Source organism: Bos javanicus, chromosome 16, assembly GCF_032452875.1.
Source record: "Bos javanicus breed banteng chromosome 16, ARS-OSU_banteng_1.0, whole genome shotgun sequence".
In the NCBI taxonomy this organism is placed as follows: Eukaryota; Metazoa; Chordata; class Mammalia; order Artiodactyla; family Bovidae; genus Bos; species Bos javanicus.
Window position 1 is genome coordinate 47,868,073 of NC_083883.1, and position 570,664 is coordinate 48,438,736.

Consider the following 570,664-nt stretch of genomic DNA (forward strand, 5'->3'; position numbering starts at 1 on the left):
GCAGAAGTACGTGGTCTCCGCGTCCTGCGGACAGAGCTCGGGCTCAGTCCGCCGGTGAACTGGAAGCCTGTCTTTGCGCATCTGCGAGTCTCCGGCAGGGGCAGGGCCGCCGGCAGCCCTTTCGTGTAAACCCGACGCGCAGCGCTCTGTATCCCCAGTTTACAGATGAGAATATCGAGGCTCAGAGAATAGGTAAGGGGGAGGTACCCAGTCTGGGCTTGAGGAGGGGGTTCCCCAGGGTTGTGGGGAGGGCAGATACTGTATTTGCAAAATATTTAACCTACAACAGAAACGTATGTGTGCCCGTGGGCAAGACCTGTCAAGCCCCTCTTGGCACCCTCAATAGGAGCCACATGGCTGTGTTCACCCCAGCTATTTGGAGTTGAGACTTGACTGGGAGGGGGAAAGGGGTGAAGGTCTGCAGGTGCCCTTCCCTGTGGCTGAGAGTCCAAGGCATCGATCCCAGGAATGGCTATGAAAACACAGACCCCCAACTTCTTTGGCATTTAAGGCCATTTCCTCCCCAAGCTCTTCCTACATCCCGCCTCTCACCTACTGCTCCTTATCTTCATACTTCCGGGTAGCACATATTCTAGAACTTGCCAGCACACCCTGACCTTTTGCTCCTGTAGGAACATCCTCCTGGGAATCCTCAGACCAGCTTCCACAGTCTGGAGAGAGTCCCCTGTGCACTTCTCAGTCCAGCCTGAAGCCTGGCCTCTACTCCCAGGTCCTTCAGGATGACCTCTCCCCCAAAACACAGTGGGCTCACATCCCCTGTCCTCTCTGGCTGCAGATAGCGGCTCGCGGCTACCCAGGTAGCAGTGGACCCTGGAGGGACTCCAGGTCTGTGCATGGATTGCTCTTCTTGTTCCATTTCACAACTCTGCCCTGAGTTGGGGGCCAGTAAACTCCCCGCAAATCCAATGGCTTTAACCCCCACACCTAACAGACTGCTGGTTCAAGTGAGTTGTTTTGGAGTTCGGTCTCCATACCAGTAAAGTGGGGCCTCTGTTTTGGATAGGAGGTGCCTTAGAGAGGGGCTGGAGAGCCCGCTGTTGGGTGATCCTCTGAGGACATGGTGCAGCCTGGCACCCTCCGCTCCCCACTGCACCCCGGGTGCCCCTGCCTGCTTGCCGCACTCCAGGTCGCAGTTGGCGCAGCGCACCACCTCGGTGCCATCCCCTGAGCTGTCCACCAGGAACTGCAACAGCCGATCCACTGGAGGGAGCCCGCTGGGGCCCTTCACCACCGTCTGGTGCCTGTGGAGAAGCTTCAGCCAAGCTCCAGATGCCCCTTCCCCGAGGCTCCCTACCCACTTCCTACTGCGTACATTCCAGGCGGAACTAAAAATAGGGTGGGAGGTGGGGTGCCTGCAGGCCTGACATCTATAAATATTTCAGCCAGTGCGCACTCTGACCGGTCCCTTCCCAGCCCTGGAGGGATCCTGGGAGGGGGTTGGCGACTCAGGGTGTCAAAGGCAGAAGCCTCGCCTCAAGCCCCTCTCGCTGCATTAGGCAAATTCAGGGCCACCCCAGGTATCCTGAGCTTCCCTGGTAGCCCAGCGGTTAAAGAATCCACTTGCAATGCAGGGGACAAAGGAGGCTTGGGTTCAATCCCTGGGTCAGGAAAATCTCCTAGAAATAGCAACCCACTCTAGTATTCTTGCCTGGAGAATCCTGTGGACAGAGGAGGAGCCTGGCGGGCTACAGTCCATGGGGTCACAAAGGCTCAGACATGACTGAGCAACTGAGCACACGTGCACAGGCAGGCTGAGCCAACACAACTTGCTACTTTGGCCTGAGACTTAAGGACCCCTAAGTGAGTCATTGGGAGTGTCCAGACGTTGAGCTGAGATCCCCTACTCCAGCAGCATCCAATTCCACAGCACAGGCACTCTAGCCTGCCCTTGCCCCCTGATTTATCTTGAGACGCCTTGGGTCATAATCCCAGGTCTCAGTTACCCTGATTTGTAAAATGGGCAGGAGCCTTCACGATCTCTGGCAGAGAGGCACCAGCTGGGTACAGTCTCTCCCAGCCTTCTCCCCAGAGAGTCTTGCCCTCCCAGCACGAAGATCCCTTCCCAGAGGGAGCCAGCCTCCCCTCCTCTGGGGCTTCCAGGCACTCACTGGCACAGAGGGCAGGCGAGGCGGCCATCAGCAGCGCGGCCACGCAGGCAGCCGGCACAGAACTCGTGAAAGCAGTCCAGCAGGCAGGGGCGCTCATACTGCGCGTGGCACAGCGGGCACACGAGGGGGTGGCCGCTTGTCCCGTCCAGGGCGCCCGGGCCCTCCAGAGACGTGAAGATAGCTCCCGACATCTTCAGGGACAGCGCAGGAGGGCGGTGGGGCGCCCTTGGTTGGGGAGGGCTCTCACCGTGCCCGCACCGGCATTCGCAGCCCCCCTTCCCCTGCGCCGGTCCCCCTTACCTGTCCGGCCCGGACCCTTCGCGGCGTCCAGAGATCGCGGAGGGCGGAGCAGCTAGGGCTCGGGGCTGGGGGCTAGCGCGCCGGGGCGGGGAGGATGGGCAGGAGGCGCGCATAGAGGCCAGATCCTGTGCGTCCTCCCACTTCTCCAAGGCGGCTCCTGGAAGGTCAGTCAGTGCATCCTACCCAACGCCCAGCCTCCCTCTTTACCCCCCACCCAACCTCCCCTTACTCCCACCTCAGGAATTCTCCTGCCGGTGTCCTCTGGGTGACCCGAAGGCGGCACCCCTTCCACCCCCCCCCCCCCCCCCCCCCCGCGGTGCTCCGGTCCACCTTTCCCAGGCCGGCGGCTGCTGCCTCGCCGCGAGGGTCTGCACCGAATGAACTTCGAGCTCCTCCGCCGCTCTGACCCAGGGCCCTGGTCACAGCCACGGCCATGGCCACTGTACTCCACGCCCGGAGGAGGAGTGTGGCGGGAACGCGCGGCTGGAAACGACTCCGTGGGGCTAGGGTTCGAAACTTGGACTGGATCCCGCCCGGGATGACAGAGCCCCGAGCCCAGAGTCGCCGGAGCGCCGCACAGAGCGGGGCCCGAGGGCCCTGGCTGCGGGCTCCTCAGGGATGTATGGCCCCTCGGCCAGGCTGGCTCTGTCGGGTCGGACTTGGCCGGGACAGGAGTTAGTCTGCGCGGTCCTATTTCCTCAACGGGCAGTTGAGGGAGCCCGAGAGCAGCATCCGCCCCTCCCACTCTTGGCTTGGGATGCACGTGAGAGGGCTTGGCATGCCAGGGCTGCGTTTGGCAGGTTGGGGGCCCCCGGCCAAGTTTCCGACCTCTCAGAGCCTCGGAGGTGGGTTAGAACAAGGGGACCTCTCGGTGATCAGGGCAGGCTTCAATGAAGTGAAATGCACGTCTCAAGCCTCCAAATAATTAAGACCCCAGCCCCATCAGCAGCGGAGTGCCCCACGAAGAGGTAGGTTTGGGAGGGAAAGAGTGAGAGAGGATGCGCTGAGCCTTTCCACTTGGGCCCCTCTGCCTTTCTTGGCCTGCTGTATACTTGTTTCACCCAGGGTGATTTTCTCCAAATTGCCTTTCTCTGCACATGCCGTCCTGAGCTCCTGGAGAGCAGCCCCCATCTCTGCTCCCGCCACCGCCCCCGCCCCCGTCCCAGAAATTAGAGTCAAGCCACAGCCTGACCCATGGAAGGTGCTCAATTAAATCATACTAATCAGTTAGAATGGATGTGAGAGTTGGACTGTGAAGAAAGCTGAGCGCCGAAGAATTGATGCTTTTGAACTGTGGTGTTGGAGAAGACTCTTGAGAGTCCCTTGGACTGCAAGGAGATCCATCCTGTCCATTCTGAAGGAGATCAGCCCTGGGATTTCTTTGGAAGGAATGATGCTAAAGCTGAAACTCCAGTACTTTGGCCACCTCATGTGAAGAGTTGACTCATTGGAAAAGACTCTGATGCTGAGAGGGATTGGGGGCAGAAGGAAAAGGGGATGACAGAGGATGAGATGGCTGGATGGCATCACCGACTCGATGGATGTGAGTTTGAGTGAACTCCGGGAGTTGGTGATGGACAGGGAGGCCTGGCGTGCTGCGATTCATGGGGTCGCAAAGAGTCAGAAACGACTGAGTGACCGAACTGAACTGAACTGAATCAGTTAGAAAAAACTAGGAGATAATATTCTAGCTGGGTTTTGAAAGATGACTAGAAGTTTGGAAGGGAGAAGAAAGGAAGTGAATTCTAGGCAGGAAATACCTATTCTTTTCAGGGTTGATAGCTTATCGTGGTAGGTGTCGAGTTTGTGGTCTCTGAAGGAGGTTTCACTCCAGAACCAAAGATGCAGTCTCAGTCACTCAGAGCTTTGTGCAGCAGAGATTTTATTGAAATAAAAGGACAGAGACAGCTTCTGACGTAGACATCAGAAGGGGGTAGGAAGAGGACCCACTTTGCTAGATTGAGCAGGGCATTATACACTTTTCAGCTGGCTGCTGAAAACAGATAAAAAGAATACCTCAAGACTGAAAGTTTTACCAGACCCTTTCCCAAGTCATACATCCTGAGATAACTTTGACACGAGATTAGCCAGGGAGAATGGGTTCCTGGCAACATGCCTCTGGGAGAGATACAGTGTTGCTGAGAAAACAGGTTCCTTGGCAAGATTTGTTACAATTATAATCATTAACATAGAGCCTAAGTAAAGCACACCATGAGTAAGATGTATTACTGCTCTGTAATGATTAGCTCCAGATCTAAAGAAAAGCCAGCTCTCAGGCAAGATACATTGTTACACAAGGCTTAAGGAAAGCATGAGCAAAACACATTGTTGCTTGTACAGCCTATGTGACTAAGGCAAAAGAACTGGAACATGAATGTTCACCTCCTCCTTAAAGGAGCCTTGGACTCCCTATCAACTTGCCTAAGTAACGCTAGAACAGTCCTCTCCAGCCCTTGAGCTCCAAGTCCTAGTAACAGTGGCCAGTGTTTACAGGTCAAGGTACTATTCAAAGCTCTTTTACTTGTATTATCTCAACTAATCCTGACCATCTTTCAAAAAAGTGAAAGTGTCAGTCGCTTAGTTGTGTCCTGACTCTGCAACCCCATGGCTATAGCCAGTCAGACTCCTCTCTGTCCATGGAATTCTCCAGGAAAGAATACTGGAGTGGGTAGCCATTCCCTTCTCCAGGGGATCTTCTTGACCCAGGGATTGAACCTGGGTCTCCTGCATTGCAGGCAGATTCTTTACCATCTGAGTCACCAATCCTGACCACCTTACAGCCTTACTATTTGAGTAGTATCAATATTTACTGAGCATCCACCATGGGCCCTATACATAGAAATGGACAAACCAGGTTCACCAAGTACACAAATCAACAAATACAATGACAGACTATGTTAAATACTCTGAAGGAAGAATCGGGATGATGTGATGGAGGGCAGCTGGGAGGAGGTGGAGCTGAAGACACACTAGATAACCATGGCTGGGCAGAGCTCCTAGAGGATGAGAAGAAATGAGACACAAGAAAAGCCAGGAAGAGTTCAAAGCTGAGCCAACAGCAAGTACAAGGTCCCAGAAGTTGGAATAAATGTGAAGGAAGGAATGGAAGACCAATGTGGGTGGAGAGGAAGGGATGCAGGATTGGGGTGAGGCTGAGGATGGAGAGTGGGGGCAAGGGCATGGAGAGTTGAGGGTTGCATCTTTGGGGTGAAGGTGGTCATCTTGACCTTCTAGACTAGAGAGGAGTCCACGCTGGATGCTGTACATAGACTTGGGGAGTCATATTTAAGGTTATGTGTCTGGACTTCCCTGGTGGAACAGTGATTAAGACTGGGCACTTCCACTGCAGGGGGTGCAGGTTTGATCCCTGGTCAGGGAACTAAGATCCTGCATGCCCTGTGGCAAGGCCAAAAAAAAAAAAAAGGTATGTGTTTGGAGCGTGGCAAAGGTCAAGTGTAGATAGACGAGAGGGGCTTTGTTTCCGGTAGACCGTCAAGTCCAGGGAGGAGGAGAGGGAGAAGCAAGGAGCCAGAGGAGTGGCCAGAGGTGGAAGGAGAACCAGGAGAGACTGAGGTCCTGGGGACCAGGGAAGAAGGGTCACCAAGGATGAGTGATCTCTGGTATCAGATGCTAATAGAAGCAGGAAGACCAGGACCTAACCCCAGTTCTTAACAGGAGGACATCACCAGTGACCTTGATGAGAGCTGTCCTGGTGGCTGGTGGGGGTGTGTGTGTGTCTGAAAAGGCCACCCTCCCCCGCCCCGAGTGGGTTCAAAAGGAAATGGGAGGAGAGAAATTGACAGTGCACAGAGGAAACTTCCAAGGAAATTGGCCGTAACAAAAATACCAAAATTTTTGGGTTATCAGAAATTTCTCACAGTTGTGAGGCTGGAAGCCTGAGAGCAGGTGTAGACAGATGGGGCTCCTGGTGCAGCCACTTTTCCTGCTTGTTGTCGGCTCTCTTCTCCCTGTGGCTCGCAGGGCAAGACAGATCTCAGGTGTCTTCTTTGCCGGTCCCATCATGAAGCCCCACCCTCGTGATCGCTTATAAATCTAATTACTTCCCAGAGGACTTGCCTCCAAATACCATCGCTTTGGGGACTAGGGTCTCACTTATGAATGTGGAAGGACACAAACATTCAGTACATAGCAGACAGGAGCCGAAAGGGGTGGTATGTGGCAGGAAATGTTGCGGGTTGAAAGAGTGCTTTTTCTGTTTTGAGATGGGAGGTTTTGTTTTTTTTATTATTATATTTTTATAAGATTAGCAGTCAACTTTTAAAAAATATTTATTTTTGGCTGTGTTGGGTCTTGGGCTTCCCTGATAGCTCAGTTGGTAAAGAATCCTCCTGCAATGCGGGAGACCTGGGTTCGATCCCTGGGTTGGGAAGATCCCCTGGAGAAGGGAAAGGCTACCCTCTCCAGTATTGTGGCCTGGAGAATTCCATGGACTGTATAGTCCAGGGGGTTGCAAAGAGTTGGATACAGCTCTTGGGGTCTTAGTTGCAGCAGGAGGAACTTTTGTTCCTTCAACTGAGAGAAGCACCAGCTTGTCTTGGGTTGTGGTACACAGACGCAGTGGTTGCAGCATGTGGCTTTGTGAGCTCTTGGCTTCCCAACCAGGGATCAAACCTGCGCCCCCTGCATTGGAAGGTGGATTCTTTACCACTGGACCACCAGGGAAGTCCTAAGATGGGAGATTTTAAAGAATGGTTAAGTGCTGATGGGAAAAAATCCAAAGAAAGTATACATTGATGATTTCATGGGGTGGGGGTAAGGGCTATTGGAGTGGTGTCCTCAAGTAGATGGAAGTATACCACGTGAGTGCCCTAGTGCCGGGGTTGATCTCAGATTGGGGTCTTATGACCCTTCTTCCATAGTAACAGGAGGGAAGGCAGAGTAGGGTAAAGATGTTGCTGGATGGGTAGGTGTGTAGGTGGGTGTATCTGAAAATTCTTTTTGGATTGCTTCTGTGTTTTCAAAAGGAGAGCAACGGAGGTCATCAGTTGAGAAGGATGTTTTGGGGTGAGGAGCTGGCATTCTGGCCAGAGGTGTGAAAAAAAATTACTTAGAGGACTGGCAGGCAGCCCTAAGGCTTGCTAAGAGAGGGGTCAGGTCACTCAGGAAAAAGCACGCTAAGCATTGTTAATCAGGTACAAAGGTTTGTAAACTAGGTAACTTGAGGGGTGAAATAAGAACTCTAGCAACTGCAGGAAGTAGCTGCCACTCCTAGGATGATCCTATTAGAAGGTAGACACTTGAAGAAGGGGGCTCAGGAAGCTGATATCTGAGAAGGGGGCACTGCTCAGCTGGTGTTGGGGAGAAGATAATGAGGCTGGTTCTACAAATGTTGGAATAACTGCAACTGGATTCAACTGAGGTTTCTGGAATGTTCCAACTGCTGCTACCCAGATGAAGAAGCAGGAGGAGGTGACACCAACAGCACAGGAACAAGCAGGAAGTCAACCAAGACAAGTCTCTTCTTTTTCCTCCAGCCTGCAGTTTCCCTCCTAGGCCTCCATTGAAAGAACCTGACCAGAGCCAGCTGGCAAACCAGAAATGTGGTTTGCAGTCAGCAATAGCAGCGTGGGGGCTTTCTTGGCGTCTCAGTGGTAAAGAAACCACCTGCCAATGCAGGGTTTGACCCCTAATCAGGAAAGATTCCATATGTTGAGGAGCAACTAAGCCTGTGTGCCACGACTCCTGAGCTTGTGCTCTAGAATCCAAGAGCCAAAACTACTGAGTCCGTGTGTTGCAACTACTGAAGCCCATGTGCCCTAGAGCCTCTGCTCCACTGCAAGAGAAGCCACCACAATGAGAAGCCTGCACACCCCAATTAAAGAGTAGCTCCCACTCCCCGAAACTAGAGAAAAAAGCCTGCAAAGCAAGGAAGACCCAGCACAGCCAAATACGAATAAATACATATTATTAAAAAAAAGAATAGCAAGGTGGGTTTGGAGCTTGGTCAACTGGCAGAGTGGGCCTGAAGGTACACCTAATCAGCATGGACAGTATCCTAACACCACTGTAAGCTAGGCTTGGGCTTTAGATAGGTGACTACATGGCAGGTGGATACAGGGACAGGAGGGTGTGTGCAAGTGAGTGATTATAATGCAGGACCCTGGACTGGAACTTGTAATGTTGCAGGAAGGGGGACTCCTTCCAGGGCCAGAGAGTGGGCTTGTCTATCGCTGAGAAATGAATTGTCTGAGGAGACACATGTGCTGACAATGCAAGAGACTTTATTGGGAAGGGGTGCCTGGGCAGAGAGCAGCAGAGTAAGGGAACCCAGGAGGACTGCTCCACCACATGGCTTGCAGTTTTGGGTTTTATGGTGATGGGACTAGTTTCTGGGTTGTTACTGATTGAAACACTCAGATCTCAATCACTCTGATTGAGGGTCCTTCCTGGTGGCACATGCATCACTCAGCCAAGATGGATTCCAGCAAGGAGAATTCTGGGAGGTTGGTAGGACACGTGGTGTCTCTTTTTGACTTACCCGAAATTCTTCTGGTTGGTGGTGGCTTGTTAGTTTTGTTTTTACCAGGACGTCCTCTCATAAAATAAATCATGCAAATAATTACTATGGTGCCTGGCTAAAGTGGGCGGTTCCAGTCAGTGTTTCCCCTAACAGCAAGGACATGAAGGACTGAAAGTAGTCCCTCACGTGGAACGGTAGGTCTGGGGATGAAGACCCCTTGCCACTCAACTTTGGTCCGTGGACTAGCAGCAGCAACAGCAGTATCTCCTGGGAGCTCTCATGAAACGCAGGATCTCAGGCCAATGAGACCCACTGCATTGGAATCTGGAATGAGATTCCCAGGTGATTCCTGTCTGTATGCCAGTATGGGGAGCGCTGCTGCTGCTGCTGCTGCTGCTGCTAAGTCGCTTCAGTCATGTCCGACTCTGGGTGACCCCATAGACGGCAGCCCACCAGGCTCCCCCGTCCCTGGGATTCTCCAGGCAAGAACACTGGAATGGGCTGCCACTTCCTTCTCCAATGCATGAAAGTGAAAAGTGAAAGTGAAGTCGCTCAATCGTGTCCGACTCTGAGCGACCCCATGGACTGCAGCCTACCAGGCTCCTCCATCCATGGGATTTTCCAGGCAAGAGTACTGGAGTGGGGTGCCATTGCCTTCTCCGCGAGGAGCGCTGGCAGATGAATTTTTGAAGCTGGGAAACTAGAAGGGATGAGGGACTTCCCAGATGGCGCTAGTGATAAAGAACCTGCCTGCCAATGCAAGAGACCTAAGAGACTCAGGTTCAATCCCTGGGTCGGCCCACTCCAATATTCTTGCCTGGAGAATCCCACGGACAGAGGAGCCTGTCGGGCTACAGTCCATAGGGTCTCAAAGAGTCGGACACGACTGAAGCGGCTTAGTACGCACCAGAAGAGATGAGCTGGAAAGCTAGGATGATCCGAGGATGGGCAGATTGAGTCTGAGGTGGTGGAGAGCGTACCTGACTGCAGCCAAAAGGGCTAGCACCAGGAAGCAGCCCCTTGCGCACCCGCTTCCTGATTGGGACTTTGGGTAGGAAGAAGCCAAGTGCTCTCGGACATTAGGACCCCAAATTAGGCCTCACCTCCCCAAGTTAGTGGGTTCGATTCCCATCCCACTACCTGGTTATTGACGGTTTATTGAATCTCCTTATTCATTTTTTTAAAGACTGTCAAAAGTAGAGCGAACCCCTTTATTTCTCTTCGGGCTCGTCTAGTCAGGCTCCCCCCTCCGATCCTTCGCAGTAGGACAGGCTACTCGGCTTCCTCCCTCCCACTACAATCCTGGGTGGGAGGGGCGTGAGACGATGGGTTTTTGCATTCAGGTAAAAACAATCGCTCCCCGAGAGTACAGAACGGGGCAAGACAGTGGCGACCGAGGAGCGTGGCAGAGAGATTAGTACGGCCTGAGCCCTGCGTGCTCTGCGCGCTGCGGCCTCTTTGCGTCTGCGTAGTTCGCTCACCTCCCTTTCTGCCTCCGCTACCGCCATGGCGCCTGTGGTTAGTATGGCTCCGCGTGAGGCCTCGGCTCTGGGGGAGGCACGTGGGCCTCACCGGCCCGGCCCCTACCTGGCTCTTGGCGGACGGCGCTCAGCATCGTCCTACCCGGGCCTGGCTAGCAGGCCTGCAGGAGTGAGCCAGTGTGGCCGCCGATCCCCGCACGTTGTGGGCGGAGGAGGCCGCGGCCCGAGGCTCGAGGGGGAGATCTGGGGCTTTCGGAAGCTGCCGCTCGGGCTTGGGCTCTTGCCTGTGGTCAGCAGGGAGCTGGGGGACTGAGATTGCAGCCAGGGCTGGTCAGCGAACCTTGGAGCCGGCGTAAGGCAGCCGAGGCCTGGGCCCGGTTACCTGGGCGGAGGGAGGGGAAGGAGGGGACCTGCCACTCTCGGGGACCGTGCGCAACCGGAAAGCCTATTCCGGGACTCGGGATCAGTGTCAGGGTCCACGAACGGAGGGCTCGCTGGCCAGTTCTCACGAGGAGGCCTGGGCTAGAGGACCCTTTCGCGTCTCCGGAGAAAGTTAGATCTTCAGGGCGCAGCTCTGCAGACCCTTTCTGGTGTCCGGCGGGGGCCCATTTGGATTCTGTATCGGCCAGGCTGAGCCTGGGCCGTGTGGCGCCCTCATGTCACTGGCTGCAGATGGTCTCCTCCCAGGTTACTTGGAGAAAGTTTCCCTACCCTTCTTTGTTGGGACACCTTTATTAACAGTTTGGGCTCATCTCCAGCTTTCTGCCTGGGTGGGCCTTTAATGCTTTTAGGCGTTTGTATGTTTTTGATTTAAAACCATGGTGTGGGGGGTATGGAGCCCATATCCTGCCGGCAGGTCTTCTTGCTGATTGTGTGTTTCCGGGGCTTAAAGCAGCCCCTGTGATTGTTGCTAGGAAGACATGTTAGGAAGGAAAAGAATGAGTGACTTTTGTCGAAGCCTAAGTGTTTGAAAAATTCATCCAGTTAATACAAGTTTTAGGTGAAGTTCTTTGAGACAGGAAAGGATGTGAAATGTGTTCTTGCAACTACAGGTAAGTATGTTGTCCAAGTGCTTTTTTTTTTTTTAAATTGGAGTTGGAATTTGTAGAGGGAGAATATTTATACAAGGATCTTTGTGAGAATGAAGGAGCTGGAACCTTGTAGCTAAACTGGTGGTTTGAAAGTGCTCATTCAGAGATTAAATCAGTCAAAAGACCAGAAATTCTCAACAGTCTTGTTGTAATTAGCTAGACCCTTGTTCAAGGCATTTGGGGTTGGATGGGCTGCTAGGATGTGTGGTTCTGGTCACTGTCCTGAGAAAGTAGATGAGACAGGATGAAGGGAAAAAACAGATCAACTGGATTGCCCCTGAGTCGGAAAAGTTAGGATATGTAGTCAATTCAGATTAAAACTGTTTTAGGTATGCAAGGCATTTTCATGCCTGTGCCTTAATCCTGGAAGAAGACAAGTGAGTGTTTCTTTATTTTGGAAATTTTAGAATGAATAAAAGGAAACGTTTCTTTTATTGTAGTTCTTAAGCTAACAGACCTTCCATTATTCCCCTAGAAACCAGGGATGCTGGAAAGTGTAAATGGGAAAAGAGTGCTGTAATGAGTTTCCTCTTCTAGAGGGCATGACCCCAGAGCAGCATCTTGAGTGTTATCTATCCTCCATTCGTGGCACCTAGCAGGGGAACAGAATCCCATGGTTTTTGCATTTGTGTGTACTTTTACAGTTCTGGTCTTTCCACTTTGTTAATTTTTTTTTTGTTTTTGACTGGTTATGGCTTTATCTCTCTTATCATTTGTATCCTTTTCTTAGAAAAAGCTTGTGGCGAAGGGGGGCAAAAAAAAGAAGCAAGTCCTAAAATTCACTCTGGACTGTACCCACCCTGTAGAAGATGGAATCATGGATGCTGCCAATTTTGTAAGTTACCCCGCTGATGCCACCCTGGACAGTAGCGAACCCTTTCGGATATTGCTGAGAAGACATACTGGAGCCTGTTTGTTTGTAGGCTCAGGCTGCTCTGCAGTTCTTGCTGTTGGGTTCGACTCTGGATCTCTGTCTGGTTCTGGTTCTAAGCCTTGCTTTCTCAGGGGTGTGACAGTGGTGAAGAGTAAAGGAGATGCAGTGGAGCAAGTCACTGCCAGAGGGCCACATTTTCTTCTTCGGTTTCCAAAAAGATTTTACTTAAAATTTATCAGGTGAACTTCCTTGGATCCAGCATCTCCTCTGCACTTAGGTGTGTTTAGGTGTAAGCTTGGCCCTGACACTGACGTTTTGGGCCCAGGGGCTTCCTGTGCCCTGGGCCTGATGCTTGGTTCGGGGGCCTTGGACAGAGGACAGCATCTCCTTGAGCTTTCTGTTGTATTAAGCATCAGAGCTTCAGTATTCATGTGAAAATATCCTGCTTGCTGATTTGTAATTGTAGCTTGGATTTTTTCAGACCTTGCTCTGTACTGATTTTTTTGCCCTCATGTTGGCCCCATCCCCTAATACTCCTCTATTTCACCTAAATCTAGAAAAATGAACCCAGCTGCCACATTTTGGAATCTGCAACTTGGTTTTGGCATTTTACACTTTTCTTCTCCATAGCCAAGCAGAGCTTGGGGGAGTTTAGACATACTGTTGTGCAGAGCCCTAAGTTGACATTTTCTCTAAAGTCTCCAGAGTCAACTATTGCCAAGATTAATATCATTACAACAAGAATAATTTTCAAATTAAAAAATTAGCAGCTTGGCCTGTGGCCACGACTTACAAAGTATGGTGTCTGGGTAGCCTGTAGTTGACTGCCCTCTTGTAGATGCCTGCCGTGGCCCTGGCCTGGCCTGCAGGAGGTCCCTCCGTGGCTCCGTGTTCCTTCTGTCTTCTTGCTTTTCTCTGGGGCCTCTTGTCCCTCCTAACTTGTAGCTTCTTCCACATTGTGTCTGATGGCCCTGTTCTGCCATTATTCCCTCCACTGTCTCTCAATATGTGTATATGACTGTCTTCCTTTTAGGTTCCTCCTTTGGATAGAAAACAGGAGTTGTTTATTAGTCTAAGACACGAAAGTCAAGATTTCTGACCTCATCACACCTCCTGTTGACAGTTAACATGTTGTATATTGGTGGGTTTTTTTTTTTTTTGGCTGTGTTGTGCAGTATTTGGGATCTTAGTTCCCTGACCAGGGATTGAATCCATGTTCCCTACAGTGGAAGCTCAGAGTCCTAGTACCAGCAGGAAAGTCCCCAGATTGGAGTTTTTAAATAGAGGACTGTAGGGATGGGAGCTGAAGGGCCTTCCTGTCATTGCAATATCAAGAAAACCATAAAAGTCCTCCTTTTTGGTCCAAGAGGTGAATGACCAGCCCAGCTTCCTCTGGGATTTTCCCAGAGTCCCATCTCTGAGCTTCTGGGCCAGTGTCCCTCCTGCTGTTCAGTGCTGGTGCACGTGGCCCCTCAGCAGATAGATGTGTAATTGCTCTGGTTGCTGTATGTTTTTGTTCTGCTTGGTTGAAGATTTATTTTCTCCGATCACACTGAGGACACTGCTTTACATGTCTTAGGTTCAGAGGCTGCTTGCCATTTTGGTTGCCTATATCTACAGTTGTAAGTTTGGGCCTAGGTTTCCTGTCTACTCTTTACCTGTGACCCAAGAGTCAGAGACTGGACATATAACCAGCTATATGCTTAGAGATAGGAGTATAAAAAAATATTTTGGGACTTTTGGGATGGTCCAGTGGTTAGGGCTCTATGCTTCCAATGCAGGGGTTGTGGGTTCAATCCCTGGTCAGAGAACTAAGATCCCACATGCCATGTGGCATGGCCAAAAAATTAAAAATAAGTGGTGTGTGAAAGTGGTTCAGTCATGTCCAACTTTTTGCGACCCCATGAACTATACAGTCCATGGAGTTCTCTAGGCCAGAATACTGGAGTGGGTAGCCTTTCCCTTCTCCAGAGGATCTTCCCAACCCCAGAATTGAACCCAGGTCTCCCACATTGCAGGTGGATTCTTTATCAGAAGAAGACAAATAAAATTTAAAAGTGTTTTGCTGGTGATGTGGGTGAACTAGTCTCCTCACTATCTGGTCCATTTGATGATTTCTACAGGAGCAGTTTCTTCAGGAGAGGATCAAGGTGAATGGAAAAGCTGGCAACCTGGGCGGCGGTGTTGTAACAATTGAAAGAAGCAAGAGCAAGATTACTGTAACTTCCGAGGTGCCCTTTTCCAAAAGGTATGGGAAGGGGAGGCATTACTTGTCCGTGTCCTCAGCTAAGGTTCCCACCCACCCTGGCCAGGAAGGTTGCTCCCTGCAAAGTCATTTGCTTTGTGGTTGCCTCTGTTAACTTCTGGAGCAGTGTCCAGCTTGAGGGGCGGTGAATGAACGAATGTTACTATGGTAGTTAAAAGTATTCAGCTCTTGGTAGCTTTCTGCAGTTTTGTTTTCCACAGCCTAAAGCAGTGGTCCCCAGCCTTTTTGGCACCAAGGACCAGTTTTCTGGAAGACAGTTTTTCCATGGCTGGGGGAATGGTTCTGGCAGTAATACAAGCCATGGGGAACTTCGCTGTCTGGCCCGCTGCTCACATCGTGCTCTGTGGCCCATTTCCTATCAGGCTTTGGACCAGACAAGTCTCACGGCCTGGGGTTTGGGGACCTTTGGGCTAAAGGATTTCCAGCAGTAAAGATGCTCAGACTTGCTTAGATTGTATTCTTAAAAGTGAGCCTGCCTTTGCCTCTAGATCACTTTGAAGAGCTTTCATTTTTATTCTGTTTTTTTTTTTTCCCTTTTGTTTAGTTGCTAAGTCGTATCCCACTCTTTTCAACCCTGTGGACTGCAGCAACACTAGGCTTTTTTTCCTGTAAATGCTACCAGAATTAGATGAGGGATCAGAAGTCTCAGTTTAGACTGAAGCCACCTCATTTAATTCCTGTAGGCCCATTTATTTATTTTTTTGGTCCATACCACGTGGTTGGCAGGATCTTAGTTCCCAGACCAGGGGTTGAACCCTTACCCTTGGCAGTGAGAGTGCTATGTCCTAACCAGTGAACCACCAGGGAATTCCCCTTTGCTTATGTTTTTAACTAAATTAGTCAGTAAATGGCTGGGTCCCTTCACTATTCATCTGAAACTATCACAACATTGTTACTTGACTATCCTGATACAAAATGTTTTTGGTGTTAAAAAAAAATTTAAATTAAAAAAAGAGAGATGACTTTAAAGCTAAGTGAATTACTCCTTTTTTTTCTGGCTGTGTGACTTGTGGAATCTTAGTCCCCTGATCAGGAATTGAACCGAGGCCCCCAGCAGTGGAAGCATGGAGTTCTAACCACTGGCCTGCCAGAGAAGTCCCTGAATTACTCCCCTTCTGCCTGGCTGAGTTATTTCACGTGTGCAGAAGGCAGTTAGATGGCATGAGAGACGGGATAACCGAAGGGCCTCCAAGGTGTACTTAACACCTCCCCCACCAGCCTCTGCTGAGCTCGCAGGGAAGAGCCTGTGGTCTGTTTCCAAATCTCCTGACCTAGTGTGAGAATGTCTCCTAACACATGTCACTTCAGTTTTCACAGACTTTCTCTTGTTTGCCAAGTAGGGAAGGAAAAGAACCTGATCTGTTAGAACTGTGTTTTCTTGAAACATTCAAGGAGCTCCTAATCTAGAACGTTCTTTTGGACACACCAAGTGGGATCCAGTTCTTGACCCAGGATCTAGTTCTTGACCAGGGATCAAATGCGTGCCCCCTGCAGTGGAAGCTTGGAGTCTTAACCACTGGACCACCAGGGACCAGTGGAACATTCCTTGCTTATCTCTGAACTTGTGTGTTTTAACCTAGCTTCCCCCCATATTCTATTATGAAAACACTAAGCCACCTAAACTTTTGAATTAACCCACTTTACCTGGATATAATATAGTAGAAATAGTAAATGGAAATAAAAGAGAATACTTTGTAGGTGAAACGACCAAATTGTTTTATTTTTATGTAGGGAAAAGTGGGTAGAATTGAACTGAGATCTTCACATCTTTGTGAAGATTGCTTGGTTGACGTGAGTAACACAGTGGAACAGTGTTTGTTTCCGGGAGGGGTCGGGTTTCTCGGTTTGTTAACACTTGGTCCCATCTAAAATGCCAGAGTTTGCCAGTGCATCTCATTTAGCCCTTGTACCAGTCTGAAGAGACGGTGAGTATCTTGAGACCTGTTTTATAGAGGGTGACACTGAGGTCTAGAAAGACTAACTTGCCCAGTGATGGGTTTGCTGAACCTTCTATTCCCTCTTTACGGTTCTGGGAAGATGCCAGAATAGATAAACCCCAGGGCCTCATAAGCAGATGGATGAGAGAGCAGGACTGTGGGCTTTGTGTTGAGCATAAGAGCCATTGTTGCCTTTAGGTTGAACGGTTTCCTGACAATGGTGTTTGGGGTTGAGGCTTAGCTCACGCAGGCTCAGGTGGCCACTGGGCAAGTGGACTAAGGCCAGGTGCTTAAGTGGACAGCTCGAGTCAGGGCAGTTAAGCAGTGGGTGGATGGGGAGGGGGGTTGGGAGATGGGCATCTCAAAATGGGAGTGAGAATGTGACAAGGCCCTGAGCTGCGGTCCCAGGAAGCAGCAACCTCAAAAGGAGGTTTTAGTCAATGAGGTGAAGTACTTGGAGCTTGTTAGGAACCCAGCAGTTTCTCAATAAAAGATATTAAGATTGTGTGCTTAGCTTCCAAGTGATCACCTTGATCTCTTTCCCCAGTGGTCACTACAAACCATTTTATAGGTGATGGCTCTTGTTTCATGGACAGTGGTCACATCTTAATCTGTTCTCATTTTTATGGCCAGGTTAGTTAGAAGAAATGTGGATGATGTTTATTCTCATTAGAACAGTGACTGGGTATATTTCCCAACTGCCATTTTTTGAACCATGGGAAAATACCTTGAATTGTAGTGACTTTGAATGCACAAGTTTCATAAAAGTTAGAGTATTTCAGAATATCAGAAGGTCTTGTGTCTAGTGGAGTTCTCAAGTGTTCTTTCTCTGCAGGTATTTGAAATATCTTACCAAAAAATATTTGAAGAAGAATAATCTACGAGATTGGTTACGCGTAGTCGCTAACAGCAAAGAAAGTTACGAATTGCGTTACTTCCAGATTAATCAAGATGAAGAAGAGGAGGAAGATGAGGATTAAAACTCAATCTGGAATATTTGTATAAGTTCTTAAATAAAATTTATCAACTGAAATGGTGGTTTTCCTTGTATCTCTGCAGTGTGGACTGAACAAAATTGGAAATCTTAGTAAAAAGGCTTCACCTGGGCTGCCTCTCACTTGTTTTTAAACTTTTTTTCTGCTTAAAGATTTCAATTCTTGTGGTAGAAATAGCAAAACAGAACTAAGGCTCCTTCGAGGGAACTGACTCTTGTGTGACACTGAGTAGGTGGAGGAGGGCATGGGGATTGGGGGTGAGTCAGTTACTATTTTACAGAAAAAGGGTGAGTCAGTTCCATTTGGTACCTCTCAAAGACTGAGGAATACAAACGTGGCAACTCCCGATTCACTGCAGGCAGAACCAGGGACTTGATTTTGAGGTTCTCTTGTTTTGGAAAAGTGGCAGTGTCGAAGAAATGCAGGATTCTGGGGCAGTTTTGTGATTCTGTCTTCATTTTGTGATCATAAATTACTCTTGATACACATGGTTACTATGTATGCTAACCCTTTTTCTTCCCATGGAAATAAAATGTGGTCCTTCAGTGTTGTCTTGTATTCTGTCCCCCTCAGGAAAGGGTCTGAGGAGTGGCTCTTTTAAAAGTCCCAGGTGTTGGATTAAGGAAAGGTCTACACTATAGGAATTTGTAAAATAATTGTTTCTGCAAGTCTTTGCAGCGAACTGTCATTCTGACCCCAGCAGGGGGAGCTGGAGATGAGGTGTAGTGGAGATTCCAGAAGTGGGTGAGGATCTGTGGGATAGATACATGGGTTGGGATTGGAATTCTTCGATGCCCAGAGCTCTGGAGTCTTGGGTTTGGGTGTGAAGGGGAGGGCCTGGGAGACTACTCAGGCTGAAGAGAAGTGTCCAGATGCCCAGGGAAAGTCACTTCATGCCGTTTAGGCCACAGCTGGACTTAAAGTCATTCTACAGACTAAATTGAAGGCAGTGTTCCCACCATACCATTCCCACAATGGGTTCTGTTGCCCTGTGTGTAGAGGCTAGAGATCCAAGGTCATTAACAAGATTGTAAAGATGTGACTTGCTGATAGGATCAAGAGGGAGAAGAGGACCTGATACCTTAAAGTGCCCTCCTTAAGTCTAAACCGTTCTGCAGGAAAAGTGCATTGTCTTAAGGTGACATAACAAATTCATGGTTTTCCAGAGCTTGCCTATGGTTCATTTCCACACCTGCAATTCTTAACGTTCTTGCTAGTTGCATAGCTAGAAATGTTAACATTTGGTGCTTTTTGAGTTGACTTTAACATTGAGGGTTTGTGATTTCATTTGTGGTAAAGTACCATTTTCTTTCTATGCAAATTTCTTGGAGCAGAATTATTTGCATGATTCTGTTCTAGAGAAGGCAGGGTTTCTTTCAAATTTAACTGAAGCTCTTTGGTACTGTCCCTTACTATGATTATTAACTTTGTTAGCAAGGTTGTGACTTGGGTTTGCAAATTGTACTTGTTTGTTGCATTGATGTTCCATTATAGAAACCTTAGTTTGATTGTAAAAAATTATCCCTGGGCTGAAATTAGTATATAAGTTTTTTCTTTTAAACTATTCCCAGGATTTAAAATTTGTAATAAAATGGAAACTTCTTGGGTTTTCTGTGCCTTTTTTAACTCTTGTATTTTGACTTCTGATCACATACTAAAGTGGCTAACACATGGCTACTATTATTGTGCAAGGATATTTTTTTAAGGACTGCATGTTAATCTGTTTAGCAACAGAAAAATTGGTTGTCCTGCTGTACCAGCAATGACCTTGAACTTCATTAAGTTTGATAAGAACATGTATATTTTATTCCCTCTTTCTTCACCTTAGTTACGTTGCTGTGCCTCAGGTTCTGGAGAGTACTATAACCAAACTCTCCATGTAGAATTTCTTCAGACCCAGAGCCAGAGAAATAACTTGGCAAACACATGACTTTTTCTGATGGGTGTGATGTGAACTTGAATTACTTGGCACCCATTATACCAGCTGGGCCTGGGCTGCATTTTAGACCAATTTTCTTTTGATCTGTCTTGCCTCGTGACTCACCTGCCTGATCAAGGCACAGGAAAAGATTAGGTCATGGAGAGTTTGAAGCTGAGATTTAAGTTCGTGCAGGTAGTGAAGTAGGAAGTTGGTACAGTCTTGTTCTCAGCTGACTCCAACTCCACTTCACCCTTGGCTTGATCAATACCAGCTGTTAACAAAAGTTTTAACTTTGTTTTCCTTTCAAAGGCCCCTGTGGACCCCCAGCCCCAACACACACCCTGTGACTCCTTCAGTGGTGAAGTTGTGCTTTTCTGAGTCATGTCATCCTTGCAGCATTTCAGGAGGAGCCTTGTGTTAAAATAGATGAGTTCCAGCTAATCAGTGGAGAAAGCAATGGCACCCCACTCCAGTACTCTTGCCTGGAAAATCCCATGGACAGAGGAGCCTGGTAGGCTGCAGTCCATGGGACTGCTAAGAGTCAGACACGACTGAGCGACTTCACTTTCATTTTTCACTTTCATGCATTGGAGGAGGAAATGGCAACCCACTCCAGTGTTCTTGCCTGGAGAATCCCAGGGACAGGGGAGCCTGGTGGGCTGCCGTCTATGGGGTCGCACAGAGTCGGACACTACTGAAGCGACTTAGCAACAGCAGCAGCAGCAGCAGCTAATCAGTGGTGCCTAGCACTGTGGTGTTCAGAAACGTGTCACAGACATGGAGAAAGTGGGACAGTTTGATCATATCAAATACTTAATTTTAAGACAATTGGTCAAAATTAATGGGGCATTTAGACCTCAGCATTCTTAGGGCTCATTTGGTATCTTGGAAGGTGAGCAGCACTCCCGTAAGTTGATAATGGTCCTCCAGCCACTGATAGGCTCAGGGGAGCCTGGAAACTGGCTTTGGCAGTCTGCTTTTGTCTCCCTTTTGCTGCCTGGCCCGTCTTCTGACTTGCCCCCAAACTTCTCAAGGCTGTATGTAGGGTCGTTCTGACCCTTTCCTGTGAGGGGGCACACCCCTAGGAGGTGGGTCCCTGACAAGACAACCACAGATTTGGCAGTACCATGGCCTTTGCTTGGTAACCTTGGACAGAGCCAATATATTCTTTTTTTTCTTTTGGTTGTGCTGGATCTTCTTTGCCGTGCGGGTTTTTCTCAAGTAACAGAAAGGGCTGCTCTAGTTACGGTGGAGGATGATGACTGATGAACATCTTGACTCTGATTTGCCAAATTAAGCAGCTGGAACTCTTCTTGGTTGAAAGATATCTGACTTTCTCAACCTCATCTTGGGAACTGGAGCCACAGTTAATGGTTCCTGTGTGGTGAAGGGCTTTCTGGTGATGGGAAATACTGTAGGTCCCAGCTTCTCTACAGTGGGACAGGGGACCTATGGAGGTGCCCTGACCTAATTCCTCCATCTGGGAAGGGCTGGGAGCAGGGCTGGTGCCGAAAGAGTGGGCAGTTTTTAGTGTTTTCTCTTGGATGGTTAATTTTCAGGAAGACAGGAGGTCTGGGAAGAGGAAGGCAGCCTTGCTGGGGAAAATGCAGGCCTGCTGAGGCATCTGTGATTGAGGCTCCCTCAGCTAGGTGCCCAGGAGGTGAAATACAGCTTCAGGAGACCAGGAGGGGCCCTTGCTTTCTTAGCCCGCCTCCCCCCTGCCTGTCCCTTGACCCTGGCAGGGTGTCTGCCCAGGGTGGATTCAACATCTCTCCTAATGTGGTTTAAAAGCAATTCAGGAGATGGTATTCCCAGCTCCCTGCACTTTGTCAGGAGGCTGGACAGACCTGTCCTTGCCCAGGAATGAATGAGGAGGAGCTTTGGTTTGAGGCTTACTGTAAATTCATTAGATGGGAAGGGAGAGGAGAAATGTGGGACACATCTTTCCAGCCTTCCCTGTGCCATCTATCATCTTCAGGCCACCTCCTCAGGAGGTCTTGCACTGGGAGCCCTCGCCAAGCACCCACAATTCTCCTGGCTCCTCAAAGGCCCCAGGAAGGGAGAGCCTGCCTGGTGATGCCAGTGTGGCATGGGTACTGGTGTCTGTCCACCTGGAGGAAGCAGGTGTTCAGCCAAGACCAGAGAGGTGGATGCCAGAGAGGAGACCGTCTCATAGCTGCTTTGGGCTTCCCGAGTCAGGTGGTTCCTGTGGGTCCCTGGCGCCACTGGGTCTCCAGTGGGTTCCTCCAGAGATGTCTGGCCCCAGGCAGTGGGGTGAGGGTTCCGGGTTCTTCCAGGATTAGAAAGCCGGCCAGCCTGTCCTTCGCTGAAACTTTTGCGTTCTTAGAGTAGCTTTAAGACTCGCTGCAGCCAAGACTGGCAGCGCTTATTTAAAATTCCAGTCTTGCTCCCCAGGGCTTTGGCCTCCATCTTCACCTTTAACAACCGAGGACTGGCGGCGCGGTTCCTTCCCACTCCGCGACAGGTGTCGCTTCTGAGCGGGAGTTTTGGGCACAGGGAACGCGGTTCCATCTCACCCCCGGGGGGCTGGATTTATTTAAAGCGGACCGGCCAGGAGGGGCGTTTTGGGAGGGGATACGTGGGTGGTGGGAGCCGGGTGCGATGGAGTGAGGGAGGAGCCAGCCTGCAGATTTTTCTGGAGGAATCAGACCCGCTGTCTCCAGAGCGGCCCTTCCCCAAGTGCGGAACGCTTTTTTCTTCGAATGTTCTTTGGAAAGGGGGTTATAGAAGCGTGTTTGGCTCGGTGCTAGGCGACCAGGGGCTGGGCGCGTGTGAGCAGTGAGGAAGCTCGCTGCCCGCTGCTCCGGGGACCCTGCCCCTGCGCCCTTGGGGACCCATCCCGGGCGGGGGCGGCGGTGGCAGCGGGCCCCGCCGAGGGTACGCCCGGGCCGGCCCTTCCCTCCACTGGGCCCGGCCGCCCGAGTCCCAGCTGCCCGCTTGGCCGTCGGGTCCCCCGGCGCGCGGGCGCCTCGACGGCTCCCCCTGCCGGAGTGCCGGGTCCTCCACCCCGCACCCGGAGGCACCGGACTAGTCCCCCCAACTTGTTCTCTGCTGTTAACTAGTCGCGCTGCCGGAACGATGGGATGGGGTTGCCACAGCAACCAGACTGGACGTCACAATCCGGGCATGTGTGCCGCCCCCCCGCCGTGCCGCCGTGCCGCCGGCTCTGCCGCCGCCACCTCGGCCGGCTGCGGGACTCGGGCTTCGGGGCGCGGTGGGCGGAGCAGCCCGGGCTTTGCGGGGATCTGGGCGAAGGCGGCCGAGAAGAAGGGGGTCGAGACGGGGGGGTGGAGGTTTGGGGGGGTGGGGGGGCAGGCGGCCGCCATCTTCTCGCCGAGGCCGCCTCGGCCGCCGCGCGCGCCCGTCCGGCAGCGCACGGGTTAAGGCTGGCACCGCGCCCGGCGGGAGGGGGGGCGCCCACCTCCCCTCCCCCCCGTGCCGGGCATGCGGGGCCCGCTGGGCACCGAGGAGGAGCTGCCGCGGCTGTTCGCGGACGATATGGAGAACGAGGACGAGATGTCAGGTGAGCAAGGCGCCGGCTGCGCTCGGGGCCGGGGCGGCGGGGGGCGCGGGGACCGGCTGGGCCCGGGGGCTGGACCTCGCAGGCGGCGCTGGCGGCGCGCAGGAGGGGGCGCCGGGCTGCGGGCTGCGCTCCCGCCCTGCTGGCGCCGCGCGGCCAAGGGCGCGGGGCTGGGCGAGCGCCGGGGTGCGGCGCGCGGGCCGCCAAGGGCGGGTACTATCGGGGCCACCCTGGCCACGGCGCGGGCGGAGGACCCCTGGGGGCCTGCGCCGGGCGCGCGAAACGGGGAAGGGGCGCGGAGCCGCGGGGGTCAGCCCGCGTGCCCTTGAAGGGGGCGGGAATCGCTCTGCTGCTGGAGCCGCGCACCCCGCGCTTTCGCCCCGCACCGCGCACCCTTGCCCTCGCGGGCACCGGCGGGTGCTGGCGGGACCAGATACCGGGACCTGGCCTATCTCGGTTCCTGGGTGGGCTGGGTGGGGCCCGGAGAGGGCGGAGGACGGGACGGACTAGGGGACCGGGCGAGCGCCCGGGCAGGGGCGACTTCCCTCCGGGCCCACGAAGGCTCCAGGCTGAGGCGCGCGGGCTCGGACTCCGCTCCCGGTTCCCGGCCGCCGGGTGCCGCGACCGCCTCTCCCGAGCACTTTGCCCGGGCCGCCGGCGTCGTCCTGGCGCGCCCTAGCGCCGGCCGGCGTCTCCAGCCCGCGTTCGCCCGCCTAGTGGCGTTCCCAGCCCACCCTGCTTTGGCTCCGGGCCTGACTCCCAGGGCCACCGCCCCAGCCTTTGCTATCCCTCTCCAGAATTCAGCAGAAAACAGGGTTTGTGCGTCAGGGGCAACCTTGCAGGATCATTCCTTACTTAACTGCTCACCGTGTGTTTGGGACGTTCCCCTCACGGCACAGCTGGGCAGGGCCTCACACTGTGGACCGGCCGTCTTCGTTCCCTTCCAGAGGACTCTCACATCTCAGCGTCCCCACACCAAGTCACGGCCCCTTCTGGCCTCCCAGGGGACTTGTGGGAACTGCGGGAGCCCTTCCTCGCCCTTGAGTGTGCTGTTTGGCCCCTGGAGCCCTTTCTCCAGGGGCGAGAGTATTCCGCACATTGGCACCTCAACTCCTGCGTGCAGGAGGTGAGAAGGGGAGGATCCAGGTGGCAGTTGTCTCTTTCTAGAGGGGATTCCCACCAGGTGGCCACGCCCACTGGGGGGGGGCGCTCCTCACCCTTCCCCACTTGTTTGCTTCCTTTGACATGGTGACTGGGGCCTCACCCTGATCAGATAGTTTGGCCAAGTTTGCAAAGGGCCTGCTGGGGTGAGGGGATTGGGGGTGAGGTGGCCCCACATGGGCGGAGTTGCTTGGACAAGGTTGACTCTTACATCCTGGGGGCCAGGGAATTAGGCCCATTTCCTGGAAGGGAACATAGAGGCCCAGCACAGGCACTGAAACCCAGGGCTGTTTTCTACCCAGGAAGCTAGCTTAGGGAAAGCTGGTTACTGGCTTCCTCGGGGCATGGCACTCGGGGCGTGGCCCTTTGTGGCACTGATTGATGGGGGCAGTGGACAGCTGAGAGTACCTGAATAGCTTTATTTCCAGGATTCACCACCCCCCTGATGGGGTCCTCTGTCCCCCTGTCCCATACACTTTGAATCTCTCTGGTTGTGTCAGGGCTCCAAGAGTGGGAAGAGGAGGAGGCCAGGGAAGTGCCCTCAGGCTGATGGGCACCCAGCTCACTCCTTTAGGGCCAGAGGGCTTGGACCTTGGCCAGAGTCACCTGCCTGCCACCTTGTCTCCCTCCTGCTTGCATCCATTGCTCCAGGCAGGTGTGGGGGGTGGGGTTGGCCCCAGGGTCTCTAGGAAGCCCCTCAAAGCCCTGCCAAACAGAGACTACCCTACCTTCCACAAGACCAGGTGCTTAACACCAGGGAGACACCTTCAGAGGGTGTCCTGAGCCTTTCTGAGCTCCTAGCCCTTCTCTGTGTCCCTGGTCCCAGCCACTGTCCCCTCTACCTGGGGACTGCAAAGCCTCCTAACCAGTCCTCACTGACCATACTCCACTCAGCAGCCAGGGTCACCTCTGTAAACACAAAGCAGACCCCAGCCCACTGGCATGAACCGATTGCAAAACCCCTGTTCTACTCCACCCCCATTGCCACTTCCCACCTTCTTGCTCATGTATTAGCCTTCTAGATTCTTCTGGAACTCCCCAGGCTCCATCCTGCCCTGAACATTGACTGTGACCTCTGCCAGACCCAATATTCCCTGGCTCACGACTGCATCCTTCCTGCTACTCAGGTCTCCAGCTCCTGGCTGAGTGTAGGCCCACTTCTCTCAATTCCCAGGCCCATTTTAATGCGTCATTTTCTTGACAGTATTTCCCTGGAATATTACCATCAGCTGACTTGTATCAGTAGGCTTCCCCCCTTGAGGTTGACCCTGTGACCACCCACTGTGCCTGGCACTGTGGGTGCTGGAGAGAGGGGCACAGTCTTGGGGTCTGAGGGCTGGGGGGGTCCCTGGGTCACCCTGACCTCTGGATATGATGACAGCCTCAGCCTAGGCCTCGTGTCTCTCCTAAAGTGCTGGCCGCCCGGGCCCCTGTCCTTCACTTCGGCCTCTCTGCAACTCTCAACCTGAGCTGGTGACCATGGCCCACAGGGATGGGCCCTGCATGTGGCAGTTTGCTGGTGTGGGAGCCGGTGTACTGGGAGCTGTCACTCCAAGTTTTCAATCTGCTGTGGTGGGCTCAGTACTTGTCACATCTACTTTCCTCACTCCGCCTGTCTCCACCCTCTTCAGCAGTGTTCTTGCCACCCAGATTTGCCCAGGCCAGCTCTCTGGCCTTGAGGCCAGTGGGTGAGGAGGAGGGGGCTTGGAGGAGGAGGGCAGGGTCCCTGCTTCTTGGGCGCAGGGACCCTGGCTGCCAGAGTCTCTTGGGGATTCAGAGGGCTAGTCCACAAGAGGGCTCGAGAGAGTCAGTGGCTCCGCCTCTGCTGCTTGTTCATGGCCTGACCTTGGGCAGGACACCTGGTCCCTCTGCCTCAGTGTCCCCACTTGTGGAATGGTACTGTGACACCAGCTACCTCATAGAGGGGTTATTATGAGGACTGGTGAGATGGTGCACGTGGAACATGTAGGTCACAGTGCCCAGCACATGATAGGTGCCTATCATAAAGTGTGGCTTATAATTAGCACCATCCAAGGGGGGCAGTTTGCCTGCCTTCCCCAAGGAAATGCTTCTGAGACATGCACCCTCATCTGGTAAGCTGGGGGCAGGGAGCCTGGGCTTGAGGGGCTGGAGGGAGGTAGGGAGGAAGGGAGAAGAGGGCTTGGCACTCCAGGCCTTTTCCTCAGAAGTCCCTGCCTGGTAGGCCCAGCCCTTCCATCCCACATAGTCGGGGGGCGGGGGTGGGTTTCCTAGAGCTGGTGAGCCCAGCTTCTCTCCTGGCCGGGTAGTAGGACCACTCTGGCACTTGACTGGCCTGTGCACCCACAGGACTGGACCCCATCTAGGCTTCTGTGGGCACAGGGACCAAGAGGGAGAGAGCACCATGTTTCCCAAAGGTCTATATTTTCTTAACCTGTTCCCCCACCACTGGGGAAATGGTCAGAGCCTGATCATATTTAATACATTTTGCTGAGAGGAGGAGGGCACAGTGATCAGCACGCTTTGCCCAGTGGGTTGGCCTGTGAGAGACTCCCCTCATTCCCAATTGATCTATTATTTCATCCGTTCATTCAATCATCCACCCCTTTGTTCACCCAACCACCCATGTATGTACCCTGTGAACATCTGTCCATCCAGCCACAAAACTGACCAACTAGCCATATACACCCACCGCCCACTGGCTAGCCATCATACCCACTCATCATCCATCCATCCATCCATCCAACCCAGTCTCCATCCATCCATTTATCCATCCATCCATCCATCCTGGCGTGCTGCAGTCCATGGGGTCACAAAGAGTTGGACATGACTGAGTGACTGAACTGAATTGAATCCATCCATCCATCCATCCATCCATCCATCCATCTATCCACCCATCCGTTTATTTATCTGTCTAGTCCATCCACCCATCCATTGGTCCATTCATCTATTCATCTATCTGTCCATCCACCCATCATCTGTCCGTCCATCCACTCACCCACCCAACACAGATTTCTTGCATGCCTTCTCTGAGCCAAGTACTGAACATACTATATAGTGTCTGACCTTCTGGGGGTTTAGCAGGTAGAACTTTGGAGACTTTCTGCCTTTGGCTCTGTCCTTATTTCTCTCTCCCTGTTTGTCTTCTCACTTTGTCCTCCTGTTTGTCCCTTTGTCTGTTTTCCAAGTCTGTCTTCCCTGAGTCTTTGCTCCTCTCTCTCTGGCTGTCCCTCTCTGTCTCTCTTGTGTCCCTGGCCCTCCAGGGCTCTCCCCCATCCCCTCCCTCCTGCCTCTCTTTCCTCCTCCTCCCCTGCAGTGCTCTGGGCCCACACCCTCCTCCCTCCTCACTCTTTCCGGGCCCCAGTCCCTTAGGGTAAAAGCCTGCCCTGTTCCCTCCTCCTGCTGCCTGCCTGTGGTGCTCAGGACTGACTCTTTGATGAGACGCCAATGAGGTGATGTCTGGGTTTTGTTAAATGTCATAAATAAATTATTAATCCTCTCCTGGGCAGAAGTACTTCCCCTCCTCCTGCCCCTGCCATTATCTGTGGACGCCCATGGTGTGGGGGCATTCCAAGGACTGATGGGAACCTTAGTCTTGGTGGCCCCTCCTTGGTCGGCCCTAGAGTGGCCCTGAGAAGCCCTGGCCCAGCGATGCCTGAACCCCCAAGTCCTTCAGTTCCACCATCCTAACCTCCCTGAGGCCCTGGGCCCCACCTGCCATTGCCAAGCACTTCAGTTGCATCTCACAGTTTCTAGTTCCTCATCCTGTGAGAAGGGCAGTGCTTGGCCCATTTGTTTTTTAATTTTTATTTATTTATTTTCGTCCACGTCACTCAGCTTGGAGGATCTTAGTTGCCCAACCAGGGATCACACCCGTGCCTTTGGCAGTGGAAGTGTGGAATCCTAACCACTAGACCACCAGGGAATTTCCAGGACTCGGCCCATTTTAAGGATGAAGATGTGAGCTCCGGGGAGAAGGGACTGGGGGCCGCCCCCCCAGTCAGGGGCGGCGGTTTGAAGCCTGTGCTCCCCTGTCCCTCCTCCTGGTCACTGGGTGGTCTTGTTTCCTGCCTGGGGGAACGGAAGGAGCCCCTCTCCCCAGGCTCTGGAGGGGAGGGGGGACATTGAGCTGGGTCCCCATCACTGGCATTTGCTCACTCTTCTGGACCTCTGTGATGGAGCTCTTGATCTGGCTCCGCCTCCCCAGATCCATCAGCTGCCTGGAATCAGATGACCTAACTCTTCCTTTCGCAATCATGTTTTTCTTCTGCTCTGATCACCTTGGTTTGCTAAGTTGCCTGGGGGGCTGCCCTCTTTCCCAGGCCCCTCTGGGCTCTGCGGCTGTCCTTCCCCAGAGGACAGGGGCAGGGGATGGGCAGAGCATGGGGACTTGGGGTGGACTAGCCCAGACCACCCCTCCGAGGGAGCCCAGATGACCTTCCAGACCAGGGACCATCCTGAGTCACCTCAGCATCCCCAGAGCACATCCACGCTTGGCACAGGGGCAATGCTGTTTAAATGCTTGTTAAGTAAGTGCAGGGAAGGGCTGAGTTCTGGGGGCTCCTACACCTGGAGGGAGGGGCAGGCATGGGGACCACCAACCAGAGTTCTATCCTGGCTCTGCCGCCTGCCGGCTGTGAGACTGAGAAGTGGGCAAGTGATGAGATCCTTGGAGCCTGTTTCCTCATCTGCAAATGAGGGTAATATTACTGTCTCCCTGGGTTGCTGTGTGGAGTAGATGAAGTCCTATAAACAAACATATGCTATCTGCTTCGAGCCTGGTGCAGGCGGTAGGTAGATCCACTGTTTATTATTGTAAGGTGTTTCTCTGGGAAGGGCCTATCCCCCTTGCCTGGGCTGCAGCCTGTCGAGCAGCCTGGGGCTCCCTCAGGGCTAAGCCCTTGTGTGCAGGGAGTTGGTGAGGGGCTGGGGATAAGCTCGGGGAAAAGCCACAGGAGGTACCTGTGTTCATGGTCCCCTGCCTGTCCCCCGTCTTGTCTCTGAAGCAGCCTCCCCTGTGCCCTCCCCAGGCCTGGGAGACAGACCAGGGCAAATGGGTCCTAATTATAGTCCGTCTGGGATCGATGGAGCCTGGGGCCCTGGAAGGGAAGGTTGGTGCGGGAGGACACTGCCAGGCAGCCTGGAAGGGCTGTGTGGGGCAGCCAGGCGGAGCTGGGAGCCGGGCGGAGCTGGGAGCCAGCAGGATGAGGAGTCCTGAGGCTGCTTCTCCTCGGTGCCCTCACCCCAGGGCGTGCGTGCTCCCACGTTACCACTGGCTGGATGCCCTGGAGAGGGGGTGCAGGGCTGGGCTCTGGGAGGGGCACCAGGAAGGGTTGCTCGGATATGACTCCTGAGGTCTGGTTCTGGAAGAAGCTCAGAAGATGGAGGAGGGGGCAGGGCTGGGCGGGAATTATGGGGGTTTGTGGAAGCACTGTCACAGCAGGTCAGCCCTGGGGGTCCTCAGGGCTACCAGAAGCCGTGCGGGAGAAGACGATGCGGGTGGGCAGGGTGGGGTCCTCTTCATCGTGTGCCAGTCTGGAACTTTCCGGAGGAGGGATTTAACCAGGCAGATGGCCCTGGGCTGTGAGGTCTCCTGGGAATGGAGGGAGGGATCTGTCCAGGGGCAGAGGGCCCGAGGCCTTATCCTCTGAGGCCAGGGCTGCGCTTAAGGCTTGAGGTGCCCCTACCCTGTTCCCAGGCAGGATGGGGCACTGCCCATGGGCGATCCCAGCTTTCTTCTTGAACCTCTCGCAGCCACCTGCACATCCCCTTGTCTGTGCCTGCTGGCTGGTCAGTCTGTGACTGTGTGCTGGGCTGGCCTCCCCAGTCTGGGGGACTGCCCTGCTGAGGGGATGGAGGATGTGGGGAGCAGGCCGGAGGCAGGAGGGAGAGGCCCCCTCCCGACTGCATCAGCTGAGCCTGTTACATAACTGTGCTGGGCATTGCCAGGGTGCGGGGGCGGCTCTGCCCAGGCGGTCTCTTTGCCGCTCCGGGGGAGGTGGAGGTGGGTGGGGGAGTGGGCAAGCATGGATGGGCATCAGATCCCCAGCCTGGCTCCCAGCCAGCCATGTCGTTGTTCCCCGGAGCCCTCCACTCCCGAATGGCTCTGGGGGTGCCCATGCACCTTTCCAACTGGCACGAGAATCCTTGCCCCTCCCACATCAGGGTCCAGGGGACAAGATGGGGTTGGATCCTGCCTCCTCTGCCCAGCTCCCCTCAAAGCCTGCCCACGTGAATCCCAGCTTTGGGCCCACCCTCACTGCTTGGCCCTTGTGCCAGCCACAGCAGCTGTGCCCTCCACAGGGTCCTTGGCACTGCCCCCCCTCTGCTGGTCAGGACCCCTAAGCTGGCCTCCTGGGGATGGCCAGCACTCAGCCCAGTCTCAGGTCACTCCTTCCTCCGTGGCAGCTCCCTCACCTTCCTGGAGTTGGCTCTCTCCATGTCTGTGTTCACCTGGCAGGATGGGGAGGGGCTGGGACTCGGGTGTGCCCTGCCGCCTGCTCCAGTGGACCGACCTCTGCTGTGCAAGATGCGGGGTGGGGGCGCTCAGGCTATAGGCCCCTGGCTACCTTGGAGGAGAACCTGGTGCAGAGGGGTGCCCAGTCAGTGGTGCAGCCCCTGCCTTCCCCTGGGAGGGAGTGGAACGACTGGGAGATGGCCCTCCAGGGCACAGGGGTGGGAGGGGTATTCACTGGGCCGCCAGAGTCACCAGCACCCTCTAGCTGTATCCAGAGTGTGACCGGGGGTACCTTCCCCCTTCCCACTGGTGACTGTTGGGGACAGGGGTCTCAGGCCTCTGCCTGTGTGCTAAGTCGCTTCAGTTGTGCCCGACTCTTTGTGATTCTCTGGACTGTAGCCGTCAGGCTCCTCTGTCCATGGGATTCTCCAGGCAAGAATACTGGAGCGGGTTGCCATGCCCTCCTCCAGGGGATCTTCCTGAACCCAGAGATCAAACCCACATCTTTTATGTCTCCTGCATTGTCTTCTTTACCACCAGTGCCACCTGGGAAGCCCCCAGGCCCTGGAGTAGACCCCTGTGGAGGATGGGGGGGATGTTGGGGGTGTCCAGGGTACAGATATGTGTCCAAACATCTGTGGGTCTGACACATTCAGCAGCCAGGATGTTTTGCTCTAAAAGGTGTCCTGGCAGGGCCCTGTTATTTAAATTTGATTCATCGAGGACACTGTCCATTTCCCAGAGGAAAGTCCCCTGGGTGGCACTGGCATGTCTTACCTTCCTCAGGGTCTCCCAGTGTCAGTCTCACAGTGGGGTCCCTCTCAGAGGCCAGCCTGAGGCTAAGTGAGACTCCCTGTCCTGTCCCCCACCCCCTGGTGCTTCTCTCTGTGCCCCCGCCCCATGCACATGGGCCATGAGGGTGGGGGTGGGGGACAAGCTGCTGGTGTGGGGACTGGCTTTCTTGAAGCCCCTTTGGTGGACCCTTTGGAGGTTCTACTGGCTCATTCTGGAATCTTCCTTCATCCCAGAAGAGCAGATGTAGCTCTCTCTAGGTGTTTTTTTTTTTTTTTTAAATAGCATTTTATATACTTAAAAAATTCTTTATTTGGTTGCACTGTATCATAATTGCAGTACGTGGGATCTTGGATCTTTGCTGCAGCATGGAGTAATCTCTGGGCTTCCCAGGTGGCGCTAGTGATAAAGAACTTGCCTGCCAATGCGGGGGACATGAGAGATGAGGGTTTGATCCCTGGATCAGGAAGATCCCCTGGAAAAGGGCATGGCAACCCACTCCAGTATTCTTTCCTAGAGAACCCATGGACAGAGGAGCCTGTCTACAGGCTCCAGTGAATACCCCTCCCACCCCTGTGCCCTACAGTCCATGGGGTCACAAAGATTCGGACATGACCGAAGTGACTTAGCACGTGGGATCTTTAGTTGAGGAATGTGAACTCCTAGTTGTGGCATGTGGGATCCATTTCTCTGACTAGGGGTTGAACCTGGGCCTCCTGCACTGGGAGCTCAAAGTCTTATCCACTGTACCAGCAGGGATGGCTCTGGGTGCTTGTTCTTCCTGTGTCATCTGCTGCCGTTTGCCCCCAAGAGGACCCTCCCATTCCCTACCCCCATGGAACTCAGGGATCATACCCTTTATCCCCCTGACATCCTGGGTAAGGAGTTAGACCCCGGCCACAGGCTCCCTTTGGGGGGTGGTGAGAAGCACAGAGATGCCCACATGACGTACTTGTCTGCTCACCTGGCCTTTCGGCTGGAGGAAAGTGCGAGGAATTCAGGAAAGGCAGGCGGTTTCTAGAAAACGCACCTCTCTCTGGACTGTCACACTGTCCGGAGCACCCAGTGGAGTGTGTTTGGCACCCTGCTGTGCGTGTCCGGGTCCACGAGACGGGGATGGGCCTGCGTGGGTGCAGTTGGGGACTAGGCCAGGTGGGGGGGCAGCGTGGCCTTCAAGTCCCTATTAAGGGGGGTCCTGGCATCCACCCTGCTGGTCTCTCCTCCAAACTCCCAGGCACTTGCCCCATGGCCCACCTGGCATCACCTAGGGTGGTGTCATCTGCACTCATGAGCTGTCTCCTGGCCCGACTGTGGGCCTCTGGAGGGCAGGGGTAGGCCCTGACCCTCCCTGGGCCAGCTGGAGATGGCTTTCTGACTCTGTGGAGCTGCTTTCTCCCCAAGGAGCCGGGTCAACAAAACCCAGCTTGTTAGTCAACAAAGTTAGTCGTTTTTGTTTCAGTTTCTGGAGCACTGTTGTAGCAAGGAAGATGGTTATTGTCCGATTTTACAGATGACAGGAGGAAAGGCCCAGAGAAGTGGAGTGGTGTGACACAGCCCGAGGGGCTGGGGATGACTCTGAGGGGTTGGGGCAGGGGAACTGGATGGAGGGAGAAGGGGTGGGCTTTAAATGGGGGCGGGGGGGGGGTGTGGGTGGCCCTGGCCTGGGACAGTTGGATGGCAGCGGCCCTGCCTCTCACTCCGTTCCTGGGTTGGGGAGTGAATCTCCCAAAAAGAAGCAGCAGAATCACTCCCTCCCCCTTCTTATTCCTCCAGAAGAAGAAGATGGTGGCCTTGAAGGCTTCGATGACTTTTTCCCGGAGGAGCCCGTGAGCCTCCCCAAGAAGAAAAAGTCCAAGAAGCTCAAGGAGAACAGGTCCAAAGGGAAGAGGAAGAAGAAAGAGGTGAGCAGGGCCGGGGCTGTTGGGGGGCTTGGCTGCTCCTCCTGGGCCTGCAAAGAAAGACCCAGAACCTTCCAGAGAGGGAGGGTGTGTCCTGAGAACCGAGCTTGTGTGAGAACACCAAAACTGGCATCTGCTGTGAGCAGTGCCCACCGATACCTGCCCGAGATGGATCTCATGTCGTTCCCTGACCAGGGATTGAACCCCGGCCCTCGGCAGTGAAAGCGCAGAGTCCTAACCACTGGCCCGCCAGGGAGCCCAAGTGTGCTGTCTTCTTAATCAGGGTGTTCTGGGGTGTTTATTCTTTCCCCCTTGGAGGCTGTCCCGGGCCATGACAACACAGGGTCCCCGGCGCTTGCACCTCTTCACTGAAGGGCCCTTATTGCCACTTGCATCTGTGTCCACTGCCTCCGTGTCCACTTCCTCGGTGCCCTGGGCAGCACCTTTTGCCACTGCTGGCAGGCATCTGTCCCTCGGGTTTGCTGCATCCAGCTTGTTGTGACTTGGGGTCCTGATGAACGTGATCGAAGTGGGAGAAGAATAAGGAGACCTGAGTATGGGATGGGTCTCCTCCAAGTAATCTGAGTGCACGTTTCCAGAACACTCCACACAGAATCACTTTATCCTTGACATCAACCTTGGGAATCAGGGTCAGATGATCATCACCTCCTGTCAGAGGGGCAACCTGGGGTCGACTTGTAGCTTAAAGCCCCTCGCACTCAGAAGGGATGATCCTAGGGCAACGTGGGGACTCCTGTCTCCCACCACGTGGGAGCTGCCACCGCTCCTTGGAGTCACCCCATCCTCTAGGTAGCCTTACGGGGAGGGGGTGGTGTGCACCCTGCTTTACAGAGGAGGCTCAAGAGATGAACTTGCCCAGGGTCATGGCGACATGGCTGAGATCTGGCCCCAGGGATGTCCAGCAGCCTATCCCCCCAGCCTGGTCCTCCCCTGGCTACTGTGGGGTTTTTGATGGGGAAGTGCTGTCGGTTCTCTGGCTTTCTCGCCTCCCCTGTCCGGAGGAGACCCTCCTGGTCCAGCCTCGCAGGGGAGGCTGTTGGGGAGGTGTTAATGGGCTTGGTGACCTTGGGGGCAGAGTAGCAATGTGCTTGTGTGTGTGGAGCCTGCTGGAACTCTCTGATGTGCCTCAAAGGCCACTGTGGGCCTCTGGCTTGTCCCTTGCAAGGCTTTGTGCAAGGGACAAAGTGTTATGACTTCGCTCTGGAGGGTCCTTGAAGATGCTGCAGGGAGTGGGGAGGAGGAGACCCCTGAAGACAAAGGGCCTGTGATGGCGGGCAGGCCATGCTGGGTGGGATTCTTCCTCAGATCTCCCCAGGCCACTGCCTGCACCTGTCTGAGCCTCACTTCTGTGTCTGCGGTAAGGGGGGTGGTCATCACTTTACCCCCAGCCCCTTGTTGGGGGGCAAATCAGATGTGGGCTGAGGGGGAGCCTTCATGTGACCAGTGCCACAGGGAAGGCCAGTAGCTTTGGGGACATCCAGAGTGTTACCCTACAAGTGTCTGGAGGGCGGGGCCTGCCTTGGACTGTGCCCCTGGGTTCTCGTGGTGGTCAGCCGGGGCTGGCCTGTCAGGAGCTTGGGGACTGGGGCAGGGAGGAGTCAGCCCCGCCTCCTCCAGCTGGAACCTTACAGGTGCGTCCTGTCTGTGCTGTCCCCGGAGCTTGGGGTCAGCATTCCTCCCCGGGACTGCCCACTGTGCTGCTGTCCTCGCTTCTGGGAAGCCCCCATAGGACAGCTGCCCTGCCCAGGCTCCTAGCCTAGGCTGTCCCTGAGCCTCTCCCTGCCCTCTGTGGCCTTGCCAGGCTGTTTGTCTCCTCGGGCGCATATAAACTGCCCTTTCTGCCCCCGGAGGGGCCTGAGTCTCCGCTGGGCCCAGCGCCACCCCTGTCCTACACTCTGCTCTTCATCACTGTTGCACCTCAGCTTTGTCCTCACCTCCTGCTCCTGGCATCCTGGGCTCCCGGATCGACAGGTCTGTCCCCTCCCAGGACACCCCACCCCTAATCCCAGGGCTGCTTGTGGGAAGGTTTGTGAGCTGAAGTGTCCTGTCCCCATTATCCAGGAGGGGAAGTGGAGGCAGGAGAGAGGACCCCTGCCTGGAGGCTCTTCATCAAGGAGATGCAATGGACTGGGCCCCCTGCACTGGGGGGACCTGCTGCAGCTCCTCTCCCCACCCTGGCCTGCAGGTCTGTCCTTGTTGGGAGTAGAGAATAGATGGTGTGGGGCTGGTGGGGCCCTGGGATGCAGGGGTCGACTTCCTGGTCGAAGCTGTGAAATCTGGACTTGCTGCGGCCACTGGGCTCACCCCCCAGACCCGGGGCTCCCTGGACGCGGGTGGAAGGGGATTCTGGGTCCTGGGGCTGAGCACAGGCACCTCCTTCCCCAGGTCCTCAGCAATTTCTCTCTTTCCGCTTCTTTCCTGGGACCGCTTCTTTCCTCTCTTTCTTTCTTTCCTCCTTCCCCAGGGAGGGAGGCTGGGCCAGCGTGGGCTGTTCCATCTGGCCCTTGGTCTCAGGCCTCAGGCTGGGTCTCTGCCTGGTTCCCAAATAGTGATGAAGGTCTATGAGGGGAGCCCCAGGGGTCTGTGGCCTCCCTTCCTGGCTCCAGGTGGGGATGAGCTTTCTCTGGCCTTCCTGGATACGGGGTACAGCAGGCCCCTCCCCGAGGCCCTGGTCAGGAAGGAGGCAGGATGTGGGCAGAGTCTTGGCCTCGATGAAGCGGGGGCTGGGTGAGGGGCTTGCGGCCAGGGGAGAGGGGCTGGTGGCTTCTTAGGACAGGGGGGCTGGTGCCTGCCATCCTCGTGCTGGGATCACCCTGATCACCCAGGCCTCTCGTCTCCTTTCTCCGGCCCTACCTGGACACAGGGTTTTGTTTTTGTTTCTGAGCCCAGCTCTCACTCCTATGGCCGGAACTTGGCCTTTGTGAGGGACCCATCTCTTGCTACCTCTTCCCTGGCCTCCCTTGCCCTCCTCTTCCCTCCTCTGCATTTCTTCCCCGCCCACCTCATCCTCGTCCTGCCCTCTCCCCCATCCTCTCCTCTCTCCCTCTGTCACTTCCTCACCCTCTCTCCTTCTCTGCACTGAGATGCAATTCCAGATCTCAGAGGGGATGGAGGCCAGGGGAGACTGGAGGGCTGCAGGGGCCTGGGCAGTGCCAGACAGGCCCCCAATGTAGCCCTCAGACCACGGCTGCCCCCCTGACCCCCACCACCGCACCACTGAGAGCCTGGCTTGGCAGCTGTCAGATTTCGGAGGTCTAAACACGCTGCCGCTGGAGAGAGGGATCTCGGCCACCATGTGCCCACTGCCTGCTCCTCTGCTCGCTCCTCCACCCGCCCGCAGATCTGAGTTCTCATGATGTGGGTGGGGGGGATGTCACCCCTTTGCTCCTTTTCATCTCCATCCAGGTGGCCCCAACCCAAGACCATGGGTAGAGGGAGCAGAGGGCCCCCTCGGGTGGTGGAACCCATGCAGCAGCAGGCTTTTGGGGGGGTTGGGTGGGGGGACAGGCAGCGAGTCATGAATCCTGATTTACATAAAATAACCGGGCTTCGGCCGGAACCTGAGCATATGTAGATGAAGCTCCTTGTCAGACCCAGCGCAGGAGGGAGAGATGATTTCAACCTGTACTGCAGCGGTTACCATAGCAACCAATTATTCAGTGCTAAATTATAACTGTTTATAACACTTGTGAATGGGAAGGCTCATATTTCATTCTTTCTTTTTCCCTCTCAATCTTGAAGGACCCCAATTTGAGAATGACCAACTCTCTGAGTCCCTCCTTTTGAGTTGAAATGCCTCCTTTTTAAGAGATGTGGTGTGTGCCAAGTTCAGGCATAGAAGGAAGGGAGAGGGAGATGGAATGCCTGGATGGAACGACATCTGCAGAGCTGTGGTGGGGGGAGAGTGGACACTGGCCGCCAGCTAGGGATCCCCAGGGCCTGCGCTGGTGGCTTACTGTGCCTTGGTGGGCCCGAGGCTCAGGGCAGAGACCCCTCCTGCCTACCCCCAAGTCCTCACACGCCCAGCTCAGGAGTAGCATCTAAGGCAGCTTTGCACATGGATTCTGTTGGGACTCCAAGTTCACTTGGGTTCTTTGACCATCAGGGGCGTCCCCTGTAGTCATGCCCGGGGCAGCTGCAGCCCAGAGGACAGCACCAAGGTCACAGCCTGATGAGTCCTGATGTTCAGAGCCCAGGTGTGGCTTGGGGCTGAGGTTGCTTTAGGGATTTTTTTAGGGCATTTTGTCCTGTCCCTGTACCTCCCTTGTGAATGTGGCTTGGCCTGCACCACCCCTGAAAGTTTCAAGATGCTGTATGGCTGGTCTACTCCTAGTTTTTGGTCCTTCCTGCCCTTCTGGCCACTGGCTGCTCTGCATCCCTCTGGGTTCTGCTGATGGGTGCCCCCTCTTCCAATTGTTTTCAGAACCATGTGCTGCCCTTCCTTTTGCCCTTTTGTCTGCCAGGGAAGATTTTGGAAAAAGAAAACACAGGAGAAAAGAGGCTCTGGTCTCGATGGATGCAGAGAAGTGCTGTGGGTACAGAATTATTGTACCAGTGGGAAACTCATCCCCAAAGACCTGTCCTGCATCTCACCAGCCACCAACCCCCCTGCCCCCGGCTGTGTGAGCAAGAGGGTTTGGATGAGATTGGGGTACAGATAGGGGTGGACCAGGCAAGGTGAGCCTCATTTTGGTCAGAGGAGAAGGAAGGGCACAGAGGAAATTAGGGAATGGGTGGGGAGTTGGAGAATTGGGGAACCACCTCTTCTTTCCGGCTGGCTTTCCTCGATGCAGGTAGACGGGGTGAGGAGGGGTCTTCCCATTCTGTGAAATGGGAGGCCGCCATCGTTGTCACCCTAGTGGGTGATTGGGGCCACTGATGTGCCTGGTGTAGCTCCAGCTCATCCCTCTAGGAGGAACTTAGCCCTCCTGCTCCCCCACTTAGACCCAGAGTGGCTGCTGGACCAACCCTCATGGCAGTGCCCAGCTTGGGGTCCTCTGACAGGCCTGCTTCTCCTGCACTGTGCACACACAGACAGAGTGTCTGCCGGAGGGGCCTTCCCTGCCTCTTCCTCTCTCTGGTTCCCTCTGGGCCCTGCCTTCAGAACTGTGCCGGTCACCGCTCACTGCTCCTTCACCTGGGGTATGGTAGCCTGGGATCCTGCTCCCAGCAGATGCTCAGGGAAAAACCCCACAGGTGCAGCCACAACAGCCCCTTCTTGTTGCCTGTGTGTGTGTGCGTGCACGCACGCGTACTCAGTTGTGTCTGACTCTCTGTGACCCTGTGGACTGTAGCGCACCAGGCTCCTCTGTCCATGGGGATTCTCCAAGCAAGAATACTGGAGTGGGTTGCCATTTCCTCTTTCAGTTGAAGAGTTGAAGGAAGGGTTGCCTCTTCCTGACCCAGGGATTGAATGCATGTCTCCTGTGTCTCCTGCGTTGGCAGGTGAGTTCTTTACTGCTGAGCCACCAGGGAGGCCCCAGCTACACTGTAACTGTCGTCCAGCTGCAGGCGCTGTCAATGCACCTGACTTTAATCCAGTCTGGATTTGCTTAAATGAGGGAGATGAAGCTGGTTGGGTCCTCCAGCTTGTGGTCCTGGTCGCATTTTATACTTCCAAGCAGAATTGGGGGCATCGTGGGTACTTGAGTCTCCCCTATTTCAAAATGTTTAAAGCCCTCTTTCACAGGACCTCCTTTGTTCCTTTTACTGCCATTTATGGCATCCCCATTTCACAGATGAGGAGACTGAGGTCAGGGTGTTGCAGTGATTTGCCCAGTTCCCTGGTTAGCAAGGTTTTCATAGCTCAGAGACAGCCTCTGTCCTGCAGCCTCCCAAGGGAGCCCCAGAACCTGTCGTGGGTCCTCCTGTCTCATCCCTGGTCTGGTCTGTGGGCAGGTGAGAGCCAGCCCCAAGCCCCTCCCTTGGCGGGCCCCACAGCCTCTGTCCGCGGTGCTGAAGCTGCTGGTGGCTGCCTCCTCCCATCCTTACCTTTGCTGGGTTGTAAGCACTGTCTCTCAGGTCTTCCAAAGGGTGCTCTTTCCAAGCTGGCCGAACTCTACAGCCTCAGAGGAAATGGACATCGCTGTCTGACCTCTGCCTCCCCAGAGGACAGAGGCAGAGCTGGGAGCTGTGGCTATGAGCCCTGGGAACAGGATTGCGTGTGAGGCTGTCCTGTCCTGGGAAGGCTCTGGCAGTCGCCAGGACCGGTGCACTGCCCCTGGGGCCCAGGGTGCCCAACTGAGTCAGTATTCTGGGAAACACTTGGGTTCCGGAAAGGCCCAGGCCCTGCTGCCTGCCAGCCACCAGCCAGCACACTGACTCAGCAGCTTAATGAGCATAAAAGGTTTGGAAGCAGGGAGCCGGCCTAGGCAGAGAGTGAGCTGAGCAAGCAGAAGAGTCAGGAAGTGCAGGGATCCCATCGGTGGGTCCTTTCCCAGATGTACCTCAGGGAGAACCTCCCTCCTGGAAAGAGACTCTCAGACTGTAAACGTGGCTGGACAGGGCAGCAGCTGGCCTGGACAGACAGACCCACTGTCCTTACTGCCCTCCGTCTGCTCGGCTCCTCTTCCATCTGCTCCTTCCCTCCCCCACCTTCCCTCCTCTCCCTCCTCCCCTCCTTCCTCCTCCCTCTCCATTTCCTCTTTTGCTTCCCTCCCTCATTCCTCTTCTCACATCCTTCATCTCCCTAGTTCTCTCTTCATCTCTTCCGTGCCTCTCTTTGCTCACCTTGAAGAGAGAGTAAACCACCAGCATGACGATGCCAAACATCATCTTCCTTGGAGCATCTGTGCCCGGCCTCTCCTGCAGACCCTGGCTGGGAGGGGCCTCCTCAGCCCACTTGCATCTTCAAAACCCCAAATACACAGCTTTCTCAGAGGGACAGTGACTTTCTAATAGGGGATGCTCTGTCTGTAAACACCCTTATCTCCATATAAATGGGCCATTTTCTGCCTGTACAGACAGGAAACTAAATCAAGGAAGCCAAGCTTAAGAGCTGCCTAAATTACCTTGTCTCATATTGAGATGAAGCAGCCAGGATGGGGGCCATGGGGAAGGTGGGCTTGTGCCTTAGCAGCTTCTGGAGAGCCCACATGCAGATAAGACTGGGATGACTTCCCTGGTGGCTCAGTGGGTAAAGAGTCCACCTGAAGTGCAGGAGACACAGAAGATGTATGTAGGTTTGATCCCTGGGTTGGGAAGATCCCCTGGAGAAGGGCATGGCAAACCAGTCCACTATTCTTGCCTGGAGAATCCCATGGACAGAGGAGCCTGGTGGGCTATGATCCATAGGGTCGCAAAGAGTTGGATACAACTAAAGTGACTGAGCACTGAGCACGTGCGCTGTATGTTAACCACAGGTTTCACTTGACACAAACAACTCCATAGGATGCAAAGATAAGCAGAGTCGTGTGGAGGTGGGGTCCGGGGCAGAAGCCAGGGGCCCTTCTCCAGCCTAGCCTGCATTTTGTTTTTTGGCTCTGGGCATCACATCCTTTGTGTGTTCAAGTGTCATCCCTGACACTTGTGTTACAATCTGAATCCACAGAAATCTGAGGCAGAGCCTGGACCTCACTCTGGGGCCGTCCAAACAGCTGCCCTGTGCTTGTGCATTGTGAGGGTAAAGCCTGGCTTCACACGATGCCTTAACTCACCTGTATGGCACGGTTTGTCATGTCGGGGATGAGACCCTTGCCCCATGCTGGTTCCAGGTGATTGGAGCTTTGGTGATCTGGTGGCTGAGACTGATCCAGAAAGCATGGGCTGACGGACTCTTCAGGAGGCCACTTTTAGGGCAGTGCTGCTGCCTAGCCCTGGGGCCCTTGTTGTCCTCACCATCCCCCTTTCTCTTCCAGGGGAGCAATGACGAGCTGTCGGAAAATGAAGAGGATCTGGAAGAGAAGTCGGAGAGTGAAGGCAGTGACTACTCCCCGAATAAAAAGAAGAAGAAAAAACTCAAGGACAAGAAGGAGAAAAAAGCTAAGCGGAAAAAGAAAGATGATGAGGAGGATGACAATGAAGATGGGTGTCTCAAGGTAACACTGAGGCCTGGCTGGGGGTGGGAGGTACTCAAGAGGGGGCTGAGCCCCTGCTGCCAGCTCTCTGCCTTCTGACCCCAGAGCCCCTGCGTGAAGAGCCTCCTTTCCCACCAGTGGGTGTAGAGGCAGATGTGTCTGGGGGTGTGAGTGTATCCATGTGCACACGTGGAAAAGTTGGACACGAGTTTGTGAGAAATACTGTATCCACAAGTCTTCCAGACACATCAGAAATAACAATGGGATGACCGTTAGGAGTTGGGGGAGGAAGTCAGGCAGCCTTTTGCTGATGTCCATTGTCTTGCCTGGCCTAGCGCAGAGCTGTTTCCGAGGGGAGTGATGGTCTGAACTCAAGTTTGGTGTCAGGAGCCTCTCGCTCGGACGCTTGGAACAATTTGGGAAAATAGAACAAACGGAGCTTTTGCCAAGCAGCAGCAGCTGTGGGACTTCCCTGGTGGTCCAGTGGTTAAGACTCTGCACTTGCAATGCAGCGGGTGTGGGTTCAATCCCTAGTTGGGGAACTAAGATCCCATATATTGCATGTGTGCGTGCTCAGTCATGTCTGGCTCTTTGCGACCCTATGGACCATAGGACACCGGGCTCTTCTGTCTATACGATTCTCCACGAAAGAATACTGGACTGGGTTGCCATGCCCTTCTCCAGGGGACCTTCCTGACTCAGGGACTGAACATGGTACAACCAAAAATTTAAAAAGAGAGAGAAAGAAAGAAAAAAAGCAGCAGCAGCTGGACAGCTCTGCTTACTGTAGAAGGGGGATTTACTTAGCACGTATTCTGAAATTCTGCCTGCGTGGGTGTCTAGGAGAGTGTCCCGGGGAGCGTGAGCCAGGGCAGCTGTAGCGATGGGCCTACAGCTCTCCTCAGGGGCAGAAGCCTCTTCCTCATGAACATGAATGTGGGGAGCGCTGTGACTGAGCCAAGGCTCTGGAAATCTCAAGGCCACTCCGTGGAGTGGGGAAGGGCTGAGGGTAAGGCGGGCAGGGGTAGATGACAGCACCATACCTGGGAGTCTCCTGCTTCCGTCCATCTTTCTCCAAGGTTCCGTTTGGGCTGGCTGCAGATCTGAAGATTAGCGCTCTGTAAATATTAGTACAGTGGCTGATGGGTGAGGCAGAGGTGGTGACTATCAGCCACTGAAGTTGGGAAGTGCCTGAGGTGCCCTGACACCCAGGGGCGAGCTCATTAGCTGGCTGGCGTGTTGTGAATCATCTGTGACTGATAACAGCTGAGAGACTGACAGCTTTGGAAGATGAACTTATGGGAGTGATTCAGGGTGATCCTGGAGCGATGCCATTGCTTGCTCACTTGTTGCTCTGCTTCCTGGTGGGAGCAGAGGCCTGATATGCCTCCAGGAATGACTGTGTGTCAGGGGCAGGTTGGCCCAGGGAGGAGGTCCCTCATGGGAGGACCTCTGAACCATTACAGAGATCGGGAGGCCAGGAAGCGGGTCCCTCGGGGCTGAGGGAGATTGTGTGTCCTGGATGGCCTTCTTTTGCTGGAGCAGACAGCTCAACCCTGAGGGGCTTAGGGAGTCAAAGGGGTTTGTTAGATCAGCAGCCCCAAGAGCTGCGAGGTAAGTGGACTCCAGTTCGGGGGACCCAATGGTGTGATCCAGGGCCCTGTTTCTTTGCATTTGTGGGCTCAGCTCTGGGTTCAGGCCCAGGCATCTTCAGGGCTGAGAATGAGTGTAACAGCAGCTCAGGGTTTCCTGGACTCCCACTGCCCCGTCCAGCAGGAGGGGAAGCTGGCCTGTCTCCTAGTTTTCCTTATAGGAGACCTAGGGCTGCTCCTGCCTGGACTGGTTAAGTCACATGCCCACCTGGACCAAAGATGCAGCCTGGGAGTGGTGTGTGCTGATTGGTGGAATGGATCAGTGGGCGGGGCTGGGCTGCCTGGAACAAGTGGGGAATCCGAGTGAGGGCACTGTTCCAAGGACCTCTGCTAACTCCTTCCTTCCCATGAGGTAGGTGCTTTATCCCCATTTTACAGATGGGGAAGCTGAGGCACAGAGAGGTGAAGTTAGCTTGTTCACCTCTCACTGACACTATGTGGCAGAACCAAGATTGGTACTTGAGTCTGTCTGGCAGGTTGTAATCTCATAGTCAGCACTACCTGCTGTCACCCTTCCTAGCCAGCCTGGGTCTGCTTGGTGGCCTGATGCCCGGGCTGGCCATCCCTGTGCCCTTGGGAACTCACACACCTCCCTGTGCCTCTGCTCCCAATGTGAAGTAGTTGCTGAGGGCTCTTCTCTGGGCTCTGCCCCCAGCTGGACCACTGTCCCATGCTCCGCTCTGGCCAGGGCACACCTTCCTGGCCCCAGAACCCAGCAGCAGCCTGTCCTTTCACAGGGTCCAAGTGTGACTGTATCACCCCAAGGTGACAGCCTAGGGCAGAGAGAGTGAGTCCTGTACTTATTCCTGCCCTGGGCACGCACATGGCTTCCCCTCAAACCCCCACATTAAACCCAGATACGTGGTCCTGCACCCCCTCGTAAGCTGGCATCTGAGCCATTCCTACTGCTCAAGGGACTGGCAGCCTGGAGTGCTCTAGGATATTTTCAGTTTGGTGTGTGAACTGCTCTTGTTAAGTTGCAAGTTGCAGACATGATCACCCCGGCTTTTCCCAGGCCTCCTGGGTGGGGCCCCAGGGATGGGGGTGCAGGTTAGAAGGACTCCCACCTTTGATTCCATCTCCGGCCCCTGTGTCTGTAGGAGCCCAAGTCCTCGGGACAGCTCATGGCCGAGTGGGGCCTGGACGACGTGGACTACCTGTTCTCCGAGGCCGACTACCACACGCTGACCAACTATAAGGCCTTCAGCCAGTTCCTCAGGTGGGCCTCAGAGGAGCCTTGGCTGGGCACCCACGGAGACAGCCTCCCTGGGGGAACCAAGTGGGGAGCCAGAGGGACAGGGCCCTGGGCTCCTGGGGTTGGGGGAGTGTTGGGCTGACATTGACCCTGGGCAGAGCTGGCAGGAGGGACAGGACCTTCCACTTCCACAGATGGTCCTGCCCTCCCTTGCTGGTCCTGCCCCCAGGAACGATGGCCCCAATCAATCCTGAGGTCTTAAACCCCGTGGCCACTCTCAGCTCTAGAAGAAATGGAACTGGACCCCCAGGGTCCTGCTGGAGGCCCCTGCCTCTGGGCCTTCGGTCTTACCAGGCCTTGAGTCTGTCTGGCAGGTTCTAATCTCATAGTCAGCACTACCTGCCGTTCCCCCTCCTAGCCAGCCCAGGTCCGCTTGGTGGCCTGATGCCCGGGCTGGCCATCTCTGTGCCCTTGGGAACTCTAATTGGAAACCCAATGAGAAGGTGACTAGCCCTGAAAATAGGAAATCAGGGGTGTTGCGGGTGGACGGCTGTCTCTGGCTTGGTCCTCTTCCTTGGCCCTCCATTCAGCCCACTTTCCCAGTTTGCTACATATTCCAAATGTGGGAGAAGATGGGTGGGCCCTGCGGGAGTCACATGGGGGTCTCGTCCCCTCCATGGGGCTGCCCTCACCCTCTGCCTCCCCCCACCCCCGTGCAGACCGCTCATCGCCAAGAAGAACCCGAAGATCCCCATGTCAAAGATGATGACTGTCCTGGGTGCCAAATGGCGGGAGTTCAGTGCCAACAACCCCTTCAAGGGCAGCTCGGCGGCAGCAGCTGCAGCGGCCGTGGCCGCGGCCGTGGAGACGGTCACCATCGCGCCTCCCCTGGCTATCAGCCCCCAGCAGGCACCCCAGCCTGTGCCCATCCGCAAGGCCAAGACCAAAGAGGGCAAGGGTATGGCTGCGGGTGGGTGGCACCCAGTCCTGCTGTCCGAGGCCCCCCAGACCCTATAGCTTGGGGCGGCTGGGACAGCTGGGCCGGTCTTTACCCAGGACCCAGTGCCTTGGTTGACCTTGGATCCACGCGCCCTTTCTCACCTATGTTACCACATCTGTCCTGCCTCCCTTCTGGGGCTGGTGGACAAGTGGAGGGGACAGTGGGCTCAGAGTTTTGGGAGTTTTCCCAGGTATGGAGGAAGGGACTGCGGTGGCCCAGGCTGCTGGGAGTTGGGGGGTTCTTGTGTTTGAGGCTGCACCATTCCCAGGAGAAGAGGTCCTAAAATGACCTGTTGATCCCTCTTCTGAGTGTCCGGCCCGGGTGGCCATGGGCGTGGTCAGGGCCCGCCTCCCAGGGAGACCCAGAAGGAGGTCCAGATACAAAATCGGACTCCACGGTGGTGTCTGGCTGGGGACAGCAGAGGCTCTCTGCGACTTGAAGTTCTCAGGGAGGGGCTTCTCTGCCCTAAGTGAAGGGCTTCTGGCCCCCTTGGGGATAGGGCCATTGATCTCCCCCAGACTCTGAATGGTGGGCTCACCTGCAGCTCACCTTCTTGGTGCCATGACCAGGGTTTTGATGGAGGGCGGAGGAGACTGTGGGGACCTCTTGTTTCTGCCCCAAGCAGCTCTGGTCTCTGGGACGACGCATTCCTTTGCCAGGTCCCGCAGGGACCCTGGTGGGCAAGTGATGCAGTCTTCAGCACCTGCTCCTGCTCAATTCCCTCGCCAGCTGCCCAGCCAGCCTTCTTTCTCATTTCCTCTTGGGCTCCAGCTGCTGAGTTATCGATTCCCTGAGCTGCCTATTCAGAGCCTGAAAAATTGAAATAGATTTTCCATGGCGCCACTGATTTTCCAGCCCCATCTCTCTGTGTGGATGTGGATAGAGGAGGGCCCTGGACGAGGCCACCTGCCTCTAGGCCCCCACCTTCCCTGCTCAGCCTGGTGGGAAAGACTGCTGGGGGCAGGTCATTACTCCCCAGGTGGATAACTGTCCTGTGGCCAGCTCCATAAAAACACAGCCTCACCTCTACTGGCCATAGAGGTGGGGAAGGTCTTGAGTGGTGCCAGTGTGGGGGTATAGTGGGCAACCTGGAGGCTGGCTGCTGGGGGAAGGTCTGTGCTCTAGCCCACCCCTCCGGGGCCCAGGTATGGACTGCAGGTAGGTGGGTGTGCCCTTGGTTGCCCTGGTGGCCCTGGGAGTCTGTGGCTTTACTGGGGACAGCTCCTTTCTGGGGAGAGGGATGAGACAGGGCTGTTTCCAAGATGGCAGTGCAGTGGCTAGGACCGGGACCAGACCAGGGTTATGCTCTGGCCTCCCCTGCTACTTGCTGTGCAGCTTTAAGCAAAGATGTCACCTTTCTGAGCCTCAGTTTTCTTGTTGGAAAAGAGGTGACAGCAGAAACGATCCTTTCCTCACCAGGTTGCTGTGAGGCTGAGTGAAAGCATGGTGGTAAGTGAGCGAGCCGTGTTGCTTTTCAGGGCCTGGCGTGAGGAAGAAGATCAAAGGCTCCAAGGATGTGAAGAAAAAGGGTAAAGGGAGAAAGGTGACTGGGCTCAAGTTCCGCTTCGGAGGGGTCGGCAGCAAGAGGAAGAAGGGGTCCTCGGTGAGTGCGAGTGTGAGTGTGAGCGTGTGTGGAGTGCACACCGTGCAAAGACTGGATGACTGAAAAGCAGGCTGTCAGTTCATTCTCCTGTACCAGGCAGGGGGCAGGTCCCATTCCCCTTCCCCACTCTCTCTTCCTATGCTACATGCCTGTCTGCTGGGCCTGTGCCCCCACCTGACTGGTGAGGGGGTCAGCCTGGATCCTTGCAAGGGTCCCTGGAGTGTGGCTTCTGGGTGGTCCATGCCTCCAGCTCTTTCTCCTGCCCACCCTGCTGAGCTGGAGGCTCAGTCCCAGCTCCCTTGGCCCCAGCTGCCTCTCTATCTGGGCAGTAGGCGGGAGAATCCTGGTGGGGCCTGGATGCCCAGGTCTGCTAGGAGAGTGGGCCCAGGAAGGAGGCCTGCATGTGGGGGCAGGCAGGGCTCCAGCCCTTCAAGGGCAGCTCTGGCACTCGGTTCAGAATGACCCTAAGTCCGTGTCTGAGCCTTTGAGCCCTCTTTCTCTGGGGATGGGGGGCATTCATCCCTCCCTCCTGCTCCCATAGGTTACCTGCTTCCCTCAAACTCTCAGCCCTTCAGATGGGCAGGGATGGAAGCCATCTCTTTGTCCTTTGGAAGAAGCAAGTGACAGGTCTCAAGTGTAGCTGCTGTGGAGGGGAGCATGGAGCAGCAGGTGTCCCCATTCAGCTTAGCTTTCGAGCCGAGACTAAGGTGCTTGGCCCTCTGCTCCACTTTGGTGCATCCTGCTCTGGAGCTGCTCACAGTCTGGAAGGGTTTAGGGCCATGTACTGGGAGAGAGCCAATGACATGCAAATGGAATAAGCCGGACCTGGCACACAGGCTGTGTAACAGGTCTCATTAGGGAGAGATCTGGGAAGGCTCCTTGGGGGAGGTGTCCCTAGGGCTTCCCCTTGAGGGATGTGTAGGAGTTTGGCAGGGTGGAGGGCAGGGCCTGGGAGAATTATGAGGGCTGGAGAGCAGGGCTTGGGGAGGGTGGCAGGCCATCAGCCTGGACCAGTGGGCTAGGGGATGTTCTAGCTGGGTGGCAAGATGAGATGAACTGCAGACAGCACCCTGTATCTGGAGCTTCCATGGTACCCTGCCACAACCTACCCTCTGCCCAGGCCTGAGAAGCCTCGAAACGAGCCCCTTGGGCCAGCTCTGGGCTCATAGGGCCCTCCCCTGCCCCTGCAGAGCGAGGAGGATGAGCGAGAGGAGTCGGACTTCGACAGCGCCAGCATCCATAGCTCCTCCATGCGTTCCGAGTGCTCTGCTGCCCTGGGGAAGAAGAGCAAGAGGAGGCGCAAGAAGAAGAGAAGTAAGACTTCCTGTTTGTAGGGTTCCTGTGGGCATCACATGGATGTGGGGTGCAGAGCCCCCTTTGGGGAGCAGGGAAGGGCATCCTCAGGCCTCAGCCAGGCCAGGCAGGTCCCCTGTGTTTCCTCAACCACCCTCACCTATGCGTTTAGGAGAGTGGGTCCTGTCTCAGTGGGTCCACATCTATTAGGGACCCATAATGTGAGTCGCCCCAGGGCATTTGCATGGCAGAGGGGCACAGGAGAAGGAACTGTCTCTTAACCACATCCACCATCCACCCACTCAGTCATCCACCCTCTACTCATCTATCCCCCCAGGCCCAGCTTTCCCATCCCGCCTCCCTCTTTCCATATCTCGGTCCTTCCTCTCTCCCCTTTATCCATCCGGCCGTTCATCTTTCTGTCCATCCACATACCTTTCTGCTTCCATTCCTCCTTCCTTCCTCCCATCCTTCTTTCCTTTTGCTTGTCTTCAATCCATGTCTTCACTCCTTTACATTTTTTCTTTTCTTTCTGGCTGCACATAGTCATAGTGAAAGTCACTTATTTGTGTCCAACTCTGCGACCCCATGGACTATACAGTCCATGGAATTCTCCAGGCCAGAATACTGGAGTGGGTAGCCTTTTCCTTCTCTGCGGGATCTTCCCAACCCAGGGATTGAACCCAGGTCTCCTGCACTGCGGGTGGATTCTTTACCAGCTGAGCCACCAGGGAAGCCCAAGAATACTGGAGCGGTACCTTATCGCTTCTCCAGCTGGTCTTCCTGACCCAGGAATCCAACCGGGGTCTCCTGCATTGCAGGCTATCAGGGAAGTCCTGGACAATGGCTTGTTCTTAGTTTCCTGATTAGGGACTGAACGAGAGCCCTAGTCAGTGAAAGTGCAGAGTCCTAACCACTGGATCCCCAGGAATTTTCCCTCTTTGCTCTTCAGTCATTCTGTTCACCCTGTCTGTCCATCGCCATCCATTCATCCATCTATTGAGTGCCGGGACAGCCTGCGGTGGAGATGGGTTGTGCATGGGGAGTGGGGACACGGCCCTCCGTGACTGCCTCTGCCCCCTCCCCAGTCGATGATGGCGATGGCTATGAGACGGACCACCAGGACTACTGTGAGGTGTGCCAGCAGGGTGGGGAGATCATTCTGTGTGACACCTGCCCGAGGGCCTACCACCTCGTCTGTCTGGATCCCGAGCTGGAGAAAGCTCCTGAGGGCAAGTGGAGCTGTCCCCACTGTGTAAGCCCTTGGCAGACGCCGGGGGTGGGGGTTTTGTCAGTCCTGGTCTTCCAGACCCCTGCATGGTCTTCTCCGGGCAGAACATGGGGCGGTTGCGAGTGTGAGGGAGGGTTGCACCATGGTGGAGGGGGCGTCCTGGCCCAGGGTGCCTCCACCTGGACTCCCCCCTCTTCCAGGAGAAGGAAGGGATCCAGTGGGAGCCGAAGGACGACGACGACGACGAGGACGAGGGCGGCTGCGAGGAGGAGGAGGACGACCACATGGAGTTCTGCCGCGTGTGCAAGGACGGCGGCGAGCTGCTCTGCTGCGACGCCTGCCCCTCTTCCTACCACCTGCACTGCCTCAACCCGCCGCTGCCCGAGATCCCAAACGGTGAATGGCTCTGCCCGCGCTGTACTGTGAGTGTTACGCCGGCCCGCGCCGAACGCCCCGCCCCCGACAAGTCTAGGTCCCTCCTGCGGCAAGGCCCCGCTCACAAAGGTCCCACCCATCAAGGCCCCGCCTCCATCAATCCAGGCCACGCTTACCATGGCCTTCGCCCAGGCCGCTCCAGCCCCCTTCAGCCCCCACCCATCTAGGCCCCGCCCCAGCAGGCCCTGGCCACCAAGGCTCCTCCGCTGGCCACCCACCAGCTCTGAGCTCCCAGCCTACCAAGGCCTCGACCCGCCCCCGCCCGCCCAGGTCCCGCCCACAAGGCGTCTCCCCATTCTGGCCCCGCCCCATTGTCCATCTGCTCAGTCCCAAGCCCTCTCCAGTCGCATCGAGTCCCGCCCGTCGCCTCACCTAGGCCTGCGCCGCTTCTCAATTCCCATTAAACTCGCTGGAAACAGCTATGAAAAGAGAGGTGGTCATAAACCTGCCACTGCCCATAAACAGCCACTGTTTACTGGGCATCTCTCTAATGCTTACTGAGTTTTCAAGTACCAGGCCTTTGTTATTTTCATTTTTAGATGAGAAAACTGAGGCTCAGGGAGATAAAGTGATTTGCCCAAGGTCACACAAGGTCTCTTGGGCTGGAGCCTCGGTTTCAGCAGGGAGAGGAGAGCACCCCTCCAGTCACTATAGGTGTTTGAAGGTGTCCATGCTCTGAGATGTCCCCAGCCCACCCCCAGTGCTGGATACTCCACCCTGTGGGCTGGGCCAGCCCTTGGTCACCCCATGTGCATCTGGGCTTCCGTTGTGCGTGTGTGTGTAGGTGTGTGCATGTGTGTGTGTGCAGACACACATTGCCTCATCTGCCCGCACGGCATGGGCAGGCTCCTGAGGACAGGGTGGTGTCTTGGAGTCACTGTGGTGCTGTCTGACTTGGGAGCAGAGCAGCCTGTTGGAGGGAGCCTCGGGGTGGGGACCTGAAGCTAAGCCCTGAACCTGGGGACCTTCCTCTGTCCACAGTGTCCCCCACTGAAGGGCAAAGTCCAGCGGATCCTGCACTGGCGGTGGACAGAGCCCCCAGCCCCCTTCATGGTGGGGCTGCCGGGGCCTGACGTGGACCCTGGTGTACCCCCGCCCAAGCCCCTGGAGGGCATCCCAGAGAGAGAGTTCTTCGTCAAGTGGGCTGGGCTCTCCTACTGGCACTGCTCCTGGGTGAAGGAGCTCCAGGTGAGGTACCTGGGCAGGTGCGGCTGTGCTTAGGACATGAGGTGCTCTGGCCAGCTCCCTGAGTGAGAGACATTGTTGGGCGCTGGGGAGGGGGAGGAAGAAGGTGAGGATTGTCCTGCCTGGAACTCAGGCTGGGGGCTGGGGGGATGGGGGAGGAGCTGGGTTGGGGGGACACCGGGGGTCATGGCCATCTGTCTTCCTTAACCTCTGTCCCCTCCACAAGCAGCTGGAGCTCTACCACACAGTGATGTATCGCAACTACCAAAGAAAGAACGACATGGATGAGCCACCGCCCTTTGACTATGGCTCTGGCGACGAGGACGGCAAGAGCGAGAAGAGGAAGAACAAGGACCCTCTCTATGCCAAGATGGAGGAGCGCTTCTACCGCTACGGCATCAAGCCCGAGTGGATGATGATCCACCGCATCCTGAACCACAGGTGTGTGCCTGGCGCATGAGCTGCACTGGACACGCGGCCCCTTCAGTCTGTTAAATGGGCACAGGACCACATACGGGTGTGGTGGGGGCAGGAGGGGAGGCTGAGGACACCCACTGCTGGTGATTTGACCATCCAGCTGGAGGGGTTTTCACACACATGGGTACATGTATGCACCCGTGTTTACACTTGCATATGCACATGTTACACTCATGTAGAACAGTTCCTAAGTCATATGTATAAAAGGGCAACTTGACGAATGGCCTGTGAAACTTGCAGACGGGACACTTGGGGGGCTGGGACCCTTGTGCTCCTAGGCCTCTGCTTGATACCTGTGGGAGGGTCCGGGGGACCACAACGGGCCTGAACTGTGGGTGTGGGTACACGTTTGCTCCTCTTTATAACACAGCTATCACCACTGAGTGCCATCTACCCAAGAGGTAGGCCTTTTACCTCTACCTTTGTGTTTGTGGACACCATCAAGGTTAAGTCACTTGCCCAAAGTCACACAGCCAACAGGCAGGGGTGCTTGGATTGGAACCCAGTTCTTCCCTGATGGCAGGACTTGTTTTCTTGGCCACTATTCCAAGTTCCAGTGCCCTTGATAGTCCTTCACCGAGCAATCAAAAATTCCCTATGTACCAGTGGTCAGAGGCTGCAGAGACCAGACAAAAAGACCAAGGCAGAAGGCCTCCAAGAGTTTGGCTTTGGTTTTGTGGGTGGTGGGAGCTCTTGCTGATTCTTGAGCTCAGGTGGCTGACAGGCGGGCACAGGGTAGGATCCATGGAGGCTCTGTCTCAGAGTGACTTGGGGTCCAACAGACCACGTGTGTCCTGAAGGCAGGAGCTGGGTAGAGCAGAGCTTCAGAACCTGAGTCTTCCACTCAGATCCCAACGCTGGCTCCCATTTTCTGGGCTCTGAGCCTCTGTGTTAATTTTTTATTTATTGATTTGAGTGTGCTGGGACTTTAGCTGTGGCATGTGCAATCTTACTTGCACATGTGTGTGACCTAGTTCCCCAGATCAGATCAGATCAGTTGCTCAGTCGTGTCCAATTCTTTGCGACCCCATGAATCGCAGCAAGCCAGGCCTCCCTGTCCATCACCAACTCCCGGAGTTCACTCAGACTCATGTCCATCGAGTCGGTGATGCCATCCAGCCATCTCATCCTCTGTTATCCCTTCTCCTCCTGCCCCCAATCCCTCCCAGCATCAGAGTCTTTTCCGATGAGTCAACTCTTCGCATGAGGTGGCCAAAGTACTGGAGTTTCAGCTTTAGCATCATTCCTTTCAAAGAAATCCCAGGGCTGATCTCCTTCAGAATGGACTGGTTGGATCTCCTTGCAGTCCACAGGACTCTCAAGAGTCTTCTCCAACACCACAGTTCAAAAGCATCAATTCTTTGGCGCTCAGCCTTCTTCACAGTCCAACTCTCACATCCATACATGACCACAGGAAAAACCATAGCCTTGACTAGATGAACCTTTGTTGGCAAAGTAATGTCTCTGCTTTTGAATATGCTATCTAGGTTGGTCATAACTTTCCTTCCAAGGAGTAAGCGTCTTTTAATTTCATGGCTGCAGTCACCATCTGCAGTGATTTTGGAGCCCAGAAAAATAAAGTCTGACACTGTTTCCACTGTTTGCCCATCTATTTCCCATGAAGTGATGGGACCGGATGCCATGATCTTCGTTTTCTGAATGTTGAGCTTTAAGCCAACTTTTTCACTCTCCACTTTCACTTTCATCAAGAGGCTTTTTAGTTCCTCTCCACTTTCTGCCATAAGGGTGGTGTCATCTGCATATCTGAGGTTATTGATATTTCTCCTGGCAGTCTTGATTCCAGCTTGTGTTTCTTCCAGTCCAGCGTTTCTCATGATGTACTCTGCATATAAGTTAAATAAATAGGGTGACAATATACAGCCCTGATGTACTCCTTTTCCTGTTTGGAACCAGTCTGTTGTTCCATGTCCGGTTCTAACTGTTGCTTCCTGACCTGCATACAAATTTCTCAAGAGGCAGATCAAGTGGTCTGGTATTTCCATCTCTTTCAGAATTTTCCACAGTTTATTGTGATCCACACAGTCAAAGGCTTTGGCATAGTCAAGAAAGCAGAAATAGATGTTTTTCTGGAACTCTCTTGCTTTTTCCATGATCCAGCGGATGTTGGCAATTTGATCTCTGGTTCCTCTGCCTTTTCTAAAACCAGCTTGAACATCAGGAAGTTCACGGTTCACATATTGCTGAAGCCTGGCTTGGAGAATTTTGAGCATTACTTTACTAGCATGTGAGATGAGTGCAATTGTGCGGTAGTTTGAGCATTCTTTGGCATTGCCTTTCTTTGGGATTGGAATGAAAACTGACCTTTTCCAGTCCTGTGGCCACTGCTGAGTTTTCCACATTTGCTGGCATATTGAGTGCAGCACTTTCACAGCATCATCTTTCAGGATTTGAAGGAGCTCAACTGGAATTCCATCACCTCCACTAGCTTTGTTCGTAATGATGCTTTCTAAGGCCCACTTGACTTCACATTCCAGGATGTCTGGCTCTAGGTGAGTGATCACACCATCATGATTATCTGGGTCGTGAAGATCTTTTTTGTACAGTTCTGTGTATTCTTGCCATCTCTTCTTAACATCTTCTGCTTCTATTAGGTCCATACCATTTCTGTCCTTTATCGAGCCCATCTTTGCATGAAATGTTCCTGTGATATCTCTGATTTTCTTGAAGAGATCTCTAGTCTTTCCCATTCTGTTGTTTTCCTCTATTTCTTTGCATTGATCGCTGAAGAAGGCTTTCTTATCTCTTCTTGCTATTCTTTGGAACTCTGCATTCAGATGTTTATATCTTTCCTTTTCTCCTTTGCTTTTTACTTCTCTTCTTTTCACAGTTATTTGTAAGGCCTCCCCAGACAGCCATTTTGCTTTTTTGCATTTCTTTTCCATGGGGATGGTCTTGATCCCTGTCTCCTATACAATGTCACGAACCTCATTCCATAGTTTATTAGGCACTCTATTAGATGTAGGCCCTTAAATCTATTTCTCACTTCCACTGTATAATCATAAGGGATTTGATTTAGGTCATACCTGAATGGTCTAGTGGTTTTCCCTACTTTCTTCAATTTAAGTCTGAATTTGGCAATAAGGAATTCATGGTCTGAGCCACAGTCAGCTCCTGGTCTTGTTTTTGCTGACTGTATAGAGCTTCTCCATCTTTGGCTGCAAAGAATATAATCAGTCTGATTTCGGTGTTGACCATCTGGTGATGTCCATGTGTAGAGTCTTCTCTTGTGTTGTTGGAAGAGGGTGTTTGTTATGACCAGTGCATTTTCTTGGCAAAACTCTATTAGTCTTTGCCCTGCTTCATTCCATATTCCAAGGCTAAATTTGCCTGTTACTCCAGGTGTTTCTTGACTTCCTACTTTTGCATTCCAGTCCCCTATAATGAAAAGGACATCTTTTTTGGGTGTTAGTTCTAAAAGGTCTTGTAGGTCTTCATAGAGCTGTTCAACTTCAGCTTCTTCAGCGTTACTGGTTGGGGCATAGACTTGGATTACTGTGATATTGAATGGTTTGCCTTGGAAATGAACAGAGATCATTCTGTCGTTTAGGGATCAAACCTGGCCCCGCTGGTTGGAAAACTAGAAGTCTTGGGAGTGTGGAGTCTTAGCACCTGGACAACCAGGGAAGTCCCGTGTGCCTCTGTGTTTCTAATGGGAAATGGGACCCTACCCTGTGCCCGCCTGTCAGCCACCGCTGGTTCTCAGGCACCTGAGCTCAACAATCAGCAACCAACCCCACAGGCTGCTGTGGGGGCTCAAGGAGGATGCCAGTGCCTGATAACAGGGCCATCAGGAAGCAGCGGTGGGGAGTGTGGGAGAATTTGAAAAAACCACCCTCTTGATTATGAAATGCTTCCTCCTCCCATCCCCTGCCCTCACTGACAGTGACTTGAGGCCTCTCCACCGCTGAACTGATCCACAATTTTTTACCTTTATTAAATTGCATGTTCAAAACGTAAATGCCGATTTTTCTCCCTGCCTCCAAAGTGGGGCAGGTGAATTTCCTCCAAATATATTACCTGAACGGGGTCTGAATAACAACCGCTCATTTATTAAAGAAAAAAAAAGCCATTGGTTTCCATGGTGACTGGGGATTGGTACCTCTCTGTGTGTGGTCCCCAGGCCTAGCCACTGCCATCTGGGGGAGCCCTGGCGCCCTCACCCTGCAGTGCCGCCGGCTTGGTTGCTCAGTGCACTTGTGTTGGGTGGGAGGTCCTTAGGAGCTGTATTCAAGCTGCAGTGTGTAACAGGCTTCTCTGGCGCACCCTCTCTGTGCTGCTGGCTGGGCTGCCAGGTCCCCGGGGGTCTTTGGGAGAGGACAACCCACTGGAGGAATCATATCCTTCTCTACTTAGTGGGGATGGGCCCTGGACTGGGATGGGCACCCCTCCAGTCTTTGGGAGTTCTTTTTTCCTTTTCAAACTTTTTATTTTGTACTGGGGGTAGAGCCAGTTAACACTGTTGTGACAGTTTCAGGTGAACATCTTAGAGACTCGATCTTACATAGACATGTATCCATTCTCCCCCAAACTCCCCTTTCATCTAGGCTGGCACATAACATTGAGCAGAGTTCCCTGTGCTGTACAGTAGGTCCTTGTTGGCTATCTATTTTAAATATAGCGATTTGTACATGTCCATCCTGAACTCCCTATAACTTGGAAGTTTTTAAAAAACTTACTATTTTGGGCATGCTGGGTCTTTGTTGCCGTGCTTGGGCTTTCTCTAGTTGCGGCGGGCGGGGCTGCCGTCTGGTTTGGGTGTGCTGGCTTCTCGTGGTGCTGGATTCTTTTGTTTCGGGGCATAAGCTCTAGGGTGCATGGGCTCAGCAGTTGCAGCACACAGGCTTAGTTGCCCAATGGCATATGGAATCTTCTTGGATCAGGGAAGGAACCCACGTCCCCTGCACTGGTAGGTGGATTCTCAACCATTAGACCACCAGGGAAGTTTCTCCTTGGGACTTCTTAAGCAAAAAAACAAAGGTCTATGGTCAGGGGAGAACCATCTGACTCAGCAGTCGAGAATTCTAGAGGAGTCCTCATGACGGAATGGGACTCACAGCCACAGAGGATGGGGAGGACACTGGATTTGCACCTCTGCTAGCCTGGGGGACCCAGATATCCCTCTGCTTTGCCACTCACCCCGTGCCCTCCTACCTCCTTCCCACTAGCTGTGTGGCCCTTGGGAGTCCCTGCCTGGTGCTGTCCTCCTGGCTGGGGCTCCCAGGAGACCCGTGAGGGTGAGAGGCTTTGCATCCTGCGAGGTGCCCTCCGTGGTGCCCAGATGACCCGCCCTCTTCCATCTGTTTACCGTGTTGCAGCTTCGATAAAAAGGGGGACGTACATTACCTAATCAAGTGGAAAGACCTGCCCTACGACCAGTGCACCTGGGAGATTGACGAAATTGACATCCCCTACTACGACAGCCTGAAGCAGGCCTACTGGGGCCACAGGTGCGCTACGCTGGGGCCCCTGGGTGGAGCCTCCCGCCTTCCCAATGGCCTGAGCTCTGCTCTCTCATCCCGTCCTTTTCCTCAGGGAGCTGATGCTGGGAGAGGATGCCAGGCTGCCCAAGAGGCTGGTCAAGAAGGGCAAGAAGCTGAAGGATGACAAACAGGAGAAGCCCCCGGACACACCCATTGTGGATGTGAGTGGGAAGGGGTCACAGGGTGGGGTTGCCACCCAGGCTGGGCCTTGGAGGAGGGCAAGGTCTCTGGAGAACTCTGCCATGGGTCTGTGCACCTGGAGCCGTGCCCATGTGGGAGGGGGTGCTGCGGCTCAGCCCACTCCTGCCAGGTACCTGGTGGGACAGGGATGAGGGGACCCAGCTTTCCCCGCAGGGGAGGCTCACACCCTGGGGTCCTGGTCCCCAGCATCCTGTAGAGTGGCAGCTCCCAGGGGACAGAGAGATTTGAAGGATGGGTCGGGTCTTGGTGCACAAACTGGGGAGCAGATAGTCTCTTCTCAGAGCAGTCTATGAACTTGTGTTCTTTTAGATGAGTGAATTCCAAATATTCCTTTATTTACTTATTTATTTGGCTGTACTGCGTGGCATGTGGGATCTTAAATTTTCCAACTAGCAATCGAACCCGCGCTTCCTGCAGTGGAATCGTGGAGTCTTAACCACTGGATCACCAGAGAAGTCTCTGTAATTCCAAGTCTTTAAATCAAAAAGTGCCCCTCACTTCAGGAGTACAGCAGCTGATTTGCTAATTACACACCATTCTTATCAGTTCAAGGGGAGGAGACCCAGGACTTACCTGGGAACTTTGAGCCTACTGGGGAGTGGAAGGTTGGCTTTTATTCCTTTAGCAAACCTCTCTGGGATGTTTGCTAGTACCTGGCCCTGGGAGGCAAAGCCCTACCCACCTGTTCCATGAAGTGCTCATCTTCCAGGGGCTCATGGAAGGTCCAAACTGAAATGGGGATTTGGCTTGGGTCTGAGATGCAGGGTAAGGTGAGTGGGTCTGATACATCAGGGGGACTTCATGGGGATGACAGCCTTGAGCTGTAGACTAAGAGACGCAAAGAGGGTGATGTTCGGGATCAGGCACCCTGGGCAAGCATCAAATGGATGTTGACTCAGTGCCTGCTGTGTCCGAATAGGACCAGTATGGTGAGCACAAGCTGGGCTCAAAATCAGAGAATGCAACAATTGGGAAACTGCCCTGATAAATGTATGGGGCCACCCTGGAAGAGCATGTGGGAACACCTAAGCCAAGCCTGGAGTCAGGGAAGACTTCCTGGAGGCAGAGGCATTCCATCTGAGGCCTGAAGGATGAATAAGTTAGCAGGGACAAGAGGAGTGGGAAGAGTATTCCAGGCATAAAGAATCATCCAGGCAAGGTTGGTGGACCTTGGTGGCCCAGGATCCAGGGTACGTCTGAACCTCTGCTTTTTCTGCAGCCCACGGTCAAGTTTGACAAACAACCATGGTACATTGACTCCACGGGCGGCACGCTGCACCCTTACCAGCTGGAGGGCCTTAACTGGCTGCGCTTCTCCTGGGCCCAGGGCACCGACACCATCCTGGCCGACGAGATGGGTCTGGGCAAGACTGTGCAGACCATCGTCTTCCTCTACTCCCTGTACAAGGAGGTTCGAGGGTTGGGCGGGGCGGCCGGGGAAGGGGTGGCTGGTGTGGGCTGTGGCTGGGTAGCCTCAGCGCCTCCGTCTCCCTCCCCAGGGGCACTCCAAAGGGCCCTACCTGGTCAGTGCGCCCCTATCCACCATCATCAACTGGGAACGTGAGTTCGAGATGTGGGCCCCTGACTTCTACGTGGTCACCTACACGGGGGACAAGGAGAGCCGCTCCGTGATCCGGGAGAACGAGTTTTCCTTTGAGGACAATGCCATTCGGAGTGGGAAGAAGGTGTTCCGGATGAAGGTGAGCACCCCTCCCCCTGGGAAGGACTCTGCACAGGAGCCCAGTCTGCCCTGGGGCGGGGGTGCACAGGGGTTCTGCAGTTTATCTGGGGTCTCTTCTTTTGGGCTCTAGTGGAGGCAGCGGCTGGCGAAGAGTTGCTTTTAAGGCAGGATTACCTGCTGTATTTGTGTCCTGGGGCTGCAGTAGCACAGAGTGGAGCGGGGCAGAGAATAACACTCACCCTCTCACTGTTCTGGAGGCCAGGAGTCTGAGACCCAGCAGGCAGGGTCCTGCTCCCTCAGAAGCTCTGTGGGTGGACCCTTCCGCATCTCCTCCAGCATCTGGTGGCTCTTCCTTGGCTGTCCTTGCTTTGCAGCTCCATCTCTTTGGTTTCTGCCTCTGTTGTCATGTGGCTGTCTCCCTGTGTGTGTCTGTGTCTCCTCTGCTTTTTTAAATTTAATTTTAGTTTATTATTTATTTTTGGTGGCGCTGGATCTTTGTTGCTGCACCGGTTTTTCTCTAGTTGTGGCAAGCAGGGGCTACTCTCTAGTTGCGGTGTGTGGGCTTCTCGTTGCGGTGGCTTCTCGTTGCAGAGCTCTAGGGTGCTCGGACTCAGTCGTTGTGGTGCACAGGGTCAGTTGCTCTGTGGGATCTTCCCAGATCAGGGATCAAACCCGTGTCTCCTGCATTGGTAGGAGGATTCTTTACCACTGAGCCACCAGGGAAGTTCTCTCTCTCTCTTTTTTAAAATTTGTTTTTGGTCATGCTGCATTGCATGTAGGATCTTAGTTCCCCAACCAGGGATGGAACCTATGCCCCCTGCCGTGGAAGCTCAGGATCTTAACCACTGGACCACCAGCAAAGTCCCAAGATTCCGCATTTCTGACGAAGTCCCAGATGGTGTGCACATTTCTGGTCCTCAGGCTGCACTCTGAGAAGCGAGGACACGGAGCGCTCAGTGCTTCTTGCAGCTGGCACATGGGGGCCCTTGGGCAGCCATGGCACTCACTCTAGCTGCAGTGCTGGGATCATCCCCAACCTCCCCAAGGGTTCTCACCTTGGCTTTCTCCATCCTCTAGGAACAACTGTGACCCTGGGAGATGCCCAGTAACTTTTATTTGGCTGCGCTGTGAAGCTTGCAGGATCTTAGTTCCCTGACCCGGGCCACAGCAGTGAAAGCACTGAGTCCTAACCACTGGAAAGTGAAAGGGAAAGTATTAGTTGCTCAGTCGTGTCCAATTTTTTGTGACCACGTGGACTATAGCCTGCCAGGCTCCTCTCTCCACGGGATCCTCCAGGCAAGAATGGAGTGGGTAGCCATTCCCTTTTCCAAGGAATCTTTCTGACCCAGGGGTCAAACCTGGGTCTCCTGCATCGCGGGCAGATTCTTTACTGTCTGAGCCACTAGGGAAGCCCTTAACCACTGGACTGCCAGGGAATTCTCAATACCCATTTGTTTAATGAGGGTGATAAGCTCAAATGGTTCCAGAAACAACTTCTCTCTGAGCTCACATCGGGCTCGTGCGATGGGCTGGGCGCTTTGCTGATTTAGTTGTTTAACTTATTGTCTTTTAAAAAAATTGTGGTAAAATACACATAACTTAAAATTTATCATCTTCACCATTTTTACAAGTACAGTTCAGGGACACCAAATACATTCACACTTCTCTGCAGCCATCACTCCATCATCTCCTGAGCACTACTTCATCTTGTAAAACTGAAACCCTGTCCCTGTTAGATACTGACTACCTCCAGCTCCTGGCAGCCTCGTCCTTTTGGTCTCTGGCTTTGATTATTCTCAGTACCTCATGTAAGTGGAATCATACCGTATTTGTCCTTTGTGTCTGGCTCATTTCACTCAGCACGTTGTGGCATGTGTCAGGTTTTCAAGATTGGATAACATTCCGCTGCATGTGTATGAATGGACCACTCAGCCCATGGACACTTGGGTGTTTCCACCTTTTGGTGCTTGTGAATAATGCTATGAACATGGGTGTGCAAACATATTCATTCAAGTCCCTGCTTTCACTTCTTCTGGGTCTATACCCAGAAGTGGAATTGCAGGATGGTACAGTAATTCTATGTGTAATTTTGTTTGTTTCTATTTTTTAAAATTTTATTGGAGTATGGTTGATTTACAATGTTATGTTAGTTTCAGGCATACAGTTATGTGAATCAACTATACATATACCTATATCCCCTCTTTTTTTAGATTAGTTTTTCATATAGGTCATTACAAAGCATTGAGTAGAGTTTCCTGTGCTATACAGTATGTTCTTATGATCTATCTAATACATAGTGTGTATATATGTCAATTCCAATCTTTCAATTTAGCCCTCCGCCATTTCCCCCCTGGAAACAGGTTTGTTTTTTACATCTGTGACTCTGTTTCTCTTTTGTAAAAAAAAGTTTATGCAGTTTTCAAAAATTCCACATATAAGCAGTCGTTATCTTTGCCTTACTTCTCTCAATATGACAATCTCTAGGTCCATCCATGTTGCTGAAAATGGCATTATTTTGTTCTTTTTTTATGGCTGAGTAATAATATTCCATTGTATATATGGATGACATCATTTTTATCCATGCCTCTGCTGATGGAAACGTAGGTTTATTCCATGTCTTGGCTATTGTAAATAGTGCTACAGTGAACACTGGGGTACATGTATCTGTTCGAATTATGATTTTCTCCTAATCCATGGCCAGGAGTGGGATTGCTGAGTTATATGGTAGCTCTGATTTAGTTTTTAAAGGAACCTCCATACTGTTCTCCGTGGGCTTCCCAAGGTGGCGCTAGTGGTAAAGGACCCGCCTGACAATGCAGGAAAAGGAAGATAGAATGTCTAACTTTTTGAGGCACATACTTAGCTCTTTTAATTCTTGTGGCATTCTTCCCAAATACAGTATTGCTCCCTTTTTACAGGTGAGGAGACTGAGGCTTGGGGAGGTTAATTAACTCGACCAAAGTCTAGCTCAAAATAGCAGTTGTTGCTGTTTAGTTGCTAAGTCATGTCCAACTCTTTTTCGAACCCATAGACTGTAGCCCACCAGGCTCCTCTGTGCATGGGATTTCCCAGGCAAGAATACTGGAGTGGGTTGCCATTTCCTTCTCCAGGGGATCTTCCCAACCTAGGGATCAAACTCCTGTCTCTTGCTTGGCAGGGATGAGTGCAAACTGCCTACAGGCTCCCCTCTGCTCCTCTGATCTCTGGGGACAGTGCTCTGGGCCTCAGTTGACCCCCTTGACTTGGTGGCCCGTGACTTCCTCTCAGTCTCTAGGCTCCCTGAGCTCTCTGGGGGTCCTGTCCACACTCCTTTTGGCTCTTTTGTCTCTGGAGACCTTGATCCACTGCCCTCCCAGCTCTCCTCCCAAACACTCCCCTTTCCCTCCAGAAAGAAGTGCAGATCAAATTCCACGTCCTTCTCACCTCCTATGAGCTCATCACCATCGACCAGGCCATCCTGGGCTCCATCGAGTGGGCCTGCCTCGTGGTGGATGAGGCCCACCGGCTCAAGAACAACCAGTCCAAGGTAGGAGGTGCTGAGCACTGGCCCCTGGAGCCGTCTGGGTGGGCTGGCCACCCTGTGCCCCCTGACGGGCCCCCTGTTCCCCTCTAAGTTCTTTAGGGTCTTGAACAGCTACAAGATCGATTATAAGCTGCTGCTGACAGGGACCCCCCTTCAGAACAACCTGGAAGAACTGTTCCACCTCCTCAACTTCCTGACTCCAGAGAGGTTCAAGTGAGTCAGGGGGGCTGGCCGGGGAGGTGGAGTGAGGGCAGCCAGGGAAGGGGCGTCAGTGCCTGTCTGGCTCTGGGGCTGCTCACTGGGCCTCAGTTTGCCCATCAGTAAAATGGGAGTGTTAGCAGTGCACTGGCACACGCTGAGCGCTTGGGGAACACCCACTGCTGCTCAGCCTGCGATTTTTCTTCGGCTCTAACCCAGAAGACCTCGAGGGTCCTCCTTGGTGCCTGTCCCTCCACCATACCCCAGATTATCCCTGTCCCTCCACAAAGACCTGAGTGATCACATCAGCGACAGTGCTGGGAGGCTGAAGGCTGGGGGTGATGGTGGAAATGGGGGTGAAGATGGAGCCCCAGCCTCCTTGCTTACCTACCGCCATGTTCCTGCTTGGAAAGGGGATTCAGGGTGAAAAATGCTGATTTTGGAATCAGGAGATATAGCTTCAAGGGAAGGCTGGACTGTATAACCATGGGCACCCATCAGCCTCAGTTTCCTTCTCTGTAATGTGGGTAAGAGTCCTAGAGACTGCACGTCCAGGATGGCTTTGAGGACAGAAAGATAGCTTACGTGGCTGAGACAGCTGCAATGTGTGGAGGTGACCTAGGCTTAGATGGAGACTAGAAGGACACTGAGAGCAAGGCCTGTGCTTCCTGGCCCACCAGCCAGCTGGCCTGCCTTCTGACCCTCTGGCAGGTGGCAGGGGGCTGGTTGGCCTTCTCCCTACCCCAGTCCTGGCTCCCTCTACAGAGGGCTTTGGCCTCCTCCAGGCTGTCATTGCATTTTTTTCTTGCAGCAACCTGGAGGGCTTCCTGGAGGAGTTTGCTGACATCTCCAAGGAAGACCAGATCAAGAAGCTGCACGACCTGTTGGGGCCGCACATGCTGAGGCGGCTCAAGGCTGATGTGTTCAAAAACATGCCGGCGAAGACTGAGCTGATTGTCCGCGTGGAGTTGAGCCAAATGCAGAAGTGAGCGGCCTGCCCTGGGTCCCCTGGGCCTGTCTTCTCCCAGAAGGGCCTGAGTGGGCCTTCCTGGCCCATTGCCTGGGATGGGTGAAACAGCCTTTGGCCTCGCCCTTGCCTCCACTCAACTTTTGCATAAGCTTCCTTCTTGGGGTCTCCTCTCAGATTTCACTGATCAGGGTTGGGGCTGCCAACTTTGTCCTGTCCCCCAGTAACTTGCTGGGTGATGCCAGGCCTGTGGCTTCACCTCTTGGGGCTCCCCTTGGTCTCTCTGCAACTGTGCTTGGCTGCCAGGCCCCAGCCTCCCTGCAGACCAGAGTGTCGTCTCAGAGGCTGGCATGGCCAGGTGCGTGCAGACTGCCTTTCCTCCTTGCTCTGTGACAGGAAGTACTACAAGTTCATCCTCACGCGGAACTTCGAGGCACTGAACTCCAAGGGGGGTGGGAACCAGGTGTCACTGCTTAACATCATGATGGACCTGAAGAAGTGCTGCAACCACCCCTACCTCTTCCCTGTGGCTGCTGTGGTAGGTCCCCATGGCCACTGTGGTAGGTCCCCATGGCCACTGTGGTAGGTCCCCCGTGGCCACTATGGGAGGTCCCCCGTGGCCACTGTGGGAGGTCCCCCCATGGCCGCTGTGGGAGGTCCCCCCGTGGCTGCTATGGGAGGTCCCCTGTGGCTGCCGCTGTGGGAGGTCCCCCGTGGCCACTGTGATAGGTCCCCCGTGGCCGCAGTGGAAGGTCCCCCATGGCCACTGTGGGAGGTCCCCCGTGGCCCCTGTGGGAGGTCCCCGTGGCTGCTGTGGGAGGTCCCCTGTTGGCTGCCGCTGTGGTAGGTCCCTTGTGGCTGTTGTGGTAGGTCCCTGTGGCCACCTTGGGAGGTCCCCTATGGCTGCTGTGGTGGGTCCCCTGTGGCTGCCACTCTGGCCACCATGATAGGGGCCCTTGACCACCACTGTGAGTGCCTGAGGCTGCCATGTTTGGGGCCTGAGATCATGGTACATGCATGTGGCTGCTGTTGGGGGTTTTCTGTGGCCCTTGTGGCAAGTGATCATGGCTGCCATGGTGCCCCTGGCTGCTGGGATAGGTGCTCAAGCCTTCAGCCTCCAATCCTCCCCGAGTATGAAGACTGGGAGGTGATACAGGTCCCCATTATGCCAGAAGTTTCTGTAAACCTACCTCCGTCCAGTGCTCGGGCAGGCCCTCTCCTTTCCTGGGCCCCTATGTGTGACCATAAAGTGATAGGCAACACTGTATGTAAGAGTTCCTTACAGCCTCAGGGACCCCAGGCCAGGTATCCGAGGGATGACTTGGCTGCACTCAGTCACTGAGGGAGTCAGGGAGGCAGGCCTGGGTGGTGATTGTGATGTGCAGTCCTAGATGAGAGACCAGAGCCCCGTTTAGACACCTGGCCCCAGCCTTGTGGTCTCAGGACCATCAGTGGTCCTCTTGGAGCCCTGGGTTTATCCTCTATAAAATGAGGACAATGATAGCATCTCTCAAAAGAGTGAGAACCAGATGAGAAAGCCCATGTTCGGTGCCCACATGAAGAGCCTGGGACACTGGTACTTATCACCCTCACAGCTGTTCTGGTTCTAGTTTAAACCCTACACAGTTTATACCTCCCCACACCCCCACCCCACCCCCAAACAGGAAGAGCAATGCTGAGTTAAGCGTGGCGGCTATGCTGTGGGTGATGCAGACTCGGGCAACCCCAGGCTGCTCTCACCACTCTGGCCCAGCAGAGCCTTTGAGCTGAGGGTCTTCCCAGCTGGGAGGCTGGGTTGGACTTCCCTGGATGTGCCCTGCAGGACTGCAGAGGCCAGGCTAGAACCTTGTTGAGAAGGTCAGCTTGCCTCCAGACTGTCATCCATCCATCCACCTATGTCTGGGGTCTTGGTGGAGTGCCAGCAGCGGGAGACAGAGGCCAGGGCTGGCGAGTCTGAGCCCTGCCTGGGGACACAGTGCAGGGAGCATCTGTGTGGCCTGCTCGTATGTTCCTGCAGAGGCTGGCCTGACCTGGGCTTGGGCTTGGTGCTCAGTTCATTGCTGGACCCTCATCCCCCCCGGCCCCTGCCACCTCCCAGACTTCTTTGGTGGAGAGCCAGAGAGAAAAGGGGAGCCCCCACAAGACCCCACCTTGTGCTGTGTCTGCAGGAGGCCCCCGTCCTGCCCAATGGCTCTTATGATGGCAGCTCTCTGGTCAAGTCTTCAGGGAAGCTCATGCTGCTACAGAAGATGCTCAAGAAACTGCGGGATGAAGGGCACCGTGTGCTCATCTTCTCCCAGGTAAGCCGCCTGCAGGAGTCTGACTGGCTTCTCCACCTCTCGCAGCCCATGCTAGTTGAGGGTGCAAGCTGCCTGCAGACCTCAGGGCCTGATGCTATCTCCATGTGGGTTGTGTGTCAAAAGTCACTCCTCCAGGCCTTGGCATGATGCAACCAAGGAGAGCTGGCTGGGTTCCAAGTTCAAGACACTTAGGGCACATTGGCCGTGGGGACCAGTGTCCTCCCCACTACTTGACCCTCCGGCCTGCTCCTGCTGGAGCTTCTGTCCAGGCTGGGACAACAGCCCTCACCCTTCACCCCTGCAGCCCCACTTCCCATGAACCAACCCAAGGTGGGGCCCCTTGGGTTGGTTCACAAGGAGCCCTGTGTTGGGTTAGTTCGGGGAAGTCCTCTCTGAAGCTTGATCCTGAAGTTGCACTTACAGCATTGCTTTGGAGGTGGTCAGAGGGCAGGGCTGTCTAGCCTCAGAGATTTGATCATCAGTGCACTTGTTCCTTTGTCCTTTTGCACTTGTCCTATGTCAGGCTCTGTGCTAGCCACAGGGGTCCAGCTCTTGTTCTTAAGACACAGTCTAGAGTGTGAGATGGAGGTAGACACATGTCTGTGACAGGAGTCAGTGATGCTCCTCAAGCCTGGTGTGAAAAATGCTGCCTGATGGTTGGACTGAGCCAGGTCCATTGCTCAAACCAGAGACTAAGATGTGGCTCCTCTGTGTACTCTGGGTAAAAGTCTGCTGGTGACAGCTGCTCCTGCCTGTAGCCCTTGATCCCACTAGGGGCCTGCAGCAGGCCGAGGGATCTGGGGAAAGCAGATCAAGCCTGTGACTGTAGGCTGGCCTGGACAATGGATCCAGAATCCCCTGTGTTCTGTTTAGTCACTCAGTCGTGTCTGATTCTTTGTGACCCCATGGACTGTAGCCTGCCAGGCTCCTCTGTACATGGGATTCTCCAGGCAAGAATACTGGAGTGGGTTTCCATGCCCTCCTCCAGAGGATCTTCCCAACCCAGGTATCGAACCCAAGTCTCCTGCATTGCAGGTAGATTCTTTACTGTCTGAGCCACCAGGAAAGCCCATGAATACTGGAGTGGGAAGCCTGTCCCTTCTCTAGGGTATCTTCCTGACCTAAGACTTGAACCAGGGTCTCCTGCATTGCAGGTGGATTCTTTATCAGCTGAGCTACCAGGGAAGGCCCCAGAATCCTCTAGTCCCCTGCTAACATAAGACATGATTCTGAACTGAGGTCTTGAGGGACCAAGTAGGGAGAACTGCACAATTTCTAGAAGTTTGCACAAAGAGAAAGTGACAGAGACAGGGCCCTGACATCCAGAACGAGCCTGCAGGGGGAATTCCCTGGCGGTCTAGTGGTTATAACTCCTCACCTTCACTGCCAAGGTCCTGGGTTCAATCCCTGGTTGGGGTACTAAGATACCACAAACAGTGTGGCATGAGCAAAACTCCCACCAAAACAAAAGAAACTCCAATAAAATAAATAAGCACAAGCAGCAAGAAATGAAACAAGAATAACCTAACTAGCAAAAGTGTTAGTTGCTCAGTTTTGTCCAACTTTTTGCAACCCCATGGACTATAGCCTACTAGGCTCCTCTATCCATGGAATTCTCCAGGCAAGAATACTGGAGTGGGAAGCCATTCCCTTCTCCAGGGGATCTTTCTTACCCAGGGATGGAACCTGCTTCTCCTGCATTGGCAGGCAGGTTCTTTACCACTGAGCCACCAGGAAAGCCCCTAACCAGGGAAAGGATCTGCTTAAAATGAAAACAAAACATTTTAACAGATTAGATAAACTCTCAACACTGTTGAAGAGAACACTGATGAATGAGAACCTGGCATTGAGGAATTTTCCCAGAATGCAGCACATAAAGACAAAGATAAAAATGAGACATTGCATGGAAAACACCTTGAGAGGCTCTAGTAACTAACTATTCAATATGTATCCATAATAGGAATTGCAGAAAAAGAACTAGAGAAAATGGTAAAGAAGTTAGATTTAATTAGAGTCTGTAGACCTAGAGAAAGACATGTGGTCTCAGGTCTGAAGCACACTCTGGAGTACCAAGAAATATAAATGAAAACATAAATATGAAAGGAAGCCCTAGGCACATTGTAGGGAAAATGCTGCACTTTTCAGATCTTGTACCTACACAGGAATGACAATTAGACTGTCCTTAGATTTTATCAGCAATAGAAGTGGCAAAAAAAAAAAAAAAAAGGCAATATCTTCATTATACTATGGGAAAATTGCAACTGATAATTTTATGTCTAGCTAAACTATCTCTCAGGATTGATTATGGAGGATTATGGGAGCTCAGAAGGACCTGCCTTTCTCTTCTCATAGGGAGGAGTGAAATCAGGGAAGATATCACAGAGGAGGTGCTGTTTGAGTCCCCTAGACAGTAAGGGGGTGGGAAGAAAGTCCAGGTAATCTGGGAGGTTGTGGGATACAGAGGAAGCATTGGGATATGAAGGCCCAATGGACTGGCACCAATCTGGCAAGCCTAGAATGCCAAGAGGAGGATTTGGGACTTTACTCTGAGGGGTGACAGCAGGGTGGCACATGCTCTGAGCTGTGTCTTAGGCAGAAGGCTGTGGGGCTGGTGTGGGGGATGTGGTGGCTCTGGGGGTTGAGGTTGGAAACTGCATTTTTCTTCAGAGAATGGTCCCAAGTCAGGCCTGCCTGGGTCCCACCTGTCTCCCCACTCAGTAGGTTGCTCTGTCTCTCCCCATCTGTCATGAGGTCCCTGCCCATGACAGGGATCCCTATGGGGGTCCCTCCTCTGTGGCAGCCCCTCAGGAATACCATGTCCCCTGCAGATGACCAAGATGCTGGACCTCCTGGAGGACTTCCTGGAGTATGAGGGCTACAAGTATGAGCGGATTGACGGTGGCATCACGGGGGGCCTTCGGCAAGAAGCAATTGACAGATTCAATGGTACCCAACCTTACCCAGGGCTTCTTGATGGGGACCCCTGTCTGTCTCTCCTCCCAGGCCAGGATCTTAGCCAGACCATCCAATTTATGGTCAGGTTAGCTACTCCTCAAACAGCTGAAGAAAGCAGTCTTGTCCTTAGGTCCTAGTAGCTGGTAAAAAGAATTCATCCCATGGAACTTTCCAGGGGCCTGCTTGGGTGTTTAGAACTCAGAAATTAGGAGGAGGGCAAAAGGGGAGGAAAATTCCTCTGTTACTAAATGAAGCTGGTGCAGAGGGACTGGCCAGCACCCCTGGGATTCTGATACTGACACTAGCTAAGACTGCAGTTACGAGCAGGGCTGGACAGGGCCTGTCCCCGCAACAGAGGCTGCTGCAAGGAGGGACAGACCTGAGCAGCACTGCCCTAGGGGAAGGACAGAGGAAAGGGCAGGGCCACCCCAGCTCAAACTGTCTCCCTGGTGATGCTGGGAGGCTGGGAGCTGGCTCCGGAGTGGAGGGAACGTCTGACATGGTCCAGCACCTCTTTAGTGGGAGGTTTTCAGAAAGAGATGGAGTGGTCTTGTGCTGCTTCCTGCCTTCCACCCTCAGAGCAGGTCTTGGGCCCTGTGGCCCCCAAACCCAAAGCAGCAACTCCTATTGCCCACTCATGTCAGAGGTAAGGTGAGTATGGTTTCAGGATGTAGACGTGGTCCCAGGGCACATGGCAGTGGGAAGCATCAGGTGGATCCGGGACCTGTGTGCAGCTCAAGCAGGTGCCATGGTCAGTCCCAGGTCACTTAATGAAGGGCCCGGATGGGCCTGAGACCCAGCTGTCTTGGGGCAGTGGGGACTGACCAGAGGGCTGGCCCACGCCCTGGAGCTGTGACCCTGAGTGTTCAGTGGTCACTCTGACAGCATCGCATGTGGTAGCTGGGAGGGCATGAAGGATGAGCTCTGCTGACCTCCCAGGGGCCTCACCTTCAGGGGCTCTGCTGGTCTTTGCTGGCTGTTTGTAGTTTCTCCTTTGCCCCTCTGGGCTTTGAAAATCAGTTCATTCTCATTTTATCTTCCTCCTGTTGGGTCAGGGCTCGGAGCATAGCTGTGGGCTATTTGGGGCTCAGGTGGGCTGCCCTGTCTCTGCTCCATGCCCAGGGGCCCCAGGCCTCTTCTGGCTGCCCCAAGCATAGCTGAGGCCGTTGTGGCCTGAGATGGGGTCACAGTTCCTGCCCTCTCCCCGTGATCTCCCCTGTGCCCTCCTGTCTGCCACGCCCTTGTCTCCCATCCCACCTCTCTGGGTATGCCCCTCACTCACCCTACTGGGCACCCGCCTCTCTTCCTCAGCCCCTGGGGCCCAGCAGTTCTGCTTCCTCCTTTCGACCCGGGCAGGTGGCCTGGGGATCAACCTGGCCACGGCAGACACGGTCATCATCTACGACTCGGACTGGAACCCGCACAATGACATCCAGGTGTGTGGCCCCAACACCAGACCCCTCTCAGAGGGTCCCTTGCTGCCCCCGGCTCTGTGGGCGTTCCCTCTCCCCCACTCCCAGACTGTCTCAGGGCTTTACCTCCGCCTGGACCCACCTCGTAGAGTCCCAGCCCCAAGGGCCACCTGGAAGGTGAGCCCCCCACCATTGTACAAAAGAGGAAACAGCCCAGGGAGGGGAGGGGACATGTCCAAGAACATGCAGCACTCTGTGTGAACATGACCCCTGTTCTGTCCCATCACTCTTAGGATGAAGGCCATGGAGGGAGTCAGGATGAGGGGTACCGGGACCCAGAGGGGGCCAGTTTGGGAACAACAGGAAAATAGAGGGGACAAGGCCTTTGGAGGTGGGGGGAGGAAGAGGCACTGGTGGAGGAGGGGGCACTGGAGCTGGTGAGGAAGGGTGGGAGGGTTAAGGGGTGTAGGAGCAGAGACACACTCTGCTGTCTCCTGCCCACCCTTCTTGGGACAGGACCAGGCACATACACACATTATACTCTTAGGGCACACATACAAACTCATGTCTCACGCACACGCATGTGCACCTGTGTGCAGTTGCATACACAGACCTTATTACACTGGGCCATTCATGTGGATGCCTGATGCACAGAGCCTCAAACCTGTCCTCATGTCACACCTGTCCTTGCAGGGTAGCTATGCCTCTCCAACAGGTGGGCTCACAGCCCCGCTAGTGGTCACTCCCAGGGAGATGCAGCCCCCACCTTGGCATGAGTGCCATCAGCACCCTGTGTGGCTTCACTACATCAAGTGCACTGGCCACACTGCCCCTCACACCTACCCCTGCACACCTGTGATCACACTGAGTTACCCCTGCACAGGCACCCACGCCTGTACTAGACCACACACAGTAAGGTTGGGAGTGCAGGTGCCCTGGTGCACATACATCTCCATGGGCCGTCACACAGCCCATTCCATGCAGAGGGTGCTCGTGAGCTCATTCGCATGCCTCCCCCTGCCCCCACCCCCTGGTGCCTGGCCCTGGGCCCCCAGTCCTCTGTTGAACCACGGGTGCTAAGCTACAGGTTGTCCCCAGGCCTTCAGCCGTGCCCACCGCATTGGGCAGAACAAGAAGGTGATGATCTACCGCTTTGTGACGCGGGCCTCAGTGGAGGAGCGCATCACGCAGGTGGCCAAGCGCAAGATGATGCTCACCCACCTGGTGGTGCGACCTGGCCTGGGCTCCAAGTCTGGCTCCATGACCAAGCAGGAGCTGGATGACATCCTCAAATTTGGCACAGAGGAGCTCTTCAAGGATGACGTGGAGGGTGGGTGTCCTGGGTGCTGGGCATGGTGGGGGGTAGCCCTGCTTGAGACACTCCCCTCCCAGGGCACCCCCAGTTCCCAGTCCCTCCTCCTCCTGCTCCCCACTCCTGGCCAGGATGGGCAGGGCCAGGGTGGCATCTCTGGTGCTACCCCCCAGCCCTGCAGCTCCCCATCCCCGTGTCCTACAGGCATGATGTCTCAGGGCCAGAGACCAGCCACGCCCATCCCTGATGTCCAGTCCTCCAAAGGGGGAGCCTTGGCCGCCAGCGCCAAGAAAAAGCATGGCAGCACTCCGCCAGGTAGGGCCCTCCCAGCCCAGCCCCTGTACCCTGGACGGCTGTTCCCGGAAGGAAGTGGGCCCCCAAACCCATTTTGTCAGGTTCCCTTGCGTGCTCCCCTTGGGTGCCTGCGGACCTGAGATGGAGGGGCCGAGGGGCTGTGACAATACAGGTTCCTCTCTATGGTCACTTACTCTTCAGCTGCAGCCCCTGGCGGGGGCTGGGAAGCACCATTGTCTGGAACCTGCTCTGGTGGGGGGGGGGGTCTCCTGAATCTGCATCCTGGCTGCCCTCAGGTGACAACAAGGACGTGGAGGATAGCAGTGTGATCCACTATGACGATGCGGCCATCTCCAAGCTGCTGGACCGGAACCAGGATGCCACGGACGACACGGAGCTCCAGAACATGAATGAGTATCTGAGCTCCTTCAAGGTGGCGCAGTACGTGGTGCGCGAGGAGGATGGCGTGGTAAGCCCCGCCCCTCCGCGGCCCCGCCCTCACCCCCTTACGAGTTCTCCATTTAAGAAACTCTGGCTCCTGGGTCTCTCCTGAGTGGCTCCTCTCCTTACCTCTCAACTTCCACCGCCCTACGCGCAGACCGTGGGTGCTAATTATTCTAAGTGCAACTTTTCCTTTTGAAACTGGGAGCCTCCTAAGGGCAGGGGTGGCGCTTATTCAATTCTGTATCTCAGTGCCTGGCACAAGGCCAGGGCATACTTGTAGCATGAATGAATGGTTGCGTGAATTACTGAGACAGGAGCCTGAAGAGGAAGGCCAGCTGGGGCTGGGGTGATCGGGGAGGGCTACCTGGAGTAGGCAGGCTTTCCAGTTCTCCTTGAGCCCCTAGAGGGTAAGCCGAGGTAGAGGCAGTGAGGCCTCCGCGGGGGCGGAGATGCCCGCCGGCCCCGCCCTCACCGCGTCCCCGGCCCCGCGCCCTCAGGAGGAGGTGGAACGGGAGATCATCAAGCAGGAGGAGAACGTGGACCCCGACTACTGGGAGAAGCTGCTGCGGCACCACTACGAGCAGCAGCAGGAGGACCTGGCGCGCAACCTGGGCAAGGGCAAGCGCATCCGCAAGCAGGTCAACTACAACGACGCCTCCCAGGAGGACCAGGGTGCGTGTCTGGTGGGCAGGATCCTGCTGGCGGGGAGGACATCCCTGTGGCAGGAATTCCCGGGGCGGGAGAGAGTGGGAGCCGTGTGGAGTGCCTGAGCCGGGAGACGGTTGGAAGGCTTCTTGGAGAAGTGGGGCAGGTAGCTGGTGTGGGGTGTTGGGTTTTGCGGGGAACGAGATGGGTAGTGACTCAGTGACTTCACTGCTAGTGGTTTTAGTCAAGCCTCAGTTTCTCTATCTGTTAAATAGGGCCATTGATGGTTTAAGGCCTGAGAATGTAGTGTGAGGTTGTAAGGTTGTTAAGGGAGCTGATAGGAAGTGCACGGTGGCTGTTTTCATCATCACTGTTATTGGGCTGGGTGTGAGGGGCCCCAGCGGGCTTCTGCTTAAACAGCCCACTCTGTGCCCCTCTTCCTGACCCCCCGACAGAGTGGCAGGACGAGCTCTCAGACAACCAATCTGAATATTCCATTGGCTCTGAGGATGAGGACGAGGACTTTGAGGAAAGGCCGGAAGGGCAGAGTGAGTCAGGGCTGGTGACTCTGGGCTGGGGCCAGGCTGTGTGTCGGGGAGCTGATGATCAGGTTGGGGGTCCCGGGGGCATTGGAACCAGCATCCGTCCTTTGGAATAGGCCCCAAAGGGTCATGCTGTCTGGGGCATGTTGGGGGGTGGGGTGGGTCAGGACATCTCAGGCCCCGCTGAGGGCTTGTGGCGGGGCTGCTCCCCCAGGTGGACGGCGACAATCCAGGAGGCAGCTGAAGAGCGACAGGGACAAGCCTCTGCCCCCTCTTCTTGCCCGAGTCGGCGGCAACATTGAGGTGGGGCCCGCCTGCACCCCCACTTTCCCACTTCTCTTTCCTGGAATTTATCTCATCTTTCAGAGCAAAGAGCTTACCCCTGCTGCCACCCTGGGGTGTGGAGGAGGGACGGGAGGGTTAGGGTTACACTGGGTCACATGCCAAGTGAAGGTGGGGGGCAGGGACAGACCCTTGGTCTGGGCTGTGCCCCTTTGGGTCCTGCCCCAGGTGGAGGCCCCCCCGTCTCCCCCTGCTTCCCCCCTGCTCCCAAGTCTCCTCCCCTCCCTGTGTCTTTCCCCTCAACTCTGAATTCCCTGCTCCCCCACCCTGCTGCCCGCCTTGCCCAGGTGCTAGGCTTCAATGCCCGCCAGCGGAAGGCCTTTTTGAACGCCATCATGCGCTGGGGCATGCCCCCCCAGGATGCCTTCAACTCCCACTGGCTGGTGCGGGACCTTCGTGGGAAGAGCGAGAAGGAGTTTAGGTAAAGGGGCTGAGGTGGTGGCCCAGGGTGTGGCCGCCCACCCGGAATGGGCAGGCTCCTCTGGACGGGCCAGCACAGTGGGCGGTGTTACTGCCAGGCTGGGGGCGGCCAGAGAACTCACTGCTGTCTGATGTCTGGTAGCTGAAGTCCAGGCCTGGGTAGGGTTCCTGTGTAGAGAACGTGACCGATCACCTCTGCCAGGGCAGCTGGTGTTAACAGAAGCACAGAGGATCTGGGTTCTCCAGGGGAAGGGCTGTCCCAGGAAGGTCCCCTGCCCAGGGCCCCCTCTGTTCTTCCCTCGGGCTTGACCCAGCAGGCCTGGTTGGGAGGCAGGTGATGGGTGACGATTCCAGCCAGGAGGTCCCCCGGGGTCCTGCCGGCCCCCCACTCCCTGAGCCCCAGTCCCCCCCCACCCCAGAGCCTATGTGTCCCTCTTCATGCGGCACCTGTGTGAGCCGGGGGCTGACGGCGCAGAGACCTTTGCGGACGGCGTGCCCCGTGAGGGCCTCTCCAGGCAGCACGTGCTCACGCGCATCGGGGTCATGTCACTAGTTAGGAAGAAGGTGGGTGAGTAGCCTTTACTGGGCTTTTCCTGGTGGTCGCCCGTGGCCTGGGTGTGCCCCAGGGGGGGGTCAGCGGGCAGAGAGCAAGCGCTTGGCTGTCCAGGGTCTGAGTCAGCTTAGAAGGATGGACCCATCTAAGGGTGGGGAAATGGGCGGTGGTTGGGAGGGGACTGGAGGCCAGGATGACACGTGGGGATGGGTGGGGGAAGGGCTTGGCATGGGGGTCTGCGGTCAGCCTTGGGTGGAGTCGGCAGCCACCCCAAGCCAGGGACACCCCCCGTCCTGCCTGCCACCCCAAGGCCCTCACATATGAGCTGTGACCACCTCCCTTCTGCCTCGCTCCCACCTGCCCAGGTTCAGGAGTTTGAGCACGTCAACGGGAAGTACAGCACCCCGGATCTGATCCCCGAGGGGCCCGAGGGCAAGAAGCCGGGCGAAGTCATCTCCTCAGATCCCAACACACCAGTGCCCGCCAGCCCTGCCCACCTCCTGCCTGGCCCTCTGGGCCTGCCAGGTCTGGACTCCAATGAGGAGGGGCGGGCACCCAGGTCATGGCAGGTGGCAAGGCACCAGGAGACCCCACGTCCTCCTTACATCCCACCTCCACAAAGCTTCTAGCTGAACAAGTATCACTACCCTAAGAGATTTTCTTTTTAATGACAGCTTTGAAATGTAGTTCACACACCACAATATTCAGTCTTTGCGTGCGTGCTAAGTCACTTCAGTTGTGTCTGATTGTTTGCGGCCCTATGAACTGTAACCTGCCAGGCTCCTCTGTCCATGGGATTCTTTAGGCAAGAATACTGGAGGTTGCCATTTCCTTCTCCAGGGGATCTTCCCAACCCAGGGATTGAACCTGCGTCTCTTATGTCTCCTGCATGGGCAGGCGGGTTCTTTATCACTAGCGCCACCTGGGAAGCCAAAAGCCTTTAAAAGTGTATTACCAGTTGTTTCTAGCATATCCATAGGATTGTGCAGCCATTGCCTCTGATTCCAGGGTGTTTTCATTAACCCCCAAAGAAACACATGCTCGTTAGTAGTGACACTCGATTCCTTCTCCTCATGTCTGTCCCTGGCAACCACTGATCTTTCTGTCTCTGTGGGTTTGCCTATTGCGGACATTTCATGTAAATGAAGTGCACCGTGTGGCCTTTTGTGCCTAGCTTTCACTAGCATGTGATGTATTCCAGATTCATCCAGGTTTTAGGGTGTCAGCACTTCATTCCTTTTTGTAGCTGAATGATACTTGATTCCGTTGTTTGGATCCACCACGTTTTGTATATCCATTCATCAGGTGATGGATTTTGGGTTGTTTCTACCTTTGGCTATTGTGAATAATGTGGTGAGTAACATTGCTTTGAACTTTTGTGTTCAATTGGAAATAGGTGTTTTCATTTCTCTTGGGTGTATAGGTAGGAATAGAATTGCTGGGTCACCTGGTATAACATTCTGAGGAACTGCCAAACTTTTTCACAGTGACTACACCATTTTATGTTCTACCAGCCGCATATGAGGTTCCAGTTTCTCCACCTCCTGGCCAGCACTTATCTAACTTTTTGCTTATAGCCATCTTAGTGAATGTGAAGGGGGAGTCTCATTGTGGTGTTTTACTTACTTATTTTTGGCTGTGCTGGGTCGTCGTTGCTGCCTGGGCTCTTCTCTAGCTGCAAGGTGCAGGCTTCTCACTCTAGTGGCTTCTCTTGTTGTGGAGCACGGCTTCTCGGGCTTCAGTGGTTGCGTCACGTGGACTCAGTAGTTGTGGTTCTCGGGCTCTAGAGCACAGGCTCAGTAGTTGTGGCACACAGGCTTAGCTGCTCTGAGGTATGTGGCATCTTCCCAGACCAGGGATCGACCCGTGTCTCCTGCATTGGCAGACAGATTCTTTACCACTGAGCCACCAGGGAAGCCTGATGGTTTTGATTTCCATCTCTGGTGGCTGAAGACGTAGAGAATCTTTTCATGTGCTTCTGAGCTTTTTGTGCATCTTCTTTGGAGAAACATCATTTCACATCCTTTGCCCTTCCTTAATGGGTTATTTGTCTCTGAGTGTCTTTTTGGTGATCTGTGTGTTTATCTGGGTAAAACATCTTCTTCCCTGTTGTACCCCTCAGGCCTGGGGCATCCTGCCTGTCCCAGGTGACAGGTGAGGCCCCGAGAGGCTCAGCGCCTCTGAGGACATCCTGCTCCTGGGCACAGGTGCCCTCTGGAGGTGGACATGCCTAGTTTTCTTCCTGGCCATCTCCTGGAGGAGATGGAGAAGGCCCAGCCCTCCCCTGAGCAGCTTAGCCCATGAGCTCTGTTTTCTCATCTGTGATGTGAAGTTGGGTAGTGACCACCTCCCAGGGCTCCTCAGAGCATGTGGGCCACTGGCCCTTGGCAGTGACTCAGCATGGAAGAGGCAGGTGGCCAGCCAGCCAGCCTGAAAGCCAGGACCACAGCTGGGCCATGCTGGCTCCCAGTGGGGCCTCCACCCACCTCACCTACTGTTTCCAGATGAGAGGCCCCCACAGCCTGTAATTCTGTCCTATTGGCCCCTGGCTTTGACCTCACTGGGCCCAGGGTCCTCTAAGACTCTCCACATTGCTGGCCTGGCCCGGGCTCTTTGGCTTCCCTGGTTCACCTGTCCTTCTGCAGGTGCCTGGCCCAGGATCCTCTCTGACTCCCCATTTCCTGCCCTTCTCCCTTCTCCCACCCCAGCCCACCTGTCTCACCCTTCTCCCTTGTTCTTTCAGACAAAATGGAAGCCCCACTAGGCTACATGGATGAGAAGGAGGTGGGGGTGCAGAAGCCAAAGAAGCCCCCAGAAATCCAGGTAGAGAAGATGCCAGTGTCTGGGCCCCTGTGGGTGTGGGGTGGGGGCTGGGTCCAGGGACCTTCTCAGGTTTTGCCCTTGGCAGCTGTAAGCCAGGCCTCCCTCCTGGCTCCAAGTTTGAGCCCCCAGGACTGGAGCATAGTTGAGAGCAAGCACTGGGAACCAGAGAGTGGATTCTAAGCCCAGGGCCCCTTCCCTGGCTCCTATTGAGGTCCAGGCCCTGTAGCTCCCGAGTCTCTCCTCCCTAGGCCCTGCCAACTGCCCTGGACAGAGTGGAGGGAGAGGACAAGCAGGAGAGCTCAGATGGCAAGGAGAGGGCCCGAGAGGAGCGACTGGAGGAGATGGAGAAGGCCCAGCCCTCCCCGGAGCAGCTGCTGAAAGGTGCGGGCTTCCACCCTGATGGAGTGTCAGGCCTGTCTCTCCCTGGCTGGGTGGGGGACCATGCATTGCTGTGTCCTAGTGCCGTAGGGCCCAGGATGAGGCGAGAGCCAGAGGCTCAGCTCTCTGAGCTCAGTTCTTTGCATGTGGGCTTTTCCTACTGTACACGTTGGAGGTTATTGGGCTACATCTTATTAGTGACTAAAAAAAAAAAAAAGCACTATTTATTTGGCTACACCAGGTCTTAGTTGCAGCTTGTGGGATCTTTAGTTGAGGCATGCGAGCTCTAAGTTTTGGTATGTAGGATCTGTTCCCTGACCAGCGATTGAACCTAGGGCCCCTGCATTGGGAGTGTGGAATCTTAGCCACTGGATCTCCAGGGAAATCCCTGTTAGTGAGTTCTGAATCAATCACATTGTGGTCTGAACACATGAGTCTGTATGATATTGAAACCTTTTCTTGCTTCATGTGGTCAGATTTTGTAAATGCTCATGTGTGCTTGAAAAGAATATCTGTTCTTTTATTGCTGGATGTAAGGTTCTAAATATGTGCACTAGATCAGGGGTCCCCAAACTCCAGGATCTAATGCCTTATGATCTGAGATGGAGCCTATATGATAATAATAGAAATAAAGTGAACAGTAAATGTTATGCTCTTGAATCATCCCCCGGGTCCATGGAAAAACTTGCTTCCATGAAACTGGTCCCTGGTGCCAAAAAGACTGGGGACCGCTGCCTTAGATCGTTGCATTGTTCAGATTTTTTATATCCTTACTCATTTTTGGTTTGATCAGTCAAGTCTGAGAGGCTTATGTTAAAATCTCTGTGATTGTGGGTCAGTCTCTGTTCTCCCAAGGCCAGATTTGGCTTTAGTTTGGAATTGGGTTGTTAGGTGCATATTGGTTCAGGTTTTTTCTGATTTTCTGGTGAAGTGTTTATTTATTATGTAATAACCTTCTTATTCCTCCTGATTCTTTTTACTTTAAGGTTTATTTAGGCTTAAATGGATTGAGCTTACTTTTGGGCTTTTCTGGTGGCTTAGATAGTAAAGAGTCTGTCTGCCATGCGGGAGACCCAGGTTTGATACCTGGGTCGGGAAAGATGCCCTGGAGAAGGGAATGGCTACCCACTCCAGTATTCTTGCCTGGAGAATCCCATGGACAGAGGAGCCTGGCGGGCTACTGTCTACAGGGTTGCAAAGAGTCGGACATGATTGAGCAACTAACGCTTTCGTTTTCTTTCACTGAGCATAGTGCTTTCAAGGTTCATCTGTGTTGTAGCATGTATTGGAACTTCATTACTTTTTGTTGAGTATATTCTACCCTGTGGATACACATTTGTTTTTCCATTCATCAGTTGATGGGTTTTGGGGTTATTTCTGCTTTTTGGCTATTATGAATAATGCTGCTGTGAACATCCATGTATAGGTATTTGTGTGGATAGGCTTCAGTTCTCCTGGGTATATACCTAGGAGTGAAATTGTTGGATCGCTTGGTAACTCTCATATTTGGGGGACCTACCAGATTGCTTGCTGCAGTGGCTACACCACTTTACATTCCCACCCACAGTGCATAGGGTTCATTTCTCCATATCTTTGTCAACTGCTGCTGCTGCTGCTAAGTCGCTTCAGTCGTGTCCGACTCTGTGCGACCCCATAGACGGCAGCCCACCAGCCTTGTCCGTCCCTGGGATTCTCCAGGCAAGAACACTGGAGTGGGTTGCCATTTCCTTCTCCAATGCATGAAAGTGAAAAGTGAAAGTGAAGTCGCTCAGTCGTGTCTGACTCTTAGAGACCCCATGGACTGTAGCCCACCAGGCTCCTCCGTCCATGCGGTTTTCCAGGCAAGAGTACTGGAGTGGGGTGCCATTGCCTTCTCCGATCTTTGTCGACACTTGTTATTATCTCTCTTTTGGATTTTAGCCATCCTGGTGGGTGAAACGTCATAGCTCAAGTGGTTTTGATTTGCATTTCCCTTGTGTGTAAAGATGTTGAGTATCTTTTCAAATGTCATTGGCCATTTTTATATCTTTGTTAGAGAAATGTCTTTTCAGATCCTTTGTCCATTTTTCAATTGGGTTATTTATCTTTTTGTTATTGAGTTATAAGGGTTCTTTATAATACATGTTCCATATCAGATACATGATTTGCAGGTATTTTCTTACTTTCTTAAGTTTTATTTGTATAATTGAGTTTTAGGTTTATCTTTTGTTAAATAATATATGGTGGGACTTATTTTAAATCTAATCACAGAATCTCTATGTTTTAGTCAGCAATTTACTCTCTTTACATTTATTGTAATAGCTAGGTATCCGGATGAATTTCTGTTCTTATTTTGTGCTTTATATCACCCTGGCCTTTTCTTTTTTTTTTCTCCTAGCATCTTTTGGATTGATCAGAATTTCTTTCTATTTCCCCCTTTCATCTCAACTCTTTTGGAAAGTTTGCAGTCAATTCTATTTTGTATTCTTAAATTTTTAACATGTTGCCTCCTGAATATTATAAGGACTATAGGCAACTTTATCTCCCACGTGCTGTTACTTATTTCTAAACTATAATCCTTATTTAGATTTTCCGACCCTCTTAACAATTTTGTGTTTTCTAGTATGTTCACTGTTGCTTTGTTCAATGTCCTTCTTCCCAAAATATACCCTTCAATGGTGCTTTCAACACATTTCTGTGGATGGCAAATTTCTCTCATTGTATGTTATTTTTCCTTTATATCTTATCGTATTTTTCTTGAATAATAATTAGCAAAATTCAAGGTGGGTTAGGAGTTTTCCCTCAGCATTTTGAAGACGTGATTTCTTTTGTACTCTGACTTCCACTGTGCTGAGAAGGCCGCTCTCAGGGTAATTGCTGCTCCTTTGTAAGAAACTTGCCTTTCCTATCTTTCCTAACATGGTAAGACCATTTTTAAGACTTTCTCTTAGTCTTTGGTCTTGTATGGTTTTACTACAATGAAATTTTTATTTATCCTGCTTGTGACTGACTGTGATTCTTAAAGTTGAGTATTGTGTCTTCTATTGATTATGGGCAAATTCTCAAGTCATTCCCTCCTTGAATGTTATCTTTCCTCCCATTAAGTTTATTTTCTTCTGGAATTCCTTTTACTCATTTATTCATTCATTATCCGACAAATATGTTTTGAACACCCACTGTGTGTTGGGAGCTGTCCCAGGCATTGGGGACACAGACAGTGAACCAAAGCCAAAGCCTTCGCATAGAATTTGTATTGTACTGGGGGACCTAGCTGATCAGCAATAGACACAAGTAGATCTTGTTTAACAAAAGGCTCCAAATTCAACAAAGAAATGAAAGCAGGTACAAGATTTGTTTCTCTGCAAGGCTTTTTGAATCACTCTCAGATCTAGCTTCAGTTTTTACTTTCTTCATACAGCTGTTTTTAACCTATTTGTACTATTTTCTATGGTTGCACAGTGAATTATTACACATTTAGCAGCATGAAATGACACCCATGTGTTAGCTCATGGTTGCATGGGTCAGAAGTCTGTGGTGGTATGACTGGATTCTCTGCCAAGGGACTTGCAAGATTGAAGTCAAGGCATTGACTGCACTGAATTCTCATCTGGAGGCCTGGGGGAAAATCTACTTCCGTGGTCATTCTTGTTGGCTAACTTCAGCTCCTTGGGGTTGGAGGACCGAATCCCTCTTCCCTTGCTGGCTCTCAGCGGGGGGGCCTGTTCTTGGCATCTAGAAACTGCCTACGTTTCTTGCCGTGGGGCTCATTCCATCTTCAAGCCAACAGTGGTACACCAATCCCCACCATGCTTCAGATCTCTGATGTCCTTTTCTGTGACCATTCAGAGAAAACCCTGCTTTTAAGGGGCTGGTGTGATGAGGTCATGCCCACCTGGATCAGATCGGATCAGATCAGATCAGTCGCTCAGTTGTGTCCAATTCTTTGCGACCCCATGAATCGCAGCAAGCCAGGCCTCCCGGTCCATCACCAACTCCCAGAGTTCACTCTGACTCACGTCTGTCGAGTCAGTGATGCCATCCAGCCATCTCATCCTCTGTCATCCCCTTCTCCTCCTGCTCTCAGTCCCTCCCAGCATCAGAGTCTTTTCCAATGAGTCAACTCTTCGCATGAGGTGGCCAAAGTACTGGAGTTTCAGCTTTAGCATCATTCCTTCCAAAGAAATCCCAGGGCTGATCTCCTTGAGAATGGACTGGTTGGATCTCCTTGCAGTCCACAGGACTCTCAAGAGTCTTCTCCAACACCACAGTTCAAAAGCATCAATTCTTTGGCACTCAGCCTTCTTCACAGTCCAACTCTCACATCCATACATGACCACAGGAAAAACCATAGCCTTGACTAGACGGACCTTTGTTGGCAAAGTAATGTCTCTGCTTTTGAATATGCTATCTAGGTTGGTCATAACTGTCCTTCCAAGGAGTAAGCGCCTTTTAATTTCATGGCTGCAGTCACCATCTGCAGTGATTTTGGAGCCCAGAAAAATAAAGTCTAACACTGTTTCCACTGTTTCCCCATCTATTTCCCATGAAGTGATGGGACTGGATGCCATGATCTTCGTTTTCTGAATGTTGAGCTTTAAGCCAACTTTTTCACTCTCCACTTTCACTTTCATCAAGAGGCTTTTTAGTTCCTCTTCACTTTCTGCCATAAGGGTGGTGTCATCTGCATATCTGAGGTTATTGATATTTCTCCCAGAAATCTTGATTCCAGCTTGTGTTATAATCTCTGTCTTTTAAGGTCACCTGTGCCTTGTCACATGACTTGCTCAGGAGAGTAGAATCCATCAGATTCACAGTTCCAAGGATTATATACAAGGCTTGTACTCCAGGGGCAGGAAGTGTGGGAGGACACCTTAAAAATATGCAGTAAAACGTCTAACATATTAGCAATTGTGTATGTCATTTCTAGAGTTTTTAATCTAGCTTTTTCTGCTTCCTTTTTTTTGGACTTGTCTTTTCCTATGTATTCTCTTCCTTCTGTGTCTGGCTGATGGATATTGTTTTCTTTTTTAACAATTCTTATTTATTTAATTTATTTCTTTTTTGGTTGCACTGGGTCTTCACTGCTGCACACGGGCTTTCTCTAGTTGTAGCAAGCGGGGGGTTCTCTTCATTGTGGTGGGTGGGTTTCCCATTGCAGTGGCTTCCCTTGCTGCAGAGTACAGGCTCTAGGGCTCGAAGGCTCTAGTGGTTGTGGCTTGTGGGCTCTAGAATGGGCTCAGTAGTTGTGGCCCGTGGGCTTTAGTTGTTCTACAGCGTGTGGATTCTTCCCAGACCAGGGATCGAACCTGTGTCTCCTGCATTGCCAGGTGGATTCTTATCCACTGTACCACAGGGAAGTCTGGGTATTGTTTTCTGAGTTTCATTGGGGTGCATCTTCATCAGGAATTGTTTTATCCTTGAGAACCCATGTCACTTGGGTAGCAGGAATGTCCCCCTTTCTGTTTCCAGAACTCCGGGGCCTCGTGGTCTGACTGGTGGCCTGGCTAGTCTAGGGCCAGTGTTATGGCACAATGCAGATTCTGCAGCCTGCACACCTGTGTGTTGGGTTTGGCTCCTCACTGGAGATTTTCTGACCCTGGACTCCACATGGGAGCCAGGCCTCCACAACTTGGCCATGAGCTGGTGGATGACACTTTTCTTCCTTTGCAGAGGCCTAGTGGTTGAAGAGTGTTAGTTTTTGTATTTAATTCCAGTTCTCTGCATCTTTGGGGCCTCGCCCTTCCTGTTCAGTGTAGAGACACAGCTGGAGTCCCCCAGGCCTCTTTCTGGTGTCCACTCACCCCCAACGCAGGACCCCAGTGCATGCTTCTTGAGCTTTTAGTTTCCCTTCGTTTATAGAAAGTGAAAGTGTTAGTTGCTCAGTTGTGTCTGACTCTCTGCAACCTTATAGACTGTAGCCTGCCAGGCTCCTCTGTCCATGGAATTCTCTAGGCAAGAATACTGGAGTGGGTTGCCTTTTCCACCTCCAGGGGATCTTTCCAACCCAGGGATTGAACCTGGGTCTCCTGCATCGCAGGTGGATTCTTTACCTTCTGAGCCACCCAGGAAGTTCTGTCTTCATTTATGGCACATGATAATTTCCTTTAGTTTTGTGAGCACACCTATGTTTTGTTTTTTTTTTAATGTGATAGGTTTTGCCTGACATTTCTGGGTGTCTGTAAGAGGTGTTTTGTGTTGATGAAGCCCTGACATGTTGCCAGAACTTTGAGTCCTCTGGTTGTCACTACAGTAGAGAGGGTCTGGGGACTGTGCCTTGAGAGAAGTTTGGGAGAGACCGCTGCTGAGATGGGTGGGTGGAATGAGGCCCTGTTACCACCTGCCTCCCCAGTGGATCCTCCCAGATGCTACCTGTTGGACTCCTGAGTAAGATGCTAGAGTGGATTCCGTGAGTGGCTATAATACTATTGGGAAGCCACCAGCCCAGAGTCCCCGCTGCCCTCTGGACCCCTCCCCCTATCTGAACACCTTTTATCTTGCAGAAGAAGTGCTTCCTGAGAAGGAGAAGGTTCTGGACAAGCTGGAACTGAGCTTGATTCACAGCAGAGGCGACAGCAGTGACTTCAGGCCAGGTCTGGGGCTCTGGACTTTGCTCTGTCCCATGTCCTCCTTGGTCTCTTGAAGGAGCCATGAGGAGCCTTTTGAGCCTCCCCTTGGCCCCAGGCCCTGATTAGAGCTGCTGCATGGGAGCCTGGACTTGCCAGCCCTTGGAGGACAGACCTTCTACCTCCTATCTCCTGACCCCTCCTGTGGCCCTGGCCACCACTAGGAGGAAGGAGAGCTGGTCACAGAGTTTGGCCTGGAGCTTTGGGGTTCAGCTGGCAGCCTGTGTCCTTCTAAGTGTTGGAATGTTCTGGAACAGTTGCCCCCAGATCAGAGCCCCGAGGCAGCATTGCCACCCTTCAACATAAGCTACATTTTCACAGTCCCCCCCCGCCCCGCCCCATTTTCCCAGGTGGTCCTGACTTGGTGGTAGAGGGGCATCCAGGCCCAGAGCAGCCCTCCCTGCTCAGGACAGAGAGAGGGTCCTGCTGATTAAAACCCTTGGGGGCAGTGAGTCCCTTGTGGGTGGGGAGGTATGTTTCCCGCTTGCCTCGGGGTCCCCAGTGCTTGGTGGAGCAAGCCCTCCCCCCGGGCACTGTCTTTGGAGTAGACGAGTGAGCATGGGTCTGTCCTCCCCCAGATGACACCAAAGCTGAGGAGAAGGAGCCTGTTGAGACCCAGCAAAATGGTGACAAAGAGGAAGATGAAGAGGGGAAGAAAGAGGACAAGATCGGGAAATTCAAGTTTATGTTCAACATTGCAGACGGGGGATTCACAGGTATCGAGGGTGAGGCCATGGCGAGAGAGCTGCAGGCTTCCTGACCGTGGGTCCCAGGAATCTGGGCGGATGGTTGTTTGATACTAATGTGTGAATGGTTGACAAAATCCACGGTATAACCTTTCCCAGTGGCACTGGAACACTAAAGTGCTCGGGGTGGGGGTGGTGAGGGAGAGGCTTACCCGGGCCCACCCCTATGTGGGACGGGGGCACCTCATCCTGCTTCCCTCGGCTGGCTTCCCAGAGCTGCACACACTGTGGCAGAACGAGGAGCGTGCGGCTGTGTCCTCGGGGAAAATCTACGACATCTGGCACCGGCGCCACGACTACTGGCTGCTGGCGGGCATCGTCACGTATCCTTGGCCACGCCAGCGGGGCAGGGCTCCGGTCTGTCCCTCTGTGGGCCTCAGGGAAGGGTGTGGGGCTGGTGGGGGGCGGAGTCTGGGCTGGTGCTCCTGACCAGGTACCAAGGACCCTTTCCTGGTGGTGGTGATGACGACACTGACTGTGATCATAAAGGTAGCTTGTCCCTTTATACTCAGTACTCACTCCATCTTCACAGCAGCCTTCCCAAAGGGTTGCCACTATGATCCCCATTATATGGAGGAGGCAGTGGGTGCTCAGAGAGGCCAAGTGACTTGCTCAGGGACACACAGCCCTTCCATTTGACTCTACAATGAATGCTCCTAATTCCAGACCTCACCTCATCTCAGTGATGACACCTGAAGGGTGCTTCACCATTTAGGAGGGCTTTTATTCATTTGTTCATTCTTCAATTCCATCTTTACTGATGATCTACCATGTGCCAAGCATGGAGTATGCAGCCATGAATGAAACAGCCCCAAATCTCTGTCTAGCCGGAGCTCATATCCAACTAGGGGTAGATGGTGAAAAATATAAATTAGCAAAATGTGGGGCTCAGTGAACATGAAAAGGTGGGGGTGAGGCAAACGGAGCTTTGGGGATGTGGGTTGTGTTTAACGTGGGAAGGTCAGAGAAGGTGATATTTGAGTGCAGACCTTCCAGAGACAAGGAGAGGGACACACTACCTGGGGAGAGCCCCCCAGCAAAGCCGGCCTTGATGACAGTCTCGAGTGAGACTAGTCATTATAATGAGAGGTGGAAAGTTGTAGGTCAGGAGTCAGCAGATCTTTCCTGGGAGGGACCCGGGAGTGGACATTTCGAGCTTCACAGAGGACGCCTCCACTCTGTCAAGGTAGCAAAAGTAACCACAGTACGTAAACCAACAAGCATGGCCATGTTCCAATAAAACTTTATTTACAAAACCAGGCTGTGGGCTGGATTTGGCCTGCAGGCCACAGTTTACTGAGGTTACATTGCTTGGAGCTGGAACTTTCCTGGTGGTTCAGTGGCTTAAGATTCTGTGCTCCCAGTTCAGGGGATGGGGGTTCATTCCCTGGTCAGGGAACCAGATCCCACATGCTGCAACCAAGACCAAGTGCAGCTAAATAAATAACACACACAGAGTTAAAAAACAACAACAAAAAAAAGATGCTTGGAGCCAGCTTGCCTGGGTTCAGATCCCGACTCGGCCCCTCTCTAACTGTGGGCCCTTGGCAAGAAAACTTCGTGGTGTTTCTTTGTTCCCTCTGGCTGCAGGGGAGGCCCCTTCCTTGCCTGTCCCTAGCTCCTTGGTGCTCCTTGGCTCACAGCTGCATCATTCATCTCTGCCTCTGTTGTCACAGGGCCTTCTTCCCTGGGTATCTCTTTGTCTGTGTCCAAATTTCCTCCTATTATGAGGACCTCAGTCACTGGATTGGTGCCCACTCCACCCCAGGATGACCCTTTCTTAATTTAATTAATTGATTTTTTTAAAATTAATTGATTAATCTGCAAATGCCCTATTTCCAGCTAGGGTCACAGCACAGGTGCTGGGGGTTAGAACTCGGCTGCCTCCACCATCTGGATTTGGGGGATGAAGAAGTTTATCCGGTGAAGCCTCAGGCCCTGCCTGGGCCCCTGGGGGCCCCTGTCGGTGTCCGCTGATTGTCAGGTCACTGTCACCCACACAGTCCTCTTGCAGCCAAGGTTAATGCCTGTCTGGAAAGCGCAGAGCCAAGACGCCAGACCCTAGGCTGGTTCCCCCTCACCCCCTCCCTCCACCCCATGGCCAGGTTTGCCCTTAACGGCCCCCCACCTAGGCATGGCTATGCCCGCTGGCAGGACATCCAGAACGACCCGAGATACATGATCCTCAACGAGCCCTTCAAGTCTGAGATCCACAAGGGCAACTACTTGGAGATGAAGAACAAGTTCCTGGCCCGCAGGTTCAAGGTCAGTCCTTGGCAGGGGCCAGAGGTTGAGGGTTAGGGGGCTGCAAGAGGGTGGGTTATGGGACGGCCTGGGGCAAAGAAACGAGCAAGCATTTCTTATACCCCGCCTGTATATCCGGGTGTGGGCCAGACTGTCCATGAAAGGGAATCGTTGAGTCAACCAACAGGTGCTGGCTCCTTGCTCTAAAGCCAGACCCCGCTGGGCAAGCGTCCCTGCTCTGGGTAATGGGTGCAGAGGATCCAGCTTGGGGAGGGCTCTGAGGGGTGGCCAAGAGAGTGGACAACAACTGGGTGGGGAGGGGCTGTCTTCCTTCCTTCCTTTCTTTCAGAGCCCTGGCCGGTGGGAGTGGGTGCTGGGGGGGAGGCAGCCAGGCCAGCACTCAGTCCCTCCCCTCACCCTGACCCCCTCTCACCCCACCCCCACCAGCTGCTGGAGCAGGCGCTGGTCATTGAGGAACAGCTCCGGAGGGCCGCATACCTCAACATGACCCAGGACCCCAACCATCCTGCCATGGCCCTCAACGCCCGCCTGGCCGAGGTGGAGTGCCTTGCCGAGAGCCACCAGCACCTGTCCAAGGAGTCCCTCGCCGGGAACAAGCCTGCCAATGCTGTGCTGCACAAGGGTGAGTGAGCCCGTCCCCTGGAGATGGGCCCGCACCTTGCGGCGCCCAGTGGCTCCTTGGCAGTAGGTGGGGGCGTGGGGCAGGGGGTAAGACATCAGCCCCCAGGGCACCGCCTCCAAGCCAGATGGGATAGACTGTCACCCAGCCTCTGCTCTTACCTGCGGCAAAAGTGAGGCCCTTGCTTTTCTGGCCTTTTTCTGAAGGTCAGTGCCATGTAGGCCCTGGGTGGGGGGGTAGGTGATATAGCAGAATATTAAGTTGTACAGGCTTGCTTATTGGGCCCAGACAGTATGCTTTATTTCTATTTTTTAACTTCTTTTAGTGAAAGAGATAAGGACCCTTTAAAAGTTTTTAGTTTTTATTGACTTATAATTGATTTATACTGTTGTGTTACTTTCTGCTGTACAGCAAAGTGAATCAGTTATACATATAGATCCGACTCATTGGAGAAAACCCTGGTGCTGGGAAAGATTGAGGGCAGGAGGTGACGGGGATGGCAGAGGATGAGATGATTAGATGGCATCACCAACTCAATGAACATGAGTCTGAGTAAACTCTGGGAGATAGTGAAGGACAGGGGATCCTGAGCATGCTGTAGTCCACGAGGTCACAAAGAGTCAGATACAACTGAATGACTGAACAACTCTATTTAGATTCTTTTCCTATATAGGTTGTTACAGACTATTGAGCAGAGTTCCCTGTGCGGTATAGTAGGTCCTTATTGGTTATCTATTTTATTTTATTTTTTGAATATTTATTTGGCCGTGTCAGGTCTCAGTTGCGGCATGTGGGATCTTTGTTATGGACTCTAGTTGTGGTGTGTGGGCTCAGAGTTGTGGTGGGAAAGCTTAGTTGCTCTTTGGCATGTGGGATCTTAGCTACCCGATCAAGGATTGAACCCACATCCCTTGCCTTGCAAGGTGGATTCTTAACCACTGGACCACCAGGGAAATCCTTATTTTTTATATAGTACCGATATATGTCAATCCCAGTCTCCCAATTTATGTCAGTATCTTTAAACAAATTGTTCCTTTACTCTGTAATATTTTTAAGTGGTGAGGTTTCTTATCTCATTTTAAAGTTGGGGACATTGATGCTTAGGGAGGTGAAGTAATTGCCCAAGGTCTCCTGGGATTCAGACCTTTGACCCTCGTCGTCCTAATCCCGAGAAAGTGCCCAGGCTGGTTAGGGGAGGGTGAGCCAAGCTCACCCCGAGGGCCCTGGACTCTGTGGCCCTGGCTGTTTGGGAGAAGTTTCTCGAGGCCGCTCTGCTCCTGGGCTTGGCCAGGGCTGCAGACCTCCCTGGTCGCCAGGAGGCTGGCCGAGGGCCCGGAGGGAAGCCTAGTGTTGGGTCAGAGCTCCGGGCTCTCATCTTTGCAGCCCTCGGGGCCCCGGGAGAAGCTGTTTGGAAAACGGGACTCTGGTCCAGCGGGCAGGTCTCTGATGTGTTTGCTGGGAGGGCTGAGTGGGGGGCGCCCCCTGACGTCCGCTGCGCGGCGTGCAAGTCACACGGTAACACGGCCTTGTTAATAAGCACCGGCCTGGGCGTCCGCGTCCCAGCTCCTCCCCCTCCCTGTCTCCCTCCCCAGTCCTGAACCAGCTGGAGGAGCTGCTGAGCGACATGAAGGCGGACGTGACGCGCCTCCCCTCCATGCTGTCCCGCATTCCCCCGGTGGCCGCCCGCCTCCAGATGTCGGAGCGCAGCATCCTGAGCCGCCTGACCAACCGAGCCGGCGACCCCACCATCCAGCAGGTCAGGCTCGGCGCGCGCCCTGGGCCCCAGCCCCCCACGCACGCACGTCCTGGGCGCCCTGGGGCGGAACTCGGGCCGGTGCGGGACTTGGACCTTTAAACCTGAGTCCTTGCCTCCAGGGCGCTTTCGGCTCCTCCCAGATGTACAACAACAACTTTGGGCCCAACTTCCGGGGCCCTGGACCGGGAGGGATTGTCAACTACAACCAGATGCCCCTGGGGCCCTATGTGACCGGTAGGTGCCCGTCTGCTCCCTGGCGGCATGTGCAGGGGCGCCCGCGGGCCCCGCCCGCGTCCGCCGCCCCAGCGAGCCGAGCTTCCCTCTCTCTGCACAGATATCTAGCCGGCCCCGAGACCTCGCTCTGGTGCAGCGCTCCTTTCCAGCGGAGGTGAGGCCTCTCCAGGGACTCCGCCGTCCCTCTCCCCTCCATGGCTGCACCAGTCAGTCCCCACTCCCTGTGCTTATCCACAGCCCTGAGTCTGGGGTCCTCTGCTGCCTCTTGGGGCTTAGGGGTTCTTGCCCTTCCCTGCTGGGGACCATCTTGGGGCCGGTGTGTCTTCCCAGGCTTCCAGACACTCCCCTGGGAGGCTGGGAGGTGGGACATGGGCAGGTACATGTGGGGATCTCCGTTGCGTACACGGGTGTGTCTGTGTGCACATATGCAGGATGCGTGCATGTCCGTGGTAGTGAGTCGGGGACCATTGCCCCCAGCCTGGAACCCTTTTCTGCCTGCACTTTCCTGCTGGGTGGTGGGCGCCCTGGGACATCACCCCCCCTCCCCTGGCCACCCCAGCTTGTGCCCAGGACCAGGAGGGTGGCTCAGGGTGTGTGTGGGTCAGTGTCACTGGCTGGGAGATGGTTTTATTCGTGAGAAGCCACCAGTCCACTCTGGCCTCTTCCACCTGGCCGGCAGCCCCTGCTAAGCTGTCTGTCCTGGTAGAACCACTGCTTCAGGGTAGAGGCCCTGGGGTGGGGGTGGTTTCCAGATGGGCCCTCCCTGGGGTCCCCGCTTCCTATACTCCAGGTGTGGGAGGTCTGGGCTAGGAGCCCCTCTGGTTGCAGTTGGCTGTGACAGGTGGCAGTGGTGGCTCCAGGGTGTTGGGTGAACCCCCAGTGGGGATGTGAGCACCCAGCTCTGTGACCCATGACCCACCTCTTGCAGCCACGCCTGCCGGGCCCCCTGCCTGATCCCCACAGGAGAGAAAAGCTGCCGCCTTTCTAGAGCCAGGCCACCTGAGGACAGAAGGGGAAACTGAGTCACGCCATCACTGGGGACAAGACCCAGCCAGAAGTGCCACCTGCTCTTAATCCCAGTGTCTCCCACACCACCTTGGCTGGCTCTGCCAGGACGACTTCCTAGAAGAGATTTCGTTTCTTTGTACATCTTTTTGCACTTTCCTATTGAAGACTTGAACAAATTTGTCTTGATAAAAGTTGAGTGACGTGTGGAGGAGTCTGACATGCAGCACTTAGGCCTCTCTCTGTGGACGGGCTCCGGACCTGAGGGAAGCTCCCGGGAGCCCAGCCGCCGCCCTGGACTTGGCCTGGTTGAGGAGGACGTGGCGCCCGCCCTGGATGGGCTCTGTGTGCCCCTCTCCCCCGTCCCGTCTGCACCGTGTGACTGCCTGTACTCTGACCCTGGCCCAGTGGGGCCCCCCAGTGCCAGGTGGGTCAGAACTGGGGAGCCGCCCGGCCTGCAGGTAGAGACCTGGCTGGCGTCCAGGCCAGGCCAGGCCAGGCTGCGTCCTGCAAGGCTGGAGACCACAGGTAATGTGTTCTCTCTGTGGGGGAGAGGGCTCCATCGGCACGTGTCTGACCCTGACCCAGCCTGTCTCACAGGCCCCCTGGACTCTGTCGTCACTCGTGGAGGGTCTTTGGCACCTGCCGTGTGTGGCAGGTCACGGCATGTGCTCCCCAGAGAGAAGAGACGGCAGGTGTCAGCCTGGGGGCTGCTGGGGCCTTAGTCTCAGGCAGCTGTGGGAAGGGGCTTACTCTCCTGCCCCGGATGTGGCTGCTGTCCCAGCAGTGCTGAGAGTGGCCCCGGAGCCCCTGGTCCTGCCCTGTGCCCTGGGAAGCCCTTTATACCCACTCCCCATGTTGTCTTCTGGTGGCTGACATGGAGAAACCAGGCCAGCCGCCTGGAGCCTGGACTTATCCCTCCCCTGTCCCTGGAGAGGCCTTGATCCCAGCACTTGCCCCCTGGGGCAGGTCTGTGACGGCCCTCACTGTGTTCTTCAAAGGTTTGGGGAAAGCTTGGAGGCAGGGGACTGGATCCATTGGCCTGTCCAGTCCTCCCAACTGGAGTGTCCCCAGCCTCCTGCCCTGTTTGCTGCCAGGAGTGGCCTGCTGGAATCCCGATCGCCTTCCACCCAGCTGGTGGCGCCCTCTGATGGCTCCAGTTCAGAGGAACAGAGGGATGGGCCAGGACCTGGGTCTGTCCGTGTCTCATGTTCCCTCTGGCCCAGCCTCAGCCTGGAAGGGATTTCAGAGCCTTGACCAGGGAGCCTTGACCTTCCTGGAGTGGAGCCCTGGTGCAGAATCCTGTCCAAATGAGAGCCAGGGTGGGCCTGGATGGGGGGCACCATAGGGGGGCACCATAGGAGGGCTCCGTTCAGCTCCCTGGCCAGGACTAGGGCCGGGATTTGGGGGTGACTTGGGGACATGGGGCCATTGGCCAACCCTCCCAGAGCCCTCATCTATAAATGGCTCTCCCAGAACCCCTAAAGGACCGGACCACAAGGCCCCATTTATCTCCAGGCCGACTGACCCTGGCATTGTGGGTGGAGGAATGGGAGGCAGCCTGAAAGTGGTACACGGGTGTACGTGTGGCAGGACACGTGTGGCAGCAGGTGACCTCACCCTCCAGGAAGGGTTGGGTCACTCCTGCCCACTGTGGTTTCTCCAGTGCCACGTGGGCCTGTGTGTTCCTTGCAAAGGCTCTGGCTCAGGCCATGGGCTGGGTGACTGCCACGAACCCCCCACCCAGGGCCCCGTGACTGTGTCCTCCCAGGCAGGTGGTCAGTCCTGCGGCTGGGCTTGTGGGGAACACAGTGGACAGGTCCTGAGTGTCAGGGGACACCTGGTGGAGGACAGGGGTCTGCATCCCCACTGCCCAACTCCAAGAGCGGGTGGTCCTTTCCCCACCAGCCCTTGCTTCCCGCCCTCCCTCCGTCTCCTCCCTAGGCCTCTACCCTTTTCCACTACCAGCTGTACCAGGCACCAGGGATCGGCCCAGCCACCTGCACTGCCTGGTCCAGGAAGGGCTCAGCTCTCCAAGACCAGCACTTGGGAGGCCTGGGAGGGCGACTGCAGACAGCTGGGGAGTGGGTTTCTGGTTTTGGAGAGGAAAAAGGATCTAGAGAATGTTTTTTCTTGGTTTATCAGTTATCTCCCTCCCAGAGTTGTAGTGGAGTGTGGGGAGTGGGGCGTCTGTGCTCTCGGACATCTTCAGGCTGGTTTTGTTTTTGCTGTTGGCACAATGAGGGTTGTTGTGCAAGTGGAAGCCCCAAAGTGCCAGCCCCATTTTTGTCCCCAGCCACTTTATTATTTAGACCAGTGCTGAGTAGGCTTTCTGTTGAACCATCTTTGGGCACAGTCTCGGAGGGCATTGGCTCCTGGGCTCCCCGGTGACCACGGGAGTTTGGGTTGGACTGTGTCTGGGGGTCCCCTCGCACACGCCCACCACGGAAACACAACCTGAGACTCCCCCTGTGCACAGAGACCCTTCCTGCAAGCCGCCTTCAGAAGCTCCTTTGTTTTCTGCAAGTGATGACCATGGGCCCATCCTGCTGGTACTCATGACTGGGCAGGCACCTGCCCTCCTACTGGTTGGGGGTCCCTTCCCAGGGTCCTCTGGGGGAATCCCTGGCCCAGGTTGGGGGCTGACCGAGTCGCACCCCATGGACACCTGCAGCCTTTGCTCCCAGTTATTGGGTCCCAGGGATGTTGAGGGCCTGATGGGGTCGTGTAGAGGGTGGGCTTGGGAACCTCCAGAGTGGGGTGGCAGGAAGGAGCTTGGGTGGGAGGCGGGGGCTGAGGTTTTGGCCCGGCCACAGCCCAGTGTCCCGCCTCTGCACCTGCAGCTGTCCTCTGCTGATGACCCATCTCTGTTGAGGAAGCCGCCCCCCCCACCCCGATTTTATATTTCTGGAAGTTTACAGGTTGTGGTGCATCAGCCCAAAGTCATTGGCTTGTGTTTTGGGATTTTTTTCTTAGTTTTCAGATTTTTTTTAAACAAAGTATTTTTTTAGGTGCGATAACCCAGAAAGGGCCCGTTGGGTGTGTGTGTGTCCTGAACCCCTGATACCGAGGTGGGAGTCCGAGCCTCCTATGCTCCTCTGGGCCTGAGCATGAGGGGAGGGTCCCACCTGCACTGCCCCCCTCCCCAGGCGTCAGTGCGTGGGGGGATGAGGGAGCAGAACCCCACCCAGGCCTGCATCTGGCCCTGCTGAGAAGCGCCTGCCCCTTCCCTAGCACAAGCCCAGGCTGACAAAGGGGCCAGGCGCTGGGGTGAGTCGAGGGGGCGGGTCCCAGCCAGGAGCTGGAGCTGGAGGCTGAGCCCCTGTGCGCAGTGACCTATCCGGTCCTCGGGAGGATGTGTGGGAGGCTTGACAAGGACTGTACCTGACACCGTCCCCTTCACTTTGTACTCTGTGTGTATGTCTTGGTTTTCCGTGTTTTAATAAATCCTCTGGGAAAGGATTGAATCAGTGTTCTCCTAGCTTTTCACTGATCTAGGATCGGGGTGGGAAAGGATGTTGGGGGGAGGGGGTGTCTCCTGAAGCTACCTCTCACCTGAGAAGACACGGCCCCATGAGGCTGGGGGGCTTGCTGGAACGGAGGGCACCCGAGAAAGGGTGTTCAGGGGTGGTGCCGGCCCCTCCCCCCTGCATCCTGAAATCAAATTGCTCAGGAACACTGAGCCCCGTAGACGGGCCCGCAGGCCTCCCTGGACCCCGACCTCTCTGTCCCTGAGGGCCCAGCAGCCTGCCACCAACCTGCGATGGCAAGAGAGACTGTATTGGTGAGGGGGGCAGGCAGGGCATTCCAACCCCAATCACCTGGGACAGACTTGGGTTCTCGGTCCCCAGTCTTTGCTTCTCCCCCCAGGGCCCATGTCTCCCAACCTCCCCTTGGGTCCAGGCTCAGGATTTGGTCTGCTGGCCTTTAAAGATACCTCCTCCCACTGCCCTCGACCCAGCCCTGACCCTGAATACCCTGCAAAGGAGAGGAGCGGAGAGGAGCAGACCCTGACGGGCTTGGGTTTTATTTTGTCATTCCATAAATACGGCACTGTGTCTCCGCTGTGTCATTGGAAGCGCGAGGCGTACGGTGTCTCTGCCTGTGGGGGGGTGATGCAGTTAGCTGAGGAGCCACAGTCATTAAAAAAAAAGGGGGAGAGAAACAGCACATTATTTACACTGCCAGAGAGAACAGGAGACAGGGTAAACCCCTCTGTCGTTCTTGGGACCTCAAACTTGCTGTAGATTTGGGATGAAAAATGGTAGGGGCTGCATGTGTCCTTAGCAAGGAAGACTGGTTCCGCTCCCACGCAGACTGGGCCTTCTTCCCTGGTGGGGAACTCCCAAGGTGGACCCCTGGGGGCAAACTGCTTCCAGGGGAGGGTGAGAGGCTGGCTGGCAGGTGGCTGGGGACCGTGGGCGGGGGGGGGGGCTTCTCCTCAACAGGGTAGGGTGAGGATGGCTGGTCTCAAACCCAAGCTGAAGTTCAGGCTTCCCCTCCAGGGCCTGCCTTGGCCAAGCTCTTTGTCTCCAGGCTCTCCCTGCCCTCGAGCCCCACTCCATCCCTTCCTTACTCCAGCCTCCTCCCACTAAGTTGGGTGACCCTTCCTCAGGAAGTGGAGCCCCATCCTTCCATACCCACTTGCTGGGGGGGCGATGCAGAACTAGGTTGCAGACAGCACCCCAGGGCCTGGAACAGCTTGGGACTTGGTGCTGGGCATCTCGGCCTTGGAAGAGCATGGCCCTGAGAGCCCACGTCTCCCACTGGGCTTGTCCTTCCCAGATGTAAAGCTCATGGGGTGGGGCGGCAGGCCCAAACATGGGCCCAATTGCAAGCCCAGGTCCCTCTTCCATTGGTGGGTGGGCAGGGTGGCAGCACTGTGGAGGGGGCCCAGCCAGACTCCAGGGAGGGGCAGGTGACCTGGCTCCTGAGCGTGGCCAGCTGTTGGGACACTTGTGCTCTGCCTGGTGGACTGTAGCGTCTTGTCCTTGGAGCTAGGCCCCCCAACCCATGTGATGGTGGCAACTCTGTTGGGACAGGTTTGTCCCTCCTCATGCTCATTCGGGTGAAACTTGCAGGAGACTTGGTGAAGAAGACCCCCAGGGGTCTAGTCTACAAGAAGGGAGAAGGTTCTAGACTCCAGGGTCAGCACAAAGGTCTGGAGTGGAGGAAGTTGTTCTCCCCCCACCTTGTGGCTTTCCTAAAGTCAGTTTCCTAGGCCTCAGCTCTGCCAGGACTGGACGGTAGGCCTTTGGGAATAATGGCAGGGAGGTCCATGTCTGCCCAGGGGTGAGTGTGAGAATGTAGGGGGCACCCAGGGCAGGGGGCGCCCAGTGTAGGAGTCACCCAGGCCCATACACAGAAGGCCAGTGCATTCAAAGAGCCTGGCTCGGGTCCCCTGCACAGCCAGCAAAAGCTGGGGTGCCGCTCAGGACCATGGGGGCTGGGCCTGCTGGCTGAGGGCCCCTCCCCTCCTCTATCCCTGCAGTCCCAGGCCTGGCTGTAAAGGGGCTGACACTTCTGAAGGTCCTGGCCTCTGTCCCTGTCCCCAACCTGTTGCAGGCTGGGGTGTGGGGTGTGGAAAGGAATGATGAACTCCAGCCATCCCTCCCTCTTCAGAGGCTGTGTGAGGGTGTCCTGGGGGAAGAACCGCTGCCTCGCTGCCCTGGCAACAAGCTCTGAGCACCCCACCTGACCTGCTCTGAGCCCTTGCTGGGGACGCTGCTCCAGGGAGAGGCTACGGGGGTCTTCACCTGGACTGTGGGGGTTGCTGCCCAGGCCCTGGGCATGAAGCACAGAAAACCCCAGGAACCTGCCCTCACTGAAGGGTCCCAGAATGTCCTCTCTGCAGACCCCAAGGCCACCACCCTGGGCAGAGCAGAGGCTGGCCACCCCATGTGTGGTCAGCAGCCACAGTCAGCTAAGCATGCATGACCTTGGGGCCTTCCAGGCAAGGACAGAGGGGCAAAGGACTGGGCACCAGATGGGGAGGGACCCGGGCTAGAGTCTGGACACGGGCTCATTAGTTATATACGAGGAGGAAGTCAGTGGGGCGATGAGCTTGAAGTCAGACCCCTGACTTCCTGTGGGTCCACCCTGGAACAATCGAACCCCCTTGGATCCTTGCCTCTGCCAGCAAGGGTGGGGGTGGGGGTCAAAGGACAGCTCGGAAGGCCCCTTGGAGACCCAGTGAGGCAGGTGGTGTGGAGAAGGGGGTGTAGGAGAATCTGATGTCAGGCCCAATGACAGTACGTGGAGCCCTTGGCAAGAGGGGGGATGAGGGAGACCCCAGTGGGAGGCCCACCCCAACCAGGGCCCAGCTGAGGGGCCACAGGAAGAGCCAGACCTGGCTTCCTCTTCCCCTCCCCAGTACCAGGTGGGCTTCTTGGCAGAGGAGAGGCCAGCTCTGCCTGCTCCTAGGCCCCAACGGGTCTCGGCCTGGCCTGGACTTGAGTCTCTGAGATGGGGCGTGGCTGGGAGAAACGTCGTTTCTTGGTGGAAGATGAGCAGAGGCGGCAGGCTTGGGCGGGACGGCTCGAATGCCTTTGAATTGATGCCAACCCTCCGGCATGAATCTGACGTTAGTCCTGTGAAGCAGCAGGTGCCGTGTGGCAGCGACTTTTGAGATCTTCTCCTGATGACACGTTGGTGTGTTGCTTTGTTTTTGATGCAAACCACACTCTTGGCTTCAAAATAGCTTAAGCGAGCAAACAGAGAGGCTAGGAGGGAGATGAAACTGTCCAGGCAAATGGTTGGGGGCTTCTTAGGATCTGTAGTCCTTTTTGCTGTAGGGCTTATTGCCCAAAATACTATCGATCTCGTGGATGATGGAAGACGACAGTTTTGGAAGGACCTGTGTGCAAAGACGGGAGCTAGTCAGAATCAACCTGCAGACGAGGTGATGTGTAATGGAGCAGGACCTTATGGGGCCTTCCTGGTACAGACCCCACCCCTCCCATGTCCTCCATACCTGCCTCTTGTCTGTAGAAAGACTTTAACCAAAGAATAAATTCAATTGGAGAAGTGAGAAAATGCAAAAACAAAGAAAAGCAGTGAAACAAGACAATAATAATTGTGTAGCCATTAAGCAAAGTCAGGGGGACCTTTTAGTTCATCCTCAAGGGCTGTAGATTGTATTCTGAGCCATGTCCTTTGAGCTCTTCTGTAGATACTGAAACTCCCATCACGTGGAAGAAGTTAACAACATCACTACCAGACTGTAGCCATGACATGAACTGCTCCATCATGCACAATTCTGAGAACCAGCCTCAGAGAAATGGGAACAAACTGACCCTAGGACTGAAGATTGTGCGTGTGTGTGTTAGTCGCTCAGATTGTGTGTGTGTGTGTTAGTCGCTCACTCATGTCCAACTCTTTGTGATCCCATGGACTGTGGGTCAGGGGATCAGGAAGATCCCCTGGAGAAGGAAATGGCTACCCACTCCAGTATTCTTGCCTGGAGAATCCCATGGACAGAACTGAAGATTAATTGTGCTTAAAACAATTAAGATGACCCTGATCAATTCATGTTGATGTATGGCAGAAACTAACAATATTGTAAAGCAATTATCCTCCAATTAAATAAAAGGATGACCCTGATCAGATGATCGCATGATCAATTTCAAGATGACTGTTGGAGCTGACTGTGCTGTTCTGCTTGTAGCCACTCCTCAACCTGTGTACCCCTGAAACTCCCCTTTGAAATCTCTTGCTCCCTGATTGACAAGGGGAAGTCTGTTTGGGGACAGGAGTCCACCTTCTCCCCAGGACTGCTGGCCTCCTCAATAAAGATGTCTTTCCTTTTGCCCAACACTTATCTCTCAGTATTGGATTCTTGAATGATGAGCAGTCAAACCTCACTTCGGTAACAGGGAGACATTCTTCCAGCTGTCCGCTGGCCCTGGCCTGCCCCACCCTCATTGCCTGCAGCTTGTGGAGCAGAGGGGGCCTTGCTGCTTCTGTATTCCAGGTTTGTGCAGCTCTGCCCCTTGAATGGATGGACAGTGGCGGCATAAGATGCAGATTTCAGGACCTTAACATCTGATAATCCACAGCCCCAAACTACTTTTCCCAGCCCCCCTGACAGCAACACCCTCTTCCAGGTGACAAACCCATGGTTTATCCCCAGGATCTGCGCACTGTCCCACACTGTCTCACATCCAGTCTGTCAGCCAGTCCTGTCGGTCCACCTTCCAGAAATCTAGGACCCAACCAGCTGTCCATATGTACCAAGGTCATCCCTCACCCCTAGATTGTCATCAGTTCCCAGTGATCTCCCTGCTCCCCCTCCTGCTCCCCAACTCTTTCCTCCACTCAGCAGCCAGAGAGTGGGAGGCAGCCTTTTAAAATCTAAGTCAGACTGCCCCTCCTCTGCTCCCATCTCATTCGACCGTCGCCGAAGTCCTTAGAGGGCATGTGGTGCCCGGAGGACCTTTCCCTGCCCCTCTGCTCCAGGCCTCTGGCCTTACTGCTGTCCTGGGGTTGTGCCTACCTTGCACCTTTGTGTCAGCCTGGATTGTATTTGCACCGCCCACTCCTCATCCTTCAAGCCTTTGCTCACAAGTCACTTTATCAACAAGGCTACCCTGTAGCCGCTTTTAACTTGGGTCCATGGCTCCCCGCTTCCCTGCCCTTACTGGATACTCCTGACCTTGCTCTAGGTTTCCTTTCCCGGAGTGCTTATCACCCTCCGACACACATTATAATCTTACTCCTTGCATTTTCTGTTTTTTGTTTATCCAGATAAAAAGCCAGCCCTTCAAGAGCAAGGCTTTTATTGGTTCACTGCTGTAGCCCAGGTGCCTCAAACAGTGCCTGGTATGTAGTAGGTGCTCAATAAGTACATGCTGGACAGATGCCTGGCTGAGACCCTGAACTCTGTCCAGAGCCAGCAAGGCTGGCAGGCGCCACTCACCTGTATTGCTCCAATGTTCTCCATCAGCTGGTCTGCGCTGGAAGCACCCAGGAGCACGGAGCTGACCCCCTCGTTCCTCAGGCACCAGGCTGGGGGTGGGCAGCAAGAGCAGAGGTGAGGAAGGCACCCCCACCCAGGGCCCTCCCTGGTTCTACCCTACCCATGATGGGGCCAGAGAGACCCAGCCTCTTGGGCATAGGACTGAGGGTGTCCCAGGAGGGCCCTGGCAAGCCAGGGGCTCAGCAGTGCTGGCACCAGCTGCCCCCAGTGGAGAGATGGCCCAAGTGCTCATGGACACCCTCATTCTCTCCCCATGAATATGGGAGCCCATTACCCATGGCTGGCTGATGGAAGGGGGTGGCCCAGGCACTCAGGGACTCTTGATTTCTTTCTGGGGACCTTGGTCCCCCCTGCGCCCCAGCCCTCTTACCGATGGCCAGCTGGGGGAGGGTACAGCCCAGGCGCTCGGCGATGGCCTGTAATTCCTTCAGCTTGGCCTGCTGGCGCCGGCCCTCCTCACTCAGGATCTTGTCCTTCAGCCACTGGTATCCCTGGTTGTGGGATGTGGGGAGAGCACAGCCCATGGGTGAGGGCAGGTCACCCGGGCCACTGCATGCATGGCACAAATGACGATCTGTGCCAGGGTGGCACTGCCCTGGCCCTGATGCTGTGGTCCAGACCCAGGCAGGTGGAAGGATGGGAACCACTGCATTTGAAGGCTGTGGGAAGCTAAGACTGGGCCCGTGAGCTTGGACAAGGAGGTGGACAAACCGATCTTCCCTTCTTCTGGGAGGCTGGGCGGCCCAAGAGGTGTGCCCACAGCAAGGTCAGGGAGCCCTCTGGGAGGCTTCTGTGGTTTGGGGAGAAATGGGGGAGGCAGGCCATCCTGATCCCTAGGGCGGGGGGCTCCAGTGTTCGCTCTGTCCTGGCCTGGTCAGGCCTTTCTCTGCCTGCTCCTTGTCCCCCCAACACTTCAGTCTGGAGACCCTCTGAGTCTCCACTCTGAGGTGTATGTGTCGGGTGTTCACTTTTCCCTGGGGCACTTCTGAGGGATACTGAAGAAATTACACAGCCCTCCACCCAGAGGTTCAGTGGTGGGCCAGAGAATGTAGGCATGTCTATAGGGGAGGAGGCACCTGAAATGGAACCGTAGCCCTGGCCCGGGTTGTGAGTGTTGAACTTGGGGCGAGGCCCCGGGTGGGTGGGGGGGCTTCAGCTGGCGGATGTCCCACAGATGGGCAGCCTTTCTAGACATGGGGTCAGGCCAGCTGGGGCTCCAAGTTCCCACGCCTGGAACCGCCCCGCAGACAGTGGCCCAGGGAAGGTGTCCAGCACCAAGGTGTCCACCCAAAGGCTCCATCCCTCCAAAATGCCTGTCCCTGCCTATCCCCTCCCCCAGCCCCCGCCGCCAATTCACCTTCAAAGAGGCTCTAGAGTAGGGCGGGATGCCACTGTCGTACTTTCCGGAAACGATGCCGCAGGCCAGAGGGGACCAGGTCATGGCGCCCACTCCTGGGAGAGGAGAGCGGGAGAGGTTAAGCCCAGGGCCCGGAGAAGGAGCAGAGAGACAGGAAAGGAGCGTGGCAGAAGAGCGCAGTGAAGGCAGGGCAGGACGGGGCGAGCAGCAGGGCGTGAGAGGGGCGGGGCCGGGGCGGAAGGGGGAGGGGCTGGAGAGGGAGAGGGGGAATCTGGGGATAAGATTGGAACAGGGCTGGGGAGGGGCGGGGGAACCCACCTATCTTGTGGAAGAGCTCCGGCAGCTGCACCTCTACCTTCTCCCGCTGGAACATGTGGTACTCCGCCTGCTCGCAGATGGGTGGGATCAGGTTGAACTGCCGGGCCACGGAGTAGGCCTCCTGTGGAAGCAAAGAGGGGCACCGATGGTTCCTGCGGGCCAGCGATCTGGGGGCCTTCTTGAGCAGCAGGGAGAAGACACAAAGGCATCTCCAGGAAGTTGGCTGGCCCGCCTGCCCCCTGCCCGCTCCTCTCAGCTTCCCTGGAAGACTGTTAGGCTCCCCCTCCGTGAGCTGAGAACACCGGGTGGGCTGTGGAGCCCCAAGGACAAAGGGATTTGGGGCAAAAGCATGACTCTGTAGTGAGGCTTAGGTTCTGGCACTTACTGGCGGGTGACCTTGGGGAAGGGGCTCACCCCTCTGTGACTCAGCTTCCCCATCTGTCAGGTGTTGCCCGCCCTCAGGACAGTGCCTTCTTGTTACTGATTTTATCATTGTCAGTCTAGGGCCTGGACCCGGAATGACAGCAGGGGCAGGAAACGCTAGGTTAGGACGGGGGAGTGGCTGGCATGAGCTCATTTCTGGGACTCGGAGCCCAAGGCCTCCACTCTGCAGACTGGATGGGCATGAGCTCCTGGGGAGGCCCGTCTGCCAGCCTGAGAGGCCCTTTTCCCCTTTAGCTTAAGACTCAGCTTTCACATCTGTAAAGTGGGGATGAGATCCTGACACCTCAGTGAGTTCTGTGCTGCATCCAGGCAGCTTCAGAAAAATGCCAAATGATACGAAAGTCATAGATGCCAAAGGCTGATTGATACCACAGGATTCTCGAGTTGTATTCAAGTTGAAGATCCTGATTAATTATTATTTTTTTTTTTGATGAACCAGAAATCTGGGACTCACTAGAGGAGAAGCCCCCCTCTGAGGCATGCCAAGATGTGGGAAATTCTGGGAGGTGGGGCATGGGAAGGGCTGGGATGGGGAGGAGGCCTGGAGCTGAGGGTGAGGGAGTCAGCCTGAGAGCGAGTCTAAGACACAGTCCCCAGGCCTCTGCCCTTCCCCCACCAACCAGCTGTCTGCCTCTGGGGAGCTGCTCTGCCAACCATTCTGGGATACCCCAGGAATATTATAAAACGTCTTTCACCCTCAGCTTCTGATGGCTCCTGTGAGGGAAACAAGGAAGGGGATGCCTTCCTGAAAGTGCAGGTGAGGGAGAAACCTCATGGACTATGAGATGGAAGGTCAGGCTCTGCGCTGCACGGCCTGTGGTACCCATCGTTTAGTGTGACCCTGGGTGTGTTACTTAACCTCTCTGCGTCTCAGTGGCCACATCTGAGAAGCAGGGTGCCAGCAGCACTTACTCATAGGCTGTGAGGATGAAATGGGAGTTAGTCCGCATGAAGCCGTCAAATCTAATGGCACCTGGAACACTGCGGGAGCTCAGCCTAGTGGCTGGCACGGCCACCACTGCTGGGCGCTGGCTGAGCTCCAGGATCCCTGCTAAGAGCTTCACCTCTGATCTCTCAGATAATCCTCACATAGCCTCATGACAGTAGGTCGTCCTAGCAGTGTTGTTCTACAGGTGGGGAAACCAAAGCTCAGAGAGCCGAAACCATCGGTCCGGGGCCACACAGTGCTGGGATTCAAGCTCAGAGCCCTGTCTGCAAAGTCGGCAGACATCACTGCCACAAGTCACCATACCGTCCCTCTCCTTAGTACCCAGCAGTCTATGCGTCAGGGACCAACGGCACCGAACCTGCCAGAGCCCCAGGGTCGTTGCCTATGGAGCGGGGCCGGGAGCCCAGCCCCTGGACGCATACACACCAAGAGGTCACATTACCATGATCTCCATGGAGCTCCAGCGCGATGTGCCCCAGTACATGGCCATCCCCTGGTTAATGACGTGAGTCATGGCACGCACCGTCTCTGTCACGAGAGAAGGGGAAACTGCAGGTTGGGGGGATGGCCGAGGGCACAGGGCCCCGCCTGGGGACATTCTGCAAAAAAAAAAAAAAAAAAAGGCCAGGAGCAGGGAGAGGATGCTGCCAGGACAGCTTGTAAGCAGTGAGCTTCCTGGCTCCAGAGGTGTGGGTGGCCGGGGTTTTCTGGGATGACAGAAAAAAAGTGAGCTGTTGTCCAAGAAGCTGATCTTGAAAACAGTGTCCCCAAATAGTTACAGGCCTTATGGAATGTTTGAAAATATGGGTTGGATGGATTGAAATGTTTCTATGGCAGATTAGAGGGATGAAGGAGAGGTGAGATCAAAGAATGTGACTCTAGACTCTAGAATGGGGGGCATTCTCTAGTTTGGGAAAGATTTGGGGACCCTTATTGCTCAGGAAGAACCAGATAAACAGATTAAGGTTATGATCAGATTGACAGGCAGCAACAGGAAATAAACTCAACTTTTGCCTTCTCTAGTATTCTGAAAGCGTTAGTCGCTCAGTCATGTCCAACTCTTTGCGACTCTATTCACTGTAGCCTGCCAAGCTCCTCCATCCACGGGGTTCTCCAGGCAAGAATACTGGAGTATGTTGCCATTCCCTTCTCCAGGGGATATTCCTGGCTCAGGGATCGAAGCTGGGTCTCCTGCATTGCAGGCAGATTCTTTACTGTCTGAGCCACCTACTGGGGCTACTCCAGACTGTCATTGGGATCTGGAGAACTGAATGTAGAGGTAATAACAGTGTCTGTCCCAACAAAGGGCAGGGTACGGGCCCTGGCTGGTCCCAGAGGGTGGGGCAGTAGGGCGGAGTTCCTCTCATGTCCAAGAGATCCAGCAGTAAACATGGAAAGCCCCCTGCAGACCATGCCCCAGATTCTCAAACCAGTCAGTATCCAGCAAGGGACCCTCTCCCCATCTCCACTGTGACAGATTTTTCTTCAGTTCAAAAGAAGTTTTTCTGAGAAATAAAAATCTGCCACAGTCGCCCCTAGGCTGCTTCAGCCCCAGGGGGATACTGTGGTCTTTACAACTGAACTTGGCCTCAAGGAGCAGTGTCCATTTTGGGAAACATTCATTCTTCAGCTGAACTTCTGGGGCTCCTTGAAAATCCCACCTCTCCTGAAGTGGCCACTGATGTCGGGAAGCAGAGGCCCCTCAAGACGGCACGGGTGGAAGGAAGGAAGACAGAAGGATGCAGGTCCTTTCTGAGCTCCACCTTGGAAGGCCCCAGGCCACGGGGACAGTCTCTGGCAGAGTGGTACCTCTCTTTTGGGGTGTCTCTTCCACCCATTCTCGATCCCTGAGTGCCTCTTTGCCAAGGTCCCCCTTTTCAGTAGAAAACTAATGTAGCTGGGACTTCTGGGGTGGTGCTCTTGGTGGCCTTGCCCAGGACCCCTGAAAAATTATACCTCAGCTTCCAGGTCTGTACGCCAAGTCCTGCCCTCTCCTTCCTTCCAAGGTTGGGGACTGGGTTCCTCTCCACCCATCCCAGGGAGGGAGTCTGGCAGGGAAGCCCCCTACCCGTGGGCTATGAGCAGGGCACCACTTTAATGGCCAATACTATTCGACATGAAGAGCAGCACTTGGTTGCAAGGTTGAGGGTCCCAGGAAGGTACCTGCCCACATTTGAGCCCTGTGCCCAGGCTGCTAGCCCGGCCGTCTTCATCGGGTTCTTTAGAAATAGCCTTGGGGGTACCTGTGACCATGCAGTGTGACCACCCAAGTCTTCAGCCAAGGCTCAGGCCCACATGCTGGAGTAGGGGAAGCAGACGACACCCCGTTCGCCAGCCTGGCTTCCTAGAGCACAGCTCTCTCCCTTCCATGCAGAGAGGAGGGTCCAGCGGGAGCCCGGGGGCCAGGGTGGTGTGCGAGCCTGCGGCTGGCCTGGGAGGGAAGGGGTCCTGGGCGAATGCTGCTGGGTACCTTGAGGGTCCAGGTCCTTGGCAGGCTGGGCATGGAGCCTGTGTACAGGAGTATCACCCTTGTGCTTCTGCCTAAGCTGGGTGTCATGACACCAGAAACAGGGACAATTAGGGATGACTGTCTACCTCAATATTTAATGCTGTTGAATAGAAGCGGGAGGACCAAATCCTTCTAGCTGCTGCCAAAACCCAGGGCATCTCCTGCTGTGTCACAAATAATACATGGGAGGGGTTGGGTGGCAGTGCCAGCTGGCAGGCGGGAGCCCTTCCATTGTGGAATGCAGCCCAGCTTCCAGGGAGACCAAGATCTGCCCTTGGTGTGGGGGCACCCAGGGTCCTTTAGTTTAGGGCAGGGCAGAGACCACTGCCTGGCCAGAGGCTACCCCAGGTCTCAGAGTATCCCCAGCTCATGTAGGTATTCTTCAGGAGAAAAATGATCACATTTCAATGGCGAGCTCTGACCGCATAGCATGGGGTGAGAGTGACAGGTGGCCCAGCCTGCCCAGGGAGGAAATAGGGCAGCTGGTGGCTGGTCCTTTTGCTTTGGATTGAGGTGGGGGCTTAGCAAAGTGGACTATGGAGAAGATACAGCCTGCTGGGGGCCAATATTCTGGGGTCCCCGATGTGTTCACTCCTGTGGAAACCCGGTCTCCCCAGCCCTCTCCCAGACCATCCGGGGTCAAGGTGTCAGGCGCTGATCACAGCATCCCCAAATCAAGAGGAAGCCCCCTTGGGTCATGGATCATGGCGATGCAAGGCGGGGCAAGGAGGGGGCATGCATGCATGGGAGGGAGGATGGGAGGAAAGAGGTGACAGCATGGATGGGGATGGGAGGGGGTGGCGGGGGTCTGCTCCGCTTTGCTTTTCTTCACTTGCAAGATGTTCCCATAAGGCACTTATTTCTCCTTTGTGCATTTTATGGAGAAGTTTTATCATGGGGGCGGGAAGAGAGTTGTGTAAATAAAAACACTGTCTCATAAAATGCAACTCGGACACAGAGGTCAGTGGTCAGGCCGAGGGTACTGTGTACCTTCTATGATGAAAGTCCTTGACTTGGAGGAACTAAATGGATCCCCTGGTGATAAAAGAAAGATCGAAAGAGACCAGAGTTCACAGCTGTGGGAATGCTGAGGGGTGCAGTCTGACAAAGGGCATGGGGATGCAGGCTCAAATCACTTTTTGCAGACTACTGGTTTGGATAACACACACACACACACACACACACACACATATATATACACATGCACGGGTACATGGTATATATACAAACAAATGAAGAAAAAGTAACTTGAATGTAACTGAATTTTCCAAGACCCTGAAGCAGCGAAGCACAGATGAGAAGATGCCCAAAGCAGAGAGCTGGAGGAGATAGGAGGGGCTGAGACTACAGGAGTCAAAAAATAAATAAGCATCCAAGAAACCAAAACTGCTTTTCAAAGCATTGCACGTTTCTTTTCCTCCTGTGAGTAATAGTTTATTTCCCAGAGCAAAAGGCCCCTAAAACCTCCCAATAGAATGTGGATGGTGACTGAAAGAATTGAAAAGAATGCAGCAAGGAGTCATGGGATCATGACTTTAGCTAACACAGCATGCGTTCAAGCCCAGGATGGGGCTGGGACCTGGAGCAAGGATGGGACTCAGCCTGGAGGTGCTGGGGCAGCTGGGGGAATGATCAGAGGCTGAGTTCCCCACACTGGGTAGGCCCCACCTCCCACCCCACTAGGCTTGGGTGCCCAGCGGGCCCTGGCATGGTGCCATCAGAGCCTTAGGTTCAAAACCTTCTGCCCTTTTTGGAACCACGATGTCCGGCCAGGTGCTTCCAAGGAGAACATACCTTCCATGGGTGTGTTGGGGTCCGGGCGGTTGGCAAATACCACATCCACATACTCCAACTGCAGCCGCTCCAGGGAAGCTTTCAGACCTGGGTAGGGGAGGAGTAGGGGGAGGGAGAGGGTGCGTTACAATCTTCACAGACATTCCTGGGCCCTCACCCGTGAGCAAGAGGTGACAGGGACAAGGCAGTCCCCAGGACCTGTGGACGGCAGGGTGCACATGTGGGCACAGGCCATTGAGATTGCAAACAGCCATGAGAGAAGAGGTGGCACACCCCCAAAATAGGGGGGTGGGGTCCACAGGCCACATGTCCTGTGACCGAATGGAGGGGACGCCTCCTAGAGTGGCCCGGGAGGGAACTGGGAGGAGCTAGGCCACCCGACATGGAGTGGATCGTCCATGGCATGGAAGGCCAATGGGGCCCACTGAGCACTTGGCAGCATCTCAGAACGGAGCTGCAGAGCCGGAGTGCAGGGCCGGGCGCCAGGGCAGGGCAGGGCAGGCAGCAAGGCCTCCTAATCCTTTTATTTTTAATGGAGTGACTGTATTACTTCGACAAAATGAACATGGGCGAAAAGGCACTGAGACAATAACAACTGGGACACGCGAGGCATTCCAGCCCACTCCCCACCCCCGTGCGGGACTCCCGTGTGCTGAGCCCCAGGCTGAGTCCGACACGCAGGACCTCGCTGGGGTCCTTCTTGATTCCTGTAACACCAGAGGTGGGCATTATTCCCCTGCGTTTAGCAGATGCTGCCCCAGAGGTCTGGGGAAATAATGTCCCTTGCTCAAGGTCGCCCAGTGGGCACAGGGCCCAGCCTGGGTTGAAACCCAGGCCTGTCTGTGTCTTCCCAGGGTCACGTGAGCCCCACCCACTCATACCCCTGCCCCTCTCTCGTGACCCAGAGGGACCACCCCATGTGAGCCTGGGTGGATCAGGGTTTGGGCTGTCCCTAGAGCTCCAGGCTTGTAGCATGGATGGGGCCGGGGCACAGTGGTTTCTTCACTTTTGCATCCACAGGAGGATGCCGAGGGCATCCTAAGGCCCGCCCCCTCCTCACCTTCTATTATGTGCTTCCTGGAAAGGCCCCTCTCCGTCTCGGCTCTGAAAAACAGGTGACAGTGCGTGCAATGTTTCAAGCGTTTTTCGGGGGAAATGTTTATGACGCAATGTTAGGTGAAAAAAGTAGGTCAGTGCGTGCCACTTGCAGTCTGATTCCATTTTGGGGATAAAACCACAAGGCTATGAGGATCTGCTTGTGTGGAGAAGCTGTGGCAGAGCCGGGCTGCCCTCGATCCTGGCTGCCATGGATGCGGTGGGGCTCAGTGGGGGGCGGGGGTGTCTGCTTTTCAATTTGCCCTCTCTCTGACTTGGATTTTTCAAAACTTAAAATGAATCATATTTCTAATTCCTATGAAGCCTATTTTGTCCAGCCCCGGAGAAACTATGGGGCCAGATTCCCAGAAGACAGCAAGGGTGGTCTGTGGCCCAGAGTAAGTGGAGTGAACAGGACAGTTCAGGAATTTTCTGCTTTTTCCAGAATTTTTAGGATGTTACCTTGGTAATCACAAACAAACAAAACCACAAAAGTAAAAATAAAAGGGAAGCAAGGATTGAGCACAAGGCAACTCAGCCAAAGCTGCTTTTCTGGAACTTGGGGTCCCTCAACAGGGATGGCACGAGCCAGGGAAGATGGCCACACACACACCACCCTGTACCCTGCTTCCTGCTCCAGGAGATAGGAAAGCGTGCTGCCCAGGTGCTGAGGCTGGCGTGTCCAGGACGGACCCCAGGCAGCCTCCGTTCCTCCAGGATGACTGCCCCCTGCCCACCCACAGGGGTCTCTGCAGACCTGGCCCCTCGCCAGGGGGTTGACTGTAGCTGTACCTACTTTCCTCCCCAGAAGATCTTGGTGGTGATGACGAGGCTGGATCGTCTGTGGAACAAGAGAAGGAGGGCTGTTCCTGAGTGCGACCCCTTGGGGTCTTCCCTCCCCGACCCTCCCCACTGTCTTCAGCCCTTACCCAGGAGTCCTAAACCCTCACCCAGGAGCACAGGGTGTGAAACAGGGTGCTTCTCTATCACTCAGTGTTTGGGGTGTTCCTAGCCCGGGGGCCTGGATCGAGCCAGGAGAAAACCTATAGACATGATTAACTATGTGGATGCAGCTAACTAACCATGGAACCAGGGCTGGGCAGTGAGGGGCCAGGTGGAGATGGAGTCTGGTGTGACTGGAGCCTGGAGCCTAGAGGAGGGGGCACGTTTGGGAGCAGGGGACAGGGTCCAGGGAACAGAAGGCTGCCGCTCTGTGGGGACTCGGAGGACGTCAAGTGTCAGGACTGGCTGGGGCTTGGAGGGCTCTGGTGAGGATGGAGTGAGATAAGGGACCACCCGATATGGCTGTTTTCTACTGGCTGAGGCAGCATTTCAGAAAAGCTGTGTGGGACAGCCTTGGGGAGCATCCTGGGTGCCACCAGGTTGGGGGAAAGGCTGGGGTGGAGCTGACCCGAGAGATAGGCAGGTGATGCTCCTGGGAGCTCAGACTTGGGTGGCTGAAAGCCTGGGGGAAAGGAATGGATTCAGGTCTCCCGCTGCAAATCCACAAGAGGCAATGCTGACATCTGTTACTTTGTCTTGGAGGGACAGGTGGGTGGGGTGATGATGGCTCCTCCTATCCACATTTGACCTTGACCATTCCCAAGGGATGGGGGAGCAATGCCCCTGTGGTTGTGTTTTCTTCCCATGAGGGTCGGGAGGGGGGGCAGTTTACTGCTCAGGAAACAGCTCCTCAAAGCCAGAGGCTCTGGCTGCTGCCAGTATCACCTTCAGGCAGGTGGGATGACCTGGTAGGCATCTCCTCGTGTGTTTACCTGAGACACCATCGGGACTCACTCATACCTGTAGTTTCTTTTACTTACAGAGTGACCTGGGATTTATTTGGGGATCAGTTAGAGCCATGAAGAAACAACCTGGGTTGGGTCAAGAGGAGGGTGTCAGTTATCCAGGCCCCAGGAGCTGGTGGAGACTCTGAGTGTGTGCACCAGGGGAGGGCGTGGAGGACACCTGAGTGTGTGTACCAGGGGACGGGATAGGGGACACTTGAGTGTGTGTACCAGAGGAGGGCGTGGGGGACACCTGAGTGTGTGCACCAGGGGAGGGGATGGAGGGGTTTGGTGGAGGTAGGGGAGGCCCAGCCTTCTAACTGCTTCTGACTTTGCTGAAAATGAAGACACACAGGCCACAAGTGGCCCCAAAGTGCAGTCAAGTGCTCAGCCTGGCCTGACCCCAGGTGTGCGGGAAACTCTGCGTCAAGCCAGGCGGAGGCTCCTGACCCCCCGGCTCAGGCCCTGGCTCCCTGGGGGTGGCCACCCATACTGTGAGCGCTGGCTCCCCTTGCAGGAAGCACAGGGACTGCCTCTATTCTGGGACATTCTCCCCTTCCCAGAAAGAACAATGCTGGGACCACCAGGTCTTAGAAAGCCAGGCTGGCTGCACAGGGCCATGAGGCCAACAGTCGGCACTCTGCTGGCAAATAGGAAGAAACAGCCGTGGGATCCTGCCCACCCTGCCCGGGGCCCCTAGAGCAGACCTCTTCCCTTCCTGTAGCCTTCTCCAACCTTCACCCTGTGCGTGTGTGCATGCATGTGCCCTGGAGCTGGAGCATGTGAGCAGAGGAATTAATTACCTCCATCCCTTCTTCTTGATGATGTTTCCTAACACCACTTCAGCTCTGCAGAAAAGACCGAGACATGGGGACTTCATTATTGGGTAACGGAAACCTCAAGCCGCACCCCACCTTGCTCATCAGCCACAGGGTCCCCTGGGTGAAAACACCACCCGGCCCAGGGCTGCTAATGTCTGCGTTGGCCCGGGATGCTCATTCCAGAGTGAGGAGAGCACCTGGGAGCAGCGGGGGCTGCTCCCCATGGAGGTGGCCATGGCCACGTGCCACTGTCCCAGCACAGTGGCTCCAGCTCCCACAGAGAAGGGAGGAGCGACGTCCTGCTTGGAAAGACCAGCAGCGGCTGCTTCCCTGGCCCCTCGGAAATTCACCAGGGAAAACGCTTGGCAACATTACATGGCGAAGTTTCCAGACAAGTGTGTGTTTTTTTTTTAAAAAAACATAGCTTATTCACCAAGCACATTCTCTGTTTGCAGAGACAATCAACAAGTACTCAGGGCTGACTTTCCAGCAGAGTGTGTTCGTGTTTGTGTGTGTCCATGAGTGTGTGTGCATGTCCACGAGTGTGTTTGTGTGCGTCCACAAGTGCGGGTGTGTCCACAAGTGTGGGTGTGTGCATCCACGAGTGTGAGTGTGTTGAGTGTGGGCGTGTGTCCATGAGTGTGGGGGTGTGCACCCATGAGTGTGTGCACTGAGTGTGGGTGTGTGTGTCTCTCTTGTTTCTTGCTTTTGTAACAATAGAGAGATGGATGCCATGCTGACCGCTGTCCGGTCTGCTTGGTGTCACTCTGGGCCCTGCACCAAACTCGTGTCAGCCAGGGTCATGCGCTGACCATTCCAGCTGTGTTTGGCACTGCAGCACTGGATTAACTTTGAAGAACTTTCTGCTCGTGGCAAAATGTTTCTGAGCAAAAAACAACAGACGGAGAAGGATCCATACCCAGTGCTCCATTCCAATTATAACAGTGCCTGAGTCATCCACTCAGAAATCATGGGCTCTAATTTGCAAGCTGTTTAGCATCCATTCTGAAGGCTCTTCATTTATGGTCAAGATGCACAGAAAATCACTCAGCCCCGAGCCTCCTTCCTTTCATTCCTGGGTCTCTCCTTGGTGGGACAAAAGATTAGGAAAGAAGGAAGGAGATGGGCAGCAGGCAGAGGTCCTGGGGCTATAGGAGCTGCAGGCAGTGACAACTGAAGCCTGTTGCTTTCAGCTTTGAATTCTGCTGGCCGCGAATTTGGTAAGACTGGCCTCTGTCCAGCGGGGGTGCAGAAATCCTGCAGCTCTCTGGGAAGTGCCCAGAGCATGAGAAACAGGGGGACTCAGTAAGATGGGCGCTTGGCACTCTGGTTAGAAGAGGGACTCAGTGTGCTGGCCTGCGATGCCACCCTGGGTGTCCAGTTAGGCTGAGGGGAGTGAAGACAATGCCTCGAGGAGTGTGGCTGCCATGAAAGGGGGTGTGCGGGACTTGGACACAGGGCCATCTGGAGCTGGGGGAGGCTGTGGGGAGCTGTTGCTCGCACACTCTCGTGGGCAGCAAAGCCAAGGCAGGCGCAGGGCCAGGGAACAAGCTGGGGTGCTTGAGACAGGGGACGCCTCTGGGCTTGGCATCTGCATCTGGCTTTTCCACCTCTGACCCTTCTGCTTAGCTCATCTGTCTGGAAAGCGTTTCACTCTTCTTGAAAGCTGTTGCCAGTGCAGAGGGGTTGGGGGGTGGCAGCAACAGGGGACAGAGGGCCACTAATGGGGACTGGAGGAGACTCAGGAAGGGGGTCCCAGCAGAGGCCCTTGGGGACATGAGACCCTCGGACCCTGGGCTAGGACTTGAGCAAAGGCTGAGCTGGGGTCCTGATTCTTGGTCCTCTGGACTCTATCCTGGGCTGCAGGTAATAACCTGGAGCCCAAGAGGCAGATGCTGGCCCCGAGGCCATGGCACACGGCAGGCCAGGCTGAGTGGCTCAGCTGATGGGAACTTGGCTCGCCCTAGGCAGCAGGGGGCCAGAGGGAGGACGGAGAGCGAGCCAACAAATGATTTCACAAACAAAAGCTGACTTTTGGAAACCCAATGCAGGAGAGTGGATGATTTGATTACAGGCCAGTCTTTAAAACTGAAGCCAGAGGCCTTGGCTGAAGAGCGCTTTTACATAATTGAGTAGGAAAGTTCATTGCCAAGATGGGAAGCGCTTCCTACAGCGCTGGGCTCGGCTCAGCAGACCCCACTCTCCCCGGTTCCTGAGGGGCCCTGTGTTCCCTGCAGCCCTAATTGCACCATTAAGATGTGAGAGTGCCAGGCATGCGGGGCTGGCTGCAGGTCGCGGGCGCAGCAGGAGAGCCGGAACTACAGCTTAATCACACTCTTGCCCAGCGCGGCATCTTGGGCACCAGAGGGGCTGTGGTCAGCTCACTGCTTGAACACACGTGAGTTTGGCAAGTCACCGAGTGCTCTGTGATTCTGACCCCATGAAAACACACCTCCTCCAGCCGTTTAGAGTTTGGAAGAGCACGCAGGGAATGGGAGGTGCAAATTGTCTTGGGAACGAAGAGCACGTCCTGGGAGCAACAGAGGCTCCGGCTCTTCCCCAGGAAGCCATGGTTGGCCCGCACTGCTTTTTCCCGTGAGAAAAGGAACGTACTTGCCCGCTGCGTAGACTTCTGCGGTATCGAAGAGGTTGATGCCATTGTCGTAGGCCAAGGTCATTAGCTGCTCTGCCATCTGAAATGAGAAAATTAGGGTTACTCACAGGCAGCACTGTCTTGCCAACCCAGGCAGAGTGGGGCCTGGAGGCTCAGAGCTCAACCTTGAGGTCTGGGGAGGTCTTCTGAGTGCCCAGGCCCTGTCCCTGTGTTCCCACGTCCTCTCCTGCCGCAGGGCGAATGTGGAAGCAGCTCAGCCATAGACCCACAGAGAAGAAAGAAGCCAGGATGAATAAAGAAACAGCCTCTGGACTGTGAATATCTTTTTCTTTTTTTTCGGCTTTACTAGTAGGCTTCCCACGGAGAAGGCAATGGCACCCCACTCCAGTACTCTTAACTGGAAAATCCCATGGACGGAGGAGCCTGGTAGGCTGCAGTCCATGGGGTTGCTAAGAGTCAGATACGACTGAGCGACTTTACTTTCACTTTTCACTTTCATGCACTGGAGAAGGAAATGGGAACCCACTCCAGTGTTCTTGCCTGGAGAATCCCAGGGACGGGGGAGCCTGGTGGGCTGCCGTCTATGGGGTTGCACAGAGTTGGACATGACTGAAGCGACTTAGCAGCAGCAGCAGCAGTAGGCTTCCCAGGTGGCACTAGCGGTAAAGAAACCATCTGCCTATGCAGGAGATATAAGAGGTGCAGGTTCGATTCCTGGGTAGGGAAGGTCCCCTGGAGGAGGGCATGCCAACCTACTCCAGTATTCTTGCTTGGAGAATCCCATGGACAGAGGAGCTTGGTGGGCTACAGTCCATAGGGTTGCAAAGAGCTGGACGCAACTAAAACAATGTGGTAAGCACACAACAAATGAGATCTCAGTTCCCTGACCAGGAATTGAACCCGTGCTGTCTGCAGTGGAAGTGTGGAGTCTTAACTACTGGACCACCTGGGAAATCCCATGGACTGTGAATTTCTTGTGAGCAGGGACCCTGCCTGTTGGGTCATCACGGGGCTTAGCACCTGTACTGAGTTGAACCCTGTCCTCCAAATTCACATCCACATAGACTCTCAGAATGTCACCTTGTTTGCCAGTGGGGTTTTTGCACATGTGATCAGTTCAGATGAGGTCACACTGCATTACAGTGAGTCCTACATCCGACATGAGTGGTGTCTATATGAATAGATGCAGACACACAGGGAAGAGGCCGTGTGAAGATGGAGGCAGAGGTTAGGGTAAAGGGTCTACAGTTCAAGGAATGCCAAGAATGGCCAACCTCCAGCAGATCTGGGGGACAGGAATGGAATTCCTTCAGAGCCTTGGAGGCACCGCGGCCCTGCAGACACCTTGACTTTGGACTTCTGGCCTCCAGAACTGTTGAAGAAATTTCCGTTGTTTTACACCACCCAGTTTGTGGGACTTTGTTCTGACTGTCCTGGGAAACAAACACAGACCACAACAGGGGCATGATAAAAACCGATCCTTGGCAGGATCAGTTCAGTTTAGTTGCTCAGTCGCATCTGACTCTTTGTGACCCCATGGACTACAGCATGCTAGGCTTACCTGTCATCACCAACTCCAGGAGCTTGCTCGAACTCATGTCCATTGAGTCGGTGATGCTATCCAACCATCTCATCCTCTGTTGTTCCCTTCTCCTCCCACCTTCAATCTTTCCCAGCATCAGGGTCTTTCCTAAAGAGTCAGTTCTTTGCATCATGTGGCCAAAGTATTGGAGCTTCAGCTTCAGCATCAGTCCTTCCAGTGAATATTCAGGGTTGATTTCCTTTAGGATTGACTGGTTTGATCTCTTTGTAGTCCAAGGGACTCTTCAGAATCTTCTCCAACACCACAGTTCAAAAACATCAGTTCTTCAGTGCTTAGCTTTCTTTATGGTCCAACTCTCACATCCATACATGACCATGACTACTGGAAAAACCATAGCCCTGGTAGCTCAGCTGGTAAAGAATCCTCCTGCAATGCAGGAGACCCTGGTTTGATTCCTGGGTCAGGAAGATGCCCTGGAGAAGGGATAGGCTACCCACTCCAGTATTCTTGGATTTCCCTGGTGGCTCAGCTGGTAAAGAATCTGCCTGCAATGCAGGAGACCTGGGTTCGATCCCTGGGTTGGGAAGATCCCCTGGAGAAGGGAACAGCTATCCACTCCAATATTCTGGCCTGGAGAATTCCATGGACTGTACAAAACATGGGGTTGCAAAGAGTTGGACATGACTGAGTGACTTTCATTTGACGAGACCAACCTTTGTCAGCAAAGTAATGTCTCTGATTTTTAATATGCTGTCTAGGCTGGCCATAGCTTTTACTTCAAGGTGCAAGCGTCTTTTAATTTCATGGCTGCAGTCACCATCTGCACTGATTTTGGAACCCAAGAAAATAAAGCCTGTCACTGTTTCCTTTGTTTCCCCATCTATTTGCCATGAAGTGATGGGACCAGATGCAAACTACAGCTAGAATGTTTCTGTGAGGTCAAATCCCTTGAATTTTTCCCAGCAACTGCAGGGGGTGAAGTGATTGTTTGCAGATGGAGAAACTGTCTTCCTCAGATAACTCTCTGGCCTTGGCCTGTGCTTTTCCAGGCAAGGAGCCGAGGAAATCTGCCTGCAATTGACAGCTCCCTCCAAGGTGCAGTGGAGAATGAACTCTCTGGCTTTCTGGACACAGCAGACATCCTTCTCAGCGGGGGTCATGGATCCAAACTCCTCCACTAGCCATTTCTCGAAGCTCAACTCAGAGGACCAATATTGCCTCTCAGGCCAGCCCAGGGTACAGTGAGTAATACTGGGGGGGCCAAAAAGTTCATTTGAGTTTTTCCATAAGATTTTTTTTTAAAAACATTTGTTCCTGGCTGTGCTGCACAGCATATGGGATCTTAGTTCCCTGACCAGGGATGAAACCCATGCGCTTTGCATTGGAAGCATGGAGTCTTAACCACTGGACCACCAGGGAAGTCCCTAGATCCGATAGAAAAACCTGAATGAACTTTTTTGGCCAATCCTATTTAACCCTCAAAAACTGTAGGACAGAAAGCCAGCCAGTTGTGGCTTCTAGGAGCTTTTCATAACACCAAACACAGAATCCCCACTGGCCAGGAAGGTACAGAGAGGGAGGCCAGTGCTCAGTGGGTGTCAGTGGGGTGAAGGGGAGGCTCAATCGCTGCCTATGGGCAGGTGACTGGTGCGACCAAATCCCTTTATTTTTCAAGAGAAGCCAGAAATCCAGGATATTGGGGTTGTGTTCAGTTGCTAAGTCATGGCAGATTCTTTGGCGTCCCAATCTATCACTATCTCCTAGAGTCTGCTCAAACTCATGTGCATTGAGTCGGTGATGCCATCCAACCATCTCATTCTTTGTTGTCCCCTTCTCCTCCTTCCCTCAATCTTTCCCAGAATCAGGGTCTTTTCCAATGAACCAGTTCTTCGCATCAGGTAGCCAAAGTACTGGGGCTTCAGCTTCAGCCGCAGTCCTTCCAGTGAATATTCAGGGTTGATTTCCTTTAGGATTGACTGGTTTGAATTCTATGCTATCCAAGGGACTCTCAAGAGTCTTCTCCAACACCAGCATTTGAAAGCATCAATTCTTAAGCACTCAGCCTTCTTTATGGTCCAACTTTCACATCTGTACATGAGTACTGGAAAAACCATAGCTTTGACAATACGGACCTTCGTTGACAAATTGACATCTCTGCTTTTTAATATTCTGTCTAGGTTGGTCATAGCTTTTCTTCCAAGGAGCAAGCATCTTTGAATTTCATGGCTGCAGTCACGTCCACAGTGATTTTGGAGCCCAAGAAAAGAAAATCTGCCACTGTTTCCATTGTTTCTTCATCTATTTGCCATGAAGTGATGAGACCAGATGCCATGATCTTAGTTTTCTGAATGTTGAGCTTTAAGCCAGCTTTTTCATTCTCCTCTTTCACTTTCATCTAGCGGCTCTTTGGTTCCTCTTCACTTTCTGCCAGGAAGGTGGTGTCATCTACCTATCTGAGGGTGTTGATATTGGGGAGAGGGTGTAAAATCTGTTTCAAATATTGGCAGTGAATCCCAAAGGTTTCAGAGGCTGAGCAGGTCAAAGCTACCCCCATCAGTCAGCTGCTGTCATCAGAGTAGGAAGGCTCTTCGGTGGGGGAGTTTTCTGGATTCCCATCCCCCACCAGAGTAGACTGGCTCCTCTTCTCCCTCCTGGGGCTCAAGTGTAACATTTCCAAAACAACTGCCTTCTCTCCAGGAGCCCTCCCTTCCTCCTCCTCTTCCTGTTTCTCCTCCTTTCTTCCTGTCTGTCCCCTGGGCTGGAATGCTCTGGGTCATCAAGTGGCTTACTCTCTCATGTCTGCCTCCCAGTCCTCCTTTCTCTGTTTTCCTGTTCTTTGTAGTCAGCTCACTAATGGCTCCTAAAGATATTAGGTCCCAGAATCTGTGAATGTCACCTTAGGTAACATTCATGTTACATTTACAGATGTGATTAAATTAAGGGAGAGTCTCCTGAATGAACTATGCGTGCTTAGTCGTTCAGTTGTGTCTGTCGCTCAGTCTCGTCTGACTTTTTGTGACCCCATGGACTGTAGACCACCAGGCTCCTCTGTCCATGGGATTCTCCCGGCAAGAATACTGGAGTGGGTTGCCATTTCCTTCCTTCTCCAGGGGATCTTCCCGACCAAGGGATTGAACTCGAGTCTCTTGCATCTCCTGTATTGGCAGGTGGATTCTTAAACCACTGCGCTACCTGGGAAGCACCGGAATGAGCTACGTGAGTCCTAAATGCCACCACAGTTGTCCTTATAAGAGGGAGGTTGCAGGAGATTTGACACAGACAGGAGAAGAGGATGTGACCACAGAGGCAGAGGCTGGGGTGGTGTGGCCATAAGCCGAGGACTGCAGGCAGCCCCCAGACACTGCAAGAGTCAGGAAGGATTTTCCCCTCAAGCCTCCACTGGAAGTGTGGCCCTGCTGACCTTAATTTCAGCCTAGTGATACCAATTTTGGGTTTTGGCCTCCAAAACCATGAGAGAATAAATGTCTATTGTTCTAAACCACGCGGTTAGTGGTTAATTTCTTACAGCAGCCACAGGAAAAGAATGCATTCTTCATCGTTCATTTAACGTATTCTTATCGGGACTAAGACGTGCTTACGAGGTTTCCCTGGGGGCTCAGTGGTAAGGAATCCAACTGTCAGTGCAGGAGACACGGCTTTGATCCCTGACAAGGGTTCAGTCCCCGATCCAGGAAGACACCGCATGCTGCAGAGCACCTAAGCCTGTGCTATACAGCCTGGGAGCTGCCACTACTGAGACCGCACGCTGCAACTACTGAAGTCTGCACACTCTAGAGCCCATGCTCCACAACAAGATAAACCACTGCAATGAGAAGCCCGCATGCACAGCAAAAAAGAGTCAGCATAGCCAAAAACAAATACATAAATAAATAAAATTAAAAACCAAATTACTCTGATTATTCAGTTTTTTTTTTTTTTTTTAAGGATATGCTTAGGATCTGTGATCTGTCCCACTCTCCAGACAGACAGCAGCCCAAGGGCAGGGACCTGGCCTTGGGCAGGTGCTCAGACAGCATGAGCAGACAGAGGAAGAAAGATCTGAAGACAATCCTAATTACACCTAGGACAGTGCCTTTGGGTGACTGTGAACAGAAAGAGAATGGGGGAATCTGGGAATTATCAGGGCTGATTTTTGGTCTGCTATGATTTTGGTGCAATTTCTTTTCCAGATTTTTCTAAGTAAATGCTTTCCTATGGTATTGGAGAAGACTCTTCAGAGTCCCTTGGATTGCAAGGAGATTAAACCAGTCAATCTTAAAGGAAATCAACCCTGAATATTCATTGGAAGGACTGATGCTGAAGCTGAAGCTCCAATACTTTGGCCACCTGATGCGAAGAGCCAACTCTTGGAAAAGACCGCAATGCTGGGAAAGATTGAGGGGAGGAGGAGAAGTGGGTGACAGAGGAGGAGATGGTTGGATGGCATCACTGACTCAATGGACATGAGTTTTAGCAAACCCTAGGAGATGGTGAAGGACAGGGAAGCCTGGTGTGCGCAGTCCATGGGATTGCAAAGAGTCAGACATGACTTAGCGACTGAACAACAATCATATGGTTTTTCCCTGCAACACTGCAACTGTGGCATACAGACAGCTGTCTCTACTGTCTTCTGTGCTGTTTCATCATGGTCCTGTCTCCATGCCAGTCATCAAACATGGCTTCTAAAGACTTTCTCTCTGTGGGTGCATGCTGTTTTGTGTAATGGAGTTTCTGTTTTGTGACTTTCAGTTATTTCCAATGTCAGAGTCTCAGAGGCTGGAGGCAGAAGGAACTTTGGAAGACACGTGGGCCACCTCCCTATCACCCCCTCTAGGGGACAGCGTCCTGCCCCAGATCTGGGAGGGGCTGCTGGTTCTGAGGCAAGGAGCCCAGGTGGGGTCCCCTTGCATGGCTCTCCAGGTGTGACCTTGGGCACCTGCTCAGTCTGGAGGTTCTGCTTCTTCAGAATGGGATAACAGCACCCACCTCTCTGAGTTGATAGAGGATTGAGAGCCATAATAAATGTAAAGTTCTCAGCCACTATTTGTATTAAATTTTTATTGCCCAGGCTGCTTGGAACATGGGCCCGAGGGGGCATTTTCTACCTGAACAGCTGTGTAAGATCACAGAAAGGGCATTGAACTAGAGTTTGGAAACCTGATTCTGTCCAGGGCAGCTCTGGCACTTTGCCATGTGATGTGAGGTCTACTAACACCAAGTGCTTCCTGCCTCCCTGCCTGACCCATGGAAGTCCCCTTCCCTGGGACAACAACCCACAGATATTTGCAGATGCTGCTGTGACCCCAAAGGATGGCTGACAGCAATCCTTTTCTGTAAAGAGGCTGAGGGTAAATATTTCAGGCTTTTCAGACCAGATGGTCTCTGTGGCAACTATTCCACTCTGCCCTCACAGCCTGAAAGCAGCCACAGACAATATGTAAATGAACTGACGTGGCTGCCTGCCGAAAAAACTTTATTTACAAAAATGGCTGTGGAATCCATAGAGGTAGAGAGTGGATAAGAGGTGACCAGGGACTGGGGGCTTTTGGCTTACTGGGCACAGAGTTTCTGCTTGGGGTGATGAAAAATGCTGGAAATAGAACACGGTGATGGTTGCATGGCAAAGTTGATGTTAATACCTGTTTACTTCAAGATAACTGTATACTTAATAAACGTATACTTCAAAAATGGTTAACATGGCACATTTTACATTATGCTTATTTTAACTACAGGAAAAGTGATTAAAATGGCAAATTTTACGTTTCATATATTTAAGAAGAAAGGAAAAACAAAAAATAAAAAGAAATCAGGCTGGGGACCAGCTTTGGCCCCGGGGCCATCAGATTAGATCAGATCAGATGAGTCGCTCAGTCGTGTCCGACTCTTTGCGACCCCATGAATCGCAGCACGCCAGGCCTCCCTGTCCATCACCAACTCCCTGGGGCCATCACTTACTAATATTTTCCAAGTCCAGCCAGGACACACCCCTCTGCCACAGTAAATCCACTGGTTCCTCATTTCTGGGTCTCCCTGGCATCTGGGCACAGTGTCTTGTACACAGGAAGTAACTCTAAAAACAGAACTCTGTTTCTGAGTTCCACAGCACGCTGAATGCCTTCCTTTGGACGTGAACTTAGTAAGGGACACAGTGTTCCAGGTGGGCTCACGCAGCTGGAGTGCCCAGTGGGCCTGGGGCCGCACATGTGTTTCTCTGCAGCCCAGATGGTCTTTGCTTTGTCTCCTTGCAGCACTAACCCCGCTGGCTCAGACCAGGCAGTCAGCTGAAGAATAAAATCCAGGCATTCTTCATGTGAACCACAGCAAGGTGGGCCCCTTAGTCTTGATGTATTGATTTTTTGGGACACTAACTGTAGGATTTAATACAAAAATTCTGCTTGCTCTTTTGTTCAGTCATTTTCACCTGTCAGGGCCTTTTAGAACCCTGAATCTGTCATCTGTTGTATCCACCGTCCTTCCAGCTTTGTGTCATTTGCAAATGACTTCCAATGTCTTCATATGTGTCACTATGTCCCTGATGGGGACACAGGGGAGGCCGGAGCCAGCTGTGGCTGTCATTGGATCATTAATCAATACTCTTTGGCTGCGATGGATCTGTTGCTGAAGAAGTCACCTAATTGGATGGTTACCATCCGACCACTTCTTTGTATCTTTCCCACAAGGACATCACACACAGTGTAGCTAATAATGCCATTCAGAAATGAAGCCACATCCTTGACAGAATTCTTCCACATCGAAAGGGAGGCAGGGGAATCAGACTCAATTTATTTAGGGTAAAGCACATGGACTCCAGGGCTCCGACCTTCTAAGTACTTGGAACCAATCTGGTGGCTGAAGTGGAACAATTGCCTGGACCTTGAAGACTGCCAACTTTACCCTGAGATAGCTCAGACCTAGAGCCTCAGAGCAGGGGCGAATATCAACAGTTCTGTAACAGCTACGGTCACAGAAGGAACCAGAATGCAAATGAAATGCATCTAGATGGTGACAGAAGCCAAGCTTTCCCTTTGAAAAGTAACTAAGCAATCATAGCTAAAGGTCTCAAATGAACTAATTTATATTTTTAAGGGCTTCCCAGGTGGCACAGTGGCAAAAAACCGCCTGCCAATGCAGGCGACGCAAGAGACACGGGTTCAATCCCTGGGTTGGGAAGATCCCCTGGAGGAGGGCATGGCAACCCACTCCAGTATTCCTGCCTGGAGAATCCCACGGACAGAGGAGACTGGTGGGCTACAGTCTACGGGGTCTCAGAGAGTCGGACATGACTGAGTACCTATTCATTTTTTAAATGCAACCTTCCCAACAGTAAGCAGGGTGGATGTGAAGGCAGACAGCATCTCATGCAGAGGTTCTGAGCTCTCTGAGCAAATACCATCATTCTCACTTCCAAGATACTCATTTCCTACCCAGAAGTGCATACCAGCCTGGGAATCATCATCCTCTTCAGGACAGACACTGGCCATGCTGCATCCCAGGGTGGGGAGAGAAGCCCCAGCAGGTCCATCCCGTGGCATTGTGTCCTATGAAAGCTGGCTCTGGGGCATGCGCAGTTAGCAGCTCAGTCAAACATTCATCTGCTTGGTCTTCAGTTTGTAGCAAATTTGCAAATCTACATTCTAATTTTTTTTAAATTTGGCTCTGCTGGGTCTTAGTTATAGCACGCAAGACCTTTGATCTTCATGGCAGCATGCAAGATCTTTAGTTGTGGCATGTGGGTTCTAGTTTCCCGACCAGGGATCGAACCTAGGCCCTCTGCATTGGGAACGGGGAGTCTTAGCCACTGGACCACCAGGGAAGTCCCTCAATCTGCATTCTAAATGCTCTTGACAGACATTTACTGAAGTTTCAAAGCCACGTGGGCATCCTCTGTAGCAGCAGCAGAGATCGATTAGGGCTTGATGATTCCGAAAGTGAGCTCTCTTGGAATTCTCCTAATTGTGGGGCGGGTGTCACACAGATGAGAAACCTGAGTTTCTGGGACTTTAAAGGATCTGCTGAAGTCTCAAGGCACCCAGCTGCTGGGTGTTAGCACCACTGCCTGGCTCACCCTTTCTGCTGTCCCCCAGGGCACCCTGGAGAGACAGAAGGAGGGAGCCATGGAGGCCGCCCTGAGCGCCGACCACCTGGTACATTTGGAAGACTTCACCACGTGCTCGGGGTGCTGGTGGCCCTCCCTGGGGCCTGGGGGAATGAGCGAGCCCCATCTCACCTCGTCAGTGATCTGGCCTCCGAAGGTCACCCATGTTCCTAGAAGGAGAGACACAGGCTGAAGTCAGAGAATGCCCCCAGGGATGCTAGTTCTCCCCAGGGTGCTTAGACCTCGGGTAGCAGGACATGGCGGTGGGGGGAGAAGGCAGCCATGGGCCACCTTGCTGCTCTGTGAGAGCGTGTGCTGGGCATGTGTGGACATCTGGCCTTTGGGGCAAGTCTCTGTCTCTTGGGGTCAAGGAACCAAGGGGACAGTAAGCGCCCAGAGCAGGCAGCTGGCTGGCGGGCTGTGATGGGTTTGTTGGGGCTCTTGCCACTGCAACTCCTATTCCGGGGACACCCTGTGGGCAGCGGGGCCAGGGCTGTCTCTTTGAAGATGCGCTGGTCTGACAGCCGTGTCCTCACGCTCGCTGGGTGGTGTGTATGTGTATGTATATGTGTGTGTGGGTGGGTGGGTGTACGTGTGCCTTGTGAGGTGGAGAGACAGCATGTTCTCGGAACAGAGGTCGTATCTGGCAAAAGGAAAAAAAGGGCAAAATCCAACTGCTCTTCATGAGGGACCCTGTTATGTAAGGAAAGAAGGTGCTGGCTTCAGGGACAGGGGGCTTCCTTGGTTCTCTGCTGCTGGGCAGGGGGCTGTGTGTGTAGAATGCCCTGGTGTTCACAAAGGCTGGATCTCTGTCCCCCTCCTGTCCTAGGCCCCTCCCCCATGGCCTCCTGGTTGCCATGGCAACCAAGCCTCTCCTTCCCCCACAATCCTGGCTCTGGATGCAGCCTCCTCCCCTCACCCCCAGAGGTGAGCCCTTCAGCCTTCCCACCGCCCTTGTTCCCGTGGTCACCATGGCACCAAGAGGCCCCCACACTCACCGAGCCCCAGGCAGGAGACCCGCAGGCCCGACTTGCCCAGGTTCCTGGAAGACAAACGTGGTGTGAGTTTTCAGCAGCTCAGGGCAGGACCCATTGTTTTCACTGCCCAGTCTCCCGAACCCCCCGTGCATGTCATTTAAGGCTCTGAAGGCCAGGGGTCCTTTGGAGAGAAGCCTGCTGCTCACCCACCCTGGGGTAAAGGGCCAACTGTCCCCCACATGCCAGGGCACAGCCATATTGCTGGGCCAGGCCATGCTCTGACCACCGCAGGGCCCCGAAGCCACCGTGGGGAGAAAACATGGAACGGGCCAGGCCCCGAGTTGTTTCATGGGCTGAAATAAGACTGGTTCAGGCCTTGCGGCCCCGCTCTCGTAAGAAGCTTCTCTTTGCATTTCTTTAGTGTCACGTTTGTGTTTTGTGTATCTTCATTTCCCCTCTTTGTGGAGTACAGGACAAGTTAGTCCCACATTCCTTGGGCCATGTGGCCCCCGGCCCTGTCTCTCTGCAGGAGGAATGGGGGGAGATGAGAGCTCCACTGAGGGGGGCCCATGCCCACAGCAGGCCTGACCCCCAGCCAGAGCCACAGAGGAGGGCGAGAGCTAGACTGACTCCTGGCGGCACACGTCCTGGTCAGGATTAGTGGCCATAGCTGCGCGGACTGCCCGGGGCCCCACCACAGGTCTACTTAGTGCCTGCCAGATGGGGTCTGTCCCAGGTCCATGGGGACCAGCTGCAGGCTGTCATTAATGCCCTCAGGGGGTCACAGAGGGCAGCAGTGCCCTGCTGAGGCCTGGGCTTCCTGTCCGGCCTGGCCCATCCCTCCTGCCAAGGCTGGCTGGGCTGGAGCCTGCCAGACAGCAGTGGGCAGGGTGGCCCTGTCACCGATTCCCCAAAAGCTCAGGGCAGCAGGCAATCCCCTTTTTCTGATATTCTGTTTTACAGAAGAGCACCCTGGGGAGGAAGTTGGATTCCACCCAGACTTTGAGAACACGCTCCCCACCCCAGTGGTGGCCCTCATTCCAGCCCTTTATGGAAGTCGCCAGATGGTGAGGTTGACAAGTGGCAGGGTGCGAGTCCACCTCCCTCCTGAGACATCTCGGTCCTGGGACCAGCCCGAGCTGTGATACCCCACGGGTGGGAAGCGAGAGAGCTGTGAGAGATGCACAGGGTGGACCCCAGCCTCCTTTCCCAGGGCCCTTGGATGTTTCTAACTTCAGTGGGTGCTGTGTCCTGTTTTTCTACCCCACGTGGGTGGTCCCCTGGGAAGCAGGTATGGGGCTAGCCTGACCCTCCCCTCTCTGACCTTCTGCAGCCTCAGTTTCCCCAGTTACAAGATCCCTGGACCCTGCCCACATCACAGCTGGTTGTTGATCGGGGGTGGATAGAATAAACTTGTAAACAGTTTGATAACAGTTTGTCACCAAATATTAGTAGTTCTAAATTGTCCAGCTTTCTCGTTACGTTTCCATTAAAATCAGCCTAGCCACTGGCCCACTGTTCCTACAGGATATGCCGGTAGTTTTCCTAAATGAGGACATAATAGCAGCTGTTTTCTTTTCCAGGGAGGGGAGTGGATCGGCAGTGGCTACAGGCAGAGGCTCAGAAGCTGTAAATCAAGCCCTGCTTCGACCTTCCTGGCTGTATGCTTGCCCCTGCGTGTATCATGTAACCACCTGAAGCCTCAGTGAGCTCATCTACAGAATGGGCTTGCGATGCTGCTTCTCTCAGGGGATTGCTGTGAGGATGAAATGGGATAACATGTGCCTGGGCAAAGGGACGCAGAACACTGACTCTGCAGGAGTCTCATTTTCAAGAGAGCACAGAACTGGGGTAGGGTGGGGTGGGAGGGGGTGGACCGCAGCCTTTTCCTTATTCGAGAAACAATGTATAAATCTAATAGGCTTTAAATGTTACCATGTTAAAAAGGGAACTCAAGTTTCCCCCCACCTTTTTTTTTTACCCTGTAAATCAATGAAATAATCTACTAATGCCCTCAGCATTGCTTGCACATTCCAACCCAGAGCCACTTGGTTTATGAACTTAGAAAGAGGCGCGATTCATAACTCTGTGAGGTGACAGATGTTAACTAAACCGATGGCGGTGATCACATCGCAACAGGTAAATGTATCAAGTCATCACATTGTAACTTAAACTTATACAATGTTATGGGTCAATTATATCTCCAAAAACAAGGAAAAAATACTTGGAATATTCTTGATTTGCTTCTGACTTGAGAGGAGAGATCTGAAATACAGTATGCATGAAATTCAAGAGCTGATGAGTCGAACACATTCTTTAAACGTTTTCTTATATAGTTTAAATCATGCTTGAATTGATGTTGCTTGCTAAGTAGAAAGTGAATTTGTGTTTTGTTATGTATAAAGAAATAGGAATTAAAAAGGAATTAAAGAAAGAAAGAAAAGCACAATGACATCACTTATAGACCCTGCATCAGGCCAGTTCTTTTTAGTAGGTTAGCTAGTTTATCTCACACATACTTGTGTAAGATACTTGTGGTGAGAAACATACTTGTGGTGAGAAATTAGAAAGCTGCTTAGGAGTGGTCTGATAACAAAGCATCAGGGACTAAAAGTTCTAATCAGTGGTCTTAACCATTTTGGGTCATAAACCCCTTTGAGAAGCCCCTCCCCTGGAAATGAGCACAGTCATGAAAACCTTTAGAACCTTGTTTGTGATGCCTGGGTGTTTGAAGACTTGGGCACCTGGTCTGGATAAATCCAGGTGCTGGGAGGGAGACTGAGCATCCCGCCTCTCTAGAACCACCCCCAGGCATGATAGTGGAGGAGCGATTTCCCGGCCAGGCTCTGCAGAAGGTGAAGTTTTAGGCTTGTCCTCCCGCAACTGCCCTTCATCAGTGTGCAACCAAGTGCCGGCACTTACAGCTTGTTCAGGGGCTGGGCGGCTTTAGCAGCAGACAGGTGAGGACCCAGGACAGCAGGCTGAGCCCACCTGTGTCTGTGGCTGAAGAGAGGCGACCGCCCTTGCCCATCAGAAGGGGCTCCGAGTTTCCTCCGAGTGCTTGGTGATGCAGCTGTGGCTCCACCCACTGCCCACAGGAATAATTTAGCAAAACTAGGACACGGCGCCATGCTGCAATTACCCCGCTCAACTTGTTTCCCTGTTAAAATGATGGTATTAGTTCTGCCATCCGCTGCCAGGCCTCCGGAGGAGGAATGAGAAAGGACAGGGTATCTCCGGGCTGGAAGTTTTATAAATATGGCAGCTTGGTGAGGGTGGGGGCAGCCTAACAGCACAGCCTCGTGTGGACCTGGGCTGGAAACACGCTGCCACTCAAAACTTTCTACATGGGGAAATCATTTCCTACAGGTTTTCTTCCCCTAATTAAAACTCGCCACAGTGATAAAATAGTTGGCTAAATCCCTAAACCCCGATAATGTTAGTCTTTATTAATTTGTCTCCTGTCCCTCCTGTGGTCTGGAAAAATGGCTAATGAGGACTCAGGGATTTAAACTTTGCTGGAGGAAAACAGTGATGTTTATCATGGAGCACCCCCCCTCTCCCACCCCAATGGGCCGCACCCTTGAACACTGCATTTCACATTCTAGGCAATTACACATCCTTTAAAAATAGCTGTTCAGGGCCTTTAACTTCAGCCATCTGGGAGGAGGACAAAAATGTGGTCAGGTGATGGAAAGCAACTTGGCCTTGGAGATGGTTTGATGGGCAGGGATGCTGGGGTTTCCTGTCGGCTGTCACCCTGTGGGGTATTGTCTGTTTACAGCTCTGCCCGCCCCCAGACTCCAGGCTCCCTACGACGGATCTGGGCTACCAGACCTTTGCCATCAGATTGCATCTGGCAGCCACAGGTCCTGGGGGTGTTTGTTGGTGTGAGGTGGGGCTGAGAAGCCCAGGCCTTGGGGCCAGACCCTCAGGATCCAATGCAGGACCCTCTTTTTACTCACAGGTCTTGGTGTCTCCCCTCCTCCACACTGAGCACCTCTATTGCTCAGTGCCAAAGGGGCCCTTTAGCAAGACTGTGGCACCCTGGTGGTACAGGCCACATCACCCTCAGTGCCACTGTGAAGGGCCAGCTCCTTAAGGAGGTGGTCAGTAGCGGGTGGTCCTGGATCAGGCCCCCTGTAGCTCCCGCCTGCATGTACCCTGGCTGTGATCCTGGGAGAGTCATCATGGAACAACCCCGTCAGGCAGGGACCCCATACTCAGCAGAGCTGTCCGGTGGTTTGGGTTCTGACTTCCATTTCAGCTCTGAGACTGCACACCTACAGGGAAATGAGCCCACCTTCTCCCTCTTACCGCCAGGGCAAGCTTCCCAGGCCCTGCCACCTGTAAGGACGGGTGGGGTCCCCCAGGATGGAAAGCTGGGGCTGGGGTCTCAGATTCTGAACCCTCTGGCCCAGCGAGCACCTCCCTATGCTGCCTGTCTCACCTTCAGTGCTTCCAGCATGTCACACACACACATACACAGGCATGCATACACACAGATACACATACACACAGGTACACACACACTGGTACACACACACAGAAATTCATACACAGCTGTAGATATACAGAGATCCACACACAGATGCACACACACAGATCGATACACACAGGTGCACACTCAAGTGCACACACAGAGGCACACACAGGTGCACACATACAGATGCACACATAGATGCACACACACCAATGTACACACAGATCCATACACACCGGTGCAAATACACAGATGCACATACACAGATGTACACACAAGTGCACACACACACAGATCCACACACACTGGTGCACATACAGAGATGTACACACAAAGATCCACACACACAGATGCACATAAACAGATGCACACATAGGTGCACACATAGATACACACACACACACACACACGGATGTACACACATAGGTGCACACAGGATTCTTAAGCATTCAGGCTCTTTGATGTCCAATCTTCAATGGATCTTAAGATCTTGGCAGGGAAATCCTGTCAATAGCCACATTTCCTGTGTACATTCTCCTTCATACTTTTAGAAATGGTCTCACTCTTTTGATCTTAGGATTGACTTAAAAGTCTCGGCAGGTAACATGTATCTAAACTAAAAAACAGATTCTGTTTACTCTTAGTTTTTGGTTCCCACTTAACAAAAGATAAACCACCAGAGTTTCTAGAAAAGAAATTGCCCTTACTGAATTGAGAGGATGGGAACAAAAGCTCTGTACCCCAGAGACCCATAAAAGCATGTCAAATGTCCCCAAAGATCCAGGGCAGGAGGGTTACAGGTGGAGATGCAAAAGGCCTTGTTATCTCAGAATTCATCTCGAGGGGCCTGGGACTTATGACACGGGTCCTTCACATGAGGTCCATCTTCTGGGCACTGGTTTAAGGTTTAAGCTAGAGGTTTAAGCCACACAGCTCATTTCTTAGGATCCATTCTTTCAATACTTTCCAAGTTGGTACCAACCAATATCAGCTAGAAACCCACTCTCCTCAAATACAACCAGATTCTTCTGCAGCTTTTTCTGAGGTTGGTGGCCTGTGTGATTTGAGTCTCAGAGAGCAGAGTTGGGAGCCATGGACCTAACTTAGCTTTTCTGGTTCCTGAAGATGATTTGTGGTAAGAACTACCCTCTCCCTGGAACATCATTCTCAAAGTGCTCAAGGCTCTAAGTACAGAGAAACTCATGAGTAAGAACGGCCAGATTGCACATGCACTAATACATGATGTTTGTTTTTGTCTTCCTGACTCACTTCACTCTGTGTGACACTCTCTAGGTCCATCCATGTCTCTACAAATGACCCAGTTTCATTTGTTTTTATGGCTGAATAATATTCCACTGTTATTTGCAAAGCAGAAACAGAGACACAGATGTGGAGAACAAACATATGGGTGCCAAGGGAGAAAGACGGGTAGAGGAAGTGGGAGATTGGGATTGACATATATACACTATTGATACCACGTATAAAATAGATAACTAAGGAGAACGGAATGTATAGCTCAGAGAACTCTATTTAAGGTGCTGCGGTGACCTAAATGGGAAGTAAATCCAAAAAGGAGGGGACATATGTATATATAAACTTGATTCGCCTTGCTGTAAACAGAAGAAACCAATATAGCATTGTAAAGCAACTATCCTTCAACAAAAATTAATTAAAAAATTAAAGGAAGGCCAGACCTCTAGCCGGGTGATGCAGGGGTCCAGGGTTCAGACCCAGCCCTCCTTTTGCATCTGGGTGCATCCCACTGGGCATCTGAGCAAGACCCTGGGTAGGGCAAGACGGGATGCAAAGAATGTCAGGAAGGCCCCCCCCCGCTGCCGACACTGGCCCTTTGCATGCTCTCTACCAACAGAGTGAGGGCGAGTGCACCCAGAGCACGTGGGGGGCTGGGCCCAAGCAGAGGGACACACGGAAGCCAGGCCCGAGCCCTTAGCAGAGAACTCCAGCCGCTGCCTGTGCTCTGCAGAGCCTGAATCCTGCTGTAGAGGAACCTGGGTCTGGGGTTCGGCTCAGGTCAAGGAGTGGGGGAAGGTTAACTCTACCACGTGGTTCACCCTATACCCCGACTCTTAAACTGACGTTTGTCAAGGTGGCTTAGCTGCAAAGACATCAGACCACTCAGTGGGCATTCCTGAGGGCCTGTGTGCCCAGGGGGAGGGCAGGGCACCTGTGGTCATTGTCCTGGGGCTGCCAGGAAGAGGAAGTACCACACAGCATCTGACATGGAGGGGCTCAGCTCTAGTGACAACCTCCATCCCCTGCCCCCAGGAAGGGAAACAAACAGGCAGAAGGAGAGAAGAGGCATCATCATCCCCCACCACCGATGAGACTGGGGCCTGACCCTGACTTCGATTTTATTTCTCCCCCCACATTCTGCCAAGCCCCCCCAACCCCAGACACCATGGGGAGGGCACCCCTGCCCCACACAGGCCCGCGCACTGCATACCTATACTTCATCCCGGGCTGCTTCACGCTGGCGTCGCCTGCGCTCGGGAGGCTCTGCACCGACAGTTGTCCCAGACTCCGGGCCACCATGGCCACTGCACGGAAGCGGCCTCGGGTGCCCAGGCTGGGGCTGCTGGCCGCTGGCCGGCCCAGCCGGTCCTCGGGGCCCCGGCCCTTGAGGCCGTGCTCCGAGCATACGAAGGACACCTGCATGTCGCCGGCACTCAGCTCCTGACCACGTCCCCTCTCCTTCCGGGCTCCAAGGTCATCTGCCCCTGGAAGCCCCGCTCCGCCTGGGACAAGACTTTATCCCAGAAGCTGAGGGAGCTGCCAGGAGTGAAGATTTCCAAAGGCAATGATGTAGAAAAAGCCCATGTGGTCTCAGACAGAAGGGAGTCAAATTTCCAGAAATGTGCTAGAAAAGATCTGATCAGATAGAACTCAGAAATCCAGGGGTGGGGGGTGATGCCATTTTCTCTCCCTTCTCTGCAGGTCCGTCCTCTGCCCCACCCTGGTCTGGCTCTGCCTGAGCCCCCAGCCCAGCTGTGTCTGGCAGGGCTGGGCTGCCAGTAACTCTCGACCAATGAGCGACACCGCCGTCCTCTGACAGCAGGAGGGGGAGGGAGCGTGCCTCCCATCAGGGTGGCAGCCTGGGGGTTCGGGGAGCAGCTGCTTCTTCAGGCTTCCCCGGGTGTCTCAGAGGGAGCCTGGCTCTGTGCACCGTGGCTGTTGAGACTCCCACCAAGTCAACGAGGTGACTGGCGAGAGGTGCGGGAGGTGCGGTAGGCGTCCGGCGATTCATTATTAATGAAGCGGATGTACAAGCCGCCCGACTGCCCTGGCCGATCCCTGGGAGGCCGGCACCGGTTCTCCAGGCTGACAGCCGCTCAGCCGGGACTGGAAGAGGCATGCACTGCAGCCGGGTGGGCGGCTGAGTGTGCAGGCAGTCGGCCTGGCCAGTTCTGTCCCGTGGCGGTTCTCACCCAAGAAAACAAGGCTGCCACCGGGTTTGGGCATAGGAAGTCAAATCACCAGAGATCTGGAAGAGAGAGGGCCACTCTTTCTGGATGGTAATGACCCAGGTGAAGTGAGGAAAGAGCCCTGCAGTCTCAGAGACCTGAGACACTCCAGCACTCTGCACGGTACTTAGCTTGCAGCTGATGCTCAATAAACACTTTTAGAGTGAATGAATGAATGAACTAAGGAATGAATGAATGGATGGAAGGATGGATGAATGAATGGATGAGTGAATGAACTAAGGAATGAATGAATGAAGATCCTCTGCTTTACCCCAGCCTCCTTTCCCACACTAAGGGGATCAGGATGAAGATGGGAACAAGCTCTTCTGGAACAAGGTTAAGGGGTTCCCTGAAACCCAGAGAGACGCCCCCATTGGCAGGAAGGGCTGGCTTTGCTCTCTGACCCCAAGCTTGCCACTCTTACCCTGCAGGGTGGCCCTCGCCATAGCTGACTTTTAGGTCCCTTTCTGCTCTGTGACTGAGAAGGATGGGAGGCAGGTGGTCAGACTTTGCTGCTAATTCGCTCTATGATCCCAAGCGAGTGTCCTGCCGTCTCTGGACTTCCATTGACAGAATGAGGTGGCTGGCCCGAGGACCACTCTGTCTCTCGGGACCTGGCTCTGCAGGAACCTTACACGCCTTCTGGGTATCTATCCTGGACAGGACTCAGAGAAGAAGCCACCCCAAGATGTTCACAGAGGATGGCTGCACTTGCTCTCAGATCTGGCCCTGCCTTTTTGAGAAGTTAATAATAAAACCTTGCTCCATCCAGTCCCAGCCTCCCTGCTCCCGAGCTGGGCAGCCAGGGGCAAGTGACTCCCTCTCCAAGCCTCAGTGATCTTGTGTCCAGCACAGGAACACCAAGGTGTTCAGATCACAAAAGTGCTCACACTGGGGTCCGGTCCTCAGGAAGCACTCCCACTATCCCTCAGCAGAGAGGAAGGGCTTTCTGGCCATGGAGTTAGGAGAGACCCTTGTGAGAGACTCTCCCCTCCCCCACCAGTAAGCGCATCCTGTTTGTCTTCCCTATGGCCTGACTTGGCAGCGGGAACCGCTCCCCAGGGGGGCACCTGGTCCTGGGGTGAGAGGGAGGGCAGAGCTGGTACCTTTGCCAGGGGGGCCCTGGCAGGTCACAGACGCCACCTGTGGAGGGCAGTAGGGGCCCCTCAGGATTCACAGGCCAGAGCTGCCTTCCTCTTCCACCTGCCCGTGAAAGTTCCACCTGCCTGGCGTGGGTCCCTGAGCCCCTTGGGTGACGGGCGATGGGAAGGAGGAAGGGCAGGCTGCAGTGCTGGCCCCTCTGCCAGCTGGGTTCTCCACCAACTGGGCCCTGCACTTGAAGACAATAGACCCTGGCTCTCAGGAAGCCCACACCCCTGCCGAAGAGGCTGCAGGTGGCAAAGACCCTGCCTCTGGCTCCTCCCCACCTCCCCACCTCTCCACCTCCTCGTGGAGCTTATAGTCCCCTGCAGGGATGCTCAACACCTGAGCAGGCTGCTAGAGGAGCGTGTTACAAATGCAGATTCCTGGGCCCCAACCACACCTACGGAATCAGCAGCTCTGGGGTTGGACCTGGGAAAACGCATTTCTTTTTCTGATGTGGACCATTTTTAAAGTCTTTATCGAATTTGTTACAATATTGCTTCCATTTTATGTTTTGGTTTTTGGCCCCAAGGCATGTGGGATCTTAGCTCTCCGACCAGGGATTGAACCTGCACCTCCTGCATTGGAAGGTGAAATCTTAACCACTGGACCGCCGGGGCAGTCCTGGGAAGCTGTGTTTTTATCAAGAGATTTGAGTGGTGCTATGCACTGGCCTGGAGGGTGTGGAGATCCCCTACTTCATTCCACCTCCCTCGGTTCTCTGTGCACTGGCAAATCATTGGATCCCACAAGGGACGGCATCTCACTATGGATTCCTCAGGGTTGCTCTTAACCAGATGGTTAAGTGAGATTTAAGTGAGATTCACAAAGACTTAGTCACCACAGTGTGTAAAAGGTCACCCATCTCACCTCCCAATCCAGCAATTCCACTCCTAGGTATGTGCCCAGAGAAATGAAAACAACGCCCACACCAAAACTTGAACACAAATGTCCACAGCAGTATTACTCATCACAACCCCAAAGGCATAGCAATCCAAATGTCTAACAACAGGTAAAATAACGAACGAATAAACAAAATGCAGTCTATATCCACGCAGTAGAATGTTATTCAGCCATAAAAGGATGAAGTACTGATACCCGTTCCAACATGGATGATCCTGGAAAACACCATGCTAAGAGAAAGAAACGAGTCACGTGCATGCTAAGTCACTTCAGTCGTGTCTGACTCTTTGAGACCCTATGCACAGTAGCCCACCAGGCTCCCCTGTCCATGGCATTCTCCAGACAGGAATACTGGAGTGGGTTGCAATTTCCTCCTCCAGGGGATCTTCCCGACCCAAGGATTGAAACTTTGTCTCTTAGGTCTCCTGCATTGGCAGGCGGGTTCTTTAAGGCCACGTACTGTATGATTCCATTCATATGAAATGTTCAGGGGACTTCCCTGGTGGTGCCGTGGTTGGGGATCTGCTTGCCAATGCAGGGCATACGAGTTCGACCCTGGGTCCAGGAAGATCCCTCCTGCCTCGGAGCAGCTAGGCCTGTGTGCCACAACTACTGAGCCTGCACGCTGCAGCTGCTGAGTCAGTCCTGTGTGCCTAGAGCCTGTACTCCGCTCGGCCATGAGAGAAGCCACCGCAGCGAGACAACCGCGCGCCACAACTACAGGGAGCCTGCACAAAGTACTGAAGACCCAGCGCAGCCCAAATAAAGTTAAAAAAGTTCAGAATAGGCAAATCCATAGAGACAGAAAGCAGATTTGTGACTCTAGGGGGTGAGGGGAGTGGAGAATCAGGGAATGATAGCTATAATGTAGGTATGGGATTTCCTTATTGGGGTGACAAAAATGTTCTAACATTGGTGATTTTTGCACAGTTATATGAATATACTAAAACCATTAAATTGTAAGAGTTGGACATGAATGAATGACAGAACAACAAATGGGTATATGGTGTGTGAATTATATCACAATAGAACTGTTACTGAAAAAAAGTGTCAACGCTTTCAAGACTCTGGGCCTTCACTCTTGCTGTTCCCTATGGGAGTGCCCTTCCTGTTTCTCTGCCTTTGAATTCCCTGTCATCCCCTGGCATCAGCTGAGACAGTACATGCCGTGTGAAGCAGTCTCCCCGCTTCTCAAGCACCAGTAAACCTTCCTTCCTCTGGGTGTCAGACCTCAGCCTCCCCAGTGATACCAGAGGCCTGGGGACCACACAGGAGGCACTCTCCCAGGACTCTTGCACCTGGCCCGGTGCAGAGTCCCCAGTCCCCGCTCATCCCTCTGTAATGCATTGTGGGGATGGTGGGAATGGACATCTGACCTCAGAACCCGCCCAGGGAACCCAGGACAAATGTGGCGGGTCCAGCAGAGAACTGCTGAGCGGAGGAGTTGGGCAGGTGGGTTTGTGCAGCTGGAACTTTCCACATGCCTCAGATAGGGGTCACAAACTCTTAATGTACTTAGAAAATCACAAGAAAAGACAAGAGTGGAAAACCAAAAGCATAAGACCTCAACCTGAACTTGCCACAATTAAATGTCACCCCAAAGGGTCTCTCCTTTTAAATGTGTTTTGGTGGAGAAGTGAGTCCCAGACAAGGGCTTGTCGCAGAAACATCGAGTGTGGATGGTTTTGAGCCACAGCAGATTTGGGGTTCTTTTTCTGCCTCTCTAGTACCTGCTGTTGTTAAAGCAGCTGGTTCCTGCCGTGATGAATCAGAGGGGCAGCCACCCCGAGTAAAAGCCCTGTCGTGTCTACAGAATGCCACCAAAGAGAACTTCTTGAAACAGGAGCTTCTGGCGTGGTGCCTGGGATCCACCCCCAACCTGCCCCAGGGGGCTGGGGAGACCCCTGGATCGTGGCACGGCAGCTCTTCCAGAGTGACTGACTCATCTCACCACCTCTCTCCCTCCCTCCCTTCCTTCCCATCTGCCTGATGGCCACACAGAACATGAGCTGGTTCTCCAGGTGCTTCTCTTGGCACCCATGATATTCCCAGACAGTTTCTCTCTCACCAGGAGCCAAGCCTGGAGCTTTGGCTTCCATCACTACCTTATTTAGTCCTCAGGACAATTCTATGAGGAAGTGACTATAGTCTCTGATTTCCAGATGGGGACACTGAGACCTGGGGAGACCACATGACTTGTCCAGAGCTGGGTTCCCCCCAGGACACTCAGTGACATTCCTGCAGGCTTGGGAGTTGAGTCAGCCCTGATGACCCGGCGTGGGTTGAAACACGTCCCCCAAAGGGACATGTCCATGTCCTAACTCCTAGCACCCATGAATGTGACCATCTTCAGAAAAAGGACCTTTGTAGATGTCATCACATAAAGAGGAGGTGATTGGGGTGAGCCCTAAATTCAACGATTGCTGTATTTATAAGGAGAGGAGGATTTGGAGACTGACAGAGACACACAGAGGGAAAACAGTCATGTGAAGACAGAGGCAGAGATTGGAGTGATGTGTCTATAGACAAAATCAAGGAAGCACAGACATATTACAGAAAGCAAGCTTATGGTTGCCAGAGGGGAAGGGCTATTGTTGTTCAGTCGCTAAGTCCTGTCTGACTCTTTGTGACCCCATGGACTGCAGCACACCAGGCTTCCCTGTCTTTCACTATCTCCCAGAGTTTGCTCAAACTCATGTCCATTGAGTCAGTGACATCATACAACCATTTCATCCTTTGTCGCCCCTTTCTCCTCCTGACTTCAATCTTTCCCAGCATCAGGGCCTTCTCCAATGAGTTAGCTCTTCCCATCAGGTGGCCAAAGTATTGGAGCTTTGCCTTCAGCATCAGTCCTTCCAATGAATATTCAGGGTTGATTTCATTTAGGATTGACTGGTTTGATCTCCTTGCAGTCCAGGGGACTTTCAAGAGTCTTCTCCAGCATCACAATTCGAAAGCATCACATCAATTCTTCAGCGCTCAGCTTTCTTTATGGTCCAACTCTCACATCCAGACATGACTACTGGAAAAACCTTAGCTTTGACTATATGGACATTTGTTGGCAAAGTAATGTCTCTGCTTTTTAATATGCTGTCTAGGTTTGTCACAGCTTTTCTTCCAAGGAGAAAATGTTTTTTAATTTCATGGCTGCAGTCACCATTTGCAGTGATTTTGCGAAAATAAAATCTGCCATTGTTTCCACTCCCAACTGAGAGATTGGGATTGACATATACACACTACTATATACAAAAATAGGTAATTAATAAGGGCCTACTATACAGCATAGGGAAGCTACTCAGTACTCTGTAATGACCTATATGGGGAAAGAATCTAGAAGAGACTGGATATGTGCGTGTGTATAACTGATGCATTTTGCTGTAAACCTGAAACTGACACAACATTGTGAAGCAACTAGTTTCCAATTAAAATTATTTAAAGAGCCAAGGTTGGATCTTTCCCGAGAGCCTTCAGAAGAAGTGTGGCCCTGCTGACCCCTGGCTTTTGGACTTCTCGGCTCCAGATCGTGAGAGAATAAAAAGCTGCTGTTCTGAGCTTGTGTGTGTGTGCTGTGTTAGGGTAACCCCAGAACACTGGTAGAGAACTGGCTCAAGGTAGACCTGCCCCACCCATCACCCCAGACTGGTCCACTCACCAATCCTCACCTGTCTTTTCTCCTGCCCCTCTTCCTTCTTCCTACCCATCCTTTAAGACACACTGGCTTCCCAGATTTTTTTAAGGAAGTCTTCCCTGACTGGCCCAGCTTGAAGTGACCGCCTGTGAATAAATGAGCAAGTCTGTTTGATGAGCTTGACCACAAATCAAATACTGTCTGTGATTCCTGTAAGAGGCTAGTGGTAAGAGGCTACACTCTAGAGTGAAAAAATAGCAGGCAGGCAGGACCCTGCACCCTGCCAGAAGCTCATGGCCAAGGCTCATTGCCCAGGGCTCCCTGCCCTCCGGGCCATATCAGAGAGTCTGAGATGCAGCTTCCAGTCCTGATGCCGAGGAAGCAGCAGGAAAGAGACATTTCCAGAAAGAGAATGTTCTGGAAAGTGGGTTAAGACCAAGACTGGGAAACACCATCCAGCCAGTACTTACAGAGGTTTGGACTGCTCTAGGTGCTGAGAACAGACAAAGGTCATGCTGTCAGCGGGATGCAGACACGCAGAAACAAGAGAGGATAGTGGGATTTGAGGGCGACTCACTGGGCATCTGTTTAGACTAAGTGGTGGGGAAAGTCTCTTTGAGGCCAAAGTTGCGCTGATGGGAGGGAGCCGGCCCTGTGAAAACCTGGAGGATGCACCCCCTGGGGGCCACTGATGATGTGCAAGGACTGCGGGATGCAGTGAGCTCCTCTGAGATATGGATGAAAGGCAGGCGCACCCTGAGCAGGAGGAAGAGGAGTACAGGCCAAAATCAGAGGCAGCATGTGCAGGATCCAGTGGGGAGTTTGGGTTCCTTCCTAGGGCCATGTATGGTAGAAGAGGAGCATCTTTGAACCAGGTCCGGTATCCACCTGGCACCATGTGGGCCCGTGATCACAGCTGCTGCCCTGTCTCAGGCCACACATCTGGACCCTCCATCACTGCAGCCAGGTGGACGTGGGAAGGGGGAGCTGACACAGGGACTGTGGAGATTTTAAAATTCAGTGCCTTTTTTTTTTTTTAAACAGCAAGAGTTGAGGACAGTTTAAAAAAAAATGAGTGAAGTTAACAAGAAATCTTTTCCCAGCTGCAGGCTCAGTTCAACTGATAATGTGTTGGGGCAGCGGCATGGTGTTCACCTTGCTCCACCAGGCAGCACTTATCTGGAGGCGTTATCTTTTTTATATTAATATTTAAGACCAGGTTTAACAGAGTCCCAGACCAGCTAGGAACATTAACCTTGGAAGGGCATTTATCTGGGATCTTTCATAACTGGTGGCCGTGGTTCTGGAGGCTCTCTTCCCAGTTAACTGAAATTCCCGGGTGCAGCTAGATGAAATCCACCAGATGAAGAAAGGGCCCCACAGTGCGACCACCTCTGGACCATCAGATGCTAAAGGCTCAAGCGGTTTTCTTGTCAACCCTTGCTTGGGAAGCAAGGTTCCCAGTGTGGGTCATCCCCACGGTTAGTCCATCAAGCTTCAGATGCGACACAGACCTTTTCCTTGGAGTGTCAGGCATATAGGACATTTTCCTAGTACCCACAACCCCAAGCTGTGTTTGAATCCTAGGGCTGTTGCAAGAGAGTTCATCAAACTGGGGGGCTTTGAGCAACAGAACGTGGTTCTATCACATCAACAGGGGCCAGAAGGCTGAAATCTGGGTGTGGGCAGGGCAGGGCTCTCTATAGGCTCCAGGGGAGGGTCTGTTCTGGCCTTGGCCAGCTTCTGGTGACTACAGTCCTTGGCTTGTGGCCACATCACTCTAATTTCTGCCTCCGCCATTACAAAGCCTCTTCCCTGTGCACCTTCATTGGGCCTCTTATTAGGACACCAGGCATTGGATTTAGGGTCCACCCGACTCCAGTGTAAGCTCATCTAATTACATCTGTACAGACCCTATTTTCAAGTAGCCTCTAGGAATCTGGGTGGATGCAATTTGGAGGGACATAATTCACCCCAGGGTACCCTTCATCACAAATGGTATCTATACGTGAGGGAGCTGGGGTCTCCCAGGAGGAGGACAACCCCCTGGCCTCTTCCCTTGGCCTCCCCCCTACTGCTTTGTCTTCCTCACTCTGGCCCAAGCCTTCTCTTCTCAAATGTTCCCCTGTCCCCTTGAACTGGAAGGTTCTTGCCCACCACTTCCAGTGGTCCTCCTTTCAGGTGGTTGGGGTCTCAGCTGTCCCTGGCCTCCCTGACTCTCTTAGGCATTTACCTGCTTTTTCTCTGTCACCCCCTCACCAGGATGGAACATCCAACAGGGTGAGAAGGGACCCTGTCTGTCCCGATTATGCAATGTCTGCAAGCTTGTTGCCTGGAGTCAAGTAGGTCCTCAATAAATATTTCTGAATTAATTAAAGGATGCTAAGATTCCAATAATCTGGCCACCTGATGTGAAGATCTGACTCATTGGAAAAGACCCTGAAAGAAAGATTGAGGGTAGAAGGAGAAGAGGGTGACAGAGGATGAGATGGTTGGAAGGCATCACTGATTCAATGGACATGAACTTGGGCAGACTCTGGGAGATAGTGAGGGATATGGAGGCCTGGCGTGCTGCAGTCCATGGGGTCACAGAGTCAGACACGACTTAGCAACTGAACAACAAACAGCCGAACAGCGACAATCAATGACTTGGGTTTCCCAGGTGGCCCAGGGGTAAAGAATCCCCCTGCCAATGCAGGAAATGAAGGTTTGATCCCTGGGTCGGGAAGATCCCCTGGAGAAGGGAATGGCAACCCACTCCAGTATTCTTGCCTAGAGAATCCCATGGACAGAGGAGCCTGGTGTGATACAGTCCATAGGGCTGCAGAGTCGGACATAACATAATGACTGAACAGCAACAACAACATCAGTGGATAGCCACCCGCCCCCGCCCCCCGCCACTCAAAAAAAAAAAAAAAGAAGAAGAAAATTCAGACCCGCATCTCCCTCTTGAGAAATCTCCAACAGAATCAGGAGGTCCTTAGGACCAGTCTCGCTGACGCTTTGTCCTTTTACATCTGGATTTTTAGAATGCAAAGCCTTAAGAATTCTGCCACCTAATGGACTCAGGGCAGAAGTGCTTTCTATCTTTAAATGACAACCACGTGCTCATGCAATGACCCCTGAAGACCCAAACACTTTTCCGCAGGAGAAAACGTTTCAGCAACAGGGCTGGTCTCTGTTCCACTCTCCAGAGAACAGCCAGATAACCCCTGGGGCCTGTGATAGGTGGAAATCAAATCAAATATAGGACACCCACTTAAATCTGGACTTGAGATAAACAACAAATAACTTCTGGTATAAGTATGTCCTGATTATGGCATAAACTTGTTATTTGCTTGAAATTCAGATTTAACTGGGTGCTCTGTATTTTTTATTTGCTAAATCTGGCAACTGAACACAGACTGATCAGAAGCGGGGAGGGGGCTTCTTCTGGGTGACTGGCTCTGGCCAGGGTTTGTCCCTGGAAGGCACAGGAATAAAGCTGAATATTTGTCATTTATACACTCAGCTGCCAGCTCTGGGGCTCTCTGGCCACTTTCCGAGGCTTTCAGAGGAGAAAGGGTCAGTGTGCTGTCACAGATGCTGATTCCAACGGCAAGCGAGCTAAACAGAGTGTCCTTCTGAGGTTCCAACGGAATTGAGCCCTACAAGCCCATCATCCGAGAACCAGGGACACCTAAGCCACTGCCTTTGCTAGTCACAGCTTTAATTATAGTCGCAGCAACCAGTTCAGAGGCCACTTGTTGAAAAACACTTCCCATGGAAAGGACAGCCTGAACCAAGCGCATCTTGGTCCCTAGGACCTCGCACGGTCTGATGCTGCCACGGATTTGTGGGTAGAGATGATGAATCGACGACTTTCCCCTCATCAGTGTTGCATGCTCGTGCTCAGTTGCTCAGTCGTGTCCGACTCTTTGAGACCCCATGGACTGTAGCCCGCCAGGCTCCTCTGTCCATGGGATTCTCCAGGCAATAACACTGGAGTGGGGTGTCATTCCCTCCTCCAGGGGATCTTCCTGACCTGGGGATCAAACCCGCATCTATCTCCTGCGACTCTTGCATGCGCTGGAGGATTCTTTACCACTGAGCCACTTGGGGAGCAATTCGTGTTGCTGCCACTGCTGCCGCTAAGTCACTTCAATTGTGTCCGACTCTGTGCAACCCCATAGACGGCAGCCCACCAGGCTCCCCGTCCCTGGGATTCTCCAGGCAAGAACACTGGAGTGGGCTGCCAGTTCCTTCTCCAGCAATCCATGTTAGTCAACCCGTAATAATTAACACATCCCAGTGAGAAAGCAAGAAGATGGATGACATAGTAAGTGTACTCTGCTGCAAAGTTTTTTCAAAAAACCACCGTCTCCCCATGGAAGAGACACCAAACACCGCAGTGCTTATCTCTGGAGGAGAGGACCACAGAGACCCTCGTTTTCCCTCTGTTACACATTCCTACACAGTCTGCATTCTGCTTTTGCTTTTGGCCTGCCACGCAGCACGTGGGGTTTCAGTTCCCCAACCAGGGATCAAACCCATGACCCCTGTAGTGGAAGCTCGGAGACTTAACCACTGAACCGCCAAGGGAAGTCCTATGGTCAGCATTCTTAAAACCCCAAAATTTACCCGGGTTGACAACAAAGTGATTACCCCGTTTCCTGGCCTGCACCCCTCTCGCCGCAGCCCTCGCCTCGGCCAGGGGACCTGCCCTCGCCCAGCGCCCTGCCCCGCCCCTTACCGGTACTTCATGCCAGTGCGCCGGGCGGTGCAGCCTTCCAGGGAGAGGCCGTGCATGCGCAGGAAGCTCTCCATGTTCCTGGCCTGGGCGGCCGCCCGCACCTCCCGCAGCCGCTGCAGCTCCAGCGTGTCGGTCTGGCGGACGGGGTGCAGGGCCCAGTCCGAGTGACACCTGCTGCTCACGCTCCTCAGGCTCTCGCTGTACGTCATGGACAACATGGTCCCACCCGGCCCGGGAGCCGCTGCTGTCCGGATGGGAAACGCCCAGTGGTGATGGGTTAGAGAGCCTCCCCCTGCCCCGGGTTTCCCGGGCTGGACGCTGATCCCGGGGGCAGGGGCGGCGGCAGAGACACACCATCCAGCTAGAGCGGCCACCCAGGGGTCCTGGCGCCTGGGGACAGGGCCCGGCCCCAGGATATAAACACCTCCTGATATGAGGTTCTTGGTCCTCAAAACTGCGCTGGCAGGGAACTCTGGCTGAGCCACCCCCTCCGTCCCCTGCACCCACGAGACAAGCCCGTGCGAAGCTGCGTTCTAGGTGGGCAATGTCAAAAGAGCGCTCCAGATGAGAACAGGGCAGGAGCATGCAGACAGCCCGGCCCCCAGGGCGGAGGACTTCACGAAGCCCCCAGGAGTTGTTCCCTGGGTAAAACCAGCTACAGGGCCGACCCAGAAGCAGCGTAAGCACACCTGTCGCTGAAGCAAACTCTCCTGTGATTTTGCCGGCAGTGTCGCGCCCCCGGGGAAGGCCCTACTTGTTCACAGACTGGTGAAGGCAGTGCTATCCACACGGGCATTCTCTGCTTGTAGAAAGCGCCATTGCACCAGCGCAGTTCTTTGGGCTCCATGCGCAAATGAATTATGTCACAGTTCAGTTTTTGCAACAGAAAACACTGAGCGGATGCATTTAAGGAGGGAGTGAGGCGGGGTCAGGGGGAGGGAAAAGGTTGGGAAATTACAAAGCTTAAATGTTAAAACCCATTGCTAAATCATCACCTGAAGGGATGATTATACTCAGAAACTAAAAACGTAAGTGTCCATCAATAGGGAAACCGGCTATGTACCTGATGGTCCATCCACAGAATGAAAATCTGTGCAGCCTTCAGGAGTGAGGTGTCTCTGCATGAACTGATAGGCAATGACCCCCAGGAGGCAGAGAGTCAAGAGACTAGGCAAGGGGAACACGTGTGTGCACAGAATGCTGCCCTGTGTCAATGCACACACACATATGAACGGGTCAGTTGAAGGGCTGCACCATGGCTGTGCATTAACATCCTACAGGGGCTTTGACTGGGCAACACCGACACAGTCGCAGGGGGCAGGGGCTGTGCTACAGTCCAGGGACTCCCTTCTCCCCCCGACACCTGACCATGGACCTCCACCCTGGCCTGGATGCCTGCACGGTGGCCCCAGTATTGTCACTGTCCCTGAGTCAGGGGAGATTCATTTTTTCAGCTGGGTCAGCCCGGGAGGTGGAGGGACCAGCTCTGTCCCCAACTGTGCCCCAAGGGAGAACAAGCTCCGTTATCCTGGGAAGGGCTGGGGGCTCTCCTGGGGGCTGAGGCAGCTGCAGAGTCTCTGAGGGTGGAGATGGTGCTGGAGCCGCCTGGGCTGGTCCTTCCTCGTGTGAGCTCCCCACCCCCGCCTGACACTTCACATGCCTCTTTCTCCATGGCAGGTGTCATCACCGGACAGACCACAGGTATCTCTATCACTTGTTTGTTGAGCTGATCCTCCTGAGAGTCAGGTCCAAGAAGAAAGGGACTCTTCTGTCCACTTTCACTGCTGCGCGCGCGTGCTCAGCACCTGGAGCAGTAACTGGGCATTTCCCTGGCTGTGCTGACAGGGAGGGGCTGGGCTGGCCCCTGATCAGGCCAAGCTCTCTACAGGCTGCCTTCTCCTGGCCAGGACTTACATTACCATGGTTCAGATCCACGGGGAGGGGGCTGCAAGGCCCAGAACCTCTGGATTCCCACAGAGTTTAGACTAAGGTCTCTGATGGGTGCTTCTGCAGGCAGGCACACCCCAACACAAAAATCCCCACTTTTCCGGAGAATCACATTGCCGGCAACAGAGGGGCCCCAGGCTCGGAGTGTGTGGGGGTGGCCCAGGAAATGGCACCTTGGAAGCCCTTGGGGTGGGCAGCACCAACTCCCTCCTCCCCTCCACGTGCACGCTGCCCACAACCCATCAAGCAGCTGCTTCAGAGGCAGCTGTGTAGCCTGTGGCTCATGGCCTGTGTGGGGCAAAAGCAGACCACTCCTGGCTTCCCTGGGGGTCTGTGTTGCAGGGGCACCTTCCGAAAAACAGGATTAAACTCAGACACACACGTTCCCAGCCCAGCCCAGCCCAGCCAGGCTGAGATCAATAGCCATTAGCATTCAAGACATTACCCACAAAAAGCCATCCTGGTCTGGCTCCAGAAATCTAGCCACAGCCCCAGGGTTGCAGTAACTGTGTGGCTGAGTGGCCCGGTTATGGGCAGGGGCAGCCCTGTGTGTCACCTGCTTTGTGTGACCCAGGCAGGTACCTGGACCACTCTGAGACTCAGTCTCCACATCTGTGAAATGGGATGGGCAGAGGCCTATTGTGCAGGCTGCTGTGGGTGAAACGGAACCATCCTGGACAGCTGGACAGGGGCTGGCCTTGTGGTGGAAGAGTGCTGTGTGTGGGAGGTGGCTGCCAACCATGAGACGTAGAACATGGTTCCAGGCATGATAAGTGGCGTGGGCACAAAAATACACAAGACAGGGTGGAGGGGAGACGGCCCAGCAGGCAGGAGCCTGACCACGGGCCTGAGTGATTCTAGGGGCCATGCAGGACAAAATGTAAACTCTACCCATTGCCCCTGGTCTTGCAGAGTCACACATTCCTAATGAGACAAACGTAGTGGGTGCCATCAGGAATTGGAGGGAGCCTCTCTGTAGGGTTCTCGTGCATGCTAAATCGCTCTCAGTCATGTCTGACTCTTTGCAACCCCATGGACTCTGTCCATGAGCTTCTCCAGGCAAGAGTACTGGAGTGAGTTGCCATGCCCTCCTCCAGGGAATCTTTCTGACCCAGGGATTGAACCCATGTCTCTCAGGTCTCCTGTATTAGCAGTGGGGTTCTTTACCACTAGCGCCACCTGGGAAGCATGTCCGGGAGATAGCAAAGGACAGGGAAACCTGGCGTGCTGCAGTTCATGGGGTTGTAAAGAGTCAGACATGACTTACAGACTGAACAACAACTATCTCTGTGGGGACTGGGATCTCCCCTGCCTGTCATCTCTCCTATCTTGTGTTATAGTGGCCTTGGGAGGGGCCCATGGGTGGAGCAGGGCCACCAGCCACACAGATGGTGCCCAGAGCCTACCACTGGGTGAAAGGGTCCTCACGGCACAGGGCAGGCTCGGGTCAGGGGACTCGTGGGAGGAGATGCGGGCTGTGGGTGGGCATGGTGGCCCCTGGCCTGGGGTGGAGGGCAAGGCCGCAGCGCTCACAAGGGGGTCTGTGCCCTGGGGGCAGAGCACGGCGAGGACGAAGCTGGGACACCTTCCTCACCCTAAGGTCCTTGAGGGAGGCAAGACACAGAGGGACTCTGGCGGTGACAGTGCTGCCCAGCGGGAGAGGACAGGGAAATAAGCTGGCTCCTCCGCAGGTGAGCAGGGCTGGGTGCTTGGATGAGGGGCCCCGGAAAGACTCCCCTTATTGGAGCTCCTTCTTTGGCCGCCTGACTGCTCAGTGACCCCAACCTCTGGCTCCTCCTCTTTGCCACCCTGCCTACTCACCTCAGGAAGAATTAGCTTTCCTTAACAACCATTGCTAATTACAGACTCTACAGGGTCCCCCCTGCACTGGGGCCTGCCTTTTGCAAATCTATTCCTGTGGATGGGGACCTGGGGAATTCACGTGAACGGACCGAGTGACATAGAAAAATGGAAAGAAGACATTAACCTCATTAAGCCGCGAGAATCGCAACTTTGCTGAACAGCCTTCCACCTGGGATTCCTGAACTGAGATCTGTTTACTGGGAGCCACCAAAGCCTGAGATGTGGGATCCAGAAGGAACCCAGAAGGTCTCTTTGAAACGGCAACATGTGTCTGGACACCAGAGAAACCAGCCAGAATTCCCAAAGCGGGCGTGCGTGGAGGCAGAGGCATCATTCCGGGACACGGCTAGAAAATGCAGGGCATCGCATCAGGGGAAAAACAAAACCAGTTTTGCTTGAGAACCATCAGTAAGCCAAGGCCCAGAGAAGCAGCCCCCAGCTCTCTTAGGCCTATGCTTCCAAACAGACCTTTCAGACAGCACCCAGCCTCCTGCTGCTGTTTTTCTTGGGGAAACTCGAAAATGCTGGGTCTTAATGGGGAACCCGACAGGGTATCAGCTGGAGCCCAGGTCCCCCGGATGGGCAGAGCGGCAAGGCCGGGAGGCAAGCAAGCTCAAGCAGCAGAACACCCACCCTCCTTCTTCCTGTGGTTATCTAGCTTTCTTTTTGAGGTTTCCCACTTTGAAAATATATAGAATGTCTCATTTCAGATCAGCCAAAAAGGCATCCCCAAATGCTGTCCATTCCCAGGGTGCTTGTCCCCCAGCAGCATCTCCCCCCCACCAAGGAGGCGGCTGCCACTTGCCTCCTGAGCTGAAGGGACCACTCACCTGCCTCGCTGGCGTCTGCTGGTTAAAAGGGACACAGTCTGATTTACTAGGGCTCACCAGGCGTCTACGGAGCTGGTGCGGCAGCTCTTTCATTAGGGAGTGTCGCTGCAGGACGTCAGAAGCAGTCGGTGAATGAGAGGTCCCATAAGGGTCGGGTTTGGAGGCAGTGAGTCCATTAGTCCTATTAGGGCGTCTGCATCTCAGTGAGAGAGGCTGAATTATTCACGAGCGCATCTCTTCCCCTAAAAGCCCGGGAAGTGCGGTTCCGTAGTGCAGCCTGGCAAGGCAGCCTCCTGCGTCCCGGCTGGGAGGGGGGACCAGCTGGGGTCCTGCAGTTCCCTTGGGCGCATGCCCCCCTGCCTGGAGAGACTGGACCCTGGGAGGAAGCGCAGGCTGGGCTTTCTGGTCTTTGAGGAAGGGATCCAGGCTGGTTGGCTTTCTTCCTACCATGTTCTTAACTTTCTGCAAGCTGGGAAGCCCAGGGGCCTATAGCATAAGACCACCACCCACAGAGAATGGGTGGGGGCCTGGAGAGACATTCCTTCAGCACATACAGATAGACGCCCTGCCTCCCTCTGCTGGGACGCACCCCAGATTGTATGTCCTATGCTGTCAGGACCTATATATGGACAGAAGGTTTCTGTAGTTCGCCGTGAAGACACCACACGGAGACCCTTCCTCACTGTCCTGAGCTGGGGTTTGGAAGACGCTTTGCGGCTGACCCTGGGGGTGATCTATCCTGAGTCCCTGTTCTGGGCTCATGGCCACAGGGGCCCTTCATGTCATCCTGGGACCCCTGCCCCCCAAAGACTCAGTGTGACACTATCTTCCAGCTGAGAAATTGTGCCAGTGGCATGGGATTCTGGACAGAGGCCGAGCTGATTACCTCGTGACACATCTGCTAAGGGGGGTGGCTCCAAGGAGTGGGGGGATCATAGCCCCAGATCTGGAGTGCAAAGAAATGTGAGGCTGGGGGACAGCATGGAAGTGGAGGTGACTGGTAGTGGGGGATGACCTGGAAAGGCCTTCACGATGGACCTGGGATGGTTCCTTCTCTTTTTTCTTTAGATTTTTGTTTGTTTTGGTCGTACCATGCAGCTTACGGGATCTTAGTTCCCTGACCAGGGACTGAACCCATACTCCCTGTAGTGGAAGCGCAGAGTCCTAACCACTGGACTACCAGGGAAGCCCCTGGGATGGTTCTTAAAGGCCGAAGCCCACAGTCAGTTCCATGGCCTCTGTGTCACATGTCATCCCCAGGCTGGAAGTGGCCATTGTGGCCTCGCTACTGGGTGGTGCTCATTAGCCTGACCTGCTTGGAATGAGGCCCGTCTCCTTCCCCTGGGCACCATTTCCCTCTCATCACATTGTCCTTCTCCACATCTGCCCCTTGGACACTAAGCCCTGGGGACTTGGCTCCTCTTAACCTCCACCCCGTCCTCCCATGGCCCCAGTGGTTCAGCCCTCCTTCACCTCTCCTGGATCCCACATCTAGCCTTCCCATTCCCCTCATCTCATTCCCTGCTCCTAGGCTTCCTTCCTGCAGCAGAGCCCTGCCCCCTGCCCTGCTCTAACACCATCGATGTCTTCCCAGTGCCCACCAAAGGTAGGCTCCTCTGCTTGGCATTCTTGGCCCTCCATCCTCAGATCCCCATCGGCCTCCCTAGCCTGGCCTCTGGTCACTCTCTTTCCTGTCCTGTACCTGAAGGCCTAGATGATGTGACTGCCACTTCCTATTCTCCGGGCACCTCTCTGAGCTGTGCTCAGACTGTCCCCTCTACTGGAATGCTCTTCCTGGTGTATGTGTTGAATTCTGTCCAGCCTGAATAAGGTCCAGCTCACAGGCTCTATGATGCCTTCCCCGACTCTCAGCCAGCTGACCACTCCCTCGTTGAACCTCCAACAGCTCTCTGGACTCTCCCAAGACCCGTTTGCCTCCTAGATGCTATTAGAGTGATTTAGGTTTGGGGTAGATTGTGGTCAGCATCAGTCCTTCTAATGAATATTCAGGGATGATTTTCTTTAGGATTGACTGGTTTGATCTCCTTGCAGTGCCACAATATCATAAAAAGGGCAGCAGAGGATGAGAGGGCTTCCCTGGTAGCTCAGCTGGCAAAGAATCCGCCTGCAGTGCAGGAGACCCCGGTTTGATTCCTGGATCAGGAAGATCCCCTGCAGAATGGATAGGCTACCCACTCCAGTATTCTTGGGCTCCCCTGGTGGCTCAGATGGTAAATAATCAACCTGTAATGCGGGAGACCGGGGTTCAATCCCTGAGTCCGGAAGATCCTCTGGAGGAGGGCATGGCAACCCACTCCAGTATTCTTGCCTGGAGAATCCCCATAGACAGAGGACCCTGGTGGGCTACAGCCCATGGGGTCCCAAAGAGTCGGATATGACTGAGTGACTAAGCATACATAGCACAGCACAGAGGATGAGATGGTTAGATAGCATCTCTCAGTCAATGGATATGAGTTTGAGCAAACTCTGGCAGATAGTGGAGGACAAAGAAGCCTGGTATGCTGCAGTCCTGGGGTCTCAAAGAGTTGAACATGACTTAGCGACGGAACAACAACAGGAACAACAGGATTGCATGACTGTGGCCCACTCTTTCCCCCTTCTCTGTGTCGTGTGACTGTGATTCTCCCCTGGGCTGGGGGAGTATACTTTCCCCTTGACATTGGGCTTGGTCATGAGCTTGCTTTGACCCAAGAATGAGCAGAAGTGACTGTGCCTGTTCTAACTGTTGGCCTTCAGACTCATTTTTCCTCTGGCACTTCTGCCAGGAGAAGAGACCTGGGATGGCCCCTGGTTAGGAATAATGGAGAAAGGGTGAAACCGGCCTTCAGCCTGAAGCTCAGAGACCAATCTGGCTGAGCCCAGCCTAGATGAACTGACTTGAGTCAACCCACAGACACATAAGCCCGAGTCTTGGGGTAGTTTGTTACGCAGCCTCCTGTGTATGAGCTGACAGGTACATGGTCTTCCCTCTTTTACCTGTCTGCGAGTTGCTGGAGGACGGGGCCTTGGACACTTTGCCCTTTTGCAGGAGGGGTGCCACCCTTCTGGCTGACTTAAATAACCATCCACCAGCCGTGTCAGAGCTGGGTGATGAGGATATCCCACTGGGAGTGGCACCCAGTATGCTGAATGATCCCACCCCATTAAGGTCATCACCAGAGGCCCCGCAAGAGATGCCTGAGTGTCTGTGTGAAGTAACCACACTGGAGCCTCAAAGGGCAGGATGGCCAGAGCCTATGGCATTGAATGTGGAGCCGAGAGGCTGAGCAGGGAGTGGGGTGGGGGGTGTCTTCAGATCCAGGGATTCAGTTCCCTCACAGAGCCCCTCCTTGGGGCAAGAAGGCCTCACAGGGATCAGATGCTCACCCAGAGGGGTCCCCAGAGGGTGGACAAAAGGGTGGATCCGGGGGGTTCTGGGGTTAGCAAGGGGATGGGGACCCTTTCATTTCCACTCGACTTACTGGGAACTTCCTATGGGCCCTTTCAGCTACTGGCCTGGCCTGCTCTCATCTCACCTTACTCCTTTCCTTCCGGGAGTGAGGCAGGCCTCAGCATCTGAGGATGCTGTTTAAGTGCATGTCTGGTTTCACTGGTTGAATCCTTCTGGACAGATGGCACACATTCATTCTGGCATATTACGTGATACATCCATGCACACACACACATACCCAATATATACACACACACACGCATACCCACATACCCACACACATAACACATATACACACATACAAACACATACATACAACACACATACACATACATGTGTATATGATGATAAACACTTTTATCCAGTAACAGCATTTGCAAACCTAATAAGTTCAGCTCTAACTATTTCGAGCAAGACCTATTTAGCCAAACCTCCAGCAGAATCAGATTTGGACCTCTCTTCAGACCTCTCTGTAAGGGGGGAAGACCTCATGGGAGGCACCGAAGCAGTGGTAAAATGAGCTTGAGAACCCAGACCCACAGTCGTGTTCAGACACAGGACCAAGACTGCATGAAGGAAGAATCACACGGAAGTCTGGCGCCAACCCCTACACCCACTGCCTGAGCGAGGCCCCTGGCGCATTGGCAATAAGATGCCATGGCTCTGTCACTGCTGGGGTGCACCCACTGCCCGAGCAGACCCCTGGCGCATCAGCAATAAGAGGCCACAGCTCTGTCACCGCTGGGGTGCACATGCCAGGGAGCAGGCTCTGGACAGAGACCTCTCAGGCTTGGAGGCCACAATGCACCACAGACAGAGCCCTGCCCGCTGAGTGTCCAGTCCTAAAGCTGGCGGCGCTGCCCTGTGAGTTCCATAAGCCTGACATGTTCCCCATGGAGGAAAATGTCGAAGTAAATTCCCAGAGTTAGAGATTTTCAAGAGCGTGTGTGTTTGTGGTGCATGCCCTACCCTAGAGGTCAGGAAGAGGCTGCCCAGAGGGAGGAAGGGACCCGTCCCGGAGGATTCTGCTGATGGGATGTGCCTCAGGATGGACTGCAAGCCTGTCCGTCTGCTGACAGCCTCTCCCTCTGGGGACACAGGTGTGCTGATTTCCAACAGGGAAATAATCAGAAAGAAGTCAACGCATCCATCCCCACTCTGACCCAGGTCCCGTCGGAGCCACACTCCCCAGGGAACTCCGTAGGCTGCAAATCAGCTCAGATCCAAGGACAAGAGGAGAATGAGGGACTGGGGGCATGTCTTTCACTTTGACCACCCAAGAGCACAAAGCTGGGATCACAGGAAAGGACTCAATCTACTGCCGGAGGAGCGAGTAGAGTAGCGAGTAGCGAGTAGAGAGAGCGATCTCTCTCTTAAGAGAGATCTGGCGAGTGCCCAGCTCAAATCAAAGCAAGTTCCAGATGAACCTACACGACGAGCCCGACTGCACGGTTTCATCATGATGCCGTCGCAACACCGAGAGAGGACCAGAGCCTGAATCTCACGGGGAGGATTTTTCACGTGCGGAGAAATCACCAGCGCCCCCGGCCCGGATGGCGGGGTCCTCCCACCCGCTCCCGTGCTTGCTGCCGGTTTTAGGGAAAACGGAGAAGCTCGTTACCTGTAAAACTGGAGCTGTCTTTTGGGGCTCCCATACCGAGTACTGCGGACAGCAATGGAGGAGAGAGAAGGAGACAGGGAGAGAAGAGAGAGAAGCCACAGTTGTCATCAGCCACGCACAGGGAGGTGCCAGCCCGGGAAGCATCACCGACGCCCCGCAACCCCGGCCCCGCCCCCTTCTGCTTGGGTACCGAGCGCTCGGCCGCAGCGCCACCCAGTGGCACAGGGAGGCAGAGGCCCGTTTATTTGGACACGGGGGTCTCTGCCTGGTCTGGTTCTCACGCCAGGCGGGGAGGTGAAGCCTAGAGGTTAGCCTCTGGGGGAGTCTTTTTTTGGGTTTTCACGAATCATAACAACGATTGAAAACATTCAAACCAGGAAATGCCCACACCCACCTGCTGGCAAGTATGCACGAGACTATGGGGTTCTTTTTAGGATCTCGACGAAGGAGGGATGCCACTGTTCCCCATGGTTTTTGTAGACACTCACTCTAGCTCAGGCCCTGACAGTGACCTGAAGATCCAGCGGTTTGAAGGAATGATGAGCCCCCAGGGTTCCACTCACACCCCAGTCTTCTGTGATAGCAATACCATCAAGGTCTGTGCTCTGACCACAGAGCCAGCTGTTCCACCCCACACCTTCCCCACAGCCTCCCTGTGGTTCAGCCTGGGCTATTTTCCAAATGGAAAGACCCAGAGCTGGATCTGGAAGTGGGCTTTCCAGGAGAAGTTCTCATGGGCCCATTAAGCACCTGGCCGCCCCCACTGTCCACAGGCTCCACACTGGTTATAAGGCTTTGAGCCTCATTCAGGGTGTCGGGGAAGCTGGTGGGACCACAGGAGCCATGACATGTAAAAGAGAAACAGAATCCAGGAAGGGCCTCTGTTACCTCCCATGGAATATTTCAGAAGAGTCAGAGACAAGGCAGGAGTCTAATCCTGGCTCTATCCCACCTGGTCAAACCTCTCATTTTTTTCTTTCCCATTTTGGTCTTAAAGGCTTCCCTGGTGGCTCAGATGGTAAAGAATCTGCTTACAATGCAGGAGACCTGGGTTTGATCCCTGGGTCTGGAGGAGGAATGGCCACCTACTCCAGTATTTTTACCTGGAAAATCCCATGGACAGAGCAGCCTGGTGGGCTATAGTCCATGGGGTACCATGGAGAAACGGCTGGCTTGCATGCAACTTACAGCCCTGTGCACTCACTTAGTCCCTTCCCTCTGGGTCACGGGGAGGTGGCTGGCTTGGGGACCCCTCCTCAGAGGCAGGACTGATCCTGGGAGGGGCTTGGGGGATGGTGCAGGGGCGTCACCTGTAGATCATGCCGGGGGAGCCCGTCTGCCGCAGGGAGAGCCGAGCTGGGGAGCCCGTGGTTGATTCCGGATACATGGAGCCGGCCTCACTTGTCCTGATGCGCTCCCTTCTTCACGGAGGTGAGGTTCTGAAGGGAGAGCAGAGAAAGAGGGGAGCTGGTTAAAAAGACCAGTCAGGTACAGTCAAGATGCTCTGTGATCCTGAAGCCTGGTTCCTTGGGCATCTGTATGTCCTTTGTCAGATAGACAGGGCTTCTCTGTTGGCTCAGCAGTAAAGAATCCACCTGCCAATGCAGGAGACACAAGTTCGATCCCTGGGCTAGGAAGATCCCCTGGAGAAGAGAATGGCTACCCACTTCAGTATTCGTGCCTGGAGGTTTCCATGCACCGAGGAGCCTGGAGGGCTACAGCCTTTGGGGTTGCAAAGAGTCAGACATGATTGAGCACACATGTACGCATCAGACAGACAGACAAACCCACGGGGGCTCAGATGAGCCTGAGATCCGGTTCAGTGCCGGTGAAGATTCCACTCCATCCCTCCACGCTCCCACCCCACCCCTCCCTGACTGCTTTCCTGAAGTTCTAGGAGCACTTCTCCATTGCCCAAACTCTGTAGAGATGGGGGGACCAGAGCCAATCTGTGGACTTGGGGTCTGGGCTGTCTTCCTCAGGCCAGGAAGTAACACTGCGGTCACCCAGGATCATATTGGATAATTCACTTTCCCTGGGGCTTCCCAGGTGGCACTACTGGTAAAGAATTTGCCTGCCAATGCAGGAGATGCAAGAGATTGGAGTTTGATCCCTGGGTAGGGAAGATCCCCTAGAGGAGGAAATGGTTACCCACTCCAATATTCTTGCCTGGGAAATCCCATGGACAGAGGAGTCTGGCAGGTTACAGTCCATGGGGTCACAGAGTCAGACATGACTGAAGCGACTTAGCTTGCATGGCATGCATGCACTTTCCCTGACCCCAGTCCACTGACGGGGGAGGGCCACAGATCATTCTACTCTGCTCAGTCCTTCCAGTGGTTTCCCCTTCTATGCAGAGTGAAAGCCTCGGTCTCAACAGTGGCCTCCGCCTGAGCCATGACCTCTCTGACATCCCACCCCACCTCCTGCCTCTTTGCTCATTGCCACAGATATATGGGCTCCATAGGGTCCTGTGAACCCCACAGACACTTCAACCTCAGGGTGTCCACACCTGCTCTCCTTCTGCCTAAGCTCTCTGACCCCAGACCCACCTAAGGGACCCTGACCTTCACCTCCTGATACAGAGGTCACATTGTCATGGAGTCATCTCTGGATGTGTGTGCATGCATGCTCAGTTGCTCAGTATTGTCCCAACTCTTTGCAACCCCATGGACTGTATGTAGCCCACCAGGCTCCTCTGTCCATGGGATTTTCTAGGCAAGAATACTGGAATGGGTTGCCATTTCCTTCTCCAGGGGATCTTCCCAACCCAGGGATTGAACCTGCATTTGTGGAGTCTCCTGCATTGGCAAGTAGATTCTTTACCACTGAGCCACCTGGGAAGCCCCTTCTCTGGACACTATCTTAATCCTTCCGTGGCACCTGTCACTTTCTAGCGCATCTTATATTTCACTTGCTATCTCATTTATGACCCCAATATGTCAGCTCCATGGATGCAGGGAATTTTGTCTGCTGGGTTCACAGCTGTGCTTGGCACACGTCGGGTAGGGCGAGGGCTAGGGACTGGGGCCTGAGGAGCAGGCGACAGGGCAGTCTTCTCTGGGGTTACAATGCCCACTCTGTCCAGTAGGGGTGCTCACGGCAGCTACAGGTGGCAGTGGTCACTTAGGGAGGCGCCCTACTTCTTACCCCTAGCCCGGACTCTGGAAGGTCAGGTCCCTCAGGGTCAGAAGCGAGCTTCTCGGCTCACAGCCGGGCCCTGGCCATGCTCTGATGCCCACTTATGAGGAAAAGAACCACAAGCCACGATCCGTGCTTGTCTCATTCCTCCTGGGGAGGTCAGCACCTTGGCCGCTCCAGAGGGGGAAAAGGATTGGTGAAGTTTCCCCAAGACCCCTGCTTAGCATAGTTCAGGGGCACAGCCAACGTGCCCAGAGCCCACCTCCTTGCTCTGCAGCTGCCACTATCCAATCAGGAGCCACTGCATCTGCCAGGCAGCCAATCCCCGAGGACTTGACGTCCTAGTGGGGATGCTGTGACTCCCAGGCTGTGCTGGGCTCCAGCACCTCTGAGACAGGCGGGCAGGCCCCCCACTCCCTGGGATTATTCAGGAACCATGTGACCACACACCAGGCTCAAGAGGGACGGGAGGGGCAGCTGAGAGGGTGTGGCTTGGGGTCCAGGCTGTGAGTCTGAAGGCTGGGTTCCTCCCGTCTCCTGCACGTCGACCGGATCTACGTGTGACCTTGAACAAATTACCTGATTTACACCTGGAGACACAGCATGGAGTGCTCACAAAGGCCTGTTCATACTTTCTCATGGGAGCAAAGAGAAGACATGCTCTGAGCCCAAGAGGAGAGATGCTGAGTCAGTCCCAGCTTTTACCCTTTCCAGGCTGAGCTGAGTGACGACAGGGAACCTAGAGGGTCAGGAGACTCCAAGTGTGGACAGTCTTCTCTACAACTTATTATTTTGAAAACTTTCAAACATCAGACAAATTGTAAAAGCTCAGAACAGCAGCAAACACCTATTGCCCTTCATCCTACTTCCCCATGGTCCACATCTGCTCCGTTTGCACGCACTGCCTCCCCTCCCCCTTCCTCCTCCCGCTTCCTTATGTCTTCTCCCCGCTCTTCACACAGTTTTTTCCTGAACCATTTGATAGTTGTGATCTCATGCACGTCAACCCTCAGCACTGCAGCAAGCATCTTCTGAGAATAAGAATTCTGTCTTACATAACCCAATACCAGGATCATGACTAAGGCAATTAACTCAGTACCACCCCATATAGGTGGCTCAGTGGAAAAGAATCTGTCTGTCAATGCAGGAGACATGGGTTCAATCCTTGGGTTGGGAAGATCCCCTGGAGAAGGAAAGGACAACCCACTTCAGTATTCTTGCCTGGAAAAATCCCATGGACAGTGGAGCCTGGTGGGCTTCAATCCATGGGGTTGCAAAGAGTAGGACATGACTTAGCAACAACAACAATTTGATATGTAGCCTATATTAAAATGTTCCTCATTCTTCAAAAAAATCTCATATAAACAACAATCTCATATAAACAACCTAATTTACCACATAATAAAAGAATTAGAAAAAGAACAAACAAAATCTGAAGTCAGCAGAAGGAAGTAATAAAGATCAAAGGAGAAATAAATAAAATGGAGATTAAAAATTTCCCAATGATTCCAAAATATATTCTGTAGCTTAAAAAATTCCAGAATCCACTCAAGGTTCATAGATGGCCTCAGTTATTTCTCTCCTGATCCAGCACCACCCCCACTCCCACCATCATCACTGTTTTCATTTTTGCTTTTCATGGTATTGAGGTTTTTGCAAAGCTCAGGCCATGAGTCCTGCAGTTGGCCCCATGGTTTGCATTTGTGACTGCAGCCCGATGATTAGATCTGGCTAAACTTTTGGCGAGGTGTGTCTTTCTGGCGAATCTAAACAGGACGCACACGTGTGTTTGCCCATGATGGGCAAGCCAGGTTCTGTCACTTGGTTAAGACAGCTTCTACCCGGCGCGGTGCACTCCTTCCTTCATAATTACCCGGTAACCACAAGGAGGCCTCTCTGAGGCTGCGTGAGGATCCACTTCCCCTGCAACCTCTCACTGTAAGTGTTTTCCCCTTCAGTTTTCCCAGAAAGGCCGCTATGCATCCGGTTAAGGCTCCCAGCATAGATGACATGAGGGCTGGAGGCCGAATTTAAATGGGAAGAAAACACAAACACAGACTCCTGCAGGTCTCAGGCTGTCATCAAAGCTGCAACCCCAGGCAGGCCCTAATGGTCAGACTCTTTCAGGGACTTGACTGAGGGCCCCAGAGCGGCGGGATTGGCCCTGAGACTTGGGCTGACAGTCTTCTGGGCAAGTGGACCCATGACATGATTTTAAACATGGACACGCGCACTGACACCCACAGAGGGAAAGCCCCAGAATAAACTGGATGAACTGGGTCACAGCAGACCACAGTGAGGCACCCTCGACTAGGACACATGAACTCTCTCTTCAAGCCTCAGTTTTCTCATCTGCAAAATGGGTGGCTGGCCTATAAGACCCTCAATTTCTCTGGTGCAGCTCAGAATAAATGACTATATTATTCTGGGGGCTGATATCCCTGAGGGTGTCCAATTCAGAGCTGGAAGTGGCTCCTTCTCTCTCCCTCTTTCTCTGATCCTTCACCCCCAGCATTAAAGATGGAATCTGACTTCTCAGACTTGATAAGAGCTACTTGCACGAGAGGGAAGAATTCAGTGCATCCATGTGAGAGAAGAAAAAGAATTCACAGTAAAGCCAAGAAACCATAAAGTTCAGACCAAGCCAGTGAGTCGAGAGATGCTTTCTGATTGAGTCTGATTGGCGGACCACCTGCTCTGGTTTCTCAGATGTTCTGGTTGATAAGCTGGCATCTGATTTGCATAGAAGGAGGGAATGAGGGTCTAGGAGACTGAGTCATCAGTCTCCATGGCTCACTCCTCCCATAAACAGGTCTTTTGGTGAGTGACTCTGCCACTTCCCCCAAACATGCATGCGTGCTTGCACACACACAAACACACACACAGACACACACAGACACACACAGACACACACAGACACACACACATGCTCAGGCCAGTGGAGAATGAGCAGAATGACGAGGTGTCATCTCTAGCCTCAGCCATAGGAGACTTGCATTGGAGTCTCTGCAATTGTCATGGACGAACCTGCCCGAGACAACTCCCACCACCTCTGGCCCAAAGAGGCCAGGCTCCCATGCAAGAGCCACCTGACCTTAACTGGGCATTGCCAGCTGCCCTGTGATGTGGAGCTGGCAGCACCAGGAACGCACTGGCCTGCCACGAGGACTGTTATCCAGATGGTGAATGGACTTTTAACTTTAGCACTGCTGGCAGCATGTTCTGCTGTGCTTTCATATTCAGGGTCATTCTTGTTGCACTAAATTATAACGCCAGTGGGTGACCAGGAGCTACTTCTAGTCACTGGAAAAGGAGGTCAGGCTGTCTCTCTACCGTAGACTCTGGAGCCCAAAACGTGGGTGATGAGAACCTTCATGTAAGTGAGATTTCTTGATGTGAAGTTAGCCCTTTGAGCTTTGGAGAGGGTGCATGCATGCTAAGTCACTTCAGTCATGTCTGACTCTTTGTGATCCCATGGACAGTAGCCTGCCAGGCTCCTCTGTCCATGGGATTCTCCAGGCAAGAATACTGGAATGGGTTGGGATGCCCTCCTCCAGGGGATCTTCCTGACCCGGGGACTGAACCCACGTCTCTTATGTCTCCTGCATTGACAGGTGTGTTCTTTACCACTAGCGCCACCTGGGAAGCCCTTCTGGAGAGGGTAACTGTTTCTAAATCGAAATCTTGCTGGAGGGATTTAGTGGTGGTTTAGTGGGTAAGACTGTGCTCCCAATGCAGGGGGTCTGGGTTCTGTCCCTGGTCAGGGAACTAGATTCCACACGCTGTAACTAAGATTTGGTGCAGTCAAATAAGTAAATAAATAAAAATCAGTATTAAGAAAGAAAGAATCCTGCAGGAGCCTATTCACGTTTCCACCTTCTTTTAGGGCTGGGTGGGTGACCCAGCTCCACTCTGAGTGACCATTCCAGGTGTTGGGGAGGGAGTCGAGGCCCAGTTGGGGTTCAAATCTGCCCCTCGGTTTGAGCTGTAACTGCCCTTTATTGGTATCTGGCCTTGGGCAAATCTCTCAACCTTCCCAAGCGTCAGTTTCTCCATCTGTGAGATGGGATGGTAAGAGGAGTCGGAGAGGAGCTGATGCGTTAGCAGGTGGGGTGAGCAGTCAGGGCCTCGGGGGCTGGGATCTGCCTGTGCCCAGCCTGGCTGAGGGAAAGTGCTGCCCACGCCCGGAAAGTCTGAGATCACAGCTCCTTCCTGAATATTTGCACTCTGAGCCAACGGCAGGTGATGTGGTTCTTCCACAGGTATGTCCATCCTAGCAGCAGCCTGCTCCCGGGCAGCGGTCCTGCCTTCCAGAAAAATCACTTTTCAGGGTCCTCAGACTCACTACAACTCTTTTCCTTTGCTGCCTCTTTCCCTTGCTCTCAGAAGTCTTCTCATCTTTTTCACTTTTCCAGAAAAAGTCTCATTGCTTATGGAAGAGACCATGCGCAGCTGTGACTCAGTGCCATGGTGGGGGGCCAGCTGGGGCTGCACCCTCATTCTGGACCACCCTGGAAGCTCAGAGGGTCCAGAAGGCTGGGCCCTAGTTCACTGAGGTCTTAAGTATGATAACACGGTATCAGTTATCTATTGCCACATGACAAGGATTAGTGGCTTACAACAACAAACGTTTCTCACATAGCTTTGGACTCAGGAGTCCGGGACTGACTTGACTGGGTGGTTATGGCTCAGGGTTTTTCCTGAGGCTGCGGGCAGGATGTCAGCTGGGGCCACAGTCTCATCTGAAGGCTCCTCCTCTTTTTTCTTGCCTCACCATGGGATCTTAATTCCCTGGTCTGGGACTGGACCCTGGCCCTCGGCAGTGAGAGGTCAGAGTCCTAACCACTGGACTGCTGGGGAATTCCCTTGAAGGCTCCTCTTCTTAGATGTCTCCTGGATGAGGCCGTGCACAGGATGAGTCCTGTACTCCCTGGATCTCTCAGGTAAAAGCAGTTGGCTTCCCCCAGGGCAAGGGATGGAGAGAGAGACGCTGCTGTGTCTTACCTGACTGAGACTCAAGAGATGTGTCTATGGGTCATAAAGTGAAAGAAAGTGAAAGTGAAGTTGCTCAGTTGTGTCCGACTCTTTGCAACCCCATGGACTGTAGCCCACCAGGCTCCTCCGTCCATGGGATTCTCCAGGCAAGAATACTGGAGTGGGTTGCCATTTCCTTCTCCAGGGAATCTTCCTGGCCCAGGGATCGAACCCAGGTCTCCCGATTGCAGGCAGACGTTTTAACCTCTGAGCCACCAGGGAAGCCAACCCAAATATGACAGAGGGTGTGAAGACCAGAAGGTGGGGCCCCTTGAGGCCATCTTGGTGGTTCACCATGGAGACACCAGTAATGGACTCTTCCTTGCCCTTACTCAGTCCTCATTTTCCGTGCCTTTCCATATGTTCATAGGGTTCCTGCAGCAAAATACTGGAGTGGTTTGCCATTCCCTCCTCCAGTGGTCCACGTTTTGTTGGAATTCCTCACTATGACCTATCTGTCTTGGGTGGCACAACAAGACTCATAGCTTCATTGAGTTATGCAAGTCCCTTCGCCACAACAAGGCTGTGATCCCAAGGCTCAAGAAGGCTGAGTGCCAAAGAATTGATGCTTTCAAATTGTGGTGCTGGAGAAGACTCTTGAGAGACCCTTGGACAGCAAAGAGATCAAACCAGTCAATCCTAAAGGAAATAAACCCAAATATTCTTTGGAAAAACTGATGCTGAAGCTGAAACTCCAGTACTCTGACCACTTGATATGAAGACCCGACTCACTGGAAAAGACCTTGATGCTGGGAAAGATTGAGGGCAGGAAGAGAAGAGAGTGACAGAGGATGAGATGGTTGGATGGCATCACTGACTCAATGGACATGAATCTGAGCAAACTCTGGGATATGGTGAAGGACAGAGGAGCCTAGTATGCTGCAGTCCATGGGGCTGCAGAATCCAACACGACTGAGTGACTGAACAACAGCAACATTTCCCCTGAGACCACAGGGATGTTGGCTCCAATAGGGTAGGGGGCGTCACTTCCTGTGCTCACTGATTGTCCCAGCAGCATCAGGTACACGGAAGATGCTCTGTGAGTACTGACTGGGGGACCAGGGAGAAGCTCATGGTGCCTGGGTGTGATGGGCATGTGACAGGTGTTGGGTGATCTCCCTGGAAGCTCAGGCCTCAGGGTTAGAACTCAAGTTCCTGCTTCTCAAACTGATGTCATTTTGCATGCTGCTTCTCGAACCCTGGAAATCCTTCTACCAAAGCCCCGAGGTATCGCTCTGACTGTGACACAGCACAAAACCACTGTCTTTTACAGGCCCAGAGCCTGCGGGAGCCACAAGGGCCACAGGGCGCCTCGAGAAGAGACAGGAAGAGGTGTAACTGCTTGAAACCACACAGATCCGGAAGGGCGCTTGTGCAACTCCCCTTCCTCTCTCTCGCAGAAGCTAGGAGCCCCAAGATGGGAGACAACTCCTCCCCTACGAGCAAGATGGGCAGCAAAGGGCGAGAGCTACCGAATGTGTGTGCACTTGAGGTGTCCACTGAGCTCAGGGAGTCATTGTGGGGACAAGCAGAGGGCCCTGCTTGCCAGAAGGGGCTGGAGGTTAACAACACCACTACCAAACAGCACCATCCAGATCTTGCTGAGTCAGATGGAGTTCATGGGAAGAACGGTGCAATCTTTATTAGGGGCTGGGGGTCACAGCCAGGACACCCTGCTGTTTGCCAATGAGAACCTCAGTCTCTCCTCTCAGCTCCAGAGGCCTGAGCCGGGGGGATGGGTGGCACGGTGATCCCTCCAACCCAACACTTCATAGCATGGACCACGTGTGGTCAGACAACAGTGGAGAAATCTGGACCCGTCATGGAGCCCAGGGGTAAGACTGCCTGATAGCATCTGTTCACATGTCTGATCAGTGCCCCATTAAGAATTCCTTATCAAGATCACAGACTAAAAGTTTCCATTTTTTCAGAGCAACCTTTAGATGCCTGTTCCCTGATTACAAATGGATCAGTCAGCATAGAGCCGGGGCTGGACTGTTTCAGGGAGAGTTCCTGCTCATATATAATTAGTGCCATGATAAAAAAGATTACAGTCCCCAAACCCACCTCTCCCAAAGCAACGATGAAAGGCCTTTCGCCTAGTGCAGACCACCCAGGTCCACACCCACTGCTTATGCACCTGCTGGCTGGGTGCTTTCCACCTGAGGTGAAGCCTCACTGTGGCTCCTGGGTATGTCCCAGCTGGATATAGTGATGGCAGGTTGGGGGTCAGCAGACAAAGGCCCTCAGTCTTGGGGACACCCTGGGAGGGGATGGAGGCTTGGCTCACGGGGTGGGGGGCTCATCTCTCGGCCATGGCTCCCCCAGCACCATCCAGATCCTGGTGACCACAGGTGGAAGGGTGTGGTCACTTGATCCTGGGAAGAGGGGCCTTGGTACTCTACAGACCATGTGAGCTGCAGCGGGTCAGGGCAAGATGCAGGAAACAAAAACCCACACATGCTCTGAAATCTCCATAACCTTGCCTGAGTGCCCAGGCCAAGGCATTCCCATGGTCATTCATTCAGCAACTATCAGAGCCTTCCTGTCCCAGCCCAGAAAGCTCAGGGTCTCCTTCCCACCCGCCGCCCTGGCCTCCCACAGTGACCACAGCCTGCATCGATATCCTGCTGGGGCCCAGAGTGGAGAGAAGAGCGAGGTGGGGGAGGGAGGTACTGAGAGGCTGAACTTTTCCGGGCCCGGAGGAGGCCCCTTAGGCTCCAGGGAGCTTGCCTTGTGCCTCCTCCACGTGGTGACCATGGGTGCTCTGCCAGGACAGACCTGAAGGGCGGGGAAGGAATCCAAGGGATCCTCCTGCCACCCACTCTTGCCCTGAACTCTGCCCTCCAGGAGAGGGGAGGGATGGGGCCCCTTTCATCATTTTTAAGGCAGGACCCCTGCTCCTTCTGACTGTGAAACTACTCTCTACTCAGAGATGGGAACCCAGGTCTGGGGTTGTGGTCAAGGGGGTTTCTGGAGACAGCAGACTGGCAGGCTCCTCTCCAGGAGCTGCTGGGGCCACTCGGCAGCTGCCCCCTCACCCCCCAGCCCCACAGAGGAGGCCCCGCTGTGCCCTTGATCTCTGGCAGCTCCTTGACGGGGCGATGAAAGCAGAAGCCAGCCACCCGGGAGGTAGAGCTGTGTCAGACACCTCCCCTGGGTGCCACATGCCGCGCCCCGCCAGCCCGCCCGCCGCCCAGCAGTCACTGGGTCAGAGGAGGCTTGCCAGTCTCTCCGGGGTGGGTAGGTGGGACACCTGCAGCTGCTGTGACAGCTGGCCACGTGGGCTCCGCCTGAGTCTAGCAGGGAGTCCACAGGGGCAGCTCCCACCCCAGCTGTAGCCAGTCCTATGGGGGTGCAGGGCCCAGGGCGCTGCTGGGCCGAGGAACCCTGGAAGTCAAGGGAGCACCCCAACCCTGCAGAGGGAGGTGGGGTGCTGTCCCCTCAAGCACAGAACCCATCCTGGGAAGCAGAGTCCCCAAAATGCCCCGAGTACCTGCTCTCGGGTCAAAGTGGCCGGAGACAAGAACATCTTGGTGTGTACGAGGTGGAAGGTGAACACGGCGGGACCATGGGCCAACCAGGAAGCTGGTGGCGTGAGCGACAATGCGGAGGATGCTTGGCGAGACAGGGTGTGGCTTCTAGTCCCAGGCGTGTCCTGAGGAGGGCCCCAGACAACCCGGGGGGCCCCTCTCTGCCAGGGGTTGGGGACAGATATACAGCCAGGCAGCCACCAAGCTAGCTCTGGGGCTGTTAAAGAGAGTTCCTGCTTATTGGTGCCAGCTTTGTGCCAGGGCTGGGCTACACACCTTCTACCCTCGTCTCTTCATTGATTGTCCCCATAGCCCTGGGTGGGGGGGTTACTGCTTCATGGATGATGACCCTGAGGGTCAGAGGTCAGGCCTATGGCCAGGATTCGAACCCAGGACTGGGCTGATTCCAGAGCTGCGCTCTGAGTCAGGCACTGCTAGGACGCCCTCCCGGGGGGACAGGGAATCTGGGCAGGAATCTGTCTCTCACTCACATCCCAGTCCTGGTCCCAGCACTGTGCCAGGACACAGCAGGTGCCTGCAGGTGATGTGGGGGTGGGGCAGCCTGGGAGGACAGGTGAGGGGGATGCCCCTTCCTGGGGGGGCAGGGAGGGGAGAGCCAGAGGGAGGGTGTGGATGGAATGTTCCATCTGTGCTGCGCTGCATCTGCAGCCCCAGACATGGCCTATCACCCGCCCAAGCACGGATTCTCTCCCCCGCCCCAGGGGTGGGCACGGGGCTCTGAGGCTGCTGAGGGAGTTGGCTGCTACAGTCCCGGCAGGATTAAGACACAGAAGGGGTGATGGAAAACAAAGGGGAAAGAGAAGGGAGAAGTAAACAGCCTGGGGGGGTATTGTGGGGAGAACAGGAGGGAGAGGAGTGGGGAAGGAGAGCAAAGAGAAAAAAAGAGAAGCCCTGGGGAGGGGTCTGGGAGGAGAGCCCCCTGGCTGAGTATCCCCATCACACACAGCCCTTGCCGCTTTAACTCTCAAAGGTGGGGGTGCCTTTACAGTCAGGACTCTAGGCCCTAGAATATTAAATGTTACTCAAGGCCACCATAGCCTGCCAGGCTCCTCTGTCCTTGGGATTCTCCAGGCAAGAATACTGGAGTGGGTAGCTACTCCCTTCTCCAGGGGATCTTCCCGACCCAGGGATCAGACCCAAGTCTCCCGCATTGCAGGTGGATTCTTTACCGTCTGAGTCACCAGGGAAACCACAGTGAGTCAGGCCTCAAACCACAGCTTCTTTTGTGGCCCCTAAGACTAAATAGTTTTTCTTCAAGCATCTGCCAATGCTTCTTCAAGAGATTCCTTTGGAAGTGGGAGGGCAGGCGACCGCTAAACACTGGGCTTAAAGTTCAGGATACTTCATTTAGTCTCCAGGGCTTCTCTGTGGACCCGTTTGAGCCATAGATTTGAGCTGGATCAATAAACATGACAGAGTTGCTGAGTGGCCCACTGGCCACCCACGGGCCTCACTTCCTGAGTCATCTTCCAGCTGGTGAGGCTGGGACACAGTCTATCAGCAGAATCCTGGTTTGGGGGTGGGGTTCAAGGAAATGTTGCTTTTTTTGTGGAAAGGGAATCTTCTGGAATTTTTCTTCCTCATGAGGAGGCTGCCTCCTGAATTCTGCCTCTGTTTTTTTTTTCTTTTTGGCCGTGCCTTGTGGCATGTGGGATCTTAGTTCCCTGAGCAGGGATCTAGCCTGTGCCCCCTGCGTCAGGAGCACATGGAGTCTTATCCATGGACCACAGGGAAATCCTCTGCCTCCGTTTTCAGCACAAGGAGTGATTCAGGGTGCTCGGCATCTCAGGCTGGGGCAGGGGGCAGGAGGTGGCCTGCATGGGGTAACCTGCAGCAAGTCATCTTGTTCTGTGCCCCCAATCTGACCACAGACCAAGGTGGAGTGCCAGGCAGGTCTTGAGAGTGTCTCAAGTATGCTCTTGTTAAGGGCAGACCTCACAGGGGTTCCAGCTGTGTTCACAACTTAAGGAGCAAGCACTGAATAGATCCGCTTCATGGTAAGTCACGTTTCTTTGGGTCAGGATCCTGGGAGGCAGGCACATCCCCCAAGTGTAGTGGGAGAACTGGGTTCACAGGTCCTGTTTGCTCCCAAGGTTGAGAAGGACAGAGTCAGTCCAGGGCTCTGGAGACACACACGTTCCTCTGCAAAGCCCCCATGTTGCTGAGCCACACATACCTCCACCTGTGGGGAACTCTAAGCAGATTAGTTCTCTGGGGACAACAGAAATGATGAAAAAGGTCTTTTTTTTTTTTTTTTAAATGAGGAGTTGAAATCTGCATCCTTGTAACTTCCACCCACGGGGTCCACTTCCGCTCTCCAGCCTCTGAGCTAAGAATAGTTCTCACGTGTTTTAAGTGGTTGGAAGAAAAACAAGAGGAGAATATTTCATGGGACATGAACATTATATAAAATTCAAATCTCAGTGTCCATGAATAAACTTTCATTGGTGCAGAGCCATGCACATTCAGCTGCCATAACAAATGCCACATGTGGTGGTGGGGGGCTGTCAACGGCAGACATTTTTTCCTCCAAGTTCTGGAGCCTGGAAGTCCCAGTTCCAGGTGTGGGCATATTCAGTGTTTGCTGAGGACTCTCCTCCGACCTTGAGGATGGCCGCCTTCTCCCTGTGTCCTCAGAGGCCGAGAACAAGCTTGCTGTGGTCTTTTCTTCTTATAAAGGCACTGAACATGGGACCCCACCCTGACCTCATCTAAACCCAGTGTCAGTTGTTATGTCCAATTCTGTGACCCCATGGACTGTAGCCTGCCAGGCTCCTCTGTCCATGGAATACTGGAATGGGTAGCCATGCCTTTCTCCAGGGGATCTTCCCAACCCAGGGAATGAAGTCAGGTCTCCTGTGTTGCTGGTAGATTCTTTACTGATTGAGCCACCTCCCAAAGATCTCAACTCCAAAGAGTATCCCATTGGGAATTAGGGCTTTAACATCCCCAGGTGGGGCTAGTGATAAAGAATCCACTGCCAATGCAGGAGACACAGGTACAATCACTGGGGTTGGAAAGAACTCCTGGAGGAGGAAATGGCAACCCACTCCAATATTCTTGCCTGGATGAACTGATGGACAGAGGAGCCTGGCAGCTGCAGTCCATGGGGTCGGAAAAAGTCAGATATGACTGAGCGACTGAGCACTTTCCTTCATATGAATTTTGGGGGACACAGACATTCAGGCCAGAACACTAATTCACGTATCAGCTATGACTGCTCTCACGTCATGTGGCAGAGCTGAGAAGCTGGGACAGAGGCTGCACAGACTGCAAGGCTAAAATGCTTACTTTCTGGTCCTCTGTAGAAAAGGTTTGAAGAGCCCTGTTTTAGGAGTTACTGAGGCGACACCTCCCTCCTTGAGCAAAGGGGCTTTGGGCAACCTTCACACACACCCTTTGGAGGCACAGACCCCCTGCCCCCAGCAGGACTCCACCCCCATCACTGTGAGCACACACCTGTTTCCTGGGTCCACGTCTCGGGCAGTACCTCTCTCCACGTGGTGCTTCAGTTGAGTGAGGTCACCGTAGAAAGCGCTCAGCCAGGCCCCCATGGGAGCTCTTGGTCCCTGTTCATCTCGTGCGGTTAGGTGAGCTTGGATGGTTTGGTGGTTTTCAAGCCAACTCTGGGATTCTGTTGAGTTTTTAGCATATGAGATCGCAACCTCCTCTCTGGGGATTGGACGCTAATCCAGTTTAGTAACTGATACCCAGAAGCAGAGTCATCTCAAAGGCGGTGTGATGTGCAGCGTCTCGCCCGGCTCTATTCAAAACCTCTCTTGGGGAGGGGGGGCAAATGCAGGAGGTGTATTTGTCAATGCTGGTGGCTGGAGGGGCCCCAGGTCATGGTTTGGGGGATTCCTCACTGGTGCACACTAGCTCTCCATCCTGTAGTCCCCACCCAGGTCATGTCAGGAGCGAGGGGTCTCTTGGAGGCGTCACAGAAATGCAAACCTTCACGGTTGAAAAGCTCCTTGTGGTTTTTCTTCTCTTCCTGGGAGATACCTTCCTGGTGACGTGTTATGCAAACTTTCCAAGTGCTCCACACAGGCCATGAGAAAACGCCTACTCAGAATGATGATTGGGCACTACAGTCTGTCTAAAGGGTCCTTTCCTTCCCAAGTGGTGGACGTGTTGCAAGGCTCAAGGTTTGAAAGGACTCCATGTGACTCATGGAGTGGGGGGTGGGCCCCAAGGACATCACAGGAAAGAGGACCCCCAAGAGGGCCTGCTCTGCCTTGCCCTGTGGGGGCCCACCTGTTCCTCCCCCTCAGATGTCCGGGGAATAGAGCAGGGAGGTGGGGCCCAGGGCTTTCCTGCGGCTGTTAACCTTCGGGGTCTGAGGTTAATCATGTGACTCAAATGTGTCTACCCCAAAGATGTTCCTTGCATGAGAGAAAGCAAATTACTGCAGAATCTTTTTTGACTCAAATGACATCTCCAAAGCCCTAACCAACATCAGCAATCTGAAACACCACCAAACAAACCCCCATTGTTGGGAGATGTCTTTTGATGGATTGGATACCCCTCTGGATGTTGGAGCATCTGATGAAAGACATCTATGGTGGGGACCAAAGCCTGTGCAGCGAGGGGCCAGAGGGCGATATTTTGGGCTTTGTGAATCTCTGCCCTGTGAAAGCAGCCAGAGACAATTTGTGAATGAGAGGGTGTGGCTGTATGTCAATAAAACTTTATTTATAGGGATTTCCCTGGCAGGCCATTGGTTAAGACTCTGAGCTTCCACTGCAGGGGACATGGATTCCACCCCTGGTTGGGGAAATAAGATTCCGTTTGCCAAGAGGCATGGCCAAGAAAAGAAAAAACAAACAAAAAACTACTAAACCTTTACCTACAAAAACAGGGACTTTTCCTGGTGGTCCAGTAGTTAAGACCTCACCTTCCAATGGAGGGGATGTGGGTTTGATCCCTGGTTTGGGAGCTAAGATCCCACATGCCTCTCGGCCAACCCCCCCCCCCAAAAAAAACATAAAACAGAAGCAATATTGTAACAAATTCAGTAGACCTTAAAAATGGCCCACATCAAAAAAATTAAAACAAAAAACAAAAAACAGGTGGTAGGCTGGATCTGGCCCTCCGGTCATAGTTCGCAGAACTTTTATCTCTAAGGACTGAGGCTGAAGCTGAAGCTCCAATACTGTGGCCACCTGATTCCAAGAGCTGACTCATTAGAAAAGACCCTGATGCTGGGAAAGATTGAGGGCAGGAGAAGGGGACAACAGACGATGAGATAGTTGGATGGCATCACCAACTCAATGGACATAAGTTTGAGTAATCTCCAGGAGTTGGTGATAGATAGGGAGGCCTGGTGTGCTGTAGTCCACGGGGTCACAAAGAATCGGACACAACTGAGCGACTGAACAACTATTAAAAGAGGTGACATCCACCAAAAAAAGATGGAGTGTGGATCCTTACAAGATCCATGGCACTCGCAGCTCTGCTCTGTCCTTTTGTAGGGACATTCTGGTCAGGAAGGGGACCCCCTCACTTATAGATGACTTTCATGCTGCCTGCTGGCCAAGCCTGTGCCCCCACTGCCTAGTGGGGTGCTGGGGAGGAGAGGAGAAGGCACAGAGGCACTGTGCCCCCTGAGTCCTCATTAACCTCTTTTACTTTGCTAGTAATTCTGATTTATCATTGGACTGCAGGCCTGATTAATCTGTTCCTAGTAATACATGTAAAGCCTCCCTCCTAACCGCTCGCCAGGGACAGCTGGCCACTGTTGCAGGCTGCTGCCTCTGATGTTGACTATTTTTGGTTCCTCTTCTTGCCTCATTTATTTTTGATTTGGGTTGCTCACACAGACTGTATGTTCTCTTTCCCGCTCCTGCACTGAGATGAAATAAGTGTAGAATTTTAAAATCCTGCTCATGGTGCCTCAACATGGCACCTGGAAGGTGCCGTCGGAGGTGGGGCTGCCTGCCCTTGAGCTCTGGCCTGCAGCCTTGCGTCACTCTCCTCGACACAATGACCCGTCCACTCCTGGGGAAGGGCTGGGCCTTCAGCACCCTGCATTGACACTGGGCTTCGAATAGCTTGGGGTCCAGGACACCTGAGTGCCCTCTGAGGGGTGTGGATGGAGAAGGTACCAGACGTGCACCTGAGCAGCATCCTTGACTTCATCCTTGGGCGAGGACCAGTCCAAGCTGCTGGGGACCGAGTGCCGAGGTTCAAGGAGCCAGGATAAAGGCTTCCATGTGCACTCATTCACTTAGCGTTCACCCCACACCCTGTGAGGCTCATACTGCTTATTACCCATCACTGGTGATGGCTGGGAAACTGAGGCTCAGGGTGGTTAAGTCAGTCTGGCCATGGCCCCCCAACAGCCCTGGGAGTCCCTCCTCTGAACCACAGCTCTGAGCTGCCCCCCAGAAGAGAGGAACAGTCAAACACCTCCTCCCTACAAGGGTGAGACAGCGTGCTTTCCAGGGTGAGAGTAGAAAGGGTGGGGGGACAAAAGGCAGAGTCAGGCGGGAGGTCTCATTAGGAGACCATCGATGATCCAGGTGGGAGCTGGGGAGGCCCAGGCTGGGGTGGCCGGGTGACTGGTGGAGTTGGGAGGTGGAGACCAAAAAGCCAGCTCTTAGGTGGATGTGGGGCCTTAGAGGAAGGTGGGGGTGCAGGGTGACTCTCAGGTTTCTGCAGAAGAACTGCCAGCTCCTGAGATGGGGGAAGTGGTGGGGTGCAGCAGGTTGGGGGTGTTCTGGAGACTGGTGGTGGCTGCGTCCAGTCTGAGGAGTGCATGGAACACCCATGTGGGGCTGGGGTTCTCCTCCCCTCTCTTCTGTCACTGAGCCTTGGCAGGTGCCACCCCTCTGCCCAGGACACTCTTACTGTGTGTCCCCACTCAGATGTCACCTCTCCAGGGGCCCATCCATCATGTCAGCATGTGCATTTCCTGAGGAGCTTGTACCCTAACCTGTGGAGACACCACCTGGCTGTCCTCCAACCAGGCGGTGAGCCCATAGGGCAGCCACTGGGTCAGTCTCATTCCCTGGGGAATCCTTTGTCCTGGGACATGGTGGTGCTGAACATGTGCAGGCAGGTCACACCCACTCAGCATGATCATGTGCTCCTTCTTCCTGCAACCTCAGCACCTCCTCCAAGGGGTTTCATGGTGGGAGAGTGCAGCCCACACAGGCCCAGGTTGGGACTGCAGGCCATCACTGGACTTGACAGTCTCTATCAGGTGTGGAGTTCCTGACCAGGGTGACCCTTGGTTCAAGACGCATGTACAGAGGCAGGTATGCATGCATAGACATAGAGCACATGTATATGCATGTGAGAACATGTATATACACTTGCACACTATCTCTACCATCTCCACCTTCATCATCTCCACCAATTTCATGACCTTCACCGCCTTCACTTCCATCACTTCCACCACCTCCATCTCCACTCCCTCCGCCACCTTCATGCCCATCACCTCCACCACTTTCATCTTCATCACTTCCACCTCCACCACCTCTAGCACCTCTACAACTTCCACCTCTATCACACCCTCCACCTTCACCCCAGGCTGCCTCCGCTTCCTCCAAGCACTGCTATTTTGGAATCCCCCCTGCTGAACAATGCTCTGAGCTTAAGTTCTCACCTCCATGCCCATGAGCCCACAGATGCATCTCCATCCCACCCCTCTGACCTGAGGCCCAGGTTCAGGACCTTGGCTGCCTGTTGGCTCCATCCACATGGCTTCCTCTGGAACATTCTCTCTCTTGCCCATCTTCACTGCCAGCCTCGGGTTGTCCGCCTGTCACCAGAGTCCCATTCCCTGATGCTCCTGTACCTATGGTAGCCCCAACACCTGTTCCTGCCACTCCCCCTGGGGGAGCAACATCATCTGTTGGCAAAGTCACCAGCCTTGGGGTCCAATGCCATGGCTGCTTCTCCAGCCTGCCCCGGTCACCCCATACTATTACACTACAGCGGTTAACCAACAGTGGGGAGGAATTGACACTTTTAATTTCTAACACCTCTGTTATTCATATCTTCTAAATGACCTTCCTTGATGCCCCAAGAAGCAAAGAGCTGGAGCAGGTCTACTTGACTCCAAAGTCAACATTCTTAAGGCGACTTCCTGCCATTTTTTCCAGACTCTCAGATGATTCCTGGAGAAGAATGCTCTCTACAGCTTTCCGGTCTAAATCTTTGACATTCGAATACCAGCCCAGCCCCTGGGCACCCTCATCCCCAATAAAATCTCCCTCTCTTGCCTAAATCCAACTGGGGGATACAATGTACTACCCACCCCTCTTCCCCTTAGGCTTTCCAACCCCTTTTATTTACCTGAGCAGGGATGAGGAAGGACTTGTTAACTTGCCCTTGGAACATGAATAACCTTGGACCAGGTATTCCACCTGTGACCAGGGGAATGGGGATGGTTGGAGGGGGAGGGGCAGGCAGCAATTCCCCAGTTCCCCGAAAACAATCGCTATGAGATCCCCAAGACAGGGATTTTTCAAAGTCTGTGTGTTCTGGTCATACTTCAGATAGTTCTTGAATCTAAAATTTATCTATTTATTTTTCTAGTGATCTCTAAATTATGACAAGTAATGTTGGCTTTCCCTTGATTGCAGGAACAGCGAGTTTCATTTCAAAATAAGCCTATTTAAGAAGAAAGTTTAACCATCTAAAAGAGAAACGCAAACTCAGAAACAGATCTGGCTGTGTGCACATATGACTCATAGCAGCAGATGAAAGGCCGGTGGCTGGAGTGTGGAAATACTTGCCAAAGACAGAGACAGGCAGACAGACAGAGAGACAGGGGGACCAGAGTACAGGAGAGACAGTGCTTCCTGAACCTGTGGCCTCAGAATCTCATCTCCGGAAGTCCCAGGAGGAGGTGCATAGACTGCACAGGGCAAAGTGAATTCTGGGTCAGCATGCAGTCCTTTCTTTTTTTTTTTTTTAGAACTAATTTAAAATCCCCCTTTGTGAAAGTGTATCAGAGTTCCTCCCATTATAGGAAGTTTATCCAGACAGTCTAGGGAGAGACCAGAACCCCGGCAGGATGGAGCACTCCAGGCCAGCCCTGGAGAAGTGCTATAATGACGGCCTGGGTGCGGGATGTGCCTCTGAAGGTGTGTGTGTGTGTGTGTGTGTGTGTGTGTACACACACACAAGCACACATGTGCATACACACACAGACACACACACGGGCCCACTCTATCAGCCGGCAGCCCAAGGTCTGCTGTCCGTTCACATACCCCGTGAGATGCCAGGGAAGCCCTTTCCTCCCACCGCCTGTATGCTCCACCCTGGCCAGTCCAGGAAGGTGGCACCGAGCTCCACATGTGGAAGGACCTGCAACCTCATGGTCAATGTCCCAGACCAGCACCGAGCAGCCTCCTGCTGCTCTGAAAAGCAGATGTTCCACAGGGCCAGTGAAGACAAAGGACTCAGGTCTCCACCAGGTAGGCGGTGATAGCCACAAGGTCCTGAGAGCCATCTGCGTGACTCGGACATCCAGTCAGAGAACATTTCAAACATAGCCTCAGAGAGTGTGCCCCATACCTCTGGGGGGAGGCAGAAGGGCTGGGCCCGTTCCCACCTCCCCTGGGATGAAGTGTACCCAGGAGTGTGTTTGCTCTCCTCTCTCTCCTGCCTCAGTGGATCCTCCCAGAGTGATGGAGGAGGGGCTGCTCCCTCTGGGAAGCCAGGCCACAATCAATTCAACAGGCATCTCCCCACCAGGTAGCCCAACATGAAGCAGCCCCTTGGAGGAGGCTTGGGGTCGGGGGGCCCCACACAGTGTGAGATCTGAGTGGGGGTGTGCTGGGGGGCAGAGCTGTGTCCCCAACATTCCCCCACCCCTGCTCTCTTTTCATGATGAGAGCATCTCTCCCCCATTCTGGTGCCAGGAGCTTGTCCTTCAGGGGGAGAGGGTCTTAAACATAAAGAACAGTGGGACCAGAGAGCTCTGTCCCCTGTGCTGGCCACCATCAGGGGGACAGGGGCTTCCTGCTGCAGAACAGGGACTCAGCTGACTGCCTGGAGGGCCTTTCCTTGTGAAACCCAAGCCCTGCCCTTCATCCCAAAGAGAAAAAGAACTGCAGGTCTAAATGGCCCACCTCCAGGGTTCCCTCCCCACCGGTGCTGGTGAGAAGATCTGGGTGAGGCTGGACTCCCCCTGCCCTGCCACTCACCAGCTCCCTGGGGGGCGGTTGTGCAATCTCAGAGGACTCCAGGCAGCACCCAAGGGCAGAACTGAGCCCAGGGCACTCTGCGGCCAGCACGGTGCGCATCTCCAGTCGGTTGGCTGAGGCTGCAGTGCTGCGAGTACCTGGCTGGGGCGTCAGAGACAGAAGCTCTGCATCCACCTCTGAGCGAGATAATCAATGAACCCAAGAACTGCGGTTGCGGGGAGGGGGCAGGAGGTCCAAGCACACGCATACCCTTCCCCCAAGTGGTCAGACCAACAGTGAACCTGGTTTTCCCCATTCTTCAAAGGGCATCCTGAATAGAAGGGACAGAGAAATGTCTCCTCACCTATAACAGTGGACTGGGGTCTTTCCAGCTGAGTCAAGGTGGGAGGAAAACACAGAGTTGGGGGTAGGGAGGAAGGACCACCCCCCCCCCCCCCCCCCCCCCGCCTCCTGCCGCCAGTGATCAGGGCTGCGATTCCTGCAGTGATTCAAAGCCTGACTCAGCAGAGACACGGGAGAGAGCAGAGGCGGTCCCAGCTCTCGGCAGGCGGATGGATGAAGCAGCTCCAAGCTGCTTCCCTGGTCGGGGGAGAGGGGTGGGTTTTTTAACTGCTTACCCCCCAGGATGGCAGCAGAAGGGAGAGGCTGGCATGCTGGTGTCCCCCTGACAGGCAGTCTCAAAGCTGGTCTCTCCAGTCTAAGTGGACGCATTGGCGCCCTCTTGTGCCACCAAGCAGTCCCTGGACACACAGTCCCCAGTCCCCTCCCCCAGTCATGCTGGAGTCTCTTTCTCTCTAGGGCTCTGGATGACCTGGGGCCGGGAGGCCTTGGGGAGTGGTGGGTGTTCTCACCTCACCCGCGGTGGTAACACTGAGGGGCTGGTGGTGGGCTGTGGGGATGGGGGCCGCCTACTTCTGGCCAGTGCTGCTCAGGGACCTCTGGCCACCGTGTCCAGCTAGCCCCTCCCCTGTACTTGGCACAGTCAGTGCCTGGCACAGCATGAGGCTGACTATCCGTGGCTGATCCCCAGAACTTTGCATGATCACACACACGGCGGTGCCGGACCCCTGGAATTCAGGTGGATTTTAATGGTGACCCTTAGGAGATGCTGGGGGATGGACCTTGTTGTCTTTTGTAGAGGGAATAGGGAGGCTGAGAAAAAGGCTGCTCGCCAGTGTCTGATGGATCCGACTAAACACTGTAGCATAAACTTGTCCCTCCCTGGGGAAGCACAGACTCACATCCTGAATATGGGGGGCTCTCTGAATGCCTCCCATCTGCCCTTGATGGAACACGCTGTCCTGTCTCACCTGCTTACCCTGTCACCCACAGTTGAGCTCTGTGAGGCCTCCCCAGGCTGCTTGCCCACTGCTCTGAGGCCAGGAGGAGACTCTGCCCTCTAAGCACACTGGCAACTGTGGACAGGGTGACTCCATACTGGATCCCATTCCTCATCATGGGCCCCAGCTCTGGGTGCAACTGCTGGCTTTTCAGTAGGGTGATCCAACTCAACCCAGCTCAACCCCAGGTCCACCTGCCACCCTTCCACTTTTGCCCCGTAGACAGTAACACCTGACATGCAGTCCCTCTCAACGACGAAGAATCAGAAGACCAGAAAGAAAACCACAGAGGGGGCTCTGGGGGCAGTGGTGGGAATCAGTGGCAGAAACCTGCTGTAGTGGCTCAAACCATGTCCCTGCCCATCAAAGAAGTGAAGTGAAGTGAAGTGAAAGTTGCTCAGTCGTGTCTGACTATTTGCGACTCCATAGACTATACAGTCCATGGAATTCTCCAGGCCAGAATACTGGAGTGGGTAGCCTTTCCCTTCTCCAGGGGATCTTCCCAACCCAGGGGTTGAAGCCAGGTCTCCTGCATTGCAGGTGGATTCTTTACCAGCTGAAGCCCAAGAATACTGGAGTGGGTAGACTATCCTTTCTCCAGCGGATCTTCCTGACCTGCCCATCAAAAGACATGTCAAAGTCCTGATCCCTGGTACAGTTGAATATGCCCTTCTGCAGCAAAAAGGTTATTGCACATATAATTGAGGCATGTTATCTTGGATTGGGGCTTCCTAAGTGGCTCAGTGGTAAAGAATCTGCCAGGAGACATGGATTTCAATCTCTGGGTTGGGAAGATCCCTGGAGGAGGAAATGGCAACCAACTCCAGTAGTCTTGCCTGGGAAATCCCATGGACAGAAGAGTCTGGTGGGCTACAGTCCACGGGGTCACAAAGAGTCGAACATGACTGAGCTCCTGAGCATGTGCAGGCACATCCTGGATTGACCTGTGTGTTAGTCACTCAGTTGTATCTCACTCTTTGTGACCCCGTGGACTGTAGTCTGCCAGGCTCCCCTGCCCATGGGATTTCCTAGGCAAGACTACTGGATTAGGTTGCCCTGCCTTCTGCCAGGGGACCTTCCCAACCTAGGGATCGAACCCACGTCTCCTGCATCTCCTGCATTGCAGACAGATTCTTTACCACTAGCACCACTTGGGGCGGACCCTAAATCCAGTGACAGGTTTCCTTACAAGAGGAGAAGACACAGATGCAGAGAGGGAGGCATGGGACGGAGGCAGAGTTTGGGGTGATGCATCTACCAAAGCAAGGAGGGCCAGAGATGGCCAGTGACGCCAGATGTCGAGAAAGGCCTGGAGCAGACTCAGAGCCTCCACAGGGAACCAGTCCCGCAGGCACCTTGATTTTAGACTTCCAGCCTTCAAAGCGGCCAGCGAACAAAGATGGCCATTTTGAACTCCTCCACTTGTGGTCATCTTCTCCAGGAGCCCTGGGAAGCAGACTCACCAGCCACCCTTGGAAACCCCCTAACCTTAGCAGGTTGTAGGTGGAAGCTGCTCTCTCTGGGGGTTGTGACCCTCTGCTGGGGCCCTGTGCCCCCAGCCCTGGTGCAGTTCCACACCTTGAGGGGAGTGGGTGTCTGCAGGCAAATTTCTGCAGCTCTCTTGCGTTAGTGAATAGGCTCCTGGGGCTCTCCCCACTGTCAGGGGACTGTAAGAATAAACAACAAATGATTTCAAAGAGGATTACACTGCTGGGACCACATGATAGAGGCATGAAAGATTAATATCTTGCCCATGCAGCACTACACTAGCAATTCGAAAGCCAGCTTTACTCCATCTCATCCATTAAAGGCTCTGTTGAATTAAAAGGGATGCAAAAGGAAGCCATCAGGCACTGCGCCTTTGCAATCTTGTAATGAACAGGAAAAAAAAAATGCATTTTTAAATGAAAATACTCATTGAGGGTGAAGCTGTGAGGAAGCTACTCCAGTGAGGCGTTGCTGCTTTGGGGGTGTGCAGCACAATTTTCTCAGAAAGTTATCAGGTAATAGAGGCCCAGAGCCTGGGATCCAGAAATCCTACTTATATAAACATAAGCTAACCATTCAAGGTCCGTCTAGTCAAAGCTATGGTTTTTCCATAGTCATGTATGGATGTGAAAGTTGGACCATAAAGAAGGCTGAGCCTCAAAAAATTGATGCCTTTGAATAGTGGTGCTGGAGAAGACTTCTTGACAGTCTCTTGGACAGCAAGGACATCAAACCAGTCAATCCTAAAGAAACTCAACCCTGAATATTCATTGGAAGGACTGATGCTGAAGCTGAAGCTCCAATACTTTGATCACCTGATGAGAGGAGCCAACTCACTGGAAAAGACCCTGATGCTGGGAAAGATCAAAGGCAGGAGGAAAAGCGGGCAACAGAGGATGAGATGGTTGGATGGCATCACTGACCCAATGGACATTAATTTGAGCAAACTCCAGGAGATAGTGAAGGACAGAGAAGCCTGGAGTGCTGCAGTTCATGGGGTTGCAAAGAGTCGGACATGACTGAGCAACTGAACAACAACCATTCAAGAGGAAATAAACTTAGATGCACACCAGTGCTCATGATGGCACTATTGGGAAGGGTGAAAAATTGCTAAACCCCTAAGATCATGTTTAAGTGAATTATGGAAAAATGATGGGATGTGAGTCAGTTTCTTGCAGCGATGACTCCCTGTTGGGAAGGTGCTCAGGCAGTGATGTGAGTCAGGGAAGTGGAGAGCCCCACGATTCTGCCGGCAGGAGGGGAAAGCATCCAGGACATGGGGAGGGGGTCCCACCTCCCAACTGCATCACTGCTGACTCAGTGACCCCCTTCTGGTGGGGTGTTTGTGTGTATGAGGCAGGGGAAGACAGACTCTAGGGGTAGCATGGGGAGTCCCACGTGGGGCTCTGCCAGCACCAAGCTGGGGGCTGGGCTGGGCCTTCTTGTGCTTTCCCCTTACCAGGCATCCTGGCCACTCTGGCCCAGGGGCAAGGCCACGAGTGAGGTGATCTGAGGCCCAGAGTCCTCTGGTGGCTGTGAGACCTGAGATTGAGCATGAAACTCGTCCTCACCCATGAAGCACCAACTTCTGGAGTAGCTGGAGGATTAAGAGTAAATGCTCATGGGTTTCAGCAAGAGCCTGACAGAGCAAATCCCGGACCAAGGGCAGCTGCTGATACAAATAAGGACAGGAGAGTCACCACCCTAGCTCTCTCTTCTGCATCATCATGGTCATCATCACTGCTGTCATCAGCAACATGATCGGCATCATCGACACCACCACCATCTTCACTACCATCACCACCGATCCCATCAAGACCATCCCCACCAGCACCATCATCATGGTCATCATCACTGCTGTCATCAGCAACATGATCATCATCCTCATCAGCACTACCATCATGGTCATCATCATTGCTGCCATCAGCAACATGATCGTCATTCTCGTCACCACCATCTCCATCATCATCCCCACCAGCACCATCATCACCACTACCGTCACCACCAGCATCAGCATCCTTTTCCAGCATCATATGAAGCGCCTGCCTCCTTTCTGGAGCAGGGCAAAGGCTTTCGGTCATCTAGCCTCCCTCCTGGAGACCATCAGCTTCCCTGGAAACCTGCCCATGGGACATGGCCTTCTCTGTCTGCCACCTGGGACCACTCAATCGGGATGCCCCGGGATGGTTTCTGCAGTTCGAAGGAATTATCTCCACATGATTAAGTGGCTCTGCTATAAACACATGAATGTGGCTGCTGGGCACTGAGCATGTGGTCTGTTTGTGGAGGCTGCCGGGTTGCAGGACACGGCTCATCTGTCCAGATGCCAGGCGGCTGGGAGCCTGTGGCCATCAGCCTGTGATGCCAGTCCCTGGACCATAGCTGCCTCAGCACACAGGCTCTGACACCTGGCTTTGTCTCACCCTCAGCTGCAGGGGTGTATCCCTGCCGACTGCCACCTCTGGCTGGGTGCCAGGTCCCAGAGGCCATGGCTGCTTTGCCTTCCCTGGGGCACTGCCTGTTGTTCAAGGTGCGGCAGGATTGTGCCCCAGGATATGATACTTTGCAGACGATCCATCAATGGAGCGGTCTGCCTGAGGGAGATGGAATAAGGGAGCCCACAGTGGGAACAGCCTGTGCCTGCTTCCAGGTAGCCCAGGCCTGGTCCCATGGCTTCAGCTCAAGGACTCAAAGATCACCAGGTGGCCAGTGCATTGCAAGTCAGCTCCTCCAAGCAGGGACTCCAGAGGTTCCTGGGGCAGATGAGTGGACAGATGGGGAGGCAGGAGGGCAGTGCCAGAACCGGCACTAGGACTTCATTCCTGGAATGGAGCCTCACAAGAAACAGAGGGGTGGAGGGTGCTCAGGACTGTGGCATCACCTCTCCGCAGCTCTGAGCCCTGGAGATGTGAACACAGTGAGGGAATGGGTTGTGAGGGTGGGCCTTGGACACTTGCAATGCAGTGGCTCGAAGGACCAAGGTCTCATGGAAGTCGAGGAAATCAGCCTGGGTCAGGCGAGATTTCCTTAGGCTTACAGGGAGGGTGATGGCCCTGGAGGTCCTACCCCACCAGCAATATTCACCCATGTGCGGCATGCTAAGTCACTCAGTTGTGTCTGACTCTGCGACCCCATGGATTGTAGCCCACCAGGCTCATCTGTCCATGGGATTCTCCAGGCAAGAACAGTGGGGTGCGTGGTTATTTTCTCCTTCAGGGGATCTTCCTGACCCAGGGATTGAACCTGAGTCTCTTATGTCTCCTCATTGGCAGGGGGGCTCTTCACCAGTAGTGCCACCTGAGAAGCCCATATTCACCCACATGAACAGAGCAGTGAGTGTCTATCTGGAGGACTAGGCACTGGCTGTCCGGTTAATGAAAGAAGGGAAGGGACTGAGTTGGGGGATGCAGGTGCACCCCAGAAGTGCTCTGATGAATGGAGGTGGTTCCGGGGATGCTCTGGCACTTGGTTTCTGCCGAGGGGTTTCACTTCTCTGATATTCCTGAGTGAGGTGGCAGCCATCAGCCTACCCTGTTCTGCCTTCTGGGAGGGTCCATCATTTCTGATCATTGCCAAGCACCTGCTTCTGCCATGCACCTGCCCCAGGGCTGAGCTGGGGGTACAGAGGTGACTGGACAGACATGACCTATCTTCAGGGGGCACATATTCTAGGAGGGACCAGACACTGGGAGCTCAGAGAGACTTATGGGATGCTGGCTGGGGGCTCAGGGAGTGGACACCAGCTGGCGGTCAGAGAGTTGCTTGGGGGCCCCATGCTGCCAACAAGTCTGATGCCTCCATGAACTCCAGTTTCTCTCTCCCTAAAACGAGTGGCTGGACCACATGGTGTCAAAGAGTAAGGAGCCCAAAGGGACTTTCTTGAGGACTGCTGGCTACTCGAGCTCAGCCCACCCACTCGATAATAAATTAAATAGACCCTATAACAGTTTATATGCCTGCTGGCTCAGGGCTGCTTTAGAGACCAGGGGCTCTGCATGAACCTTGGAGCAAGTGCCCTCTCATCCCCTCAAGGGACTGGGGAAGTGTCCCCTGACCTGTGCCCTCAGCCCCTGACCCAGGGCCCTTTGCTTGCAGAGGCCTGGGTGACTGGGGCTGCACCTGCCGCCCCCTCTCCTGCTGCTCACAAAGGCTGCTGCCCGGGGCCCATACGCCTGTACCGTGGGTCCCCGCCTGGCCCTCGGCATCCATACAACCCAGCAGGTGGCTGGAAGCCTCCAGCAGTTCCCCATTGTTACCATGGTTACCAGGCTACAGGAAGGTGGGGAGAAACCCTCTCCTCCACATCCCTCCCAGCAGTACCCCAGTGGGCTTTGCCAGAACCTTCCAGCCCTGGGTGAGGAAGGGAATGAGGGCCCAGCCTGATACACAGGCTTTCTGTGTGTGTTTTGTCGGGGGGCTGTGGCAATCATATTAGCTGAGCAGCTCAGGGCTCCCAAGGGAACTATGGGCAGGGGACAGGGTGGGGGCCTCCAGGGACTGTCAGCTCCCTCTCCCCCATTCTGGATTCATGACCCAGCTCAGACCCACAGAGGGGCCTCATCTGTTCTTTTGTTCTTTCCAAGGTCACGGGATGCCTGAAAAGCCATTGCAAATCCCAACAAAATAGCACCCCCTTTCTGCAGGGACACAGGTGCTCTGACTCTTAGGTGCAGAGATGCCTCCTTGTTTACACCCTCCTGTGTCCTGGCCAGGGCACATTTTTCCTTTAAAGATGAGTAGTGTCTTAGACTTCCCTGGTGGTGCCGTGGTGAAGACTCCATCATGCAATGCAGGGGACATGGGTTCGATCCCTGGTCAGGGAACTAAGATCCCACATGTTGTGGAGCAACTAAGCCCATGCACCGCAACTACTAAGCCTACGCGCTGCACAGCCCTAGCCACAACTAGAGAGTCCAGGCAATGCGACAAAGGATGCCGTGAGGATTCTGCATATGCCACAACAAAGATCAAAGGTCCCACATGCTGCAACTAAGACCCAACACAGCTAAATAAATAAATAAATATTAGAAAGCACAGACACCACTTTGCTGACAAAGGTCCATATAGTCAAAGTTACAGTTTTTCCAGTAGTTATGTACAGATGTGAGAGCTGGACCACAAAGAAGGCTGAGTGCTGAAGAACTGATGCTTTCTAACTATGGTGCTGGAGAAGACTCTTGAGAGTCCCTTGGACAGCAAGGAGATCAAACCAGTCAATCCCAAAGAAAATCAACCCTGAATATTCATTGGAAGGACTGATGCTGAAGCTGCAACTCCAATACTTTGGCCACCTGATGCAGAGCGGGCTCATTGGGAAAAACCCTGATGCTGGGAAAGATTGAGGGGAGGGGAAGGGGACGACAGAGGATGAGATATTTGGATGGTATCACTGACTCAATGGACATGAGTTTGAGCAACCTCTGGGAGATAGTGAAGGACTGGGAAGCCTGGCGTGCCTGCAGTCCATGGGGTTGCAAAGAGTCAGACACGACTGAGCGACTGAACAACAACAAAAAATAAAGATGAGCAGTGCCTAGGACTTCCCTGGTCCAGTGGTCAAGACTCTGTGCTTCCAATGCAGGGGGTGTGGGCTCAATCCCTGGTCGGGGAACTAAGATCCCACATGCTGCTTGGTGTGACTCCTACCAAAACAGATGAGCAGCCTCCAAGATCTTTCCTCAACTAACCCCGCATCCCTCTCATGAGGACTCCCCCCAGCCCCCACACCACCACTGCAACCACCAGCCATCTCTGCACCTTCGTATGTGGCTCTCCCTGCCCAGAAAGCCACCCTGTCCTTTCTCTGTCTTCAGGGAGAAGCACAGCAGCTCCATCCTCGCCTCCTCGCTTCCTGACCCTGTGGCTGCACCTTGTCCTGTCGTGTTGTGCCCACTGGGCCTGAGTGGCACCTCCATGGGTTGGAGCCCACACCTCCTCCCCCACTGACTGTGATTCCTGAGGGCAGTGGCCCTGTCTGTGCCCTTGTTTCTTGGGTCAGTGAAGGAAGGGGTGGAGCACAGGTGAGGATCAGGAGCAGGGTCGCTCCTACGAGCAACGAGAGTCCCTTGTGTAGTGGTGTCAGGCCCAGGGTGGCGGATGGGTCTCATCTGAACAGGCCTTTTGTTTAGGGCGTGGTCCACGTGTACCCCGCAGGAGCTGCTCCAAGGGCCACAGTGGTCTTTCCTAACCCAACCTTCAGCCTTTGGGCTGAGGAGGAAGCATGACAGCCTCCCGGGAGCCCTTGTTGTGTCCCCGGCCAGGACACAGGAGGGTCAGAGCTCTGTGTCCCTGCGGAAGGGGGTGGCATTTTGTTGGGATTTGCAATGATCCCTTTTCTGGGCATTCCGTGACCTTGGCAATAGCAAGGGGGCAGACATGGCTCCAGGCCTCCTGGACTGGGTGACAAAAAACACCTTCTCCTCAGTGAGAGGCAAAGGCAACACTCCCCAGGGGGTGAGGGAGCTGCTGAGCAGAGGTGTGGAGGGGAGGGCAGGCCTCACGAGAAAGGGGAAGGGATGCCACAGGTTCAGTCCTGAGGGACAGGCCCGCTCTTGAGTGGAGTGCCTGCTTCCGTCACTCAGGACAGGTGAGAGAGTCAGCCTCCTGGCCAAGTGAGACAGTCAGCCTTCTGGCCAAGTGTTGTTCCAGGGGGACTGGGGCATGGCTGACATCAGCAACTCCCCACCCACAACAGGAATCAAGTTAGATTTGGGATTCGAAGCTGACAAAAGTATAGCAGGTGGCCCAGCCAAGTGAGGGCTTCCCAAGTTCCAGAGCACTGAAGAAGCCCCAGGAAGCCCCGCTCATCAGAACTTCCAATGGTCAAGGCGTGTGTCCTTGGGCGCCGCTTTACAAAGTGGAAATGGGAAAGTCTGCAAACTTCGAGTGTTTCTCAAAGTGCTGCCTCGCAACCCCAGGCCAGTGGCCACTGAGCCCCACCAGGACTCGAGGGGGCTGTTTTCATTCTCCCCCTGTGATCCCAATGTGTGTCTCAGGGCTCAGGACCTCCTGGTCCCTCTGGGGCCACCAGAGGGGCCCCCTTCTCTGCAGTCATGTCACATGCATCAGTGAGACTGCAAGGATGAGCCTCAGCCCTGCAGTTCACAGGCATCCCCAGAAATGTCCCTACTAGGGCAGGACACAGAATCACCCACCATAGAACCATCTTTTATGAATGAACAGACTGAGGATGTGGCTGATGGACCCAGTCACCAGAAGAGTGACTTTTCTCCCCACTGACCTGCTTGCCTCTCTCACCGTCCTTCCTTCTATCAAGGTCAGATTTCTCAGGAGCCTGGGCTTCCCAGGTGGCATTAGTGGTAAAGAGCCTGCCTGCCAATGCAGGAGATGTAAGAGACGCGTGTTCCACCCATAGGTTGGGAAGACCCCCTGGAGGAGGGCATGGCAACCCACTCCAATGTTCTTGCCTGGAGAATCCCAAGGAGAGAAGAACCTGGCGGGCTACAGTCCATGGGGTTGCAAAGAGTTGGACATGACCAAAGTGACTTAGCATGCAGTTAGGCAGCAGAGTGCAAAGGTCAGGAGGGTGGGTATTGGCCCCCAACAGCCTGGTTTCAGATCCTGACTCCTCCCTGTTCACGCTCTGTGACCTGAGGACAATCACCTCAGTTTTTAGGGCCTATTTCTGCACCAGTAAAAGGGGGACAATGTCAGCTCTTTAAACTGGAGTCGACATAGAACAGGGCAAAGAGGGTGGCACATGCACCTGTTGTGGGGGTGGGGAGCGCCATCACCTCCACTCCTGGTAGAGGCTGGCCCCAGCAGCATGGGGCCCGCCTGATGCAATGGACACCTGCTCCCGCCCCTGTCTCCATTTCCTCCTGGCCTCCAGGGTAACCCAGGGTCTCCTCCTGTCCTGATCTTCGTCTTTTCTCTCGAATCCTGCACTCAGGACCACTCCCTTGGCTCCTTATTCTGCCCCCTTCACTCTTGTCCCCACCTGCAGGGTGACCTGGTCCATTGCCTGGGCTGTGACAGGTGGGTGCTAGCGATCACGTTTGGTTTGAACCCCATTCGAACCCAGGTCTCCCCTTTCAATGACCACAGCCAAACCGAAGGCCAAGGCACATAACTTGGACCCAACGAAGCAGGGTCAGCAGGGTGCAGGCCGACGACACCTAGGGATGAAAGCCTGGGGTTCCAGGCTCCTCTCACCTTCCACATCCCACTGCCACCCAGCTCCAAAGAGGCCGTGCTCTGCTGCCCTCCTATCTTTTCATTCCTTTCATCAGCTCCAGACATATTTATGGGGTCCTGCTCTGTGCGAGATGCTGGGTCTACAGAAGCACCCAATACAGACAACAGTCTCCCCTTAAGAAGACACGCGGTCTCCCCCACCACCACACCCGGTTCTCACCACATGTCATAGACACATCTGCCTCCTCTATCCTGGCCTGGACATGTCACTGCCAGCTCCAAAGCCCCCATTCATCTGATGGCTGGTCTCTCAGACCCCAGTTCCTGCCCCGCCACCAACAACTCCTACAGGCACCTTCCACCTGTGTTTCCCCTGGATCTCAGCCATTGTCCAAAGCACTCCGCCCCCACTGTCCTCCCTTCAGGCACTTGCCCAGGCAGGGTCCCCTCCCAGACAGTCCTTTCCCAGTTTTGCTGTCACAACCCTGCCTCCTTTCAAGGTGTGGGTCAAGGGTCAACCCCATCTGCCCCCATCTCTCCTCTCTCAGCAGAGGCATCTCTGATGGTTCCTGGTCTGTGGTTACTGCCTCCCCTTCCTGGCTCCTGGCCCCTAGAGGTGGAGGTGAGGTGGGTCTTGCTCACTCTTGGCCCTTCAAATGTCTGCTGCAAAGGCCTTTCCCCATTGGAGGTATTACAGGTTTTAAACAATGTTTAATTCTAATTTACTTTTTAATCTGTGGATTCATCAGAATTTCCTTGTTTGAGTTGCCTCCATCCAGAAGGGGCAGGAAGGGCACTGTTTCGAGGGAGCCCCTACCATCACGGGGAGCTCGGGAATGCAACGTTCCCAGGCAGAATTCTAGCTCCTTCTGCCCTGGGCTGCATGTGACAGCTTGTGGACATCAGGCTGGAGTTGGCTCTGAGAGATTGTAAAGCTGCTGAGGGGTGGAAGATGAAAACATGCTGTGGTGCAGAGGGTGGGTGAGCTGGGGGCGGGGCTCTGCAGCCCCCTGGTCCCCACAGGCCACTGCACAGGTGGGCAGGCGGGCAGACGGGTATCCTCCAGGAGGCCTGGGGTAGGGAGGACAGGGTGGGGCGTGTCCCTCCACTCACAGGGAGGCTGTGATCTGCACAGATAGGTAAAGCCCTCCACCCTCCATGAGAGCCACCAGCTGGGCTCTCCCAGGTTCCTCTCCAGGAGCATACAGCCCCTCTGAGGAGCCCCACGTGGGCTCCTGAAATGACTCCGAGGGTGACCTGAGTCACTCAGATTGAGCCTTCCCGGGAGCCACCTGGGCTCCAGGTAGGGCGAAGGTTTGTGCTCAGCCTGTGACGACGCAGAGGCTGGGAAGCTGAGGAGGTTCTTGCCCTATGCTAGGCACTGTTCTTAGGCCTCTACTTGTGTCATTTCACCAAGCCCGAAAAAGGGTGATGCAAGCACAGGGTCAAGTAGCTGGGAGAGTGACAGCCGAACACTCAGACAGCTAGTTCTTCCCCAGGAGCCACAGGCCAGGACTGCTGTGCTTGCGGACCATATCCCGTATCTATGGGACCCCAGAAGTTGCTCGCTCACTGGAGAAACTAGCCCGACAATGAACAGTTTGCTGGTTTGCTTTGAACCCGGTGTGGGGATCTGAGAAGGAGAAAGATGCACTTGGCTTTCATCCGTTGAGTTGGATGATGGATCTCAGCGACTCAGCAGTTAGGCTCAAGATCCATGATCAAGTTAGGTGTGGGAAAACCCCCTAATATGGCTCAAGATCTTGGTGGGGAAAGGCCCCCAAGTGGGTCTGCAGCACAGGAGACGTTCCCAGCCCATCTCTGCTTTCCCCCTTTTCCCAATGTGGCACCAAGACAGTCAGTTCTGCAAGCGCCTGTGTGCTGGAGTGAGGGGGAAGATGGGCTGCCTGCAAGGAGGAAGTTCAATGGAGGAGGGAACCAGAGATGCGGGGGAACAGGTGTTGTGGCAAGGGACACATACAACCCCAGATGTCCCCGGTCTCCAGAGCTAACCACCTGGTCACTTGCTGGAGCAGGGGGACCTCCTGAGACTCTATTTTCCAGCTGATGAGTTAGAAAGTATGCAGGCACAGTGCACACTCTGAGTGGGGGTGGCCAGGCCTACAGCACACCCCTTGGTGTACAGAGAGAGGAAGGCTGGCTCCGTCTCAGCCCCGCAGGATGTGGCCAAAGGTATGAAGACCCAGTAGCTGCTCACCTCTGCCTGGGGAGGAGACTTCACATTCGTGCCAAGGCCAGGCTGGATGGAAAGGCTTAAGTTCACCCCAGAAGTGATGGGATGACCAGTCTAGTGATGTCCCCAACTGGCCCCTTTTGTGCCCTCTGGGGGAGGCCCTGTCCCTTTTTCTCCTCTGCACTAGCTTTGCCAAGGACCACATCCCCTTAGAGTTGCCCCAAAGAAAGGGGGGACATGCAGAGGCTAGGAGGCTGAGTGTGCTAGGCTTTCTGGTCATGAGAAAGGCAGCCTCCACATACCTCAGGAATGGCGGCTGAACCTGACCCTCCTGCACGTTGGAGGAGACGCGTCTATGGGGGTAAGGCTTTCTGGCACTTGTGGATGGGCTGGAGCCTGGTGGGACAGGCAGGGGGCTGGTGCAGTGGGAAGAGAACCAGGTTCCTCATGATCAGGAGGCTGGGTCTGTCTCGCCACCTCTCTGTGCTTAGTTCCCATCCAGACCAATCATCCTCCCTCACAGGGAGTGGGTTTATGGTTATTTACATGGACCCGCAGCGAAGCAAGGTCAAAGCGCAGCATCCCTTCTTTGCTTTTATCTCACCCAGTGGCCCGGCCCCTTGCCATCTCTTTGATGACATCTTTGGGACGACAGGGCCCTGGCTCTGGGGCACTGCCAGGCAGGGCAGGATGCTGTGGCTGAGGGTTCTCTGCAGTTGGTGGCATCTCTGACTCCCAACAGCCCCACTGACTCAGAAGCACCCATGGTGCTATTTCCCCATATGTGTCAGCATGACCTTACAAGTGCTTTCTGAAGGGCCACTGGTTGGCACATCCATGGGGTGTTGGTTTCCTCCAGTGGGCAGAAAGAAATTCCTGGCTCAGATTGGCAGGAGGCACAGGGTCTGACACCTCTGAGTGACCTTGGAGAAGTCTGTGCCTATGGGCTTCTGCTGATGACTCCCAAGTGGAAGATGCCCAACCCCCTTGCAGCTCTAGCAGGCTCACCTCTATGAGGTGGGACTTCTAGCTGCTGGGATGGGATGGAGGGGGCGTCCCTGGCCCTGAAGACAGTCAGAGACCGTTTTCCCCAAATGCTGCCAGAAGTGCCACTGTTCTGCCTGTAATTCAGGGACTTCAGGAAAGGGCTCTGGGATCTTTGGTGACGTGAAGGTCATGGAGAAGTGGAGGTCAAGGACTAGACACATGCTCCTTCCAGCCGGAGTCCTGGGAAACCACACACATTTCCCAGGGTTCCAGAAGCGGAGGAGGCTTTCCTCTGCCACGTGTGGAGCTGTCCAGTTGCTATGCCCCCAGCACTAACAAACAGGAAAGTCGAGAGGAGGCCCCCTCCCTTGCCGGAAAGTGCCAAACCAAAACTTGTACCAGTCACTTCCTCCTGAATCATCTGGGGTTTAGAAGATCATTGAAGAAGGAAAGCAAGCCAGCCCCAAGGTGTGAAGCTTCTCAATCTGCCCCACCTCAGAGCTTGCTCACCCCTGTGTCCCTCAGTGCCATGGCCCATGACCCTCAGTAGACAAGAAACGTGGTGTCTTTGTCACACCTGTGTGCAGTTGCTTTCATGCTCATTCATCCCCGTCCAGACCCTTTTGGGTTCTGAGCATGAGACCTGGTTTCACACTGCTTAAGACCCTTCCTCCCTGTGCGGTGGCTCAGCCCCCACATGGTCTGGCAGCTGGTGCAGCAGGAAGAGGCACAAGGAACTGGACCTCGGGTTTGCAGGGGAGCCTCCAGCAGGCTGCTTTCGAGGTAGGAACGCACTGCAGCTGGAACACCCTCAATGTCATTGAGGCCGGGAATGGGCTTGGAGAGTGTGCCCCACAGACAGGTCCTGGGTAGCCAATGCACTCTGGGCACCCCGTCATGACAGCTCAGGGGCAGGAGCCCAGGAACCACACGTGAGCCTGGACGCTGCAGGGAGATCCATACACTAAGCAACAATCAAGGAGGCAGACACGACTCTCCACAGTCCGCAAACCCTGCAACGTGGGGCCTGAATGTGGTTGTTTTGAAGAGCAGGGGCTTGCTCTTGGCATTGAAAGGCGGATGGCATTTTTGAGGGGGAGGAGAAGTTGCAGAGAAAGAAGAAATCCTGAAATGACAGACAGTGGGACAGCTGTGGCCTGAACTTGGTGTTCCTGCGCCTCGGATGTGGATGTATTAATTTCCATAAATGCTAATAGCCCATTTCCCCAAGAGCTATTACTTATGTCATCTCCCCCTGGATGCGTTTCAACACAGGGAAGACAAGTGAAAAAGGAAAGGACTGCCCCCACTGGTGGGTTTCCCGTTCCCCAACCCTGACCCCACCAGGTAGCTCAGGACTGTTCCTCTAATTCAGGGTCAAGACCCCCTGCCTTCAGCCCACAACCAGGTCCCTGTCATGCCAGGAGGCAAAGAAAGTTACCACCCCAAAAATGCTGAATCACAAAGTAAGCTGAGCAGGAAAGTGGGGGTGGGGTGGGGAGGGACATCATGGCCAGGGAGGAAGGCAGGGTGCTAAGGGACTTCTCACCTGGAGACCCCCTGAGGCTGTTCTAGACAAAGTGTAGACTCCAAAAGAGCCCCTGGACAAATGCCAGGGGGAGCAGAGCCAGGGTAGGCTGCCTGGATGGCAGGGTGGAAAGGTGGGCAGGTACAGGACAGCCACTGCAGCAGGACGCGGTGCAGTAGCTGGGGCTCTGTGTCCTGCGTCCTGTGGGAGCAGCAGCAGGTAGGGGAGGTGGGGGGGGGGGGAAGAGAAGCTGAAGATGGGGTAGGGGCAGAGGGGCCCGGGTGGGGTGAGGTGTGTAGGTAGCCAGATGAACTGGTGCAGGAGGGGAGAGCCAAGGTCCTGGGGAGCAGGGCAAGATGGAGAGAGGGCGCCCATGGGGAAACGTAGGGATTGGGAGCAGAGTGGGTGGGAAGATGGGGCTAGGGACCTGAAAGGAGAGGCAGGATGAGCCTTTGAGAGAGAGATGGGGAGGACTAGGACCAGGAGCGCTCCGATGGGGGGTGCGCTGAGGCTGGGAGAGGGAATGGAAAGAGGGATGGGGGAGGGGGAGGCGAAGCTGCGGGAAAAGGAGGGGTCAGGGAGGGATGAAGTTGGGGCAGGGGTCGGGATGGGAGCTAAAAGGTCGGGCAGGCTGGCAGACAGGGCAGCCAAAGGAGGGCGGAATGGGGGAAGGGATATGATGGAGAAGGAGGTGAGCCGGCTGGAGAGGAGGTGAGGATGGAGGCGGGTGCGGGGACGCGCTGGGGACAAGGAGATGGAGAGTCAGCGCGGGCCTCGCGGTGCCCGCCGCCGCTCTCCCGGCGCACTGCAGGGGACTGCGCGGATGGCTGGGGTCTCCCCCTGCACTCACCTGGGGGCTCCAGCTCCGGATCCTCTATCCCGCTCCGGATCTTCCTTCCCGCCCTGCCCCTGCGACTTTAGCGCCCCCGAATCCCGCTTGCTCCACCAGGTTCCGCCCGCAGCATCTTCACCTCGTGGGACGCCCGGGGCCACTCCTCTTCTAGATTCTCATTGGTTGTTCTTCACGCCAGTCACACTCTTATTGGCTGAGGGATCGCCGACCATGCAAATTAGGACGGGCCCGCCGCCGCGCCGATTGGCTGGCGCTGCTGGAGCGGAGACCCTGGACTTGGGCTCTGATTGGTCCCTGCGTCCTGCTGACGTGAATGACGGAGAGCGAGTTCTTCCCTTTCCAAGGCTCCTCTAGCTGGTGGCAGTGGATCCGGCGCCCCTTGGCCGGTCCTCGGCCCGCAGGGTCTGCGGCTCTGGTGGGCACCGGCCAGCGCCGGGCCTCTGGATCCGTCGTAGAGGCACTTCCTCAGAAGCCTGGGGCTCGACGCCCGGGGGCGGGGGCGGCTGCTGCAGGCGCGTCTCCTAGGTAACGCTGCCCGCCACGGGCGGAACCACGTTGGATGGCGCCGCGGGGGAGGTTGGACTCAGTCCAGAGGCTCAGGGGCCACCTAGCGGCCCGAGGCCTTGATCCCGAAGTGTATGTGGGGTGCTCCGTCCGACTCTTCTGGGGGCCCTGGGCCTGAGGGGCGCGGCAACTCGGCTAGCGCGGGGCTGTGCCCGCGTCGGTCGCATTTTCCTCCCCCTCTCCTTGACTTTTGGTGTGGTCCGGGCCGCCCGGTCCTGTAGGGTATCCGGGGCTTTTAGGGGCTCCATCTCTGCACTTTGCCCCTAGACTCCGCACCCACTGGCAGCGCTTCAGCTTCCGGCGACCGCGTGGGCTTTGCTGAGACCGCGGCATTGGCCCTCCCCTTTTCCCATTCGGACCCCTGCTGGGGACCCCCTGCTTTGCCTGCTGACCCGACCCATCGCCGCTGCCCAGTGGAGATCTAAGAGACTCCCTGACCCTCGCGGGATTCCCTGCTCCGATGGTCCTGCCTGCCTAAGGCCTACCCTGGAGCTGCTCCCGCCTTCCCCTCCGCTGTCCAGTCCGCCGACCTTCTGACCGCCTCCGAGCTCCCCACTTGGGCCCTTGTGCTCTTGAGAACCCCAGTGCTCTGTCTCCTGCTGCCTTCTTCAGACCCTGCACATTTCTTTCATGTCTGTCTCTATAGAAGACAGATGCCTTCGCAGCCCTGGTCCTGCCTTCACTGTCGCACTGTGTGATTTTGACTGAAGCGCAGGTGGGAAGTCTCACAAGCTTGTGTATTGGAAAAGGTGTACTTTAGATGATTGTGCCGTCGCCGCCAGTTCCAAGCCGGGTCTCCATCACAGCTCCCTGCACCCTCCTCTCCTCTGTGATTTTCATAGGTCACAACCACCTCTTTTGTGTGCTAACTTGTATCCTGTGTTTCTGCCTCCCTTCAGATACATTCCTTGAGGTCATCGTGGTTGTCTGCAGTGTTCTCCAGGGCCTGGCACAGGGTAGGTACTCAAAGAACACTCCTTGAAAGAGGAATTCCAGGCAGGGCTTAATTAGACTTCTGCTTACTCTAGGGGGGCGGGGGGGGGGGGATTTCTTCTCAAGTGGTGCATTTGGTAAAGAATCTGCCTGCCAATGCAGGAGATGCGAGTTTGACCCCAGGGTCTGGTAGATTTCCTGAAGTCGGAAATGGCAACCCACCCAGTATTCTTGCCTGGGAAATCTCATGGGCAGAGGAGCCTGGCAGGCTACAGTCCGTGGGGTCACAAAGAGTTGGACACGACTGAATACATACACACATGCACTTGGTGTCTACTCTCAAAAAAGCTCCTGAGCTTTCAAGGTTCAGGAAGGCCAGATCTCTTTTGCGTTTGGGAGGGAAGCTTCCTTGTGCCCGGGAAGTTCCTTGTGGCTCCTATCCCTCCCTTTCCTTGGTGAATCACTGCTGACGAGACCTCAGCCCAGCTGATCACTTCAGTGCCTGGGTCCCTCCTCTTCTCCTCCCCCCACCAACCCCTTGCCAAAAAGGGAGACTGGGTTAGGCTTGTCTTCTCTGGGCTGCTCAGGCTTGTCCCCTAGTCTTTGTCCTACTGGTTATTTAGATTCTTGAAGACAGGGTATTTGACAGTCCGCTTCACTGTACTGGGACAGAACAGATGCTTGGTGAATATTTGTTGATCAGGTAGGTCTGCAGAAGCAAAGACTTCCAGGGAGCTTCAGAGGCCCCCCTCCTTTTGTAGGTGGGAGGCAGATGCTGGGAGGGCAGAGACTTTGCAGAAGTCAGAGAGGAGAGCAAGGATCAGCCCAGGCTCCTCGACCTCTTTGCTCTCACTTTACCCTTGAGGGCTTCTCCTGGCCTTGGTGGGCAGAGGGGCTGGCATAGGTTATAATGGCTTTGATGTTTGTACGACTAGCTATATGGTTTCAGGCTGGCTGTTTAACCTCAGGATCTCACTTTTCACATCTGTAAGAATGGGACAGTAGTGGTACTTATCTTCGAGTTATTGGAATAGCAAATATGAAAATGTGAGTGCCTGGCTCATGATAAGGACTCAGTAAAAGTTGGTGCCTTTTCTTCCCCCTTCCTCTGGAGAGGCCCTTGTATCGTTTTCTTGGGCTCAAAGCACGGGACCCTCCTAGTTTTCTCTTTATGGTTCATCTGGCCCCAAAGGCCCTTCTGCCTTCCTCCGCAGCTTTCTTCATTCCTCTCCAGCATAATTGAATGATTTACTTAATCATTAGAAAGGTTTACACTGAGGACCTAGTCCTGACCTCATGAAGCTCAGTCCCTGCAGGACGACAGTGACCATGTAGCCTGGAGAAGCTGGGTGACTCTTCTGTGATAGGGTCCCGTGTGAGGGGGTATGTATGGATGGAGCTGCTTTCCTGGGGAGGTGGCACCAGAGGAAGACTCATCCAGGGGTGCTTGTGGTTGTCAAGGGGGATAGAGGGCATGCTGAATGGGAGAAACTGAAGCAAGGGCAGGATGGAGTGTACAGGAGTGTGGGCCGGGTGAGAGCCGTTTGGGGCACTGGGTGGGGGGTGCAGGCGGGAGGGGAAGAGCTCTGTGTGTAATGGAGCCCCTGGGACTGTCCAGGCTCCTACTCCCAGGAGCCTGTGTCTCAGGAGTCACCTCTCCCTCCATCACCCACTCCAGTAGTCACTCCATCTCCACCACCTGCCTTCACCTTCCTGGCTCAGAGCTTTGATCTTGGGAGACCTGCCTTTCATCCCAGCGTGTCTCCTGCAGTGCCATCCTGTCATCGCAACTGGTCCTGGCAAATGTGGTATTGGGTCCCCTTGTCACCCAGGGAAGTGGGGGGATGCACTAGGTTAGGGATCTGGGGCGAGGGAGCCACCTACAAAAGGGGCACTGTCCTGGAGCCAGGAAACACTGCCACTGGGGCCTCCTTCCAGAGGGTGTTTCCCTACATGTGCTTCTGAGGCAGAAAGGGCTTTGCTGTAGAGTTACCTCCCAGTCTGTGAAGGCCCTCACTTTGCAGGAATAAACCTCTCAATTTTATAACTAATGTCAATGATGAAACATTTCCTTGAAAAAGAGAAAAACTGGGGAGACAAGTTTATTGAAACTTCAGTTTCAGGGCTGAATTGATTGAGCTCTGATTGTAAGTGCGGTATCAAGGCCCCAGGGGAGTAGGTTTCCTTCTGCAAGCAGTGGGCCAGGGAGTAGGTCAGTACAGGACAGCTGATACGTGTTCTGACCAAAAGCACAGAAGCCTGCTGGGTGCAGAAGCACAGAGGAGCTGGCCCTGGGAGACAGCCTGTCCAGAGGGTGCCGTGGCTGGGGTCCCAGTGAAGACACACACAGTGTATGTCATCTCTGAGACCAGCCCCGAAGCCCTCGGGCCAGAACTGGGGAGGGTAGTTCCGCAAAACAAGTGGTATTGAGCAGACAAACATAACCCACAGAGGAAAAACCCCACATAAACCGGTGTGTGTGCCTTACTGTTCATACAGTAACAGTCTGGATCTGGAGGCCCAAGGAGATGTATGCAGGGTCGGGGTGGTGTTCCAGTGGGGGCCGGACCCCACACTGAAGCCCACCGGGTGTGGGAGAGCATCTCAGGGGGCCAGTCGCATTCATACCTCCAGGGCCCCCCTGCATTCCCAGCACAGCCTGTGAATGTGGAGGGTGGGCCAGCTGCCTGAAGCCCTGTATTTCAAGTCCCTTTAGAGCAACCTTTCTCCAGCTTTTTAGTGTCATGCTGCTTTATGCTTTAAAAAATGATTGAGGACTCCAAATAACTTCCTAAAATGTGAGTGACGCCTACCAACATTTATTGTTGAGAAATGTCGACAGTGTTATTAATTCATTTAAAAACAGTAGACCTAGTACTCTTGCCTGGAAAATCCCATGGACGGAGGAGCCTGGTAGGCTGCAGTCCATGGGGTCGCTAAGAGTTGGACACGACTGAGCGACTTCACTTTCACTTTTCACTTTCATGCATTGGAGAAGGAAATGGCAACCCACTCCCGTGTTCTTCCCTGGAGAATCCCAGAGATGGCGGAGCCTGGTGGGCTGCCGTCTATGGGGTCGCACAGAGTCAGACATGACTGAAGCGACTTAGCAGCAGCAGCAGCAGCAGACCTGTTACATATTAATATAAAAATATATTTTTTTAATGAAAGCCAGCCACGTTTTCTGAAACAAAAACATTACCAAGAAGAGTGGGGTTGTTTTGTGTGTTTGTTTGTTTTTGAAATATTTATTTATTTGGCTGTGCTGGGTCTTAGTTGCAGCATGTGGGATCTAGTTCCCTGACCAGGGATCAAACCCCCAGCATTAGGCACAGAGTCTTAGCCACTGGACTACCAGAGAAGGCCCTTTTTTGGGTTTTTGCTTTGTTTTTGTTTTGCATGATTGAATCCCAGTGGGCACTGCTTCTCTGTTGAGTCTGTTGTCATTTTGCTTGAAGGATTTGAAGGAGACGCAGATGGGTGGATGGGGAGCCCTTAGAGAACTGTGGATATTCTGCTTCTGTGCTGTACCCAAACCCACAAGCAATCGTTCCTTAAGGGTTTCTCACAAGCAGAGCAGAGTTTGACACCCTGTCTGAAAACTTTCACACTGTTACATTGAATCCTCTGGTTTGCATCGCACTTTGGGTGGATTGTTCCCCATGCAAGATTTTACATCATTGTGCTTATTCTCTCAGACAATAACTGCTTCTGAGTTAGGCAGATCTTCCAAATATTGACACGTCTACTCACACAATTTCAAAAGCTCACTTTTCGTTACCAGCACTACCCCTCTTGTCAGGAAAGTCTTCAGGAGTTATGAAGCTGTCAGGCTCGCAGTGGAGGGCACAGATTTTCCCAATTCTGAATTTTGCCTGAAAGCTCAGTTTTTATGAGTTTACCTTGAAGTGACAGGTTCATTTTGTTCAGACTGTGTTTGAAGCTCCCAGTTCTGAATCACCATTGTTTGTCTCTGAGCTGTTCTTTTAGTAAGAATGGTGTTGCTGAGTGCAGGAAGGAGGCAGTTTAACTCACAGCCCAGCGATCATGCCCGGCTTACCCCGGGGTGACCCTGGCCCTTCATTTGGCAGCAGAAATGCTTTTTGTGCTTTACCTCCTTTCATCACAGAATGTTAAAAGCACGCATCCTCAAGGGTCAAATCAAGACGTAATGAAATCCATAGTTTGCACAGCCTCCCCAGGGACCTTCTTAAGCGAAGCTGCTGGACTCTGTGCCGTGAGGGGTGAAGAGCACAGGGTGGCTGGTGGGCTTTGGTTGCCGTTGTCTTGGGAGGTGATGAGGCCCTAGTAGCTTCACCCACCATTGCCTTGGCACTATCAGCACAAATGCCAACCTAGTGAAAGACTCAGGTGGCATCTGGAGGTTATGAAAATAGCTCTGAGCCTCTGGAGCCCTTGACCACCTCCGAGAACCTTGGGGCTTTGTGGACTGCATTTAGAGACCTATTGTCTTAGAAGACCAAACCCACTGCCCTTTCTCCTTGCTGGCCATTTTAGGAGAATTTGGCCTCTTATTAAGGCCAAGGGCTTAAGATTCTCTTTCAGCTGAAGACAGTCTCGAGATCCTCGTCTGCCGGAAGGCAGATAAAATCTTGAATGAGCCAGGTTGCCAAGACACCCTGAACACTCAGTCTGTCCCCACCTGGCTCCACCAGCAGGACTGTCTGTGGCTCGGCTGTCCTGGGGGCCAGACTCCAGGGTCCCCTTGAGCCAGGGCTCTCCTGGTGACATCTGGACCGCTGGCCTTGCTCCCACGCTGCCTGCCTTTTTGTATGTGTCTCAAGGTGGCCACTCCTATGGTATCCCCCTTGGCAGCTCCGAGCTGATGGCCTCTCTGCTCCGAAGGCCCCAGAGGAGAGTGTTCTTGCAACAGAACCAGCAGAAGCTCTGAGCTCACATCTTATTGGCTCTGAGTGGGTCATGCCCCCCAGGCCCCTCTAAGAACCCCAGTTCCCAAGGCCTGGTGCCCTTGTGCAGGGCTCCACCTCTGCAGCTGGACAGAGCGTGTGGCCGTCCCTAAACCAGTCACTGAGGCTGGGGTAGGCATGCTCTGATTGGCCAGGCAAGGTGGCATGGATGCCAGTCCTCGGCTGCAGTGGGGGTTGGGGAGGTCAGAGTGTGGGTCACAGGGTGGTAGTTCCCTGGCATTAGTGGGAGGTTCTCTAAGCACTGGGCCCTCGTAACGCTCTTATTTATTTGAACACAAATGGTGCAGGTAATCCCAGAGGCCCCAGGGACCCGGGGACCAGCAGAATGCACGACTGGCACAGGATCTTTGACCAAAACCTGCTGGTCCCTCCGCACCCACAGAGAGCACGCCAGCCTCTGAAGGAATCGACGGCGTTTCAGTGTGTCCTGAAGTGGCTTGATGGCCCGCTAATTAAGCAGGTAAAGAAACCGACTCTTTAATGTCAAATGCTTGCTTTCACCGCTGTGAGCTGAGACAGTATCGATTTTCACGTGTTTATCTGAGTCTTTCACTGTGCCCATCACCCTGGGCGGTGGCAGCATTTGGAGGCAAAGTGGCCCATCAGCAAAGAGGGTATGTGATTCAGCGACTCAGTCAGCACTTTTGACCCTGACTCAAGGCTTCTTGCTGCCTACAGTGGAGCAATCCAAAAACCCGGATAATTCGATTTCCTAAATTATTTCCTGGCCAGGTTGTTTGCAAGGGCTGGCCTTGTGTGTGGCTCAGCACGGCCTGGGGGTTAGAACTGCAGGGGTGGAGCTCTGGGCATCCTGGGAGATGTGAGGTGGAGGTACCACCACCTTTGCACGCTCAGGCCCTCGTTTTGGGGCCCTGTGTCCATCTCTGCCCTCAGCTGCCAGGGAACCTGCCAGAAAAGCTGGTGTTTATGTGCCTCCACAGAACACCCATGTGATCGTACTATTCTGGGGAGGCCCAGGGTTCTGGGGGGACGCACAGGAAGGATCCAGGCCTGCCACTGTGAGCATGCGGCTTGTGGGGTTTGGCTTGGTGAGACCGTATCTTCTTCCTCTGCATCTGGCAGAGCAATTCTCCTTGCATTCAGAGTTGTCTGAGCACTAGGTCTGAGAATAACCTACTATTGTTAAATCGCTCACATCCTGCGTCATCACTTCAAACCCTGTGATTGAGCACCTACTGTGTGCTTGCCTCTGTGTAGATACTGCGGTGATTACTGCTCTTACAGCTTTGTTTTATTTTTTGGCCACACTGCATGCCATATAGGATCCCAATTCCCCAGCCAGGGATCGAACCCATGCCCACTACATTGGAAGCGCAGAGGCTTAACCACTGGACTTCCAGAGACGTCCCCAACAACTTTACTTCTTAGCGCTTCACTTGTGTTGGTTCACTTCATCCTCACGACAGCCCTACGAAGCAGGTAGCATCATAACCCCCGCTTTACAGAAGAGGAAGCAACACGAGTGACGTGGAGTCAGATGCCTAGAGTAACACAGCTCCAGCCGGCCAGCTGGGACTCCAAGCTGGGGAGACCAGCTCCAGCAGCTCTGCCTCCAGGGACTCACGGGCTAGTAGACAGCAGTTGTCTCTTGCCTAGGAATTTTACAAAGGAAATTTATTTTCCTATTTTACTTTATTAATGCATTTTAACTTGTTTTTGAAAAGCTAATTCCCATAGTTCAAAATTCAAGGGGGCACACAAGGTAAGTGTATTGTCCTATGGCTGTCTCATCCTGGATATAGCCGGTATTTACCTATTTTCTGTACAACCTTTCAGACATTCTAAGTAACCACAACAAATAAATATACTTGTATATTTTTCTCTTTTTTTGGCATGAATGGTAGCTTATTGCTATATTCTATATCTTAAAAAATATTCTTAACAGTATGAATTATACGTTGGTAAATGTGGATCATTTTTACTTCCTTCCCAAAGGTAAAGTCAATACTTTCATGAAAGTCACATAATTGGGTTTCCATTCAGGGATTTCTGGGAGAGAAAGGATCAAAATGAGACCCTTTGAAAAACAAAATAAACAAAAACAACCTCCCCCCCATATATGTTCTAGACTGTTCATGTCATTTCATGAAGAATTTCTTATTCTTCCTTAAGACAGCATAGCTTTTCCTATATGAATGACCTGTCATCCATTCATTAGGTCCTTCCTTAAAATGACCACTTGTTCTGACTCCAGGTGTTTGCTTTTATAGACATTATGATAATGGATAATGTCATTGAAATAATTTTTAAAAATGTACAGTGTCTGTAGAATAGAGTCATACATTAAAAGCTAACATTTAAAACCCACTTATAAGTTGTTTATAAAAAAATCACAGTTTAAACATGAAGATATTAAATATATGTCTTCAAACCATATGTATGAAAGGAAAAGAATGGAAAAAAAGATACCCATGTAAACTCTAAGCATTAGAAAGCTTTGTGGCTGTACTAATTTCAGACAAAGTAGAGTTCAAGGTGAAGCATGTATCACCAGAGATAAAGGGACATCTCATACTGACAGTGATGGTCAGGAAGATGCGACGGCCCTAAATGTGTGTGCTCCTGTGATGGGAGCCCCCAAAGTCACCCCCAGGTGTGGTGATTGACTAGGAGGACTTGACATGACTCAGCACAGAGTCATCTTCAAAGGAAAGATTTGTTTTGGTGAAAAAATAGAGTAAGATCAGCCAAGGGAAAGGCATATGGGAGGCAGTGGGTATGAACGCCCAGGGTCCTCTGCCATGGGATTCCCACAAGACATACTCCAGCAACGAGCTGGGACAATACCTGTGACGTCCTGCCAACCAAGGAAGCTTGTCAGAGACTCAGTGCCAATAGGTTGTAAAAAAACCTCAGGGCTTTTTGGGAACTGGTCATGTAGATACACTCTGCCTAGCATGTAGTAGGATTCCAGAGTTCCAGAAGGAAAGCAAGTGATCAGCATAAACCACTTTGTACAAGAAGTTTAGTACTGGTAAGCCATTCCAATCCATTAGGGTGGTGGTGAAGTCTGTGTCCCCAGACTGCAAACTCCAGCCAAGGGCCAGACCTGTAAGCCAGCATTTTAAAGACTAACTGGCCTGCTATTATATCTCGTTTGTGCCCAGCACCCAGTAGCACAGCTTTCAAATCTGTGTAGCAAAGTTTGTAGAACCAAAGGGAATTGCATTTAGATTCACCTTTATAATTAGAGGCTTTTAACTCTCTCAATACACAGAAGAACTGTACAAAAAAGATCTTCACGACCCAGATAATCACGATGGTGTGATCACTGACCTAGAGCCAGACATCCTGGAATGTGAAGTCAAGTGGGCCTTAGAAAACACCACTACGAACAAAGCTAGTGGAGGTGATGGAATTCCAGTTGAGCTATTCCAAATCCTGAAAGATGATGTTGTGAAAGTGCTGCACTCAATATGCCAGCAAATTTGGAAAACTCAGCAGTGGCCACAGGACTGGAAAAGGTCAGTTTTCATTCCAATCCCAAAGAAAGGCAATGCCAAAGAATGCTCAAACTACTGCACAATTGCACTCATCTCACACGCTAGTAAAGTAATGCTCAAAATTCTCGAAGCCAGGCTTCAGCAATATGTGAACCGTGAACTTCCTGATGTTCAAGCTGGTTTTAGAAAAGGCAGAGGAACCAGAGATCAAATTGCCAACATCCGCTGGATCATGGAAAAAGCAAGAGAGTTCCAGATGGAAAAGCATCTATTTCTGCCCTATTGACTATGCCAAAGCCTTTGACTGTGTGGATCACAATAAACTGTGGAAAATTCTGAAAGAGATGGGAATACCAGACCACCTGATCTGCCTCTTGAGAAATCTATGCAGGTCAGGAAGCAACAGTTAGAACTGGACATGGAACAACAGACTGGTTCCAAATAGGAAAAGGAGTTCGTCAAGGCTGTATATTGTCACCCTGTTTATTTAACTTATATGCAGAGTACATCATGAGAAACGCTGGACTGGAAGAAACACAAGCTGGAATCAAGATTGCCGGGAGAAATATCAATAACCTCAGATATGCAGATGACACCACCCTTATGGCAGAAAGTGAAGAGGAACTAAAAAGCCTCTTGATGAAAGTGAAAGTGGAGAGTGAAAAAGTTGGCTTAAAGCTCAACATTCAGAAAACGAAGATCATGGCATCTGGTCCCACCACTTCATGGGAAATAGATGGGGAAACAGTGGAAACAGTGTCAGACTTTATTTTTCTGGGCTCCAAAATCACTGCAGATGGTGACTGCAGCCATGAAATTAAAAGATGCTTACTCCTTGGAAGGAAAGTTATGACCAACCTAGATAGCATCAAAAGCAGAGACGTTACTTTGCCAACAAAGGTTCATCTAGTCAAGGCTATGGTTTTTCCTGTGGTCATGTATGGATGTGAGAGTTGGACTGTGAAGAAGGCTGAGCACCGAAGAATTGATGCTTTTGAACTGTGGTGTTGGAGAAGACTCTTGAGAGTCCCTTGGACTGCAAGGAGATCCAACCAGTCCATTCTGAAGGAGATCAGCCCTGGGATTTCTTTGGAAGGAATGATGCTAAAGCTGAAACTCCAGTACTTTGGCCACCTCATATGAAGAGTTGACTCATTGGAAAAGACTCTGGTGCTGGGAGGGATTGGGGGCAAGAGAGAAGGGGACGACAGAGGATGAGATGGCTGGATGGCATCACTGACTCGATGGACGTGAATCTGAGTGAACTCCAGGAGTTGGTGATAGACGGGGAGGCCTGGCGTGCTGCGGTTCATGGGGTCGCAAAGAGTCGGACACGACTGAGCGACTGATCGGATCTGAACTCTCTCAATAAGTGATAGAACCAATAGACTCCCCCCACCCACCCTGCGAAAAAAAAACCAAAACAACCCATCATCAGGGTATGAAAGATCTGAACACCACCAACCACCTTAACTGAATTGTCATCGTGAAAACACTATACCTAACAAATAAAATACACCTTCTCAAGTGCTTGTGGAACATTTACAGAGATAGATAATATGCTTGGTCATGAAAATAAATCCCAATAAATTTAAAAGGATTGAAATTATGAAGAATATGTTCACTGACCAGTATGTTATTAAATTAAAAAATCAATTATAATAAGATAACCAGAAAATCCCCAAATAGTAGAAAATTAAACAACACTCTGCTCACTAGTAACCCATGGGTCAAAGAATTCAGAGAGAGATTAGAAAGTAATTGGAACTAACTGGTATAAGAATATATCAAGATTTGTGGGATGCAGTTAATGCAGTCCTTTGAGGGAAACTTACAACTTTATGTAAGTACATTAGAAAAGAAGAAAAATGCAGGCACACCTCATTTTATTGTGCTTTGTAGGTATTGTATTTCCCCACCCCCCCAAATTGGAGGTTTTTGACATCTCTGCATGGAGACAGTCCGTCAGTGCCGTTTTCCCAGCATTTGCTTATTTTATTTCTCTGTCACATTTGGGTAATCTTGCAATATTTCAGGCTTTTTCATTATTATTGTCTGTGTTATGGTGACCTGACATCCACAGTGATCTTTGATGACTCACTGAAGGGTCAGATGATAGATGGTATTTTGCAATAAATTTTTTTAAAATTAAAGTAGGTACATTGTTTTCTTAGACAAAATGCTATTGTACACTTAATAGATTACAGTATAGTATAAACATAACTTTATATGCACTGGGAAACAAAAAATCCATGTGACTCACTTTATTAAGATATTCACTTTATTGCAGTGGTCTGGGACTGAACCCTCTGTCTCTGAGGTCTGCCTGTGTAAAATCAACAATCTCTGCTTTCTCCTTAAGAATCTAGACAAAAGGAATAAATTAAAACCAAAGAAAAGAGAAGAAGGAAATAGGAAATATATGGGCAGAAATCAATAAAGGACAAATAATAAGAAAATCAGTAAAGCTAGAAGTTGGTTCTTTGAAAATATTAATTATATTGATAAACCCGTGGCAAGACTGATCATGAGAAGAGAGAAGAGACACAGATTATCAATATTAGGAGAGGAAGAAGGGGCATCACCACATATCCTACAGACATTAAAAAGATAATCAAGGGACATTATGAATAACTTATGTGCCAATAAAAATAACTTAGATGAAATGGATACGTTTCTTGAAAAGCACAATTTACCAAAAGTGACACCAGAAGAAATAGAAAATCTAAATAGCCCTATATATGTTTACTTTGTTCATTTTTTTCTTAATTTATTTTTAATTGAAGGATAATTACAATATTGTGTTGGTTTCTGCCATACATCAACATGGATCAGCCATAGTATACATATGTCCCCTCCCTTTTGAGCCTCCCTCCCACCTCCCACCCCATCCCACCCCTCTGGGTTTGAGTTCCTTGAGTCATACAGCAAATTCCCACTTGAATAGCCCCATATTTATTAAAGAAACTCAATTCATAATTAAAACATTTTCAAACTTAAATGACTTCACTGTTGAATTTAATAAAATATTAAAGGAAGAAATAATACCAATTGTAGACCAACACTCAGAAAATAGAGTGGGAGGGAATTGTTCTCAGGTGTTTATTTTGAGGCCATCATAACCTTGATACCCAAGCCAGACAAAGACATGGAAAGAAAAGTACAGATTGCCATCTCTTATGAATGTTAACACAAAATTCCTTAGTATATTAGGACATCAGATCCAGCAGTGTGTACAGAAGGTAGGAAATCATGGTGGGGTTTATCACAGGAATGCAAAGTTGGTTTTACACACAAAAATCAGCCAAGATTAAAAGATCGAGTAGGGAAAAAGTCAAAAGTTCAGTTTAGATGATCTTACAGATTTGTACAGTTTCAGTTATTTTGAGAATTGGTAGCTTTAGATGGTAGCAAACTTCCCTGTAAAAGGTGTTGGCTAAAAATATTATGTACCAATTTTGAACTCAAGTCACTTATTAGTCATTTTGGTATGTTTTTCTTACTTTTTATTTACCTTTTTGGTTTAGTTTTCATTTTACCATGAATGTTGATTACTGGGTTGGCCCAAAAGTTCATTCAAGTTTTCCCATAAGATAATCACAGAAAAACCCAAACAAACTTTTGGGCCAACCTACTTCTTTCCTTTGGAATGGCTATTTCACTTGTATTTACTGTGTGTTTGGAGCTGTGCAGGGGACACAAGGGTGACCCCCCGGCCCCCAACTCTGTCTTCACAGAGCTGTCTGTTCAGCACGAGGAGACAGCTAGAAACCTACCCGAGGAGAGTTGGGCACAAGGTCTCAGAGAGGCGGAGGGGGTGTTTGGGCTGTGGAGGCCAGGAGAAGACCCAGCTCCCAGGTGATCTGGGAGTTCCCTGGTCCTGGCTGCTGGTCACCTCCCTGGGAGCATGGTGAGGGGGCCAGGGGGGCTGATGGTGGTGCCCTGGGTGGTGCCTGCAGCGAGGGGAGGCCCAGGCCCCCAGGAGGTGTGCACACTGAGCCCACCCCCACCCCCACCCGCCTTGCATGATTTGGTCCCCAGTCCTGAGGATATAGCAGGAGGAGAATATTCCAGGCTCTCATCCCTTCCCCACCAGAGCTGAGACCGACCACCAGCATGTAAACAGACAACTTAGAAACATGAGAGATCCTGATGTAAAACCAGGTCAGATGATGAGGGTCTGGATGGCGGGGGTCAGGGAAGGCCTCCCTGGTCAGGGCCTCATGGGAATGAGGGGGCGAGCGCAGTAAAGGGGCTCCAGAGGGGCAGGGAGCAGGGTGAGGAACAGTGCTGGTGGGGAGGGATGAGGGTCTGGGCTCAAGATCCCCCCAGACCTGTTGGCACACTCCCCCCTGCCAGCTGCTCCCATTTGCTGGGACTCACCTGCTGGACCCGGGAGGCTGGGTGGGCAGGTGGCCACCAGCTGGTCCCGCTTGTTTCTCTTCCCCTCATATTCCACACCCTGCCATCACTACGGCCCTCGGCAGTTCCTTCACTGACACCCCGAATGTGCCCTCTGCTCACCCCAGCTCCTCTCCTTCACTGACACCCCGAATGTGCCCTCTGCTCACCCCAGCTCCTCACGTCCTCCCGCCGCGTTCCGATCCCCACGTGGAGCTGGAGTGGTTTTCCTTCTTTATTGAGGTATAACTGACGAAGCCGTAGGACACTTGGAGTGCCCAGCGTGATGATCTGACATCCACATAAACTGCGAAAGGATCCCACCCTGATTTAGTTAACACACGCTTCACCTCACGTTGGACTGATTTCCATGAAATCCCGAATCAGGTGGTGTCACTGCCTCTCAGGCTCTTTCCCTGACCCGTCATCCTGTTTGGAGTAGAAGTGGCCTGCGAGGGTGGCTCCTGCCCCTTCTCCAATTAAACACAATCCCATTGTTTTATTAAATTTTTTTTTTTTTTTTTTTAGTATTTAAAAAAAACTTCAGCCACTGTGTGCTGCATGTGGGATCTTAGTTCCCTGACCAGGGATCGATCCAGTTCCCTCAGCCTTGGAGGCTCAGAGTCTTAACCACTGGACCAGCGGGGAAGTCACTGGGTGTTCTGTTTTGAAGCGCACTTTGGCTTTTGTTTTTATTCAGGTGTGGTGGGGACAGCAGATCAGGGGACGGTTGCCACTGAAAAGATAGTTTCTTCCTTTGGGCTCCCCAAGGGAGGGGACGCACATCCCCGAAGGGTTGTGCAGTTGGGTTGGTGGGGAGGCAGCGGGGTAAGAGGAGAGCCGGGGCAAAAGCCTATATCATGGTTTTTGTGGGAAGGGATGGGCAAGGCTGGGTAAGCAGCTGCACACACTTGGGACTGGCTAGTTTGAGTTAGTTCATTGGCCTCTGGGGTGGAGGGACTGGTTGCCTGGGTCTGGTTCTGGGATTGTTGGGGTGGGAAGATATTGTCTCCCGGAGTGTGAGCCAGACAAGGGCAAGTGGGGTGTGGAATGGAAAGCAGGTCGGTTACTATCACTGGGAAATAGCTGGCCCTGGGCAGGACAGTCTCTTCCCATCAGGGAGGCCCCAGATGCCAGAGCACTAGGAACACTAAGAACCCAGAAAGTGAGAGCAATCAGTTAATGTAAATACACATACATGGACATGAGTTTGAGCAACCTCCGGGGGATAGTAAAGGACAGGGGAGCCTGGCGTGCTGTAGTCCCTGGGGTCACAAAGAGTCGGACATGACTTAGCAACTAAAAAACAACAAAAATAACATACATGGCTTCCCAACAGGAGATGTGGGAAGATTCCTGGGTCGGGAATCTGAACCCACTCCAGTGTTCTTGCCTGGGAAACCCTGTGGATGGAGGAGCCTGGTGGGCTACAGTCCATAGGGCAGTAAAAGAGTCAGATATGATTTAGCGACTAACAACAACAAAAAAGATACATGTAGTCAGGATGATTTTCCTGAGCACCCGGCTCTCTTCACCCAGAGCTTCCTTCTGCCTGGTTTATTCTCCAAGGGTCCCCTCCTGGTTCCCGTCCACCCCACCCTGCCTCCTTAGTTCTCGGTTTAGATGTTATCTTTCAGAGCCCCTTCCCTGGCCGTCTTCTTCAAAGAGCCGACCCACCCATCTTCCTCTGCTCCCATTTTCATTGTCTTCACGTGAGCCCCAGGGACGCAGGTCTTGTGTGTTTTGTTCCCTGCTGTGTTTCCTAGAACAGTGTCTGGCACAGAGTGGACACACAAAATAGATGCTTAAATAACATTTATTAAATGACTGCATGAAAGGAAAGCAGGATTCCTGGTCCCAGGTAGACAGTAAGAGCTGCCCCCTTGCCAGGTGTGCCAGTGGTACCAGCACTGAAGACCCAGGAGAACCCTCTGTAGGTGGCACCACTGGGCACAGGGCAGGCCTAGCAGTCTCTGGTGCCTTGTCTGTATCTGTAGTTCTCAAAGATCGGCTTTTCTTTTATTTATACCCTGACCCCAACCCACCCAAATAATTCTGACAGGCTGAGGATTTAGAGTTTGTGGTCATATTGGGAATAATTTGGCTGTAAATGGTAAACAAATAACTCCCCCAACCAAAAAAAAACAAAAAACAAAAAACACTCAAGTAAAATAGCCTAAGGAGAGATAATTTGTTAACTCACTTAAAGACAAACCTATCATTAGTACAAGCTTCAGGTGTGGCTTGATCCAGGATCTCATGTGGCATCACCTGAACTTGTTCTTCCTTGGTTCCACATGGTGTCATAGGCGTCTGTCTCCACAGCTTTGGCTTCTTGTGTGGCTTGCTGGTTCTGGGTGGGATTCCAGCCTCCAACTGGCCAAGGGAGGGCCATGGAGAGAGGTAGTCCCTTGGAAGGAAGGGCCTGATACCTAAACCAGGGGATGGATGCTGAGTGGCCCAGTTTCCCCCAAATGGTCCATCAGCATCTGTGGGGAGGCTCTCAACCTTGAGGATCCTTCAAGGCCATCCCTCTGTCTCCTAGGGGGTGCTGGAGCTGCTGTCGGAGGTGGGCTGCCACCTGCGCGTGTCTCTCTTCGATGTCACCTATCGGCACTTCTTCGGGAGGACGTGGAGGAGCTCGCCGAGGCCTGCAGAGCCGCTCACCAGTCCAGGAATGCCCCGAGCAGCAGGCCGAGCTCCCATAAAGCTCGTCCTGGCAGCCAGCATCTGCTTCCAGACAGAAACTTGTGTGGCAGCCATGTGCCCTGAGTGGATGGTGGCAGGGGGCGGGTGTTGCGGGGGGCAGCATACGTGTGGGTCTCATCGCCTTCATGGAAACTTCCAGCTTTGGCAACAAAGTTAGAAAATTATTGATCTCATCAGGTTTCCTCAGTTTTCCTCCTTGTTCACTTCCCCCTTCTTTTTCTTTCTTTTTAGTTTAGGATTTTTTTTTTTTTTTTAAAGATGAGCAAATTGGGACTTAGAAGTGAGGTGCCTTGCCCAGGTAGAAGGTGGGAGGGCCTGGAGCCTCCACATCTGTCTGCAGACTGCGTGGTTGCCTTGGCATCAGTTGGTGACATGGTCTTGCCCACGCAGCAACCCTGTGTCTGGCTGCCCTGCAGATAGGGTGTCCCATCCTCGTTCAGCTGCACCAAACCCACAAGCGTGTCTTCCAGTGCCTGCCGTCTGCCCGCCATGGGGCTGGGTGCCAAGGCGATGGTGCTGGGTGGATGGGATGGCTGTGGTTCTCACCCTGGACAACTTACAGTCTGCTGGGGTGACACACCCAGGCAGGCGGCAGCAAGTGTAGGTGTGGTGAGTTCTCGGAGGAGACCAACAGCCGCTGCCCTGGGGAAGAAGGGGAGACATAAGCAGGTGGTGAAGGAGGGCCTCTGGGAGTTGAGCCTATGGGATGGAGGGAACCGGCCCAGGATAAGTGGAGTGGCAGAAGCTGTGTCCCAGGGTGAGGGGTGGGAGGGCGGCCAAGGGTGGGCTTGTTGGGTAGCTAGCTGGGAGGGGCCTTCCGGAGACAACGGGGTTTTATCAAGAGCTGGAGGTGTCCTAGCGTCTTCTTCCCAGCTGCTCCTTCAAGCTGCACCTGAACGCAGTGGGTCCTGCAGGGAACAGTACTGGAGGGTCGGTGTTGTGTTGATTTTGTCCTTCTCTGCGCAGCGTCAGGGAAGCCCAGTAGGTGGCAGTACAGTGAGTGACGGAGGTGGTGGTGGTGGCCACGGCTGTCCTGGGGATGGTCTCGGTATGTAACCAAACCAAGCGAGCCGCCCTCTCTGTGGGGGATAGTCCTGCCCAGTCATGAAGCCACCAGGCTTCTCTGCACTGGGCTGTCACCCACAGTCAGGATGCTGTGTGCAGCGTGGCTTGATGTTACTGGTCCTTACTGAACATGCAGGAGAGGGGGATGCTGCGCCCAAAGGTTCAGGGAAATTAGATATGGCCATGGGGATGTGCGTCCTGGGGACCAGGACCGTGACTGGTGTGTTCCGGCCGTCAGACGGCCCATGCTGAACTCCTCAGTCTGGTGTCCGAATCGAGAGAGAGGCTGTGTGTCGTAAACCGCATATGACCGTGGGTGGCTGTTTAGGGTGCTGTCCCAGCTCCTGCACTGAGTCACCTTTGCGCCTCTGTCTTGGGGCGAGCGGTTGGGGGTTGCCAAGGCCTGGCAGGAGTGCGGTGGCCCCAATGTTGCTGGGAGCCTGGCTGAGGTGCCATCTTCCAGGGCTGGGCTGTTTGGATTCTCTTTCTTGAGTGGACAGTCACGCCCTGGAAAGCCTGGCATGGTGACAGATACTACGGTGACTGTGTCCTCTACTGGGGAGTCACCATGGGATGGTTGGCTCCCAGCTTCTTGGGGAGGTTTCAGACCCACCGTTTACTTCTGGAGGTCGGTATATATGTCTCTGTCTTGAAGAGCAGTTGGCAGGTCAGAGGCCGTGAGTGACAGACGCCTTGACTGCAGTGATTGTTCTCAAGCCTTGTTTTAACCCTGGTGTTGGAGGGGCCCTGCAGGCTCTGTTGGAAATGCTGCTGTGTCGAGGGGATGGTGATCCCCTGAGTCAGCAGAGGAGCACTCTGCTGCCACTGGGGTCCTAAGATGAACCCTCCTCCTGTGACCTTCCCCATGGCTTTCCTTGTAGCCGCGGTCACTGCCAAGACAGGCCACACACAGAGGGCCTGCTGTCTCCCCGACCAGCTCAGTGGCTGAGAGCCCTGCAGAGTAGAAGGTGCGTTGTAAGAAACGGCCTTCAGAGCTGCTGCTCCACCTTCTGGGCTCATCAAGGGCTCAGCATCCATGCCCGAGAGGGTTCTCAGATATCCCCCCATCCTGGGAGCTGTGGGTCGAGGCCCTTTCAGCTCAGTTCATGTCTGGTCCGAGCTGTGGAAGCTGAGTGCTCCTCAGTCATTTGGGCTCTGCTCAACGGGGCGTGGGGATCAGGGCCATGTGTTAGGGAGGACCATAGTCCTTAACGTTTTCAGAAGAATCTGCACCCTTCAGTTACTGATCTCAGGGAGGCTGGTGCTGGGGAACAGAGCAGTTTTGGTTGGGCCCCGGAATTGCTCATCCGAGCTGTGTTCAGGTGCTATGCCCCAGGCGGGCAGCAGAGGCCAGTGCTGCCCCAGGAATGGTCCATCCTGATGGGCTGCTTGGCAGCATCCTCCCCACCGGCACTGTCCTCTCGTCCTTGACGTTCAGAGTTTAGTGAACTACAGAGAATCCCCTTTGCCGTGTGTGTGTGTGTGTGTGTGTGTGTGTGTGTGCATACATGGATGTACATGTGCACATGAAATGTGGATCGTTCCCCGGGTGGCCTGGATACACGGAGCGTCTGGTTATGGGGTTGTGTCATCTGAGCAAAGCTCTGTGTACACACCTATGGGAATAGAGAGAAACACAATTTGCCCTTTTTAGAGTTGATTCTGAAATTTGGTGAAGATCTTTTTCTGATTTTACTAATCGCCTGGGCTTTTCTGGTTCTACCCTTTGGTTGTGGCTCAGGGGCGATGTGATGGAGGTTACCAGCGGCCAGTAGCAGGGGCCCATCTGGAAATCAAGGTGGTTGTCTGGCCTTTGTGTAGACTCATGAATCAACCATGTGGGCTCTGGGTTTTGATTGAGTTGTCCTTGTAATACACAGCCCCGAAAGAAGATGCTATTTCATTACTTTGCAAACAATGTCCTGTAGGAAAGACCATGGACCAAAGGAGTCCTGCCTTGAGCCAAGCTGGGTGTTTCATTCCAGGAATGATGAATTCCTTATGCCCCTCTCGTCCCAGCCTCCCTGCTCTGCCTGGCGGACCACAGGGCACCAGCTCCAGGCCTCTCAGCTCTGAGCTCAGAACTCTGTGTTCTCCTTCAAGGCTGCCCTCAGTGGAGAGGAATCACCCTTCACTTGCGCTGAGACGGTCGATCATTCTTTCAGCCTCTCAAAAGATATCTTTAAAAAATAATCTGAGAGGCCAAAGCACCATGCAGTTCCTGCACTTTCTTTCTAAGATGGACATAATTCTTCCTTAAATTCTTTCCTTAACTAACCACGCTCAGCCTGCAGTGACAGGCTCATTTTTCCTCCTTTATTTATTTTACTCGAGCCACTGGGTAGGAATCCTAGTGGTTCTTCACAGGTAGCCAGAACCCAGATCAGGGGATGATACCTCCACGGACCGTCTCAGCCCCAGGTGCGGCTGGAGTCTCAGGTGGCTCCCTGGCCTCCTGGGACACAGGGAAGTGGTCTGCTCCCTCTTCCCATCGCCAAGGCCGGGAGAAACAGGCTCCTGAATGTTCTTGTTTGTCAGAGTAATGAGAGGGAAGTGCATGCCTATGCTCAGTCACGTCCAACTCTTTGCGATCCCATGAACTGTAACCCACCAGGCTCCTCTGTCCATGGGATTCTCCAGGCAAGAATACTGGAGTGGGTTGCCGTGCCCTCTTCCAGGGGATCTACCCTACTCAGGGATTGAACCCAGGTCTCCCGCATTGCAGGCAGATTCTTTACCAGCTGAGCCACCAGGGAAGCCCCAAAATACTGGAGTGGGTAGCCTGTCCCTTCTTATGTCCCCTGCACTGCAGGTGAATTCTTAACCTCAGAGAGGGAGGTGACTCTCCTTTAAAAGTGGAGGCTGTCCATAAGAAAGAATGAAGCAATGCCATTTGCTGCAATGTGAATGAATGTAGAGATGATCATACTGAGTGAAGTAAGTCAGAAAGAGAAAGACAAATACCATATAATATCACTTACATGTGGAACCTAAAATATGGCACAAGTGATCGTATCTATGAAGCAGAAACAGACTCAGACATAGAGAACAGACTTGTGGTTGCCAGGGGGTGTGGGGGGCTGGGGGACGGAAGGACTGGGAGTTTGGGGTTAGCAGATGCAAACTGGTTTATATTTATAGCATAGGAAACTATTAATATATTCACTCTCATGTAATAAACCATCATGGAAAAGAAAAAGAATATACCATCTGATGCAAAGAGCTGACTCAATGGAAAAGACCCTGATGCTGGGAAAGATTGAGGGCAGGAGAAGAGGGCAGCAGAGGATGAGATGGTTGGATGGCGTCATTGACTCGGTGGACAGGAATTTGAGCATAACTCCAAGAGATGGTGAAGGACAGAGGAGCCTGGTCTGCTGCAGTCCATGGGGTCGCAGAGTCCAACATGACTTAGTAACTGAACAACAGCAACAATATATGTATAACTGAATTACTTTGTTATACAGCAGATATTGACACAACATCTGTAAATCAACTCTACTTCAATAAAATTAAAAAACAAGTAGATGCTGTCAAGGAATGTCAGTATATCCAAGTGAAACTCCAGGAGGCTCTGCCCAGTGACTTGGTTAATCGCCAGGTTCCTGAACATGCCCTCCCCTCTCCTTTACCCACTCTCATGTTCCAGGAGCTACTCCTGATGTAAACCATTTGCAAAGCAGGAATCCAGCATGGCTCTGGGCACCATCTCTGCCGAGAGCGCCTGGTCTTAGCCGTGTCACCTAGGAGGATTTCTTTCCTGTCTAGCTCAACAGAAACAACTCCTGGGGACGCTGAACCAGAAATGGGGGCGGGTATAGAAGTGAGTGGATGAATAGGAGAAATGATATCTCTCCTGATGTTTCCATAGGGATTTAGTTGTTTGGTGATTGAACAGTCTACTATGTGGGCTTCCCAGGTGGGGCTAGTGGTAAAGAGTCTGCCTGCCATTACACGAGACTTAAGAGCTGAAGGTTCTATCCCTGGGTCTGGGAGATCCCCTGGAGGAGGGCATGGCACTCCACTCCAGTATTCTTGCCAGGAGAATCCCATGGACAGAGGATCCTGGTGGGCTACAGTCCATAGGGTTGCAAAGAGTTGGTCATGACTGAGCATCTGAGCACATAGACATACATGTGGGGACAGTAGAAAGCTTCGAATTTGTCAGCTTCTGTGTGTTCATCACAGTCTCCTGGGGCTGTCTTTGCCTCAGGTTGTAACTGGGTGTGCTGTTTCTGAATAAGCCCCGCCATCCTTCTCCAGGTGGGAGCAGGACTAGCTTTGGCTGAGGGGGTGGGATCTGATGTAAGGAGGATACGGGCTGAGTTCTGCTCCATCCTTACTCCTGTGGGGTCTTGGGCCAGTTGTTTAAACTCTTGACTCTGAATTCATCATCTGTGCCTGATGGACAGCAGTGGCCACCTCCTAAGGGTCCGGAGTGTAAGAAGTAGGTTCTTCCCAGACGAGCGCCCAGGGAGCAGTAGGGGCTCACTCAGCAAACACTGGCTGGGGGTCTGCTCTGTGCCAGGCTCTGTTATGTTAGGACCTGAACGTGCCCAGATGGGCACGTGGGCGAGATGGTGTGTGGTCATTTCAGCCATGGTGGGGTTTGTGTTGTCACTGTAGATGGGAGCTTGCCAACCCTGGCTCCACAGATACTTTGAGCCAGATAATTCTCTTGGTGCAGGATTGGGTGGGGGACACTGTCTCCAGGGCTGTGTTTTTTTCCTAAGAATAATGCTGGGCCCTACCCTGGATGAGTGGAAGCTTCTGACTGGAATTAGAGATTTTGCATCTCCTGGAGGAGAGTTTTGCTCGGTGGATTCACTGTCCTTGGAGTGGTCAGTCTTGTGGTCGGTCGTGTGCAGCAAACTGTCCTGAGCCTCCAGTGGAAGGCTGAGCTGATGGAGGCTGCAGATGGATATGTGGTGTGTTTACCTTCCTGAAGCCACCCTACTAAAGGTTTACTAAAGAAAATTGTCTGGTGGGGCTTCCCTGGTGGTCCAGGGATTAGGACACCATGTATCCACAGGTTCGATCCCTGGCTGGGGAACTGAGATCCTGCAGGCTGCATGGTGAGGTCAAAGAAGAGGAAAACAAAATTGTTTGGAAGGTACTAGTTTAATTTCTGTGCCTCTCTCCTGGCCTTGTCCTCAGCCTGGGACAGAAGAGCGTGTGTCACTTGGGGCAGGTCGAGCGGCTGTGCAGCCGCGGACGAAGCCTCTACACAAACGCCCGTCTTCATCTGAGGCCCAATTTCAATTCTGTCACGTGTGTGAAAAATGGACCCTCAGCCCCGAGGCAAAATGTCGGCGTGTTTGAAGATGAAGGCATTAAGACAGGAGCATTTCTGTGATTTATTAACCAGTTTATCTTGTCAGGGGGGCACCTTGTCAAGGGCGGATGAGTGAGCTGTGGCATGGGGGGACCAGGGCCCCACTGTTCTGTGTCCCACGGCTTCTCTCTCTGTAATTGGATGGGCTTGACTTCAACTTTTAATCCCGCAGTGGCAGCTGATGCATCTCCAGGCATCTTGCATGGCCGCCGCCAGGCATCCTGACCCTGGAGGGCTTGGTTTTTTAAAACATTTATTTACTTGGCTATGTCAGGTCTTAGCTGCATCATGCAGTCTTGCGATGTGGTGCATGGGCTCAGTAGTTGCAGTGTGTGGACTTGGTTGCTCTGTGGCATGTGGCACTGGGTTCTCAGTTCTCTGACCAGGGATCGGATACGTGTCCCCTGAATTGGAAGAATTCTTTACCGCTGGACCACCAGGGAAGTTCCTGGAGGGCTTGTTTGCAGAATTGCTTGATCGTGCTTGGGATGTCTGACCAAGCACACAGGGGTGGGGTGGGGGTAGAGGGCCTGGGTTCTAGGTGACTCGGCTTCTCTGGGGATCCCCGGCCGGGTGCCTAAAGGGTTGAAGCCACAGAGTTGGGTGGTTCATCCCCAGGGCTTTTACTTGCATAGAACTTCCGAGCTGGTCGGCCCTAGGCAGGGTGTGCATTTTCTACCTGCCTAAGCTGACTCTTGAGAGTCCCTTGGACTTCAAGGGGATCAAACCAGTCAATCCTAAGGGAAATCAGCTTTGAATATTCATTGGAAGGACTGATGCTAAAGCTGAAGCTCCAATACTCTGTCCACCTGATGCAAAGAGCTGACTCATGGGAAAAAAAATTGATGCTGGGAAAGACTAAGGGCAGAAGAATAAGGGGGTGACAGAGGATGAGATGGTTGGATCACATCACGGACTCAGTGGACATGAGTTTGAGCAAAGTCTGGGAGATAGTGAAGGACAGGGAAGCCTGGCATGCTACAGTCTATGGGGTCACAAAGAGCTGGACATGGTTTAGCGACTGAACAACAACAAATTAACCTTTACCTTTGAACTTCTTGAGGGCTAGATTGTATTTCTAGGTTCCTTAGAAATTCTTTCTTTTTTTTTTTTTTTGATGTGGACCATTTTTTAAAAAGTCTTTATTGGATTTGTTCCAATATTGATTCTGTTTTGTGTTTTGTTTTGTTTGGCTGAGAGACACATGGGATCTTAGCCCTGTGACCAGGGATTGAACCCTCGCCCCTTGCATTGGAAAGCAAAGTCTTAACCACTGGGTCACCAGAGAAGTCCCTAGAATTTCTTTAGTATGTGCGGCGCACTCATTAGAGAGGCAGTAAAGCATTGCTCCTTACCCATGAGTAGTGAGGGGATGAGGCAGTCAGCCCTCGTGTTGCCTTGTAACCTGCTGAGCTTCCAAGGCCGACCCTGCCGGTGAAAGTGGAGTCTCTGGGACAGACCAGAGTGGGGCTCTGTGGTTAGTTTGGTCTCAGAATAATTGTTTGCAGTGGTAAAGGAAAGGGAGAGGCAACAGCCATGAATTGGTAAGTGAAAGTGAAAGTCGCTCAGTCATGTTCGACTCTTTGCGACCCCATGGATGGCTATACAGTCTATGGAATTCTCTAGGCCACAATACTGGAGTGGGTAGCTGTTCCCTTCTCCAGGGGATCTTCCCAACCCAGGGATGAAACCTAGGTCTCCTGCACTGCAGGCAGATTCTTTACCAGCTGAGCCACCAGGGAAGCCCAATTGGTACCTGGGACATGCCCAAAGCAGTTGGTCCTACTGCCTCCGGGCAAAGGATTTCAAGGTGACCTCTAAGCTGGAGGATTATGGCTGCTCTGCATCAGAGCCGACAATGTTTGTTTCACTGCCAAGAAGAAAAGTGGGTAGTGTCCATAAAACTGATATGCACAGGTGTAAATGTGGGAGGTGAGATAATGACAAACCTGACTTTACGGTGGGGCTTTTAAAAACAGTACTCAAGTCTTGGAGACGGAAGCATAATTCTCTCTTGGTCCAACCACCTGTCAGCTGTAAGTGGTCATTATTTCATCATTTTGCAATAAAAGATAATAGAATAACGATTTATATCTCATGGCTGATGTTTTAATGTGTCTTTCTGTTATCCTGGGCTGACAGTCTGTGATTACAGTAAACGTTTTCTTGGTGACACCGTGGTAATGACTCATTAATGGGGGATTATTCCAAGTTTAAATCACATTGCTGCAGCCCGGCCTGGCCCGGCCCTGTGTTGGGGGTGGTCTTTGTGCTCAGTTGGTGACCCTACCACCTAGGCTTCGCTCCAACAAGGACGCGGGATTCCAGGGACCCCTCGAGTACAGAGCCTCAGTTCAGTACTGACCTGGACTCCCAGGACGCTTGTTCCCTGAAGATTCTCAAACCCAGTTAGTGCCTCTGTTTCTATTATCTGTGTCTACAACGTTTGTTAGTTTTAGATGAGAGTGACTGCACTGGATTTCAGGAGATTGGAAACAGTGGCAGAAGGAAGGTGTTTCTGTTCCATGTGGCCATGTGCATCTCAGCGACGGGAGCTGGGTTTGACCCGTCTGTGTCGTCTTTCTCACTCCCCACCCTGTGGAGAAGCTACAAGTGGGAAACCTTTTAGTAGCAATTTGAGTATCCTCTGCTTGGCTTGGACCCCCGCCTCACCAAACCTTGTCTTAAATATTCTCAAGGCTATATTTGTTATAAATAAAGATATTTTGTTGTTGTTCAGTCACTAAGTCACGTCTGACTGTCTATGACCCTGTGGACTGCAGCACACCAGGCTTCCCTGTCCTTCACCATCTCCCGGAGTTTGCTCAAAGTCATGTCCATTGAGTCAGTGATGCTGTCCAACCATCTCATTCTGGACTGGGGATGACAGAACGAAATCCTCAAGAAATCCCAGGATATTGCTTAGTTAAAACTAAGAACTCAAAAAAAAAAAAAAACCAAAACAAAACTAAGAACTCATTCAGATGCAGCCTCATAGTATTTCCACAGGAAACAGGGATTAGAGTCAGTATTGGTGAGTTGTGATTGAAGTTTGGGCGTTGCATGAAAGGGCTCTGTGGATGTGTGGGCAATGTGGGCAGCTCGGTGGACATGTGGGTGTGGTGGGCAGTTCACTGGATGCATGGGTGCCATGGGCTACTTCTATCTTTGGGCTCATGGTCCTGGCAGGTGATAGGGGTGGGGTGCATGGCTGCCCCAACCCCTTTCCTCTCCAGAGGCTCTGATGTCTTTTGGCATCTTTTGTGGGTGAAAAACTCCCACAGGAGAAGCAAGCAGTCTTGCAAGCAGATGCTGGGTGTCCTGGAAGGAGGAGCTGTGACCCCAGTGTCTGTCTCTGAGGGGGTCCCTTCCTGGCCCCTTCTCCTCTCTGGTGCCTGTCAGGGATGCTGCTCCCCACATGGTGTGCTTGCAGCATCGAGGTGAGAATGGTGGAGGTGAGAAGGGAGCCCGCCCACGTCCCTGAGCTCCTTTCTTGCAGGTCGAGAGCGTTCCCTCCGTCTGCTTCTCTTTGGCAGCCCTTGTATTTTCACACGTCCTTGAACCACCCTCATATTGTGGCCGTGGTGGAGGTGGTCGTTGAAGGCAGAAGACGAGACGGGACCCTCCAGACTCTGTCCTGTGGGTTTGGAATTCTTCGGATCTTCAGCCACAAGCCGGAATCTCCAACTTCCACTTCCCAGGACAAACGGTATCCGCCTCGTTTTCTCAGTTGTTGGGGTTCCCAGCATCTTTCTGTGGTGAATTAACTGCTCGTCCACAGTAGGGAGCTCTGAATTTGTCAGTTTGTGTGTGTTTATCACAGTCTCCTGGGGATGTTTTTGCTTCAGGCTGTAACCGTGTTTGCTGCTGCTGTGTAAGCCCAGCCATCCTTCTCCAGGTGGGAGCAGGACTAGCTTTGGCCAGGCGGGTGGGATCTGACGTAAGGAGGATATGGGCTGAGTCCTGCTCCAACCTTACTCCTGTGGGGTCTTGGGCCAGTTGTTTAAACTCTTGACTCTGAATTCATCATCTGTGCCTGATGGACAGCAGTGGCCACCTCCTAAGGGTCCGGAGTATAAGCAGTAGGTTCTTCCCAGACGAGCGCCCAGGGAGCAGTAGGGGCTCACTCAGCAAACACTGGCTGGGGGTCTGCCCTGTGCCAGGCTCTGTTATGTTAGGACCTGAACGTGCCCAGATGGGCGAGACGGTGTGTGGTCATTTTAGCCGTGGTGGAGTTTGCGTTGTCACTGTAGATGGAGGCTTATCCACCCTGGCTCCATGGACACTTTGGGCTAGGTATGCCTTTGTTACGGGGCTGTCCTGAACAATGTATGGTCTCACAGCCCACGAGATGCCAGTAGCCCCCTCCCTGCCCAGCTGTGACAGCTGAAAACACCTCCAAACTTTGCCAGTTGTCCCGAGGGGGCAAAATCCTCCCTGGTTGGGAACCACCACTCTAGACACATAGCCATAGAAGCCCCTCAAATGTTGTTTCAAATCTTGGGATGTTTTCAGGCACAAGTTGCTTCCCGGGCATTGTTTCCAGTGCTCTTGCTCAGGCTGCATTCGGACCATGCAGTGTATACTCTGGACGAACTTGCCCACCAGCACTGTGGGCTCATGGAGCCGATGCTGTGCTCAGGCATCTCTGTTCCCTGCAGAGGGTGGTGGAAGCTCCCAGAGGGGTGGAGTGGAGGTCCCCACAGGCCTTCCTTTTGAGAAGCATAGCTGGGGTCCTGTGACTGAATGCAAGGTGCTGATGTGCGGCTCACGCGTCTTGTTTTGCAGGCTGAGACTGTATCATGGGAGCCCGCGAGCCCTCCTCCACCCGCTCCTTCAGGACCCCATAGAACGTAAGAGACGCGGCCTGGCCAGGCCTCCACAGCACCTGCTCATGATGTCACTTCCCTGAGTATTAGAGCGTCACCAGCTTAGCTCAGGTGTTAATAGATCTGAGGAATGTGTAATGTGGGCTTGGAGTCTGACATAATTTAAAGACCCGGGGACTTCCGTGGTGGCCCAGCGGTTGGGACTCTGTGCTCACACTGCAGCAGCTGAAGGTTCCATCCCTGATCGGGGAACTTGGATTCTGCATGGCAAGCAGTGCAGCCAAAAAGTAAAAAAAAAAAAAAAAAGGAAAATTTAAAGACCTGAGACACATGAGCCTGAAGGGAGCACACAGCTTTGTGAGGATGACCCCGTGGGGTCCACCTGGAGGGAGGGCTGCTGGCCCCCTGGCCTCTGGGTAGCAGCTTTGCCCCCGCGTGAGTAGTTGCTGTCTGTCACGGTCACCAGCTGTCCCCGGAAGCCTCTGACCAGAAAGTGCATGGGTCGCCTCCAGCACAGCAAGGTGTCCAGTGGTGCCAATGACAGGGACGTCCTGCAGGAGCGCCTACTCTGTGTGGGCTCAGCGCCGAGCGGCCGCCTTAGGGCAGAGTGGGCTTCCTGCCTGCCTGCCTCTGTGGCTTCTCCTGCCGAGCAGCCAGGGTGCCCCTGGGAGAGACGTGAGCCACCCTCTGGCTGCTGGCTGAGTGGAGGGTAGACGGAGGGGTGCCCAGTGAGGCAGGGGGATGGGCTGACAGGCCATTTCAGGGGCCTGGTGTGGGGCTCTTTTCTGACCTGGGGGATGTGAACAGGGTTCTAGCAGTGGAGGCGGATCTGTTTGGGGCGAGTCGGGGGGTGACTTTCTGTCTCTGAGATGTTGCCTAGATTCCATGGTGGGAACTTGGTGTCTGTTTTCCAGCCTGTGTGAAACCTTGAGCCTACTTCTACTTCCTGAATTTGCTGAAACTCTCATGATAGAGGAACAGTTAGTCAGAAACTTAGCTTTAATGATAAAGACTGGCTTTTAGTGTTAGTTGCTCAGTCGTGTCTGACTTTGTGACCCCATGGACTGTAGCCCGCCAGGCTCCTCTGTCTGTCCATGGAATTCTCCAGGCAAGAATACTGGAGTGGGTCAGTTCCGTTCAGTTCAGTTGCTCAGTCATGTCTGACTCTTTGCAACCCATGGACTGCAGCACACCAGACTTCCCTGTCCATCACTAACTCCTGGAGCTTGCTCAAACTCATGTCCATTGAGTCGGTGTTGCTATCCAACTATCTCGTCCTCTGTCATCCCCTTCTCCTCCCACCATCAACCTTTCCCAGCATCTGGGTCTTTTCCAATGAGTCAGTTCTTCATGTCAGGTGGCCAAAGTATTGGAGTTTCAGCTTCAGTATCAGTCCTTCCAATGAATATTTAGGACTGATATCCTTTAGAATGGACTGGTTTGATCTCCTTGCGGTCCAAGGGACTCTCAAGAGTCTTCTCCAACAACACAGTTCAAAAGCATCAATTCTTCGGCGCTTAGCTTTCTTTATAGTCCAACTCTCGCATCCATACATGACTACTGGAAAAGCCATAGCTTTGACTAGATGGACCTTTGTTGGTAAAGTAATGTCTTTGCTTTTTTAATAAGCTGTCTAGATTGGTCATAGCTTTTCTTCCAAGGAGCAAGCGTCTTTTAATTTCACAGCTGCAGTCACCATCTGCAGTGATTTTGGAACCCTAGAAAATAAAGTCTGTCACTGTTTCCATCGTTTCCCCATCTATTTGCCATGAAGTGATGGGACCAGATGCCATGATCTTAGTTTTTTAAATGTTGAGTTTTAAGCCAGATTTTTTACTCTCCTCTTTAACTTTCATCAAGAGTCTCTTTAGTTCTTCTTCGCTTTCTGCCATAAGGGTGGTGTCATCTGCATATCTGAGGTTATTGATATTTCTCTCGGCAATCTTGATTCCAGCTTGTGCTTTGTCCAGCCGTGCATTTCTCATTATATACTCTGTATATAAGTTAAATAAGCAGGGTGACAATATACAGCCTTGATGTACTGGAGTTGGTAGTCATTCCCTTCTCCAGGGTTTCTTCTCAACCCAGGGATCAAACCAGTGTTTTCCACATTGCAGGCAGATTCTTTACTGTCTGAGCCACGAGGGAAACCCTTTTAGGTTATTTCCCAATTGAATTTAATCATTGACTTGCCAGAATTTTCTCTCCTGAAGTATCCTTAGATTCAGCAACTGTTAAACAGCAAGCACCCCCCAACCCAGGTCCATTCTAGGACCATGGTTCTGGTGGAGGCTATGGATGTGTGAGGGGCCTGAGGAGGGACAGCTGCAGACTGACAGCTCATCCTCTCAGGGTGCATTTCTAAAAATGTGGGGTATTTTTCTTGAATGGGTGATGCATTCCCATAATCCAGAATTCAAAGTATGAAACAGTGTGAGAAGGTTCAGATGAGGTCTCCTTACTCCTGTGCTCAGCTCCTCGCCTACATCACAGGTGATTTCCTCTCTGGGGTCTTGTGGGTCCTTCCGGGTCCTCTGATAACACACAAGTGAATGTGCATGCCCGTGGTCTTGTTTTTGCCCCTGTCAAGTCGTCTCAGACCTTTATTTTTCCCCTTAACTGTTTATCTTGGAGGGTGTTTCATGTCAGCACTAGGAAGCATGCTCACTCTTTTTACCACTGGGTGGTGTTTAGTTGAATTGCTGTTTGTGATTGAACTGCCCCCCGCCAAGCAGACACTTGGAGCTGTTCTGTAGGAGCAGAGGGTTGAAGGTACAGTGAACATCTGCCCTTTTGTGAATGTGCACGTGGATCTGTAGGGTAAATTCCTGGAAGTGGGATTGCTGGTCTGGGGGCCCTTCCCTGTGCAGTTTTGTATTATTTCCCCTGTTTGTCCTCCATGGAGGTTGTACCAATGTGCTCTCCAGCCAGCCATGTAGCAGAGTGTCTTTTAGGGCATTTAACATCTTACAGTAAGCAGATCACATGTGTGGAATGGTCAGATAGTAAACATACAATTTTCAATAATACAGTTTTATTTTCTAATGAATGCACAATTTAGTTCTTATGAGAGCACTTAGGGCGCCTCAGGAGGTGGTGGGTCCCCTGTCAGTGGAGGAAATCAAACAGTAGCAAGATGCACCATTTGGTGGCCATGTGTTGAGGGCGTGTCTGTGTCCCCCTCAACCCCAGGCCCTGTGGTCCTGCGCCCAGTTTCTGCTGACACCTTCCTTCCACCTCCCTGAGAACTCTGAGCTGTTCCCAGCGGTTCCTTTCTGAGGACGCTCTCCTTCTTCCCACTTCCCCAGCATGTTATCCAAACCTTCCTTGGGGTTCGGATCCCATTCTCCCATGTGTTACGGGTGTCAGTGGGCTTGTATCTTAGTCACTGCAGACTTGTGTCCTCTTTGAGGACAGGACTCTGTCTTAGAGGTTGCTGGCTGCCCAGCACCTAGTCCTGCTGCTTTGTGGGGCTTAGTGAATGTGAGGCTGAGATTGAAGAAGAGATATTCTTGTCAGAGCGCCCTCCAGGGTCCCTCTGATCATGGGAGCAAGCCATACCTGACTACACTGCTCAGGGGAAGAGATGAGTTGAGAGATTCTATTATGTCAGATCAGAAACAAGTGTCTCTTTCATTGCAGTTTTACCAAAGAGAGGTATTAAGGGTTGATTCTTTTTTGCTCTTGGCTGAATGAACAGAGCAATTCCCCTCTCTCCCTAGAAAAATACTTTTCCTGTTTGTCTGGCTCTTTTCCAAGATGCTCGTCTTATTGGCCCGTGTGACTGAAGGTGCGTTGGTTTCAGCTGTCACAGGAGGTGTTTTCTCCCCCAGAGGACAAGCACATGACCCTCATTGAGAACTGCAGCCTGCAGTACACGCTGAGGCCACACCCGCTCCTGGAGCCCGTGTTCCACCTTCTTCCCGAGAACTTGCTGGTGTCCGGTCTGCAGCAGATACCTGGCCTCCTTCCAGCTCACGGGGAATCAGGTGAGGACTCTTCTGTTTCTGGTCACTTGATGAGTCTCTGTTAGGTCAGATCTTGAAGGAACTGGGCTGCATGGGGTGAGCGCTGGTTGGGTCCCTCCGGCTAACAGCCCGGTGGTGGTGGGGGAGAAGAAGCGGGGAGTGGGGAGGAGGAGGGGGGCTGTGTCGTCTCACTGGCATTCCCTTCCTGAACACACCTCGCATCCCTTGGGTCCTCTGTGTCTTCTCTCCTCCTCATAAGACAGATAGCTCATGTCTTTACGACCATGACCAGGAAAACCACTGTTGCTGGGTCCCACCCGTGCTGGACCGCCCTATCAGTGGCTTGGTTATTGTGGCAAAATAGGTATAACGTAAAACTTGCTATTTTAGCCGTTTCTAAGTGTGCAGCTCAGTGGCATTGAGTCCACTCGCATCGTTGTGCGGCCATCCCCCATCCATCTCCAGAGCCTTTTCATCTTCCCCAACTGAGACTGTCCACTGAATTCCAGTTCCCCACCTCTCTGCTCCCTCTGCCCCCGCTTCTAGCCTCTGCCGCCACCATTCTGCTCTCTGTCCCTGTGAACTGACTCACCATTCTGCTCTCTGTCCCCGTGCACTGCCTCCTTTAGCGACCTCACAGAAGTGGAGTCCTGCAGTATTGGTCCTTCCGTGACTGGTTTATTTCACTCGGCATAATGTCCTCAAGGTTCATCTGTGTTGTTGCGTGTGTCACAATTCCCTTGCTTATTAAGGCTGAATGGTTCCCCATCGTATGGAAGGACCACCTTTTGTTTATCCTTTTACCTGTCCACTGACATTGGGCTGGTCCACCTTTCGACTTGCGAGTGAAGCTGCTTGATTACTTTGGAACTGAAATCCATGGGACAGGCTCAGGGCTGTGTCTTGGTGTGATTTAGGAGTTGATTCTCCTGGTGGATAAAGGTCAGCCCTTCAACCATGAATCCCTTTAGGGGCTGATCTGCATTTAGGGTCTACTGATGGGCCACAACTCCTTGGCCTCCTGCTCCTTCCGAGCACTTCTGGGGGCTTTTTTTCTGGCTGTCTGGAAGAATCTAGGAGAAGGGACTATACCAGCCTTTCCCACCTGGTGCTCCTGGAGCCTCTGTTCTCTGGGAGCTGGCTCCCTGCTCCATCCAGGAGAGGTAGGATGTGGCTTTGGGTGTGAGCAGCGGGGAGGAGAGCTGGGAGGTGCCGAGTGTTTGGCTCAGAACAGAAACACCCAGGACCCAAAGAGGAGGCTCAGCTCCAGGAAGGAGTGTGTGTCTCAGCAACGATGTCCATGCACGTGGCCTGGGTGCTGGGGTCTAGGCTGGGCTGCAGACCTTGTCATCTGAGGTCACGAACTCCTGGGATGGGTGCATAGTGGTCCATCCTGAGCTCATTGTTTCTCAAACGTCTCAGAGACAAGATGCTGATACATGAGAAATGACCAGTTAACCATGAACAGGAGCATGTTCTTGTGTGTATGTGTGTGTGTGTGTGTGTGTGTGTGGAGGCGGGCTCCAGGTTTGGATCGGTCCTAGGTCACTGAGCCCTAACCCCCTCGCTGCAGCCCCCCATAAGCAGTCATATTGCCCCCCGTGATGCCCCCGTGTTTACCCCAGAGGGAGGAGTAGTAAGAATTACAGGCTGGAGAGAGCACCTCCTGGTCATGCTGCTACCCCAGCCCTGCCTACCTGCCTACTGGTCAGGGAGGAGCTGTCACCGCCCCTCTGCCCCATCACCCGCTGGGATCACGCAGGTATTAGGTACCCATGTGCACACCTGCAGAAGTCAGTGGATGAGTCTTTCTGACCTGGGATTCTGAGTGTTTAAGCAGAATGTTCTTGGGGCCTGATGTGCATGCATCACCAGTGGGGGTCAGTAGAACTGCAGCTAAAACATGAAGATACAGAAGCGGAGTGTGGACCTGCTTCTGTGTCCCTCCTGGGAGGTGCAGGAGAAGCTCAGGGGTCCAGACAGGCCCCGTGTTTGTTCTCAGCATCTCAGGTCAGGCTGGAAGGGTAAAGGGCTGCGTCATGGAGAAGAGTTCTGGATTCAAGGAGCTCGAGTCCAGCTCCCGACCCTGAGTTTGCGTTTTTGGACGAGCTGAGCCCCCTTGGCCTTCGGTTTGCCTCTGATGTGGAATGGCAGGCACTGGGGCCTTTGAGGGATGCAGGTGGTGTCTGTAAAATGGCAAAAATGGAGAACAATTTATGTTGTTGTTTAGAAACAAATGGCCGGAATGCGCTCTAGCAGGTGGGCGGGAGCTGCCTTCAGTGGGCAGGAGCTGTGCTCACTCCTCTGAGGGAGAGGGGACCAGGGCAGCCTCCCCTCCAGTCCCCAGACCACCTGGGAGCAGAGACCCTCTTGCTCATCCCCCATGCGCAGCCTCCCAGGCACCCAGCCTGCTTTCTGACGGTGGTTATTGTTTCTGTTACAAATTCCGCCCAGGATCTCATGGGCTTTTGTGACTCACTCTTGAAAGAGTTGTTTTGCGGGATAGTGTTTTATGGCCCTGAAGGGCCCAGGCGGGGGCTGGTGCTGGCCTCAGTGGTGGGAATCACTTGTCTAACTTGCCGAGGGCTTGGTTTTATTTTGATATCATGATGGGACTCAGCTGTTTGTTCATTTGTAAAATACCGCAGTGTGGGAGAAGTGAGTTGCTTTCACTGTTTTATTTTTTTAAATTTTTAATTGGAGGATAATTGCTTTACAATGTTGTATTAGTTTCTGCCATACAGCATTGTAAGTCAGCCATAAGTGTATACATATCCCATGCCTCTTGAGCCTCCCTCCGACTCCATCCCATCCCTCTCCGTAGTCACAGAGCACCGGACTGGGCTCCCTGTGTTACACAGCAGCTTCCCATTATCTGTTTATTTTACACATGGTAGCGGATATAGCAATGACACCCCACTCCAGTACTCTTGCCTGGAAAATCCCATGGACGGAGGAGGCTGGTGGGCTGCAGGCCATGGAGTCGCTAAGAGTCGGACACGACTGAGCGACTTCACTTTCACTTTTCACTTTCATGCATTGGAGAAGGAAATGGCAACCCACTCCAGTGTTCTTGCCTGGAGAATCCCAGGGATGGGGGAGCCTGGTGGGCTGTGGTCTGTGGGGTCGCACAGAGTTGGACATGACTGAAGCGACTTAGCAGCAGCAGCAGATATATGTCAGTGCTAGGAGTGGGTTGTTTTCGATTGAAATGTGGATGGAGGTCACTGTAAGGTCACATGTGGTTTTCATAAGTGTGGTAGCTGCAGGAGGTTTGGCTGGCAGGGGTGGTGGGGCGGTGCCCGGAGCACTGTGCTGGGCAGTCAGGGCAGGGGCTCACTGCTGCCCACTGCCCTTCGGGGCCCTCGTGCTGTCAGTCATCTCTGATCTCCTGCTTGGCCCGGCTCACTGCCCTCTGCTCCCCAGGAACCCATCCTGCCCCTCTCCTGTATCTCAAGCATCAGCATGCCAACTCTGTGCTGGTGCGGGGCTGTCCCCGGGCTGACCTGCCAGCTCACTGACCCCAGCCCTGCTTCCTCATCTATTAAACTGAGCTAGGCAGAGCTTTCCCAAGAACTGACCATGTGGTGGCCCCTCTTGGCTGGCGTGTCCTCGGGCTGGCCCTCCACCTGCTGAGGTGTTCCCCAGCCCCAAACTGCTGATGCTGCACTTCTACAAGCAACATGTGGGTCCCAGGCCTGAGCGCCTTGTGCACTGATGGGGTTCTTCCACCAGGCTTCCCAGGCTGAGCTGACTGCCCACCCTCCGGAGGTGGGCTACGTGTCTTCTAAGTTCCTGGATAGTGACTTCGAACCCCTGTGATGAGGGAGTGACCAGGGACAGGGCCATGCTCCCTGAGGCTTCTGTGGATCAGGGGCCAGTGTGCTACAGCTTCGATTCTGGCCCTTTGCTGAGGACAGTTAAAATGACAGAATTAATCTTTGTCCAATAAATTCATAAAACTAAAAGTTTTCCCTTCCAACCTCACTCCCCAGAGATAACTGCTGCTAGTAGGTTGGTGTATGCGTTTTATATACTAATTGATTCACTGACGACTCAACACGTGTTTGTAGAGTAGACCCTGTGGGCGGCAGACCCCATGCTGGGCTGAGGGTGCACCCCTGTGCTCACAGTACAGAGTCAGTGCATCCTTCCTGGATGAGGGCCAGCCTCAAGTCCAACCGCGGTCCTCACAGGCCACAGGAGGTGTTTCAGAGCAAACCTGGGGCTTCTCACGTGGCCCAGTGGTAAAGAACCTGCCTACCAATCAGGAGACGTGGGAGATGGAGGTTTGATCCCTGGGTTGGGAAGATTCCCCTGGAAGAGGAAATGGCAGCCCACTCCAGTATTCTTGCCTGGGAAATCCCATGGACAGCGGAGTCTGGAGGGCTACAGTCATGCTGAGTATGCATGCCATCTAGAGCAAATGTGGACTAGCTCAAGTTCACTTACTGCTGCTAGCAGCTGCTAGCAGCTGCTGCTGCTACTGCTAAGTCACTTCAGTCGTGTCCGACTCTGTGTGACCCCATAAACGGCAGCCTTCCAGGCTCCCCCATCCCTGGGATTCTCCAGGCAAGAACACTGGAGTTGGGTAGTTCACTTACATTCATGCCTAAATTGTTCCTAAATTTCGTTTACATTCTATTGCTGTTGTTGCCATGTTCTGTCTTGGGAGGTGTGTTCTGGTGAGTGAAACACCCTGGGCAGGGGAGCTGTATCCCTGAGAGCCTGAGGTCCTCGGGTGGGGGCGTGTTACCAAGCGCGTCCTTGAAGGATAGGATGTCTCTAGGGAGGGGTTCTCACCGTCCAGTTTTCTCTGCGCTGTGTTCGGAAGAGTCTCAGGAGAAAAGGCATCATTCAGAAGTAGGAGCAGGGCTGCTGTTGGGAGTTGCGTCTCCACCCGAAGACGTGGCGGCGGATGACTGAAGACCCACTCATGTACAGTGCACGGGGTCAACAGTCCCTCTGCCAGGGGTCAGCCCTGCCGAGGCCCCTGTGTCTGTGCTGGCTGCTGCTGCTGGTTGAAGGAGGGAACGACAGTGTCAGGCGGTGAAGCTGTGCCCGTGGGTGGTGCTGGCATGCTGGGGAAGTGCCCCAAGGCCCGAGGTGGTGAGCAGGCTCTGTTCTGGCCCCACATGACCACTCTGAGCCTCTGCCATGGCCGGTCTTCTCTGTAAAATGGGGGCATTGTGAGGACCTGCCCGGAGAGATGTGTATGGGGATCAAGTGAAATGGGTCAGTAAAGCCCTGCCCTGGCCACATGGGGTGTGCCTGGCAAGGGTGAGTGGCTGCTCCTTGGTCTGGAACCTTCTGTCTTGAGTTGAGTTGGGTTGGCTCCTTTGTCACGGCTCCCCTGTGACTGCGCAGGGCATCTGGGAGGTCTGATCTGTCTTGTGTCAGAGGGCCCCTCAGAACTGTACTTTCTTTGGTTGGGGCTTCTGGAAGTTTGCAGAACAAGTCTGGCCAAGCCAGGCTCAGAACTGGGCCCCTTGCACTGGGAAAGGCAATGGGTCAGCTCTGGATTTCCTTCTGTTTCCATCTCACCTGAAGATGGCGGGGAGGGGAGTGCTGGCTGGTGGCTGCTGTCACTGTCCCAGTGCTTGTTGACCAGGGAGTGACCTCTGGCTTGGGGGCCGCGCAGACCCTTTGAGGGAGCAGCCCTCAGGGAAGGGCACTTGTTTCCCATTCATGCTTCCATGGAAACAAGACTTGGTGTTGGGGGGCATGAGCTGGTAACCTGCTGGGGTGCATCTTTGGGGTTGGGTGATTTTGCTGCTCGGCACGGATTGTTAGGGAGAGGGTGCCAGTTGTAGTCTGTATGTCCTCCTTCCGTGGATTCAGTGGGTGCCCCCAGGATGCTCTCTGCACCAGAGGTTGGGGTGTGTCTGGGGGTTCTGGCTCCCTGGACTGAGTGATGGAAGCCCAGGTGGGAGGCAGGATGGTATGGTCTCGCTGGCGTTAAGGCTGAGAGTGCGGGGCGGCTCCGTGTGTGGGGTGGGGGGGAAGGTGGGGGTCTCGCAGGAGCACAGGGAGCTCAGGGATCACTGCCATCTCCCTCTGGGGTGGGGGTCGTGGCCACCTTACCTGGAGCCCCTCCCCCCTTCTGTGACTGCCCACGGAGCCCTGGGCCACTTGACCCTGAACACCTCTTTTGGTCAAGAGTTTAATTGTGATCAAGAGCTGAGGGGTTGTTTGGTAACCAGCATATGAGCTGTCTGGGCTCTAAAGCAGCGAGCACACGCCAGCGACAGGGTCCTGTGGATCAAGGTCACAGAAGAAGACAGCGGTTGTGTGTTAAAAACGCTGAAATCACTGGAGGGGAATGTGTCCTACCCTATGATGTAGACACATGAATTAACTTGCAGAATGTGAATGATATGCAGTCTGCAAAAATAAGGGGGTGACAGGCTTCCTTTATGTGTCCCCCCTTCCCTCTGCTCCCTCTCTGCACCCTCACCTCCTGATGCTCTGGTCCTGCCAGCATTACCCCTTCCCCCACTCAGCTCCCAGAGAGACCCACTGCCTGGCCATTTTCTGCTGTGTTCCCTGAAATCCTGCATAGATGATTCATGTGCTTCCTATGGGTGGAGGCACCTTGAGTTCCTGCCTATTGCTGGGAGAGGGGTCCCTTTCCCATGCCCGCCTCCCCTCTGGGCCCCCCCTCTCTCCTTCTGTCTCCCACCTCAGGATGTGCTTCGGACACTCACTTGACCATTTTATGAAAGGTTGCACTTTGTATATTTCTGCATGTTTTTTAACATCATGGTAAAATACACATGTCATAAAATGTGTTTTTCTAACTATTTTTCAACACGTGGTTCAGAAGCATTAAGCACATTCACATCATTGAGCAACCCCGCGTCTCCAGAACGCTCTCATCTTGCAGAACTAGACTCTGCAGACACACTAACTCCCCACCCCTGCCCCAGCCCCTGGAAGCCCCCATTCTACGTTCTGTCTTGGAATTTGATGACTTTGGGCACCTCATATAAATGGAATTATGCAGTACTTGTCTTTTTGTGACTGGCTTATCTCACTCAGCATAATGTCATCAAGTTTCATCCATGTTGTAACATGCGTCAGTGTCTCCTTCCTCTTCTAAAGTGAAAGTGAAAGTGTGAGTCGCTCAGTCATGTCCAACTCTCTGCAACCCTATGGCCTGTGGCCCGCCAGGCTCCTATGTCCATGGGATTCTCCAGGCAAGAATACTGGAGTGGGCTGTCACTCCCTTCTCCAGGAGATCTTCCCACCCAGGGATTGAACCTGGGTGTCCTGCATTTCAGGTGGATTCTTTGCCTCCTGAGCCACCAGGGAAGGATGATACTGTGTTGTGTGGATGGACCACAGTTTGTTTGTCTTTCTTTCACTTCCTGATGGGCATTGGGTGTTTCCACCTTTTGTCTACTGTGAATAAGGATAGCTGTACTTTTAAATTGGGTCTGATTCATCAACTGACCTGCTTTAAACACTTAAAAATATGATGAAAGGAGTACATAAACTTTCTCAGAAGTATCAAACCTTAGTGTGTATTTGTGATGGGAAAGGTATAGAAAACCATAAAAAGGGGAATAAAGTAATATGTGATTACTGTCTACAGATGTACATGTATAGGCCACCATCAAAAAGTACAAATGATAAATGCTGGAGAAGATATGAGAAAAGGGAGCCCTCTTATACTGTTGGTGAGAACGTAAATTAATGCGGCCACTGTGGAAAACAGTATGGAGGTTCCTCAGAAAACTAAAAATAGAGTTGCCACATGATCTGGAAATCCCACTCCTGGGCGTATGTCTGGAAAACACGAAAACTCTAGTTGGAAAGGATACATCACCCCAGTGTTCATTGCAGCACTATTTACAATAGCCAAGACATGGAAGTAAGCTAAATGTCCATCAAGAGATGAATGGATAAAGAAGACATGGTATAAAAAAATACAATGGGATATTACTCAGCCATAAAAAGGATGAAATAATGCCATTTGCAGCAACATGGATGGACCTAGAGATGATCACACCAAGTGACGTAGATCAGAGAAAGACGAATGTCATGTGACTTTTCTTATATGTGAAATCAAACAAAATGATACAAATGAACTTGTTTACAAAACAGAAATAGACTCACAGACATAGAAAACAGACTTATGGTTAGCAGAGGGGAAAGCTGGGGGAGGATAAATTGGGAATTTGGGATCAAAAAATACACACTACTATATATAAAATAGATAAACAACAAGGACCTACTATGCAGACTAGGAAACTTCAATATCTTGAGATAATGTATAATGGAAAAGAATCCGAAAAAGAATATATATATCTGAATCACCTTGCTGTGATTCAGATATATGTATTGAATCACAGTGAATTACTCTGAAAACACTGAAAATCAATTATACTTCAGTTAAAAAAAACCAAACGAGAACAGAGTACTACTCCAAGAAAAAAGATAAATGTGTATACATGCAAATGTATCAGTTCAGTTCAATCACTCAGTTGTGTCTGACTCCTTGTGAGCCCATGGACTACAGCACACCAGGCTTCCCTGTCAGTGACCAACTCCCAGACCTTGCTCAAACTCATGTTCATCGAGTCAGTGATGCCATCCAACCATCTCATCCTCTGTCATCCCCTTCTGTTGGTGATGCTATACAACCATCTCATCCTCTGCCATTCCCTTCTCCTTCTGTCTTCAATCTTTCCCAGCATCAAGGTCTTTTCCAGTGAGTAAGTTCATCACATCGGGTGGTCAAAGTATTGTAGCTTCAGCTTCAGCATCAGTCCTTCCAGTGAATATTCTGGACTGATTGATTTCCTGGTTTGATCTCCTTGCAGTCCAAAGGACTCTCAAGAGTCTTCTCCAATACCATAGTTCAAATGCATCAATTCTTTGGCGCTCAGCTTTCTTTATGGTCCAACTCTCACATCCATACATGACTACTGAAAAAACCATAGCTTTTGGACCTTTGTCGGCAAAGTGATGTCTCAAAATGCATATATTTTAAGTAATCTTATCATCAAATGGACTAATAATATGCAGTTTTATATGTTGTTATATGTTGTTCTTTTCACCTACAATGTCATGATTATTTTTGATTATTAAATGTTCTTTTTTGTTTGTTTTTATTTCCTTCTTTCTTTTTTTGTTTTTTGATTTCCTTTTAAATAATCTCTGACAATATGATTTTTTTCTCATTTTATATGGATGAGCAAGAGATTATTTAACATTCTCATATTCTTGAACATCTGGTGGTTTCTTACTTTTGTCTGTTATAAATAATGTTCTAATGAGTATTCTTGCAAATAAAGCTTTGCTTCCATCTTTGATTATTTAGAGTCAGACACGACCGAGTGACTGATCTCTTAACTCTTGATTATTTTGCTAAATAGATTGAAAAATGGCATCGCTGGGGCAGAAGGTGGATATGGATTTCTTTTTCAAAGGTTAAGTTTTTTGATTTGTGTTGAGATATAGCCGATTAGCCATGCTGTGGCAGTTTCAGTGAACAGTGAAGGGACTCAGCCACACGCACACACATATCCATGCTCTCCCACACCCCCTCCATTCAATGCCACACGTGGCATTGAGCAGAGTTTCCTGTGCTCTGCAGTAGGTCCTTGTTGGTTATGGATAGGTATGTTTTTAAGGCTCTTGATGCACTTTAAGTTACAGAGACAACTGCCTCTCAGCTGCACTGACTGATAACCTTCCAGTAAGATAGTGTTCTTTCTGGCATAGTTTGATCGGCACTGCGTCTCACATCAATGTTTTTTTTAAGCTTTGGAATTGGGCTTTTAAAAATCTAAGACTGTGTACCTCAATATTTAAATAATCATAAAAGTTTAGGAAGAGTCAGAGAAGACCAAACCAGAGTGATGACACAGATGGGGATGTAGAGGGGCAGACGCCCCCTGGGGGTGTGTTTGTGGGGACTGGCTTTGCCTTCTTCTTACTGGTGGTGGTCTTTGTTCCAGGGCCTGTGGAGAAGCCTCTCCAAACAGGTGTGATGCTCCGCTCTCGAGGCTGGGTTTCCACTCACCTGCTCGGCGTGGGCGCTGGGCTGAATGCCACGGGCCACCCTCCCTTTCTGTCCTCACCCTCATGGAGCTCATGGTCTCTGTGCTTCTTGATAGGGATGGGACTTCCCTCTCATCTTCGCAGCCCAGCCTTTGTTTCTGCTTATCGTGGCTCCATGGTCACACGTGTGTCTGAGTGTTTCGACATGGTTCAGGGTGTCGTTTCTGTCATTGAGTTGCTCGGTCGTTTCTGACTGTAGCCTGCCAGGCTCCTCTGTCCATGGGATTTCCCAGGGAAGAATATTGGAGCGGGTTGCCATTTCCTCCTCCAAGGGGATCTTTCCCACCCAGGGATCGAATCCGTGTCTCTTGCATCTCCTGCATTGCAGGTGGATTCTTTATTGCTGAGCCATTGGGGAAGCCCATAGTTCAGGGTATAAGGAAATGAGAAATGACACAGTTGGCTGTGCTCTCGCTGGACAGGAAGCCGTGGGGAAGGGAACAGATGTCACCCTGCCTCTGGCAGCCTGTGTGCCCTAGATAGCTGAGTTAGGAAATTTGTTCCTGGAGGATGTTTGGGGAGGAATTTGGACCAAATGAAATTTGCAGTCATTTGATCTGTTTAGTATCTGGGCTTGGGCTGACAGGGGCTCTGGCTCTGAGTCCGTCCGAGCGATGCCTACGCCTTCTTCTCAGTGCTCAGCCCTTGGCCTGAAGCCCTGTGGGTGAAAGGGCCCTCCGGCGGTTGTGTTTCCACGGGTCATCCATCTGAGCCTCTCGTGTCCAGGAGATGCCCTCCGGAAGCCCCGCCTGCAGAAGCCTCTGACGTGCTACCTGGATGATCTGTTCTTCACGCTGTATCCCTCGCTGGAGAAGTTCGAGGAGGAGCTTCTGGAACTCGTGATCAGCGATTGCTTCCGGGAGGTACAGTCCAGGGTTGGGGAGTTTAGTCTGAACAGTGAGGAGGGAACAGCAGGCAGACTGGGAGATGCCGGCCTCCTGAGCCCCCGATGTGGGCGGTCACAGTGATGCCCCTGTTTCTGTCTTCTTGTCTCCTTGTGCCTAAAGAGGGCCACTAGCCCATTGTCAGCTTCACTGCTGAGAGAGTGCTGTTAACCGGAGACATTAATTAACATTCATTTTGACGTATCTTAGGGGCTTCCCTTGTGGTGCAGTGGTAAAGAATTAACCTGCCCGTGCAGAAGATGTGAGTTTGATCCCTGGGTCAGGAAGATCCCCTGGAGTAGGAAACGGCAACCCACTCTAATATTCTTGCCTGGGAAATCCCATGGACAGATGAGCCTGGCGGGCTACAGTCTGTAGAGTCACAAAGAGTCGGACACAACTGAGCGACTAACACACACACACACACACACACATTAATGTATCTTATCTGTGTGTCAGTTGCTCAGTCCTGTACAACTCTATGCAGTCCCATGGACTGTAGCCCACCAGGCTCCTCTTTCCATGGGATTCTCCAGGCCAGAATATTGGAGTCGATTGCCGTGCTCTCCTCCAGGGGATCTTCCCAACTCAGGGATTGAACCTGGGTCTCCTGCATTGCAGGTGGACTCTACTGTCTGAGCAACCAGGGAAGACCTAATGTTTCTTAATCAGTCTTCATTTAAAAGTAAATTAAATCACCAAACGAGCTTAGGGAAACTGTAAAATAGTCTACATTTACAAGGGACATTTTCAGAGTATATGAAGATATTTCCAAGGAGATGACTATAAATTGCAACCACTTTGGTTCACTGAAGTGGTTTTCTGGGAGGGGCACTCCCCCAGGCACTGCCCAGGTCTGCCTGCCTGCATGACACCTGGTCCCTACATGGGCCCTTGTACACATGGCCCACTTTCCTGCATATTCCTTATCTGGATCCTTGGCACAACCCCTCTCAGGCTTCAGTCTCAGATCTGCCATCCTGCCCAGCCGCCCTGCCAGAGCTGCGGGCAGCGCCCCCATCCCCCTGCCCAGCGAGCTCTCTGGAGCGTCACTCTGCTTTGTTTCTCTGGGTGCTTGGCTGTGGAGAGGACCTGGTACCCTTTGCCTGTTAACTGGGGGATGCCAGTCCCTGTCTGGAGTATTTGCACCAGGAGGACACTGCACAGCGCTGCACCTGATGTGCCCCAGCAGTTGGCATGTTGTTTAGTCACTAAGTTGTGTCTGACTCTGCGACCCCATGGACTGCAGCACGCTAGGCTCCCCTGTCCTTCAGCATCTCCTGGAGTTTGCTCACATTCATGTCCACTGAGTTGTTATTTGTAAGAATGAATGATTCAGTCACCTGGTGCCCATCCTGAAGTTAGCAAATTATGAAGTTTGCAAATGATTAATTGCATGCACACACAAATATGTGTTCATGTATGAATAAGGTGGAATATTTTAAAATATGGACTCTTTTTTTCCTGCTGTCTACCCACACTACTCTAATATTTTGGCCACCTGATGTGAAGAGCCAACTCATTGGAAAAGACCCTGATGCTGGGAAAGATTGAAGGCAGGAGAAGAAGGGGGAGATAGAGGATGAGATGGTTGGATGGCATCACCAACTCAATGGACATGAATTTAAGAAATGCCAGGAGATGGTGAAGGGCAAGGAAGCCTGGCATGCTGTAGTCCATGGGGTCACAAAGAGTCAGACATGACTTAGCAACTGAACAACAAGAACCCGTTCTTGAAAATGTAGCTCCATGTAACATAGTCCCACAAGAAACAGAAATGCTAAGCAGAGAATTGAAACAACTGCAAACTTTTTCTTGGTGTAGTTCCTGCTGTTTTCCCATTGCTCAGAGTAGATTGTCTGTGACTACTGAGATGTTTAAGGGTATCATTGTTGAATTTTATATGTTCCCATAAAGATCACTTTATTACATATTTCTACTCTCTTTGTATTTTTGTTCCCATTCAGTCGGAAGATACTGTTTCTGCCCCCGTTTTATTCTCATTACTCAAAGACTAATGGGCTGCATTTAGGTCAGTTCAGCATGATTAATGAGCAATGAAGAAAACTCAAAAATTCAGGGATCATTTTGCACCAATCCCATAATTTAATAAACAATAATAGCCTGGAGGAATATCCTTGCCCATTTTTTAGCATGCCTGTACATTTTTTGTTAAGATGAAACACTTTAATATCCAGAGATCACTTTGGGGCAGATTCCATTTTTATTGGGTTATGATTACTGCTGCCCCATCCACCCCAAGTCTCAGGTGTCTGAGTTGGGGGAGGGCAGAGGTGTTGACACTCTCTGTGTTCAGCCTCTAGGCACCTCCATCGTTGCCTGCCCTTGACTCTGGGGGCCCGTACACCCCAGAGCTCCGGATTCTGTTGGAGGAGCCGGGTCCCCTTGTTGCTAGTTTGCTGCACCTTGAGAATCATAGTGCAGCCTTGGAAAGTGAGAGTTAGCTGATTTGGGAATCTAGGGGGTGATTCCTGTACAAGGTGATGCTATTTGAGGAACCCCCAAAGTACCAAGAAAGTGCCCGAAGGCCAACCCACCCTGATTGGATAGTGCTTTACTAAGCTCCTTGGGTGGGCTTCCCTGGTGGCTCAGGATCCACCTGCAACGCAGGTGACCCAGGTTTGATCCCTGGGTTGGGAAGATCCCCTGGAGAAAGGAATGGCAACCCACTCCAGTATTCTTGCCTGGGAAATCCCATGGACAGAGGAGCCTGTTGGGCTGCAGTCCGTGGGATTGAGAAGAGTTGGACACGACTGAGCAGCTAACACTATCATATTTTCACTAAGCTCCATCTGGTCTGGAAGGCCTGACACCTCTGGTTTTGTCTCCCTGGCGGCCTCTCCGCTGGGGGCTTCCCTGGCAGGCTCCCGCCCCTGCTCTGCGCCGGCCTCACTCTGTGCTCTTCCTAGGCGGGCAGCCCGCTGGACGTCGGCACCCTGGAGATCCTGGAGCGGCGCCTGTGCGTGGGCGTGCACAATGGGTTGGGCTTCGTGCAGCGGCCGCAGGTCCTCGTGCTGGTGCCCGAGCTGGAGGTGGCCTTGACACGCTCTGCCAGCTTCAGCCGGAAGGTCGGCTCCTCTTCCAAGGCCAGGTATCTCCCCTGAGGCCCCAGGTCCAGCCCCCTGTGGAATTGAGTGTCGGGGGTGGGCACCCAACCAGGGATCAGAGTGAAAGGCCATCACTCTTCCACGTGAGGGATGCGCTCTCCCACCTGGGTCCTTCCCCGGTGCTGCTTCCTGCTCCGTCACAGCATCACAGCAGACCTCAGCATCCTGCAGTTGGAAAGATCCTGTTTTTGTGCCTTGATGGTTTTGGGGTTAGTGTTACAGATGCTTCCAGCTGTGGAGCCCCCACATGGTTCCCTCCAGAAGTGTCCTGTGACCCTCACGTGACAGGGAACCAGAAGGCAGGAAGTTCTGCCACTAGGTTCAGTCCTGGGCTCCTCAGATCACCATCAGAGACATCTCCCAGGGGTGCCACACGTGAGGCTGGGCAGAAGCCGGCCTTGGAGGGGGCACTTCCCTGGAGACTCTCCGTCCTCCCATCCCCAGTGCTGGCAGTTTGGCCAAGTATTGATTGTGGCATCTACAACACGCTCTGGTTTGGGACATTACCTTGGTGGCCAAACGCCCAGAAGAGCACAGGGACACTGCTCAGGGGGACTCTTGCAGCAGCAACACCGGGGGCCCCAGGGCCCGAGCTAATGAGGGGTGTTGGGTGCCGGGCAGTGGGAGCCACTGCCTGACTCACCCCTTCTCTGTGTTCTCGGCCCAGCTCTGGAAACCAGGCGCTGGTCTTGAGAAGCCGTCTCCGACTCCCTGAGATGGTCTGTCACCCCGCGTTCGCCATTGTCTTCCAGCTGGAGTACGTGTTTAACAGCCCCTCGGGGGCGGACGGCAATGTAAGAACCACTGGGTTCCCACCCAGCGATGGGCTGCATGCACGGAGGATAAGCATAGTCACCATTAATGTTCTTTTGGTTAAAAGCAGTGTAATTATTATTAACGGTATGGATAACAAGCATGGAATGTGACTAGAAATCACTTCTTTCTGGTGATAGCTCTGTATGGAAACAGTATGTTCTGCTGGCAGATGGTGTGAATACTTCAGAAGGCAGCAGGCTTCATGATAGCATTAATTCTAATTATTAAATCAATAATTATTTTGAAAAATGAGGCCATTTTAGGGCATTTTTCAAATGGTACGAAGTGTAGCAAAGCTTGAATCTGCACAAGAGGTGGATATTTTCTTTGAGTGGACTTTGTACGTGCCTGTCTCAGAACCAAGAGCAAGAATTTATAGGATTCAGTTGGAGAAAAGGTTGCAAAGAGACATCATTTACATCATTGATACAGATTTTTTGGAAAATCCAAACCATGCTATTCTTAAGATTCAGGTTTTTGTTTGAAAAAGCAAATATCATTATTTATTTATTTAAAAAAATTTTTAAAACTTTGACATTGGAGTATAGTTGATTAACCATGTTGTGATAACTCCAGTTGGACATTGAAGGGACTCAACCATACACATACATGTATCCGTTCTCCCCCAAACTCCCCTCCATCCAGCCTGCCACGTAACACTGAGCAAAGTTCCCTGTGCTATACAGTAGGTCCTTGTTGGTTTTCCATTTTAAATATAGCAGTGTGTACGTATCCATCCCAAGCTCCCTAACTCTTCCCTCCATTCTTCCCCTCTGGCAACCATAAGTTCATCCTCTGAGTCTGTTTCTGTTTTGTAATTAAGTTCATTTGTATCATTTCTTTTTAGATTCCACATATAAGGGATGTCATATGATATTTGTCTTTTCCTTCTCTAACTTACTTCACTCTAGTATGACAATCTCTAGGTCCATCCGTGTGGCTACTAGTGGTATTATTTCAGTCTTTTTATGGATGAGTAGTATTCCATTGGAAAAGACTCTGATGCTGGGAGGGATTGGGGGCAGGAGGAAAAGGGGATGACAGAGGATGAGATGGCTGGATGGCATCACCGATTCGATGGACGTGAGTCTGAGTGAACTCCGGGAGTTGGTGATGGACAGGGAGGCCTGGCGTGCTGCGATTCATGGGGTCGCAAAGAGTCGGACACGACTGAGCGACTGAACTGAGCTGAACTGAACTGAGTATTCCATTGTATATATGTACCACATCTTCTTTATCCATTCCTCTGCCAATGGACGTTTATGCTGCTTCCTTGTCTTGGCTATTGTAAATAGTCCCTCAAAGAACACTGGTGTGCATATGTCCTTTTGGACTAAGTTTTTCTCTGGGTGTATGCCCAGGAGTGGGAATGCAGGGTCGTATGGTAGTGGTAGTAGTGTTAGTCGCTCAGTTGTGTCCAACTTTTGCGACCCCAAGGACTGCAGCCCACCAGGCTCCTCTGTCCATGGGATTCTCCAGGCAAGAATACTAGAGTGGGTAGCCGTTCCCTTCTCCAGGGTATCTCTCTGACCGAGTTCAGAGATTGAACTCGGCTCTCCTGCATTGCAGGCAGATTCTTTACTATCTGAGCCACCAGGGAAATGTGTGGTAGCTCTACTGAAAAAGAAAAGATCATTTAACAAGCAAATTAAGAATAAAAAAGGCCACAAGATGCCTTCTGTGGTGGTCAGTCTGCTTGCATCACTGTGCAGCTGATGGAAAAACAGGGGACAGAGGGTGATTCTGGGGGGCCTTCAGAAGGAGAATGGGGTGTTGGCACAGCTGCCATGTTAGTTCCTGGTCTCCTCTGATGTCTGTTCCCTGTCGTGTATCAGGTGAGCTGACCCAGAGGCAGGTGTTCTGAGTGCAGCCGAACGAGTGATCTCCGTTGTTCTCACAAAGCTGTTGTTTCCAGCTCTGCTTTTCTTTCTTTGTTTCCAGAAGTTTCAGCCAAAATGCAACTCTGTGCAGATAAGCTTGTCTGCATGGGGTGGGCAGAATGGGCTTAGGGTAGGACTACAGCAGGAGGGAGGGGTTTCAGGCCCTTCCCCACCCTGGGGAGGTGCAGGGTACCCTTGCTGTCTTGGGCATGAGCTGGGGCCCGATGCAGACGGAACCCCTGGAGGAGCAGCAGGACTGGTGCCTCCATGGGGGTCTCCATGTCGCTTGCCACTCATTTACATGTAGATAGTGTCTCCTCGAGAATATTAATTATGATCCACTTGCTATTATAAAGTCCACATGCTGAAACTGATACGACTTACCTGACACTTGATTATTATTATTTTTTTAGCTCTTCATTGAAATGCTCACTGGCTGGCAGGTGGGTCCGCCACGCGTTGTTGCTTCGTGGAGCTCTTAGAATGTGGCTTGTAATAGCTCATCAATTCTTTTTGATGTGGAGGTTTATCTTAACATGGAATATTGGATTCCATTTTACTGTCATCAAGTGTACTTTCTTCAGTGTAATCTGGAGAGGAAATGTTCTGGCGTCTGAAATGATTTTCTGCACAAATTACTTGCTGCGTGAAGCAGCGAGTACGGGGTTAGCATTCCGGTGGTGAGCGCTGACTCAGGCATTCCCGTCACGACCAAACTTAGATGTAGCTGAGAAGACAGCCCTGCTGCTGCTGGCCTGGGCTCTCGTTCCCTCCCCTAGGCGTGTCCCCAGAGGGGACGTGGCCGTGGGGGCTCCTGCAAGGTCAGGGCTCGGCCTTGGAGGGGGCGGGTCGCTGCCGGCTTGCTCCTGCTTCTCCTCAGAGTCCATAATGGAGTGTGTTTTCGGGTGCATTCAGCCTGCAAATCCCTTTTTCCCTTTCCTTTCATTTTAAAAAGCTCTGAGGACATTCCAACTGTCAACAAAAGCAGTGTTGTTGTTCAGTTGCTAAGTCGTGTCCGACTCTGTGACCCCCTGGACTGCAGCAGCACGCCAGGCTGTTCTGTCCTTCACTTATCTCCCGGAGTTTGCTCAGATTCATGTCCATTGAATCGGTGATGCCATCCAACCATCCCACTCTCTGCTGCCCTCTTTTACTCTTGCCTTCAGTCTTTCCCTGGTGGCTCAGATGGTAAAGCGTCTGCCTACAATGTGGGAGACCCGGGTTCGATCCCTGGGTCGGGAAGATCCCCTGGAGAAGGAAATGGCAACCCAGTCCAGTACTCTTGCCTGGAAAATCCTATGGATGGAGGAACCTGGTAGGCTATAGTTCATGGGGTCGCAAAGAGTCAGACACGACTGAGCGACTTCACTATCACTATCAGTCTTTCCCAGCATCAGGGTCTTTTCCAATGAGTCAGCTCTTTGCATCAGGTGGCCAAAGTACTGGAGCTTCAGCATCAGTATGATTTTGTGGGGAACACAGACATTCAGTCCATGACATCACGTAAATGCTAAAACATGTTTTGATGTAGTTAAATGTATCGGTCTCTTCTTCTCTTGCATCTGGATTTTGAGTCGTAGTAAAAAAGCCTTTCCTTACTCCTATAGAAGAATTCATCCATGTCTTCTCCTAGTAGGGGTACAGTTTCCATTTTTATGTTTAGGTCGCCTTTGTGGTGTGAGGAGTAGGTCTAATTTCATCTTTGTACAGTGGCCGTCCAGTTGTAGCATCAAGTAAGTTGATGCTACTTATTATAAGTCCTTTGTGCCCAGTGACTTTAGCCTCTTTCAGTCATACATGAGATCTCTGTTTACACTTGGAGGAGGAAATGGCTGCTCACTCCATTACTCTTGCCTGGAGAATCTCATGGACAGAGGAGCCTGGCAGCTGTAGTCCGTGGGGTCACAAAGAGTCGGGCACAACTGAGGGACTGAGCTCGCACACACTCCCCTGCTCCTAGACCACTGTTCTGCCCGGGGCCGCTCTGTCTGTTCTGTGCTGGGAGCATAGTGTAGTGGTGGGGGCCCTGCGGCTGTGGCCGCTCGGTGGTGCAGCAACCTGCAGCCCCTCCCCTTTATGACTCCTGTAGCTCTGCCTGCATTTGCTTTTCCCGAGGAATCTCAGTATCAACAGGTCTAGCTCCATAAAGAGAGTTTATTGGTGTTTTTGGGGGTGCATTAAATTTATTAATTAACTAGAGAGAATTGACGTGTTGTGGAAGTTGTGATGTTGTAACTGGGAAGAAGGGAAGTCTTTCTGCTTGTCCACTTCTGTTTTTGTGTCTTTTGGGGGTGATTTTAAAATAGGATTGTTTGTGGCCAGTTGTGTCTTACTCTTTGCAACCCTATGGACTGTAGCCTGCCAGGCTCCTCTGTCCATAGGATTTCCCAGGCACGAATACTGGAGTGGGTAGCCATTCCCATCTCTAGGGGACCTTCCCAACCTGGGGATCAAACCTGTGTCTTGTGCATTGGCAGGCAGATTCTTTACCACTAGTGTGGCCTGGGAAGCCCCCATATGGGTTTACAGTGTAGATTTTAAACAGCTTGAATAGCTCTTACTAAGTTTATTCACAGATATTTAATTTTTGTGCTGCTGTTTTAAGTGGAATTTTCTCTCTCACATATTCTAACTTAACACCAAGAGTTTTCTTTTTATGTATAGTCATTAAACAGTTTTTTTTTTTTTTTTAACCAGCACTTTCTATAGCTTTTGTCATATACCTCACTGTTTTTTATTTTTTTAAATATTCGTTTATTTGGCTGTGCCGAGTCCTAGTTGCAAATGTGGGATCTTTAGTTGTGACATGTGGGACCTAGTTCCCTGACCAGGGATGGAACCTGGGCCTCCTTGTGCTGGGAGTGTGGAGTCTTAGCCGCTGGACCACGGGGGAAACCCCCCTCACTGTTTTTTAAGTTACACTTTATTTTGACGTCATTACGGATTCACATGCAGTTGTAAGAAATAAGCAGAGTGACCCTGCGTCCCTTTTCCAGTCGGCCCCGCTGGTACAGCTGTCTTTTGGCGTTAAGTCCAGGTGGCCCACTTCTTCTTTCAGGTCTTGCCTGCTCTGCACGGCCTCTGGCTGGCTGACCTTGGGGCTGCTCCCCTCGACCTTCTCCTCTGTGTCCCCCACGCCTGCTCTACGTGTTTCTGTGTTGTCCACTCCCCTCTCACTGTGCTCAGAATTTCTTGGTGCTCTAGGGGTGGCATGCTCTAGGCTGTGGGCAGCTTCAGTTCTTCCCCCAGTCCAGGCCTTCTCCTGAGACCCCTAGGAGCCCTTCATAGAAAAACTAGGCCTGGCTTTCATTCCCAGGGGTAGCTGCTACACCTCCATCCCAGGCTGTGGAGTTCCCTGCACTGAGGTCACAGCCCCGTGGAGTAGAGGGGCCACGCCCATGGGAAGGGGTGCCAGGTCGCCAAGCCTGAGCCGCATTGTCACTGGCTCTGTAGGACCCAGTGGGAGGTACGGGGAGGGAAGCAGACCCAGGCAAGGGTTCTCTGGAGAAGCAAATGCAAAGGCCCTGGGGTAGCCACATGCTGGTCTCTGGGCTGCAGACTCTGAAGGGCAAGAGGTTGCCCACCTACCTACATCACCACTCCCAGCCCCACTCATGATGGTTTCCTTGTTGCTCCTTTCAAGCTTTGTTGATAGCTTTTTTTCCAAAGAGGACTGGAGTGTTACGAGTCCTTTAGCCAGCATACAGAGTAATTCTAGGTTGTAGAACTTCCTTAAAACCATACCCCATTGTTTTTCATTGCACATGTGTATGTTTAAAAGTAATTACTGTACTCCGTAGAAGGAAATGAAAATATTGCCTGCCAAGTGATTACTGTGCTTTTAAGTATACTCTGCGTATACTGTGTCGTATATGAGCAGATTAAACGACTTTAATTACACGTCCTTGGGTTTCCTTTCCCAGCCTGGATGTGTGGGGAGGAAATTATTCTGCAGCAGCTGCTGAGTTCACTATGTGTCTAGTTGGGAAAAGGTTTTGGCGTATAATCAATCCATTTCTGGAAGGAAAGACTTCGGGCTGATGGTATGTGGTCAGTGAGCCTTCTCTTTGCCTGCTGGTCCTGGGGGCCTTGTGCTCCTTGGCAGGAAGGAGGACAGAAACCCTGGTCCTAAGTGCCCGTTTCTTTTCTAACTCTGCCCCTTGGATGGCTTTCAGGGTCTCAGGCCTCGTGAAGTTCTCAGTGGTCAGGCACCCAGGGTGCTATAAGGAGCACATGAAAACAGCCACCTTAACCTTAGGTGTTGCTCGTGGCCCAGCCCTGAGACTCCAGAGCTGCCAGCTGCCCATGTGGGCCAGCCTGGCTTCCATGCGGATGGAAGCATCTTGGTCTGTGCTGCCGGGGTCAGGCCTGGGCCCACCCTCTGTGGCTGGCTGCAACCCCTCTGGGGTTGGCATTTGTGAGCTGTGCGGAGGGTCACATGGGCATGTGGTGGACACCCCAGAAGGGGCCTGTGCCCACCTGGGCCAGGCTGCCTTCTGCCCGGCTCCTCTATCTGTCCCAAGGTTCCTAAATCTCTCTCTGTCTCTCAGCTCCCTTATCCCCCGCCTCCCATCCTGTGATGGGCCTGCTGCTGGGGATGTTTGGACACCTTCTCACATAGCAGTTTGCTTTTCTTGTTTGTGTTCATCACGGGCCCTGGTATAGCTGCCCCCATTGAGGGGGGCCAATTCTGTCTCTGGAGGTGGCCTCAGGCCAGGGGAACCCCCACCTATGGGTGCCCCATCACCTCTGCAGTGTGTTTCTGGGCTTTGGGCTGTAGTACCCAGAGTTGGCATGGAGGGGGCTCAGGAGGTGACATGGGGCCCCACCAGGAGGAAAAAGTTCTCACTGAAGATCTAGACAAAAGTCAACCTTATGAAACATCCAGATATGTTTACCTGCCTCGAGGGGAGTTCTGAGCTGGTCTGGGGACAGAGGCCAAGGGGAGCCCCTCCCTCAGTCTCCTGGGGTGGCCTGAACAGACTGCCCTGAATGACTTGGCTTAAAACAGCAGACATCTATTCTCTCACAGTCCTGGATCCAGAATTGATTCCATTTGGCTGAAATCGAGACATCGGGAGGGGCTTGCTCCTTCCAAAGGCTCCAGGGAGCATCCCTCCTGCCTCTCCTAGGTTTCATTCCTAGGCTTCGACTGCATCGCTCCAGCCTCTGCTTCTGTCTTCACGTGGCCTTCCATCTGTGCGTCTCCCTCTGTTTTTCTGTCTCAGGTCTCTCTCTGTCCTGCTCTTGTACAAACACCTGTCACTGGGTTTAGGGCCTCCCTGGATCATTAGGTCTCATCATCTCATGGCACTCAGTTACCTCTGCATGGACCTTTTCTCTGAATAAGGTAACAGTCACAGAGTCCAGGGATTGGGGAGCGGACATGCATTTTGGGCCACCATTCAGTCTATTCCGGGGAGCCTGGGTTGCAGCATCTCCAGGGGTCAAGTGTCTGTGTTCTGTGTGCCCCGTGCCTGGTGAATGTCAGCATGCACTTCTGTTCCATGGCGAACCTGACTGGTGATCCAAGTGTATTCCTTTGGCCTTTTGTGTGTTGTCTCCTATTGTAACTGAAAATGTGAATGGGAACAATTCAATGTGTGTGTGTGTTTTTTTTTTTTTTTTACAATTTGGATGAAGTCAAACCCACTTTGACAGAATAAGATACTTTAAAGTAACAGATCTGATCTCACCCACTAGATTCACAGACAGGAGGAGGTTTGTCACATTGACGGATGAAATACTGCTCTTGCTCTGCCCACCTGCTTGGCTGCGCCTGGCCTTGTCCTTGAGCTGAGGGTGGGAGTTGGGAGCCTGGGCTTAGGGAGGGTCTCGTTTGCAGGCATCGCCCTGGCCTGTCGGGAGAGAGTACAGACTAATAAAGGGCCAGTGGATTGCCACCTAGCCGTTGTCCCAATGAAGGAGTGAGCCATAACTCACTGACCCTCCCTTCTTGTTAGAGATGTTGAAACAAAGTGTGGGAAGTGGCTATTTGTTTATCTGACATCTGCTTCACACAGAGAAACACCATATAGACCAAGGACAAGAAAATCAACAGAAAACGTGAAAGTAGGAAGCTGGGGATCGGTTGCTGCTTTTGAGAGATTAAGCCAGAAGGGACTGGCACAGATAGCATGAAACCGGGGGCACATGTTTTAACTTTGACCCTGTAGTAAACTTATGAATTTAGGGGAGATGGCTATTTACAAAAGTAGTATAGGTATCACTGAGTCCTTATAGTTTTTTTTTTTTTCTGGCCAGTTTTGTGAATACATTTAGTATTTTTATTTTTAATATCATTGTGATGGTATTCCTTAATTTGGCTTTTAAACTTTTTCTCCTTTATTTATCTATTTGGCTGCGCCAGGTCTAAGTTGCAGTACATGGGATTATTGATTTTCTTTGCAGCCTGCAGAACTTTAGTTGTGGCAGGTGGGATCTAGTTCCCTGACCAGGGATCGAACCTGGGCCCCCCTGCAGTGGTAGCATGGCGTCTTAGCCACTAGACCACCAGGGAAGCCCCTATCATTTATTTTATAAAAAGCAGTGGATTTTTTTCGCAGCTTTTGGCTGGTAACACTGTGGTTACTCAGGGCCGTTTTGTTCTGTCCCCCGGCTGAGGGACGGGAAGGGCGGGTGCCCTCTGTATATTTGACAGACACCAGAAGCGCATATTTGACACTGGGAGTGCGGCACACAGACTCACGCTTAGGATCCTTACTTGGCTGGTTCTTGGCTTGTGTTTCCAGGATGTGGGTTTTTGCTCATTGAATTGACCCAAACCCCTGCTCAGCTCTGTGACTGTGCAGAACACGGCGGAATCCTAACCCGTGGTCTGAAATGGGTTTAGCTCCAGTAAACGATCAGAAGAGGCTGAAGTGGGTGGTTTGAGGTCCAGTTACAGGGGGCCTCAGGAAAAAGAGGTTAATTCACAAGCAGACACTGATTCTGGATGTTCCCCACGTGGATACAAAGGATGTGATAGGATGGGCTGTCATCTGAAGCAGTCTGGAAAGACCAACTTAGGTGAAACTTGAACTTCCTGTTCTCTCCGCCCCCCTGCTTAGTTCCCCGACCAGGGATCGAACCCACAGCCCCGGCAGTGGAAGGGTGGAGTTCCAACCTCTGAACCGCCAGGGAAGTCCCAGCGCTTCCTGTTCCGTATTGTGTGCACGTAGCCTCTGCTGAGGTCTCGCCCAGCTGACCGTCAATTCCTCTGTGTTGGATTCCACCCAGAGTTCTTGTGTGTTTATATGCGATCTGCCTTGAACCTGAGTGCACTCAAGTCCTGGCTGTGACAGTGACACATGACTCACTCGTGTCCAGTCAATCATCCAGGGTCCGTTGGGAGCCCAGGGTACACTGCTAGAGCCTTCCTGGGCTCCGTGGTCCCAGACACAGCTCAGGTCAAAGGATTCCCATCGCCTTTCCTTGGGGACCCTCCCCTTTCCTGGGGACCACTGCAGACAAGCCTTGGCTTCCACTCCTTCTGAGAGTCTGAGACCCCCTCCTTGCAGGCTGTCTGCTTCCCTGTGACCACGGCCTGAGTTGGAGGGCTGCTGGGTTAGCTCACGTGGTTGGTGGTCAAGAGGGATGGAGGGCTTTGGTAAGGAACCGTCCAGTCCTTTGCTCTCCTAGTGCCCCAGGGTGTGGAGGAAGATGCTGAGTTTGGTACTGATCAGGGTTCTTGGCCTTTCCTGATCAATAGAAATTGATCAGAGGCCAGACAGGAAATCCAGGCAAAGCTTTATTGGGGTTCTGGCTGGTTGCAGGGGGGTGAAAACAAGCAACAACTTCTCTTGCTTGTTCCCCAAGGACTGGGTGAGCTGGTTCCTTTTTGGGGTGAGGGTCAGAGCAGGTCTAGGGGTCAGGCTGGAGGAGTGGCCTAGGTGGTTTGCTCACCCCTTGGTGGTGGTGTGTGCAAGGGGTGTGAGTAGTACCCTGTTTTTGCTCCTGGCATTTTGCAAATGGCAGTTGGGTGTTTGGTCTTTTTGTATCTTGTCTATAATTTGCCCCAACTGCACATGCATGCAGCTGTTTTTTAGTCCCTACAGTTTCTTTGTATTTTGTTGCTGGAGGAGAGGTGTGTCCAGGTGCAAGCACTGCAGCCAAGGGTCTCAGGTCCCAGGTCCAGGCCCCAGCCTTCTCACGACCATGTTCCATTTCACACCTGCCGCCTGCAGGTGGCTTCTGCCCCGCATCCCCAGGGGGGCTGGGAATCGGGTGGAGGCGGGTGTGGCTGCTGCCCTGAGTCTGGGCTGTCAGTCTGACTTCGTTTGATGCCACTGGGCTCTTGGGGTGGAAAGCGCTGTTCCCGGGCTCCTGTCTTACCTGCTGTTGTCATGTGCCTGGTGGCTTCTGGTCAGGAAATGGCCTTCCTGGGGGTACTGATATGTCTCCTGCCAGGGAATGAGCCAGTGTCTCTGGAGCTGCCTTAAGGGGGTAGATCACGAGTCTCATTGCCCAGCTGAGCAGGAATGTCAGGACTTGACCAGGACCCACTCTGAGTTCCACTTTATTCTTGCTTCATTTTGAATAATGGATGAAAGTGGTTTCTTTAAAATACCACTGACTCAAGCCTTGAAACCATATTTGTGAAAATGGCTTTGTCTGAAGGTGGAGGCTACTTCTGGGGAGGGGTGTCCTAGCATTGTCCTCCCTTTCATCTGGCCAGTGATAGAGACAGTGAAAGAAGGCACAGCAGGAAACATTTGGCCTGGGTGATTTCCTAGTTACATATAAGTTACATATAAGCTACATACACAGAACATACAGTGAGGAGCTGAAAGTGCTGGAGAAAATGTGTGCTGAAACCCTAACTGGAGTGTGCACGTATATTCTTCATTATTTGATGAAGTGTCTCGTTACTAACACAAAGTGCCATTCCTGGTGTTTTATTCATGGATCTGGGTGGATGGTAAAGTGCAGAGCGTTTGAAAACCTGCGGAAGATGTGGTACATGTACACAATGGAATATTACTCAGTCAGTAAAAGGAATGAAATTGGGTCATTTGTAGAGACGTGGATGGACCTAGAGTCTGTCATACAGAGTGCAGTAAGTCAGAAAGAAAAACAAATATTGTATATTAATGCATACATGTGGAATTTAGAAAAAGGGTTCAGATGAACCTATTTGCAAAGCAGAAATAGAGACACAGACTAGAGAGTGGCCCTGTGGACACAGGCTGGGGAGGGAGAGTGGGGCAAACCGGGAGAGTGGCACTGACATATAGACGCCACCATGTGTAAAATACACAGCTGGTGGGGGCTTGCTGTAAAGCACAGGGAGCTCAGCTCAGTGCTCTGTGATGACTTAGAGGTGTGGGATGGGGTGAGGGGAGGGAGGCTCTAGGGGGAAGGGATACATGTATACACGTAGCTGATTCACTTTGTTGTACAGCAGAAACTAACAAGACATTGTAAAGAAACTGTATTCCTAAAAAGGAAGAAAAGGAAACCTGCATAAGGATCCTGTGGAAGAGGAGGAATCATAAAGGCAGTGTTGGTCTTCAGGAGGGTCCTGGTTACACTGGGGCGGGAGTGGGGAGGGTCTCAGAATCAGAGGCTGGCTTCCCTGCCCACTCTGAGCCACCGATGTGGTGCCACATCCTCCTCTGTGGTGGGCCTTCTTTTTGTGATGACCCCCTGCCTTGCTGCGCTGCCCTGTGGCGAGATTTTCCCGGGAAAGCACTGTTGATTTCCCCACCCATGGGGGTTTGGTGACAACCTATGACCCATATGCTTTGTTTCCATTCCAGGCAGCTTCACTCACCTCCTTGTCCAGCCTGGCATGTATGCACATGGTTCGCTGGGCTGTCTGGAACCCCTCGCTGGAAGCCAGCTCCGGGCAGGTGATGTTACCTCTCCAGGGTGGCATCCAGTCCAACCCTTCGCACTGTCTGGTCTATAAGGTACCCCCAGCCAGCATAAGCTCCGAAGAGGTAAATGTTAGAGACCCTATAAGTGTGATTGCTTTTTACATGCTTCTAGCAAGTTCATGTATTTTCAACAGCAGAGCTGACAAATACGTTTGTCGATGTTTCATGAGCAGTATTTTTTCAGGTCACAGATTTGCCCTTAAAAAATAAGTATGATTGCTGAGTCATAATCAGAAACACACATTACCATATGTAAAATAGATAGCCAGTGGGAATTTGCTGTAGGACCCAGGGAGCTCAAATCGGGTGCTCTGTGACAACCTAGAGGGGTGGGATGGGATGGGAGGTGGGAGGAGGGGTTCAAGAGAGAGGGGACATACGTATACCTATAGCTGATTCATGTTGATGTGTGGCAGAAACCAACACAGTATTGTAAAGCAGTTATCCTTTGATTAAAAACAAATTAAAAAAATAATGACTAAAAAATAATGGCAGGATAAAGAAAAAAAATTAAAAAAAGAAAAAATATAAGTGTGACTGCTGAATTATAATCAGTTTTGTGGGCTTCCCTGGTGGCTCAGAGGTTAAAGCTTCTGCCTGCAATGCTGGAGACCTGGGTTCGATCCCTGGGTTGGGAAGATCCGCTGGAGAAGGAAATGGCAGTCCACTCCAGTATTCTTGCCCGGAGAATCCCATGGATGGAGAAGCCTGGTGGGCTACAGTCCACGGGCCACTAAGAGTTGGACACGACTGAGCGACTTCACTTTCACTTTGACCTCCCTGAAGGTGGTGGTTTTTCTGGGGTCTTATTATGCCCCTGCTTATGTAGCCATTTCTCAAGGTGGCCTGTGCCTCTTATTTTTACACAGAGAGCCACGAGATCACTTCTGTGCTTTTTAAAATGCTCTCTTTTTTAAAAAATTATTTTTTATTGAAATATAGTTTAAGTACAGTGTTGTATTAATTACTGCCATACAGCAAAGTGACTTGGTTACACACATATATACATTCTTTTGCATATTCTTTTCCACTATGGTTTATCACAGAATATTGAATATAGTCGGAGAAGGCAGTGGCACCCTACTGCAGTACTCTTGCCTGGAAAATCCCATGGCCAGAGGAGCCTGGTAGGCTGCAGTCCATGGGGTTGCTAGAAGTCAGACACGGCTGAGCAACTTCGCTTTCACTTTTCACTTTCATGCATTGGAGAAGGAAATGGCAACCCACTCCAGTGTTCTTGCTGGGAGAATCCCAGGGACGGGGGAGCCTGGTGGGCTGCCGTCTATGGGGTCGCACAGAGTCGGACACGACTGAAGTGACTTAGCAACAGCAGCAGCATTGAGTATAGTTCCCTGTGCTATTCAGTAGGACCTTGTTGTTTGTCCATTTTATATGGATCAGTTCGCATCTGCTAACCCTAAACTCCCAATCCTTCCCTCCCCCATCCCCCACCAATCACAAGTCTTCTCTATGTTTTGTGATTCTCTTTCATAGATAACTTCATTTGTGTCATATTTTAGATGCTACATATAAGCGATATCATATGGTATTTGTCTTACTCTTTCTGTCTTCCTTCACTTAGTATGATACTCTCTAGTCGCATCCATGTTGTAGCAAATGGCATTATTTCATTCTTTTTCAAGGCTGAGTAGTGTTCCTCTGTGTATATGTGCCACAGCATCTTTATCCACACCTCTATGGTTGGACATTTAGGTTGTTTCTATGTCCGGGCTATTGTGACTAGTGCTGCTACGAACATAGGGATACATGTATCTTTTTGAATTATAGTTTTTTCCATATGTTTGCTCAGGAGTGGAAGTGCTGGATCATATAATAATTCTATTTTTAGCTTTCTGAGGCACCTCTGTACTGTTTTCCACAGTGGCTCCGTCAACTTTCATTCCCACCAGCAGTCGAGGAGGGTTCCCTTATAAACAAGCCCTCTTTTAATGTTTGTACACTGGGGGCTGTGTCTTGTGTGCACAAGGCTGGAGTGCGAGCTGGGCAGTTGGCATCCCCCTGGCTGGTCTTTGTGGCTCATCACTTATGTTCACTTGACCTCGACTCTCTCTAGCTGTGTCCAGAGGGGAGGGACCACAGCAGAACTTATATAAATCCATTTTGAAATGAAGCTTTCTCTGATCCCCACTGTAGAAAGCAAACAGAAGTGGGCCCGTGAAGGCATGTTTGTGTGTGGGTCTCACCCCATGTGCTCCCCTGGCCTGTTGGCAGTCCTGCAGGGTGGGGAGCAGGGACCCCAGGACACAGATGCTGTGTGACACCCCTGCTCTGGCTGACTTCTGGGTCCTTCTGACACTAATGGGTCATTGCAGGGTTTCTGCCTGGGTATGTGTTTTATTCTTCTGCTGACATTCCTGAGATACACCTATCCTGTCTCAGCAGATCAAATGGGAGCCTTCTAGGACTCAATTGGCTCATTTTTCTTGGGTAAAGGACCATACCTGTTATTTCAGTATGTCATTCATGTGCTGACTCCAGTGACAAGCATCATATTCAGTGTTATTATTTATGATGTGGATTATGCCTTGGGGACCTGAATCAGCGAGCAGCTGATCATGCAGCTTCTCTTATTATAAGGAATGTCCCTCATTACAGGACTACATTTTGCTGCATTCCCACATGGTCTGGTTTCAGCCCTTATTATAAACTTGCTATTAGAAATCCTGAAGCTACTGCCATATTCTCATTCTCTCTTGCTGTGTATGTACCTTTGTAAATAAATCCTTATTCTGTTTACTTTTAGCCTTCTCATGTCCACTACATTTCCTTTGCTTTTTAAGTGTGTAAACTATATTGGAACATAAGTGTTGTGAAGGTTGGACTATCTCAAGGTCACAAATGTATCAAATACCATCATCTTCCATGAGAAATATCACTTCTAATCAGGGTTTCTCCACTCAGCACTGTCAGCATTTGGGGCCAGACTGTTCTTTGCTGTGGGTCTGTCCCAGGCACTACCCTGGAGGATGTTGAACTGCATTGCTGGCCTCCACCCCTTAGAGGCAGTAGCACACCCCCACCCCAGTTCAGTTCAGTTCAGTTCAGTCACTCACTCAGTCGTGTCTGACTCTTTGCGACCCCATGAATTGCAGCACGCCAGGCCTCCCTGTCCATCACCAACTCCCGGAGTTCACTCGAACTCACATCCATCAAGTCAGTGATGCCATCCAGCCATCTCATCCTCTGTCATCCCCTTTTCCTCCTGCCCCCAATCCCTCCCAGCATCAGAGTCTTTTCCAATGAGTCAGCTCTTTGGATGAGGTGGCCAAAGTACTGGAGTTTCAGCTTTAGCATCATTCCTTCCAAAGAACACCCAGGACTGATCTTCTTTAGAATGGACTGGTTGGATCTCCTTGCAGTCCACAGGACTCTCAAGAGTTTTCTCCAACACTACAGTTCAAAATTCTTTGGCCCTCAGCTTTCTTCACAGTCCAACTCTCACATCCATATATGACCACTGGAAAAACCATAGCCTTGACTAGACGGACCTTTGTTGGCAAAGTAATGTCTCTGCTTTTGAATATGCTATCTAGGTTGGTCATAACTTTCCTTCCAAGGAGTAAGCGTCTTTTAATTTCATGGCTGCAATCACCATCTGCTGTGATTTTGGAGCCCCCCAAAATAAATTCTGACACTGTTTCCACTGTTTCCCCATCTATTTCCCATGAAGTGATGGGACCAGATGCCATGATCTTCGTTTTCTGAATGTTGAGCTTTAAGCCAACTTTTTCACTCTCCTCTTTCACTTTCATCAAGAGGCTTTTGAGTTCCTCTTCACTTTCTGCCACAAGGGTGGTGTCATCTGCATATCTGAGGTTATTGATATTTCTCCCAGCAATCTTGATTCCAGCGTGTGCTTCTTCCAGCCCAGCGTTTCTTATGATGTACTCTGCATAGAAATTAAATAAGCAGGGTGACAATATACAGCCTTGATGTACTCCTTTTCCTATTTGGAACCAGTCTGTTGTTCCATGTCCAGTTCTAACTGTTGCTCCCTGACCTGCATATAGGTTTCTCAAGAGGCAGATCAGGTGGTCTGGTGTTCCCATCTCTTTCAGAATTTTCCACAGTTTATTGTGATCCACACAGTCAAAGGCTTTGGCATAGTCAATAAAGCAGAAATAGATGTTTTGCTGGAACTCTCTTGCTTTTTTGATGATCCAGCCGATGTTGGCAGTTTGATCTCTGGTTCCTCTGCCTTTCCTAAAACCAGCTTGAACATCTGTAAGTTCGCAGTTCATGTATTGCTGAAGCCTTGCTTGGAGAATTTTGAGCATTACTTTACTAGCGTGTGAGATGAGTGCAATTGTGCGGTAGTTTGAGCATTTTTTTGGCATTGCCTTTCTTTGGGATTGGAATGAAAACTGACCTTTTCCAGTCCTGTGGCCACTGCTGAGTTTGAGCATTTTTTGGCATTGCCTTTCTTTGGGATTGGAATGAAAATGGACCTTTTCTAGTCCTGTGGCCATTGCTGAGTTTTCCAAATTTGCTGGCATATTGAGTGCAGTACTTTCACAGCATCATCTTTTAGGATTTGAAATAGATCCACTGGAATTCCATCACCTCCACTAGCTTTGTTCTTAGTGATGCTTTCTAAGCCCCACTTGACTTCACATTCTAGGATGTCTGGCTCTAGGTGAGTGATCACACTAGACCCAGATAATCACACATCGTGAATACACAGTTCTTCTGTGTATTCTTGCCACCTCTTCTTAATATCTTCTGCTTCTGTTAAGTCCATTTCTGTCCTTTATCGAGCCCATCTTTGCATGAAATGTTCGCTTGGTATCTCTAATTTTCTTGAAGAGAACTCTAGTCTTTCCCATTCTGTTGTTTTCCTCTATTTCTTTGCATTGATCGCTGAGGAAGGCTTTCTTATCTCTTTTTGCTATTCTTTGGAACTCTGCATTCAGATGCTTGTATCTTTCCTTTTCTCCTTTGCTTTTCGCTTCTCTTCTTTTCTCAGCTATTTGTAAGGCCTCCCCAGACAGCCATTTTGCTTTTTTGCATTTCTTTTCCATGGAGATGGTCTTGATTCCTGTCTCTTGTACAGTGTCACGAACCTCAGTCCATAGTTCATCAGGCACTCTATCTATCAGATCTAGTCCCTTAAATCTATTTCTCACTTCCACTGTATAATCATAAGGGATTTGATTTAGGTCATACCTGAATGGTCTAGTGTTTTTCCCTACTTTCTTCAATTTAAGTCTGAATTTGACAGTAAAGAGTTCATGATCTGAGCCACAGTCAGCTCCAAGTCTTGTTTTTGCTGACTGTATAGAGCTTCTCCATCTTTGGCTGCAAAGAATATAATCAGTCTGATTTTGGTATTCACCATCTGGTGATGTCCATGTATAGAGAGCCCAGATGTTCATAGACATGGCTTAATGTGTTCTGTGGGCAGAACTGCCCCTAGTTGAGGACCGCTACTGTAAGCAGATATTATTAACTAAAATAATAAACTGCCACTGATCACAAACTCTATTCATTCTCCTGCTTTCTAAAGGCACTGTTTTGCATCTTCTTGTTTCTCATCTCATGTAGCAGTGCATTACCACATCAGAAGTGTGGACTCCTAGGTAAGCCTGGTCTCTGCCTGGGCACCAGTCAATTCTTTATCTTATTCATTCACTCAGTGAATTTTACTGAGCACCTACATCTATTCTAGGAAAACTCTCTAATCCTGTGGAATTTACAGTTGAACAGGACTGACAGATATTAATCAAAAGAAAAAAGATACATATTATAAACATCCCATAATTTTTTTACTAAGTAAATTTTGGGGTTTATGTTATTAAGATTATTTCAGTGTTATTTACTGTGAAGGTAAATAGTGTATTATGTTTATGTTTTCCTTCTTAAACAGCTCCTGTATTCTTCCCTCAAGCAAATAGTTGTCTTTAAAAAAGTTAATATCTCCACAGGTAGCCAGTTTCAACTCTTAGCTGTGACGTATGGTATTTACCTTGTTTTCTAAATAATATATGTTTACTGCTACTTCTTAGTTTATCAATTTTAGTATCAATTGTATACTGACTTATAATAATGATAGATGAGAACATAAGCTCTTTTATACACTCTTGCACTGAAAAAGCAACCACGCTCTGCCCTCTCCCCACTTCCTTGCACTGCTTGACCTTGCATTCAGGTACCATTGCCAGAGGCTTGCAGCCCAGTGGGGTCTTACCAGAGGATTGGAAGGGGAACCCTTGAGAATTGAAAAGAACTAGTGGGATCTGGAGTCCCTTGGACTGCAAAGAGATCAAACCAGTCAATCCTAAAGGAAATCAACTTGAATGTTCATTGGAAGGACTGATGCTGAAGCTGAAGCTCTAATACTTTGGCCACCTGATGTGAAGAGCCAACTTATTGGAGAAGACCCTGATGCTGGGAAAGATTGAGGGCAAAAGGAGAAGGGAGTGGCATAGGATGAGATGGTTAGATAGCATCACCAACTCAATGGACAGGAATTTGAGCAGACTCTGGGAGATAGTGGAAGACGGGGAAGCCTGGTGTGCTGCAGTCCATGGGGTTACAAAGAGTTGAACGTGATTTAGTGACTGAATAACAACAACAACAACAGCAACAAGGGGGGTCTGGAGAGGGAGGATCTTGGAAAGTCCCCTGGAAAGTTGTTTAAGAAATGCTAAGTTAACCCCCAGCTTCATGTGCCTGACTCTGACCTAATAGCGTATGGCAGTCTTTGAGAACTGGACTGTGGACAGAGTTGCCCCTGCATGCGTCATGGCTAGGAGAGGACTGAGGAGCCCTGCCCAGGCTTTGAGAATGTGACTGATGTTGAAACCACCAACCACAGGATGCTGCTTGGAAACTGGGGCTTGAACCCAGCTGGGTTGATTTCTGACCCAACAAAAATATCAACATTCTCCATAAACTTTAAAAGACATTCTTACAATGTGATATTTAAAAGAGAATCTTATAAAGTGATATTCAGAATGTCTATGATACAGTGTATACTTAATTGACAAACAAAGGACCAGGAAAACCTCAACTTGCAGGGGAAATAACATTCAACAGGCAGTGATACTGAGATGACACAAATGTTGGAATTATCAGACAAAGCCTTTAAAACAGGCATTATAAAAATAATCCAATAAATAAGAACAAACACTTTTGAAGCAAAGGGAAAGATAGAAAGTCTCAGCAAAGAGGTAGCTAAAGAAGAAGCAAATGGAAAGTTTAGAACTGAAAAATAAAATTGCCAAGATAAAGTACTCACTAGGTGAACTCAGTAGCAGAATGGATATGACAGAAGGATCAATGTATTTGAAGATGAATCAGTGGAATTTATTCAACTTGAACCACAGAACGTTGATTGGAGGAGAGTGGACGAAGCCTCGGACCTGTGGGGCAGGGCCACAAAGGCTAACACCCATGTCATCAGAGCCCCGGTGGGGGAGAAAGAGTGCAGCGCAGGAAAAAATGAAGAAATGATGGCTGAAAACTCCTCAGAGTCGGCAAAAGACTTAAACTTACAGAACGAAGACGTCCAAAACCCAGAGATAAATGCAGAGAAATCCACACTCGGACACATCACAATCAAGCTGCTGAAAAAGACAAAGTCTTGAAGACAGCCATGATGCATTACTTATAGAGAAACAATAGTTTGAATATTGTGGGTTCCTTGCAGGAACCATGGAGGCAGAAGGAAATGGAACAACATGTTAAAAGCACTAACAGAAAGACCCCAGAACTCAGAATTCTATTCCAGCAACCGTCCTGCAGGAATGAAGGTGAAATAAAGACATCCTCAGATGAACTAAAACAGAGAGTTCATTGGCAGGTAGAGATGCTCTAAGAGAATTGCTAAAGGAATTTCTTTAGATAGAAGAGAAATTATACCAGATGGAAACTTGGTACATCAGGAATGAAGAAAGAGCAACAAAAATGATGAATAGAATACACTATTCTCCTTCTTTTGAGTTCTTTAAAAGGGGTTTGATGGCTGAAACAAAAATCATATCCGTGTCTGTTAGGGTTTTTAAGGTATGTAGGTATAAGAGGTTAAGATAGCTATAAAGGGGAAGATAAAGAGACCTGTAGGGTGATAAGATTTCTGCATTCCACTTGAAGTAATAAAATATAGATTTTTGAGTAGATTGTGAAAAAATTATTTACATTGTAAACCCTAGAGCAGTCACTAAAAATAAGCTATCAAGAGATAGTAAGAAACCCAGTAGATAGATAAAATGGAATAATTCAAAATAAGGAAGGAAAGGGAAACAGGAATGAGAAACAGAAGGAACAAATCATAATAAAATGACAGTCCTGAACCCAGACCCACCAATAATTACATGAAATGTAAATAGTCTGAACGCACCAACTTCAGGACAGAAATTTTCAGTTGACATGAAAATCTCAAGGTCCAACTATGTGCTGTCTGTCAAGAACTCACTTCAAAAGCAAAAGGATGGAAAAATACTGTGTGCAAACATGAATCAAAAGAAAACTTGAGTAGCTATATTAATACCAGGCAAAGTAGACTTCAGAGAAAAGGAAATTTCCAGGAATTAAGGGGGATGTCACCTGTGATAAAAGAGTCAATTCACCACAAAGACATATAAACCCAAAAGTGTGTATCTAACACAGAGGTTCAAAATGCAAAGAGCTAATAGAATGGAAAGAAGAAATAGACAACTTCGCAGTTGCATTTGCAGATTTCAGCACTCCTCTTAGATTAAACTATAAGCACACTGATAGAAAATCACCAGTATATAGAACTGAACAATATTATGAAGCATCTGGATCTAAATGACCTTCATAGAACAGTCCACCCAACAATGGCAGGATATATTCTCTTCATATTCTCTTCAAGTGCACATGGAACATTTACCAAGAAAGACCATAGCCTGGATCAGAAAACAAATTTTAGTAATTTTAAAAGAATTTAAATTACACAAGGTATTTTCTGTGGTCACAATGGAATTAAACTAGAAGCCAAAACAAAGATAGCATAAAAAACTATAAACACTTAGAAATTAATGCATTTTTAAATAATCCATAAGTCAGAGAGGAAGCCTTAAGAAAATATAAAAGATACTTTGAACTGAACAAAAGTGAAAACATGACATATCAAAATTTGTAGGTTGCAGCTCAAGTGTATTTACAGGGAATTTATAGCATTAAGTGCTTATATAAGAACAGAAAAAGGTCTCAAATCAATAATCTGATCATCCACTTTTAGAAACTAGAAAAAGAAGCAGAAAGTAAACCTAAGGCAAGTAAAAGAAAAATCAATAATAAATATAAGTGCAGAAACCAATATAGCTGAAAACAGAAAAACAATAGAGGAAAAACTAGAGAAAGCCAGTGAAGTAAAAAACTGATTCTTTGACAAGCCTCTAACAAGTAAAGAGAGAACACAAATGACTAGTAATAGGCATGGAAGAAAGGATAACCACTCCAGACCACACAGGTATGGGAAGGATGTTAGGGGAAATACTATAAATTTGAAAATTTAGATGAAATGAACCAGTTTGTCTTAAACAACAAACCATCAAAACTTACCCAAGATGAAGTATATAACTTGAGTAGTCCTATAACTTTATAGATAATGGATTTGTCATTAAATTTTTTTAAATAAAGAAATATCCCAGCCTGTTCACATATAATGTATAATATAGAGGGCTTCCCTGGTGGCTCAGACGGTAAAGAATCTACCTGAAACATGGGAGACCTGGGTTCAATCCCTGAGTTGTGAAGATCTGGAAAAGGGAATGGCAACCCGCTCCAGTATTCTTGCTTGGAGAATTCCATGGACAGAGGAGCCTGGCGGGCCATAGTCCATGGGGTCTCAAAGAGTTGGACACTACTGAGTGGCTTTCACTTTCATTCACTATAAATTGTACTAAACATTTAAAAGAAAAACAATACCAATTGTATAGATTCTCTTCTTGAAAATAAGATAGGTGGGAACAATTCCAAATTTATGTAACAAGGCCTTCATTATCCTGATATCAAAATCGGAAAAAGACAATATACGAAAATAAAATCATGGATGCATATTCCTCGTGAACTCAGATGCAAAATGCTCAACAAAATATTGGTAAATTGAATCCAACAGTATGAGTGAGTGAAGTCGCTCAGTCAGTCCGACTCTTTGCTGCATCATGGACTTGGAGCCCACCAGGCTCCTCCATCCATGGGATTTTCCAGGCAAGAATGCTGGACAGGGTTGCCATTTCTCCAGGAGATCTTCCTGACCCAGGGATTGAACCCAGGTCTCCCACATTGTAGGCAGATGCTTTACCATCTGAGCCACCAGGGAAGTCCATCCAACAGTATAGAAGAAGAATACACCGTGACCAATAATACACCCTGGCTTATTCCAGGGATGCAAGGCTATTTTCTATTGGAAAATGTAATTCACTCTAACAGCCTAAAGAAGGAAAACCATGTGAATAATAACAACTGATGCAGGCAAAGCATCCATTTATGACAGAAACCGAGCAAACAGGAATAAAGAGGAACTTCCTCAGCTTGATCAAGAGTAGCTACAAAAATTCTTTAGCTAGCATCATGCTTAATGGTGAAAAATTGAATGCTTTCCCTCTTAGGTCAGGAAGAAGTGAAGAATGCCCACTCATAGTATTCAGCATCTTATTTGACATTGCGTGGGAAGTTCTAGCCGGTAAAATAGAGGAATAAAACAAAATTTAAAAAAAAAACGTAGAGATTGGAAAGGAAGGAACAAAACTCTTCTTATGTGCAAACAGTATGATTTTCTGTGTAGGAAATCTTGGAGGATTTATCAAAAACTCCCAGAATAAACAGTAAGTTTAGGGAGATTGTAGTATACAGCAGGAGGTCAAATGGAAAGTCAGTCACATTTCTTTATACTAACAAAATATATACAGTTGGGAAGCAAAATCTAAAAAGCAGTATTATTTACAAAGCACCCCCCCACCTCAATGAAATCTAACAAAATATGTACAGGATCTGTGTGCCGAAAATGATAAAACATTCCTTTTGCTGCATGTCATTATTCTCATTGATTACTCTTAAGTGAATCACAGAAGACCTAAATATAATGGAGGGTCTTCTTTATGGATTGGAAGACTCACATGATAAAGATTCAAATTCTCCCCAAATTGATCTATAGGTCTAATACAATTTCAATCAAAATCCGTACATGATTTTTTAATAGAGACAAGCTGATTCTAAACTTTAATTAATTTTTGGCTGCGCTGGGTCTTCGTTGCTGCACGAGGGTCTTCTCTAGTTGCGGTGAGCACAGGCTACTTTCTAGTTTCAGGGTGCGGGCTCAGCAGTTGTGGTGCATGGACTTAGTTGCCTGTTGGCATGTGGGATCTTCCTGGACCAGGGATGATTGAACCCCTGTCCTCCACATTGGCAGGTGGAGTCTTAACCACTGGACCACCAGGGAAGTCCCTGATTCTCAACTTTATATAGAAAAGCAAAGGAATTAGAAGGGTCAAAACAATTTTGAAAAGAACAGTTAAGTTGGAGGATTCATGCTAGACAATTTCAACACTTTCATTAAAGCTATGGTAATCAAGATGAAGTGCTGTTGGTAAAAGCATTGGCATATAGACTAATGGAACGGAATACAGAGTTCAGAAGTAAGTCACAGATTAGCAGTTTCCTGTAAAGTGTAGTATACATGCACCATATGACCCAGCAATCCTACTCTTAGAGAAATGAAACATGGAGAAATGAAAACTTATGTCCATGCAGAAATATGTACACCAGTGTTCCCAGCAGCTCTATTTATAACCACTCAAGCTGAAAACAGCCCATATGTTCTAAGTGGGTGAATGGATAAGTACGCTGAGGCACATGGTACAATAGAAGACTGCTTGGTAATGAAAAAGAACGGCTGTGGTTCCACACTGCTGCACAGATGACTCTCATCCGCCTACCAGGGACTGAAAGAAGCCAGTCTCAAGGGTTCTGTAGCATGAGTCCCCATTTGTAGGACCGAAGACAGGGGTGGAGAGCAGTTCAGTGATTGTTGGATGTGGGTATGCGCAGGATGGGTGAGTGTTTTAGGTGGTGGGGCTGCTCTGTACCTGATGCTGGTGGTGGTTACATGTGTTTAAACTCAAAATAGGAAAAGTCAGCATAACATAGGTTAAGTAAAAATGCATTCAGATAGGAGCAATGTTGTTGATTTCCGCTTGGCTGAGGGTAATCCACACTGATTGTTTTAGGACTAGGGGATGTTCCTGGTTGAATTATTCTGACCACACAGTGCTGATGGAGGGAGCATGGCCATCACTTCTCTTGTTGTCCATCATAGGTGAAGCAGGTGGAGTCAGGGACGGTCCAGTTCCAGTACTCGCTGAGCCCTGAAGAACACCCAGACACACCCACAGCGAATGCAAGCGGCCCCAAGGCAGAGCGGCGGTCTTTTAGGAAGCCACCCGTGTCCCCTTCAAGTAAGTGTGTGCTGAGAACTGAGTCTTCAAGCTCATGGCACAGCTCCATGTGTGCCCAGGTAAATGACATTTATCAGATACTTGCTGTAAATTGCTTTAACTGGAATCAGTTGATTGAGTTTTTGCTGACTACAGAGGTATAGAATTGGACAGTGATAAAACCTGGCCCAACACTTTGTGCTTTAGCCATGAGTTAGCTCCCTGACTGAAGGCTTTGAAAGGTCTGTTGGTGACACTTAAAGGGACATCTCTCTTGGGTGTCCTGCAGACACAGGGCTCAAGAATCAAAAGCTGGCTGACAGCCACGGACTGCCAGCTTTATGGTTGTTGTTCAGTTGCTAAGTCATATCAGTCACTAAGACTGTATGCAACTCTGTGGACTATAGCATGCCAGACTCTATGTCCTTCACTGTCTTCCAGAGTTTGCTCAAAATCATGTCCATTGAGTTGGTGAGGCTATCTAACCATCTCATCCTTTGCCACCTCCTTCTCCTCCTGCCTTCAATCTTTCCCAGGATCAGGGTCTTTTCCAGTGAGTCAGCTCTTTACATCAGGTGGCCAAAGGATTGGAGCTTCAGCTTCAGCATCAGTCCTTCCAATGAATATTCAGGGTTGATTTCCTTTAGGATTGACTGGTTTGATCTCCTTACAGTCCAAGGGACTCTCAAGGATCTTCTCCAGCACCACAGTTTGAAAGCATCAATTCTTTGGCGCTCAGCCTTCTTTGTGGTCCAGCTGTCACGTCTGTATATGACTACTGGAAAAACCATAGCTTTGACTAGATGGACCTTTGTCGGCAAAGTGATGTCTGCTTTTTAATATGCTGTCTAGGCTTCTCTGATGGCTCAGATGGTAAAGAATCTGCCTGCAATGTGGGAGACCCAGGTTCAATCTCTGGGTTGGGAAGATCCCCCTCGAGAAGGGAATGGCTACCCACTCCAGTATTCTTGCCTGGAGAATTCCATGGACAGAGGAGCTGGCGGGCAATTGTCCATGGGGGTCGCAAAGAGTTGGACGTGACTGAGCAACTAACACTTTCACTTTCACTAGGTTTGTCATAGCTTTTCTGCCAGCTTTATGTTGCACTGTTAATGTAGCCTTGAGTTTGTTGTTTTTAAAAAGTGATTTTTATTTCCTTGGTGTGCAATCTGGGAGTGGGGAGGCCACGACCTCAGGGTGTGGCTTTGAAAAAGGGATGGAGGGCTGTCGATGCTGGAGGAAGTAATGCTCTTCCATGGATGGCAACGTCCCCGTCCCCGTGTGTGTGACTGCCGCTGTCAGCTTCATATTGGCTGTACCAGCTCCTTCTGCTGAGGCTGGTACCTTGTGTTCAGGGCCTCTTAGTTTATCCCCAAGGACAGGAAGCCAGCATCCTGGTGGGGAATCCCACCTGTGGTGAGAAGAGAGGGAGGTTAGCAGGAGGGTTGAAAGAGCACTGAGCTCTTGGCTTCTAAGGATCTCATTGGCTGAAGGAACATTCTCAATCATGGGTAGTTAGGCTCTTAGAAAGTCAGAAAGGTAGGGGATGAGCAAATGTGGAAGCCCTAGAGGGGCGCTGAGTGTCCATCCATCCTCCATCCAGATGGCTTTCCTCTGATGGATGCTGCTGGGTATCTAGGGAGGGCTGGCCAGTGTCTCTCGGGCAGCAGGTCCTGAATGCTGTGCAAAGGCGCCAGTGAGTCTGTTGTTTGGGAGTGACTTTTTTTATCAGCTGAGATTCTGGTTTTTGGAAACTGGTCTCATTGAGTTTAATCTCACAGCTGGTGGCAGCAGCACACTTGTTTCTCTGTCCTGGGACTCGATGTCTTGGCCTTCATCTTCATGGTCCTCCAGGATTTTCTGAGATGTTTAAAAATATTCAGATACCAAAACTTGGTAGTTTATTGCTTCGGGACAAACTATATTATTAAGTATTTTCCTTTTCCCTCAAAAAGGCAGTGCATTTGTTGTTTTTAATTGTTTTATTCTTTCCAATTTTTTGTGCTTATCAGAATGTTCTCAGGTATAATTACATCTTACGTAAGTGATGGGCTTCCCAGGTGGCTCACTGGTAAAGAATCTCCCTGCAATGCCAGAAACTTGGATTCGATCCTTGGGTTAGGGAGATTCCCTGGAGAAGGGAATGGCAACCCACTCTAGTATTCTTGCCTGGTGAATCCTATGGACAGAGGAGCCTGGCGGGCTATAGTCCATGGAGTTGCAAAGAGTCAGACACGACTGAGTGACTAACACACACATACACACACACACACATAAGTGCTACTGAAATGTACACCACTGCTTGTACTTGAGACGTTTCCAGAATATCTGCCAGAATCCCCTGGAATGGTGGGTGGCAGGCATGTGTTTTCCACCAGAGTTTAGAATGAATTTACAATTTTATTGGATAAAGTTAAATGCATTGAAAGTATAGAATACATAGTTAAAAAATACCAAAAGTCAAACTCATTCCCTTCTTTAACTCTAGTATCTTCCTTTCTTTGACATATTCACAATTACATTTAAAAAATAAATGCTAACCTCTAAGAAATGTTAGTGTGAAATAAAGATAGTATCCTAAATTATAAAATATGTGCGTTTTATGATTTGATATAAACATTATTATTTTGGTTTTTAATTAAACTATTCAAAAGGATAATGCGTGCTGTGCATGCTAAGTCGCTTCAGTTGTGTCCAACTTTTTGTGACGCTATGGACTGTAGTCCGCCAGGCTCCTCTGTCCATGGGATTCTCCAGGCAAGAATACTGGAGTAAGTTTCCATGCCCTCCTCCAGGGGATTTTCTCCACCCGAGGATCGAACCCAAATCTGTTACATCTCCTGTTTTGGCAGGCAGGTTCTTTACCACTGGCGCCGCTTGGGAAGCCCAAAAGGACAGTAGTGAAATGTAATAAATGCAGTTCAAAATAATAAATCTAGTTTACTTTGGTCCTTAGAAATACCTGAAGAGATCATTTTCTTAGAGAAGAAACCTCTACAGCTATCGTTAATGGAAAAATAATAAGTACTTTTTCTGGAAAGGAATTTTCACGTGTTGAACTTTGGTGTAGTTATGACGCTGGAAACCGACAGCTTGCGTGAAGGCCTTCTAATTGAATTAACTGTCAGCCAGGACAGGATGACCCTGTTGGCTTCTCCCGCCTGACTGGCTGTCGGCATGGCCTGGGGGCTCTTTGTTTGCTTTCCCAGCTGCCCTGTCTGTTTTCATGCAGGGCTTGGAGGAGATTTATTTATTATTATTTAAAATATTTATTTTTATTTATTTATTTGGCAACACTGGGTCTTAGTTGCAGCATGCGGGATCTAGTTCCTTGACCAGGGATCAAACCTGGGCCCCTTGCGTTGGGAGCGTGGACTTCAGAGAAGTCCCTTGGAGGAGATTTAAAGCCTAGTGTGCTGCTACCTTTGTTTCCCCAAATGGTCCTTTAGCTAATTTTGAGGGTGTTCATGGAACTTCTTGGATCTCTGTTTTTTTTTTAAATCAAAGTTGGGACAATTTTGATCATTCCTTCTTCGATTATTTTCTCTGTCTTCTTCTCTCTTTTCCCTTGAGGCTCCCAGTCATACCTTTATCAGGTGGCAAAGCTGTGGGAAGTCCCACCCTGCTGAGCTTCTGCTCAGTTTTACTTGTGGTCTTTTCTCTCTGTGCTCCAGTCCTAGATACTTTGTATTGCTGCATCTTCAGCTTCACTCATCTTTTCTTCTGCAGCATCTGATCTGCCATGAATCCCACCCAGTGCATTTTCCTCACAGATATTGTCGTTTTCATCTCCAGAAGTGAAATACAGGTATAACTACCGACAAACTTATGCTTTTTTGTTTCTCTCCTAAGGCAGAGGTAGATGAACTTAGGCCTGTGCAACAATTAAAATTAAAATTCCAGTATTTTATCCTGTTTGAAATGACCCATATAGTAATTCTCATTTTAACTAGGTTTAGTTTCAAGGTTGGAGAAGGCAATGGCAACCCACTCCAGTACTCTTGCCTGGAAAATCCCATGGATAGAGGAGCCTGGTACGCTGCTGTCTATGGGGTCGCATAGAGTCGAACACGACTGAGCGACTTCACTTTCACTTTTCACTTTTCATGCATTGGAGAAGGAAATGGCCACCCACTCCAGTGTTCTTGCCTGGAGAATCCCAGGGAGGGCGAAGCCTGGTGGGCTGCCGTCTGTGGGGTCGCACAGAATCGGACACGACTGAAGCGCCTTAGCAGCAGCAGCAGCAGTTTCAAGGTACCAGAATCTGGAGGTAACATTACAAAGTTTGTCACTACTTTAATATCCTTGTTTGCCAATTCTAAAATCTTGGGCAGTTGTGCATTAGTTTTGATTGATTGATTTTTGTCCTGATTTGGGTTGTATCTTCCAGCTTCTCTATGGTCAATAACTTTTGATTGGATTCCAGATATTGTGAGTTTTCTCCTTTTGGTTGCTAAGTATTTTTATGGTTGACAAATATATATATATATATATTTTTTTTTTTTTTGCCACACCCCATGGCATGTGGGCTCTTCGTTCCCTCTGCAGTGGAAACCTGGAGTCTTAACCACTGGACATGCAGGGAAGTCCAGGTAGCTGGTAAACACTCCTGAACTTTGGAAATAACTTGGTCATTTAGGGCCTTGGCTTTAAGAGTTGTGAGATGGGACCCCATGAGCATTTAGTCTAGGGCTAATTACCCCTCACTAAGTGAGAAGACCTCCTTCAGTACTTTGCCTGATGTCCTTGATATGAAGTTTACCAGTCTGTGAGAATGGCCTCTTTCTGGCCCCATGAGCACAGGGTACTGGTCCCTCTAATTTTGGGGGTGATTCTTTCCCCATCCTTGGGTAGTTTCACAGTCAGTGACCTCCTGAATCCTAGAGGGACCCTCTGTAAGTGGCTGGAGTTCCCTCTCTGCGCCCCTCTCCTGTCTGTGCTCAGCCCTGCAAACTTCCATTTCTTTGGTCTCCTTGAACTTAGCCCGGCCTTCTGATCAGGGGTCCACTGTGCTCTGTGTTCCCCTTTCCTGAGCTGCAATCTGCAAAATCACTCAACGTGTTAATTTTGGGACCGTCGGAGGGCTTACTTCTTTGTTTCCAGTTCCTTAGGACCATTTCTTGCCTGAATTCCAATGTCATTAAAACTGTTGTCTTATGTATTTTGTTAGTTAAATAATTTTTGTTTCAGTCAGGAGAATGAATTTGGTCAGAAGTAAAGTTTTTGCCTGCTGTTGACAATTTCTAGGCTGTTGAAATCCTCCACCCCAGGGGTGATAAGTCCAGTGGTTTTGAAGCTTTTCCTAGCTGCTTTGTGCTGCGTGTGATTCACTGACTATGTCATTGCTTCATGATTTTGAGTTTTGGCTCACACCCTCTTCCCTAGAAAGCATCTCTGCTGTGCACTGCATTTATTTTCTTTTAGGATGTACTCTTTTCTTTTTAAACTAAAAAATTACATATTCAAGAATGTGTGCATATGTATGTGTGTGTGTTTAGTCATTCAGTTGTGTCCAACTCTTTGCGACCCTGTGGACTGTAGCCCACCAGGCTCCTCTGTCCATGGGGATTCTCCAGGCAAGAATACTGGAGAGGGTAGCCTTTCCCTTCTCCAGGGGATCTTCCCAACCCAGGGATCGAACCCAGGTCTCTGCGTTGCAGGCAGATTCTTTACCCCTGAGCCACCAGGAAAGTCCATTCAAGAATGGCCAAGGCAACTATGAAGGAGAGAGGCTTCCCCTTTCTTGACTTGCAGATTTAGCGTAAAATTATAGTAACTAGAACAGTGTGACACTGCTACAGACACAGATCAGTAGATAATGGGACAAGATAAAAAGTGTGATATATGACAAATTATAGATAAAGAGCATATTGCTTTCCTTTAATTATTATAACAAATTACTATAAGCTTGGTTGCTTAAAATAGCATGAGCTTACTATCTCACATTTCTGGAGATCAGAAGTCCAGAGGTCTCACAGGCTGAAATCCAGGTCTTGGGGCTGTGTTCCTGCTGTAGGCTCTGGGAGAGAATCTGTCTCCTTGCCTTTTCCAGCTCCCAGGGGCTAGCTGCACTTTCGCCCCTGCTTCCATCTTAAGAAGCAGCAGAGTTACATTTTACTTAATTTATTTATTTTTGGCCGTGTGGCACGCTAGATCTAGTTGCCTGACCAGGGATCAAACTGGTGCCCCCTGCACTGGGAGCTCAGAGTCTCAGCCACTGGAATGCCAGGGAAGTCCCAGAGTTACATTTTAAATCTCTCTTTGATTCTCCCTCCTGCCTCCCTTTCTCTTATCAGGACTGTCATAGTTGCATTGCCTACTGCACCCCCCACCCCCTCCCCTACCATCCAGGACAGTCTCTGCATCTCAAGGTCAGGTGATAAGCAACCTTAGTTTCATCTGCAACCTTGGTTCCCTTGGCAGTGTTAATACAACATAGTCATGGTTCTGGTAATTAGAATGTGGGTACTTTGGGTTGGAGGATTGCTTTTATGCCGCCCACCGTGGGAGTAAGGGCACACCAGTCAGTTAACAGCACTGGACTGGCTGTCCTTGTGGAAAATAGAAAATCAGATCCCAATTTCTTATTGTATACAAACCATACCTCAGACTGCAAGTAGGTCAGACCCTGATGCTGGGAAAGATTGAAGGCAGGAGCAGAAGGCGGTGGCAGAGGATGAGATGTTTGGATGGCATCACCGGCTTAATGGACATGAATTTGAACAAACTTGGAGATGGTGAAAGACAGGGAAACCTGCAATACTTCAGTCTCTGGGGTTGCAAAGAGTCAGACATGACTTGGTGACTGAACAACAACAATAACAAACCATAAATTCTGGATGGATTACAAGACTGAACTTTAGAAATTTTAATTAGAAGTTTAGAGAGAGGAAAAATGATAAAAAGAGCTGTCCCAAATCAATGAGGAATAGAAAAATGGTCAAAGGATATGAAAAGGGAGTTCACAGAGGAGAAACCAGGATAACCAAAATGTATAAAAAAGTGCTCAATTTCACTAGTAATCAGAGAAATAAAAATTTAAATGAGAACCCATTTCATTTCCCTTGTATTGGAAAGAGCTAGCTGAATGACAGCATGAGGTTGAAAATTTGGGAAAAGAGGACCTCCTACCACACCGGGAGGGACCACTTTGAAGAGCAACTTTGTAGTGTTTAGTTAATACCCTGGGTTGGGAAGACCCCCTGGAGGATAAAACGGCAACCCTCTCCAGTATTTGCTAGGGAAGTCCCATGGACAGAGGAACCTGGTGGGCTACAGTCCATGGGGTTGCAGAGAGTCGGACACGACTGAGCTACTGAGCACACACGCATGCATGTATAGAGTTAATACCTTACAGCAGAGAACTGCCATTTCTGGGTGCCTGTTGCAGAGGGGAGCTAGTCCTTGTGACACGGGGCCAGGATGAGGATGCTCAGAAGGCCTCCGTGTTTCATGGGTGCAGTGCAGGAATGACCTGCCTGCGCCCCGATTGGGGGTTGGGGGGGTGAGCTGGTCTATTTGGACAGTGGGTGCTGCACAGCAGCCACGATGCTGATAGGTCTCTGCATATTGTTATGTCTGAACCTTCACACCGGGGTTCTGGGTTCTGAAACTGGCGGTTTCTGAAAGGAAGTGGACACACAGTGGCATGTAAGTGGCTTTGAAGACAATTCAGACTTGCCAGCTGGATGATCTTAGGCTGGTGGCTTCATGTGTCTGTCCCTCAGTGTCCTCAGTTATAAAATAGATGGATGAAAGGACTATTTAGATGGAAAAGAACACTTGAGTCTTAGGAAGAAATTGGAGAATATTTTTATGACCCTGGGGGTGGGAAGGCTTCATTAAACAAGATAAAGTGTAAACCAAAAAGAGAAGATTGAGAAATGTGATTATGTTAACATATAAAGAAAGTTTTCTAAGAGAGAAGATTCCATAAACAAAGTTAAAAAGCAGTTCCTCAGACTGAAAGATATTTGCAGTATGTAAAACCATTAAAAATTAATTGAAGGAATAAGATTAGAAAGAAGAACGATGATGGAAAGATCAACAAGGAGGAGATAAACAACTGGAAAGAAAAATGGGCAGAGGCTGTCAGGAATTGTAGAGAGGGTCAGATGAGTGAAAATTGGTCAGGGTGCACAGGACTGCCTGGAAACGGGGCACATGGTTCATAGTGGCTGTCAGCCACACTGATCTTGTCATCCTCCTAGCTGGCAGCATCAGTGGGCAGCGGTCACATGTTCATAACCTCTCTCAACCACTGGCCCAAATAAATACAGATCCCAAATCTCAGTGGAAACAAGGCAACCACCAGATCGGGAGCAAACGCAACATTTGCACAGACTTACTGTTGACTCCAGAGTCCTTGATGGATACACACCCATGCCTGTGCTGCCATCCAGGGAAGTGGATTCCTGCCTGGCTGCAGAGCTTGGTGTTGGCCCTGCTCCCAGCATTTTTCATTAACCATTTTGAAAGAAAGTGAGGGAGTGTTTATTCACATAGGTTTGCTCAGCACTGACCCCCGCGCCCCATCCCTTCAGAAAACCCTACTGAGAGTCTGTGATGTCCAGGTACACTTCCAGGCTCCTGTCCTCATAGAGGTCACATTTTAAAAAGAGACAATAAACAAACAAAGACCAGCAAAAAGAATGCTGTCCCACTCTGGTGTGGGGTGTTGATGGTGGGGGAAGCTGTGTGTCTGTGGGGCAGGGAATACGTGGGAATTCCCTGTCCTTTCTGCTCACAGTTGCTGTGAATATGAACCTGGTCTAAAAGGAAGGGGGCTTCCCTGGTGACTCAGATGGTAAAGAATCCTCCTGCAGTGCTGGAGACCTGGGTTCGATCCTTACGTCAGGAAGATACTCTGGAGAAGGGGCTGGCTACCCTCTCCAGTATTCTTGCCAGGAGAATTCCTTGGAAGAGGAGCCGGGCAGGCTACTGTTCCTCTTAGGGAATAAGATAGAGAATGGTGGGTGGGCGGCTTGACAGTTACGTCTGTCCTGATTTGATTAACTTAGGTTCAGGATTTATGTTTCTCTTTGCATATTTGAGCTCCATCTCTGGCAGAGGTCAGCAGACTTTAAGGCCAGACAGGAAATATTTTAGGCTTTGTGGGCCAGATGACCTCTGTCATGGCTACTCATCTCTGCTGGTGAAAGCCGTTGAGGGTGTGTCAATGAATGAACATGCTTGTGTTCTAATAAAACTTTATTTATGAGCACAGATTGTGGGTCAAATTTGACCAGGGGGCCAATTTGGCAAACTCCAGGAAGTAGTGAAGGATAGGGAAGCCTGGGTTGTTGCAGACCATGGGGTCATAAAAAGTCAGACACGACTTAGTGATTGAACAACAGCAACAAGGTGGGTGAAAGGAGCATTTAGTCAGGGTTCTCTAGAGAAACAGAACCAATGGAACATACATACCGCATAGGAAGAGATGGCTGTTGTTGAGCGTGTGAGACTTGGCTATGTCCTGGCACTTGAGTGATGTGGTGAAGACTTGGTGTGTCTGTCTGTCTCCTGCACCCTGTCCATCTGCCCTCCAGCTCTCCCTGTTGGCTTCCTTCCTGGCAGGGTTTCCTTACAGGGTGGCTCTGGGAGCTTCTCTGTCATCCTTGGGCTTAGGAATCCCAGCATGAAGAACTTCTGCTGTCCAGTCAAAGTCCCGAGATGGAGTCTCCCACTCTGCTGCATCCCCTGTCTTTACCCTGAATGACTGGGATGTGGGCAGGGGCCATCTGTCCTGGGTCACACACTCTGTTGGAATGCCTCAGACTTCCAGCCCCGCTAACCCCAGGGTTAAGGGCTGGGAGGGTGATCCCCAAAGGGAAACCATCTCTCGGTCCTGCTCTCAAAGAGAGGGTGAATTCAGGTGGCCACCCGATGGTTCGAGGGCCTAGTTTCATGTCCCATGTCTTTCCCTGAGCTCAGCTGCCTCTACCACAAGGTTGCCTTCCAGCTGTAACCAGGTTTCCCTGCATTTCCCCGTCTTCAATTGAATAGAGTTCCTGTCCGTGGGACCTGGCCTGTCCTCTGGAAGCTCACCACCTCGACCTGCAGAGGGTCTGCTGGGCACAGAGCAGGGCATGGGCTCCAGGGAGCACTGTGGCAGTTCAAGCGGCAGGGGACACCTCCCCACCCCCCAGGAAGGGCTTCCCCACAAGGCAGCTAGCTATGGGCTCAAGATGATCTGAGCCTCTTTCTGGCTGACGGGCCGAGGGTATTATTCCTGTGTGTGGGGCTCACTGAGTCGCAGCATGACTTCCTGGGATTCAGAGGTGCTGGGTGCACACCCTTTAGTTCATTCCCCAGAGATTTATTGCCTTGTTTTCAGCACACAGGAGGGGATGCCTGTGCTGCTGGGAGCTCAGGAATCGAGCTCTGGCGCAGGTACTCTGTGGAAGCGTTGTCTGCTTTTCAGTTCTCATTTGGGGACCGGCAGATCTGCACGGATGGGACATTTGGTTTATTTAATTTGGATTTATCGCCGCATTCACGTCACATTAATGTGATCGCCTTCACCCCAGGTTCCAAACATTTGAAAACACTGCCTCCCAAGACCTAATACAGAAGACACAAATATCTGCTGGTGTTTAACTGATGATGGAAACTTCTCCTGCTTCAATATTTTACCAACTTATATGGTTCCTCTGGAAATCTTAATGATATGCGGCTGTCACTTTAAGTGAGATGCTTTGGCTTCCTGTGATGAATTGTCCTTTTTATTCTTTCTGCAAAATTACCAGGGAGCAAAGGTCCATTCATCACCCTGCACGAGAGGGTGCCACTAGAGGGCCACTAGAGGGCCCTCTGTCTCCAGTTTTTGGAACTCGGCATCTCCCTGACCCACATTTTGCTTTTAAATGTTCCCGTGGTGTCGGAATTTTGGTGCATTCGCTTAATAGATATAAAAGCAGAAGGGGTCATTGACAATATGTAATCATGGTGTTTCCCAGAGTAATAAGGAGTTAGATTCTTGACTTTTGTGCTGGTGACACCCTCGGGAGCATCCTCTCTGTGCCCTGGTACGTGTCATCCAAAAATGAGGCAGCAGTGGGGAGAGCAAAAGATGTCACCCAGGGGATGGAAGTCAGGGCTGGCTCTCTGAGGGTGCGTTCTGCAGGAGACCATCAGTGAGCGGCTCAGAGCCCAGGCTTCTGAGCCTGGGCCTTGAAGGTGGCTCAGTCTAGGGCCCTGGGCACGTCTGGCACTCCTCACCACTCTAGGGCCTGATTAACTAGGTGGGGCACTTCCAGTTCTCGGCCTCCTGAGGTCTGGATTCCTTCAGCACAGAGACCCATGCCTGCTGCATCAACCAGCATCCTGTTATGTCTTCCTAGACTTTACTCACTTTCTCCATTTCTGTGATCAAAGTCTTCAAGAAAATGGCTTTCAAAGGCCAAATAATTAGGAATAAAGGCCTTTCAAATGGGTCTGCCTTGTAAATTCTTAGTGTCCCAGGTACCATGAAACACTCACTAATCCTTTATTTTCAAGGTCTGATGGGGAAAGCTGTTTTTCAGAATTTTTGTTTGAATCGTGGCGATTGTGTCTTTGGCTCTGATGACCCTTCCATCCCCTAACCCTTGGAGCCAGCTGTTCGGCCCCGTCCTGGAATATCCCCAGACCCCCACCCTCCTGGTCCAGGACCTGGCCCTCAGCTGCCACGGGTGCTAAGCAACAACTGCCTCTCCCTTAGATTAAGCACAAGTAGGTCTGTCTGCAGGGCAGCGTTTTCCTCCACAAACCCCCTTCGTCAGGCCCTGCCAGCACCCTCCCCACCACCCCCAGCCAAATACACAGCTGTGTTCATGCAAAAGTGTTGTCTGGAAGGAAGCTTGTAACACGGGGCAAAAGGCTTTAATGCTGTCTCTCACGCAGAGCTGGCTCCTGGCTGGTAGTCATGCATGGGGACTCCCCGACCCTAACCTTTCCAGGGAAGACAGTGGTGAGGCCTCTGCCTGCTCCAGCCTGGAGGATATTGCCAAGCCCAGTACCTGAGCACTCACGTATCTGTGCACTTACTCTCTGTCTCTCTGTGATGCTTGCCCACTCACTCGACTCATGAGAAGGGCTGAACTGGGAAGTAGTCCCCCTCGCCCTGGAGTATGAGTGGGCTTCAGACCTGCATAGTCTACACACTACCCACCCTGGGCCAGTGCAGAGAAGCACGCAGTGCAGCTGTGTGACCCTATGGGACGAGGACAGCCCAGGTTCAGGGCAGGTTGCAAGCCCCTTTGTGGCCTTTTTAGTCAGGTGTAGGGCATTTGAGCTTTGAGAGAGGACCAGACACCTTAGCTTCTGTCCACAGCACTTTTCAGTGAGTGGAGGCTGACTGGGAAGTAATTGGTTGTCAGGAAATTCATCTTCAGGCGGGCACAGTGGCTGCAGCTGCAAGCGTGAGGTTCTCTGTGTCCTGCACGGCGTGACCGACCCTATTGTGACTGGCGCGGGTGGTATGAAATCGCTGACTCAGCCCTTCCTGAGACTGCGGGGCCCTGAGCTGCCCAGTGTGCCTGGCAAAGCAGTTGTCTTGGCAAGTCCCACATCACGACGCACCCATCGACCTCCCGCTTTTTAATTGCTTCCAGGCTCCACACTCGGATGGACCGGCTTTTGTTTCAGGGCTTCCGTTTTCAGGAGCACGTGAGCCATTCTGATGGTTTCTTGTGCAGGGCATGGGCAGCAGAGACCACAGGGGAGGGAGGAAGGGCTAAACTTGGGTCCTCAGGGCCACTTGGGTGTGACTAGAGCAGGGCTGTTTACCTAGGGGAGGGCCGTGATTTCTCAGGATGTCCTGAAGTTCAGGAGGGGGTGGTGTCCACATGCAGCGGCCAGAGTCAGGTCCCCATGAAGGAGACTGTGGCGCGTGAGGCAGGTGTGGTCCTCAGGGGAACCGGGCAGGTGACTCAGACAGGTGTCCCGTTGCACCTGGGCCTTCGGGTGGGTGAGGAGCGCCCTGTCCGTGTGGGCCTGGGTCAGGCGGGCTGGAGGTGGTGGCACTGGCAGGTGAAGGCGGGAGAAACACGATGTGAGCGGGATGATGGCGAGGTGGTGGTGGCCCCAGACACAGGAGCTCAGTGCCGAGAGGCTGGGGGTTTCTGGGACTCGAGCGATGCCTGGGCTTCTGGGCTGGGGTGCGGGGCCTGGGATGGGGGTGGAAGCGGCGCAGGCAAACCCGGCCCGGCCCTGCCCTGGACCGAGCTCTGCGGGTGGAGATGGCGCCGTGGGGGCGGCTGTTCCCTCCACAGGTGGGCATCTTGGGCACTGCGGGAACCAGCCTGGCGTCACCCAGGGTCACCCTCGCTCCGGGGACCCTGAGGAGGACTGGCCTGGATTCTTCCTGGTACTAACATGCCTGCACTCTCACCCCTAGAGTGAGTGAGACTTGGGGGATGGGCTGTGAGTGATGCGAGAGCAGAGCCCCCACCCGTGGCATTTGCCGTGTGTGTGCAGCTGCGTAGAAGTTTCTCATTTAACTAAATAGCCAGTGGGCCCCAGCTGGGGAGGTCCCAGTCTGGACAGACATCAGAACCCGGCCCCCTGAAGGCAGGGGTGTGTGAGAGGGTGAAAGGAAGGGTGAGCCTTCTGAGAGCCTCACATCTCCCTGAGCACAGGCAGAGTGCCCACAGGAGCAGGAGAAGGAGGCTGTGGAAGTGGGGAGTGAGCTCGGGTTCCATCCTGCAGGCAGTGACCCCAGACGCACGCACTTGTCTGCCCACTAAGCGGGGAGACTCTGTGGTGGCCGCGCCCAGCTGTAGCACTGGTTACTGCTTGGGTGGGGTCGGGGGAGATGCGCGCCAGCCTGACTGAGCCGGGCTCTTGGTGTCCCTTCCCTGTTCCCCTGTGCTTCCTCACAGGTCCACCAGCATCGCCGTCCCAGGGGCTCACCGCTCCCCAGGACTCACCCATGGGACCAGGGGTAAGTCCAGGCCTGAGAGGCCTGTTTCAGAATTCCAGAATCACATATTTAAAGGTTCTGGGTCCAGCGAAGTCCTCTTGGTGTCTTTAAGAACACTTGATGTCCTGTTTACGTGTGTGGGTGGGAAGGATCCCGGCAAGCCTGAGAGGATGGGCCCCCAGGGACGGCGACCAGGGTGTCCTCAGCCGCCCCCTGCCTGTCTCTGCAGCTGGTCCCAGAGCTGGCTATCGGGGCAGTGACTTCGGTGGTTGTTATCCATCCTCCGGTTGCCGTTGAAGGCCTGTTTCCACACTCAGAATGTGTTCTCCCTGGCAGTTACGTTTGGTGGCTGATGATCATTCAGGACTGGTTGGCCTTGGTTTTTCTCTTGAGACCCTGGGGTGTGCCCTCCCGGCGTCTCTGCTAGGAGAAGGTGCTGGCTGGCTGCGGCGTCCCTGGGCAGCAGCTGGGCAGGTACCCTGAGCATCTGATGCTGGTGGGGACAGGACCTTGACCTGCAGGCCTGTCAGAGAGCAGATACCTCCTCTGGTCTGGGAGCGTGCAGCCACCCTTCAGGGATCCTGAGCTGGTTGTGGGTCTGCCCATAGCTCTGGGGTGGCTCTGGCCACGTGGTTTGAATTAGGTCAGAGCTGGTTTGTCTTCCCGATGACCTTGTCTGCCAGTACCATTCTGGACATTGACTTTCTAGAAAAGTCAAATTGTTCAGTATCTGAGGCTGGCTCAGGACAGGGCTTTAACGAGCACCATGCAGCTTGGAAACTGGATCAGAGTGGGTGTTGCATTTGCCTGAAGACACTTTCGGGGCAGCCTCCCGGCCCCTGCTGTCCTGTCCCCATATCCCCTGCAGTGTTTGGCATGGTGCCTCTGAGTGCTGGACGGCCACAGAACAGCACCGCCCGCCCCCAGAGGCCAGAGAGGCTCAGGATGGCTGCTGGGGTCAAGGGGAGCTGAGCCGACCCTACATTCCTCTCTGCCCCAAGATGCTGCCTGGGCCCCCAGGGCCCCCCACCCATTTCCTCAACACCTCTTCATGTGCTGGGTCCTTTCTGTACCAGCGCCACCCGCCACGCCACCACCACAGCCACCCCTGGGCTGATGGTCACTGCTGATGGCAGATGTCCCATTTGTAACACATACTACATTATAAACAGGATTTGAGAGATGGGTCTTCAGTAGGGTCAGGGCCCTTCACCACCCCACGTCAGCCTTTCACATTGACCTTCACTCCCTGCGTATGTGTACCATCTGTGGAAGGCTGACCCCATGTTGGGTACATGCCAAGTCCTTTCCCACAGCAGCCCTGTGATTTAGCTGCTGTCAGCATCCCCCTTTTACAGGTGAGGAGACTGAGGCAAAACCAAGTGAGTTAGGTGACTCGCCCACATCATGTGGCAGTCAAGTGGTGGAGTGGGGATTCCAGGGCCCACATCAGTTGCCATCATGGTCATCCCATAACGGGCAGGTTCATGTCATAGGAACACAGGTGGTTAGAATCAGAAGGGTCATGGAGGAGTTCAGCCCGGGGATGGGGATAAAACCCAAAGAAGTTCAGAGACCAGACCTGCAGCCTGAGTGGAGAGAACCCAGCTTCCCCTCCACTTGCTTTTCCTTATTAATACTGCTGCTGCTGCTGCTAAGTCGCTTCAGTCATGTCCGTTTCTGTGCGACCCCATAGACGGCAGCCCACCAGGCCCCGCCGTCCCTGGGATTATCCAGGCAAGAACACTGTAGTGGGTTGCCATTTTCTTCTCCAATGCATGAAAGTGAAAAGTGAAAGTGAAGACGCTCAGTCATATCCAACTCTTAGCGACCCCATGGACTGCAGCCTACCAGGCTCCTCCGTCCATGGGATTTTCCAGGCAAGAGGACTGTAGTGGGGTGCCACTGCAGTGTGGGAGAGATCGCCTAATTGCAGCTCTTGGTGATGAGAGTAGAAGCAATTAGACTCAGTGCCTGGTCCAGAGCAGCTGGTGACCAGGAGATTCCAGACCTTGCTGCCTCCTGGGGCCACAACTAGAGTCCTCCTTCCCCTGGAGGGTCAGTGCTGAGAGGGCAGGAGGGGCTCTGTGAAGTTACTGGGGTGCCTTTTGTCATCTCACCCAAGCTTTCTTCCCTTCAGCTGTCACTTTCTCAGCTGGCGGCTTCCCCACCATCCCCAGCTCCCCGCCGCCGCTCGGCCAAACCCTCATCACAGCCACCTGGGAGCCCTGTGCCCTCCCTGGTCCCAGGGGTAAGTAGCCCGCCCCTTCCCCCTATCCTGTCTCCTTCCTGAGAATGGCTCCAGACTCCCAACTCGGTTGAAGTCTCTGACTTGGCTGGCTGCCCTGGGCCTTGGCGAGGTGGCCGAGGCCTTCATGGGGTCCCTGTGAAGCAGGCATAGGGATGGGGGCTGGACATTGCCTCCTTTCCAGGTTCCAGATATCTTCCACCATCTGTCTTGGTGACCAAGGGTTTGATTTGGGAGGTGTTCCTGCCACAGGGCTTGATTTCTGCGTTTGTCCTACCCGAGAAAACAAAGCGCCCTTAGACCTCTGAACACAAGAGAAAAAGAGAAGTTTCCCTGGAGATGTAACTAGAGGCTGATCCAAGCTGCCAGCTCCCCCTCCAGCATGCTTGCCTCCCTGTCTGAGGCCAGAGGCATCTGTGAAGCTCACCACCCCAGATTCCAGTGGAGCTAATGGGCCGAAATAGGCCTGTTTCCTTCCACTGGCCTTGGGGGACCCACATAGAGTTTCCTGGTTCACTTGCAAACTCAGTCTTGCCCTGGAAGTCTGTCGAAGCAAAGCAGCTCTAGTTGATTACTTACCTGAAAATCCTCATGCTGAAATGCCTTATTCCAAAATATTTCTGGGCTCATGTAGTCAGGAAGATCTTACATCTCTTCTGTTACTGGTGACCAAGTCACTTGGGGTTCCTTCTGAATGAAATGAGAAGCTGGGGAAGCCAGCTCTAGAGAGAGTATCCTGGATCCCAATAAGGTCTTCACTTAGACAGAGGTGGGAGGTGGATGCAGGTGGGTGCCTAGAGCACTGGGTGACGTGAGGACAGGGAGCATCTGTACGTGCGAGGGCTCTGTCCCACAGGCTCCCTTGCATTGCTGGAGACAGTTTCATCTTCCTGTTCCATCGACATGGTTTTAATGTTAATTTGCCCTCTCAGGCATCAGGCATCTTCCAGGCTACTGATCTGTTCATAAAATCAGTGGTTCCTTCCTTGTTGCTTTTCAACTCACATAAAATACAGGATGCCCAGGTGAATTAGAATTTCAGATAAACAATCACTTTTTAGTGTATGTCCTGGATATTGCCCAGGACATGCTTATACTAAAATTATTCACCACTTACCTGAGGTTGCAATGCAACTGAGCCTCCTGTGTTTTCATTTGCCATGTGGCAGGGGCGGTTCATCCATGAGCCCCACGTCCAGCTTCCTTGGTTACGGGTGGGGCTTCTTGGCCTCACCTGGGGCCCCACTGTGTTTGGCAGGAGTTCCCCTTGGAGGGCAGGATCTCTCACCTGGAGGCTGACCTGAGCCAGACAGCCTTAGCCCTGGGAACGTCCGCTGCTGACCACTTGCAGGAACTGCCTTTCACACCCGTGCACGCCCCGATCATTGCAGGAACCCAGACCAGGAGGTGAGGAGCAGGTCTGGGAGGGACCCCAGGCAAGCATTGTGCATCAAGACCCCGTGACTCCCTGAACAGCAGGCTTTCCCAGAGAGGTGACTGTCCGGGTCCCGCCCCTCAGTCGGCCTTCTCCTGGAGGCTGGCTCAGAGGGCCATCCGTTCCAGCTCTGGAGGGAAGCTGTCACGGGCATCCCTGGCGCTGCTGCAGTCCGCTGGCTTTCCCGAGATTCTGGACGCCAACAAGCAACCAGCTGAGGCTGTGAGTCCTACAGACCCCGTGAAGTTCAGCCCTCAGAAGGAAGAATCAGACTGTCTACAAGGCAATGAGATAGTGTTGCAATTTCTTGCCTTTAGCAGGTAAATTCTTGATTATTTCGTCTGTTACTCTGTACCTGGCTTTTGCATTTCTTGTGTTGAGGGAAAGCTTCCATATGGTTCTGACCCGGCAGAAACCTATGATCAGGTCTTAGTGATTATGGAATGCCCTGTGTCTTTGTTTCAGTCCGGCTGGGACGCACCCCCAGCCATTTCCAAATGCTATAAACTCTGCTTTACCTGGTCTCCTATGGTCCTTAGTTACAACATGGACAGCGTGTTGCCCAGTTCTTGGGTGCTGGTGTAGCCCTGAGGGCAGGGCTCTCCATCACGCCTGAAGGGGGAATGCTCAGAGGGTTCCCAGACATTACCGTGTGGCTGCTGTGGGGGTGGAGGAAGTGGTCTCTTACCTATGGTCTCCCCACAAGCGTGTGATGAAAGCCCAGTTCTCCGCCAGGATGCCTGGTTGACTCGGGGTGTTGTTGGATCCAGGGTGCCCCAGGATGAGCAGGCAGCGCCATGGCCACAGACTGTGTACTTCACCTTCCAATTCTACCGCTTCCCACCCGAGACCACGCCACGGCTGCAGCTCGTGGAGCTGGCCAATGCTGGGAAGACCAGCTCTGCCTCCCTGTCGCACATCCTCGCCCAGATCCAGAAGGATGGCTCCTTTGATGCGGGTGAGCCTAGGGGTCTGGCACACACAGAACCCAGTGCTGAGCTCTGTCTGTGAGTTTTATTATTTAAAACATGCTGAAAAATGAAAAACTTCAAACAGGTACAGAATTTGAGCAACTAGCATAATGAATAATCAGTGCTCCTGCCAATCAGCTCTGACGATTGTCAACGACATCCCACCCAGACCCCTCCCCAAACCGGGGCTATCCGAACCATATCCTAGACATATAATTTCATCTCTAGATGTTCTCTTATGTGTATCTAAAAACGTAGAGTCTTTAAAAAAAAAAGCCTTTTAGCTTTAACCATTAAAAAAACTTTATTATTTATTTGAAGCATGTGGGGTCTTTGATCTTCATTGCAGCATGCGTGCTAAGTCTCTTCAGTCATGTCCCGCTCTTTGCAGTCCTAGGGACTGTACCCTGCCAGGCTCCTCTGCATCATGTGGGATCTTTGGTTGAGCAATGCAAACTCTTAGCTGTGGCTTGCAGGACCTAGTTCCCTGATCAGGGACTGAACCTGGGCCCCCTGCATTGGGAGCATAGAGTCTTAGACACTGGACCACCCGAGAAGTCCCTAGAATCTTTTCTTTTTTTTGAGAAACATAACTCAATAATATTATCCCACTCAAAAAAGAATGATGATTTAATATTAGCAAATATTTGGCCAGTGTTAACATTTCCCCAGTAATTTCATAAAAATTTTTAATAGTTTGTTCAAATCAACACCTGAGGTCCATATGTTGGGAAGCTGTGCCTCTCAAGTCTCTTTCTACCTGTAGTTGTCATCACCTTCCCATCCCTGCTTTTTCATTTTTATTTGTTTGTTGAAGTCATAGAGTTGCTGGCCCCCTAGAGCCTCCCAGAGCCTGCACTTTGGTTTCAAGGCTCAGTGGTGGCTTCTGCAGTGCTCCTCTCATCCCCGTTTCTCCTGTGAATTGGAGTGAGATCTAGATGCAAGGGCAGGCGCATGCTCTTCGTATGGGGCAAAGAGTCTTTGTCACTGGTGGTGTGTCCCCATCTCTGCTGACACCTGGTTACTTCTTATACTACTTCTAGAATACTTCTTCATTTATCAGCCAGAATGCTTCCTTAAAAAGAAACTTCTCCTCATCAACTGTTTGGTTACCTAGAGGTGCAATTCATATAGGGAAGCCAAAACAATGCATGTTTTCCCCTTTATTTGCTGATTTTCAAAGTAACCAGACAGTTACCAGTATCCTTCAAAGATGGCTCCAAAGGCTTTTTTTTTTTTTTTCCTCATATCATTATGAACCAATGGATTTACACTGCAGTGTATTGGAATATACCAAATATGTTGTTGTCTTTGGCCAGTCACATGGCTCATAAGGGACAGAGCTGAGGTCTGAACCACCACTGCCTCTTGAGTAGAAAGTAACAGGTGGAGAAAGGTGTGTTAAAATGTTAAATAAAAGTAGCTTAACAATATTAACATCAGACAAAAGAGACAAGGCAAATGCATTGCTAGGAATCAAGAAACCTATTAAATAATAATCGAGAGTAATTCACTAGGAAAAATGACCTTCAATCTGTGAACTTCCAACAGACAACCTCCAAATACGAAGGACTAGTTAATGGACTTTATAGGGAGAAGCTGACAAACCTATAATCATAGATTGTGATACATTTCTCTCAGTGAATTGATAGATAAAGCAGAAAAAATTAATGATGATATTATAAAATACAGTTTAGAAAGATGGTACTATAAAACCTGTACAACCAATTTAGAGAACATATGTTATTTTCAGGTATACTTTAAAACTTATACAAACTGATTATTCATAGATATATATATATATATCTTAGGTCACCAAGCAGGTATTGTCATATACGTAATCTAATTTTACAGCACTCTTTGACTGTCATACCTCAAGGTCAGAAATCATCATTCATTACCTTTCCCCCAGAAGGTTCCAAACTGCTGGATTTTTGCATTTTAAAATATACTTATAATTTTCCTGTAGGTCAATAAAAAAATCAATATAGAGATGGCTGTTTAAAACTGAATGAAAAAATGATACTGTACATCAAAACTATTAAGTAAAATGGCAGTTCCAGGGAAATTTGCAGCTTTAAATGCTGATATTGGAAATGAAGAAAGTATCTTTCTTAAATATTAATTTTTAATGGAGTAGCATTGCTTTACAATGTTGTTAGTTTCTACAGTACAGCAAAGTGAATCAGCCATACGTATACACATATCCCCTCTTTTTGGATTTCCTTCCCATTTAGGTCACCGCAGAGCACTGAGCCTTCTGGGGGAAAGGCCATGAATGATTTCTGACCTTGAGGTAGGACAGTCAAACAATGTGTAAAATTAGATTAGGTATATGGCAATAACTGCTTGGTGACCTAAGATGTATACACATATCAATGAATAATCAGTTTTTATATAAGACCAATATGCCAGCAAATTTGGAAGACTCAGCAGTGGCTGCAGGACTGGAAAAGGTCCATTTTCATTCCAGTCCCAAAGAAAGGCAATGCCAAAGAATGCTCAAACTATCGCACAATTGCACTCATCTCACACGCTAGTAAAGTAATGCTCAAAATTCTCCAAATTAGGCTTCAGCAATATGTGAACCATAAACTTCCAGATGTTCAAGCTGGTTTTAGAAAAGGCAGAGGAACCAGAGATCAAATTGCCAACATCGGCTGGATCATCAAAAAAGCAAGAGAGTTCCAGCAAAACATCTATTTCTGCTTTATTGACTATGCCAAAGCCTTTGACTGTGTGGATCACAATAAACTGTGGAAAATTCTGAAAGAGATGGGAATACCAGACCACCTGACCTGCCTCTTGAGAAACCTATATGCAGGTCAGGAAGCAACAGTTAGAACTGGACATGGAACAACCGACTGGTTCCAAATAGGAAAAGGAGTACATCAAGGCTGTATATTGTCACCATGCTCGTTTAACTTCTATGCAGAGTACATCATGAGAAACGCTGGGCTGGAAGAAACACAAGCTGGAATCAGGATTGCCAGGAGAAATATCAATAACTTCAGATATGCAGATGATACCACCCTTATGGCAGAAAGTGAAGAGGAACTCAAAAGCCTCTTGATGAAAGTGAAAGTGGAGAGTGAAAAAGTTGGTTTCAAGCTCAACACTCAGAAAATGAAGATCATGGCATCTGGTCCCATCACTGCATGGGAAATAGATGGGGAAACAGTGGAAACAGTATCAGATTTTATTTTTTGGGGCTCCAAAATCACTGCAGATGGTGACTGCAGCCATGAAATTAAAAGATGCTTACTGCTTGGAAGGAAAGTTATGACCAACCTAGATAGCATATTGAAAAGCAGAGATATTACTTTGCCAACAAAGGTCCATCTAGTCAAGGCTATGGTTTTTCCAGTAGTCATGTATGGATGTGAGAGTTGGACTGTGAAGAAAGCTGAGCACCGAAGAATTGATGCTTTTGAACTGTGGTGTTGGAGAAGACTCTTGAGAGTCCCTTGGACAGCAAGGAGATCCAACCAGTCCATTCTCAAGGAGATCAGTCCTGGGTGTTCTTTGGAAGGAATGATGTTAAAGCTGAAACTCCAGTACTTTGGCTACCTCATGCGAAGAGTTGACTCATTGGAAAAGATTGATGCTGGGAGGGATTGGGTGCAGGAGGAGAAGGGGACGACAGAGGGTGAGATGGCTAGATGACATCACTGACTTGATGGATGTAAGTTTGAGTGAACTCCGGGAGTTGGTGATGGACAGGGAGGCCTGGCGTGCTGCAATTCATGAGGTCGCAAAGAGTCGGATATGACTGAGTGACTGAACTGAACTAAGACCATCTTTCTAAATAAAGTCCTTATTGCCAAATTCAGACTTAAATTGAAGAAAGTAGGGAAAATCACTAGACCATTCAGGTATGACCTAAATCAAATCCCTTACAATTATACAGTGGAAGTGAGAAATAGATTCAGGGGATTAGATCTGGTAGACAGAGTGCCTGAAGAACTATGGATGAAGGTTCATGACATTGTACAGGAGGCAGTTATCAAGACCACCCCCAACAGAAAGAAATGCAAAAGGGCAAAATGGTTGTCTGAGAAGGCCTTACAAATAGCTGGAAAAGAAGAGAAGAGAAAGGCAAAGGAGAAAAGGAATGATATACCCATTTGAATGCAAATCCAAAGAACAGCAAGGAGAGATAAGAAAGCCTTCCTCAATGATCAGTGCAAAGAAATAGAGGAAAACAATAGAATGGGAAAGACTAGGGATCTCTTCAAGAAAATTAAAGATACCAAGGGAACATTTCATGCAAAGATGGGCACATAAAGGACAGAAACAGGATGCACCTAACAGAAGCAGAAGGTATTAGGAAGAGGTGGCAAGAATACACAGAAGAACTATACAAAAAAGATCTTCGTGACCAGATAACCACGATGGTGTGATCACTTGCCTAGAACCAGACATCCTGGAATGTGAAGTCAAGTGGGCCTTAGGAAGCATCACTATGAACAAAGCTAATGGAGGTGATGGAATTCCAGTTGAGCTATTTCAAATCCTAAAGGATGATGGTGTGAAAGTGCTGCACTCAATATGCCAGCAAATTTGGAAAAATCAGCAGAGGCCACAGGATTGGAAAAGGTCAGTTTTCATCCCAATCCCAAACAAAGGCAGTGCCAAAGAATGTTCAAACTACGGCACAATTGCACACATCTCACACGCTAGCAAAGTAATGCTGAAAATTCTCCAAGTGAGACTTCCATAGTACATGAACTGTGAACTTTCAGATGTTCAAACTGGATTCAGAAAAGGCAGAGGAACCAGAGATCAAATTGCCAACATCTGTTGGATCATCGAAAAAGCAAGAGAATTCCAGAAAAACATCTATTTCTGCTTTGTTGATTATGCCAAAGCTTTTGACTGTGTAGATCACAACAAACTGTGGAAAATTCTTCAAGAGATGGGAATACCAGACCACCTGACCTGCCTCCTGAGAAATCTGTATGCAGGTCAAGAAGCAACAGTTAGAACTGGACATGGAACAACAGACTGGTTCCAAATTGCGAAAGGAGTACGTCAAGGCGGTATATTGTCACCCTGCTTAATTAACTTATATGCAGAGTATATCATGAGAAATGCAGGGTTCGGTGAAGAACAAACTGGAATTAAGATTGCTGGGAGAAATACCAATAACCTCACATACACAGATGAGACCACCCTTATGGCAGAAATTTAAGAGGAACTAAAGAGCCCCTTGATGAAAATGAAAGAGGAGAGTGAAAAAGTTGCCTCAAAACTCAACATTCAAAAAACTAAGATCATGTCATCCGGTCCCATCACTTCATGCAAATAGATAGGGAAACAATGGAAACAGTCGGAGACTTTATTTTCTTGAGCTCCAAAATCACCTTGGAAGAAAAGCCATGACCAACCTAGATGGTATATTAAAAAGCAGAGACATTACTTTGCCAACAAAGATCTATATAGTCAAGTCTATGTTTTTTCCAGTAGTCATGTACGGATGTGACAGTTGGGCCATAAAGAAAGCTGAGTGCCCAAGAATCGATATTTGGAGTTCCTTGGAGTGCAAGGAGATCAAACCAGTCAGTCCTAAAGGAAATCAGTCCTGAATATTCATTGGAAGGACTGATGCCGAAGCTGAAACTCCAGTACTTTGGCCACCTGATGCGAAGAAGTGACACCTTGGAAAAGATCCTGATGCTGGGAAAGATTGAAGGCGGGAGGAGAAGGGGATGACAGAGGATGAAATGGTTGGATGGCATCACTGACTCAATGGCCATGAGTCTGAACAAGCTCCAGGAGTTCGTGATGGACAGGGAAGCCTGGCGTGCTGCAGTCCATGGGGTTGCAAAGAGTCAGACACGACTGAGTGACTGAACTGTTCAGCTCAGGAAGTTTGGTGGAAGAAAAAAAAAAGAAAAGAAAACAGAACAACCCCAATAAAAGTAGAAGGAAAGAAATTTAAAAATGAGTATAAATGGTTGGAAAACAAAGAAGTAATGTGAAGGGTCGGCCAGATTGTTAGTCACTAGGGCTCATGGGTACACAGGTGATGCTCTGTTCCCTTGCCCAAGGTCAGCATCAATGGGGAGTGTCGGAGCAGGTGTGGGGTGGCGCTAGACCGAAAGCTAGGCTTGCTGAGCCCCCATCAGGTGAGTGGCAGGGAGAGGTCAGGCTCGCAGCCACAGTCAGCCTTGATCCTTGGGGCAGAGCTGCCATCCCCGTTTGCCTGTGGACCACAGCATCCTCTCTTCCTGTGGATAAATCTGAAAAGAATAGTCAGGGGAAAGGGTGAGCAGCTCGGGCCCTGTTCTTTCTGCCAAACCCACTAGCCTGTGAGCTAATTTTGCTCTGGGGAGGGGCGTGTGCTGGGCAGAGGGTGGGCACAGGAGGCCCCTCTGTGGAGAGGTGGGGCTGGGGAAGGATGGGCTCCTATAACCTTCTTGCATTTCGTTCTCTCCACCCCTGAACTTAACCATTGAGGGTACGGTCAGTGGGGGTGTGGCCTTTTGGTGGGACTAGTCTTCATGGGGGAGGTTTCCCAGCCTCCCTGGGACCACTTCTCCCAAACCAACCATCTTTCCTTCAGGACCGGTGGTGGATAGTTTATAACTTATGTCCTCAGAAGGCTTTGAATTGGACCAGAATAATGCATAGATTTCAAGGCTCCTCTGCACCTGTTGCTGAGAATTCATTCCCTATTTCCCATTCTAAGTTCTAGCCAGTCCCTTGATCCAGTTTAGCTCATCAGAGATTCTGCTGTGAGGTTAAATGATAGCCTGAAGATAATTCAATAAAAAAGGCCAGTCACTTAGAGGTGCTCCTGATTTGACTATAAACCCCTTTCCATTAGGAATTTCCCAGAGAGAAATTAGTCCAAAAATTAAATTTCCCTGCAAGTGGAAGTCCAAAGAAATTAAACTCCAAAATCAAATTTTTCTTGTCAGGGTGAATTAAAATTCAAAGTCTAAAATTAATCTTAAAGTCCAGAAAGGCTTTACAATTTCTTACACAGCTGAGTCTCGGTGAAAGATGCCTCTGACTGGGCAGATCTGGGCTTCTTCCTTCAGCAGCTTAAACTCAGGGGTCCTCTGTGGATGTCCCTCAAGGCTTCAGAAGTTGTACTGGTTGAGCACCAGCGCTTTCATGTCCCTCACTTAAGACATGTTTTCTTTTGTTGTTGAAATATTGGATTGGTCCAAGAGTTCGTTCAGATTTTTTCCACCAGATGTTATGGAAAAAGTTATGACACTTTTTGGCCAACCTAATATAGCATGCCTACAACAGAGTACACTGTCCCATGGATTTTATAAAATTGATAGATTTTATTTGTCAGAGCAGTTTTAGATTTATAGAGAAAGTGAGCAGATAGTCAGGAGTCCCCATATACTTCCTGTCCCCATCAGTTCAGTTTAGTTCAGTTGCTCAGTTGTGTCTGAGTCTTTGCAACCCCATGGACTGCAGCACACCAGGCTTCCCTGTTCATCGCCAACTCCTGAAGCTTGCCCGACTCTTTGCGACCCCATTAAGTGCAACATGCCAGGCTTCCCTGTCCATCACCAACTCCTGGAGCTTACTCAAACTCATGTCCATCAAGTCGGTGATGCCATACAACCATCTCGTCCTCTATCATCCACTTCTCCTCTCACCTTCAATCTTCCCCAGCATCAGGGGGCTGACTGAACTGAACTGAAGTGTAGTTGAAGCACTGAATAATTGATGCTTTTGAAGTGTGATGCTGGAGAAGACTCTTGAGAGTCCCTTGGACTGCAAGGAGATCAAACCAGTCAGTCCTAAAGGAAATCAACCTTGAATAGTCATTGGAAGGACTTAACACTGAAGTTCCAATACTTTGGTCACCTGATGTGAAGAGCTGACTCATTGGAAAAGACTCTAATACTAGGAAAGATGGAAGGCAAAAGGAGAAGGGGTTGGCAGAGGATGAGATGGTTGAATGGCATTACTGACTCAATGGACATGAATCTGAGCAACCTCCGGGAGATAGTGCATGACAGAAGAGCCTGGCATGCTGCAGTCCATGGGGTTGCAGAGAGCCAGACACAACTTAGCAACTGAACGACAACAAGAAGGGTAGCTGCTGTTCTGAGTTCTATCATTCTAGATCCGTTTTATCTGTTTTTTGAACTTAAAGAGGAGCATATTGTATGTACCCTTGGAATCTAACTTCTTTCGCTCAGCCTCATGTCTGAGATTCATTCATGTTGCTGTATGTAGTGGCAGCTTATCTGTGGTCTTGGCTGTATAGAAACACATCATTGGAATATTCCACAGGGTTTACCCATTCTGCTGTTCACAGTCTGTTGAATCATTTCCAGGTTTTGGCTCTTTTGAATACTACTACTATGAACATTTGTAAAAATTGTGAAGTGACCAGCACAAGTCTAGGTAACATCCATCATCAAACATGTGAATCATAAAATTCTTTTAATCCTTGTGTGAGAACTTTTACGATATACTCTCTCAGCAACTTTCAAATGTGCAATATGGTGTTATTAACTATAGTCACCATGATGTCCATTGCATCCCCATGAGTTACTTATTTTATACCTGGAAGTTTGCACCTTTTAACCCCTTCACCCGTTTTACCTACCCACTCCCCCCTGACCCCACCTCTTGCAACTACCAGTCTCTTCTCTGTATTTAACAAGCCTGATTTTTTTTTTTTTTTAAGATTTCACATATAAGTGAGATCATATGGTATATGTCTCAAACCCACATCTCTTGCATCTCCTGCATTGGCAGGGGGATTTCTTTACTACTAGCACCACCTGGGAACCCCCTGATCCATCCACATTGTTGCAAATGACAAGATAGCCTTCTTTTTAATGGCTAAATAATATTTCACATATTAACATAACATGTTTTCTTTCATTGAAGCACTTATTTATTTATTTGGCTGCACTGGGTCTTAGTTACGACACACGGGGTCTTCGCTGCGGTGCACAGGCTGCTCCCCAGTTGTGACGTGGGCTGCAGAGCACATAGGCTCAGTAGTTGTGTCGCACGGGCTTAGTTGCCCTGCGGCATGTGAGATCTCAGCTCCCTGACCAGGGCTTGAAGCCACATCCCCTGCACTGGAAGGTGGATTCTCAGCCACTGGGCCACCAGGGAAGTCGCCACAGCATGTTTTCTTTATCTGTTCATCCACAGATGGACACTCAGGTTTCTTCCACATCTTGGCTATTGTAAATAATGCTACAGTGAACATGAGGCTGCAGAATATTTTCGAGTTAGTGTTTTTTTTTTTTTTTTCCTTTATTTTCTTTGGTTAAATATCCAAGAGTGGGACTGCTGGTTCATATGGTAATTCTATTTTTAAGTTTTTTGAGGAACCTCCACAGAGCTTTCATAGTAGCTGTGCAAAGTTACATTCCCAGCAACAGTAGATGAGGGTCGCCCTTTCTCCACGCCCTCTCCAGTACTGGCCGGTACTGGAGATCATTCTTTTGGTGTATCCGCGTTGTTCTGTGCCTGGGACTGAAGTCGCTGGGTCTCTGGCAGCACAGGTCTAGCTTTTGTGGGTTCCGCAAGCAGCTTACACACCCACTGGAGTAGATGCCACGCCTGAACCACTTGTGTCCTTCCAATTGTGGAGTGTGTGTGGTTCTGTTTGTCTCTTCACGGTCCTGGTGGGTGCCGGCCTCTCCCGGTGTGCAGCCTCTCGGATGACCGATGACCTTCCACACACCGTCGCCTTAGGCCGATCCTCCTTTGAAGTGCTTTGCCCGCTTTTCATTGTGCTGTGTGTTTTTCAGTTTGTGGGTGTTATGTGTATATCCCGATCCCAGTCCTTCTTGAGATGTTAGAAATAGCTCCTCCCACTCTGTGCCTTGCCTTTGATTGTTAATGGTGTCTTTTGTTTAACAGTAGTTTTCCATTAGGTTCAGTTTATCAGTCTTTTTCTTAATGGATAGATTTCCTAAGTTGTGGGCTTCCCAGGTGGTGCTAGTGGTAAAGAATCTACCTGTCAATGCAGGAAACACAAGAGTTATTGGTTCAATCCCTGGGCCGGAAAGATCCCCTGGAGAAGGAAATGGCAACCCGTGTCAGTATTCTTGCCTGGAAAAGTCCATGGACAGAGAAGCCTGGCATGCTACAGTCCACGGGGTCACAAGAGTCACAAGTCCATGGGGACATGACTGAGCACACAGCACACCTAAGCTGCATTCCAAAATGAGTCTGTCTACACAAAGTTTTGAAGATACACTCTGTGTTGTCTTCTTGAAGCCTTTTTATATATTCACATTTAGAATCCATCTGGAATTGATTTTGTGTATCCCGTGAGGTGGGGGTGGAGGTTTGTGACCTTCATAAAGATTCCAGAGAGTTAATAGGACATAAAAGGTTTTAAAAAGCAGGGACTCCATACTCACCAAGCTTGAAAAGTGAGTCATTCCTCAACCTTGAATAGTTGTCTTAAGCAAAATGATGTTCCCAGGATCCAAAGTTTGGTTTTGCCAAAGACGAAAGCGGAGACTCAGGGGTGAATGAGGGCAGAGGGACAAAGCCTTGGTCTCAGCTCCGCCACACAGCTGCCCTTTCTTGGTGGCTGGACCCGCTTATGGAAAGCAGCATTTGAGACGTTGTCTCTGGGCAAAGATTGGACATTTACAGTCTTGGCAGCCCCAACCGCTGGTTCTCACGGAGGGCACTGCTTCCTCTCAAGGTCTGCGTCCTGGTCTCTAGAGTCCATGACGTGGTTCCCATGCTCCCTAGTGGGCAGCTCTCAGCAGGCTCATGAGGTCCTATAGTAGGAATCACAGCTTGTTGAACCTGGGGCCGGTGGGCCTCACGACCGCCTCTGCCACATTATCCATTGTGCTACATTGTGAGAAGAATTCCTTTTTGTTTCTTCTTTTTCTTCACGAGTGGGGTGTGCCTCTGGAGTTTCTTCTCTTTCTACCGTCCCCTCTCCTTTCAGGAAGGTTCCCCTGAGTCCGTGGTCATTTTGTCTGTCTGTGTTGGCCCTTGTCCTTCTGCACCACATGCATGGGACTGTCTTTCCTTGTTCCCCTTGCTTCCTTGTCCAGGCTGTTGTCTCTCTAACCTGCTTCTCTCGGTGTTTTCATCTAGTGGGATTTTCCTTAGTGTGAGGGCTGGAGTCCGGGTCAGCCAAGAGCATCCTCTGTCCTAAAGAACTCACGTTCATCTTCCTATCCCTGGGTTGTCATGGCTGGGGGCACCTCCCACCAGACCAGTGTCTGGGTCTGTACCCTCTAGCACCGCCTTGCTCTCCTCTTCGTTGCTGAAAGTGTGGACCCTCTGACCCCTTTCCACCATTTCCTGCCTTCTTTTCTGTGCTTCCTTCAAGAGTCCTAATCCTGTGTCCCCAGCTGCAGAAGTCGCATCAGTGCGATTGGGAATACCCGTTTTATCTATGTGTTCATTCCCTCTCCCTCGCCACACCAAATCAGTTGAAAGTAAAGTGCAGGCATGATGACACTACCTTTAAATAAATACAGTGATCTGCGTTACTTAAAAGTAAGGATGCCCTTTTCTGTGCACACAGTTCTATCTTAAGATGATAAGAATTTCATAGTCAAGATTTCCCATTTCCCCTCTTATGTCCATTATAGCTATTTTTTGTTCTGACATCCAGTTCAGTGAAGTGAAGTGAAGTGAAGTGAAAGTCTCTCAGTCATGTCCGACTCTTTGCGACCCCGTGGATATACAGTCCATGGAATTCTCCAGACTGGAATACTGGAGTGTGTAACCTTTCCCTTCTCCAAGGGATCGTCCCAACTCAGGGATTGAACCCAGGTCTGCTGCATTGCAGGCAGATTCTTTACCAGCTGAGCCACCAGGGAAGCCCAACATCCAGTTCAGATCCGTGTATTATTTGCAATCATCTCTTTAGTCTCTTTGCATCGAGGCTTGTCCCCTGCATTCTTTGTCTGATGACGGTGCCTTTTTGAAGAGACCAAGCGATTCATAGAATGTCCCATGTTCTGTGTGTGTCTGATAGTTTCTGCACCTAGTTGTTGACCTCCTTTGTCCCCAGCAGTTCTTGTCCACTGGCTGGGTGAGGGCTGAAGGCTCCTTTTTGGATTTGGCATGAATATGTCATTGTTGAAGTCTCATGCTGCATGTGCATCCCTTCGAAGGCACCAAGCTCAGTCTGTGTCACTGTGGGGGTGTTCATGTGAGCACTTCCTTGGGGCACCCGCCCCAGATGTCTCCAGTGGGAAGAGGGAGGCGCTTCCATTTGCACTTGGAAGATTCTTGGGGGCTGTTCTTTGATTCCTTGTGAATATTTGATCCCTACAGCCTCTTTTCTGACTGTGCTAACATCCTCGGCTGTGATTTGCCTGAATCAGCTATTTAATGAAACTTTCCATAGAGCTTACCTGGTGGCTCAGATGGTAAAGAATCTGCCTGCAATGCAGGAGACCTGGGTTTGATCCTTGGGTCAGGAAGATCCCCTGTAGAAAGGAATGGCTACCCACTTCAATATTCTTGCCTGTAGAATCCTATGGACAGAAGAGCCTGGTGGGCTATAGTCCATGGGGTTGCAAAGTGTTGGACAAGATCAAGCGACTAACAGTTTCACTTTTGAAGTGGTAATTCTTCTAATGCTAGCATTTGGTCTCTATTAGCTGACATTCTTCTATAAAGAGAGACTTTCTTTCGTCAACCAATGGTGAACTACATCTATATCCTCCAAAAAAGACAGAACAAATGTTTAATACTTTCCCTTTAATTTCTAATTTTCAGAGTAATAACTTACTGTAACAGTTACTCCAATAGTAACAGTTGAGGTTTTATATGTCTGGCTCTTTGTTTTGTCTTTGGGGTAGCACTCAGATCTCTCGGATGTTTATTTACTCATTATTGCTAGTTTTTGATGCCCTAATTTCCCCCCATTTGGCCAGTGGTAGCCCTTCTGGTTGGCCTGGGTCTGTTGACACACTCTGGTTGGACTTGGCTGGGGCCTCGCTTTATGGGGCAAAAGTCTCCCGTTCCCTGGGTCTCCTGTTTCTCCTGGGAGCCTGGCACCCACACTGTGAATGCTTGCTAGATAGAGGCCATGACCCAGATGTTTTGATCTGGATCTCAACTGCTTCTAGGCCTTTCCTTGGGCAGAGATGAGGCATATATTAAAACATGACTTCACTTTGACATTTCTAATTCAAATTTAGAGGTTTTTCCTTAAAATATTTTATTTGTATCTCTTTCCTCTTAATGTGACTGCAAACAATATGTGGCTGATGAAGGTTCCGTGGTCCTGGGCTGTGTCCCACAGGATGCAGAGTGAGTGAGTGCAGCCAAAAGCGTGTGCTGTTCCCAGTTCGATGATCAATCAGATTTGCCTGTTTCGGTTTGTTTTCAGTTTTATGTTTGCTTTCTCCCCTTCCTTTCTTTGTTTTTTGGCTGTGGCATGTGATTTGAGGCTCTTAGTTCCCTGACCAGGGATCGAACCCATGCCATGGCCATGAAAGCACCGTGTCCTGACCACTAGATGGCTGAGGAGTTCCCAGCTTTTTTTCCTTTTTCCTTTGATCTGTTGGAATATTTACATGGCTCAAAACACAAAACCATAGTTGAATATACACTCAAAGCTCCCTCCCATCATCATCCCTTGAGATGGTCGCCACCTGGCTCAGCCTCTTAGAGGCAACCTGGTTTCTAGTTTCTGGCTTAAGCAAATATTTATATTTTTCTTTTTCTGTTTTTCTTCTTCAAAAAGTAGCATACCAAATACATGTGTTCAGCATGGAAAGTTAACTGTCCATCCTCCCGAGTTCTACTCCATATGGAAACCACCTGCGTTATTTTTACCGCTACATTGTCCTGTGTTGGGTGCACATCCTGTGGTTTATTCGACCATCATCCCACTAATGGAGGTTTGGGCCTTTCCAGGGTTCTGCTATTTCAGACAACGAGGTGATGAGCAGCTCCGTGTTTCTGGGGTTTTCTGTGTCTGAAGGTGTGTTTTGGGGCAGATTTCTGGCAGTGGGTTTATAGGACTGAACCTCCCCTCTGTTAGCCTCCCCTACAAAATGGGTTGCTACACTTTTAAAAAAAATTGAGTATTTGTTTATTTGTCTGCATCAGGTCTCAGCTGCAGCACCCAGGGCTGTCAGTCTTTGTCTCGGCCGGCGGGGTCTTTAGTTGTGTCACGTGGACTCCTAGCTGTAGCCTGTGGGATCTAGTTCCCCCGCCAGGGACCGAACCCGGGCCCCCTGCATTAGGAGCCCAGAGTCTTAGCCACTGGACCCCCAGGGAAGTCCCAGGTTGCTACACTTTAGGATTTGTATAACCTCATTCTTGTGAGATAAATGAAGTTGAATGTCTTCTGTCATTAGCACTACATTTCCATTCCATTTTTCTATCAGATTTTTCATTTCTTTTGTCCTGTTTCGGGAACTCTGTTAGGAGGACTAGCCTGTTGCCTGTGGTATAAATCGCCAATATGATTTCTACTTTGTTGTTCGTCTTTCTGCTTTGCTTAGGGTGGGTTTTGCCATGTAAAGGTGTTTCTTTCCTGTAGTCTAATGCGTCAGGATTTTGTTGCTTCTAGAGTCCTGAGTCATAGATGCGAGGGCTTTCTCTCCTTTGCAAGAGATTCGTGCGTGCTTTCTTCTGGGATGTGTAGGTTTCATTTCTCACATGTAGATTTCTGATCTCTGTGCAGTTTATCCTGCTGTGTGATGGCAGATTTGGATCAGCTTTATCTCTTCCCAAATGTCTCTCCAATTGACCTGGCACTATTTATTAAAAGGTTTGTCTTTTTCCCCAGTAACTTGAGAGCCACACTTATCATATACCTTTTTTTTTTTTTTCAATGATTCAGTGTCATTTTGGATTTTCTTGCTTGTTCCATTAGCCCAGAGGTTGGCAAACTATTTTAAGGGCCAGAACAAAATATTTTAGACTTTCTGGCTTTACATATGATCTCTGTGTAATCATTTTCTTCTTCTTTTGATTTTTGTTTTCCACAATGCTTTAAAAAAAGCCATTCTTATTCATTTCTTACTTATTTTTGGCTGTGTCGGGTCTTTGTTGCTGCACGCGGGCTTTCTCTAGTTGCAGCGAGCAGGCACTCCTCTTTGTTGCAGTGTGCGGGCTTCTCTTGTTGAGCACAGGCTCTAGGGTGCTCAGGCTGCAGTAGTTGTGGCTCATGAGCTTCATTGCCCTTCAGCATGTGGAGTCTTTGTGGACCAGGGATTGAACCGTGTCCCCTGCATTGGCAGGCGGAGTCTTTACTACCGGACCATCAGTAAAGTCCTGTAAAAGCCATTCTTAGCTCATGGTGGGTTGGCCTGTGAGCCGTAATTTACCAGACTGTTAGAATGTCTATGCATGAAGGTCACACTGTTTATCAGAGGCGTTACGTTGTTCTTCCTTGCGTGGTTCTCCTGGACATTCTTGCTGGTTTGGTTTCCCATGTAAACTTGTTGGACTCCTCACTAGAGTTCTGGAGCATTCACAGATGAACGGTGGGGATAACTGCCCTCACAGGATGGGAGCTGACCTTCCCCAGGAATGGGGATGTCTTTCCATCCACTTATTTTGGCTTCCCTGTCTCCTGAAGACACATAACTGTACCTCAAACAGATTTTTCTATTTTCTTATTTTCTAATCAATTAAATTTTGCATTTATCTTTATATTACCTTCCTTCTACTGTTTTGGAGGTGTTTTCTATTGTTATTTGTTGCTTAATTCATTTACTGTAATTCTTTGGTCCTTGGGATATAAAGTCTTGAAGGTGCAGCAAGGATCCCACCTGGGCTGGGGCATGGTGTTTGTGACAGGGTGCGGGAGCTAAGCCAGGGAGCCTGAAGTGTCACTGCTCCTGGGAGTCGGCGGTCAGCTTCCCTGCAGACTTTTGAGTGGGATGGAGATGATGCAGGGTTCTTTAATGGGTGCTTTGGCACTGCCATGGGATGGACTGCAGGGAGCTTGGGCCTCAGGAAAGGCCACCAAGGAGCCAGCTGTCTGAACTGGACAGGAGTGAAGGGGTCCAAGCCTACAGTGGGGAGGAATTGGGAATGTCCAGCACAAGGGGCCTTGGGCTACCCCCAGACAAGGATGGCTTCCATGTGTGACACTCAGCACACTGTCAGCTCTGGGCTCGGTGTGTCACCTGAGACCGTGAGCCCCATCAAGGCAGGGGCCTGTCCATCCTGTCCCCCCACATGACCCCACACAGGGCCTGGGGCATGTACTGCATGTGAATTCATGGTTGTGTTGAGAGGACCTGCCTGCCGAAGGGATGTGGTGATGATGGAGCCCAGCCGGGGTGTCGAGAGGATACGGCGCCTGGTGGCAACTTGGATTGACGCAAGGAGGATCTGGCTGAGGAAGAAGATGCAGGGTCCAGCTGGGATGGGCTGCATTCAGGCACAAGTGCAAGTCTGGGTGAAGGGTCAGTGGGGCTGGGGGTGTTGGAGGTGAGTGTGGAGGGCCCCCAGGGAAGGGTGTCTGTGGTGTCATTTGGGAGGTCAGCCCACACAGTTCATGTTCTGGAGCTAGCAGTCTGACCAGGGTAGGGGTCGGTGCTTCTTATACTCCTTCTCTGCAGCCCAGGAGGCCCAGCAGGTGGGTGCTACTCGGTGCTGTGAACTTGACCTTCCACGTTGCCTGGTCCTCTTTCCAGTCCCCAGGGCACCTGGATGAGCAGCCTCAGGGTGGGTGTCATGAGACTGACCAGATACGCAGGCTGGTGGGGCTGGGGCAGGGCAGCAGGGTCCTTGACCTCCACTGGCCCTGTGAGTTGCTCTGGGCACTGGAGATGGGACACTGGGGCCTGGCCTGCCGTGTGTGACATCATTCCCAGCTTCTCCCGTGGCCTCTGTCCTGCTGCTCGGTGCACTGTCCTACCCAGCACTGCCCAGGGCAGGGGGTGCTTCTGGCTGGAGCCAGGGCCACATGTCTGGACCTTTCTTTGTGTTCCCTGGGCCCATCAGGACCACCCTCTATTCCCCCTCAGCCCCCGGTGGGTGCTGTCCTGACCTGCTTCACTGCTCCCACTGCCCTGGCCTTGAGGAGAGTGGAGGGAGCGCTATGTGGATACCCTTGGGCCGAGGCGGCTGCAGGGGGTGCGGGTCTGAGCCTGCCCTGGCAACTCAGGCTGCTGAGTGGACATCTGCCTTCCTCCCCAGGTTTGTTGTTGTTCAGTCACCGAGTCATGTCTGACTCTTTGCAACCCCTTGGCGGTACTGCAGCCCGCTGAGCCTCCCCAGTCCTTCACTATCTCCTGGAATTTGCTCAAATTCATGTCCATCGAGTTGGTGATATCTAACCATCTCATCCTCTGCCTCCCCCTTCTTTTCTTGCCCTCAATCTTTCCCGGCATCAAGGTCTTTTCCAATGAGTTGGCTCTTCGCATCAGGTGGCCAAAGTATTGGAGCTTCAGCTTCAGTAACAGTCCTTCCAATGAATATTCAGGTTTGATTTCCTTTTGAATTGGTTTAATCTCATTGCTGTCCAAGGGACTCTCAAGAGTCTTCTCCAACATCATAATTTGAAAGCGTCAATTCTTTGGTGCTCAGCCTTCTTTATGGTCCGACTCTCACATTATACATGATGTATATACATGAGTACTAGAAAACATGAGTACTGGAAAGACCATAGCTTTGATTATATGGACTGCTTTTAAAATACTGTTATATGGTTGATGGAAAGGGAAGAACTGCTGTATTCAGTATGTTTCCCCTGATAGCTTACGAGTGAATGATGTCAGATTTGTGATCTCTGAAGAAGAAGATTTAGCTTTGGGACCAGGGACCAGTCATGATCTCCCAAGAGCTTTTGTGTAGTAGAGTTTTATTAAAGTGAAAAGGGACAGAGAAAGCATCTGACATAGACATCAGAAGGGGGATGGAGAATGCCCCCCTCACTAGTCTTAGGAAGGGAGCTATATACTTTTTAAATTATTACAATAAATTTATTATTGTTGTTATTACAATAAATCAAAAGAATTCCTCAAGGTTGTAAAGATCTTACTAGACCCATTCCCACAATTTACATTTTAAGATGACAGGATTAGAACTAACAATAGAAAGATCTTACCAGATCCACTCTCATAATATACATGTTAAGATAACAGGATTAGTCAGAAGGTTTTCAAGAAGGAGAAACTGTCCTCAAGTAGGATTCATAATTGTTATATAATCCTTGGTGGTGCTGGTTTAGTTGCTAAGTTGTGGCCAACTCTTGGGTCCCCATGGACTGTAGCCCAACCAGGCTTCTCTGTCCATGGGATTCTCCAGGCAAGAATACTGGAATGGGTTGCCATTTCCTTCTTCAGGGATCTTCTCGACCCAGGAATCGAACCCAGGTCTCCTGCATTGCAGGCAGATGATTTACCAACTGACCTATGAGGAAAGCCCTTAATACAGAGTTTAAGCTGAGTTGTTTGTTGTGTACTCATCAGCTCTGGGCTTAGAGAAAAAAGCATTTTATGTGACTAAGACTAAGAAATGTAGAGAAAAAAGACATTTGTCCTTTCCTCCTCCTTGAAAATTCCAGACCCCTGTCTCCTCCTTGAGAGCCACAGACCCCTTTCTCCTCTCTGGGGATCCTGGACTTCTTATCAACCTGCCTAGGAATTGACTCTCTCACCCCCATTTTGCTCTTCCTGCACTTTAACTAATGGTGATTTCAGTGACATTTTTGTCAATCGAGGATTAATGATGATGCCACTTTGAAAAGGTGAAGGCAGGAGCCACAGTCCAGCTCCCATCTCATATTGATAAGCCTGAAACCAGGGGGACCCCAGAAAGGCCTGGGCTCCTGTAGGACTGGGTGTGTTGGGATTGGGTGGTGACTTGGGGTGGGCTCAGCACTGTGTGCTAAGCTCTGTTTCAGTTTAGGCTCTGCACATGCCTGTGTGTGAATATCCCAGCTTTTAAAAAACTTTATTGAAGTATAGTTGGTTTACAATGTTATGTTGTAACATAACATATGTTTCTGCTGTATAGCAGTTATTCAGTTGTACATATATACATATATATATATGTATATATAGTTTTTCATATTCTTTTCCACTGTGGTTTATCACAGGATATTGAATATAGCTCCCTGTGTTATACAGCAGGACCTTGTTAGTTACCCACCCTGTATGTACCAGTTTGCGTCTGCTGACCCCACACTCCCAGTCCTTCCCTCCTCTGCCTCCTCACCCCCTTGGCATTCCCAAGTCTGTTCTCTATGTCTGTGTGTCTGTTTGTGTCTTGTAGATGTTTTAGATTCTGCATATGAATGATATTATATAGTATTTGTTTTTCTGACTCACTTTGCTTGGTGTGATCATCTCTGGGTCCATCCATGTTGCTGCAAATGGCATTGTTTGATTCTTTTTAACGACCAAGTAATATTCCATTGTATATCTATCTCTCTACCTATCTATCACATCTTCTGTCTCTGGTGAATGTCCAAATTTTTTGTTTTTGTTTTTTTTTTAAGATATTTTGATGTGGACCATGTTTTTAAAGTTTTGAGTTTGTTACAGCATTGCTTCTGTTTTATGTTCTGGCTTTTTGGCCCTGAGGCATATGGGGTCTTAGCTCCCCGACCAGGGATCAGATCTGCACCCCCTGTTTTGGAAGGTGACGTCTTAGGCACTGGACTGCCAGGGAAGTCCCTAAATGTCCCAGTTTGAACAGAAGAAGTAGATGGTATTTCTCCCTAAATCCTATGCATCAGGTTTCCTACTCCTTGGCTGGCCCCATCAGGGCATCTGTCCTTGTTCAGCATTGACTGTTTCACCAGGACTTGGTGAAACACATCTATCTTATTTGAGGAGTAGCTTATTGCATATATTGGAAAGAAATATAGTCTTCTGAACACCACTCTTCCTGTCGTTAATTTGGGTATTTTATAATGTTTTGATTAATATATTTATTAAGCTACGGCTCTGCTAGAAGTGGAAATTTTTCATCATGCCCAGAGCAGAAAGTCCTCCAAGTATATAAAGATGATAAATGATTCCAGTTACTGTTGGGCCTGTTCGGGGCCTCTTTGCACAGGGTCTCCGGGCTTTCAGCGGAAGTACCTGGTAGACCCCAGGTTCCTGAGACCCGGGGAGCAGCACTGGTTCGCCCGCTACCTGGCCATGCAGACCCTGCAGATCGACGTCTGGGATGGGGACTCCCTGCTTCTCATTGGATCTGCTGCCGTTCAGCTGAAGGTAGGTTTTTCCCACAGTCTCTCCTGTAAGGTCTGTCCCCTGGCGGTGTTGGTCACTGCCCAGTGCTGGGCATCAGCCTGGCTTCTTGGTTCACAAATTCAAATACTGCCGAGTCCTTGCCTTCTCCAAAGGAAGCGATGTTCACAGAGCCTAAACTTGATCAAGCTAGCCTACATCCGTCCAGTCATCAGATCCTCAGTCGAGCAGGTAATGTTGGCTCTGCTCCCTCGACGGTGAGCATGGCAGTTCCCTGAGAGCAGCAAGGGGTCAGCCTTGTTCCCCAGGGGCTGGGCCCGCCCGTCGAGGTGCGCCCTCAGGATGGAGACTTGATGAGTGAGTGATGGGCTGGGGAAGTATTTCCCGATGCCTATTCTCAGTGCCATGAATCACAAGAATCAGAATCTCATCCTTTTTCTAACTGTGCTTTCTATTTTCCTCATAGGCTAAAACTGAATCTACACATTAATTCAATTTTCTTCCCTGGGGCTTCTCCATGAACCTTCCCTGTCGTGTAACCAGGACCCCAGAGGGTCAGCATGGGCTCACACGGCAGCCTCTAGACCAGGCCCCGGTCACATCCACTTGCCCATGTGCCGTCCTGAGGGCTTGCCCCCCAAGCCTCCACCCTGGGGTGGAGCGGAAGAGGATACAGGGCCATCCCTACAGCTCTGGAATCTCTCTGTCCTTCATCCACTTTTCCTTCATCCCCTGTTTTTTTTAAATTATTTATTTATTTATTCGCTTGGATCGGGTCTTAGTTCCGGCATGTGGGGTCTTCTGCTTTGGCGTGTGGTCTCTCTGGTTTGCTGCTCAGGCTCAGTAGTTGTGTCTCCTGGGTTCAGTGGTTGTGGTGCTTGGGTCAGTAGTTGTGGTGCTCAGACTTAGTTGCCCCACCACATATGGGATCTTAGTTCCCGGAGCAGGGATCAAACCCATGGGTCCTGCCTTGCAAGGTGGATTCTTAACTACTGGACACCAGGGAAGCCCCATAGTTGTTTTCCTTCTGGATTCCAGCCACAGCCCCCTAGGTTGCCCTGCCTGAGCCTTGCATGGCTGGTTGCTGAGACCTGCAGGGCCGCTCCCATCCCCCCTTGCTCCTCAGCGCCCTGTCCCCTTGAGGAGCTCATGGCTCTGGGACTTGCCTGTCCCCTTGCAGTGGCTCTGGCCCTGTGCTCTCCATCCTCAGAGAGCCACCTGCTCCTCCCTCCCTTCTTCCCTCTTTCAGCTGACCCGGCTGCAACTGCCCCCACCCCGGGTCTCAGGACCCACCCCTGAGTGGGTGACGCCCCCAGGGCAGTGGAAGGAGCCGGGGGCAGTGTGTGCAGAGCACTGGGTGGGGTCCACGGCTGGAGAGGACTGAGCTACTACCGTCCTACCCTTTATGATTATTAGCTTTTAGAAAAGTCTCTGCAGTTTCTGAGGTGAGAAGCAATACCCTGTTTTTATTGCCATTGTTGCTCCCTGGGCAGCTGGGCGTCACCTCTTGCCTTGACCAGTGTCCCTCTGGAGGGGTCTTCACCCCATCTGGCCACCAAGACTCCTGAACCATGCCTGTGTTGGCATCATGTGGACAAGCACTGCTGAGCAAGCAGGGTCTATGCAGCTGGAAGCCCCCGGACCTGCTAAGGAGGGATCTGGTCTGAGTGTGTCCACCCCAGAGATGGACAGAGGACGGATGCTGGGGGGACAGGGCCAGAATTCCAGAAGCAGGAACTTAACCTGGCCCCACGCTTTTGTTTTTATGTGAAGTCGAGAGGCCTGGTCACCTTCTCCAGGCCATGCAGGAGGAGGGGCCCAGCCCTCCCTCCCTCCTGGCCCTACTACCCTTGGGCTCAGGCTGAGGACTGAGGGGTTAAAGTTGATTAGCAGAGAAGAGTGGGCTCCAGAACATCCCTATACTTCCTGGGTCTGCCTGGCCTGGCACGGAGCCTGGGTCTGGCCTGGAGACTCTCCTGACCTGGCTCCGTCTGTCCTGTGGTCCCTCCTTAGACCCGCTGCCCATCTTTCAGCCACTCTGGAGCACTCCCGACCCGGCCTGGCATGCCCCCTGCCTTCCCTGTGTGGAGGCCCAGTGGAGACTCCTCAGGGCTCCCACTGGGCTTCCTCAGGGACCCCTTGTCATGCACTTCCCGACTTCCCCCTGCAGAGGGGGCTGTATGCGGGGCTGCCGGGCCTGCTTGTGTTTGCTCAGTGGGTGGACCGGGATGCACTTTGTTAAAGACCTGACATCAGTCTTTAACATCGAGGACTTGGGTTTTCAGAGCAGATGGCCTCTGCCTCAGCCCCGCTCTGACCCATGCCTTCTCCTCTGCAGCACCTTCTCCGCCAGGGGCGGCCGGCTGTGCAGGTCTCGCACGAGCTGGAGGTTGTGGCGACTGAATACGAGCAGGACGCCATGGTGGTGAGTGGAGACATGACCAAGTTTGGCTGCGTCAGACCCATCGACGTCCACACGGTGGTGAAGGGCCAGCTGCACTTGACCTTGGCCAACGTGGGTAAGAGCCCCCAGCAGCTTGACTGTTGTTCCCGGGTAGCCACTCTGCTTCCCATCTGGGGCGTGAGCCCCCTCAGGACAGTGGGCACATGGGCAGCAGCTCTCGATAGGAATTCAGCTCTCATTACTTGACCGCTGAGTCTGCCCTTGATCAGCAAGTCTGTCCTTGATCACTGAGCGTCTGTCATCGATCGCTGAGTGTATGTCCTGACCACTGAGTCTAGCCTTGTGCACTGAGTGCCTGCCATGATCCCAGAGCCTCTGTCCTCGACCACTGAGCCTTCCCTGGCACTGGTTGTTTGGCATTCCTGATATCTGGTTGGGGTTTGGGATTGTTTGCTGTCTCGGTCTTGCCCAGGTTCTGTTTCCTGTACTGTGCATGGGACATCTCTGTGATGATCCTCACATAAGATGCCTGGCTTCAGGAGAGAGCTTGGTCAGCTCATAGCACTGCCTCATCGTGGGGGAGAGACAAGAGAACTGTTCCTAAGCTCCACATGCACAGCTTGGGGAGAGGAGCAGAAGGACAGAGGAGCAGAGGGACAGAGGAGCATAGGGATGCTGTCCTTCAGAGTCGAGCACCTTGACCTCATGTCAGATGGTATCCCAATAGCTGCTCAGCAGAGGCACCGAGGAAAGCCCTCTCTGGCCCTGGCATGGTCCTGCCTGGACATTCTCGGGTCTCCACTAAGCCCCTGATGGGACAGGGGACATTAGGCCCGCCAGGCCTGCCTGTGCCCGCCTCAGGGGAGAGGGCAGCATGAGCCCCATGGGGCTAGTGACCAGCCCACTCCATTCCCTCCAGGGGACCGTGGGAGGACTGAAAGCAGGACACCGCCAAGCCATTGAGGCTTCTGGACTCCAACCTCTCTGTCGCTTTCTTGGGGAATTTTCCATTCCTTACAGCCCAGCCTGATTTCAGAGCCTGCAGCCCCATGGGCCTCACTGACGCGTGCGGAGAGCCGGAGCCGAGCAGCGGGAACCAGCGCGGAGCTCATTAAGCTGGGTCTGAGGCTTCTGCTCGCTTGTTTACAGCTGTCGGATCCAAGGCAGCCTGGAAAACAGACAATATGGAAACAGCAAAACTCAATTAGGTCCTAGAGAAATAAATGAGCCGCGTGTGAGGAGCAGACATTATTCAAAAGCGCCCACAACAGAGGGGAGTTGCTAGAAACCTTCTTCTGCCTCTGAGATTGTGTTGGCTATTTTTATATTTAATTCACCAGCCCACAAATATGCAGTGACTCCAGGTTTTAAAATCTTATCTTTGGAAGAAAGATTAGCTCCATTATGTGTTATCTTAAATTGTCATTTTCATACTTTGCCTGCAAGACAGAGATAAGGCGGTGGGAAGGAGCCTGAGACAGCCAGCCTGGGAGGCTGCGCTGTCGCCGAGCAGGGATGGATAACAAAGCGCCGAAGCTGCACGCAGCCCACTTGTACGAAGCGGCCGCACTGTGCTTTCCTCTGTATAGTCTGCGGTTTTCTGAAAAAAGAAAAATAAAAGTGTCATGGCTTTTATTTCTTTATAAAACTGGTTGTTCTGAGCCAAGCAGCAGGCGCGGGCCGGCAGAGGCGGTAATGGCTGTGTGGGCCTTTTGAGGGGACAGAGGTGGGGCCAGCAGACACCCGGACGGCACCCGGGCCTCTGTGTTCACAGCCGAGTTCAAGTGTGAGGCTGCGGATCGAGGCGTGACGGCCGGGTCCCCAGGAGTCTTTCTGTGGCAGAGGGTCGTCCCTGTGCTCTGCAGCTTCTCGGCTCAGACGAGCTTTTTGACACTCCTTTCGTGCCAGGCGCTTCTGCTGCTTGACCCTGGTGGCTCAGACAGTAAAGAATCTGCCTGTAATGCAGGAGACCTGGGTTCGATCCCTGGGTTGGGAAGATCCCCTGGAGAAGGGAATGGCTGCGCACTCCAGTATGCTTGCTTGGAGAATGCCACGGACAGAGGAGCCTGGCGGGCTACATCCGTGAGGCCATAAAAAGCCGGACACACTGAGCAGACCAACACTTGCTTTTCATCATTTAGAGATCTCAGAATTTTTTATCCTGGGATCCTGCTTGTGCGTGTGACCACTGTATCTAAGGCCTCCTGAGGGACCAAGGGCTGCCCTGACCCCTGGCTCCACGGTCAAGTACTGGTGCTCTTGGGGTTATGGAAGCACCGGGTGCTGTGGACTTTGATGGATGACCTGGGTTTGGGGTCGAACAGTGTGATCAGTCTGCATGGTGGGAGGCAGGGCGGCTGCCTAGCTGATTTGGGAGCCCTGCAGATTTGGGGGTGTCTTGGCTTCATATCCCCTGGAGAAGGAAATGGCTACCCACTCCAGTATTCTTGCCTGGGAAATCCCATAGACAGAGCAGCCTGGCGGGCTGCAGTCCATGGGGTTGCAGAGTCAGACTCAGCTGAGAGACTGGCACACTCTGCTCCGTAGCCATGTGTCGGTCGCCAGCTGTAACTTTCTGTCTCGTGGACGGGCACAAAAGCCTCAGCAATTTCAGGTCACAAATTGTGCCCTTATTAGACGTGGCACCTTCGCCCCATGTGGTCCTGGAGCCGGTGTGCGAATGTAAATCCAGTTTCTCAAGATTACTACCCCTTTCTAAACCAGGGCTTCTCAGGTGGCGCTAGTGCTAAAGAACCCATCTGCTAATTCAGGAGACCTAAGAGACAGGTTCGGTCCCTGGGTCGGGAAGATCCCCTGAAGAGAGGCATGGCCACCCTCTCCAGTATTCCTGCCTGGAGAGTCCCGTGGACAGAGAAGCCTGGAGAGTTGCAGTCCATAGGGTCGCAAAGAGCTGGACACGACTGAAGTAACCTAGTACCAGCACAATAGCATGTTTCTAAACAAACCGACACTCCAAATACAAATACAGTGGGAGGAAGTGATCAGGAAGCCCCGGACGGCCCCCGTCTGCCGGGGAGGTAACCACATGTGCTGCTGGGTCACACGCTGTGGTGATGGTTGGTCCTCCTGAGAGCCGGAGCTCCAAGGACACCGTCACCTGCCCCCGAGAGCTGGTGAGCAGATTTGGGCTTTGCTGCAGTTCCCTGGGGTTCTGTGGGTCTCAGTGGAGCTATTATCAGGCTCACAACACGCCTGCCTCCTCTCAACTGGATCCGGGTGGACCACAGGCTTCCTTGCCCACGACCCAGGGACCCACTCGCTGCAGGACTAAGGTGGTGGAGAAAGCCACGGCAGTGGGCCCGCAAGGACACTGCTGGTTCTCCCTTGTGGTGTTTGCCCTTGACCCAGCGCAGCCGTGGGAGGACTCAGGAAGTAATCGCTACACCGGCCAGTCTGACGTCGTCTTGGATGTCAGGGGATGAAGCCGACCTCAGATGTGAGAGCTCCTCTGAGTGAGGAGGGGTCAATACCAGGTTCCTTTCTCAGGGAGGAGGTTCACGATCCTAGGACGGTAGCTGCTGTCAGGTCAAAAATAGGTCCCACGGAGACGAGAAAAATGCTTAGCGGCTTCAGTTTGCAGGGGAAGATGGAAGAACCCTGGGAAGGGTGTGGTGGCAGCTGCAGGGGATGAGAGTGGACAGTGGGGCGGCTTCCTGGTGGTTCCTGGAGCAGCGACAGAACAGTTCTGACCGCGGACACTATGGGGCTGCTGCTGCCCCCAGGGGCTCTGGATCATGGGCTCCCACACCTGCCCGTGTAGCCGTTTCCCTGGGAGGATGTGGAAGAAGCGGAACCTCCAGTTTGCCAGGACTGCATCTGAATGTGTGGTGGCTGGGTAGGTGACGGAAGCAGCTCCTGTCACAAGAGGGGAGGCAGGAAGGCCTCCGGGAGCCGAGATTCCCAGAAAATGCTCAAGAGGACCAGAATGAAAGCTCTCCAAGGGCAGGACTCACTCACTGCGTCACCAGCCTTTAAACCTTGTCGCGTGAATTGCTCCTTGATTGACCAGAGATGATTTCTGTCTGTCGTTTTTATTTTTGGCCCTGCCACATGGCATGAAGGTTCTTAGCTTCCCAACCAGGAATCGAACGCTGTGCCCTCTGTTATGGAAGCTTGGTGCCTTAACCAACAGGGAGGTCCCTTGGTTTTTCATTTCTGAATCTGGCCTTTCCCATGCCCACAGCAGGCCTTTGTCCTCACTCATCTTTTAGGGGGATGGTCTGCTGTCGCACTGATGTGTTTGGGGTCTCCAACTGCAGTTCCAGGGTCTGCTGCTGTTCCTTGGGATCTGGGGTGGTGGCCCCCCTCTGGAGCAGTGCAGGGACCTTGACCTCCCTTGGAAGGATGGCTACCCTCTTTCCAGCCTTGGCTGAGAACAGCCCAGAAAGAGTTCCCGTCAGGTTGCTAGAGACATAAACCCCACCTTTGTCCCTGAGAGGACAAGCTGACACCTGCAGGCAGGTGGGTGTGCTGATGCTTGGGCCCTGGGCTTGCCGTGAACAGCAGCCTCCCAGCAGCAAGTAGACTTGCAGAGGTGGGGCCAAAGGGGGCTGCTGAGCTGAGCAGGAGCATCACCCCCTCCCCTGGGTCCCATCCAGGGGGCAGGGTCCCCTTCTAACCCCTCCCAGAAAGACTGCCGGACACCCCAGATTGCCGGTGAGAGATGAGTAGCATGTCTTGTGTTTGGTGGTTGTTTCTGGATCTGACAGCTGAGCTCTGTCTGCCTCACCCCGAGGGGTGTCAGGTCCATGCAGAGAGGTGGTGGTCCCGAGGACAAGGCCCATCTACCCAGGTGAAGTATGTCTGCAGCAAACACTTGTCATCCCTGGGACCAGATGACACTGGAAGTAGTGAAGCCTGCCCCGGTTCAGCTGGAGGGAAATAGGGCTGGCCCTTGGGACACGCTGTCCCCTGAAGCCACTTTGTCCCCTCCAGAGCTCTTTCAGCAAACAGCCCCCAGGCCCTGCATGGAGTCTCCTCCCCTCTACCTGCAGAGGCCCTGTGTGGAGGCTCCTCTCTCCCCAGGTGGCCCTGCATGGGGGCTTCTCTCTCACCCAAGGGCCCTCTATTGAGGCTCATTCACCCTTCCCCCAGGGGCTCTGTGGGGGTCTCCTCTCTCCCCGGGGGGGTCCCACATGGAGATTCCTCCCCGCCAGGAGTTTTTGGGTACAGATGTTTGCAGAAGGGTACAAAGGCCTTCCTGCAGCAGTGTGACACTCAAGGGCTGATGACAGAGGCTGTGACCATCCCAGAGCACGAGGCTGGGGTCCTGGGGACCTGCCTTGAGGGTCCTGAGCCCCAACTCCTCTTTGGAGAGCAGATGGCTGCTCTGGGGAAGGAGAGGAGGTGTGGACCTGGAGAGCAGGGTGCTCGAGGGAAAACAGGCCTCTGCTGGCCACCCACCATCTCTGTTGCAAAACAAATTCAGGCCGAGAGTAGAATGTGGGGATGTTGGTGGGTCAGTGGGTATTTGAAGCCAGATCTCCTTATCAGGGGTGTATGTATGTTATCAGACTCTTTAATGATATTAATGTCAGAATTAATTACTTAATTAATGCAGGGTGGTGTGTGTGTGTGGTGTTTTCATACAGGTCACTTGTGTGAACAGAGAGTAAGGAGTCCCAGTTCCCTGCCACCTTCCAGGTCGAGGGTCATCTCAAATGATGGAGTCGGCAACTTCATGGGAGGCAGCCTCCTGACACCCAGGGGCCCCAGATGTGAGTGGAGAGGGCAAGGAACCTGTGGGTGGGAGGGGAGGGTTGTGCTTGGTGTGATGGGCCAGGGGGTGGGATGGAGTGAGGGAAGGGAGGCTGTGTGTGTTTGTGAATGTGTGTGAATGCGTGTGCAGGTACACACGTGTGAGGCTGTGGGGTGCCTGCTGTCCTGGATCTGGGGGTGGACTGGTGCTCAGCGTCTGGCTCAGTGGCCTGCAGGCCATGTTGAGTCACCATGCCCATCCACCCTGCCCTCTCCAGATGGTGGAAGCCACTGTTATTCTTCGGAGTTCATAGTCCTGTGAGTGACGTTTGTTTTTAGGCAGCGGCTGCTTTGTGGGGGAAGAGGAAAGGGAGAAAGGTCAGGATGAACAGAGACTGATTTTTAAAACTAGTTAGAAACTCCTCATGTCGGAAAGAGAAGAATAAACCAGTTAGGAAACTCGGGTGATAAAGACCTGGGCTTGGTGAAAATCTTGCATAACTGGGAAGATTTTCTGTCAAATGACTCACAGACCTAAATGTCAAATACTGTCCTTGGAATGAAAAGTGGAGGGTGCCCTTAGGAAAGTACCCCCCAAATGTTTTGGGTCATCTCATGTGAATCCAAAACCACCATGAGCTTCTTGTGTTGATGGCCCTTGATGTTGTTAGCCTTGAATCTGTGCCCCGGGTGGGAAGTCAGAGCTGAGGGGCTCAGGAGAAGGAGGCCTCCAGAATCCCAGAAGTCTCCTGGAACTTCAGCCCAAACTTTGTGGGTCCTCCTTGTTCTTCCTAGGAGAGGGGCCTGTGTACATTCAGATGTTCTAGGGGGTCTGCACTGCATGAGTCAGGCGACTCATTTTAATGTCAGAGAAGCTGAGGCAGAGAGGTCAGGTGATTTGGCCGGTGGCATGGTTAGGGTTGTGAACCAGGACTAGAGTCTGGATTCCCTGCTTTGGGGAATTACCCCCAGCTGGTCTCTCTGGTCACCCAGAGGATGGATGGAGAGCTGGCTGATGGAGCGGAAAGTCCCCATCCCTGGGAACCAGTGGGAGTTCAGTTCAGTTCAGTTGCTCAGTCAAGTCTGACTCTTGGGACCCCATGGATTCCAGCAGGTCAGGCCTCCCTGTCTATCACCAACTCCCGGAGCTTGCTCAAACTCATGTTCATCGAGTCGGTGATGCCATCCAACCATCTCATCCTCTGTTGTCCCCTTGTCCTGCCTTCAATCTTTCCCAGCATCAGAGTCTTTTCAAATGAGTCAGCTCTTCGCATTAGGCAGCCCAAGTATTGGAGTTTCAGCTTCAACATCAGTCCTTCCAATCAACATTCAGGACTGATTTCAAGGGACTCTCAGGAGTCTTCTCCAACACCATAGTTCAAAAGCATCAATTCTTCAGCACTCAGCCTTCTTTATGGCCCAACTCTCACATTGGTACATGACTACTGGAAAAATCATATCTTTGACTAGATGGACAATTGTTGGCAAAGTAATGTCTCTGCTTTTTAATATGCTGTCTAGGTTGGTCATAGCTTTTTTTCCAAGGAGCAAGCGTCTTTTAATCTCATGGCTGCAGTCACCATATGCAGTGATTTTGGAGCCCAAAAAAATAAAGTCTCTCACTGTTTCCATTGTCTCCCCATCTATTTGCCATGAAGTGATGGGACCAGATGCCATGATCTTAGTTTTCTGAATGTTGAGTTTTAAGGCAACTTTTTCACTCTCCTCTTTCACTTTCATCAAGAGGCTCTTCAGTTCCTCTTCACTTTCTCCCATAAGGGTGGTGTTATTTGCATATCTGAGGTTATTGATATTTCTCTTGGCAATCTTTATTCCAGCTTGTGCTTTATCCAACCCGGCATTTCACATGATGTACTCTACATTGAAGTTAAATAAACAGGGTGACAATATATAGCCTTGATGTACTCCTTTCGTACTTTGGAACCAGTCTGTTGTTCCATGTCTGGTTCTAGCTGTTGCTTCTTGACCTGCATACAGATTTCAGGAGGCAGGTAGGGTGGTCTGGTATTCCCGTCTCTTTAAGAATTTTCCACAGTTTGTTGTGATCCACACAGTCAAAGGCTTTGGCGTAGTCAATAAAGCAGAAGTAGATGTTTTTCTGGAATTCTCTTGCTTTTTCGCTGATCCAACAGATGCTGGCAGTTTGATCTCTGGTTCCTCTGCCTTTTCTAAACCCAGCTTGAACATCTGGAAGTTCACAGTTCATGAACTGTTGAAGCCTTGCTTGGAGAATTTTGAGCATTACTTTGCTAGCGTGTGAGATGAGTGCAATTGTGCCATAGTTTGAACATTCTTTGGCATTGCCTTTCTTTGGGATTGGAATGAAAACTGACCTTTTCCAGTCCTGTGGCTACTGCTGAGTTTTCCAAATTTGCTGGCATATTGAGTTCATCACTTTCACAGCATCATCTTTTAGGATTTGAAATAGCTCAACTGGAATTCTATCACCTCCACTAGCTTTGTTCATAGTGATGCTTTCTAAGGTGCACTTGAGTTTGCATTCCAGAATGTCTGGCTCTAGGTGAGTGATTACACCATCCTGGTTATCTGGGTCATGAAGACCTTTTTTGTATAGTTCTTCTGTGTATTCTTGCCACCTTTCTTAATATTTTCAGTTTCTGTTAGGTGCATCTTGTTTCTGTCCTTTATGTGCCCATCTTTGCATGAAATGTTCCCTTGGTATCTTTAATTTTCTTGAAGAGATCTCTAGTCTTTTCCATTCTACTGTTTTCCTCTAGTTCTTTGCATTGATCACTGAGGAAGCCTTTCTTATCTCTCCTTGCTGTTCTTTGGAACTCTGCATTCAGATGGGTATATCTTTCCTTTTCTCCTTTGCCTTTTTCTCAGCTCTTTGTAAGGCCTCCTCAGACAACCATATTGCCTTTTTGCATGAGCGGTATGAAGCCAAAAACGTGGGTTTGTAAAACCCACGGCAGGGCCTGGCAGGCCAGGGGCTCCTCAGGGCAGTGTGGGGAGTTACAACAGTGAGGATTTGTTGAAGGGATTGAGAGCCTCTGGGGTCATTGGTCTTCCGATCCCTATTTTGATCAAAACCAGAGGGTAGGGATGCTCTACCAGAAGCCGTGTCTCCACCCCCCAGCAAAGTTCTGGAAGCAGGAAGTTGTGCCGAGCTCTACAAGGCGCTTACTGAATTCAGCAGTGTGGTCCTGCATGGTCACACTGGAATTTCATTTCTGGTTTCATTGGAACCCAGAAAGTCATTTGTCGGGGTGATGCAGTCTGAACACATTGGCTGGTCGATCACCCCCAGCCTTGCTTGTCTTCCACCCTGGCCCCTCCTTGTGCGACTGCGGGCCTTGGGCTGCTTGAGCCCGATCCAGATTGGAGCTCCCATCCCCGTGGAGCTGGACCCCAGATACAGGACATGTGCTCCTTTGGGGTGACAGTGTGAGACGTCTGCACCATCTCATGGCACCCGGAACCGGAAATAGCGCTTGTCTCTGTTGAGGGAGGATGTGGAGCACTGCAGCAGGAGGTGGAGACACACGAGGACGGGGAGTGGGTGCCTGGCCAGCAGAGTTCAGGCTCGGGGTTACATACTGTGGTTCTGGGGGTGCCTGGAGGAAGTACCCAGTTCCAGGTCGGGGGCTCCCTCCCACCTGCTCGCCTGTGCCTGGTTTCGTGATTGCCCAGGAGTCTGTGTGTCAGCTTGTGATGTGGCTCGTGCACACGTCACAGGAGCACCACGGACGGGAGGAAGGCAGTGCCGCGCTCCTGCCTGCCGGGGCCTGGCCTGCCTGCGGCAGCTTCTATTTGTCAGCTGCACCACTTTCCTTTGGGTCCAGGGTTCCAATAGAACCCCCGGGGGAGATGGTGCTTGGGGGGCCCCACCAGTCAGAGGAAGCAGGTGCAGAGCAGAGGGCTTGGGATGCAAGCCAGGGTGGTCCAGTCTTCACCCACTCCAGGGGCCTCAGGCTGAGGGACAGGACTCATCAGAGCCCCCGATTCCTGATCTGAACTTAGGGCTTGTGACACCTCCACCCAGGTGAGTTTGAGGACCTGCCAGGACCATGTGCTGGTGTTGAGGGTGCTCGCTGGAGGGGCTGGGGGTGAGCAGGGTCGCGGGCCTGGGTGAGGGTGTCTCGGGCCCTGGGGCATCCTGAGGGCATGAGCTTCTGCAACACTGAGCTTTTCCCTAGACCTAGCGGGGGATTCATACGTTTGCGTCCTGGGATCAAGACCAAACCCCCTCTATGTGAGAGGCTGGAGAAGGGCAGGATGCCGAGCAGGGCAGGATGCACCATTTCCACCCGTGTCAGCACCCCAGGGTTCATGAGAAGCTGGGGGCTTTCTGGGCTCCCTCGCTGGGTGAAGTGCTCTGGTAGGCATGGAGCCCTGGCTGTTTAGAGAGCGTAAACTCTGCCCTTTAACCTCTGAGCCTCTCTTTGAAACTTCCAGCAGTGAAAAATGTGGTCCAAGCTCAGAAGCTGGCTGATGTGGACAGCGAACTGGCCGCCCTGCTCTTCACACCCCCGAGACCAGGGGCCCGGGGGCCCCAGGGCATCAATCAAGAGGAGGATGCCGTCCGCAGGCGCAAGCTGGAGCGCATGAGGGCCGTGCGGCTGCGGGAGTGTGGATTGGAGCCGGGCCGCCGTGGGCTGGGCGCGCTGGTGAGGCTGGGTCCTGGGTCCCCCAGCAGGAGTGGGTGGGTTCACCAGAACATTGCAGGAGCCACCCTGTCCCTTCTGCGTCCTTGTTACAGAACATGAGAGACTCAACTTCTCAGACATCAGGGGAGGTTTTCAAGCCAGAATTACGGCAGTGCTTTGAATAAAAGCCAATTCCTGGCCTCCATTCCAATAAATTGCTGGTGCAGGGTAGGGTCCTTGGAGCCTAAACTTTTAAAACAGCTCTGAGAGGGATTCTGAGGGTTCCCCAAGTTTGGGGAGCAAAGTCATGAGGACTTTATATCACAGGTGTCAGAGCAACCGTGATGATCAGAATTCCCACTTTGGACTAAAAATCTAAGTAAGACCCTGTAGTATTTTGCAGCTAAGAAACAGAAGATGGTTGTACTTTATGAGTTCATGGGATGAGGATCCCACAGAGGTCCTAGGGGCCTCTACATCAAGGCAGGTGGGTGTCTGAACAGATGGCAACCTTCTCCAGCCAGGCCTGTGCCCTTGGCCTGTTGGACACAAACAGAGTTGCCATGCCTGGCCCTTACCCGGTGCCCACAGGTGGGCAAGGAGCCGCCCTAAGTTGGTGGGGGGAGGAAGGGCGTGGAGCACAGCAGGAGGGGATGTGAGAGGTGACATGGCCGGGTGGGGCCCAGACAGCCAGTGGACATGGGAGCCAAGCGCGGCAGCGTCTTGCTGCCATGGAGCAGACTATGGCTGTGAGGATGCCTCAAGGGGAGGCTGTCCCAGGGCTGGGTCAGGCCTCCTTCCGGGCCACAGGCCACTCAGTCTGCTGCCTCCTGTGCCGCCTCTGAGGGCCGATCAGCTGCTACCCAGGGACGCCAGGGGTCCCAGCCTCTGGGTGGCTGGCCACACGCACAGCAGGTCCTCTGCCCAACAACTACCAGTGCTGTTGTTACCAACATCATTATTATGATTAATTTAGCTGGTTTCCTCTTATTTGATATGTTCTGATAGAGAAAATCAACAGCTCAGAACCCTTGTTTTGAATACATCAGTAAATTTGGAAGTAATTGGATTTCCAAATACAAGAAAATTTTCTGCTAAATTGTGATGATTTCCTGGGTTCATAGCCCTGGGGAATTTTGAGGTGAAAGTAACCCGATTTATCAAATATACAGTAGTCTCTCTCCCTTCCAGAGCTTTCTGGAAAGATGCCCATCTTTGAAGCAGAGATGGAAGTTCTGTGAAGTCAGTGGGTCCTCAGGAAGAGTCAGCAGGCACCGTGTCCTGGCTGACCCTGCACACGTGTAGCGCATGGAACCGTGTGGTTCCATAGACCCCAGGAGCTGGGGGTCATGCGAGGACAGTCAGGAGACAGCGAGGGGTGCAGCTTTCTTTCCCTGATGGTCAGACTCAAGGCTGAGGGTCTCCAGCTTCTGGGGGGAAGGTGGTTGGCCTGGGGCCAGGAGTGCAGAGTCAGAACCTCTGGTGGGCCCTGGGGCAGCCACAGCGTCCATGTGAGGGCACTCGGCTCGCCCTGTGCCCAGTGCCCAGGTCAGCAGCTGCCCCAGTGACTGCTGTCGGGCACTGCCCCCTCTCTCTGGCGCCTCGGGATTGCCCCTCACACTAGAAAACTGGTGGCACTAGTCCCATGTTCCGTGTTGCCAGACCACGCCAAGTGCCACGGAAGAGAGGGCTTTACTTTCCAGAAATGCCAGCGCGTGGTTCACGAGTGTCCCTGTGCTGGTGGGTGGTGCGACCCTGGACCAGTCTTGGGGCCGCAGTACCAACTGCTGCCTCTGGGAGCCTGAGGGGTCCAATACGTGTCATCACCTTTGCCTGCGTGGGTTCTGAATTAAGACAGAACTATGGCAGAAAAAGACCAAGACATCACCTCTGTTTTACTGATGGCTTTCGGCATACCTGATGACTCAGATGGTAAAGAATCTGCCTGCAGTGTAGGAGACCCAGGTTCAATCCCTGGGTCAGGAATATCCCCTGGAGAAGGAAATGGCACCCCACTCCAGTATTCTTGCCTGGAGAATTCCATGGACAGAGGAGCCTGGTGGGCTACAGTCCATGGGGTCGCAAAAATTTGGACATAACTGAGCAACTAACACTTTGACTTTTCACTTCACCAGTTATAAAGGTGATACTAGAGGACTGGCTTGTGTGTGTATGAGACTGAGCTGGGTTAACAGTCTGGGTGGTGCCAGGCAGCTGCAGATGGTGCCAGACCCTTCAGGCGGGTCCATCCTTTCTAGCCTTTACCCCTGGCCTGGAGCAGTGCAGGGACCTTAAGCCCTGGGCCAAACTACCTCTGTCAGTGGTGTTACCCACCCAGCCTACAATGAACTGGGGAGTGGCCGTCGCTGCGCTCATCTGGGCAGTCAGTCTGAAGATGGGGCAGCCCTGCGCCCATCTTCACGGGGCCTGTCCCCAGAGCCCTCGTCCTGGGGCCTCTAACTGGTGGGCAGTACAGGCTATGTCCCCTCCACTTGGAGACAGGCCGGAACAGCCCTCTGTTTCAAGTCCAGGTTGAAAAGCCCAGCTCTGTTTGTTTCTCACCCTGAATTAGGTCTGGCTGTGGTGTCCAGCCCAGCCTGGCAGAGGTTCCATTCCATAGAGAAGCTCTGGTCGTAAAATGCCCACATAGGGAGGTCTCAAGTATCAACACTACTGCCCTCCTCTTTTCAAATCCCCCGGAGAAACAAGGCTCAGCTTCATTCTCCTTCTGGGGAAAGGCCAGAGTGTTGGCTATGGGGAAGTCAATATCCAAATTGATATAAGTCAGAAGTCAAATTTGGTCCTTGCCTTCTGTGTCAGAGTCTGAAGGCATTCAGCTATCCGGGGCTCCTCCGTGTTTGGAGCCCCTTGTGGCTTCCCCAGCACATGGCGCCTCCCCAGGTCCTGGCCTTGAGGTCTGATGGGCCTCACCCTTCACTACAAGGTGCCCAAGAAAAATAAGCCCACCTCCAGCCTCTAACACACCTGGGATGGCCAAGCCTGTGGAAATATGAAGCATTTGAAGAAGGAGGTGGACAAAGGACCCACGCCAAGACCCGCCATGGCAGCGTGCCTGGATCTGGACCCTGACCCAGCTGGCGGTCAGTTAGGCCTGGCCACAGCCCCTCCTGGTGACTCTGCTTGCTGACAGGACTCCTGCTGCCACTGCTGCAGACCTGGCCAGGGAGCCGGTCACATGTCTTAGTTTTGGGGCTATTCTCTCCTCTTTTATTGGCAACTTCTGCTTTTAGTTTCTCATTGCACCCAGGTGGGTGGTTGTGGTCTCAGGGGGCGTGTGGGCAGACCTCACCTCCTGTGGGTACATCACCTGCGGGCAGAGGGAACCAGGGCTGCTGCAGACAGGCAGCCCCATTCTCTGTCCCCTGGGGCTGGAGGCGGCCAGTCCCACCCAACCCCCCAGTCCAAGAAGGGGGTGGTGTTGATACCAAAGGAGTCTGGCATTTGGAGTGGAGAAGGGGAGGTGGTCAGAAAACAGCCCTCGAGCCGTGTCGAGCCTCAGGACCACGGCCCCCTCGGCCCCTGTGTCTGCAGGCCCAGCAGAGCCTCCATGCCCAGCACGCCCGAGACCTGCAGGTCATTGCCGCCTACCGTGAGCGCACAAAGGCGGAGAGCATCACCAGCGCGCTGAGCACGGCCATCACCACGCAGCACACCATCCACGCCACCCTAGGCGCTGCCGAGTTCTTCGAGTTCGCCCTGAGGAACCCCCACAACGCGCAGCACACGGTGACCATCGAGATAGACAACCCCGAGCTCAGGTGGGATTGTGGGCACCCCGTGAGGCCCCCAGCCTTTACCCTCAGCTCCAACTGAAAGCTGAGCTGGTTTTGCCCTTGAGGGTCCTGGCCGCCGGGTCTGAGTGGGTGGGGGCACCTACCCCTACCAACCCATCCCCCACCTCTGGGACTGACCAGAAGGACATTGTGCCCAGCGCCGTCTCCCCTCCCTCCAGTCTCATCCTGGATGGTCAGGAGTGGCGGTACTTCAAGGACATGGCTGACTTGCACACACCCCTGGAGGAGGACATGTTCCACCTGCGGGGCAGCCTGGCCCCCCAACTCTTCCTGCGACCTCGGGAGACTGCCCACATCCCCTTCAAGTTCCAGACTTTCTCTGTGGGCCCCTGGGCCTCGGCACAGGTAAGGAAGGCCAGTCTTCTTGTGCTGAGGGGCTGGCCGGGCACCTGGGAAAGCCTACTTGCCAAGTAATGTGGGAGGTGGGGGCCTTGTCCCTTGTGGTGAAAGACGGTTAGCCCTTGGCTGTCACTGTCTCACCTGCGTCCACCCCCATCCACCCATGCCCAGCACCTGCGCTGTGATCCAGCAGCCCTGACAGGTCACTCAGCACTCAGGAAAGCTGGACCGCCTCCTCTTCATCCTCTTAATTAATTTGGTAGAAGAGCCTTTCTTAAATCTCAGAGGAGCCAACAGGTTGAAACTTTCTAGGGTTTTCTACTGTCTACTCACTGCTGCTTGCTCCCTGACATTAACTGCAGACACCTGGGGGTTTCTTGTCAGGGTGTGAGCAGAGTGCATGCTGTGATGGGCTGGGTATGGTGGGCATGTTCATCCTGACCCTGTGAGGTCGGCTCTACAAGGGAGTGCTCACCACTGAGACAGGCGTGAGGGGCTCACGGTTTTCAGTGCAGGCTCTCTGGATGCACTTTTGGGGCAAGAGGTTGTCTGGACTGTAGTGAAGGTGTCAGGCCTCTGGCTTTGAGCAGAGCTGGGTTATGGGCTCTGATCCCCCTTACAGCTCTCAGCATTCCCCGCTTCCTCTTTGGGGCGTGGGGGTTGGTTGATAACAGCAGCTGCCAGGGGTGGGGTCACTGTGAGAGTAAAGGGGCTTCTGAGGCCATGGACTCAGGGTGGCAGCCGTTCCTACAGGTAGAAGGTACTATAGGTAGAAGGTCCTGCAGGTGGGAAGAAGTACCTGTCACCCTGGGCCTCTGTCTCATGACCCTGGGGGCTCACGGTTCCTTGCAGGCCTCTGCTGAGCTGAGATCAGAGGACACGGATGCCGGATCACCCTATAAGTCCAGCATGATGCCCACCAAACACGCCAAGGTAAGGGGCAGAGGACAGTAGGCCTCCCGTCTGGATGGTCTGAGGTCTGGCAGTGCCGGCCAGGGGTCCTCTGAGTGGAGGGTGAAGGGTGTCATGGGTTCTGTGGTTTGTTTATCAGGCCCCCGTGCCCTTCTCTGCACCTCCTAGAGGGAGGGGTCTAGGGTGGGGGTGGGGCAGGGCCCATGGAGGTGGACATTACGTGTCCTAACAGGGCAGTGGCAGCTTCAGCCGGATGCTGGTATGTTCTCCGGGCAGGGGTCTAGGATGGAAACACCTCCCCGGAGACTTGCTTAGTGGGAAGCCAGCATGCACCCCCACAGTGTCCGCTGTAGCCGGCACCGCATAGCCCCACACTCAGGGTCAGACGGGCCTTTGGACCCTGACAGAGCATCCCGTGTTGTGTAGAATCAAAGTGGTGTGTGTGTGTCAGTGTGTTACTTCTGGGAAGTAGGACTCGCCTGTTGCCATCTCTGGGGACGGCTCTTTGCAGGGTGCACTTCTCAATCACCTGCCTGCCGATATAGGATGTCCTTAGGGGAGCCTGGGTCCCTGTTGTGTTCTTTTTTAATTTTATTGGAATACAGTTGATTTACAATGTTGTGTTAGTTTCAGATGGACAGCAAAGTGATCAGTTAGACATCTACATATATCCACTCTTTTCAGATTGTTTTCCCATATAGGTCATTATAGAGTATTGAGTTCCCTGTGCTATACAATAGGTCCTTATTAGGTATCTGGGAAACTGTTGTTTTATAGAAATTTGTTTTTGTTTTATTTTTTTGGTAGACTAATGCCTTTTGAAAGTCACTCAGTTGTGTATGACTTTTTGCGACCCCATAGACTGTACAGTCCATGGATTCCTCCAGGCCCTTTTGAAGGGCTTCCCTTCAAAGCTCAGTTGATAAAGAATCCACCTTCAATGCAGAAGAGCCCAATTTGATTCCTGGGTCAGGAAGATCCCCGGAGAAGGGACAGGCTACCCACTCCAGTATTCTTGGGCTTCCCTTGTGGCTCAGCTGGTAAAACATCCACCTGCAATGTGGGAGACCTGGGTTGAAGGGATCCCCTGGAGAAGGGAAAGACTACCCTTTCCAGTATTCTGGCCTGGAGAATTCCATGGGGTCACAAAGAGTCGAACATGACTGAGTGGCTTTCCAAAAACAAATGCCTCTTGAAAGTAAATGAAAGGAAAAAGAAGAACACTTTTGCCCCACCACTTGCCCCGAGAACAGATTTCCAAGACTGAGAACCTGGCTGCCTTGTGTCCCTGACTCTCCCTGTCGGGGGGCAGTCCTGTGCCCATGACCTGTGACCCGGAAAAATTTGCTGTATTTTATTTAAACATGGAGCCACAGCTTTGCCTTTGTCTAAGGAATATGTTGGAGAAGGTGATGGCACCCCACTCCAGTACTCTTGCCTGGAAAATCCCATGGGTGGAGGAGCCTGGTGGGCTGCAGTCCATGGGGTCGCAAAGAGTCGGACACGACTGAGCGACTTCACTTTCGCTTTTCACTTTCATGCATCGGAGAAGGAAATGGCAACCCACTCCAGTGTTCTTGCCTGGAAAGTCCCAGGGACGGGGGAGCCTGGTGGGCGGCCGTCTATGGGGTTGCACAGAGTCGGACACGACTGAAGCGACTTAACAACAACAACAAGGAATGTGTCAACTTCTTAGTTAGGGCTAGAAATGAAATCTGAGAGGCTAATTTTTCCTTACGTGAATTTGGAGTTTTAAAACAAATCCCAGACACCTTATGAGTTTACTCATAATTACTTCTGTATGTATCTCTAAACTGATAAGGACTAATTTTTTAAGCTGGCTTTGTGCCGTCATCACTGCCCCCAGATTAGCAGCAGGTCCTCGGGATGGCCCGATGTCCAGTCCGTGCTTGCTCATCTTTTTGCAGATGGTCTGTGGAAGCCGGGGCTCACTGTCCTCGGCGCTCTGTCCCTGGAGTCACTGGGGGTGGGCCGGCCACCCTGGGCCAGCCTCACTGGGCTGATTGTAGCCTCACGTGCAGAGGCTGAGGCAGCTGGCTGTTCCTGGTGGCTAATGTGTCCACTAAAAGCCCACTGTCCACACCCGTTATTCCATCAGGGTGGAAAATGGTGAAACTCCATTTCTCTCATTGTTCCTGTACTTACTGCTTGTGATTCTTCTATAAATAAGAACTTCTCCCATCAGCAGTTTGGTTACCCTGAAATATATCTTATAGCTCCTGTGCCTTTTTAAAAAAATTTGTTTATTGTTGTGCCTTTATTTATTTATTTTTTTGAAAACAGAAATACCTTTTTTTTTTTTTTAACTTTACAATATTGTATTGGTGTTGCCATATATCAACATGAATCCGCCACAGGTATACACGTGTTCACTATCCTGAACCCTCCTCCCTCCTCCCTCCCCGTACCATCCCTCTGGGTCGTCCCAGTGCACCAGCTCACAGCGACTGAACAAGTGAGCCTAAAAAATAAATAAATAAAGTGTCCACCACCGCCCTCTTTGTGTCAGGGCGGAAATCAGACACTGAAGAGACCAGCAAACAGAAGAAGCTAAAACAGAGGGAACCAACTTGGAAGTGACAGGTGATACTGGATGCCTTTTTTTATTTTGAAATAATCTCAAACTTGGAGTTATAAGAACAGTGCAAAGAATTGCCATGTCTTATTTACTCAGATTCCTAGTTGTTGACATTTTACCTTCACCTTATCATTTTGTGTCTATATTTATCCATATATATATATATTTTTTTTTTTTCTGAGCACTTTGAGAATAAGTTATGTGCGAAATGCCCAGTTGCTCCTTGAAACTTAAAACTCGTATGTCCTGAAAATAAGGGTACTCTACTCTACAACCACAGTTGTCCAGTCACCAAGCCCTGTCCAACACTTTGCAACCCCATGGACTGCAGCAAGCTAGGCTCCCTTGTCCTTCACTGTCTCCTGGAGTTTGCTCAAACTCATGTCCATTGAGTGGGTGATGCTGTCTAATCATCTTATCCTCTGCTGCCGCCTTCTCCTTTTGCCTTCAGTCTTTCCCAGTATCACAGTCTTTTCCAGTGAGTTGGCTTTTTGCATCAGGTGGCCAAAATACTGGAGCTTTAGCTTCAGTGTCAGTCCTTCCAGTGAATATTCAGGGTTGATTTCCTTTGGATTGACTGGTTTGATCTCCTTGTTGTCCAAGGAATTCTCGAGTCTTCTCCACACCACAATTCAAAAGCATCAGTTCTTCAGTGCTCAGCCTTGGAAAATCAGAAAATTGACACTGATACAATTTCATCATAGACTTGGATTGCATTTTTCCAAATATCCCAGCCCTGCACCCCTCACCCACCTGGGGTCCCACAGTGCATCGGGTGGTCCCACCCAGTTTTTCTCACCTTCCACAGCCTCAGTACTTTGGATGCACAAAGGGCAGTTCTTCCACCTGCCCCTCAGTCTGGTTTGTCTGGTGTTTGCGAGTCAGTGGGTTCAGGCTGTGCCTCCAGGGCTGGACGAGCACAGATGGTCTGCTGTGTTCTTCTCAGAGCCTCTGATCGGGAGGGACACAATGTCGATTTGTTCTATTTCCAGTGATGTTAATTTAATGTCTTACTTGGTTAAGATGGTGTCTGCCAGGCTCCTTCAATGTAAAATTAATTCACAAGTATTTTATAGATGATAAGTAGAACTATAGTGTTTTGTCAGGAGATACTCAGATTATGTCAATATTTGAGTTTTGTCAGGAGATACTCAGACTATGTCAATATCTTGTTCCTCATGCAACTTCTGCTGCTAGTTTTCATATCCACTGATGATTCTTTTTTTTTAATTGAAGTATAGTCAACTTACAGTGTTGTGCCAATCTCTGCTGTACAGCAGAGTGACTCAGTTTTACACATACAGACATTCTTTTTAAAATAATTCTCCCCTGATGACTCTTGCGTGATGGTTGGCTGTCGGTGACTTTCAGATTCGATCATCCCTTCTACGTTCTAAGTGACCAGGCAGGACTTTGCCTCCCTCCATTCATTCCTGTAGTTTATTCGGCACCATTTTGGAGCGTGAGTTCTTTTTTCGTTCAGCAGGTGGTCATTTGTCACTGTCTTTCTCTGTTTTACTGCTCATCCACCAGGGGCTTCTGCTTTGAGCTGGCCCCTGTGTCCTTTTGACAGGTCCCTGCCATCATGGGATCTTTTCCTTAGTGCCCGGCACATGAGATGTTCCGTCTTGAATCATCTTAGACTTTCTGCTCTGTGTCTGGATCAGCCAGTTATCTAAGGTTCCTGTTAGTGGAGAATGGTGTTTAGAAACTAAGGTCTGGTGCTGGGTGTGCTCATTATGACTGGGGTGCCCTTGCTCCTGATCCCTCTGAACAGATCCTCGGGCTAAAAAACAGTCGGTCATTGTAGAGCTAAAAGTCCCAGAATAGCAGTGAAATTCCAGCAGGAGTGTCAGTGCACAGCTGCCAGGAATGTGGGTGCAGTGGTGGGGCTCCCCTCCCAGTGGATCATGAAGCCGGGTTAGCACATACAAAGCATGGAAACAGACTTGAGGACAGATGCATGGGGCAGTGGCTTTCAGGTGACCCTCCGAAAAAGTGGAGCCAACATGGAGTCACTTAAAGACCCGGAGGGAAGGGTGAAGACACACAAGGGATAGTGACCGCGCGTTCAGGAAGGGCTCCCTGGAGAGGGCGGCCGTGTGCTGGGGTCCAGAGGGCGGGCAGTGTGCATCTTGTGCCTGTCTCACACTCACGTGGCCTCATGGGCAGCTGTCCAGTTATCATGTGTCCAGTTACACATCTAAGCCTTCATAGTAAAACCCACAAAGTGGAGGAGCGACCTTTCCATGTGGAAGGTCTGTCTGGGGGCCTGAGCTTTGCGCCGATGTGGGAAGGTTGTCCAGCTGCGGGGTTGACCGTGTGCTGCTCTCCATCCTGGCTCCCGAGAGCTTGCTGGGCTGGCTGAGTCCCGGAATAAAGACACTGGCTCCATCATCTCCCCAGTTAGAACCTCTCTTGGATACATTTTTTTTTTTCAGTGAATAATGATTTTTTTTTTAAAAAGAAAGTTTGTAGCCATTTGGGTTTAGGCACAGCCCCCTTTTACCCTCTGGGGGATGTGCTGTGCTTCCCGCCTATGAGGGCCTGGTGGGGTTAGTGTCTAGATCTTCTAGAATGACTTCCCAGCACATGCAGGCAGCGGGAGCGTTGGAGGGGGACTCAGGGCTGCAGACCTTTCTCACTGGCCTTCTGAGCACTTCCCTTCCCTCCAGGAAGTGGCAGGAGCGGCAGCCGCATGTGGTCCACGTGTGTGGAGCCTGTGCTGGGCTGGTCCCCTTGGGTGGGCACCCACGACTGCAGACCCTGTGTGTCTGACTCTGCCTGCCCTTCCCACCTCCTGGGGGTGAGCAGACCCTATGGGGACCCCCACCCTGTCTGTCCAGAGAGGTGCCGTGCACGCAGCTGCCTGAGACCCCGTGTGCAGGTCCTGACCCTGCACTGCCCGCCCTCCGCTCTCCGGCAGGTCCTGTTCCGTGCGGGCAGCGGCAAGCCCCTGGCCGTGCTGTGCCTGACGGTGGAGCTGCAGCCTCACGTGGTGGACCAGGTCTTCCGCTTCCACCACCCGGAGCTCACCTTCCTGAAGAAAGCCATCCGCCTGCCACCCTGGCACACGCTTCCAGGCAAGGTCCCGCTCTCCCCACGGCCGGCCTGGGGCAGGTTCAGCAGGTGGAAAAGGCTTCTCCCGAGGGTGACAAGTATTCTTCCATCAACCCGGGATGCTCTTAACCCAGCACCGCCTCCTGCCTGAGCGTTTGACACGGTGACCTTCTCTCGTCCCTCTTCAGGGGCAGGGCGCCCGTGGCCCTCGGATTCCATCCTGAAATCCACAGCCCGGGGAAGGTCTCCGGCCCCGGGTGTCGGGCTCTGTGCTGCCCTCCGTGTTGGGCCTGGGGATTCACCTGCTGGCTCACTTCTCCCTGGTGCCTTCAGAACAGATCTGAGCCTTTGTATTTGGCTCCTGGCTCCGTGGTACCCCCCAACTTCCTTTGGTTACTCCCTTGGGTGAGAAAGAAGCGCTGGTGTTCACACAGACAGCTGTGTCCCCTAGTGTGTTTCGTTAAGCACCTATGGGGGTCTTGGCTTTTGGGAAAAGACATTTGCTTTCATATTCCCCCCTCCAGGTGCCCCTGTAGGGACTTCCAGTGAGGACCCCCCTTTCCATGTTCGATGTAGTGACCCGAACATCATTTGTGAGACACAGAGTGTGGTAAGTTCTGTGGCCCTGCCCTCTCCAGGCCCTGCCTACCGTTTGCATCCCAGGTGTCCTGCAGCCTCTTCATTTTAGGTTTTCACTGAAGTGGCTTGTTTCTAAGCTGCTAAAGGGCTATTTTGACATCCTCATGAGAGTTTTATGAATGAGTTTTCATTTTTCCTGCTAGCAGATCAGTTCCTTGATTATCTGAATTTAAATTAAAAAAAAATGCGTGAGGCAAACAGAATAAAGTGAGTGGTAATTAAGGCACTTATTAATTGCCATTGTGCAAGGATAACGGCCATAATTATGTTATGACTGGTTAGGAAATGGGATAAAATCTCCTGCAGAATATAATTATTAAACTCAATATGAAATCAAGAAGTTAAGGATTTTTCTCTTTTGCAGTGACAAAAATAATGAATTCTGACAAGTACAGAAAATTAAAAACCTGTTGGGGGAGGGGGCCCGGTTCACACCTGCATTTGCTTCCTGGGGACTTGGGGAGCTGGGGTTGGAGCCCAGTGTTGCTGTGATGCGCCCCTCTGTTGACAGGGCCCCGGGGAGCCCCGTGACGTGTTCCTGAAGGTGGCCAGTGGCCCTAGCCCAGAGGTCAAGGACTTCTTTGTCACCATCTACGTGTGAGCGTGTGGGCCCTGGTGGTGTGGAGGGTGGGGGTTGGTGAGGAGGCAGGCTGGGGACCGCTGGTGGCCCTGGAAGTGCCAGCCCTGTGGCTTCTACACTTTTGGTGAGGAGGCGGGTTGGGGACCGCTGGTGGCCCTGGAAGTGCCAGCTCTGTGCCTTCTACACTTGTGGTGAGGAGGCAGCTGGGGACCGCTGGTGGCCCTGGAAGTGCCAGCCCTGTGGCTTCTACACTTGTGGTGAGGAGGCGGGCTGGTGTTTGGCCACATGAGCTGAGACTGGCTGAGGTCTTGCAAGGAGCTTCTGCTCAGCTGGCATTACCAGCTGGTGGGACGCTTCAGACCCAGGCAGGAGGCCACTTCTGCCGCAGCACGTGCCAGGATGGCCAGACAGCCTTGTCCCCATGACCCCTCCCAAGTCTGAGGGATGCAGGCTGTGGTCCTGCCTATCCCGCCCCCCAGGGAGATGGAAGGTGGTGTCATTTCCTGTGATGCCCAAGGACCCAGTGAAATGACCTCAGTCCCTTTCCCTCTCCCTGTGAATCATATCTCCCAGGCCTTGAGAGCCTTTAAAACCAGTACAGGCAAGCTGGAGGGTTTGTCTCAGCCTGTCTGGGAATGGGGAGGGTTGGAGAGTGTCTCTTGCACTGAGGGCCCACCCCAGCTGAGGGTCAGCGCCTGGCTTGCAGGTGCCATGTGGTGGCTAGAGTGTGGTCCTCATGATGGCTTGTGGGCAGGCGTCCCTGAGGCCCACTTACCACCAAGGGTCAGGGTCCCTGGCACCAGACGACTGGTGCAGAGCCGGGGCTCAGGCCCACGTGACCTCCGAGCCCACATCCTTGTCCATGCCGTGCTGTCCGTGGGGTTTGCTCTAGGCCTGGTTTGGGGTTCTGCTGACCCAGGTACCAGTGTGCTGAAGCCCACGTTGCCACACATTTGGGGTCTCTGTTCAGGGTCAAGGCCACATAGAGGCCACAGCCCTGCCTGAGAGCCTCAGCCTCGGAGGAAAGGGGGCCATGGGGGTGACAGCACCTGGGCCCCGCCTGCCCTCTTGGCCGCCTTCTCAGCCTCCTGGGGCTCCCCTCCCACAGTCAGTGTACTGTCCTCACTGACCGTGAATGGCTTCTGCCCACAGAGACCGCTGGTTAGCAACACCTGTCCAGACCTGGCAGGTCCACCTGCACTCGCTGCAGCGAGTGGACGTCTCCTGTATCACTGGCCAGAGGACCCGCCTGGCTCTCGTCCTCCGGGGGACGCAGACAGTTAGGAGAGTGCAGGCTTTCAGCTCACACCCCCAGGAGCTGACGGTATGGCCTTTGGGTGGGGGCTATTGGGTTTCGAGGAGGTCCCCTGGGCCCTCCCTTCCTTGCCCACCTGGGGAGGGGATGGGAATGGCGCTGTGGCTCAGGGATTCCTGAAGGTCAATGGAGCCTTAGTTCACATTGCCTTTGTCAGATGTGCCTTCGTGGGATGACTGACTTATTTACAGACGCCCCAGGGCCAACTTGTAGAATTGCTGGGAGTATATATTACCATATTTATGGGAGTATATATTGTATATCACAGAAAGAATTAACTGTGACTCTGGAGTCAGCGTGGCCGCAATTGTGCATCTCGGTGATGGGATGATGCGGATGCCTCGCCCGAGACTGGGCTGGTTCAGCTTTTCTCTGCCGAGGCTGCTCCAGCACTTAGGGGTTCCTGCTGTAGGGGAAGGGATTCAACCCCAAAGATGGGGACATGGACTGTGCCCTGCTGGTACTGGTGCCAGTGGCACAGTTGACTTCATGCAGACTGGAGGGCTTCCCGCCCAGCACAGGTGGTCACCCCTGAACCGTTGTGCTCCCTGGGATGAAGCCCTCACCTCCTGACCCCCTGCTCCCCTGTCCCCTGGAAGACGGACCCCAGAGGTGTGTTCGTGCTGCCTCCTCACGGGGTGCAGGACTTGCATGTGAGTGTCAGGCCCTGCAGGCCGGGCAGCCGCTTCGCGCACCTCCACCTGGTTGACGTGGACGCCCACCAGCTGGTGGCCTCGTGGCTCCTGTGTCTCTCCTGCCGGCCGCCTCTCATCTCCAAGGTCTGATGTGGGATGTGGGGCCACGTGGCTGGGGTGGGGTGTCCCCTGATTGTCCCCTGGTCCCCTGACCTGGCCTGCCCAGTGGCTGGGGGTCTGGGGGTTGTTGGCTTCTGAACAGTGAGCCTCCTCGGCCGGGACCTCGGGAGGCTTGTCTGCTGTATTTATGGAGCCATCCAGCGTCTAGGGCCCCGAGCGCAGGGCAGGCTTGGGAAGTCACTGGAGAAGCAGCCAGGGGCCAACTCCTGCCCTCCCTGCAGGCCTTCGAGATAAAGCTGCCCGCGGGGAGCGGGAGGGGCGCCAATAAGCGCATCACCTACACCAATCCCTACCCCTCGCGGAGGGCCTACCGCCTGCACAGCGACCACCCCCACCTGCTGCAGTTCAAGGAGGACGCCTTCCAGGTGCGGGCTGCTCAGGGGTGGGACCCTACAAGGTGGGGCGCTCCAGGAAGTCCTGGGGAAAGCAGTCTCTGCTCCAGTGAGACGCCTGCAGTCCCCAGGGGCATCCCCACTGAACTCTGCCTGGGCCTCTGACCCCACACCTAGGCCCCCACCTCCCCGGCAGTTTCACAGCAGTTTCATCCAGATTCTCTGGCAAGTGAGGCCTTGATCCACCGTGGCTATTTTAGGGAAAGTGAGCAGCGGCTCAGAGTGGATCAGTCTGTCAGTCGGGAGGGGGCTTAGTGACGTGTCTCCCGGGGACTTGGGAAGAGCGGCTGTCGGGGAGAGGGCTTGACAGTAACATGGGAGATTGGGTTCTGAATGTTCCTGTGTTTTCTGAAGCCTGCCAGCCTGGGGGTGGGGTGGGGTATGTGTGTGTATGTGTGTGTGTGTTTGCCTGTGTGAAAGCTGCTGGAAGAGAGAGGAGCCGGTGGAGGGGGCGGTGGGGCACGAGTATGGTGTGTGTGTGTGTGTGTGTGTGTGTGTGTGTGTGTGTGTGTGTTTGCCTCTGTGGAAGCTGCTAGCCTGGGGTGTGTGTGTGTGTTTGCCTGTGGAACCGGCGGGGTGAGCATGAGTATGGTAACATTGCTTTCCAGGTCGGGGGAGGTGAGACCTATACCATCGGCCTGCGGTTTGTGTCCCGTCAGAGAGCCGGGGAGGAAGAGATCCTGATTTACATCAACGACCACGAAGACAAAAACGAGGAGACCTTTTGCGTGAAGGTCATCTACCAGTAGAGGAGGGGGCTGTCCTGTCGCTCCCAGGGGACACGGACAGCCTGCTCCTGTCCCAGGACTCTGCTCCGTGAACTCAGCCAAGGACTGGGGGGTCCCCACATCCCGACCGTGTATGATGGTCCTGTCCTGTCCCGTCAGGCTGCTGCCAGTACCGACTGCATAGCAGTCCCATGGGAGATGTGGGTGCCCCAGTGGGCCCAGGCCGGTTTCTCTCTGTGGCACACGGGCGTCGTCACCGTCTATGACGTTAGGATTTGCTCTCAGCGAGATGTATTTTATGAATTATTTTAAATGATAAATTATGCTTTTTTACTGAGATTTATACAAACACTATATTGTTTGATATGTAATATTTTTTTATACTGGTATTATTTCACATCTTTAAAAAAAACTACAAAAATACAAAACTTTTACACATTTTCTCTTTTGGCAGTTTTGTGTTTTTCTGCTGTTTTCACCTTTGTCAGAGGTTTTCTGTCCACAGAGTAAGCTTGGTTTTCCGTCGGTTGATGTGGCCAAGGGCAGTCAGGTGGCCCATGGCTTGTGGCCTCTGGGAAAGTCTGCTTGGCCCTGACCTGAGGGGAGGGTAGCGCTGACCTCTGCCTCTGCTCTGATTCTGGTCCCTCTGCTTTCCCGTGAGGCCTTGTGATGACCCTGGACTTAACTTCAAGAGTCCAGGACAACCATTCTATCTCAAGATCCTTAATTCCATCCTTTGGACCACACGAGGTCACCTAGTCATGTCTTCCAGGGATCAGGTCAGCCTGGGTTGGTGCACAGTATTCTGCCCACTCCCATCCCAGTGCTTGTGTAGACAAAAGAACTGAGTTTACAATGTGAGAACCCCACAGAGGGCGTCCCTGGCTGTTGTTTAGATTCTCCAAGCTGTCTTTTCAAGGGCAGCCCCTGCGTTTTGCATGCCCGCTGCACACGCGGCAGGATCTCGGCTCGTCCATGCAGGCCAGTCCAGGCCCAGGCCTCGTCACCAGGGACTAGGCCCTGGCGAGGAGTGCATTTCAGGAAGGAAGGTGGTCTGGAGCCTAGTTGCTTTCTGTCCTGGGGGCCAAGGAGGTGGAGGAGGAGGAAGTGGGGAGGGGGTGTACCGTTGGGGGTGGTGGGGGTGGGCATAGGATCCTTCACTTTCATCTCCTCCCATTTCCAGATGCTTTTTTTAAAGTCTGAAAAGCAGGTTCTCTACACACCTGAGGAGCTTTCCTTTGCCTTTCTTCCCATGCCAAGCCTCCTCCCCTGGGGACTGTGGTCTTCGGTCACTCTGGCACACAGAGCCCTCTCTTGGGCACAAGTGAGGATTTGAAGCCCCTCCGGGGAGTGACGATCGTGCACAAGGTGGGGCTTGAGCTTGTCAAGAATTTATGCCAGGACTTCCCTGGTGATTCAGTGGTTAAGAATTTGTCTGCCAATGCAGGGGACACAGGTTCAATCCCTGGTCCAGGAAGATACCAGATGCTTTAGGGCGACTAAGCCGGTGTACCACAACCACTGAGCTTGTGTCCTCTAGAGCCCATGCTCCTCAACAAGAGAGTGGCCCCCGCTCACCAAAACCAGAGAAAGCCCTAGCACAGCAACAAAGACCCAGCAGAGTCAAAATTTAAAAAAATTAGAAAACTTTATGCCACTCTGAGCGTTTTCTTCTTCTGTTTCTTTCTTTTTTTCCCCTTTTTCTCACAAAAACCTGAGATTTGTTTTGTGATAAATTTTCATCGTCAAATAAAAGCCATGGCTGTGATCCACCATCCTGGGGCTCTTCTGCCGGGTCCCAAACCCCGAGTCAAGTTCACTGCACACTCTGGGTTGCGAAAGACGGGCCTTCTTCCTTCCTCTACGAACTCCAGGTGTTCTGCACCGACCCCCGAGATGTGGACTAGTGTTTCCGTCTGGCTTCTGTCTTCCTAGTAGTCAGTCCCGGGCCAGCTGGCAGGGCTGGCAGCGTGGTGGTGGGTGATTTACATAAGAAAGCCGGGCCCAGCCGCCTCCCCGGATCTCTGAAGGGCTGGGAGCTGCTGCTTTCTCCCCACGCACAGAGATGCACCATCTTTCAAAGGGAACCTTATCATTTCCATCAAGGGCATTTTTTAGTAGTATTATTTTATTTCTTCTTTCCTGCCCGTCCTCCTCCTACCCCGGCAGAAAGCTACTTTTAACTAAATGGAGTCAAATAAAAGCCAGATTAGCGGCTTTGCTGTGCTCACATCTGATAATGATTTAATGCTATGTTTGTCTCTTTTTAGAAATAAATTAAGGTGCCTTTTAAAATTGTTGCCTCAGGTTCGACGAGGTTGGGGAAAACAACCATTCTGTTTCCTCATCAACCTTTTTTCCTCCTGGTTGGAGAGGGTTGGGGTGCGTGTAACTCTGACCCCTAATGATCTGGGTTGCAGCAGTTTTATTTTCAGGGATGTGTGCTGAGACCTTTACAAAGAATAAGCAGGAGAGGAGGGGATGGAGGGAAACAGCCAGTGGCTTCAGGAAGTCATTAAGTGGGCCTGTGTCTGGTGTGACCTGAGCACCGTGGGGTCTCCCTGGACCCGTGTGGGATGTGGCCGTTGAGTCTGGGGCACAGAATTCGGAGGCCCTTCCTGCTGGTGGAGGGGGTGGGATGATGTGTGTAGTAGAAACCTTGTCATTAGGACACGTCTGCTGGCAATGACACGTGGTCCCTCGTGGCTCTCCTGCTCCAACAGCAGAGCCAGGTCTGAGCTGTCACGGGAGCAGGGACAAAGGCGCCTGCTCTCTGTGTCAGGGGTGCCCACCTGGGGACAGCCGGCTGTGTGCCACCGGTGTTACCACACCACCCCTCTCCCCTCCGAGGCTGCTAGGGGGAACCTGAGAGTCAAGTGCAAGTCAGAGTGATGTGAGGAAGTCACCCCACCTGCAGTGAGGTGAATGGTGTCCCTACAAAATTCATGTCCACCCAGAACCTCAAAAGGTGACCTTATTTGGGAACAGGGTCTTTGCAGATGCCTTTAAAGTAAGGACTGAGATGGAGTCATATTGGATTAGTGTGTGTAGTCACTCAGTCATGTCTGATTCTTTGAGACCCCATGGACTATAGCCCGCCAGGCTCCTCTATCCATGGGATCCTCCGGGCAAGAATACTGGAGTGGGTTGCCATTTCCTTCTCCAGAGGATCTTCCTGATCCGGGTATCAAACCTAGGTTTCCCGCATTGCAGGTAGATTCTTTACCGTCAGAGTCACCAGGGGAGCCCATACTGGGTTTGGGTGGTCCCTAAATCCAGTGAGTGTCCTTATAGGAGACAGAAAAGGACACAGAGAGGTCATGAGATGGTGGAGGCAGAGATCAGAGTGATGATGGCCCAGGACCACCAAGGATTCCTGGGGTCACCAGGACCTAGGACAGGAGCTGGGGACCCCTTCTTCCTCAGAGCCACCAGAAGGAACCAGCCCGTCCACACCTGGAGTTTGGACTTCTGCCCCCAGAGCTGTGGGAAGATATACTTGTGTTGTATGAAGCCACCAAGCTTGTGGCCATTTGTGGCCCCCCCAGGGGTCTTAAGTATCCATGTGACCAGTAAATCATGGATTTCTAGTCCCTGGGAGGGAGTGCCCGGTATAAATCTAAGGAGTGACTCACTGACAGGGTGACCACCCCCATCCCAACCCCCTGGCAGGCGGCTTCCTGCAGCAGTGGGGCTGCTTGCAGAAGCAGCGTCAGCCTCGCGTGTCTGTCATCTCTGTTGTCAGCATCCTGAATTGATCTGTGAATCAAGGTCTAAAGATAAATTTCATTGCAGGAATTCAACCTCGAAATAATCTCACACCAAAGTGATGAGCTCTTCTCCAGGAGACAAAGTCACCAAAACGGGGGCTCTAAGGACATTGCAGGGAAAAGAACAGTCAGAGCAGCCTCCCCAAGTCCAAAAGTTGAGCGTGCAGGAAGTTGCCCTGAGGCTCAGCTGGAACGCCAGGTCTGGCTGGGGGTGAGGCCAGGGGGAAGGGCTGAGGTCACCAAGGCTGGGCAAGGGCCCCAGGCTGCAGGCAAGACTGTCCTCCCAGATCGTCCATCAGGGCACGCCTCCTCCTGATGCTCTTCTGCTTCTCAGCACCTCCAGCCCAAGGCCCTGTGGCCGGCAGGAGCGATACCAACACACCTGCTCCCTGGCCTCCCTACCTCCACCCTTCAGTGTGGGAGACAGGTGGAAATCCTGCAGAGGCTGCAGGCCCAGAACTCTTGGCTCTGTCCACCCTCTCCATTGACCTTGGCTGTGCAGTGGGTGTGGGCAGGACTTGGATCCAGGCGGGCCTGAATCCTGCCTGGGCTGTGGCCACTTTGGAGGCCATTTGGTCTCCTGTGTGAGGTGGGGCCCTGGGTAGGGTCTAGGAGGTCCTACCACTTCGGATCCTGTGAGGATCTGGAGTTCATGCAGAGGAGGAGCTCAGGGCCATACAGGTCCAGTGTGATAGCCTCGGGACTGTCCCAAACACCACTGCCATCCCACCAGACAGCACTGAGTGCAGTACCCGCCCTGGGATCTGTGTCCTTCACACTGATTGCAGGCCTTGCACACATCCAGGCCAAAGAAAGCGAATGTGGATTTTTGTGTGTGTAGCTGTCATCATCCATATCTCTCTGAAGTGCACAGTGCTTGACAGGGCTTGTGGTTTTTCTAGGAGGTCGTGAGGGCAGGGGATGACCATCCCACACCTTGACCTCACAATTCACTGGCCTATGTGGCCCCAGTCTCTGCTTCCTCCCATCTGGTTAGTCACCTGTCCTAACACATACCACATAAAATCAGTTCTCTATTAGTCCTGGAGGCTGGAAGACCAAGATCAAGGTGCTGGCTGGCTAGTTTCTCCTGAGGTCTCTCCTTGTCTTGTGCCTGGCTGTCTTCTCTGTGACTCTTCCTATGGTCTGTTCTGTATTTATCTATAGTGTGGTTTTCTCTTCTTATAAGGACAGGAATCTTATTTGATTAGGACTCACTCTTAGGGCCTCATTTTAGTCAACCACCTTTAAGACCCCATCTCCAAGTACAGTCACACTCTGAGGTCCTGGGGGTTAGGACCTCAGCAGATGAACTTGGGAGAGACAGTTCAGCTCATGACACTGACCTCTGGCTGCCACCCTCATGCTCATTCCACCCCTGCCTCTGCATCTCAGCCCCTTCTCTTGCCTCTTGTTTTCACTGCCTTTTCCCATCATTACCACCACACCCTGAAGCCCTGAGATCACTGGTCATTACAACCACTGGGCAGAGTGCCCCTCTGTCTGCCCCTGGCAGCAGAGCAGGGAGGCAGGCTCGGCCACGTGCTGGATTTCTCCTTGGATCTGTGGCCCCAACTCTCAGATGGGCCATAGGCACATGGGCCTACCGTGCCTTCCTGGTCCATCTTTTCTCCAGGATTCTGAGTGAGTGGCCCACCCCTGCTCCTTTCTTCTCAAACCTCCCAGCTCCCACCCTCAGAGTCAGCTGCTAACCTGGCCTTGTTCTTCATGGAGGAAAAAAGAAGCCAGCAGACTAGAACCTTCCTGTGGTCCCACTATGATCTGTGACCTGGCCTGTGCCTCCCCTTCCCCAACCGAGGACCAGGTGTCCTGGCCCTGATGGGGGCCTGAATCCTACACCTCTATCCACAGGGCCTCACTCCTGTCCTCCTGTCTCTTCTGGAACATTCTGCACACAGTCATTCTCCATCACCCATCTTGACAAGAAAAGCCATTTCTTTGTTCTCCCCTCTGGCTACCACCTTCTCTGTTCCTCTGCACAGAAAATCTTGCCAGTGTTGTCTATAGCCAGTGTCTAAAGCCACTCTCCTTCCCCAGCCCACTCCACTATTCTCTCTTCTGTTCCACAGAGACCTCACTTTCAAGCTTACCTATGGCCACTAAGAAGCCGTGTCCACAGCCACTGTCTGTCCTCTTTGCTCTGGCTGCCTGGCCACACCAGAGTTCCCCCCACCTGGTTTCCTGGAGTTAAGGAGGCATGTTCCACCAGCCTCTGCCCCCTCCTCAGCCCAGCCTTTGGCTGCTGCCTGTCCTCATGGTATCTGTCCTGGTGGCTGCCTCTTGTTCCATGATTCTAAACAGCATGACCATGCCTGTCACCCCCACGGCCAATCCTGGCCCAACCTTTTCCAACACTGCCTCTGGCTGCTGTCTGGGCAGTTTCCAAGCCTGCTGCTTCTCTGTAGATGGTTCCCAAACTTTGCTTGTTTGAGGTGGCCCCTGTTTGCTGCCAGATCTTCTGCTCAAACAGAGGTCCATCTTTCAAACCATTCCCCTGTGATGGTAATTGAGATGTTTCCAATTTTCTTCCAATAAAATGCTGTAATCAACAACATTTTCTTGTACTTTTATGTTCTCCTGTGAATGCTCTGTACGGCTGATCCTACTATTGAATTTATTAGGTCCCCTAAAAATTGAAACATCTTTTTATTTATTTTGTTCTTTTTATAAGCTTTTAATAATAGCAATGTCCCCAGTGAAGAAGAAACGTGCATTCTACCACAGGCTGAAAATGGTTTGTGAGCTAATTGGAAAATGTTACTTAATGTTTTCCTTAATTAGAATCAATTATAGGACCCTAGTAAAGAAATAAGTCCAAACATGAGATTTTAAGACCTCACACTGTGAAAACATCTTTTTATTTTTAAAGTTATACGTGCACTTTGTAAAAATATTCAAACAATACTGAAGAGTATAAAATAAAAATTTGAATATTCTCTCCTTCAACCACAGCTTCCAGTAACACTTCCCAGAGGAAACTACCATTTCTTTTGGATCCTTCTGGAAATGTTTATGCATTTTGTGCATAAATATATGTAGTTTTATATCCACATGGGATAACATTCTATTTGCTCATTTAATTGTCTCCTAGCGATCTTTTCAAAATATAGCATACAGATCTTGCTGAGTCTTACATATTTATTAATACTTCTTGCTAATGTCTTACCATACACATTTAAAGCTTTTGTTTTAAAATACACATTCAGAAGAGTATCTACAACTTAAATATGGTTTAAAGAATACTACTACAGTGAATACTTTTGAAACCACTATATAATGAAATGGTATCTAAAATTTTTCCTTTTAAAACTCTAGGCTGGTCTCAAGAACACAGTTGCCATTTGTGTTTGTTCTATAATTGGCAACATGGCTAAACTTGCTTATTAATTATAATTCTTTGGCTGTAGGGTGTATTAGGATGGCCGTGTGAACACTCATATCCGTGATGCTGACAGCCTTCTCTCTCCCTGTCTAGTCCCTCAGTTCAGTTCGGTCACTCAGTCATGTCCGACTCTTTGTGACCCCATGGACTGCAGCATGCCAAGCTTCCCTGTCTGTCACCAGGAGCTTACTGGTGGAAGTAACTCCTGGAGCTTACTCAACCTCATGTCCTTTGAGTCAGTGATGCCATCCAACCATCTCATCCTCTGTTGTCCCCTTCTCCTCCGACCTTCAATCTTTCCCAACATCAGGGTCTTTCCCAACGAGTCAGTTCTTTGCAATCAGGCGACCAAAGTATTGGAGTTTCAGTTTCAGCATCAGTCCTTCCAAAGGATATTCAGGACTGATTGCCTTTAGGATTGACTGGTTTGATCTCCTTGCAGTCCAAGGGACTCTCAAGAGTCTCTTCCAACATCACAGTTCAAAAGCATCAAATCTTTGGTGCTCAGCTTTCTTTATAGTCCAGTTCTTATCTCTTCTTTATTTCTCTTGCTTGTTCTAAGTACTGGGCCAGGCTTTCTAGTAAAATGCTCCACAGGACCATTTTTGTTTTTGCCCTGTTTTTAAGGAAGATGCTGTAATGTGTTATCACCACATGAACTTGTGCAACCACAGTGCCCTGTCTGAGGAACACCCTGCAGAACTGGGTTCCGTGGAAGTCTCTTTGGAAACTGCTTCTTGGCAGGGTTTTGGAATCAAAGAGTCTGGATTTTGTCCTTTAGTGGTGATGGGTGGGGTGAGGGGAGGTTGTACTTTTCCACAAGATTGCTCTGTTAAAGTTCACATGTATCGTTATGAATCCTGATTGACCATTTCTCACAGTAATGGGGCTCATGGCCCTGGGCACAGCCCCACTATGACCAACTTCATCAGGAAGCACCCTTATATTTTTAACCCTGGCTCCTGAGGAATGTTGCTGGATCTTACTGGTCCAGCTGTGTGTCGCCAGTGGAGTTAATCCTCCTGGAGCACAAGCTGAGCTCAGTTCGCCTCTCACGCCATGAACAAAACGAAGGTCTCTAGCATCTCAAGGGGCACTGGTCTCGGGGGAATCAGATGGCCCCACTCAACAAGCCAAGATGGGTTCTGAGAAATAGGTTTCCTGAGTCTTGTAGCCCAGACCTTTGGGCATTTTCAAGAAGGAAATACAAAGTATTGATAAATCTGTGAAGAGGAGTTCTGGGTTCCTGAATCCCAATGGCTGTGTATTTGCAAAACTTTTGCAGGCTGGTCTCAAGCCTCCAGTACTTTTATGTACAGATGTGCGAGTTGGACCATAAAGAAGGTTGAGTGCCTAAGAGGTGGTTCTTTTGAACTGTGGTTCTAGAGAAGACTCTTGAGAGTCACCTGAACAGCAATATGATCAAATCAGTCAATCCTAAAGGAAACCAACCCGAATATTCATTGGAAGGACTGACGCTGAAGCTGAAGCTCCAATACTTTGGCCACCTAGTGGAACTCATTGGAAAAGACCCTGATGCTGGGAAAGAGTAAGGGCAGGAGGAGAAGGGGACAATGGAGGATGAGATGGTTGGATGGCATCATCAACTCAATGGATGTGAGTTTGAGCAAACTCTGGGAGACAGTGAAGGAGAAGCCTGGCATGCTGCAGTTCATGGGGTTGCAAAGAGTTGGACATGACTTAGTGACTGAACAACAACTTGAGCCCTCCAGTGCTCCTGGGACTCATTCCTGTGCAGTGGGGCCTTGCAGCTCTCAGACTAGAGGGAAGTGGTGTGTCCAGCAGAGGAAGGGAAGGGGTCCTTGGAGGGAGAGACATCGGGCTTTTCCACTGTGGTCAGCGGGCTCCCCTGGGCTGCAGGAGAAAACGTCCAGTGATGGGCCATCGAGAATGACAAGGCCGGGTCACTCCCCTTCCAACTTCATCCACACCCAGCTGCTCCTGGAGGTCTGATCAGCCTTGTGCAGACTGGATGGTGACCTGAGGGTGTCTGCAGCAGGCTGCCAGCAGTGACTGAACGGGGATGGACAGAGGGTCCGTCAGGCCCACCACCATCTCCATGTTTCCTTCTGAACTTACAGCTGGGTTGCAGGAGGGTCAGGAGACTGACCGGTCAAGTGTGGGGGAAGATTTCAGAGCTCAGCCTGCAGGTCCCAGCACCAGTGGTGCCAGAGCCGGTGCTCCAGATGTAGAGCTGGGACTAAACCCTCTCCTCCCACCGGATAACAGCAGGGACATCCCTCCAGACTGCCAAGGGGCTGGAAGGTGCCAACAGCCTGGAGCTGGGTGTGGAGTGGGCATGCTGCTGCCTGGATGGCTTGCTGGGTGAGTTGGGGCCAGCTGGTCATGGAGCCTGGTGTTGTGGCAGTCTGAATGTGAGTCGGAAAAGATCTTCCAGACACAGAGCATTTCAGAAGGGAGTGAGTTTATTAAGAAGAAGGAGCAGAGATCATCAGGGCACTGAGAGTGCACTGGGGCAACCTCCTAACAGGTCAGGGAGAATCAACCAGACACTGTTAGAACAGTGGGCTGGCTCAAGGGAGCCCTGACGCTTTTAGTGGGTTAGTAGCCAACTTTTATAGCCTCAAGACAAAGAATATTCTTGCTGGAAGGTTGGCATTAGGTGATTGGTTAGGGCACTATAGGGCAATGATCAGGCGGGCTTTCGGCAACCACTGCAGAGGGACTGTCAGCCTCAGAGGTGACCTCGGTTCTGTGCTCCGCTTCTGTGGCCTTGGGGCTGGACTCCACACCTGGCTGTTTCCACGGCTCAACTCCTTTTTAAGTACACTGAATGATTGGACTGGAGATGGAGCTTGACAGGGCAGGTGAATCTCAGCTCCAGGTAGTGAGGAGACTCTGATACATCTTCAAGGTGCTGCTGGCTGGCCCCCAGGGCCAGGCTTGTAGTAGACGCTCAGCTGGTGTCTCTCTGAAGCGTGAGTTGGGACAAAGCCTTTCAGTTTCTGGCTGTCATCTCTGGTGATGAATGTGCTCGCTTGGGAAGCTGCTTCTGTTTGATTTCTTTTGTAGCGCTTCCTCCCACCCCCATCTTTGGCGTTCATTTACCAAATAATCCTCAAAGAGCAGAACCGAGGGACTCAAACACCATCTCACAACTTTCCTTGAGGCTGCTGGGCTACGGGGGAGCTTGACGCTTCTAACCAGGGTCTTGCATTTAACCCAAACTCAACCTGAGCACCACCCCAGCCCTGGCCTCTCCACTCACTGTCCCACTTGGTCATGAACTGAGAGGCCTGGACTTGCAGGGGCATCCTTGTCAAAGGTCCCCAGCCCAGCCCATCCACCTGGGCACCTGTCTCTTCTCTTATGCTCCCCGATCTTCCTCCATCCCTCTGCTCCTCTCTGCAATGGCCTCTCGTGCTGTGTCTCTATCTCTCCCTCCCTAGTGTGATGTCTCTCCCCTAGCCTGTCTCTGTCCTGGCACCCCCAAGCCACAGCACCCTCACTCCCACCCCCTGCCATGTTGGAGTCTCTTTCTGGTTTGAGTCAGGCTGTGAGGTGCTGGACTGGTGGCTGAGCTGTTAGCTATAAGACAAGATGCCTTGGGAACCAGAAGTGGAAAACTGGGGCCTAGAGGCTCTGCCAACCTGGCCTCAGGGCTCCAATCAGGGCCTGGCCACTGCCCCCATCCTCTGGGGAGGACTCTGGTCACTACGTCTCTGCAGAGCTGGGCTCTGGGGCCCAGGAGGGAGCTGACGGGCCATTCTCCCCACAACTTGCGTCCTGCATGCCTTGCTGGGCACCTCCTCTCTGTCTTGTGCTGTCTGCTCTGCTTGGTCATTTCCTGAACAGGAGGAGATGCTGGGCCTCCACTGTCTTCTTCAACACTCACTAGAGGTCTTAGGGGCAGGTGGTGCCAGCTTGAAGCCCTTTACTCCCTCCCAGTAGCTCCAAGCCTCTGTAACTGCCACTCTCTGAACTTGTGTCTGGGGTACCCAGACAGGGTCTGTGGGGGTCCTGACTGCCCTCTCTCTCTAGAGTCAGGACAGAATTGTGAGTCAGGTCTCAGGGAAGATGCTCAGGCCTGCTTGCCCGGGTCCGGGCAGCACCTGCTCTCCACTGCCCCTTCTATTCCCATGGCTAGCCTGCACAGCAGGCTCCCTGGCAGCAGAGAAGCAGCTTGGAAGGTCCAGGATGGAGCCAGGAGGGAGACCCTTGCCCCTGCTCCTTCCACCTCCCACCCAGGCAACTGGCCAAACACTCCGAGCCTCAGCCTTCTTGTCCACCAGCCTGGATGGGCACTTCATGACGTAAGTGGCACGGTCTTCTAGGCTGATCTCTGCCCCTCAGTGCCTGTCATTCACCAACCGGGTGATGTCAGCAAGCTCTTAACCTCTCTGAGCCTCAACTTTCTTCCCTGTAAGATGGGAAAATAGCACTGCAGCCTTGTGGGTGCTGTAGGATTGAGGACATCCCGTGTCAGGTGTTTGGAGTCCTGCCCAGCAGGAGAGGGAGAGCCTGGGTGGGCAGAGCTGCTCCCAGCAGGAGGAGGGGGACACGTACCCTCAGGAGAGGATGCAGGCTCCTCTTCCCTCCTGGGGGCTGGGGATGCAGAGGCCACAGCCTGAACAGAAGAGTGGAGAGCGTGGTCCTTGACGCCATGAGTGGCCAGGCCACCCTGGACCACAGCCTGCTGTATCGTGTTTGGTCCTGGGTTCCTGGGGCTGGCAGGTGAGGCTGCTGAGGCCCTGTGGTTGGGTGGCTTGTCCCAGGTCATGTCAGAGCGGGTACTTGGACCCGAGTCAGGTGGACCTTGCAGCCCATCTCATGGGGCCCACGTATGGTGCCTTTGCCTGGGGGAGTAAGGGGAAAGGCCTCTACACTACCCCCTCTCCTAACCCCTCCCCAAAGCTGTCAGGAACCCCGGGCCTGGGTCCTGCTTCGGACAACTTTGAAGAGGCTCTTAGTGCAGGGTGAGTTCTGATCCATCACCCAGAATACCCCGTTGTGACAGGAAGCTGGGAAAACAGAGACAAAAATCAATGAGGATTTGGAAACAGACACTGCTGGAAACGATTTATTTCTGGAAGCAGCACGGCCTGGAAGAGATCTGAAGTTGGTGCCCTGAGGGAGGCCTGGGCTAGACAGCAGTTAGAAGCTGCCCCCAGGACCTCTCCCAGACCCCATGGGCTTAGGCTGCCGCTGTGACAGCTGGTCCTCGGTGCCACAGGCTGCAGGAGCTATGGGCTGGGGCCTCTGGGGAGAGATGGAGGTGAGTGTTAGCATGATGGGATGTGTAGATAATGGAACATGGTCTTAGCATCTGCCAGTCTCCCTGGGCACCCGACCCTGAAGGCCAGCAAGTGCGTACCTGTGGCCCTTCCTGGAGGCTGTGTCAGATGGCTGGTTGGTTCCTTCCTTCATTTAACAGCTGTGTCCCAGAGACCGCTGATGGGCCAGCTGCTGTCCTTCCATCCCAGATACATCTCTTTGTCTATGCAGCCAGGTCTGGCATTTGTGCTCAATCGCTCAGTCATGTCCGACTCTGCGACCCAAGAACTAACCCACCAGGCTCCTCTGTCCACGGGCTTCTCCAGGCAAGAATATTGGAGGGGGTTGCTGTTTCCTTCTCCAAAGGATCTTCCCAACCCAGGGATCGAACTTGCATCTTCTGCTTAGCAGGTGGATTCTACGGCACTGAGCCACCTGGGTAGCCCACACCCAGGTCACCACTCCTCAATTACAGAACCTGAGGCCAGCAGGCTGATGGAGGCCGGCCCCGGCTTCCCTGGGTGTTGGTCTGCTGGGAGAGGTGAGGTGGGCCCCAGGCACAGACACTCATCAGTGCCCTCCTTGGGCAAGGAAGGGCCTTGGATGTTGGCAGGAGTCTCCCACTGCTCTTCCTTCCTGCTCCCTTAAAGCCCTGCCGAGACTCGAGGAGATTTATGCCCTGAGGGGAGCAATGTCACTGCTCTTTATGGCATATTAAGCTGACGAATGGGCACCCCTCTCAGAGACCACGCTGGGCACCTCCCTGTTGCTTCAGTTGGTTGGAAAGTGACAGGTAATATTTTTGAAATGAATCCTGTAAAGACTACAGTATATCAAGGGCCCTACACAGGGTTATTAAAGTAGATTAACTGAATAATTTTCCTAGGATAATAATATTTCTTAAGGATTATGGATGAGGCCTGGACTTCGCTCAGCTACCACGAGCCAGACGTGTCCGAGGGTGGATACGCATCACTGTCTAAAGCTGCAGAGACAATTAGGTTTGCATGAGACATATGGATCAGAGTTAGATGGACAGCTCTGGAATCACGTGCAGATGACATGTGATTGGGAACTGTGATTTCCAGGTGCTCACTCACAATGTAACTAAGATATTCCATGCAGAACAGTTGAGAAAGTGGAACATGCCCAGGACCGTGATGCTGGGAACCTGGCAAAGATTTGTCCCCCTGGGTCTTTGGGTTTTTTACCTTGGATGAGGGAGGCTGGTTTTGTTCAGGGATCAGCCCACAGGAGACTCCTGGGTGTCCTGAATGGGGTTCTGATTAACTTTCTCCAGTGTGTGGGGCTGGAGTTGGGAGAAGGTGCCTGGGGAGTGGAGCACTGCCTTCTGACCCCTGTGACTCTTTTCAGACAGGGGGAGGTGCTGAACGGGGTCCCCAACACCTGCAGGAAGCATTAACTGGCTGGGAGTGGAGTGACTTCCTGGCCCCATCCTTTGAGGATATGTCCCTGGCCCAAGGAGACAGGAACAGGCCTATCTTTTTCAAGTTCAGGGATTGAAACCCAGGTTGGCAAGACTCTGAACTATCACCTGGTTCTTGGCCTTTGAGTGCCTATGGTTCTGAAGCCCCTCTGTGCAGGGAGAAAGTCAACCAGCCGTTGTCCAGCCCAGGCTGGCTGTGTGATGGTGGTGATGGGGTGGAGACATCCCCACTTGGGAAGGTCTCATGGTGGTGTGACAGGCAGTCACGTGGGGGCCTGTGCTCAGGATGGCTCCATACTTGGTTAATGCCCTGCCATTGCTGTCTTGAAATTCTTAATAATTTTCTAAAAGGGGCCCCATGTTTTCATTTCTCTGCAGGCAGGAGTGCCTGCTCAGTTGTGCCTGAATCTTTGTGACCCCATAGACTGTAGCCTGTCAGACTCCTTTGTCCATAGGATGTTCAAGGCAATAATACTGGAATGGGTTGTCATTTTCTCCTCCAGGACATTTTGCTGGGGGCCCTGCAAACAATGCAGTTGGCCCTGTTTCCTTCTCTTCTGGGGTGGGGGTTCCCCAGGAAAGTGTTGCAAACCCTTGACTGGAGACTTTGAGAGGAGCCCTGGGTCTGGGCAGCTCAGCTTGTCCCCATCGCCCTCTGTCTCGGGGACTTGCCAGCCTGCTGTGAACTTGTACTTTGGTCGGCATGTCTCTACCTGGGACAGGCTGATGATTCTACCCACGTCTGGGGAGTGTCAGGAAGCTGGTGTTGCCCTCCCCTAAGCCATTACCTTGAACTCACCTTCATCAGTAGAAACCTGACATTTGTTTCCATCAGCCTGATGATCCCTTTATCTCAGCTGGTTCAGAGATGGTGGGAAGAAGAGGGGATTTATTAGGCAGCTTCATGCTAAAACAATGCTGCAAAACAAACATCCCCCAAACTCAGCGGCTTACGACAGCAACATTTCTTTTTTGCTCATGATTCTGAAGTCACACTGGTGGCTCTGCTTCATGCTCTGTCAAGCAACTGCCAGGTAAGTAGGGAAGGAACTCTTGGAAGATGCAGCTGTATGGGGCTGCTGATGGAGCTGGCTTTGTGAACTCTTGCCACAGGGGAAGTCTTTGGTGGGGACGATGTGGTCTGCAATGTTGGTTTCTGCTAAGGTTGCTCCAGGGAAGCTTCCAGTGATCCCAAGAATGCTCTGTGACTAGGGCTGAGGAAAGGAAGGCAGACACATCCTTGCTCCATGCTGCTCAGTAGCAGTGGGTGAAACTCGCTCCTGACGTGGAGCTGAGATGCTCACAGGGAGCACAGGGCAATGGGGATCTGAGCAGGGCTGGGGCCAGAGCATCCCTGGAGGAGGGAGCTTGTACTGAGAATGTGTGGTGGTGGGCAGGAGAGGGTGACCCAGGCAGGGCCAGGGTGAGCTAACACTTCCACCAAGAGTTGTGGGGACAAACGGGTGAGGCCCTAGGGATGCCATGGGGAGGAAACCTTGGGGTCCTGCCCACCCCTGGGGGCTCACCATCTAGCTTGGCCATGTGGTGGGAAGCTGACATGTCTTGGGCCAGGAGGTGTGGCACCCAGGGAGCGGAGGCCCAGGGGCCATAGGGCAGCGTGCCTCTTGCTGCAGAAAGCAGGGAGGGGCTCGAGGGTGCAGCAGGAAAAGCAGCTTCTCTGGGGACTGGGCTGCCCCTGGAGTCCAGGCACTGGGGACTTGTTACCCGTGGGGACAGGAGGATGGCCAGTCCCCGCACCCTCTGGTTCCTGTGAACATCGAGGCCAGCTCCACAGGCAGTGAAGGCCCTCTCAGCATTCAGCCTGGGTGAGATACATAAAGCCCTAATGTGACAGCTTTAATTAGAGGGGCCTTTTTTCCATAAATACATATGCCAGTTAATGAGCAACGGCATGGGGGCTGGATTTACACCACTGCCAGCCATGAATCTCTGTGTACGGGACGGAAGACAGGCGACTCCCTCACGAAGGACATCTTCCCCTCACGGTCCCACCTCCAAGTGGATCCTGGCGCCCAGGAGCTCTTGGCAGAATCCGAACAGCTGGTCAGACAGAGTGTTCCCAGCAGCCTGCTTCTGCCCCAAGGTGCCGAGCACTGATCCAGCTCCCGGCCCTGAGTCCCGCCCGAGGCAGGGGCTCCTCCCAGGTCCCCACAGGCTGTGAACTGTAAGGAGAGAAGGAATGAGTAAATGTGTTGGGAGGACCAGCTTTGCCCTGGTAATTGCTGCCTGTGGTCGGTCACCCCCCGCCCCCTCCCTGGGCTGGTCACCAAGCAGGGCGCCGTCCCGGCAGGAAGCCCCACTCTGCGCTCAGGCATCTCAGCCCCTCACCCTTTCCTGCCAGGCCCAACACAGCTCTGCCCAGAGCTGCCCTGAGACCAGGGGACTGTGATCCTGATGTCTAGTGCTGCCCCTCTGCACAGGAGGCTCCCCTGTTCCTGCAAGGGGCCATCCTTCCCTGCTCTTAGGACCCTCGCAAGTCCATTAATCTATCCTAACTACCTTTGCAGCAAAATGCCTCAAACACTTGCCCTTAGAGCTTTGGGCTCTGAATTGTCCAAAAGGGTCCTGGTTGGGCTTCCTCTGGCCATGGCCCCAGAGTGAAATTCAGAGAAAATGTTGTCAGGAAGTGATTGTGGAGTCCTAGAGTGTCCCTGCCTCCCTGGGCCCAGACTGGACCCATGGGCCCACAGCACCTGCGGGATCTGGGGCCCAGGTGGCTTGATGGGGGAAGGCGGGGTCTCCTGTCGTTGCCGGCTTGGCAGGAGGCAGCGTGATCTACATTCTGCTCAAGCTGCCTGATGAAGTTGTCCCCAATAATTTGTTCATATCACCCCCTGCTTGCTGCTTGCCTGTCTTATTATTCTCCTACGATTTCCTCCGCATCAGGAGGAAAATTGGATTCTGGTGACGATCAAATGAATTCAAAGCTAGGATACTCCCCCTCCCCTTTCCCCAGGGTGGGCGGGAGAAGAGAGTTGGCTGGTGTCTCAAGCTAGAGTGCCCGAGGGCTCTCTGTCCCCAGGGTCTCTGCCCAGCACTTGGAATCCCTGATTTAGGTCCTCCCAGCTGTGCCCAAACTGGCTACAAAGGGCTGGATGGTCCACTGAGGCACATTAGCAGCTCAGACTTAATAAAGTACCGTGCTTGCCTCTGAAGGGAGTTTTTATAGTATTATTTTCATTGCTCTAAGACAAGCTCAGCTCATGGAAATTATAAACCCCTTTTGCCCCCTCCTCTGCTCCCCAGCCCCCTTCTTGCAAGGCCACTTTGGATGGAGTGATGTCTTCTTCCTGGTCTCTGCTCTACTACTTTGCTTTTTGGAAGCTGGTGATTAAGCTCAGAAATAAGGCAAATGCCAGGGGTTGGCCTCTGATGGGCTCCCTGTGGGTCTTTCTTGGGGAAGAATTTTTACCTCCTGAACTGGTAACCTTTGGATTTTGTGGGTTTTTCCAGTAGCCATGTATGGATGTGAGAGTTGGACCATAAAGATGGCTAAGCACCGAAGAATCGATGACTTTGAACTGTGGTGCTGGAGAAGACTCTTGAGAGTCCCTTGGACAGCAGTGAGATCAAACCAGTCAATCCAAAAGGAAGTTAACCCTGAATGTTCATTGGAAGGACTGATGCTGAAGTTCCAATACTTTGGCCAGCTGATATGAAGAGCCAACTCACTGGAAAAGACCCTGATGCTGGGAAAGGTTGAGGGCAGGAGGAGAAGGGGATGATAGAGGATGAGATGGTTGGATGGCATCCCCGACTCAATGGACATGAGTTTGAGCAAATTCTGGGAGATAGTGAAGAACAGAGAAGCCTGGTGTGCTACAGTCCATGGGATTGCAGAGTTGGAAATGGCTGAGCTATTAATACACTTTCCAAGAATATAGCATCCTCACTTCTTGGAGGGCTGGTGGGCACCTCCATCCAGGATAGGGGGACGCCCTGACCTAAGCCTGTGCCCAGTGGTTTGGGCAGCAGCTCCTGGGAGGTGCGAGGGACATGGAGGCTGAGGCGAGGGTGGGCCAGGGGTCAGGGCATTCCTGCTCCAGCTAGGCAGGCTGGGTTGTAGCAGAGATGCTTCCTGGCTATGCTGCCCTGGCACAGCTCTTACTCCTTCCCCATACTGTGTCCAGTTGGTACCAATGTAGATAAAGCCTGAGGGAGGGTCTTCTGATGCTGGTGGGGAGGAGGGTGTGTGTGTGTGAACAGAGCAGCCCACCCCAAGTTCAGGAAATGGGTTGATGTTCTGTGTGGTTTAGCCCTGGTGCTGGGCAGGTATGAGCCAGACTCAGCTTCCTGGGCCCCAAGCAGACGCAGCCTGGGGGTCCTGAAATGAGACATCAACCAAAGCCCAAGGAGCAGCCTCGCTTTCCCCAGGCCAAGCTCTCAGTGGGGGTGTGCGCTTGAAACCTGATTGCTAAAGCCGTACCTGAGGAAGTCACAACAGTGACGGGCTGGGTAATACTGCATCGTCAGGACTTCAGGACGGTCCTCCCACTGCCCCGAGTAAGGGGAGGCAGGTTGGCGGAGGTTCCCTACTGAGCGGTGGAGGAGGGGGTGGGGCAGACCCTTCAGAAAGGGAGCTTAACCAGCGGGGCTTCATGACACCCTGGGGCCTCCAGAGCCTCAGAGGGTTTGTGCATACCAGAGGGAGAGCTCTGGACCCCACAGTAGGGCCAGGCTTTGCTTTTTTTTTTCTTTTGCATTTTTAGGAAGAACTGGAGGGCAGAAAGCACAGGGCATGCTGAGGCTGGAATAAGCTCCAGGAAGTGGGTGTTGGAGCTGATTGGAGGAGCCTTGGTGACAGTGGGGATGGCTATTCAGAGCAGGGAGGAAACCCATGCTGGGTGAGACTCAGGGACCCAAGGGTCAAGGCAATAACCAGCCCCATGGCTTTTTTTCCCTCCCTTAATTTATTTATTTTTAATTGGAGAATAATTGCTTTACAATATTGTGTTAGTTTCTGCCATGCATCCACATGAATCAGCCATAGGTGTACCTGTGGCCCCTCCCTCTTGTGCCTCCCTCCCACTTCCCACCCGATCCCACCCTTCTGGGTTGTTACAGGGTCCGGGTTTGAGTTCCCTGAGTAATAGAGCTAACTCTCACTGGTGGTCTATTTGACATACGGTAGCGCATATGTCTCTATGCTACTCTCGCCATTCATCCCACCCTCTCCTTCCCCATGCCCTGTGTCTATAAGTCTGTTCTCTATGTCTGTGTCTCCAATGCTGCACTGCAAACAGATTCATCAGTACCATCTCTTTAGATTTCAAATATATGCGTTCATATATGATATTTGTTTTTCTCCTTCTGACTTACTTCACTCTGTATAATAGACTCTAGGTTCACCCACCTCATTAGAACGGACTCAAATGTGTCCCTTTTTATGGCTGAGTAATATTTCATTGTATATACGTACCACAGCTTCTTTATCCATTCATCTGTCGATGGACATCTACATTTCTTCCATGTCCTACCTATTGTCAATAGTGCTGCAATGAATATTGGGATACATGTGTCTTTTTCAATTATTTTTTTCCCAGAGTATATGCCCAGTAGTGGGATTGTTGGATCATATGGTAGTTTTATTCCCAGTTTTTTAAGGAATCTCCTAACACACACACACACACACACACACACACACACGGTTCTCCAATAGTGGCTGTATTAATTTACATTCCCACCAAGAGTGCAAAAGGGTTCCCTTTTCTCCATACCCTCTCCAGCATTTATTGTTTGCAGATTTTTAAAATCATGGCCATTATGACAGGTGTGAGGTGATATCTCATTGTATATTTTATTTGCATTTCTCAATAACGCCTGGCTCTTTCTTTTCTTGACCCTGCTTCTCATTTCCTTGTCATGGCCACAGCCTGACTCAACCCTGTCTTGTGGGCGGAGGGGAGGAAGAAGTCCGCTACAAGCCCGGAGAAGGGGAGAGCACTGTGGGAAAAGAGGAGGACCTGACCCTGTTGGGTTCAGACCTGGGGCTCCCATTTCCCTGAGGCTCAGGCCACTTGACTCTCTCAGTGGTAGCCCGGGAGCCTGAGCGGTGGTTGGGCTCAGGGCACCAAGGGGGCGAGGGTTTGCCAGTATCTTCGAGGGAGGACAGACAGCCTCAGGGGCTCCCGCAGCCTGGAGGCAGCCCTGGCTAGAGAGGGAGCCGAGTGTCTGGGACACAATGAGGGGACCCAGAGCAGCGTGACCTGCAGGCTGCCTTTCCGTGGCTGTGCATCCATCTTCCTCTCTGGGGAGCTCCGTCACCGTGGAAACCCTCCTGGCCCCTCTTTGTCAGGACTCCCGCGTCTGTCTCTTTGAGTGGCATCTTTCAGACATCAGGTGATTCCTGGCGGGCTGACGTCCCCCGCTGTCCTCTGCACTCTCCTGCATCACACCAGCCAGCCGTCTCACTGCAGACTCCAGGTGGTGGGCCCACTGGGTTTCCGAGAAGACATGGAGAAAAGGGTCTCCGTGCCCCGGTGGGGATCATGGTTGGACTGTTCTGAGGCCTTTGTACCTGCAGGTGGCCAGGTGTTGGCTGCTGTAGCAGGGGTCCAGTGTGCGCTTGTCAGATCTGGGACCTGTCCTTTCCAGGAGTGCTCTGCTCTTTCTGGAAGCTGCACTCTTAGAGTGGCTGTCTGCTCCCTTCATCCACTGAGTGAGGTCTGAATGCGTCCCCTGTCATAGAGGACACGGCTGACCAGAGACCCTCTCCCCACAGAGCCAGTGACTACCGTATGCTCCCAGCCTTGGCACATCCCCGACCCCTTCCTCTGCACCCTCAGCCTCAGCCCTGCCAAGCTGCTGCTGTTTGATGCCCATGCAGAGAGGAACTCAGGGCTGGGCTGATTGGGAGAAAGTGAACTTCTGAGGGGGTGGGTAGGAGGGGCAGACAATTGTTTCTGAACTCAGGACTTTCCAAGCAAACTTTAGGTTTGACGTGACTTCACACATTCTTTCTTCCTAAAGATTTTGTTAAAAACAATTATCTGATGATATTTATTCAAGAATGGTAAGACAGACTTCATTCAAGAGGGGTGGGGGCATGAGATAGGTGTATGGACCTGCAGTGGTGTTTGGCAGTAGGAGAGAGATTGGAGAAGGAAATAGAAACCCACTCCAGTATTCTTGCCTGGGAAATCCCATGGACACAGGAGTCTGGAGGGCTATAATCCATGGGGTCACAAAGAGTCAGGCATTACTGAGTGACTAAACAACATCTGAATATAGCATGAACAAGTGGGGATTTATAACCAAGGAGAGGGGTGGACAAAAGTCACTACGAGGAGATATCCAAATGGCCCAGTGAAGCCTGCCCTCTGCGTGCATACCCAGGCTGGCCCCGGGGCCATCAGGCAGAGTTCCTAATTCTTTTCACTGTTATCGCTCAGGCTGGGTCTGTCTGCCCAGATTCTCTGCTGGGCCCACGTTGCCCTTGTTGCCCTCAGCCCTCGCTGCTCCCACCTAAGCTGGGAAGGATGGTCATGGTTGTTAGGCTCCCTCTTGGCCTTGAGACCCAGTCTGGAAGGCTCTCTCTTTCTCAGGTCTGTGATTCCCAAGGCAGAGCTGACTTGTAGCTGCTGAAGTGAAGTCGCTCAGTCGTGTCCGACTCTTTGAGACCCCATGGACTGTAGCCTACCAGGCTCCTCTGTCCATGGGATTTTCCAGGCAAGAGTACTGGAGTGGGTTGCCACTGAGCCCCTGTTACAAAGTGCGGGGCTCGGTGGAGCCAGAGGGCGGATTTCCCAGCTGGCAGCTGATGGTGGCGCTGTTGGTTCACGCCAGGCACTGCAGCAGTCAGCTCTGCTAGCCTCAGGGGGCCAGGGAGGAAGGGATGGAGGGAGGGGAGCCCTGCGGGCAGCCAGCCCTCTCCCTTTTCCCCCAGAGGGTTTTCTGGCCTGAATCCACTGCCGAGTCTTGTCGAGGTCCCCAGACTTCCTCAGTGGCAGCAAGGATGGTGGCTGGACAGTGAGCAGCGGGATGGAGAAGGTTGGGCCGAGGGAACCCACAGCTTCTGCTCTGTCCACCCCTAGCCTCCAGGCTCACAGGGCCCGAGCATCTTCTCTCTAGACTTGGGGCCCTGCTTCTGCTGGCTTCCTGGCAGCCTGGGGATATCTCTTTGTAATTGGGGAGGTCTTCTACACGGGGTTTGCTTATGGTTGGGAGAGCAGCCAGGCTCAGCGGCCAGGGTCTGACTGTTGGGCTGGCCCCACAACTTGCCTCTCCCAGAGACAGTACCTTCAGTTGGCAGGAAGAACTCTGTCCTGGCCTGCCTCCTGCCAGGGCCTTCCTGGAACCCCAGGGACCTATCAGCCTTTCTTAGAAGCAGGACTGCGTGCTCTGTTGGCCACATGCCTGACATTCTTCCAGACCTCTGACCTATATGGGAACTTTTTCTAAGTTGAAGGAATTCAGCTGATACAAATGGAAGTCCTCCAGGAGCCCAGTACCATCTTGGCACTCAGCTTATTGTGGAGAGGGTCTCCTTCCTGCCCAGGGCTCTGAGACTGAGTTGCTTGATTCCTCACTAGGAGCTGGGAGGTGGGGCTTGGGCCTGTGTATGGATGCAGGACAGTGATCTTGGACCAATGATTTTTCTTTCTAGGCCTCAGTCGGATCATCTGGAAAATGGAAGAACTGGACAAGATTCAGTTCCTTTCCATTCTGGTGTTGGGAGAGATTCCTTCCAGCCCTGGGTGCAGGCTTTTGTTCTCCCTGTTGAGCTACCCTTGTAGGCCTTCTGCTTTACATGTCCCCTAACTCTTCCTTGTCATTTTGGCCTAAGAGCCCCTCCCTGTCCCTGGGACCTTGTCTCTTTCCCTGTTTCATCACCATGATTAACATCATCACCATCATCAACATCACTGTCATTGTCCTCACCATCACCATGATCATGATCATAAATATCAGCAACAGCATCATCACTGACTATTATCATTACCATCTTCACCGCTACCATCATCACTAGCATCATCACCCTCACCATAAACAGCATCATCACCCTCACCAATATTATCGCCATCACCATCATCAGTATCATCGCCATTATCATCATCACCATCATAATCAACATATCGTCAGCATCAGCATCACCACCACCACCATCGTCGCCGTCACCACCACTATCTTCATTCCAGCCTAAGGGCTCATTTGATGGTTAAAGACTCAGGGTCTGGAATCAGCCTTCCCTGGTTTCATTTCTGGCTCTGCTATTTGGAAACTTGACCTAAAGCAGAATCCGACTCTCTTCACTTTACCCTCTTATAAATTGGGGCTGATACCACAGACCAGAGGAGGTGAGAAGTGTCAAGTACTTATTACAGGCCTGGACACTAGCGACAGTTCATTCTTCTTATTAAAATGATCCTCAACAGTCCTGTGAGGACAGGCATGGTGGCTCATGGAGGCTGAGGCACTGACCCCAGGCACAGCCATCACATTCTGGAGCCAGTGTCAGAATTCAGGCATATCAGCCTCCAGACTATGCTTGTCACCATGGAGCCTGTCCCTCTCCTCTCTGGGACTGCTGCTCTGAGTGTTTCAGACAGACACCTGCATATCTGTGCTTTGAAACTTCATGTCTTGAAAAAGCAGAGATGTTCTTGTGGGACAGAGGACCATGAAGTTCCTCTGGGATGAGCTGGCTCAGTGGAAAGTGTGTGCATGGCTTGTTCCGGGGGCAGTGATGGGGCTGGTAGGAGAGGCGGAAAACAAGGGGCAACCTTCCCCTGTCCCTCTTCCACCCTGGTCTCATTCACCTACAGGAGACAGGACAGATCAGGAGGAGATGGATTCTTCTATTTCTGGCCATACCACTTTCCCTGCTGGTTTCCAGGGAAGCAGAGGGAGCAATCAGTAGTAGCAACAGATGCCTGCACTGAAGATTTGAAGAACTCAGAGATGCTTAAACTTTTTGGGGGTCAGGACCTCTTTGAGAATGATGAAGTCTCTGGTAGCCAGCCTCCATGTGGACCTCCTGATATTCTTGCCCCGTGTGGTCCCCTCTCACACTGACTAGAGCCATCCTGTGTAGACAATAGGATATTGTTGAAGTGAGAGTATGGCTGCTGAGGTTAGGTCATAAAAGTCATTCTGACTTCTGCCCTGCGCTCTCTCTCTTTTTAAAATTTATTTATTTATTTGGCTGCACCAGGTCTTGGGTGCGGCAGGAGGGATCTTTGATCTTTCATTGTGGCATGTGAGATCTTTAGTTGCAGCAACTGTATGAGACCTAGTCCCCTGACCAGGGATTGAACCTGGGCCCCTTGCAGTGGGAGCCCAGAGTATTAGCCTTGGACCGCCAGAGAAGCCCCTGCCCTGTTCTCTCTTGGATCCCTTGCTCTGGGAGAGGCCAGCTGCCATGCTGGGAAGATGCTCAAGCAATCCTATGGAGAAGTCCCTATGGTGCAAAACTATGTCTCACTGGCCCAAAGTCAGTTAGGACTAGAGGCCTCCTGCCAACGGCCAGGTGAGTGAACCACCTTGGAAGGGTCTTCAGCCCCGGGAAAGCCTTCAGAGTCTGCCTCTCCAGCTGACCACTTGATCTCATGAGAGACTCTGAGTCACAACCACCCAGGTAAGCCACCCTCTGATTCTTGACCCACAGAAACTGTGAGATAATAAACATTTTTTGCTGTTAAGCTTAGATGATGCATTAGGTAGCAATAGATAACTAATAAAAGCTTCTCTAGTGGCTCAGCGGTAAAGAATCTGCTGGCCAATGTAGGAGACGTGGTTTGACCCCAGAGTTGGGAAGATCCCCTGGAGAAGGAAATGGCAACCCACTCCAGTATTCTTACCTGGGAAATCCCATGGACAGAGGAGCCTGATGGGTTACAGTCTATGAGGTTGCAAAAAAGTCAGACATGACTTAGTGACTAAACAACAAAAACAGCAGATAACCAATACACATGGACTCCTGCCCCAGAAACATACTTAGACCTATTTTTTCCAAACACTTCCAGACTTTTAAGGAGCTTCTGATATACAGGATGATCAGGTTAAAACTCTGCTCTGTTTATGTCTCCTCCAGTCACGGAAACAGACACAGAGGCCTAGGGTTTCCTCATGGCATGGTGGCTGGGTTCCCAGGGTAAGTTCCCAGAAGGAAAAAACAACTGGTTCTGCATGTGTCAGTCACTCAGGAAGCCTGTGAAGTGCATGGCCAAAATAACGCTTGCTCCTAAGTAGTTTAAACACCCCTGGAGTAGTCCCACCTGGGTATTTGCCGAATGGGCTGGAGTAGGGATAATAAAATCTTTTCTTTTTTTAAAGTATTTATTTTATTTTTTGATGTGGACCATCCTTTCAAAGTCTTTATTGAACTGCCACAGCGTTGCCTCTGTTCCATGCCTTTTTTTTTTTTGACTGTGAGGCACCCAGGATCCCTAGGTGTCTGACCAGGGATTGAACCCATACCCCCTGTACTGGAAGGTGAAGTCTTAACCACTGGATTGCTAGGGAAGTCTCAAAATCTTTTCCTCTCTCCTGAATAAAACATTTGAGCTTGAAGTGTCTCAAGTCACAGTCAGCAGAGTGGGCATAACACCGGGACCACCATGATCACGTGTCTTCCCAGCTGTTACCTCCACCATCAACATCACCACCATCACTGCCCACCATGGCCGCTGTATTACTACCACCCCATTACAGTCATCAGTCCCATCACCAGCACTCTGACACCCACCACACCCCTGGCACCTACCCCTAACCATGCCATGTCACCACCACTACCACTGCCACTCTCTACAGGATTTCTCTGAGCTTCACATGGCACAAAAGTTCTCTGTGATTAACAAAAGGTGATGTAGCTTGGAGATGGCGGCTCAGTCACATCTGACTATTTGTATCCCATGGACTGTAGCCCGCCAGGCTCCTCTGTCCCTGAAGTTCTCCAGGCAAGAATACTGGAGTGGATCCCTCTCTCTAGGGGATTTTCCTGATCCAGGGATCAGACTCCGTTCTCCTGCATTGCAGGCAGATTCTTTACTGTCTGAGCCACCAGGGAAGCCCAGCTTTTATGATAAAGGGAGTCTATTGAAGAGGATGGGTTGGATGAGAGCAAGGGTGTGGCTACATGCTCACCCACACCCACTCTTGGAAGAGAGGGAGAGATGGAGGCCCACCTCTGAGCAGGTCAGGACAGGCATCTTGGCCTGGAAGGATAAGGTGCTTTCTTCTTCCTGCTGGGGAACCAGGAGCCCATCTGCAGCTTTTATTTAATGCTATTTTAACAGCTGAGTGGGCTCTGCAGTGTTCATTTCAAGCAGCTGAACACTGTAGAGTTTTCAGGTTTTGTAAACAATGGAGTATTTTCCATACAGCTGGTTAAAGGGCTGGGACCTGACATGGAGTCGAGCTTGGCTGTATTTGCCACAGAGGGCCAGTCCCACTCTGGTTGGCCTCCAGCCTGGGTTGTTCTTTGGGATTCCTATCCTGCCCTCGTTGCTCTGCCCCTGCTTCCCAGAACCTGATGATCTGGCTTCTAGCAACTGAAGGAGCGCTGGTCCAGCACAGCCAGTGAGGGGCATGGCTGTCTTTGTGCTGGTCTGGCATCCATTCTCCTTCTTCTGTTTTTCTTTAACTGGGGATTATGCCTTCATTTGGGGCTTCCCAGGTGGCAGTTGTGGTAAAGAACCTGCCTGCCAGTGCAGGAGACGTAAGAGATGCAGTTTCGATCCCTGGGTCGGGAAGATCCCTGGAGGAGGGCACTGCAACCCACTCTAGTATCCTTGCCTGGAGAATCCCAGGGACAGAGGAGCCTGGCAGGTTACCGTCCACAGGGTCACAAAGAGTTGGACACAACTGAAGCTACTTAGCACACATCCTTCACTCTGTCTGTTCTGGGTCACATGGTCTGGACACTTCCTCCCTGCCTCATAACCTTGTTCTGGGAGTAAGAACAGCACCCAGACCTAACCACTGAGGGTTTTCCTTCAGGTTCCCCAAAGGAACTGGATGCTCCACCCAGGCTGACTCAAGCAAACTGATTTGAAAAGCTTCAGCCCTGGGACTTTTGCTAGAATTGTTTGAAAAGAGGAAACGTTGTCCTGATCTTGAAGCTGGGGGAGCATAGGCTCACAGCATCAAGGACAGTCTCTAGGAGTCAGCCTGCTGGGAATGAAGCCAGCAGGAGAGCAGAGCCAAAGGATGCGGAGAGAAACTGAGTCCTGATGACACTGTTGGAGCCGTCTTAGCATATCTTGTGACTGTCACTAACTCGAGCCAAGAATGTCCCCTGGGTTGGTTGAAAAAGTCTGAATTGTGTTTCCACCCAACTGAGAAAGTCCTTAATGCAGCCAAGATCCCTGGTCTGAAGAAAATCTCATCTGAAGTAGGGCCCCTAGGCTCTCTGTTCCCAAGGATGTCAGAATAGCTTCTGTCATGGACCATGAGCGCTAGTATATTCCTTCCATCCATTCCCTGGGTCCTGGGCTCCTGCCCAGCCTTGTTGACTCTCTAGGCAGGGCCAGGGGAGGTGACAGTGATTCAGTGTGCAGTGAGGACTGGGTGGGGCAGGGGTGAGGGTGGGGGCAGATCACTCGATTTGCTTTGTACATCTTTTTTGGTGGACTTTCTGAGGACCTTCGGAGGACTTCAAGCCTGTTTCCTCAGATAATGCTGAGAAAACTGTTTTGAAGGGGCAAGAGAAGTGGGGAGCCAGTATATATAGGAGTTTTTACAACAAAGACCAAGTAGTGGAACATCAAAAGATTACCATTAATAAAAGAAAACCAGGGACTTCCCTGTTGGTCCAGTGGCTAAGACTGTGCTCCCAGTACAGGGGGTTCAATCCATGATCAAGGAACTAGATCCCACAGGCCGCAACTCAGAGTTCACATGCTGTAACTGAGACCTAGTGCAGCCAAAATAAATTCATATTAAAAAAAAAGAAAACCAGGTATCTCAAGTTAAGGAATTTTGTACTTCTCTATGTACAGGGCTTTCCTGGTGGCTCAGATGGTAAAGAATCTGCCTGCAGTGAAGGAGACCTGGGTTTGATCCCTGGGTTGGGAAGATCCCCCTGGAGAAGGCATGGCAACACATTCCAGTTTTCTTGCCTGGAGAATTCCAATGGACAGAGGAACCTGGTGGGCTACAGTCCATGAGGTAACAAAGAGTTGGACATGACTGAGCTACTAAGCACAACACATGTACAGGAAGATGCAAGAATCTGGGCTTATTGAAATCCTTCCCTTCGTGTGTGTCTCAGCTACATGGAACCAACGTCTTGTGCTTTCTCAAGTCTCCTCTGGCTGCACCGCTGGTGGGGGCGGGGCTACAGTGGTCAACTGCTAGGTGGCAGATGTTGTTTCCATCCTGAGTTCCCACAGGGCTCACCATCTGGGTGGCTGTAATGTGAGGGCTTGATGGCTGCAGCATCCTTTGTTTACTGATATGACAGCAGTATTTTAGTTCTCATCAGGAAGTTGGTCCCTCCTTACAGGATTGCCTCCCATTGATTGTAGATACCGCACCTGGAGCCTGGGCTGCAAGGAATCCTGAGACACGTAGTTTTACCTTTCAGCCTGTGCAGAACCGGTGGTCTCTAGAAGGAGGTGGGAGAAGACACCAGCAGGCCAGTGCACAGGCCCTCGCAGACCACCCTTTGAAACCAATATCCCCCATCCCTACGGCTTCATGAGCTTCAACTCCTAAACATCCCTCATAAAACTGCAACTGTCCTCAGTCTGGAAAGGAGAGACCAGACCCCAGCTATCACCCAAAGTTAAAATCAGCCACCTATGACATACTGGTTTACAGGAGTAGGGCAAAGGGAGGGGAAAAAGGAAATCCAGGACACATGCCTTGTTTATGCAACCAGCCCAGGGGCCACAATGGTGATGTTCATAACTTTTTCCTAATGCTTATTCCATGTTCTTTGTCCTCAGCATCTCAGAGGAGTTGGATTCTTAACCTGAAGGATTCACACGGGGTCTGGGCTCTTTGTGGTCCTACCTGTATGGGGTTACTGTAAACTCCATCACCTCCATCCAGAGGTGCTGCAATAACAGGAAGCAGTCCCCGAAATCATGTGGGACCCAGAATAGTCACTCTGCCCCTGTTGAGGGAAGCTGCCCTATTTCCTCCTGATATTCAGGATTAATCAATGCAGCCAAATTGTTCTCTGTGGATCCAGTGGCACAATTAGCCCCACATGGCCAGGTGGCACTTTCACTTTGTTATCTCCACTGATGGGTCCTCTGGGTATGTCTTCTCTTGGGCACTAGATCCCGAAAACAGCAGAGTCGAAGGATTTGGAGAAGGGAAGTTAGAATGTAACCTATTTGCAATGAGTCACTGAGTGCACACCTCCCTGTCTGGCTGACCCAGATGTCCTGCCTATGGGAGGAAGAGCATCATGTGAGGTTTGCTCGTTCAGAGTATGCACTGCATTGGATAGGACAGCCAGCAGCCTCATTCTTCGTTGGCTTCCACCTATAACTAAGCCTTTCTAGGATCTTTCTACCACGCTCCTCTCTTCTTGAGTGCCAAGTGCTTCTGGGTGATGGATGCAGGGAAAGAGCAGTGGATTCCATGTGTCACACCACTGGCTTCCTTCTCTGTTCCTGGGATTGCCAGGAACAATCCTGTGTGAGATGCTGTGGAAGGGAGTCACCAATCCATAGAATAGCAGAAAAAGCAAACTTGTATCTTGGGTAAATGCTTGTTCCAGCGGGGCCAACTGGTCTACCCACCTTTGATGCAAAGGACCTGACTCTCCTGGGGTGTGTGTTCCTGTGGCTGGGGCTCAGTTGCTATGTCTGCTGCTCCTGGGAGGGTGGAGCTACCTTGGGGAGGGGAGAGCAGGGCACTGAGCTCCTGCTGGAATCTCCAACCCTGCCTCCATGAGCCCACTGAGCAGGTACAGGATGACTGGGAAAAGAGGTTCACAGTGCGTCAGCTTGTCCATCTGCTACGAGGGCCTCCTCTGCTATGATGACCAGACAGCCTATCACTCTGGGTCATTTTGAGAGGCTGCCCCCCGACCCAACAACTCCTCCAACCTAGTTCTTCAGGGGCCTTGACCACATGGCCAAACTTTCCGGCAGTCCTCATGTTCACTGGGCAGACCTCCTCTCATTGCTCCTTCCAGGACCCACTGGAAAATAGCTGTGTTGCTGGGGTTCCCACCTCTGGGAAGGTTTTCCTTTTCCACACAACCTCAGGGTGGAGCTGTGGTGTGGTGGCATCTACTCACGGATGATGCTGGGGAGATTCACGCAGAGCCTGCAAGCCACTCTTGAGTTCTTTGTTCCTCAGTCAGCCAGTTACAGGGAGACCCCTGGAACAATGGAGGTGAGTGGAGGGAGAGGTGGCTGAGATACTGGAGGAGGTGAATGTAGTGTGAGTCACTCCCTGGTACCATTTCGTGTGTTTCCAGGGCCTGCTTGCCCTGCTCTCTTGTATATGCCTTAGGTAGGGGCTGCCACTTGGCTTTGCCCAGAGTGTGGCCTGGTGGACTGGATCCCCTCCATTCATGTAGGGTCCCTTAGTGCTCCTTAGGGACCCAGGACTAAAAGTACAGTGTTCATTAGGTCTGAGAGCAACTGATGAACTGTGTCTCTAAAGGGAATGGCTGCTCGATGCAGAGGCTGTGACTTTGATTCAAAACCCCAGGGACTGGGCACTCTGATTCTCCACACAGTCTCCCATCTGTCGCCCACACTTGGAGCCCTGCTGGACCTTAAGGATCATAAGTGCCAAGAGGCAAAGCTGCTTGTGCTGCAGCCAAGACCAGCCAGCCAGCCTCCTGCTGCTCTGGGCCCCACTCAGAGAGGGGGCATGAAAGTCTCTTTGCTCAAGGTGTGGGCACTTGTGCCCTTTTTTCAGTGATGAATTGGAAGGTGTGGCAATCTTTCCCCTCTCCCCCCACCTTTGGAGGGGATAACCAAACACAACCTGAATTTTCCAGAGGTTGGTCTTCTCCCTTCTGGCTCACCTGGGTGTTAGCAAGATTTCAGAGTGTCTGCCCAAGAGTTTTTCCTCCAAGATCCTCTCCCCTCAGGGTCACCAATGTAGTGGACCAGCATGGTGTCCTGTGGGGTGTGGGGGAGATGAAGGCATCCAGCCATGAAATTAGGATTCCAAGACAGAGAGCCGACATTGCTCTGTGTATGACAGTGGGATGGTATGGCTGCCTTTGTCAAGGTTCAGAGGAGAAAAGCATCCAACACATCAGTAGCCAAGTGTCAGGTGTTCCAGCCAGGAAGCCACGTCTGGAGCAGCGACTGTGATGGAATCACCAGCTGAGGAACTCTGAAGACGCCTAGTCACAAGCCAGGACCTGCGCGTCTTCTGTGTGGGTCCAGCAGGTCCAGTAGGGGATGTAGGAAGACTCTTGAGTCTTGATGGGACCCAACAGCTGAATCTCTCCCAGGGAGGCATGGGTGCTTTCATTTCCCTCCCACCATAATAACTCTCCTTGCCACTCCCACCATAATAACTCTCACTCACAGGTTGAGAGTGTGGTATTGTGTCAGCTCAAAGCTTGTGTCTTCCAACCATATATTTGGGAAGTACAGAAATAACTTACTGGCTTCACTCTGTAAAGACCCAGACTCACGCTCCAGCCTGATCTGTCCTCTGACTGAGGCCACAGTGGATGGAAGATTCCAAGGATTAGCATCAGCTCAAAGACAAAGTCCAACAGCCCTCCGAGGTTTGGGTGTTCTGTCCCCCTGTGGGCAGTACACAGGGCAGTGTCTGCAGGTCCCTTTGTGGAAGGCTGGGAGGAAGGCTGACAGCATCTCATTTGGTGTTTTGGGAGGTTGTTTAGTTGCTCAGTTGTGTCCAACTCTTTGTGGCCCCATGGACTGTAGCCAGCCAGGCTCCTCTATCCACAGGATTTTCCAGGCAAGAATACTGGAGTGGGTTGCCATTTCCTCCTCCGGGGGATCTTCTGGACCCGGGTATTGAACCAGTGTCTTCTGTGTCTACTGCATTGCAGGCAGATTTTTTTTTACCCACTGAGCCATCAGGGAAGCCCAAGAGTTGAGGCAGGTTGTTGGCAAAACTGGATATTAATTCTTGTGTCCACACCCTTTTGTTATGTGGCTGCAGCTCCTCCTGCCAAGAGATGGAGTATATTTTTCCCTGAATCTGGATGTCCTTGTGACGTGCTTTGATGAAAAGAATGAGGTGTTTAGATGACATTTGTTAGTTCCAAACCAAGGCTTCTGAAGGTTTTGCCTGCCTCCATTCTTTCTTTTGGGACCCTGCTCCTCCATACTGATAGCTTATGGTGAACAATTCGTGATATCCAAAGAAAAAGATTTAGTTTCAGGACCAGGGACCAGGCTTGATCACTCAAGAGCTTTTGTGTAGCAGAGTTTTATTAAAGTAAGAAAAGGGACAGAGAAAGCTTCTGACAAGACATCAGAAGCAGGATGGAGAATGCCCCCCTATCTAGTCTTATCAAGGCCTTATATACTTTTTTCAGACCCACTTCCACAACATACATCTGAAGTTAACAAGATTAGAATGAACAATAGAGAGATCTTACCAGACCCACTCCCATAATATAAATTTTAAGATGACAGGATTAGTCAGAAGGTTCTTGTTAAGGAGAAACATGTCCTCGAGCAAGATACATTGTTATATTGGATAAGACAAAGCAATGTAGAAAAGAACATTTGTCCTTTTTTTCTTGAGAGCCCTAGATCCCTGTCTCTTCCTCCCCCTCCTCCCCTTCCTCCTCCTCCTCTGGAACCCTGGACTTCTTATCAACCTACCTAGGAATTGACTCTCTCAATATGGGCAAACCCATGCTAGTTCAATGGAGGATGCGAGACCATGTGGGGCAGAGATGAGTCAGCCCCTCTGAGGCTCCAGATCATGAGAGAGGCCAGCCAGGCTGAGTGGAGCCTGATTAGTCAAGCAGAACTTCCCAGTTGAGATGAAGACCCATGAGTGACAATGAATGTTCAAGTCACTAGGTTTTGGAGCAGTTTGTTACACACCAAGGGCTAGCTGATACAGGTGGTTTTAGTTTCAGTTCAGTCTCTCAGTCGTGTCTGACTCTTTGCAACCCCATGGACCCTGGCACACCAGGCCTGCCTGTCCATCACCAACTCCTGGAGTTTACTCAAACTCATGTCCATTAAGTTGGTGATGACATCCAACCATCTCATCCTCTGTTATCCCCTTCTCCTCCCACCTTTAATCGTTCCCAGCAGCAGGGTCTTTTCAAATGAGTCAGTTCTTTGCATCAGGTGGCCAAAGTATTGGAGTTTCAGCTTCAGCATCAGTCCTTCCAATGAATATTCAGGACTGATTTCCTTTAGGACGGACTGGTTGGATCTCCTTGCAGTCCAAGGGACTCTCAAGCATCTTCTCCAACAACACAGTTCAAAAGCACCAATTCTTTGGTGCTCAACTTTCTTTATAGTCCAACTCTCACATCCATACATGACTATTGGAAAAACCATAGCTTTGACTATATGGACCTTTGTTGGCAAAGTAATGTCTTTGCTTTTTAATAAGCTGTCTAGGTTGGTCATAACTTTTCTTCCAAGGAGCAAGCATCTTTTAATTTCATGGCCACAGTCATCATCTGCAGTGATTTTGGAGCCCCAAAAATAAAGTCTGTCACAGTTTCCATTTTCCCCCCATCTATTTTCCATGAAGTGATGGGACCAGATGCCATGATCTTAGTTTTCTAAATGTTGAGTTTTAAGGCAACTTTTTCACTCTCCTCTTTCACTTTCATCAATAGGCTCTTCAGTTCTTTGCTGTCTGCCATAAGGGTGGTGTCATCTGCATATCTGAGGTTACTGATGTTTCTCCCAGGAATCTTGATTTCAGCTTGTGCTTTATCCAACCCAGCATTTCTCATGATGTACTGTGCATATAAGTTAAATAAGTAGGGTGACAGTATATAGTCTTGATGTACTCCTTTCCACATTTGGAACCAGTCTGTTCCATGTCCAGTTCTAACTGTTGCTTCTTGACCTGCATTCAGGTTTCTCAGGAAGCAGGTCAGGTGGTCTGGTATTCCCATCCCTTGAAGAATTTTCCACAGTTTGTTGTGATCCACACAAAGGCTTTGACATAGTCAACGAAGCAGAAGTAAATGTTTTTCTGGAACTCCCTTGCTTTTACAGTGATTCAGTGGATACAGGCAATTTGATCTCTGGTCCCATTGCCTTTTCTAAATTCAGCTTGAACATCTGGAAGTTCTCAGTTCATGTACTGTTGAAGCCTGGCTTGGAGAATTTTAAGCATTACTCAGAATTACAGGTGGTGGCCCAGCACTAATCCTTAGCAGAACCTGGCCTCCTCTTCATTCAAAGGGCTCAGAGATTGCGAGCCAACTCTGGGAACTGGATGAGGGTCTTGTCTAATGTGGTTCCTTATCAGCTCTCTGTTCACCAGGCCTAGAGAATTTTATTTTTTTGGTTACACAGATCAAGCAGGACCATAACAGGCTGCTCACCTATTTCAGCCCCAGGGGCCCCATGATCAACTGACTTCTATCAAAGAATCTTATAAGCTGAGTCATTCTGATATGCATTCTGACTGTGCTGCCCATGGGGGTCACTGTGCCTCCTGGCCTGTGGGACATCGGTGCTGCTACTCTGAGATCCCAGCGTAATTGCTTCTCTCTGTCCACCCTGGAGCCCTCTCCCCACCACTTTATCCTTGAATGCTGGTATGTCCTTTAGCTGTGTGTAGTCAGATCAGATAACCAATCCCAGATTTTACCCCCAGTACTGATCTCTGAGTCTTAGGTCTCAGTGGAGGAAAACAGATCTATTTCAGTTACTGTAGTGGAAACTGATTCATTACAGGGCTTATGGGATCAAGTCTGGGTTTCCAGGAAAAACTTTTAAAGCGACATCACAGAATTGGACCAGCCAGCAGGTGAAGGTAAGGAAGCTGCCCTTGGAGGCAGGCTAGCCCACCCAACACACAGCTCAGTTCTGAAGGTGAGATTCACAGAAATGCATCTGACTGGGGGAATCTGCATCTGACGCTGAACTCAAGCTGCAAGGGCTTCTGGGAAATGTAGTTTTAGCCCTTCCAGTTCCAGGAAGATGGCAGAAACAGATGGAAAGAGCTAGTACCCCAAACCCACACACCTGGGAAAGCCCTGCACATTGCCCTGGACATTGCACTTTCCTCAGGTGGCATGGATTACAGAGTGGGGGGAAGGCTGGCCTCTGGAATGGACCCGAGACATCAGTCAGGTTGAGACTGGCTCAAGCATCTCAGTGGCTGCTCATTCTTGGCAACTTGGAGTCCCTCTGGCACATGGCAAACTTCTGTGTTTAAGTTTGCAAAAAGCTCATGGGATAGGGATTGCATTACTTGTATTATGGTGTGTCTTTTATTTATTTATTTTTTTGCAGAGAAACCCACACTGCCTGGTTTTGAATCCCAGTCTGTCTCTTTGGAGGTGTGACTTTGGGCAAATTACTTCCTTTCTGTGTATCATCTATTAAATTGGCAAAATCATATGACACAAAGGCTTCTCTGGTGGCTTAGTGGTAAAGAACCTGCCTGCCAATGCAGCAGACACAGGTCTGATCCCTGGGTCGGGAAGATCCTCTGGAGAAGGAAATGGCAACCCATTTAAGTATTCTTGCCTGGGAAATCTCATGGACAGAGGAGCCTGGCTGGCTACAGTTCATGGAATTGCAAGAGTCTGAGACGACTTAGCCCCTAAACAACAACCACAACAACAACAACCACAACAACAGCAACAGCATGACACAGCGTAGGGCTTTTATGAGGACTAAAGTAGGTACTGCTTTTAAAGCCTCTAGCACATTGCCTGGTAAAGGGTATGCCTTTAATAAATGTTGAATTTTGATTATTATTATTCTACCTGTCCTACAAGTAATGGTCCATATCAATTGTTTGCTGTTTGAAACAGAATTCTTTTACAAATAGATGGTGAGACCATGTTAAAGCTTAATTTAATTCCGTAATGAATGAATTAATGAACCAGCAGGAAGTTAAAAGTAGCTGATTTGAAGAATACAGCCAGAGCAGGGGTTTATAAGTCAGCTGGGAGAGGCAAGCTGAAACGAACTTGCTAAGTTAGATGCAAAATTGGTTAATAGCCTGGGAGGGAAATAAAAGTATAACCTTTTGGGCCATCTTCTCTACTGGGCCATAAAACTGTTACTCCTTGCCAGTTTCTACAGGTTAAAACCCTTAACCTTCCAGGGCTGCAGAACATCTGGGCTCTCAAGTCATTGTACATCATTTGGGAAACAAAGCTACATTCCCCAGAGAGTCTGATGCTCAGGCAGACTTAGAAAATTTTCTAGCTGGATACCGGCAAAGCCAGAGGGCATCCTCTTTCCTTTCCCCAAGATTGGGATACATTTTTATTGTTGTTGTTCAGTTACTCAGTCGTGTCTGATTTTTTCGACCCCATGGACTGCAGCACGTCAGGTTTCCCTGTCCTTCACTGTCTCCCAGAGTTTGCTCAAAACTCATGTCCATTGAGTCGGTGATGCCATCCAACCAGCCCATCCCTTGCCCTCCCCTTCTCCTTTTGTCTCCAGTCTTTCCCAGCATCAGTGTCTTTTACAATAAGTCGGCTCTTTACATTAGGTGGCTAAAGTATTGAAGCTTCAGCTTCAGTATCAGTCCTTCCAGTGAATATTTAGGGTTGATTTCCTTTAGGATTGACATTTTTATTATTAATGTGCATATGTGAAGTTCCTAACCATCATAAAGACATAGAGGGAAAAAACCCAGAAAATGACTGGGTGATTTTGCTGCCTTTCAAAGGAGCTCCTGCCTTGGGGTTTCTGAGTCTGTTTTCACCTGGGAGAAAAGGGAGAATCTATTGGGAAGAATACTTCTGTGTGGGTGGGTGTCCTGTGAAGGTCACCCCTGGGCAGAGTGAGTACCCTCTGGTTCTGATGAATCCCTAGTTATAATGGAGAGGGGAAAAGGATGTCAGAACTGCTGGTTCTGGTCACTCTGCTGTTGAAAGAAACTCTTGGCAGATGATGAAGGTGTGTTCAAATCTCTTCTTTCTTGGTCAATTTCCTAACCAAGAACAACCTGTTTACGGCACCCCAGGCCACCTGAACATGTTTCGGAGAATTTGGACATCCTTTAACTGAGAGGTACAAGGAGGTACAAGGTATATCTGGAGGTACAAGGCATTTGGGCAAAGGAAATGCTACAGGTGTTTGGGTTTTGGACGAATCAGACCATAGCTCAGTTGGTAAAGAATCCACCTGCAATGCAGGAGACCCTGGTTCGATTCCTGAGCTGGGAAGATCTGCTGGATAAGGGATAAGCTACCCACTCCAGTATTCTTGGGCTTCCCTTGTGGCTCAGCTGGTAAAGAATCCGCCTGCAATATGGGAGACCTGGGTTCAACCCCTGGGTTGGGAAGATCCCCTGGAGAAGGGAAAGGCTACACATTCCAGTATTCTGGCCTGGACAATTCCATGGACTGTATAGTCCATGGGGTCACAAAGAGTCGGACATGACTGAGCAACTTTCACTTTCACTTTTCTAATCAGACCTGCTATCTTCATCCCCAGGGTGATGGGGGTGGTGTTGGGGGTGATGATGGGGGTGGTGGTGGGGAGGGGCAGCCCAGCTAGGACCCAAGTAATTTCTTACCTTGTCCATAGTTTTGGCTTTGTCTCTTACTGCTTGTACCAAATTACCATGACTATTCTTTAAATGGATTTGATTTTTGAGCTAAATACATGTATTGTATTTAGCGTGTATATCATTATCCAACATTAAAGACCAGAATTCACTTCCCCAAAATAGCAGGTGACTGTAAAAAGAGAAGATAAAACAATGCTTTTAACTGTAGCAAATACTGGCTTTTAGCCAAGAGAAACTTTTGCTTTGGCTTGGTTTTTCTTTCCTTTCCAGCCTCCTCCTCCTTGTCCCCATCCTATTCTCTCCCTGCTCTGTCCTTAAGAAGGAAGAGTAGATGGGTTAGAGAGAGATGTTAAAAGATAGATTCTACCAAGCTGAGGCATGGCTCCCCTCCCCACACCCCGGGCCTTTGATGCCCACACATAGGTGTACTTTCCCCAGAACAACAAACACCAAGGAGGAGAGCATCTCCTAAACTTCTGTTTTCTCCCTCTTCTCCTCCCCACCCACCTTCCTTGGACCCCCTGCACCACTTGGGGTGGGTTAGTTTTAGCTTGTCTGGGAGCTGCTATTTTCTATCCATCGGGCTGTCTAAGGAGAGGCGTGTCTTTGAAGACATGCCTTTCTCAGCTCCACCACATTGGCTTTCTTGGGAATGGTTCGTGCAGATTCTCCCCAGGCATTTAGAGATGAAATTGCAGCCTTCCATGTCTCTCTCTCCCTTTCCTGTTCACCATGCACATTTGGGAACTTTTTTACCCTTACAGTCCTTGTTTTCCAGGCTAGAAAGTTGATCCTCAGTGGACATTTGCAATGTGGGGAGATCATTCTCAAGAAGTCACTAGTGATCACTCTCCTGCTGTGCCAGACTCTGATCTTAGGGCTTTGCTCTTGTTGTCTGGTTAATTCAATAACCCACAGGGAGGTGTCACCTCCATTTTAGGGATGGAGAAACTGAGGTTCGGGATGTTTAAGTACCTCCATCAAAGAGCACATTTTGTCAGATTTAGAGCCTAGATCAAAACCCAGGATTTTCTCATTCCCAAAGGCTTATTTCTTCCTATTACACTGGTGGATTCTCAAGCTTTGTTGAGCCCTATCAACACTGGTAGAATGTGTTAATATTCTTCTATCTTGCAGACTCACAGATATAAACTAATGGTTACCAGTGGGGAGAGGAAACAGCAAGATAAAGGTAGGGGATACAGAGGTTGACTATTATATATAAAAGAAAGAAGCTACAAGAATACATTGCACAGGGAATATAACCAATATTTTACAATTAGTTTAAATGGAGTATAATCTATAAAAACTGTGAAGCCCTATGTTGTACACTAATAACTTACATAATATTATTAATCAATTATACTTCAATAAAAATAATAAAGGTACAAAAAAGCTCACAAAATACTGAAAAAATATTCAGCTGTCTTGGCTCCAAATCCAGTCACTAGGGATGGGATTCAGAAAGTTGTGTTCTAACCAGTTGCACATATGTTTTGGTACCTGTCCAGGCGTGCTAGCATGTGAATACATGTGTTCCAAGAACATGTGGCTACTTCTCTGTGGCCACCTGATCTCCTGGTTGGCTTTCTGAAAACTGAAACGAATTCCTGATAAGACTGATTTCTAAATGAAATCTCTAAGTCAAATTTAGATTGAAGCAGAATATCATTTGAATGAATCAATGTATGTCTAGAAAATAAGCTGTTTCTACCAAAGTTTTAATAAAAATTTTTTCCATAGACTGTATTGTTGTCAATACTCATAGACCCAAAACTCAGAAATTTTGTATATCTCCATTGATATTTAGAAAGTTTGTTTCCAAAATCCATTAGTCTCTCTCATATACATATATATGTATATTTAGATAGATAGATATGTCTATCTATTAATACCTATCTATCATATCTACTTTTTGCTGATAACAAGTTTATTTCCATTGATTTTTGAATGATGACCCTATCTTCACCAAAAAAAGTCTGGACTATATTGAAAAGACTTTGCTTACTAAAGCCAAAGAAAGAGTTAACTATACTAAAAAGAAAAAGAAGAGAAAACAAGAAAAATAAAACTGTAAAATGACAGTGTTGAACAAAAAGGATTTTCCAGCTAATCCTCCCTGGCTGACCTGCCTGGAGGACCACGGATGCCATTTTCTGTCTCTGTGCATACCGGAAGTCTCCATCTCCCAACTTGCATTGCATTTGATCAGGGTCATGTGACTCGGTTCTGGCCAATGGGATGAGAGTAGCCACGGTGTGCATCCTTTCAGTTCTGGCCATGGTGTTCCCTGCTTGCCCTTTTCCTTCTTGGCACCCCCAGAAGCCAGGTATCAAGAGGACATTCTTACAAGATAGAAGGAGCCTGTGGTTCTGAGTCACCACTTGGAGGCCCCAAAGGGGCCGTCTGGCCTACTCGGGACAATGTGATGAGGGATGTAAACCAGTATTATGTGAATGCTGAGATTTTTGGTGTTAATTGTCTTGTATGTCCACTTAGCTAGAGAATCCTAGTAACCTGAAAACACTCATCTCTGATAATCATTGCTAATAAAGATTGAGATGCAGAGGGCTGTGCTGTCTTAGTCAAATATTAATATTTATTTAGCACTTACTGGGTCAGGCACTGGGGTCAATGGTTCCTTACATCATTTTATTTAATCTTCATGACAGTCTGAGGAAAAATCAGCATTAGTATCTCCATTTTACAGATGAGAAAACAAGGACTCAGCAAGGTTTACTCAGGCAGTGAGAACGGAGCCTGAATGTAGATCTGTCTGATTCCAGGCTCATCTTCCTACCATCACGCTAGGTGTATTTATCCATTCAATCTAAACAGGTCATAAAGGGATTTTGGAGGGAAGGATAGTGTGTTCCATTGGTCAACCCAGCAGGTGTCCACGTAGAGGCAAGAGAAAAGATGAGGCATTTGACTACATTGTTCTGAAAAATGTAGGTTGTAGTGGTGTTGGTTTTGGTGATCTAAAGCATTCCCGTATTAGCTCAATTGATGAAAAACATACAAGCCCCCTTGTGGCAAGTTCACTCTGAAATCTGAGCCCTTGCTCAGCCAGTTTTCACATTTAATTTTCCCCCGGTGATGACTATAACTTGTTTTAAAAGCCTCTATTTCCTGGACCCCTTTTCATCTTATTTCACATTTGGAGTCAATGAAGCAGAGTTTCAGGTCTTCAGTATCTGATCGATACACAATACCATCTCAATCTAAAAATGGCTTCTGAGGGCATTTCCAGTTGAGTGACCTCATTTTTAGACATGGGGTTTGTCTGTTCAGATCCCTCGGGGGTATCTTATATTGGGTAAGGTATCTTCTCATAGTTGCGCACAATTGATTTCTCTTTTCAAGTTGCCTTGACTTAAAATATTTTACTTCCCAAACTTAAATCTCCAAACTGTGTCCTTACTCCCTTTGACCCAGTGGAGCCAAATAGAGTCAGAATTCCCTGGTGTCAAAGGGTTCTCGTGAGGCTCCTTCCTTATTAAAATGGGCTTGAACTTTGCAAAGCTGGGAGAGGACAAATGCATCTAGAAATTGCCTCAGTGTGTCAGAGCTCTGACAGACGCCTTCCTTCTGCTCCGCTTATGAGACATTTCCAACTTGGGAGGATTCCAGAGTGCACCTGCAGCCCAAGAAGGCAGACTTGCTTTGGGGAGAGTGGTAATGGTTCTGAAATGGCCAAAGGCAGTTACCGAGCCCTCAGGCTAGCTGTGCAGTTGTCCATTGACTGTGTCGGAGGCCATTAGCAGAGGCTGACCACCTGGTCCCAGACACTCTAATGAGGATTTATGGGGTCAGTGGCTGGGAGGGAGATGGATTCTTTCTTTCTTTCTTTCTTTTTTTTTTTTTTTACCAGGATGGACACACTGAGGCTACAATTCTCTAGATTCCTAACTGGCCCCCGACCCCGATGGGCAAGAGCCCACCTTATTTATCTTCTGGTCAGTCTACTAACCAGAAAGAGGGAGTTCTTTGCAAACGTGGTGCCATCAGAAAGGGGGCGTCAACTCTTCAGGTTCTTTTCGGGTAGAAGCATCTAGTGGACGTGTTGGTGGGGGTGAAGCTTTCTATCTGGCTGGTGCTGGCAGATGCTTCAAGTCTTGGAGGGGAGGGGTAAGGTTCTGCACAAACCTCTGCACCAGAGTGTGTGGGTGGATGCGTGTGGCAGTGTGTAGAGGTGTGAGAATGTCTGTGTGTGTGAATATGTATGAATGGGTAAGGTGAACGTGTTGTGAGTGTGTGCCAGTACATGGTGTGTGTGTGAGTGTGTATGAATCTTTCTGTGTGAGTGTGAACATATGTGATTACGTGAGTGAGTATGGGAGTGAGTTCGTATGGTGTGTGAGAGTATGGCACATGATAATCATGAGTGTGTATATGGAGTGTGTGTGAGCATATAAGAATGTATATGAGCCTTTATTTTCTTGGGCTCCAAAATCACTGCAGATGGTGACTGCAGCCATAAAATTAAAAGACACTTGCTCCTTGGAAGAAAAGCTCTGACAAACCTAGACAGTGTGTTAAAAAGCAGAGATGCTACTTTGCCTACAAAAGTCCGTATAGTCAAAGGTATGGTTTTCCCCCATATCATGTATGGATGTGAGAGCTGGACAATAAAAAAGGCTGAGTGCCGAAGAATTGATTCCTTTGAACTGTGGTGCTGGAGAAGACTCTTGAGAGTCCCTTGGACAGCAAGGAGATTAAACCAGTCAATCCTAAAGGAAATCAACCATGAATAGTCATTGGAAGGACTGATGCTGAAGCTCCAATGCTTTGGCCAGCTGATACGAAGAGCCAACTCACTGGAAAAGACCCTGATGCTGGTAAGATTAAAGGCAGGAGGAGAAGGGGACAACAGAGGATGAGATGGTTGGATGGCATCACTGACTCAATGGACATGAGTTGGAGCAAACTCCAGGAGATGGTGAAGGACAGGGAAGCCTGGTGTGCTGCCGTCCGCGGGGTCACAAAGAGTTAGACAGTACTGAGCGACTGAACGACAACAATGAGCATGTGTATGAATGTGGGTGTGTGACAGAGTGAGGGTGGACTATGTACAGATGTGAGCATGGGCGTGTGTGTGTCTGTGCGTGTGAAGCCTGGGGAAACTGCAGAGAAGAGCCATCACAGGAAAGCAGATGAAAGGCTGAAACTGGTTTCTAGAAGGAGATGGTGGAGGAAAGGGGGTTAGCCAGCCTGCGAGGAAAGTTGAAGATGACTGAGGTGGGGGGCTAGGATCCCTCTTCCTGTTCCCACTGGATTCTCCAGGCAGCCTTGACAGTGAGCCAGGGAGATAAATGGATGCCCAGAGAGGTTAAGTGACTGGCAGAAGGTCACAGGACCTTTAAATTGGAAGAGGGTTTATGATAGAGACTTGATAGACTCTCTGTGGGTCAAAGGTAATAAAAATGATGTCATTTTAAATCAAGGTGGGAGAGACCCAGTGAGGAGGGGCACCCTGCCATGAAGAGGCTTCCTCCTGAGCACTGTTGTCATGTAACATGAGAGAGGTGGTCCTTTCTAGAGGGTGAGTGAGCCCCTAGCCCACCTCCCCTGCCCAGTACTGGGTTCAGGGCAGAGATGTCCTCCTGGTGTCTGATTACCCTTTGGAGTCCAGGACTCCCCTTCCACAGCACCCACCTCTGGGTCACACAGCTCATTTTCATTAAAAAAAAATCCATGCAGAAAAAATTCATACATAGAGTAAAACAGAGGGCTCTCATATTCCCTGAATTTAGGTTTTTCTTCTTTGACCTTAGAATGAATTTTTAAACAATGCATCTTGTGGCTCTGGCAGGTATGAAAAATGGAGGGAAACGAACGGGTGAATGATTTATTTAAATGTTCCTACCAATGCTTTTAACTGATTTTGGATCCTCGCCTTTGATTTTGCTCCCATTTGGAGCTGTGCTTGCTTATCAGGTTAACCTTGTTGAGATTCAAAATAAGGTGCACCTTTAACAACTGCACTCCTTCCCCCTCCCCGCACTGTGGCTCTGGGGAGCTCACGGAGTACGCCCATGAACAACTCCTCCAACTTCTTTCAGCAGCTTCAATGATGGAGCACACGGTCTGGATTTGACTTCTTGTTCTGCTATTTATTGAGTGCCTTAGGCAAGTCCCTGAAATGGGGAAAAAACTCCAACAACAAGAACTAAGCTTCTTGAGAATAGAGAAACAGGTTCTTGTGGGGGAGATGTTGGACCTCTGGCTTGTTCTTTCTTATTTTTATTTTTTAATTAAAAATTAAAAAAAAAATGGCCACCCTGCACAACATATGGGATCTTAGTTCTCCAACCAGGGGTCAAACTAGTGACCCTGTAGTGGAACCTTGGATTCATAACCACTGGACTTGTTCTTTCTGACCTTTTACCTCCCAAGCTGAGCACAACACAAGAGCCAGCATTCAATCCATAGTCCATTCACTCGTCTATTGATCCAGTCCTTAGTGGGGCTGCCTATGTGGCAGGCATTGTTCTAAGTGCTTGGGATATATGGGTGGACAGAAAAGACAAAGATTTACATCATACACCAGTGAATTATGTAAAAGATTAGAAAGTGACACTGCTAGGGACAATAGTGAAGCCCAGGAGTATCACTGCCAGGATTGGAGTGGGAGAGATAGCTGTAAAAAATCGGGTGGCCTTCCCTGGTGGTCTGGTGGTTAAGACTCTGCCTGCTAATGCAGGGGACGCAGCTTCAGTCCCTGGTCCAGGAGGATCCCTCATGCCATGGAGCAACTAAACCTGTGCGCCACAGCGACTCCAGCCATGCCTGGAGCCTGTGCACCTGTGCGCTACAAAAAGAGAAGCCACCACAGTGAGAAGCCTGAGCACAACCAGAGTGGCTCCTGTCCTCCAAAACTAGAGAAAGCCTCTCCATGGACAGAGGAGCCTGGAGAGCTATAGTTCCTGTGGTCGCAGAGTCAGACACGACTGAGCGACTAAGCACAGCACACAGAGAAAGCCCGTGTGTGGCAAGGAAGACCCAGTGCAGCCAAAAATAAATAAACAGGGTGGCCAATTTGGCTTCAGAAGAAGATGCCATTAGGGCAAATACTTGAAAGGGATGGGGACTGGATGTAGGTGTCTGGGGAAGACTGTTACAGGCAGAGAGAGCACCCTTTGCAAGGGGCCCAGGTGGGCACTTGTTGGCCTTGTTCAGGGACCCGAAGGAGAGGCAGGGTGAGATCAGAGCTTTGGGGAGTAGATCATGCTGGCCTTGGGGAGTAGCTTAAAAATGTTCATTTTATTCTAGTGAAAGAGGGATGATCTGATGGGTGTTGTAAATTATCCCTCTGGTGGATGAGTTAGGAATTCACCGCAGGGGGGCCAGGACAGAAGCTGGGAGACCAGGTTGGAGGCTGCTGCAGGGGTCCAGGTGAGGGAGGGTAGGGTGGAGGTGAGGGAAGACCTGAATTCTGGAGCTGCCTTGCAGAGTAGGGCCAGCCGGATTGGCAGACAGATTGAATATTAGGTCCAGGAGAAAGAGCACTCCCATGGAAGGATGGAATTGACATTGGCTGGGACAGAGAGGGCTGAGGTAGAACAGGTTTGGGGGGAAGATCTTCCCTTAAGAGGGAGAGTCTTCCCCTTAGACATTTCACCTAAAATCCAATTTCTCACACCACTAACAAGAGGATGGGGCCACAGAGAGCCTGAGCAACCTTCCTGAGGCTGCAGAGCTGGGATGCGTGGAGCTGAGAGTCAAAGGCAGGGGGACCAGGCTCTCAGCTGCTCCCTTTGCCCATTTCTTCAGAATGAAGATGCAAAATCAGATGCCTGCTCAGCGGGGCGATGCTGATTCTGCCTGCAGAGTCTCTGTGTTGGGAGGGGTGGCCAGCTTGGAAGGGTCCCCACACACTATCTTCATGGGAAGGGCAGGAAGAGAGTCAGGAGCCAGAAACCCCAGGTTAAACTCTAGATAATTTGTACTTTGTGCAACATACGCTGACTACCTCCAATGTGCCAGGCCATATGCTGAGTGTTGGTGATTCCCAAGTAATTCTTCATCTTCAGAGCTAAATGCTTAGCAAGATGTGGATAAAATTGTCTGCTGCTTTCTTATGCTAAGTCCCTTAATCACCTTGGGAGATGATCTTGAGGCCAGACCTGGCCTGGAAGCAAATTCATACTCATCTTCAGAGGAGTGTAATAGGTACTTTGTGTTGGTGTGTAAGCGCACATAGGTGTGTGTATTTGAATGTGTGTTTTGACCTATTTTGTGTCTGTGTGTCTGTGGCTGGATGTGTCTGTGTGTACATGTGTGTTGTGACTGTGTGAGGTGTGTGCTGATATTTGTGTGTGCATGTGTGTCTGTGCACCAGTGTGTGTTTACATGCACCCATCTCTGCTGTGCCTGTGTGATTGTGTCTCTGCACATGAGTGCGTATGTATGTGGCTGTATGTATGTGTGATGTGTGTCTACATTTGTGTCTGTGTTTTGATACCATGATGTACTCTGTGCACGCATGTTCATTTTCACTGATATATGGGGATTCCTAAGGGATGGCTCCTCACCCCTCACCAGCTCGCTTGATGCCTCTGTCTCTCCTATTGACAGATTTTCAGTTCTACTCCTTGTTATCAAATCAAACTTGGGTCCACTTGCTGGAGCACAATAAAGCCAATCTACTGATAACAGGCTGTGGTGATGGGAAGTGCATTTGCTGCAGGCACCAAGCAAGAAGTCTAGGTAGCTAGTGTTTAAAAGACCCAAACTCCCCAGTGGCTTCCAGGGAAGGGATTTTTAAAGACAGGGTGAGAAAGATGTGTTGTGGGGTATATGATCAGTTCATGGACATTCTTCTGACTGGTTGGTAGTGAAGTCAGTATCATCAACCTTCTGGTTCCATCTGGGGTCTTCATGTTTGTGTTCCGTATGTGGTTAATGTCTTCCTCTTGGTGGAGGTTTTAGGATCTGCAAAACAGATCAAAGGACATGGTTCAGGATATTATCTAAAGCCCTTGGGGAGAAACTAAAGGTCCTTGACTTTGTTTAGTGTCTAAACTTATATTGTCTTGTTTGCCCGCTTTCCTTTCTTTCTACATTTCCTCACATCTCTGATGTAATTTATTCGTTGGGACTCAGGGAAGGCATAGGAGGCTCAAGTTTTTCTACAAACAAGAGGCATGTGGAAAACATGGTGGGGGTTTGTGTCTTAGGAAGGTTCCCATAGGCTCCTGCTCGGTTACATCCTTATCAGTCTTCTAGAATCTTCCGCCTCAGCTTTGCTCTTCATTCCTCAGACACCAGTGGCCTACTTCTCTTCACTCCAACTGGAGACTGTTATTTGCAGCCTCATTCTCTTCAAGGATTGTGCTTCTTGCGAAGGCTGTGCATTTTCTGAATAGCAGGAAGTTCAATGCGGGTTCTGAACATTTCTCTAGCAGCTTTATCCTTCCTTATTTCATAAGTGACCTTGCTAAGTGGATTCATCTAGGAAGAACCCTAACGGGTAGAGGTAGACCTCTTTATTTGTCCCTGATGATAATAAGGGAGCCACTAACTTAATTATGGCAATTTCCATTTTATTGAGTATGGCGTTCCTTTTGATTTAGAATATTTTTACCTCTCCAAGTGCTTTTAAGGAAGGTTATGGCAGGAAAAAGTCTATTCATCTCTGCAGTATATTTGGTTGCTTTTCATAAACTGTCTAAATTGCATTTTAAGGGAGTGGAAATTGAATCTAGCCTTATTTTTTTTTTAATTGCTGAAGCCAATTAGCTGCTAACGTATTTAATTATCAGAGAAGCATTCAGATCTACAACCAAGTAAAACCCTCCTGAAGGAGTTTTTACCCCAGTTCGGCCTGTTCTTTCCCTTTTTGCTCTCTACTCCTATTCTCTAAAGAACCAGTTTCCCTAAGTCAGACAAAGAAGAAGAAATATCACATGACATCCCTCAAACTAAAAAGAAAGGATACAAATGAACTTATAAAGCAGAAAGAGACTCACTCACAGACATAGAGGATAAACCTATGGTTACCAGGGTTGGGGGAGGAAGAATGTGGGGAAGGTAAGGGAGTTTTGGATGGTTAGGTACACACTACTCTGTTTAAAACAGATAACCAACAAAGACCTACTGTATAGCACATGGAACTCTACTCCATGTTATGTGGCAGCATGCATGGGAGGGGAGTTTGGGGGAGAATTGATACATGTATATGTATGGCTGAGTCCTTCATCTGAATCTGTCAGAACGTTGTTAATTGGTTATACTCCAATACAAAATAAAAAGTTTTTTTTTTTTTAAACAAAACAAAAACCCAGCCTTTTCCTTACCAACCTTCCATTTAGACCTGTGGCATTTCAGAGGCAAGTTGTGTGTGTGTGTGCGGGTGTCACTGCTGCTGTTACCAGGATGCTAGAGAGAGGTTGGTAGCCTGAATATTGACTCTCCTCTCTCCAGGGGTCTCACTCTGGCTCCAGGAAGACCACCTGGGTCAAGGGTAGAGGAATGAGTTTTAGAAAGATGCTCACTGGTATCTCAGATTTTTCTTCCCTGTCTGAGTTCTTTCTTCTCACTTTCAAGGTTGTGAGGAAAAACTTAAGGAGGTCAAAATGCATGATTAAACTGAAACAAAACAAAACGAAAAACCATTAGGTCCTTGTTGAGTATCAGGAGATTCAAAAAGGAACTACTGGAAAATCCCTTGGGCAGTCATGACCTGGCTACACAGTCATGGTTCTTCTAAAATCAGAGACACCCTAGCATTCTCATCTGCTTGATGCCCCTATCCATTTCTTAGGACTTTTACTACTAACCTGAAGCAGGCTTTAGTGAACTATAGTCCACAGACCAGCTCTATCTGCTTTTAAAGTTTTAATGAAACAACTGACAAAAGATTAATTTCCAAAATATAGAAGCAGCTCATACAACTCAATACCAGAAAAACAAACCCAATCAAACAGTGGGAAAAAGACCTAAACAGACATTTCTCCAAAGAAGACATCAGTTCAGTTCAGTCACTCAGTTGTGTCCGACTCTTTGCGACCCCATGGACTACAGCACGTCAGGCTTCCCTGTCCATCACCAACTCCTGGAGCTTATTCAAACTCATGTCCATCGAGTCAGGGATGCCATCTAACCATCTCATCCTCTGTCATTTCCTTCTCCTCCCGCCTTCAACCTTTCCCAGCATCAGAGTCTTTTCCAATGAGTCAGTTCTTTGCATCAGGTGGCCAAAATATTGAAGTTTCAGCTTCAGTGTAAGTCCTTCCAATGAATATTCAGGACTGATTTCCTTTAGGATTGACTGGTTGGATCCCCTTGCAGTCCAAGAAACTTTCAAGAGTCTTCTCCAACACCATAGTTCAAAAGCATCAATTCTTTGGTGCTCAGCTTTCTTTATAGCCCAACTCTCACATCCATACATGACTGTTGGAAAAACCATAGCTTCGACTAGACGGACCTTTGTTGGCAAAGTAATGTCTCTGCTTTTTAATATGCTGTCTAGGTTGGTCATAGCTTTTCTTCCAAGGAGCAAGCGTCTTTTAATTTCATGGCTGTAGTCACCATCTGCAGTGATTTTGGAGCCCCCCTCCCAAAATAAAGTCTGTCACTGTTTCCATTGTTTCTCCATATATTTGCCATGAAGTGATGGGACTAGATGCCATAATCTTTGTTTTTTGAATGTTGAGTTTTAAGCCAACTTTTTCACTCTCCTCTTTCATTTTTATCAAGAGGCTCTTTAGTTCCTCTTCACTTTCTGCCATAAGGGTGGTGTCATCTGCATGTATGAGGTTATTGATATTTCTCCCAGAAATCTTGATTCCAGCTTGTGCTTCATCCAGCCCGACATTTTGCATCATGTACTCTGCCTATAAGTTAAATAAGCAAAGTGACAATATACAGCACTGACATACTCCTTTCCTGATTTGGAAAAAATCTGTTGTTCTGTGTACAGTTCTAACTATTGCTTCTTGACCTGCATACAGATTTCTCAGGATGCAGGTCAGGTGGTCTGGTATTCCAATCTCTTGAAGAATTTTCCACAGTTTGCTGTGATCCACAGTCAAAGGCTTTGGTGTAGTCAACGAAGCAGAAGTAGATTTTTTTTAAATTCTCTTGCTTTTTTGATGATCCAATGGATATTGGCAATTTGATCTCTGATTCCTCGCTCTTTCCTAAATCCAGCTTGTACATCTGGAAGTTCATGGTTCACGTACTGTTGAAGCCTCGCTTGGAGAATTTTGAGCATTACTTTGCTAGCATGTGAGATGAGTGCAATTGTGCTGTAGTTTGAACATTCTTTGGCATTGCCTTTCTTTGGGATTGGGATGGAAACACATTTTCCAGTCCTGTGGCCACTGCTGTGTTTTCCAAGTTTGCTGGCATATTGAGTGCAGCACTTTCACAGCATCATCTTTTAGGATTTGAAATAGCTGCACTGGAATTCCATCACCTCCACTAGCTTTGTTCTTAGTGATGCTTCCTAAGGCCCACTTGACTTCCCACCCCAAAGAAGACATACAGATGGCTAACAAACACATGAATAGATGCTCAACACCACTCATTATTAGAGAAATGCAAATCAAAACTACAATGAGATATCACCTCCCACCAGTCAGAATGGCCATCAACAAAAAGTCTACAAACAATAAATGCTGGAGAGGGTGTGGAGAAAAGGGAACCCTCTTGCACTGTTGGTGGGAATGAAAATTGATACAGCCATTATGGAAGACAGTATGGAGATTCCTTAAAAACTAAGAATAAAATCACCATATGACTCAGCAATACCACTTCTAGGCATATACCTTGAGGAAACAAAAATTGAAAAAGACACATGTATCCCATTGCTCACTGCAGCACTACTTACAATAGCTAGAACATGGAAGCAACCTAGATGTCCATTGACAGATGAATGGATAAAGAAGATGTGGTCCATATACACAATGGAATATTACTCAGCCATCAAAAGGAACACATTTGAGTCAGTTCTAACGAGGTGGATGAAAGTAGAGTCTATTATACGAGTGAAGTAAGTCAGAAAGAGAAAGATAAGTATCATATACTAACACATATATATGGAATCTAGAAAAATGGTACTGAAGAATTTATTTTCAGGGCAGGAGTGGAGACCTAAAGAGCTTCTTGATAAAAGTGAAAGAGGAGAGTGAAAAAGTAGGCTTAAAACTCAACATTTAGAAAACTAAAACCACGGCATCTAGTCCCATTATTTCATGGAAAATAGATGGGGAAACAGTGGAAACAGTGACGGACTTTATTTTTTTGGGCTCCAAAATCACTGCAGGTGGTGACTGCAGCCATGAAACTAAAAGATGTTTGCTCCTGGGAACAAATAGGCTATGACCAACCTAGGGAGCATACTGAAAAGCAGAGACATTACTTTGCCAACAAAGGTCCATCTAGTCAAAGCTATGGTTTTTCCAGTAGTCATGTATGGATGTGAGAGTTGAACTATAAAGAAAACTGAGCACTGAAGAATTGATGCTTTCGAACTGTGGTTTTGAAGAAGCCTCTTGAGAGTCCCTTGGACTGCAAGGGGATACAACCAGTCAATCCTAAAGGAAATCAGTCCTGAATATTCATTGGAAGGACTGATGCTGAAGCTGAAACTTCAATACTTTGGCCACCTGATGTGAAGAACTGACTCACTGGAAAAGACTGATGCTGGGAAAGGTTGAAGGCAGGAGGAGTAGGGGACAACAGAGGATGAGATGGTTAGATGGCATCACCAACTCAGTGGACATGAGTTTGAACAAGCTCCGGGAGTTGGTGAGGAAGAGGGAAGCCTGGTGTGCTGCAGTCCATGGGGTCAGGAAGAGTTGGACACAACTGTGCAACTGAACTGAACTGAATGGAGAAACAGACATAGAGAATAGATTTTTGGACATGGGGAGAGGGGAGGAGAGGGTGAGATGTATGGAGAGAGTAACGTGGAAACTTATATTGCCATATGTAAGATAGGTAGTCAACGGTAATATATATCAGGAAACTCAAACAGGGTCTCTGTATCAACCTGGAGGGGTGGGATGGGGAGGGAGATGGGAGGGAGATTCAAAAGGGAGAGGATATATGTCTACCTATGGCCGATTCGTGTTGAGGTTTGACAGAAAACAACAAAATTCTGTAAAGCAATTATCCTTCCATTAAAAAATAAATAAATTAGAAAAATAAAGTTTTATTGAAACACAGCCTTGGCCACTCATTTGCATATTGTCCTTGGTTGCTTTGGGGTTACAACGTGGGAGTTGAGTAGTTTTTCCCCCCTATAGCATGTGAAATTGTAGCTCCTTAACCAGGGATTGAACCCATGCCCCCTGCAGTAGAAGCATGGCATCTTAACCAATGGACCACAAGGCAAGCCCTGGGAGTTGAGTGGTTTTGACAGAGATCTTAAAGTTTGCAAAGCCAACATATTTGCAGCTGGTTCTTTGAGAAAATGTTTTTTCAGAAACGGACTCACGGACGCAGAGAATAGACTTGTGGTTGCCAAGGGGGAGGGTGGTGGAGAGGGATCAACTGGGGTTTAAGAAGCAGCAGATACAAACTATATAACATACATGAACAGCAAGGCCCTACAGTATAGCACAGGGAATTATATACAATATCCTGCGACAAACCATAATGGAAAAGAATATGAAAAAGAATATATATATATAACTGAATCTCTTTATAGCAGAAACAAACACAACATTATAAATCAATCATACTTTAATAGAATAAATTTGAAAAAAGAAAAATGTTTATTGACTTCCAGTTTAAAGTATAGAATGTGAAAAAAAAAAACCTAATTCAGAGTTAACTCACCCCCTCTTCTTCCCCTCCTCCTCAGAAGAAAATGGACATGTAGAAGGCTAATTTTTTTTTTTTTTTACAAACTTCCCTGGTGGTACAGTGGTTAAGAATCTTTCTGCCAGTGCAGGGGACAGGGGGTCGATCCCTGGTCCAGGAAGATCCCACGTGCCACAGGACAACTAAGCTTGTGCGCCACCACTACTGAAGTCTGAGCACCGCAGACTCTGTGCTCCACAAGAGAAGCCACTACAGCGAGGAGCCTATGCTCTGTAACTAGAGAGTAGCCCCCACGCACTGCAAAAGAGAAAGCCTGTATGCATCAGTGAAGGCCCAGCACAGCCAAAACATAATGAAAAGATAAAAATTGAGAAGTTAAAAAGCAAAACAAAACACTCTTTTCCTTTGGGAAACTTCATGGGGCGGGGAGGGGGGGGGCGGGCGGGGAAGTTCAGTGCTCTGTCCATGGTACTCGACATGCTTGCCCTTGACTCCTTAAAAGCATTGTTTGTCACCAGAGGTGGGGAAAAGAAAAACCAAACTGATTTTTAGGTGGCTGAAGACCAGCCACCATGCCCTTCACGTTGGAGGATACATCACATGTTCATTGTCCCTTCGGTTTTTGTGGCGTGAACAGGTGGAGGTGGCCCTTGTCAAGGAAGATTCCACGTGTCTTTGCTTTTTAATGAAGAGTAATGGCTTTGCAAGTGTTTGCATAGCCATTCGGTATTGAAAGGAGGTTCCCATCCTGGCATCTCTATGAATTATGTTTCCAGAAAGTGCCTGAAGGTCAATTAAAAGTATGTTTACTCTTTCACTGATACAGTCTGGCAGTGAGGTATAATATTTAGACAGCATGGTAGCATTTATGTTCTAAATGTGGACATAAACTTCTTGTTTTACACTGGAACTGAAATCAATAATGAAACAGAGCAGCACTACATCAAATCAATTCTGAAAGGCTCTTGAAGTTGATCCAAATTGCAGAAAGAGAGATGAAGGTAGTCAAAATATTTAGCCCAGCTTATTTTGTTAAGTTTGGGAGAAGGTGTAACTCATGGGAAATGAGGGTAGTTTGGAGCTTTTTTCTGTAATCCTGGTCTCTAAACCTTGACCACTCTTTTCTCCATGGGGACTTCTGGAATGGGGTAGCATCAATGTCTGCTTCTTTTGGTATTCCTCCTTCAAATTCCCAACTGGCCAAAACTTAAAGAGGCAATCTGGAGGATCCTATGCTGATTTTTTGTTAAAAGATACACAAAAGTTTGGTTGCCTAGCTTTAGAATTAAAAAAAAAAAAAGACATAGAGAAACATCTGATACTTCTCTTTCTAATTTGCTTACATTATTTCTGTATTCCTGGGAATGGGGCGGGGGTCAAATTCTCACTTGGTATATTCAAACTCTCCACCACCTAGAATTGTTCAATCAACTGCTCTGGCAAGATCAGGGGGAGGCGGGAGACATGTGGATGCTGGTGAAATGGTCAAATTTGAAAGAATTAGATGCTGTGATAGAGGTTCTGCGATGAGGGACAAGGGATCCTGGTGAGCCAAGTCTGCAGCATCCCCTCCTGGTAACAAGATGAGGTTTCTGAGCAGACCATAGCATTTGCCTTATACTCTTCCCCCAGGGAGATCTGGCTTATCCAAATGCTGTGATAACCTTGTAAAAACTGGGTCAAACAGAAACAAAGTGGGAGTATTCCAAACAATTATTTTATTGCTGAGATGTGCTTAAAAAGTCGTGCTTTCTGAAAAACAACCCCCGCAGGGTCTAGTCTTATATTTTTACTGCTGTTTAAAAACGCCCTCTGGAATCATTTGTAGCTGGAGCTCTGAAGTGTTGATACGCAGAACAGGATGACACATTTGTGTGAATCTCCTACAAGGACCAGGGTGCCGTGGAAGGTTCTAGTCTGTGTGCAAAACCTTTGGGGGAAAGAATCACTTCTTTTTAAAAAAAATTATTTATTTATTTGGCTGCTCTGGGTCCCAGGTGTGGCATGTGGGACCTAGTTCCCTGACCAGGAATCGAAACTGGGCCCCCTGAATTGGAAGAGTGGAGTCTTAGCCACTAAACTACCAGGAAAGTTTTACAAATCACGTCTGAGAGAACCAAAGAAATGGACAGAGGGAAGAATGAGTGGAAGGATGGCTGGATAAACAGATGGATGGATGGACAGAGGGGAAAATGAATGGATGGGTAGATAGAAAGAAGGAAGGACTTCTGTGGACCATCAGTTCAGTTCAGTTCAGTCGCTCAGTTGTGTCCGACTCTTTTCGACCCCATGAATTGCAGCACGCCAGGTCTCCCTGTCCATCACGTATACTCCCAAACTGTGGCAAAGACTCTGGAAGTCCCTGACTCCTGATCCTCTCATTATTTTATTTATTTATTTATTTTTTGCTCTGAGTCAGTGCTTGCTGGGGTGGGGGAGCCTCAGGTGTTTAGCATCTTGATAAGCAGTGACCTCCATCTGAGGATGGAAATCATTTTCTCTCTCTGCTCACTTGAGGCTCCAGCAGAGAGTGGAGTCTTCTAGAGACTCTCTCAGCATGTCTTAAACTGTTCCTGTCTGACCCAATGGGCTTGACATTTTCAGATACATCATGTGATGCCAGCTGATGCCCAAATTCTACCACTGATGAGAGTGATTCACTGGGAAGGGCCAGAGACTTGGGTGGCATTTTATTGTGGCAGGCGAGAGAGAATGTGAAGGTGTATGTGTGTGTGTGTGTGTGTGTGTATGAGTTCCTGTGGTTGGGGGATGGAGGATGGCTGAGTGCTCAGAGGTCAGAGGCTCAATCCATTCAGTGGGTGTTTTTTCTGGGAGGCTTGGTTCGGGCCAGGTGGGCTCTGGGGAATCTGCCTGCATCCTGAGGAATACACGGGCCCCCAACTCAAAAAGACCATGAGGTAGTGACTCTTGAGCTGAGGAAGGTGTGAAACTTCTGGATAACGGGGCTGACAACCAAAGGGTAAATATAAAAAACCTTGTTAGGGGGTTAAAAGAAACACAACTCAGCTTCCTTTGGGATCAGAAACAATAAAAACAATGCATTTATGAGGTATAATTTAACTTGTTGCCTTCCCTCCAGCCCTGTGAAGTCCATAGGAGAGGCACTGGGGACTGCACTGCACATGAAAAGCGAGAAGAAAACACTGATGGTGGTGATGATGACAGACTGTAGCTCCTCGTCACTGTGGGCTGTGTTCCAGGGACTGTGCCACATACGCAACATGTAGCTTTTTGTTTTTCCTCAGGACAATTCTATGAGTTTATAGGTGGGATGGCCATGACTCATAAAGAGTTTCTTTCTTCCTAATTTTATAAATGCTGACACACCTCCACAACAACCCTGTGAGACAGGTATTATTATTATCACTTTCAACTTACAGATGAGGAAACTAGGCGTAGAGAGGGTAGACTTACCCAGGGTCACACAGCCAGGAGGTGGCTAAACCAGGATTCAAAGCGAAGTCTGAGCTGTCCAGGGCCACGCCGTGCTGCTCTCCTGCCCTGAGTGGGTGGAGCGGCCTGGCTGAGTGCTTGGGACTCATTTCCTCAGTGTCCTGAACACTAGCAGTAGTAAGCCACTGCCTCCCCAGATCTTTTTCTTTTCTTTCTGACCACTCTCTGAGTAAAACGAGAGTCCATCAGGGAGCCCTCCAGGGACAGACCATGGCCATGGCCTCACTTACCTGAGGGAAGAGTCCTGAGTCTTCTGGCCACTAGGACTCGAAGCCCAGCCATGAAAAGAAAGGGTCTCAGGAGTGGTCGTCTATTTGTACCCATCGGCGATGGACTGGGGCCTCAACTACTCTGTGGAGGAGCTCCAGAAGGCTCTGGCGGGAAGCTGGGCTGCCCCATTGCTCACCACGGGCAAGATGCTGTCAGTGGGGTCCTAGCTTTCATGGGACCAAACAGTGCCACCCATGGGCAGCCGAGACAGACAGTGTTCTTGGGTCCCTGATGGCTTCGTCCTAGTGGGGTGATTCTGAGATCTGCTAAGACTGGCTGTGAGCCCACCATTAACTGGCACCTCTGTCCCTTGGCTCTGGACCATCCAGACGTGGTGCCCGGCAAGGCTAATGGGGGACCTGGACCCACAGCTGGTTAAAGTAAGACATCCTCTGTGGACTCAGGGTCTTCTTGCCCTGTTCACAGTCTCTAAATCCAGGAGTGGGACTTCCCTGGTGGTCCAGTAGCTGGGAGTCTGCTTTCCCAGTATGGGGGGCCCAGGTTCCAACAATGGGCATGGAGTTAGATTCCCCATGTAGTAACTAAGACCTGGAACAGCCAAATAAATACATGAATATTTAAAAAAAATCAAGGCACATCCCACAAGGGACCTAGTCTGTGCCCCGTTTCTGGCAGCCCAGCTTATCAGGGTGCATTGAGGTTGCTTGAAGCTGGGGTGGGCTGACTCCCCTACAGTGGCACGTGGGGCCTGACCACAGACATTCCTGGACACCTCGAAGGAATTTGACCTTTATGGTGGGGCTGATGGAGAGCCACAGGGGTACCTGAGCAGGTGAAGGCCAGGTACAGACCTTGGGAGAGTCAGGCTCACAGGGATAGGCTTCAGGCAGTAGTTTCCTATGGTCATTATAGCAAATGACCTCAAATAAGAGGAAGTTGATGCCGCCACAGCTCTGGAAGCAGATGTCCTGTATCAAGGTGTCAGCAGGGCTGTGGTCTCTCTGGAGGCTCTGCGGAGGTGGATCCATCCTGCCTCATCCATGGCAGCATCACATGGATCCTTTATGTTTTAAACTTTTTATTTTCTATTAGGGCCATCACTTCATGGCAAATAGATGGGGAAACAATGGAGACTTTATTTTTTATTTTTTGGCTCTAAAATCACTGCAAATGGTGACTGCAGCCATGAAATTAAAAGACACTTTCTCCTTGGAACAAAAGTTATGACAAACCTAGACAGTATATTAAAAAGCAGAGACATTACTTTGCCAACAAAGGTCAGTCTAGTCAAAGCTATGGTTTATCCAGTAGTCATGTATGGATGTGAGAGTTGGACTATAAAGAAAGCTGAATGCCAAAGAATTGATGCTTTTGAACTGTGCTTTTGGAGAAGAGTCTTGAGAGTCCCTTGGACAGCAAGGAGATCAAACCAGTCAATACTGAAGGAAATCCTAAAGTCCTGAATATTCTTTGGAAGTACTGATGCTGAAGCTGAAGCTCAAATACTTTGGCCCCCTGATGTGAAGAACTGACTCATTGGAAAAGATCCTGATGCTGGGAAAGATTGAAGGCAGAAGGAAAAGGGGACAACAGAGGATGAGATGGTTGGATGGCATCATCTACTTGATGGATAGGAGTTTAAGTAAGCTCCAGGAGTTGGTGATGAAGAGGGAAGCCTGGTGTGCTGCAGTCCACAGGGTCACAAAGAGTCGGACATGACTGAGCAACTGAACTGAACTGATAGCAGATTAGGGCTTCCCTGGTGGCTCTGTCAGTAAAGAATCTGCCTGCAATGTGGAGACCCAGGTTCTATCCTGGGGTTGGGAAGATCCCCTGGAGAAGGAAATGGCAACCACTCCAGTATTCTTGCCTTGAGAATCCCATGGATAGGGGAGCCTGGCGGGCTACAGTCCATGGGGTCGCAAGAGTTGGACATGACTTAGCAACTAAACCACCACCACCATAGTTGATTAACAATATGATAGTTTCAGGTGAACAGCGAAGGAACTCAGCCATACATATACATGTATCCATTCTCGCCCAAACCCCTCCCATCCAGGCTGCCGCATAACACTGAGCAGAGTCCCATGAGCATCTTGTGGATCTTTGCCTCAGTATTCAGGTGACCTTCTGCTTTCCTCCTTGTGTCTCTTATAAGAACACTTGTCATCAGATTCAGAGTCTACCTGGAGAATCCAGGATGACCTCATGTGGAGATCCCTAACTTCAGATCACATTTACAAAGACCTTTTCTGCACCCCCCGCCCCGCCCCAAATTAACACTCACAGGTTCTGAGAGCTTCAAAAGTGGACATATCTTTTTGAGGGTCACCTTTGAACCTACTACCCTCTCCCATGGACTTGCCTGGTCCGAATACCAGGAATACATTTCCTCCAGAATTTTAGTGTGTAGGGAGGTGACCAAAAGGCCGAGGAGAACAGAGTTGGGTTTATTCCTCTTCCCTTGGGTGGGGAGGGATCTTTTCAAATAATGGTGTAGCTAGCACATGGATCTCACCGATTGTGTCTGTACACTCCACCAGGCTCCCAGAATAATCACAGTCCCTCTGGAGTCCCTCACTAATCAGTCTCCGCTGGTTTGTAACTCCCTTGGTGCAGCAACATCTTCCATTTTTAAAGGTTTCCATTGTGTTATGCTTTCTGTCCAGCACAGGCTGTAACTGTTTGTTGAAACTTAATTTCAGCATCAGCACATCCTCACATGTATAGAAGGACCAGCGGTCCCTTGTTCCAGTGTCTCTTGGAGTTGCTTCTGGGTTGATGCTCTGGGAGGGGTGCCCAAGGGAGGACTCCAGGGACTCCTAGAGCCACTGTTGTTTTCTTTGCGACGGGGAGGATCTTTCCAAAATCAGGCTCTTGCCTGGAGAAGGGTCAGGATGAGGAGCTGGGCTTCACTTTCATAGTTCAGATCTCTTTCCACTGCACTCTGGAGATGGCAGAGGGGACCTTGAGCCCTGTGCAGGTGTGTTTCTAAGCATTTTAGAAGGGCTCATTTCTAACTGAGGTCAAATCTGTGGTGAAACACACTGTCAGCAGAGAGGCTGCAGTTGTGGTCACAGCGCAGGCAGGCCAATTACCGGATGTTCTCATCTAGGTTTGGGAGGGGGTGCCCCATGGCACCCAGCCCACTGTGAGCCAGCCTCAGGTGCCCTTCCCAACTGGGCTGCTGGCTGGGGGCTTTGGACTTGACTAGCACATGCTTGTATCTCTGGGGAAATTTGGCTGCCTGAGCCACCTGTTCTCAGGTGATGATGTCCTTGGGCAGGTGACTATGAAATCCTGTTTCTGTGGCTGTCTGGGTTTATACCTGTCTTTCTGGTGTCTTCTGTTGAGTGTTTATCACATCCACTCTGATCTTCTCTCCCTCTTGTCTCCCTGTCTTTCTCTCTCTCTTTTCCTCCTTCCTTCCTTCATTTCTCTCTCTCTCTTCTTTCCTTTTCTCGTCCTCCTCCACTCTCCCACTGAAGTAAAATGACCATAACATACAATTAACCATTTCAAAGCAAATACTTCTGTGCTGTTTGAGACATTCACAATGTTAAGGGACCATCACAGGTTCCAAAGCAGTTCATCATCCCTAAAGGAAAGCTTGTAGCATTTAGCAGTCTCCCCCTCACCCTCTCCCACCTCACCCCTACTCTTGTCAATTACTAAGCAGCCTTCTGATTCTGTGGATTTACTGATTCTGGGTATTTCATATAAATGAACCTGTGGTCTTGTGTGTCTGATTCTTCTCAACAGCATAGCAGGGCTCTTCCCTGGCATGCACTGGCAGTGTAGCCTGTGTCTGCCATCAGTGATGAGACACACGGAGAAACTGCAGCCACCTGTCAGGGACAATGCCCTCTGCCTGGTTCTTCAGGTCCTGAGCTCAAGGGTGTGACTCTGAGAGTTGTCAGGACCCCCCAAGAAGTTGGGTGTCTGTGGTCAGGACTTGGGAAATCAGGATCTCACACAATTTGAAGGGATGCAGTCAGGGGCTTCCAGCTGCTGCTGGCCACACCACACAGAGCCATGGCTGGTCTTTCCCACCACATGGCTTGGCAGGGCCCAGGTGTTGGCAGAGAGATCCATGTCTCCAAGGCTCTGGGGAACCAGGGCCTTGTACCCAGTCCTGGCTCTGGGCAGTTAGAAACAGAGCCCGGGGCAGGGCTTGGCAGAGCCCCCCGAGATGCCCTGGCTCCCTGTCCACCCATAGCTACCTGTTCTGCCCCCAGCACGGGATGTGGGGTCCCTTCTAACTCCACTCTGGCTCCTTGAGTTTCTCCCAGGACTCCGTGTTTCTCAGAGTCCTGGGAGACAAGGACCTTGTCCTCAGGACAAGGCCAAGCCTGGGGGGCCTTCCTGTCCCCGGCTTCCATCTCCCCCTGCTCATCGGTGCTCCCATCCAGCTTTCTGAAGCCTTTTGTTTGGGTTTAACCCGCTTGTCAACAGGGAAGGCCTTTCCGGCCTCCCCCACATCATCCTGCTGATGTAACACAGGCATTCATCTGCTGGGAGAGGCTGAGCTTTCTGGTCAGAGTTGAGATCCCAGCTGATGCTCAGGTGGGCAGGTAAACTTGTGACCAGGGGGAGAGCCTGGGGTAACTGTCTCCCCAAGTTGGGTCCAAATTAGCGGCAGCTATCAGGAAATGGACCCCTGTTAGTTGACCCTCGAAGTTGGTTCTACCTGCACCCTCCTGGCCTGAGACGCTCCTCCAGGCAGCCGGATCCCTGCTCTCTAAGCACTGCCTTCTTGTCCTCTCTGAGACCCTGCAGCGGGGTCACAGATCTCACCAGCATGGTCCCCAGGGTCCCTGCCCTGGGTCTCCAGGTGGCTCTGCCAGGATGATGTCTGAGTTATTGAACTATTAGAGGCTCCTTTCCCCGCTCATCACTTTCCAGGACTTGCGGGACTGAGCCTGTCTTTGCTTGTGCTGAGTCAGTCCCTATGGGGCCTGGGGTCCCTGGTGGAGCGTTGGGACTTCTGCCCCACCCAGGTAGAGAAGACATCACAGCTCTTTGGCTCCCCGCTCACCCTTCCCCCTCCATAAGCCTGGATGTGCCCCAAGGGCTTCAGCAAGAGCAGTGGTGGTCAGGGAGATCCATGCTGGGTTTTAGAACAAGGAGAAGGAAGCAGGTTCAAGGTTTGCTCTTGGGGGGTTCACCCCCTTCCTTGGCACCCAGGGCCCCCCACTTCCCCAATCCCTCTTCCCCTAGGGGTCTTGGCGGCAGCCTTGGAAGAGGCCTCTGGTTGCTGAGCATCTCCTATGACAAGTCCAAAGCCTCCAACCTGATGTTGCTCATTTGCAGGCTGATAAGATTAAGGGTCTGTCACAGGCCACAGAGGTGGGTGGGGGCTGGCCATGGCACCTGACTCTGGGCACTCTCCACTCCATCACCCTGCTGGCAGCTGCCAGTGAAACAAAACGGATGGGGGCAAAAGTGCTGGGTGAAATCGCAGCCCAAATGCCATGGGAATACAAATGGCTTTGGGGGGAAAACAGCCAAATGATGTCCTTGCTCACCTCACGTTTCTCCCATTTTTCTAAGAGAGCTGTCAGCGTGACTGATTGCTTTGGAGGGAGCCTGCTGATTGCCTAGTAGAGCTTTGACCCTTTCCTGGGGGGTGGGGATGGGGTTTGGGGGTGGGGGGGCTGAAGCAGTCGCAGGTGGAGAACTTAGAGCAGAACTCGGGAATCTCCCTGGAGATGGCAGGCATGGAACCCTCTCTGATGGGGGTCGGGGCTGCCGCACAGGAGCTCTCTGGGAGTGGTGGGTGGGGGTCTCCCTCTGGCTGAGGAGCACAGAGCAGGTGCTGGTCCCTCTCTGCTCAAAGGAGAGCTCCCCAAGACCCCATGTCCCTTTCCTCTTCACCTCACACTAGCTTCCGCTAAGTCGGACCGGAAGTTGATCAGAAGAGCCGACTCCAACCGCCTGCCAAGGGCCTTGCCTCTGGCTGTGCTTCAAGCTGATGCCTTCCCTTTGTTAAATCTCATCTCTCCATTAAAGAAAAATCCCAGGCTTTTCTTTTCCCCTTAAAAATTTTTACTGAAGGATAGTTAATTTACAGTGTTGTGTTAGTTTCAAGGGTACAGCAGAGTGATTCAGTTATGCAGATGGCTTTTATATTCTTGACTCTAGGAAACTGACTTTTTCTCTTGAAGGACGAAATGGATTCTGGGTTCTTCTGTGTATCCCAGTTGGACACATGTGGTCCTGATTTTCCAACAAAGTAGTGGGTTCATGGTGGGTGTGGACCACTTAGGTGAGTGATGAAGATTGGACTGCAACGACGAGAGCCATAGTGTTGGGCACACATGGGGCTTTGGTTGACTGTTTATATACATGTGTATATATGTGTGCACTTGTGAATATGCACATTTGTTATTCTTATTTAGTCGCTAAGATGCATCTTACTCTTTGCAACCCCATGGACTATAGTCCTCCACGTTTCTCTGTGGGGTTCTCCAGGCAAGAATACTGGAGTGGGTTGGCATTTCCTTCTCCAGGGGATCTTCCTGACCCAGGAATCGAACCTGTGTCTCTTGCATCTGCTGCATTGGCAGATGAGTTCTTTACCAGCTGAGACACCAGGGAAGTCATGGATATGCACATACTCCTGCACATGTGTGTGTTATGAATGTGTTTATGTGCATGTGTCCGTGTGTGCATGTGTCTGTGTGTGCATGTGTCTCTGTACCTGTGTGTGCATGTGTCTCTGTGTGCATGTGTCTGTGTGTGCGTGTATCTCTTTGCATGTGTATGTGTCTCTACTTGTGTGTGCATGTGTGTGTGCACACGTGTCTGTGTGTACATGTGTGTGTGCACACATGTCTCTGTGGATCCCTGTGTGTGAACAAATGACCTGCCCTCAAGCCGGACACTGGAGGGGACGCTCATGCACCCTGCACCACTTCAGAGCCTGGCCTCGTTCTGGGACTGGGAGCAGCCCCAGCTCTGGTCCTTACCGTTTTGGCTTCTGTATGGGTGGGTCACATCCATCCCTGGAGACCACCTTGGTGGCTGTGCCCAAGCTCTGCTCACCGAGCCCCATGATGGATCCTCTTACCCAATTCTCATGACTTGCTCCTCCCTCTTGCTTAAATTAGGTCCCATAAAACATCTCCTGCTGAGCATTCTGGTTCAGTAATTACTGTATCTTTTAGGTTCAAAGGAACCGGAATCTCTCCTTTTAGTAATTTAACAGAACATTTCACTCTGTAAGGGCTAAATGCCCTCCAATTCCTCATCTTCTCCAAAGTAACTCTGGGAGGCATTGTTTTTTATTAGTGGAGACTATTATGCTTCTCTTCTTATTTCTTTCTCTTTCAGATGCCGCATGGGGCCCTGGCCTCCTGAGTGTGATACAAAAGCCTCAGTGAGTATGAAGTGAAATTTGCTCAATCGTGTCCAACTCTTTGTGATCCCATGGACTATACAATCTATGGAATTCTCTAGGCCAGAATACTGGAGTGGGTAGCCGTTCCCTTCTCCAGAGGATCTTCCCAACCCAGGGATCGAACCCAGGTCTCCTGCATTACAGGTCTCCCTCATTACAGCTGAGCCACCGGGGAAGCCCTTCAAAACCCTCAGTGGTCCATTTCCAAAGCATGAACCCCAGTAAAAGCTTCTGGAAGCTTTCCCTCTGCTTCTGGTGGCTGGCCCTGAGAAAGACAACTTGTTGCTCTCCTTATCTCCTTATATTCTCCTTAAAAGAAGGATATTTCCTTTCTTTACTTTAATACCTGCTCTACACTCTCGTGTTGGGGGTGCCAACAATCAAACTGAAGTGAGGACACATGAAGCTGCCTTCTATGGGGTATAAAGATCTGACTTGTTCCTGCTGTTGATGAAAATCATCAACAAACAACCAATAATAATAGGAATGAGTTTACCTGAGCCAAACTGAGGACTATAGCCCAGAAGCCAGTCTCTCAGATTATTCTGAGGATCTGCTCTGGAGAAGCAGAGTTTTCAGCATAGATTTCTGTCTTGTCAGAACAGAGAACATCAAGTCAGGGAGACCTTCCTTCTGGTTTCAGGAAACCAGATCCCCGCCTACCCAGGTCATCAGTGTGGCCTTGGCACCTGGGAAGGGAGTCTGACCATCAAATGAGTAACCAGCATTGTGGCCTCAGAAAGAGAGGCATTTAATCTTTATTTTTAACATAAACACTCCTTACTTCTGGTAAGTACACCCTTCTCTTTAATAATTAAAGCGGATGTGCAATGTATGTTTGATTGGCCACAAACAGGCTGTTGTAGTCATCATCAAGTTCAAGGTAACACATGTAGAAGCCATCAGAGAGAGAGAGAGAGAGAGAGACTGCCAGCCTTAATCCCATACAGCCCCACCTGGGACTGAAGGGCAAGGTGTGGTTGCTTCTCACGCTCAGGTTCAAGGCCAAAGGCTTTCAGCTATGGTGAACTGGTAGTGCTGGGCCTCCCTCCATCCACCCATCCTCCTTTCTCTTCCTGGAAGATGTATTTCTGGAACACTCCTCTCAGTCCTCTGCATCTGCTCTTCCCACTGCCTGGGATGCTCTGTCTGGAGTGGGCATGGCACCCTCCTGCTTGCATTCAGGTTGCTGTGATCTCCATCAGCCTTTCCTGATCACCTTCCTGTGGTCCTGCCCTCTCACATACAACACCTGACTCTGAAACCAAGAAGGACCTGTAGGGCTCCTGGGCACAGAAACCTTTCTGTGTCCCCCATTTCTTGTTTGTAGGAAGTAGATTTCAGTCTCCATGACCTTCCCTGGGTTCCAAAGGGCAGATTCAAGCATTTGCCAGTCAGGGAAGGGAGAGGATGCAGAGACAAGGGAGGAGCAGTCAAGAAAGAATAATGCAGCCTCGGGGCAGGTCCTGGTTCCTCTCAAGGGATGCACACAGCAGTATCTTTGAGATGTTCTGCAGAACTAAACGCCCATCAAATGGAAGATGCTCACTACTTGATGAAGCACTCTTCATTCCAGAGAGAAAGTCACAGTTTGATAACCTCAGAAACCACAGAAGCTCATCAGGAGGCCACCTGGGGCCAGACTAAAGCAGTGCAGGCCCTGCACGCACCCTGATCCTTTTCAGCAACCTTGCCCTTGAACTATTGCTATAAAACTCTGTGCCAAACTCCCCTGTGTGGGGACAGAGGTTTTCTGGGCAGGAACCAGCTGTGCCCCCCTTTGCCTGGCAAAGCAATAAGGCCATTCTTTTCTACTTCACCCAAAACTCTTGTCTCTGAGATTCAATCTGGCATCGGTGCACAGAGCCCAACTTTCAGCATCAACACCCCTGTATCTAGTTATTAACTCTTTTCTGCCTCCCCCAAATTGAATACCAGCTTGCTGAATGCAGGAATTTTGCCTGGATTCTGGCCCTCGGCAAGAGGAAGGAGCTAGGCCAGCTTAGGGACAGGTGGGCTGTCTAGGTCAGGCTCTCTGGGCTCGGGGGAAGCAGGTGGGGCATTGCCTGTGGGCCTCCCTGCCTCACGCTGGGGCCACAGACAGCCGGCCCCACACCTGCTCTCTCATCTCAATCCACACAGCTGCTCCAAGGCAGTCCCTCACTTGTCAGTTTGGACAAGATAAGCACAGACATTCAGAGTAAGTGTTTAGAGTCTGTGTAGCAATTTTCAGAGTAATTTCATGTCTGTTGAATCTAATAAAAAATTGGGGGCTCTTATTTTGTGTCTTTTCCTCATTTCATTTTTCTAGTTCATTTTTACCATATTTTACAAAAGTACAGGTTTGTGACAAATTGAAAATGAAAAAAACATGTCTTTCTCCAAAGATAGTGGATAAGCCAGATTGAAAGGACACTCCTATTTTTAGGGACAGCAGTCAGGGAAAGTCGGCAGCCCTGCACAGTGGCCTGAACAGGGGCTGAGGGGACAGGGCAACAGGGATGATCAGAGGAGGCAAAGGTCACCAGTAACTAAGTAGGAACTCATCGTTCGGTGCCTGGGAATCTTCCAATCCTTGAAATGTGGTCCTGAGCAAGGCCAACCACATTCATGTATTAGTAATTCCCATCGGTGTTGTGGTTCAGTCATAGTCGTGTCTGACTCTTTGCAACCCCATGCAGTACACCAGGATTCCCCGTCCTTTGCTGTCTCCTGGAGTTTGCTGAAACTCATGTCCATTGAGTCTGTGATGCCATCCAACCGTCTCATCCTTTGTCACCCCTTTTCCTCTTGCCCTCAGTTTTTCCCAGCATCAAGGTTGGCTCTTCCCATCAGGTGGTCAAAGTATTGGAGCTTCAGCTTCAGAATCAGTTCTTCCAATGAATATTCAGAGTTGATTTCCTTTAGGATTGACTCGTTTGATCTCTTTGCTGTCCAAGGGACTGTCAAGAGTCTTCTCCAACACTACAGTTCAAAAGCATCAGTTCTTCGGCACTCAGCACTCCAGCTCTTATATCCATAGATGACTACTGGAAAAACCATAGCTTTGAGTGTATGGACATTTGTCAGCGAAGTAATGTCTGTGCTTTTTTAATATGCTGTCTGTTTTGTCTTAACTTTTCTTCCAAGGAGCAAACGTCTTAATTTCATGGCTGTAGCCACCTTCCACAGTGATTTTGGAGCCCAAGAAATTAAAATCTGTCACTGTTTCCATTTTTTCCATCAACAGGATTAGAATTTTGTCTCCGGAAGACAGAAACACATGCATACCTTGGAGATACTGCAGATCCAGTTCCAGACCATGGCAGTAAAGTGGGTATCACAATGCAACGAGTCAATCAATTTTTCCCAGTGCATATAAAAGTTATGATTACACCCTACTGTAGTCTATTAAGTGTGCAATAGCATTATGTATAAAAAATGTACATACCTTAATTAAAAAGCACTCTATTGCTAAAAACTGCTAACCATCATCTGTGCATTCAGTGACTGGTAGTAGTAACATCAAAGACCACTAATCACGGATCACCATAAAAATATAATAATAATGAAAAATTGTGAACTATTATGGTATCACCAAAGTGTGACACAGAGACATGAGGTGAGAAAATGCTGTTGTAAAAATGGTGACGATACACTTCATCAATGCAGGATTACCACGAATCTTCCATTTGTAAAAAATGCAATATCTTTGAAGTGCAATAAAACAAAGCCCAATAAAGTGATGTCTGTCTGTATTCACTAAATGGGAGTGTGAATTAAAAAGTAACAGCCCATCCATCCATCTTTCTTTCTTCCATCCATTTTCCATCTGTCCATCTTCCTTTTTTCCATCCATCCATCCATCATTCGTCTATCCATCTATCTTCCATCCATCCATCCATCCATCTTCCATCCATCATTCATCCATTCTCCACCTGTTTATTAAGCATCTATTACACTGATTATTAGAACAGCTACCCCCCCCCTTTTCCAGCTGCTAAGTTTATAACAGGGAACAAAGCAAGCCAGCCCCTCCCCTGCAGGAGCTAACAACTTAATAGAGAAGGAAGATACCCCAGAAAGTAATCAAGCATAGAAATTCCACATTATGCTAAGGGCTACGAGATGGAAGAAAATCAAAAGTGGGAAGGATTGATTTTGGGCCAGGGGAAGGGTGACCAGAAGCAGGATAAGAGTCATTGTTGAGGGTGTTTGGGAAACGGGGAGCTGGGGGAAGAGGCAGAGAGGTGTACCCAAGAAGTTGGGAGACAGTGTTCACACACTGATGGAACAAATTGAGGCTGGAGAGTTAGGCAGTTCTGTGGGGGCCAAGCCTTGTGTGTCACAGCAAGTCCCACAGGCTATGTTCTGAGAGTAGAAGGATGCCCTGGGGACCTCAGCCAAAGGAGTGGCCTGATCTGATCCACCTGGAAGTACGTTTGTCTTTGGATGGGAAAATTGCTCTCATTGACAACTGTCTAATAATGGGGTGAGCTCCCCATTCACGGAGGTATTCAGGTGGGATGTGATGAGCATCTGCCAGGCATGCTGTTTTCCTAAAAGTGATGGGGGTCCTTCTGAGGACCCTCCACTGCTGAGAGTCTGGGATTGCAAAGCCACTGTTTCTGGAGTCTTTGCCCATCACGCGGCTGAGTGACAGCCAGGTGTGAGCGCCCACATGGCACTTTGGGGGCCCAGGTGCATGTGTGTGTGCTCAGTCATGTCCGACTCTTTGCAACCCCATGGGCTGTAACCCACCAGGCTCCTCTGTGCATGGAATTCTCCAGGCCAGAATACTGAAGTGGATTGCCATTTTCTCCTCTAGGGAATCTTCCTGACCCAGGGATGGAGCCTTATCTCTTTTGTATCCCGTATTGGCAGGCATTTTTTTTTTTTAACCACTAACACCACCTGGGAATCCCCCTTGGGGCCCAGAGAACTGGAGCAAGTCAGCCAGGTGCCTCCTGTTGGAGGCTGCAGGAGGATGAGCCTGTGTCATCAAACCTTCAGCTTTCTCAAGTGAACCCAGAGTCTGCAGAAACAGGAGGAAGCAGCAACCTTCCTGGCTTTCCCACCAGCATCTCGGTTCAGTTGTCACTCAGTCGTGTCTGACTCTTTGTGACCCCATGGACTGCAGCACGCCAAGCCTCCCTGTCCTTTACTATCTCCTGGAGCTTGCTCAAACTCATGTCCTTCGAGTCGGTGATGCCATCCAACCATCTCATCCTCTGTTATCCCCTTCTCCTCCTGCCTTCAATCTTGCCCAGCATCAGGGTCTTTTCCTGTGAATCAGTTCTTCACATCAGGTGGCCAAAGTACTAGAGCTTCAGCTTCAACATCAGTACTTCCAATGAGTATTCAGGACTGATTTCCTTTAGGATGGACTTGTTTGATCTCTGTGTAGTCCAAGGGACTCTCAAGAGTTGTCTCCAACACCACAGTTCAAAAGCATCAATCTAGGTCCATCCACATCTCTGCAAATGGCATGAGTTTGTTCCTTTTTATGGAGGCTTCTTACTACTTGTCTGAGGTACCTTGTTCTCTGACTTAAACTCCGTTCTGTTTGTGTCTTCATCCACGATCCTTAGGAGACATGGAGGCTGTCCCTGGAACACTGCAGGAGAGATAAGCCTTCCCCCTCCCTCAACAAGGGCTCCTCCATGGGCGCAGGGGCCCAGCAGACCCACAGGAAGAGGGCACCTGTGCATCCAGGAGGTGCAAATGGTGGTGAGTAGCCTGTGGGAAGGAAAGCCCTTGGGGTAAATTTTATCTTTTTTCCTATTTAATGAGTAGTCCATCATCACTGTAGAATATTTAAAAAACACAGAGAAGCATAAGGAAGGAAAACCCCACCTAGGATCTCACCACTCTTAGAAATCAGTGGTTGACATCAGGGGCCATTCTGCTTATTTTGAGGAAGGATGTGATGGTGTTTAACCATGGCTGCCAATGCTTGGTCTCTCCTCCTAGTGAGAAGTGGGGTCAGTGCCTTCATTTGGGAGGGTCTTTGTGACCAGCTCCACCAATAGAGTAAGGTGGACATGACCCTATGACTTCTGGGTTAGGTCATAAAAGGCCATGCTCTGTGCTCCTAGTTCAGCAGAACACGGGCCCTAGGAGCCCTGACCTACCATGCTGGGAAGTCCACCATAGGCACTCTGTTTGGCCGACCTGGCTGCCCTGTCCTCAGGCACCCGAGCCCAGGTGCCGGGCATGTGAGTCAAGACACCATGTTGGAAGTACCCTCCAGTTCCTCATGAGCTGTGTGCACCATCTCAGCCAGGGTCCGCTGTGCCCAGGAGTAGAGACGAGCCCACCTTTTATGCCCCCTGGCCATGCTGGGCCCACAGAATCCAGGAGCAGAACCATAGGACATGAAGTGTTTGGCTGGATTCTTACACAGCAGCAGGGAGTCGCAATAGACATCATTAGGAGCATCACGTATAGTTTTTTCAACTTGCTTTATCCCCCTCAATATTTCATGAGCATCTTTTCATGTCATTAAATGTTTTTCTACAATGTTGGCTTTAATGACTACATAATATCTTGTGGTATGGAGGGACTATAATTTATTCAGCCAACCCTGCAGGCTAGAACTGGTTTGTAACCAATCTTCCATCACCACTGTCTCTCCTCAGCTCCTGCACCACCCTCCCTGCTTTGCTTGGGTGCCAGAACCCTACACTGGCTGCCCCAAACCCCTATTCCATCCTCACACTGCAGGGGCTCCAACACCCCACAGTAGGTTGTTACCAGGGCAGTTCCCAGCTGCCCCGCTCCATGGGCCACTTCCCCTCTCATTCCTGTTCACAGCTGGCGTGCTGTGCTACGTGGCCATGGCCCCTACCACCACCCCCTCCACCACCATGCGCCCCAGCCCCTGCAGCTGCCTGTCTGGGCCCTGACTAAGGGCTTTTGGACTGAACTGTTAAGTTGGGGATGAGGAAGAGAAGATTACAGGACTCCTTGAACCTGTGTCCGATACTGAAAGTTTCATTCTAAGCCACATGTACCTATTTTTCTAACACAGACGAATCCTTTCTTTTCACTTTGTCTTGTAAGTGCAGTTGTGTGATCTGAGTGGTCACCGTGGACTCTTGTTCTCTAAGGGGATTGTTGAAAGACTATCCAATACCTGCATTGCGACGTGAGTGCCCCAGGAGTGTTGACCGCCCTGTGTAATTCCTTTGCCTCCTTGTAGAATGATTTTATCAGGTGACCTCAGGACATTCCAAACCCTACTGACTGAGGTTCTTTCAACACAACTCATCTTCTTTCAAACAGTACTTTGTGGTTCATAATAAAGTGTTACGAAGACCCCCCAGGATAGTAGTTTGGAGAACCAGCACAGAAGGCTCCCCCCTCATTTCTGGCAGGGACAGGATTGAGCTTCTCAAGAGACTCAGCTCTTGTCCTTTGAGCCGAAAGTTCTGTTCTCAAGCTCATCTGCATGTTGAGTGGCTGAGGTCCATCATTCCCAGGTTTACTGAGACAGTGTTGACACAGAACATTGTGCAAGGTTAACGTGCACAACCAGGTGATTTGACACACTTATATGTTGCAAAATGGTCACCACCGACAGCCTTAGCTAACACTACTATCCTGTCACACAGTTACCGTTTCTTTTTTGTGGTGAGGACATTAAAATCTTTTCTTTTAGCGAGACTCAAATGTACAATACAGTATTTTATTTGTAAAGATTGAAGTGTGTATTTGATTTACAATGTCACGTTAGTTTCAGGCGTGCAGCTAAGTGATTGAGTAATCTACCTATTATATTTACCTATTACAGACTTTTATTTTCTTCTGGCTCCAAAATCACTGCAGACTGTGATTGCAGCCACGAAATTAAAAGACACTTGCTCCTTGGAAGAAAAGCTATGACCAACCTAGACAGCATATTAAAAAGCAGAGACATTACTTTGCCAACAAAGGTCTGTTTAGTCAAAGCTATGGTTTTTCTAGTAGTCATGTGTGGATGTGAGACTTGGACCATAAAGAAAACTGAGGGCTGAAGAACTGATGTTTTTGAACTGTGGTGTTGGAGAAGACTCTTGAGAGTCCCTTGGACTGCAAGGAGATACAGCCAATCAATCCTAAAGGAAATCAGTCCTGAATATTCATTGGAAGGACTGATGCTGAAGCTGAAGCTCCAATACTTTGGCCACTTCATTCAAAGAACTGACTCATTGGAAGAGACCCTGATGCTGGGCAAGATTGAAGGCAGGAGGAGAAGGGGATGATAGAGGACGAGATGGTTGGATGGCATCATCGACTCGATGGACATGAGTTTGAGCAAGCTCTGGGAGTTGGTGACGGACAGGGAAGCCTTGTGTGCTGCAGTCCATGGGGTTGCAAAGAGTCGGACACAACTGAGAGACTGAACTGAGCTAAAGTGTCCGTGATTAAGTCACTTAACATGACAAAGGGCTTCCCAGGTGGCTCAGTGGTAAAGAATCCACCTGCCAATTCAGGAGATGCACATTCGATCCCTGGGTCAGGAAGACCCCTTGGAATAAGAAATGGCAACCCAGTCCAGTATTCTTGCCTAGAGAAATCCATGGACAGAGGAGCCTGGCAGGGTACAGTTCATGGGGTCACAAAGAGTTGGACACGACTGAGCAATTGAGCATGCAATTCACGGGCCTGACCTAATCAGAAGAGTTCTTGAATGAGACCGGACCTTCCAGAAGTCAGTCTCCTTCTGGCCTTGAAAGAGTGCTGCCATGTGTGATCAGGCCAGGTGGCTCAAACCTGAGGGTGGCCTGCAGGGGCTAAGACTGATGGGAACTAACCTCAGCCCTACAAGTGCTAGAACTGGGTTCTGCCAACACCCTGAATGGAGTTAGAAGAGGACCTTGGGCTCCAGATGAGAAGACAGCTAGCCAATACTTTAATTTTAGCCTCTGAGACCCTGAGTAGAGGATCCGGCTCTTCCGTGCTCAGAATCCCAGCGCATGGATACTGAGAGGTAAGGAACGTGATTGTAAACTGGTAATGTTTGTATTAACTAGTCATACAGCAGTAGATAGAAGTAGAAATGGTTAAAGCCAGCTTAGGATCTATCTATCCATTCATTTATATCTATCTCTCTGTCTCTATCTATTGGGCTTCCTAGGTGGCTCAGTGGAAAAGAACCTGCCTGCTGATGCAGGAGATTCAGGAGATGCAGGTTTGACCCCTGGGTCAGGAAGATCCCCTGGAGATGAAAATGGCAACCCACTCCAGTATTCTTGCCTGGAGAATTCTTTGAACAGAGGAGCCTGGTAGGCTACAGTCTATGGGGTTGCAAAGAGTCAGACATGACTGACTGAGCTTGCACACATCTTTATCTAACCATCCTTCCATCCATCCATCTATATCTATGTATCTATCCATCTATCTATCTATCTGTTTATTTTTGGTAGGATTCTTAGTTTAGGTTTTAATTAATCTCTTCCTTCATAGCCTTCTTCTTCTTTTTTAGTTTATGTTTTATTCTTAAAGGATGAACCCACATCCTGAGACTTAGCTTTGGGTTCTTCTGGGCTATCCATTCCTTCTTCTTCTCATGTACAGATCTGATATCATCAAAGACTTTTGACATGTTCAGAGGGAACCAAAGATCAAACACCCAGTAATGTCATTCCAGGAGACTCATTCATGAATTCAAGAATTCAGGTTCTCTTTGACTCTTCATATGCTGGCAAAGTTGGCTACTTATTGCATCAAATAAGATGTTTTTCCATAAATCAACATTATCACCACTCATGATTAAGCAAAAATTTGATTTTTACACAAAGCAGGTTTGAAACTCACATGCTTTCCATACTGAAATTGAGAATTGGGCTCACTTGCCATTTCCTCTGGTTGGACCAGCCCTGTCTTGATGGTTCACCTTCCTGATCCCATGGAAATTATGCCAGCATGACAGAGCTCAGACAGGAACACCACTACTCCAGTCCAGGGCACATCCCTGGGAACGCAGGGAGGAACATAGAACAACCTCAGCCTGGCAGGACTGGCAGCTTCCACCTGTCCTTCTCCTTCTGCTCCTCCTCTTTGTTTTTCTCTGACTACATGGCCTGGGTTTCTCCTCCATCTTTGTGGCTGCCCTGGCCCTTGAGCTTGTGGGTTACCCCCAGCTGCTTGGACAGGCAATTTCTTCACTCAGCTCCAACCCAACTGTCCCAGGAGGGGCCATCCAATCAGCTCGAATGGGGTCAGATGTGTGTTCCTGAGCTGCCCTCAGGGGTGGGATCATGTGGAATATATGAGTTGCCAGGGGCCACCTTATAGATCAGGGGCACCTCCCAGAGAGGGGATATCTGCCTTGTGGGCAGCCGTATCTATAGGACAGTGTTTGGGAGATTGCTTAGTCATGGCTGACTGTCCAACCCATTGAGCTGATGATTGAAGGGTCGTCACGGTCAGCTCACCAACTACCCATGGTCTGGACTGCCTGCTGCTGTGTCCCACCTCTATCTGAAGCCTTCCAGAGTCTGCAGCCCTGCAGCACCAACCAGTTAACAGAGATATTCAGAGCTGTGTGTAATGCTCAATGATTCCCTGATGGCCCAGGCCATCCTGGGATCAACTTCAGTGGGTCGGCTTGGATCAGGTTCATCAAAGGCATACTCATGTGAAAGCATCTTAAAGGTAAGAACCTCCTTGCTGGGGCACTGGGTTGTTGGCACGGGAATCAGCCTTGCCTTCGTCCTGACTGCCTGGAGAAGCACCAGCTGTGTGATCCAGGGTGTCTATCTGGCGACACTGCTGAGCAGTGTGGCTGGCCTCACGGCATGGGTTCTTTGAAGATGAATGCTGTCAACAATCAGATACGGAATCTTTATACAACATGAGCAATTCTATTAGGCGCGCTCCATCACAGCCAGACCGAGGGACTTCTATTTACATGAAACAATAGCTCCATGGAAGCTCGTTCGACAAGTTGCCAAAGTAAAAAATAAGCCTGGGCATGGAAAATGACAAAGACCTCAAACAGACATTGTCAAGATTTAATAAATTCCAGATGGATGACGTTTGAAGTGAGGTTCGAAGCGAGACGTGGGTTGACGTTCCGGCTCTGCCTGGTGCTGCGAGCCAGAGGCACTGGCCACGTCCATCTCTCTATCCCATCCCTGTAGATGGAGCATGAAGAATGGTCAGGGAGGTGATGAATAAACATCACATTCTTCACATGCCAAGAGCGCAGGTTCACTCCAATGGAGACCCAAATGAAAACAGGGTACCTGGTGGGCAGGTATGTGTCAGTGCACCTTCAACTTCTGCACGTGGCCTTGGAGGGTTCTGGGATGAAGGGCAAGAAAGCGTTCATGTCTGAGTGCTGCACTTTTTATTAGCAGCAGAAAGTCTGAGCAGACCCTTCCTGTGGTGGAGGATGCCCCATGGCCCTCATGGCTCTTCCCCGACACCGGCCAGGCTCCCAGCCTGGTGTCCCTGCATGGAGCCATGTACCTGTGGGCAGAGTGAGGGGCTGTGAGTTTTCCAGCCTTTTTTCCCTCACTGAGCCTCTGGTCTCTCTGGAGTAGAAACCATATTTCATCTCCAGCCCTCATACCCGGCAGAGCATCCTGCTTATGAAATGACTCTTTAGTGAGACTGAGTGGAAAGGAAGCAGTGCAGGGAGACACATCAGGCTCCACAATGCATCTTCTTTCTGTGGCTGCTGTGGGCTGAATGTTTGTGTCCCCAAAATCTTCTACTGAAATCTCAACCTCCCAAGGTGATGGTGTTGGGAGGTGAGGCCCCTGGAAGGTGATTAGGTCATGAGGATGGAGCCCTCAAGACTGGAATTAGTGCCCTAGTTAAAGTTACCCCAAGGAGCTCCTCTGGTGCTTCCTCATGGCTCAGATGGTAAAAAATCTGCCTGCAATACAAGAGACCCATATTCTATTCCTGGGTTGGGAAGATCCCCTGGAAAAGGCAATGGCTACCCACTGCAGTATTTTTACCTGGAGAATTCCATGGGCAGAGGAGCCTGGTAGGCTGCTGTCCATGGGGTCGCAAATAACTGGACAAACTGAGTGACTAATACAAGGAACTCTGTTCCCTCCCCCACACATGAGAACATGAGTAGCTGGCCATCTGCAACCTGGAAGCAGGCCTTCACTAAAACCTAGCCATGCTGGTGCCCTGCTCTTGGACTTCTTGCCTCGAGAACCTTGAGAAATCAATGCATGTTTTTCACAAGTGACCCAGTCTGTGGTATTTTGTTACAATGGCTGGAATAGACCAAGTCAGTGGTAAAATGGACGCAACCAGGCACTCTGGAGAACAGTATGGAGGTTCCTTAAAAACAAAAAATAGAACTACCATATGACCTAGCAATCCCACTCCTGGGCATATACCCTGAGAAAACCATAAAGCAAAAAGACACATGTACACCATGTTCGTTCCAGCACTATTTATAGTAGCCAGGACATGGAAGCAGTCTAAATGTCCAGAGACAGATGAATGAATAAAGAAGATGTGGTACATATATACAATGGCATATTACTCAGCCATACAAAGCAATGAAATTGGTTCATTTTTAGAGATGTGGATGGACCTACAGTCTGTCATATAGAGTGAAATAAATCAGAAAGAGAAAAATCAACATCATATTGCTGCTGTTGTTGTTCAGTCCCTCATTTGTGTCCAATTCCATGGACTGCAGCACACCAGGCTTCCCTGTCCTTCACCATCTCCCAGAGTTTCCTCAGACTCATGTCCATTGAGATGATGATGCCACCCAACCATCTCATCCTCTGTTGCCCCCTTCTCCTCCTGCCCTCAATCTTTCCCAGCATCAGGGTCTTTTCCAGTGAGTTGGCTCTTTGCATCAGGTGGCCAAAGTATTGGAGCTTCAGCTTCAGCATCAGTCCTTCCAGTGAGTATTCACATACATGTGTGTAATCTAGAAAATGGTACAGATGAACTTCTCAGTAGGGTAGTAATAGAGATGAAGATGCAGAGAGCAAACATGTAGACATAATATGGGAAGGGGAGGGTGGGACAAATTGGGAGTGTAGCATTGACATATATAAAATAGATAACTAGCGGGAAGGTACTGTATAGCACAGGGAACTCAGCTTGGTGATCTCTGATGACCTACAGGGATGGGGGTGGGATGGGGGAAGGGGTGGGAAAGAGATCCAAGAGAGAGAGGTTACATGTATACGTATAGCTGATTCACTTTGTTGCATAGCAGAAATCAACACAACATTGTAAAGCAATTACATGCCAATCAAGAAAAGACGTAATGTAAAATTTACCATTTTAACCATTTTCGAGATGCAGTTCTGTGGTATTAAACATATTCACATTGTTATGCAGTCATTACCACTGTTGGTCTCCAGGACTTTTTCATCTTCTCCAACTGAAACACTGTCCCCATTAAACATCTACTCCCTCCCTCCCGGCACCGTCCCTTCTACTTTCTGTCTCTGTGAATTTGACTCCCCTGGGGACCTCACATCGGTGGAATCATACTGTTATCTGACTTTTTGGGTCTGGTTTAGTTCATCTGGGCTTCCCTGGTGGCTCAGATGGTAAAGCGTCTGCCTGTAATGCAGGAGAACTGGGTTCGATCCCAGAGTCGGGAAGATTCCCTGGAGAAGGAAATGGCAACCCATTCCAGTACTCTTGCCTGGAAAATTCTATGGATTGAGGAGCCTGGTAGGCTACAGTCCATGGGGTTGGACCCAACTGAGCGATTTCACTTTCACTTTAATTCACTTAGCATAATGCCCTCAAGGTTCATCCTTGTAGCAGGCACCCGAATCTCCTTCCTTCTGAAGGCTGAACACCCTCCACTGTGTGTTGAAAGGCACCCACTTACCTGAATGCACAGGCTGTGAAGGTGGGAGGCGGCCTGAGCCAGTGGCCACACTGGTTTTGGAGCTGGGTTCACCTGGGTTTGAGGGCTGGCTCTTGCCCCTTTTCAGGGCAAACCTTGGCCCTGTCTGAGCTCTGAGAAATGGAAGCAGAGATGGGTCCACCTTCCGGGGTCGCTGGGAGAGTCCACATTCTGCACACGAGGCCTGAGGGCAGCTACTTTCCCTGTGAAGTAACTGGGGGGTGGTGAAGGGTCCTGGGATCCTGGGCCAGTCTGGACCTCAAGGATTTTAGAGTGGAGGCAGTAGAGGTCTAATGGAGGTGAAGGGGGACCTGCCTTCCCCTTCACAGCTGTAGACAGACTTCCAGCTCCAACCAGTGGCCCGGGTGCCTAAACTCCTGCAGCCAAGCCTTCCCACCAGCGGCTTCCTGGATCAGCTCCCCCAGACTCTCACTGCCCGTCAACACCCAGGCATGCCTGCTCTTCCCCAGCGGCCAGACATAGGAACTCCTAGTGACAGGGCGTTGGGGATAAATTAAAACCAGTGACCTGTAAATTAAGGGCCTCAAATCCCATTTCCCGCTCCACAGACGCCTCACCCTCATTCTCTTCTCTCCCTCGGAGGTTGGGGGCCTGTCATCTGCTGTTAGAGCCGCCTGGTTATGAATCTGTCACATGGTGGCCGGGCTCCATTCTCAGCAGAGCGAATTGTCTTTGCATTTGTGAATTTTTTTTTTTAAGTAATTGCCCATTTTACCCCCATTCTTCTTGTCTGCGTGTGAATGCTCTTATTTAAAGTGAAACCGGGGAGCTATTGTCAGCCCAGGCTGGATCAAGGGACCATACAAATGTGTTAAAATGTGCCATGACAAATCGAGGTTATTTTTCTGCAAAGGTATTTTGCGGGTCTGGGTTTAGAGTCAAAGGGAGCTTCAAAGTATGAAATGTTCAAAGTGTTCTCATGGGCTTTGATATGAGGCAGTGTGTCTGTCAGATCCGATGAGCAGGGGACAGGCTGCCCTGTGGATGGTCTCTGGGAGTCCAGTCTGCTTTCTTAGGGAGAGTAGCGGGCTTCTTCTGTGCAACCCCAGAGGCGGAGACCAGCCCGTGTGCTCTGTGGCCCAGGACTTGGGGTGACCGGCCCTGGGGTACTCTGTGGTGTGCCTCTGTGTCACCTTGGCAAGGTCCTTCCCTCCTTGGGCCTGTGCCTCTGCGAAGTGTGTTGCGGGGGGAGAGGGGCTGGGCTTCACAAGGCCTCTGGGCTTCTCCAAGTGAGTGTCATCGATTCCAGCATTAAATTCTATAAAGAGAGGAAGTGAGGATCTGACCCCTCTCTGCTTCTGTTCTGGGGCACAGAGAGCTGGTGTTCACCAGCCAGTCTCTCAGCTGTGGTTTCCTTCCTATTAAGGCAGGAGATAGATGGGCCCCCGGCTGAACAGTCTCTCCCCTGTGGACAGAAATTGCATAAGAGCAGGATGATGGAGGAGGGCAGACCTGCCCAGATGAGAGATAAGAGACCAAATGTTCCTCATTCTCCAAGTTAAGAGGACTTCCCTGTCTACAGACACAAAGAAAGGCTCCTTAGAGATCAAGAGAGAGGGAGCATCACCTCACTTACTAGGGAGCATCACTTACTAGTGATGCAACTACCCATAGGCCTCCTTGCTAGAATCCATCTTGGCTAAGAGATGAGAGTGCACACATGGAAGGAGCCCAAGATAAACCAAATATGGACTCTTTTGTGCGTGCGTGCTCAGTCGCTCAGTCATGTCCTACTCTTTGTGACCCCATGGACTGTAGCCCACCAGGTTCCTCTGTCCATGGGATTCTCCAGGCAAGAATACTGGAGTGGGTTGCCATTTCCTTGTCCAGGCGGTCTTCCCGACCCAGGCATCAAACCAGTGTCTCCTGCGTCTTTTGCATCAGCAGGGGGGCTCTTTATCACTAGTGCCACCTGGGATGTCCCAGATACAGACTCAGAACCAGGCAAAGGAATATGGTTGGCAAAAAGAAACCTGGAAGAAATGCCCCTTAAAAGTGATTTAAGCTACCATGAGGGCAGGGCTCTCTGAGCCTATTTGTGTGTCTGTCCATATGTACGGAACTCTTTTTCCTCCTAATAAATGCTTTACTTGTTTTGCCACTTCCCGTCTCTGTGGGAATTCTTTTCTGCAAAGTGAAAGAGCCAGGGTCTTGTCACCGACCCCTGCTCCAGTGGCTTGGGTGTGGTGCTCTCACTGCCTGACCTCAGTCTCTGGCTGGGAATTGAAGCCCTGCTTCAAGCTGCTGCAGGCCAAGGCCACCTGAGACCACTAACTTCATGGAAATTATTTTGTGATTGACCTAAATAAATGCACTTGCCAAATGGTCAGTACTTAGGAGGTGGGTTTGGAAATCCAAGCTGGTTTAGAAAGACAAAACTGTGGTTTGCCACTGAGGGTGGGCTTGGTAGATGGGGTGACGGGTGCTAGGTCTTTGGGGAGGGCCATCTTTTCTGAACTGGACTCAAAGTTGCTCTGGGGAAGTGCCCTGGTGTGTCCCAGGCTGTGCTTTCTCTAGAGGTCATTGTGTTCCCCGCCAGGGGCTGGTGAGCCAAGGGCTCCAGCGGGGGCCTGCAGGCTGCATGGGGAGGGTCTGGGGTCGTGTCCCACTCCGTCCTGCACATGCAGCCCCACTTTGCTTCTGGCCCTCCTGTTCCTTTTGTCTTTCTGTGTTTCCTCCTGCTCCTTTGTTTCTCTACCAGACACGGTGCCCAGCCCTGGGGGCCAGGAGGTACCTTGATGCATGAGACACAGCTGGACCCATGAGAGACCAGAGGAAGCCCTGGCATGAGCCAGGAATCAAAACATAGGAGCTCAGGGCCTTGGTAGAGACCTCTTCTCTGTGAGTCCCTGGAATATTTCCAGAACTTCAAGCTGCCATTTATCCAGTTGACACTGAGCAGGACCCAAGGTTCTGGAGTGGATGAACTGCTCCCTCAAGCTCCTACCCTGGAGAGACTGCTGCCCACCCTGCCTGCCCTGGTTGGCTCTGTGGTCTGTGGGGGTGGGCTGGGTTTGGGGAAGGGGTGTCAGAAGCTGGTGCTGCTCCGGCAGGCAGCTTGGGGGAGGTGATTTGGGGCGCACAACCAAGCTGTGCCCTGTGGTCCAGCCCAGACCTGCAGCTCAGGCCTGCTTCTTCCTTCCAGGAAAAACTGGGCTGGCTGAAAGGACAGGGCGCTAGGGGAGCTCAGGGGACTGGAAGCGAGTGTCCCTTGTATGAGCCTGTGGAGAGATGAGGGCCCTACAGATGCAGGGACCCCAGGCCTGGAGACTGCATGTAAAATCTGGCCCTTAGAGAGTTTTAAGCAATATATACATTTTGGGTCATCCTGTGTTTAAAAAATAGTAAATAATTTGCCAACATTTAAAAATCAAATCGAAGTCTATATTTCTTTTGAAAAACAGGACGGTCTGGCCACATTTAGCCTCTATTTCCCCACAGTCCTGATCTCCTGGACTTGGGAAGCAGCTGCCCCTTCACCTGGACACACCCCGTGGTTTGCCACAGTCACCACCACTCCCTATAGCATCTGCAATGCTAAGCCCACATGTCTGTCTGCCATCTAATTTGTGGTCAGTCTTTCACATGGTGTACTCTGGGATTTGAGCTTTCGACCCTTGACAGTAGGATTGGAATTAAGTCAAGTCACCCTTGAGTCCAGTGGCCTATATTTGGAATCTAGGTTGGCTGACTGCTGACTGTGGAGTCATGGTCAAAGCACCTGACCTTTGGAGTCTCTGGTCTTCATCTGTACAGTGGATAAATGCTTTCAGCCTTAGAGAGTGGTTGGGAGGACTAAAAGAGATGATGATTCATGTTAAAAGTTTAGTCTACTGCCTATCACTTGGCAATAATAATAATTTGTTTTTGTTGTTGTTCAATTGCTAAGTCATGTCTGATTCTTTGTGACCCCATGAACTGTAGCATGCCAGGCTCCTTTGTCCTCCTCTATCTCCCAAAGTTTGCTCAAACTTATATCCATTGAGTCAGTGATGATACCTAACCATCTCATCCTCTGCCACCCTCTTCTTCTATTGCCTTCAATCTTTCCCAGCATCAGGGTCTTTTCCAATGAGTTGGCTCTTCACATCAGGTGGACAAAGTACTGGAGCTTCAGCTTCAGCATCAGTCCTTCCAAAGAATATTCAGGGTTGATTTCCTTCAAGATTGGCTGATTTGATCTCTTTGCAGTCCAACAATGTCATAAATGGGGCGGCAGAGGATGAGTTGGTTAGATAGCATCATTGACTCATTGGACATATATTTGAGCAAACTCTAGGAGATAGTGGAGGACAAAGGAGCCTGATGTACTGCAGTCCATGGGGTTGCAAAGAGTTCTTTGCAACCATGGAGTTGGACTCAACTTAGTGACTGAATAACAACAGCAATCAATTTATGTGATAAAAGCTGAATTTAGAAAAGGCAGAGGAACTAGAGATCAAATTGCCAACATCCATTGGATCATAGAAAAAGCAAGAAAGTTCCAGAAAAACATCTACTTCTGCTTTATTGACTATGACAAAGCCTTTGACTGTGTGACTCACAGCAAACTGTGGAAAATTCTTCAAGCGATGGGAATACCAGACCACCTGACCTGCCTCCTGAGAAATCTGTATGCAGGTTAAGAAGCAACAGTTAGAACTGGACATGGAACAACAGACTGGTTCCAAATTGGGAAAGGAGTACGTCAAGGCTGTATATTGTCACCCTGCTTATTTAACTTATATGCAGAGTACATCATGAGAAACACTGGGCTGGAAGAAGCACAAGCTGGAATCAAGATAGCTGAGAGAGATAGCAATAACCTCAGATATTCAGATAATACCACCCTTACGGCAGAAAGTGAAGAACTAAAGAGCCTCTTGATGAAAGTGAAAGAGGAAAGTGAAAAAGTTGGCTTAAAACTCAACATTCAGAAAACTAAAATCATGGCATCCAGTCCAATTACTTCATGGAAAATAGATGGGGAAACAATGGCAACAGTGACAGACTTTATTTTTGGGGCTCCAAAATCATTGCAGATGGTGACTGCAGCCATGAAATTAAACGACGCTTCCTCCTTGGAAGAAAAGCTATGACCAACCTAGACAGGGTATTAAAAAGCAGAGACATTACTTTGCCAACAAAGGTCCATCTATTCAAAGCTATGGTTTTTCCAGTAGTCATGTATGGATGTGAGAGTTGGACCATAAAGGAAACTTAGTGCTGAAGAATTGATGCTTTTGAGCTGGGGTGTTGGAGAAGACTCTTGAGAGTCACTTGGACTGCAAGGAGATCCAGCCTGTCAACCCTAAAGGAAAACAGTTCTGAATATTCATTGGAAGGACTGATACTGAAGCTGAAACTCCAATACTTTGGGCACCTGATGCGAAGAACTGACTTATTGGAAAAGACCCTGATGCTGGGAAAGATTGAGGGCAGGAGGAGAAGGGGATGACAGAGGATGAGATGGTTGGATGGCATCACTGACTTGAAGGACATGAGTTTGAGCTAGCTCTGGGAGTTGGTAATGGACAGGGAAGCCTGGTGTGCTGCAGTCCATGGGGTTCCAAAGAGCTGGACACGACTGAGCAACTGAACTGAATTGAACATAACATAATAATTATAGTATATGATCTAAGAGCTGTAACATAATAATAACAACAATATCCATCACATTCTGTGTGCTTGAATGCTTGTCTTGAATGTCTGGACCTGGACTAGTTCATCTAATTCTCACAATAGCTCCTGGGATGCAGATCCCACTTTCAGCATCAGGCCCTCATTTTACAGATGATGAAACGGAGGCCCAGAGAGGTTAAGATGCTGGACTGTTTTCCAATAGAAAGAGGCAGAGCTGGGGTTTGAACCTAAGCCATCTGGCTCCCGCTTCTGTTTTCAGTGTAAACACCAGCTTGTTGCCTCTACTCCTGGGATCCAAGTCCTTCACCTCTGACATTTACTGTAGCATCTGAGGCTTGAAGCTGTCCTGGGGTCTTGCAGCTCCAGCAGATCTTGGATCTTGGGCTTTTTGGACAAACCGGAATGAGTGGGGGATGGCAGCTGGGCAGGGCGGCAAGCCAGGGTGAATGGGAACTGCTGGTGGGAGCCAGGGCTCTCGGTCTCCGCTGCCCTCACCAGGGCTGTCTTGCTTCTGTCCCAGCAGCCCCCCAGCCCCTGAAAGCATCTCAGCAATACACACAACAGGCTGAAGCTCTGGTTGGCGGGAGCTTCTGGGGGATGCATGGGAGCGGGGATTCCTGGATTTCCCGCCCTCTTCGCTCCTTCGAATCAGAGCTCATCTTGTCAGGAGCAAGGCAGCAGTAGAGCACTCGCATGCTGGATTAATCCTGTTAAACAATTCACAGATCTGACGCCAGACAGCCCTTTTGAAACCTGGGGGTACAGACTGCAAGTGAAGCGTGAGTCTCACGTCGCTTTCAGTGGCTTGTCGCCTGGCAGAGCTGAAGCGCCAGGGAACAGAGAGGGCAAATGAGGCAGTGTCTCCGGCACTTCACTGGCCAGATTCATGCTCACTGCGAGCTCTTCTCCTTTCCCCTGACTGATGTGCAGAAAAGAGACGGACATGAAAGGGAGAGGTTGCCCCTCACCTCCCAGCCGGGCCTCTTCCTCCCAAACCCTTGCAGGGGACAGCCCAGCACACTCCCATCACTCCACTTTGGCCGATGTGGGAGAAGGAGTCTTGGCCAAGGGGCTGAATGCCCAGGGCAGAGAGTCCAATGCTCAGACAGTCATCAGGGGTGGAACTGAGCCAGACAGGATCCTGCTCATCATGTAAAAGCTGATGGTCCTCAGTTTTCTCATCTGCCAAGTGGAGACTGTAGTCCCACTGACCACATGGAGAGGTGAGCAGGTTAGAAGAGTATCAGATGTCCCCCAGTCAAAGGCATCAAGCTTAGAGGTTGGCAGGGCCTCAGGGTCCCTGTGGCCCTGGCAGGGTTCCACCTGGCAGGCTTCCTTATCCTGGAATACCTCCCCTCTTACCTCTGCATGGACAGAGCTGCCTGTCCCCCAGCCCTGCTGGCTGTCTTCTTGGGCTGTCCTGGGTGGTGGGTGGTGGGCAGTAGGCAGAGGAGAGGCTCTGGAGTCCGAGGCCTGGGCTGAATTCCAACCTTGGTCTGCTGGCTGTGGGGCTGTGGGTGCCTTGTTTAACCTCTTGGTGCAAGGAAGTGGGAATAAAGGTCATTGGATAAAGGTTAAATGCATTTGTGCCTCTAAAGCCTTTCCCATAGCCTGGCTCAATGAATGCTGGTGGTCTCATCATCACCTCCTCTGATGGAGGCTGAAGCCGTGTGTCAGAGTCTGTGCAGTGTTTGTGAATCAGGGCCCTGACCTCTGTACCGAGGGAGCCATGGGGCTGTAGTCCCCCAGCACTGGTGGAGCCTCTCCTAGTAGCTGTTGGCTGTGACATCTGTGTCCTTCTCTGATGTCCCTGCTGGGCTTAGTGCAGGGGCTGGTCCTCCACCCCAGCCACTGCTCAACTCTGCAGGCAGGACTCTTGGCTTTAGACCAGGTTCTCCAGGAGTTCCCTGGCTCTTCTGTGTCTGGGCTCTGATGATGTTTCTGGGTGAGGGTGGTGGGCAGCCAGGGTTATGCTCTCTATAGAAAGTGCCCTCAAAGACTAATTTCTGCAGGCAGTGAGAGCCCAGGCCCTGTCTTGTCCCTCTGACTTGAAGTCTTAGCACAGACCTAAGGGCCCTCGACACACCAACCAGCAGCTGACCTCCCAGAAGACGATTCTGATGTACAAGCAGACAATAGGGGCTGCTGTCCCTGGGCAGGGCCAGGGTTGGGTGGGTGAAGATGTTCACCAGCTGGGCAACAGAGAAGACAGAGGGCTGTGTGGGCCAGGGAGCCCCAGCTGATAGTGTACAGTCTCAGGGGAGTGGAAGGGAGAGGAGGGGAGGAGAGAAGAGGGCGGGATGGGAGGGAAGGTGTAGAGATGCTGGGGGAGGGCAGGGGGAGGGTGGGAGGGGAGCTCCCTCAGGCCAGGTGAGCGGGCCAGGTGCTGTCCAGGACTTCTGTGGTGCTCAGCACTGGGTGCTATCATGGTCAGGGAGCACCTGGCTGGGTGCCTGCACACCCCCTCTGTGTAGCAATGAAAGAGCAACTACTGTTTACTAAGCATTTACTCTGTGACACTGTGGTGGAGACTGATCACTTTATCTGCTCAGCCTGCATCACATGCTCCCAGCCGGCCAACTGCAGAACTCTATCCCTCAGCCATGGTGATTGGAGTAGCAGAAATGGCTGAAAAGCAGAAAGAAAGGGAGCATGAAAGATAAACTGTATTGCATTTTTGTGTTAGCTGAGACCAGCTCTATCTATATTTAGCCAAGGCTTAAGCAGAACCAATCAGATTCACCTCTGGGATTTTTGCTGGAGTAATGGGGAAAGACGCCCTTTTTCTCTTTCTCATTCTCTCTCTTTCCTCACCTGCCATAACATAGCAAAAGCCAGGACCTCCTGGTCTGCTGGGGGCCATGCTGCTGCCATGTGGGGAGAACTTACCTGAAAATGAAGCAATGCAGAGGAATGGGGAGCTGAGAGAGGCGGGGAGATAGAGCGTGTGAGGAGGGTGGACACACACATGCAGCCAGTGACATCTTCAAAAGAGCCCTCAAGGTTGGCTCCACCCTCAGATGTCCGACTCTTTGCGACCCCATGGGTTATACTGTCCATGGAATTCTCCAGGCCAGAATACTGGAGTGGGTAGCCTTTCCCTTCTCCAGGGGATCTTCCCAACCCAGGGATCAAACCCAGGTCTCCTGCATTGCAGGCGATTCTTTACCAGCTGAGCCACATGTGTATCATGAATTCTGATTCTCACTGTGACCCTCAGGGGTAGGTATTCTTATTATTCCTGCTTTCAGAAAAGAAAGGCCGAGACCGAGAGGTGACACCACCCACTGAGCTCTGGCTCACAGGCTCAGAGCTGGGATCCACGCCTGGAGCTCTCACTCCAGAGCCCGTGCTGGGGGGACACATGTGAACCTCTCCAACCCCAGCTGCCCATCAGAGGCATCAAATAAGTGTTTGTTGAATTAAACTCATCCTGGCTGTTAGGAATCGAGTCCAACTCCTCTTCCTTCTTTGGAATCTGTGTGTCTGCTCTGGACTTGCCCAAACCCTTTGCCTCTGGCTCCTGGGTTCTCATGGAGGCTGAGTCCCTCAGCCAAGGTCCTCACGCAGCGAGACTGGACATCCCACGGCCAGGCCATGGACACTTCAGCAATACCACGTATACAGGCATTGAGATACAGTCTCAGGACAAGTCTGTGAGCCATTAGAGAGTGAGACGGGCTGGGTCCCCTTAAAGTCAGCTCAGACAGAAATTGTTGCACTGAGCCTGCAGATGCCTTGTTCCCATTAAGAAGCGACTTCCTTGTTTGATGGGAACAGAGACAGTCCTGTCAGCCTGTTCTTTGGGAGATTTTAAAAGAGGCCAGAGGTGTGTTCTGAAGAAAGCGAGTGAATCGGGCTTCTTGGCCCCATGTGGTAAACTCGGAGCAATTTAAGGAAGATCAGAAGCATTGCATGTCTTCCTTGGTCTAAGAGCTCAAAGACGCGGTCAGTACAGATGATCTCATTTCCAGAAAAGTCCCTGAGAAAATGCAGAGAAACTGGTCAGCTGGGGCCAGTTGGGGGCTGGGGGCCTGCTTCCATGCAACCACACAGCCCACTCCCCCTCTGAATTTTGTGAGGTTTGGGGAGGGCCAGGGAGACAGTTGGAGAAGGAAATGGCAACCCACTCCAGTGTTCTTGCCTGGAGAATCCCAGGGACGGGGGGAGCCTGGTGGGTTGCCGTCTATGGGGTCACACAGAGTTGGACATGACTGAAGCGACTTAGCAGTAGCAGGGAGACAGTGGAAAGGGTCGTGGTGGGGGCGACGCTGGGAAGAGGGGAAGAGCCTTTGCTCCACACCAGCTTCTCTTTCACTACAGGCTCGCTCCTTGCTGGAGGTTGAAAGGGGCTTCCCAGCAGTGGACCCCTGCCCCACTGGCCTCTCTCTTCCATCTATCACTGGCCGGGGTGAGGTGAGTTAACCCCTGAGCATTTGTGTTTTGGGTGAGCCGGCAGCTGTGGGCAGTGATTTCTAGAAAGGATCAGGGTCTCTGGGGCAGATAGTCCTGGGCCCTCAACCTCTGTCTTAGGTGGGGTCTTCTGAAGCAGACGTTGAGAGAAGGATGTGATTGTGAGCTGTTGGGGGGGAGCTGGACTCTGGGGAAGGGGATATGATGGGGCTGAGAAGGTGGTGGGGTTGTGGCCACTGACCCAGTCTCCCCGGGGACCTCTGCACAGTGTGCAGAACGGTTTCCCCGGGGGCCCTGGGGCTTGTGAGGTGCAGATCCTGGCCCAGCAGGTCTGGGGCAACTTGAATCCTGCATCTTGGACAAACTCCCGATGAAACTGAAGCTGCCAGTGCACAATCCACATGGCCCGGGATGCATCTCCCAGTTGTCAGGGCTTGACTTGTGTCCCCAGGAGACATGCTGAAGCCTTAACCCTGCACCTGTGAATGTGACTTATTTGGAAAGGTTTTTGCAAATTCAACATAATCAAGGTAAGACCAAGGCATACTGGGTCTGCTGTTGTTCAGTCGCTTGGTCGTGTCCGACTCCCTGCGACCCTGTGGACTGCAGAACACCAAGCTTCTGCCCTTCATTATTTCCCAGAGTTTGCTCAAACTCATGTCCCTTGAGTCAGTGACGCCATTCAACCATCTCATCCTCTGTCGCCCCCTTCTCCTCCTGCCTTCAATCTTTCCCAGCATCAGGGTCTTTTCCAATGAGTCAGCTCTTCTCATCAGGTGGCTAAAATATTGGAGCTTCAGCTTCAGCATCAGTCCTTCCAGTGAATATTCAGGGTTGATTTCCTTTACTGTGTTTGGGTGGACCCTAATCCAGTGACTGGTGTCCCTAAAAGAAGAGAACAGACATGGAGGGAAGAGGGAAGACGATCATGTGAAAATGGAGGCCGAGAATGGAATGATGCTGCCATGAGCCAAGGAATGAGTGGATCCACCAGACGCTGAAAGAGACAGGAAGGACTCTCCCCTGGAGACTCCAGGGGGCCTACAGTCCTGCCCACACCTTGATCTCAGACTTTCCGGCTCCAGACTGTGAGAGGATAAACTGCTGCTGCTCTAAAGCCTCCAGTTTGTGGCATTGTCACAGCCACCCTGGGAGGGTCATACAGTAGCTAGAAGGTGAGGGAGCCATCCGGGGCCTCAGCCCCTCAGCACCTCCAGCAGGACCTGGGAACTGACCAAGGTCAGCAGGTGTGGGATTTCTACCCAGAAGTGGTCCAGGCCAAGGGGAGGTGGGTAGGCCCTGCTCCCATCCTGCTTAGAGGTGACCAGGTCCCTTCCTGGAGGGTGAGGGGCTGGTGCTCTGGGCAAGCACAGGTTGATGGGCAGAGCTGAGAACAGCGATGGGACAGGCTGATGAGGGTGAGAGGAAGACTCCCCTCTTCAACCCACAGGGATATGTCACCCTCCCCTTTAAGGTGGATGGAGAGGCTCCCGGGGAGAGATGGGCACAGTGTAGAGTCCTGGGAGGAGGGAGGCCTTTAAACCAAAGGGCCAAGGTAGGAAGCCTGACTCCACTGCTAACTCACATCTCTGAGCCTCAGCTTCCTTGGCGGCATGAGTGCAATGACAGGAGGATTGTGGGCTAGAGAAGATGCATGTCATCATCTAGGACGGCCGGGCACAAAGGAGGGTCAGCGGAGCAGGGAGACTGAGTGGGGCTCCTCCTTTCCAGGGTCCCGCCCAGCACCTTCGGGGAAGGTAAGCTCCAAGGGGCAGTGGGCCAGCCAACACAGTCCCCTTGTTTCCCAGGGATGCTGTTCTGGCTGATGGAGACTGTGGCCCCCTCCAGCCTCCCATTTCCCCTGCCACCTCAGCTCTGGATTTCTGGAAGCTCTTTAGAGAGGCAGATGTTTGCAAGTCAGCCCAGTGCTGTTGATTTACGCCTTAGCAAGCCTTGCCTTTACGATGATTAATATTTGATTTACGCCCTGGGTCTGTCCTGTTTCTGATCTCTTTCTAACTCATTAAATCTCCTTTAATCGAGTCTCTAACTTTATCCTTTGGAACTTATCCTTCAGAGACAGCTTCCGGTTCTCCTGGTTGGCTTCTGACCCATTTATTTGTTTTTTGAAAAAAAACAAAACTAAACAAAAGCACATTTGGCTGGAGCTAGTCCTAGAGGCTGGCTGCCAGGAGGGTGTGGTGTGTTAAATGTCAGTAGTTGTGCCTCTGCCATGGAGCTCCTTCCACTCATTGAATTACTTGTGCTGAAAGGGCCAGGCCCTCCCATCAGAGGACAGGGCTGGTTTCTGGAGGTGCCTAGCAAGAGTTCGGAGAAGGCAATGGCACCCCACTCCAGTACTCTTGCCTGGAAAATCCCACGGACGGAGGAGTCTGGTGGGCTGCAGTCCATGAGGTTGCGAAGAGTCGGACACAACTGAGCGACTTTACTTTCACTTTTCACTTTCATGCATTGGAGAAGGAAATGGCAACCCACTCCAGTGTTCTTGCCTGGAGAATCCCAGGGACAGGGGAGCCTGGTGTGCTGCCCTGTCCCTGTCTATGGGGTCGCACAGAGTCAGACACGACTGAAGCGACTTAGCAGCAGCAGCAGCAAGAGTGACTTGGCCTGCAAGTGTCTGTTCCTGGGGAGGGTGATGGGCAGAGGGGCTGGGAGCTTTGGCTGGCAGGGACCTCGCTAAGCATCTGAGGCTGCAGTGGGCCCACTTTCCTTCACTTCTAGGCCAGTGCCTGGTAACAAAGGTGGGCCTCTCAGATGAACCCGATAATGAGGATGAGCTGAACTCCAGGAGTCTCGCACACATGCTGGATTCGTCACCGAGCACTTTATATTCACTTCCACATCTGAGTCTCACAACACCCCTGGGAGATGGGTTCCCATTTTACAGATGGGGAAACTGAGGCTGAGCCATGTGCCCAGGTGACTAGGCAGCTAAGGGGCAAAGAGGGGGTTCCTGCCCAGGTGGTCTGAGCCTCCTCAGCTGAGCCCTGCTGCCCCTGTACTGCATCCCCTGGGGGAGAACAGTCAGTCAGTGAAAGTCGCTCAGTAGTGTCCAACTCTTTGCGACCCCATGGGCTGTATAGTCCATGGTATTCTGTAGGCCAGAATACTGGAGTGGGTAGCCTTTCCCTTCTCCAGGGGATCTTCCCAACCCAGGGATCGAACCCAGGTCTCCCGCATTGCAGGTGGATTCTTTACCAGCTGAGCCACAAGGGAAGCCCTGGGGAGGACAGGAATATTGCAAAACATCCCACAGTGAGGTGGATGACCCACTGCAGAGTGGTCACCCCCAGGGTCAAGAGTCCCGCCATCATTGTCGGGAAACAGGCCTTGACTTTGAATGGCCAGTCCCCCTCGGAGTGTGCAGTTGGCTTCAGATTTATTCATTTTTGAATTCTGAATGTGGCCAAATATTAGGTTCACTCATGGGTCGTAGACTTCATAACAAAGAATAAAAAAGGGAGTAAACACTCTTATTGTAAATAGAACATGCCACCTACCTGTATTGGGTGCAGAAATGATGAAATTGAGTCATCAAAGACCACATACTGTCTGATTCCATTTACATGAATCATCTGGAACAGGCAAATCCATGGAGACAGAAAGTAGACCAGTGGTTGCCAGGAGTTGGGGGTGGTGTGAGGAGTCAGGGGGTCCCGGGGGGTGGGGTGAGGGAGGGTGCTGAGAGCTGGAAAGATAAATGCATTTGCCTTCAGTCCAATTCTCCCTCTGACTTTTCTGCTTTCTTTTGTGTTCTAAGCTTTCCATTATGTAGCTTATATTACTTCATGTTTTTATTAGGGTGATAAAACTATCAGTGTTTTTTTCCCCTCCTTTTCTGTGTTTGCTGATTTTTGTCAAATGCGCATTCATAATGCTAAGAAAGAGAGTTAATAAAAAACAATTGCTTCCCTGTCCCTTGCACACAGACACATTCAACAAAAGCAAACAAGGACAGAACTTGACTCTCAGGGAACCAAGCCGGGTTCCGCAGGTGGCTCTGGTCAGGGCACAGTGTGCTCTCCACAGACCCTCTGCCCAGTTGGGGAGGAGGCCTCTGTCCTCTGGCCCCCGTTCCGAGCCTCTTCTATGGAAGTGCCCAGGCCAGAGCACCACCATGAGAACCTGGACACGGCTGACTTCGCCTCCTGCCCGTGGTCCCAGCCGGCCTCAAGGCTTCACCCCGGGGTGGGAGGTGGGTCCTCATTGACCTGACCCTCCTGCAAGGGGCCTCAAGGGGTGGGGACGAGATTGGGGGTTGGGGAGGAGGGAGGTCCTGGTCTGAGCCTCCTCCTCTCATCCAGCTCCCCTGCTGCTTTGTATTTTCATTCTCGTCTGGTCCAGGAGTGGTGGCCTTCCTGCTTCCATCCCCCCTTGGCTGGGCGGGTCTGCGTCTGTGGTCAGTTTAGCCTTCACAGAAGCCTGAATGAGGTATGGGCCTCTGTGAGGTGTAGGGATTTACTGACGGGGCTTTAGACTAACAGAGGGGAGAGTATCTGTCCATTCGTGCCATAAGCATGAAGATTCTTCACCGTCCCCAGGGACTGTCTCTTCCTGTTGAAGTTCAGAAACCTTCTCCGCCTGGTCTTTACTGTTAAATGCATCATTCTCGGTTAATCTCATCTCTCCAGCTGTGAGCAAGAGGTGGCAATACTGTGATGACTCAGAGCCATGGCACTTTGGAGCCTGACCTCAAACCTGTGCCTCCTGATTCCATATAGTCAATGCTGGCTACATCATCACTCATGATGCTGCATTATCCACTGTGAAGGTTGTGAACCCTGGCTTCCCGCAACTCTTTGTCTCAAAGGACCCTGTGCTTCATTGATGATGACCACACATGCTAGGCTTACTCAGAGTTGTAGGAAGATGGGAACAAAAATCTGCTCTCTGGTTCTCACGTTACAATCACTGCTTGTAATTTCACTGACACAGACATTGAAATAGACATATTTCACTGACATAGCATAGAGATTGAGCCGACTCATTGGCAAAGACTTTCAAGCTAGGAAAGATTGAAGGCAGGAGAAGGGGGCAACAGAGGATAAGATGGTTGGATGGCATCATCGACTCAATGGATATGAGTATGAGCAAACTCCAGGAGATGGTGAAGAACAGGGAAGCCTGGCGTGCTGCAGTCCACAGGGTCGCAAAGAGTTGGACATGACTGAGTGACTGAACAACAACAAGCCTAGGCATAGAACAAGTCCTCTTCCTACTATGTTTTCTCTTGAATCTTTGGGCCATAATCATTGTATCCTTAGGATGAGATCGTCTTTGTGTTGAGCCCTGCCCCCCGCAACTTTTCAAGCACTGACATCAGCAGGAAGGGTGTGTAAGGGCCCCATCTACACAGGCAATGTCCTTCTGTCCTTGGGCAAAGCTCAAGACAGACCCAGGAAAACACAATAGCACATTGAACCTCAGTTGGAGGGGCTTGCTTGTTTTGAAGAACAATGCTCTAAAAGCTCAGATTATGCACCTCAAACACCACTGGAGCCATATAGGAGGAGGCCAGGTGGAGAACAGGGACTGTCATCCTTGCCAGGTAGTTATGAGGTCCCCCTTTCCTGTGGTATCAGCAGGGGAGCCTTGACTTCTGCCACCACCTGGATGTGTTGAAGTGCCCCTCCCTCTCCTCTCTATAGTGCTAATAGAGGGGGTCTAAGGAAGAGGCTGGGCTCCCCAAGTGGCGTGAGTGGTAAAGTGCCTGCCAATGCAGGAGACATAAGAGATGTGGATTTGATCCTTGGGTTGGGAAGACCCCCTGGAGGAGGGTATGGCAACCCACTCCAGTGTTCTTGCCTGGAGAATCCCACTGACAGAGGAGCCTGGCGGGCTACAGTCCATAGTGTCTCATGGTGTTGTACACAACTGAAGCATAGCATGCATGCACACAATGAAGGGTCTGATCTTCACCATCACCAAGCACCAGTGAGGCCACCCCAAGTGTGATGTCAGTGGAGACCATGTGGGGATGGGGACTCCCATGTCTTCCCAGCAGTAATAAAAGCCTCCTCTCCTCTAGTCAGGTGTCCACAGAGGCAGACTGAGGAACCTTCACCTGGCAGGAATGAAGCAGTACTCCTCTCCCACCTCCACTGCTGCAGCAGTGCCAGAGAAAACCATCTGAAACGGAAGGTTTCAGTAAGATCCAGAGTCTCAGCAGAATACAACAATGCCCAGGTTTCAATCAAAATTTGCTCATCGTAGCAAGAACCAGTAAGAGCTCAAACTGATTGAAAAATTACAATCAATGAATATCAACACTGACATGGCAAAGAGGTCAGAATTATCTCACAAAGATTTTAAAGCAGTCGTGGTAAAACTGCTTCATGAACAACTGTGAATACTTTTGAAGAAAATACAAAATTAAAAAGGCTAAGCCATAGAATAGAAGATATAAAGAGGAACCAAATGGACATTTTAGAACTGATAAATATAATAACAGAAATAAAACGCTTGGTGGATGGACTCAGAATAAGGAATGAAATAGGGAAAATCATAACAGACTCCCCAGTCATCAACAGGACAATAAAGGAATAACTACAGAAAACTGTGTGCAGGTTAATTTGGTAAGTTAGGCAAATTGGACTACATCCTCAGAAATGAACCACGTCCACAAATTACTACAACTCACGCACTTTGAAATAGATTAATTGAGTAGCTCTGTAAGTATTAAGGAAATTAAATTTGTAATTTAAAAATACACAAAAAGGTATCTTCAGGCTGAGCAGTTTTCACTGGAGAATTCTGTGAAATATTTAAATATCAGTTCTCACAATCTCTTTCGGAAAGCAGAAATGGAAAGAAAACTTAGCGATTCATTTTGTGAAGCCAGTTTTACCCTGTTATGTAAATCAAAGACAGTACAAAAAAGAAAACCAAAGGCCAAATTTTCTCATGAATACAGACTTAAAATCTTCACAAACACTTGCAAATAAAATTTAACAATATGTAAAGATAGTTATACGTCGTAACCAAGGAATTCTAGGAATGCAGATTTGGTTCAGTATTTGAAAATCAATCAGTACAACCCACCACATTTACAGACTAAAGAAGAAAAATTACATGATCAAATCAATTGATGCAGGAAAAAAAGCATTTGACAGAATTCTATGCTGCTGCTGCTGCTAAGTCGCTTCAGTCGTGTCCAACTCTGTGCGACCCCATAGACGGCAGCCCACCAGGCTCCCCTGTCCCTGGGATTCTCCAGGCAAGAACACTGGAGTGGTTGCCATTTCCTTCTCCAATGTATGAAAGTGAAAAGTGAAAGTGAAGTCGCATTCATTGACAAAATCTCACAGGAAGTCCTGCCCAACTGATTTTTGACAAAGGTACAAAAGCAATTCAATGGGAGAAAAATGCATCGTCCAAATGCTGTTGGAGTCACTGGACATAGAGGCCAAAAAATTGAAGCTTGAACTCAATCTCACACCTTACAGAAAAATGAGTTAAAAGTTAACTATGAACTTAAATGTAAAATATAAATGTAGAAAAATATGAGAATATCTTTGGAGAAATAGTCCCGGAAAAGAGTTCTTAGATCTGACAGCAAAATCATAATCTGTTAAAGAAAAAATGAACAAATTTGGCTTCATCAAAAATAAAACTTTTGCTCTGTGAAAGACCTTGTGACAAGGATTAAAAGACAAACTGTATGTCAACATGAATCCGCCGCATGCTGATGTATGGCAAAACCAATACCATATTGTAAAGTAATTAAACTCCAATTAAAATAAACACATTTATTAAAAAAAGACAAACTGTAGAGTGGGGACAAATCTTTGCAAGCCACTTATCTGACAAAGGAGTAGTATCTCAAATATCTAAAGACCTCTCACAACTCAACAATTCGAACTATCCAATTAGAACATGGGCAAAGGTGATGAGCAGGCTTTTCACCGGAGAAGACCTGCAGATGGCAAGTAAGCACGTGAGAAGATGTTTAGCTTGACTACTCATTGGGGAAATGCAAATTAAAACCATCATGAGGTATTCCTACACAGCTTTCAGATTGGCTAAAATTTTAAAAAGTGACCATACCAAATGCTGGTGAGAATGTGGAGAAACTGGCTGCTGGGAACATAACATGGTGCAGACTTTCTGGAAAACAGGTTGGCAGTTTCTAAAAAAACTAATCTTGCAACTACCAAACGTCCTAGTGATGAAATCTGTAGGCATTTATCCCAGAAAAGTGAAGACTTATATTCACACACAAAAACCACATAAAAATGTTTATAGCAACTTGATTTGTAATCCTCAAAAGCTCCAACAAACCAGATGTCCATTCACAGTCTATGGTTAAGTGAACTGTGGTCTCTCCCTATCATGTGATAGTATCTGGCCATACAACTATTGATATTTACTACTCCTTGGAAGGAAAGTTATGACCAACCTGCTGCTGCTGCTACGTCACTTTAGTCGTGTCCGACTCTGTGCGACCCCATAGACGGCAGCCCACCAGGCTTCCCGTCCCTGGGATTCTCCAGACAAGAACACTGGAGTGGGTTGCCATTTCCTTCTCCAATGCATGAAAGTGAAAAATGAAAGTGAAGTCACTCAGTCGTGTCCGACTCTATCGACCCCATGGACTGCAGCCTCCCAGGCTCCTCCTGGGAGTCCATGGGATTTTCTAGGCAAAAGTACTGGAGTGGGGTGCCATTGCCTTCTCTGATGACCAACCTAGATAGCATATTAAAAAGCAGAGATATTACTTTGCCAACAAAGGTCTGTCTAGTCAAGGCTATGGTTTTTCCAGTGCTCGTGTATGGATGTGAGAGTTGGACTATGAAGAAAGCTGAGTGCCGAAGAACTGATGCTTTTGAACTGTGGTGTTGGAGAAGACTCTTGAGAGTCCCTTGGACTGCAAGGAGATCCAACCAGTCCATCCTAAAGGAGATCAGTCCTGGGTGTTCATTGGAAGGACTGATGCTAAAGCTGAAACTCCAGTACTTTGGCCACCTCATGCGAAGAGTTGACTCATTGGAAAAGATTCTGATGCTGGGAGAGATTGGGGGCAGGAGGAGAAGGGGCCGACAGAGGATGAGATGGCTGGATGGCATCACCAACTCGATGGACGTGAGTCTGGGTGAACTCCGGGAGTTGGTGATGGACAGGGAGGCCTGGCATGCTGCGATTCATGGGGTCGCAAAGAGTCGGACACGACTGAGCGACTGAACTGAACTGAACTGAACTGATACATGGATGACTCCCCAGAGAATATCACTGAGTGAAAAGAGCCAATCCCTAAAGGTTATTTGCTGTATGAATACGTTTATATAACATGTTTGAAATGACAGAATTGTAGGAATGGAGACTTAGGGTAATGGTTGCAGGAGCTCTAGGATGTGGCTTACAGGTGGGTGTGGCTATAAACTGGCAGCATGTGGAATTCTGTCCTGATGGTAAGGTTCTATATCTTGATTATATCAATGCCTAGGTCTTCTTTAAAAAAAATATTTTATTGAAGTATAGGTGATTTACAATGTGTTAATTTCTGCTGTACAGCAAAGTGATTCAGTTATACAAACATATACACACGTATACATTCTTTTTCCCATTCTTTTCCATTATGATTTATTGCAGGTTGATGAATACAGCTCCCTGTGCTATACAGTAGGGCCATGCTGTGTATTCATTCTACATAATAGTTTGCCTCTGCTAATCCCACACTCCCACTTCACCCCTCCCCCAACCCCTTGTGGCAACCACAAGTCCGTTCTCTCTGTGAGTCTCTCTCTGTTTCACAGAAAGTTCATTTGTGTCATATTCTAGATCCCACATGTAAGTGATGTCATATGGTATTTGCCTTGAAATGTCATATTTTTGTATGATATTTTTCTTTCTGACTTACTTCACTTAGTATGACAATTTCTAGGTCCATTCATGTTGCTGCAAATGGTATTATTTTGTTCTCCTTTATGGCTGAGTAGTATTCCATTGTATATACGGACACGTCTTTTTTATCCACTTATCTATTGATGGGCATTTAGATTGTTTCCATGTTTTGGCTATTATGAATAGTGTTGCCATGAAAATTGGAGTGCATATATCTTTTTGAACAAGAGTTTTGTCTGAATCTCCAGTTATCTTTAAAAAGTTAATTAAATAGATATTTTGAAGGAAGTTTAAGTAATAGTTTATGTTCAGCATTAGTATGTGTGTGTATAGCATATATACAGTGCATATGTCAGTGTGCTCAGCCGTGTCTGACTGCAACCCCATGGACTGTAGCCCACCAGGCTCCTCTGTCCATGGGATTTCCCAGGCAAGAATACTGGAGTGAGTTGTCATTTCCTTTCTTCAGGGAATTTTCCCGATCCAGGGATTGAACCCACATCTGCTGCATTGCAGGTGGATTCTTTACTTGTTAAGCCATTCATGTTCAGCATTAGTTTGTATGTATATAGTATATACTGTCAATGAGCACGTGTTGCCTCATCAGAAAGCTCTCAGTAGGCACCTCACTGTCCATCAAGATCAGATAATAGTCAATGCCGTTGTCCCTCAGCATCCATGGGGGATTGATTGGTTCTGGGATCCATTAGCTCCCAGCTGCTCTGATGTTCATCCTCCTGTCCGAGTTGGGAAGTGCTCAGCAGAGGTGAGTGGCAGCCTACCTTGGGAAGGATGAAGAGGCAAGGCTCCGGCCTGGGTACCGCCAGGATTCCCTGTGAGGTGCTTCTTTGTGTGGGCATAGGCTGGATGCAAGAGGTCTGGCCTTGCCCACAGGGAGCCTGCATCCTTCTAGCAGATATAATATTTGGGGAAGTACTAATGAACAGTTTCGGACTCTGCTCTGGCAAGGCCAATGTTGCGTGGGGCACCACCTCAGTGATAAGGTGGGGAGTGACTGGAGGGACAAGTTAGGCCAGGAAGTCCCTGAAAGTCTCCCCACAGCAGCCAGAGCCATGCTTTTTAAATCTTTCAATGACTTTCTTGCACTAAGATTTTAGCAGTGCCTTCCTTTAGACCCTCAGGCCTGCATCACCCTGCCCCCATCTGCTGGGCTCCCCGAAACTTTCCTTGTAATGACCCCCTTTATCATGCCTGCTTGGGATCTTTGGGTAGGCCCTGCCCCCACTATAATTTCACCACCTCATCCTCAGGAAACCACCAGGAGTGTGGTGGTGATCACGATGTTGTGGGTACTGACTCGGGACATGGGAGCTGTTTGTTTGTCCCTCGGTGGGCACGGCTATGTAATCTACAGTGTGCAGGCCCTGAAGTTCCTCACTGTGATCTTTGGGCAGGAAGGACACCATGGCCAGACAGTCACTAGGAATCTTATGTGGCTTGTGGCCGGGACCCAGAGGCCTGGGGCAGAGGTGTGCCCAGGGAGCTGGAGCAGACAGGCCGCACACACAGTGTCTCCTGTTGGCTGGCCCAGGCCTGTGACCTGCCCTGCAGGCTGGAAGGCAGAGCTTAGGCTCAAGGCTGAGGCAGGGCTCACTTGCCTTTGAAGGCCAAGTCTGCCAAATGCCAGACTGCAGAGACCATGACGAGGGCGCCAGGGGACCCTGGTAGACACAAGAACAGAGCAAAATGATTAGGGAAAGCCCAGAGAGCAGCCCCAAGCAGGGAGAGGAGAGAGCAGTGCCTGTGTGTGAGTGCATGTGTGTGTATACATGCATGTGCATGAATACACAGGACTGTATGTGTTTGTGCATGTATATACACATGGTTGCATGTATATGTGTACACACACACTTGTTTGTGTGCACACACGTGCACTATGCATAAGCAATCACAAATGCACATGTGTGCATGTGTATACATGCGTGCACATGTGTACATATATATATGCAGGCACATATGGGTACCTGTGTGCATGTGTACACACGTTTATGCATTTGTATATGTGTGCATACATATATGCATTATATGTACACGTTTGTGTCTGTGCATATATGTCTGTATATGAATATGTTTATATGTATATATGTGCACGTGAATATAGGCATTGTCCATGTTCTCATGCACACATATATTTGTATGTGTGTACATGTATGCACACACATGTGTGTATGATAATATGTGTACATGTGTGTATGTGTGCATACTCCTATGTATTACAACAGATGTACACACATGCACATGTATATATTTATGCACATGTGTATATATGCACATGTATATATTTACATATGCAAATATGTACATATGTGCATGTGTGTGTGCAGACATGTATGCAGATGTTTATGTAAGTGTGTGTCTGTGTCTGTGTATATGTATACATGCCTGTATGTGTGTGTGTGATCTCTTAACACCAGGCCACCTTGCTCATTAGGAAGTGCAGCCCTCTTGGGATCCTGATTCTGGCCGCATTAGTTTCCTTGTCTTGGGGAGGGATTGAGGTGGAGTGGAGGTGAGAAGGGGGAGAAGTTTCCCCCTTAGATGTTCGTGATATATTCAGGAGAGCAGGCATTTTGCCAGATAGGAAGAAAGTGTGAGTCCATTTTTAGAGAGCTCGTTTTAGAAAAACAGAAATGAATGCTTAGGAAAATCACTGGAAGGATGTACAAAAACATGTCAAGTGGTACATTCGCAGTTTGGAATTTGGGCTAATTTTTATTCCCTTCATCTGGCTTGTCTGCTTTTTCTAAAATTTCTACAATAAACACCTATTACTTCATAATAACAACCAAAAAGTTATTCTAACAGTTGGCCTAGAGCTGTGACAGTGTTTAGATGAAGTTGCCACCAGAATGTGCTGTGTTCTTTCCTCTGCCCAGAGACCACGGGGGTGTGGTGCAGCCGTTGCTGAGATAATCACGGGCTTCCTTCCTCGAAGGCATCTTGGCTCCCAGCTTCGTGCTGCCCAAGTGTTGAAAAGTCCATCTTCTTGGGGTGCGTAGGTTTCACAGGCCCCTCAGTGGGTTGAGGACTTGTCACAGAATCCCTCCCACTCCTCCAGCCCTCAGTGCACAGACTCATGTGGGTTTCTGGGGTGCGGCTGGTGTGTGCTTGGGGCCCTGACTCCAGCTCTGCACACCCTGGGTGTTCAGTGTGGTCCTGGTTTCTCAGGGCCTGGCTGAGAGCTGTTTTGACACTGGGCTCCTGAGCTCTTTCCCTGGGCTCAACAATGATGGCTGTGACCTTAGGCAAATCCCTTAGCCTCCCAGAACCTCTGGTCCCTCATTCAAGAAAGGGGCCCAATTAGAAGAGTAAGAAACACATGATGCATCTAAAGCTCAGGAAGACAATAAACACTAAATGAGTGTTATTGCTATTGTTGTCTTGCGATGGGTACATTAGTGTACAGAGTAACGGCCTCAGAGATGTCCACATCTGAATCACACAACCTGTAAATGTGTTAGGTTACTTGGCAGAGTGTGGATTAAGGTTGCAGATGGAATCAAGTGTGCTCACGAGCTGACCTTGACCCAGGGAGTGTGTGTCCTGAATTATCCAGCTTGATCCAAAGTGGCCACTGGGTCCTTATAAGTGAAAGGAGGCAGAGGCCAAGGCAGAGATGTGATGATGGCAGAAGCACGGTCAAAGAGCATCTTTGGCTTTGGAGATGGAGAAGGGGGCTAAGAGCCTAGGAGTGCCAGGTGGCCTCTGGGAGCTGGAAAAGCCCTGCGAGGCCCGTGTCATCCTTTTGAACTATTCAACTATGAGATAATGGATTTGTCTTGTCTCTGAGTTTTCAGTCTGTATGGCAGTGACAGAAAATTACTGCAGGTGCTCTCAGCTTTTCTCACTCAAGAAAGGGCTGGAAGATGGGCAAGGTCTCAGGCTCCCAGCATCTCCTCCTGCAGCCTGTGAGTGGAGTGAGTTCCAGTCATGGGCCTGCCTTACCTGTGTAAGGTGTGGGCCCCTCTTGCCAGCTCTCGGGTGTGATTTTGGTGGGTGGGTTTGATGCTTTGGAGAGGCGAGCATCTCCAGCTTCCTGACGTCAAATATGGCCCACTTGGTGCCTCCAACTGGATCTTATTTCCAGAACTTTCACCTGTCCCCCTGCCTCCCAGATGCCACCTTTGTAGGTGCTTCCTTGAGGATGCACAGGGGAAAGCCTGCCCCCCACTCACTCAGAGCTGAGGAAGATCTCAAAACCTCCTCAAGACCAGTCTGTGAAGCCTCCCCAAGTAGTTCTGATGAGTGCCTGCTCTCTTGCCAGAACTGGGAGAGGTTTGCAGGCACTCTTATTAAAAGCTCCTCTTCTGGTGTGAAATCTCATCTTCAGAAGTGCTGTTGGGGAACAGACAGGGGAGGGAAATCCTTCTCCAGGGATGGAGGACAAGCATAGGCATCAAAGCCTCCTACCTCGGGCCACCACATCTGCTCTGGCTTCCAGGGACTGGGTCAGCAGGGCCGGGGGCTTGCCTGCTATGCTTACCTTTCAGTCTGTCTTCCAGGACCTGGACAGCTCCTGAGCTTTGCAGAGAATCCCCTGGAGGCCTCCTTTCTAGCCATCCTGACTTCCCTCAGCATTGCAAGGTGCTTACTCTGACAATGACCATAGGGTCTAGCAGGGCTCTAAACCTATTTTCTGAATTGCATAATTTAGCCTTTGGATTCTCAGTGTGTGAAAGTGTTAGTCGCTCAGTTGTATCCAACTCTTTGTGACCCCTTGGACTGTAGCTGGCTAGGCTCCTCTGTCCATGGAATTCTCCAGGCAAGAACACTAGAGTGGGTAGCCATTCTCTTCTCCAGGGAATCTTCCTGACTCAGGGATCAAACCTGGGTCCCCGACAGTGCCAGCAGATTCTTTACCATCTGAGCCACCACAGAAACCTGGATTCTCAATGTAAGAAGCATTATTATCGTCCCTATTTTACAGAGGCACAGAGAGGTGCCTCAATTTCCTCAAAGTCACTCAGCTAAGAAAGTAGCAGAGCCAAGATTTGTGCTCAGGCAGTGGGACTCTGGCCCCCGCGGAGTTCCCTGTACATATGGACCAGGGACACACGCCAGGGTGGGGAGGGGCCCAGCATCTTGCTCTGCAGTTACACCTATGTGAATAAGAGGCAGCTCCAGCCTTTGTTTTTCTACAAGATTTAGAGGCAGAGCATCAGTTTTTGGTTCAAAAGTATAGATATACACTGGAGAGTGGAATGCAAAGCTCAAACAGGAAACTTTACAGACGGTTGGGTTTTCAGTGGCTGCCTTGGGCAGGGGTCCCTGAGAACCTTAGGTCATGCCCTTTGTTGTTCCTGGAGTTTCTCTGCAGGCATAGGAAACCTGGTATTGGGCATGACAGTCCATTGTGAGTGTGAGGTTCTTGGTGGGGGTGGGGTGTCTTCAGCCACGTTTTTCTCACTTGCCTGCTGGCTCCTGGCCACCTCCTCGTCCCAGTTCATCACCTTCCAGGGGCCATTCACACACTGGACTCAAGTGTCCACAAGAAGGGAGAGTTTATAGATGGGTGGAGGAAAGTGCCTTGAAAGTCTGCAGCTTAAGGGCTAGAATCCCTACCAGGGCTATGTATATGGTTTTGGGAAATCATCTCTACACCAGGCTCACACCTCCCTTTAAGGATGGGCAGGGCCAGTTGCTGACAGACAACCTCTGGACAGCTGCCCAGCCCCCAGCTACAGGGGCAGGTTAAGGAGCTGAGAACTGGAGGTTGTTTGTGGCCTCAGCTCCATGTTGGGTCAGCAGGTACTGGGGCTGATGTTCTGTCCTGGGACAGAGCTCAGTCCCCTCACAGGCTTGGTCTGCCTCCATCCCTTTCTCATCCCTGAGGGCCAGTGCCCCACCAACATGTCACCCTAAGACCCTGAGCATGCAGGCTCACTCACCATCAAGATTCAAGTCAGAAGCCGGATGTCTTACTGACTAATCTGCTTAATCCTGTTCAGTAATGCAAGGATGAAGACCATCCCAGGAGTCGGAATTTGATGTGTGCAATCCTTTCTCCTCTCTGGACCTCAGCTTCTTTCCTGTGAAATGGACCTTAAGCTGTCTTGGTCTGGTTTAGTTCTAAGCCTCCCCCATCTCATAGCTTTATCCAACAACTTTCCAGCATGGGGGTGCTGGGTAGGGTCTCCAGTGATGGGTAAGGACAGACTCAGGGCCAGGACAGTAGGTTGGGACAGTGTGGGCAGGACTCTGAGCCAGAGGGACTGAGTTTGTCTCCTGGCTGGGCTGTGATAAACTTCAGAAAATGATGCAATTTCTTGTGCTTTGGTTTCTTGGATTGGAAAATAGGAGTAGTGACAGTTTCTACTTCCAGGGTTGTTGTGTGCTAAAGTGCCATATTTAATCTTAGTAGAAACTTTTAATAACTTTGTTGTTGTTCAGGTGCTAAGTCATGTCTGACTCTTTGTGACCCCATTAACTGCAGCACACCAGGCTTCCCTGTCCTTCACTATCTCATGGATAACTTCAGCTATTCTTTGTATCAGTATGATTTTTAGCTTTTGTTCCAACCCTTCCTGGTTTCTCTTCATCATGACATGACTGGGTATCTTTCAGGGCCCTGGGCATGAAGCATCAGCTCTGGGTACCAAGGACACGGCAATTTGTACTCGCAGTGGGTGCTTTAGTGCCATGGGTAGATGTTACTTTGTATGGCTGACTCAGACCCAGAGGACCCGAAGCAGAAAGGGCTCAGGCTGTCCATTTATCAAGTGCCCACAACATTGGGATCTGGGGTGAGATGGCAGCATCTATTGTGAGTCACTTGATCTCTAGGAAGCAGGCCGTAATCTCCAGCATCCCCTCCCCAACTCAACTTCTTATGAAATCTGGTGACTTGATTTCCACCCACAGCTCCTGATACCTCTGTCTGCTCCTTCTGGCCCCAGGGCCTGGTGCTCATGCTTTCTGGAGTTCCTGAGATCTCTGCTTTGTCTCCAGTTCATTGGCATCACTGAGGCATCTGGTCAACCTACAACGGTGGCCAACAGGGTTAGAGCCTTCTTGCCTTTGTACTCACTCCCACCTCTCCTGCCTCAGGGAGGGTGTTCAGGGCCTGAGGGGATGAGGGGGTGCTTGTCCTCCACCTGACTCATGGCCTTGAATTGACAGTGGGGGGATCTGGCTCAGGGCACAGCTGCAGCTCAGGCCTGTGTGTGCTTCTGTGCATGTGGCCAGCAGGTGACAATGGGGGGAGCTCTTGTCCCTGGAATGGAGAGGGTGAACAAGTGTCTAATCAGGATACTTATTCTCCCCAAAAGGCTCTTTAAGTAGCTGGTTTGTGCAGAAGAATTTGCATGGGATTTGCAAATATTCCTGCTCCTTCAGGTCTGAGAGCTGTCTCTCTTAATAACGGAAACTTGTTGCTATTGTAGGAGCAGCACACGCTGGATTCGAGTGGCAGACGGGAGGCTTTATTTAGAACAATTCCAGATAAACAGTTCTGTGACCCTGGTTAGTGCCTGTGCTTGAAGCATCTCAATCTCTCTCTGGTTTTGGAAAATCAGTTCCTTGCTTGGGCTGCTGCAGATGCTCCAGGGAACAGCTGCCTCTCACCATCCCTGTCCTCTGCCTCTGCCCTTCCAGGGCTCCCCCTGGGGAGGAGTGAGACAACATTCCTGCCTGAAGTGGTGAGTGCCATGGATGCAGGGTTGAGATAACCTTTCAAGACTCTTCATGTTCAACCCAACTTGCTGGGCTGCTCCTACTCAGAATGAGGCTGAGGGCAGTGGCATTTCTTGAGCAGCAGTCCCTAACCTTTTTGGCACCACACACCAGTTTGATGGAAGACAATTTTTCCATGGACTGGGGGGGAGGGAGGATGGTTTCAGGATGATTCAAGTGTCTTACAGTTATAGAGCACTTTCAGTTCAGTTCGGTTGCTCAGTCGTGTCTGACTCTTTGTGACCCCATGAATTGCAGCACGCCAGGCCTGCCAGGTGATGGACACATCACCAACTCCTGGAGTTCACCTAAACCCACGTCCATCGAGTCGGTGATGCCATCCAGCCATCTCATCCTCTGTCGGCCCCTTCTCCTCCTGCCCCCAATCCCTCCCAGCATCAGAATCTTTTCCAATGAGTCAACTCTTCACATGAGGTGGCCAAAGTATTGGAGTTTCAGCTTTAGTATCAGTCCTTCCAATGAACACCTAGGGCTGGTCTCCTTTAGGATGAACTGGTTGGATCTCCTTGCAGTCCAAGGGACTCGCAAGAGTCTTCTCCAACACCACAGCTCAAAAGCATCAATTCTTTGGTGCTCAGCTTTCTTCACAGTCCAACTCTCATATCCATACATGACCACAGGAAAAACCATAGCCTTGACTAGACGGACCTTTGTTGCCAAAGTAATATCTCTGCTTTTTAATATGCTATCTAGGTTGTACTTTATTTCTAATCTAATGCTGCCACCGATCTTGGTAAGAGGTACCAGTCTGTGGCCCAGAGGTTGGGCCCCTGTTCTAGAGAACACTTGGGTTGGTAGCTCATTGTTCTACTTGTCAGAGTTTCTACTGGATTCTGAGGGCTCTAGAAACCCTGGTCTTGTCATTTATATTAATCTTCTAGAAGTAGAGACATCGCTTTGCCAACCAAGGTCCATATAGTCAAAGCTATGATTTTCCCAGTAGTCATTTATGTGAGAGTTGGACCATAAAGAAGGCTGAACACCAAAGAATTGATGCTTTCAAACTGTGGTGCTGGAGTAGACTCTTGAGAGTCCCTTGGACCACAGGAGATCAAACCAGTCAATCTTAAAGAACTCAACCCTGAATATTCATTGGAAGAACTGATGCTGAAGCTGAAGCTCCAATAGTTTGGCCGCATGATGCGAAGAGCTGACTCATTGGAAAAGACCCTGATGCTGGGAAAGATTGAAGGCAGAGGATGAGATGATTGGATGGTATCACTGATTCAATGGACATGAGTTTGCACAATCTACTGAAGATGGTGAAGGACAGGGAAACCTGGTGTGCTGCAGTTCAGGGATCACAAAGAGTCAGACATGACTGAGTGACTGAACAACAAACAACAAGGGCTGCTGAAGCAATGCACCAGAGACAGGAGACTCAGACAACAGACGTCTGCTGCCTCGCAGTTCCAGGGGAACCTGAGGGTTAGCAGGTTGGTTCCTTCTGGCTGTGAGGAAGAATTCAGTCCATGCGCCTCCTCTGTGTGTATCTCTGTCCTAATTTCCCCTTTTAATAAGCACACAGTCATCTTGGACTAGGGTCTACTCTAATGATATCATCTTAACTTGATCATCTGCAAAGACTCTGCTTTCAGATAAGGCCACACACACAGGGACTTGGGGTTAAGACTTCAAAGCCTTTTGAAAGTGTGAAAGTGTTAGTTGCTCAATTGTGTCTGACTCTGCAACCCCATGGACTGTAGCCCACCAGGCTCCTCTGTCCATGGAATTCTCCAGGCAATAATACTGGAGTGGGTAGCCATTTCCTTCTCCAGGGCATCTTCCTGACCCAGGGGTGAAACCCATGTCTCCTACACTGAGGGGAAATTCTTTACCACTGTGCCACCTGGGAAGCCCATAACACCTTTTGGAAGAGATAAAATTCGCCCTGTAACATTTTCTTCCTAGAAGGGGTTTTTGGTCATTGGCAGGGAAAAGATGGAAAGGATTTCTAGGGTGAACCTGCTTTCCAAATGATGCTCCTGCTGGGGGTTCTGTCACACAAGGCTTCCTTACTGACTGCTCTGTCTGTCCTAAAAACAGAAGAGAGTGTTTTCAGAATAAAGAGGGTTGAGAACCAGAAACCAAAGAGGAAAAATCAGATTTTCAGAAATAGCAAAAGGAACTCAGACTGTGGCATCAGAGGGCCTGTTGGAGGAGGTCACCTAGAGGACCTGACTGCCAGGTCTCTCTAGCTGGCCTTAGGCATCAGAGTTTCCTCACCTCTCCTTGTCCTTGAAAGTCTACCATTTTCACAGTGGGAGCTGTTTCCAAGGACACAGCCCTGAGAAAGCAAGGTGTTAAGACCACCTGAGCCCCTTCAAGGCCTCTCTATGAAAGACCCTGATGCTTGGAAAGATTGAAGGCAGAAGGAGAAGGGGGCGACAGAGGATGAGATGGTTGGAGGGCATTACCGATTTGATGGACATGAGTTTGAGCAAGCTCCGGGAGTTGGTGGTGGACAGGGAAGCCTGGATGCTGCAGTCCATGGGTTGCAGAGTTGGACAGGACTGAGTGACTGAACTGAATTGAACTGATGAACCTTTAGGATTCAGTGGGCAGGTGCCCAAGACAAGCCTTGTGAGTAAGTTCTCTGCTCATTGACCTGCCCCTGCCAATCTGGGTTGTCAGCCTCTTTAGTTTCTCCTCACCCTCCATATTCAGGGCCCAGTTGGTGAATCAACATTGGTGAGCCCAGCATGAAACAGGGGACTTGGACAAGAGTATCCTCAAGAGAACTTCTGGGCCTGCCATTACCTTCTATGTGAGGAGGAGAGCCTGTATGTCAGATGCTTGTGGATGTTGCATTAAGTACGGAAATGCTGAAAACGCTGGTTGCTTTAATGCGCTAGTTTGAGAAGCCAGGCAGAACACTCTATGACAGGCAATAATGGGTGGCTGTGTAAAGGACTGGCCTCCACCATAGGCGGGTCAGCTGGACCCTGATGCCCAAACAGAGGCTGAAGCTTGAGTCAGAAAGCGGGAGGGAGAGCTGAGATTAGAGGAGGATGTGTGCATGTCCACCTCTCTGCTCCCTTGGGGCTGGCAGATGAGGTAGGGAGCAGAAAGATAGGTAGGAGACCATCAGTTCAGTTCAGTTCAGTCGCTCAGTTGTGTCCGACTCTTTGCGACCCCATGAACCAGAGCAAGTGTGCTATTTTGCAAAGCTGGGGAAGTCCGAGCGCTTATGACAAATGTGATCAGGACATTAAGAGGTAGATTCTCTGGGAAAGTGAGGAGAATGAAGATGAGGAGAATGAAGCTGTGGTGATTGACAAAGAGGCAGGGTGCCCCCTACCATATACCCTCCAACACAAAGAAAATTCTAAATAGTAATTACCCTAGACTTATGGTGATAGAGAAATGTATCCCAGAACTTCTGGGAGGAGACTTGCATCCTTTCTCTTTTCTCTTTTTTTCATCCTTTCCCTAACCCTTGAAGTTGTAACTCTTATCACATCTGAGGTGTAAGCACCCTGAGAAATGACTAAAACACTGCCCGTGCTTGCTTAAGATTGAAAAAAGGGGGAAGGAAGCTTTTTATAAATACAGACTACTAATCAAGCTCCCCGGAGAAGGCAATGGCACCCCACTCCAGTACTCTTGCCTGGAAAATCCCATGGACAGAGGAGCCTGGTAGGTTGCAGTCCATGTGGTCGCTAAGAGTTGGACACGACTGAGTGACTTCACTTTCACTTTTCATTTTCATGCATTGGAGAAGGAAATGGCAACCCACTCCAGTGTTCTTGCCTGGAGAATCCCAGGGACAGAGGAGCCTGGTAGGAGGCCGTCTATGGAGTCGCAGAGTCGGACACGACTGAAGCGACTTAGCAGCAGCAGCATACAAGCTCCCTTGCCCCAAATCTGGTCTACAGCCTCCATAGGATGACTTGTCAAGGACAATACAAATTTAAAAACTCTTCTCTACAAATATTAGCATTTAGCCATGTGAGTAGATACCTGATTCACAGTTAACAGTTTTGGAATGAAAGCTATGAGGTTGTGTCTGTATGCCTAAAAAACAAAGATTCTGTGTTTTATCAGCATAATTTCCTGTGCTTCATCTTGTCTTTGTTTACTTAAGAAAAACAAATCTTCTCTATTAAAAGAGCCAGTTATTATTATTATTTTTTAATAACTATGTAACTTTCTATATTTGCCTGAGAAGTCTTTAGTTGTCCCTTTGGTTAAATGGATAACTAAGTTTTGTATCACAATGACCTATAATCCTATTTAATCAAGTATTTTAAGCCTTTTGATATTTTTGATAAGCTTCCCCCAAGTAAGGGTCTTCCCTGGTGGCTCAGCTGGTAAAAAATCCGCCTACAATGCAGGAGACCTGGGTTTGATCCCTGGGTTGGGAAGGGAGAACAGCTACCCATTCCAGTATTCTGGCCTGGAGAATTCCATGGACTGTATAGTCCATGCAGTTGCAAAGAATCGGACACTGCTGAGAAACTTTCACTCCCCCCAAAATAAAACTCTAAACAAAAGTCTTGTTGATGTTGAACTTTGGGATTTTCCAAAAGGTCCTTGGAACATCTCAAAAGATGTGTTTTTCTCTCCTTGTGAAAGAGAGATAGTAAACTAATTAGGCTTATTTCATATGTTAAATTACACAGGAAGCATTGTCAAATGAGGAGTGATACTCAACTTTCTTTAGGGTATATTTGTATGAAATTTCTAAAAATCTGATATGTCCTGATATAATGTTATCAGTTACACTTTTGAAGTGTATGTCACAGAAACAATCCAATTTCCTTGTTAATTTCATTATAATGAAGTCTTATCAGATTTTAACCATGACTATTTTAACTTGACAACCTAGAGGGTTGGGATGGGGAGGGAAGTGGAAGGCAGGTTTAAGAGGGAAGAGAGTATGTATACCTGTGGCTGATTCATGTTGGTATATGGCAGAGACCAACACAATATTGTCATTATCCTCTAATTAAAAATAAAAGAAGGTTTTTTTTTTTTTTTGTCATTTAAGGACAATTTTGTTTTACTCTCATGTTTTTGGAAAAGTGTTCCTGATAAAAGTCTTCATCTTCAAGGAGATTCATGGAAAAGACTGACAAGTGCAGGTTTCTGATAACTAAAATCAATTTGCCTTCTTATGGGAGGAGGAATAGGGACCTTGTTTCCAGTGCATCCCCAAGGGTACGTGCACAGCACCCCCTGCATGCCATGGGATGGCAGCCCAGGATCTGTCCCACCCTCCCTCCCTACATCAGTAAGAAGAGCCCTTACATGGATGATACAGTGTTAGCACATTGAGTCTGGCCTCCGCTGAGGATGCTCTGCAGGCTTGGCTGGGCCATCTGTGAGGAAGAGGATGGGCAGTGGACCCACAGAAAAGCAAGGCCCAGAAAACCACCATAAGGTTTTGGGGAGTTGTCCCAGAGGCTGTGACTGATAAGGTACAAGCCTCTTTTTTTGTGCTCAGTCGCACAGTTTTGTCTGACTCTTTGCGGCCCCCTGGATTACAGCCCACCAGGCTTCTCTGTCCCTGGTATTTTCCAGGCAAGAATGCTGAGTGGGGTGCCATTCCCTTCTCCAGGGGATCTTCCCACCCCAGGGATTGAACCCAAGTCTCTCATGTCTCCTGCATTGGCAGACAGATTCTTTACCACTAGCGCCACCTGGGTAGCCCACCCAAGCCCTAAGAATGTGAAAGAGATGTGAGCCTTTGTGGGGATTTGCAGTTTGGAGGACTTTTATTCCTAGCCTGGCACAGCGTCGCCATCCCTGGGCCTGGGGACAAGAGCAGCCTCTGCCTTTGAGAAGCAAAGACACTAGCCCAGGAAGTGCTGACATACGTGTGTGCGTGACTCTGGACGAGGTGAACTGGGCACTGTGGCAGAGACACAGAGGAGAGAGGAGCCCTTGGATTTGGTCCCTGTGAGGACGTGACCCCCGGCTGACCCTCGAGCTGGACCTTGGTCATCAGAGGATCTGTACCCCTGCCCACCATTCTTGCAGTCAGAGTCGTTTCTAAGCACGCAGCCCCGAGAGATATGTACTGTTAAGACCATCTGAGCCCTGTCAAGGCCTCTATGAACTTTTAAGATTCTGGAGGGTGGATCTGGGGATACTTTGGTCTTTTGGCCCCAAGATAAGCTCCGTGAGTCAGTTCCCTCTCCCTATGCCTGCCCTGCTGACTTGGAGTGCCAGCTTCTAGCTTCTGTCTCTGCTCGCCCTCTGTGGGATGGAGCCAGTGTGTGAACCAACACTGAGTTCAAACCCCAGCTCTGCCGATACTTGCTGTGTGACCCTGGAACAGTTATTTAAAGTCTCGGAGCCCCTTCCCCAATCTGTGAAATAAGGGTAATAAAAGCACCTGCATCACAAACTCATTTCGGAGGGGCTGAGGTGAGGCAGGTGTGGACCCGCTGCCCGCCTGCTCCCCTCCCTGTGTCTCCCGAGTGGGATCTCGCCTGTAGGGGAAGAAAACACCTTTATTTCCACTCGTCTAGGGTGTCCGCTGGGAATCCATAGCAAACAAGAGGAATGCATACAGGTTTATTCAATATAAGTTTTATGTGATGTGGGAACCTTTACAAGAAAATGAAGACTCGAAGAAATGGTGAAGCCTGAGTGTTTTTTTGTTAGGTTGAATGAAGAGTGAAAAGTTATGGGGAAACATGATGGGACAAGGGTGTGGACTCAGGGTGGTGAACCAGGGTGGGGCTGTTTGCTCAGATCACTCCTGCGATCTGAGATCCTCTTGTCTTGGGGATGTGGACACTTCTGTCCTCCAGGCATGGGGGAGCGGTTCCCCATCACAGGAGGGCCTTTGGACCTGCTTCAGGGGATGGTCAGAGAGTCCTTCTCACTCCTGCCTTCACCTGAACAGGTTCCATGGTCCACCATGCCCAGTCTGGGGTCTGAACCCCGACACACTGCAGGCCCTTCTTCCATTGGAAAGAAGTGAAGCATTGTCTTAGACATACAGATGTGCTCTCAGGAACAATTTGGAAGAGTCTAGACTCTTGACTGGCTGGGGCTGACTGATGGGACTGCTTGGGGAGGGGTGCTCCTGGAGATTAGGGTGGGGAGGCCAGGAAGAGGCTGGGTGCAGACAGACAGACAGATAGACAGAGGGTGTGGTATCCCAGGCAGGCCAGGCCTGGTTACAGGGCCGAGTGGTTTCTGCTGGGCTGGCTGGAGGGGCTGCAAGGGGAAGGCACTGCAGAGGGGGATGCTCCAGGTGCCAAGTGGGGCCCGAGGAGGAATCTAGAATCTGTGCCCTGTGACTAGAGGAAAATTTAACCTGGAAATCGAGGGGTGACATTCTGGGGTGACATCTGGGGTGACATTCTGTCACCTCAGAATGTGACAGGCTGCCCCCAAGCACCAGGCCCAAGCAAAGCCCAGCAGCTGCCTGGGTGGAGGCACAGTGTCCCGGGGTGTCCTGGGGTGGGACTGGCCCCGGTCCCCATCTTCTCCGGTGGGACACACAGTCTGCTCCCCTGCAGTGTAACCTTCACCCCTGTGCCTCTCCTTTTCTCTGTCCCTCCCTGTCTTTCTCTCATGTCCTGAATAGCAGCTCTAATCCCCTTGTAGAATTGTTTATTCACTCCTGTCCTCCCCTGTCTGCTGAGTTGAGAGCCCCAGGAGAGCAGGGGTTGTACACAGAGCCTCTGACCCACGTGCTGACGTACAGCAGGTGCTCAGTAAAGTCCCCAGGAGCGCTGTGAGTGCTTGGCTGCTGCACCTCCAGCTGTGCCCGAGAGGGTCGCACTAGCTTTGTCTGGCCCAGCATCCAGGTGAGGGTGAAATGCCCTGGTGGGCTGGCTGGCATGTCAGTGGGTCCCAGTGTGTTTCTCTTGGGAGTTTGTCCTGGGCCTGGCAGAAATCTGAGGCTACTGGAGGGGATCCAGGGGCAGGAGGGACCAGCCACTACCAGTTGGGACTGTGGTTCTGGGCTTGGGTCCTGTGACAAGGAGGGCTTCATGGTGACCCCTAACTTCCATCCTGGGCAGTTGATCAGGATCAGAGGCCCAGCCTGCAGGTGGGGTTGCACCTGGGACCTTCTCCCAGGCAAAGGTCAGAGGCGAGTCTGAGTCTGCATTTTGGTCCAGCTGCTTCCAGGGAAAGTTATTCAAATTCCCTGTGGCTTTGGTTTTCTCATTTCTAAGTTGGGTCACTAATCATAGTGAGAATGAACTTAGAGTAGCACCCAGCTCATGTGGGTTTAGTGCAGTATTCGGTGACCTGATGCCAAGTCTCTGGCTTGTCACAGACATTCGTAAATGGCAATTATCCCTCTTAACACTGTGACTGTGGCTCTTCTTAGGTTTGAGGGGTATGGTTGGAGCCAGAGTGTCAAGCGCTGATGAACGTGAACCTCAGAGACTTTGCTGACTCCAGGCAGACTTGAGAGCTGGGGGAGATCAGCCCAATGCTTGGGGGGCAGACAGCCTGGAGCCCCCATGTGGCCCCATCATAGAGGGAGTCATGCTCCCACCCTGGGGTTAAACCACTCTCTGAATCCAGACTCTGTGAGCTCCTTGTCGCCGTGACAAAGTTTCTGGCGCCTCCGGGAAACCTAGTCACATTTGCAAGCCTTGCTGACTTGGGGAGGAGACTTTGCCGTGGTGTGCTGGGAGCCTGGTCATTCTCTTTCACCCAGTTTTCCAGCTGGAGTGTTCTCTCTGGCCGGGGCCCCAGGCTCTTCCAGACTCTCTCCCAGGCTCTCTCCAGCATTGTCTGGGGGCCTGCTGATGCCATTCACCTCTCCAGGTTCCCGGGGATCAGACAAAGAGGTTGCCAATTGGCAGCCCAGGTGGTCTGCATGGCATTCTGAGGCTGCCCACCCGGGACTCCCAGAGGGAGTGTGGTCCGATTGGCCAGTGCCATTCTCCCCTATTTCCTGAGGACTGTGCTGCTTAGAATGGTTGCTGTGTTGAGCTTAGCCGCTCAGTCGCGTCTGACTCTTTGCCACCCCATGGACTGTAGCCTGCCAGGCTCCTTTGTCCATGGGGATTCTCCAGGCAAGAATATATTGGAGTGGCTGTGTATTGCTGTGCCCTCCTCCAGGGGATCTTTCCAACCCAGGGATCTAACCCAGACCTCCCACCTTGCAGGTGGATTCTTTACTGTGTGAGGCACCAGGGAAGCCTTTGAATGGTTGCAATAGCCTTCAAAGTGACTCACTGGTACAGCCCTGGAACCACATGGGGGCCTTTACAAGGGTCCTTTCACCCACTCATGCTCTCTGCCTATTTCTGCTGGGCCCCGTGAGACTGTTCTCTTTCATTCACCCCCTCCCCAAAATCTCAAGTTTCCCCAAGATGATCAGAAGTCTGTCCCTGAGTCTGGAGGAAGGAGCTGGTAGGAAAAAACTGGGGGAGGGGCAGCAGGGGCCTGGGGAGGTCTGCCTCATGTGGCCAGAAGCAGAAGCGGAGCAGGTGTGCTGGGTGGGACTGGGGCCAGGCCGAGCCTTGGGTGGGGAAGGAGGGTGGCTGTCCCCCGGCTGACCACTAAGGCAGCCTCGAGGGGAGAGGGGCCTCCAGAAGAGTTTGGAGGAGGGCCACACGTGAACCTCACTGAGCGGCTCTCGCGTGGGGCTCACAGTGAGCTGTACCTCTGGTCCTCAAACAACCTGTGAGGAGGAGCCACTTCGATTACATTGAAGAGATGGGGAAACAGGAGGATCAGATGGAGGGAACCTGCCCAAGGTCACAATAGTAGCAGACTGTGCTCTGACCCCTGGATCCATGTTGTTCTCTCCTCCCTTCTCCCATCAACCTACTAAAGTGCCTTCTGGGGGCCTGTCTTTCCCAGAGAGGAGGCTCTGCCCAGGACCTTGGGGGTTGCGTGAAGGTCTGAGCCTCAGAGCCACTTGGTCTTCTCTCTCCATGATGCCCCTCTCATCTGGGTAACGCACAGCTCGGGGTGGGGGATGCCACCTACTTACCCAGGCCAGCCTGCCCTGACTTCTCCGTGAGGGATGTGTAAAGGGACAGCCCGTGGCTCCCACCCAACAGTCTGGGTCACCGAGTGCTGCCCACAAAAGGCATGGCAAGCCAAGGGGGTAGAGAGCCTGGTTCCCCATGTTTGGTAAAGATGTGGGAACCCGCGGATATCTCTGGTCTCTGCAGGGTCCCATGTGGAGCTGCTGTGGTCCTGGAACTCTAGGATACCAGAGCCCACAGTTCCAGCAGTAGAGACCTGGGTCGTGGGGCCAGGGTGTGGGCCCCTCAGAGTCTTCCCCCAGCCCTGAGAGGACCTACTGGCCCATGTCCCTGCAGACTGGGACACAGAGGAGCCGTTGGCACCACAAGGCTCCCCATGGACAGCTCTGCAGGATGGGCCGAGACAGACCGGCAGCCCCCTGGGTCTGACACCCCCTGGGGACGGCAGTCACTCTGCACACTGCTCCCTCACTGTTTGAATTGTAAGTCCTCTTATTTGGAATAACACGGACTTGCACATCTGAATAGTTCAAGCAGGGAAAATTTAATCAGATGCCAACTGAGTAAATACCAGGGGCTTTGAAGGAAGAACTTTAGAGTGACGGGTGGATAAACATTTGGGTGAAAGGCCCCTGCTCGTGGCTGCCACCGCGGTGGCTCCGTCTGCACCGTCTGCTGGGTGCTGCTCAGTGTTAGCGTCCAGCCTCAGCCCAGCACCGTCTGTGCACAGATGTCGTGCTGCAGAGCAAGCAGGGGTTTTGGGGGGCTTGAATTGAGGGTGGCTCCTGGGGAGCCTGCTGTGAGCCAGCACCAGCATCAACCCTTGGGGTCCGGGGTCCCTTCCTGTGGGTGGTATGCAGGGCCCTCCTCCATCTAAGACCCTGCTTGGGATCCAGCATGGGATCCTATGCCTGCAAAATCACTTGATGCCTTTGGGAAGGACCACAGGCCTCAGCCCACTTACTGAAGTGAGACAGCATTTCAGTTTCCAGCAGATGCTGGGCGTGCTTATTGGCTTCTCTATTCACTCCTGATCACCTTAAAACATGTTGGGTGCCAGCTAAGTTTCCCCTCCTGCCCTGCTGTAAGCACCTTCCAGGAGATTCTCCCAAGGGAGCCCCTGGGACTAGTGCCTTCCTTGTGTGGGGTCTGGGAGGAGGCCCACATCTCAGTGCAGTGCCCCCTAGCTGCCACCAGGGGTCACTAGGCTCACAGCAGGTTGGAGGGTGGACACTGGGTGGCTGGAAGCAGCCTTAGGGGCAGGGGCAGACAGCCCAGGGGAGGAAACCAGTGGCAACCTGGATGTAGATTTTATCGATGTCGAAGGTCGGCCCAGCCCAGGCCCTCTGGCCAGCTGAGCTATGGGCTTGGGTGTCCTGGGAGATGAATTGCCTTTCTAGAGCTGCAGGCACCGGGGGTCCTGGGGTCTTGCTGCTGGTGACTTTCAGGAGCCATGAGGCCCATTACAAGGCTTAGGGGCATGGTGGACTCTGGAATCATTCTGAGATGGCTTTAGATCCTGTGTGGACTTGGGCCACCTCTTTAACCTCTGCAAGCCTCAGCTTCCCCATCTGTAAAATGGGAGAAATGAGCTAGGGAAGGATTCAGTGGGGCTCTCAGCCCGGGCCTGCTGAGCTGCCATCACTTGGCAGATGGCGAAGACTGCTCTTGCTCCCGTTGACAGCGTTTTTGGAGGGACTGTCCTTTCTGTCGCCGTCTCCTCCAAGATGCTCTGCGGCCCCTGCTGGGTTTTAATGTTCCTGATCTCCTGTTGATGATTCCTGGGGCTTCAACTAAAGAAGCGCTTCCAATGAAAGTGCTCGGCACAGCGCTGAGCTGGGTTGCCGTGGCAACAGGAGCAGGGATTTCAGTTCTTCCCTGGAATGTACACACACGTGTGTGACAGTCGTCGTGTAGGGTTCTGCCCGTGTGTCTGGTTGTTACCAGAGTCACTCCTGTGGAGCCAGAGCTGGCAGGTGGCTGGAGAGAGGAAGGAAGATGGGGTGTGGGTGTGATGCTGAGGCCCTCTTCTGTGTGGAGGCAGATGTCAGCTTGGGAAAGGCTTTGCCCAAGTGCTAGGCCCGTGTTGGGAGGAAAATGTGGATTTCCTCATGCAAACTTGGCCTTTCAGGCAATCTCAAGGCCTCTGATGAGTCAGGTAGGTGGGGTGATGCCCAGGGGTTCCACAGCCTTGGCCGAGTCTCTGTGTGCTGTGCTTAGTTGCTCAGTTGTGTTTGACTCTTTGCAACCTCATGGACTGTAGCCTGCCTGGCTCCTCTGTCCATGGGGATTCTCCAGGCAAGAATACTGGAGTGGGTTGCCATGCTCTCCTCCAGGGGGTCTTCCCAACTCAGGGATTGAACCCAGGTCTCCCACACTGCAGGCAGTTTCTTTACCATCTGAGCCACAGGGAAGCCCCTCATAGATGTGTGTGTCTGCATCTTGTCTGTGTGAGGATGACTGTGTGTGTGTGCCTGTATGTATGTGTCTCGATTTGGCTATTGTAGCTGAACGTCAGACTTCTGAGCTCAGATAGTCAGCTCTGGCCAGGGATTGATTGAGGTTCAGGGACGGGCCGAGGCAGAAGCAGTAGAGGCTCACTGTGACCTCTGGATTCTCAGAATTCCAGACGCTTTCAGCACCAGTCCTTGTCAAGCACAGGATGTTCCTGGAAGGTAGGCTTGCTGTCTCATATGTGGGTTGGCTGGGATTTTTTTCAGTTGAAAGCATCAAAGGCAGCTGGTGCAAAATCAAATAAATAAACAGAGGCATAAAGGAAAGAAAGAATGTGTGTCTGCACACACGAAAACACAGACTCATATATGCTCACATGCAGACAGGCAGACACATACAGACTCACACACACACACACACACACGCATACACACCATATGGCCCAGGTAATTGGAATCCAGGCTCGGCCAGCTGCCTGTACAGCTGGATCTGAGCTCTGACCTCCAGGTCTCAGCCCCACCTGGCCCCAAGGGAGCCTCCCCCAGAGTGGAGGGGAGTCTCATTCTCCGGGGAGGAGACATTTCTTCTGGCCACGTTGAGGAAGCAGCTCTCATGGGTGGATTTTGCTGGGCTGTGTCCAACTCTGGTCACTTATGGTGCCTGGGCCAGTGGTCCTGGCCTGGCCATAGTCTTCTCTTCCCTACACCATCCAGCCCTTAAGAGATTGCATACCTTTCTTCTGGACCATTCTCCCATTGATAGGTTTTCTCTTAGTTCAGCCTTCACCTTTGATTTTGTTATTGCTTTTTCTTTCACCCCTCCTCCATCTGTCTATCTTTTCCTTTAAAAAAGTGTGTGTGTGTGCTCAGTCACTCAGTCGTGTCTGACTTTATGATCCCCTGGACTGTAGCCCACCAGGCTCCTCTGTACATGGAATTTTTCAGGCAAGAATACTGGAGTGGGTTGCCATTTCCTTCTCCAGGGGATCTTCCCAACTCAGGGATCAAATCTGCATCTCTTGCGTCTCCTTCATTGGTAGGCAGATCCTTTACCACTGTGCCTCCTGGGAAGCCTCAAAAAGTGTACTCTACACCAAATGATGTTCAAACATAAAAACTATTGCCATGAAAAACAGACCAAAATCCATGCTGTTATAGAACGTACGTCTATGTATCCAATTATCTCTCTCTCTCTATCTGCACATCCTTCCACCCAAGTATGTATCTATCTATCCATCTATCCACCCACCCATGCATCTGTCTATCCATCTACCTATCTATGTATCTATATCTATCTACCTGTGCATCTATCTATCCACTCACCCACCTATACATCTATCTACCTAAGTATCTATCCATCCATCCATCCATCCATCTGTCTACCTACTTATCCATCCTTCCATCTCTCCAGCCAGTCATCCTATATCTGTGTTAGAAATCAAAGCACATGATTTGCTTTGGCCAATGAAATACGAGCAGAAGTGAGTGATTCATGTCACCACTGGGCAGACGTTTGGAGGCAATTCTTGCTCTGCCACATTCTTTTTCCTCTGCACAGAGGCTGCCACATTCTAGGTATTTCCTGCATTGTGGACGTGGGCCCTTGAGTGAGGACCACTATGACCTGCAAACTACCTTCTTCCCCTGCATAGCAACCATACTCCTTCAGACATGTGATTTAAGAATGGATCAAAACTTTCTTACCAGCCATTGCAATGTTTGGTTGTTTTTTCTGTAGCACACCCTGGCCTGTCCTGGCTGATAGATACAAAGTGACAGATTGTTTTCCAGATGGTTATGCCAATTTACTTTCCCATCCTGAGGTGTCTCTGAGTGTCTGTTTCACTCTATTTCTATCTGCCTGGAATAGTCTCTTTCTAATTTATTAAAATTTTTTGATCAATTTGAAAGGTGAAAAGGAATCACATTTTAATTTCAATTTCTGGGCTTAGTAGGGAGGTTGAACATACATGTAATGGCTATTTGCGTCTCTTTTTTCAGTAACCATTTTTCTTTGTGCCTACTGAGTGCTGGAAACATTTATAAGAAGTTCTGTTCAGTGCTACCCAGAAGAAATCAGGGGCAAGCTTGAATTATAGGCATACAAAGGACAGGAAGGAAATTCCCTTGTGAAATAAAAAAATGTCCTGAAGGAAATTCCCTGCTGGGGGCAGAGCAGGTTTATGGACAGCAGAAGGGCTGGACCCGTGAGGGCAGGGAGGGAGTAGAGAGAGAGCAGAGGAGCTTGGCTCTCGAGCCTGGAGCCCCTTAGAGGGCTGGCAGGCATGTGCTAAGTCTGGTTTTAAACATCCCCTGTTTTGCTTCTGTTTTTGGTCTCCCCACGTCTGCAGGGTCTACAGGTGGGTGATGGGAGCCCCTTGGGTCCCACGTGGCCCCGCTCTGGCTTGCCCTGTGCTGAGTGCCCCACTCTGCCTTCCACAGCTGCACTGGAAGGCCTGGTGCAGACGTGGGGCTGCTCATCGCAGCAGATCATTATCTCTGAGCTTCTGTAAATGCCTCCTGAGGTGCCTTCTCTGGCCCAGGTCTTTAGAAGTAAGCTGCTTACATAACGACTTCGACGGTTCATTTGAATTAATTTCCAACATTAAATTGACTTTAGGATGAAGTCTACTGAAGACCTATGGGGAGTGGGAGGGGGGGTGGGCTCTAGGGACAGGATCCTCCCAGAACTCCCAGTTCAGCTAAGAGCTGGTGGCTCCCAGGAAAACTGTTAAGAGGCAGTGCTTGGGAAAGGCCACCCAGGATTCTACGTTTCTCCTCACTTTATGCCATGATAAATGACTCAGATAAATTGCTCTGGCCTGTGGGAAGAACCAGATCATGCAGAGGACAGCAGCCATGAGGTTGATGGAGCAGAGGCGACTGGGCCTGCCGTGAAGATCAGGACTCGCGGGTGTTTTTGATTGTTTCACAACCCAGGAGAATCCTCCAGGGACCCCTGCCTTTGAGAAGTAGCTGGATGGCCAAGGGAGTCTGCTCCTCCACTCGGACTGGTTCCACTTGTCCCCTCCACATTTCCCCTGAAAAGCTTTTGGAAGAAAGGACTGATACATTGAGATGTCTGGTGCCTGGGGGCACAGAGTCAGGGAAGCTTCATCCTGGAGACAAAGAGGAAAGAGGTGGGAGAGACAGTGAGCTGGAGAGCTTGGAGAAGGCCAAGACTCGAGCGGATGGAAGTCTGAAGATGGAACCCTCAGGGACTTGCAGAAATCTTGGGAGGGCACAGAACGTGGACACACTGCAGACATGAGAGAAGTACTGGGGTCCATGAGGACCCAAACCCAAAGGACCCGTGCTCGTGGCCTGCTCCTGGGTGAACAATGGGTCCAAGGCTGTGGGATTCCCAAGGCCTCACATGATTTACCTGTGGACCCCAGAGGCTGCAGAACAGTGGCATGTGTGCGTGTTAGGAGGGGAGTCCCCTGCTTGTATCTCCTGGCCCCAGATCAGAGCTCTCGCGTGCGTACACACCCACACACACACACACACTGCCAGGTGAGCCCTTGGGTTTGTGTCACAGACAGCCAGCTGGCCTGCCAGATCAGACGAAAGCCAAGGAAACTCCCTCCCCAGGGCCAGAGGTCAGGTCAGGGGACAGAGAGTTGGCCAGGTCCCCACTGCCCTGCAAGGGTGAGGCAGGCAGGAAGCCTGACAGTTTGATTAAAAAAAAAAAAAAAAAAACTTTATCTCTCTCAAATCCCAAACCAAATCCATCAGAAAGCATTGCAATGAAAACACAATCCCCAAACTGTGTTTTCAGTGAATCAAGCATCATCTGGGAGACACAGAGCGGAGCATGGTCCACATCCCCTGCCTGCTGCCCCCGGCTGCTCTGAACTGGGGGCTGGGTGAGGAGGAGCAGCCCAGCTGTGGGGTCATTTATACCCATGGTCAGAAGCTTGCGCCCCAGGGGCTGTGTCTTCCTGGAGAAGGTCACACAGTTCTGCTGGGGAACTGTTTTCCCTTTAATTATTCAGCAGTTGCGCTGTGTGGGGTGCGGGCCCTGTGAACGGAGACTGAATGTGAATAACCTTTCATGCCAGCAGAAAAGCTTAATAAGGTGACATTAGGGCCCAAGATGCCTCGGCAGGACGTGGCCTCTGCAGCTTAATAGCGCATCAAGAGACGGCTGCTGGAGGATCCATTTTTTCTGCCGCTTGCAGGCCACCAGCCCAGAGCCTTTTCTACCCAGGGGGCAGAGCCCTGCCCTGGGATGGGATGCGTCCTGAGGGGAACAGGAGGGCTGGTAGCTGCGTCCCGCCTCCCCAACTTTCTAGAAGCTGGCTCCTGGGCAAGGCATCTCTGTTCTCTGAGCCGACTTCCTTATCAGGTGTTCATTAAGAGCCTAGGTGTGTGGGACACTCTTTCTACCTGTGTCCCCTCTGAGCAGAGACACAGACAGTTCTGTGATCTGTGGCTGCCTCTAGCCCAGGAGTGTGTCATCCGGGCCCCACACCTGTAGGCTCTCAGGGAGGTCGCACTGGCTTGTCCTTCCTTCACCCACATGCTCACTCAGCATGGTGTTCCTGGGTGCTGCCATGGGGAGCCTGAGGCTGGGCACTGAGGATGTGGGCAGCCATGAGAGGGCCTGGCAGGTGGGCCCAGCAGAGGCTGAGCAGGCTGCACGTGGCACGTTCCCCACACTAAGCTTTCCTGGTCCTGAGAAGTGGCTGAAAAGCCCGTCTTGGTCTCCAGGCGCCCCTGCCCTCAACTCTCGGGCCTCCTCTCTCTTTCTCGCCTTCATCTCTCCCTCCCCTTTTCCAATTTTCCAGTTTTTGAGCATTTCTTGGGCGCCAGGTATTCTTCTGGATACTGCGGATTCAGTGGAAAACAGAACAAAGTCCCCACTGTGTTTGCCACCAGGAGGGGCCTGGAGCTGGGTGGTAAGTTCCTGGGAGTCTCCAGGTTTTGGCTCTCACAGTAGAGGTCAGCGCTCCATTTCCTGCTGCAGAGCTGGACAGGACCCCCGTGAGTCCAAACGTCCATGGCTTGTGCACCCTAGAGCCCAACGGACTGTGGGTGGGAGGGGAGGCTTTCAGACTGTGGGACTCTGCTGAGCTGAGGAGAAGAGACGACTCTATAAATGGGCATCACCAGATGGTCAATACCGAAATCAGATTAATTGTATTCTTTGCAGCATAAGATGGAGAAGCTCAATGCTGTGCTGTGCTCTGCTTTGTCACTCAATTGTGTCTGACTCTTTGCGACCCCCATGGACTATAGCCTGCCAGGCTCCTCTGTCCATGGGGATTCTCCAGGCAAGAATACTGGAGTGGGTTGCCATATCCTCTTCCAGGGGATCTTCCCAACCCACGGATTGAACCCAGGTCTCCCACACTGCAGGCAGATTCTTTACCGTCTGAGTCACCAGGGAAGCCCAATAATACTGGAGTGGGTAGACTATCCCTCCTCCAGGGAATCTTCCTGACCCAGGGATTGAGTTAAGGTCTCCTGCATTGCAGGTGGGTTCTTTAACAGCTGAGCTACCAGGGAAGCCTGGAGAAGCTCTATACAGTCCTCAAAAACAAGACCGGAAGCTGACTGTGGCTCAGGTCATGAGCTCCCTGTTGTGAAAATCAGACTTAAACTGAATAAAGCAGGGAAAACCACTAGGCCATTCAGGTATAACCTAAATCAAATCCCTTATGATTATACAATGGAAGTGACAAAGAGATTCAAGGGATTAGATCTGATAGACAGAGTGCCTGAAAAACTGTGGACAGAGGTTTGTGACATTGTATAGGAGGCAGTGACCAAAACCATCCCCAAGAAAAAGAAATGCAAGAAGGCAAAATGATTGTCTAAGGAGGCCTTACAAATAGCTGAGAAGAGAAGAGAAGTGAAAGGCAAAGGGGAAAAGGAAAGATGGAATCCTGGTCTGTTGCTTATCTCTGTCTCTATTATTGAAGCATAATTGATTTACAGTGAACAGTGAAAGTTGCTCAGTTGTGTCTGACTCTTTGCGACCCCATGGACTATACAGTCCATGGAATTCTCCAGGCCAGAATACTGGAGTGGGTAGCCTTTCCCTTCTCCAGGGGATCTTCCCAACCCAGGGATAGAAACCAGGTCTCTGGCATTGCAGGCAATTCTTTATCAGCTGAGCCACAAGGGAAACACAAGAATACTGGAGAGGATAGCCTATCCCTTCTCCAGGGTATCTTCCCAACCCAGGAATTGAACCAGGGTCTCCTGCATTGCAGGTGAATTCTTTACCAACTGAGCTATGAGGAAACCCCAGTTGATTTACAATGTTGTGTTAATTTCTTTGTTGTTGTTGTCGTTCAGTCACTCAGTTGTGTCTGACTCTTTGCAGCTTCCCTGACCTTCACCATCTCCTGGAGCTTGCTCAAATCCATGTCCATCGAATCGGTGATGCCGTCCAACCATCTCATCCTCTGTCCTCTTCTCCTCCTGCCCTCCATCTTTCCCAGGCTTACAGTCCTTTCCAGTTGGTCAATTCTTCACATCAGGTGGCCAGAGTATTGGAGCTTCAGCTTCAGCTTCAGTACTTCCAATGAATATTCAGGGTTAATTTCCTTTAGGATTGACTGGCTTGATCTTGCAGTCCAAGGGACTCTCAAGGGTCTTCTTCAATACCACAGTTCAAAAGCATTAATTCTTCAGTGCTCAGCCTTCTTTATGGTCCAACTCTAACATGCATACATGGCTACTGGAAAAACCATAGCTTTGACTAGATGGACCTTTGTTGGCAAAGTAATGTCTCTGCTTTTTAATATGCCGTCTAGGTTTGTCATAGCTTTTCTTCCAAGGAGCAAGCGTCTTTTAATTTCATGGCTGCAGTCACCATCTGTAGTGATTTTGGAGCCCAAGAAAATAAAGTCTGTCACTGTTTATATTGTCCTCCCATCTATTTGCTATGAAGTGATAGGACCAGATGCCATGATCTTTGTTTTTTAAATGTTGAGTTAAGCCAACTTAAAAAAAAATTAATTTATTTTAATTGGAGGCTAATTACTTCACAATATTGTGGGTTTCTTTTTTGCCATACATTGCCCTGAATCAGCCACGGCTGTACATGTGTCTCCCATCCCAAACCCCCTTTCCACCTCCCTCCCCATCCCATCCCTCTGGGTTATCCCAGTGCATCGGCTTTGAGTGCCCTGTTTCATGCATTGAACTTGGACTGGTGATCTATTTCACGTATGGTAATATACATGTTTCAATGCTATTCTCTCAAATCATCCCACCCTCGCCTTGTCCCACAGAGTCCAAAAGTCTGTTCTTTATATCTGTGTCTCTTTTGCTGTCTCACATATAGGGTTGTCATTACCATCTTCCTAAATTCCATATATATGCACTAATACATTGTATTGGTGTTTTTCTTTCTGACTTACTTCACTTTGTATAATAGGCTCCAGTTTCATCCACCTCATTAGAGCTGATTCAAACGTGTTCTTTTTAATAGCCGAGTAATATTCCTTTGTGTATATGTTGCACAACTTTCTTATCCACTCATTTGCTGATGGACATCTAGGTTGTTAAGCCAGCTTTTTCACTCACCTTTTTCACCTTCATCTCAAGTTCTTTAGTTCCTCTTTGCTTTCTACCATAACGGTGGTGTCATCTGCATATCTGAGGTTATTGATATTTCTCCCAGCAATCTTGATTCCAGCTTGTTATTCATCCAGCCTGGTATTTCACATGATGTACTTTGCATAGAAGTTAAATAAGCAGGGTGACCATATACAGCCTTGACATACTCCTTTCCCAATTTGGAACCAGTCTGTTGTTCCATGTCTGGTTCTAACTGTTGCTTCTTGACCTGCACACAGGTTTCTGAGGAGCAGATTAGGTGGTCTGGTATTCCCATCTCTAAGAATCTTCCATAGTTTGTTATGATCTACACAGTCAAAGGCTTTAGTGTAGTCAATGAAGCAGAAGTAGATGTTTTTCTGGAATTCTATTGCTTTTTCTATGATCCAACAAATGTTGACAATTTGATCTCTGGTTCCTCTGCCTTTTCTAAATCCAGCTTGAACATCTGGAAGTTCTCGGTTCACGTACTGTAGAAGCCTAGCTTGGGGAATTTTGAGCATTACTTTGCTACAGTGTGAAATGAATGCACTTGTGCAGTAGTTTAATTTCTACTGTATAGCAAAGTGACTCAGTTATACATACATATGTACATTTTAAAAAATATTCTTTTCTGTTATGGTTTTTCTCAGGATATCGAATATAGCTCCTTGTGCTACACAGAGGACCCTGTTGTTTATCTGTTTTCTGTGTAATAGTTTGCATCTGCTAACCCCAAACTCCCACTCCACCCCGCCCCCCACACCTCCGCCTTGGCAGCCATAAGTCTGTTCTGTATGTCTGGGAGTCTGTTTCTGTCTCATATATAGGTTCATTTGCATCATATTTTAGTATCCATGTATAAGTGATATCATATGGTATTTGTCTTTCTTTTTGACTTCTCTTAGTGTGACTGTCTCTAGTTGTGTCCATGTTGCTTCAAATGGCATTATTTCCTTCTTTTTTATGGCTGAGTAATGTTCCACTGTGTACATGCAGCACACCTTCTTTATCCGTTCACCTGTCCGTGGACATTCAGTTGCTTCCTTGTCTTGGCTATTGTGAATAGCGCTGCTGTGAGCACAGAGGTGCATGTATCTTTTTGAATTACAGTCTTGTCCAGATACATTCCCAGGAGTGGGATTGCTCGGTCATATGGCAACTGCGTTTTTAGTTTCTGAGGATCCTCCATACTGTTCCTCATAGTGGCTGCACCAACTGCACTCCCACCAACAGTGCGGGAGGGCAGCCTTCAGCATATTTCTCGACTGTGTGACCTTGGACGTGTGTCTCTCACTAATGACTGTGGATGGTCTAATGTTTTTCCCAACCACCCTTTCACGGATGCTGGCGGAAGACATGAGAGAGGGTCTCCCTGGCACAGAGACAAAACTACTGTAACTCTTTGCACAGCAGGCAGCACCAGCTTCCCTGGTCTCCTTGTCTCCTCTCTGTCCCCCAGTGTCCCAGTGTGACACCCTATGACCTAGGTGCTGTGTGTGCAGGATCCTGACTTTGGGCTTTAAAAAAAAATTTTTTTTTTAATTGCAAGATACTTGCTTTACAATTTTGTGTTGGTTTCTGCCATCCATCAACATGAATCAGCCACAGGGATACATATGTCCCCGCTCTCTTGAACCTCCCTCCCACCGCCCTCCCCATCCCAGCCCTCTAGGTGGTCACAGAGCGCTGGGTCGATGTCCCTATATCACACAGCAGATTCTCACTGGCTATCTACTTTACATGCAGTGATGTATATGCTTCCATGCTGCGCTCAGTTCATCCCACCCTCTCCCTCCCACACTGTGTCCACAAGTCTGTTTTCTATGTCAGGGTCTCCATTGCTGCCCTGCAAATAGGTTTGTCAGCACCACCTTTCTAGATTCCATACACATGCGTTAACATACAGCGTTTGTCTTTCTCTTGCTGACTGCCTTCATTCTGTACAATAGACTCTAGGGTTCATCTATCTCATTAGGACTGATTCAAATGCATTCTTTTTTAAAACTGAGTAGGATTCCATTGTATTTATGTACCACAATTTCTGTACCCATTCATCTGTTGATGGACATCTAGGGCCATCTTTTTGAATGAGCTACAGGCAAACTTGCCTCCTTTTGCCCCGGAGAGAGACATTATCTTTATGATACTGACGCAGACAAACCTGCCTCTGCCCTGGAGAGAGATGGTCTCCTTGTCCCCACGATGCTGTTTGCTATTTAAACACCCTTGGAAAGATAGTCTGCAACCGAAGCTGTGGGTACCTCTCTGAGATGTACAGAAACCTGAGACCAGGGAGAACTATGCCTCAAGTTAGCTCATCCTAACTCTTTAGCCTGTCCCCTCATTTGGAGAAGTGACAGTAGTGGAACCACCCAGAGCCAAGGGTTCCTCCAAGCCAGATGTTGATACTGGCTGTCCCTCTTCACAGTCCTCCCCCCACCCCCCACTCTCACCTGGCCTGTGGTGAGGGTGGGGGAACTAGAGGAGAAGCCATACAGATGTGGGTGGTCCCATCTACTTCTGGTCATTTTGTGAGCTCTCCTGCTGGTTTGCATTTGGCATCTCCCAGCAGCTTCAATCTGCTGGGACCCCTGCTCCAGGTGCTGCACCCTGGGCCGCCTGAGGTGCCCTGGCTGGCACGCCCTTCTCCAGTGAGGGGTGACTGATAACTGATGGCTGGTGAGACTGTGACTCTCAGAGATGAGAAGTGCCTTTTCTGCTTTATTGTTCATCACTTATGTGAAGCAATCTACATTTCCAGCTGTTAATGAAGGATTATAGATGTGTTAGGAAAAAAAAACCCCTTAAAACCTCTATTCTTTGCACTTGGATAGTTAATTAAATTCCAGAGCTCCATTTTTAAGTTTTAATTAATAGCACAGAGCACTTGGCATGTTGGCCTCATATGGAGTCGGTCCCTCCCTCTGCCCATCTTGGGGGAAGTTCTTGGACCATGTTTCTCTGTGGCAGGTCCCAAGGTCCTTACTCGGCAGGGCTTATGGGCTGGCCAACCTCCTCTGGAGGGTGACCTGGGCTTTGCTTTGCTGGTGTTGCTGTCAGGAGAGAGCGAGGGAGGTGCTTTTCCTCTTTGGAGTTAGTGGATTGTCAAAGGGTCACCTGAGTCCTTGTTCCTGGGGCTGGGGTTGCAGGCTGGTGGTGTGAGGGGCATTTGTCAGCCCTTTGATGGGTACCCTGAAGTTCAGAAGCTGCTACCCATGAGCTGGGGTCATGGAATCAACAACTGGCTTCCTTAAGCTGAGAACTGCTTCATGTCGATTGTAGCACCGCAGCTTTCTCTCTGAAATTAGAAAGCTTCATAGAAATCACAAAGTAATAGTACTGGCTTTGGTTCATTTCAGCTTGCACACCTTTGCTGAGCACACACCAAGTGCTGGGTTCTGTGCTGCCTGGCTGGGAGGATCGACTCCAGGGCTCCTGGTGGCAAGACGGGGGTACGTGTAGGTTCTAATGTTGGCACAGGTTGAAAAAAAGGGCAAGTACTAAAAATCACTACCACTCAATCCCTGGACTTGAGTCCATGGAGCTGAGGTTCAGAACCCAAGGTCTCCTCTTCTGTTTTTCTGTGTTCTAGCTCTGTCCTCCCTGAATGAAGAGGACCAAGATCTAGTTTGGACAGTGTTGGGGCTATGAGACAAGCTCATAAAGTGATGGTTCTTTATTCTCTTCCATGAAGCCCCAAGGGCTTCCCAGGTGGTACAAGTGGTAAATAACTTGCCTGCCAATGCAGGAGATGCAAGACATGTGGGTTCGATTTCTGGGTCCGGAAGGTCCCCTGGAGTAGGAAATGGCACCCTACTCCAGTATTCTTGCCTGAAAAATTCCATGGATAGGAGCCTGGTGGGCTACAGTCCATGGGGCTGCAAAGAGTCAGACATGACTGAGTGACTGAACACACACACACAAAACCCCAAGATGTATAGCTGAGTTCTTACAAGTTAATTTCCATTTAATGCCAACAGTTTATACAAAACAGCAAAGTGAAAAAGAGTGATCTGTTTAGCCTGAAAGAGGACACAGACGGCATGTGTAGGGGGAGTAAGGATTCAGGGTCCTTCGAGACTGTCATTCTGAGCAAAGGAAGGCAGACAGAGAAAGACAAATATCCTATATTGCTTGTGTGTGGAATCTAAAAAAAATGGTACGAGTGAACTTATTTGCAAAATAGAAATGGAGTCACAGACATAGAAAACAAACTTATGGTTACCAGGGGAGAAAGGGGTGGGGAGGGATAAGTTGGGAGATTGAGATTGACAAATACACCCTACTATATATATCAACAACCTCAGATATGCAGATAATACCACTCTAATGGCAGAAAGTGAAGAAGAACTGAAGGGCTTCTTGATGAGTGTGAAAGAGGAGAGTGAAAAGCTGGCTTAAAACTCAACATTCAAAAACTAAGATTATGACATCTGGTCCCATCACTTTTTGGCAAATAGAAGGGATAAAAGTGGAAGGAGTGATAGATTTTATTTCCTTGGGCTCCAAAATCACTGCAGATGGTGACTGCAGACATGAAATTGAAAGACACTTGCTCCTTGGGAGGAAAGCTATAATAAACCTAGACAGCATATTAAAAAGTAGAGACATCACTTTGCACACAAAGGTCCATTTGGTCAAAGCTATGGTTTTCCCAGGAGTCATGTATGGATGTGAGAGTTGGACCATAAAGAAGGCTGAGAGCCAAAGAACCGATGCTTTCGAATTGTGGTGCTGGAGAAGACTCTTGAGAGTCCCTTGGAAAACAAGGAGATCAAACCAGTCAATCCTAACGGAAATTAACCCTGAATATTCATTGGAAGGGCGGATGCTGAAGCTGAAGCTTCAATACTTTGGCCACCTGATGGGAAGAAGTGACTCATTGGAAAAGATCCTGGTGCTGGGAAAGATTGAAGGCAGAAGTGAAGGGGATGAAAGAGGATGAGATGATTGGATAGCATCACAGACTCACTGGGCATGAGTTTGGGCAAACTCCAGGAGATAATGAAGGACAGGGAAGCTTGGCGTGTTGCAGTTTACGGGGTTGCAAAGAGTCGGACACAACTTAGCAACTGAAAAACAACAACAACAAACATATAAAGTAGACAACTAATAGGGACCTGTGGTATTAGCACAGAGAACTCGACTCAGTACTCTGTAATGATATATGGGAAAAGAATCTTAGAAAGAGTGGATAGGGATTCCTCCCTTGTGGTCCAGTGGTTAGGACTCTGGGCTTCCACTGAAAGGGCCCCAGGACATGTAGAGTTTGGTCAGGGAACTGAGCCCCACATGCCGTTGTTGTTCAAGTGCAGCCGAAAATAAAATAAGATAAAGTAAAAAAGAGTGGATATACGTATAACTGATTCACTTTGCTGTGCAGCAGAAACTAACACGAAATGTTAAATCAACTATACTCCAGTAAAGATAAAAAGACTCAGGTCCTGCAGAGAAGGCTCCACTGACTCGGTGAGGGGGTACTCAGAGGAGTGGGGAGGGGCCCTGGGCCCCCAACTCTGGGTTTGGGGACGATTTCCAGGAGATGGCACGCTGCTTCCTGAAGATTGCATTTCCTAGCTAAGAGGATGCTAGATGTGGAGCAAGATTTAAAGAACTAAACATCTAGGCACATCCGAGTGCCTCCTCCACTGTAGATGAATGTCACACTGTGAACTCTACATGTTACCTGTGCCCCGCACAGGGTAACTGCCTAATAAATATTTGTGGAAGGAATGGAAGAATATTTATTATTTTTCTCTCCTTTGAAAAGACGACCTTAACTTGTCCTCTCACTAATCCAGTGGTTCTCCACCAGGGGCTATTTTGCCTCCTAAGAGACACTTGTCTGGGGACATTTTGGTTGTCACAATGGGGAGGAGGTGTGGGGAGTGGGGTAGAGGGGAGAGATGCTCTTAGACATCCCACAATGCACAGGAGAGACCCCCATAACAGAGGTTTATCCCCAAATGTCAATAGTTGCACCCCCAGTACCCAGGGCATGAAAGATTCTGGGCTGGAACCTGGTGATGGGAGGCTGACCCTTATAACCCTGCACCCTGCCCTCTGCGTTCTTCTCATCTGAAATCTTGTCTCTGGTGGGGAGGTTGGTATGTGCTGATGGATGGGCTCAGGACCCCCAGAATTTATCTTCCTGTGGCTCCTGCAGCCGATCCTTCTCCTTACCACCCTACAGTCTCAGTGCTGATAGACTTCTCGCCCTCTGGACCCTCAGCTAAGGCCTTGCCCTTCCCAGTTCTGGGGGATCCTATGGCCTTTCAGAGCAGGAACTGGGGGCCTCCCTACCTTCCCTCTGGTTGCTCTGGCTACCACCCCTGCCTGACAGGCAGGCATCGTTACCCTGCCTTTGGATTCCTCTGTCTGCCCCTAGGCTACGCCCCCTCCCAGACATCCCCCCACCCCCACCCCGCTGCCAGGCTGCCCACCCCCCTCTTCCATCCTGTTCTGTGACACCACAGAGCACAGTGCTATGTTCAGCCTTTGGACGATTCTCCCTGGAATCACTCCTGGGCTTAGTGCTAGTGAAGTCCGTGACCCTCGCCGAGACCCTAATACACAGTACTTGAGTCTGCTGAGCTTGTGCCAGCTCCGCACTAAATACCAGCCATGTGTGATCACAACAGTCTAATGAATGGATGGTCCTATTGTCAGGGTGGGAGGAGGCAGAGGCTGGGAGTGGAGAAGTAAGTGCTTTCACAGTAGGGCTGGGCTGTGGATTGGGGAGGGGGTGGTCAGCTAGGACTGGCCCTCTGTGCCCCTCAGGATGGCTGTGGGCATGTGGCAGCACTTGGTGAAGACCTCATGGTATCTGTGCCTCTGGATGTCCTGGCCCCTGCTCAGTTTTACATTTAAATACTAGTTCAGTCCAATCAAATAGAATTGTCAGTAACTAATCCAGATCTGAAAGTGAAATTTCAAAATGGCATTTATTTATTTATAAGATTATTTTTTATAAGGGGCAATTCTGAAAATGTCTTTATTGAATTTGTAACAATATTACTTCTGTTTTATTTATTTATTTAGTGTGTGTGTGTGTGTGTGTGTGTGTGTGTCTGTGTGTGTGTTGGTTTTTTGGCCGTGAGGGATCTTAGATCCCCAATCAGGGATCGAACCCATATCTCCAGCACTGGAGGGTGAAGTCTTAAACACTGGACCACCATGGAAGTCCCTGAAATTTAGTTCAGACTTAATCATGATTTCCAGTGGTCTTGAAGGCATTAATTGTTTAAAGACACTTAATGAAACTTAATCAGTCTATCCAAACATACCACAGGTCTGGAACAATTTGTTCACACCATGGCCAGGTGCTTCCAGAGGCCTCCCAGTGCAGGGCGTGGGTGCAGAGGGGGCCATGGGAGAGAGGGGCACTGGCTTGTTCTTCCCTCCAGGAGCCTTACTGGGCAATGTCTCATGACATTGCCCCCACGTGCCCCCATCTCTAGGTTCCTGTCTTCACCCTGTACTCTGACCATTGTTGCTGGTTTCCAGGGGTTTCCCACAGGTCCCTGAGAGAGCACTAGAATTCACGTCATGTTCACTTGTATTATACCATTTAAAGGACAGCTGGGGTGGAGTGGGGCTGTGGCCTCTCCAGGACACACCGGGCTGGGTCTCAGGCCTCCTGATCCAGACCCCTATGCTTATGTCCTGCACTGATGCATGGACGAAACTCCCTCCCCTCACCCCTTCTGCCCTGGGGTGAACTCACGGCAGTGTTGGGTGGAGGGTGCATGGACCCACAGCCTCTGTCTGTAGGCAGTGAGCCTACTCTGGCTGAGGGATTTAACCCATCTAAATGGTCCATCACACCCACCCAGGGCACAGAGCAGCAGCATCTTTGGGCTCAGGCAGGTAAAGGGTCTGCTTGCATTGGCCCAGAGCCCACAGTCCATGTCGGCCATTATTATTGTTATTATTACACCTGCAACATTTATTATGTCAGCCCTAATGATAGGCAGGCACCTTGCCAAGTTCTGTGCATGCCATGGCAAACACAATCTTTGCCTGTGGGGGAGATAAGTGAACCGATGATTACAATTCAGTGTGATGTTAGCTTTTATATCCATCTTGCTCCAAATGGGATTAAGGTAGCAGCAAGGCGTGCTGGGGGCTTCCCTCATAGCTCAGTCGGTAAAGAATCTGCCTGTAATGCAGGTGACAGGAGTTTGATTCCTGGGTGGGGAAGATCCTCTGGAGAAGGAAATGGAAACCCACTCCAGTATTCTCGCCTGGAGAATCCCATAGACAGAGCAGCCTGGCAGGCTACAGTCCATGGGATCGCAAAAGTCAGACACAACCTAGCGACTAAACCACCACCAAGGCGTGCTGAGAGCAAGGATGGCGGGCAATGTGCTCAGGTTCTCCAGGAGAACTGGGAAGGCCCCTGTCTTGCAGCAGAAGGAAGTCAAGGAAGGCTTCCTGGAGGTGATACCTTGAATGTGTGTCTTGTCCTGAGAAGTCATCTCTCCCTTGTCTCCATTGGGGAGGGTGGTTGTGGCTCTTTAGGCTGTAGTCTGATGGAGCTGAGGGTTCTAATAAATTATTACAGGAGGGCACGCAAGCTGTGACCTCTCTCCCAGAGGGTGAAGGGTTTTTAAAAAATATTCTTTTTTTTTTTTTTAACTCAAGTACTCGATAGTGGCTCAGACAGTAAAGAATCTGCCTGCAGTGCAGGGGACCCCTGGGTTGGAAAGATCCCCTGGAGAAAGGAATGGCAACCCACTCCAGTAATCTTGCCTGGAGAATCCCATGGACAGAGGAGACTGATGGATTACAGTTCATGGGGTGGTGAAGAGCTGGACATGACTGAGTGACTAACACTTTCACTTTTCATAGTTTATTTACAATGTTGTGCCAATCTCTGTTGTACAGAAAAGTGACTCAGTTTTATATTGGGTTGGTTAAATGTTCATTTGAGTTTTTCCATAAGTTCAGTTCAGTTCAGTCGCTCAGTCGTGTCCAACTCTTTGCAACCCCATGAACCGCAGCACGCCATGCCTCCCTGTCCATCACCAAGTCCCGGAGTCCACCCAAACCCATGTCCATCGAGTCGGTGATGCCATCCAACCATCTCATTCTCTGTTGTCCCCTTCTCCTGCCCTCAATCTTTCCCAGCATCACGGTCTTTTCAAATGAGTCAGCTCTTCGCATCAGGTGGCCAAAGTGTTGGTTTCAGCTTCAACATTTTCCATAAGACGTAATGTAAAAACCCACACAAACTTTTTGACCAACCTGATACATACACACATTCTTTTTAAAATATTCTTTTCCATTATGATTTATCCCAGGAGATTGGATATAGTTCCCTGTGCTATGCTATACAGTAAGATCTTGTTTATCCATTCTAAATGCAATAGTTTTCATCTACCAACCTCAAATTCCCAGTCCATTTCTCTCCTCCCCCATTCCTTGTGAGTCTGTTTCTGTTTCATTGATAGCTTTATTCATGACATATTTTAGATTCCACATAGAAGTGATATTATATGACATTTGTCTTTCTCTTTCTGACTTGCTTCACTTAGTATGACATTCTCTAGTTGCATCCATGTTGCTGCAAATGGCATTATTTAGTTGCTTTTTATTGCCTGGAAAATCCCATGGATGGAGGAGCCTGGTAGGCTGCAGTCCATGGAGTCGTGAAGAGTCGGACATGACTGAGTGACTTCACTTTCACTTCTACTTTATGGCTGAGTAGTATTTCATCATGTATATGGACCACATCTTTACCCATTCATCTGTCAGTGGACATTTAGATTGTTTGCATGTCTTGGCTGTTGTGAATAGTGCTGCTATGAATGTAGGGCTGAATGTATCTTTTTGAATTAGAGTTCTGTTCAGATATATTCCCAGGAGAGGGATTGCTGAATCCTTTTTAGTAACTCTGTTTTTAGTTTTCTGAGGAAACTCCATACTGTTCTCCATCTTGGCTGTACAAACTTACAGTTCCACCGCCAGTGTAGGAGCATTCCCCAAAGGGGTTTTTAATACCCCAAAATGGAAGAGCTGGGTTTCTAGGCACATGGCTGTTCCTTTCAGCTCAAAGCTTATGTGGAGCCAGCCATTGTCCACGGGGTCCTGGCCATGGGACTCTCTGGGCCCCATGGGCTGCTACAGGCCCAGCTCGAGGCCAGCCAGCAGCCCCCTCCTGCCCCCTCACAGAAGAGGGCCATGGGGTCTTCACGTGCCCTCCAATAGTGCCCAGGCTTTTTCAGAGCTGGGGGCTCCTAGGCTGACATGTTTATATGTGGTCCTTTTTGAACCTGTGTTGGATTAGTTTTATTTTTAAACTAATTTTTATTGGAGAATAGTTGCTTTACAATGTTGTGTTAGTTTCTGCTGTACAGAGTGAATCAGCTGTACGTATACCTTTATTCCCTCTCTTTTGGATTACCTTCCCATTTAGGTCACCGCAGAGCACTGAGTAGAGTCCCTGTGCTATACAATAGGTTCTCGTTAGTTATCTATCTTACATATAGTAGTGTGTATATATGTTAATCCCATTCTCCCACTTCATCCTATCCCCCACTTGGTATACATAAATTTGTTTTCTGTGTCTGAAGTGAAAGTTGCTCAGTTGTGTCTGGCTGTTGGCAACCCCAAGGAATATACAGTCCATTGACTTCTCTAGGCCAGAATACTGGAGTGGGTAGCTGTTCTATCCTCCAGGGTATCTTCCTCACGCAGGGATTGAACCCAGGTCTCCTGCATTGCAGGTGGGTTCTTTACCAGCTGAGCCACCAGGGAAGCCCACTTCTGTTTTGCAAATAAGATCATCTGTACCATTTTTCTAAATCCCACACATAAACATTGCTATACAGTATCTGCTTTCCTCTGTCTGACTTACTTCACTCTCTACGACAGTCTCTAGGTCCATCCGTGTCTCTTTGGGTAGGTTTTGTGCTTCAGTGGCAGTGGCATTGTCATGAGAGCCACCATGGCACCCGGTGGAAGGTTCCAGAGGCGAGGAAGTGGCGAGTGGTGGTGGCAGTGACAGCAATGTCAGTGGGGGCTCCGGTGGCTCCTTTACCCTCCCAGAGGCTTGACTGCTCTGTACATCTATTTCCAATGACACACGTGACTTCTGGACACTCTCAGCCACTTCCAATCACTGCGATAAGTCAGACCCTTGACTCTGTAACTTTCCTTTTACTCCAGCAACTGGTCAGATGCACGGAGTCTGTATCAACCATCACAGACTAGCTCTCAGCCAAGGAGGCTGGGACAGCACGTGTCACTAAGGCTATTCCTGACAATTTAAAACGCAGGATTTCAAAGGCTGGATCCAGGGTGGTTTAGGAGAAGGATGGGTCTTCTTCACCCAGTGATGGCAGCTGGCTGTGGAAGTTGCATGATGGGACAAGGGGGCAGGGCCTGGTGGAGGCCCCAGCCCTGCATCTCTGTTGCCATGGCGACACGGGTGTCTGGGCCTGTCCCCCATCACAGACTTCTAGGGTGACTTCTAGGGTCCTGTTTTGTTCTAAGTTTCTCTGTCGAGCTCGCCCCCTTACACTTGAAAGTTTCGTGTTTGGAGACATGTTTTATTACAGAGACTGATTGGCTTCACTTTGAAGACTATTCTCTTGTGAAGTTCTACACTGGATTTTGACCAGGACATCCTAGCCTGTGGGGCTATTGGCTCTCCTGAAGGGAAGACTACCTGAAGAGGAGAGGGGGCTGGGTCCTTGTGGGGCTGAGCTTATTGTCTCTACCAGCCATGACTCTATTTTCAGATGTGAGCTCCGACCACAGCATCTGGGGCCAGCGTCTCAGGAGCAACATGGCTGTAGGAGGAAGAGGTGTTGGAGAACAGATCACTGGGGTCCGAGTCTTCTTTGAGGCTGGGCTTGGTGAGTGGATGGGGCTCCTCTGATCTGGCCTTTGTGGGGTGTCCACAGTCGAATATCACTTCCAGAAACATCTGTCCTTAAAAGGTCAGAACTGAACTAGATTGGGGGGCTCCGTTTACACACCCTGGATGAACCACAACCCGCTTCGGTCTCCCTGGCATCCAGAGAGTGGTGCCCAGGCTGCATCCTGGTGATTGCTTTTCTGCAGGATCTAGTTTTAGAAATCACGTTCTCCTTTTGGCTGACCTTTCTGCTTTAAAATTGCCTCTCACCGAACATGTTACAGCCCGAGGTTAGGATGTCCCTTCTTTTCATTCTCTTGCTGGAGGGAAAAAAACTCTGCAAAAACAGAACTCACGACACTGGCAATTCAGCCACACCACACGTTGCTGTACTCTGGAGGGTCCCTCTGGTCCTCGCAGAGGGAGACTGAAGGGGATGCTTTATTCTCTGGTTTCTAATGGAGGCTGCTGCTTTCTCCAAGCTCTCCTCCTAGTTTGGGGAAAGAAGGCTGAGAGGTGGGGTTCACCTGCAGGACCCCAAGAAGGGGTCCAGGTTTGGCCTGGGAATGCTGGGGAGGCGGCAGTCCCCAGAACACAGCACCTCTCTCTTTAAAAAAATTTTTTTTTTAAATTTTGTATTTGGATATAGTCGATTAGGGCTTCCCTTGTGGCTCAGACATTAAAGAATCTGCCTGTAATGTGGGAGGCCTGGGTTCGATCCCTGGGTTGGGAAGATCCCCTGGAAGAGGGCATGGCAACCCACTGCAGAATTCTTGCCTGGAGACTCCCCATAGACAGAGGAACCTGGTGGGCTCCAGTCCACGGGGTCGCTAAGAGTTGGACATGACTGAGCAACTAAGCCCAGGCCATAATCAATTAACAAATGTTGTGAGTTTCAGGCAAACAGTGAAGGGATTCAGCCATACATATACATGAATCCATTCTCCTCCAAACTCCCCTCCCATTCAGGCTGCCCATAACATCGAGCAGAGTTCCATGTTCTATACAGTAGGTCCTTGTTAGTTATCCATTTTAAATATAGCAATGTATACATGTCCATCCCAAACTCCCTAACTACCCCATCCTCCCATCCTTCCTCCCTGGCAACTGTTATATTACACACTGCTCTTGAGGGAGCATTTGCTCCTCTCTGATGGTTCCCATCCCTCATTGATATTTTATGGGTCAGTCACTCCATCGTGACTAAGTTGCTTCAGTCATGTCCAACTCTTTGTGATCTCATGGACTGTAGCCCATCAGGCTCCTCTGTCCATGGGATTTCCCAGACAGGAATACTGAGTGGGTTGCCTTCTCCAGGGGATCTTTCTGACCCAGGGATTGAACCCTCATCTCTTATGCCTCTTGCATTGGCAGGCAGACTCTTTACTGTTAGGACTACCTGGGAAGCCCTGATCTTTTATGAGTAAAATGTCAATTCCCCAAGGGTTTTGAAACATAGCTTTGCTTGACTTGGAAATTTTAGACTTGTGTGCGGAGCACAAGCCACAGGACTCAAGTCGGTCAAGGGTGGGCTGTGCCTGGGGGTGCTTTCAGATGTCTCCATGGCGTGCAGTTGGCTGGCCCTGGCTTGTTTGGACCTGGCCCTGGGTAGGGACGGCAAGGCCTCCCAAGTGCCCTGAATGGTTGTGCTGGTTGTGTACTGCTTGAGGGCCCCTGGCCTCGCTGGTGAGCTGGTGCTGCAGTCCAGCCTGCAGCAGCTGCTTACCAAGCCTTGTGCCTGGCTCACTACCGTGTGCCCTGGAGGAGGGAGGACATTCTCCTTTGCACAAAAGCTTCTGTGTGGGTGGCCCTGGCACCCTCCCTGGGCTGATTCCAGAGGGGATATGTATTAGGCATATCTTTTAGTTGCTGTTTTCTGATGCTTTGACAGCTGGGGCCTTGCTGAGCCTGGGGGTTCCCCATCCCAGAACCAACCAGTTCCCAGAGACAGACCCACGGCGATGGTGACTTTCAAATCCAGAGCTCCTCCGACACACACCTTCTTTATCAGACCCTGAGACTCTTGGCTACTATCCATCTGCTTCAGTTACCCTAGGGCAGGTACTAGCCAACGAAGGACTGCTGGTGCCCCGGAACCCACTGAAATGATCCAAACCAAACCAGCTGATCCTAAGCCTGCTTTCTTTGCCCCACTGCTGGTCTCTTCTACAGAAACCACAATGAAGGCTCCTGCTCACAAGGCTACCTCTTCAGGCCAGCTACCCTCCCCTCTGAGACAGGTCAACAAGACCCTTCCTTCTGTCAATAGGACATTCCTGTGGCACTGAGCAGGGATTTCGCTGCCAGGGTTGGGTGGGTGTGAATGGTAGCCAACCCAGAGTCCAGGAAAATTAGGTGAAAACATCTTCAGAGGCTTTCCCCACCAGGAAGACTATGACCCATCTTAGAAATTCCCTGTTGCCTTGATGAGGGTACATAGTCCCCAGGCCCCAGATATCACTTTCAGTTGTTTAGCTCAAAAAGGCAGCTGTAAAAACATCACTGAGAACAGCAGCACATGCTAAGAGTGAGGAGACAAACCCAGAGAGGTAACAAGAGTGTAACAAGAGGCTAGGCATAAGGCATGCTTTTTCAGAATTGAAACGCTTTGCAGAGATGCCTGGTGGCTGGATGGGGTGTCAGAGAACCAGGGATTAACTCAAGTCCTTAGTGATAATTAAGGCCCGTAGGTGTGCATTTCCTGCTTTCTCCCCCACTAGAGTCTTCAAGGTCAAGCCATTACCTCCACTTTGTGGCTGAAGAAAGTGGACTCAGGGAGGAAAGTGACTGCCCAGTTACACTGGCTGTGACTTTAGGAACATGCTTGGGTCCAGCTCAGCCTTCTTGTACCTTACCCCTTCTTTGGTTCCTCCTTGATTTTCAAAGCATGAGAGGTGCATACTTCAGGGGTACCCAGAGAGTCGCACCTCCTCTGGGAGTTGGGTAAGACAAGTGCAGTGTGGGAGGTGGAAGAGTCTCAAGCCCCACATGCTGACCTGGCAGTCACATGGAGGTCTGGCCACCCAATCATCAGTCTTCTGTGCTGAGAGTGACAAGGGCATTTCATGGGGGAGGTAAGAGTGCCACAGAGATAAAGCTTTGGTAACCAGTCTCCTATTGGTGTCAAAGTTTATTGAATCTCTGTTCACAAGTTTGCTGAGCATCTGCTATGTGCCAGGTGCTGCCTTAGGGCTGGGGGTGCAGTTGAGTGACAGCCAGTCAGCTCTCGCTGAGCTTACCCTATGCTCTTCCCAAAACCCTGGTACAGAGAGAAGGAGCTGGAGGAGGGCCTTGGATGGGTCTCACTTGCCAGGAAAGAAAAGTACACAGGGATTGGAGGTCAGGGAACAGAGGAGCCGGTAGACCAGATGGATGGATGCTGGGCTTTAGGATTAGCCCATCACTGGGGGCTTCTGAACACAGGCTGGGGATTGTCTGGGGCTGCTCTGGTTTTAACCTGCCCTTCATCACTGCTCAAGGTCACAGACAGCATCCCACACAGGCTGCACAGCTACTGTGCAGGTCCCTGAGTCTGGGGGCAGGCCCTTGATCACCCCCAGTTCAGAGCATACTGGGGAGCCTGCCTGGTGCTTTTCCATTCAAACACTGCTGGTCCACTGACCCGACTGCTGGGTGACTTTGGCCTCAGTTTCCCTGCTCTAAATGACCCCGGTGGGAGGGAGTGGGGTAGGGGGCTTTCCTTGCTGGGTAAAAGTTCCCACATGTGCCAGATGCGAGGTTTTTGACCAGCTGCTCATGAGCTGTGACGCAGTGCCTTTCCACCAAGGACAGTGAGAGATTTATCTGATGGTAGGGCTCTTTTCCTCCCCACTGCGTCTGGCAATAATGACGGAGCGCCCGGGAGTGCCAGAGCCATTTTATTTTTATTTTATTTCTTCCTGAAGTTCAATACTTTCCAAAGCACCTCCACATGGTAATGCTATTTTCCTGGCAGGAATGCGTTTATTGGAGCTGTCACTCATCGCCAGCCGTTCCATCTCAGTTCTGCGGCAGGCCTGACAGAGCGATACAGCCGTCTATAATTTAAAAACTGATGAACCCCAATTGCCAGCCCAGACCTTGCCGGTGGCACAGGCTCTCTGCAAATTGGTTACTAGTTAGTTAATGGCCCTAAGTGACTGCACTTTCTCTCTTGGCCAGTTTCCCTTCTGGGGTTGGCTGAGGGCCCACTTTGCCTCCTATGATCGCCCCTGCCAGCCTGACTTGCCACTGTGGGTTAGGGGGTGCCCTGCTGCTACATTCTATGTCTTGATTGACCACAAGAGGGTAGGACCCTAATGAGGGAACAGGAGGCTGGGGGTCATGACCCAGCAATGACCCAGGGCACATGGCAGAAGGAACACGGGTTTGAGAGCCAGATCTTGGATTTGAATCTGAGTCTGAATCCTGTTTGCTCCTTCTTGGCAGTGAGCTTCAGGTTTTCCATCTGTGATGGGGGCCAGGGGTACCCTGGCTTCTGCGGCATTTGTGAAACAACAAGGGGTTCTGGGCAAAATGGAGGGCTTGGGACAAAGCTGGTGCTTCTGCCTGGGTGGCTGTCTTGCCCAGGGTGGTCTCAGGTCACCTGTCCACACCTCAGGATTCTAGGTCTGGCGTGGGGGGCAATGTTGACTCCCCGCCAAAGCAGAAGAGTTTCCCCCCTGCATCTTGGCACTGGATCATTCTCCTTCATTCTCCTCCATGGGCTGTCCATGTCCCCCATGGGGTCTCTCATCTCCCCTAAAGAAGCACCTATTTCATTTGCTCCACTGGGAAGCAAGAAAAATAGCTATTTAAAAAAACAGAATCTGCTGCAAATCCAAGACCATATAGAAGTTAGGTGGGACAGGTTGCCTGCAAACAACCAAGTAAGATGATTTCTGCTTAAAACATTCATGAGCTGTAGGCAAATGAGGTTTTAAAAATACTTAAAATGGTTTGTTTTTCTAAGTAGACTAAACCTTTTCCCTTGCTGATTTGTCATAGTAACTTGCTAAATATCACTTTCTTTTATCTTTTTTTTCTCATATCTTCTTTTAAAAATTATTTTGTTTTTCTGTGAATCCATCCCTCCAGCTGAGTGACTACACCTTTCCCAGGAATGATCAGAACCAAAGTAGGGGTATTTGCATTTGTCAGTAGTGGTTGGAAATATTAATAGCAGGAACACAGCCCACACTGCCTTCAGCTCACCACGTCTAACCAGGGAAGTGGATGGCGCTGGTCCAAGGGAATGGGGCGTGAGAGCTGTCAGCCACACCCTGCCTTGGCTCTGCATGGGGTTTTGTTCCTTCAGACATGTTGCCTTTCCACGACCAGAGCCAGGGCTACAAATGACCTCCTTTGCCATCTTCCAGCCTTGGACAAGACACTCCCTTCTCCCATCTGGAGGGAGAAAAATCCCAGGACAGGTATCTCATTGGTTCAGCTCACATTGCATTCCCACTCCTTGACCAATCAGTTTGGCCTCAGGGTTCAAATGTATGATGGACAGCTCCCCTCACCAATCAAGTGATTGGACCCTAGCAGAGTAGGAAAGAGGAGACATAAATGTGGCTGGCCCCTAGCCACATCCCCTAGAGGGGATCCTAGCATCTAGGAAGCTTATTTGCATCCCCTGGAGTTTCTCTTCATGCTGCTTTCTCCCTGGGGAGAGAAATGGAGGCAGCTCAAACCAGATTTCTCAAAGAATACACTCTAGGCCTCGGCTTCTGTGACATTGAGAGAACAGCCTCAGGATTTCCACTCTGCCCACCTTCACAGGAGGGAATTGCGCAGCTGTAATTGGCCTTCTCCCACGTTCCCAGGAACACCAGGTTTTTCATTTTAGCTCTCTCCTGTCTGAGGGAGGATGATTAGTTGGTAGAGCAACATCCTAATGTTTTGGCTGAAAACCAAGGCACTTGGGGAGAGTGTTCAGGCTCATCAGATACATGTGTTCCCACACATCACACCCCCTCTGCCCCCGCCCCACTGCTGAGAAGATGAAGGGAGAAGCAGGAGGAATGGGGGGCGGGGGGACCAACTCATCTTCACAGACACAGTCCTGGCTGCTGGGATGCTTTGCATTGGTTATTTTTTGCCTCCTCTGTGCACAGGGGTGATGTGAGGGCTGAGAGTCAAAGGCGTTTTTGATTCTCCCATGATGAATTTTGTAAGCGGCCACACCTAGGACTCCCAGGTGACTGTGTGGGGAAGGAGGAGCGGGGGGTGGGGAGGTGGGGGGAGAGGGACACAGGTGACTCCCCATCTCTTGGCCTTTCTCTCCATCCCAGGAGAACTGTAGCCAATGAGGCAGAGCTGGGTCTCTTCTTCCCTCTAATCCTTGGAGACACGTGCATGAGTGGGAAGCTTGGGGAGGCTCGGGGAGGGATGTCTTGGATGGACAGAGTTCACCTTGGAGAATTCTGACATTGAGACCCGAGAATGGGGTGGGCTGGGCTGGGGTGCACACCCTTCCTGGGGGTGGGTAGGGAGGGCTGAGCCCAGGGGAGCTGATCCTGAACCTGAGTCTATTTTCATCTCACTGCACAATTGATTAATCAGGTTCTTTGGTTTTAGTAAGTCGGTAGGTCCAGATGTTTCCCATTGTATGTTACAAATGTTAATTATCTTCTAATTACTTATTAACCAAGGCTGCGCTGGCAGCGAATGCCCCAGAAGCCCAGCCAAATGAGTCCACAGCTTCATAGCAGAACTGCTTCTTCTGGCAGCAGCTTCCAGAAATTTCTCATCCCTCATAGGGGTTTTTCTCCAATAGTTATTCTTTTTGGAGGAGAGAGACCCAGTAGCCTCTGCACGAGGGACCCATAAGGCTAAGTGTTTGGAGCCCCATGGGGCAGCCTGACACCAACCATACTGGTTTATTTAAGTTGGCTGCTCAGCCAGGGTGTGCCCAGGGCCCAAAAGGGTTAGTGAGGTGCAGGAGCCTTATTCTGGCATCGGAGTGCAGGTTCACCTCCGGGTTCACTGGGGCTGCTTTTCCTCCTAGACGTCCCTCAGTCTTTCTCCTCCTCCTGGAGTGGCTGGGCATCCATTCCTCTGGACTCAAGTCAAAGTCAACAGGATGGACAGTGTCCCAAGCTGAGGCTTCAGTGAGGTTCACCCTCCAAGTACTCATAGTGGGAGAGACTGGTTTCTCATTCTCTAATGCCTGGATTTGCACCTTGACAGGTGGCTCTGTCCCCAGGGTCTTGGTCCCATCTAATCTTAGCAGTTGGACCCTCTCTTGTTGTTGGCCAGCATGTGCCATTGAGGTGCCTGCCAAAGATGGCACTTGGGAGCTGGCATCCCCTTCTTGCTGCCCCTTGCTCAGCTCAGCTGTCTCACAAAGAGATTCTTCAGGACATCCTCCTTCAAGAAAGGACCTGCCCCATCACCTCCCTGGGGACAGGCACCAGTCACGTTACAGCAAACCCTCCTGTGGCTTCCCCCTTTGAGACCCCTTGTTATTCACGATGAATAAAAATAGGCTATGTGGAAAGTAAAACCAGATGGATGTCATCTAGATCGGGGTGGTTGTGACAGTCATGTAGAAAATGGTGACCTATTGTTTTCCTGGTGTTGAGGCTGCCTTGATCTCCTTGGAATCTGGGGGTGTGATACATGCATGCTCCCAGCATCATACTCTGAACTGATTTGTGAGCATGTATAGGCATGCCATGCATCCGGCATACTCCTTGCAGCTTCTGGTGGCTCCCCTGCGTGTTCATTCATTCATTCGCTTATTCATCTGTTCATCTACCCACCCATGTACCCATCCACACACCCATGCCATTATATCCACTTATCCATCCATTCAACCATCCATCCATCCTCCCATCTGTCCTCCTACCCAAGAAACTTTGAGTACCAGACAGCCAGTGAGCTGTGATGCTTAGAAGGTAAACTGCAGGACAAGGATGGTGTGGGTGTAACCTGCCAAGTGAGTCTGCTCAGGCTCACTGAGTGACTTAACAGAATTTATTATCTCACAGTTGTGGAGGTTACAAGTTGAGATCGAGGTGTTGATGGGGCTGTGTTTCCTCTGGAGGCTCCGGAGAAGGATGTTCCAGGCTTCTCTCCTGGCTTCTGGTGGCTCCTTGGCTTGTGTTGACATCACCCCTAGTCTCTGCACAGAGTTCTTTCTCTGTGTTGTCTGTGTCCAAATTTCCTTTTTTTTTTTTTTTAGGACATTATTCATATGGAGTTAGGGCTCATCCTATTTACCGCCTCTTAACTAATTGCATCTAAGTTTTTTGGAGTGACACAACTCATGATGCCTGCTGTTTTGTTGTTCACTTGCTAAGTCGTGTCTGACTCTTTGTGACCTTATGGACTGCAACATGCCAGGTTCCTCTGTCCTTCGTTATCTCCTGGCATTTGTTCAGATTCATGTCCATTGAGCTGGCGAGGATGCATCATTCGAGGTGCCGTCTTCTTCTTTTGCCTTCAGTCTTTCCCAGCATCAGGGCCTTTTCTGATGAGTCAGTTCTTTGCATCAAGTGGAAAAGGATTGGAGCTTCAGCTAGAGCAACAGTCCTTCCAATGAATATTTTTCTTCCCAAAGAGCCATCCTAGGCCAAACTGGGGCCTGGAGATCCAGGTCCAATCACAGCTCATACCTTCTCTCCTGGCATGGAATCTTAATGGAGTCAGCCAGCAAATGCCACATTGTCACCTGCCTACGAGTTCCATTAGGCACTGATTTCAGTAAACTCAGTGAATCACCTTGGCTTGGCATAGAGAGTGAAACCCCCATACCATGCTTTTCCTATTTGAGGCAAACGAGAGGCCGAGCTAACCATGCCCTGGGTATCCACTGATTGCATGCCAGGCTGGGAGTGTGCTTGGTGAGATGATATACATGAGGGGTCCTTGATTGTGTATATCCATTTGGTTAAATTCTGGATTTGGTTGAATTCTGCAGTATTTAATCAAAAGCTTCCCAGCAGCAGTATCTGAAACAAGATAAATATTTTATATCACTTTGTGTAACAGTGGTTTGGAGGTGGGCATCTGTAGGATATTGTTTAAGATCAACACTCCAGCATGCCTTCATCCTCATGATGCAATATGGGTGCTGGAACTCCTGCCATTTCATTGATGGCCCTTAGGGAGACTTTCTGGAAGTACCACACCAGGCTCACATCTCATTGGCCAGTGCTGGATCACATGACCACATTTAGTGCAAGGGAGGCTGGGATATGTAGTCTTTTAGTTGGGTTTATCTTCACCCAGCCAGAAACTGACTTCTGTTTCTAAAGAAGATGATGAGATCGGGTATTGGGCAGGGAATTAGGAGCCTCTGTCCCCACTGTCAAAGGACTTGTCTGGCTGCCTCTCAGCAGTGGGGGCCTGAGTAGATTTGGGGTACACAGTGTGTGTGTGAGGAGCTTCTCCAATAGCTCAGTGGGTAGAGAATCTGCCTGCAATGAAAGAGATGCAGGAAATGTGGGTTTGATCCCTGTGAGGGGAAGATCCCTTGGAGAAGGAAATGGCAACCCCCTCCAGTTTTCTTGCCTGGGTAATCCCATGGACAGAGGAGCCTGGTGGTGTGTGTAAAGATGCCAGGTTTGGTGTGTGGGGGAGGGGGTGGGCAGGAGACAACAGCAGGGAGTCCCACCCCACTCTCCTTGAGGTGGGCCTTCGTAGTGTTTTCAGTCCCTCGACGGCTAGAGTTCTCAAGTGGTCAGCTCGGCTTCCAAGGGGTGTCCAGGGCCCAGGAGAGCTGCTTCTGTCCTTCAATACTTAGGTGGCCTCTGGTTCTTCTGCAGGCTGCAGAAGCCTTTCCTGGAGTGAAGAAGATCCATGAAGTATGCTGAGCACTTGACATGTACAACTCATCCAGACCCTGTGATGTCCTGGTCCCTCTCAGAAAATAAAGTCTTTTTAAAGAAATTTAATTTATTTATTTTAATTGGAGGATAATTACAATATTGTGATGGCCTCTGCCATACATCAACATGAATCAGTCACATGCACACATGTGGCCCCTCCCTCCCCACCTCATGCCTCTGGGTTGTCACGGAGCACCGGCTTTGGGTTCCCTGCATCGTACATCAAACTCCCACTGGCTATCTGTTTTACATATGGTAATGTTTATATTTCACTGCTATTCTCTCAAATCATCCCACCCTCTCCTTCTCCCACTGTGTACAAAAGTCTGTTCTTTATGTCTATTGGATCTAGAAAGAGAGTACCAACGATCCTACGTGCAGGGCAGTAAAGGAGATACAGACATAAAGAAAATACAGTTTTACTGTCTGTGTTAGTTTCAACAGCTGTCTGAGTTTTCCTTAAAGCAGGGTGTTTAGTCCAGTAAAACACTCGAAACCTGGTCTCTGTCCCACATCAGTGTCTGCTTCTAGGGGTAGGCCTGGCCGAGGCCATAGCCGTGGTGTGGGCTGGCTGGGGACTTCCTTGCTCTGGCCAACCCGAACCCCACTGCCCACTCAGTCCCAAGGTCTGTGGTCTTTCTGAGGTTGGAGTGAGAGGGAAGATGGTGGGGTAGAGAGAGCATTTGGTGCTGAGGCTCTGGGGCTTCTTGGAGAGGTGCTGCTCTCTGGCTCCCCCATGTTAGCCTAGTCATCCTCACTCTCCCGTACTTCCCTGACAGCCCGGGGCACCTGCCACCGACTCTCCAGAGATGCTCCCAACCCATCAGCCTTTCAGGCAGCCTACTAGGAAGAATCTTTTTAAACTGGACCCAGTACTGTCATTTGTCCTCAGGAGTCCCACAGCTTGCCCTGTACTGGGTAGCCCGTGACCCCACAGCCCTCTCTGACTTCGGCCTCCTGGAGGAGGTGCTGCTCACAGCCTCTGCTCTGGACTCTTCTTCAGGACTCAGCTGACTTCTGTCTCCACTCCACACTCTCTTGGGGAACCATGTCATATTCTCCCAGAATCTCCTAGAAGGTCCTCCTACTCCTCCAGGGGAGAGTAGGGACACTCCCACCTATTGCCCGGAGGGGCTCACAGCAGACTGGCCTCTTTCCCAAGAAGTGGACTTGCTGATTTCAGCCTCCTTCTCTTGAGCTCTGATGCCCTGTGCCCTCCAGGTGGCTTGGGCTGAGGACCTAGGACCAGTTTGCCGGTCATACACAGATGCTGGGGCTCTCTGCTGTGGACAGTGGAGGTAACCATGGTGTTTCTTGATTTTTGCCCTCAGCAGAAACCAAGTCCAAAGACCCATTGTGGCATCCTGTCCAGCGCAGAGAACTGTCTGAGGAAGTGTTACAAAGGAGGATTCCTGGGGACTGTGTTGAAGTGTTAGTTACTCAGTTGTGTCTGACTTTGCAACCCGATGAATTGTAGCCTGCCAGACTCCTCTGTCCATGGGATTCTCCAGGCAAGACTACTGGGGTAGGTAGCCATTCCTTTCTCCAGGGGATCTTCCCATCCAGGGATCGAACCTGGGTCTCCTGAATTGCAGGCAGATTCTTTACCGTCTGAGCCACCAGAGAAGCTGTAGCCACTAGGGAAGTCCCAGGATCTGGCTCAGCAGGGCTGAAGTGGGGCCAAGGAACCTGCATGCTTGAGTGGCACCCCAGGTGAGCCAATGCTGGGTCCTTCAAGGACTTTGGGGCTGTTCTGAAGGATGCAGCACGTGCTAGCCACCCACCCGATCGTTCCGAAGCCTGCCAGCCCCCAGGCTTTCCATGGCTAGGCAGCATTTCCAGACACTGTGTTAAAATGGGTGTTTTATTTTTCCATAGCCCACTGATCGAGTCAAATGCCTATAATACAGCAGTGTTATCTGCAGGAGACACGCATGCTTTCTTGACCAGATTTCCAAGAAATTTTATGAAAGGCTGATTTTCTTCGTGAGTACTGGCTCCTTTATGGGCTGGAATAGAATTGGTTGGAATTGATATTCTACAGCCCTCCCCCATCCTCTGCTGGTCTAAGATGTTATGGTCTCTCCTCTCCCTTCTTCGTCTTCAAAGGCACAGCATAAATTAGATGAAAAAGGTTTTTCAAACAGTATTTAACCTCTCCTTAACTGACAATCACAGACTCACTCTTATGATTGCAGAGCCCTTCATAGAATGGACATGGCATCAAAAACACCGGTGAGATGAACATGGCTGCGGGAGTATCCTGCAAACTCCTGACAACCCCTAGACCCCCCATTGACCTCTCTTCTCACCTAGCTCCTGCTGCCTCCTCCATCTGCCCTCTCAGATTCAGTCTCCTGCACTGTGGCTGGATCCCTGGAGGGTCTTGGACCCCCTGCTCTGCCCAGGCTAACCATGTGTCTTTTCCAAAACCAGCTTGGTTTTTATCTCCTCATTAGTCATGGATACCTATTCTAGCTTATGTATGTACCATCTTATAACAAAGGTCATGTCATCTGCCTGGAGGAGGTGAGGACTGGCAGATTCTGATCACATGGTGGGTTCTCTTGACCACCAGTCCCCATCCTTAGGTGTAGTGCCAAAGTAATCTGATTTTTTTTAATTTGTTTGCAATAGTAAGATTTATTAAGACAATTTACATATGCAAAATTACTCTTTTCAATGTACAGTTTGATGAGCTTTTATAAATATATACAGTAAGTGTAATTGTCATACTCAAGATACAGAAAATTTCCATCACCCTCCAAAGTTTCCTTGGGTACTTATACCATCTACCCTCTCCCCAAGACCCAGCTCTGATTTCTGTCCTTATAGTTTTTCTGTTTCTAGATTGACAAGGTCCATGGGGTTGCAAAGAGTCAGACACAACTGAGCGACTGAACTGAACTGAGATTGACATATAGATAGGGTCAGATAGTGTGCAGCCAAAGTCACTTCATTAACATAAGAGATACCTTTGCTGCTCTCATCACTAAGAAATTCCAAAGGTTTTAGGAGCTCTGTGCCAGAAATGGAGACGAAGACCAAATGTGTGTTTCTTTTAATCCCAATATCACACTAACCTGTGTATCAATGAATTGTTTTTCAGTTGCTCAGTCATGTCTGACTTCTAGCGACCCCACAGACTGTGGCTCACCAGGCTTCCCTGTCCTTTATTATCTCCTGGAGTTTGTCAGACTCGTGTCCATTGAGTTGGTGATGCCATCCAAACATCTCATCCCCTATTGCCCCCCTTTTCCTCCTGCCTTCAATCTTTCCCTGCATCAGGGTCTTCTCCAATGAGTTGGCTTTTCACATCAGATGGCCAAAGTATTGGAGCTTCAGGTTCAGCATTGGTCCTTCAAATGAATATTCAGGGTTGATGTCCTTTAGGATTGACTGGTTTGATCCCCTTGCAGTCCAAGGGACTCTCAAGAGCCTTCTCCAGCACCACAGTTTGAAAGCATCAATTCTTTGGCACTTGGCCTTCTTTATGGTCCAACTCGCACATCTGTGCATGACTCCTGGAAAAACCATAGCTTTAGCTACATGGACCTTTATCAACAAAGTGATGTCTCTGCTGTTTTAATATACTGTCTATGTTAGTCATAGCTTTTATTTCAAGGAACAAGTGTCTTTTCATTTCTTGGCTATAGTCATTGTCTGCAATGATTTTGGAGTACAATGCCTATGTGCAATATCTTTTATCTCTAGTCCAACAGATGCTACTCAATTTCAAATGTACCTTAGGTTAACATTCCCCTACAACCCCTTCAGTGAGGTTATGTCATGCACTTATATTACATTAAATTCTTTTGTCACAATCTCCATGCCATCCTGGAATCCCCTGATCTTTTCATTGATTTTTTAAAAATTTTATATGCATTAAAGCTTACTCTTTAAAAAAATATTTATTTATTTGGTGGCATTGTATCTTAGTTGTAAATGCAGACTCTTTGTTGGGTCACGTGGGATCTTTCATTGCAGCACGCAGACTCTCTAGTTGTGGCACATGGGCTTTGTCACTCCATAGCGTGTGAGATCTTAGTTCCCCGACCAGGGATAGGATGTGTGTTCCCAGCATTGCAAGGTGGGGGCCACCAGGGAAGTCCCAAGGTTTACTCTTTGTGCTGTAAAAATTCTGTGTGTCCTGACAAGTGCGTGGTGTTGACATCATTCAGGATTAGTGCACTGTTCTAAAATATTCTGTGCTCCACCATTTCAACCTCTCCCATCCCTAAACCTCTGACAACCACTGAACTCTTTTCTGTCTCCATAGATTTGCCTTTTTCTGAATGTCATCTAATTGAAATCATAAAGTATGCAGTCTTTTAAAACTGGCTTATTTCACTTAGCACTATGCATTTAAGGTTCCTCCATGTCTTTTTTTGTGACTTGACAGCTTATTTCTTTTTAGCACTGAATAACGCTCCATTGTCTGGACCTATCACAGCTTGTTTACCTCCTGACCTACTGAAGGACATCTTGGTCGCTTTTAGTTTTTTACAATTGCTGATAAAGCTTCTGTGAAGATTCTCATGCAGGTTTTTGTGTGGACAAGTCTTCAACGTGTTTGGATAAATACCGGGGAGCATGATCATTGGAGTGTACGGTAAGATGAGTTTATCTTTGTAAGAAACTGCCCATCTCTCCTCCCAAGTGGCTGCACCAGGCTGCATTCCCACCAGCAGTGAGTGGGTGTTCTTGCTGCTCCACATCTCCAGCGTGTGGTGTCATCAGTGTCCTGGATTCTAGCCACTCTGGTCCATGTGCCTTCGTATCTCATGGCAGCGTGGCTTTGACTTCACCCTTTACAGGGGAGGTTGGTGTGCCCAGTCCCTCATTGCCATGGGTACCTCTGTGGGGCAGATGGGAGGTTCTGCAATCCTGGCAGTGCCCTTTGTTCTCTCCTGTTGGGGATGGGTCCCTTGGACTTTGACTATTTCGATTCACTGTTTGAGTGCACACAACTGTCTGCATGAAAAGCACTCAGAAAACCTAGAAGCACAATTCACCAATGGGTAACTTCATGTTTATGCAGCAATTATCCAACCTGGTGACATCACTCTAGTGCAGGAAATATAGATCTTTCCCTCCTGATAAATCAGCTGGCCTTCACTGCCATGGGCATCTGTTTTCAGGAATGGTTCATGAATAACCACCACTAAATTACATGTGGACTTTCTCCCTTTATGTTAAAAGTGTGGTTTCTGCCTAGCAGGTGGAGGCAGCAGAATAAGGATAACCTCTGAGTTAAAGGAAGTTGACCAGAAACACAGTGGACTCTGGGAGAGGCATCTGAATGAAGTCTTTTCTTTCTGCTTCTTTTCCCTTTTTTCATTTGTTTGTGTCAGTTTTTCAAAAGTGCCTGTTGATTTGATTTTTGAGATATGAAACCTTCAACTTTTCTTGTAGTATTTCTCAGCAGAGCAGAAAAACTGAATCCTATTAAAATGGTACAAACACCCTGGATGTGTGTGTGTGTGTGCACATTTTTTGATAACTTTTGAAAAGATTTTGGAACATGTTGAGCCCAGACTTGAATGTTTACGGAAAAGTAACCAGGGCTTCATTCAAAGACACGTCCCTGTGAGATGAGACGGATAAAGAAAACAACTTGCCATTCAAAGCAAGTCTTTGTGGCTGGGAAGTGAGCTCTGGCAGGGACAGGGGAGGCAGCTGGACTGGTTGCCAAGGACCCTGGGGGGACATAAGAGTTTCTGGAATACCCTGCTGGGGGTGTGCTGCAGCTCAGCCCCTCCCTCCTTGCAGGAGATGCTCTGCTTGTTGAAACTGCCTGCTGGGGACCTAGAGCCCACACAGTAGGGATGACAATGAGGAAGCCCCTGGGACTCCTTGGCAGGAGCGAGGCCCAGCGAGGTCCCAGCTTGCCAAGATCATGAAGCTGGGAAGTGGCAGCTGGGTTCTCAGACTCGGCCCCCTCCTTGGCTCTAAGTGATCCGAACAGTGTGAGGTGTTTCCAGGACAAAGTGTGTGCTCAGTTGCTTAGTGATGTCTCACTCTTTGTGACTCTATGGACTGTAGCCTTCCAGGTTCCTCTCCATGGGATTCTCCAGGCAAGAATACTGGAGTGGGTTGCCATTTCCTCCTCTAGGGGATCTTCCTGACCCAGGGATTGAACCTGAATTGTAGAAATATGCATTAGTAACTTCCTCATGGGAGGGCCTGGGGACTTCCCCCATGGTGGTATCCATCCATTCATTTAAATAATGCTTGTTGACTGCCTTCTATGGGACAGGCCCTGCTAAGCTGCCAATCAATGGGGCAAAGGTACTGATCTTCCAGATCTTGCTGGGGGGAGGGTGGTCTGGGCGCCATGGAGACCCATCTGCTGTTGCAGAACATCCTGGTCGACCCCATTGTCTCCCTTCGGCCTTCCTCAGTCCTCCAGAGGGCCTGTCCATGTTCCCAAGTTTGCATCAGCTTTCAAAGATCCCCCTGAGTCCCACCCTTTGTATTCAGTCTTTTTGAGCTGGTTAGAGGGAAAGGATCATCAAAGTGGGAAGTGGAGAGCTGCCTCTGAGTGTCCTACCTGAAGCCATTACCTGCCTTTTCTGACCACAGGCATATGAACTCTTTCCTGCCCCCTTTATTGTCCGCCACTCATTTGGGGCTTCCCACATGGCTCAAGTGGTAAAGAATCTGTCTGTAATGCAGGAGACCCAGGTTTGATCCCTGGATTGGAAATGTCCCCTGGAGAAGGGACTAGCAACCCACTCTAGTATTCTTGCCTGGAAGATCCCATGGACACAGGAGCCTAGTGGGTTACAGTCCATAGGTCGTCAAGAGTCAGACATGACTGAGCAACTAACACTTTCGATTTAAACAAACGTTTATTGGCACTGACTGATTGCCAAGTTTTGTACTGGCATGGGTGTTCAGTTACTAAGTCGTGTCTGACTCTTCTGTGACCCCCATGGACTGTAGCCCGCCAGGCTCCTCTGTATATAGGATTTCCCAGGCAAGAATACTGGAGTGGGTTGCTATTCCCTCCTGCAGAGGATCTTCCCAACCCAGGGATTGAACCCGCATCTCCTGAGTCTCCTGAATTGCAGGTGAATTCTTTACTGCTGAGCCACCAGGGAAGCCACTAGAAAAAAGCTTAAAAAGAGAAACAGGCTGTGTGTGGTCCCAGGCGTCAGGGCCCTTGGCCTTTTGCTTAGTCAGTGTGGATGGTGCTGAGATGAGAAACCCCGGACTCTAGGAACGGGCCCTGCTTCCAGCCCATCTCCCAAGGGCTGAGGCCGCAGTGGGGTGAATGGGCAGAGTTCAGGGTTTGTCAGCATCAGGGACTCCTCTGTCCAGGGTGTGGAGGATGCCAAAATGTCAGGCTTCGGAGCCATTCCTGAGCACCCAGGAGTCCTGGCCTGGCCCGTCTCCCATGTGTGGGAACTGATGTCAGCAGAACACTGCTGCTCCTGCTGGCAAGACCTGCCTGTTCCCAGGCACTAGGGGCTCCATTAAATTGTTAATACAGCCATCAGAGTGCCAGCATATTATCTCTCTGCCTGGGAGGGATCTGATGGTATTTGCATTTCTGTCACTTTGTTTTTATTTATGTAACTTGCACCTTGATGGAGAGCACATGTATATAAAGTCCTGGTGGATGGAGAGACCTAGGAACCAAGAGACAACCCCAAGGGGGTTTCATATGGGCATGGCCCAGGCTGCTTGTGGGTCCTGCAGGGGTCATCCCAACACCAGAAGCATCAGTGAGGTCAGGCTACAGCTGAGCCACCAGAGACTGCCCTGCCCTGGTTGGCTCCTTATCCTCCAGCCCTTTGGTTGGGCACATATGGCCAGCTTGGGTGCCAGGAACTGCGCCCGGTGATGGATAGGGAGGGAAGGAAGGCAGATGCCACCTGTGCCTTTGCGGAGTTCAAGGTTTGCAGAGCAGTGGCCCTTGGTCATGGGGAGTCCTGTCCCCAGGGGATGCCTGGCTAAGTCTGGATCATTTCTGCTTATCACACTGTGAGCAAGGAGGGATTCAACAGGGAGCTGTCGGCGAATGCCTGCATGCGGCTAAGCACCCTGCAGTTCCCAGAGGCTGATCCAGCCCCTGTGATGATAGAGCTCTTGGGAGGAAGATGGGGTTCAGGCAGGAAATGCCAAGGTGTCTGGTTAAACTGACACTCTAAGGAGAAGGGGAAATTAGCAGGGGCAGGTGCGTGCCTGTGTTTGTATGTGTGTGTGCACATATTTGCGTGTTGGGAAGGGAGGGAGGACATGAAAAGAGTGTCACATGCAGACAACATGTGTGACAAAGCTGGGAGGCAGGCAGGAAGGTCCTTGCAAGCGGGGCTGGGAGAAGCCAGTGCCCTTGCTGGTCCTGGGGTTGAAGTAGATGGGAAGCCCCATCAGCAGGGCCTGTGATCTCTGCTGAGATTCCAGCCTCTGCTGAGTGCAGGGTGATGGGAAGCTTTTAGATGTGTTTTTTGTGTGTCATTGCTATGACACGCTCAGGTTTTTAAAAATTTCAACTGCCTTTTAGAGACAGCCGTATTTTTGTTTCCTGTGGCTGCCGTCCCAAATGACCTCAGACTGGGAGCCTTAGACAGTGCAAATCCATTCTCTTTCAGTCTGGAGGTCAGACGTCTGAGATCCAGGTGTGGGCAGGGCAGGGTCCTTCTGAGGCCTCTCCCCCTGGCTTGCAGATGGTGGCCTTCTCCCCGTGTCTTTGAAGCATTTCCTCTCAGTGTGCATCTCCCTCTGGGTCCAACTTTCCTCTTTTAATAAGGACACTGTCTTACTGAATGAGGGCTCGCCACGATGACCTGGCTTCAACTTGATCACCTCTCCAAATAAGGTTATGATCTGAGGTCCTGGGGGTGAGCACCTTACTATGTCTTCCTGGGAGGAGGGGGAGACATGAGAGGCACGGAGATGAGTTGTGTTGTCATGATCAGGTGTGAGGGGAGGTGGTTGGGACAGGAGGTGGTGGCAGCAGAGGGGTGGGCAGATGGCCTGGGAGGAGCCCGGTGGCAGGACCTGGATTAATTGGGCCCCATGGGGTTTGCTTTAGAATCTTGAGAAACCATCTCCAATAGATTTTACCTTCATTTCTCTCTGTTGTTAAGAGTACAGCCTTGCAGTGTTAGGGGAAATTTGACAAAAGGCCAACTTCATGCTGAGTCTTCATAACTTTATATAACTGTTTTCAAATGCCTAACTCTTAGCCCTGGCCATAAATTAAAAAAATTAATTTATTTGCTTTTGATAAAGTCATGCATACTCATCTTGGGACATCGATGATTCAGAAAGTCCGGAAAAGCATAAATTATAAGACAAAAACCACCCATAGTCATTTAAATGGCAACTTGGAATTCCTTCGCATGGTTATTTAAATGCTCTCCCCAGGTTGGATGTTTGAATTATTGTAAAAACTTTCACTGTATATTAAAATGTCAGCACCCCGCCCCCCCACCTCATTATCATAAAAGTGTTTGTCTGCACTTTGAAAGCGGCACTTCATCAGTATGGCAGTTTGCATTTCTTTAAACAAGGAGGGTCATATCTCTCATATTTTCCTCTCATCCTGCCTGAATGGTGCCAGCCTGCCTTTGTCCTTTCTTCACTGAGTCTTGAGGATGTTCTCATAGCCCCGTGGGAGTTCATTGTGAAACAGGAAGGAATTCTTCCAAAAAGAGAGGGTAGATGCCAACTAAAACCAGCTTTGAGAGTTCGCCCACCCCAACCCAGTGTGGCTCCAACCACATGCTCTGCCCAGCTGTCTCTGCTTCACATGAGGACAGGGACAGTGTAGACTAGGGGTGTGGGGTGGGCATCAGACCTGTGGTGCGTCTCATTTGGTCCTCCATGCCAGGGAAAGAACTCCAGCGACTTGCCCCCATCTTGCTGGGAGCTGGCTGAGGTAGGGCCTGAACCTCATAGTCAGACCCTGAGCCCCAGATCCATGCCCTTGTGCCCTCCTGGCTGCGTGCAGCAGGGCTGGGTCCACACAGGAGGAGGGGGAAGTTGACTCCTTGGGCACTTTCTGTTTTCTGAGATTCCCGCTGCTCATGGAGGTCCCCCCTACTCAGGCTGAGGCCTAACCTGGTTCCTTTCTCTTGTTATAACCCAAGCTGGAACCTGGGAAGCTGCCACCAGGGAAGATGAGCAGCCCAAGGTCTCCAGAGGGAAACCTGGTCAGCCTGGACATCTGACTGCAGCAAGGAGATTCCCCAACATGGAGGGAAAAGTTAGCATGCCCAGTCAATGCATCATCACCCTCATCTGCACTGCTGAGTGATTATTTCCATTCTACAGATGAGGAAGCAAAACTAGAGATGCTAAGTAATTGCTCTGAAGGCCTGTCAGTGAACAGCATTGGAGCTGGGGTCTGAACTCCCTCTCTGTCAAGGTGAACTTTGGGGACCACACTGGCTTCATGTCCTTACTTCAGGACTGCCAGTCACCTTGGATCATACACACATACACTCCATACGTGAACATATATACACCCACACTCTCAGGCTCATGCTTTGCTTTGTTTGCCTGTCTACACATTTATGACTGTCTCCAAACAGACACCCGGCTGTACAAGGTCTTTGTCTCACTGGGATATCGACTCTGTCATGTTCAATGCTGTTACTTCCTCTGGCCTATTGTTTTTCTTTTTGTTCTAGTTCTGTGTGCTTTCACTGTACAACTCTCTCCTTTCCTCTTTATTCTTCACTGCCTCCTTCTAGATGTGTTTCTGTTACTGGTGACTGCACATTGTTCTTGGAGGGATGTGCTGATTTATACACGTTCATGGGACTCCATGTGGTGGGGGTGGGTCTTGGATGCTGGAGCTGGAGGGTCCCAACCATGGCTGGCCTGGGTTGGGGGGTGGGCATCTGTGGGGAAGAGGGGGTGATAAGGATGGTGGGGGGCAGAGCAGTGGACATCACGGCTCCTTGGTGGGGTTGCATACAAAAGGGCAATCTTTCAATTCTGTGAGCTAAAAAGACATTTTTCCAGGAACTATTGTTCTGGTGACTTCATGTGGTTTCAAACACAGGGAGACTCTTTCAAGGGTTTGGGAACAGTTCTCCTTCTACTGAAAAGGGTAAATTTCATGCCCTCTCTGTGGATCCTGGGAGAAGCTATTCTTAGAAATAGTCTGAAAAATTCAGTATGCTTGGAAATGCCATAGATTGCAGAAGATTTGAAGGGGAGGGAAACTATAATTCCTCCAAACAATTGTCTTCTTCTGTTGAACAGAGATATCATTAATTCTATTTTTAATCAGCAAATGCTGTATTTCCAAATATAAATATAAAGGGGCCTCTCCAGCTATCGGCCCACTCGGAAGGGGAGCCCTGGAACCTCAGTCTTGCCAATAGAGTTTGGCCAGGATTTCGGGGGAGGCAGAGGGGCCTTGACCCCAGGCCTGCCCATGGGTCTTCTGGCTCAGGTGTCTATGAGCAACAAAGATCAATTGCCTGCTCCCCTCCACCGATAGGAGGGTGGAACAGGGACAGGATCTCCCCTCAGGATTAATCACACTTTTCTATGAAATCAGGCTTGGTTGGGAGCACCACATGGACAGACTCTTTTGATGGGCAACTCTGTCCAGCTGGAAGGATGAACTGGGGGCCACACCCCTCTTTGGGGCTGTTATCCTGAGCCTCTAAATCCATTTGTTTATCTCTGGATGGGACACTGTTCTCTCTTCACCACGTGGCTGTTGCAGTCTTTTCTCAAAATGTTTACTTTTACCACTTGTGGTTGGGAAGAGCTTGACTCTTCCAGACCCATGAGTCCCTGAATTTGGGAATTCCCTGTTCTCCCTCTCATTTGTATCTGCAAACCAGCCCTTTCCTTTCCAACCTCATCTCTCTCTTGCAACACTTTGCTAAATTCTGACAGCAGCCCACACAGGCTCTTCAGTCTCCTTTCCAGCTCCTCCCCCAGGGCAGTAGCTGTGCTGGGTACATGATTCACTCCTCAGGTCACCACAGGTGATCATGTTGTCAAGTGTCCACCACCACCTAACAGCAGCTACCATCTTGCCAGCCTTGAGTTTTCTCTCGTTGCCTGATCATGAAGCCCAAGTCACACATTTTGGATTTTTGTTGCAGCAGCATCTTACTTCTGGGATCAACTTCTGTACTGGTTAAAATGGGCTTGATTTTGATGAGGTAGCAACCAGCCCCCAGATTTCAGTGGCTTGAACATATTTCTCATGCTCCCTGTCCATGCTGGTTTGGCTGTGGGCTCTGATGCATGCTGTCCTCCCTCTGGGAATCAGAGTGCAGAGGCTTCACCATCTGCAGTGTTCCTGGGCACCAGCGGACTGGTGAAGGCAGCATGGTGGCTCATAGTATTCTGCTCCTCTGCCATTGGTCAAAGTGTGTCACATGACCAAACCTAACTTAAACAAGTCTCATGACCATGCCTAGCTTCTGCTCCCACTTCACTGGCCAAAGCAAGTCCATAATCATACTTTACTTGAGCTTCCATTCCATTGACCAGAGCAAGTCACGTGACCACACCTAACTTGTGCTCCTGTTCAACTGGCCAGAGCAAGTCAACATGAACATACCTAACTCTAGGAAAGGTGGGAAGAACAGAGCCTCTTCTCAGAAGGAAAAATCCTGGATGTTGGGAGACTCTCTAAAGGACATAGGTTTTAAACAATAGTAATGGTTTCTCTTTGATCTGCACTCCTGCCAAATACGGAGAAGGCAATGGCACCCCACTCCAGTACTCTTGCCTGGAAAATCCCATGGACGGAGGAGCCTGGTAGGCTGCAGTCCATGGGGTCGCTAAGAGTCGGACACAACTGAGCTACTTCACTTTCACTTTTCACTTTTATGCATTGGAGAAGGAAATGGCAACCCACTCCAGTATTCTTGCCTGGAGAATCCCAGGGACAGTGGAGCCTGGTGGGCTGCCGTCTATGGGGTCGCACAGAGTTGGACACGACTGAAGCATCTTAGCAGCAGCAGCAGCCCGCCAAATAAAGACTCAGTTCCTTCAACTGTTTCTGATAATATTCCAGACTCAGCTTCTTTCCAGAAGCCTTCTCTGGGTTCCTCAGTTTCTCTCTCTTCTGCTTACAAGCTATTATCCACATTTAACATAAACTCCGGAGCTGAGAGCCAGTGCTTTGGGAAGAGTAGAGAACAAGGCTGGGTGTGTTTTGTGTCCACATATGGTTCAGGTGTCAGAATGGCCAGTACAGACAAGGGAGGGGCTGGGAGCACTCTGTCTCCAAAGGAGAGGGCACTTTCTTTCAGGTTGCTTTCCTAGATTTTACTTCAAACTCCCACCTCCCCACCCAGAAGGGGCTCTGGGATGAATCAGTGCCTCTTCTCTTCCTCTCTTGCGGTGTCACAGTCAACATGGGCAGTGTGGGCTGGGGCTCTGAGAAGCTCCTTAGTCAAGATACTTCTTGCACTTGGATTTTGTAGTTTTGTTCAGTTTGGTGTGTTCCCAACCTATTTGATGAGACAGCCCTCTCTTTCCCCTATCCAGGGCAGGGCAGCCTGGAAGGACTGCTGTCCCAGGACCAGAGGCTGGCCCTTCCCAGTGGAGAAAGCCTTCTTGAGTCAGTACACTGCCACAGGCTCTGGTTTCCAGACACTGGATTCAGCAATGGTCTGGCTATTAATCAAAGTAGGCAGCTGTTTATTGTTTGGTGTGCTCCAGAGTTGGAGAGATTCTTCCTTAATTATAGTTTAGAGGTTTCATCCAAATGAATTAGTAACTACAGCCCACCCCACACCCCACCACCCTCTTGTGGTATGTCTTCCCTCTCTGGTGCATAATTCAACTACTGCTCTGTTTCCCAGACCCACTGGACTCTTCCCTACGGCCTGGATTCCCTCAGCTTAGCTCCTGAAACTCGAAGGCGTGTAGGCACAGAGCGCTCTAACCAATCTCTGCAAGAAGATATCTCTGAGCCTTTGAGATCTTTGTATTTCTGTGCCTGAGCTGAAGCATTGGCTCACTTCCTACTTTGGGAATTTATTTCTTTGAAAAGCAGAGTGACACTTCCTTTTCAGATGGTTGCTGTCTTGCCAGGAAGAACCAGGGTGGGGGTGCTGCCTGCCAAATTGTCCCCTCTCCCATTGCCCCAGCCCCACACAAAAGAGCTGTTTCAGAGGAACCTTTAAAAATGGACAAAAGACAAAGTGACAAATGGAATCCCTCGTCCAACTGAGCTCATTCTGCAGGGCCGCTTTACCAGGCTCCCTCCCAGCCTCAGCCTTCCCAGCCCGCCCCAGACCCCAACATCAATCAGTTCTCTCCAAAAGGTCACAGCCTTCTCTTCCAACATTTTAAAAGGCAGTGAACAAATCACCTGACTTTAAGATAGTTATGCCTTGTGTCCTCACGTCTCCTCTGGCCAGTGTCCTGAGAGTATGTGATGTGATAAAACAGCTCAGGAGCAGTTTATTCATCCATTCACAAACGTGTATTTCAGCTGAATAACCCACATCGCATGTGCCTGGCAGCGGGCTAACTCTGGAGTTGTGTAGAGGCATAAACCTGATTCCTGCCTTCCAGGCGCATGTGGTCTGCTGGCAGGGAGAGGTGAGCAGGTGTGTGAGGCTCTGCAGGGACAGGTGGGCAGGCTCTGCGAGGGGAGAGGTGGGCAGGTGTGTGAGGCTCTGTGCAGGGGCAGGTGGGCAGGTTCTGTGCAGGGCCTGGTGCTATGTAGAGGAGGGAGATATCAGCTGTTCTTCATCCAAGAGGGCAGGGAAGACGTCACAGATGAGCTGAAAGGCTCTGGAATCCAGGAGAGACTGGTCTGGATGAAACCCAGGTCTGCGTGCAGGCCATATTGTGGCTTCTCCAGTGCCTCTCCATCAATCCCCAGGCATCTGGTAAAGGGCAGGTTCTGCCTCAGCAGTTCTTGGGTGGGGCCAGAGACTCTGCAATCCCAGCAAGCTCCCAGCAGAGACCAACGCTGCTGGAAGAGGACCACAAAGATGGAGAGAGGTGGAAAGCTGGGGGTGTGACAGAGAGAAGGATCTAGAGCATCGAGGGTCCTGATGTGTGTAGCAGAGTACGTATTGGGATAGGGAAACAGAAGCAGAGTCCCATCTTCAGGGCGTTATATGACTGAGGAGTGCTGGGTTCTTCTTTGGGTTTCTGGAACGTTCTCTTCAGGTGTCTTCTGACCCTTCATCCCATTACCTGTGTTTTCTTTCCCCCTTTAGCACATATGAGATGGGTGGGTTACTGTGTCTTTCTGACACTGAGGGTGACTGGATCCACCTGCCTTTTCTAGGCTCTCCCAGGTCTTATTCACTTAACTTGGTATCTCTGTGCCTGATATGTAGAACTGACTCAATTCATGCTTGGGAATTTAACTTCTTCATCTATGCATCGAAAACTTCTTTGCTTGCTTGCTGGCATTGGAGCCCCACAGTAGTGGGCAAGGTTGCCATATCTGGTTGCCCAGGTTGGACACTGTGGGAGTTGTCCTGCCAACAAGGCCTGAGCAGGCAGGAATTGTCCTAGTGAGGCAGTGTGTGCTGGGGCCCCCATTCTTTGGGCCTAAAGTAACATCTCACCACCAGTTGCTGCTTCTTGCTTCATCTCCATCCTGCAAAGGCCTTCAGCAGGTCCTGGCCTGGGTTCCGATCAAAGTGAGGAGAGGCAATGTCATCCATCTAAGATGGTTGTGAAAGTGTCACATCCAGGCTGTGATTCCTGTATCCAGGCATGTAACACACCTGCTGCTGCTTCATGTGTGAGAAAACAGCTGTTCCTCATGGACAGAGTGGTCCCTGCTCCCTGTGGATGGATTGGTCCCCAGCACTTGACTTCCTACTGGGGCTCCAGCTAAAGACAACCAGGGGGATGTGGGGGGTGATTGGCACTGGGTAAGTTGGCTGATGCTGAGCTGGTGTGGCCTGAAAGTTTTGTGGCCACAGGAGGTCCTGCCTGGGATCGCTGTCAGAGGGGACTGACTCTCCTGCGGACATGTGAGCCTTCTGCTGTGGAGTGAGCGGAAGCTTCAAGGTGACATGTCCTCCCAGCCTCCACAAGCCTGACTGACAGATCCAGGTTAAAAACCAGATGGATGTACAGTGATAACCACACCCTCTAGTTTTTCACAGAGCAGCTCATGAAGCACTGGCCACGCCTTCCTAGTGTGGGATTCTAGAACTCTCGGTTGTGTCTCTTGGTGGTGGGCTGATTAGGTGTGGGCTGATTAGGTCTGGGCTGGGAGCTCAGGACATCCAGAGGGAAGGGACAGGCCATGCCTTTGTGTCCTCAGAGCCACCCACTTTGTAACCGTCTGCAGAACTGGGTGCCTTCTGTCTGTTGACTGATATCTGAGTGGAGCCTGGGGTGCTGAGCCGTGGACAACTGTTACCATTTCCACCAGGGTCTGGGGCTCAACTTCTCAATGTTCTGTTCCCACATGGATCCTTCTGCTAGGAGCAGGGTCATTCTCTCTCTCCCCTTGGCATCTTTGCAAAGGAGCTTCTCTGTCAGGACGGATTCTCCAGTGAGCACTGCTGTCCTGAGCTGGAGTGTTAGACATGGTTTGCTCCAAACCTTGAGATCAAAACCTGAGCTCAAAACCCCAGACTGTAAGCTTTGAAAATGCAGGCCTTTCAACACTGGGTGCAGAGTGGGGGCTGGAAAGTTTTCAGCAGAGGCGGCTCCTGGCTGCTCTTCCTCTCTCCTTGATCCTTCTCTCCTAATTGCTGGTGCATCCTCTCAAAGGCTGCTTGTCCTTTTGTACCAGGAAACAGGAAGCCATCTGCTTAAGGTCCCAGGCTCCAGAACCCAAGTGGTTCAAATCCTGGCTGCACAGCTTACAAGCTCTGTACCTTGGGGTCAGTTCCTTAGTTAGGCTGATCCTCAGTGTGCAGCTCTGCAAAATGGCGACGTAAAATGAGGTGGCCGTGCATGTGAACTGGGGACATTGTGGGCAGAGCATTTGGCAGCATGTAGCATGTGGAGAGTTCCCTACATGCTGGTGGTGCCTGTGACTCAGTGAGGCTGCGGGGAGGGTAAGGCAGGCAGCCTGAAGCCTGGGGCCTGTTCCGTGACTCCTGAATCAATATGACTGCTTTCATTGGTTTTGACTCAACATGAGGTTCTCAGTTCCAAAGCTTTTCATGAAGCTAATTGCTAACACAGTGTGACAGTTAGATGATGACATGGGCAATGCAGACAAGTCAGTTAGGACTGGGACTCCAGCCAGGTGAACAAACAACAGGTGTTACAGGGTGAAAAGGATGTCATAAAATTGATGTTGACTTCATTCACTGAAGATCGGGCAGGGTGAGGAAAGGAAAGAAAGATGGGTGAGAAGGGCTTCCCAGGTGGCACAGTGGTAAAGAACCTGCCTGCCAACACAGGAGATGCAAAAAATGTGGGTTTGATTCCTGGGTCAGGAAGATCCCCTAGAGTAGGAAATGGCAACCCACTCCAGTATTCTCACCTGGAAAATTCCATGGAAAAAAGACTCTGGTAGGGTACCGTCTATAGGGCCACAAAGAGTCAGACATCACTAAGCAACTGATCACACATGTCCGAGGTCTTGCTCCTTGGAGCTGTGGTCCTGGAGCTCATGAGTTGGGGGGTGGGTAGGTGGGTTTTCAAGGCTGGAGTTGCTCTTGGATGGACTTGCTGGGCCAGAGGGTGAGGTGGGAATGGGTGGCTGACGGGTCTTCTGGAAGCCTTGGGCTCTCCTTCTCATCCCAGTTGGAATATCTCCTCTTTTGGTTTGAGTCTCTATGTCCGGAATGTTGAACTGGTCCAAACACATGCCCTTGAGCAAAAGGCTGCTCTGATCAGTGAAGCAGGAAAGTTGTGATCCCTTCCATGAAGTCAACAAGGACCAGAGTACTCAGTAGGAAGAGTAGAGATAAACAGAGGGAACAGCTATTGGGAGGGAAGTAAAACACTTCTCTTTTATGCTCTGACATGTCAAGTATTCTATTAAACTAGTACAAAGAATTCATCCTTTTGTTGTTGTTGTTGTTCAGTAGCTAAGTTGTATCTAACTCTTTGTGATCTCAGGGACTGCAGTGTGCCAGGGTTCCCTGTCCTCCACTATCTCCTGGCATTTGCTCAAACTCACGTCCATTGAGTCAGTGATGCCACCCAATCACCTCATCCTCTGCTGCCTTTCCTCTTCAAACGTGAACAGAATGGGGTGAGAATCCACAGCCAATATTTTCAGTGGTTATTGGCCACTTAGACCACAGTGAGAATGAGTTTCGAGAATCCCAATTTAAGAACGAGGTTCTGTAGAATAAGGCAGAAGTGGTTTTGGCAGGCAGAAGGCAGGATGCAGATTGGGTGGGTAGGTGGGTGAATGAATGGGGATGTTCGGGAAAGAGAGACTGGATGTCAGAGAAGACTCGGCCACCAGACTTGGGAGTGCCAGGGCCAGGCTCAGCAGCTCCGTATGGCTCTCAGCATGGAGAAAGGGCTTGTGGGGAGTGGGGCTGTGCTTCTTTCTGGGGAGGGGACAGAGGGCAGGCTTGAGGACAGAAGTGGCCATTACTACTGTTTCTGCAGCTGTGGTTCTTTTCTCCACTCTGGGTGGAACTAAACCAAGTGGCTGCTTTCACTTAGCCAGCAGCATAGGGGCCGAGCCATAAATTACAGACATTAGTCTCAGTCCAGTTGGAGAAGGACCCTCTTGGAGGATGGAGGAGCAACAGCTGCCAAGGGTTGTGCATGCATGTGTGTGCTCGCATGTTGTGTTAGCTGGTGCTGGGGTGTGGTGGCCAGCTGGCTAGTGTGATGAGTAGGTCGATGTGGTCAGGAACACAGGCAGACTTGGGCTGAAGGGACAAGAGAGTACCGGGGGCAAGACCAGACCAGTGCTTTGTCTCTTGGGGCAGAATTCCTGAACCACGAGAATTTCTCTGCTGCTGAAGCTGGTTCCACAAAGGCTGTAATTAATTGAGACAGGACAAGATGCTTTAAAATTTTTACGATCGATTTGCATAATGGATCTTTGTTTTAAAAAAAGAAAAGAACAAAATGCAAGCTCTCAGGCATCCTGGCAGTGCTCCACTTGCAGACGCAACCTGGCAGGAGCTGGTGCCTCTGACCACAAAGCTTTTCTATGAAAAATCAGGTTTACTGTGGGTTTTTTTTTTTTTTTTTGGTCTGATTATAAACATCATGCAGGTTCACTGTAGAAGGTTTGGAAAATGTGGAAAGGGATAGGCATGCTTTAATGTCTTGCCATGGGGAGGGCCTGGCAGTGATGGGTGAGGTGTTTTTTGTTCTTACCTTGGAAGTGGTCCCCTGACGACCTCTCTTGTAGTGATACAAGCTTCTGTGGAGTTCATAAATCCCTATGGCAGCCCAGCTGATGGCTCTGTGTACTTTCATTACTGAAGGCTAATTGCTCCATATCCAAGTGCTCCTGGGATGGAGGGGGATGCTGGAGGTGTGGAGAGGGGAGGGTGGTGCTCTGGGGAAAGTGTGTCTCAGTGCTGATGTCACCCTGGGAAGACGGATGGGAGCAGGCAAAGTCAGGCATTTAGTGAGTTCTCCTTGTACCCTCAGCCACATGCTTGTGTCCTTTAACTTTCAAAATGACCTAGCAGGTGGGTACTATTATTGAATCCAATTTACAGATGAGAAAAAGGAGGCACAGAGAGGTGAGGTGGCTTGCTCAAGGTCACACAGCGATTATGAATCAGAGCAGAGATTCAAACCAGGCAGCCTGAGCTGCAGTGCCACAGAAGTCAGGCAGCCTAAGTACAAAAGTGTTGTAAGCTGTGATAGGCATATTTTTAAGGTGGCCTTTTGGGACACACCCGTGGATAATCCCCTCCCTTTGAGTGTGGAGGGGCTGCGAATGCAATGGGATGTCATTTGTCTAATTAGGTTACTTTATACGGCACAGAGAGTGCAGAGATGATTGTTGTTCAGTCGCTAAGTTGTGTCTGGTTCTTTGGGACCTGTGGACTGCAACACTCCAGGCTTCCCTGTCTTTCACTATCTCCCAGAGTTTGCTCAAACTCATGTCCACTGAGTCAGTGATGTCATTCAACCATCTCATCCTCTGTCGTCCCCTTCTCCTCCTGTCCTCAGTCTTTCCCAGCATCAGGGTCTTTTCCAATGAGTCAGGTCTTCACATCAGGTGGCCAAAGATATGATAAATGTTCCTAATCAATTAACTTTAAGTTCATGAAAAAGGGGATTGTTCTGGGTGAGCCTGACCTGACCTAATCAGGGAGCCTTTTAACAAAAGAGCCCAGAAACCAAAGACTGAAAAAGTCAAAGCTGAAGCTGCAGACACCCTTCTGTTGACCTTGAAGAAGCAAATATCCATGCTGTGAAGGGGACCCCATGGAAGGGAACAGTGAGTGGCTCTGAGGAGCTGAGGGTCTTAGTCCTACAACCACAGGGAACTGAATTCATCCAACAGCCAGTGAGTTTGGGAGAAAATCCCAAGCTTCTCACGTGAGAAGCTCCCTGTCACCTTGATTTCAGCCTCTTGAGACTCTGTGTAGGGGACCCACCTGAACTGAACCTAGACTCCTGACCCTGGAAGCTATGAGATAATGCATGGGTGTTTTGTTTACATGTGGAATATAAAAAAATTGTACCAAGAAACTTATTTGCAAAACAGAAATAGAGTCACAGATATAGGAAACAAACTTATGGTTACCAGGGGGTAAAGGGGGAGAGGGATAAATTGGAAGATTGGGATTGACATGCATATTACTATATGTAGAATAGATAACTAAGAAGGACCTACTGTATAGCACAGGGAACTCGACTCATTATTCTGTAATGGCCTGGCCTACATGGGAAAAGACTCTAAAAAAGAGTAGATATATGTGTTTGTATAACAGATTCACTTTGCTATACATCTGAAACTAACACAATATTTTTTTTTTTAGCCAACTATATTCCAATGGACATGAGTTTGAACAAACTCTGGGGGACAGTGAAGGACAGGGAAGCCTGGAGTGCTGTAGTCCATGGGGTCTCAAAGAGTCAGACATGACTTAGAAACTGAGCAACAACATATTCCAATAAAAATTAAAAAAATAAATGGGTGTTGTAATAAACCTGCTGCGCTGGTGATAATTTATTACACGGCATTGGTAACTAATACACATGCAGACTTATGCAAATGAGACACTGGAAGGCACAGCACCTGTGCAGAGCAGGGGCTTAATTAGCATGGCCCCACCCCCATCTTCATCCCAGAAGCCATCTATTTTGAGCGAGGGCTGGGTGCCTCTGCACAGGCAGGCGGGCACGATGGCAGACGTGTTTAGGACACCTCAGTCCTTGGACAATGTCAGGTGGCCCAGACACTTGTTACTTAAGAAAAGCCAGCTAAGACTGGATTCCTTCTCCAGCCACCAAAGGCTCTTAAGAAGTCATAGCAGTCACACGGTTGCATAACTCTTTCCCTCTAGGCTTAGAGGCTTAGAAATGAAAATATTTTGTCTCTTTTGCTTGGCGGGGGAGTGTGGGGGTGTTGGAGTCCTGCAGATCCTTCAGCTGTAATACATAGCACCGTAGGCAGCCCTATTACCAGCCCCTAAAATATGCAATCCAGGGGAAAATGGATAATGAGATGAGGTTTGGAGAGCGAGCTCTGCCCTGTGTACGAGCACCCAGAAGATGGAAAAGGAGTCATAAACATCAAAAGTGGAAGAGAAAATGTAGCAATCATGTCCTTTGAACAAACACCCTAATCATCTTTCTAAGATCTCATGCCAGGTTGCCACAGGGCATGTGTGTTAAGAATGACACCAAGAATGGAGCAGACACTTCTTCTGCTCCAACAAATCACAGCTGAAAAGCCCCTCAATGTGCTTAGCAAGATTCAGCTTCATGAGGCAGAGGGAAGGGGTTGTAAGGACTCTGAGATCATATGCTCTAAGCTAGAGGCAGTATGCTCTCACAGATGAACAAATCCCCTGGGGCCTGATAAGGGGTCCACAGAGTTATAGTGTGTTCCACTTCCCCAGACTTCAGAGAGAGACCCCAGGGTGCTTGTCATCTCCCTCCCCCCATCATCTGCCTAATGTTTTCCTGTTCATCTGTGATAGTCGCCTCCTCCAGATAGCCTCTCTGACTGCAGTCTGGGATAGGCTCCCTGTCCAGGGTCCTGATGTCCACTGGACTCTCAGAGCAACTATTACAACTGTGGTTTTCAACCTTCTTGACTTACTATCTGACTTGACATCCAGATCCTAAGGTTCAGGAGGGCAGGGGTAGTGTCTGTGTGCCCCAGTGTCTAGTCCAGTGCCGGACATGCAGAAAGAATATTTGTAAAATCATACTGGGAAGATGGGTAAGAGGCCATGCAAGCCATCTAAGGAGGGGTTGCCCTAAAGGTTTTTTGGGGTGTTCTGCCTTTCTTTTCCACCCTCATTTTGACCTTGAGGTGAGTCCAACCTCCCTTGTTTTACACAGAAGACTGAAGCCCAGAGAGGTGAAATAGGCTGATGGTTCTAGATCTAGAACCATGCAGATGGCTGTTCTGTTACATCGTCTTGTCTCAGTGGAGGATCAAAAGACAGGAGGTGGAACAGACCATTGGAACACCCTGAGCATTTGCATCACATCACACTGACAGACATCTGTCTCTGATGGAATGTCAATTTCACTTACAGAAGAAGTAGAAATGTATGGGAAATGCTAAATGGGGTTAGGATTAGGGTTAGATGAGTAAGGTTCCTAGGGCATCAAGTTCAAGACATGTTTACTTGAGAGCACTTGCCTGACTCTGAGAGTGAGCCCCTCCATACAGTTCACCTTATATCAGACCTGACATTCATTCATGATTAGGACCATGGAAAGTGATGCTGAAGGACTGAAGACTTGGAGACAGACCATCTCAGGAAGATCTGTTTACCCATCTATTCATCCAACATCCACTCATCTGTCCAACCTACTATCCATCCATTCATTCACACATCCATCCATCCACCTATCCTTCCACACATTGATCCACCCATCTACCTATCTGCTTTTGCAAGTTTATATTTTCAATGAATCCTTTAATTGTCTTTCATTCTTTCTTCTCTTTCTCCCTTCTTCCTTCCTTTTATGCTTTGTCATCATCATCTATCCACACACATATATTTACCCTGTTTGTATATCTTTATGTACAGATCAACTGTCTTTCCTTTAGACAATGGAATTCACCGCTTATTACCTGACATACACACTCACCTCAGAGCCTTTGTACATGCTGTTCCCTAGACTGCATTTCGTTCCACTTTCAAATGTTTGTTATTTACTCTCCAGTCTCAGTTCTAGGCAGTGTCTCCTCCTGTGGTTGACTTTTCTGGGGCTGCTGCATCTGTTCTCCATGCCTAATAGCACCTGATTTTTAAAAAATAATCTTTGCTCCCCTCTTAGGAATAACCTTGATGGGGCAGCAAACATGAAGATGTCTTTTTGTTACCCATCCAAGGGGCAGGGGCATAACACAAGTGAGACCAACTGGATTCTCCCTTCTTCACTGTAATTCCCAGGGTTTTGGTCTTGAGTAGAGAGAAGAAAGGAGGGAGGTAGATATATGGTTGGCAGGTGTACTTTCCAGTAGCTTCGTCAGGGGTGGTTTCTTCTGCCAGACCCTTGGAGAACCCCACTGCTGACCACCTCTGAACTCTGGCCCCTACCTCATGCCCTTTTACCCTGATGGACACAGAGGTGGTATTTCTTGCTTATCCAAAGGCTCCTAACAGACCGACCTCTTCAGAGAAGACTTGATTACTTCCCTTCTTTTAAAAAAAATTTTGCCATGCCACACAGCATGCAGGATCTTAGTTCCCTGACTAGGGGTTGAACCCATGCCCCCTGTGGTGGAAGTGTGGAGTCTTAACTGCTGGACCACCAGGGAAATCTCTGTGATGACTTTCTTTAAGTCAGTCCCTCTCCACCCTGCCTCAGTTTCCTCCTTGTTTGCTTAATAGCAATCAACACAGTTTGTGTTTGTTTTATTTATGTTTATGCACTTGTTTGGTTCTATTGGTAACATCTTTGCATATGTTTGTTGTCTCTCCCAGTAGAATATAAACTACGAGCTTCCTGAAGGCAGGGGCTATGTCTATCTTGATCACTGATTTCTGTGTCTGGCACAGTGCCAGGCACAGAGTAGGTACTCAACACATATATGCTTAATTATGATGAAATTTTGAAATTGTGATTAAGAAAGTAAATTTTCCAAGCCTTCTTCTCAGTTGTGGAGTCAGGGCCTGAGTGCTGACCTTCTGGACCTCAGCTATGTCATCTCTGTCCCACCACCCTATTTATTTCCTGCAGTGTTTATATGATCCTGGATTTAAAGATGATTTAGAAAAAAAAAAAAAAAACCCTTGAAAGCTTGGAGTTAGAAGTTCTGACTCTGGATTCAGAGAGACCTTGGCTCCAGTTCAGTCTCTGCACCTTCCTGCCTGTGGGACTTTAAGCCTCAGTATTATCATCCCTAAAATGGGAATAGGCGCATCCCCATCAAAAGGTTGCTGCAAGGATTAAGTAAGGAACAACAGGAAAGAGCTTAGCACAGTGTCTGGCATCTGGAAAGCATCCAATAAATATTTATTGAATAGGAAAAAAAAACCCATGAATGAAGTTTGAAAAAGTAACTGTACTTGGAAGAAAATGTTCTCTCTCAGAATCCTGATGAGCCATAATGCATTTAAAATGCATGCTGTTGCCACCATCCCATTATTACTCTTCAGTTCCTCTCTCCTTCCTCCCCACCCTCCGCCCATCTGTGCCCACCTGGCTAATCACAGGAAGCTATTTTTATACTTGACGTAGTGGAAAGGTAGCAGATTAACAACCCCAGAGACATCCACTGCTTCTATTAATATTAAACAGGGTATTAATTTTACCAGTAACTGAAACATTAAACATGTATATCCATTAGCGGTCATTATTTTAATCTCCAGAAGCTGTCTAGCGTATTCCAGGAATAGGTCTGATCCACTCTTTGCTATATCCTTTTCCTAAATTCACTGGTGAATCAAGGATCATGGTTTTCATTTCCCTGAGGGGACCTGGATAATTATAAACTCCTAGCTGTTAAAGGAGAAAGTCTGAGAAACCATCACGTTCAATTCCCTAATTCAGTACTATGAGACCCCCGAGACTAGACTTGTAATATGTGGAGTGCTTGCTGAGAGTGGTCTTCATGAGACTCCTCTCTCACAGGGCTGCCATCCTGATGTGCTGACTCGGAGCACTGGCTCTTAACTATAATTGTTGAACATCCAGATCTTGGCTGGTAATGACCCCAAGTGGATCTAGCTCAGCACCTTTGGAATGATGATATGAGCAGCTAAGACTAGTTGATCATGATAGGCTGCACACTATGGAGTGAGTGCTGGGCAGCTTATTAAGCAGTAACATAAGGATATCCAATGTCAGCTAACAACTAATAGCACACAGAATAGTGCTGACGGCAACTCCCAATCACTCCTCTCTAGGAAGCTAGAGAAACCCTCAGGGTGAGACTGAGGGACACGTATGGCCCAGTGGTTAAGAGCGTGGCCTCTGGTGTCAGACGTGCGTGTTTGCTGCATGCTCAGTCACTCAGTTGTGTCCAGCTCTGTGACCTTTTGAACCACAGCTTGCCGGGCTCTTCTGTCCATGGGATTCCCCAGGCAAGAATATAGGAGTGGCTTGCCATTTCCTTCTCCAGGGGATCTTCCCAACCCAGAAACTGACCTACATCTCCTGTGCGTCCTGCAGTGGCAGGCAGATTTTTCATCACTTAGCCACCTGGGAAGCCCTCTAGAGTCAGACAATTTAGGCTCAAATCCTAACTCTACAACAGGTTATCAGAGACATCAGGCAGTGTAGGACAATGGTCCCTGAGAGAGCATAAACAATTCAATGGAGCCACATGGTTATATATCCCAACTTACTGCTTATAACTGCTTAATTCCCAGGACATGGCCCAGGGATGGAGACTTTGGGCTGAGTCTGGTGTTATAGCTAAGCTGTGGAAAGGGAGCTGGAGCTGGGATTCTGGGGAGACCAAGGCAGATAGATTATGCAGAGTGAGTACCCAGATATTGGAGAGGAGAACATTGCAAAGGGAAGTCTCCAGTCTCAGCATGATACTGATCAGTGCATGTATGTGAATAAATCACTCAAGTCTAGGGGGAAAGGAATCACCTGGAAGGAAGAGAAGGAGCAGTGCTTGAACTCACACAGAACTAGGCACGCTTCATATTCTCACCAGCAATGGTGAAGAAACCTTAACTTTCCAGGACATTGGGTAGAGTACTCAAAAAAAAAAAAAAAAAAGTCCCAGTTGTGTGGAAAATTAATGCCAAGACAAAGTTGCTCTAGTCCCCCTTTAAAAAGATTAAAAGAAAGTCTTCAAAGGACCAACATCTTTTCACTTAACTTAGCTGCATCCCAGAGCAAAACTCAAGAATATTTATAGAAACAAAATAATATACAGTACATGGTAAGGTAAAATTTTCATTGTCTGTCATCTAATAAAAAATACCAGGCATGTGAAGAAATAGGAAATTACAATCAGTAATGAGAAGAAAAGTCAGTAAGATACAGACACAGAAACAGCACATAGAATGAGTAGAAAATTACATTAAAACTCTTAATATCACTAGGTTTTCCACATTAAGAAGGTAAAGGAAACTTAAGCATGTTAAGTGGAGACATGGAAGCCCAACATTGAGATTCTAGAGAAGAAATGTATAATGTCTCCGATTAAAAAAGTATTGGATGGGATGATTAACAACAGATTAAACATTGTAGAAGAAAAGATTTGTAAACTTGAAGACATATGCAATAGAAACTATCAAAAATGAAACATAGAAGAAAATACTGAAAAAAATGAACAGAGAATCAGCCCCAACAGATACAATATATGTATAATTAGATTTTCTAAAAGAAGCAAGAATGAGAGAAGAAAAAATATTTGAAGAACCTATAAAAAAATTCAAATTTGATGACAAGTATAAACCCAGATAGCTAAGAATCCCAATGAACCCCAAGCATATGAAACACAAAGAAAACAACATCAAGGCACGTAATAATCAAATTGCTCAAAACCAGTGAAAAAGAAAATATAGTAGAAGAAGCCAGAGGAAAAAATACATGACTTAGAAAAGAACAAACATGAAAGTGTTGGCAGATTTCCAGTCAGTAACAACACTACCCAGGGGATAGTGGGACAGTGTCTGTAAATTATGAATGATGAAACAATTGTCAACCTAGAATTCTATACCCAACAAAACATTCTTTCAAATATAGCAGTAAATTAAAGACTTTCAGACTTAAAAAGCTTAAAGAATTCATTACTAGCTGATTATCTCTATGAGAAATGATAAACAAAAGCTTTCAGGCAGAAGGAAAATTATACTAGATGGAAATTTGGATTTACACAAAGAAATAAAGCACACCCCAAATGGTGAATATGTAGGTAAAAGTAAAAGCATCAAAAATGTTTTTAAACGTAGTTGACTGTGTAAATAAAAATAATAACATTGGGGTATGGGGTTTATAGTGTATGTAGCAGCAAAATGCATGAAAACAATAATACAAGAGCCAAAGAGATGAAAGTATTAATTTAGGGTTCTTATTCTATATGTGAGGGCTTCCTAGGTAGCTCAGTGGTAAAGAATCTGCCTGCTAATGCAGAAGACTTGGGTTCAATCCCTCAGTCAGGAAGATCCCCTGGAGAAAGAAATGGCAATGCACTCCAGTATTCTTGCCTGGAAATCCCATTGACAGAGGAGCCTGGTGGGCTACAGTCCATGGAGTTGCAAAGAGTTGGACGTGAATTAGTGACTAAACAACAAAAACTGACATGTGAAGCAGCATAATGTCATTTGACAGTAGCCTATGATAAGTTAAAATGTGCACTATCAACTGTAAAGCAACTACTAAAAAATCAAAGCCAAACCAAACAAGATCAGATCAGATCAGATCAGTCACTCAGTCGTGTCGACTCTTTGCGACCCATGAATCGCAGCACACCAGGCCTCCCTGTCCATCACCAACTCCCAGAGTTCACTGAGACTCATGTCCATCGAGTCAGTGATGCCATCCAGCCATCTCATCCTCCCTCATCCCCTTCTCCTCCTGCCCCCAATCCCTCCCAGCATCAGAGTCTTTTCCAATGAGTCAACTCTTTGCATGAGGTGGCCAAAGTACTGGAGTTTCAGCTTTAGCATCATTTCTTCCAAAGAAATCCCAGGGCTGATCTCCTTTAGAAAGGACTAGTTGGATCTCCTTGCAGTCCAAGGGACTCTCAAGAGTCTTCTCCAACACCACGGTTCAAAAGCATCAATTCTTCAGCACTCAGCCTTCTTCACAGTCCAACTCTCACATCCATACATGACCACAGGAAAAACCATAGCCTTGACTGGACGAACCTTTGTTGGCAAAGTAATGTCTCTGCTTTTTAATGTGCTATCTAGGTTGGTCATAACTTTCCTTCCAAGGAGTAAGCGTCTTTTAATTTCATGGCTGCAGTCACCATCTGCAGTGATTTTGGAGCCCAGAAAAATAAAGTCTGACACTGTTTCCACTGTTTCCCTATCTATTTCCCATGAAGTGATGGGACCGGATGCCATGATCTTCATTTTCTGAATGTTGAGCTTTAAGCCAACTTTTTCACTCTCCACTTTCACCTTCATCAAGAGGCTTTTTAGTTCCTCTTCACTTTCTGCCATAAGGGTGGTGTCATCTGCATATCTGAAGTTATTGATATTTCTCCCGGTAATCTTGATTCCAGCTTGTGTTTCTTCCAGTCCAGCATTTCTCATGATGTACTCTGCATATAAGCTAAATAAACAGGGTGACAATATACAGCCTTGACATACTCCTTTTCCTATTTGGAACCAGTCTGTTGTTCCATGTCCAGTTCTAACTGTTGCTTCCTGACCTGCATACAAATTTCTCAAGAGGCAGATCAGGTGGTTTGGTATTCCCATCTCTTTCAGAATTTTCCACAGTTTATTGTGATGCACACAGTCAAAGGCTTTGGCATAGTCAATAAAGCAGAAATAGATGTTTTTCTGGAACTCTCTTGCTTTTTCCATGATCCAGCACCTAATAAGCCAACCAAGAAGATAAAATGGAATAAAAATACTCAACTCAAAAGAAGACAGGAAAAGATGAAAAGGGGATAAATATCAGATAGGGTAAACTGAAAGCAAATGATGAGAAGACAAGTTTGAACCCAGCTCTCTGATGTTCCACCAATTGTGCTCAATTATTTAACAGATTTGTGCCCAAACAACAACAGTTTCTGCACACAGGCTTGCCAACACATGTGATATCTACACCCAAGAAAGCACTCATTACTACTCATGATTGCTGCTATTGGCAGAGAGAGTGTTTATCAGTCATGTTGAGAGATTTCTTCTCATTGTCCTGACTCCCCATCCCTCCTTCTTAGATCCCTTTTGATACTTCTACATCCAATCTGTCTCACTGGGGAAGAGTCACGGCCTCTCACTCTGCATGTGTTCCAAGTCCATGAACTGAAGATTTCACAAACATCGTACTGTTCATTTAGCTACCACTTTTGCACCCAGGAGGGTTGCTTGCTTTCCTGCAGGAAGTCTGAGGTTGGTGATACCAAGAATGTGCACTCTGCGCCCTCTCTTTTCTAATGGAGTGTTTCTCAGATGCACTGCATCCCTGGGGAGACTTCACAGGGATGACTATGCATTTCAGGAGGGAGAAGAGAAGATGCCATTTGTGGACTATCCATAAATGTTCCTGATGCCCCGAGGCGGACTTGGGGCCAGGATTCTTGTCTCTTTACCCAACACCTGCCCCCTCCCAGGTTGGCTGCAGTAACTTGACTTTGCTGTTCAGCTATGGAAATGCCTACTCTGGAGGGACTGTGGCTTGTTTTATGCCCCAGCCAATAGCACATGAAGCATCTGCTCAATACATACCTGCAAAGGGATTTCATCATTGCTGTGCCTGTGGGGGACCCGTGGCTGATGAGATGCTCAGGCTACACAGTTGGTTGAGGCTCAGCCAGACCTGAGTCCAGGCCTTCTGGGCTCTGCTCTGGAATTATGTTGATGCTGCACAGGCCTCTCATAGCTGCTGTGCCTGTGCTACTGCCACTGTGGGAGTGGGGATGTGGGATGCCTCTGCAGATGGAGCTCATCCTTGGGATAATGGTCCAGCTTTGTGCTGAAGGCCTGGAAGCATCCATCAGTTGCTTCCCTCTTCCCCGACTCAGGCCACCCTATCCTTTACCTATCTCACTGTCCTTGGTTGCCTAGCAATTAGAGACCCAGGGATGTTTGCTGTTAGTTCTTGCACTTAGCAGCTGTTTGGTGGTAATGCCTAGGTGGGAGAATTCTCTTTTCTGTTGTTTGGTAAGAACATAGGCACTTCTTCCATTCTCCAGACCTCACTCCTTGATTACATCATCCCCTTGAGGACAGGACATGGGGACACAGAGCCTGAGGCTTCTTCCTCGGTGAAAAGCCACCATTCTGTGCCTCTTGCATTTTCTGTTGGTTTCCAGACAAGAGATCAAAGGTGAATACACTCCAGAATCTCAAAACATTGCCGTTTTTTCTCCTAAGCTCAGGGCATTCCCTCTGCTCCCCTGTTGCCACCCCAGGCCCCCTCAGTCCATACCATAAAATGTACAATGTCAGTTTGTTCGACTAAGGATCCTGCTGAGTATTTAATCCTTACTTAAGGCCAATGTTTATTTTATTCTGGAGTTTAAATTAATCAGCCTCAGGATACAAAATTAGATAAGGCAGGGATTTAGTTCTCCTGGAATGATTCATTTTGCATCGAGCCTTCTTAACTCTGGCTGTGGGGGATGAGTGTCCATATCTTTCTCTGCAGAACTGCCCCAGGGACTGGACAGGTGAATGACTGTGTTCCTGCCTCAGCATCCTTCCAACCCAGGGCATGCCATGCTCATGACACAGTGGGTCAAAATACACGCTTTTCTATCATAACAGTAATATATTCTTATGAAAGGAAAAACGAGAATATAAAAGCAGAAAAAAAGAAAAAAGAAGCTACCTATAAGCCTACCACCTAAGGATAACCATTGTCATCATTCAGGCATGCTTCCTTTCATGCATATCATCTCTTTAAAACTATTACACAATCTTACAAACACACCAAACAGGGTGCAGAATAATGATATCCAGCTTTCATGTACCTACCAGTTAGACTTAATGCCTGGCAGCTTTACGACACATTTGCTTCAGAGTTTATTTTTTAGGGAATAAAACATGACGGAATCAATTGAAGCATGAGTTTTACACCCCTTATCTAGTCTGCCAGCTCCCCCCATGTTCCCCACTATTTTGAAGTCCGTGGTTATTCCTCCCATCCACATTTTAATACTGAGTATGCCTGTCCATAAAGAAAATAGAGTCTTTTTCGTGTGTGAAATTTTATACAAGTTGTCCATACAGTTTCTTCTGTAGTTTGCTTTTCCCTTCACCAACATTTTCTGGATGAGTCTAGAATTCTGCACATCTGACAAGCAAGTGGTGCTCTTGCCTCCCTCAGGTGATGTTGATGCTCTGGTCCTCCCCCCCTCCCCCACCACCTTCACAGTGTGGTTTGGGGTCTTGGGATCTTCCATCTTCAGTTCTGCTGATGAAACACAGCCAACTGATCTTCAAGACGGAAGCTTCCCTTTGCAGCTTCATCAGCAGCACGCAATTTCCTGTTTGCTCATCGTCATATTCTAACATCCTGCCAATCTCTTGGTGTGAAATAACATTTCCTTGTTGCAGTGTGAGGTGTCCTGATACTGTCCTGCCTTGTATTCCTGGGTCTTTTGAGTCTCTTCACTGATGCATTGCATTTTCATCTCTGGATCTTTGGATTCTCCTGCTAACTTCTATGTGCTGTGTGTGTGTGTGTGTGTGTGTGATCTGAACAGTGTTTTTGTGGCTAAATATCTGAAAAACATGTTTTCTCTAGCTGTGCATTATCTTTGTCTTTTAACTCTATTCATAGTCTCTCTTGTCAGATCCTATTTTCCACTTGTAATGTAGCTACATTTGTCAGTATTTTTCTGCACGGTGCTGGCTTTTCTGTGTCTCATTGTAAAACAGCCTCTCCACCCTGTTGTCATAAAAACGTTGTGCCCAATTTTCTTCAAAAAATTGAAAATTTCTTTTTCCTATTGTATTTTTTAAATCCTTTAGCTGTTTGTTCTATAGGAAACATGGAATAGGTATCTATATTTCTTAAATCATGCTGCATAACAAACGACCCCAAATCTTAGAGACCTAGGTCATGGGGAAGCGTTTCTCACTTCCGAGTCTGTTGGCTGGTGGGGTAGGTGGGTGGCTCAGGCAGCAGCAGCCAGCGTTCTCTGCTCCAAGTGAGATGGGGCCTGGGACCATTTGCTGCAGTGCTTGCTCCTGGACAAACGTCTCCTTCGGCAACAAAATACAAAGAAACTATAAGGGGCTAAAAATAGCTGTATGTGTGCACAATTGGGATAAACTAGGGACAAAAAGAAACAAAAATACCAAAAAACAAAACAAAACAAAACAACCCAACAGCCACCCAACTGCCATGTCTGAAGAACTGGGAGCAAAAGCAGGGTACCGCTCATGTCCCCTGCATACACCACCACCAAAGGGGTGGGCAAACCACTTAAGCCGCCCCTCTGACCTGACCCATGGACACATTGCTACCCTTGCTTCATATAAGGAATCAGCTTGTCCCCCTTCCCCACCTCACCCCACTCAGGGAGCTAACAAGGGAACCTGTTGTTTGTTTTTGTTACCCCTGCTATAGCAGGAGCTCCAATAAAGCCTTGACTGGATTTCTTCTCTGGCCTCTGATGGCTCAGTGGTAAAGCATCTGCTTGCCAATGCAGCAGACATGTGTTTGATCCCTGGATAGAGAAGATCCTCTGGAGGAGGAAATAGCAACCCACTCCAGTATTCTTGCCTGGAAAATCCCATGGACAGAGGAGCCTGGTGGGCTACAGTCCATGGAGTTGCAAAGAGTTGGACATGACTTAGCAACTGAGCACACACAAGGAAGCCAAGAGCCCGGTCAGTATCACAAGCATCTCTTACTCCCCTCCTGGGGGCAGGGCTAGTCTGGGCACGTTCTTCTCATGGCAAAGGCAGAAGTGGGTGTTGGTGGGGACAAAAGGAGGCACAGAGGTCTCTCTTAATTTCTGGGCATTGGGACTTGTTCAGAACCCATTCCACTGGCCAAAGCAGGTCACGTGGCTGCACCAGAGGTCATGGAGCAGGGAGAAGTTTCAAGGTGGACCCAGTGGCCATGTGCTGTGGTCACCTTCAATGTGTGGTGGGCACTCAACTTCTTGAGGCTAATTTTTTTCTCGCCTCCTCCCCAAATCTCAGAAGACACATTTCCTCTAGATTCCCTGACCCAAAGGGCAGCTTTATTCTTGTGTGTAAGGAAGAGGAGAACTTGAGATCCCAGGCTTTCCAGTGGACTGATCCTACTCTTCCATTATGTGACCACCAAGGTCATGTCCCTTGTCCTCATCTAGGGCTGGGGTTTTGTCCAACTCCTCCCCTTCTTCCTCCCCAGGCATCAACTTCTTACTCTTCTGTCTTTGTTCCTTCCTGTCACATCCATTATGTGAGGGGTGTGCATTGTTGTTGTTTAGCTGTAAGTCGTCCAATTCTTTGCAACCCCATAGACTGTAGCCCGGCAGGCTCCTCTGTCCATAGGATTCTCTAGGCCAGAATACTGGAGTGGGTAGCCATTTCCTTCTCTAGGGGATCTTCCTGACACAGAGGTCGAACCCAAGTCTCTTGAAGTGGCAGGCAGATTCTTGCCTTTGAGCTACCAGGGAAGCCCTTTTATGTAAAGGTATTCCTTTTATTTATTTTTTAAAATGTCTGGCTTTATTTTGGTATGATGCACCCAGCCACAGCCCTACCTTAACCCTGTGTCCCACTGCGTAGTCAGCAAGAGCAGGTCTTCCCCGTCTTCTCTCCCAGGAGCCCATATCCTGGAGGCATCAGAACTAGACAGATACTTGGGAGACCTGAACTTTGGTTCCAATTCTGCCATCATGTTTCCATGGGAACTTGGGCCAATCACCAAACATCCTTATGCTTCAAATATATATTCTCCAAGCAATCTAGAAAAACTAACTTCTGTGTATAAGTAAAGGCAGTGAATCAGTTCTCCTGTTGTTCATTTGGTAAGTTGTGTCACACTCTTTGTGACCCCATGGGCTTCTCTGTCCTTCATTCTCTCCTGAAGTTTGCCTAAGTTCATGTCCTCTGAATCGGTGGTGCCATCCAACCATCTCATCCTCTGTCACCCTCTTCTCCTTTTGCCTTCAATATTTCTCAGCATCAGGGTCTTTTCCAATGAGCTGGCTGTTTGCATCAGGTGGCCAAAGTATTGGAGCTTCAGCTTCAGCATCAGTCCATCCAATGAGTATTCAGAGTTGATTTCCTTTAGGATTGACTGGTTTGATCTCCATGCAGTCCAAGAGACTCTCAAGAATCTTCTTCAACACCATGGTTTGAAAGCATCAATTCTTAGGCACTCAGCCTTCCTTATGATCCAACTCTCTCATTGCATCTGCAGCTCCCTCAACTCCCCCCACCCAGTTCTCTGTCTCCCATAGCCTAAGGCTTTCATGCCTGGGCACGAAGGAGGGTAACATCAGGCACAGACATTTATGGGCTTTCATTTAAGAGAAGGAAGTCAGGGGACAGAGAGGAATGGGGAAGTAGGGTCTTGGATCAATGATGGGGAAAAACTGCAGTGCAGGTTTTCAGGAGTTCAGATGGGTAGAAGTCTGGGTCCAAGCAGGATGTGAACCACATAGTAGGTTAAATGGGGAAGTTTAATGTAAAGGATTATTAGTGATGATTAAAAAAAAGTGGCTATAAGGTAAAAGGAAACCCTATGTGGTCCTCTAGGGCTGTGGGAGGGCATCAAGGAAGCACAAGTTTGTTTTATTTTTTAATTTTTTTTTTACTTTCTTTTTGAGCAGAGAAAGGCTTATTGCAAGGCCTTGCAAGGAGATGGATGGCGTATGCCCTAAAAAAGCCCCAAACTCCCGGGAAGCACAAACTTGAAAGGGGTCCAGACATTGTTGGTGAAGGTGTAGTTCAGATCCTGGATAAGAGAAGTTTGTGGGTTTTGCTAGGATGGAGCTGGCCTGGAGCTCCTGACTATACTCTGGAGTTTGATGGAGTTGCTGGAGGGCAGGAGGTTGCAAGACCCAGGAGCCATGTGGGGTCCTGCAGAAGGACTGGCTCAGTGTGGACCCTCAGGATACATGTGGGTGTGTGATGGCTTCACGGGGCACGCAGAGGGAGTCTGGGTGGCCCTTGCAGGGACCTTCAGATCACATGGGCCTGGGGTTTGTGTCAAGACAGTGCAGAATAGTGATCACCAGGCGGAGACCACGAGACTGCAGAGGGATCACGTCTGTGGCTGGGTTCTCCCATCACCATGCCTCTTTTCTCAACCAAGTCTCTCCAGCCTCCTCTCCTAAGAAAGCCCCAGATTGTGCTCACTTGGAAGAAGTACTGAGAGAAGTCTGGTTGTTGAGTACAATGCTCACACAGGAAGGTGCATCTGGGCACTGGAGGCACTGAATTGGAAAGGAACATAGGAAACTTTTACTCCAAGGAGTGAGTGGGGGATGGGCAGAAGCCGGTAGGAAACACCGGGTATTTGATGTAAATGATCTGCACCTTTGTTTCCATTCCTTCTAATAGAATGATGATTCATCTGGAGTCTCTTAAGTAGGGTGTGGCCAGTCAGCCTGCTGGTTTTGGGCAACACCCTGTGAGCAGAAGTGATGGTACCCCTTCGGGGCAGGTTTAAGCAGCAACATGTGATTTGTCACATTTTCTTTTCTCTGCCTCTGGAACTGAGGAAGCATCTTTGAGATGGTTGTCCATTTCTCCGAGCCCCTGAGCCAATGAGCCCCACCTGTCTCTCCTTCTCCACCTGTGACAGACACAAGACCAGAGTGGAGTCCATTTTGATAGTTGAGTCGCTGAGATGCTTTTATTATTTTGTTACTGTAGCATAAACTGCTGAGCCTGACTGATGTGAGATCCCATTGGCCTTCAGCACAGCTTGTGAGACAAATGGCCTTGCCCTTATTTCACAAATGAAGAAAATGAATCTCGGGGAGGTCAGCAGCTGTCCCAGACTCTCACAGCCAGGGCTGGGGTCAGGCTCTGGATCCAGATCCATCTAGCTCCAGAGGCTGTGGCAGGATTCTCATATGCCATCGCTGCAGCTCTCTGGCTTCTCAGGAACCCGTGCATGACTCACAGGATGGGCTGGTTCAGAGGCTGAGACGTAGGAGAGGATCATAAACCCACATGCCGAGTTACTCCTTTTCTAAGAGAGATCAGAAGTTTCGAATGTGATGATGTGGGAGAAGGCACTTGAAAAGTGAACCTGGCATTATCACTAGTGATTCTGGGATGTACTTCTGCTTGAGCAGCCAGTTAGGGAGCCAGGGTTCAGTGCTGCTGCCCTGGGCTAGGAGCTCAGCAGCTCCCTGGGAGGACAAAGAAGGAAGTTATCTCGGGTGGCCTCGGCCTGCAATGGCTTGGAGTGGGGCTTAGTTCCCAACCAGAGACTAGGCTGGGTGCTGGCGGTGAAAGCACCAGATACCAGCCACTAGACCAGTGGTCAGTGACAAGGGCCTAGCCCTTTGGGTTTGCAGAAAAGGATTTCCATAAAGTTGGAAGGAGTGAAGCAAGTAAAGTATCTACCAAGAGGAAAAAGAGTACGGTACCTGAGGATAGATACACGTGCAGGACCGGAGGGCAAGTCCCTGGGTTGCTGAGTCACACTCTCATGGTAGTTTGAATTACTTTTATGGGGTATTTCTTCTGGGTTTCCTTTGTCCAATCATTCTGATTTGGCTGGTTCACAGTCTGTATTTGCTTATATCTCAGGATCCTTCCCTATGTGCGCACACATCTCGTAGCCAAGATGGATCCTACCGAAAAGTTGTCTCAGTAGAACATCCCTTGACATGACTCTCCTTTGGCCTCCAAGAGGCCTTTTCCACGTGTGTGTGGTCAGGGAGGTCTCCTGACTTTGGGAACAAGAAATATGTGGCCTTTGCAGGGTCCAGCCTCCTCCTTTAATTGCCCTGCTATTCTCGTCTTGGAGTTTTGGTCAATGGAGAATGAATCTCCAACTTGCTTTACCCTTGGGGGCCCATCTTCCTCCTGCCTCAGAAGCACATGACACACCTGCCTATCTGCCACCGTGAGTGAGCCGAGATGCACGCCCACACATGCATGTGCAACGTGCACACACAAGCACACATGCATAGAAACAACATGTGCACGTGTTAGCATTTGTTTCCCTGACACATATGCACACACAGAGGCACAGCCCTGCTCCTGGCTCATGGCAGGCGACTGGGGAGCTGGTCCTTGCAGGTATTTTTTCCCCTGGGCTCTGATGCTTCTGCTTCCTGTGTGTATGTGTCAGTCCCAATTTCTGTTTCCAGCACTGCGCTGTGGACAAACCCACTTTGCGCAACCACAGGTTTTATTGAACCTTTCATTCATATTTCATAGGTGAGTGTTTATTCTCCTGGGCAGTTTTAATCCAGCTGTCAAATCCCAGGTTGTGAGGCTAGAGGGGAGCCTTGAGGGTCACTGAGTCTGGCTGGCTTCTGTGAGGTTTGTGCATTCAGGCCGATTCCCGCTAATCTGGGGGCTTCCCAGGTGGCTCTAGCAGTAAAGAACCCTCCTGCCAAGGCAGGAGACATAAGACATAACCTGTGGGTTCAATCCCTGGGTCAGGAAGATCCCCTGTAGGAGGGCATGGCCACCCACTCCACTATTGTTGCCCGGAGAATCCCATTCAGCCTGGTGAGCTTCAGTCCACGGGGTTGCAAAGAGTTGGACACAAACAGAAGTGACTTAGCATGCATGCATGCTACTGATTTGGATCCACTGGTGAGCGGAGTGCCCCCTGGCTATTTCACTCTCAGTCTGGAAGGTGGGGTCCTCTGAGCAGCATCTTGTCCTGAGCAGGGACACCTGGACACCTGCTGCCCAGGTGGAGGCCCTCAGCCCCTGCCTAGGCATGCCCGTCGGTATACCCAACAGAGGTTCTGGCAGGAGTGCTTGGGGTTGGGTGGGAGGAGGCGGGTGCTCCCTCAGTACATGCTCTCAGGGGAGGAGGCCCACTTTTTAAAATTAATTTTTATTGGAGTGTAGTTGCTTTACACTGCTGTGTTAGTTTCTGCTGTACAGCAAAGTGAATCAGCTATACTTATACATGTATTCCACCCCCTAACCTTTTGGATTTCCTTCCCATTTAGATCATCATAGAGCACTGAGTAGAGTTTCCTGTGCTCTATAGTAGATTCTCTTTAGTTATCTATTTTATGTGAGTGAGTGAGTGACAGTCACTCCGTTGTGCCTTACTCTTTGTGACCCCATGGACTGCAGCTCGCCAGGCTCCTCTGCCCATGGAAGTCTCCAGGCAGAAACACTGGAGTGGGTAGCCATTCCCTTCTCCAGGGGATCTTCTTGACCCAGGGTTTAAACTTGGGTGTCCTGCATTGCAGGCAGATTCTCTACCCTCTGAGCCACCAGGGAAGCCCTATCTATTTTACACCTAGCAGGGTACGTATCCTGTCCTCTTCCCACCCTGGTATGGGAGTGAAGTAAGTAAGAAAGAGAAAAAGAAAGATTAGGTAACGTGGAATCTAGAAAAATGGTACAGGTGAACTCACTTGGAAAGCAGAATAGACACATGCATAGAGGAAACCTGTTTGAGGAAGTGTTTAACGAGTATCTGGCGATGCCTCAGTGTCCCAGAGGCTGGGTTTCTAGGTGAGGCACAGATCTGGGATGCAGGCCCTGTCCCACTCTGGCTGTGTAACCCTGGGGGAGAGACTCACCTGTGTGAGCAGTTTGCTCACCTGTAAAATGGGGATAATTAGGGTCTCCTGTACAGACCGATGGGAGGATTGCAGCCCCTCTGTGCAGAGCTGTCCTCCACCCCCAGCTTATTCCCTTGTAGGCAGGAGAGAGGTAGGAAGGGACCGGGCAGGGTGTCTTCCCAGTGGTCCAGGTTCTGCTCCTTCTCCCCTGGGGGGAGGCTGACCTGAGGTTTGTGTGAGTTTGGGGGGCAGGGCAGGGCAGGCAGGATGTGCCTTCCCCTCCCCATATGGAGACTGTCTGCCCACAGCCCATTTTGACCACAGAGCTCCAGGGGGTGGAGACCACAGCCCTGCAAACTGCAGGAGAGGCAGGTGCTGCTGAGCAGGTTAAAATCCCCGGGCACGGCCTCCTCGAGCAGCAGCCAAAGATTCTGAAAACAAACAAGTGAAACAAACCAAACGTGACACATAGCTGGGCCCCTGGGAGCGTCCAAGCCAGTGGGTCCCAGGTGGGTGAGGCCTGGGGTCTGCCAGTCTACCCTCCCCGCCTCAGCAGGGGCTCCAAGTGCCTCTCCGCCCTGCTCTGAAGTCCCACTGTCAGGCTGGCTCAGGGAGCCCCTGAGAGGGGCTGAGAGGCAGTCTGGCTGGACCCCACAGTCCTTAGCTGGTGTACGGTTGCCAGGTAGGCCTGTGGGTAATGCAAGAAAGTGATTACAACCCCACTCCTGGGTCTCCCCTTCCTGAAGCCCAAAGCCCACGTGGGTTCCAGGAAGTCGGCCTTGTCAACGGCCACTGGAGTGGAGCTTTGACATCCCATCAGGGGTGGATGAGTTTCCCTGGTGGCTCAGTGGTAAAGAATCTGCCTGCAATGCAGGAGATCAGGGTTCCATCCCTGGATCGGCAAGATCCCCCAGAGAAGGGAATGGCAACCCACTCCAGTGTTCTTGCCTGGAGAAATCCATGGATGGGGTGGTTGGTGGGCTACAGTCCATGGGGTCACAGAGTCAGACATGACTGAGCAAATAACACACACAGAGGGGCTGGACAGGAATGAAGTGCCCCTAATATGTAATAGTAGGGCTCCTAACATAAGCATCCAGGAGGAGTTTGTAATTGAATTAATTGGGGCCTGCCTGGGGAGGCTGGACCGTGAGTGCAAAGTGAATGGGACCTGCCAAGGAGCCCTTATGAGATGTTAGGGAGGACTCTCCTGGTGGGGAGGTGAGGGTGGCCAGGAACTGGACATCATTGCCCAGGGGGAGCATTTTATTGTCTCAGGAACACGAGGGTGGAAAGGACCAGGCTTTGGAGTGAGGCCCCAGGTCCTACTCCTGGCTTCTGGAACCATTTGCTCTGGGCCAGTTCATTACTGAGAGCCTTGGCAACAGTCCCCAACTCGAGGGCTCTCAGAAGTGGGGAGATAGTCTGCCCCGAAGGGCTGTCCTGACAGCAGGGCAGGTGGGCGTCCTAAGTGACAAGCCTTTGGGTCCCACCAAGAGTAAGCTGCCAACCCTCTCAGATGGGGTGGTCCCCACTGTAGACAGGATGATGGTTCTCCCCACGCTTGTCACACAGAAGCCAGGTTTGCTTCCTTGGTCATCCCCCTGCCTGATTTTTGCTGCAAATCAGGGTTAGAGAAAGAGGGTGGAGTGTGGGGCTGGACCCCAGGGGCCAGGCTCTTGTGTCCTGGTGGAATGGGGATCCAGGGGAGCTGAGGCCAGGCTGCATACGGGCCCCAAGTGTGGGGTGCCAGGCAGCTTGTGGTCACTAATGTCCTTAGTAATTATGGTGATAACAATAATCACGCAGGCTCACTTGCACTTAATGAGTGTGTGTGTGTCTGTACAAGTCACAGGATGGTTAGGAAGTGCTGGGCACCCAATAGGAGGTGGCTTCTGGCAGGAACAAGGCTATTATACAAATGGTGGCATGGGGTGGGGAGCTGAGCAAATTTCCCTGGAGGTAGAGGAGGCAAACTTATGAGAGAGAGAGAGAGAGAGAAAGCTTGTGTGGGCTCCCACTCCCCATGTCCATGCATAAAGATCCCCAGCTCCCCCAGTGCCATGAGGCTCTGAGCACTGGTATAGACGTGGCCAGGAGCAGGAGAGATTTGGCTCTAGGTTCTGCTAGGCTCACAGCAGGAGACCAGAATTTTCCCTGAGGGACGCACTGATTTGTATGTTTGCCCTATTATGAGGGGATACATTGACCTGACCTGTGTGTATTGGAGGGGTGGTCAGAGAGTGTCCAGGCCAGATGGGCCCAAGCAGCAGGACCTAGGGTGTCAAGACGAGGAGGCTGGAGCTTGGGGACATGGGATGTTTCACCCAAAGTCACACCCTACCAAGTAGAGGAGGTGAAGTTTGAACACATGTCTCTCTGAGTGTCTCACACCATGTCACCCACCTCCCCAGGGACAGCAGATAACAAGCAACCACCTGAGATAGGAGGGTCCAAACTACAGAGCCAAGGGTCAGGTGCCAGAGGACTTCTGGGGGTGGGACAGGCAGAGCAGGGCTGAGGGGCCAAGGGTCAGCAGTTTTAGCCTCCAGGTGAGTTTGGGGCCAAGGCTTGAGTTATTGATTGCTATGGGTTGAATTATGCCTTCCCCAAATTCACACGGGCTTTCCAGGTGATATTAGTGGAAAAGAACCTGTCTGCCAATGCGGGAGAAGTAAGAGATGAGGGTTTGATCCCTAGGTCAGGAAGATCCCCTGGAGGAGGGCATGGCAACCCACTTCAGTATTCTTTCCTGGAGAATCCCAAGGACAGAGGAGGCTGACAGGCTGTAGTCCATAGTGTCGCAGAGTCAGACACAAATGAAGGGACTTAGCACACATGCATGCCAAATTCACACATTTAAGTCCCAACTCCCAGAAACTGGGACGTGACCTTATTTAGAAATAAGGTCATTGTAGATGTAATTGATTAAGATGAGGTCATACTGAAGTTGGGTGGCCCATATCCAACATGACTGATGTCCTTGTAAAAGGGAGAAATCTGGACAGAGACACACACGTGAAGGATGCAGTGTGAACATGAAATCAGGACCTGGGTGACGTGTCTACAAGGCAAGGGACGTCAAGGATGGCCAGTCCACCCCCGGAAGCTGAGGAGGGGCCTGGGACAGAGTCTCCTCTAAGCTTCTGAAAGAACCAGCCCTTTGACACCTTGATCTTGGACTTCTGGCCTCCAGCCTGTGAGACAGTGCACATCTGTGGTTTTAAGTCACTCTGTTTGGCTTTATTACCGAGACAGGGCTGGGTGAGAGCAGAATAAGGGAAGGCCAGGCCCCTCCTCATGAGGCTTGCTGTCAGGATACCAAGGGAGTGTCCAGATTCCAACCCCCTTGGTCCTTCTGTCCTGTTCCAGGCTCAGCCTAGGTCTCCTGCCTCCTCCCGGGCAGCCAGGGACACATGGAGCACATTTGGGGAGAATTACAGGACTGGAGGCAGGAGGAAGGAGGCTGGCAGAGGCCATCGCTGCCCGAGACAATTATCCCCCAGGGATGGAGACTGTTTTATAATAGCAAGGTTTTTTTTTTATTAATGTGTTAATCAATGCTGTCTCCTTGGGTAATTGCCTGTCCTGAGTGGAGCCTCAGTCATCTCTCGTCAAGCAGGCCTCTTGCTTCTCCTGTCCACGACAAGAGTTTCTGTTATTTTTAGTTTTTTAGTATGGTAAAGAACTAAACTATTTAGTATGGCAAAGAAGTAAACTATTATTGACTGTTACTAATATATGTTCCCACCAACAGCTTAGGAGGGTTTCCTTGTCTCTACACCCTCCAGCATTTATTGTACATAGATCTTTCATTGTTGGCTGTTCTGACTGATGTGAGGCGATACCTCTTTGTAGTTTTGATTAGTGTTTCTCTAATAGTGATGTTGAGCATCTTTTCATGTACCTCTTGACCATCTATATGTCTCCTTTGGAGAAACATCTATTTAGATCTTTTACCCATTTCTTGGTTGAGGAAATATGTTGGGGGAGGGATTAATCCCAGGAACTTGGGATTAACATACATAGTACTATATATTGGAGAAGGCAATGGCACCCCACTCCAGTACTCTTGCCTGGAAAACCCCATGGATGGAGGAGCATGGTAGGCTGCAGTTCATAGGGTCGCGAAGACTGAGCGACTTCACTTTCACTTTTCACTTTCATGTGAAATATGAACCCACTCCAGTATTCTTGCCTGGAGAATGCCAGGGACGGCAGAGCCTGGTGGGCTGCCGTCTATGGGGTCGCACAGAGTCGGACATGACTGAAGTGACTTAGAAGCAGTACTATATATTGCTGGGAAAGATTAAAGGCACAAGGAGAAGAGGGTGACAGAGGATGACATGGTTGGATGATAACAGTGATACAATGGACATGAACTTCTGGGCAAACTCCAGGAGATGGTGAGGGACAGAGAGGCCTGGCGTGCTACAGTCCATGGGGTTGCAAAGAGTTGGACATGACTTGGTGACTGAACAGCAACAACAGCAAGTATTATATATAAAATAGATAACCAAAGAGGACCTACTGTATAGCACAGGGAAATCTACTCAATAGGCTGTGATAACCTATATTGGAAAAGAACCTGATAAAGAATGAATATGTGTATATGGATAACTGAATCACTTTGCTGCACACCTGAAACTAACACAACATTATAAATCAGCTATACTCCGGTAAAAATTAAAAAAATAAAAGAGTTTTGACTAAAGCCTTAGACAGAGCTGCAGACCTATTCCCCAGGTGAGTGGGTCTCCGGGCCCCTGTGTAGGGATGACAGACTGGGTGAATGTGGCCTCTGGGCTGTGAACACAGCTGATTGCTTCTTCATGTATTTAGTCAAGCTTCACTGAGAACCTGCTGTATGTCAGGAACTTTCCAGAGTGCTGCGTATACATTGGTGATTAAGACAGACGAGCCTCCTGCCTTGGAAGCTTCCACTCTCAAGGGAGAGGCAGATCATAAAAAAGTCAAGACAATTTCAGCAAGTGACATGTGCTCAGGGGAACACAAGCTAAGTCCTGGAATTCGTGAGGTCAGAAGAGGGAAGTTCCAGCTGGGTGACCCTGGGGCTGAGCCTGGACTGGCCAGGATGGGCAGCTGTGAGAAGACCCACAGAAAGAATATTTTAGGGAGAAGGAGCAGTATGTGCATGGGCCTGGGTTGGGTCTGCAGGGCTGAGGGGGCCTCTGCAGCCCTCGAGTTGATGGTCAGTCCTGTGGGCATCAACCTTGTAGGGGGCAGGTCGAGAGGGATCTGGAGTTCAGAGAGAAGGGAATTCCCCAGGAGGCAGGGAGGAAGGACTCTGTCACTAGAGTCTTAACTGTCTGAGCCACCAGTGACATAAATAAGTGAATTAACCTGTCGTGATACAGTGGGTGCCTATGGGAACATGGGTAATGAGGCCAAATGCAAAACACTGGAGTGGTATTTCAGCCTTGGATCATCCTCTGAGACCCATGGTAGAGTAGGAATATGGAGGCTGACCCCCATAGGGGTGTCATTAGAGACTGAGGCCTCCAAGTGAATGAACTGGGCTGCAGGGACCAGCCCTCTCCATGTGATGGGGGTTGATTTGGGAGGGAATAGCCATGACTACACCGGCTGAGACTTGTGTTCCAGAGGCTGACGCCATGGTCCATTCTTGGATGGGCATTTTGAATGACAGGCCACACGTAGGTCCCTGAGTGTTCTGAGATATGAACGCTGGGCAATGTGACTCATGGAAGGAAGAAGAAAGTCACAAGGCAGGATCACTGAGGCCCTGGAAAGCAGTGGACAAGAAGCCCATGGCCTGTCATCTCTCTGACTGGGCTCTGATCCCAGGTATCCTGAGTGGTTGTAAGTGGTTCCCACATTGACTCAAGAGCCCAGAAAACATAGCAGTCCTGAGGGGGCCTTGTATTATTAAGAAAATAAGATGAAGAGTAAACAGTTTCCTACAAAAGAAGCACTGAGCCCAGATGGGTGTATGGAGAAGTTTCATAAATTTTAAAAGAACGGGTCATTCTAATCATATGCCAAACAGTGGCAGTTCAGACTATGAACACTTACCTTTTCATGAACTATGTCTCCAAGAATCTGTAAACTCAATGGTGGATTGGTGTACATCTTGGAATATCCTTGAATGTTATGGATTTTTTTTAAAGAAATAGAGGCCCTTGGGCTTCCATGGAGGTTCAACTGTTAAGACTCCATGTTCACAATGCAGGGGCTCAGTTGCTCCCAGGTTGGGGAACTAAGATCTCACATTGTGGCCAAAATAGAAACAAAACAAAACAAAACCCTTTATGCCTGTGGTGATAGTTACGCAACTCTTTAAAAATACCAACAATCATTGAATTGTACCAGTAAAGCAGGTGAATTTTGTGGTATAGAAATTTAACTCAATAGAAATTACAAAAGAAATAAGAAGCCCCGCTCGTATTGAATTTTAATTTGTTAAGAATTATCAGTTGGTGGAGATCCTCCACGTATTTACATACACCCCTATCTTAGGTGGCTCAGACAGTAAAGAATCTGCCTGAAAGGCAGGAGGCCCAGGTTTGATCCCTGGGTTAGGAAGATTCCCTGGAGAAGGGAATGGCTACCCACTCCAATATTCTTGCCTGGAGAATCCCGTGGACAGAGGAGCCTGGCAGGCTATAGTCCATGAGGCAGCAAAGAGTCGGACATGACTGAGCTACTATCTTACAGAAATGGGCATGTTCTACCCAGAGTTCCCCATGTGGCATTTTTAAACCTAGACAGCATGTTAAAAAGCAGAGACGTTACTTTGCCAACAAAGGTCTGTCTAGTTAAAACTATGGTTTTTCCAGTAGTCATGTATGGATGTGAGAGTTGGACTATAAAGAAATCTGAGTGCCAAAGAATTGCTGCTTTTGAACTGTGGTGTTGGAGAAGACTCTTGAGAGTCCCTTGGACTGCAAGGAGATCCAACCAGTCAATCCTAAAGGAAACCAGTCCTGAATATACATTAGAAGGACTGATGCTGAACCTGAAGCTCCAATACTTTGGCTACCTGATGTAAAGAACATACTCATCAGAAAAGACCCTGATGCTGAGAAAGATAGAAGGCAGGAGGAGAAGGGGACAGCAGAGGATGAGATGGTTGGGTGGCATCACCGACTCGATGGACATGAGTTTGAGCAAGCTCTGGGAGTTGGCGATGGACAGGGAAGCCTGGCATGCTACAGCCCATGTGGTCTCAAAGAGTTGGACATGAGTGAGGCACTGAAATTACTAATATCTTGGACATTAAAAAATTTTTTTGTTTGGCTGTGCTGAGTCTTAGTTGCCAAATAGGGGATCTTTTGTTGAGGCATGTGTGTGCCATGGGTGCTCAGTCATGTCCAACTCTTTGCAACCCTATGGATTGTAGCCCACCATGCTCCTCTGTCTGTGGGATTTTCCAGGCAAGAATACTGGAGTGGTGTGCCATTTCCTCCTCCAGGGGATCTTCCTGACCCAGGGATGAAATCTGGGTCTCCTGCGTCTCTTGCATTGCAGGCAGATTCTTTACCTCTTGAGCTATGGGGGAAGCCCTAACTGAGGCATTTGAACTCTTAGTTGCAGCATATGGGATCTAGTTCCCTGACCAGGGATTGAACCTAGGTCCCCTGCATTGGGAAGGTGGAGTCTTAGCTGCTGGGCCACGATAGGTCCCTTGGACATTGTTTATGAATGTCTTTTCTTTATTCATTCTTTTTTTTTTTTTTTAACTAGCTGCATTGATGCTACTATGAATGATCATTATTTAAATAACCAATCTTCTATTGAATAACCCAAATGATTTCCAGGATTTGTTCATTAAGACAATGGTGTGATATTTAGTCTTATTCACATATAATTTCAGATATCAGGAATGTATCTGCAGGGGAAATTTCTGGAAGTGAAATTGCGGAACCAGAAAGTACATGCATTTAGAATTTTGGTAGCTATCGTTCAATCACAATGGATAAAATGTGTTCTAGTTTATAGTCCCAGCAGCAATAAATGAGCACCCCTGTATCCTCCCACCAACTGCTTCAACAATGGCTTATCAAACTCTCCATCTTTGCCAAGCTGATGAGTGAATAATGTTATCTTGATATGGTTTTACTGGCTTTTATCTTATTCTGAGTGAGGTGGGTCATACATTCATATATTTAAGAGGCATTTATAGCCCCTTTCCTGTGAGCTATCATCTTCTATTGGGCTACTGGACTTTTTTCTCATTTATTTTTATAGAAACTCTTTAGATAAAAAATTAAATCTGTGTTTATAGGACTTGCAACTTTTTGGAGTTTATCCTTAGGGAACAAGACAAAACAAAACTCTCTTTATGGTGGCTTTTATCTATAAGAAAAGTTTCATTTTTATGTGATTGTTTTAACATTTATCTTTTTGGGACGCCTAGATTTTGTGTCTTTGCTAAAAGGATCTTTACCTTAAAAAAAAAACAAAACAACAAAACAAATCCATGGTTTCTGCAAATACTTACTTTAACGATCTTTCTCTCTTCCTTCCTTCTTTTCTCCCTTCCTACCTCTCTCTCCATCCCTTCCCTAACTCTTTAGGTAGGTTTAGTTGCTAAATTGTATCTGACTTTTATAACACCATGGACTGCAGCCTGCCGGGCTTCTCTGTCAATGGGGTTTCCCAGGCAAGAATACTAGAAAATGGGTTGCCATTTTCTTCTCCAGGTGGTCTTCCTGATCAGGGATCTAACTTGGATCTCCTGCATTGCAGATAGACTCTTTACTGGCGAGCCACCAGGGAAGCCCCCCTAACTCTTTGGCCCATCTGTTATTTCCTCTGGTATAAGGTAAGGATCCAACTTTCTTATTTCCTTTTTTCAGATGACTTCTGGGTGATCTATCTAAGATGTAAATCTGATAGAGCTGTTTTCTACCAGGGACATTTTGTACTAATCCCCTCCCTGCCTCCACCCTGGCCAGGGCTTACAGCTAACTCCCACCCCTGCTCCCTAGACTCTGGCTCCCTCCCCCGATACACTCCTGTTGCCTAAGAATTAGCACATCCACCACGGTCTCTCCCTGCCTTTTCTTCTGTGTGGAGGGTGAGCACTCAGATGAAGGGCTGGGCTGTGCTGGGAGCAGGGCAGATGAAGAGATCCACCATGAAGCCACATCCTTGGAATGTTCATTTCCTGTACAGAGCATAGAGTGTGGCTTTGTGAGGAGATGATTTTAGGGGGGCTTGGCCTGGAGGCTTTCTTTACCACCCACTTCTTGGGATGCTGTCTCTCCCCTTGCCCGTTCTCCCTCCCTTCCTCCCTCTGTCTTTCTCTGGTTTTGGCATGTCCTTTGTTCACTGCCAGGGCAGCATCACTAAACTTTGCCCACAGGCTCAGAAAAGGCATCCAGCTCCTTGATATTTACCAAGTGGAGCAGCTCTAATATTAAACCAAAGCATCCAGCAATTAGATTTCAATTTATCCTTTGAGCCCTCATCAATGTCAGGTAGGGTCCAGCCCATCAAAATCCCGAGACTTGTGTCCATCACATATGCTCCTGCTCCTTGGACCTGGCCACGATGCCTGCTGATGGTCTGTGGAGGCCCTGGTCCTGATGCCCTCAGCTACCCCTCCTGTCTCCTAGCAACGCTTCTCAGCAACCTCCTTGCACAGTGAGCTCAGGTGGCATTCCTGGAGCAGCTTCCACCTGTGATTATCCTGGTGGAAGGGGAGCAAGTATAGTCTGGACCCCAGACCAGCTGGAGGAGCTGCAGGGATGGGCAGAGTGGGGTGCACCTCCTGTATCCTATGGCCTGGAAGCACCTGAATCAACTGCACCCCACGGTCAGCAGAGAACAGTACGTTCAGATGGTGCATTATTCCCCTTATCTCCCCAGCCTGGGTCACATTAATCATTTTCTCAGGGCCCCACTGATGCGTCAGCTCATTCTGGCTCATGCTGTTTTGAAGGCAGGACTTGGAGGCATGGATGCCCAGGAGTGGTCCTCAGCCATCCCTGTGCTCCAGCGGCCTCGACTCAGGGCAGAGACACATGGTCAGGCGCTTGACCACTGATGAGCTGGGTGTCCTTGGCCACAGACCTGACTGCTTGGCCTCAGTTTCCTCACTGCAAAATGGGGATGCCTACAGTACCTGCCTCTGAAAGTTGTTATGAGGATTGTGTGATGCACTAAAGGGGAGGTGCTTAGGTTGGTCCCCTGTACTCAGTAACCCCTGTTTACATTAATGATTAACTGCTCTTCTCTGTGGTCTAAGGTATAAAGTGATACTGACATCACTGTTGTTGTTCAGTCGCTCAGTTGTATCCGACTCCTTGCAACCCCATGGACTGCAGCACGCCAGGCTTCCCTGTCCTTAACTATCTCCTGGACTTTGCTCAAATGTATGTCCACTGAGTTGATGATGCCATCCAACCATCTCATCCTCTGTCACCCTTCTCTTCCTGCCCTCAATCTTTCCCAGCATCAGGGCCTTTTTCAGTGAATTGGCTCTTTGCATCAGGTAGCCAAAGTATTACAGCTTCAGCTTCAGCATCAGTCCTTCTAATGACTATTAGGGATTAATTTCCTTTAGGACTGACTAGTTTGATCTCCTTGCAGTCCAAGGGACTCTCAAGAGTCTTCCCTAGCACCACAGTTTGAAAGTATCAATTCTTCATTGCTCAGCCTTTTTTAGGGTCCAATTCTCACATCTGTACATGACTACTGGAAAAATAGCTTAGACTAGACGGTCCAATTCTCATATCTGCACATGACTACTGGAAAAATAGCTTTGACTAGACAGACCTTTGTTGCCAAAGTGATGTCTTTGATTTTTAATATGCTGTCTAGGTTTGTGATACTGTAACTTACTTATCTTTAGTGCCTTAGCAGAGGACTTCTTGGGAAGAGAAGGGTGCACATGTCTGTAAACAGTCTGTGAGACCTGCAGCCAGAATGACCTGGGTTCAAACTCTGCCCCACCACTTACTCACTGAGTGACCTGGGCTGGGTACCTCACTTCTTTGAACTTATTTCCTCACATGCTAAGTGGGGGTGATGACACCTGCTAGCTGGGTTGTTGTCAAGGTAGAAAGTGTCAAGGTCAGCCCAGGGCCTGACACACAGTGAGTGCTCAGAAAAGGGCAGCATTCGTGTCTCAGTTCCACTTGGAAAGATTCTCTTCTGCAGAGATGGCTCCCATGTCAGGGCTCACACCAGATCTCCCACGTCTGAATCACAGTCCTGATTCCCTCCGACACTCCGCAGCATCTGGAGCTGGCCCCTTGGATGGGACTGACGCCTAAAGCCTTTCCTTGGGGGACCATTGGGGAAACTGAGTCTCATGCTGTGGGGTCATTCTGGCTTTTAGGGCAGCTGCTTCCTCCAGCTCTGGCTCCTCAGCTGTTCAGCGGGCAGGGCCCTGGGCTAGCCTTGACTGTTTCTGTGCCAGGTCAGCTGCTCATACCTCCGCCCCTCTCAGGCATTGTGTCCAGCTGGGAACACCCTCTGGTCCACATGAATCCCACATTTCCCCATACAGCCTAGCCTGTGCCTCACTCTGCCTGGAAACCTTCACTGCTGAGTCCTGTGGTCCTCCAGCTCCTCCTCCTTCCCGACAGCCTGGACAGGGCAGGGCACTGCCAAGAGGCTGTGCCATGTGCGTTTCAGGCACTACTGCACTACTGTATTTTCACAGCCCTGCCCTGATATATAGTCAACCAGAATGTCTTTTTGCCCTATGTAGCTTAGAGACAACTAGAGGTCAGAGTCCAGCTGTCCAGGAGCAAGTATCCAAGTTTGAATTCTCACTCCTGTCTATCAGGATGCTTAAGTCATGACAGTGAAGATATACCAGGGGCTTGTCTGGTTAGCCTGAACTCACCCACCCCACCTTGCATCCCCTGAGAGTTCCTTGGGGGTCATGAAGGTGGCCCAGCGTGGTGTCCTCCACTGAGACCTGGTCTCTGGGTAGGCTGGGGTGGTGTGCGGGGTGAGAAGGCCCATGTCTTCCACGTCACCCCCTTCTCTTCTCCCTCCTACACCCACCTGTTCCCAGTTGTCACCCTTGGAGCCTCCCCAGCCATCCTGGTTGCTGTGCTCCCTTTGACCTTCAGCAGGAGGTGGCTGGGCAAGGCTGGCCGCCCCAGGCGGGCTGAGGACTCTGTGATGGGAAAGGTGACCCCAGGCCGTCCAGAGCTGTCCCATCTTCCCACAGGCCCGAGCTGGCTGAGAGATTAATGGTGTGTGTGCAGAGCAGGAGATGGCCATCAGTCAGCTAGCTCAGCCAGTTCCTGCCTCTGTCAGAGACAAATTTCCCTCTCCTGGCTCTGGGAGACCAGAGCCTTTGCCCCGGCAGAGAGTGGGGCCCCTGATTCTTGGCATCCCCTGCAAGGGCCTCCCCGGCCGCTGCTGGGAGTTTGGGGTCGTTCATTGCACTTCCACCCCTCCTTCCAAAAACCAATTACATCCGGCCAAACAAACCCTGGCTTCCACGCTCCGGTTAATTACTGAATTCTCTGGGCCTGAAGATGTTTTTCTATTTTTCACTGCCTGGATGCTCTGGAGAGTGTATTGATTATCTGATTCATTTGGAAGGAAGATGCTCCAGCCTGGGACACAGTAAAGAAGGCAGAGGCAAAGTTCGGGCTCTAGGTGCTCCTTCTCATCCCAGCCCTGCAGCCACCAGAAATAGGGTGACCTTAGAGCATCCAAGAAGGTGATCTTCTGAGGCACCCTCCAGGCCACGAGAGGCAGGAGACATGCAGGGGCTGGGGCTGGGCTCCCAGGTCAAATCCCAGCTCTGCCTTCACCAGTGGAGGGAGCCTGGAAATTGCCCTCACCTTCTGGGGGAGGTGTGATATGAGGTGACTAATGGCACGTATGCTGTGGGCTGTCACTCCTCTGGTACCATATATAAAGTTAATCTTTATAAGCCCTGCATGCAGCAGGCAGTACCATCATTCCTACTTTACAGATGAAGAAACTGAGGTTCTGAGAGGCTCCTGAGCTCAGAAGGGTGACGTCAATACATCACCTTCTGGGTGATGATGAATTAAGTGAGTTTGCAAGACGCCAGTGTTGGCCTGTGCCTGGCATGTGGTGAGTGCACAGTGGATCTGAGCTACTGCTGGTCCACCTAAAATCGTCCAGGCTCACTGTATGTCTGCATTTTCAAGCGACCAGGATATAGGCGCCCCAGTGTTCATTCAGCACTATTCACAGAGGCCAAGACATTGAAGCAACCTGAATGTCCATCAAGAGAAGAATGGATAAAGAAGATGTGGCATATACACAATGGAATATTACTCAGCCATTAAAAAGGATGAAATAATGCCATTTGCAGCAACATTGATGGATCTAGAGTGTCATACTGAGTGAAATAAGTCAGACAGAGAAGGAGAAATGCCATATGACATCCATTGTTTGTGGAATATAAAAAGAGATGATACAAAAGAACTTACTTAAAAAACACAAAGAGACTCACAGACTTAGAAAATGAACCTATGATTTCCAGGGAGAAAGACGGTGGAAGGGATAGTTAGGATGTTGGGATGCACATGTCCATGCTGCTATATTCAAAATGGATAACCAGCAAGGACCTACTGCAGAGCGCATGGAACTCTGCTCAATGTTATGTGCCTGGTTGGATGGGAGGGGGTGCTGGGGGAGAATGGATACATGTATATGTATGGCTGAGTCCCTTTGCTGTTCACCTGAAACTACCACAGCATTGCTAATTGGCTATGCTCTAATACAAAATACAAAGTTCAAAGTTTGAAGAAAAATGAAGAGGCTAGGAGGAGAGGCCAGGCCTTATCCTCAGAAACCAGGACTCAGGGCATTGCCAAGGTCACAGTTTTAGATGGAGTTCTTCCCCGAGGAGTCTCTCGTAAGTTCTCTCCTCTGTCCCCTGTCCTCCTTGCTTTCTCTGCTAGCGCCTAGTAGGATACAATCAACACTGGATGACTGATGGTGCCTGGGGAGTGCGGGCTGTTTGGAGAGAGATCGCTAGTGAGATGCCACAGGGCCCTAACTTCAGCCTGGCACTGAGAACAGTTTTTCTTCGGTGACTTGGTTGCAGGCTTTTTTTATTGCCAGTCCTAGTGCTCACACTCAGCTCTTTCTCAAAGCCAGGCCTAGCTTCAGCCCTCTGTGTCTAATGAGCCAGCCATGTTTTTTTCCTCCAGGGCTCACACAGCCCTGGGAGGGAGGGTTACCATCCCCCATCACAGCCTGGGAAACTGAGGCACAAAAAAGCCACAGGGCCACAAGCTCAGGGCCACAGATCTCCCAGCGCACACATCGGGATTCCTACTCAGGTGGTCTGGCCTGACTCCACATTCCTCACCGCCTCCCGTGTGGTCTCCTGTGAGAGCTGTAAGCGGGGGTAGAATTTCCGGTGACAGAACCAAGGCTTTAAACAACTCTGACAGTCTCGGTGATAGGATCAGTTCTAACAGGATGAAACTTAACAGGGAAAATGCAAGGCCTTGCGCCTGGGTCCCTGAGTGCACGGCGTGCTCACAAGATGGAGACGCTGTGGATCTGAGTGCCATGGGCTACACAGAGCCCGGGAGTGAATGCATGGGGTGCTGCGGGGACACTAACCAAGGTCAACGTGCTTTGAGGTCGAGTTTATGGGACAGGGTCCAGGGAAAGGAGATAAATATCAGAGATAAACACCTGCGTGTCCAGAGAATTGCAGCCGGTGAAGAGGATCGGGGAAGAGGCACTGTATAAAAGTGCTGGATGAACTCAGCGGGAGTCCCGGCCAGGGTTCTCATGAGCTTCAGAACCTTACACGGGGGTGTGCTTGGCCGGATCTCACCTGGCCTGCTTTTGTAGAAATACAGGTTGGTTGGCAGGCAGCCACGCCTACTTGCATCCCTGTCCCCCCCGGCAGCTTCCATGCTGTCCAGGCAGAGCCCATGAATTGCAACAGAGACCACATGCCCTGCAAAGCCTCCCATATTTACTCTCTGGCTCTTTCTGGAAATGTAGCTTTACTGGCCCTGATATCTGAGTTCTTTTGTCTCTTGAGTGGCCCAAGGTCTCCCAGTGCCAGGACCTTCCTGGAATCATTTCCTGGAGGCTGAAATTCTGACCCCACTTCTCACCTGGTTAGTCTGGCTCTCAGTTAAATGACCTCTTCCTCCAAGACTCTGTCTGTACCCACCAGCCTATAAATGTTGTCACTCACTGAACCCATCCTATCCCTTCATGACTGCTGTTTCTGAGCACACTTTTGTGCACCATGGCTTTGCTTGTCTGTCCATGTGTGTTTCATTCCCATGGCGACCCCTGTGTGCATTTTGGGTCCCGGCCACGCATCCTATCTTTGATGGCTGATGGATGGCGGGTGAATGAACAGCTCCCCTTGCTCCTTGCTCCTTCCAGGGGTCTCTCCTAGGATACCCCATGGGCACCTCAAACTCCTTGTGTATCAGTGGGCCTCCTCACCACCACTTGGGCACTCTGCTGCAGTATCAGGGAGCAGTCCCTCAGACCACTCTCATGTCTGGTGCTGAATGCAAGTTCGGGGGTCTGCAGGACCACTGTCAGGTTTGAGAACTCCCATGGGAGCCGTTCCACCCTTGGTTATGCTTTATCACAGTGAAAGGATGCAGATTAAAATCAGCCCAGGGAAGGGATACACAGGACAGAGGCCAGGAAAGTCCAGGAGCTTCCACTGGACGCTTGGACAGTGCTGTCTTCTCCCAGTGATGACACAATATGTGACAATAACACAGAGGGCAGGGTCAACCAGGGGAGATGCCCCAAACCCTGATGTCCAGAGTCTTTACTGGGGGCCCATCCAGTCACATAGACCTGGCTGGTCACTCACATGACTACTGCAAGCTTGTCAGGATGATACCTCGTGATGCAAAGCCCGCCTCCCAGTCACATCGTTAGACTGTCTGATAGTCAAGCCCCCCAGGTAAACAAGGACTCTCTTATCTTAGGGATCATCTTCCAGGAATCTGGGGCAAATTTAACCTGTCTCTGGGCTTACTACACTGCTGCTGCTGCTGCTGCTAAGTCGCTTCAGTTGTGTCCGACTCTCTGCAACCCCATAGACGGCAGTCCATCAGGCTCCTCCATCCCTGGGATTCTCTAGGCAAGAACACTGGAGTGGGTTGCCATTTCCTTCTCCAATGCATGAAAGTGGAAAGTGAAAGTGAAAGTGAAAGTAAATTCGCTCAGTCGTGTCTGGCTCTTAGCGACCCCACGGACTGCAGCCTACCAGGCTCCCCTGTCCATGGGATTTTCCAGGGAAGAGTACTGGAGTGGGGTGCCAGTGCCTTCTCCGACTATCTATGAAATAGATAACTAATAAGGACCTACTATATAGCACAAAGAACTCCACTCAGTACTCTATAATGACCTACGTGCAAAAAGAATCTGAAAAAGAGTATGCATATGTGTGTGTAAAACATTCATTTTGCTCTACACCTGAAACTAACACAACATTGTAAAGCAACAACACTCCAATAAAAATTAAAAAAAAAAAAATTAGTGCACACACTCCACTCTTTTCGGCTCCATCTCCTCCCACTGTCCACCCCCAAACTTGTTCACTCCGTCTTCATCAGTCTCCTGGTCCAGCCCCTCCCTTGAGTTCTCTTGCCTTTGCAGAGCCTTCATCTCCTCCTGTGGGGTGCTGTGTCAGCCTGCTTACTCACAAGTCTCCTCTCCCTCCATGTCCATCCTATAAACTCGGGTCATGCTATTCCACAGTGGGCCCTCCTCACAAGCTGCGGGGGCCTTCTCCGGCCTCCTTGGACTGTGTCCACCGTTGTTCCCAGATGCCTATCCTGACTTTCTGCCACTGCCGCTTCCTCCTCCTCCTTAGATGCTCCCATCAGGCTCTGCAGGGCATCTTGCATCTGCAGGTGACCCCAGCGCACATGCATGGTGAGTTCTTCGTGGGTCGGTGAGCTCCAGGAGGGTAGGGAGCTCACTGTAGTTTCTGGGGGCTGGAGGAGCTCCTGGCAGAGCATGGGGCTCTGTGCTCACGGGGCACCGGATGAGTCAGCCGGAGGAGCAGGCACTTGATCCTCAGGGGAAGGAGTCCTGAAGTGGACCTGTCCAGGAGGCGACAGAAGACAATGCCCCATGGCTGAGAGCGAGTGACTTGGAGGGCTCCCGTGGGCTCTGGTGTGTGTGGGCCTGACCTCCCCCAGGTGTTTCCTGTTTGGTGCATATCACCGGTCCCATCACAGCCTGTCCCCTGAGTTCCCCCACACAGAGCAGCTGGATGGGGCTCAGTGGGTGCTCCTGGAAAGGATGGCTGCCCAGGAGGCTTGTCTGTGTATCTCTCAGTTTTGGTCACTGATCTTGCTGCTTGTTCCTCCCAAATTTGGGGCCAAGCAGAGTGGGGAATGTGTGGGTTTAGAAAAAGGGCATTTTTCTGCAGCAACTAGAAAGCTGGATTGTGATGTTCTTGAGTGAGGAGGTGGCCCCGCTCCCTATCTTTAGGCCTAAAGAAACCCTAGTTCCTAATGCTAGCAAATGCCACTTGGGTGCAAAGGCCTTTCTCCCGGGTCCCCCTGCATCCCTGACTACATGTCCTTGGGCAAGGTCATGAGGCTGCTTCCCTCGTCTCTGGCTTAGGTCCCAACAGCTCCTTTCCTGCCCACCTTGCAGGCTGTCTGATGGCAGGGTCTTAAGGCCTCCTGAGGCCAGGACCCTGGATTGGCTTTTAGTCTGTCCTGTTCAAATCCCCAGGAGGTTCCCTTCCCACCTACCTTCACCATCAGATTGAGTTGGGCTGACAGGTGCCTCATTCAAAACCACAGACTCTGAGAGCCACCCAGCCCTGGGCTGGGCACATCCTAGGCACCTAGAAATTGTTGCTCATGGACAAAGAAAAGGGCAGGGGTCGGGGATGAGCACCTGGCGATGCAGCAGCCCCTGCTGCCACAGCCCCTTCCTTCCATGTGCACACTGAGGTCCAGACTCTGAGCAGGGGGGTGGGGTGATGGAATGGGGAGGATGGGAGGCAGACACTGGAAGGGGAGCTGGCCTTTGTCCCTTCTGGGGGTGACTGATCAGATGCAGGGAAGGGGGATCCAGGAGCTCGGGTATCACTTCCCAGAGCTCCCCCACCATTCAGAGCACATCTCTGCCTGCATCACCGGAGTCACTTCTGAGATCAGTCTCATATCATCTGCCTTGTGTTCTCACCTCATTTCTGCCTTTTGTTTGATTTATGCCTCCCACCCTTCATTCTGCTCCTTCTTGCTATGTGGGCCTTAGAATTTAGGTGTTAAGGAACTTTCCTTGTGGTTCAGCAGTTAAGAATTCATATTGCAATGCAGGGGACACGGATTCCATCCCTAGTTGAGGAACTAAGATCCCACGTGCCGTGGGGCAACTAAGCCTGAGCACTTCAACTAGGTAGTCCTTGGGCTGCGATCAAAGACCCCACATGAGGCAACAAAGATCCTGAGCGCTGCAACTAAGACCTGACACGGCCAAAACAAACCAATAAATGTGTTAAAAAACAATTTAGGTGATAAATATTCCAAACTTAGCCCCACCCTCAATGTGCACGCATACTAAGTCGCTTCAGTTGTGCTCGACTCTTTGTGACCCCATGGACTGTAGCCCACCAGGCTCCTCTGTCCATGGGATTCTCCAGGCAAGACTACTGGAACTGGTTACTATTCCCTTCTCCAGGGGAATGTCCCTGACTCAGGGGTGGGATCCGTGTCTCTTGTTTCCTGCATTGGCAGGCCGGTTCTTTACCGCTAGTGCCACCTGGGAGGCGCTTAAAAACAGAATTTAGGTGTTAAATATCCCAGCCTCAGCCCCACCCCCAGTGAAACCTGCTCATTGCCCCAAGTGGGGACACGTACCCTAGGAAGATGCCATGAATGCCAGAGAACAGAGGAAAGCACAGCATGTCTTGGCTCAAAACCTTTTCTGATTCCTTCTTTTTAGTTATTTTTTGGGGGGCAGTCTTAGGTTGATAGCGAAATTACACAGAGAGTGTGAGGGGTTCCCATGTCTCCGCCCACTCCTCCACCACAGTTCCTTCTGTGAGTAACATCTGGTTCTGGCGTGGAACTTTCTAACAACTGATGAACCATCAGATCAGATCAGTCACTCAGTCGTGTCTGACTCTTTGCAACCCCATGAATCGCAGCATGCCAGGCCTGCCTGTCCATCACCAACTCCCAGAGTTCACTGAGACTCACGTCCATCGAGTCAGTGATGCCATCCAGCCATCTCATCCTCCGTCGTCCCCTTCTGCTCCTGCCCCCAATCCCTCCCAGCATCAAGGTCTTTTCCAATGAGTCAACTCTTTGCATGAGGTGGCCAAAGTACTGGAGTTTCAGCTTTAGCATCATTTCTTCCAAAGTAATCCCAGGGCTGATCTCCTTCAGAATGGACTGGTTGGATCTCCTTGCAGTCCACGGGACTCTCAAGAGTCTTCTCCAACACCACAGTTCAAGAGCATCAGTTCTTCAGCGCTCAGCCTTCTTCACAGTCCAACTCTCACATCCATACATGACCACAGAAAAACCATAGCCTTGACTAGACGAACCTTTGTTGGCAAAGTAATGTCTCTGCTTTTGAATATGCTATCTAGGTTGGTCATAACTTTCCTTCCAAGGAGGAAGCATCTTTTAATTTCATGGCTGCAGTCACCATTTGCAGTGATTTTGGAGCCCAGAAAAATAAAGTCTGACACTATTTCCACTGTTTTCCCATCTACTTCCCATGAAGTGCTGGGACCGGATGCCATGACCTTTGTTTTCTGAATGTTGAGCTTTAAGCCAACTTTTTCACTCTCCACTTTCACTTTCATTAAGAGGCTTTTTAGTTCCTCTTGACTTTCTGCCATAAGGGTGGTGTCATCTGCGTATCTGAGGTTATTGATATTTCTCCCGGCAATCTTGATTCTAGCTTGTGTTTCTTCCAGTCCAGCGTTTCTCATGATGTACTCTGCATATAAGTTAAATAAGCAGGGTGACAATATACAGCCTTGACGTACTCCTTTTCCTATTTGGAACCAGTCTGTTGTTCCATGTCCAGTTCTAACTGTTGCTTCCTGACCCGCATATTTCTCAAGAGGCAGATCAGGTGTTCTGGTATTCCCATCTCTTTCAGAATTTTCCACAGTTTATTGTGATGCACACAGTCAAAGGCTTTGGCATAATCAATAAAGCAGAAATAGATGTTTTTCTGGAACTCTCTTGCTTTTTCCATGATCCAGCAGATGTTGGCAATTTGATCTCTGGTTCCTCTGCCTTTTCTAAAACCAGCTTGAACATCAGGAAGTTCATGGTTCACATATTGCTGAAGCTTGGCTTCAAGAATTTTGAGCATTACTTTACTAGCAGGTGAGATAAGTGGAATTGTGCGGTAGTTTGAGCATTCTTTGGCATTGCTTTTCTTTGGGATTGGAATGAAAACTGACCTTTTCCAGTCCTGTGGCCACTGCTGAGTTTTCCAAATTTGCTGGCATATTGAGTGCAGCACTTTCACAGCATCATCTTTCAGGATGTGGAATAGCTCAACTGGAATTCCATCACCTCCACTAGCTTTGTTCGTAGTGATGCTTTCTAAGGCCCACTTGACTTCACATTCCAGGATGTCTGGCTCTAGGTCAGTAATCACACCATTATGATTATCTGGGTCATGAAGATCTTTTTTGCCATACTGATGCATTTTTACAACCAGTGGTTTAGTCTTCCTGTTGTGGTTTACTGAGTCTTCATTTTGTCCTCATCCCAGGGGCAAGACAGGCCCTGCAATGAAATCACAAACTCAGAGCTGCAGGGGGTGCTGGGCTGGGGCAGGCAGAGCCCGGCCAGGTACCCAGAAATGCTTCTCCATGTCCACCCAGAAGCAGGGTTCAGAGCTGTCAGCACCAGGTGGGCACAGCATCCGCCCAGGAAGTGGCCTCAGTGGTGTGGACTCTGCAGGGACGCACGGCAGCTGTAGGCATCAGCATGCAGCTACTCTACTGGAATGGCAGATGACCAGGTGCTTTGCCAGCAGGGCGCAGCTCTAGGTCCCAGGACATGTGGTGCAGGAACCAGCTGAGAGCTGGGTGAGCAGGCGTCTGGGGGCACAGTCTCAGTGCCCTCTCCTCACCCTCTGCTCTCGACTCTCCTCTGCCAGCTGGCTCCTATGACATCCCCAGACCTTTTGGCTCAAATCCTCATCTTGAAAGATGCCAGCAGGCTCTCAGCTGTCTTGAGGAGGGCACAAAACCATCGTAACCAAGTTGGTTATGATTTATTAATACTTTCAAAATGTGCCCTATGTTTTCTGGATGCAGGAGAGGAGACAGTAACTCACCTGGGTCTGCAGTGAGAAGTGTGGTTGTGGCAGAGGCAAGGTAGATGGAGCAGGGCTCTCAATTCCTCAGGCCATCATTCAAGGACACATTTCACAAAGAGAATGGCTCTTAGATGTACGAAAGATGAGAAACTTCACGCTTAGTGTTGAAACTTCCCTGAAATGGTGTTTTTAAGTCTATCTGATTGACAACAAGGATAAGGAAACAGTTGTTCTTATGGTGGGAATGTCAATTGGAATGACCTTTCTTTGAGGGGTGGGCAATTTGCTGACATCTATCAAGATGTAGGGCTTCCCAGGTGGCTCAGTGGTAAAAAAAATCCACCTGTAAAGCAGGAGATGCAAGAGACAGAGTTTCGATCCCTGGATCGGGAAGATCCCCTGGAGGAGGAAATGGCAACATGCTCCATTATTCTTGCCTGGGAGATCCCATGGACAGAGGAGCCTGGCGGGTTACAGTCCATGGGGTTGCAGAGTCCCGTATCAAGAGGCAAGATACAAATGCCCTTCATTTCAGCAAGTTCATGTAGGATTTGATCTTAAGGGTATGTTTGCACAGGTGCATAAAGATGTATGCGCAAGAATAAACACTGGAGGAAAAAAGGAAAGATACATACATCTGCCAAGAAAGGACTGGATCCACACACTGTGGAGTATCCTTACAAGGGAACCATTTGAACTCTAACCCTCACCCTTCAGAGAAAGAGGCAGAGCTAAACATCTGGGTCCAGGACAGTCTTCAGGAGACAGCCCTAAGACGGTGACACACAGACGCCATGGCTCGCTCTCGTGTTGCAGAGGGACACGTATACCTGCAGACATGCTTATGGATGCACAGCTCGTCTAGAACAATACGCGGGAAACTTCCTTCTCGCGTTTACCCTTTGATTCAGTCAGAACGCTTTCCCTTGTGCGTGTGTCATCTGTTCGAAATTGATAACAGAGCTAGCTAACCCATCCATGCTTCTTTGTGACAAACAGAGAGATCTAATTACCACTCCTGCACCCCAGATACTCTGCAGTGCCTTCCAGGAGGAAGATCACTCTTCCTCATTAGTCTCAGGAGCCAGGAAGCTGTCACATAAAGTTTTCCCCTGTGGTTTGCAATATGCAAATAACTGGATTTCTTTCCTATGCATTTATTTTAAAGGGCTTCCATATGTAGCATGGGGCTCTGTCCTTCCCTCCCCAGGGGTACCCACGTTCCAGTGTAAGCTTCATGAGGACAGGACTGCCGTTTGCTTGGCTAACCACTGTACCTGCAGCCCCAGAAGCATGGCACTCAATGAATATTTTTTACTCCATCAGGTACTCCCCCCATAGTGTGGAGGTGCAGTTGAGGGTGGAACATGTCCCTCCATGATCTGAGAACTTCTCTTGGCCTTTGGAATGGAACCAACTGAACTGATGAGACATCAGCTGAGGTCCTGGTTGAGAATAAGGGAAATTTCAATGAAAAGAGAGACGATAACCATAGAAGCACATGGTCCTGATGCTGGGAAAGACTGAAGGCAGGAGAAGGGAGTGACAGAGAATGAGATGGTTGGATAGCATCACTGGCCAATGGACATGAGTTTAAGCAAGCAACCAGAGACAGTGAAAGACAGAGAAGCCTGGCATGCTGCCAACCATGGGGTCACAAAGAGTTGGATATGACTTAGCAACTAAACAACTACAACACAGTCTTCTTACTTTTGTTTTTTTAAGTATTCGTTTATTCATTTGGCTGTGTTGGGTCTTAGTTACAGCGTGTGGGATCTTTAGCTCAGCATGTGAACTCTTGGTTGCAGCATGTGGGATCTCGTTCACTGACAAGGAATTGAACCCAGGTCCCCTGCATTGGGAACTCAGAGTCCTAGCCACTGGACTCCCAGGGAAGTCCTTGACCACATTTTAATAAAGATTTGGGAGTTGGAAGCCAGCAGCCTTTTCCCTCTTTTGATTTGAAATATTGAAATGAGCCTTGAGGAATTGTATTTCATATTGGAAACCTTTGAGCTATTTGCTTCTTTAATCCTGTTACAACAGTGACACAGGAAGCTGCTCCGGCAGCATATGGGGTTGGGCGGTGCAGAGCCTGCTAGGCTGGGGCCGCCCTGCTGAAGCACGCGTGTGTGTAAGTTCTGGAGGAGCTGCACGGGCGAAGTGACCAAGCCTGTGAAAATTACTCCACAAAGTCCTCTTAGCTGCAAAGTAACACAGAAGCTGGGGTGGCGGAGGGGGGCAGGCCCTGCCAGGGGCCTGACCCAAAGGGGGCTGTGGGACACACCATGAGATGTTTCAGTTCAGTTCAGTCACTTAGCTGTGTCTGACTCTTTGCGACTCCATGGACTGCAGCACACCTGGCTTCCCCAACCATCACTAACCCCAGGGCTTGTTCAAACTCATGTCCATTGAGTCAGTGATGCTGTCCAGCCATCTCATCCTCTGTCATCCCCTTCTCCTCTTGCCCTCAGTCTTTCCCAGCATCAGGGTCTTTTCCAATGAGTCAGCTCTTTGCACCAGGTGGCCAAAATATTGGAGCTTCAGGTTCAGCATCAGTCCTTCTAATGAATATTCAGGACTGATTTCCTTTAGGATTGACTGGTTTGATCTTCTTGCGGTCCAAGGGACTCTCAAGAGTCTTCACCAACACCACAAAAGCATCAATTCTTCCGTCCTAGCTTTCTTTATGGTCAAACTCTCACATCCATACATGACTACTGGAAAAACCATATTTTTGACTAGATGGACCTTTGTTGGCAAAATAATGTAACTTCTTTTTAATATGCTATCTAGTTTGGTCATAGCTTTTCTTCCAAGAAGCAAGTGTCTTTTAATTTCATGGCTGCAGTCACCATCTGCAGTGATTTTGGAGCCTAAGAAAATAAAGTCTGTCACTGTTTCCATTCTTTCCCCATCTATTTTCCATGAAGTGATGGGACTGGATGCCTTGTTCTTAGTTTTCTGAATGTTGAGTTTTAAGCCAGCTTTTTCACTCTCCTCTTTCACTTTCATCAAGAGGCTCTTTAGTTCCTCTTCACTTTCTGCCATAAAGGTGGTGTCATCTGCATATCTGAGATTGATATTTCTCCCTGCAATCTTGATTCCAGCTTGTGCCTCATCTAGTCCATGAGATGTTTATGTTTGCCAAAAGCGTCCTGAGTTTAAAGAATTTTGAGAAAGATCATCTACTAAGGAAAGGGGTTTGACTTGTATGGTTCAATGTAACAGAGCATGAGCCTACCTGAGACCCCTGCAACCCAACAAGGCACCGTGGTGACTGCTGTCCTTTGTTAGAGAAACCAGGGACAGCTGCATCCCCAAAGGAGCCCTGAGGACTGCAGCCCAGCTCAAAAGAGCCTAGTACACAGTGAGTGACAGCTGTCCCTTCCAATCAGAAAATGGCTTTCCTTCCCCTAGCACCTCTCCTCATCTGTGTTTGTCTCAGAAGACTGATCTCAAGTTACATGGATAAATGTATGCTTTTGTTTTCTGTTCCCACTGTGTGGTCCACTGTGGCTGAGACCTGGTTCTTGTTTGTGGTACCCAGAGCCCACGGCACACAGCACACAGGTGTGGGGGCATTGACTGTCGTGTTTCCTCTCCTGCTCCATCGTGATGCCCTGCAGGTGCACAGTAGATGCCAACAAATGAGCTGCAGCCACCTATTGTGTTCATTTGCTGTGCCTGTCATGACAAGGAACTATGAACTGGGTGCTTATAATAACAAAAATGCATTCTCTCACTAATGTGGAGGCCAGAAGTCTGAGATCAAGGTGTTGGCCTGCCGTGTTCCCTGGGGGAGGGCCCTTACTTTCCTCTCCCAGCTTCTGTTGTCTGTTGGCATCCTTGGTGTTCCTTGGCTTGTAGAGGCATCACTCCAGTCTCTGCTCCATCTTCACTTGGCACCTCCCTCTGTATGCATCTCTATGCATGTGTCCAAATTTCCTTCTTCTTATAAGGAGACAAGTCACTGCATTAGGGCTCAACAGAGCTAGTGTGACCTCATCTTAACTCAATTACATCTGCAAAGGCCCTCGTCTAAGTAAAGTCATGTGTACAGATCCCAGGGGTTAGTACTCAAACAGGTCTTTCTGGGGACATGATTCAACCCACAACACTGATGGACACAAACATGACAATGAGACAGAAGCCTGACTTTGCAGCCAGGCCTGTGCTATACTTTGTTTTTTTTTTTTTTTTAATTTATTTATTTTAATTGGAGGCCAATTACAGTATTGTAGTGGTTTTGCTATACATTGATATGAATCAGCCATGGGTGTCCATGTGCTCCTGTACTTTGAAAGCAAGGAGTTAATGGTGAGTGAGGACAAGGCTGATGCAGGGCTTTCTGCTGTTGTACACGGGGTCATTAGGTGAGGAGGCTGACGGCGATGAGGCACCACTCCAGTTTCTCATCACTCTCATTCTCTGAGTGACGCCCTGTGTCAGTCTCTGCACTAAATATTTTCTGAGGATCGTCTCGTTTAATTCCCACGATGGCCCCACAGTGGAGCCGTTCACCTGCCGATGTCCTGATTCAAAACACACTTAGCGTTTCTTCCCCTGTGCCAGGCAGTGGACAGGCTGTGGAGCAAACATCTTCGTTTCCGGAGCCGAGAGTCCAGGGGAAAGCGTTTCTGCTGGGTTTCCCGTCCTCCACCCGCTTCTCCCTCTCTTACTCACGTCGTCATCACTTTCCTCCTCAGCGTGCTGCCTCCTCATAAATTTTGTAATCGTCAAATCACGTTGCTGTAATCTGCCCATTCGTTTCATTACCTGCCGATAAAGAGAAGGTCAGAGTCCGTAATCCCCGATTTTGGGAGCGTTTACTCATCGCTGATAAACAGAAACCCTTTCTCCGAAAAGGCAACATGGTAACATTCAAATTAAAAAAAAAATGTTGTTGGAATATTTTTAAGAGGATGGTAACCTTTCCGTCTGACCTGCTCTTTGGTGAACAAATCGAATGACACAGTTATGTCTCCCGTGAACTTTAGCGGCTTTGAGTCTCAACGCATTGGATGTGGCTTGACATATAGGACAGCTTTATTTTATAATGATCAATGTCTCCAAACACCATGGGTGTTCTGGAAACTCGGTGCCTGCCCGCTGCAGAGGCTGGAGATTCCCACCTGACAGAGACCAGTTCCTGGATATTATTCTGAAGGTTACTCGGTGTGTGGGAGGGATGCAAACAATCAGCTGAACACCCACTAAACATGCACGAGTGCTTATGGATATTCAGCAAATGAATTCCCTAACTGGTTGACTCACTAATTCTTTCATTCATTCAACAAGCACATTTTCAGAACATTTTTTTTAGCTTTACTGAAATACCATTAATATACAAAAATATTGCACATTTTTAGTGTATACATTTTATTTAAAAAAATTGAAGTATAGTACTGGTTTAGTGATAAAGAATCCTCCTGGCAATGTAGGAGATGCAGGTTTGATTCCTGGGTTGGCAAGATCCCCTGGAGAAGGGAATGGCTACCCACTCCAGTATTCTTGCCTGAGAATTCCATGGACAGAGGAGCCTGGTGGGTCCACGGGGTTGAAAAGAGTCAGACACAACTAACTGAGTGACTAACACCACAACAGCATGGTTCATTCACAAAGTTGTGTTAGGTTCAGATGTACAGCAAAATGATTTATTTATATATATATTATATATACTTTCAAAACTGTTTTCCTTTATAGATTACTACAAAGCACTGACTGTAGTTCCCTTAGCGTATACATTTTGATGCATTTGGGCAAGTGCAAAATACTCACGATACCGTCAAGGTACTAACTGTATCTATCACCTCCAAAAGTGTCCTTATGTTTGTGTGTGTGAGGGGTAAGAACACAACATGAGATATACATTGTTAACATATTTTAAATCACCCAATACAGTATTGTTGATTACAGCTTTCTGTTCTATCATACATGGGGCTTGGTGATGAAGATCAGTGGTGAGCAAAATGAAACATGGTCTGGGCTCTCAAGAAGCTTCTGGAATTGTAGGTGCCATGACTGGCAAGGGGGGTAGGGAGCTGGGGGCTCCAGATGAGGGTACCTCTGACCATGACCTTGTCTAGAGGCCTAGCTTCCATAACTCTCAGGGAGGCAGTAGCTCTCGAGCATGAGGTCAGCATCACTGGTGCAGTACCCTTCTCCCATCCAGGGAGGCTTTAGGCATGTGGGTCTTGCCCTGTTTAAGCTCCTGCAGATGGAGTGAAAGGTTTATGTATTAATGACCATCAGAGCCCAGATATGTTCCGCCTGGTTGGGGATGGCGAGGTCCCAAATGGCCACCCCCACCCACGGATGGAACCTCGGCTGTGTTACTTTAGCCATTTAAAAAACGCACACGTCCCTTCCCTGCTCCCACCTGGGAGACCAGACTCCTTTCTGGCACCATCTGTGTGCCTTTGAGACCTGATGTCCTGCCAGCAGCCTTCTGAGCCTTGCTAGCTGCTCTGCTGGAGGCCTCTGCTTCCTTTACTCAGCTATGGTCTCAGGGGAGCCCAGTGGGCCTTGTTCCTTTTGGAAACTGGGATGAGAATGGACTGCCGAGGTAGGGAGGGCTGAACACTGCTGTTGCCATGGACATGGATGGTCACGGGGAACTGAGAGCCGTCACTTTGCATCCAAACCCCAGAGAGAAGCTGTGGCCTCCTTGCTCGTGGGTGCCCTAGGGAGCCCAGGAGAGGGTGAATGTGAGCTGGGGTCCTGGCAGGTTCCACAAGGTGGCAAGAGAAACCGAGGCATCCAGACCATTCTAGGCCTGCAGGAGGACCCTGGGTTCTGGCCCAGACCCATGAGAACAGGCTCTGGTCCTGTCATGCCCCGTAGAGACCAAGGGGATCCTCCACTATGTAGTCCAAGTGGCGATGCTTTGGTGTGAACTCCCAGAAATCCTCCGAAGGGAGGAGAAGGGGAGGGGGGGGAGGGGTCCCCAGGGCTGCCTAATGGCAGAGTGTGGGGCGGGGGAGGGCCCTCAATCACTTGATATTGGCAGCGGGGGACTCACGGCAAAGCAGTACTAGCTGTGGGCAGTGTTGCTGCTTCCTCAGTCTTTGCCTTCCTTCTTCTCGATCCCTCTTCAAAAGCCGGGAGGCCCCCATGGGGCTGGGTCACTGGGTGGCCTTCATAATCTTCTGTACCTGAAAGTTGGCCCTGGAAAGCATGCTCCAATCATCCCTCCAGTGGTCCTGTATCACTGGGCGGGGAAGGTGGGTGGGTCGGGAGGAGCAGGTTGGGGAGGGGAGCGGGTGGAGTGTATGGCCTCTGGGGACCACTCTGGGGTCAGAGGAGTCCATTGTCAGCTCCAGAAGGCAGCCCGCAGTCTCCATCACCCTCACCACATCTAACACTGAGAACCAGATTCTCCATCCCCGGGTTACCTTCAGAGTCCTCCATGCCCACAGCTGGAGAGGAAGTCTTGGTGGGGACTTCAGAACATGGTGGGTGCCCTGCACGGTGGCCATGCATGCTGGTTGGGAGGGGAGTAGTCCCCTCGGGCTTGGAGTACACGGATACACAGAGTGTAACCAGGTGCTGTGGGCGGGGGTCTTTGTGGGGACAGGACTGTTCTGTATTTGCATTGTGGTGGTTATGGGAATTGACACGTGTGATGAAATTGTGTAGAACCACACACACACACAGACCCAGGCAGGCACTTACTGCCAGATACCCAGCACACATGCACACAGACATGCACACATGCACATCCATACACATGCACGCACAGACATCAGCACACCTGCCTGTAGAATGCAGAGTGTTCATTTCCTGTCTGGTATTTTCTACTCTGATTGTGTAAGATGTTCTCCTGAGGCCAGAGTACATCGGGGACTCTCTGTGCTGTTTTTGCAACTTCTGTGACCCTATAATTATGTAAAGTATAAATATAATTTAACAATTTAACATTTAATACATTTCTGAACATTTAGTGTGTTTGTCTTAATTCAATTTAATTGATATGAAAAATAAATTAAATTTTATATAATAATAAATTAATACAAATAGCAATAAGCAAATGCTTGTAGGTGGTTTAGATATTTAAATCATGTACTGGCAGTTTTTAGATGATTTCCATCCCTAATCACACACACACACAATAACCAGGGAAGCACAAAATCAACAAAATGACAGCAACTTCCCATAAGTGCTAAGAAGCAGCTCACAGGTCTGGGATAGATGAGAGAAAGGAAGCTGTTTTACTACCATGTGGTCAAGGTGATACAGGATAATACCAGTGCCAGCTTCACCTTATTTGTATCCTGTCCTCATGGGTGTGTATAGTCCTTTCAGCTCTAAATTCAAGTCCAAGGGAAGCCCCTGACCTCCCCTTTAGGGGGTTGGGGGCGGAAGCACCATCAAGCCTCTGCCCATGGATGTTCCTGCAGGAAATTTCTGAGCAGGCAGAGCTGTGTGTCCTGAGCATCACCCCCCTGTCCCTCCCTGCCACCCACAGCCTCCTGGCCATGGACTGGGACGGGGAGTGGGCACCCTCCTCCAGGGTCTCCCTATTTCCTCGGCTCTCTTGGCTTTTTCAGAGCATTCGGTCCCAGCCATAAGGGAAACATAAAGATCACTTTGGATAGCCATTAAAAAAAAAGTGATGAAACCACCTATAAACCAGCAAATTATACAGGGAGGTACTTTATGTCTTGTGTTCTTTACAGCCATTCTGATCGGGGGCATAAAAGTCACTGGAAAGTCTCGGTTTCTGCCACCTTCGGGCCCCATTTCAGACTCCATGGCGGGACGCACTTGTCATCAGACATCCTGCCTCTGTGCCAACACAGAGTGGGACAGGCAGGGACAGCCTTTAGGATTCTATTACCAAGAGGAAGCGAATATTTTCCCTGTGTCATGAGGAGTGAAATTTCCTGGCTCTTGTGAGCGGTACGGGGGCAGTGAGGCATGGAAGAATTTGGAAAGCAGAAGCCAGTCCTTAGCCCTCAGGCTCAGTCCTTATCTGCAGCCTCCAAAAGTTCCCTTGGTGATCCCACCTCTTTTACCGTCCTCGGTCAAAGATGGAGACAATGACTGACAACAGCCTTTGGAGTCTCTGCAGCTGCCCCTGTGGGCGGGGCTTTCCAGAATTGCTCTTCCTAATAATGAGGCTCAGAGCTGGGAGCTTGAAGGTTTGGGAGAGAATCAAGAATTTACCACCGACTGTCCTTGGGCCCTTGGGAATCACTTATGACTCTGTGCCTTGCTTTTATTGTCAGTAAAATGGGTGAGAGCGTTTGTCACTGTGGAGAGTGATCTGGAAGAAAGATGAACTTGTGCATGATGTTTTGAATTAAGCAGGGAAAAGAACTGTCTAGAGCTTTGCTGGGGCACATTCATGTCTCCAGCTTTTATTCAATTCCATCCTAGCACGGAGGCTGCAGGTTTAATTATAGACAGCAATTGGCAATCATAGAGAACGGAATAGCTTCCAGAAAATTAGAGGAAAGAAAATGTTCCAATTTCAATATGAGGAGAGTGGCAGATTCTAGAAACTCTACAGGCCAGAAAGCATTTGAATCTGTGTCCAGAAGCTGAGAGGTCATGGTCTCACTGTATTCTGTATTGGCTAGACCTACCTGTGATGCCTTTAGTGTTGGATGGTATTATTTATAAGTCTAAACAATTCTGAAGGGGTTGAGGCAACTAGCAATGTTTATCCTGGAATATAAAGGCTGGGTGTTTGGCATGGTGGCTGCCTTTGAATGTTGGGTGGATATTTTTGTAGATGGGAAATAACTCATTTCTCCCTGTGACCTCAGAGGACAGAACTGAGGTTTCAGAGAAATAGGTTTTCATCTGATGAAAGAAAGAAGCTTCTCAAAGTTTGAGCTGTTTAAAGTTGGAACAGACCACCTAGCCAGGCAATGAACAGCCTCGCCCCTGGGGCTGTCCCAGTAGAGGTTGGCTTGACTTGGGTAAGACTCATGCAGATGGATGCTTCATGGGGTTATGGGGAATGGATTAAATGGTACACAGGTTACATAGAAATTTCTGAAGTCTCAGAGTATCTGCACAGGAAATTCTCTTTTGAGAGTTTAAAGGGCAGGCTTTTAGCATCTTCCCAATAGGAATCCAGTGTGTGACTCTGGTACGTGCTTCTCTGCTGATGGTCATTACTATCTTGTTTCATTTTACTGGGGCTGCAAAGGATGATGTTCATGTGGTGATAAAACTCAGCATTTAGCCAGACACTCTCCATCAGAAGTCTAGGTTCTGATCCTTGCAGAAACAAGCCCCCATCTGGACGCCAGTCTGCCTTCTTATGTGTAGGGGGAAGGCCGTCTCAGCAGGGCTGTTCCTACACTGTTTTCAGCACTGAGTTCACCACTTTGTAACCTTAAAAATAATTTTATTTATTTATTTATTTTTGGCTCTGCTGGGTCTTCATTGCTACGTGGGCTTGTCTCTAATTGTGGTGAGCGGGAGCCACTTTCCAGTTGTGGTGTGCGAGCTTCTCATTGTGGTGGCTTCTTTTACTGAGAAGCACGGGCTCTAGGGTGCACGGACTTCAGTAGCTGTGGCCCTCAGGCTCTAGAGCACAGGCTCAACAGTTGCCGCCCACTGTCTTGGCTGCTCTGCGGCATGTGGGATCTTCCTGCTCAGAGGTGAACCTGTGTCTCCTGCAGTGCCAGGCAGATTCTTTACCACTGAGACACTAGGGAAACCCCACTATGTAATTTTTAGCAAACCCAGGAGTCAATCAGAATCTTTCCTGTGTCTTGTGCTTGGGGCATCGTGTCCCACACGTAAGTGCCACTGTGCACTAGGAGGACAGGATGAGAGAGAAAGAGGCGTGGTCAAGAATCACCCATCACCATCCAGATGGTGAGTTGGTAGTGTGCCCTGTGCAAGGCAGGGAAGCCTGGCTGCAACCCATGGGGTCACAAAGAGTCAGACACGACTGAGCGACTGAACAACACCAACAGCAACAACTTGTGCAAGATGCCACATCCCATTCTAGCCATCCCCTTCATCATTCAGAAACTGAACCTGACCTGAGCTGTTGCAGGCTGGAATGATCCCTCTGGAAAGGTTCAGATTGCTCATGGTGGAGAGTGAGATGATGGGAGACCAGGAGCATTCTTGTTTTTAGGAAAAGTCCAGTTCTCTTCTTTCCATTCTCAGCATCAGAGCCTGATTCCTGGCTTCCTGGCATCCTGAACCTACTTTGTCATCACTGCCACCTTCTAACCCATCCTGCAGGCAGCCAAATTTCCTCTAAGCTGCCTCTGCCACCTCTTTTGTTCCTTTAATTTCTTTTGCTTTCTATCTGGGCAGCATTTTGCCTGTCTTGCTCAGCCTTTGATGAAAGCAGAGGAGGAGAGAGAGGCGCCAATTACACAAGATAGACATTCTCTGGTCCAACCTGACTTTGGAATCAACAAATTTGTTGGTTTGTAAAGCTTTCTTAACATGCGGTGATGTTGAGAATATTTGCAGAACTCTGCTTGTGATATCTTGAAGGGAATATCCTCTTGAAAGGTGTCATTGCTTTGGCTTTGCAAAAACATCTAATTAAAATGGCATGATTTCTTTCTCAGTATAAGTCTAGATCAGTGATTTGTAGACACTTAAAAATAATTATATTCTTTAATTTCTAAACAAAAATTTTCATGGAATTACAATACGCAAAGCTGGCAAAAATGAATTGCTCTGATTGAGATAGGGGACAGGTAGATACCGCCCCCCCCACCGCCCCCACCCGCAACCCCGGCAGACATCCAAGGCAGCTTCTAAGCAAAATATTGTTGTTGTTCAGTCACTAAGTCATGTCCAACTCTTTTCGACCCCATGGAATGCAGCATGCCAGGCTCCCCTGTCCTTTACTCTCTTCCAGAGTTTGCTTAAACTAATGTCCATTGAATCGGTGATATTATCTAATCATCTCATCCTCTGCTGACCCCTTCTCCTTTTGCCTTCAATCTTTCCCAGCATCGGGGTCTTTTCCAATTAGTCAGCTCTTGAAATATTCAACCCTGAATGCTCATTGGAAGGTCTGTTGCTGAAACTGAAGCTCCAATACTTTTGGCAACCTGGTACAAAGCAAAATATTAGCCCATTGCTATAAATACAGGGGAAGCTGTGCATGGAATTTGCTCCAGGCAGGAGCCTTCATTGGCTCAGGACTTCCCATAACAGTTTATAGCCCAATTTATTCATTTAACAAACATTTATTGAGCACCCACCATATGTCAGGTTTTGTTAGGTATTTGGGATACTGCAATGGATGAGAAAAATAAGACCCATACTTGATAGGGCTTGGATCCCAGTGAGTGACACTGGCATATTGTGGTAAATGCTGTGCAGGAAATAAACAGATTAATGAGATAGAGAACAGAGTGGAGGCTGCTTTAGGAAGCCCTATTCTCCATGGGAAGGCCTGTTCCCTGTGTCTGAATTGGTTGTAGCCCTTCTCTTCCAGGCTTGCTTGTTTTTCTAAGCCATGGTGTCATCTGAAAAAGACCCCCAAGGAACTTCTGTCCAGCAAGTCCTGGGCAGATATTGTCCCAAATTAAGGAGGCAGATACGTCTTCTGGGGAGGATGGATAGAAAAAGAGACATCTGTAAAGCATCATTTTTTACCTTGAAGATGACTGAAATGTCACACATGTGTGAACATTTGTGGACAGATTGAGGGTGATGGCAAACTTATCTCTTCTCTCCAGAAATTGTCAATTGCTTACATGGAAGCAACACACACTTAATTTGTGTCCAGGAAGACTTGCAGAGAGATTGTTTAGCTATCAGAGCTTCTGATAAATGGAGGTGACAAATTAACAAGAAAGGCCCTGCCAGTCCAAGCTGAGCCTGGAAAAGGCTCCTTTCAACTGGAAAGGAAAGGACTCCTTTCCCTCAGCTGTTCAGGTCTGCAGCCCCTGCTTGTCCTCTGTGTGGACTACAGGGTCGTCTGTCTCCAGGGTGAAGCTAATGCAGTGAAGCATGGAAAGTTACAAGAAAAGGGGAAAAGAAACACACAGGCAGGTCTTATTTCATGTGTGGATGCCAAGTTACCGCAGTCATATCTGACTCATTTCTACCCTATGGACCGAAGCCCACCAGGCTCCTCTGTCTATGGGACCCTCCAGGTAAGAATACTGGAGTGAGTTGCCATGCCCTCCTCGAGGGGATTTTCCCAACTCAGGGATCTAACCCAAGTCTCTTATGTCTCCTGCTTTGGCAGGAGGATTCTTTACCACTAGCACCACCTGGGAAGACTTCATTGCTAACAATTGTGCTCAACCATACTTGGATGAACCAAATCCTATGCAACGGAAGAGTTCTTTACTAACCAAACACAAACAAAGTGTGAAAATAATGTATTTATTTTTTAAAATCAGCTTTATTGAGGTATAATTAATGTATAAGAAATCACACGTCTTTAAGGTGAACAAATCTGATGTTGGCGTGTACCCATGAGACCACTTCTTATGAACCGAATCATGTGTTCCCCAAATTCATGTACTCAGTCCTAACCCCCAGAACCAAAGATTGTGACTGAAAATGTCTTTAAGAGGCATTTCAGTTAAATGAGGTCATTAGGGTGGGTTCTAATAAAATATAACCGGCATCTTCATAAGATGAAGAGATTAGGACCCCCACACAAAGAGGGAAAGACCCATACACAGAGAGAAGAACATACACAGAGAGAAGATGCCATCTATAAAGCAAGGAGAGATGGCTAGGAGAAACCAACCTTCCTGACACCTTGACCTCAGACTTCCAGCCCTCATTGGTTGGTTGGTTGGTTTAGTCGCTAAGTCATGTCTGACTCTCTGCGACACCATGGATTATAGTTCATCTGTCCATTGGATTTCCCAGACTAGAATACTGGAATGGGTTGCCATTTCCTTCTCCAGGGGATCTTCCTGACGCAGGGATCAAAACTGCATCTTCTGCTTGGCAGGCAGATTCTTTAGCCCTGAGCCACCTGGGAAGCCCCTCCATCCCCTATAGAAAACAGTAATTTTTTTAAGCCACTCAGTCTTTGTACTTTGTTACAGTGACCTGAGCAAATGAATATACCATCAAAACAATAAAGATAATGAACATGCCTATGACCCTAAACATTTCCTTGTGTTGATTTAAAATCCTTTCCTTTTGCCCCGCCCATGTTCCCCTCCCTTAACTTTTCCTGGTCACCACTGGTCTGTTTTCTGTTACTGTAGATCAGTGTGCATTGTATAGAAGTGGAATCATAGTGTACCCACTCTCTTTTTTCAGGGCCAGTGGTGGTCTAGATTCTTTCATTCAGTATAATTATTTTGAGATTCATTCATGTTGTCACACATAGCAATAGTTCACTCCTTTACTGGAGGATAATTGCTTTACAATGTTGTGTTAGTTTCTCCTGTACAATGAAGTGAATCAGCTCTCTATACACACATATGCCCTCCCTCTTGGAGCTCCCTCTGACCTCCCCATCCCACCCATCTAGCTCATCACAGAGCACCACTCTGAGCTCCTGTGCTGTACTGCAGGTTCCCACGAGCATTCATTTTATGAAGAAAGTGTGGAGATAAGGGAACCTTCTTGTACTGTTCGTGGGAATGTAAATTGATACAATATGGAGAAAAGTATGGAGATTCCTTAAAAAACTAAAAACAGGGCTACCATGTGACCCAGAAATTCCACCACTGGGCATATGCCTTAAGAAAAATCATAATTCAAAAAGACGCATGTACCCCAATATTCATACCGTACTATTTACAATATCCAGGACATGGAAGCAATCTAAGTGTCGTTATTCCTTTTTTAAATCACTAAGTAGTATTCCATGAAACATTTATCCATTCACCTTTGGTGGACTGTTGGGTTGTTTCCAGTTTTTTGACTAACATAAATAAAACTCCTAGGAATATTTGTATACAAATCTTTGTATGAACATATGCATTCTTTCCTCTTAGATAAATGAAAATCCCTAGATGTGGAATGTCTAAATCGCATGGCTTAACTCTTTAAGTGAAGTGAAAGTCAGTCATTTCTGACTCTGTGCTACTCCATGGACCATAGTCCATGGAATTCTTCGGGCCAGAATATTGGAGTAGGCAGCTTTTCCCTTCTGCAGGAGATCTTCCCAACCCAGAAATTGAACCCAGGTCTCCTGCATTGAGGGCAGATTCTTTACCAGCTAAACCACAAGGGAAGCCCAAGAATACTGAAGTGGGTAGCCTATCCCTTCTCCAGTGGATCTTCCTGATCCAGGAATCAAACTGGGGTCTCCTGCCTTGCAGGTGGATTCTTTACCAACTGAGCTATCAGGGGAGCCCTAAAAGTGAAAGTGAAAGTTGCTCAGTCATTTCCAACTCTTTGCAACCCTGTGGACTATACAGTCCATGGAATTCTCCAGGCCAAAATACTGGAGTGGGTAGACTTTCCCTTCTTCAGGGGATCTTCCCAAACCAGGGATTGAACCCAGGTCTCCCACATTGCAGGCAGAGTCTTTACCAGCTGAACCACAAGGGAAGCCCTAACTTTTTAAAGAAATTCCATGATGCTTTCCAAAATAATTGTACCATTTTACATTCCCATTAGCAGTGCATGAGAGATCCCAGTACTTCCACATACTCATGAGTGCTTGCTGTGGTAAGCCTTTTTAATTTTAAACATTCTGATAGATGTGTAGTGAGATCTTATTGTGATTTTAATCTGCATTTCCCTAATGACTTGTGATATTGAGCATCTTTACATAATCATTTGCCATCTGGACATCATCTTCAGTGAAGTATCTATTCAAATATTTTTCCATTAAAAAAAATTGGGTCATTTAAAAACTACACTCTATATATTCTGGATACAAGGTCTTTATCAGATATACTTTGCAGTTACTGTTTTCTCAATCTGTAGCTGTCTCTTCATTTCATTAATAGTGTCTTTCAAAGAGCAGAAGTTGTACATTTTGATGAGCTCCTATTTATTAGTTTACTCTTGAGTGAGATCATGACTTTGGCTTCATATTAAAACACTTTGTCCACCCCAAGGTCACAAAAATTTTATGCTAGAAGTTTTGTAGTTTTATACTTTTAGGTGCTATGGTTAGAATGCTGATTCATTTTGAATCAATCTTTGCATATGGTACAGGTTTGAATCAGTTGCTTTTTTTTTGCATATCAGTAACTGTCATAGCATATTGAGTGCAGCACTTTCACAACATCTTTTAGGATTTGAAATAGCTCAACTGGAATTCCATCACCTCCATTAGCTTTGTTAATAGTGATGCTTCCTAAGACCCACTTGACTTCACATTCCAGGATGTCTGGTTCTAAGTGAGCGATCACACCATCGTGGTTATCTTGGTCATGAAGATCTTTTTTGTATAGTTCTTCTGTGTATTCTTGACACCTCTTCTTAATATCTTCTGCTTCTGTTAGGTCCATACCATTTCTGTTCCTTATTGTGCTCATCATTGCATGAAATGTTCTCTTGGTATCTCTAATTTTCTTGAAGAGATCTCTAGTCTTTCCCATTCTTTTGGTTTCCTCTATTTCTTTGCATTGATCTGCGAGGAAGGCTTTCTTATCTCTTCTTGCTATTTTTTGGAGCTCTGCATTCAAATGGGTAAATCTTTCCTTTTCTCCTTTGCCTTTGGCTTATCTTCTTTTCTTAGCTATTTGTAAGGCCTCCTCAGACAATCATTTTGCCTTTTTGCATTTCTTTTTCTTGGGGACGGTCTTAATCACTGCCTCCTGTACAGTGTCACGAACCTCCATCCATAGTTCTTCAGGTACTCTGTCTCAAAAAGCAAGAGACTCCCAGATAAACGTCTACTGTTGGTTTATTGACTACGCCAAAGCCTTTGACTGTGTGGGTCACAACAAACAGTGGAAAACTCTTAAAGTGATGGGAATACCAGATCACCTGACCTGCCTCCTGAGAAATCTGTAAGCAGGTCAAGAAGCAACAGTTAGAACTGGACATGGAACAACAGACTGGTTCCAAATCAGGAAAGGAATGCATCAAGGCTGTATGTTGTTACCCTGCTTATTTAATTTATATGTGAAATGCCAGGCTGGATGAAGCACAAGCTGGAATCAAGATTGCAGGGAGAAATAGCAATAACCTCAGATACACAGATAACACCACCCTTATGGCAGAAAGGGAAGAGGAACTAAAGAGCCTCTTGATAAAAGTGAAAGAGGAGAGTTAAAAAACTGGCTTAAAACTCAACATTCATAAAACTAAGATCATGGCACCCAGTCCCATCACTTGATGGCAAATAGATGGGGAAACAATGGAAACAGTGAGAGACTTTTTTAGGCTCCAAAATCACTGTGGGATTGCAGCCATGAAATTAAAAGATGCTTGCTCCTTGGAAGAAAAGCTATGACCAACCTAGACAGTATATTAAAAATCAGAGACATTACTTTACCAACAAAGATCCATCTAGTAAAAGCTATGGTTTTTCCAGTAATCATGTATGGATGTGAGAGTTGTACTATAAAGAAAGCTGAGTGCCAAAGAATTGATGCTTTTGAACTATGATGTTGGAGAAGACTCTTGAGAGTCCCTTGGACTGCAAGGAGATCCAACCTTGCAGCCTTTAGTCAACCCTAAAGGCAATCAACACTGAATATTCATTGGAAGGACTGATGCTGAAGCTGAAACTCCAATTTGGCCACCTGATGCAAAGAACTGACTCATTGGAAAAGTCCCCGATGCTGGGAAAGACTGAAGGCAGGAGGAGAAGAGGATGAAAGAGGATGAGATGGTTGGATGGCATCACTGATGTGATGGACATGAGTTTGAGTAGGCTCTGGGAATTGGTGACGGACAGGGAAGCCTGGCATGCTGCAGTCCATGGGGTCACAAAGAGTCAGACATGACTGAGTGACTGAACTCAACTAAACTGTTATAGCAATATTTATTGAAAAGATTTTCCTCTCTCCATTCAAATGCTTTTGCATCTTTGTAAAAATATCAGTTACCCACATATATGGGGTTTAGTTCTGGGCTCTCTATTTTCTTCCATTGATCTTTTTGTTGATATTGATGCCCAAACTACACTGTCTTTTTCATACTGTTCATGGGGTTCTCAAGGCAAGAATGCTGGAGTGGCTTGCCATTGCCTTCTACAAATAGCTAAGAAAAGAAGAGAAGTGAAAGGTAAAGGGAAAAGGGAGAGTTATACCTAACTGACTACAGAGTTCCAGAGAATAGCAAGGGAGGATAAGAAAACCTTTTAAAGAGAACAATGCAAAGAAATAGAAGAAAACAATAGGACGGGAAAGACTAGAGATCTTTTCAAGAAAATTAGAGATACCAAGGGAATATTGCATGCAAAGATGGGCACAATAAAGGACAGAAATGGCGAGGAGCTAACAGAAACAGAAGAGATTAAGAAGAGGTGGCAAGAATACATAGAAGAACTATACGAAAAATATCTTAATGACCTAGATAATCACAATGGTGTGGGCACTCATCTAGAGCCAGACATTCTGGAGTAAGAAGTGGGCCTTAGAAAGCCTTACTATGAACAAAGCTAGTGGGGATGATGGAATTCCAATTGAGCCATCAAAATCTAAAAGGTGATGCTGGTAAAGTGCTGTACTCAATACAACAGCAACTTTTGGAAACTCAGCAATGGCCACAGGACTTGAAAAGGTCAGTTTTTATTCCAATCCCAAAGAAGGGCAATGCCAAAGAATGTTCAAACTACTGCACAATTATGCTCATTTCACATGTTTACAAGGTAAAGCTCAAAATCCTTCAAGCTAGGCTTCAACAGTGTGTGAACCGAGAACTTCCAGATATTCAAGCTGGATTTAGAAAAGGCAGAGGAACCAGAGATCAAATTGCCAATATCCATGGGATCTTAGACAAAGCAAAGGAATTCCCCCCCAAATCTATTTCTGTTTTAACGACTATGCTAAAGCCTTTGAATGTATGGATCACAACAAACTGTGGAAATTTCCTCAAGAGATGGGAATACCAGACCACTTAACCTGCCTCCAGAGAAACCTATATGCTGGTTGAGAAGCAACAGTTAGAACCACACATGGAACAACAGACTGGTTCCAAACAGAGAAAGGAGTACATTGAGGCTGTATATTGTCACCCTGTTTATTTAACTTATATGCAGAGTACATCCTGTGTAATGCTGGGCTGGATGAAGCACAAGCTGGAATCAAACTTTTTGAGAGAAATATCAACAACCTCAGATGCAGATGGTACCACTCTAACAGCAGTAGTGAAGAGGAACTAAAGAGCTTCTTGATAAAGGTAAAAGAAGACAGTGAAAAAGCTGGCTTAAAGCTCAACATTCAAAAAACTAAGAATATAATATTCTGTCCCATCACTTCATGGCAAATAGATGGGGAAAAAGTGGAAACAGTGACAGATTTTATTTTCTTGAGCTCCAAAATCACTGTGAACTGTGGCTTCAGCCACAAAATTAAAAGGCTCTTTCTCCTTGGAAGAAAAGCTGTGACAAACCTAGACAGCATATTAAGAAACAGGGATGTCACTTTGCCAGCAGAGATATGTATAGTCAAAGCTCTGGTTTTTCCAGTAGTCATGTACAATGTGAGAGTTGGAACATAAAGAAGACTGAACACCAAAGAATTAATGCTTTGAAATTATGGTGCTGGAGAAGCCTCTTGAGAATCCTTTGGACAGCAAGGAGATCAAATAAGTCAATCCTAAAGGAAATCAAGCCTGAATATTCATTGGAAGGACTGATGCTGAAGCTGAAGCTCCAATACTTGGCCACCTGATGCAAAGAGCCGACTCACTGGAAAAAACCCTAGTGTTGAGGGCAGGAGGAGAAGGGGGCAACAGTGAAGGAGTTCGTTGGATATCATCATCAACTCAATGGACATGAGTTTGAGCAAACTCCGGGAGAGAGTGATAAACAGGGAAGTCTGGTGTGCTGCAGTCCATGAAGTTGCAGAGAGTTGGATAAGACTGAGCAACTGAACTGAGGGCCTTTGTATACTTTTCTATATGAATTTTAAAATCAGTTCATCAATTTGTAACAAAAAACTTGTTTTTTTATAATGAGGTCACATTAAACCTATAGATTCAATTGAAAAAAATGTCAGCTTAACTATGATGAGTATTATGACCCTGCACCACATGTTTTCCCACTTGTTTAGATCTTCTTTAATTTCTCACAGCAATGTGTTAGTTTTCAGGGTACATATTTTTCACACTTTTATCAGATTTATTCCTATTTGATTTTGATATTAAGCTAATAATGTTCTTTTAAATTTCAATTTCTGATTGTTTAATGTGAATATATAGTAGTACAATTAACTTTCATATGCTGATTTTGGGTCTTGCAGCCTTGCTAAACTCATTTATTCATCTGTAGGATCTGTGGTGATGTCACCTCTCTCATTCCTGATATTGGTAACTTGTGTCTTCCATCTTGTTTATTGGTCAGCTAGAGGCTGACCAATTTTATCAGTTTTCTATAGGACTTCCCTGGTGGTTCAAACAGTAAAGAATCTGCCTGCAATGCAGAAGACCCAGGTTCTATTGCTGGGTCTGGAAGATCCCCTGGAGAAGGAAATGGTAACCCACTCCAATATTCTTGCCCAGAGAATCCCATGGACAGAAGAGCCGGCTGGGCTACAGTCCATAGGGTCACAAAGAGTCAAACTTGACTGAGTGACTAACACTTTCACTTTCTCAAAGACCAACTTTTTCTTTCATTGATTTTCTCCACTTTTCTTCTATTGGGTTGGCCAAAGCATTCATTTGGGTTTTTCCATAAGATGTTATAGAAAACCTCAAACTTTTTGGCCAACTTATCACTGGCTTTTGTCTTAATTGTTATTATTTTCTTTATTCTACTTACTTTGAGTTTAATTTCCTCTTCTTTTTCTAGTTTCTTGAAGTAGGAGTTGAGGTCATTGATTTGTGCTCAGTCTAGGGATAATAATTCCCCATGACTGAAGCAAGACCCTTGTGTATATTCTGTGTATTCTACCCAAGGCCCTTTGAATGATAAGGCTTTTTGGTCAAGTTGGGGTCATTAGCAGCAGCCCTGCCTCATGTGAGCACAGAATTCTGTTCCCTCTAATCCTTGGTGAGTCTTTCTATAGACTTGATTAGTTTCCTCACACACGTGTGCTGACCAGCACTCAGCACGTTCTGTCTGTGCCTTCATCTGGAGACACAAGGCAGACAGTTAGGCAATTTTAGGACTTGCCTCTTCCCATCTCTCAGGGTGACATCATTGCTCATATCCAAAGTCGTGCATATTCTTGGTCATTCTAAAATTTGAACTACACATTGACTCTCCTGGGTCTCCATCTGCTGATGTAGCCTCCAGATTTTGTTACTGGTCAGCTTATTTAATCACATGAGTCAGTTCCTTATAATAACTCTTTTTCTATATATATGAGTATTTATATGGACTTCCCCAGTGGCTCAGCAGTAAAGAATCCGACTGCAATGCAGGAGATGGAGGTTTGATCTCTGGGTTGGGAAGATCCCCTGAAGAGGGAAAAGGCAATCTGCTCCAGTATTCTTGCCTGGGAAATCCCTTGGACAGTCTATGGGGTTGCAATAGGAGTTGAACATGACTTAGCGACTAAACAATAACAACAACAAAATAACAACAATGCATATTTATATAAACATCCCACTTGTCCTGTTTTTCTGGAGAACACTAACTCACACAGATATTTTTTTGTTTCAGGCAGTAGGGTAAGTACGGTCTTTGTTACTCTATTTTGGTCAAGAGTGCTAAATATTGTGATTTTTGACCCAAAGAATGATGTTGTGTGATGGGGATAGTTTCCCCATCTTTTGTTAATTTGGGGAAAATTTGGGTCTGTTTCCAGTTGTTTCCTCATGAGAAATCATGGCCACCATGAGGGCACATGGCTGGAACTCAGGGTCAGGGTCAGGGTCAGGGTCAGTGCCGGGTGGAAAGGACTTCCATGATGGAACTCTGCTCTGCATGGTGCACATTCTCTGGCTCCAGCTCTCCAAAAGGCAACCCAGATGGTACACAATTTGCTCGTAATTTCCCAGTCCTCCCCTTATTTGACCAAATGGATGCATGGCAGCCAGGGTGCTGGCCATGGAGAAGCTGAGGTGTGGCTGGCGCACTTTCTGATTCCCTCTGCCTTGTTGGAGCAATGGCTTCAGCCCCCCATCCACATATTACAGGCTCCATAAAGCAGGCTTGATTACACAGTTATGTTAGCTCACTGACACGTAAAGACAGCCGACCCTGGGATTAATCAGCTCCAAGCTGGCTCTCTGGACACAATGGCCGTCCCGAGTAACATTTGTTGGCATGTCTGCCCTGAGTATTGCAGGGACAAAAGCCATTTCTGTTCCTGAGAGGGCTTTCCATCCTGCACTTAAGAATTTTTTATGGGTTTGTGGTGACATTTCCATTTTAATTTGCTAATTATTATTGGTGAAATTGAGAGGCAACTCCAGATTTATTACATTTCACAGTCTGTTGTGTTCCGTATACAGCTGTGAATTTTAACAGCCAGGAGGGCAACCCGCCCGGCACAGCAAACATTAACCTACTCAGCACCAGGGGAGCACAAGCTGCCAGGTGTGGCTTCGATCCTACAACATAGGGGCCACATGGAGGGGGGTGAGTCAGTAACCACTTCCAGCCTCCTCCCTGGGCTGGGTGACTTCATAGAGATCAGACGCGGGTGCAACGAGAGCCTTGGTCCACCTGGCATTCAGGCCCCTTGGGACCCACAGCCTGATCTTCTTCCATTCCTTCCAGGCCCCCCTGGCTTCTAAGAATCTCAGTACCAGCTGCAGACTGGACACCATTCTCTTGCAACACACAAGGTATGGCCCAAGAGTCTTTGCCGTGGCTCTGTTGTGACTGATGTAATTTAAAAAAAATTAAATTAATTAATTTATTATTTTTGACTGCCTTGTGTCTTTGTTGTGTTATGAGGGCTTTCCCGAGTTGCAGAGAGCAGGAACTACTCTTTGCTGTGGTGTTCAGGCTTCTTATTGCTGTAACCTCTCTTGTGGAGCCTGGGCTCTAGGGCAGCAGGCTTCAGTAATTGTGGCACATGGGCTCAGTAGTCGTGGTTCCTGGGCTCTAGAACACAGACTCAATGGCTGTGGCATGAGCTTTGTTGCTCTGCAGCACGTGGGATCTTCCTTCACCAGGGATTGAACCTGTATCTCCTGCTCTGGCAGGTGGATTCTTATCCACTGCACCACTGGGGACATCTGTGATGGATGTTTGCACCAGGCCAATATCTCTGTCTTTCTCAAGAATTAGATTTCTCTGGAATTACTGTGTGGTGCACACACTCCCCCCTCCACACTTTTATTTATGGTTGGCACTACCTTTTAAATATTTTTATTCATGTCTTTTTTGTTTTTCACAACACCATCTTTCCTCCTATTTATATGTGCTTTTGTGCTCTTCCATCATTGCTGGGTATATATTGCCCCCTCCATCACCCTCAATAAATTGCAGACTCTTAAAGGATAGTGATCATGCCAGTTCCTCATTCCTGGAGCCCTGTGGCATGAGACCTAGCAAAGAAGAAACATGGATGCCTTGATAATTAATAATTTGTTCCATATGTTCACTGAAACATTTACAACACAAGAGCCCTGGAAATAAATGACCAACTACAGAAAAAGACTCGGGTAAATGATAGTGCTTGAAGAAACATAACGGTGATTAAAAATTAGGCTTATGAATCCATAATAATAAAGGTGAAACCCTGATGCCTTACATTGAATTGAAAAGGTTGGATTAAAACACAGGCAACCTATGATTCTTACTACATGGATATGTTATTATTTTGTTATTTATTTAAACCTGAAGTTGTCTCCAAAAGAATTTAAGGCGAACTGTGCAAATATTTCTGTAGTTACACACGTCTGGAAAAATATTAGTTCAGAAAATGGTTTGTTCCCTTCCCTACCAAGTGGCATCTGGGAAAAAGAACATCATTCTTTGTGGCGAGATCCTTGCTTCCACAGAGATGAGATGATTTGGGGCTCCTGTCCCTCCTTCAGGGGTCTGTATAGCAGACAGGTTTGGAAACCCATTGTCTGCCTGGAAGACAAAACAAAGCCTTTCGGTTCTGGGCCCCTGCGGTGAGCAGACTCTGTGCCCACATGAGGTCTCTGAGAGTCTATCTCTCATCCTCACCATGCCCGGTGATGCCCACAGATGCTCCAGTGGAGAGGAGGCTGAACACACCTGAAGCCTCGTGGGTTAGGCTCTGGCACTGGAGTCTTGGCTGGCCTAATTGGGGGCAGGCATGGCCCTGCTTCCCTTAGTGCTGCAGGTGGTGGGGTCCTTGCCCTGCTACTTGGATCACTGGAGCTGCCACCTGCTGCGCCTGTGGGTGACGATGCTTGAAAACCTACTTTTTATTTAATTTTATCAAAACTCTTTTTTTTAAACTTTTAAAAATTATCTATTTCTGGCTGCACTAGGTCTTCCTTGCAGTGTGCAGGCTTTCTCTATTGTAAGCAGAGGCTACTCTTCAGTTTCGGTGTGTGGTCTTCTCGTTGTGGGAACCTCTCTCGTTGCGGAGAACAGGCTCTAGGGCATGTGGGCTTCAGTTCTTGTGCTACAGGGGCTTGGTTGCTCTGTGGCATGTGTGATCTTCCTGGACCAGGGATTGAACCTGTGTCCCCTGCAGGGGCAGGCTGATTCTTAGCCACTGGACCACCAGGGAAGTCCAAACACCTACATTTTAGATATTTGGAGGAACTCAGCTCTCCAGCCAGGAGTGGAAAATCCAGTCCTAATTGAGAGTGTTGAGATCACCCAGGAGTTTTTACTTTGGGGTGATTTGAGGGTGGGAGGGCCCTTATTGAATTCCCTAGTGGCTTGGCAGAAAGTACAGCTCCTCATGGCTTGGATGTAATTAATACGGTTTAGAGCTGACCACCAGCCCCTGATCGTCTTCCGAAGAGGTTTGCACGTGGGAAAGAATGAAACAGGCTCTCCTGGGACCTCAGTTTTACTTGGGGTTACTTATTTAGAACATCACCTTTCTCATGGGCTCTGGTCCCTCATGTTTCCCCCTCTATACCTGCCTCTGAGCAGCACAGCATCTAATGACTGCTGTTTCTTTTTTTTTTTTAATTGATTTTATTTATTTATTTATTTACTGGCTGCATTCAGTCTTTGTTGCCCTGTGCGGGCGTCAAGTGGGGCTGCTCTTCACTGCAGTGCTCAGGCTTCTCATTGCGGTGGCTTCTCTTGCTGTGCAGCACGGGCTCTAGTGCGTGGGCTTTTGCAGTGTGGTGCTCAGACTTAGTTTCTCTGTGGCATGTGGGCTCCTCCCAGACCAGGGATGGAACCCATGTCCCGTGTGCCGGCGGGTGGATTCTTGCCCACTGTGCCACCAGCGAAGTCCTGAGCAGTTTCTTTCCCTTGAAAGAAGTACAGTGTTCTTCTCAAGACAGCATCCAGTCCTTACTGGATGCAACCTCTTACAGAAGCCTCCACACCTTGATGGGAAGAACCCCTTCCAGTGAAGCAGGGCTCCTTCATGGTCCCTGGTGAACATGTCTTCCATGGAGCCCCTGGATACACTAGTTAGGTGCTAGATATTCAAAGGGGCTGCATGGCAACTGCTTTTTGTTTGTTTGCTTTTACAATATTGAGAATAAGCAGTTTTAATATACTTTTTCTTACCCCATGAAGCATGACTCTCCAGTTGACACTGGGTATCAGGACTTCGGCAACCCTGGGGACCATGAGGATGCTAAGGGACCACTGTCCCCCACTGGGAGGTTACTATTTCATCACCACATAAGGCAACAGGTGGACTGGCCTCCAGGACCCTATCCAGGACTCAAGGCACATTTGCCATCTCACCTTGACCAGAGTGATCCAGGTTGCTGGCTTCCAGCCCAGAGAGGGTGAGGGGACTGAGCCATGTGAGCTGAAGGCCATGATGGATGAGAAATGACTCCTGGGGTGCAGTGAGCCACTGCAGCGGCCTGCTGATGGATGGAGAGCTAATGGCATACTATAGGCAGCCTCAAGGAATGGTGAGTAGCAGGAGGGAATGACTTGAGTCCACAGTGCAGAAATTAGTTTGTGGGGAGCCTGGGCTAGCAGGTGAAGGAATCCAATCTATCAGCAGCCCTCTCGGTTCTGACTTCAAGGTTGAACCAGAATCCAGCAGCTTCCCTCAGTTCCACAGTGACTGCCTTGCCCAGCCACCCCGTAGCCTCTCTAGATCATTGCAGCAACTTCCTAACTTGCCTCCCTGCTTGCAACTCTGCTACTTCAGCCTATTCTCCACACAGCTAAAAGGACTCTTAAAAACCTAAGGCAGGGACCTCCCTGGTGGCCCAGTGGTTAAAAATCTGCCTTGCAATGCAGAGGACACCAGTTAGTTTGATTCCTGGTCCAGGAAGATCCACCATGCAGAGAGGGAACTAATCCTGTGCATCACAACTACTGAGCCTATTCTCTGGAGCCCTTGAACCACAACTACTGAGTCCACATGCCCAGGAGCCTATGCTCTACAAGAGAAGCCACGAAAACAAGAAGCTAGAGAGAAGCTACTGGAGTGTAGTTCCCACTTGCTGCAACTAGAGAAAGCCCATGCAGAGCAACAAAGACCCAGTGCAGCCAAAATAAATAAATTTTAAGAAAATGCTAGAAGAGTAATTACCTTAAAAGAACCAAAGTCAGATCATGTCATGCCTCTTCCCAAAACCCTCCAGGGGTTTCCTTGTAGTGGGTTGGATAGTGTCCAAACCTTCATGTCTACCTGCCACCTCAAAATGTGGCCTTGTTTGGAAGTAGGGTCTTCACAGATGTCATTAGTTCAGGGTCGAGGTGCAATCATCCTGGATTAGGATGACCCCTTAAGTCCAATGACTGGTCCTTAAGAGGAGAAGACAAGGTGGAGTCACAAAGGAGGAGATGAAGCAGAGTCTGGAAAGACGTGCATGGGTCAGACCAGGAATGCTGAGGATTGCTGGCTCCATGAACTCCCAAGCCCACGCCAGGCCCTGAGAGCAGCGTCAACCCCACGTTCAATCCGAGTCCAGCTCTCCCCACCTGCTGAGGTCACAACAGTTCCTACCTGGAGGTGGATGGGCAGCCTCCCAAAGCAGTGATGATACAAGCATTTTGGGAGCAGTAGTAATGCTGCCTGTTGTCTACATTTTGTTTATGCATAGTCTGTGTATAGAGTGAGATTTTGAAATACATTATATTAACATCTATATAGGGCTTCCCAGGTGGTGCTAGTGGTAGCGAACCCCCCTCCCCACCCCCTGCCAATGCAGAAGACATAAGAGATGTAGGTTCAATCCCTGAGTTGAGAAGATCCCCTGAAGGAGGGCGCAGCAACCCTCTCCAGTATTCTTGCCTGGAGAATCCCATGGACAGAGGAACCTGGTGGGATATAGTCCATGGGGTTGCAAAGAGTTGGACATGACTGAAGCAACTTAGCACGCAGTATACAGCACCTATACACACAAGACACAAGGATGAAAAGATGGGACTCTTGACCCCAGCAGAAACAGGGTTGTTGACTGTTTCCTGAGGCTTGAGGTTTGTTCTGTTATGGGTCATGGTTTGCCCATTTTAATACCTCTCCCCTCTCAGCCTCACTCTCTGCTTCTATGGCACCAGGGCAGCTGGCACGGTGGATGTTTACAACAGAATGTGTAGGTAGTTGTTTCCTGAACGAGCAGGTTTGCAGCCTGTGCTCTTCCTGGGGCCTCTTCATACCCCCTCCGCCCACTGCACGGGGCCAGTCCAGCCTCACACCAGTGCCCAGAACCCCTGCCCTTGGAGCAGTGACCTCTGGGTTAAGGAAAGGTCCAGAAAAGAAAAAAAAAAGAGGGGGAAAACCTTCTGCCATGGGCTTGTTGGTTTTAAGATTCTTTTTTTCTTTTTATTTGGCTAGAGTCTTGGTTGTGTCCAGTGGTATCTGGTTCCCTGACAGGGACTGAACCCAGGCCCTCTGCGTTGGGAGCGCAGAGTCTTAGCCACTGGACCACCAAGGAGGTCCTGGTTTTGAGATTCTTGTAGAAGGAGAGGCCACAGCTTTGGGGTGGGTTTCTAGCCTATGGGCACCAGACTACTGGCCCTCTTCCCCTGGAATCTTCATTGTTTCACTGCTCGGCGGTGTGGCTACAAGGAGGGGCCGGAGCCTCTGGCTGTGTCCTGTGATCATTTGTTCCCTCTCTTGTGTTACTCAGTCTGCAGCGGTGGGTGGGAGCTATGGCCCCGTTGTTTCTGCAGGAGGATGTCTTGGGAGTCAGAGCTGCGGCCCATGTGCACAGCCTCAGTCCCCATCCTAGTGACCTTGCCCTGACCCAAGTCAGGCCACATGTGGACAGGCTCCCAGCACCCCTGTGGACATGGACCATGGATCCCTGGAACTTTGATCATGCCCTCAATCATTCTCTGAGGGCCCCTTCTTGGAGATCTAAAGCTGGTTGGAGCCAGGCAAGGGTCTTGGTTGAGCATCCCCACACTTCACAGCTCTCCCTGCAGCATCTTCAACAACCACCCTCCCTACACCCCCCACCCCCACCCCAAGGCTCTAGTATCTTTCTGTTCTGTAGGTCAAGTTGTGGCCACCTGCCCTGGACTTCTGGCTACATCATCAGCACATGCATTCCCCACCCCTTCCTCTTCTTCCCTGTGTGGTCAAACTGGTCACATCATCACTGCTCACTCTAAGGTGGAGACGAGACACAAATTACCCTTGCATTGCAAAATTCAGTGGAAAAATGCTCCCTCCCCTCGAATTGGATGTTCTGGGATCCCTGCCACCTACAAAGTCCAACTCTCCCCACATGTGACACCAGCTCTCTTGATGGTCTGTCTCCTCCACAGACTCTCTGCCTTAAGCACATAGGGCCAGCCACACCCTCCAAGAGTCCACCCCAGATCATCCTCGTGGCCTGTCCAGAGAGCTGACACCACAGAATCCATCCAGTTGTCTTCACTTCTGCATTTTCCCACCAACTCCTCCATTTGTGTCTGCTCAGAGCCCTTCTTCTCCCCTCCCTTCACTCCTTTCTCTGTCTTGGTGAATGGTTCCTGGGCTGGAACTTGGGATCTTTCTGGAATCTTCTCTTTTGGTTCCTTCCCATGGACAGAGGAGCCTGGTGGGCTACAGTCCATAGGGTTGCACAGAGTTGGACATGATTGAAGTGACTTAGCATGACCGTATGCATGTCCAGCAGCTTCCCAAGCCCTGGCTCTTTTAGCCTTTGTATCCCCTGGAATCAGCCTCCTCCTTTTGTCAACCCCTACTTCCTTTGGTTATCATTTTACCAGGATTGTATCCAATACCTTTGGACTGGCCTCCCAGACTCTGTCTACGTGTGCAGACCCATCCATCTCTGCGAGACTCCAGGAGGGGATGTTCATGGAAGCACCTGGTTAAAGTCCCATAAAACACAGGAGAATTTTCAGGCAAGACACACTGAGCTGGCAGGGCAGGTAAGTAATTTGTCCTCCAAATCTTAGGATCCAGGCTTAGGAACTTGAGAGCCTGGGACAGGTAAACTGGAGATAAAGTGAAGGAAGGCTTTCTCACACAAGATACCTTCATCTCTGGAACCAATCCCCACAGAGGGAGCAGAGCCTGCCACCATACCCGGCATCACCAGGGCTGCAGAAGAGCCAACAGTCATATTTTCATGGCATCCTTCCAGAAGCTGCGGAGGGCTCTTGGTTTCTGGTCCATTTTTCTCTGGCCTTGAAAGCCACCTTTGTCCCACTGCTGCTGCTCTTACTGCCAACACTGTCACTTAACATTTATTAAACATCTAAGCATTTATTGCAAACCAGCCCTCCACATACACTTTCCCCTTTAGTTCTCACGACAACCTTCACTTTTTAGATGCTGACACAGAGATGAAGCCAGGTTAAGGGACAGAGGCAGCCTGTGGTGGAGCCGTGATTAGAACCAGAGTCCAGGTCCCAGAGCCTGCACTCCTGACCTTGGCGATGCTGTGTTTCACACTGTGCCAGCCCTCAGCTCTCCCCATCCTTTCTTCTTCCTCTGCCTCTTGTGTAGAGAGGTAAGAACTGGTCAGCTTCTGCCTGTAACTGTTCTCCCTGGGACCACTCTCTGGGCTGGTGACATCCTGGTTGCTGGAGGGCACTGACTGCTTGCTTGGCACCCACGATGCACTGGGAGCTTTCTGTGTGTGCTATTCAGTCCCCATGGCGACCCTGTGGAGGGGCAGCAGGATGCAAGCCCCCCAGAGCAGAGTCTCCCCTCTCTCCTTCATCTGTTATGCCCTGGCATATAGAAGGACTCACTCATATTTAGGGCAGATTCACTTCTACCACGATTCCCAGCTCTCTGATGGGGAACCCCAGATTGAAAACTCTACCTGTGAGGTTTCCACCCCTGACCAACCCATTCCTTACAAAGAAACCAGTAGCCCTCCTCTTCTCAGTGACATCTGGCCAAGAAAGAGCTTTCTCTTTCCCAGGGCAGCACAGCCCAGCTGACCGTTAAGCATCATCCTTCCTCATATCTTTCACCACAATTTATTTGGTGATTTGATGGGCAAAAAATATTCCTGGTCCATACCTTTAATGTAACGAGGGCATTAGCGATGTGTAATGGAGGTGGAAATCACTTTCTAATACATAAAACATAAATATAGCAAAAGTCCACAAATGGACCATAACTCTTCCCTTTTTCATGGTCGATAAAGAAAAAAAGCCCCACAATCTTTCCTCATTAATTTGGACCAGGATGAAACTGTGGGGCTGCTGATTTTCCAAAGTGCTTTCTGCAAAATAATGAGGCTGTTTATTAACATCTAGAAGGGAGAGCTTGTGGCTACGACGGTTTCTATAGCAACTGCGAGAGAGGATGTGAGGCACAGCTGGCGGTGTCTGCACCATTCCCTGCCCCCACCCTGTAATTGCAAGTGGCAGACCCGTGGCCCATGGGGCTGACAAGGTCACCTGGTGCTGTGTCCCCTTAGTTGAATTTGGTAGAAGTAGCATTTGGTCAGAAAGGACCTTGGTCTTATGACTGTCCACAGCATGATACCTCTCAAAATTATGGTGGTCTGTGTGCAGTCTGGCTGTGGAAAGAAAGCAAAGGACAAATTTCTAAAAAGCATTTCACATCCAGGAGAATGGCCACAATATGAAAGACAGATAATAGCAAGTGTTGGTGAGGATGTGGATGTATTAGAACACACATTCTTTGCTGGTGGGGATGTTAAATGGTGCAGGCTCTTTGGAAAACTATGTGGCAGTTTCTCAAAAATTTCAACACAAACAACTGTATGATCCAGGAATTTTGTTTCTACATATGCAACCAAAAGGAATAAAAGTGAGGAAATCAAATAAAAGCAAAGAGATCAAACCAGTCAATCCTATATGAAATCAACCCTGAATATTTTTTGGAAGGACTGATGCTGAAGCTCCAATACTTTGGCCACCTGATGCCAAGAGCAACTCATTTGAAAAGACCCTGGTGCTGGGAAAGAATGAGGGCAGGAGGAGAAGGGGACAACAGAGGATGAAAAGGTTAGATAGCATCACCAACTCAATGGCCATGAATTTGAACAAACTCGGAGATAGTGAAGGACCAGGATGCCTGGCGTGCTGCAGTCCACGGAGTCCCAAAGAGTTGGACACGACTTAGCAACTGAAAAACAACAACAACCCAAGAGGAATTAAAAGCAGTTGTCCATACAAACACTCATATATGAAGCATTGTTCCTGTGGCCCCAAAGTAGAAACAACTCAAATATCCATCCCAAGATGAATAGATAAGGAAAACATGGTATATATCCATATGATGGAATATTACTCAGCCATAAAAAGAAATGAAGTGCTAACACCTGCTACTACATAGATGAACCTTGGAAATATTATGCTTAATGAAAGAAGAAAGCCACAAAAGACCATGTATTAAATTAGTTTTCTAGGATTGCCACAAGAAAGCACCACAAAGTAGATACCTTAAACAACAGAAATTTAATCTCTTGCAGTTCTGGAGATCAGAAGTCCAAAATCAACATGTCAGCAGGGCTGGTTCCTTCTGGTCCGTGTTTCTCCTCTATCTTCAGGGGGTTTGACTTGTGGTTGGTGTCCTCCCTGTGTCTTCACATTATCTTCCCTCTGTGCATGTCTGTTCCTCTGTCTAAATGTTCCCTTTTCTTAAGGATGGGAGTCATATTGGATCAGGCACCTTACCCAAAAGGGTGGGGTCTTAACTAATCATATGTGCAATGTATTAACTTGTTACCTGTGTAGTGGCTTTGTTTTAGGTAATTATATGTGCAGTGGCCTTATTTCCAAATAAGATCACATTCGGAGATACTGGGGATTAGGACTTTAGCATATGGATTTGGAAGTGGGGCACCATTCATCCCATAAGAGATTCCATTTATATGAAATGTTCAGAATATGCAAATCCACAAAGAGACAGAAAGCAGATTAGTGCTAATGTGGAGCTGAAGAGGTTGGTGGGAAATGGGGAGTGACTCCTGATACGGGTATAGGGTTTCTTTTGAGGATGATGAAAATGTTCTAAAATAAATTGTGATGATGGTCACACAACTCAGTGAACTAAAAACCATTGAGCTGTACCATTTAGATGAATGAATTGTATCATGTATGAATTGTAACTCAATAAAGCTTTTAAAGAGATCCTTGAACATCCAAGAAGTTATTTTTTGTAGATTTCTATCTGGCAGATTTTCCTACTTGCTGCTTTGACCAGTGACCACACTGGTCAAAACCAGCTCAAAGCCTGTTTCAGCCTCCCTTGCTGCCCTGATCACATTGTCTCCATTTCTTAGGATGGTGTCTTCTTGTCCTTTCTTTGTCCTGACCATCTTCCAAGGGTCCGGTCAAGCTGCCCTCTTTGTGAAGCCTTTTCTGATGACTTCAGTCTTCTGGAAGCCCCTCCTCCCTGAATATCTACAGGACATCCTTTGACTCTTGAGTCTCCATAGGTCTGTTTGTCTTATTCTCTGATTGTTCTTGAGTCCATTGCTTTCCCAACTGGGTTGCATGTTCCTTCAGAACAAGGGCTATGGGACCCCTTCCTAGTAGACCCTGGGTGCCTGGCTGAGAGCTGGGCATGTAATTGGTGTTGTGCACATCACTGATAATTAGACTTACCATCAGAGTGAAGAGAAGACAAACCTGGCTCCCATTCCTGTCCCAGGCCACCAGCTCTACACAAGAGAGCATTCAACTGGCCTGCTTATTATGAGTTGCTGAGCCATGGTGTCACCTGCCCCTAGTCGCTGAGTCAGGGTCACTGTTGCTCAGAGAAGTCTTTCACTTTTGGAAAAAGATCCTAGCTATATGAAGAACCAGAAACCAATATCCTGGGGTCTGGGCTGGCCCAGGGGAGCTCATTCCAAATGTAGGAGAACCCCATGCATAGCCCCCACCCTGCATGATCAGTTCTTTGAAAGCCCATGGTCAGGGAGTAACTTTATCACGTTCCTTTGGCTCTTTCAGCTTTTTCTTCCCTGTTCTGAGTCCCTGGAACCTTTTCCAGACAGCAAACTGATCTCCCTGGATTTCAGTTGATGAAGAGAGAAGACTGACTTAGTGCATGACTCATTTGCATTTTAATTCCCCGTTCCAGAAGCTAGGGGAAGTGTTCTAGCTCAAAGTTCTAGGAATGTTTCCCCAGAGATGGGATTTTAGGCAGCAGTGCAGAGGTAGTTAGGACACCGAGTGCTTTACACTGAGTCTTTACATTATTCTTGGTTATTCAACTGGAGAAGTTCCATTATAAGTGTTTCCTCTCTAGAAACCCTCTCTGCCAATTTTCAAACACTTTTTAAAATCAGCTGTGGGGCTTATTTTTTTTTTTTTTCCAAAGGAAAAATTCACAAACTCCAGTATATAAAGCAGATTAGAGTGGACTTCTGGCCAGGAGGCTTCTGTAAGTTTATACTTCAAGGGCAGACTCAAAACTGAGAAAAATATAAAAATGGAAAAGTTACAAAGACATGTCTATCCTAGTGAGGGATGTTAAGATGTATTTCTCAGGAGTTCATAGGACAAGCAGACAAAATAATCTGTCAGGAAAGAAGATCTGAACCACACAATTAAACTAACCTAACTGACATTTACAAAACATGGCACTCAAGAAAGACAGAATGTGCTTTCTTTTCATTGAATAAATGAACATGGAGCTTTTGCCAAAACTGACCATACAGTAGCTCATACAGCCAGTCTTAACAATTTTAAAAGGATTGAACAAATTTGGGTATGTTCTTTGACCACAGTGCAAATAAGCTAGAAATCAATAACAAAATGATAACTAGAAAATCTCCAACTGCTTAGTAATTAAGCCACACATTTTTATGTGACCCAGGATTCATAAAAGAAATCACAATGGAAATTAGAAAATATTTTAAACTAAATGGTAATGAAGACATATCATCATACTTGTAGATTATATATATGCAGAAAAATCAATAACTAAAGCTTTAATTTCAAAGCAAGGAAAAAAAAATTAAGCCAAAGAAAATAGAAGGTAATAGAAGGACAAAAGATTAAATAAGTGTAATACAAAGCAAATCTACAATAGAAAAAAAACCAATAAAGTCAAAAGTAGGTTATCTTAGAAGATAAATGAAATCTGTGAGCTTCTAGTAAAACTGACCAAGAACAAAAGAGAGAAAATATATTACCAATATGAGGAACGAGAAAAGGAAAGGGAAGAACTCTGCAGATGTTACAAACATTATATAGGTAATAAGGTATTATGAATACATAACTGCTAAAGCTCTTCTATCCCAAATAGATAATGAATCCATACAACTCAATAGTAATAAGGCAAAAATGGCCAAAAGATTCGAACTGATACTTTACCAAAGTTGACATAACAATGACAAATAAGTACATGAGAAGATGCTCAACATCATTAGACAGAAAATTAAAATGAAACTACAAAGAAATGTCATTACACACCCACCACACTGGCTAAAATTAAAAAAGACTCTCCATTCCAAGATTTGGCAAGAAGGAGGAGTAACTCTGACAGAAAAATATCAAGTCTAAGTAGACCATGATAAGTTAGGTAGTAACTTATATACTACAATTCATAGATCAAATGTTAAAAAATAATACAAAGAGATACAGCCAAAAATCTGGTAGAGAAGCTAAAATGAGATACTAAGAAGAAATGAGAAGTGAATAGAAATAGAGAAGACAAACAAAAAACAAACAATACCATTATTGACCTAAATTTAGCCATAGTAATAATCACATTAAATGTAAATGTTAAGTATTCCAAGTGTAAGGCAGGGATTGCCAGATCAGCTAAAAATATAATACCCAACTATATATTATGCACA

At 50.4% G+C, this 570,664-nt stretch overlaps 5 protein-coding genes, 2 long non-coding RNA genes and 1 other non-coding gene across 30 annotated transcripts in view; 6 read left to right on the top strand and 2 right to left on the bottom strand.

Moving 5' to 3' along the window:
* RNF207 (ring finger protein 207) overlaps positions 1–2,672 on the bottom strand; it is a 16,933-nt gene extending 14,261 nt beyond the window's left edge. For 4 of the 5 annotated variants that reach the window (XR_009729981.1, XM_061382916.1, XM_061382914.1 and 1 more), the window contains exons 1-4: positions 2,430–2,520; positions 2,130–2,320; positions 1,130–1,262; positions 1–24 (exon numbers count right to left, since the gene is read on the bottom strand). The exon at positions 1–24 is cut by the window's left edge and continues 121 nt beyond it. Coding sequence is in view for 4 of the 5 variants with exons in the window: in XM_061382916.1 (XP_061238900.1) it covers positions 1–24; positions 1,130–1,262; positions 2,130–2,320 (348 nt within the window). In the remaining variant the exon portion in view is untranslated. Of the gene's footprint in view, positions 25–1,129; positions 1,263–2,129; positions 2,321–2,429 lie in introns of all 5 variants that reach the window. The other variant, XM_061382915.1, reaches the window with a different exon arrangement.
* Positions 2,673–10,320: 7,648 nt separating this feature from the next.
* RPL22 (ribosomal protein L22) lies at positions 10,321–17,592 on the top strand. Its single transcript, XM_061382937.1, has 4 exons — positions 10,321–10,428; positions 12,213–12,317; positions 14,480–14,604; positions 17,395–17,592. The coding sequence occupies exons 1-4, from the start codon at positions 10,417–10,419 to the stop codon at positions 17,537–17,539; spliced, it is 387 nt and encodes a 128-aa protein (XP_061238921.1). The 5' UTR covers positions 10,321–10,416; the 3' UTR covers positions 17,540–17,592.
* Positions 17,593–22,818: 5,226 nt separating this feature from the next.
* On the top strand, positions 22,819–94,595 carry CHD5 (chromodomain helicase DNA binding protein 5). Of its 5 annotated transcripts, none has more exons than XM_061382904.1 (42): positions 22,819–23,019; positions 33,179–33,306; positions 41,181–41,360; positions 44,092–44,210; positions 44,906–45,144; positions 46,665–46,789; positions 47,980–48,103; positions 49,171–49,337; positions 49,514–49,735; positions 50,730–50,936; positions 51,163–51,374; positions 56,747–56,878; positions 56,964–57,072; positions 58,332–58,523; positions 58,612–58,812; positions 62,182–62,319; positions 62,408–62,529; positions 63,326–63,499; positions 63,878–64,019; positions 65,650–65,781; positions 68,610–68,727; positions 70,048–70,172; positions 71,247–71,478; positions 71,665–71,775; positions 72,051–72,223; positions 72,696–72,870; positions 73,299–73,391; positions 73,600–73,688; positions 74,015–74,148; positions 74,567–74,711; positions 75,066–75,225; positions 77,444–77,523; positions 77,772–77,904; positions 84,381–84,470; positions 85,082–85,228; positions 85,464–85,572; positions 87,382–87,514; positions 87,941–88,136; positions 89,726–89,889; positions 90,009–90,123; positions 90,224–90,277; positions 91,052–91,096. In XM_061382904.1, the coding sequence occupies exons 1-41, from the start codon at positions 22,941–22,943 to the stop codon at positions 90,229–90,231; spliced, it is 5,874 nt and encodes a 1,957-aa protein (XP_061238888.1). In that variant the 5' UTR covers positions 22,819–22,940; the 3' UTR covers positions 90,232–90,277; positions 91,052–91,096. The 5 variants fall into 5 exon arrangements, with proteins under 5 accessions (XP_061238888.1, XP_061238889.1, XP_061238890.1 ...); XM_061382905.1 differs by having other exon boundaries at positions 85,082–85,219; XM_061382908.1 differs by lacking the exon at positions 22,819–23,019 and adding an exon at positions 26,211–26,270.
* On the top strand, positions 41,809–41,881 carry TRNAA-UGC (transfer RNA alanine (anticodon UGC)). Its single transcript has one exon. It is a non-coding gene; the product is annotated as a tRNA-Ala (tRNA).
* Positions 94,596–95,126: 531 nt separating the features above from the next.
* On the bottom strand, positions 95,127–191,425 carry KCNAB2 (potassium voltage-gated channel subfamily A regulatory beta subunit 2). 9 transcript variants are annotated; one of them, XM_061382928.1, is made up of 18 exons: positions 190,928–191,425; positions 167,680–167,854; positions 153,802–153,930; positions 152,492–152,533; positions 124,430–124,473; positions 123,564–123,601; positions 113,793–113,872; positions 111,162–111,206; positions 109,368–109,412; positions 108,537–108,580; positions 107,477–107,563; positions 106,673–106,717; positions 103,616–103,701; positions 101,781–101,901; positions 101,463–101,557; positions 100,476–100,596; positions 100,046–100,134; positions 95,127–97,984 (listed from the first exon to the last, which is right to left on the bottom strand). In XM_061382928.1, the coding sequence occupies exons 3-18, from the start codon at positions 153,876–153,878 to the stop codon at positions 97,895–97,897; spliced, it is 1,149 nt and encodes a 382-aa protein (XP_061238912.1). In that variant the 5' UTR covers positions 153,879–153,930; positions 167,680–167,854; positions 190,928–191,425; the 3' UTR covers positions 95,127–97,894. The 9 variants fall into 9 exon arrangements, with proteins under 9 accessions (XP_061238912.1, XP_061238910.1, XP_061238913.1 ...); XM_061382926.1 differs by lacking the exon at positions 167,680–167,854; XM_061382929.1 differs by lacking the exons at positions 167,680–167,854; positions 190,928–191,425 and adding an exon at positions 175,001–175,875.
* LOC133227878 (uncharacterized) lies at positions 124,008–126,258 on the top strand. 2 transcript variants are annotated; one of them, XR_009729984.1, is made up of 3 exons: positions 124,008–124,491; positions 125,372–125,475; positions 125,992–126,258. It is a non-coding gene; the product is annotated as an uncharacterized LOC133227878 (long non-coding RNA). The 2 variants fall into 2 exon arrangements; XR_009729983.1 differs by having other exon boundaries at positions 124,008–124,358.
* A 49-nt stretch (positions 191,426–191,474) lies between the features above and the next one.
* NPHP4 (nephrocystin 4) lies at positions 191,475–329,287 on the top strand. 6 transcript variants are annotated; one of them, XM_061382913.1, is made up of 30 exons: positions 191,475–192,450; positions 197,664–197,836; positions 207,787–207,910; positions 217,858–218,059; positions 219,139–219,203; positions 223,013–223,168; positions 233,945–234,081; positions 237,033–237,214; positions 237,898–238,024; positions 249,688–249,870; positions 262,112–262,250; positions 276,092–276,153; positions 278,273–278,383; positions 279,639–279,787; positions 279,944–280,135; positions 280,586–280,773; positions 300,761–300,921; positions 303,236–303,416; positions 308,914–309,039; positions 313,463–313,671; positions 317,203–317,429; positions 317,624–317,810; positions 318,657–318,737; positions 324,242–324,398; positions 324,900–324,985; positions 325,526–325,611; positions 326,747–326,918; positions 327,509–327,688; positions 327,946–328,089; positions 328,725–329,287. In XM_061382913.1, the coding sequence occupies exons 1-30, from the start codon at positions 192,255–192,257 to the stop codon at positions 328,863–328,865; spliced, it is 4,524 nt and encodes a 1,507-aa protein (XP_061238897.1). In that variant the 5' UTR covers positions 191,475–192,254; the 3' UTR covers positions 328,866–329,287. The 6 variants fall into 6 exon arrangements, 5 of the variants coding, with proteins under 5 accessions (XP_061238897.1, XP_061238896.1, XP_061238894.1 ...); XM_061382910.1 differs by lacking the exons at positions 191,475–192,450; positions 197,664–197,836; positions 207,787–207,910 and having other exon boundaries at positions 216,076–218,059; XM_061382909.1 differs by lacking the exons at positions 191,475–192,450; positions 197,664–197,836; positions 207,787–207,910 and having other exon boundaries at positions 216,077–218,059; positions 313,460–313,671.
* A 130,785-nt stretch (positions 329,288–460,072) lies between these two features.
* On the top strand, positions 460,073–475,315 carry LOC133227420 (uncharacterized). Its single transcript, XR_009729812.1, has 3 exons — positions 460,073–460,310; positions 465,357–465,473; positions 475,231–475,315. It is a non-coding gene; the product is annotated as an uncharacterized LOC133227420 (long non-coding RNA).
* Positions 475,316–570,664: the final 95,349 nt, after the last annotated feature.

What these genes read in the sequence shown, in the direction of transcription:
- RPL22 (XM_061382937.1), top strand. An exon ending in TCATGGATGCTGCCAATTTT is followed by an intron (nt 12,318 to 14,479) that starts GTAAGTTACCCC and finishes TGATTTCTACAG; the next exon opens with GAGCAGTTTCTTCAGGAGAG. An exon ending in GAGGTGCCCTTTTCCAAAAG is followed by an intron (nt 14,605 to 17,394) that starts GTATGGGAAGGG and finishes CTTTCTCTGCAG; the next exon opens with GTATTTGAAATATCTTACCA.
- CHD5 (XM_061382904.1), top strand. Translation starts at nt 22,941, where the DNA reads ATGCGGGGCCCGCTGGGCACCGAGGAGGAGCTGCCGCGGCTGTTCGCG. An exon ending in GGAAGAGGAAGAAGAAAGAG is followed by an intron (nt 33,307 to 41,180) that starts GTGAGCAGGGCC and finishes TTTCTCTTCCAG; the next exon opens with GGGAGCAATGACGAGCTGTC. An exon ending in TCAAGAACAACCAGTCCAAG is followed by an intron (nt 62,320 to 62,407) that starts GTAGGAGGTGCT and finishes TTCCCCTCTAAG; the next exon opens with TTCTTTAGGGTCTTGAACAG.
- KCNAB2 (XM_061382926.1), bottom strand. Translation starts at nt 153,878, where the DNA reads ATGTATCCGGAATCAACCACGGGCTCCCCAGCTCGGCTCTCCCTGCGG. An exon ending in GAGGCCAGATCACTGACGAG is followed by an intron (nt 113,873 to 123,563) that starts GTGAGATGGGGC and finishes TTCTCATTTCAG; the next exon opens with ATGGCAGAGCAGCTAATGAC. An exon ending in GGAGCTCCATGGAGATCATG is followed by an intron (nt 101,902 to 103,615) that starts GTAATGTGACCT and finishes TTGCTTCCACAG; the next exon opens with GAGGCCTACTCCGTGGCCCG.
- NPHP4 (XM_061382913.1), top strand. Translation starts at nt 192,255, where the DNA reads ATGATTGTGCCGTCGCCGCCAGTTCCAAGCCGGGTCTCCATCACAGCT. An exon ending in CTGCTGCCGTTCAGCTGAAG is followed by an intron (nt 300,922 to 303,235) that starts GTAGGTTTTTCC and finishes TCTCCTCTGCAG; the next exon opens with CACCTTCTCCGCCAGGGGCG. An exon ending in GCCCCTGGGCCTCGGCACAG is followed by an intron (nt 317,811 to 318,656) that starts GTAAGGAAGGCC and finishes GGTTCCTTGCAG; the next exon opens with GCCTCTGCTGAGCTGAGATC.